This window comes from Lithobates pipiens, unplaced genomic scaffold (genome assembly GCF_037356315.1).
Source record: "Lithobates pipiens isolate NorthernLeopardFrog02 unplaced genomic scaffold, aLitPip1_a1.2 Scaffold_16, whole genome shotgun sequence".
NCBI classification, from domain to species: domain Eukaryota; kingdom Metazoa; phylum Chordata; class Amphibia; order Anura; family Ranidae; genus Lithobates; species Lithobates pipiens.
In genome coordinates, this window is record NW_027507748.1 from 441,772,236 (window position 1) to 442,230,378 (window position 458,143).

Below are 458,143 nucleotides of genomic sequence, written 5' to 3' on the forward strand. Positions count from 1 at the left end.
GGTACAGCATCCAGCCTGTGTATTTAAGCCTGTCATAGATTTTGACAGGCTGCTGACAGTGGGGATAAATACTGCACCTGTGCCTCCCAGGTACCTGGAAATACCTAGATTTGACATACATGTGTGCATGAGGCCGTACTCCCAATATCTCTACTGTGAAGAAATAGAAAATAATTGAAAATGTCATTGTGCTCAAAGACAAAATTGTGAGTGTCTTACAGGATAAACAGGCGCTATTTGATAAAGTTTGGAACCTCTGGCTTCTTCTTCTTCCTTCTTCTTCCTTTACCTCTTCTCTACTGTTTTCTACAATTTTCCATATTGCTATTTCCGTTATTGTTTTGTAGCTGGATGAAGGAGGTCACTTGGGACAGATCTGGGCAACAAAATCATAAGCTGGCCATCAGTTTAAACAGAAAGTCTTTTGTGAGCAATTCATTTAATATTTCGTTATTTCATTTATTTAAAGTAAACCTACCTCAAAAAACAATTTCCACTTCTTGGATCCCCAGTATTTAAAAAAAATGCCTTTTGATTTGTCAACTTTCATAAAAGCATACAGTTTTTATCTACTGTTTCCTAAAGACACTTTACCTATGGTACAATGAGTACTTATCATTTTCACTCTTTTCCACCAAATGTCTGCTGGCCTTTTGATATTACATTCAATAAATCTCTACATTGTTGTTTCTACAATTGGTTGTGTTTTGCCTCATGTCAAGTCCCATGGGAAAATGATTACATATTCGTATGTAATATAGGGATGGACTCGCCTCACCAGGTACATCCAGCCATATCTTGTTAAAGTGGGGTGCCCCTAAAAAAAAAAAAAAAAAAAATTTAAGTCAGCAGCTACAAATACTGCAGCTGCTGACTTTTAATAATCGGACACTTACCTGTCCCAGGGTCCAGTGATGCGGGGGAACGAAGCCCTACCCTCGTTCCCCGCTCCCCTCGCGGCGCCGTCAGTCATCTGGGACACGTGACAGGTCCCAGATGACTGTGCGGCGTGAGGGGAAGTGATGTCACCAGCCCAGGCAAGGAAGAAGGCAGACTACGAGGGACCCCCTAGCAACAGATATTTAGAGGTGAGTAAAAAAAAAATTTCCAATAATTTTTTTTTATTTATTTTTTTTAAGATTTTTAATCACTTTTTTTTTTTTGGTGGCAACACCACTTTAACTAGTCTTTTCCACTAAAGTTAAAATGCATTATATGTAAGCTCAGTCACTAATGTTATAGTTTCAAAAGTCAAGCTCCATAGTTTTATTTATTTTTTATATCAGAAAGGTTTTATTGAAGCAACAGAAACAATAATAGTCTGGTGCCAAAAAATAACGTATGTTAAAATTTTGATTAGAATGTTTCAGGGGCAAACATTTCCAGGGACACTAAAACCTGGGAATGTCCTTGGAAATCAAGATCAAGCGGCAACTATGATTATCTGCACATAACACATGCAAGAGTGCAAATGGTACACGACTTTCTTACTTAGATAGCAGGCGGCACTCTTAAGCTAATGCTATAAACCAGTGATGGTGAACCTTGGCACCCCAGATGTTTTGGAACTACATTTCCCATGATGCTCCACTACACTGCAGAGTGCATAAGCTTCATGGGAAATGTAGTTCCAAAACATCTGGGGTGCCAAGGTTCGCCATCACTGCTATAAACAGACATACAAATAGCCATTTCAACATCTAGAGGTCTTACGTTAGTATTAGTACATATATATATATATATATATATATATATATATATATATATATATATATATATATATATATATATATATATATATATATATATACTATATATATATATATATATATATACATATATATATATATATATATATATATATATATATATATATATATATATATATATAAATGGGAAGTCATTCATCTTAATATGTGATCTTACCACATTTCTGAAGGCCACTGACAGTACAAATTTCAATATTGACTGAAGTTAAAAAAATAATGCACAGTTTTTAAAAAAATGTTTTAATATTTATCCAAAATATAGAAAAAGAATAAGCTTCCACCAAATGGTTTTTGATAGTGATAAATTTGCAGAAAGGGCTTATACCTTCAATATACTGTATATAATATCAGAAATACATTCAAAAGGGCTTGTAGACCCTCCAATCCCACTTTCACAGAAAAACATTCAACTCAATTGGAAATATATAAGAGTCAAAAATCAGGTTCATGTTGAACATGAGACGGTTCTCTCCTCCGAAGAGGAATAATTATGCATGTTAAAGCGGAGGTCCACCCTATAGTGGACCTTCCGCTCATTGGAATCCTCCCCCCCTCCGGCGCCACAATTGGCACCTTTCAGGGGGGAGGGGGGTGCAGGTACCTGTACAGTACAGGTATCTGCACCCACTTCCGGCGTAGATTCTGCAGAAGGTACGCCGCTTTCCACAGAATCGACGCCCCTTTCCGAAAGTCCCCCGCTGCCTGCTGGGAAACACACGGATCCCAGAGACAGCGGGGACCATCCTTATTGTGCAGCGCGACTCGCGCATGCGCAGTAGGGAACTGGGAAATGAAGCCGAAAGGCTCCACTTCCTGATTCCCATACCCAAGATGGCGGCGGCAGCACCCGAGAGATGATCGAGAGATCAGCTTCGGGTGCCGACATCGCGGGCGCGCTGGGCGGGTAAGTGTCACTATTTTAAAAGTCAGCAGCTGCAGTATTTGTAGCTGCTGGCTTTTAAAAAAAATAAAACGGCGCAACTCCCGGCGGACTCCCGCTTTAAAGTTAGACTTGGCGGGCATTTCGAACAGCACGTAGATTATGGTGTGTCGTAAAGTTTCAAGGGGTGTGCCGAGTGGGCACGTGTCAGGGAAGGGGGGCGCGCATACGCCTCCTACTGACCCCCCCACACAACCCGTCCCGTACCCCCTAATTCAAGGCATCCGCACCACGATAGCACAATAATGTCACCTCCCGTTACAGGTCGGGGGGGTTTTATGGCAGCGGGATGCCTCAGTCTGTTGGGTTAGCTGGCCTGTTCACGTCTCACCTGTTACCTGGCGCTTCATAAATGTGTTGCCTGTAGGCAGGCGGCCATAACCAATTGAAACATTAATAAAGAGTGATGAAAGGAGAGAAAGAAAGAAAAAAGAGAAAAAGAGTAATGAACTAGATCATACCTGAAACCTCACGTCCAGCTCTGCCTCCGCTCCAAGCCCCGCCGATACCTCATCACATGCTGGATAGCTAGAAGGAGAAAGATCTCTTCCCAACTCCCTTTGTCAATTAGTCAACCTTGTGGTATATTAGTGCCTTTCAATCCTTGGTTCCCATTTGTGAGCCTGGGAGTCACCCCTTCAGGGGCAGCTCTGCCAGCTCCAACAGGACCACGTCCAAGCTGGAGGGCATATGACCCGGGTCCGAAACATATATGGTCCAGGGCTGCCAAGTTGCGGAAAAACAGTCTCGGGTGCCCCTGCTGGTGGCGATCCAGTCCTCTGCCTCTCTGATGTCACTCACCTTAGGACGCCATTCCTCTCTACTTGAAATTTGCGGGCGCTTCCAGTATATAGGACGTAACCGCTTCAGTAAGTGGGGCAGCACAGTTCTCCTGTACTGGCTCACTGGCATGGGAGGAATGTGTAGCAGGAAGTGGACCGGGCAGAGAGGAATGACTATGGCTGTAATTTCTTTGATTTGGGGCTTGATGTCCTCCCAGGTGGGTTTGATCATCGGGCAATCCCACCAAATGTGTAATAGAGTGCCCCTGAGACTGCAGCTCAGCCAACAGTGGTCTGACGTGGATGGGTAGATTTTTGCCAAGTCTGCCGGTACCCGGTACCAGCATAGTGGTATTTTGTAATTTTTTTTCTGCGTCTTGGAGTCGATTGAGCTGGATCGAGTAAGTTGGTAAGGGGAAAATAGTTGGGCGGGCATAAAGACTGTCTCTAAGTCCCTTTCCCAGGCCCTGATGTATGTGGGCTTCACTGTGGTAGCAGCAGAACTAAACAGGTGGTAGTGTTCAGAAATCATATGTGGGATCGGTTCCTCAGCTATGAAAACTTGCCATCTTTCACCCAGGGACCAAAAAAGGCTGCGTGTTCTCCCGGCGGGAACCATATATAGCCTCCCAGTGGGGCCAGTGGGGACACAGGGGGTGCCAATGTCAGGTTGGTGTTGAAGCGGTTCCAGGTCTTCAGTGCCTGGATCGTCAGTGGGGAAGTAGTATCAGATTGCCCCCTGTGTGCCCTTCCCATCCAAGTGAAAGCTGTCTTAGTCCACAGGGCCAGGTATTTTTTCAGGGTGTCAGTCCTGTCTGTTCGTCGTATGCCTAAGTATTTTAGGGATGATTTAGCCCAGGTAAATGAAAAGTTAGTTTGTAGCTTGTTGGCCAGAGAGGGTGGTAGTTAGATGGGCAATATCTCTGACTTTGCGTAGTTGATTTTGAAATTTGCGAGTGTCCCAAAGTGTTGTAGTTCTCGCATCAGATTAGGCAGGGAGATCAGAGGTTCCATTAGGTGAGAGAGCATGTCATCGGCATACGCCGAAAGCTTGTGCTCCGTGTTACCTACCGTCACTCCTTTGATGTCTGTCTTAGCCCGAACAGTTCGTAGGAATGGTTCCAACACCAGGGCAAACAAAATAGGCGAAAGAGGGCACGCCTGTCTCGTGCCATTTCTGATCGAGAATCTCAGGGAGAGGAAGCCATTGATATTGACCTGAGAGCCGAGTACAGGGCCATGATCCAAGTTAACATGTGTGCATGCAAACCCAGAGTCTCTAACACAGCACATAAGTATGTCCAGTCCGCCCGATCGAAGGCTTTCTCCTCATCGGTGGACAGGATCAAGTAGTGGGGGGGTCAGGAGAGCTATGTACCCAATGGACAAGGTGAATTGCCCTAATGGAGTTGTCTCTAGCCTCTCTGCCCGTGATGAACCCTGTCTGATCTGGGTGAACTATGAGTGGGATTAGATGTTTTAATCTGGTTGCAAGGATCTTAGCTAGAACTTTTATATCTGCATTAAGAAGGGATATGGGTCTGTAGATTTGGGGCATTGTGGGGTTCTTTCCTTCTTTGGGGATTACAGAAATATGGGCTAATAGTGCCTCACTAGGGATCATGTTACGTCTGTTATAGAATTGAAGTAACTACACATCGACTCAGATAACAGGAGTAGGAATAATTTGTAGTATGCCGTGGTGAACCCATTGGGGCCAGGGCTCTTCCCGTTAAGTAGGGATTTTTACCATGGATTCGATCTCGGTAGGGGTAATGGGTGCTTCCAAGATGGAACACTGTTCGTCTGTTAGCGAGGGAAGGTCGGACGCAGTCATGTAAGCTCGGATATCATGCAGTCTCGTATTCTGGGCCTCTGGGGTCTGCGTTGGGCACAGGTTATATAGGGTGGCATAGTAGTCCCGGAATCCAGAGGCTATTTGAGAGGATCTTACCGTGAGTTCACCAGAAGAGAGGCGTGGCTTATGTACGTACATGAGCGTGCGTTTCTTCCTGAGAGCTCTGGCCAACATTTGACCTAATTTATTGCCGTGCTCGTAATATTTATGCGACAGGTAGCGCAGTTGCTTATGTGCCTGTCGGTCAAGTAAGCGTAGGGATAATTTCCTCAATTCTATCAGTGTCTTCAAAGCCTCTGGGTTACCATCTTGCTTGTGCCTAAGTTCAGCTTGCTGAAGTGCCGGAGTACCTTATCAAAATCTGCTAGTTGGGCCTTCTTAAGCCTGGATCCCTGAGAGATCAGTTCGCTTCTCACCACTGCCTTATGACCCTCCCATATAGTCCCTTTGCTCATCCCTTCTGTGGTATTTTATTTGAAGTAATGGGACAGAACATTTGAGACCCTGGAAACCCATGCCACGTCGTCCAACAGAGATTTGTTTAGTCGCCATGACCAGGCCTTACGGTTGCCCTGTGGCAGGACTAGTGTAGCCTCCACTGAGGCATGGTCAGAGATGGTAATATTCCCGATGGACGAGGCTTGCAGCAGCTTCAGAGCCGAGTGGTTGTAAATCAGGTTTATATGAGTATAGACATCATGAACTTTTAAGTAATAACTATAATCTCTATCTGAGGAGTGGAGGACACAACAGTTATCTAGGAGGCGGTGGGCTTGTAGGGATCTGCAGAAATGTTTAAGGAAGGCATGGGAATGAGAGGGACGTCAGTGTCATGTGTAAAGCTGCGGATCTGGGCTTACATCAAAGTCGCCCCCTAGGACCAGGGGGCCTTCTCTAAATTCCATCAAGCTATCTAAGGTGCTATCTAGGAAGGTGAGTTGATTGGAGTTAGGGGTATAAATCGTAGCGACTGTAAGTGTCTCATCCACTATGGTTCCCTTTAGGAATACATACCGCCCCTAAGGGTCCGCTTTGCTCTCAGTGACCTGGAGGGGACACAATTTATGTATGGCGATAGCAGTATCTCTGGACTTTGCAACCGGCGAGTTGTTTAGGAACCCCTGATTATAAATGTGTGTGGGCAATTTGGGTAGTGACTGGGGGGTAAAGTGCGTCTCCTGCAAAAGGATTACGTGAGCTCCTGAACGCTTCAGTTCCCACCACAGTTTACTACGTTTACATGGGGAGCAGAGACCATGTACATTGGAAACCATGAAATTACCTTGAGTGACGCCATTGGGAGTCCGATGTGTGGATAAGTCTCATGGCATGACTGTAGGCATAAAGCGGGAGGCAGAGCCGAAGGCAGTTCCTGCAAAGAGGTATGAAAAAGATGGAAGGGAGAGAAGAAGAAACAGTGAGAGACAGCAAGACATACATATAACACAATGTGCATCCATGGTAATTTTACCACAACATAAAGTACCTGGGGGGCAGGAATCGGGTCCAACCCCAAAGGGGAGAAGCCCCTGAGTCCCATCTCCATTTCCAAAATAAGGAAATATACCTAAGAAGGTACGGACCTACGTGGGGATCGTGGACCAACATGAGAGGGAAGCGCGCGGGGGTCAGCTCCCGCCCACCACCGTCTCCTGATTAGTAGGCAATGTACAAGAGGGGAGAACTTTTGGTAAAAGAAAACTAAAGAACAGAGTTCAAACTTGAAAAATGAAAACTGAAAAAATAAAAAAACAGATCATCCTAACATAGGGCTTGAGTGTCTAGGACTGGAGCTATAGCCTCGGGTTGTCCCTCCAGGACAACAATAGGGAGCCATTATTAGTTATGACAATAAAGGCACTTGGGCCAATGAGGGAGTTTTTTGCGGCTATGTCCGTGCCCTAGCTCCAGGTAGTCTGTGGTCTCAGAGGGTCAGGGCCCCCTGCAAGCTGCGAGGAAGATACCTGGAACTTAAACTGAAGAAAAGTGTTCTTTGCATGAGGGCAGAGAACAGATCTGAAAAAGGGGTCTTTCCGTTAGTGTCATGGAGACACAGCGTCTGAGGGGGAGGCAGAAGTGTGGTGTCTATGGTCCGCTTGCAACTCCTGCGTTTAGCTGGCAGTCATGGTTGAGGAAGTTGCAGGTGAGGGTGGTCCTGCGAAACTCTCCAGTCTGAGAAGTCAACTGGTTCCAGCCCCAGGGTATCCAGGAAGTGCTGGAGGTCATCCTTAGTGCGTAGCGTAGCAGTTTTGCCATTCCTAGTCACCCATAAATAGAAGGGGAATCCCCAGCGATAAGACAGTCCTGCTTTTTGGACAGTTTCCAGCAGTGGTCTGAGGGCTTTGCACTGCATGAGGGTGCGCCTGGAGATGTCTTGTTAAAAGTAAAGATGGGCCCGTCAAAATCAAAGTATTGCTTCCCACGCATCTTTTACATGATCCGGTCTTTCAGTGTATATTTGTGGAGCTTACAGATGACGTCCACAGGGTTGTCCACATCTTGGGAGGGTGGTCTAAGGGCTCTGTGGTCAGGATCTATTTCGATGGTTGCTGTAGCTGGCAGACCTAAAATCTGTCTAAATACGTCCTCCAGGGTGGGGGCGATGTCTTTAGGAGCTGTAGCCTCTGGCAGGCCACATATGCGAATGTTTGCTTGCCTGCTGCGGTTTTTAAAGTTGTCTAACTGCCTCAGTAGTGACTATATTTTCTGGTTTTGGGAGCTGCCTCTATCCTGCAGCATGGTGATGGTAGGCAGGGCCTCATCCAGTCTCTGTTCCACAGCTTCCATTTTACCCCCCAAGTGATTTGTGTCGGCCTTAAGCTGGACTATGTCCTCCCTGAATGCCCTCTACACCCTGGCAGTAAACTTTTCAAGATCATCCCGGGTAGGATGTGGCGTTTTATATCCCCATCCCCTAGGAAGTCAGCTATGTCATGGTCCTGGTCATGGGAGGCACTGGATCTGGGGAGGGTGGATGGGCTGTATCACTCACCATCCACCCTGAGGGGATCTGGGAGTCCATTAGCTGTTGCTGCTGGGCCGCAGCTCTCTGTGCAGCTTTAGCTGCCTTAGCTGTTTTCGGCGCCTGGGCCATCTTTGAGGCCTCGTGTCCTGTTCCGTGGGTCCCGCTGAAAAAGACATTCAACTGCTCCTGGCGAGTCCTGTCTGCTCTCGATTGCTGGCAGAGCGCTTGTCTACCCTGAGACATGGTCGGTGTTGCTCTGGAGGCAATATCTCCCATCTGTTAGGCTGTATTAGTAGCAGTGGACAAGGAGCTGAGGAGACACACGTCTTCACTCCTCCGTAGCTAAGCCATGCCCCCTCCAATCCCACTTTTAATTGAAGAGTACAAAAGTATCACTCAAACTTTCCCCTTTCATACTGAAATGATATACTGTACAATATCATAAAACAATTGTTGGGAAATTTTGAGTGACACTTTTCTGCTAATTAAAAATATATATCTTTTAATTACAAGTGGGGATCTCTAGCAGCCTTTTTGAGTATATTTATGATATTATTTTAATGAAATCTTCATATTTCAACTGTTGAAGTAACATAGACATGTTAAAGCTTATATGGAATTTTATTGATTGGGTTTAGATGTACTTTATTAAACTAGCTATACATTTGACTTATTCCCAACTTTAAAACTCTGTAGGCCTGTAGGTGGGTGCAGCGCACTGTAACAATAACACACACAGTTGGGTTGCAAAGTAATGAACTTGTATTGAAGTACAGCAAGACAGTTCACAATAATCCGGTAAGACAACAGCCCAACCGGGTGCACTCACGAATTCCAGTAGCATGCAGAGATGCAGATTTCAACTGAACTGACAACTCCTGATAGGAAAGGTAGAATGCAGCCTAGCCGCTTCGTACCCAAGCAGGAAGTGGCCAAGATAAAACTCTTTTCCTTCCTCATCTGGAATCTTTCCCTATCACTAATACTGTCTCTGACAGAAGGGGTGCCTGTCCCTACACTTCCCACTGGCAAATGTGCACCAAAATCTGGGGATCAGGGACTTCAAAAGATTCTGTGACCCAAGATGGCCACCAAGGGTCACCTGGATGCAGTGTCTCTAGGAACCAGGAAACCATAGAGAGACCGATTTTCCCGTGACTTCTCTCTAGGCTGTGATGCCACTACCGGAGGAAGCAGGCTGTATCTGCCTACATTTGCGCCCTCTTGAACAGATGCTGTCCTCAGCATTGCAACATGAAAACAACAATAACAATAGTGATAAAAGCACAATTAGAGTATGGTTAAGGCAGAACAATAAACAAACAATCTCAAACAATATAGTCAGAATATCTTGCAGGGAGCTTCCCATGGTTAGACTGAAAAGGGAGCCAGCTCTCTTTATTCTCTGTAAAGCCATTTGGCAAGGGTTCATCTGCAGGTAGTAACTCGGGACCTCAGGTGGTAAAGGACTAGATGTATCTTCTGCTTTCTCCTCACTTGGACCTAGGGTCAAATCCTCTGGTTATCCTCAGGCTATTTGGGATTCCTCAAACCTTGGAAGTGGTAGGCATCCTGGTGGGTACATGCATTAAGTTTACAGAAGTCTACACAGAACCATAGGTTACCATCCTCCTTTTGCACTAAGATCGGCCCATAGACTGCAGCTTTCCCTGCTTTGCGGCTTTGTAGCATGTTGCAGAGTAACTACTTGACCTCTTGGCACAATGTTGGGGGAATGTGAAGGTACTGCAATCGGATGGGCGGTGTATCCCTGTGTTTATAGGGTGGTCAATGCCTTCAGTGAACCTGTAATCCTCTGAAATGGTGGCAAACACTAGAAGGTGTTTTACCAGCAGCTCATAAAGCAGTCTGTGTTGCGGTAATGAGAGGTCTTTGAAGGGGATGTCCAGTTGCTCCAGTAGTGGCCTGTATTGGGTCTCATCCCAGGATGCCAAAGCACTGCGTAGAGATCAGCCTAGGCGGCGTACCTAGGCAGCAAGATCGGTGTTGTTCCCAGGTTGACAAGTTGCACTAAGACCCTTCCCCGTTGTATTTTGAATAGGGTATGGCCCACCAGCCACTCCCCTGGTGTCAGGGGATCTTCTACCATAACAGTGACCCCAGCAGGGAGTGATCACCTTTTGTAGAGGTGCCAAGAGTAATTTTTGCTTGGAGGGTGTATAGACTACTTTAACTTCCTCTGATTGTTTCTTGGTTGTCCTGCGCTGGGCCTTGCAGGTCTGGAGCACTCTGAGCCACATCACCCGCAGGCTGCAGCCACGTGCCTGCTGCCCCGAATGTTCATATTTGGCCAAAAGATGGGGCAAGTCCAGGTCTTTCAAAACATCCATGCCCAGCACAACAAGCACTGCTAGGTTGACTGGGCCAACGGTCACCACCACCCCTACTTGCTCCACCCGCTGGTCTTCGATTTGGATCTTTACACAGGTGATGCTTTTGACCAGGATAGATAGATTATTGGCCGTTTTGAGGCATAGCCAGCAGAGATCAAGTTGTTCCTATGCTCCAAATCTGCACATAGAAGTCATACTCCATGACAGTGAACCAGTGTCAACCATGCATGGGACTTTTCCTGTTGACTAGGGCAGATACCACTGGGCTTGGTGCAATCACGTCCCCTGACTTGCTGCGACTTTGGATTGTCTGCCCTTGGGATTGTCCCTCTGCCCTGGGAGTCAGTAGTTTTACGATGGAGGGGTTTCTGAATCCAGACCACCCACAGCTCTTGCGTATGCGACCGTGATGGCCACACCGCCAGCATTTCTGGTCCTCTTCGGGGGCCCTGAGTAGTTGGTTCTCACCCCTATGGGGTTGGGGTGAGTCCTTTTTAGAGGAGGCTACTTCCTGTTTCAAGGCAGCCATATCCTGAGCTAGCTTTGTCAGCATGATTTGCATGGCTGACAGGGGTGAAGGTCCCAGGGCCTCCTCTTTGAGAAATGCAGGTTCAAAGTGATTGGTCACAGCCACCGTTTCATCTGATTCTTGTTCCTGCACAATTGTGTCCACCACAGCATTGTGGAAGGATGTGGCAGGTTGCGCTTTAACTTTCTCCTGCAGGGCTCTCTGTACTGGATAAGCCTTCATGCCAGCTATGAACGGATCCCTTAGTATATGGTCTGAATCAGTGATTCAAACACAGCTGCGCACATCTCACTTTTCCAGGCATCTGCAGAGGTTCTGCATGGCCACCGGATAATAGGTGAGGTTCTCCTCCTCCTGCTGTTTCCTTAGGATGAACCTTTTCCTAAGCTCTGGAAGCAGTATTTTCTCCCCAAACAGGCCCTTCAAGTGTGACATAATCTGTTCCAAAGTAGCTTGTTCCACTTCTGGCAGCACCATCACCATGTGGTGGGCGTCATCCTCTAAGGCATTAATAGCCAGCAATGCCACCAGCCAGGCTGGAACCTGATACAGGCACATGACACTCTCCTCCCACTCTGCCAAGGGAATGTTAGAGCCATTAAACGTTGGTATCAAGGCTACTGCTGATCCTAGCGGAACCATGCTTGGAGCCCAATCCTCTTTCCGCACCCACTCACTGCAATGAATTTATATCGAAGTACAGCAAGACAGTTCACAATAACACGGTGGGAAGAGAGCCCAGCTGGGAAAACCCATGAATTACAATAGCATGTAGAGATACAGGTTTCAATCGAACTGACAGTGCCTGTTAGGAGAGGCAGAATGCAGCCTGGCTGTCTTGTGCCCAAGTGGGAAGAAGTCCAGAGAAGTTGCGAACCCTGCACTTTACCTTCTCATCTAGAACCTTTAACTGTCGCTAATACTATCCCTGACAGACAGAGTACCCGTCCTTAATCTACCCACTCGCAAATACACGGCAAAACCTGGGGAGCAGGGACTTAAAAACACTTTGAGAAAGTACAGGCCAATTCTGCCTAAGTATGATGCAAAAGCTAAACATATTAGGTCAAAATCCAAAGGAATCTTGGCATTTATTGATTCATTTTACTGATGCTGTTCTATTTAATTTAACATGGATTATTAGGAGATTTTCTGAAAAAAAGGAAAATATGCAATTTGAAGTCACCTATAGTAATCAGTGGTTATCTCTCATTTGTTCATCTGCTGTAAACCGTCAAAGGCAAAATGATTGATTGCCATTGATTACCATGGTATCCATTACAGGACCTAAGGGTGGACAATGGTGTGTCAACTGTATAGCCCTGAATTAGGTAAATGCAACATGTAACTGATGTAGGAGAGGTTAATATATATATATATATATATATATATATATATATATATATATATATATATATATATATATATATATATATATATATATATATATATATATATATAAATGAATGAAATTTAAGAGCAACTTATTTTATTCAATTGTTTTTTTACAAGTAAACAAAATCAAGCATCAGTATATTCCCCAGATGTGGACATCCAGTTGTACATACTGAAGAACCAGCGTGTAGTATTTTATGAATGATTCCTAGGTATGTTTGAAGTTTACATGCTCATGACATTACGCTTGTACCACTCACTCAGTAAACCTCCTGGAGACATGCTAAACTGCTGATGCCTGAAAATCTGGACTTTTTGTACGTGTAAGCAATTGTATCAGTTTATCTTCATTTAAGAAGCACCACAGCATCTAACCAATTCAGCAAACGCTCATAGTCAAATTAGCAGTGTGAATCACCTGACTAGACACTGAAATGTGTAACACTGATCTTAGGGTGTTACATTTCATCTCAACCTTGATTAAATGCTACTCATGTTTATAAGATGTCAATTTCTTAGCACAAATAATTTATTTCAAGCACAAGTCTCAACCTAGAACCTGAGGTGTGATGAGAAATGACCCACTGCAAACAAGGGGGGGAGCGAGGTAAAATGACCCACCGTAAACAAGATATTGGACATAAACTGTAGTTAACCACTTGCTTACTGGGCACTTAAACACCCTTCCTGCCCAGACCAATTTTCAGCTTTCGGTGCTCTCACACTTTGAATGACAATTACTCAGTCATGCAACACTGTACCCAAATGAATTTTTTGTCCTTTTTTCCCACAAATAGAGCTTTCTTTTGGTGGTATTTGATCACCTCTGAGGTTTTTATTTTTTGCGCTATAAATGAAAAAAGACCGAAAATTTTGAAAAAAAAAACACATATTTCTTTGTTTCTGTGACAGAATTATGCAAATTATTATTTTTTCTTCATAAATTTTGGCCACAATTTATACTGCTACATATCTTTGGTAAAAATAACCCAAATTAGTGGATATTATTTGGTCTTTGTGAAAGTTAGGGAGTCAACAAGCTGTGGTGCGAATCGCACAAAATTGATCACATCTGATGTACTGGTGGCCTATCTCGCTTCTTGTGACCCGAACAAGTCAGGAAAGTACAAATACCCCCCAAATGACCCTTTTTGGAAAGTAGACATTCCAAGGTATTTAGTAAGAGGCATAGTGAGCTTTTTGATGTTGTCATTTTTTTCCCACAATTCTTTACAAAATTAAGATTTTTCATTTTTTTTTCCTCCACAAAATTGTCATTGTAATAGGTTATTTCTCTCACATGGCATGTGTATACCACAAATGACACCCCCCAAAAAATTCTGCTACTCCTCCTGAGTATTACAATACCACATGTGTGGGACTTTTTCACAGCCTGGCCACATAGAGAGGCCCAACATGCAGGGAGCGCCATCATGTGTTCTAGGAACATAAATTACACATCTAACTTGTTGACTATTTATTACACTTTTGAAGCACCAGGACAATGACACGTGACACTGATGACAGATGTCACTGATACGTGGCAATGATTACACTTATATGTGGCACTGATGACACGTGGCACTGATGACAGATGGCACTAATATGTGGCACTGATGACAGATGGCACTAATATGTGGCACTGATGACACGTGGCACTTATACGTGGCACTGATGACACGTGGCACTAATACGTGGCACTGAAGACACGTGGCACTAATACGTGGCACTGATGACAGATGGCACTAATACGTGGCACTAATACGTGCCACCGATGACAGATGGCACTAATACATGGCACCGATGACGCGGGACACTGATGACAGATGGCACTGATAAGTGGCATTGATGACACGTGACACTGACAACAGATGGCACGTGACACTGACAGGTGGCACTGATGACAGATGGCACTATGTGGCACTGATGACACGTGGCACTGATGACAGATGGCACTTATACGTGGCACTGATGACAGATGGCACTTATACGTGGCACTGATGACAGATGGCACTGGGGACAAATGGCACTGACAACAGGTGGCACTGGGGGCAGGTGGCACTGGGGGGCAGGTAGCACTGGGGGCAGGTAGCACTGGGGTGGATGGCACTGGGGTGGATGGCACTGGAGCGGATGGCACTGGGGCAGAATGGCACTGCTGGGGGAGGATGGATGGCACTGCTGGGGGAGGATGGATGGCACTGCTGGGGGAGGATGGATGGCACTGCTGGGGGAGGATGGCACTTTTTTTTTTTTTTATCAAAACAAAGCAGAACGGCTGCCGTTGCAGCCGTTCATCTCTCCCCTCTCACACTGTCTGTGTGAGGAGGGAGAGCGGCGCTGAGAGATGATCTCATATGTTTACATATGAGATCATCTCCCATTGGACACGCCGATCGCGCTGTAAACGGCCGCTGTGATTGGCCGTTTACAGCGATCTGTGTTTGCCTGTCCCCGGGGGACACGGCGAACACAGAACTTCCGCGATGCGCGCCCGCGGCGGCGCGCATTGCGGAAGTAAACATTAGGACGTCCAGGGACGGCCTCCCGGACGAACGCGCCTGCTCTACGGCCGTCATTCGGCTATAGGGCGGGCGCGAGGTGGTTAAATAAGAGAAGCATATCCTGCATAGGGGTGGGCTTTATGTTCGACTCGAACATGAGTTCGACTCGAACATTGGCTGTTCGCCAGTTTGTGGAACAGCGAACAATTTTGAGTGTTTGCTGCAAATTCGAAAGCCGCGGAACACCCTTTAAAAGTTTATGGGAGAAATCAAAAGTGCTCATTTTAAAGGCTTATATGCATGGCATTGTCATAAAAAGTGTTTGGGGACTTGGGTCCTGCCCCAGGGAAAAGTTTTAAAAACGGCAGTTTTTTTCAGGAGCAGTGATTTTAATAATGCTTAAAGTGAAACAATAAAAGTGTAATATTTCTTGAAATTTCGTACCTGGGCGGTGTCTATAGTATGCCTGTAAAGGGGCACATATTTCCCGTGCTTAGAACTGTCCCTGCACAAAGTATCATTTCTACAGGAAAAAAAGTCATTTAAAATCACTCGCGGCTATAATGAATTGTCTGCTCCCTGTTATACAGATAACAGTCATTGAAAGTCATTGATGAAAAAAAAAAAAAAAGTGTGAGGTTCCCCCAAATTCAATTACCAGGCCCTTCAGGTCTGGTATGGATATTAAGGGGAACCCCGTCTCAATTTTTTTTAAAAAAATGACGTGGTGTTCCCCCCAAATATCCATAACAGACCCTTCAGGTCTGGTATGGATTTTAAGGGGAACTCCCCGCCAAATAAAAAAAAAAATGGCGTGGAGTTCCCCCCAAAAATCCATACCAGACCCTTCAGGTATGCACTTTAGCACTTTTGTAGGGTTCTAAAGTTCACACAAATTTTAGGTCTGTTCGCAGGTTCTGGTGCAAACCGAACCGGGAGATGTTCGGCTCATCCTTAATTGCAATAAACGGGTTCATCTGCTAATATACTGGAAGGTCAGCATTACACACATACAGTAGCACACACATAGCTATCTGACACTTAACAATAGGACAGACATACTCTTTCAATCTCAAGGAACCAGATTCACACTCAAGAAGCTATGAGCAACTGCAGTTAAAGAGTAAAGAATGAATTTTACATAAATATTTGTATGATCATTTAAAACAGTGTTTCTATATTAATTATTTATTTTTATTCTGTATTCCGAAGACTTTTTTTTAACATGTGACCAGCAGCAGAAGACAATAAGCTTGTCCTGCCACTGTTTCCCTGCAGACAGGCTGGAAAAGAGCTGGGTCATGTGACAACTGAATATTGATTAGGAAAGATGGTACTTATTTTTTTATTATTAAAATAATTACAAGATCATCATCTACATACAGAAAGGGAAGGGATGCTGTAAATTAAACAGTGTGTGTTTAGTATCATTTTAAAGCAGAACTAAAGGTGGCCAAACATACAGTCCTTCATCTGTATCTTCTTCCATGTGCTGGTTTTCAGCCATCTTCATAGGCTGTCATCCAGACACACAGAGACTGGCCTGGAACTGTAGGTTGGTCTGCACGTGGACAGCTCAGTTAACTGCGCTGGAGAAGACATCTAGCAAGCAGGTCTCTTCTGCAACAAAAGCCTGCCTGCTTGCTGTCTGTTACAGCAGAACTCTAGTTCCGCCTAAAAGCCAGTTTTAAGTACGTTGACCACCACTGATCCACAGCATGAACCTTGATAATTACACCCCTCACAAACAGTCTATTTCAAAACAGCTATCTGTTGGATTAAACTGGCAATCATTCATCCGTCATCTCACCTTGCCAGGAAACCTGTTGGGAGAGAAATATGGAGGTTGCCCCTGCAAATATCTTCTTCTGAAAATACTAGTTGCCTGACTGTCATACTTGTGCAAAGGCTTTAATCATTTTGAAACACTGACCCAAATCAAGTATGCAAGTAATGAGTTTAGGCTTTACTCCGTCCATCTTCCTTAGCTGCATGAAGATGCCAGATCAGCGACTCAGAAATATTGAGTACTGCAAGACCATTCCTATTTCAGGAAGTCTGTGGATACTAGTGTCTTATGCCACGTACACACGAGCGGATTGTATGGCGTACTTAGTCCGTCATACAATCCGACGGACAGTCCGTCATACTTTCCACTGAACGGACTTGACCACACACGGATACCCAAACAGTCCGATGAAAGCTTGCGCGATGACGTGTACAGCACGTACGACGGGACTAGAAATAGGAAGTCCAATACACAGCAAAGCACCTTTCCGCCGTGTAAATCCTTTCTGAGCATGCGCCATTCTTAGTCCGTCGAACTAGCCTCCTGACGAGCGGATTGTCCGCTGAAACCAAAGTACGACGGACAGAATTTCCAAAAATCCGAAATACTTAGTACGCCAGACTGCACGCTGAAAAAGTCAGCTGAAGCCCACACACGAACGGACTGTCCGCTGAAATGTGTTTCGGCGGACTAAGTAGGCCATACAGTCCGCCCGTGTGTACGCGGCATTAGAGCTCAGGCTTCCTTTGAAGAACTGAGAAGGTTTCAGTACTAAAGAAGCACCCAACTTGCAAGAGGTCAACTAAAGAAGGTCTATGTCAGTACGAAGAATGTTTCTATATGGTAAAACTCACTAACTACAAGCGTATGTGTTGACTTACTAAGGGTCATGTCAAACCAGTAATCTTTTTACTGGCAACTGTCAACAGCTCACCGGTGACAGGATCACTTTGACACCATTAATCTTCTCCCTTGCTGGCCAGACCAGTAAGATTTTGTTCACTTGTGAGCCTGTTATGGCCTGTACACACGATCGGACATTCCGACAACAAAATCCATCGGATTTTTTCCGACGGATGTTGGCTCAAACTTGTCTTGCATACACACGGTCACACAAATTTATCGGAAATTCTGATTGTCAATAATGCAGTGACGTACAACACGTATGACGGGACTATAAAGAGGAAGTTCAATAGCCAGTAGCCAATAGCTTTTGTCTCATAATTTATTCTGAGCAAGCATGGCACTTTGTGCGTCGGAATTGTCTACACACGATCGGAATTGACGTGATTGTATTTTGTTGTCGGAAAATTTTATATCCAGATCTCAAACTTTGTGTGTCGGAAATTCCGATGGAAAAAAACACCCTCCGATTGCACATTTTCCATCGGAAAGTCCGAACGTGTGTACAGGGCATTGGGTAGTGTTTTAGGTTAATAAGGGAACAAGTGTATTGGGGTAAATGACTACCTTACCTTGGAGATTCTGTCTCTGGTGATGTGTTGCCAGTGGCAGAATTGCCCATCTGACATGGTCCTAAACCATAACCTGTGATCTGCTCACACATATACCTTTATTCCTCAGCAGTAACATTCTTCCCTTCTCATTTACCCTAAATACAGTAGTGCTGTGGGCCTTTGAATACAAGTAGGATCTTTTTAAGGTCTGGCTTCAGAGAAGTGATAAGATGGCCAACGATACTAAGCCTGTACAATCTCTTAAGATTTACCAACAGTGTAGTGTGAGGATGTACCTAAACAGTCGATTTACAATCATAGTATTACTGTATGTGTAGCACCACTTTTAGACAAGGATGAAACATAGAAAATGGAAGGGTATCATAAAAAATTGATTTTTATAAGGAGCTTTTACCCTACAGTATGTTCCTTCCTCAGCTACATCAGATGCTAGTCATTTATATACAGCAAGGGTCTTCAAACTATGACCCATGGGTTTTGCATGCAGCCCACTACAAGACTTTACCTGGCCTGCAGCTTATGTGCACAGTCCATGCTTCTCCCACACCCCGCAACAGTAACTCATGTAAGGTGGGAATCTGATGGGGACACTGATGTAAGGGTGGGCACTAATGTAAGGGGGGACTCTGATGGGGACCCTGATTTAGGGGAGATTCTGATGAGGACCATGATGTGGGGGGGGGGGGGGTTCTAATTAGACACAGTTGGTGGGGAAGGACTCTGATTGGGACACTGATGGAAGCCGGAATTCTGATGGGAACACTGATATAAAGGTGGGCTCTGATATAAGGGGGGACTCTGATGGAGACCCTGATGTAGGGCAGACTTTGCATTGGACCCTGATGTATGGGAGTCTCTGATTGGGACACTGTTGGTGGGGGGGACTCTGATTGGGACATGTAATCAGGGAAATACTGTAGCTGATGACTTTTAATGTGAGGACAATTTCAATCGACTATCAGGTGCTGCCACCACCATCTCCACTAAAGGAAACCTGTAGTGAAGCTGTGCTGATTCACAAGTGGATCCCCACTGTGCATGCGCGAATCGCCCTGTGCTCTCCGATTGGGCCAGCTGCGGGGGAAGTAACAGGGGGGCCGAACTCCTGGCTGAGTTCGCTGTGGCAAACTCAGATGGAAGTGGGAGCGAGTACCTGTTAAAACTAGGTACCTGCTTCCCTCAAAAGTGCCAAATATCGTGTGGGGGGGGGAGACAGATAAGCAGAGCTTCCCCTTTTGGGTGTTGCCCTACTTTAAGTTGTTTCTATTTTGTTCTGAATCATAATATGCTGCTTACAAAAGAGATCAAAGTAAAACCTTAATTCAATTCAATTGAATTTGCAATAGATTTTTTTCAGAACCTGCATATCCGTAAAATATATGATGTGGCCTTCTTACTGAAAGGTTTGGAAATCTCTGATATATACTATGAGCGACCAGCTGACCTAACCACATCTATCACATCTGTCTCTTATCTCATCTTAATATCTCATCTACTGTTTCGCAGGAATCATCTTTAACCACTAGGTGGTGATCACTTGCTGGAGCAAACCATACAGCTTGAGTTATGAGAAGAATCAAAAGTACCAATTCATTTTGGATAGAGTAGGGATGGAGGAAAATAATAGGAAACTCTTTATAAAAAAAAATAGCCGGTCCCCCTGCAGCCTAGTGCCATGATGTACCGCATCAATGTAGGTATGCATATACCCAGGGCTTTTTTTCTCAGAGAATAGGGGCAGGAACTCTTTCTAAGTCGGTTCAAATCCCAACAAAGACACTACCTGCCTGGAGTTTGCATGTTCTCCCTGTGCCTGTGTGGGTTTCCTCCAGGTGCTTCGGTTTCCTCCCACACTCCAAAGACATGCTGGTAGGTTAATTGGTTCCTGTCTAAACTGGTCCTAGTATGTGTATGTATGAATGTGAGTTAGGAACCTTAGGTTGTAAGCTCCTTGAGGGTAGGGACTGATGTGAATGTACAATGTATATGTAAAGCACTGTGTAAATTGATGGTGCTATACAAGTACCAAAAATAAAATAATAATAAGTCACTTAGTGTCAGCGCCCTTACCCACCTCCGAGCACTGACCCTTGGTTTCGCCCCTACCCACCTCCGAGCACTGACCCTTGGTTTCGCCCCTACCCACCTCCGAGCACTGACCCTTGGTTTCGCCCCTACCCACCTCCGAGCACTGACCCTTGGTTCCACCCCCTATTCCAGCTACAGCTCCCAGTACAGCCCCTTTTAGAGAGTATGGAGCCAAGTATCACTTTGTAGTGTTAAGTAATTTGTATGGAATTTGGTAATAACAAGAAAAGCAATAAAATATATCCCCCGCAGCCAGCAGCAATAGACCCACCAGCAACAATAGACCCCCTCCCCCCGACAACAGATCTCCTAGCAGCTAGCATCAATAGAATCTCCATCAGTCAGGAACTGTAGACCCCTCCCTAAACAACAGATCCCTTACAGCAACAATTGATCCCCATTTTTAAAAGATCCTCCACCAGTAACAATAAATTGCCACACAAAAATAGATTCCCTCCAGCAACAATAGATACCCCAGCAGCCAGTATCAGTAAACCCTCCATCACACTCCAGCACCCCATTGTCATTGCATACATTTAGTGCCTGAGGTGCCAGAACTGCGTTCCCCTGCATTCCTGCTGAAAAAAAGCCATGCAAATACCATCTCTGTAGGATCCCTGTGGAAGAAGAGAATCACTGTAGTTACCGATGCTACTACACTGGTCCTGTCTTCTGGATGCTGTGCCGAGTGGTTGCTCTACAGTACAGTAACCACAGGGGGATCGCCTGATTGGCAAGGGTGCCTTATATTCTTTTCAATTATTACAAGGTGTTCTCTGATTAGATGAGATAGAGATCAAGATGTCACTGCCCTGCCTGTCCACCGTGTCCATTCAGAGAAAGGCTTGTATTCATTGAGAAAAAGCAAACTTTTCTCTGAATGGCACCCATGCCAACAAGTGACCTCCTGTGATTACTATGTAGTGGGGGAGCCGCTCGGCACAGGGACCCAGAAGACAGCAAGGATCACTGTAGTAGCACTTGGGTTTGGGGAGGGGTAAAACCATGTGTTGAACTGGGGGGAACACATTGGGGGCATGGCTTTAGATGACAATGGCTGAAGCTGCTTTCATCTGTTTATCAATGGCTTTGTTAGGTGTGCGGTGTTTCAGACCTTTCTCTATGCACCTCCTTACCACCTGTCACACACCCTCTGAGGAGCAATTCGACACAGATCACACTTCAGAGTGCTAACACTATAAACTAGCCCTTACTTTGGTCTAAGGTGGACCAATGTAACTGCAAAAAATAAAAATAAAAAAATGGAATTCAGGTTTAAAGTAGATGAAAAGACAATATAATTACCCTCTGCTCTTATATTTTCTGCAGTTACTAAAAAGGCTCAATAAATGTAAATACCTTTTACAAGTGATTTCATGTGACTTCCGCAGTCATGTAACTGCCGCAATGCTCCAGTGAGTGTTTCTGTTTGGCAGATGTGAATTCTTTTAGGGCCAACAACACCTTATGCCACATACACAAAGTTGGACATTCTGACCACAAAATCCGTCAGATTTTTTTCCGACGGATTTTGGCAGAGACTTGTGTTGCATACACACGGTCGCACAAAGTTGTCGGAAAATGTGATCGTTCTGAACAAGGTGACGTGAAACACGTACGTCGGGACTATAAACGGGCCAGTAGCCAATAGGTTTCATCTCTTAGTTTCTGAGCATGCATGGCACTTTGTCCGTCGGAATTGTCTACACACGATCGGAATTTATGCGATCCGATTTTGTTGTTGGAAAATTTTAGATCCTGCTCTCAAACTTTGTGCATCGGAAAATCAGACGGAAAAAGTCAGATGGAGTCCATGATTTTCCGACAACATGATCCGATCGCAAATTTTCCGTTGGAAAATCCAACCGTGTGTATGGGACATTAGAGCTATGGATGCCAGTGAGATGACAACACTGCTCTAAGAAATCAGAGGCGTTGTCAGCCCTGCTGACATACTGGCTTTTTCAGTCACATGACCTCTCAAAAAATGTAAAGGCTAAGTTCACCTTTGTGACCGTGTTTCAAGTTTACGTGCGACTGTGCAGAGGGACGTTCCAGATTTCAGTGACATTTTAGTGACGTCACCGCACTAGTAGTCCATTGATTACTTCCTCTAGCTTTGTAACAATAGGTAGGTACAGACCTGTGGCGGGGGATAGTTTGCAGCAGCCTAAGCATTGCACTGGCAACCCATTGATCGCAGTTGCAGTGCTCTGCAGTATTGGATATAAAAAAATAATGCACATTTTTCTTTTATTAATGTGGGTGCATTTATTTATTTCCAAAAAGTGAGCCATGCCTTTAAAAATCTTTCAATTGAGAGAGTTTTATTATAAACCATATGCAGAAAATCTTGTATATATTACAATGTGCTCTCCTAGCAGACATGAAGAAGTCTAATAGGAGCCCAAGGAATTTCTACAGCTGACACCTTGTTGAGCATTATCACAGTGGAGGATCATCCTTGTGATTGTATTAATGATCAGGTATTGATAATATTGATCATCAGATCAGGTATTTATAATATTGATCATCAGATCAGGTATTTATAATATCGATCATCATCGATCTATGATCAGACTTCTGTATTGGGCTTCTACTCTTCAAAACAATCGCAATTGTCAGAACTTATACCACGCCTCTCACTGAATTCTGTCACCAATAAGAGCTGTGATCACACCAGCATGCTCCACCCCATGTCACCTACTGTGTCATAGTCGACCAATTAGCAGTCAGCTGGGCGTGTCCATCCACCTTCTGCAGGCTCGTTGTCTCCAGGTTGGTGGATGAGATCTCCTTCCCGCTCTGTGCTGAGTTCTATGGAAGATGGAAGAAGAAGGCATTCCGGCATCCCTTTAGATGTGAGGTCCTGTACAGCCGGCAGCCAGCATCACTTCTCACCTGATACAATGCTGCTACTGCCCGTTCAATGACTGCACACCTATGGCACTGCTAGTCACAATTTTACTATTATATGGAAGTCATTCTGCCACATACCGCCACACTTTCCCAAATAAAACCATCTTTAGCACAGTTGGAGCAGCTAAACTGAGTGCAATCTGATTATGCAATCTACTTTAGATCTACCAATATGTACATATATATATATATATATATATATATATATATATGCACAAGTCTAAAATCAGGCGCCCCCCATCTAGATTTGCCCCACCCCAGCCGTGGTGTATCATTCTTGTCTCAAGGTCTGATGAGGAAGCATGAGCCATTCACAGGGAAAAGCTGCGGCTTCCTCATGAGACCCTGATTTGTCCCATAAAGGGCCGGTGCTACCACTAGGCTAGTGATGGCGAACCTTGGCACTCCAGATGTTTTGGAACTACATTTCCCATGATGCTCCACTACAATGCAGAGTGGATGAGCATCATGGGAAATGTAGTTTAAAAACATCTGGGGTGCCAAGGTTCGCCATCACTGCACTAGGCAAACTAGGCAGCCGCCTAGGGCGCACTGCTGCCTAGGGTGCCCAGCCACTGGTGTTCCTACTCCTACTCTCTTCTCTCTGCAGCAAGCTAATAAGTCTCAGCATCAGCAGGCAGCCACTGCATTCGCACATAGTGTCAGAGGCGTAGAGCTGGGGGAGGACTGTGTCTGCTTCCTAACTCCTGAATGAATAGAAGCAAGCAAACATTCATTGATGGGCACTGGCAGGCTGCATTGATGGTTGCTGATGGGCTGCATTTGATGGGTGCTTCATTAAAAAGGTGGGGTATACGTGGGCAGGGCAAAGGGGGTGGGGTCAGGAGTGAAGCCAAGGGAGGGCGGCCAAATAATTTTTCGCCTAGGGTGTCAAAAATCCTTGCACCAGCCCTGGTCCCATGTGTGGGACGATCGCTGTTTGCGTGCCTGCAGGACCGACACATGCGTTCGCCTTTGCACACAGGCATGGGAGGACGGAAACACTTTACATTCTTTTTTATTTTTTTACTTATTATTTTTTTTCTTTTTTTTACACCGTTGCTTTATTTATATTTTTTCTAATCACTTTTATTGTCATCACAAGGAATGTGACAGGTACTCTTTATGGAAAGATATAGGGTCTTTAACGTAACGAAAAAAAAATGAATCAAAATTCCTAAAAAAAAAGAAAAGAAAAATATTTGGATTTTTTTTTTTAACTCACCTCTAAATGCCTGTTGCTAAGGGGTCCCTTGTAGTCTGCCTCTTTCAGTGCCTGTGCTGGTGACATCACTTCCCCTCGGTGCAGGAAGGGCTCAGCTCTGCCCCTTGCCTCCTGTCAGTCGTTTGGGACACGTGACAGGTCCCAGATGACTGGGTGGCCAATCACAGCATGCGGCGCCGCTCGCGCATGCGCAGTGGGTACCTGGCTGTGAAGCCACAGCCGGGTGCCCACAGTTAGAATGCTGGCACCGCCGAGCGGAGGGGGGAACGAGCAGGGCTTCATTCCCCCGCATCTCTGGACCCTGGGACAGGTAAGTGTCCAATTATTAAAAGTCAGCAGCTGCAGTATTTGTAGCTGCTCACTTTTAATTTTTTTTTTAAGGGGAACTCCTCTTTAAGACCCCAAATCCCTCCTCTGCATTTAAAAGCATTCAAATCAGCAAGATCAATGTTTTTGAATGCTTTAGACTTTTAAAAACTGGCGCCGATGGTTTCCGAGTAAAACGGAAGTGATGTCATTGCTTCTGGTTAGGGCTGGGTTCACACCTAATACCGATGCTGCTCCCAGCAGGGGTCTGGTACATCCTCTTTCACTGTTTCAGGTCCAATTTCAGCCTGAATTTTGGGCTGAATTTGTACCTGAAATGGACTCCCGTGCAAATTGGCACCGGAGCCGCAGTGGAGATATGGGAACCAGTTCCATAGAGAGCCGGTCACAATCTCCCGCTATTGCGAATTGGATGCAGGGATCCCAAACAGCTGATCCCAGCCTTGCTTGTCTGTCAGGCTGGTCGCTCGGGTCTCCCGGTGGGATGGGAGAGCCTGAGAGAGCTACATAATGTGCTGGGGGGGGGGGGGGGGGGGACATCCTCTCCTGTTGCTTGTAATAGCAATCGAGCAGCTATTATACAAAGATTGTGGGGTCAGATTATATCATGTATGGTGAGTCTAAAGCCCCATACACACTATCAGATTATCTGCTGAGTTTTTCCTTCAGATTTACCAAAACCATATAATATGAGGACAAACCTTAGGAGTTTCAATGTGTATGCAATCAGGCAGGCCCTTCTACTACATGGTTTTGGTAAATCTGAAGGAAAAACTCAGCAGATAATCTGATAGTGTGTATGGGGCTTAAAGCTGCATTTACATCTGCACACTGTCTCGGGAAGTGCAAAAAATGCATGACGCGCAATGGATTGTTAATGGTACCCCGAACGCAGCCAGCAAATACGCATTTTGACATGCTGCAAAACAGGCAACATGCGCTGGAGCTTCTCTGGCACGTTTGTTGTGCATAGGGCAGCCTATTCAAATGAATGGGCTTCCCTATGCTGTTACACCCACAAAAAAAAACTAATTAGAAAAAAAAATCTGGTTTGTGAAGTATGAATGAGGCCATAGAGATGATCAAGGGATGTTGAATGACAGGATCTCTACCGCCTATTCACAGAATGTGTTGCATTGTGGGAGGCAGTTGCCATTGGAGAGAGGTAAGTAAGCACCTAGGTGGAGGTTTGTAAACTAAAGTAGGTTAGGAAGATAGAGAGTGGAGCCTGAGGACTTTATATTTAAACCTGAACTTGTCCTCCATATTCACACTTAAAACAGCTTTTACAGGCGTTGAGCATTTTTTAGCCTGTTAAAGTACCTCTATGCAATCCTATATGTCCGTGTACCATAGGCTATTACAGTGGATTTGAAGTGGATGCGCAGTGATGCATTCCAACCCACATGGAAGAGAAATATATTTCCAATATATTTAGAAATATATATATATATGTGGCATTTATTTACAATGTATTCTAAATATATGTCACATATATAATTATTTTTTATAAATATATTGGAAATATATTACTCTTTCATGTGGAAATGGCCAAAATAAATGAATAATCTAGCCAGTAGAATGCATTTACTCTCTACCGCCAGACGCACATACATGTGTGTGCAATGTGTGACTTTTAGCATGTTTTTTCACCCACATTTTCCTGCAAGCAGTTCTGTCATTCAGAGGGGCTTTTTTTAGTCACCCTGTGTGCAGGAGGACTAAAGTGGACCTAAACTCTAATGTCGCGTCGACACGACCGGACTTTCCGGCAGAATAGGTCAGACGGAATCATTCCTTCGGATAGTGGGATCATGTTTGGGATAGTCTGATCGTTTTTCTTAAAAAAATTCAGACGGACCTAGAAATAGAACATTTTTCAAATCTGTCCGACGGATTCAATCCCTATCGGGAAAACCGTTCGTTTGTTGGTCCGCCGGACCAAATACGACGCAAGGGCAGCTATTGGGTACTGGCTATTGAACTTCCTTTTCTAGTCCCATCATACATCATCACGTTCAAAACAAACTCGTGTGTGGGCAAGTCCGTTCGTTCGGAAGTCCGTCGTAACTCTGTCGAAAGTCCGTCGGGAAGACTGTCGGACCTTTTCTGCCTGAAAGTCCGGTCGTGTGTATGCAGTGAAATAATGTATATTTGCTTTTATAGGTAATATCTAGAAAGGTTCATTTTCTAAACAGCACTTTTCTAAAATGTATATTTTTTCTTATACTCCTACTTTAAAAAATAGTGCATTTCTTGACATGCAACTGTGCCTAAGCACTCCTGATCTGCAGCCTAAATTTTTACATCTGCAGTGTGTGATCATCTAAGGCACTGTGCCTTGGACTGAGAGCAATTTCAAGTGAGATTTGGTGAGGTTACTATTGTTCTTGCTGCGCTGGAGAGGAAACTGTACCAGAGAACCTGTCAGTGCAAGGATCTCGTGTCTTCTGCTTCATTCATTCTGCTTCCTCCACCTCTCCTGCTGCTTCGTACCCCACCAGTCAATAGGGGGGGGGGGGCAGCTTTAACATGACAGGATGGTCACCTCAACAGAGATAATGCCAAGTTAGTAATTGGGTCTACAGGGAGCCTGCAGGCAATACTGTTGATATATCCATTGCTCTCTGTTTGGCTGTTTTTGGGCACAGCTTTACCCTTTTTTAAGTATCCACCCTCCTCTGCTCATGGCTTTTTCTTTCAGCTCAAGCCATTTGGTGTCCTATTGGTTGCTTATCAACTCCATCGAAAGAAAGCACAAGAAAGGTGAGCTTGTTCCATCTTCCCAATGAGTCCTGACCAGCTTCACCCCCCCCCCCCCCATGAGACCAGGCAGCCAATAAGCACCCCCTCCTGCTCCATCCCCCAGTCACCTGGTTGCCAATCTCTACAGGCCACAGCCTCTCCCTGCTAATCTTTATCTTGATAATGAAGCCACAGAGCTGAGCCTTTGGAGCTGTTTGAGAAATGGTCTGCTCCACCATGGACCAGAAGGTGAGGCCCTCCTGCTTTTACCTGGCATGCTATGCATTCAGCTGTCAACCATATATACAATTTCTGGTGCACCTTCCTGCCTGCAGACTTTGCTCAGTGGGCTATAGTCTGTACTGGGTAGGAATGTTTGGGAAGGGGGCTAAGTTTTGGTAGTACACTGGTCTATGTGCTACCTATTTCCTATCAAACTACAACACTACCTGCGCTTTATATGTGCTTGCATTTCTTTGGAGTTTTTTTTGGGTGACAGGGTGATGTCGGATACATACAGTAAATATAATGCAATATAGTTCCCTTTGAGATTAAGTATTTTGATTCTGATACAGAAACATAATACAAAATACCAATCATACCCTTATAATACAAAATATACTACCCTAATGCCGCGTACAAAAAGGTCAGATGGAATCTTTTCATTGTATATTCCGATCGTGTGTATGCCTCATCAGATTTTTTTTTTAACGAAAATTCTGACGGACCTAGAAATAGAACATTGTATATAAAAATATATATATAGAAAACTGTACTTATGGATCCACCCTCTATATCTTCTACCCCCACTGCACCCAGTGAAAATGAATAATACAAGTGAAGCTGCAACTTAAAATATAAATATGTGTAAACTGCAATTGAACCTATAGATTAAATATCAATAATTAAAACTAGTAGCGCTAGTGTAGTAAATTCCAAAAATAAATGTGATAAAAAGGCATAAACACCCAGTGATAAGTGACAAAATGCAAAAAAGAAATAGATATAAATAGAATAGAAATTTAGAAATAGAAATAGAAATTTAGAAATAGAACATGTTTTAAATATTTCCGACGGAACAAATTCCTATCGGGAAAACCGTTCGTCTGTATGCTGTTCCGACGGACCAAAAACTACGCATGCTCAGAAGCAAGTACAAGATGGAGGCTATTGGCTACTGGGTATTGAACTTCCTTTTCTAGTCCCGTCGTACATGCTGTACGTCACCGTGTTCTTGACGATTGGACTTTGGTGTGAACGTGTGTACACACAACAGTTTCAGCAGAACTCCGTCGGAAAAACCTTCAGAGTTTATTCTGACGGGAAAACCGGTCGTGTCTAGCTATTAACTGTGCTTCTATGGTGCCAATTATTATTTTACCTACTTTCAAAAAGTAAGGCAAAGGAATGCTATCCAGGGTGCTTGTGACCATAAAGTGCTGGGGATCCAATTTTGTATATATTTTGTATATTGTATATATATTCAGTTTAATATTTTTCAGCAGAATTTATTAAGCACTAATAAAGTTTTACTGATGGGTAATTAGGGAATACAATTCTGGCTTTATTTTTTTATGTACGCATAACTGTAATTATTGAATGACGGATACAATAATAGCTTCCATTCCTAAAAGAATACAGAAGAGGGCCCAATCTGTCAAACTTAAAGCTTAATATAGTGCTAGGCCGTCTGTGTTTTTACAAAAGATATACTTTATTTATTATGCATTATTATAGTTTTATACATTTATTTAATCAGCTGAATGTCAGATTAATTTCATTGACTTCAATTTTATTGACATGGATGTTTTAAGGATACTGTAATACTATATAGATTTTTTAATCTACTATACTGTTGACATGAGATAGCTACAGTATATTTTACTTTCTATGTTTTTTTTGTACATTAGCCCTGAAGAAGAGGGAGGCTCCCCCCGAAATGCATTGGTTCTGTGTTATGCCCATAACCAATAAATGTTCCAAAAAGACCTTCACGTGAGATTAACTTTTGTACCAGGTGCTCCTCAGTACACATCCAAAAACGTAAAGCTCGGTACTTCAGATTTAGAAAAGGAAAGATGGAGCAAAAATCGGAACAGGCACAGCATTAATGAATAAAAATAAAATGGATATAAAAAACAATGTAACAATCAATAGTAAATAAATGAATGTAAGAGGGTAATTAATGAGCAACAAGTCCCAAAAAAATTATGAGTGTGGATAAAAGGCACCAACGGCAGCTCCCTTGGGAGTTGAAGCAAACTCTGGAAGACAGGGTAAACAGGAAACAAGGTGCGCCAAACTAAGTGCAGTATATCAGGAACAAATTATTCAAAACAAAGCCAATTGGCTACTCATACAACATCGGTGAAATACGAGCATATGAGGTAAAGATATCTGTGGTCTCTATAGGGTCACTGTAAGGTCCAGAGCTGTATCCATAGGAGCGTCTCAGCAGACTGCAGTGGGTCAATTGGCAGGGCGATGGACAGGACCAGCCTGGTTCCTGCTTGTGAGCGTGCGCACCAGCGTGGAACACACTCGGAGGAGTCCGTGAAACGGAAGTGATGTATAGGTGTGTCAGATGACGCGTTTTTAAAGCTTCTGCTTTTTCATCAGATCTAATTGGTTGTTGGAGGTGTCGGTGTTTTATGGGCTCTTCCGGACTGAAGCCAACAGCACGTGACAGCGTCCGTGTTAGCAGTAGGAGTTAAGGGGCCAGAGATAAACACTATATCACAAGAAAACTACTATGACACACTAATTAAATAGATAAAAATAGAAAAAGTTGATAATATATACACAGAATATAAAGTTGACGCAAGGTATTTAAATTATTATGAATGAATATTGTCCACATATGTGTGTCATCAAGCATAATGTCCTAATGTAATCTAATGGTAAATTTTACAGAATAATAATAAGTAAGAAATTGTTAATAAAAATTATTTAATTAATAAAAAATAATGAATTAATAAAAAAATTGTACAAAATTGAGAGTTGATTAATATATATGGGGGATAATTAAATAAAATGAAATAATGGCTGGGTGGGAACCACCGTATGGACATGAGTACAAAATGAAATAAATATGGAAGATTGTGAAAACATAAATAAACAACAGGCTCATTCATAAATTATGATGAGCGATAGTGAAGTGGTGGGTTTGTCATGATCACATGCATGCACATAAAGACACGAAGACATGTACAATGCACGCACATGTCCATAACCCACACATGATGCAGGAAGCGGGGCTAATGGGCCAAAGGGTAACCATGCCCAAGAACCCATGTACCCGTGCTTGCACATATATGTGCACATAGGCACCCACACACATAGGCATATGTATAGGTGCGCATGCGCACACACGTGCCTATGCCAAAGAGATTGAGCTGTATATAGTAAGGATAGTTATCCACTTATCAACTATTTGGGGGCAGTGGGGGCTCAAGGGGCTACTACTTTTGGCCCCACAACAATAACATTTTCAACCCCAGGAAGTCAATACTGGGCCCTCACTAAAAAAAGAATGAAATGTAGAGAGCTGTTAGAAAATGTCACAAGGAAGCAGTTGACCTCAAACATTTCTAACACTTAAAGGTCTAAACTATATGGTCAGTTTTAAGAAGAAATTTCAAGCGTGAAAATCTTCCACAATTTGTTGCGGATTCCTGAGATTACCCACTTGAATTCTACTGCAATAATGAGCTTGTGTTACTGTAATGCTTAGCAACTTATATTCCAAAATGGTATATAAAAAAATATCCAACAATTCAAACAAGACCAATAAAGACTGACATTGAAGAAAAGACCGATGAACACAAACTGACACCGATGGACAGAGCGATAGACAGACATTGCAATAGACATACTTGGCACATTTACTACGTCTCATTTTTTCAAAAAGTGTGAGTTCAGAATAAGGAGATGAGGGGCTGCTTGTAAGCTAACTGAAAAAAACTATTTTACAGAAAGTTTCTTGCACACTCTCAGGAAAGGTTACATTATTGTTATATAAAGACATGAAGACCCAGTTATAAAGCAGCTTTATGCCCTAACTTCAGCCATAACACTGCTTTAAATGAAGCAACACACATATTTATTTACATCGTTACATAGCTAGTCAGGTTGAAAAAACACACAAGTCCATCTAGTTCAACTATAAAAAGAAATAGATAAATAAAAAATAATATCATACAATCCCATATACCCAATCCTATACCCACAGTTGATCTAGAGGAAGGTGAAAAACCCAGCAAAGCATGATACAATTTGCTACAAACGGCAATCGGATTTTCCCTGGATCAAGTTTACCTATAAATGTCAGTACCCAGTTATATTTAGGAAATAATCCAGGCCTTTCTTAAAGCAATCTACTGAGCTGGCCAGAACCACCTAAGCAGGGAGTCTATTCCACATTTTCACAGCTCTTACTGTGAAGAAACCTTTCCATATTTGGAGATGAAATCTCCTTTCCTCTAGATGTAAAGAGTGCCCCCTTGTCCTCTGTGTTGCCCGTAAAGTGAATAACGCAACACCAAGTTCACTATATGGACCCTTTATATATTTGTACATGTTGATCATATCCCCCCTTAATCTCCTCTTCTCAAGAGAGAATAGATTCAGTTCCTCTAATCTTTCCTCATAGCTGAGCTCCTCCATGCCTCTTATCAGTTTGGTTGCCCCTCTCTGCACTTTCTCCAGTTCCTCGATATCCTTTGTGTGAACTGGTGCCCAAAACTGAACTTCATATTCCAGATAAAATCCTACTAATGATTTGTACATGGGCAAAATTATCTCTCTCTCTCTCTCTGGAGTCCATACCTCTCTTGATACAAGAATGGACTTTTTTTCACTGTGGCCTAACATGTGCCTACATTGTTGCCAATAAAACTGCAAGTAAGCAGTCTTACATTTTCTACAATAATGTTGCCTGTGTATAAACCAGCATTCCTTCTGTCAGGAAGAGATCACTTTACCATGGGCCCATTGTAGGAGAAAAGCTTTAAAACCACCACACAAGAGACTGGGTTGTAGAATAACCCCCACCAGAAAATGTCTATTTTGTAGTCAAATCCCAATCTTACAGGTTGGGAAATGCTAGTAAACTGCACTTGCCAACTTGTACAGCTCTTCCACCATGACACAACAGAACTGTTTATTGAAAACAGCAACAGGAAAGTTCAGAAATTCAATAAGATCTACTCATGCTGAGTGGAAGTAACCACCCACAAATTCTAGTTCTGTACAACCAACATAGACAATATGCCATCTGTAGCACTTGACAGTTCACATCCATCCCTGAATTCTTTTCATTTCTTAAAGAGTCCCAGTCTTATCGAGCTTCCAAAGCTCAGATGAAGGGGAACTTTTGCCAACTCAAATGTTAGCAGTAACACCTTGCATGGTCTCAATTAAAAAAGGACAAAGTTCGATTTCTTGCCACCATGACAGGAGTGGTGCTCTCTTTGCATTTTCTGAACATTTGTTGCTCCCAGGAGGCTGATGTCACAAAGCTGGTCAAGGCTTAGGAAGATCACGACAATGAAGTCAGGATCTGCTCACATGCGTGGACCGGCAACCGGCTCAGCCTCTCAGCTGAGAGCCTAAACCTGCCACTTCCACCCCCTCCACAACCCAGCGATCCAGTGAGTGGGGGGGGGGGGGTTGGGCAGAGCAGAGAGCCAGTGACTGACAGCCAGCAGCTCTCTGCTCAGGGAGCCCCAAAAAAATGGACTGTTGCGCAAATCTTCAAAATGCAAAAAACACCAAAAATGCATAGGTGTGAATCCAGCCTTAGAGAACCTTAGTGAACAAACAGCATTGTGAAGGCCAAGGAACACACCAGACAGATCAAGAATAAAGTTGTAAAGAAGTTTAAAGCAGGGTTAGGTTATAAAAAAAATATCCCAAGCTTTGTACATCTCACTAAGCACTGTTCAATCCATCATCCGAAAATGGAAAGAGTATGGCACAACTGCAAACCTACCAAGACATGGCCGTCCACCTAAACTGACAGGCCGGGCAAGGAGATCATTAATCAGAGAAGCAGACCATGGTAACTCTGGAGGAGCTGCAGAGAGCCACAGCTCAGGTGGGAGAATCTGTCCACAGGACAACTATAAGTCATGCACTACGTGAAAAGTGGCAAGAAGACAACCAGAAAGCCATTGTTGAAAGAAAGCCATAAGAAGTCCTGTTTGGAGTTTGCAAAAAGCCACGTGGGGGATACAACAAACATGTGGAAAAGGTGCTCTGGTCAGATGTGTCAGGGCTGGGCTCAGCCCTTCCTTGCCTGAGCTCTCTGCTCAGCTGTCCGTTAATTGCCAGCACTTTTCATTCCACAGTGACTCATCTGGTCTTCATTTCCTGTTTGTCAGCTAGCTCTGCTAGCTATTTAAACTGCATGGATCAGATCTTCTGTGCCTTCGCCTTGGTCAACATATCCGGTCTCTCTTTGCTGTGTTTCCTGTGAAAGACTTTTGCTTGGCTGACCTCCCTTCTGGTTCCTGATCCTGTTTACCAGCACCTGACTTTGCTGATCTCTGGACTCCTTTTTCTCTGGCTTGTTCTGACTACCAGTCCTGGTTACTGAACTTTGGCTATGTTATGACTATGTTTGCTCAGTTTATACCATTTTTACCATTTTATTAAATAGTGTGATTTTTACTGCACTTCTGTCTCAGTCTGATTCATGGTTCCTGACAAGATGAAACCAAATTTGAACTTTTTGGCCTAAAAGCAAAATGCTATGTTTGGCGGGAAAACTAACACTGCACATAACCCTGAACACACCATTCCCACCGTGAAACATGGCGGGGGGCAGAATCATGTTGTGGAGATGCTTTTCTTCAGCGGGGACAGGGAAGCTGGTCAGAGTTGATGAGAAGATGAATGGAGCCAAATTCAGGGCAATCTTAGAAGAAATCCTGTTATGCCCTGTACACACGGTCGGACATTCCGATCAAAAAATCCATCTGATTTTTTTCCGACGGATTTTGTCCAAAACTTGTGTTGCATACAACGGTCGGACAAAGTTGTTGGAAAATCTGATTGTTCGGAACGTGATGACGTTCATTCGTTACAAAGGGACTGCATTGAGGCTAGTAGCCAATAGCTTTGGTCTTGTAATTTGATCTGAGCATGCGTGGCACTTTTTTTTTTCGGAATTCTCTACAAACGCTCGGAAAAAAGTCTGATCAGATTTTTTTGTCGGAAAATTTGAGATCCTGCTCTCAAATTTTTTCCGTCTTAATTTTCGACGGAAAAAAGTCCGATAGAGCCCATATATTGTCGGATTTTCCGACAATATAATCCGATCGGACCTGTTCCGTCAGAATTTCCGACCATGTGTACAAGGCATTAGAGTCTGCAAAAGACTTGAGACTGGGGTGGAGGTTCACCTTCCAGCATGACAATGACCCTAAGCATACCACCAGAGCTACAATGGAATGGTTTAGATCAAAGCATATTCATGTGTGAGCCCTTGTACACACGGTCGGAAATTCCGACGGAAAATGTCAGATCGGAACGTGTTGTCGGATAATCCGACCGTGTGTGGGCTTCATCTGACTTTTTTCAGTCGGATTGTCTGACCAACAAAGTTTGAGAGCTGGATATAAAATTTTCCGACAACATGACTTTGTCCGATCATTTGTAGAGAATTCCGATCGGACAAAGTGCTGTGCCTTCTCAGATCAAATTACAAGACCAAAGCTATTGGCTACTAGCCTGAACGTAGTCCCGTCATAATGAACGAGCGTCATCACGTTCCAAGCGATCGGATTTTCCAACAACTTTGTCCGACTGTGTGTATGCAACACCAGTTTCGGACAAAGTAAGTAGGAAAAAATCAGACGGATTTTGTGGTCGAATTTCCAACCGTGTGTACAGGGGCTGAGAATGGCCCAGTCAAAGTCCAGACCTAAATCCAATTGATAACCTGTGGCAAGAGTTGAAAAATGTGGTTCACAGATGCTCTCCATCCAATCTGACAGAGTTTGAGCAATTTCTCAAAGGAAAATGGGCAACAATTTCACTCTCTAGATGTGCAAAGCTTGTAGAGATATAGGTACAAACAAGGCCAAGGATAAATCCAAGGGAAAAAGCAAGCTTAACCTACCACCAGCCCACAGACAACCAGATAACTTGTCTAACAGTATGTGTTAAAAGCAGACACACATTTGCAAATGCATGAGTAAGCCACTGTTAGGTGTGACTACTGCAAGTCACCTATTCATCAAGTTATGTTACCGTTTCCCAATTGTTATTAGAGTTCTTATCTAAGCAAGGAGACACGGAAAGAAGTTCTCAGTATATCTGCTCAGAAGGTCGCACCCAACTCTGAGGTTCTTTATTAACACAGCTCTTTTATACACTCAAAAGACAGGCGTTAGAAATGTTGAAACAAAACAACAATTTCCATAAAAGGCAATTTCTAAGTGTCTTCTGCTTTTTGAGTTGATGTGGCAGATGACCCTTAAGACATGGTTTCCTCTTATGTGTATGTGACTGCACCCATCCGGGCTTAAGGATGATGTGTCTTTAAGATACTGAGAATAAAACAGACGAGATAAGCATTTAGTGAAACATACTGTCAACCATCTTGGTTTCTTATACCTTGATCCTCACAATTTCCCCCTTTGACATCACCCTTCCCTCTTACCCTGGGTCCACCTGAACAAGTTCTAGTCGGCCTATGTCCAAAGTACTCTCCCTGACCGCGAGTTGTCAGAGGGGTATACACCCATCCCCCTGGATAGTACCAACATCTAAAGTTCAGGAAGAGTGGCTTTTCTGAAAGATGGGTGATGTCAAGGAACCAAATCCACCTATCTTATCCAACTTACAAAAGTTCCATCTTTTCTACAGCATTTACCTTGGCTTTCTTGCAAAAGCACATGAGCAGTTTAAAGCACGCATAAAGAAGAAATACAAATAAAAGCACCACTATAATTGTCATCGCTGCCTTCTTAAGCCAAGAGAATAACCCTGAGAAGCTAAAAGTTCCACCAAACGGATCCCAGTCACGGCCAATATTACGGGCCTTCTCCTGTAGATCCTTTACTTCCGTGCGGTGTCGTGCAATGATGTCATAATAGTCGGGTATCTCGATGCTGGTGTTATGTATCCAAGTACAACATTCATAGTCTTCTGTAGCCTCACAGAGTCCTGTTAATGCTGCACTCATACTTTCAATCGCTAACTCATGTAATTCTATTTGTTTTGTGATGGCTCTGGTCTCTAGATTTAACTTAGTAATGTCATCAGAGTTTTTCTCCAAAATATCATTAATTATTCCAGTATAGTTATTTAGTCGCTTCATTAAGTCTATACCCCATCCTGTCCAGGACGGGAACCAAGCCCATGCCATGTCCTTCTCTAAGAATATTTCTCTCTTGCTACGATGTCTGAGGGGATATCTGGGGTGCATACTAGCTTCTAGTAGGTGATCACCTCGTTCATCACCCACTACTCCCATTACTGGTACCAAACTTGCGAGGTAGCACCATCCCTGAGCCCTTCTAGGTATCCAGGTATAACACTTATCCCCACAACAGATGTATATATTGTTTCCTAGAGCTACTGATCTTGAACTGATATTATTTCTATAACGAGAGGTGTATCCATAGAGGGATAAGTTGGATACTAACCACCTAACATTATTATCCACAATGTTAGTGAGGAAGTCAGATAATGTCTGGTGTGTGCTGGTATTACTGGGGTAGAAGCTTCCATTTAATACGACAATGGACAAATTAAACTTGCTGTCTTGGCATTCTCTATTTCCTCCCGTTGTGTTCCCTAAGTTGAAACACCAGGCAGGGGGAAAGGCGAGACCATTTGATTTAAACATTACTGTCTTGCTGGTATTTGTTCCAGTTATGTTAATGCTACTGTTAGCAAGGTCAGTATAATTTATAGGAACTGCCATCAGTGTTATTTTTGCTGTACTGGGGTGTAATTTACTGCAAATCCAACATTTCTCATATCCTGACTTCCGAGCATAAGCATATTTAAACTTCAGTAATAACATTTTTTTAGAAAATCCTTCGTCCTTGTGAATTTCATTCTGTGAGGTAACCAAACTATTGGTCAGGATTACTGAAACAAAAAGAATAAAAAGATACATGTTGTCATTTGCCAACTGGCTCCTTTTTACAGTGTGAAGCGTGGATCCAGGTAGATTTCCCTTCCAATTTCACTGAGGTTGCTGTAGTCAATAGCACCTGGAAAGGACCCTCGAACCTCGGTTCCAGTGTCTTCCTGGTATGTTTCTTTACATACACATAGTCTCCCGGTTGTAAGTCGTGTGTACCTGTGGCAGAATTAGGGTCTGGAAGAGAAGAATACACACTCTTGTGGATTTTAGTTAGACGCTGTTGCAATTGTATCACATATGTAGTTAAACTATCACATTGCAATTGCATACTTTGAGGAAAATATAAACCTAATCTGGGTACACTTCCAAAAAGTATTTCATATGGAGACAAGCCTATCTTCCCTGTTGGAGTGTACCTTATAGAGAACAAAGCTAAGGGTAGGCATTCAGGCCATGGTTTATTTAACTCCTGCATAGCTTTTTGTATTTTTAACTTTATTGTCCCATTTACTCTTTCTACTGATCCTGAACTCTGTGGGTGGTAAGGGGTGTGGAAACTTTGTTGAACCCCTAACATAGCCATTACATTCTGCATGATTTCTCCTGTAAAGTGTGTTCCCCTATCTGATTCTATGGTTTCAGGAAGACCAAACCTAGGTATTAACTCAGTGATCAGTTTCTTGGCTGTGGCTTTTGCTGTAGCTGATTTCACTGGATAACTTTCGGGCCAGCCTGAAAATAAGTCGATGCACACGAGACAAAATTCAAATGGGCCGCTCTTAGGCATTTGGATATAGTCAATTTGCAGTCTCTGAAAGGGATACTGGGCCCGGACCTGATGTTTACGTGGGGTTTTCACTCTCTGTCCTGGGTTATTTAACAGACAGATTTGGCATGCAGCACAGTAGTTCCTTGCAGTACTACTGAATCCAGGGGCTAGCCATCCTTGGCTTACAATCCTATACATAGAATTGGAGCTGACATGAGTGGGCAAGTGGACAGCCGCTGCCATTGCGGGGTATAGAGAGGCGGGTAGACATATTTTGTCTCCCTCTCTCCATACATTGTCAAGGCCTGGTGCAGCTCCCTCCTTAACCCAACGGTCCTTCTCAGTAGTCCCTGCTTGTTCCAGTAGTTCGATCAGCTGCTGCCATGTGGTTTCGGGCATACTCACCTGTACCGTGGCTAAGGTCTCAGGGCTTACTTCCCCTAGAGCTGCCTTCTTTGCAGCTAAATCTGCAAATGCGTTTCCTTTTGCCTCAGTTGTTTTTGCGCTCGTGTGTGCCGCTATCTTCATAATGGCTACTCTTCTAACTTTTTGAAGATTGTTCAGGACTCTTTTGATTCCTTCACCATGTTTAACAGGTGTGCCTGCTGCTGTAAGGTAACCTCTAGCTTTCCATATGTGGCCATAATCATGTGCCACACCGTAGGCGTATGCAGAATCAGTGTAAACGTTCCCTTCTTGTCCCTCTAAGTGTTCTAAGGCTTTTTCTAAAGCTGTTAGTTCCGCTTCTTGTGCAGACATGTGTGCTGGTAGTGACTTTGCCTCAATTACCTGTGTGTCCGTTACCACAGCATAACCTGTGTGATATTTACCTTTGTCATCGGCAAATCTACTACCATCTATGTACAGTGTGTGTTCTGCATTTGCAATGGGTGTGTCTGTGACATGTGGGAACCCCGTGGTCTCTTGTTCCATAAGTTGAAAACAATCGTGTTCATCAGATGTTATGTCATGAAATGAAAGTGTGTCAGAATCCTGAGTTTCTTGTGCTGTGCCTTCACCATTACTCCCCCCTGTCAAATCTGTCTGTAAGGGTAAAAGTTGTGCTAAGTTAAAGGAAGTGCATCGCTGGAAGGTAACATTGGGAGGTAGGAGCAAGGTGCATTGCAGACGCAGCTGCCTCGCCATTGATATGTGTTTTGGCTGAACTTGTGACAAGATGGCGTGTATGTCATGTGTGGTATGTACCACTACAGGATTGTCTAAGACAATTTCTGAGGATTTGTCAATGATAATTGACACTGCTGCGACTGCTCGTACACAGGACGGTGATCCTCTAGAGACAGGATCGAGAGCCGCTGAGAAGTATGCTACCGGCCTTTGTTTGATGTGTTGTTGTGTCAACACCCCTGTTGCGTGTCCCGTGATTTCAGCAATGTGCAAATGAAATGTTTTGGTATAGTCAGGGATCCCGATCGCAGGTGCCGAAATTAGTAACTTTCTTAAGGTGCTAAAAGACTTATGACCTGCTTCTGTGAGTACATAGGGTACTATTTTCAAGCAATCATATAATGGCTGCATCAGAGAACTGGCATGTGGTATCCATTGTCTACAATATGATACTATTCCCAGAAACATACGAAGTTGCTTAAAGTTGCGTGGGACATTCATTTGTCTTATGGCCTGGACTCGTTCTTCAGTGAGGTGTCGAGTACCCTGGGATATACAGTGGCCCAAAAAGACAACCTTTTTCTGGCATACCTGTAACTTAGTTCTATTCACTTTGCACCCTTTTTCAGCCAGGAATTGTAACAATGATAGAGTGGCTTTTAAACAAGTATCGTTATCCGGACAACATAACAATAGGTCATCTACATATTGCAACAATACACAAGTGTCAGGTGGTTGCCATTCCCCAACACTGTCTGTAGGGCTTGCGAGTATAGAGTCGGCGAATGCGCCATCCCTTGCGGTAGGCGTGTCCAGGTCAACTGGCGGTTTTTGAGACGGAACGCAAACCACGGTTGACATTCCTCCGCCAGGGGTACAGAAAAGAAAGCATTAGCCAAGTCTATAACAGTAAATGAGGAGCTATCTGATGGTACTTCTGAAAGTAAAGTATGCGGGTTTGGTACTAGTGGCGTTATTGGGGCCAATATTTTGTTTACCGCCCTTAGGTCTTGTACCATTCTATGCCTTACTGGGCCATCCCCCAATGTCTTTTTCTTGACTGGATACAATGGGGTATTGGCTGGTGACTGTATTTCTTTTAATGCTCCACTTTTGAGTAGAGCCTCCACTTGTAGTTCTATAGCTGCTTCCTGGGGTGTACTGAGTGGGTACTGTTTCTGCTGGGGGAGAACTGCTCCTGGAATCAGCTGTAGAGTAACCGGGGGTATGGGCAGAAGCCCAACGTCTGCTGGATGTGTTTCCCATAGCCCTTCCGGAAGGCTAGACAGAATTTGATCTATTTCCGGCGAGGGTGTATTGGACGGTTCTGGTTCTTCTTCCAAACATTGTATTTTATTACAGATTTCTATACCCTCTGGGTCATTTCCTATTGCTAGGGTGACCATACCATCTGGATGATAAGTAATGTTTGCTCCTATTTTCTGAAGAATATCTGCTCCTAATAAATTAGTAGGGGCTCCTCTGGAAATCAAAAAGCGTGACAAAAACATGTGATTCCCTATTTTTACTTTTAAAGGTTTAGTCAGTGGGGCATCGGACAAAAGACCGTCATAACCACTTATGGGTATGGTGTCACGGGATGTCATGTGTGGAGGGACTACTGAATCAGATAATAAGCTGCGTGATGCTCCCGTGTCAACTAAACAAGGAATATGTTTACCTTCCACCTTCATCAACATGTGGAGCATTTTATTCTTTGATTCAGCTAGGACTGGGGCAAGTCATGCGGTCGGATCGTCCCTATCGTTGGTACGCCTCTGTCTGTTGTCCCTCGTGTCTCTGTCCGTGTTTCCTTCCTGTTCGTCTTTTATTATTTTCCTACAGTTTCTTTTTATATGTCCCACCTTGTTGCAGTAATAACAGGTAAGAGGTTTACGGGAGGAATTCCCTCCTTCATTGACCCGGGCAACAGTGTTAACTCCCGGTGTCCTTCTGGGTTTAGTTTCTGCTAAATCAGCCTCTATGCCTTGTGCTTTCTGCAACAATGTTCCTCTGTCCCGTATGGCTCTCCATTCGGGAGTACATGCCTTCAGTTTGTCACCTATTTGGGGTACTAGTCCTTCCATAAACTGTCGATTGAAAGCCCTAATGGTGACGGGTAAGGCTAAATCTAGACCTTCGTCAGCCATCATGCTTTCCATGTTGAGGTAAAATTCTGTAACAGTCTGACCTGGGGCCTGTTTTATGGGCGCTGTCGAACCCCTTTCCTGCTGTTTCCCTTGGCAAAATTCTCGTAACTGATTAATAAACAGGGGTCTAGAGTCTATATGACGGGGGTGGATTCCTGGTGGATTTGCCGCTGGATCCCCTTGTGGTCTATGTGGAGCAATTTCATTCATAAATTGATTAAACATCGTCAGTGTCATTTTATGTCTACACAAATCTTCCCCATCTTGCCAAGCTGCTTCATGTGTGTCTAGTAATTGTGTCACGAATCTACAGAATGCAGCAGGTTTTGCTACGGGATCAGGAGCATTCTGTATTAATGCCATAAGAGTGTCAGCCGACCAAGGTGTCCATGTCCTCAGAACGACTTGTTGAGTCACTGTAGGTGGCTGTCCTGCTTGACCCGCATTTGGATTATTTACTTGTATTACCCTAGTCCGACTGTGGACTGGAGCTACGGACTCTGGTCTTTGAGCTCCGCAATGTACACATTCCTGTGCCCAGTCTGTATTCTGGGTACCGCATACTCGGCATACCCATCCTCTTCCTCTTAAGGAAGGATAAAGTTTTGGTCTTTCGTTACCCGGTGTGGTAGTGGTATAAGGAGGTGGAGTACCTTCCGTTTTTACTCCATCCTCGGGAGCAGAAGGGAGACTCTTGCGTCGGACCTTCATGTCCCATCCACCCTGTTCATGACAATACTTCCATCCCTCCTCTTTAGCCCTGTTGGAAACCTTAATTAAACATTGTATTTGTGATACCCATCTGTTCTGCAGGACCTCTCCCTGTCTGTCTCTCTTTATATTCTCCCAACCTTCTACACTTAGCCCATTTTCTCCATCCATTCCAAATTTCTTGAGAACCCTATTCGTGCCCTGTGCCTTGTCCTTCCCATACAACATTGTAATTATGTCTTTAACAGCATAACATTTCTGAGATTCCTCCTGGGGTTTACCATGTGTCTGGCCCATTTTGACAGTCCTGCCTAGGTGGCGTTTGGATCACTTACTAAGTGTCTCGTTGCCTTCTCCTCCTAGGGTGCCAAAATACTAAAACTTTGTCTGGGGTACTTATTCTGAAACCGAACTACTTTTACACCCCAACCAGATAATAAATGCGACTACTAATACAACAGAAACAATAATCACAATCATCACTTGTAGGTGGCCAAACACATATGACTAGATCTCCGGGACTTTGTGGAGACCTTATTCCCTTCCCTTTAACATGGAATTTCTCAGCAATCGTTTCTTATTCCTGCTTTATTGAGGCAGTCAGGACTTATACTTTCAACCCGTTTTTAGGCTCATGAATCAAAAAGCGTATATCAAACTTAAGTGTCGGACCCCCCAAGTACTCTTACGAGTTAAGGGCGTATTCCGTTACTCATTGGGATGATATATGTTTCAATTCACACCATACAAACAGGGCTTATCTCAGTCACAACAGACAGATGACAAGGAGACAGACAAGAAACAACGGTAACATAAGTCAAATATTAAATTCAAGACTCGCTTACTACAGAGGTTGGTATTACCTGAAGAACAATACAGACAGATCGGGTGGGCACAAATCTAAGAAGCACAGAGTTTGTAAGAAAATAAAGCTTTTCTTACCTGCGCAGGTTTTGTCTGTGGTTCCTGATGTGCCCGACCTCTTCGTTCCGTCCTTATGTTCGTTCGCCTCTTGTAGTTTCTTTAGCAAAGTCCCTGTTCGGGCGCCAAAATGTTAGGTGTGACTACTGCAAGTCACCTATTCATCAAGTTATGTTACCGTTTCCCAATTGTTATTAGAGTTCTTATCTAAGCAAGGAGACACGGAAAGAAGTTCTCAGTATATCTGCTCAGAAGGTCGCACCCAACTCTGAGGTTCTTTATTAACACAGCTCTTTTATACACTCAAAAGACAGGCGTTAGAAATGTTGAAACAAAACAACAATTTCCATAAAAGGCAATTTCTAAGTGTCTTCTGCTTTTTGAGTTGATGTGGCAGATGACCCTTAAGACATGGTTTCCTCTTATGTGTACGTGACTGCACCCATCCGGGCTTAAGGATGATGTGTCTTTAAGATACTGAGAATAAAACAGACGAGATAAGCATTTAGTGAAACATACTGTCAACCATCTTGGTTTCTTATACCTTGATCCTCACACCACAGAGCCTTGTCAAGGCACCCTGGTATCTGTGGTACCTAAAATAAACTTATAAGTGTCCCCACAGTGGAGGCACATGCATTCTGATGGATAGGTGGGAGCAGGTGGACTGAAGGGGAGCCACCCTTCTTTAAGGTACAGGAGCACACTGAACACCCAGCATAAAGCACAATGGCTGCAAAGGTGATACATTTTTTTGTATCACTTGTACAGTTATACCCAAAAAGACTTGCAGCTGTAATTGCAATGAAAGGTGATTCTACAAAGTATTGAGAGTATTTTCCTTGCACTTCACAATTATGTGCCACTTTGTGTTGGTCTATCACAGCCGTCACTAAATGGCGGCCCGCGGTCCGAGTCCGGACCGAGCGAGGTTTCCGCCCGGACCGCCATGCCGCCTGCGTAGTAAATGACAGCAATAACTGGTTTGCTGGGACCGCGGGTTTCCCTAGCAACCAGTGATGCTGTGCGCATGCGCCCGCCCCCTGCTCCTGGCCGCGTCTCGGAGCTGAAGACACTCACGCAGGCAGTAGGGGGTGTGACGTCACGTGCGCGCCCCGCCCCCCATGCTGCCCGCGGTTCCGAATTCCCGGGTCCTGGCTCTCCGACTCCTTGAGGCAGCTTCAGTTGTGCCCTTCCTCCTGTAGTTGAGGTATGTGGGCACATTAGTGATCATGCAGACTGTTAGGTATATTGTATTTGCACAATGCTGGGCTTTTTTGTAAGGTGCATGCTGATGGGTATATTTGTAATTTGCACAATGCTGGGCTTTTTTGTAAGGTGCATGCTGATGGGTATATTTGTAATTTGCACAATGCTGGGCTTTTTTTGTAAGGGGCATGCTGATGGGTATATTTGTAATTTGCACAATGCTGGGCTTTTTTTGTAAGGGGCATGCTGATGGGTATATTTTTATGTGCACACTGATTTGCATGTTTTGTTAAGGTGCGCCTTAACAAAATATGCCCATCAGTGTGCACTTAAAAATATACCCATCAGCATGCCCCTTACAAAAAAAGCCCAGCATTGTGCAAATTACAAATATACCCATCAGCATGCCCCTTACAAAAAAAGCCCAGCATTGTGCAAATTACAAATATACCCATCAGCATGCCCCTTACAAAAAAAAGCCCAGCATTGTGCAAATTACAAATATACCCATCAGCATGCCCCTTACAAAAAAAGCCCAGCATTGTGCAAATTACAAATATACCCATCAGCATGCCCCTTAAAATAAAATGTGTTCATCAGAGTGACCTTTAGCATAAAATAAGGGTCACGCTGATGGGCACCTTTTATGTTAAGGGGTACTCTGATGGACAAATTTAATTTTACGGGGCACACTGATGGGTATATTTTTAATGTGCACATCGATGGGCATATTTTGTTAAGGGGCACAACAAAATGTGCCCTACAAAATATGCCTATTGATGTGCACATTAAAAATATACCCACCAGCATGCCCCTTAAAATAAAATTTGTCCATCAGAGTGCCTCCTAACATAATAGGCGCCCATCAATGTGACCCTTATTTCATGTTAAGGGGCATGCTGATGGGCATATTTTATTTTAAGAGCAACACTGATGGGTACATTTTATATTAAAAGGGGCACTTTGGGCAAATTTTAAGTTAAGGGGCACATTTTGTTGTCCATCAGAGTGCCCCTTAATATAAAATGTGCCCATCAGCATGACCCTTATTTTATGTTAAGGGACACCCTGATGTGCACATTTTGTTAAGGGGCACTGTGATGGGGACACCCGATGATATAAAGGGGCACTGTGATGGGGATACCCGATGTAAAGGGGCACTGTGATGGGGACACCCAATGTAAAGGGGCACTGTGATGGGGACACCCAATGTAAAGGGGCACTGTGATGAGGACACCCGATGTAAAGGGGCACTGTGATGAGGACACCCGATGTAAAGGGGCACTGTGATTGGGACACCCGATGTAAAGGGGCACTGTGATGGGGACACCCGATGCAAAGGGGCACTGTGATGGGGACACCCGATGTAAAGGGGCACTGTGATGGGGACACCTGATTTAAAGAAGCACTGTGATGGGGACATCTGATGTAAAGGGGCACTATGATGGGGATGACTGATGTAAAGGGGCACTGTGATGGGGGCACCTGATGTAAAGGGGCACTGGGATGGGGACACCCGATGTAAAGGGGCACTGTGATGGGGACACCCGATGTAAAGGGGCACTGTGATGGGGACACCCGATGTAAAGGGGCACTGTGATGGAGACACCCGGTGTAAAGGGGCACTGTGATGGGGACACCCGGTGTAAAGAGCAAATGTAAAGCTATCCTAGTTCTAACTGTCCACATGTTTAATATTGTAACTGAAACTTGACAATAAATATTGTTGAAATGCTAAGGAAATTGTACATTTCTCATGTTTTTGATAGATATACAGTGACTACAATCTTTCTGAGTCATAGCACAGACTTGAGATTCGGACCTCGGCCCAAAGAAAATTTTGGCGACCGGACCTCCTTGAATTTTAATTCATTACCCCTGGTCTATCACATAAAATCTCAATAAAATACATTTACGTTTTTGGTTGTAAAATGACAAAATGTGGAAAATTTAAAGGGATATGAATACTTTTCAAGGCACTGTAAGTTCTGTCCCTTCTACAGATTTTTTTTTTTTCATTTAAACTTAGACATTAACCCTTTCACGCCCAACCCCAACATCCCCTTAATAGGGTCTGTGCACCTGGGAGGCAGGATGGATTGGCGATCATGTGGCCACTGTGATTGGCTGTCAAAGTGATCATATGACCGGGAGCCAGTCCCGCCGATTATAAATTGTTAGTGGGTACCGAGAGATGTCTTTGACAGCTCAGCCTCTGAGCTGGGAGTGCACAGCGTTCTCAGCACAGAAACATCAGCCACCCAGTAAGGCATATGTGTGGCGTGTAGACATGTGCAAAAGGAAAAAATTTGTTTAGTTCAGTTTCGTTTTAATTCGTTAATTCATTAATTTCGTTTAGTTATATTCGTTAACTTCCTTAAATTCATTTTCGGATTTCGTTTAGTTTTCTACCAAATTCGAAAAATCGGGTACATTCGAAAATATTTCAACCAAATTCGAAAATATTTCTACCGGATTTGAAATGATTTCAACATGATTCGACATTATTTCAACCACATTCGAAAATATTTTGTGACCCGACTTTAGGGCCATGTATCTCGGGGGCACTTGGTGCTAGACACTTCAAATTTGGATATGTTGTAGTGCTAGTATTATTGTGTTTGCATACCAAATTTGACCCCGAGATATGTGGCCTGAAAATCGGGTCGCAAAATGTTATTAGTTATTAGAGCAGAGAATGACATTTTGCGACCCGAATTTGGGGCAACATATCTCGGGGTCACTTATAGCTAGAAACCCCAAATTTGGTATGCAAACACAATAAATTTGAAGTGTCTAGCACCAAGTGACCCCGAGATACATGGCCCTAAAGTCGGGTCACAAAATATTTTCGAATGTAGTTGAAATAATGTCGAATCATGTTGAAATCATTTCGAATGCAGTTGAAATAATTTCGAATGCGGTTGAAATAATTTCAAATCATGTCGAATTCATTTGAATTCATTCGTTATATTTCTTTCGTATTCGTTGTAATTTGTTATTTTTTATTCGGACATTCGGATGCATCCGAATGTCCGAAAGATGCAAAATTCGGCCGAATTTCGATTCGTTACGAAACGAATTGCACAAGCCTAGTGGCGTGTGGGTGTTAAACATGTGTCATGATGGCAATACAGCAGCCATGCATGTACAGGTGATTGAAAAATTAAGGTCCAAAAAAGAGGGGGTGACTTTTTCCAATTGCTATGCCGGAGTGAAGTGTTCTGGATTTTTTACCCCCAGACTCGCATTCCCGCACAGGTTAAATTTCGAGTGGGATGTGAGTCATTTTTATGAATAATTGATATATAATAATTGAGATATACAGCTGCAACCGGTATTCTGTTATCCTTTCTATACGTACAAACGACATTTAATTATAGACTATATCCCTATATATATGTTTATTATCTGTATGTATATACATTCTCCTTCTATTTTGGTATGAGGATTGGGGCACCTTGGATAATTATACGTTATTACGTGCTGCAGGTGTATTAAATGTTGTGGTTGGGCGGTTGGGAATTTATTTTCTGTTATGTCTCTTGCTTAATATCAGAAGATATAGGACAATATACTTGTTTTGTCCTTTGTCATTTTCCACCACCCACCCACATTACTGCTTTTATCTTGTGGTAGTGCTTCTTGTTTTATAAGGAACACACTTATGTTTTATATTTTTTGCCTCTCATATTTCTTTTTCTTTCTCTTGCTTTTTTCCTTTTTCTCTGTCTCTTTTTGTGAAGCTTTCCAATCTTGGTTGGTTCCTTTTATTTACATTGATTATTGATCTTCATTTAGGAAAGGTACCGACTGCTCATATGCATTCAGTGTTGGAAGCAGGGAGGTGTAAGGATATTGTTTTTATGGTTTGTTTTATTATATGTGGTTTATATATGTGTATAATGTGGTTTCTCTACACGTAAGGTAACAGGGAGTCTGTGATTAGTGACCTGGGACACCCATAGAAGGTGAAGGTGGGGCTATATGAGGAGTGTCAGTGAGACATACCTATGTAATGATTAAGCATATCTGAACTGTGTGAAACGCGTCTACCAAGCAATCTGGTCCTGTGGCGTCTCTTGGGATGTCCAATAAAGGATCTTGGATCATTACTGTGGTATGTGGCCTTTTCTTTCATTTCTACTGTCTGCGGAGGCATGCCAGGGTGGGCACCCACCAGTTCCATTAGGCTTCTTCATCTCACCTGGAGCACCGAGTTTTTCTTGTGTGGGTGTTAAAGCCTAACTTTTTTCCACCATACATACACAGATTAGCCATAACATTGCCGTGTTATTAGTCATAACCACTGACAGGTAAAGTGAATAACATTGCTTATCATTTTACAATGGCACCTGAAAGTGAGTGGGATATATTGGGCAGCGAGTGAACATGTTGTCCCTGAATGTGTTCCCACATGTTTCACTCAAAGTCCCAAATTTTTCCTCTTCTATAAACCAAATTAGGGATGGAGGTGCTATCAGGTAGTCTGTGACCATGTACAATTGTATACTATATATACAGGGCAAGGCTTATTCTTAATGTAGGCTTCTTTGACCCGTTCTGTTCAAAGTCTATGCATGACAATCCCCGGTCAGAGTTTGAGCCTGTTCAGTCTGCTGTGATCCCGATCTGTGGCGCTATGTTTTGTTGTCATTTCCCAGGAATTGCGATGCCAGTGAGAGCGCCCCCCCCCCCCTTTTCCCCCTCATCAACATTTGCTGTTTCAGGGGACTGAGCGGGCTGGTCTCTCCTGGCATCTGTGCCACGCCTCCAAACCATGCGTATCATTTGGCGTCCTGGTACTGGTGTTTGTGTTTTTTCATCAGCGTCAACACGGATAGGAGTATTCCTAGCTGGATAGGCAGCGGTCACCCCTCTGGCAGGTAGGCTTCCTTTCCAAATTGTTGCACCTGTGTGATGCTGGGAGGAGCCCACTGATCACTCTGTGCACACATAGTGTTCCCATTCACTGTCAGCCTTTCCACCAGGCAGCATGTCCAGTCTCTCACTGCACTTCCATGGACTACATACAAAAATATTTTTTACCACTACATCAGGTAACCTTTTACAGTCGCTTTCGTTTTTAGTTGTCATTTTTCACACTGATCTGTATACCACAGTCAGTGATAGTTACATAGTTAGTCAGGTTGAAAAAAGACACAAGTCCATCCAGTTCAACCACAAAAAAAATTAAATAAATAAATAAAAATAAATAAATATATATATATATATATATATATATATATATATATATATATATATATATATAAAATAAATATCATACCAGCCCATATACCCAATTTTATACCCACAGTTGATCCAGAGGAAGGCAAAAAACCCCAGCAGAGCATGATCCAATTTACTAAAGCAGGGGAAAAAATTCCTTCTTGATCCCCCGAGAGGCAATCAGATTTTCCCCGGATCACTCTTTTCTTTTTTTTCCCCATTTCCTTTCATGGTGGTTTTTTAACCCACATCCTTACTGAGGCTATATTCCCTCTAGCTAATTCATTATATCACAGTCATATACTTTATTTGGATTGTGGTGTTGGGTTTCTGTTATATTACATTTCATTAGTGGTACACTATAACACGTATTTTCAATGCACCTATTGTAATTAATTAAGAAATTGAACCCATACCTACCACCATATGGGTATGTGTTTTTCATCTTTGTTGGGATCATGGTATGTGCTCAGTCTTTTCAATGCCAGGTTCTGACCTCAGCTCCCAGGAATGATACCTCTGGCAGCCCTCCCTGTCTGGATGCACAGACTCAGACTCTACAGGCTTGTAAGTATCCGTAGGGATGAGTTTACATTTCTCTCCCTATATGTATATACTTCTCCCACATATAGTTTCTACCATGGTACACATTTATTTATTCATGTTTTGTTGTAGACCCAAGTGCACCTGCCCCTGAAGAGTGTAATTTTATATACACGAAACGCGTCGGTACTAATGGATGCACCTATTCTGGAGATGATCTATTGATTTCAATATACTGTATGTACTAGATTGCTGTGATCTGATTTTATTTCCAAATGGAAGATCTTACTATTTACCATACTATGGGCCTGCAATGCTGTATTACTGTTTTCACCATACATGGTTTTTAACATATGATTGCATATTTACTCATTGCATTTATGTTATGCGGTGATGTTTTTTTACAATAAAGGTATCCTTTTCAAAACTTAGTTATCATTTAGCTACTCCCAACCTCCTCACTCAAAGTCCCTAAATCCCCACTCTGTGCAATGATATAGGGATGGAGACATGTGTTCCCGCATGTTTCGCTCGAAGTCCCAAATTTTTCCTCTTTTATAAATGTTATCCCTGAAGTTGATGTGTTAAAAGGAGAAAAAATGGACAAGGATAGTGATTTAAGCGACTTTGACAAGGGCCAAATTATAATGGCTAGACGACTGGGTCAGCACATCTTAAAAATTACAGCTCTTGTTGGATGTTCTTGGTCTTGCAGTGGTGAGGGCCGACCAAAAGTGGTCCACAGAAGAAGAATCACTGAACCCAAAATGGCGACAGGGTCTTGGGTGGCCAAGGCATATTGATGCAATTGGGAAGCGAAGGCTGGCCCGTGTAGGCCAAACTAATAGAAGAGCTACTGGAGCTCAGACTGAAATGCTGGTTCTGATAGAAAGATGTCCGAAAACACACAGTACATCAATTTGTTGTGTATGGGGCTGCGTAGCTGCAGACCGGTCAGGGTAGCCATGCTGAGCCGTGTCCATAGCCAAAAGTACTTAAAATGAGCACCTGAGTATTGGAACTGGACCACAGAGATATGGAAGGAGGTGGCTTGGTCTGAAGAATCACGTTTTCTTCAACATCATATGGATGGTCAGGTGCATGTACATTGCTTACCTGGGGAAGAGATGGCACCAGGATGCACTAAAGGAAGAAGATAAGCTAGTGGAGTCAGTGCGACACTTTGGGTAATGCTCTGCTGGAAATCCTTGGATCCTGCCATTCATGTGGATGCTACATTGGAATTCATGCCTCGACCCCTCCTCAGTATTAGGTGGGTGGTCATAATGTTATGGCTGATCGGTCCATGTGTTATGTGGACAGCAATAGGTTACATCCACAGTGCAGTATACTGAGAGCATGCCTGCTCGAGAATTCATGTACCATTCAGCTACAGCTAGTGGTTCTAACATTAAAGCATTTAAAGTGTTACTAAACCCAGGACCCTGTATTCACTATATCTGGTCTCCCACAGTACACAAAAGATGGAAATGCAATAGTTGTAGTAAATATAATACCTTTTCTCATCAGCAGTATATAGCAGTCTTGTGACTTCTATCAGTGTCTGGTGAAGCATTGGTTAAAGCTTGTAGGAGACGTTTTCATTCTCCTCTGACTGTCCTATGAGGCTGCATAACCCCTGACCCTCTGTCTGGACATTGCTGATTACATGCACCCTCCCAGGAAAAAAAAATACACACTAAACTGAGCATGTAGAGAGTGACTCTAAAGCTGGATACACACATACAATTCTCTTTAGATTTTTACTATTTATACACAGGGACGGACTGACCATTCGGGCACCCGGGCACTGCCCGAGGGCCCCATGCCACCAAGGGGCCCCATCAGGGTTGCCAGCCTCAATAAAACCAGGGACAGTATGTAAAAATCTGTGTTTTTTTTCAAAAAATCCCAAGATTATAGCTGCCCCACCTCTCCAGTACCTTTTCAGTGTGTGTATGTGTATTCTGTGTGTGTATACGGTGTGTGTATATTGTGTGTGTTTGTGTGTATACTGTGTGGCCATAATATATTGCCTGGGGGCCCCATAATCTCCTATTGCCCGGGAGCCCCATGAGTTGTCAGGCCGCGTACACACGGGCGGACTGTTCGCCCAACCTTGTCCGCTGAACAGTGTTTGGGCGGACAGTCCGCTCGTGTGTGGGCTTTCAGCGGACAGTTTCAGCGGACAGTTGGACGGACAAAGTCTTTCGGAAATTCCGAAAAACTGTCCGCTGAAACTGTGTTTGAGCGAACAGTCCGCCCGTGTGTGGGCTTGTCCGCTGTACTTTCGAAATGAGCGGACTGTTCCCGCTCGGAAAGTCCGCCCATTTCGAGCGCGTGTACAGGTAGGCGGGGCCCGCGAAGGAGACGTCGCGGGCTCCGCCGCATGGAATGGGCTTAAAGGGGAACCCCAACGCCGAAAAAAATCGGCGTGGGGGTTCCCCCCAAGTCCACACCAGACCCTTGTCCGAGCACGCTACCCGGCCGGCCAGGAAAGGGGGGCGAGCGAGCGCGCCCCCCCTCCTGAGCCGTACCAGGCCGCGTGCCCTCAACATGGGGGGTGCCTTGGGGAAGGGGGGGCCGCGCGGCCCCCCCACCCCAAAGCACCTTGTCCCCATGTTGATGAGGACAAGGGCCTCTTCCCGACAACCCTGGCCGTTGGTTGTCGGGGTCTGCGGGCGGGGGGCTTATCGGAATCCGGGAGCCCCCTTTAAGAAGGGGGCCCCCGGATACCGGCCCCCCACCCTATGTGAATGAGTATGGGGTACAATGTACCCCTACCCATTCACCTGTGAACTAAAGTACAATAAAAAACACAACACAGAGAAAAAGTATTTTATTGCACAGCTCCGGGGGTCTTCCGTCTTCGGGGGTCTTCTCGCCGGACTCCTCCGCTATGTGTGTGTAGCTCTTTTGCTAGCGGAGGAGTCCGGCTTTCTTCCTCCCCGCCGCCGGCCTCTTCTCCCGACTTCGGGGGTCTTGTCCCCCTCTTCGGTTCTTCTGCCGGGCCACCGCGCCTGGTCCGGTGGCCCGGTCTTCTGTCGCCGTCTTCCGTTCTTCTGTCGCCGCCTTCGGTTCTTCTGCCGGGCCACCGCGCCTTCTTGTAGCTCTTTTACAGGCGGTGGCCCGGTCTTCTGTCGCCGCTGTCGTCGCCGCCGCCGCCGCCTTCCGTTCTTGTTCTTCTTCTTGTTCTTCTTCTCCTGGAGATGTTGACTCGACGATCTCTCCGGCCGGAATGCCAGAGCCGCGCTGTGCGGTCACTTATATAGTGACAATGGGGCGGTGTCACATGGTATATGTCACATGGGTTGGTCACATGGGTTGATGTCACATGGGGACTATGACATCGTAAGGGGGCGGGGTCACCATGTGACCAACCCATGTGACATATACCATGTGACACCGCCCCATTGTCACTATATAAGTGACCGCACAGCGCGGCTCTGGCATTCCGGCCGGAGAGATCGTCGAGTCAACATCTCCAGGAGAAGAAGAACAAGAAGAAGAACAAGAACGGAAGGCGGCGGCGGCGGCGGCGGCGACAGAAGACCGGGCCACCGCCTGTAAAAGAGCTACAAGAAGGCGCGGTGGCCCGGCAGAAGAACCGAAGGCGGCGACAGAAGAACGGAAGACGGCGACAGAAGACCGGGCCACCGGACCAGGCGCGGTGGCCCGGCAGAAGAACCGAAGAGGGGGACAAGACCCCCGAAGTCGGGAGAAGAGGCCGGCGGCGGGGAGGAAGAAAGCCGGACTCCTCCGCTAGCAAAAGAGCTACACACACATAGCGGAGGAGTCCGGCGAGAAGACCCCCGGAGCTGTGCAATAAAATACTTTTTCTCTGTGTTGTGTTTTTTATTGTACTTTAGTTCACAGGTGAATGGGTAGGGGTACATTGTACCCCATACTCATTCACATAGGGTGGGGGGCCGGTATCCGGGGGCCCCCTTCTTAAAGGGGGCTCCCGGATTCCGATAAGCCCCCCGCCCGCAGACCCCGACAACCAACGGCCAGGGTTGTCGGGAAGAGGCCCTTGTCTTCATCAACATGGGGACAAGGTGCTTTGGGGTGGGGGGGCCGCGCGGCCCCCCCTTCCCCAAGGCACCCCCCATGTTGAGGGCACGCGGCCTGGTACGGCTCAGGAGGGGGGGCGCGCTCGCTCGCCCCCCTTTCCTGGCCGGCCGGGTAGCGTGCTCGGACAAGGGTCTGGTGTGGACTTGGGGGGGAACCCCCACGCCGATTTTTTTCGGCGTTGGGGTTCCCCTTTAAGCCCATTCCATGCGGCGGAGCCCGCGACGTCTCCTTCGCGGGCCCCGCCTACCTGTACACGCGCTCGAAATGGGCGGATTTGCCTCCGCCTTACGTGGGCGAGTCCGTTCATTTCAAAAGTTGAGCGAACTGTTTGCCCAACCTTGTTCGTCAAACAGTCCGCTCGTGTGTGGGCAAGTCCGTTCATGCAAATTTTGAGCGGACTGTTTGATGAAACTGTTTGCCGAACAAGGTTGGGCGAACAGTCCGCCCGTGTGTACGCGGCCTCAGTCCACCCCTGCCCATACATCAAACACAATAGAAAAAATACAGCGTTAAAGTGCATAAGCGAAAAAAAAAACAAGTAGCAGCAGCTGCCAAACTATCAAATACACATAGAACAATACAGTAAACAATAAATGGGCAGCGCTAAAAAATTTTTATAAAAATATAGAAATACAAAAAAAGTCCAAAGCAAGAAAAATTATTATAATGAAACATTGTTCAATAATCAATGATGAAATATACCTGTGACAGTTTGTGAAAAATATTTATTGAAGAGCTGATAAACCACCTTGGGGACAGTGGAAAAAGGGGAGGATCAGAGACGACAGGATCTAACCGCCTTTTTACACAATGCATAGGATTAACCCCTTAGGTTCCATGATGAGTATAACAAGCATGCTTTACTGCATATCAGTGGTGGCCTGTCAATTAAGGGTGTAGGGGTGCCACCCCCTTATGCATGCATCCGACCCCGTAATCTTCATTCGTGGGTGCCGGATGCATGGATTCCAATGGAGGGTTTGGAAGCACGTGATTAGAAACGGAGGCTCTAGTAGGCTTCAAAAAAGGGTGGTCTCGGGATCGCAGAGCACTGTGTTCTGAGCCCATCCAGTTGTGTGATAATAGCAAATGAATATTCGCTATTGTCACACTGAATCTCCTCCCCGCCCAGAGGGAAGTGCTGCCTGCGGTTAAGTGCGGGGCTCAATGACCGATTGGTGGTGGTGGTTGTGTGCGGACCTGACCAACCCACGGGGGTGGGTGTGGGTGCATTGTTTGCCGCCCCTCCCCCTCTAAATATACCACCTGCCGCAACTGCTGCATACACAGACTAGTTTTACTGATGTGGGTCCCTGCATTTGGGTAAAACATGTCCTACTTCCTGTTCTTCCCACCCACCTTCCCTAAACATTTACCTGACTCCTCTCACAGTCCGGTGCTGTCCCTGGCTGCAGCACTGCCATCGGTGGCGGTGCGTCCATAAAGGGTGCAGGAGCACCGCCCCCTCTCTCCTGTCACCTCTCTCTCACCATAGATAGATTCATGCATTGCATGGATCTATCTATGGTCGCCGCTGCTGCCCCCTATTCAGGTGTCTGGCCCTTTGTCAGGCGCTGGGCACCTGAATTACAGTGGCGGGTTTTTTGAAGCGCCTGATTAGAGCTGCGGGCTCTAATAGGCGTCCTGATTAGAGCCATAGGCTTTAATACGCTTCAAAAATGGTAAAAAGCAGGCGCATTGCTGTGCTTTCACTGTTTACTCAGTGTTGTGTAAGGAACACTGACCCGCCTCTCAGCCAATCAGGTGCTTGGGTCTGGTTACCTGTCACCTGATTGGCTGAAACAACAGGCGCTGTGATTTGATGCCTGATAGAGAGGACAGGAGACATCGAGGAGTGTGGACATGGAGGACGCCCCCGTGACCCGCTGCGAGACAGGTAAGTCCCGACTCCCGGGGCGATGCACACTGGCAGCAATTGATGGGGCACAGTAGTGGCAATTGATGGGGCACACTGGTAGAAATTGATGGGGCACACTGGCAGCAATTGATGAGCACACTGGCAGCAATTGATGGACACAGTGACAGCAATTGATGGGGCACAGTAGCGGCAATTGATGGGCACAGTGGCAGAAATTGATGGGTACAGTAGCTGCGTTTGATGGCATAGTGGCAGCAATTTATGGGTACAGTGTCTGCGTTTGATGGCACAGTGTCTGCGTTTGATGGCGCAGTGTCTGCGTTTGATGGCACAGTGTTTGCGTTTGATAGCACAGTGGCTGTGTTTGATGGGCACAGTGGCTGCGCTTAACGGGCACAGTGGCTGCGCTTGACGGGCACAGTGGCTGCGCTTGATGGCACAGTGGCTGAGTTTGATGCGCACAGTAGCTGCATTTGATGGCACAGTAGCTGCGTTTGATGGGCACAGTAGCTGCATTTGAACGCAAAGTGGTGCGTTTGATGGCACAGTGGCTGCGTTTGATGGCACAGTGGCTGTGTTTGATGGCACAGTGGCTGCGTTTGATGGCACAGTGGCTGCATTTGATGGGCACAGTAGCTGCATTTGATGGGCACAGTCACTGGAATTTATGTTTTTTTTTTCCAGTTTGTTTGCGCCCCCCCCCCCCCCCCCCCCAAAAATAAATAAATTTTGAGCACCAGCCTCCACTGACTGCCATAGGCTCCTTGGGAGGGGGGCATGGCTGTGTCATGCTGTGTGTGTCTATGGATGTACACAGCCCAGCTCGAAAATGAGCGGCCAGGGGTGCCCCCCTTAGTACACATCTTGTTTAGGGGGCACCGACTGAAAAAGAGAAGCAACATTGTTGCACAGAGTAGGTAAATATAAACCTCTTTTTCATTTGGTGGGGGGGGGGGGGTTATTATGACTTTAATGTAAGCAGCATCAGGGTGGTTCTAGCAATGAAAACTCTGAATTGAGATGTGATAGATGGGGCTGACAAAGGTTCCCATGGTTAGCTGTGGCAGAGTGTGATCACACCTCGGCTCTGCAGATCGTACAGCTGAAGTGTGCACCACCCAGCGGCCAGCAGGGAGGAGCATGCACATCTAAAGGGATGCCGGGGATGTGTCCTTCAATAGAACGCTCAGGCTCAGAGCTGCTGTGGCCGGAACAGCAGTACAGTGACTGGGGCAGACCCTTGCCGTGCAACAGCCATACCCTGTTACAGTAGCGCACACCATGGCGGTGGAGGAGGAGGGGATCCGGGTCTTCCAGAGCGTGAGGATCAAGATCGGTAAGTGAGTGCCCTGTCAGTGCCATTGTGCTGCCAGCCTCCGATGGCATGGAATGCCCGGAGCCTGCAACATCCTCAAAACTTTTCTCATGCCCCATTCTGAGTGATGTGTTGCTGGAGCTGTGAGCCACATGGAGCAGCAGATCAGGACTATGTCCTACAACCTCTGATTGTGTCTCCATGGTGGGCACAGGTGGTGATGCCAAGGGGTGCTGATGATCGCTTCTTCAAATACAATCTATCAACTTGCTAGTCTCTGCTGCTGGCTGTCGGTGATCAGTGGCAGAAGGAACAGGTAGCCAAGTGTACCCAGGACCTGGATGGCACTGAAGGCTCCTCTGACATCTGGAGGGCATCTATCAGGCTTCATCAGGAGTGAGAACATGCAGATAGCTCTTGTTATCAGGAGACTCTGTTGTCACAAGTTCACCCTTGTTAAAGATGTGTGTGTGTGTGTGTGTGTGTGTGTGTGGGGGGGGGGGGGGGGGGGTCTGTCTTTGCAGCTGCCCCTGTGTGAGAGCATCTGAATTTTTTTGCCCATGTCTATGTGATTTGCCTTCTGGCAAAACCTCTCCCTGGACAGCAAAGGCTTTTTTTTTTTTTTTTTTTTGTAGTGCAACAAAGCTTTCATTATTCTTTCCCAGTGGAAAATCTTTGTAAAGCAAGGCCCACAGTGACTTGAATACAAACGCAAGGCGGCTTGTTGCTTAGAGAAGAACTCAAGAGTTAAGCAGGCATTTCAACAAAAAAAAAAATGACACATTTCGGTTGCGTTTCAGTTTTTGGAACATAATTGTCATGTGGAAGCTGAGCCCTGTTACGCTTTTCTCAGAACATTGGAGAGTGATGTTAGATGTGGTAATCCATTTCTAAAAAACAAAAAAAAACAAAAAAAAACTGGACAGCTTTTGTATGTGGTGTATCTGTCATTCGTACATGAGCCCAAAGATGGTTCGATAAAAGTGGACTGATTCACCCAATTTGGCAACATGCATAGAAAAAGACAGAGTAAGTCCAATGAGTCTGCCCATTTTTTTTTGCTGTTTTGTTTTTATTAACTTTATTGTTTGAGTATAGATCTATGTTTGTCCCAAGTATGTTTGAAGCCATTTACTGTTGACTGTCTCACTACCTCTGCTGATAGTCACTACCTCTGCTGATAGTTACAATATTCTATTCCACTGGCACTTGTGAAGCAATATTCTAGCATCTATGCCATTCTTTCCCAACTTTTTAACATGGAAATTACTTTCCAACTTCAGGGCACCCTTGCTAAATACTTACTATACCTACTGCTCACGGTACATTAGTGTTATGGTCAACCGGGTACTCCCTACATTTGTTGTAATTGCTTAACCCCCCCCCCCCCCACTTGATAGCATGAAATCATTGTTTTCAGTAGGTATTTATCTGAGAGGAAGAAGGTACTCATTGCTCAAGGAACTCCTATCAACATCTGGAGGATACTTAGTTGAGAAAGGCTGATCTATGTAGTACAAGGGTCTCCGAACTTTCTAAACAAAGGGCCAGTTTATTGTGCTTAAGACTTTAGGGTGGCCAGACTGTGGTCAGCGAGAGTAGAGATTTTCCTGGCATCCGTGGGAGAGAACATCACCACTTTTGGTATAAGGTGAAAGAATAGTGCCCCATTGTTGGTATTATTGGTAGGAATAGTGCCTCATTGTTGGTGTCAGTTGGCAGAATAGTGCCCCAAGGGCCGGGTAAAGTTAAGCAAAGAGCCGCAGCTTGTAGACCACAGATGTAGTATATAAGAATCATGCTAACAACCTCTAGAGTAGCCAATCTCAACAAAGGTTCTACAGAACCCTAGGGTTTCTCAGGAGTTTGACAGTGTGTGGGTGATGTCATTCTCATTTGATGGTGCTGGCGTAGTTCTGGGGCCAATGCCACTTTGCATACGCAGCAGCATGATACCAATGATCTTTTTTTATCTATTTGTAAGAGTAGCATTCTGACCACTGCAGTAAGGGGGCCATTCTTCTCACCATTCCCACTGACCACCAATCAACTGGTTGTAGCACATCTTCCCTGAGATCTGTAAATTATTTTAAGGGTTCCCCAGGGGTAGAAATGTTGAGAAAGGCTGATCTAGGAGGGAGTGTGGCACACTCTAAAATTCGGATCAAGACTGCACTTTAATATTGGAGCACGTTATTCACTTTTTTTGGACTTTCACTAATTGTTCATGAATTGTTTTCATTTAATGTCTGCATTTTATTCACTTATTTGCAAGCACTGTAATTCTTTTTGGTTATCTAGAGAAAACCTAGGGTACCCTGGATTAGAAAGGCTGATCTATTTACGCATCACACTAGCAACCTCTAGAGCAGTGATGGCGAACCTTGGCACCCCAGATGTTTTGGAACTACATTTCCCATGATGCTCCACTACACTGCAGAGTGCATGAGCATCATGGGAAATGTAGTTCCAAAACATCTGGAGTGCCAAGGTTCGCCATCACTGCTCTAGAGGAACCCTATTTGAGAAAAGCTTATCAATCAATGTAATATTTAGCAAACTCTGGGGGAACTCTGGTTGTGAAAGGCTGATCAAAGGGGTATTTAGGAATCACACTAGCAACCTCTTAAGGAGCCCTAAGGTTCCACAGAACCCTGGATATAGAAAAACTGATCTCTATAGCAATTGAAGAATCATGCTAGCAACCTTTAGAGCAGGGTTTCTCAACTAGGGATCCTTCAGAGGTTGCTGGGGGTTGCCTCTCAGATAAATTCCCACCAACACCATTGATCTCTTTAGCGGTCTTCAAAGCGGAGTTCCGCCGAAAAAAAAAAAATTAAAAGTCAATAGCTACAAATACTGCAGCTGCTGACTTTTAAAATAAGGACACTTACTTGTCCAGGGAGCCTGTGATATCCTCACCCGAAGCCGACCCGTCTCTCGGCTCCGATGGAAGGCACCGGCATCTGTAGTAAGGGAATCACGAAGTGAAGCCTTGCTTTTGATGAAGGCCTAATGATGTTACTGCTGTAATGCTTGAATATTTTCTATGGAGAAGCGGTCGAGTTTCTGGCCTGTACTTTCTATGGTTCCCTACTGTGAATGCGCGAGTCACGCTGTGGGTTTTCACTGGTTCCTTCTGTCTTCTGGGGGGACCTGTGTGTCTCCCAGAAGACGGTGGGGGGGGGGGGGCGGAGGAGATGCCGGACATGGCGTAGATTCTGCAGCGATCTTTTGACGGAAGTGGGAGCAAATACCTGCATTAGACTGGTATCTGCTCCCTTCCTCTCCCCTGAAAGGTGCCAAATGTTACACCGGGGGGGGGGGGGGGGGGACTGGATAAGTCCCATTTTTGGGTGGAACTCCGCTTTAAGCGATTAATTCTTCCCAATTACCACAAATGTAAGGAGCATTCTTCACATTCATAATCACACTAATGTATCATGAGTTGTAGATTTAGCAATTTCTAGCAGGGGTTCGGTGGGACTTCCATGGGATATGCAATTAGCGCACCTCCAGCTGTTTTAAAACTACAAGTCCCATCATGCCTCTGCCTCTGGGCGTTATGCTTGTGGCTGTCAGAGTCTTGCAATGCCTCTTGGGACTTGTAGTTCTGCAACAGCTGGAGGTCCACTAATTGCATATCCCTGCAGGAACCCTATTTGAAAAACATTGTACTATGTAGTATTTAAGAATCATGCTAGCGACCTCTGTAGGGGAACCTTAGTTGAGAAAGACAGATCTATGTAGTATTTAAGAATCACGCTGTTTGTATGAGATAACACTTCTCTTATAATGTAAATGATCAACATTTTTTTTCTTTTTTTTTTTTTTTACGCTTCATTAAAAAAAAAACTGATAGCAAAAATAGAGAATTTGTAACAGTGACTTAGTAAAATGTGTTCTTCGTTTTACCTCTTAGCTGAGAGTCTTTCTCACAAGCAGGCAAGGAAACTAACAGTTTGGTTGTGGTTTTCTATCAAGTGTCAGATCAGATGAGAAATTATTTCACTTCTAGGTGGGGCCATACTTAGGTAAACCACAACATCCTGATTTCCTGATTTTATTATTTTTTTAAATACCTTTTAAAGTTGGGTTTTTAACCAGCATTATAGAAGGTATTTACTTATTGATGTAAACTAAGGTGACCATGCATCTCCTCCACACTACTTAGCCTGATATGATCTTGGACACAATTAGGCCAGTTTCACGTGGGCTTTAGCTCGTATAAGAGTAGAGTTTACAGCAAGCTTTGACAATGCATTTTCACAGCTTTTAGCAAGCTTTGTTGAAGTCTTTAGTCCCTGTTCACACTGCTATGACTTGTCATGTGTTTTGACAGGTCCATATCGCATGACAAGTCACATCCTATTGTTGGCAGTGGATCTGTGCCGACTTTGCAGTGCCGCACCGATTAGAAAAAAGGGTCCTGCACTATTTTTTGCAATTTCAGGTGCGACTTGCATAGACATCCGTGCATGAAGTTGCACAGATGTCGGCCAAGTTGCACCTAAAGTCACTCTGACCTGCGGCTTTGAAATCCTGTGATTTCAAGTGAAGTCGCACAATTTCAAAGTCATATTTAGTGCTTAAAATACCATTCAACTTCAGTTTGTAAATGTTGAACACAGATCTTAATGGGAGTGTTTGATTGCCGCTTTAAGCAAGTTGCTAGCAGGCTTCAGCACTTCTTGAAGCTTGTTGAAAGCTGAATGAAATGATTACAGGGGCATGATACAATCTCCATACAACTGCAGCTTGCATTATATCTCATTTGACTGATTTCCCTTTCAGATTGTTCAGAAAGAAATGTAGTGACTCCAATATCATTTGGTCATGAGTGCTGGGCCGGCCATACATGGAGCAAATTGCATTCCTGAAACCATGGGTTGCAGGGAAGAAATTCGCTCAATCCCCCTATCAACACAGATAGTGTTGATGCAGGATTCCCTCCTGCCAGGCCATTTTTTTTCTTCCGGTGGGGAAGCCGTCCCCGCTGGGAGAACACATGGAATATTGCTGGAAGGAACAGAGGAAAGATCCTTGGTGCTGCACATTATAGGGTCTTATAGTGGTATGAGAGAGACAACCATAGCCTGGGCTCCTGCCAGACCATGCCCCCAGCACATTTTACTCGCCCCCGGAGCTTAGTCATGGGGATGGGGAAGACTAAGCTCCAGGGGCGGAGTGAAACACGTTGGGGGCATGGCCTGGTGGGAATCCAGTCTTGGGTTGTCACTTTCATACCACCATTGGACTCTGTGATGTGCGGCACCAGGGCTCCTTCCTCTCTTCCTTCTAGTGACTACAGAAGCCAGGACAAGCTCCATCCCTTGCTGGCACTCCTGCAGTGGTTGCAGCATCGCCTGCACTACTCCCCATAGTGATTGAGCCTGAACGGCACACTAAACAAACTGCGGGTCAGAGTGATTATTGCTAGCGGCTATAGCCGTCGTTAGCGACAATCGCAAGAAGATCCGGCAGGCTGGTTATACTCAAGTTGATCAATCTTATTGGTTTGTGCTTTGAACCCTGTATGGCCGGCCTGAGATCCTGAACAAGGACTATATATTGGCACATCGGGTTTAAAGGGCTAAACTGTCATAAGAGAAATAGCCTGCTAATGCTGGTGTCTTTAAAATGTGAATGTGCCTTGCTCCAATGCTTGAATCACTGACCCAAAACAAACATGCCGCAAATAAAATCAGAAAAAAGCTGGAATTCCTTTTTGCGGCCAGTGAGTCATCCAGGCAATTGGTATTTTTAGTAGGAGGTCAGCCATGGCAGCCCACATTTTTCTATCTTGACAGGCTAAATTTAATCTCATGCTACTGGGTGACTCAAAGTAAACCTGTCACAATCAATAAAATCCTAGAAAATATAGACGTTATCTCCTGTAAAACAAACACATTTCAAAACAATTAGTAGATCTAGAAATATTAGGTGGTGGAAATTTTGTGGAGATCTCTACTTGTATGCCATGCTTGGCTTCAACACCTTCTAAGCATCTTTGATGGTCCTTCAAAGTGATGGGTGGCTTCATGGATCAATAGGAATGCTCTGTAGGTTGAGCGCAGGGTTGATCATGACTGAAGAGTACAGATTTGAATATAATTTCATCTGTCTATTTTTGGGACCATTTGGACACATGGCTTTCACTGACAGTAACTTCTCCTTATGCTTTTTTTTTGCACTGTACACTTTTTTTTGACAGGTTTGCATTAATCCCTTGTCAGTAATTAGCACATTTTCAGCTTGTCGAAAGAAATGTGGTGCAAATGAGGTCATTGTAAAGGAGTGCCTAATTGTTTATGAGATTAAAATCACCTCTGCATTTTAGCCCTAAATAGCCTAAGCTAACATGATCACCCTTTTAATGGATCCCTTTAAGCTGTTGAATCATGAAGGTTTTTTACAAGCTCATTAGGAAATAATCTGACATGTGAAAGAGCCTGTTTTCATCTGTCATGGACTGGTGGAAGAAAGGAAGAAGTTCAATGAAGGCTTTCCACTGGTCGCAGGACGGCATGCCCAACAGGCGATCATTTTTACTAGATTGCATCGATGCTTTTGTTCCTTCTTTTTGATGTTCATTTTCAAGGAGCATTCTTACTTACATTCTTACTATTCTTGTTTTATCAAAGTCCTCTGTATCAGACTATATATACTCTCCAGATATGGCAAACCTAACTGATTTTCCAAGTTGTGTATATTGTTGGTTGTTTTACAGTAGCCTTTTGAAGAAATGCTTCCTCCTTTACTACACAATGTGCTGGTTGTCTACATTATGAATGATGTCTTATGGTTGACTGACATGCAACAAATATACAATGTGTAGTAATTGTGAAAAAGGGGAAATCATTGTCAGTTTGGTTTATTTAGTCACACTTTCCATCAACCTGTGTTTACCGAGTTATTGATTTCATGTTTCTAAGGTTTCATGTACACTACAGCTTTTAAACTTGAGTTTAGGAGCTTTTTTTTTTTTTTTTTGCCAAAGCTCCTAAACTCAACTCCATAAAACCCTACATGTCCATGTACACATACGGTAGTTTTTTTTTTGGATCATTTAGGAACTCCTGCGATTAGGGGAGGTTCAACCTCCCTCAACCTTCCTCTCCTCAACGCGGAAGAATCGTGTTTAGAACAAGAACGTTTTGACCGCTGTCCAGTGTCCATAATAGTCTATGTGTACACGAAGCCTTAGAATTGGTTATGTCTGGATACATCTTATTCGAGAAGAAGAAGAATCATGTTTAGAACAAGAACGTTTTGACTTCTGGCCGGTGTCCATAATAGTCTATGTGTACACGAAGCCTTAGAATTGGTTATGTCTGGATACATCGTATTCAAGAAGAAGACGAATCGTGTTTAGAACAAGAGCGTTTTGACCGCTGGCCGGTGTCCATAATAGTCTATGTGTACACGAAGCCTTAGAATTGGTTATGTCTGGATACATCGTATTCGAGAAGAAGAAGAATTGTGTTTAGAACAAGAACGTTTTGACCGATGGCCGGTGTCCATAATAGTCTATGTGTACACGAAGCCTTAGAATTGGTTATGTCTGGATACATCTTATTCGAGAAGAAGAAGAATCATGTTTAGAACAAGAACGTTTTGACTTCTGGCCGGTGTCCATAATAGTCTATGTGTACACGAAGCCTTAGAATTGGTTATGTCTGGATACATCGTATTCAAGAAGAAGAAGAATCGTGTTTAGAACAAGAGCGTTTTGACTGCTGGCTGGTGTCCATAATAGTCTATGTGTACACGAAGCCTTAGAATTGGTTATGTCTGGATACATCGTATTCGAGAAGAAGAAGAATCGTGTTTAGAACAAGAAAGTTTTGACCACTGGCCGGTGTCCATAATAGTCTATGTGTACACAAAGCCTTAGAATTGGTTATGTCTGGATACATCGTAATGGAGAAGAAGAAGAATCGTGTTTAGAACAAGAACGTTTTGACCGCGGTCCGGTGTCCATAATAGTCTATGTGTACACAAAGCCTTAGAATTGGTTATGTCTGGATACATCTTATTCAAGAAGAAGAAGAATCGTGTTTAGAACAAGAAAGTTTTGACCGCTGGCCGGTGTCCATAATAGTCTATGTGTACTCGAAGCCTTAGAATTGGTTATGTCTGGATACATCTTATTCAAGAAGAAGAAGAATCGTGATTAGAACAAGAACGTTTTGACCGCTGGCCAGTGTCCATAATAGTCTATGTGTACATGAAGCCTAAGGCCGCGTACACACGGGCGGACTGTTCGCCCAACTTTGTCCGCTGAACAGTGTTTGGGCGGACAGTCCGCTCGTGTGTGGGCTTTCAGCGGACAGTTTCAGCGGACAGTTTGACGAACAAGGTTTTTCGGAATTTCCGAAAAACTGTCCGCTGAAACCTTGTTTCAGCGAACAGTCCGCTCGTGTGTAGGCTTGTTCGTCAAACTAAGTTCCGCGCATGCTCAGAAAGGATTTACACGCCGAAAGTTATAATGCAGTGTATAGGACGTCGTATTTTTCGTCCCGTCGTACGTGCCGTTCACGTCATCGCGCACGGTTTCAGCAAACTGTTCGTCCGTCGTGTGTGGCCATGTCCGTCCATGCTAATTTTGAGCGGACTGTTTGCCGAAACTGTTTGACGGACAAAGTTGGGCGAACAGTCCCCGCGTGTGTACGCAGCCTTAGAATTGGTTATGTCTGGATACATCGTATTCACTGCAGAGAACATGGCAGAACTGTGACCTGTTTTGGGATGAGAAAATCGAGTTGACTATACATGGGCTGATCCCCCTAGGGTAGTAGGTGCCTCCTGTTCTCATCAAGACATCCGCTCCTCTATGGCCAGCACTGTATTTGATACTAGTAAAAAAATATGAAACTGGGTAACAGGAAGCAAATAAAAAAGGTTATCCTTTGAAATACATTTTATTTATTTATTACAGGTACTTATATAGCACCATTAATTTACGCAGCACCTTACATATTTTCTTATACATTCATATCAGTCCCTGCCTTCGAAGAGCTTACAATCTAAGGTCCCTAACTAACATACATAGAAACACATACAGGAGACAACTAACCTACCAGCATGTCTTTTGGAGTGTGGGAGGATACCGCAATACCCAGAGGAAACCCATGTAGGCACTGGGAGAACATGCAAATTCCAGGCAGGTAGTGCCATAGTTGGTGTTCGAACCATGTCCCTAGTGCTGCTAGGCAGAAGTGCTAACCACTTTTAGCCACTGTGCTGCCCCAAATACATATTTGTTGTTGCATGTATTTGCATGCCGCTTTACCACAGACAAAATTTGTCTCCATCAGAACTTACAATATACCAAATAAATGTTACTACTTCAAGCTGGTCAACTCTTGACCGCAAAAGATTCCTTGGCTGCATATTTAACTAATCACTGAGACATATAGGCCAAACAAATGTCAGGTTGGTGTCCCTTAAGGTTCTTGATACAGATATCTTTATTCTATAAAAAAACAGGGTAAAACAAGCAGATGGAATCACTAACGCATTTCACACATACTAGCACTTAATCAGAGTAATATCCCTAGATGTCAGACTCAATTTTAACCAGCAATACTCTTCCTCACAGAGACTAAGCTCAGCTGTCATCAGTCAGGATATTATGATTCCATACTATTGTTACACTGTTACATTATTTTTTAAGTTGGTGTTTATATGTATCAATTGTACAAGCAGATCTGAGGACAAACAAAACCTACATAATTTAGCAGTCTGTTTTGAACATAAAGCAGCATGCAAAAACATTTACTCAGACAAAATCTTTCATCCTTGATGTATAAAACAATTTAAATGGCAAGACCATCCACTGTAAACTTATATTGGAGTAGTTTACTCTTAATGACAGCTGAGTTTTTGATTTGATGACCTTGATTGTTATGGAATAAAGATATCTGTATTGAGAGCTTGGAGTGCAGTCAGCCTGATATTTGTTTGGTCTATATCAAACACTCACAAGGAATCTCTTTTTATCTTGAACTCAATTCTTAGCCAAGGTTGCTGACACTGAGGTCTATTGATGGGCCTCAGTCTAAGATCATAATTGCTCACACAGATACTGCTGGCCAGTAACTATCTTCCCTGCACAGATTCACACAGGATAGCTCAATTTTTTTTTTAGTACAAATGAATAAATGAGTTTGGACTCTTTTATCCTTTGGTCTGGTGCCCCTTCCACTTGTGCATTTGCTGCCATACATGTCAGTATAGGCAAAATTGTGCAGTAGACACCATACGTTGCTCCATCTTACTTGCAGAATTAGTGTAATCCTCTTAAAGAGGAAGTAAACCCTGATGGGTTTACTTACTCTTTCATTACCTGCAAAGGCAAAGCATAATGGACTACTATGCATCGCATAGTAGCCCATTATGTGTCACTTACCTGACACAGGAGCCAGCGAAGTCGCCGCTGTCCCCTGTAGTCCGCCGCATCCATCTTGCTGGTGGCGTCTCGCAGCTCCGCCGCTGTCATTCGACGAAGCCGCGATGACGTCACTCCCGCGTATGCGCACAGGAGTAGACACGCGCGGCAGCTCCATTCTTGGAAATGCCGCGCTCAGTGCGCCTGCGCGCCGCTGTCTGCGGCGCATGCGCCGTAGACAGCGGTGCCCGTCTTCGGTCAAATATCTCCTAAACCATATAGGTTTAGGAGATATTGCTTGGACCTACAGGTAAGCCTTAATCTAGGCTTACCTGTAGGTCAAAGTGGTTTGTAAGGGTTTACAACCACTTTAAATGTGCCACTGGAGTCTCTAGTATTGACTTGGCAAAAGTCAGTATTTGCTTAGATGTGCTCCACAAATGACAGCTCTTATGCATGGAAAGTGGATCTTGTCAAACGGTAGGATAGGGGTATGAACACATATGAAAGGAGTGGGCATTTTGTAGATGGCTCTGGCAAAACTTTGAAGAAGATTATCCAGGTAACCTACCTTGTTGTGCCTACTGTGCAGCTTTGCCTTTATTTTACTGACACTGGTGGCAAAATATTCCCTTACAGCAAATGAGTGCTTTGTCGATGCATGGCAAAGCAACAGGTTCATCGACTTCCCCAGCAGCACATGCTCATCTTCTTTGTGCCATTGCCTTGTGTGTGCCTGCCAGGAGCACAAAAATACTTCTGAGTAGGGGGGCAATGACTCATATGTGATAGTGCTGGTGCTTGGTGGTTGGCCACTAAGACGTGCAGAAATGTCACATCATGGGGGGGGGGGGGGGGGGGGGATTCTGAACCTTTTGTAAGTTATAGCTTAGTGCATACACAGAGCTTTCTCTGTTTTACCCCAGCAGTTGAACAGAGCAGTAGGGAAGCAAAAGGAAGGGGACTATAAGCAACTGGTGGGGCTACCATTAAAGTAATGGTTGGCTGTATATTACATATCCTGCATGAAAACGGTTTCTTCCATGTGATCTATACACATAACCTTTACGGTTTGAGATGAGGAAGTGAGAAGTAGAAAGGAAATTGCTTCACCTAGCCATCTTAAATCTTATATAATGTAATATATTTTGGTCTCATCTGGGAATTTAAAGCAAAAATGTAGGGCATTGTGCATCAATTACCTTACTCCTCAAACTTGATTCCAAACTCTTCCTGCAGTGTAATGGATCAAAGTCAGTTTCCTCCATAAGCCAAGCTAATTTCCTGCTACAAGGACCAGGCATTTTTTTTTTGCTTATTATCTACTTGAGCACTGGCCCCCCTCACCACCCGTGAACGTCTCCTGCCTCCGGAGCCTATAAGAGAGTACCTGGCTGCTAGAAGTGTTGCCTCAGCCAATAGGAGGTGTCCACATCACACAGGCAGTGTGGTGATGTGAATTGCCCTGATTTGGGAAAAAAGCTTCTTTCCTTGTCTGTGCATTGAGACAGCTTTGGGCAAAGTTGCATAGTGTTGCCCAATCAGGGGTGGACTGGGTCAGGGAGCAGGGTGGAAATTGCCCCCTGGGCTGCTCTGATGCCGGGTAAAAAGGCTGGATTAATGGGCACTGATCAGGCTGTACTTATGGGCACTGATCAGGCTGTACTTATGGACACTAATCAGGCTGTACTTATGGGCACTGATCAGGCTGTACTGATGGACACTGATCAGGCTGTACTGATGGGCACTTATGCATTATTTTTGTTAAACCTCCTTTGTTGCTGTTAACATTAAATTATGTTACCACATTGCATCATATTTTTCTTGCTTAATAACATCAGTATCCCTTATAAAACCACGCGGGCATGTAGGGTGAGCTGATTCAGTGGTTCAATGGGCAACTTAACTGAACTTGCCCGCCAGGCTGCCAGCCCTCCCCTGTACCCAATACATCTGGTGTGAATGGACCTGGAGTAGGTGACATAGACAGTAAGGTCCATTCACATTATCACAAAGCAGGAACGAGTTTGACATGTGATTTTCACACAATTCTGCGTGTCACATAGGGCAGTCCATTCATGGACTGCCCTATGTGCATTTGTTGCCCGATGAGGAGCAGGACAAGCTTCCCTAAAGGCTCGGTTTGCTGCTATTGCAGTACGAACCTGTTGTGTGGCAATTGTAGCGGAATCCCGTTGTTTTTTGAGTGCCATTGAATGATAATAAGCATGTTGTGCTGCAATTTCAATGCGATTTGGGATCATGGGCAGAATTGCAGCAATTCTGTCCGTGATCCCAAATCACGAGAGATGTGAACAGGGTCTAATAAACCCCTGCTTCCTGGTGCCCCCTGTCTCTCCCTGCAGTGCTGCCAGCTTCCTTCATCTCGTCTCCCCCCGGCTGCTGCGGGGGTGTTTCAGGATGGAGAGCAGGGAACAGGCCAAAAAATATCTCATTTACCAGCTCTTTCCTTTTCTGAATGAAAACAAACATGAACACATCTTTGAATGAACACAAACAGTGAGTGATCAGTACTGATCGTACCGTTTGCTCCTGTGTGTTTACTATGCTTCAGTTTGTGAATGAACAGGAAATTGCTCAGCACAGAGCAACCCTATTAGTTCACTGTCCAGTGCAACCGAGGCTGCAAAGAAAGGGACTGGGAAGCTCTGTCCTCAATCCCTTTCCCTGTCTCAAAATTGAGACATCAGGGGTCTTGAGATTTTACCAAAGCCCCCCAACGGGACTCCTAAAAAAATAATAAAAAAAAGTAAAAAAGAATTAATAGTAGGAGTCCCGCTGGAGTCCCAAAGGGAATAGGAGTCCCGTTGGGGTCCCAACGGGACTTCTAAAAAAATAAATAAATAAAAGGTAAAAAAGAATTAATAAAAGAATATTGTAAAAAATAATTAAAATAAAAACTACCAATACCAATCTCACTCTGCTGACACTGTCCACTGCTCTGCATGCATGTGTGTTTGGGCTCTAGGGGGGGGGGGCGCACCCTAATGCAGTAGGTTGCGCACACCAATGACTGCAGCCGATTGGCTGCATGCACTGATCGAGGTCGAATTTTCCAACAAACCTGTACGTGAGAAGTCGAACGTTAGATTGGCTTCTCATGAACAAGATGGATGAAAATTTGTCCGGTCCCTGCTGAACCAATCAAATTTCGTTCCATCTATGGCCAGGTTTAGAAAAGATGTTCACTATTGTTTCTTTATCATTTGTTTTTTTCATGTTTTTGCTTTTTGTCATCCTCTTGTAATCCATTATCAAACATCAGATGAATGCTGTAGGCATTTGGTGAGTGGAAGAATTTGTTTCTCGTTAATTGTAACACTGAATATTGCTTCGATACTTTGATGAGGAAACCTTTTTTTCCCCCCCCATGTGTTCTTTTTTTTTTTCTTTCTTTTTATATCATTTTTGCATACCACATCACACATTTTTGTTTACTCTGTGGTAAGGTCCACCCATTTTTTCAGTGGTTTATTCTGTTATTTTTTCCCTTTGCACTGAAAAGGGTGGAGTGCTTGCAAGGAAGTGGTGGTGCTTCTGTTCTACAGAAACCCACTTGACGTTTGTCTGGTTTGATTACGTGCTATGAATTTTGGCATGACATTCAGTTTACAGTTAAACTTTAACACATTTATTGGCTGCCTGACTTTTGCAGGTATTCATTAAAACAAAAAAAAAAGCTACCTACACCCTCCTGTCATCCTTGGCTGCATTTTGCTGCACAGGAAACCAAAGTGGTAATGAGAATCCAATTGTGTGAACCGCTCTCTCTTCTAGTTAAAAAAAAAAAAAGAAGACTAAATGAACTACTCACCATAATTCATGAGAAACATTTGTTTTTTATTTATCAGAGTTTTTCAGCTTTAGCAAAACTTCCACTCCCACAAAAGCTTATGGCTCAAAAATAAACGTAGAATAGCAATAGTAAAGTAGGGCTGCAACTAACGATTATTTTCATAATCAATTAATCGGCCGATTATTTTTTCGATTAATCGGATAAAAAAACTGAAAAAGGGGAGAAATTATATATATATATATATATATATATATATATATATATATATATATATATATATATATATATATATATATACACACACACACACACACACGTGTCCCCCCAGTATAGATGACACATTCCTCCCCTCTCACATGGTGTCACTGCCCCACCTCCTCTCAGTGCTCCCCTCCCCCCCTCCGGTGTCTCGGGTTTTCTCACCCCTTCATAGTGACAGCAGCTCCTCCTCGGTGTGTCGGTGTGGTGTGGGGCGGAGTCTCAGTCCGGACCCGCCACACGTGACTCAGCCAACTCCTCCAAATGGAGCGAAGGGCGCCCCGAAGCCGGGGAGATGGATGCACGCATGTGCAGAGCACAACCTCCAAACACGGCAGGGCTGGAAAGCGGCCCGGTGAGGGCTTGCCGCTCCTGCGCTCTGCGGCGGGTCTATCGGAAGGCTGCTGGGTAGAGGGGGGAGGAGGAGCTGAAAGCAGCGCAAGCGCGTTGCTGGCGGGACGTCAGCTGGGTGGAGAATGCAAGCAGGCGTAGCTGCGTGGTCATGGACGTGGTGCATGCGTAGGACACGGGAGGATACACAGGATTCTAATGGACCAGCAGGGGGGAAGGTGCAGACTAGGGGTGCAACGGATCAAAAAACTCACAGATCGGATCGTTCCTCGGATCAGAGTCACGGATCGGATCAATTTTCGGATCAGCAAAAAAAAATAACACTATTCCTGCCCCCCACAGCCACATTGTTTATTTAAATAAAAGGTATAACACTATCTCCCCCCAATAAAATGCAGCTTATTACAAGCATAAAAACATAGCATATCACTGATGATTTGCGCCAAGCTCACCACCGATCAAAGTTCCTCCAAACAGACCGCCGTGATGAGTCCCGGGATGCCTATTGGCGCAAATCGTCAGTGATATGCTATGTTTTTATGCTTGTAATAAGCTGCATTTTATTGGGGGGGGGGGGAGAGATAGTGTTGTACCTTTTATTTAAATCAACAATGTGGCTGTGCCGAGCAAGTGGAAAGGCTTAGATAGGATTAGATAATAACTAACTACTAGCTCCGCGGTCGCATGGTGCGGACCAACTAATCGATAATGAAAATCGTTGACAACGATTTTCATTATCGATTATTATCGATAATATCGATTAATCGTTTCAGCCCTAGAGTAAAGCCTCGTACACACGATTAGATTTTCCGCAGACAAAACCTCTGACTTTTGTCCGAAGGGCATTGGCCCCAAACTTGTTTTGCATACAAACGGCACACAATTGTCGGCCAACAAACATGAACGTAGTGACATACTACGTGGTTTTTAAGCTCCTTAGCGCCAGCCTTTTGGCTCCATCTTCCAAATTTCGTGTTAGTAGAAGTCTGATGAGTGTTGATTTGCGCTTTTCATTTTGCGCTTTTTATTTCCTGCTTTTCAGTTCGAACTTTTCAGTTAGTTTCTGAACGGCCGTTCGTCAACCAGCCATGTGGCAGAATTGAAGAAGATAACGTGTTATTTATTATTGGCGTTGGAGTTATTGCTTTGCCCCAAGTCCAGTCTAGTTCAGGAACAGGAGGAGGAGGATTTCTTGGCCAAAAATTGGTTGCTTTATTAATCGTGACCAATTATGTCATATACCTTTGCTGCGGGAGCTCCAGGAGAACAATCCAGATGTTTTCCGGAATTATCTCCGGGTGACGGACCCCTGCTTTCACCAACTCTTGGCATTGTTGACCCCCTATATTAAGAGCATGCATGAGGCTTTTATTTTATTTTTGGGTTGAATAATGATTTGATATATTTTCTATATTTTTGGATGCATAGAATGCACTTTTTGGTTAAGTTCTATTAGCTGATAGCATGTCTAATTTTATTTGTTTTCTTTTTTTAATGCACAGTAAAAAAAAATTGTGTAGAATAGCGCCCGTTCAGGTCCGCCGTCAAAACTGACGGCCTAATACTTGGATGTGTTTTACTTCCAATGACAGTTTGGGAGAAGGTAGTTACATTTTAAAAAATACAATGTAAAATGGACAAGGGACACCAACATAGTTGTATCTTAAAAACTACGGGATAATGGTGTTGTGGTAACTTGCACCAAAAAATAAATAAATAACAAGCATAATAATATTTTTTTTGATATCACTAGAAAAAAAAAGCCTTTGAAAATTCATTTGCAATAACTCCATCAGTATCACCAGCAAAGCAGCTTCATTATTATCCCATTAAAGAAGAAGAGAATGTGCACTGCATTTGGAGATTTCATAATTTGCCACATCACAAATGTTACTTCTCCATTACGAACGCTAGTTTACAAGACCGACCGTTTCTGGCTCGTCCTTGCTTCCGAGCATGCGTGTTTGTACTTTGGACTTTTGACAGACTTGTGTGCACATGTTCGGAAAATCCGACAACAGACATTTGTCCGTGGAAAATTTTAAAGCCTGCCATCCAACATTTGTCTGCGGAAAATCTGACAACAATTGTCAGATGGAGCATACAAATGGTCGGATTTTCCACCAACAGCATGTCATCACACATTTCCCGAAAGAAACTCCAATCGTGTGTATGCGGCTTTAGAGCATTTTTACAGCTGAAATTTTCCTTTTAAAACCCACTAGTTCTGTGTTTTTTTTTTTTTTCTAGCCAGAAAACTCCCCTGTCAAAAAACGCTGATAACAGTATGCACATAGGATAACATGCTGGGGAGTTTACATTTAACATTTAAAGCCAAAAACAGCAGCTGTAAAAAGGTCCAGTGTGCATGAGGCTCTTTAGTATTTAAAGCAAACAACATTGTTGCGTTCTGCTTGTGATCTAAACCTGTAGATTATGATATTGAATGTTTGTATTGCATTTACAGCATTTTTTGAGCTACTAAGCTTTAATTCATCACTGCAAAACTGTTGTTCCAGGCAACACATATCCACTTGGATGTGCTTACAGCTGCTGAGTATTTCGGCCTACAATTGACATTGACAGGCTGTTGGCTGTGCCTGTCACACCTGGGTACAGAAATACAGCCCTTTCAGGTCATGTGCCTGAGCCCTATGGAGGATTACAAGAGGCTGAAACTAAAGTGGTTGTAAACCTCAGATATTAAATAGGAACAAAGCATATACCTCTATAGTGTGCACTTGTCTCAATTAAAAGCACTAAGGGGGTTATTTACTAAAGGCAAGTCCACTTTGCACTGAAAGTGCACTTGGAAGTAAAGTCGCTGTAGACCTGAGGGGGACGTGCAAGGGAAGTAAAAAACAGCATTTTAGCTTGCACATGATTGGATGATAAAATCAGCAGAGCTTCCCCTCATTTCAGATCTACCCCTTAGATTTAGAGCGACTTGTGGGATTTGCCTCTTGTAAATAACCCCCTAAGTGTCATTTCTGACTGCTGCCTCCTTCCGCTGCTATCAGAATGAATAGTTTTTGACAAGTTTTCTTGACACCAAGAGAAAAATGGTGACCGGGGGGGTTCAGTAGATTGACAGCCACAGCTCTGTTCCTGTGTGCTGTGTGGAGGGGAGGGGGGTGTCCCTTCCTTCCAATCAGCTATCAGAGCTCTCCTCACTGAGCTCTGCAGAGTAACTTCAGCTATCCACCCCATTTTCTTTTCTTTTAACTCTCAGAAAAGTTTTATAAATTCAGCACTTGGAACACATGTAGAGAAGAGAAGACTGCAGATAAACAGTTACAACTTGTGTATAAGGATTTGTTTCATCTCCATGTATCACCTGAAGCCAGTGACTTCACTGGGTATATGTAAAGGTTTACAACCACTTTTAGTCAATTTCAGGATCTTTAATTTGATGCTTTTAATGACTTTTAAATAATACATAACTGCATTTCTTGGTGTTATAGCTTAAGTGGTGGGAATCGTGTTGTGATCTCCATCCCTATTTCACAGTAAACCAGGTATTACAAAATGCATTTTTTACTACCAACCTCCCAGCTTCTGACCTACGGCCAGAAATGGGGAATTTCTCTACCGGAGAATATGGACTTTGTGTTGAATATATGCTAAATGATATGGTCCTCACCTTATCATATGGATTTTAGGATAGGGAAGAGGGAGATCAGTGAAGAGTTCTGTACACTGGTAACTTTGCTTGAAGTCCTCATTAACAGCAAGGTAGATTAGAAAACAGTGAGGGGTTATTTACGAAAGGCAAATCCACTTTGCACTACAAGTGCAGTCACTGCAAATCTGAGGTGTAGATCTGAAATTAGTGGAAGCTCTGCTGATTTTATTATCCAATCACGTGCAAGCTAAAATGCTGTTTTTTTATTTTCCTTGCATGTCCCCCTCGAATCTACAGCGACTATACTTCCAAGTGCAATTTTAAGTGCGCTTTACACTTGTAGTGCAAAGTGGATTTGCCTTTAGTAAATAAACCCAGTATCTTTCTTTGTGGAAGGTGCTAAGTTCAAAATTTACACCGAATTCCTTATAAAGTAAAGACAGTCTTGTGCATACTAATATTCTTTCCTGTATTTTTATTTGCTATGAAATCCATATACCACACAAGAAGCATGATAATGACGCACGCAAATTATTATGTTCACAGAAGTCAAGTGCATGCTATTAAATAATTGCATAGGGTTTCCAAGAATAGTGATGTTTGCTTGTCTGCGTAATATTAATATAGGTTAATATAGAAAGGGTGCCTGGAGCATTTACATTGAATCTGCAGCACACATTACTGTCTGTGGCTCTCCTAAGCAAGGCCTACTCTTTGAGGAAACAATGAAATATTCGTCCCAGCTGGAAATTTAAAACACAATCACTGGGGGCATTTTGCATCTAAAATTTGAACTTATGGAGAAAATAATATACTGTGTGAATTTATTCAACTGATACTTACCTTGTATTGCTGGCACCTCTGGGTCAAGGATCACCAACGTAGTGCTTCTCTCTGGAAATAGTGATGAGCTTCTTGGGTCACGGGATTCCCTCTTGAATATCATTGTTAACTTCAATAGGTAGCCTTACTAACCAGTAATAAGTAATAGGAGGGAATGGGCCAAAGCCAACAACCATACAAATTGATTGCCATTTTCAGAGAGAAACACCCTGCTATTTGGGGATCCCAATGTGCTCAAACCTGGCAATGCCCACAATACACGGTAAGTATCTCTTTATATCTATTTTTATAAGGAGACTAGTTGTGTATGCCACTTATTTTGTTCTTTTATGTTTTACTTTTTTTTCATCCAGTTTATGAAAGCATATTTTATGATTTGATTACCTTGGGAAAAGTTTAGTTCATCATGTGCTGTATTCCAACAGCATATAGCCATTTTGCCATGCTTTACTGAGTACTTGAGCTTTTAACTAATAATTACCTTTGCCTGTGCCTGGGTCACTGATCCTTTTGCCCCATACACACAATCAGACTTTTCAACAACAAAACCGTGGATTTTTGTTCAAAGGATGTTGGCTCAAACTTGTCTTGCATACACACAGTCACTTAAATATTGGCCAACAATTATGAATGTGGGAACGTGGTGACGTACAAGACATACAACGAGCTGAAAAAAAGGAAGTTCAATAGCCAGTGCGGCTCCTTCTGCTTGATTACGAGCATGCGTGAACTTTTTGTGCATCGGACTTGTGTATACACGATCGGAAATTCCAACAACAAAGTTTTGTTGGCGGAAAATTTGAGAACCTGCTACCAAACATTTGTTGGTGGAAAGTCCAACAGTAAATGTTCGATGGAGCATACACAGGGTCGGACATTCAGCCAACAAGCTCACATCCAACATTTGTTGTCTGAAAATCTGATCATGTGTATGGGGCATTACTCTCTGGAAGCCTAAACTTTCTAAAGAACCTTTAGTATTCTACACTTGTGTGTCAGTACCCTTCTGCAGTTATTTGTGCCACCACCTAAGCTACAAGAAGCGATAGTGACATATTGGCTGGTGAAAGAAACCATGGCATAGAAAGGGTGACCAGGCACAAGGCACATAGTATGAATCTGTAGTGAAATAACACACGCTTAACACACATGGCCCAATTTCATTTGTGACCCAATGCCTAGGCATTATCTGGAAACTTGCCTTGATAACTACGGAAACATGTTGAGCCCTATCTCAACAATGAGCTTTTTTTCGAGATGGTAAAGCCAAAAAGATTTCCCCTTGTGCGGTAAGCGGTGCTAGGAACATCTTTTTGGCTTTACCATCTCGGAAAAAAACTCATTGTTGAGATAGGGCTCAAAATGTTTCATAGTTTCATGTAAGGCTTGGTTTTGATCTAAGGACATCATGGGGTAATTTCTCTTTCTAGATGGCTGACTTAAAAGTTAGACATAAGCCATTTGAAACCATTAGCTAGCCTGACTGTTATGCTATTTTTTTTTTTGGTATATCCATTTTCCTCTTATTAAAACAGCCTAGCATAAAAAATCCTATCCTGTTAAAAAAAAAGATGCAGTTTCACTATGCTGAATATGTTTGCAAGTAGATGACACAGTGTACAGTATGTTGGAGATGCAGAGCACGGAATGATACTTACCTCCACACATGGTGGGACTGTTCTTGCAATCATCATTTTGGAATAAAATATTAAGGATCCATAACCAAATGTGCCTTGACCATATTATTCCCTCACCTGAAATGGCTTTGTTTTATATCTCCACGGTGTCTTTCTAGCTAGAAAAAAAACAAACAAACTGCTTTATCACTACTGCCTGACAACTTATCACTCTATTTTTGAAAACCTTTTTTTACCAATTATGGGTAGAGGAGTTGAATGACATCATGAAAATGGAGGAACTATTTGCAGATTATAATACCTAGAGACAATTTCTGGCTCAATGGTGAATTTGACTAGATATCCCAAAACCTTATACAATTTTGGCCTATTTATAACAGCACCTCTAAATACTGAGATAAATTAAAAAAAGATTGCAAAACCTTATCTTGGTGGGTCAAGAGAGCATCCTGGTTGAGTATTCCCTCCCCTCATTCTTGCTCTTACTTTCCTTTGTCTATTCCTTAACTATTATATCTTCCTGTGCCCCCTTACTTTTTTTATAACATACCCATGGGCGCACCCTGAGATTTTCTCCATGTGTCTCCAACCCAAGAACTTACTACCTTCAAAAATATTGTCTAGAACTGGACGTGAACATTCTTTGATGCCAACTCTCGTGGAACTTTATGAAGGATTGTTCTTTATTTCTGTTTTACTTCCACTTATTTACGCATGGGCTCTGTCTGTCATACTTCTATGTATATGATAAGCTGTGCTTTGGTCATGTGGTAAAACCCTTCTACTTCTAATAAAAACAGATTCAACCATAAAACAGCCTGTCAAAGACTGAACTGTGGATTGATAACTATAGTAATCTTGGCAGTTACTCAGTTTTGGCTCGTAATCTACCACTATTACTATCAAAATATTCTCAAAAAGATTGAATACATCAACAGACAACATACAGTTTACCACAGTTTGGGTACAACAAACACCAAACATCCTTTTCACATTTTCTTTTCAGGAAGCTTCCCTTCGTATCCTTCCTCAATCATTTTGTTGCTTTCTTTTTCTTGAAAGGACTGAAGGAAGAAAGAAAACAAAACTAAGTTTCTCTACTAAACTTCTCAAACTAGCAAGAAAGTAAATCAGTTTTTCCTCCAGGTCATCTGTAGTAGTTACCTGCAAACCTATACCCTCATTTGCATGACTATTTCATTATCCAGTTTATTTATGTAGCAGATTGGTCAGATCTGATCATGTTTATACCAATCGAAATTGAAATGCAACCCTTGAGATGCATACTTTGAGCACATGCTTCCTGCATTTTAGCCAGGCTTTGATGTTGTGCATAAGTCTACATGTGTAAACTGGTGACCTGAAAACCCCCACTTGTGATGTAACAGAAATATTCTCATGCATACCACCAGAAGGCTGCTTGCTCTCTCTCATATACAAAAAGTCTGAAGTAAAAGTATTTAGTTTCTCAGAACAACCACTTTGTAAGTTTGATGTGACTGGTGACATAAGAGACTCCGACATAGGCTTTAGGAAGTCCACCCCCAGTGACCATGTGTGGTGCTTACTAGATTACGGTTGCATTCGATTACATAGACTTTAGGAAGTCCACCCCCAGTGACCATGTGTGGTGCTTACAAGATTACGGTTGCAGTAGATTACTTGGAATACAGATAAGGGCAAAAAAAAGTGAATTTGCTGATTTTAGCACAGCTATCGTTAAGGTGCCAGTAGACCCAAGAGCAGTGATTCTCAATCAGGGTTCCGTGGAACACTAGGGTTCCTCCAGCAGTTGCTAGGGGTTCCTTCAACATTGGGCAATTTCTGTCTCTCGGATAAGTTCCCACTGACACCATTGATCTTTTTAGCTATCTGTAAGGAGGTAATTCTTCCCAATGACCACAAGTGTAAGGACCATTCTTCCCACTGACCATCACACTAATGTATCAGGAGTTGTAGATTTCTAATTTTTAGCAGGGGTTCCCTGAACCCGGAGAACTACTTCAAGGGTTCCTCTCTGTTGAAAAGGTTGAGAAAGGCTGTCAGAGTGTGCTCAACTCTGCAGGTACATACATTTGGCCACACATACTTTTGGCCTCTTGGCTCAATCCAGAATTTTTATTTATGTGAAAGGGAGGAAGTGGGGCAATCAAATGCAGTTGGTGAAATTTGAGGGACACAGTAATAATCAGAACAAGTTTTATAACTTGTCCAATCATTGCCAGCTTGGGGAGTTAGGTGATTGGATTGAACAACTCATCTCATGTCTATGAGCAGCTTTAAAGTGAATCCTGCTGCTTTAAAAAAATTAAAAGTGTCGATGGTGTATTATAAACCTGTTTTGCTCATTCAAATTGCTGCAGGTTATTTCCTCAAATAGCAGTGAAGTAGTTCTCTCTGCAGCACAGATACTTCTGCTCCCCCTCCCAGCAGGGACCTGGAAGCCTTCCAGACATCTAGTCACTAATGTAAACACAGAACCAGTGCTCTTGGGGGGAGGAGCAGAGTGAGCTGAGCTGCTGAGAGAATGCATTGAATGATTTCAGTGCCTCTACTGTAGCTTTGTAAACACCAATAAATACTAATAATTCTAGCATTTTCAAAGTGTACATTACATTAATCAAATTAAAAACTTTACACAAAGCTTTAACCCTTGAGATTTATCTAGCTAATTGCCTATAGTGGTTATTATCTTTTCTTTATTTTTTTTAAATAACCTTTATGTATCAGATGTTTCAACTTGAGGGCCCTGGGGCATTTCCTGGTTCAAATATACATTTGAAAACACTTAACATAGAGGATTAAAGAGGAAGTAAAGGCTATTTAAAAAAAAAAAATGCAACCTGCAAGGCAAAGGCATAATTAGCTAGTATGCATAGCATACTAGCTCATTATGAATAACTTACCTGAGAATGAAGCCCCCGAAGCGGTCCTCCGTCTTCATCTTCGCCGCTGCCATGTATCCCGGAGTGACTTCCGAGTCTCGCTGCTTCGGCGCTGTGATTCGCCAGAGCCGCGATGACGTCACTCCCGCGCATGCGCATGGAAGCCGACACAAGCACGATATCACAGTGATCTGCGGCCTGCTCAGTGCACTTGCGCACCGCTGTCTACGGCACATGCGCCGTAGACAGCGGTGCCTGTCTTTTTGTACATATCTCCTAAACCGTATAGGTTTAGGAGATATTTCTTGGACCTACAGGTAAGCCTTAATCTAGGCTTACCTGTAGGTCAAAGTGGTTTGTAAGGGTTTACAACCACTTTAATGCTCATATCCACTCAATAGACTGAAAAATGTTGTAGGACAATACAGCAGCAATCAACAATACCCCGCCATTGGCACTAAGAAGGACAAGAACATATTAATTACAGTAAAAGAGGTAGACTATCCCCCAAGGAGAGCAAAATGGATATAAAGCTCTAAAGACAGTACTACAGATACACTCCCAAAACCAAAACGACTCCATCAGGGAATAGAGTGAAGAGAACAGGATACCTTATCAATTTGTGACTCTGTACTAGAGGCAGAGTTGAGCCAATAGCCCATAGCTATTTGGCTCAACCACGGGAAAAGTAAGTGGCTTTATAATGAGGAATGGCTAATTTAACTATAGTTTTCCAATAATATATGGTAGAAGCCCAGTCAGATTTCCACTTGAGTGCAATGATCTTCTTGGCATACAATAATAGTAAACCCAAAAGGGTGCGTACCGCTCTAGCAAAAGCTAGGGAGTCAACCAATCCCGAGAAACACACACCAACCGTTGTTGGAATAGGGTAAGTAATGAGATTAAAAAATAAATTGTGGATAGACCCAAAACGTAGATAAAATATGCTGTGTCACTTGTGCACTTCCAGCATTGAGAAGAAGTGCGAGGATACATTTTATGTAATCTTTGTAGTATGAAATAAGCTCTATGGAGAATCTCGAATTGAATGAATCCATCTCTGGTTGCTACTTGAATTGAAGGCCATTATTTTTATCTTCTGTATGGGAGCTTGTACAGAAGTGTGTTCCATGATTCTGATGCTGCATTACCTCTCCAAACCTACTTCAGCTTCACACACAGTGTAGCTAAAAGGGTTTGCAGCAAAGAATCTAGTGACAAGGTCGTGTCACCATCAACAAAAAAGTACAGAGCTGTCAATTTCATATGGAAGAGGTGATAAAAGACTTGTAGATGGTTCCCTTCTTCCTTGGATAGCATGAATAGCGCCTTGATTGATTTTACTTGTTGCTTGGAGCTGGTCCTTATTTTTTCATTAGACTAAAGGAGTTATATGTTTATGACTATGTTAAAAATTTCCTACAATTTTAAAAGCTTTAGGTTATTGACCAAATGCTCCGAGATTTAATCTCAGTGTTTTTACAAGCTTGGTGCCATGGCTTCCCTTTGATGGTTTAGGAGCAGGCAGAGTACTTTGCTTGCACAAGGTGACCCGTCTGACTTTTTATAGTAAAGACATTTAATAGAAATAGTGCTGAGGGTGCAGTGTGATACACCATTTTAGAAATTGGAGGAAGTGCAACGCTGATGTAACTGTCTGGTAAGTTTGCCCATTCTAATTGATTCATTAGTTTTCCCCTGTTTAGCTCTTTGATGAATGCTTTTGCCAATTTAAGCTTGTAGAAATCAATATTCATTTCAAGTGGAGATAAGATTGTGTGCTTTATATAGTGCCGGAGGAGTGGTGGTGCTATTAGGCCAATTGCCTTTGGTTAAGAGCTCTGCTATCACTAAGTGACCTTCACCAAGGTGTTACGATTCGCCATGAGAATCGCGTGCGTGTGTTCACTTAAATCCTGCATTTAATGAAGAAAAACAAAATGTGTTTGAATTATTGGAATTAAAGATCTGATCTGTTTTGCATATGTAAGAAAATTGGTTTCAGGGAAATCAAGACCCCAATGTATCAGGGCACGTTGAAGCAATGTAGAACTCTTTTTTACTTATTTAAGTAAGTACGGTGGCAATTTTATGCATATATACTGCATTTATCATATTCATTTGCCCCATGTGCAGGAGCTCAGAGATGTTGTCTCCTGCATAGTTGTCAAGATGTAGGAAGGATACCTTGAAAGCGTTAAGAAGAAACATGCAGAGCCATGGCAAATAATGGTAGTCAGTGGCAGGTTGTAACAACTCCCCTGTTTTCCCCAGCATTTGTGGTGAGTGGCAGACTCTTTCTGGCAATAAGAACGCCACCTCAGCATTGGTGGTCAGTGGCAGGCTCAGGCTGTAATATCCCCCTCCCCTCTAGCAAGGGTGGTCTGTGCCAGAGGTAAACTATAATAAGGAACCCTTTCAGCATAGGTGGTCAGTGGCATACTCAGGCTGTACTAAGAAACCCTTTCCAGCATGGGTTGTTAGCAGTAGACACAATCTATGATAAGGAACCCCTCCAGCATAGGCAGTCAGTGGAGGCTCAAGCTGTACTAAGAAACTGCCCCAGCATTAGTGGTCAATGGCAGACTTAAAGCAGCGTTCCACCCAAAAGTGGAACTTCCCCTCATTTGTCTCCTCTCCCCCTCCAGTGCCACAGTTGGCACCTTTTGGGGGGGGGGAGGGGGGGACAGGATACCTGTCTTTGACAGGTATCCTTTTCCCACTTCTGGGAGTCCACGTCGCGGCCCATGATATCACTGGGGGGCTCCCTCCTCCTCCCCCTGTTGCCAGCTGTAAGGCTACACTGCCGGGTTCCCTTACCCACAATGGCGGTGGCAGCACCTGGCAGCTGATGGAAACATCAGCTGCAGTGCCGACATCGCTGGACTCCAGGACAGGTAAGTATCCTATTATTAAAAGCCAGCAGCTGCAGTATGTGTAGCTGCTGGCTTTTAATTAATTATTTTTTTGGGTGGACCCATGCTTTAAGCTTTAGTAAAATGCACCCGACCCCCGGCATTAGTGGTAAGTGGCTTAGGCTGTAATATGTAATAATAACCCCTCACCGTTGGTGTTTAATGGTTTATTTAAGAACACCCTCCCATGCAACTACTCCGACCCATTAGCTGGGACCATAATTCTACTGCTGAGTAGAAATCACTGTGCCTGATGGTTCCAGCTTCTTTTACACTTTTACATCTCACTACTAACAATAGAAAAGAAACATGACAGTGGTTCTAATGCTTCTTCCTGTGATTAAAAAAAGAAAGCATTGGCTAGACTTGACCTGCGCTTTTACCAACCCTCAAAACCACCTCCCCCTCCTGACCACCTACCTGCAAAACAACATGGTGCTCACCCAGGCCTTTACACATCAGGCGTTACACAATAATTTGATTCACAGTGTGGCAAATTTAACTCAAACTTTTAATTAATTCCAATTTAAAATTTTGATTTTGAAGGATGTTGGATGGGCAGGTGTCAACAGGGCCACTCACAAAACACATTTCAGCTAAGTCATCGGGAACTTGACACAATTCGATATGTGTATGGCCAGTTTAAGAACAGAATCTGTGTTTTTCCAGACTTACTAGAACATATTTAGGCTTTCCTAAGGCAGCTCATAGATGATGATTTTTTTTTTTGTGTTGTTCAATCAATGGGTTAACCTAAATAAATTGACCTGATTCCCCCATCCACCTCAAATGTGTGGATGGGGGAATCGGGTCATTTTATTTAGGTTAATCCTCCCCGTGAGCTATTGTTTTCTGACAGTGAGGAGACTTCCCCACCACCAGAAACCCCCTGATTAGCATTGCTGACTATGTTTGGTGGCACTGATCAAGAGGAAGTTTTACAACAGGGCAGCTGGAACAATAGTTCAACTTCTGTACAAGCACCCTGCCCATACATGGATCGAAACTCGGCCGGTTCATGCTGAACCAGCCAAATTTCGATCCATGTATATCTTTCTTTAAGCAGGAAAGGTATGTACATGTTCTGCAGCTGTATTGCTTTGCTCCATGGTCTGCCAAACATGACCCCCCCTGTCAATTCCTGCAGATAGTACCACCATCAAACATGACTGACTTCAAGTGAGTCAGGTTGTGCTCCAATCTCAATCCAAGCAAAAGGCTCACAGATGCAGCTCGTTATTCCCATTCAGAAACTCCATTAGACTGCTAAAGGAATTCAGGAAGCCACAGTATCGCCTCTTGAATGTCTGACAGCTGCTGTTGGCTGTTGGCCTAAAATCCGACTGCTAGTACGCTCCTTCAGACAATTGTTGTCCAACTTTCGGCCAACAAATGTTGGGTGGCAGGCTAGTAAATTTTCGACGGACAATGGTTTGTTGTCAGATTTTCGTATCATCTGTAGACAAGTCTGTCACAAAAGTCCAAAGTACAAACACACATGCTCAGAATCAATGCTCACCAAACATGACATTCCACGTAGTATGTCACTACGTTTGTGTTTGTTGGCCGTTAGTATGCAAGACAGGATCCAGGCACACGCCCTTTTGACAAAAGTCTGACTCTCTGTTGGCCAACAATCCGATCGTGGGTATGAGGCTTAATTGTTGATTTCTCCACTATATCTGCTGAGAGCTGGTCCTAAGCAACTTCTGCACTCTTCTATAACATTGAGAATGTAATACATTCCAATGTGTCCTATGATTTTTCCATCTGATAGTTTCAGACAATGCCTTTGCCCTAGAGCTCAACCTACTTTGGAAAGTATTTTCCTTTGGAACCGTTTAATTAAATCCTTTATATTGAATATGCAAAGGTTTCAGCAAAGTTGCTTTTCTTTCCTTTATTTTTCCTCCAGGCGGTACATTTCAAACTCCATGAACTTTTGTTAGTAAGTTTTGTAGTTAAGGCCTTGATTATTTACTGTGCCTAACCCTGGCCTGACCTGGGTTTGTGTTATTTTATAAATATATTTCTGTAGATGAGAGACTGAATCCTGTCGGCTGTACCAGCTGCTTGGCTGGTTACCCGAAATAAACTCTTGTTAAGGCCCCTTTCACACTACCACGACTTCAAAGTCACATGATTTTGCCGCGATTTTGGGGAATGCTTGTGTAACTCGCATCAAAGTCGGAACAAAGTAGTGCAGGGATTACTTTGAAGTCGGCAGGACTTGAAGTCGTACTAACATGAATGGTTGTCATTGGAAATCATGGGGAATGAATTGTCACGTGACTTTGCAGTTCCAAATCGTAAGACAAGTCGTACAAGTGTTGAAAGGGGCTTAAGGCAGATTTAGATGTTGAAGAGGCCATCTTAGCCCCACCGGCCTCAGGCTGCTCTCAGCATAGTGGTTGCAGTCACTGAGGCTCTCTGTTTATAAGACTCATCGAAACCTCCAAGCAGTCATTATACTGTGAGCATGTATACTTGGCTGTTTTGGATCTGATGGTTTACTTTATACCATGCTCATCAAAGCTGACAAGCTCAGACCTACAGAGAGACTCAGAAAGCCTCTGAAATGGCCATCCACACCAGCGTTTATTTTTGATGTCTGTAGCCCTAGCTTCTAGTACTTTACACAGAACATTCTTTCTTCTTACTTAAACCACTTGCCGGCTGCAGTTTGCAAGTGGTTTACCGGGATTATGGCTGAAGATGCCAGCCATAACCTCGCTATAGTTTTTTTCAAGCTGACTTTGCCTTGAAAGTGTTCCGAGTGGTTCATGAACCGCTGGAACGCAGTCACCGGTATCTCTCTGGCTTGCCATTTCCGCCGGCTCGCCCGTGCTGCTGGCTGGTCACAAAGGCTATCAAAGAGTGGATCGGCTTTGAATGCCTCTATTGCCATGATGTCACTTCTGGTCCATGGTGGAAGTAAACAATTTTTTTGTATCGATCCATAAACCACAGTACACAGCCCCAGAGTGATTATCCATCATAATACTTGCAAGTATTTATATGTGACATACAGAGGGATGAATATCTGATGGGCTGCTGGGAATGCTGTAAATCAATGTATTAGTCCATGCTAGAGTGATTGCTGCGGTCTTCCAGGTTTCATGCAAGGGCTTCCCTTCAAAGGGATACCTAGTTAACCCTGCCATTCATAGAATGACCTGTTCTTTTAGTTTTTTCAATGAATACAAGGCATTCTCTAATACGAGGTGAAGGCACGGATAATGTCCCTGTCTCTATCTCATCCAACCAGAGAACACCTTGTATTTGTTCATAAAAATACAAGGTATTCTGCAGTGATTTACTGCATCCCCAGCGGCCCTTCAATTATGCATAATTACACCCTAGTTGGCCTGTGTAAGTACACAAAAAATATCACTTCTGCAGGTCTGCTTTAACTGTTTGTACAGCTTAGTGAACAATTTCACCACCTTTGTGTGATCAGCTATAGCTATATACCTTATTTACTAAGCCTTTTGGAATATAATAATAAATGAAAGTGTTTGTGCAGCCACTTTTTTTTTTTGGTCAATGTAGGGTTGGAACCTATATCATGTTTTTTTGTTGGTGTCTCCTGCTGGAGAGATTTCCCATCACCTCCTGTCCTGAAGACACCACACAAAGAGAGGCCAAAACCCCTAAAGCCAGGGCTATTCCCAATTCAGACAGTTGTCACCAGAACATGATGCCCTGCAATACAAAAAAACTTGGCAGAGGGTCTAACCCTCCCCTTTTCTATAAAAAAAAAAAAAGTTAGCTTTTTCATACACTTTAAAGGAAGGGTCTCTGTGCTTCTTCTGAATGAGTTATGCTGTCAATCAGCACAAAGCAGCAGAAGAGGTGGCCTTAGGCACGCTGATCCATCGGCTTTATTTCTTTAAACAAAAAAGTGTAAAAATAACATTTTTCGCGTAGACCATCTGACATTTACTCTAGCTGTTTGGTTTGTGTAGCATTTCATTGACAAGGACATCTGCAGGGGCTGTCATAGAGATGAATGGCTGTTCTGGGGATACAAGAACTTGTTAGAGTGCTGTAACTTTAGAAAGTGATTGGAGGCTTTTGCAGGCCATGCTAGGCAAACCTCAGCTGCAGTCTAAGAAATCCAATCCAGCATACGAGTTGCTGCAGCTGATCCGAACATGTCCACTCACCTGTTCACCCTCCAGCCATAGAGCGTTCCCTTGATGTGTGCAAATAATATCTTCTGCTAAAACATCATGTAGGCTGATGAGATCTTTCATTCTGACACAGATGAAATCTTTCTATCTGGAATAGATATATCTTCTTTAACGATTGAAGGTTATGTGTTGCCTGCATGTATTAGATTCCTAAATGTTGTAGCTTCAGCCTATTCGTTCTAGTGTAATGCTGTGTAGTAGGCAGCATATTGTGCATTGGCATGTCTTCAGCAGTAGGCCCTATTCACACTTCGCGTAGCAGCAATTCGCAATCCCATGCATAATTTTGTGTTGACAATTGTCACAGGATTTTGCGCGTCACGCATATGGCTGTCCTATGTGTGTCCGTTGTGACAAAGAAGTTCAGGGACCAAATTTTACCTTAGAAAAATCACATCGCGTTTGGGGTGCTATTCAGGATGAATGGCAATCAAATATATATCACGTATGTTGCTGTGACGATTCTGCTCTTGATTTCTAATGCCCAAGTGTGAACAGAACTTTAGTGTAAACCTGAACAAAGAATTGTTTCAGAGGCCCCTTTTAATTGTATGTAAACCCAAAAAATATATAACTAAGAGCATTTTGTTATATCAGATCAGTAAATTCAAAACAGTATCTGTTGATCCTTCCAGAAATCTAGAGAAGTGCTGTGGTGAGCTGGCAATGCCTCTGCTGCTCTGAAAGCCCAAGGTTTTTACAAAACCCTGCCCAGGTTACCCCTATGTACAATAAACCCCCCCCCCCCATGGGAGGTGAGGAGACAATGAGGTGTTCTTTAGTCCAAATAAGGTGTGAACAGCCTATGGTGACAAGGCTGTTTCTGCAGTACAGTCACCATAGGGCAGGCAGTGATTTACTGATGTGATGGGTGGGGGTGGGGTGTTTGGCTACTCTCCCCGTGGCTTATAATAGCTGGTGAGTGGGTAGTGAGCCGCTCCGATTGCTTTTATAATAGAGCCGTCCGTTGGCTCTAAAAAACAATAGTGTTTAGCTGCAGGTGTTCCATCAGAATCGGCGACCTTTCAGATTAGGTAACTTCCGTTATGTGTTCCATCGCTACCAGGTTTGCTAATCTGACAGAACAGTCAGAACAAGGTGTCAGCGGACATCTTACTACACTAAGCTATGTCTTAAATTTCTGAGTAATTTTAGCAATGAAGTCAGCATATATAAATACATATACTTTGTTGAAATCTGTGATGCTGTTTGGATGTTACATTTTGAAAAAAGCTGGATGCCAGCAGTAGGAAGGTGGCAGAGGCCATGTTGGTAAACCCTGCACTGATCAGCGCTACAACTTCAGGCTTTCAAAATGAAACATCCAAACAGCATCAAAGATGTCACTACACTATATTTATTTACTGTATTTTTCGGACTATAAGGCGCACGTAAAAGCCTAAATTTTCTCCCAAAAACGACCGTGCGCCTTATAGTCCGGTGCGCCTTATATATGACCTGTTGACATCGCTGGAGTTCTTTGTTAACAGTATCTGTCATCTTGACGTAAACCTTCGGACTATAAGGCGCACGTAAAAGCCTAAATTTTCTCACAAAATCGACCGTGCGCCTTATAGTCCGATGCGCTTTATATATATGGAAATATCCATTTTATCAGCCGGTCGTTGCTAGTGCGCCTTATAATCCGGTGCGCCTTATAGTCCGATGCGCCTTATATATGGAAATATCCATTTTATCAGCCGGTCGTTGCTAGTGCGCCTTATAATCCGGTGCGCCTTAAAGTCCGAAAAATACGGTATATGTGCTCACTTTATTGTTAAACTAACTTAATTATATAAATTACTCTGAAATTCAAGACATAGCTGGTTGTAGTAAGATGTCCTCTGCCTTCTTCTGACTGCCGGTGTTCTGTCAGATTAGCAAACCTGGAAGCGGTGGAATGCATTTGCAGTTGGCAGAACGTCACTTCTGTTGCCTAATCTGACGGGTCTCCGATTCTGATGGAACACAGGCCTCATCCCGGTACAACCACCAAAAGTCCAGCGACAGACGGGTACGTCGCTGGAGAAGAAGCGGTTAATGAACAAAGCCTGAAAGAAAACATATGTAGCCACTACAACTAAAGATTGGTAAGCTTTAATATATTATATCTGTGTACTTACCTTTTTCAATCCAGTTTGGCCTCCACCTTGTAAGGTACCATTTGACAACAGGCTGTGAATGCCGGGAGCCCAGCGCTCCCTCCTCTCCCCTGCAGCAGTTGTCCACTGATACCCTTTTCTATATCTGGAATTTTAGCTAACCACTACCCTCGGCTACACCTTTCACCTGTCCTTTTGTTACATTCCTCTTTTCTTCAGTTACATGGAAAATTTTGGTTTTATGCGGTTGTCGGTCAGTTGGCTTCCTGCTTCCCCAGTGAAGGGGGGGGGGGGGGGGCAGGGCAATCATCCACATCCTCTATGGAAGGGGGTGAAGACACAGACTAATGCACAGTAATTCCACCACCTTGGATAAATACTAACAACTGGAAAGTAGTAATGCCCAATTCCATAAAAAATGTCAGTTTCCCTGTTTTATTCTCTTGACTAAAAATTTTTTCTATTGATCAAAGTCCCATCTTGTGATTTAAACGTTTTATTTCAATGTCCAAGGTTTTATTATATTATGTGAACAAAGCCTATTCCCAGAAACTGTATGTTTTGCAAATACTGTAAGCCAACATTTCGTCAGTTTACAGTAACATGTTTATTGCATCCTTGTTAAAGCAGGGCCAGCAAAGGTTTATTGTGAAGACATTGGGGGTTATTTACAAAAGGCAAATCCACATTGCACTGAAAGTGCACTTGGAAGTGAAGTCACTGTAGATCTGAGGTGTAGATCTGAAATGAGGGGAAGCTCTGCTGATTTTATCATCCAATCATGTGCAAGCTAAAATGCTGTTTTTTTATTTTCCTTGCATGTGCCCCTCAGATTTCCAACAACTGTGCCATCAAGTGCACTTGTAGCGCAAAGTGGATTTGCCTTTCATAAATAACCTCCATTGTGACCAGAGCTTTTATATATAAGCATTTTGTTGAGTAGGACTTATATCATTTCTTGTGATTCAACCACGCACAACAGAGGGTTTAACACCTTTGTCAGAGCAGATGCAGCATATAACACATGTGCTATTCTGGCTCTGTGTTTTCACTCAACACATCTTTTTTCTCTTTGCCAATTTATATGTCTGATTAAATTTACCTTAGTGTTAGTGAGGTAGATATACATTTTCATGAGTATTCTTGAGAAAATGTAGAACATTGTTAGTACAGAGTGCTCGCTCTTTGTATTTCTAAAGCCCCATACACAGATTTTCTGCTGATTGTTTCCTTCAGATTTACCAAAATCAGCAAATTTGATAGTGTGTATGGGGCTTCAGACCTTGCAGCAAACCGTATTTATTGGCCTGGGCCCTGACATGACCAAGATCCACAAGAATAGCTAAAGCTGGCCATGCATTGGGCACATTTCCATCAGTGGGTGGCCCTGTAGGCACCACCTCGTCCAGCATTCTTTGATTGAAGGAGCTGACTGGTAAATTGATGGCCCAACAGTGCTTGCATCCAATCAGATTCAGGCACTATTTTCACCAATAGTCGCCATGGGAGATTTACCCAATAGGTTAATAAAGTTACAAAGCGCAAATAGCATTCTCTAGAGCACTGTTTCAAGCCCTTAAACTCATCCTAATAGGTCGGAAATCGTTCTCCCTGCCCACAGTCACATCATGGATAGCTCATATAGGGAACACCTTGATCATGGAAAAATATATTTACCAACACAGGTGAAGCCCAGGTAGATTTGAAAGAATATGGGCGCCATGGCTAGACACCCTTGGACTAAGCCCTAGGGAACTAGTGATGTCTAGAATTTTACAAAGCCTTGTGAGGGGAGCCCAATAAGTCTGCAATGCTAGGCACCAGTTAAAATGTATGACCTATTGTATCTTAATATATAGTAATACTGAAGGTCGTGATGACAGGAGAAATGTAAAAGAGCGTTGAGATGACTAAGAAATTAAACTATAACTTTATGCTAATGCATTGTTTGTTTGTACATTGGAAATTGTATCTAATGCCCTGTACATGTGGTCGGAAATTCCGATGGAAAAGGTCTGATCGGATTATATTGTCGGAAAATCCGATCGTGTATGGGCTCTATCTGACTTTTTCCATCGGAAATTTGAGAGCAGGATGTAAAATTTTCTGACAAAAAAATCCAATCTGACTTTTTCAGATTGTTTGTAGAGAATTCCGATGGACAAAGTGCCACACATCCTCAGATTAAATTAGGAGACCAAAGCTATTGGCTACTATCCTCTACGTAGACCCGCCGTACGCAACGAACATCACCTCGTCCTGAACGATTGGATTTTCCGACAAATTTGTCCGACCGTGTGTATGCAACAACAGTTTCGAACAAAATCCGTTGGAAAAAATCAGACAGATTTTGTGGTCGGGATGTCCAACCATGTGTACAGGGCATTAAACTGTTCAATAAACACCTTTTTGATAAAAAAAAAAAAAAAAAGATTGTCGTATGACAGAATGCAACTTCGGAATTGATGTAATGTATTTGTTCATTTACAAGCATAGGTGGTCTTGGTCACATGTTTTTTCTCGTAGAAAACCATATTAATTGCACGAAAATTGCTCGTTCTGTTATCATACGAGAAAAAATGTCGTGCTCGCCCCTTTGGATATTTTCACATGAACTGTTGTGACGGGCTCTCGAAAGCTCCCAAAGCAGTATTTTTTCATCTGATTTTCTCATCGTGTGTACTAAGCATAACTGTGACCCGTATGAGCATGAGGCGTGGTGCTGAAAGACCATCTAGTGTGGGCAAGAAAACCGGGTACATGCCACATAGTAGCCCACATCTTCAATCTCTACCAATTGATACCCAAGGGATAGCCATAACCTATGAAAGCCAAGACAAGCTTAAAGTTATTGTAAACTATCACCTTGTAAAACAACCCATTCAGTTTAAAATAGAAATGGAAGTGAAAACATTTTTGTATAGATATAAAAAAAACATAAATACCCTTTTTGCCTTTTTATTATTATTTTTTTTAAGTGATCCCGTTCCCTCTGTTCTTAGCTGCAAAAGAGCTGGGGGAGTAGGATCAGCAGCACACAATGGCTGTGCAGGAGGAGCATGGCAGAAGATGTCTTATCATTGGAGGAGAGCAGGCTAAGTTCCCAGCATAGCTAGAGAACTGACCACAGTGTGTTCTCCTGCTTACTGTGGTCAGTTTTTAGTAGGCAAGCATTGGGACTGACAGGCACAACAGGGATTTCACACAAAGGTAGCAATACAAAGAGAACAGGAGACTTTCTTCGTACAAATACAGCAGTATAGCAGGCACATATCAGGAATATGAAGTGTTGGGGTAACAAACGCTTTAATATTGGCCTAAATAAGAGGAGATTATGTGCGATTACATGCACAGAGTTTCGAAGCCTCTGAGCCTGTCATTGATTTCTACAGGTTGTAGCTTGACGTAAACACTGTGTTGTACCCATCACAGAAATATGTTGATCTAAGTGGTGTATGGTCATTAACACCGTAAAAGAGCCTTAAAAGCTAAAGTAGAAAAATAGAATAAGACACCCATTACCTTTTAGGTGCTTCTTCGTGTTGAGAGAAAACCTACAAAAAAGGAACAAAATGCGCTGTGGTTCCACTATTTTGTAATAAAGAAAAGTTGAGGTTTCAGTAGATTTCTGGTCAGCTGGAGATCTCCCAGTGTTATAAACAAAGCATTACAGTGGGTTTGGCCTGCCCATGGTTAACTTTCATGTAGATTGACAGCGTCATGATAGCGATAGCTGGATGACGGTCCTTGCTTTTCATCATATGAGGAGAACATCGCTGCTTCCTTTACTTTTATGCGGTATTATATTTCCAGTGTCTCCCACTTAGTCATAAAATACATTGCTTGTGACCTCGCTGTTTCCTTTAATCTATCAGCCTATTGATAAGGGGAACAATGTCTGACACATAGACAATGGATAAATGTGACGAGACATTCTTGCGGCGTATATGAGAGAATGGCCTACAGAGAGGCTTCTAGGATGTGAATGTGTAACTTGAGGTTGTGAGGTCATTTATCGATGGTCTCTCAGCCGGAAGAATGTCCCCAGAATTATGACATCCTTGTTTTCTTTCTGATTAGCAGCAGCAGAATGCGAGTGAAAGATAAAACTGTGGCTTTCGATAATACTATGGCGTAGCCACAGGAATCTACAAATAAAACTGACATAGAACGGCTAGCAGACAAGCGCTTGAGCTCTGTGTAAACAAACCGCATCGGAACAAGTTCAAATGATAACGTTAGAATTCCAGTTCCTTGGTTATTTGTTGTGTTTTTATTCCTTTTACTATATTTGACTTCTGAAGATAACTTGTGACTCGGTGCACATTCTATCCAGAGCTCACAGGTAAAATTTTGTATTTCATTTTGAATAAAAAAATCAGAAGTAGATGTAGCCCATAGGGGCTCATCTGCAACGAAGAGTAGATATCCCAAACTCATTTGTAAAAATCAGGCCACAGTATGTAAGCAGCAAACCTCCATGGAGTTCTGCCTGCTTACAACCGTAGCAACTTGATAAAAAAGAATGTTCTATAACAAGGAACATACATTTCACATTAATAATTCTGCTACCAAAGTTAGTGTGTGGTGTAAATTGCCTCCAGCGTTGCTCTATTTTTTTTTCTGGTGGAGGCTGCCATTTTGCTGAAGCCCAGAGCCCCTGAATAGCAGTAGATCATAAAACAGAACTAAACCCATCAATTTAAAGCAGAACTTTACCCATACCAACTTGATAAAAAATAATGTTCTTTAGCAAGGAACATAAAGTACACATTAATAATTATGCTACCAAAATGAGTGTGTGCTGTAAATTGCCTCCAGCATTGCTCCTCTTTCTTCTTGCTGGAGGCTGCCATTTTGCTAAAGCCCAGAGCCCCTGTAGTAGATCATAAAGCGGAACTAAAACCATCAATCTAACAGTTAAAAAGAAAAGTTCCAATCCTATGTAGCACTAACCCCCGAAGGAGCTGCTGGTTATTTTTGAGCTTACCGTTACCTTTCGTTCTCCTTGTTTCACGTCTAAGGGATGTCCCGTGGTAGATGGCCCAGTAACTTGAGACTAACAATAGATCCACTTGAATGGATTCTATTTGCAAAAACTTGAACCATTGAACAGTCTTTCAACTTGGGATCAAAGGGTTGGAAAGGAAAGTTCAGGTACTCTCAATGTTAAAGTCCAAAAACGTTAAAGAACTTGCTTACTTTAACTGCATCCAGAGAATAGCCATTCGCAGCTGGATGAACACTCAGACTGGACAGTCCCTCTCCCACAAGGCCTAGCAGACAGCAAGGTGTTTACTCAGGAACAAAGTCTTTATCACCGACATTGTTGCAGAACACATAGGGAAACTAAGCTGTAGAACACATGTAGGATACCTGGAACTTTCAGCCTGCTTGGAGAGATCCACAAGACCGGATTCTCTCGGTTACTTCAGCCCTTCCAGGCTCTTGTTAAGAAAACCAACCCGTACGTGGTGTTCTTCTAAAGAGTCCTCCCCTGGAATGCTCGAGGTTCAATGGGTCTCTCCTGGACCAGAGACAGCAATCCTTCCTTAGTTCCCTTGCCTTGGGCTAGCCAGCCCAGAGGCATTAAAGTCGGGTAGATCCGCACCCCAGGCCATAGCCTTCCTGGGGGATGGTCAGGAGGACCAGTACCATATAATCAGCACAGCGTACTGGACCGGAACCCGGAACCACGTGACGTCCGCATCTTAAATACCCTATCCCAGAGGGCACAGCGAGAGGGCCACTCCCACTGACCTGACTCCAAGAGAGAGTAAATTAAACGCCTAACCAGACCATAGTTCCATGCCTGCCACCCGAGACAGCTCCCACCTGTGGCCAGGCTGAACATCTCACAGCCCAGTCAGACTGACACAGAAGTCAAATTTAGGCAAATAGACCCAAACCAAGCTGTAGTTTGGGTAAAGTTAAATTTTGAAAACACATGGCGTGTGCTCTTCAGGAGCCCGCCGCTACACCTAGAATGCCGGGATTGACAACTGTCACATTTGTTTGTGCCCTCAACCAAACTGTCAAACCATCAAATAGCCTGTGTTGTAAATGATCACATGTGCAGTACCATTGCAATTTTAGATCAAACAGAAGCATCTTACTTGGTTGTAAAGGATAGGAAGGTTTAATTCCGCTTTGAGGCTGTCAGCCGACCAAAAAATTTGACAGTGCCTACAAATAGAGAGCAACTGAACATGTGCAGAGCAGGGTGAGACAGCGTATTACTGGATTTTAAACAGTACAGTTTAATGTTTTATTATGCATATACATGCAAAAGGGACCAGTCCAAAGTGATCTAGCAGGATGCTAAAGTGGAATTAAATCCATCAATTTAACAGTTACCCAAAACAGTGACATTCAAGACATGCCATGAATGGTAACTGTCACATTGCTTTGAAGATGGCAAAAAGGAGTAGGTAATTGCCCACACAGCAGTCAATCATGCCAAAAACCCTAGTTTGTGTAAACAGTTATGGGCATGGGGTTCAGGGACAAAGTACATAAATTGGGTGAGAGGATAAGTAAAATCCAGCAGAAAGAACGGACAGTACACCTCTTAGGGCAGGCCTCTTGAGGGAAGCAGAAGCACACTTCAAAACATGTAAGAAAAAAAAAAAAGGGAAGAGGTGCCTTCTGATTGCAAACAGTGTAGACTTAATATATACAAGTAATAAAATGCTCACATTGAGGTAAAACCATGTCATCAGGGAGAGGGTAAGTCCAGCAGCGGTGTGTTCATGCACTCTGGTACTAGCAGCCCAAGCCACTCGTGGTCCCTGTAGGAGCCATCCACTGGCTCTGTGTGTGGAGATGGATCCAGGGGAGAGGGCTGGAACGCTTGTGGCCCACAGCGTTTGACGTCCCCCGGAGGTGTGGCAATGTTTGCGAGTATGCACACTGTCGGAAGGGACAGGCGCGCCCCTTTGCCAAGCTCTAAGATGGCAGCTTCCATGGCTGTAAGACCCCCTTCACACTGGCAGTAAAGTGCCGCTAGTTTTAGTGGTGCTTTACCATTGTTTTAGCTGTGATTTACCCTCGTTTTAGCTGCACTTTTTGGCCAACAATCAGGCTCAATTTTCCATCCACTGCCTTGTATCTCTGTGGAACATTTCTTGTTTTACATCCCATCCTGATGATACCGTCAATGCAAACCAATGATCAGAAGCAGTAGTGTGCTGGGATTGCTTACCAAGCTCCTATGAGGCCAGATGAACAGAATGTTCCTAGGCACTGTCACGTGTGTGGAAATGCTCTGCTGCTTCTAATTAGTTAGCCAGAGGTACATTTTTACCGATTTGTTTTGTCACATTAAACTGTGCTAATGTATCACTGCTAGACAAACTATGTATATATATTATGTTTTATATATTTTGTGTTGTGCTGTAGGTCCACTGGACTGCAGGAGGAGTATTCTAACTGCACTTAGGACCAGTTCCCACCAGATGCAGTTCCGGGCGCTTTTTTTCTGCACTTAAAATGCATGCACAGTGTTTTCCATGTATTCCAATGGTTTTAGTTCACACCATGCAGTCAGTGTTGGTGCAGAAACTGACCTGAAACTGACTGCATGGTGTGAACTAGAGCCATTGGAATACATGGAAAACACTGTGCATGCATTTTTGTGCAAGAAAAAAGCGCACAGAACTGCATCTGGTGTGAACTGGCCCAATGATGTTATCTGTGTACGATAAAGCCGTCTCGTACACTGGATCGCATCTCATATATATATTTTTTTTCACTAGACGAGCTGGATCAAAATTTTACAGTTTTGTTCTTGCAGGCCAGAGGCTGTGCACATATGATCATCGGCTGTACATCAGATTAATTGTGATTTTGTGAATTGTGAAATGGTTATTTCAAACAGAAGATTTATGAAACAGTGTAAAAAAAAAAAGAGTAAAAAAACCCCCCAAAAAACGCATACATAAGTCGCGCCCGCTTATGTAAATGATGTTCAAACCACAAATGTAATTGGTAATGTAATGGCGCGATCGTTAGAGCAAGAGCAATAATTCTAGCAAAATACCTCCTCTAACTCAAAACTGGTAACCTGTAGAAATTTTTAAACGCCGCCTATGGAGATTTGTAAGTGTCATTTTGTCGCCATTCCACGAGCGATCGCAATTTTGAAGCATAACATGTTGGGTATCAATTTACTCGGCGTAACATTATCTTTCACCATATTAAAAAATAATTGGGCTAACTTTACTTTTTCGTTCGTTTTCTTATTTTTTTATTTAAAAAAGTGTATTTTTTTCCCAAAATACCACTGCGCAAATACAGTGTGACATAAAGTATTACAACAACCGCCATTTTATTCTTTAGGGCCGGTTCACACAGCAGGCGAGGCGAAGTGACTCCGACTTGCCTCGCCGCGGCCTCAGCGGCGACTTGCAAATGACTTCTGTATAGAAGTCAATGCAAGTCACCCCGAGGTCGCCCAAAAGTAGTACAGGAACCTTTTTTCTGAGTCGGAGCGACTCGAGTCCCTCCTCTCAGAATGGTTCCATTGTACAGAACGGGGGCGACTTGCGAGAGCGAGGCGAGGCGAGTCGTGTCGCCTCGCATCGCCCGCTGTGTGAACCGGCTCTTAGGGTGTCTGAAAATAAATATATAATGTTTGGAGGTTCTAAGTAATTTTCCAGCAAAAAAAGAGATTTTACTTGTAAACACCAAGTGTAAAAAAACTGTTTTAGTCCTTAAGTGGTTAAAGCAGCCCTCTTTCACAAAAAAACAAACAAACATGATATCCTTTCCTGCTCTGTGCAATGGAATTGCAAGTGGCCTTGAACCTCCTCTTCTCATGTCCCCGCTTGCGTTTCTAGCGCCTTCTTTTCTGAGTTTGTGCCCATTGCAAGCTACCTGCTATGGGGGCACACCTGCGGGCTTGATCCCAAACTGCACTGCCTGCATCCATAGACATACACTGCATGGCTTGTCCCCAACCCGCTCCTTTGTCAGAGGATTTGGCTGACAGCAGCAGGAGCCAGTGGCTTCCACTGCCTCAGCAAAGCCTGTAATATAAAACCTGGAAGTAAAAGGAGAGAACTGCTACAGACAGGCACAGCACTGGAATGAGTGAGGACTCGGGTAAGTATAAGGAAGGGGGGGTGATACTTTTACAACATTAAGTTAAAAAAAAATTGTAGTTTTAGAACTACTTAAGCCCAGGTTCCTAGTGAGCTGCTGGAATGAAGCCGATTTCAAAAAGTCGTTACTACTTTTTTGCGACTTTGGGCTGCGATTTACATTGACATCTGTCAGAGATGTCTCTGAAATCTTGGCCGAAATCTGAACTCGCACGATTTCACTCCCCATGTCAGTCCCGATTTCGGCCGGGATTTCAGAAACATCTCTGACAGATGTCAATGTAAATCGCAGCCCGAAGTCGCAAAAAAGAAATACAGAAATTACTTTTTGAAATCGGTGTGGAGCAGCAAATGCAACGTCAGACTGATTAGGACAGTGCTATTGCCAGCAATTGCCGCCGATTTGACATGTCAAATCACATGTCAAATTGACCCAATGTTAACCAGGCCTTAAACAAACATTATTTACTTTTAATTTCAATGACTGTTTTTCAGTCCCTGGTTGAGTGAGGCACTAGTGATGTAACCCTGGCTTACAGCTGCATCCTGGGAAGGCTACATCACCAGCACCGTTCCCCTTAGATGACGTCCAATGTCACATTTTCCAGGAGGCAGACCCAGAGTTCTAGGCCGGAAATGGGCAGAAAAGGAGGATGGGAATAAAGGGAGATGGACTCATCTGCTTCTAGGGCCAGTTCACACCATGAATCGCACAGAAACGTGCTGTGCGTTCCTGTGCAATTCAGTTGCCATCCAATTTGATTGCAGCCTATTCATTTGAATGGGCTGAGATTGCGTCAGACCGCACCATATGTAGTGTATGAACTACTTTACAAAATGCACAGCAACCGAATTGCATGATGCTACTCTACCACGCGATCTGGTGCAGGCACTGTGTTTATATCCAGCGTCTGGAGTGTTGTTAAGTTAAAGCGGAAGTAAATTCAGCCCTCAGAATCCACATTCACGATTGCATCAATATTTTCAAACATCACAAAGCACACCACAATGTAAATTCTTCTATTCGTGTTTTTTATTTTTTTTGTGTACATTGTCCTTGCTTTTTATCTGTCCGTCAGTCTGCGCCATGTCAGCTCCTGGTATCGTGTTCCAGCGCTGAGTGTTTTTTTTACCCTTTCTGCAGTACTATGGCTGCAATCTCACGCATGCGCTGTACTTCTGACCTGGCCCAATATTTATACCGTCTGTCGGAGCTCTTGCGTTACTGGATCCAGAAGAGTGTCAATGACGTCAGCACGGCACCTTTGTGAAGGGTTTGATGGCACACTGGGCATACCATGTGAAAGGCACATGCACAAATGATGTCACTGCAAGGAACAGCGCTGTATTTCTCACAAACAACAACACTTTGGGAAATATAAAACAAAGCTATATGTCAGTTAAAAGAGAAAGTAAACCCTGATGGGTGAAGGAGCAAGTAGAAGTATATTATCAAAGTGATACTAAAGTCTTGTTTTTTGTCCTTTAAAAATAACAAACATGTTATACTTACCTGCTCAGTTGCAGTGGATATACACAGAGCAGCCTGGATCCCCCTCTTCTTGGGTCCCTCTTCTGTGCTCCTGGCCCCTCCCTCCTGCCGAGTGCCCCCACAGCAAGTAGTTTGCTATAGGGGCACACAAGCCGAGCCAAACTTTCCTGTGTCCATTCAGACATGGAGCCGTGGCCCACCCCCCTTTCCTTATTGGCTAACTGACTTTGATTTACAGCAGCGGGAGCCAGTGGCACCTCTGATGTGTCTCAGCCAATCAGGAGGGAGAGTCTCTGATGGGCAAGACACTTGTGGACATCGCTGGACAGAGAAGGGGCTCAGGTAAGTATTAGGGGGGCTGCTACACAGAAGGCTTTTTATCTTAATGCATAGAATGCATTAAGATAAAAAAGCTTCTGCCTTTACAACCACTTTAAGGTTTACATACATTTTAAAATGCACCTGTACCCAGAATATGGACATTAAGATATTTTTAAAGTGGTCCTTTCCCCTCAACACTAAAAATACACGGTACATGCACCTCTTGACGCTGCTTCCAAACGATTTTTCATTTATCTGTTTAGTCAAAGTTTAACCACTTGAGTCCCGGACCATTTTGCTGCCCAAAGACCAGAGCGTTTTTTGTGATTCAGCCATGCGTTGCTTTAACTGACAATTGCACGGGTGTACGACGTGGCTCCAAAACAAAATTGACATCCTTTTTTCCCCACAAATAGAGATTTCTTTTGGTGGTATTTGATCACCTCTGCGTTTTTTTTTTTTGCACTATAAACAAAAAAGAGTGACAATTTAGAAAAAAATTCTATATTTTTTACTTTTTGCTGTAATATCCCCCCCCCCCAAAAATATAAAAAAAACATTTTTTTCCTCAGTTTGGGCCGATATGTATTCTTCTACATATTTTTGGTAAAAAAATTGGAGTCTACAGGAAAGCAGAGCCAGAATGCAGGCATCTGGAGGGCACTAAGTATTTAGGGCAAGAAGGCCCCCAAAAGAGTGGTTCTCAACTCTTGTCGTCAGGGCCCACTAACAGGCCAGGTTTTATGTATTACCTTGGGGAGATGCAGACTAGAATACTGCAATCACTGAGCAGCAAATGATATCACCTGCGATGTATTTCAGTTATCTTCCAAACCTAGCCTGTAATGCCTTGTGCACACGATCAGATAATCGTACGACTTATTGTTCGCATTTTGTTGCATAATACTAATGTCGAATTCAACAGCGCTATGGAATGTACGATATTTTTTTTTCGTACAATTCTGGAAAACCTTCCTGTTTGCGTAGCTACGTATCGGAAATGATGCCAAATACATGTGACCCCTGTGTCTGCCATGCCTTTTGGCTATTTACGTTCGTATTGTTCTCCCATCTCTTTGTGGGTTATTTTCATGTTTCCGATCATGCGTGGTGTTTGTATATCTATTTTATGTAGACGTATACTGTACTGATTAAACGATTGTTATTCGCTGGGCTATCGTCCGAGCAAAGTTTCTGTGATTGTCCCTTCAGATTTTGTTGGACGGACTTGTGATCGGCTGTCGAAAGCAGTGTACTAACTATCAATCTGAAAAGCGATTTTTATCGTCCGATTATCTGATGGTGTGTACAAGGCATTAGTGGGTCCTGAGGGAAGGGTTGAGAAACACTGCTCTATAACTTTTTTTTTTACGTTTCATTGAGTAATATAATGCAGTATGGGTGCCATGGTGACCTATGGAGAGGTATCCAGTTTACATTGCCAGACAAAAATGATTATTATATGACAGATGTGGGTTCAGGGGCTCTCAGGTGTACAAGCAATATGTCTATAAAATTCAGTATGTGTAGTTCTAATGTCATATTACACTTATTAATGTGATATATAATGAAGATACAGTCACTTTAAATTCTCAGAAAAGTTTAATAAAAATGGACTGTTGCAGACTAATCTTTTCAGTTTCCTGGTATCTGCTAAATGCACTAAAGTTTGTATACAGTTAGACTGCTTTCACTCTGAGGTGCTTTACAGGTACTATAGCGCTAAAAATAACGCCGGCAATGCGTCTAAAGAGCCTCTCCTCTCACTCCAGTGTGAAAGTCCGAGTGCTTTCACACTGGAGCGGTGCGCTTGCAGGACGGTAAAAAAAGTCCTGCCAGCAGCATCTTTGCAGCGCTATAGTGCCCCTACTCATTAACATCGAGCAACGGCGCCAAACGGCCAGAAAAGCTCCGCTGCAGCAGTGCGTTGCATGCGGTTTTAACCCTTTCTTCGGCCGCTAAAGCAGTAAAGCACCGCTAAAAATAGCACCGCTTTACCGCCGACGCCCCCAATGCCCCAGTGTGAAAGCAGCCTTAGTTAGGACATCCAGTACCGATATACTGTAGGTGGGTGTTTTTACATTCATTTACCGTACATAAATGGATATTACTGGAAAGCTACAGAAGTTGTGGAAAACAGGGGCCTCACATTCACATTTTTGCTGGATGAATCGACCCTTAGTAATTGTTTACAACTGGAGATTTCAGCTCCTAACATTCCCTAAATGACAAGACTCGGAGTTTATGGATCTGGGAGCTTGTTTTGTACTTTTTGAGAGTAATCTAATACATATACTGAGTGCTTTCAGAGAAGACAGCATCTGCAACCAGCCTCATCATATTTCTAACTACAGAACAGGCTATATAGGATTTACAAGTGCTTGCTTCAGGGCTAGATCTTTATGTGAGGGCAATCTGTGTATGCTTGCAGTTACAGTTTACGATAAACGTGCATATTTTTCTTTCAGAATAAAATAGGACACAATTTACCAAGGAAAAAGCTATACATAGTAACTATTTGGATACAGTGTGGTCCATGTATCAGTTCTGTCACACGTGCGGACCGCATGTCTGTATTTCATCCATCCGTTTTCGGATTAAAAACGGACTTACATGCATCCCTATGGGATAGCTGGTGTCAGCGGATGAACATCCGTCTCCGCTATGGTCCGATTCTGCAGACGGAGGAAAATCCAATTTTTCTATCCATCTGCAGAGCGGATTGGATGAAAATGGACAGACGGTCCATGTTCATCCGATCCCCCATAGAGGAGAGCGGAGATATGATGGGGCGGTCCCTGTAGAGTGTGCAGGGTCCACCCTGTCATCCGCCGGCTCAGCGTGGATCAACAGAGTGATCTCCACTGAGCAAGCGGATGTTCGAGCAAGTTCTGAGCAAGAGGAATCCTCAGCTTCTGGCAATGTGATCACCCCAGAACATTGCCAGAAGCTGAGGATCCCTCTCCATACTGTGATATTGAGCGATCAGATCTCCAGAGGTGACACCTGCATGATCCAGCGTCGGCTGCTCACCACCATCTGCCGGATGACAGAAGAGGCGGGATGTGCTGCTGTGGACAATCACATTAAGATGTGACTATTACCATATACTACCTACTGTGAGTGTATTCCGCGGGCCTGCCAGCCGCTGTAATCTGAATAGGAGGAGGTTGGGCCATATGCTGTGAGGAGGAAATCGCTGATTGGAAAGCTGATAAGCAATTTTTTGGCGACAAAGCGTGTTTTACCCTTTATAACTCAAGGGTCCACGCTGTGAGGTGAGCAGCCATTCTTGCCATTGGTGGAGGTTCTATCCAGCACTAAGTCACTTTATGCATGGTCTTATTGTCCATCACTGAAGATGCTCACGCAGATCATTCTTCATATATGTTATTAGAACATTTATATTTGGTTTTCTTTCAAATTAGTTTAATAATATTTAGTTAATATTTATATATTGAGATTGAGATTGAGATATGCAAAAAATGCTGAAAAACGCAGATAAAGTCTCAAAAACGCGTCTCACCAGCGGTTTTTAAAATTTTTGGTAAAAATGAAAAAACGCGGAAAAACACTATTGTAAAATCGTTAAAGCGGAGGTCCACCCTAAAATGGACCTCCGCTCATCGGAATCCCCCCCCCCTCCGGCGCCACAATTGGCACCTTTCAGGGGGGAGGGGGGTGCAGTTACCTGGATAATCCAGGTAACTGCACCCACTTCCGGGATAGCTGTCTGCGGAAAGGGGCGTAGATTACGCCCCTTTCCGCAAGTGCCCGCCCCTTTGCGCAAGTGCCCCGCTGCCTGCTGGGAAACACACAGATCCCAGAGGCAGCGGGGACCGTCCTGATTGCGCCGCGCGCCTCGCGCATGCGCAGTAGGGAACCGGGAAATGAAGCCGAAAGGCTCCATTTCCTGATTCCCATACCCAAGATGGCGGCGGCAGCACCCGCGTGTCGATCTAGAGATCGGCTTCGGGTGCCGACATCGCGGGCGCGCTGGACAGGTAAGTGTCACTATTTTAAAAGTCAGCAGCTGCAGTATTTGTAGCTGCTGACTTTAAAAAAAAAAAAAAAACGCGGAGTCCCGGCGGACTCCCGCTTTAAGAAACAATGAAAAACTCACTGCAAAGCTACTGACATTTTTATAACATTATTTTGATGTTCAGTGTGCATAAGAAAAAATAACAAACATATCATACCTACCTGCTCTGTGCGATGGTTTTTACACAGAGGGGGTTATTTACGAAAGGCAAATCCACTTTGCACTACAAGTGCAAACTACAAGTGCAAAGTGCACTTGAAATTGAACTGAAAGTGCACTTGGAAGTGCAGTCGCTGTAAATCTGAGGGGTAGATCTGAAATGAGTGGAAGCTCTGCTGATTTTATCATCCAATTATGTGAAAGCTAAAATGCAGTTTTTTTATTTTCCATGCATGTCCGCTGGCTCTCCTGAGAAACAATCTGACGGTGCAGCCGGTGAGGCAATAAAAGACTAGATCGTCTTTGTTTGCCTCTATGGCCTTGGAGGGCCGGAGCAACATCTGTCACTTCTGGTCCAGGGTGGAAGTAAACCATTTTTTTTAAAGCAGAGTAAAAACGTCCAAAAAAAACTATTTTGATCGTTTTGCTTTTAAAGGTTTTTTTTTTTTTTTTACCCAGATCTCACCATAAAGAGGACTTGTCATCCTTATTTCTATTACAACAGATGTTTACATTCCTTGTAATAGGAATAAAAGTGATACAGTGACAGTGTAAAAATAAAATAAATAAAAAGAAAATAGGCATCTATTTACTCTGTGTAACATCATATTTCATAGTATAAAAAAAGAAAACGTGTGACAAAAGACTGCAATGACTACCATTTTATTCCCTAGGGTCTCTGCTAAATATATATATATATATATATATATATATATATATATATATATATATATATAACATTTTGGGGTTATAAGTAATTTTCAAGCAAAAATACTGATTTAATGTGTAAGCAAAAAGTGCTAGAAAAGGCTTGGGAGGGTTATTTACTAAAGGAAAATCCACTTTGCACTGCTAGTGCACCTGAAAGTGCACTGAAAGTAAAGTTGCTGTAGATCCGAGGGGGACATGCAAGGAAAATAAAAAAGAGCTTTTTAGCTTGCACATGATTGGATGATAAAATCAGCAGAGCTTCCACTCATTTCAGATCTACCCCTTAGATTTAGAGCGACTGCACTTCCAAGTGCACTTTCAGTACAGTTTCAAGTGCACTTGCAGTGCACAGTGGATTTGCCTTTCGTAAATAACCCCCTTGGTCTTACATTTACAGCCACTTTAAATCCCAAGTTTACTCAAGAAGTTTAAAATTAAATCGGCACAAGGGACGTTCTGTACAATCAAAGAGAAGTGTTCCTTGTGCTGCTGGCTATGGTTTTGGTTTAAATTTTCCATTCTCGTATCTAACCCCCTACCCCGCAGCCATAATCCTTTGTACCATGGGGGTTAACACGAGCCAAAAGGCCTGTCATGTGCACTCCTCAAGAGTACTGACTATGCTCACTCTTTCTACCCCCCCTTCCACACAATTCATAGAAGCTGTACTAGGGCTTGCTTGAATGAAATACAAACTATGAATGGAGGAGGTGAACCTTTCCTTCATGTGCCCATCTTTCATTCATAGAAAGCGTTTAATTCATGGAACCTCAGCCAGAAGCACAAGGGACATTTCTCTGTGACTGTGTGTAGTATCCCTTGTGTTTTTTTTTTTTTTTGGTCCAGCTTGGTTCTATCTAATCTTCCATATTTCACATCTGGAGGACAGCAGGACCTTTCACTGTAGACAGTAGCAGTCAGAACTGGTCTCTTCTTGGGCCTGCTCAAGCAACTTGTCAGCATATCAGTGAGTCCGTTTACTCCTGATGACCCATAGAGCAGGGCGAGCTCTGTCCATGTCTACTCTGTTGACGTAGATGTGTCATCAGCCCATTCTTCTACGACCAGAAGAGGATCTGTGAGCGGATCTGCTACTAATCAGAACCTAATCCCGCCTTTGTCAAAGGGGCCTTACTTTCTATCAGAATGTCTTTACCTGATGATGTTAGCTGAATTATTTGAAACCACTGATAATTCTTGTTTTTACTTACCGTATATACTCGAGTATAGGCCGACCCGAATATAAGCCGAGGCCCCCAATTTACCCCCAAAAAAACTGGCAAACTTATTGACTCGTGTATAAGCCGAGGGTGAGACATGCCTGTCCATCCCTGTGTGTGTGTCCGTCCATCCCTGTGTGTCCGTCCATCCCTGTGTGTCCGTCCATCCCTGTGTGTCCGTCCATCCATCCCTGTGTGTGTGTGTGTCCATCCATCCATCCATCCCTGTGTGTGTGTGTCTCCATCCATCCATCCATCCATCCCTGTGTGTGTGTGTCTCCATCCATCCATCCATCCATCCATCCCTGTGTGTGTGTGTCTCCATCCATCCATCCATCCATCCCTGTGTGTGTCTCCATCCGTGTGTGTGTGTGTGTGTGTGTGTGTGTGTGTGTGTGTGTGTGTGTGTCCAGCCTACCTTTGTCCCGAGCCTCCGTCCCGTGCCTTGCCTCCTTGCCTCCGTCCCGTGCCTTGCCTCCTTGCATCCGTCCCGTGTCGTGCCTTGCCTTGCCCCCGTCCCGTCCCGTCCCGTGCCGTGCCGTCCCGTGCCCTCTTCGTCGGCGGCCATTGTAAAGTTCAAAAGCTGCGCCGCCGCCTTCGCCTGTGATAGGCGGAACACTGAATTTCCCAGCAGCCTGTGTTCCGCCTATCACAGACGTCGTATCATCCTCGTCCGTAGTACGAGGATGATACGACGTCCGTGATAGGCGGAACACAGGCTGCTGGGAAATTCAGTGTTCCGCCTATCACAGGCGAAGGCGGAGCCGGAGGCGCGGCTTTTGAATAGAATGGCCGCTGTCTGTCTGCTCGACACGCTGATCGAGCGGGCAGACAGCGATGACTCGAGTATAAGCCGAGGGGGGCACTTTCAGCCTCAAAAAAGAGGCTGAAAATCTCGGCTTATACTCGAGTATATACGGTACTTCAATCCAAGTGGTGAACAGGAAATGTTTGTAATAAAAACTAATAAGAAATGTCCTGGGCTGAAGCCAATAAATGCCTAAGCTCTCTGGGTAAGAATAATAATTGAAGCATACTCCGTTCAACTTTCCCCAATATGCTGTAAATATAATCTTGAGTCATATCTTTACTAGAGCCAAAGCACTAGCCCAGTGCTGGGATAGGAATTTTATGGACAGTATAAAAGGTAAAATTGGATAGAAAGTGGAGCTAGATTAGATAAGGTCTTGGTATTTGAAAACTGATAGATGGTCAGGCATAACTACATAATCATATTATAGCTTATGCTAGGGTCACATATATCCACCAATTATTGCAGATCCTGGACCGAAAAGTGCGCAATGCAATAAATAAGGCTGGATTCCCACCTAGGCAGTTTTAGTGCTTTTTGTACTTTGCAGTTTTACACTACAGTCCATTTATCATGGTTTCCTATGGAACAACGTTCTGTAGTGCAATTCTGCACAATGTAAAAAGCACAAAAAATGCATAGGTGTGTATCGAGCCTAAGGCTGGATTCACACCTATGCAGTTTCAGTGCTTTTTGCATTTTGCAGATTTGCACTGCAGTCCATTTAACATGGTTTCCTATGGAACACGTTCTGTAGTGCAAATCTGCAAAATGCAAAAAGCTCAAAAAATGCGTACCGTAGGTGTGAATCCAGCCTAAGGGAGCACTAAAGAAATGCATCATTAGGATGATTCAGTGTGACAAAATTGTTATTATTTAATTGATAGCCAACATGTTTCGAGGTAAATACCCCTCTTTTCAGGGTTACATTTGTAAAGAATAAAACAAATTTATTATTTTTGTTATGTAAAGGAAAAAAAAATGTTTTATTTCTAAACCTGTTATCCCTGAAGGAGGGGCATTTATTTAATCTGTGAAATGTGTTGGCTCTCAATAAAAAAACGATTTCACTGTACCTTATCACGTTAATGATCTATTCTTGTGGTTCTCCCTTATTTGTCACACTTGAAATCTGTCTAAAAGGCCACTGAAGATGTCTGGTAGAGATAGAAGTGAAAGTTTTGTGTTCGTATTTTGCCTCAAAGCACTGACAACACTTTGTAAAACATTTTCACTGTGTGCAGTAATCCAAAAAGTACAGGCAGAAGTGAAAATGTACCCTGTCCCACAGGTGATTTTTAGTAATTTAGTATTAACCACAGATACAAGCAGCAAAACATAGTGATCCTAATGACTGCAAAGCATAAAAGACTCTAAGGCAGGGATGTGCAATTAGTGGACCTCCATCTGTTGCAGAACTACAAGTCCCATGAGGCATAGCAAGACTCTGACAGCCACAAGCATGACACCCAGAGGCAGAGGCATGATGGGACTTGCCTCTGGGTGTCATGCTTGTGGATGTCGGAGTCTTGCTATGCCTCATAGGAGTTGTAGTTCTGCAAAAGCTGGAGGTCTGCTAATTGCATATTACTGCTCTAGGGGCTCTTTCACTCAGGTTGAATGCATTATATTTAGGATCCATGAAGATCCTCTGCTGAATTGGAGCAGAACAGAGATGGCATTTTTTCCTCCAGTCTGCAAACTGGAGCTTACAGACCCATTAGGGAAGATGGATGGAAATGAAGGTTAAAAAGAAAAAGGATAAAAGAATGAAAATCTTTTCCTTTTTTTTTTTTGGAACCCAGATGGACTAGGGCAGGGATATGCAATTGGCGGACCTCCAGCTGTTGCAAAACTACAAGTCCCATCATGCCTCTGCCTCTGGGTGTCATACTTGTAGATGTCAGAGTTTTGCTATGCCTCATGGGAGTTGTAGTTCTGCAAGAGATGAAGGTCCGCTAAGGCTCGGTTCACACAGTAGGTGGCACGACTTGCAGCGCCGCGACCTGCCGCAACCTCAGCGGCGACTTGCAAAACGACTTCTGTATAGAAGTCAATGCAAGTCGCCCGAAGTCGCCGCAAAAGTAGTACAGGAACCTTTTTTCTAAGTCGGTGCGACTTGAGTCGCTCCTATTAGAACGGTTCCGTAGTACAGAACGGGGCGCAACTTGTCAGGCGGCGAAGTCGCCTAGACAAGTCGCCCCTGTGTGAACCGAGCCTCATTGCATATCCCTGGACTATGGGATAATTTAGATGTAAACGGACACATGTCGGTTTACATTCGCCTGCTCATAATTGAGCTTTCGTTCAGATCCTCCTGAAAAACTGACTGATCGGGCCACACTGGGGCACTTTGCAGGCGCTACAGCACTAAAAATAGCACCTGCAAAGTACCCTGAAAGAGCCATTCCTCACACTACAGTGTGAAAGGCCAGAGGTCTTTCATACTGGAGCAGTGCTCTGGCAGGACGGTGAAAAAAAGTCCTGCTAGCAGCATCTTTGGAGCGGTGTGTATACCGCTCCTGCCCATTGAAATGAATGGGGCAGCGCGGCTATACCGCTGACAAATCGCCACTGCAGCAGCACTTTGCGGTAGTTTTAACCCTTTCTCGGCCGCTAGCAGGGGGGTAAAACCGCCCCGCATTCGGCCAAATACCGCTGCTAAAATGACGGTAAAGCAGCGCTAAAAAAAGCGCAGTTTTACCGCCGGGGCCCGCTCTGTCCCAGTGTGAAAGGGGGCCTAAAGCTCACATGCGAGTTCATCACTGCAAAACCAATAGTACGGTCATTTTGGTGCATCGAGAGGCCTTTCTTCAGTGCATATGGAAGATCCAGAAGCAATGTCAAACTGCTTCTTATTGGAGATTTATTTTACTTTTTTTTTTTCACGACATATGCTGTGCGGCTCTCTGATGTTTTGCTGCCTTTGTCTATCGGATATTTTGTTACCGTGATCTGTACTCATTGAAATAAATGACTGAAGCTCAGGATTCACCGAGTGCTTTGATATTTATCTTCATTACACTTATTCTGTACTTGCCCTCTCACATTACTCACTGGGGCTCCTTTCTCTAACATGATGGCAATAACCTTTGACTACATGATGAGTAGGTTTCAACCCAAAGAGAATTCCAATAAAGTATTTAATAAATAGGGAAGTGCCACCTCCACAAAGATGACTTTTCAAGATGAGCTGAGAACTTGTTCATTTGACGATTCTTTCTGCCCACTGCCTTGTCTTCCTTATTTCCCTTGTGCTTCCTCTGTGTTGTGGTACATCTGGATTCTATGAAATTCCTTTCTACATTTATCATTTCCTGTACAATTCAGCTCTACAGCCCGTGGCCTTGAAAAAGTTTGCTTTTTTTTTTTTTTTTGTAAAACACCATTATTAATGCACACTGACCTCTTCCATGCTTAAGAAAGGCAGGCATTAGCTTCCAGTGCATTGGGGAGGCCAGGCTGTGGTGTGCCTTTGTTGTGCAGTTATAATCGGTCGTCTTGTTTTGCGCCGGAGTTAGGACACTGGCAGTTTGTCAGTCCTTTCTGAGTGTGCGTGGGAAAAAGGAAGTGTTTTCCAGAAGACCATAACTGTTCAGGGAGAAAACCAGGATATTCCAGTCAGTTTTATTTAAGTCGGCCACCCCATCTGTCATTACACAAAAGTAAACATACCAAAAAGTGCTGGCCCATTGTATCTTTGTCATTTCGCACTCTCTTTTGGTTCCTTCCGTTTTTAAGGCTAAATTTGCAAACCATGGCTACTGTTGTTGGTAGAACTTAAACGCTTGCCTGCTGGATATGGCAAAACTTATTACCAGGTTAGTAATAGTTTTAAAACAAATGTGTTCAAATTTCCCATTATCATTTTATTCACTTTAATCGTTATGCTTTAGTTGTAGTATATTCCTTTTTTTTTTTTTTTTTTTATGATTGACAATTATTAAAATTTTTCCTTTTACAAAATAAGGAGAGGAAAAAAAAGAAATTATAAACAAAGTAAATTGTATAAAGCCAACAATTGACCAGTATACAATAAAAACATTGGATAAAAGGGGCTCGTGGATTGAATCAGCAAGAGATCTGCAAGTGGCGATTATAATATTTTCCAAAAACGATATAATGAACATTTTAGCTCAGGGGACTCCAAACTTCTTAAACAAAGGGCCAGTTTAGTGCCCATCAGACTTTAGGAGGGCCAGACTGTGGCCAGTAGGAGTAGAAAATGCCCCAGCATCAATGGGAGTCCACAATGTCTAATGCCGCGTACACACGATCGAATTGTCCCGCGGACTAGGTCCGCCGGACATTTAGATCGTGTGTGTTTTCGTAAAATCTGGCGGACTTAGAAAGTAGTTTTGACTCAAAATTTGTCCGCCGGACTTGGCTTTCAGCGGACAACCTGTTAGTCAGTGTGCTAGTCCGGTGGACTAAGAATGACGCATTCTCTGAAGCAAGTACGAGAAGGAAGCTATTGGCTACTGGCTATTGAACTTCCTTTTTCTAGTCCCGTCGTACGTGCTGTACGTCATTGCGTTAGAAATCGCCGGACTTTCGGAGCGTCCGTGTGTGGCCAAGTCCGTTCATTATAAAGTCTGCCGGGTTGTTTGCTGGATTGTTTGCCGGACCAATTCCACCAGACAATTTGATCGTGTGTACACGGCATCAGGCTTGGTGGTCTGTGGGATTTTAAAAAATGTGGTCAGTAGGAGGAGAAATAGTGTCCCATCACTGGCACTAGTTGCAGGAACAGTGCACCATCGTTGAGGTCAGAGGGAGGAATAACACCCCACTGTTGGTGTCAGTGAAAGAAATGCTGCCTCAAAGGCCAGACAACGGCAAGCAGAGGGCCACATCTGGCCCCCTGGCCACAGTTTGTAGACCACTGGTCTAGCTTAATGAACATTATTACTTGAACCCATTCCCAATGGCATCGCTTGAAACAGTACAGGGCCCAGGAAGGAAGTCTGACAACCAGCTTGATGCCCTCGTAAATCAACCATGAAGCAACAGAAAGAGAAAGAAAATAACAGAAGAAAATAGGGTCCAGAGCTCATCACTCCTGGAGATGGAGAACACTGGTACAACAGTCAGCAAGAAATAGCAAAGCCTCATGGTGGATTCTCTTGCATGCCAGGGCTCTCCCATACTGCATTATGACGTTCCACTGTATGGGCAAGGCATGCTGAAGAGTTGTAGTATATTCTAAGGCTGTGACCCCATCTAAGCGACACCTAGTGGTAGGCAGCTGCCTACTACAAACTGCAAGCAAACATAGACGTGAAGCACCGCATTGTAGAATGTTAGAAAAAATGCATCCTTCAAGAATTTTACAGAATCGTTGAGGACCATAAAAATGGTAATGCGGTGATCCAACTGGCAGGGGAGAGGTGGTAAAAATAGGTGGTTGATCTATGTATTTACCCTCCCCTGAACGCTCACCTCAAAATTTTACATAGCGGCCAGAGAGAGATCACATGGCTCTGAGCCTTTGCGTTGCAGCCATATCAAGTTTGTTGGGCAGCACCACCTGCCAAGCTTTCTCATCAAAGCCAATAGAACTAGGTCAGAACCGCATCCCAAAAGTGGCTATGGTGGGATCAGAATGGTGCTTCAAGGAAAAAATCACCATTGGATAGACCAAATGCCCATGGGAACTGAAAGCAGGCATACTGGAGACAGTAGTATCATCTCCTGAATGGAAGACCGAGAAAGGGATCCAACAAGGATCACTTTTCAGGGCGTCAAAGTCTGTTTCCCCATATAAAAGAGGCTGAAAAATGCTGCATGATCAGCAGGCAAGAACATTAAAATTTCAAAAATGCCAAAATGCTCATAATTGTATACATTTCACAAAGCATAACATCAGTCCAATCTGATTTCTAAACATTCATGTACTCATAGACAGTTTTCAGAAATGTGCTTTAATAATTGTGGCTAATCTGACAGGCAACAGTGTGGAGACCTTCTTAATGCCTGTGTTGATGGCCTTTGGGCTTGCGTTGATGGCATCAGTTCGACATCAAATTGAGATGCTTTTGCGATCATTGAGATTTTATTGAATAGTGCATTTGACCTGCTGTTGCTGACCTTCTTCTGACCTGAATTTGACTTACTTCCAAGCATATTTGCATTCCTATTGATGTATGAAAATGTATTTCTTGTTTTCACGCAAACAAAAGCCATCAATAAAGGCCCTTGCTAGAATACCTTTAACCAGTTCCCACCCTGCCTGTAGTCAAATAACGGCCATTCAGGACCACTCTAGATCCAGGGGGACATGATATGACACCCTCGGCCTACTCTTTGGCACAATCTGCCTGGATGACAGATCAGTGTACTCTCCACTGCTAGTACCATGTGATCATTGTGACCAGTCACAGAAAATCACATGACAATTGTACACAATGGATGGCTTCCATTCATGCCATCCCTTGTGTACTATTGTGTTGATCTCTGTCATTGGTCATAATGATCACATGGTACAGACAGGACCAATCACAGCCCATGGGTACCATGTGATTAGCTGTGGCCAATCACAGCTAATCACAATAGTAAACATTGAATGAGTTGATTTCCTAAATAGTGATAACTGTTATAAGCAATCATAGTGTGCAAAAAAATAAAATAAAATCCTGATCACCTTCCCAGAGTAGTACATCGTTACTATGGTAATACTGTGTTGCTATGGTCACAGTATGAAAAAAAAATATTTAAAACAATAGAATTTTTTTTATTTTTTATTTTTTTACATATTGTCACCAGTCAGTGTCCCTGATCTTCACCACACCAGTTATATGATGATGATGCTATGCTGCACTGGTGACAGTATGTAATAGTATATATTGTGAAAAAAACTATTTTTTTAAAACTTCTTAATTTTCACAAAAATTGTGACAAAAAGTTACAACTTAAAAATCGCCATGCTTCTTACTAAATACCTGGGACTGTCTACGTTCCAAAAATTGGTCATTTGGGGGGATATATGTACTGTCCAGGCATTTTTGCGACATCAGGATTGATCAGTGTTTAGATATGTATGCCATCATTTGTAGACTCTAACTTTTCTACAGACTAAATAATAAACAACGTTGTGGGTTATTTTCACCAATGAAATGTAGCAGAATACATTTTGGCTTAAATTTTATGAAGAACGATTATTTATTTGAAAAATTTTATAACAGATACAAAGAAAATTGTTTATTTTTCGTTTATTTAGCAAAAAATAAAAAAATCCAGCAGTGATTAAATACCACCAAAAGAAAGCTCTATTTGTGTGAAAAACATGATTAAAATTTCATATGGTTACAGTGTTGATTGACCACGCAATTGTCATTCAAAGTGCAACAGTGCTAAAAGCTGAAAATTTGACTGGCCAGGAAGGGGATGAAAGTGCCCAGCATTTAAATTAATGAATGGCTGTAACCTCATCAATATTTTGTCGAATTACTCTTTTTGTATAGCTGACCATACAGAAATATATGAAGTAAATGTTAGTCATTACCACATGTAGCCATTGGTACTTTGGAGTATACATGCATACATGTCTTTACAAATATAAGCCTTGCAGCTAGTTCTTAAAATCATATCGCCAAAATATAATCATCTGGTGCCCAAAAAAGAGAGTTACATAGTTACATAGTTAGTCAGGTTGAAAAAAGACACAAGTCCATCCAGTTCAACCTTAAATAGCTGTGTTATGGGCGAGAAGAATTTTTGTGCCTGAAATAGAAGCTGCTTCTCCAGGACTGGAGAAATTTGGAAGGAAAGCCATGGGAAAGAGCATAAAGAATACCATCACTCCATAGATTTTTGTCTTTCCAAGAAGCTGAGATAGTGTATTCTGAAACAGCAGTTTCCTGTTTTTAAACTTAACCTGACTTATGATGAGCCGCAAGTGATGGAACCAGTTTGGCCAGCCCTGTTATTGTTAGGTGAATGGAATTTTACTCCCCTTCATGCCCTGGTGTGTACAGCTAAACAGCAAAAGCTGGCTTATGATCTTATTTTCATTTGTCAAGGACACGTGTCGATGTAGCCATGTCAAGGACACAACCTGTATCGTTTGGATTTTTATGACCTGTTCACTTATAGTCTGTAAATTACTTTGCCTGAAAAGCTCACAATCTAGAGACTTGTGTTAGGAACTCGGGCAGAAAGAAGAATGCAAACAATGTAACGCCTAAAATAAACATGTCCTTTTCAAATACAAACACAAATTGAAAATCACACATTTGCATCTTTTTCACACATTTGTTCATGTGTCAAAGAAAGAAAGAAAAAATTAAATTAAAAAAATTGCTATTGTGTAAGCATTAAATCAAACCAACATACAGTGGTCTTAAAACCTCAGTTTACAATCGTATAAGGTCTAAAGCATTACAAAAATAAAGCGAAGATTCCAAAAGGGGTGCACCCAGCCATATATTGCAATGGGATTGCATCAGGATTACAAAAGGCCCAACTGCTCCAAAGTACAATAGAATAGTAGACCAGTGTTATGGCTTTACCTTTTTTTCTTTTATTTAACTGTAACGTATTGGGGGGGTCTACAAGATAAGCGGACCTTGCATCTTGATTAATAGTTGACCCCTATTTTTCTGTGCTAGCAAATGCACTTAACGTACTTTAATAATATTAAAAGCACAGAGAAATGTAAAAATATGAATTTAGGTGATTTGCTTTCACCACATCCTAAATATATATTTTTAACTATGTTTTGTAGTTAATTTTCATATTGTATTCCTACAACACCCCAAAGACCAGAAGAACAAGGATGAATGACACAACATCATATTACGGTCTCTTACGGGCAGACGTTAAGACAGTACAAAAAGGTCAAGCAGGGTTCAGGCATATTCTGAAAGGTTCAAATTGAATCCAATAGGGCAATAATTTAATAATCAGAAAACAGAAGTCTCTGCTGTAAAGATAAAGCCGCTATATAGCATCAGCTACCCTGATAGAAACAAGGACTAGTTAGTTACACAAAAAAATGAATGATTTTACAAGTAGACATTGGATGGGTCACCTTGTTTTTTTGGGGGTTTTTTTTTATGGAGAAAGGCATTCGGGACTACAGGATTTTAGAATGGTGAAACTGCTTTTTTTTTTGCTGTTTTTTATCAGTGACTTGCAGCATGCTGTATCTGGCTGTGTATATGTTTCCCATAGGCCATCATGGAGCAGGAAATTTCATGGCAGCTTCCTGTGTGAGACAGCTGTGGTCTACATCCCACTTACAGGAAGGTGGCGAATTGATAGGCCGCATGCATTTAGCAACATTCCATGTATATCATGAATTTTTTTATTCAGTTTAAGTCATGCCATATTTATGGTTACACCAATTTTGGACTGTTGTGTCTGTGTGTAATAAATAATGCACCAGGTTATAAGCTAATTACCATTTCTTGGTGCCCTCATACATAATAATGGAGAAGAGATGTGATTTATGCTCTTCATGAATAACCATGTGTACCTCATTTTCTTTCGTCTTGCTGATTACATTGTTGAATATATTCATGCATGTTCTGCCAGCAGCTGAGTGATTTTGATAGGAACATGTCATGTACAACTAGATCAGACGTAACCCCTGCAGAGCACTCATAGCACAGAAATACATTTGGGTGGGGGGGTAGAAGAAACCTTCTGGCATTATTGAATGTAAATGTTTTCAAACTAACATGTTGCACAAGTAGATGAACTCATATGCATGTTAAAACTATGATATTTAAATGATGATGAAATATATATACGAAAAATCTAAAATCTTGCTCTGTCAATGAGTCACCGGATCCGCAACACTGTTCCATGATCAGTACCAGCCTACACACATCATGGGCTGATATGCTTATTACAAGAGGTTTGAAAGCTTGGGAGGCCAACCATGTTAATACCAGTCTGTATGCTATTCAGCATTGATGAGTTACACCTCAGTGATCTTTTTCACAGTCTTCAGTTAGCTGAATTCTTCAGGAAAACTCTATGCTTTGTAGTGAATTGATGGAAATAAACCCTAAAATGTAAGATATTCCAAACATGTGTCTTGCCATTTGTATTATACTGATATCTCTATTGATGCAGTATGGTATGAGTGCAAGCTTAAAGTGGTTGTAAAGGCACAAGGTTTTTTACAGTCATGCATTCCATGCATGAAGGTAAAAAACCTTCTACTTACCTGAGCCCCCTCTCGATACAGCAATTTCCATGGGAGCCTCACCTCCCTGAGGACTCACCCTCCTGATTGGCTTTTGGCAGCAGTGGGAGCCACTGGATTGGAATCTATTGCTGTGAAGCTACATCATGTGTTCAAAGGAGCTGTCCATGCAAGTAAAACAGGCCATTGTAAGGCTTCAAAAACTAAACAAATCCATCAGAGAGATAGCAGCAACATTAGGAGTGGCCAAATCAACAGTTTGGCACATTCTGAGGAAAGAAAATTGCACTGGTGAGCTCAGCAACATAAAAAAGCCTGGATGTCCATGGAAGACAAGAGTGGTGGATGATTGCAGGATCCTCTCTATGGTAAAGAAAAACCCATTCATAACATCCAGACAAGTGAAGAACACTCTCCAGGAAGTGGGTATCATTGTTAAAGTCTACAATTTTAATTTAATTTATTATTTTTATTATAATTTATAAATTAAATTTTATTCTGGTGGCATACAGAGCCAGTAGAATGAAAATTGTGCCTGTGAACCTAACTGTTTGTGTGTGTATATATATATATATATATATATATATATATATATATATATATATAACTTATTTCTGTGTATAGTTTAAAGTCTATAAATAAGTACAGTGAAGCACAAACCCAAGGACAATATTTTGTCATTGCAGACTGCTTCCTGCTGATCCCCGCACTGATAAGGTTTGTCTGGTTGTAAAAACAACACGATTGCTTCAGCATGTCAAATGTGTGGATGGTAAAACAAGAGGAAGTGGCAAAAATTCTTTCCACAGTGAGGAAAAATCCCCTCTTAGGCCTGGTTCACACTTATGCATTTTTTACTGTGTTTTCACTTTTTCAGAAACACACTACAGTCCATGTAATATGGTTTCCTATGGATGTAGTTCACACCTGTGCATTTTATGGAACCGGCCAAATGCTTCGTACACACGATCGGACGATCCGTCAACAAAACCGTGGAATTTTGTTGGAAGGATGTTGGCTCCAACTTGTCTTGCATACACACAGTTACACAAATGTTGGCCAACAATTACGAACATGGCAACGTGGTGATGTACAAGACGTACGAAGAGCAAAGAAAAAGGAAGTTTAATAGCCAGTGCGGCTCCTTCTGCTTGATTCCGAGCATGCGTGACGTTTTGTGCGTCGGACTTGTGTACACACGATCGGAAATTCCTACAACAAAGTTTTGTTGGTGGAAAATTTGAGAACCTGCTAGCCAACATTTGTTGGCGGAAAGTCCGACAACAAATGTTCGATGGAGCATCACAAGGTCGGACTTTCAGCCAACAAGCTCATATCCAACATTTGTTGTAAAAAAAATCCGATCGTGTGTACGGGGCATAACTGAGGATTGCCCCTGATTGGTCTGTACACGTGACAGCTTCCTGTTGGGCATGCACATGTGGGTTCAGATTCCAGTCCCAACACATTCAAGCTCATCAATAAGACAAAAAGAGGGTGAACTACCCCTTCGGAAACAGACAACTACAATAAAAACCCACCCTTCTTATTTTCAAAGGGCGCTTTTACACTGATGCGGTGAGGTTTTTCCCGCAGTGTGGGTGCAGCGAAGTGTACTCACGAATTTCGTGTGGGTTACCTTCGCTTTGCCATAAACTTCCAAAAGTCCCACCCTTTCAGAAACGCACAAAAATCGTCCATGAGGAAGTGCAGGTAACCTTTTACAAAAACCACGGCGTTGTGACCGCACTGTGGGAAAACTGCTTCGCATCAGTATAAGAGTGCCCAAATCTATCAAAATAACATTTGGGTAGAAATACACTATGACGACGTTGAACATGATGGAGGTTAGAGTGGCCTTTTTTAGCCACTTGCCCTTGGGAAGGTTTTATCCCCTTCATGGCAAGACCCTTTTTGGCTATTCGGCACTGCGCTATTTTAACTGGCAATTGCGCGGTCATGCAACACTACCCAAATTAAATTTATATAATTTTCCCACACAAATAGAGAGCTTTCTTTTGATGGTTTTCACCACAGTTTTTTTTTTTTTTTATTATAACATAAACGAAAAAAGACAGAAAACTTTGAAAAAAAAAACCTCCAATATTTTCTACTTTATAAACCCTTGTAAAGTTTCCGACATAAGCATTGTTGATGTATTTGGCATTGGCTGGGGAGATCAGGAGTTTCCCTTTCTGGCAGGCACAGCAGTAGACTATGTGCAGCGTCAATGCTGGGCTTCCTTGCTGTGCGATGCATGGATATTTCAGTATGACACACACACACACACACTGCTGTCTCCCAGAAATAATGACCACATTTCCACCCTGTGATTTCCATCTCTAAGCCCATTAGTATAGGCAGAGCTTTCCAAAGCAGACAAATTAAAAGATTGAAGCCGACAATGATGATTTGTAAACTACCCTTCTCTCCTTTGATTGAGCTGATTTCCCCCCCCAGATGTATTTGCCTGCAAGTTGACATGCAGTTCTTCCCATATTTTTCTTCAACCTCTTGAATAATAATCTTTGGTGAGTCACAGCTAGCGGGAGCGTCTGCTTCCTCTAATTCTCTTCGCATCTTGAATTTAATTGTCAAATGTAAAAAACTGCTCAGCGTAGCCACTGCTTTGTCATTTACTAAACCTTACTCTTACCGCAGTTTTCCTATGTGATCTGGGTGGACCTTCAAGTAACATCGGCATTACTATATCACAGTAAAGTGATATTAAACCCAAAAGCAAACATTTATTATATTTCAGCTTACCAATTCTTAGCTATGATGGCTGCATTCATTTTCTTTTTTAGGCTTTCTTTCACTATTTCATTGGAGATCATGCCAGTAAGTTTTTCAACAGAAAAGCTCTCTTGCAGTTACATGAATGAGACAAACCATTTACCGCTGACAGTGGTGCTTAACTGCTTGTGGACCGCCTACCACGGATCTACTGAGCTGGATCATGTAAGTACATGTAAGTGATCCAGCACTTCTGGGTGGAGGGCGTCCGCCGGCCTGGCTGTTTTGCCAATCGCTACTGCACAAGCCAATAAGAGGATCCCACCAATTATTTATGGACGAAACCCGCCGATCGGCTGAGCAAATGACTGAAGAGAGCCAGGTGTAGGTAAAAACCACAGGGCTCTCTATTGTCAGCAGTGATGTGCTGTTTTTTTTCTCCATGCAAAGCAGAATTGCGACCAAATGCGGGATGCGTTTGCGATGCCATTACTTTAACGCTGTCACCCCAAAAGAAGCTTCTGCTCTTTTTTGAACTAACAAGTTCTGCCCGTTACGATTCTACCTGATTTTTCCACGATTTATCGTACGGCAAAATCACACCACAATTGGGGTGCCATTAACAAGTAATGGCATCGCCAACGCATCCTGCGCTTTCGCTGCGGTTCTGGAATCATAGACAGAATCGCATCAATTCCATCTGCGACTCAAATTGCCTAAGTGTGAATGGAGCCTAATTAAGACCCCTTTCACACTGGGACAGTTTTCAGGCTCTTTAGGCTGGATTCACATCTATGCATTTTTTGTGCTTTTTGCATTTTTCTGATTTGCACTACAGAACGTGTTCCATAGGAAACAATGTTAAATGGACTGTAGTGCAAATATGAAAAATGCAAAAAGCACTAAAAATGCATAGGTGTGAATCAAGCCTAAGCGCTAGAAATAGCCTCTGCTAAGTGGCTAAAAACCTCCTCCCATTCATTGTAGTGTGACTTTTCACACTTGGGCAGTGCGATTGCAGGACGTTACCAAAAGTCCTGCAAGCAGCATTTTTGGGGCGGATTGGGAGCGCTCTATTTAGCGCTCCAAAAACGCCCTGCCAATTGCAATGAAAGGGCAGCGCTCACACTGTGCCTTAAGTGCTAGTTCACACCAGACGCAGTTCCGTTCAGTTCTGTGCGCTTTTTTTCTGCACAAAATGCATGCAGCGTGTTTTTACTTTGCATGCATTGCGCAAGCTCAGATCACATTATTACAGCAGACAAGAAAGGGGGAGATTTATGACAGAAGAGACCTCCAGGGGCTCTAGGGTCTTCTGTTATGTAAACCCTGCCTGTCAGCGGATTTTAACATTATGACTTTGCTTCCACTTTAAGCTTCTTCGATGATTCACAATCAGCACTTGCTTTGTGCAGGTGTATCCTCAAGTGTTCTTCATGTTGGCAAAACTGCAGTACATTATTTGACCAAAATATTGGCCGCGGTCCCACATGGTCTTGCACAAATCAGCGTGTGAACTGAAGTGACACTAATGAATGTAGGAGCGGTGTCCTGATCCTGAGATATTGTTTCAGCAAAGCTCTGCTTTCTCCTTTCATGTTTGTTGATGGATAAGAAGTATTGCGCAGATTTCAAAGTGTTTGGACAGTGCAGTCCGTTCTATGTTTTCACTTTCATGGTGAACCTGTGGCCAGGCTATGGACATTTACATGATCTTAAAGCGATTGTAAAGGTTTTATTTTTGTTAAAATAACAAACATGTTATACAGTACTTGTCTGTCCTACGCAGAGCGGCCCTGAACCTCCTCTTCTGTGGTCCCCTGCTGGCGATCCGGGCGCCTCCTTTTCTTAATGTGCCCCCATAGCAAACCTTTTGCTATGGGGGCACACCTGCCGGGACGCTCCCAAACTGAGCTGTGTGCATCTATTGACACGCATGATGTGCTGTCTGCTCATAGGTTTGATTGACAGCTGCAGCAGCCAATGGCTCTTGCTGCTGACAAGCCTCCTGTGAGAGAGGTGAGAGAAGAGTCGGGCTGCTGCAGACAGGCACAGCGCTGGAATTTAGGTCAGTTTATCTGCTTGCCGACCAGCCACCGTCATTATATTGCAGCCGGTTGGCTCCATTCTGTAAATTGCATTAGGTGTACGTGGGTTCCTTTAACTGCTTGCTGACCAGTGGACGCTGATGTAACGTCGGCAGAATGGCGCTGGTAGGCAAAAGGGCATACAGGTAGGTTCCCTTTAAGAAGCGGTGTCGCGGGCGCGCGCCCACGGCAGTCTTCGTAACCATGACTGTGGGTCCCGTGGACTCGATGTCTGCCGGGTACCCGCTGGATTTGGCAAAACTTGCCAAAAATGCCATAAACAGACACCAATCAATTGCGATTTTTTTTTTTTTTTATACCAAAAATATGTAGAAGAATACATATTGGCCTAAACTATTGAAGATTTTTTATTATTATTGATTTTTTGGATATTTATCATAGCAAAAAGTTAAAAATATATATATATTTTTCAAAACTTTTGTTTATAGTGCAAAAAATAAAAACCGCAGAGGTGAATAAATACCACCAACAGTAAAATCATGGTAAAATCACGGTAAAATCTCTGCAAAATCACGTGCGTTTTTTTTATCAGCACCTTTTTTCTCTATCGGCAAAGTGGCGAAAAACACTATTTTTGCCCGATATGTTTCAGCCCAGGAAATTTGGGCGCATCTCTAATTTCAGTCCTTTCAATCATGAAGGCTCAGCATCACAAGTGAGTGTTACCTGCTGCAGTTTGCATACAAAAACAGTGATCTTAGGAATGCCCACTCATCCAGTCCATCATGACACTGTGATATCCGCATAACTCCTCCCAAGAGCCAGCCTCTTACTTTCATTAGGTCTGAGCCCTTCTACGAAGGGTACTATGTTATTTCCAGGAAGTTATGTACAGTATCCCGTTGGCCCCTCCCACCAGCCGTGATCTGCTTGCATTGCATAGTGAAGCACAGAGATCGAGGAATGATACTGATGAGTCTACAATAAAGTATGCAATGAAAATGGGAACTTCTTATTTGAAGAGTAACTCCACTTTTGTTGAGAAAAAAAATATTCCACTCTGGATAATCTATGTACATTGCAAGGATTTTAACAAACTTTGTTGCATAGACCTACCTTTTTATTCTGAAGAAATAGTTGTTTGTTTCTCTGTGTCCATGTGCAGATTGAACCTGTATGGGAGTGGTTTTATAATTATAAATTAGCTGCTGCACCTGCAGGTTTCTAATGAAAAAAGTTGCAGAGTTTGCATCCCTTTAGATGTGACATTTTTGTTGCAGGAGATGCTCACAATTTCATTTGTATCTTAGTGCGGACTCCTGAGAAAATCAGTGCGCCAATCACACAAGCAGGAAATGAAATTTCTGGGGGGCATTCTGTATACCATCTGTGTACAGAACACCTTCAGGTAGCCTGCATTGCATTGCAATGTATAGAGGATTAAAGAGCTGCAGTCAGATTGAAAAGGAAACGTACTTTTCAATAACATTCAGTTACAATATGATGTGTGTCGCAATTGTATATGCTATATATGTTTTTTTTCCTCTCCTAATTTTTTTTCCTCATAAAAGTGGAGCTACCCTTTAACCAATTGCTTACCCGGGAACTTTGAATGACAATTGCGTGGTCATGCTACACTGTACCCAAATGAAATTTTTTATAATTTTTTAAAATTTTTCCCACAAATAGAGCTTTATTTTGGTGGTGTTTGATCACCTCTGCAGTTTTTATTTTTTGTACAAAAAAAATGTAAAAAGACCAAATTGAAAAAAAAAAAAACAGGTCATTTTTGTCCGTCATTGATGTACGCTGATGAGGCGGCACTGATGAGTGCCAGTGATGGGCACTGATGGGTGGCAGTGATGGGCACTGACCGGTTACACTGATAGGCAGCACTTCTAGGTGGCACTGATTGGCACCACTGGTGGGCATTAAAAGGTGGCACTTGTGGGCATTGATAGGTGGCACTTCTGGGCACTGTCAGGTGGCATAGATGAGGCATAATGGCCTCTTCCTCTTCGGGACCAATGTCCCTTTCAGATGAGCCAGCGATCTGCTTTTTTTTTCTCCTCTGCTGTCAGCGTGAGGAGAAAAAAAAACAATCACCGATCATTTGTTTTGATCATGTGATCATTGGCTGACAGCTGATCACATGGTAAGGGGCATATGATGGCCTCCCAGAAATTCAGGTCCGCGCCGTGGCCTTCATTCGGCTATAGCACGGATGTCAATAAGTTAAAGAGGAACTGCAGTCTGCTCACATAATTTGTAATAAAAACATCTTTACCATTCTGAAGCTTCCCTCCAACCACTTTGCATATTATTTTCTATATACTGTGATTCTGTACTTGCAAAATATGCTTCAGAAATCTCCCTCCACTGAGTCTGGCTGCAGCCATTTCAACTGTGGGCAGCTGAAACTGCTGCCTGTTCACTTTCTGGATTTACACAGAGGCACACCTCCAGCTCTGCAGCCCGGCAGCTCTCATTGGCCCTCTTGTGAAACATCCCCCCTCCCTTCCTGGCAAACTCTTAGAGTGAGCGAGAGCTGTACATGATGTCATTAGCCTAGGCTTTTTTACAGACAAGAAACAGGAAATGGGCTGTATAAGGTATTTACTGACAGAATAAAAATGTTTTACTATCCAAAGACAAACAACAAGGGCAGAAGATTTAATAGATGGAAAGTTGAAAAACTGACTGAGTCTGGGTTCGCACTGATGCAAATTTACAGCAGGTTTGATGCATTTAGGAACACACAGATTCGCAGGTCATGTAAAAAGCATAGTATTCCATGACTTGGTTCACATATATGCGTTGCGAATTTGGTACAAGGAAAAAAAGAGTCCTGTGCACGTTGAAGGCGAAAGCAATGCAAATTCCTATAGTGCAGTGTGAATTTTATCTTCATAGGCTTCAGTTGAACTTGCAGTAAACTCGCAGCACACAGTTCATATCTCTGCGAATTGTTCACTGTCTGCCTCCTGAAATTCATGGTAAAATCACGGTAAATTTATGGTAAATTTGCACCTGTCCGCCTCAAAATCGAATTTGCAGTACATCGCATCGCAGTAGAGTGAATGTAGGCTGCAGGTCCGCTTTTTAAAATGTAGTTAGCATATTGATGAGGGGAGAATTGTGGGAACCCAAGAATGCAAAATTGCATGATTTGTCATGCAATTTGACAGTTCCAAATCGCATGACAAGTCGACTCCCATTGCCGGCAGTGGAATCATTCAAATTGCTGCGACTCATGTCGCAAGCACTTTGAAATTGCTTAGTGCACATTGTGTTCGATTTTGTGTGTGACTTGGAATCATGCAGAAGTAGTGCGATTTCAATGCCACACTGGTATGAAGCAGGGTTTAGGCAGAAGTCAGCTTTCCACTACAGAATATACAATATTCTACATATAATAACATTTGGATCCTGCTTGGTATTAGCTATACTTTGTGGCATGTTAATTAAAATGCGTGTTTTTTTCCCCATATATCCCCTACTTTTATATAACAAAAACCTGTATAAATATGTGTATATAGTAGTGTCCATGTAGAGAAATGTACATTCCTATAGACACAGAGACAATGGCTGACATACACATCTTTTGTATTGCAGTCATCAGGGGTTGAATGTAACCAGCTCAGACCATGGGAAGCTCCAGCTTACACTTCCCCTTTATGCTGCTTGTGTGAAAGGAAGAAACTCTTTCCTGCTCTACCCCTAGTCATTTCCTCCACCACACTGAAAAACAGGTGTTAATAGGACATCGATTTATATGCAGACAGTATTTTCCTGTGAAATCTGTGAAAACACTATGTTTTGGGAGCTGCGCTCTTGTTATTCAATGCTAAACAGTGTGTAAAACTCTCCATATTAGTGCATGTGTTGTGGTACTCATTGCTCATCACATCTTGCAACTGAATCCAGAAAAATGTGCACATAGACGACAGTCACATGAACCGGCTGTTTGGGGCCAGATTGGGCAACAATCATGTATCTATGATGGAAAACAGATATTGAATTTTGGAGTCAACAACAATGTGTCAAGCAGTGTTAATTGTTTTTGACTAAAATGCAATTTTAGGTTTAGTCGTATTTTAGTAATCTGAATTGTTTTAGTTTTAGTCGTATTTAGTGGATAAAACCTGCAGTACATTTCAGTTGACTAAAATATCCTAACTAAAATCTTCAGTACATCAGGGTTGTAATGCACACAGTGCTCTGGACAGTTGGGAGGCCTGTAAATGCTGCACAGTGCTCTGGACAGTTGGGAGGCCTGTAAATGCTGCACAGTGCTCTGGACGGTGATCTGAGGAGGCTTAAAATGCACAAAGTGCTCTGAGCAGTGGACTGAAGAGGCTAATGCATACAGTGCTCGGGTCGGTGGTCTGAGGAGGCTTGTAATGCACACAGTGCTCTGGACATTGGACTGAGGAGGCTAATGCAAACAGTGATCTGGACGGTCCTTTGAGGAGGCCTGTAATGCTGCACAGTGCTATTGATGGTGGCCTGAGCAAACCTGTAATGCACACAGTGCTCTGGACAGTGGGCTGAGGAGGCTAATGCACACAGTGCTTTTGACGGTGGTCTTAGGAGGCCTGTAATGCACACGGTGCTCAGGACAGTGGACTGAGGAGGCTAATGCACACAGTGCTCCGGACAGTGAACTGAGGAGGCTAATGTAGACAGTGCTCTGGATGGTCGTCTGAGGAGGCCTTTAATGCTGCACAGTGCTTTTGACGGTGGTCTTAGGAGGCCTGTAATGCACACGGTGCTCAGGACAGTGGACTGAGGAGGCTAATGCACACAGTGCTCCGGACAGTGAACTGAGGAGGCTAATGTAGACAGTGCTCTGGATGGTCCTCTGTGGATGCCTGTAATGCTGCACAGTGCTTTTGACGGTGGTCTTAGGAGGCCTGTAATGCACACGGTGCTCAGGACAGTGGACTGAGGAGGCTAATGCACACAGTGCTCCGGACAGTGAACTGAGGAAGCTAATGCACACAGTGCTCAGGACAGTGAACTGAGGAGGCTAATGCACACAGTGCTCTGGACAATGAACTGAGGAGGCTAATGCACACAGTGCTCTGGACAGTGAACTGAGGAGGCTAATGCACACAGTGCTCTGAACAGTGAACTGAGGAGGCTAATGCACACAGTGCTCAGGACAGTGAACTGAGGAAGCTAATGCACACAGTGCTCTGAACAGTGAACTGAGGAAGCTAATGCACACAGTGCTCTGAACAGTGAACTGAGGAAGCTAATGCACACAGTGCTCTGAACAGTGAACTGAGGAAGCTAATGCACACAGTGCTTTGGACAGTGGACTGAGGAGGCTAATGCACACAGTGCTCAGGAGAGTGAACTGAGGAGGCTAATGCACACAATGCTCCGGACAGTGAACTGAGGAGGCTAATGTAGACAGTGCTCTGGATGGTCGTCTGAGGAGGCCTTTAATGCTGCACAGTGCTTTTGACGGTGGTCTTAGGAGGCCTGTAATGCACACGGTGCTCAGGACAGTGGACTGAGGAGGCTAATGCACACAGTGCTCCGGACAGTGAACTGAGGAAGCTAATGCACACAGTGCTCAGGACAGTGAACTGAGGAGGCTAATGCACACAGTGCTCTGGACAGTGAACTGAGGAGGCTAATGCACACAGTGCTCTGGACAGTGAACTGAGGAGGCTAATGCACACAGTGCTCTGAACAGTGAACTGAGGAGGCTAATGCACACAGTGCTCAGGACAGTGAACTGAGGAAGCTAATGCACACAGTGCTCTGAACAGTGAACTGAGGAAGCTAATGCACACAGTGCTCTGAACAGTGAACTGAGGAAGCTAATGCACATGGTGCTTTGGACAGTGGACTGAGGAGGCTAATGCACACAGTGCTCAGGAGAGTGAACTGAGGAGGCTAATGCACACAGTGCTCCGGACAGTGAACTGAGGAGGCTAATGTAGACAGTGCTCTGGATGGTCGTCTGAGGAGGCCTTTAATGCTGCACAGTGCTTTTGACGGTGGTCTTAGGAGGCCTGTAATGCACACGGTGCTCAGGACAGTGGACTGAGGAGGCTAATGCACACAGTGCTCAGGACAGTGAACTGAGGAGGCTAATGCACACAGTGCTCTGGATGGTTGTCTGAGGAGACCTGTAATTTGCACAGTGCTAAGCATTCTGCACCTCTAAGCACACTATGGTCGCTTCCATGCTTGGAGGGGAAATACTCAGACTTTACAGGCAGAGCTCCAAGGAAACAAGGAGTTCAAGTGGGTAAACGTCCCTCCCTTCACAAAAATGGGAGTTGATTTTCATCATAGTTTTCATCAATTGATGAAAATGTGGTGTCATTTTTGTTTAGTTTTTGCCCCTGATGAGAATTATGATGACAATGCTTTTATCAACGAAATTAAATTAACATTGGTGTCAGGTGGGAGATAGGTCTATCTCACCGGTCAAGAGCCAGTTTTAGATCTGGACATATGCTCCTGGAGTCACTTTGAAAAGTTAGGACCCCCTTGCTAAACTTCAGGTGACCATCAACCTTCACAGAACCAATAGTCACTGTTCAAGTGTATACATGTAAACATATTCACAAGTTTTGTGTGGAGTGGGGGAAGAGTTAAGGTGGCTCGATGGCAAGGTTCAGCAGGGCCACAATTCGCTGCCAATGGCTATAGCTGCTCGCAATGATCATTATGTTCTGGCGGGAAAGTGCTGTGGTAGAGATTCCTCCATCAAAGCTGACTGTTTTGATGAGGTAATCAAGCAATTTTCTTTCTTTGCTGCTATGGATTGACACTTTGCATAGCATTATGTTTTCTTGAGCTGGCCTTTGGTTTTCTGTGTTTCATTGCTTGTGATCTTGTGATTTCAGCTTGTGCAAGTTGCAGTAAATGCTATATTGAGCGAGGCAGACATGTAGCAGGAACTCAGCGTGAGACACTATTTTAGCTATCCAGATTTCCAGACAGCCTCCTGCACAGATCTGCTCCACTGCAGGCAGTACATTCTAAAGCCGGTCATACACATTTCTGGCTGAACGAAAAAAAAAAATCAAAAGATTCCCACATCTGCTCTAACAGCATGGATGGAGGGCTCCCCACTGCTGGACACAGCTGACTCCTACAGCTACTTGAATACCCGAACAGTCTGTTTGGCCGATAATTTTCCACCTGGCTTAGTCGATTTTTAAATTGACCTTTGTCAATCTGGGTGATGCCAACTAAATCCTCCAACTGCACAAATGCACTAGGCTGATTTTGCAGAAATTGCATGAAATTCAAGCCGTGTGATATACCGAGAATTTTTTTCTACAGTAATGCCGCGTACACACAATCAGAATTTTGGTCGGAAAAAGCTCTGATGGTTTTTCCGACGGGATTCCGCTCAAGCTGTCTTGCATACACACGGTGACACAAAAGTTCTCTGAACTTTCGCCCGTTTAGAACGCGGTAATGTACAACACTACGACGAGCCAAGAAAATGAAGTTTAGTGCTTCCGAGCATGCGTCGAATTGTTTCCGAGCATGCGTAGGAAAGATGCTCGTCGAAATTTGTACAGACGATCGGAATTTCCGATCTGAACTTTTTCCGAACAAAAAATTGAGAACCTGCTCTCAATCTTTTGCTGGCCGAAATTCCGCCAGCAAAACTCTGAAGGTAGCATACACACGATCACATTTTCGGACCAAAAGCTCTCATTAGACTTTTGCTGGTGGAATTTCAGATCGTGTGTATGGGGCATAAGAGAAATCTTTCTTAGTGGTGTGTGTACAATGACATACAATCTGTCCAATTCACAAAGCTTTAATATGAGTCTCTGTTCACACTAGTGCAACATGTCGCATAAGTCACATGACAAGTTGCAGCCCATTGATTTCAATGGCACCCGTTCCAATCTACGCAACTTAAAGTAGAACAGGCAAAACGTTTTATTTTTTTTTCATTTTGGATAGAGTAAGGGAGGGCTATATCCCCTGTCAGATTTTTTTTTTTACGCCATCTGTGTACCGCTGCAGAGATTTACCTTTACTTCCTGTCCCATATCCAAACAGGAAGTGAGAAGAAATCCCTGCAAATTAGGGAATTCCCTGGGGACCCCCCAGTCACCAGAACTAGTGGAAGATGTCTCCTCTATGACCTTTCGGGGGACAACCCAAAATTTAGGATTTTCTTATACTTTCACTGAGAGGGTGAATCTCCTTAACAGGGGGACAGACAGTAATAAAAAATTACAAGCATTCTAATCCCTCTGCACTCCAAAAGCTGAAAAAATAAAGTTTTGTCTTTAGTTATACTTTAAGATTGTAGCGACTTAAAAAAGATTCCTGCACTACTTTGATGGGACTTGAGTGCCAGAGAGTGTAAAGTTGCATGAATGTTGCAACAAAGTCACACTCAAACTGGCACGACTTTGGAGTCGCACTAGTGTGAACTGAGTCTGAAGGTATTTTCTGCATCGCCAGTTCATGTTTTTGAGCACCATATACAACAGGGGTTTTTCGGACCTCCTGGAAGCATGGGGGGAAATCAACACAGATTTAAACTTGACGGTTATTGAGGAAGTGATGTGAAACATAGAAAATAACCAATCTCCAAAAAAAAACAGAACTGAAACATTGTTTTCTTTCAATTAGTCTGCCACTTTGAAATAACTACCCTGCCATTATAAGATCATTTAGATCTGTTATGATGTGTAAGAATAATGCTGGTGACAGTCTTCCTTAGACAAACATAATAAATGTTTGAATATATATAATGCAGATAGAAAGGGTGCAGGAGAAAGAGAGATATAACATGCTTGCAAGGAGCCAATTGAGCTTTTCTTTAAAGATGAACTCCAGCAGGAAACGTGAAAAATTCTCTCTTGCAGTGGGGCTGGCACCAGCGTTGCAAGGGTTAACTAATTGTTTAGGTCTATATTTGCTAACATGGTCCTCTGCTCCTGCGTACTACTAGACTGGTCCCTTCAGCGTCTTTTCCCCCATGCTCTAGCGGCCCAAGGTCCTGACACTATCAAGACTGATGAAGGGTCCATAGCTCTGCATTGGCCGTGATGACGCTGAGGGACAGTCCACCACCAGAACATGGGGGAGCGCCATCTGCTGGGGGAGTAGACAACCAGGTAAGTAAAAATGCTTTTCCTTTCCCCTAGAGTGAGTCTGGATTCACACTATTGCCTATTGGATGCTATACCACTTTTGAGTTACAACCACCCCCCTGTCATATGTCCCAGATTCACCTGTCCTTCTTGGGTGCCTGGGACCTCAAAGGCAAACAGCCGGATGTAGAGTAATGGGAGATCAGTGAATGGATTTACCCTGTGAAGTATGGTCAGCGATGTATTCTTTTAATGAATACAAAGCCTGCTCGGATTGGCAGAGGCTGTAACTCCAATCAGTTCTTGCCCCCCCCTCTCTCTCTCAAAGACAATATAAGCAGGCTACTGTATGTAGCCTGCTCGGATTGACAGAGGTTGTTACTCTATACCGAGTAGGCTCTGTATTCATTAATAGATCACATCTCTTGCGGGGATTGGCTCAACATTGTATGCTGTATGTAGCTGAAGCTACATACAGTATTACCGCACATCCGGTGGGCTGACATCCAGCAGGTGGCATTTTATACCCAGGCTATAAGATGACCCCAGACCTTTGGCCATTTTTTAAAGTGTAAAAGGTCGTCTTTTACGCTGGAACATACGGTACTTTCTGAGGAACCTAAGGGGTTAATCCTCTGGCATTGTGTAAAAAGGCTGTTTGATCCTGTCTTCTCGATACTACCCTTCTTCCACTGGGGGCACGCTGCACACACTCAGTTTGGTGTGTATTACTAGAGAGAGGCACAGGTCCATTCATCACTGTCCAGAAAGAGGGTCAGGGGTCCTCCAGCCTCAGAGGACAATCACAGTAGAATGGAAACTCCTCCTACAAGCTTTAACCAGACACTGATAGAAGTCACAAGGCTGCTATATAGTGCTGATGAGAAAAGGTATTTAGCAGTTTATAATTACTAAAACTATTACATTTTCATGTTCTGTGTACTGTGGGAGACCAGATATAGTGAATGAAGGGTCCTAGGTTTAGTAACGCTTTAAGCCCCCGTTCAAACTGGTGCAACTTGTCATGAGATTTGACAGGTCAATTTGCATGACAAGTCGCACCCTATTGTAGGCAGTGGAACTGTTCAAATCTGTGCGACGCAGACTTTGTGGTGCCACACCAATTTGATGATGCAATCAGAGCACGCTGTTGGAAACTCCGACCATGTGTAGGCTCCTTCAAACTTTTTCCATCGGAATTTCCGACACACAAAATTTGAGATCTGGATCTAAAATTTTCAGACAACAAAATCCGATTGCGTAAATTGCGATCGTGTGTAGACAGTTCCGAAGCACAAAGTGCCATGCATGCTCATAATAAATTACGAGACGGAAGCTATTGGCTACTGGCTATTGAACTTCCTTTTTATAGTCCCGTCATACGTGTTGTACGTCACCGCGTTCTTGACGATCGGAATTTCCGACAACTTTGTGTGTGTATGCAAGACAAGTTTGAGCCAACATCCGTTGGAAAAAATCTGATGGATTTTGTTGTTGGAATGTCCGATAGTGTGTACAGGGCATAAGTTGTGCACTCCACAAATCTGGCAATTATGGAAGAGTGACAAGAAGAAAGCCATTGTTGAAAGAAAGCTATAAGAAGTCCCGTTTGCAGTTTGCAAGAAGCCATGTAGAGGACACAGCAAACATGTGGAAGAAGGTTCTCTCATCAGATGAGACCAAAATTTTACTTTTTTTCCTAAAAGCAAAACGATATGTGTGGCGGAAAACTAACACTGCACATCACCCTGAACACACCATCCCCACTGTGAAACATGGTGGTGGCAGCATGTTGTTTTTTTTTCAGCTGGTCTGAGTTGATGGGAAGATGGATGGAGCTAAATACAGGGAAATCTTAGAAGAAAACCTCTTATGCCGCGTACACACGACTGGACTTTCTGGCAGACTAGGTCCGACGGGATCAGTCTGTTGGACAATCCAATCGTGTGTGGGCTAGTCTGACTGCTTTTTATATAAAAAAAAAAAGACAGACCTAGATATAGAACATGTTTCAAATCTATCCGATGGACTCAAGTCTGACGGACTAAAAATCGGGAAAGCCGTTTGTCTGTGTGCTAGTCCGACGGACCAAATACGACACAATGGCAGCTATTGGATACTGGCTATTGAACATCCTTGTTTAGTCCCGATTACGTCATCGTGTTTAAAACTCATGGACTTTCGAAGGACTTAGTCTGGTCGTATGTGGCCAAGTCGGCTCGTTCAGAAAGTCCGCCGGACGTTGGCCGAAAGTCAGTCGGGAAGACCGTCGGACCTAGTCCGTCGAAAAGTCTGGTCGTGTGTACACAGCATTAGAGTCTACAAAAGACTTCAGACTGTTGCAGAGGTTCACCTTCCAGCAGAACAATGACCCTAAACCTACAGCCAGAGCTACAATGGAATGGTTTAGATCAAACCATATTCATGTGTTAGAATGGCCCAGTCAAAGTCCAGACCTAAATCCAATTGAGAATCTATGGCAAGACTTGAAAATTGCTGTTCCCAGATGCTCTCCATCCAATTTGACAGAGCTTGAGCTATTTCGCAAAGAAGAATGGGAAAAATGTCACTGTCTAGATGTGCAAAGCTGGTAGAGACATCCCCAAAAAGGCTTGCAGCTGTAATTGAATGAAAGGTGGTTCTTCAAAGTATTGACTCGGAGGGGCTGAATACAAATGCACACCACACTTTTCACATATTTATTTGTAAAAAATGTATAAAACCATTTATCATTTTTCTTCCACTTCACAATTACAGTATGTTCCACTTTGTGTTGGTCTTTCACAAAAAATCAGAATAAAATACATTAAGGCTGCTTTCACACCGAGGCGCTTTACAGGCGATAGAGCGCTAAAAATAGCGCCTGTAAAGAGCCTCTCTTCTCCCGAGGGCTTTCAAACTGGAGCGGTGCGCTTGCAGAACGATAAAACAAGTCCTGCAAACAGTATCTTCGCAGCACTCTAGGAGCGGTGTATACACTGCTCCTAAAGCGCCCCTGCCCATTGAAATCAATGAGCAGTGCCGCCGTACCTCCGGCAAAGCGGCACTTTGCGGGTGTTTTTAAACCTTTTTTGGCCGCTAGCCTCAACCACCCCCGCTCTCAGGTCTCATTAATACAACGGCTAATTATTCTGTAGTCCAAAATAAGAACTAGGATGGCTCTTTGAGATAACACAGGAAAGGACACAGGACAGCTCTGGATTTCTATTGAGATCAACTTGTTGGTTTTTTGTTGCACTTATCGAACAGATATAATAAAATGATTCCAGAAGTATATTAAAGAGAGCAAAGGAATCACATACGAGAAGTTCTTTGTTAAGGTTTCCATGCACGTTAATGGGTATCATTTTTTTTTTCAGGAACTCTACATATTATGCAAACTCAGAGGGGTGAAAAATTGATTTGCAGTCACGAGATGAAATGTCTTGAGATTATTCACTTAGGAACAAACAGTGCAGTCAGATACAAGGTTATGCCATAAATCGCTCACAAAGGAAACCCTCGTCATTTTTTTTTCTTTTTCCTAATGAATATTTTCTTTTCATACAATCTTCCCTGGAGAGTTCTCTAACTATATTCTTTTTACAGGGGTAATTTTCATACAAATAATCTCACCAATGTGCGTAGTTGTTTTAAAAACTTCATTTTTATGTAGATTTTCTACGTTAAGTATGGCCATACACTGTATCTTGTTGTCTCCTTTAAAGTTACCAAAACAGCACAGTAATACAAGGACAAACCTAAATGACTGATAATATTTGTATCAAATCAGGCAGGCCCTTGTAGTACATAGTTTGATGGAATTGTACAATCAGCTTTAGAAAGCCGCAAGTTTAAATGTATTTCTCCTCTAAGCTTCCAGCTTTCTTGTAGAAGTGGTTTGGATGGCTGTAAAGATGTTGTGTAGATGTCTACATCTACACCCCCCTGAGCCCCTTCACCATGTGAAGTTTTTACATCCATATGCTGATCTCCCCAGTGAAGTATGAACCAGCAAGTGCTCAGCTCCCCAGTGAAGTATGAACCAGCAAGTGCTCAGCTCCCCAGTGAAGTATGAACCAGCAAGTGCTCAGCTCCCCAGTGAAGTATGAACCAGCAAGTGCTCAGCTCCCCAGTGAAGTATGAACCAGCAAGTGCTCAGCTCCCCAGTGAAGTATGAACCAGCAAGTGCTCAGCACCCCAGTGAAGTATGAACCAGCAAGTGCTCAGCTCCCCAGTGAAGTATGAACCAGCAATTGCTCAGCTCCCCAGTGAAGTATGAACCAGCAAGTGCTCAGCTCCCCAGTGAAGTATGAACCAGCAAGTGCTCAGCACCCCAGTGAAGTATGAACCAGCAAGTGCTCAGCTCCCCAGTGAAGTATGAACCAGCAAGTGCTCAGCTCCCCAGTGAAGTATGAACCAGCAAGTGCTCAGCTCCCCAGTGAAGTATGAACCAGCAAGTGCTCAGCTCCCCAGTGAAGTATGAACAGCAAGTGCTCAGCTCCCCAGTGAAGTAAGAACCAGCAAATGCTCAGCTCCCCTGTGAAGTATAAACCAGCAAGTGCTCAGCTCCCCAGTGAAGTATGAACCAGCAAGTGCTCAGCTCCAAAGTGAAGTATGAACCAGCAAGTGCTCAGCTCCCCTGTGAAGTATGAACCAGAAAGTGCTCAGCTCCCCTGTGAAGTATAAACCAGAAAGTGCTCAGCTCCCCTGTAAAGTATGGACCAGCAAGTGTTCAGCTCCCCTGTGAAGTATGAACCAGCAAGTGCTCAGCTCCAAAGTGAAGTATGAACCAGCAAGTGCTCAGCTCCCCTGTGAAGTATGAACCAGAAAGTGCTCAGCTCCCCTGTGAAGTATGAACCAGCAAGTGCTCAGCTCCAAAGTGAAGTATGAACCAGCAAGTGCTCAGCTCCCCTGTGAAGTATGAACCAGAAAGTGCTCAGCTCCCCTGTGAAGTATAAACCAGCAAGTGCTCAGCTCCCCTGTAAAGTATGAACCAGCAAGTGCTCAGCTCCCCAATGAAGTATGAACCAGCAAGTGCTCAGCTCCCCAGTGAAGTATGAACCAGCAAGTGCTCAGCTCCTCGGTGGCTTTTGACAGGAAAGCAGCCACTTAAACAAAGTCTGTGCTCCATCATCGGAGTACATAAGTTACCTGATATCTCCCTAAAGTCGGCCATAGATGCTTCGAATCTAGGCCGGTTTAACAGGGACCAGCTGAGATTCGAACCATGTGTGGGCAGGCTGATTGTAATCGAGTTAATCGACCAATACAACCAGCCTGTCGGATTTGACAAATGTGATTTTTGCTAGCAGCTGTTATAGCCACTAGCAATAAACACTAGGGGAGATTTACTAAAGTTGGAGCACCCAGAATCTGGTGCAGCTGTGTATGGTAGCCAATCAGCTTCTAACTTCAGCTTGTTAAATTAAGCGTTGACAATAAAACCTGTACATTGGTTTCTATGTAGGGTTGCACCAGGTTGTGCACTCTCCAGCTTTAGTAAATAACCCCCACTGTGTTCTCCCGGCGGGGGCGGATTCCCCCTGCCCCCTCCCCCTCCACCTGGGTGAACACAAAGGCTCTGCGGGAGAGATTCCCCCATCAACAGTAACTGTGGTTGCAGTAAAAGCAATGACTCCATCTATGGCTGGCTTAAAGAGGACCTGTTTCCTGCACTTTGCTACCACTAAGGAGATTGTTAGCTCCCCATTGTGATAGCAATGAAGTTAAAGTAGAACTATAAGCAAAACATGTTTTTTTTTCCATTTCAGAGCAAGATAGAGCAAGGGAGGGTTATAACCCCTGTCAGATTTTTTTCACAATCTCTGTCTCATTGCGGAGATTTCTTTTCACTTCCTGTCCCATAGCCAAACAGAAACTGAGAAGAAATCCCTGCAAATTAAGGGAATTTCTTGGGGACCACGAGGTCCCCAGAACTGGTGCCCCCATTGGAAGATTTCCCCTATATTACTTTTCTGGGGAAAACCCAAAATTTAGGATTTTCTTCTACTTTCACTTTCAATGATAATGGTCAACAGGACAAATAGAGAGGGAGAATCTCCTAAACGGGGGCAAAGACAGAAATAAAAACTGACTAAGGCCGCGTACACACGGGAGGACTGTTCGCCCAACTTAGTTTGTCAAACAATCCGACAAACAGTCCGCTCAAAATTTGCATGAACGGACTTGACCACACACGATGAACGAACAGTCCGCTGAAAGCGTGCGCGATGACGTGAACGGCACGTACGACGGGACTAGAAAAACGACGTCCTATACACTGCAATGCAACCTTCGCCGTGTAAATCCTTTCTGAGCATGCGCGAAACTTAGTCTGTCGAACGAGCCTACACACGAGCGGACTGTCCGCTGAAACCAAGTTTGGGCGGACAGTCTTACGGAAATTCCGAAAAACTTTGTTCGTCAGACTGTCCGCTGAAACAGTCCGCTGAAGCCCACACACGAGCGGACTGTCCGCTGAAACACTGTTCAGCGGACAAAGTTGGGCGAACAGTCCGCCCGTGTGTACGCGGCCTAACAGTCTAAACCCACTCCACTCTATCCAAAACAAAAAAAAAAAGTTTTGTTTACACTTTAAGTAACAAAAAAAACCAAAAAAAGTAAAAAAAAAAGTTTCGATAAAAAATGTCTAAAATGAAATAATTGAAACAACACCCATTTTTTTTAAAAGCCCCTCACCCCCACGTATAAGCACATACAAATGCAAAAGCTTGCATCAGGTGGGCATGCATACAAAATTGCACACACCAAAGTGAGAGTACTAATGTAGGGCCACTATTCATGGTTAATTCTAAATTGGTAACCTGTTTTAAAAACCATGGGTGCACACAATTTTAGGCTTGACATATTCGGCATGTGTTTACCCAACATAACCTAATTTTTTATATATATATTTATTTTTTAACAAGAAATCAACTTTTATATTTTACCAAAAAACGGGATTACATTGTGTTTGTGTGCACTAAAATATTTTTCTTACATTTTTTATTTAGTTGTTGAGATGCACAGATACATACCAATCTCCAAAGGCACCATGTCAGATAAAAATCTCATTTGTACATTCACTAAAATTACGTTGAGTGCGTTTTTTTACTAATAATGGAGATTTGGTAAACAGTCATTTACATGTGGCATAACAAAAATTGCCACTTCTGACATTTTATTTGACAGGGTCTCTGCTTTCAGAAAATATATAACGTTTGGGGGTTTTAAAGTGGTTGTAAACCCTTACATATACACACATAGTGAGGTGATTAGCCTCAGGTCATACACAGAGATGAAACAAAGCCTCCTACATACGCTGTACCTGTTTATCTGCAGCCATCGTTTCTCTACATCTGTTTAAAGTGCAGATTTTACACAACTTTTCTGAGCTTTCAGAGGCAAGGGGGCAGAGATCTGATGTTGCACACTGCACAGCTCAGAGAGGAGAGCTGAGTGTAATCTGAGACCTGAGTGGAAGAAAGTGACATACCCCCTCTACATAATACTCATAAAATGTACCTTTCAGGTAAATGTAAAATATTAACTGAAAAGGTATACCTACTGAAAACCACTGCAGCTAGTTTCCAAACTGTTGCTTGAGTTCATTGTAGTCTTGTAGAAGCCCAAAAACCTTGCAAATAATGATAGAGATGCTGACCATCATATTTAGAAACGCATTGTTAAAGGCAGATTCTCACCTCAAACGGATATTTTATTTTTGGTTGTTTCCAGGCCATTTGAATAACATGCTTTTATACTTCTCTGTGACTCCAGTAGTACAAGCAGTGAGATTTCCCCACCAGCCTACTCAGTATTGTCCAAGTACCATGGCTGTTACAAGTCTATATGCTTAAAGTGGAGGTCCACCCACCACTGCAAAAATTAAAAGCCAACAGCTGCACATACTACAGCTGCTGACTTTTAATAATTGGACACTTACCTGTCCTGGAGTCCAGCGATGTTGGCACCGCAGCTGATATTTCCATCAGCTGTGGGGTGCATGTTTCCTCCATTGCGAGTAAGGGAACCTGACAGTGTAGCCTCATGGCTTCACGCCGGGAACCCTGCTGCGCATTCGTGAGGCTCCACTCCTCTCTCCTACTGGCCCGGCAGCCGGAGAAGGAGGGAGCCCCAGCGATGACGCAAATGCCTGCGGCTGAGGCTCCCAGAAGTGGGCACAGGATACTTGTGAAAGACAGGTATCCTGTCCCCCCTCCCCCTGAAAGGAGACAAATGTGGCAACGGAGGGGGGAAGGAGTACAAAGAGTGGAAGTTCCACTTTTGGGTGGTACTCCGCTTTAAAGATATGTCTCTATAAAATAGCTAATGAAAGTTCAGAACTGTATAAATGCCCGTGAATGGATTAAGTGTCTGCCAGGATAAGGCATTCTAAAATCAATAGTACATCATATAAATTGTATGTGCACCTAGCTTAAAAAAAGCCAGTGTTCTTGGCAGAATAAGGCTCCATTCACACCTGTAGGACTCCAAAGTGGCGCCCACTTTGGAGTGCAACTTTGACGCAACTTTGGATTGATGCACACAAGTTGCATTATATAACATCCAGGTATGACTTTTATGCAACTTCTGAGGGGTTGACATTGAAGTCTATGGCCTTCAAGTTGCATGAAAGTCAAACCAAAGTAGTGCATGAACTATTTTGAAGTTGCTGCAACTTTAAGTCACGCGTATATGAATGGGTATCATTGGAAAACATGGGAAACGGCTTGTCATGCAAATTTGATATCCAAAGTTGCATGACAAGTCGCACAATTGTCAATGGAGCAAAATTTTTTAATTTTGATCATTTTTTTGTACTAGCGTTTAGGAGCATTTAGGAGTGTTTAGCATTTTTTTTTTTTCCCAGAAAACCACTCTAAAAGAAAACGCAAAATAGAAGGGTTTTTTCTAAACGCTGAGCTTAAAAATGGCCTAATGTGCATGGACACATGAAATAACATTAGTTGCTTCTATAGGCACAACGTTAAACTCCATCTAGGAGCAGCGTTTTTTTTTTAAGCCTAGTGTGCATGGAGCTTTAAAAAAATAAAATGGAACAGAGACGTACCATGGCAGTAGAGCATAGCCTTCATCTCATATATAAAACCTGTTTACAAGTTTCTATTAATGTTCTGATAATTCATCCAGAGTCTGGAGAAAGACAGCAAAGAGGCAGACCAGTGGTGTATGCCCTGTCAACAACATTATGGACATACACACTCATCTGATACATAACCCATTCGGTGATTAGAAATCCGTCTGTTCGACAGTGGGGCAGAACAAGTCTGCTTTCTCAGAGCAGCTCTACATCTCCCGGGACATATTAGATGGCCTTTAATGTTACTCTAGAGGATGCTTAAGGCTTGTAGGAAACCATTAAGACCAAGAATGTAAACATGTTCAGTTCTGCTTTATATATTATACACTTTCATGTCAAGTTGGTTATCCCTTTAATTAAAAGGTCTGGCCAGCCAAAACTGATATTTCAGTTTTTGATGGATGCTGGAGCGTTTACCCACTTGATGTTGACTTGAGGATTCTTTTTGTGAGATATTTGTGCTTGACTTCTTGGGACCTGCTACAGCCAGTAATTCAATTTCAATATATGATTATGAATTTCATTAATTTCAAAATATGAATAATGCAACAAGAGCACAAAGTTGTAGGCAGGAAACTTCACTGGTGGACAAGAATAGAGTTGGGATTTACCCTATTGGAGTATCGAAGACTACAAGAAGTAATCGGAGGCTGATCAGTTAATCGGGCTTTAAATAGGCAATCCACCCATTTTGTAGAAGTCCAATCATTGTCATGCCCATTTGAATGTTTTTTGAAAGGCAATACTTTTTTTGCCCACATCTTCTACAGAACTTCTGTCTGCAGCCACCTGGGCGATTCCATCACTAGGCAATTCACATGGACTCCTGGGATATCGGCATCATCTGTCTCAGGAGTCCATGCGAATCGTCTAGTGACGAAATCTTGCGTTATTTCCAGGCTGGAAATGACAAGAACGCCAACCTATCATGAGAATAGAGCGCCGCACCATGGCATTACTGCACAGGCATGTGATTGGAAGGTGTATGCTGGGTAGCCAGCTGCACCGAATCCTGGAAATAAAGAGAAGAGGGCTTCAGATGCCCATAGCAGAGATGAAACCTGCCTGCTTCCGAGATCTGGTTAGTTTTCCATGATTTAAACATAAACTAAAAGGACAACATATATGACTTTATCTAAATGTTGCAGGTTAAGTGTACACAATTATTGCGGAGTGTTAAAAAAATGATTTGGAGGACTGCAACTCCAGTTTAATTGTAACTAAAATATCACTTTTGGGTGAACTTTTGCAAACTCATTGTAACATGTTTGATTTCTGATTTTCAATCCCATGTAATCCAAAGAGACTTGCTTCTTAAAGCGGGGTTCCACCCTAAAGTGGAACTTCCACTCACCTGAACCCTCCCCCCCTCCGGTGTCACATTTGGCACCTTTCAGGGGGGTGCAGATACCTGTCTAAGACAGGTATTTGCACCGACTTCCGGGCATAGACTCCCACGGTAGTCTATGCCGTTTCCTGTCCTGCCGCGCTGTCTGCTGGGACACACATGGGTCCCAGAGACAGCGCGGACCATTCCTAGTGCGCTGTGCGACTCGCGCATGTGCAGTAAGGAACAGGGAAGTGAAACCGCAGCGCTTCACTTCCTGATTTCCTCACCTAGAATGGCGGCAGCAGCAGCCGAGACCCGAGCGATCGATCAGTCTCGGCTGCTGACATCGCTGGACCCCGGGACAGGTGAGTGTCCATTTATTAAAAGTCAGCAGCTGTAGTATTTATAGCTGCTGGCTTTTAATATTTTTTTTGTAGGTGGAATTCCTCTTTAACCAATAGCTTCAAATACGTTCACATCCGACCTTGCACAGACTTTTTATGTTGCCTTCTAACATGGTTGCTTGTTTCCACTGCTTAACCACTTCAGCCCCAGAAGTATTTGCCCCCTGAACGACCAGGCCATTTTTTTTTACGATATAGCACTACGTCATTTTAACTGACAATTGCACAGTCGTGCGACGTTGTACCCAAACAAAATCGACGTCATTTTTTCCCCACAAATAGAGCTTTCTTTTGGGGGTATTTGCTCATCTCTGCAGTTTTTATTTTTTTTGCTATAAACAAAAAAAGAACGACAATTTATGTATATATTTTCTACTTTTTGCTATAATAAATATCCCCAAATAAAATATAAAAAACGAATTTCTTCATCAGTTTAGGCCAATATGTATTCTTCTACATATTTTTGGTAAAATAAAATCACAATAAGCGTATATTGATTGGTTTGTGCAAAAGTTATAGCGTCTAGAAAATAGGGAATAGATTTATGACATTTTTATTATTTTTTTTTAGTTTACTAGTGCGGCAATCTACGACACTTTTGAATTTTTTTTGGGACCACTGACAGTTATACAACGGTCAGTGCTATAAAAATCCACTGATTACTGTATAAATGTCACCGGCAGGGAAGGGGTTAACACTAGGGGCGATTAAGAAGTTAAGTGTGTTCCCTAGGTGTGGTTCTAACTGTGAGGGGATGCGACTGACTAGAGGAGGAGCCAGATCGCTGTTCCTACTTAGTAGGAACACACGATCTGTTTATCCTCCCCTGTCAGAACAGGGATTTGTGTGTTTACACGCACAAATTCCCGCTCTAGCTCTGGTGCCCACGATCGCGTGCAGAGGGCGCGCGTGCGCCTGCTATGGCTCTTAAAGGAGCCGCTGTACACATACAGCGATTTGCGCAGGAGAGCCAACCTGCCACCATATATGTATGGGAGCCGGCCGGGAAGTGGTTAAAGTTGATCTTCACTGCATCTGAGCATCACAAGCCAAAAACACTATTTTATTCATTTTTAATATTCAAAGCAAACTCCCCCATCCATCCATGTCTCCATGCTTTATTTTGCTGAGAAATCACTTTGAAATAACCCCCTAGCATTTCTGGCTGTGGCCATCTTGAGTAAGGAATTCATGAAGCATTTACTACCTGAAATCCATCTGCCTATAGCTCAGGCATGCAAGCAGGAGAGTGTGCTTAGCTGAGAACACCCCTCCTCCTCTCCTCCTGTCCTAAAGACTCCTGGGATGTATGACATAATTTGCCTAGGCAAGAAGCTAGGAAGTAACTGAAGAAATGTAAAAAAAAAAGTCTAAAAAAGTAAATATGATATACTTTCCTATCTATTTACTAATGATAGCAGAATGAGAATCAAAAATAATTAATGTTGATTGGGAGAGTGCGATTTATTTGTGTTGTATTACCTTTAAGAAATGAATCACCTTATTCACTTGAATGGGAGAGATGAGTAATCATTAGTTCATGAGATTCCTCAAATGAGCAATGCTGTTTGTGGCTTTTTTTTTGTTTCCTTTATTGTTTGCGTCTAAATGGACCAGATAACATTGCTTCAATGTCATTTTAGAAAACTGTGGATTTATTAGGTTCTCATAACTCTTAAGCTAGCCATAGATGGATCAAAATTCGGCTGGTTCAGCAAGGATCAGGTTTGATATACCAGATTGATATACTAGATGATGTAATGCTTCTTTTATGAGGTAATATCTGTATTTACAAAGGCATTGGATGCACGAAAAATGGATTTATTTCCTCGGCGACTATTAACCACTTTAGCTCAGGAAAGATTTACCCCCTTCCTGACCAGGGCATTTTTTGTGATACTTCACTACGTCGCTTTAACTGACAATTGCACGGTCGTTCGACGTTGCACCCAAACAAAATTTATGTCCCTTTTTTCCAACAAATAGAGCTTTCTTTTGGTGGTATTTGATCACCTCTGCGGTTTTTATTTTTTGCATTATAAACAAAAAAAAGAGCGAAAATTTTGAAAAAAAAGCAACATTTTTTATTATTTGCTAGAATAAATATCCCCAAAACATATATAAAAAAACAAATTTCTTCCTCAGTTTAGGCCAATATGTATTCTTCTACATATTTTTGGTAAAATAAATCGCAATAAGCGTATATTGATTAGTTTGTGCAAAAGTTATAGCATCTACAAAATAGGGGATAGATTTATGGCATTTTTACTATTAATTTTTTTTTTTTATTAGTAATGGCGATTTGCAATTTTTTTTTGTGAGGAGGAGGAGGCGAGGCTTTGTTACAATGGACGGCTGACGAACAGACTGCATGACACAGCGGGAGACACGTGCACTTTTAGTTATCAGACGCACAGCTGCAGATGGGACAGTGAGGCAGAAGATGGGCACAGTGAGGCAGCAGATGGGCACAGTGAGGCTGCACCCTCACTCGAGACCCTCACTCGAGTATAAGCCGAGGGGGGGGGGGGGGGGTTTCAGCCTAAAAAATGTGCTGAAAAACTTGGTTTATACTTGAGTATATACAGTACTATGTTGTTACTCATGAGGTGTTACGTTATAAATAAAAGCAAAGTGTTGTCAGGATCACAAAGGAAATAGAGCCCACCCAGTGAACCACATGTTCTACTCCATTTATAGCTTGACATATAAACAGCGTTTATCATTTTTTCAATGGCTGGCCATTCATTTTTTTAGATGATAAAACCGTAGATAATACTGCCAGTGTTTAATGTGGTAAGATTAAACCTAAAACCTCTGCTCTTTTGGGGTAAGTGTGGTCCTCTTCCACATGTTACTACTAAGCACAGCTGTGCTCCTTGTGCTTCTAGTGGTCCCCGAGGTCCAGGCTGGAGGGAAACTTATTCTGAGAGAAATGTGGGGGCTGCCATTGCTGATTTCTCCTTGTGAAAATTGCTTAGCTGTCAAGCTGTTTTGCTTGAATAGTTTTGAGTCACTGACCCAGAGAAGTATGCAGATAAGGACTGAGTCATAGAAAAGGTACAGCCATTTCCTCATGCATATACCAAAAGATTCAGGGAAAGTTATGGAGGATTTTGTTTTTGTGTGTGTGGTTATTGATCAGTGAAGGCACTCCCACTTTGTGTTTTATCTGAAATTTCAGCTGGTGTGAAGAAAATCCTCTAAGAAATGTTATAGTTTAAGGTCCCCTTTCACACGATCATGTCAGTTTTTCAGGTGGACCTTGTCGAGTGGTCTATTCACCCCTATGGACCGGACTTTTGTCCATTTACACCCGCCTACCTTTGATCTGATCCAGTCTGCAAAAGACAAAACGGAAGGGGGGTTTCATCTCCGTATACATCTTTGAACTTTGGACATCAAAGTTGCATGGCAAGTCATTCCCCATGTTTTCCAATGATACCCGTTCATATATACGTGACTTAACGTTGTAGCAACTTCAATGTAGTTCATGCACTACTTTGCATCTTGAGGGCCACAGACTTCAATGTTAACCCTCAGAAGTTGTATGAAAGTTGTACCTGAATGCTATACAATGCAACTTGTGTTCAACAGTTGCTCGTTATCATGGGACAAAGTAAAAGTCGTATCCAAGCTGCACCCATTCAAAGTTGCATCAAAGTTGTACTCCGAAGTCGAGTCCTACAAGTGTGGAGCCTTAACTGAGTGGACACGGACCTGCCATCTCTGGGTCAGTTAAAGTAGAAGTTTAGGTATTAACACCTACCTTTTAAAGCAGTTCTGCACTGCATCTGAGCACCACAAACCAAAGACACTATTTTTTACATTTTTGTTATTCAAAGCAAACACACCCATCCCCCCCATGTCCCCATGCTTTATTTTGCTAATAAATCACTTTGAAAAACATGACCTAGCATCGGAGGCGGCTTTAGGCTTCGTGAGGCCTTAGGTAAACCTTAGACATGAGGCCCCACTAACGCCCATAATGGTAAAAATAATTCAAGTCATAAAAATGAACTGTGTAACTTTTACTTACCCTCTGTCTGTCCATCTGTCAGCTACGCAGCAGGCGCAGGCCTTCCCAGCTTGAGATTATAGTGCGGTGGATGGGAGGGGTGGCGTGGGCGGATGCAATATCACCCCTCATTGGCTGTAGGGCGGAGTGCCAGAAGTCTTAGGTAATGCAAGAAATGAGTGTGACAGGGTTCTTAACACTGCCTGTGCACAGCAGTGTTAGGGTGTCTTTTCACATCTAAAATAAAGTCACCCTGCAAATCAGTTGTTTGGCCACCACAAGGCCCACCAGGGTGAGACAGGGCTCTTAATGCTGCCTGAGCACAGCAGTGTTAAGGTCCCCTGTCCCTCAAAACTGGGGTAATGTGTTAGACAAATTAGGTGGCCGCGAGGCCCCTGTGAGTGCAAGGCCTTAGGCAACCGCCTAGTTAGAGAACTTCCTGGAATCCATCTGCCCTTAGCTCAGGCATGCAAGCAGAAGGACGTGCTTATCTCTAGCAAACCCCTCCTTCCCTTCAGGAGTGCGCAGGGCACGCGCTCTTGGCACAGCTGTATTCAAACCAATTCATGCAAATATGCGCTGCCATGGCCCACCCACCAAGAGGCCGCATATGTGCATGTGGCCAGTGCCAATGAGTTAATAGAACTAAATCGAAATTAAGCTGGCCATACATTATATAGTTTTCTTATTCAGTTTTACCAGATTTACCTTCAACTATGTAGTAAAAGGGCCTGCCTGATTGCATACAAATTAAAAGTGTTTAGTTATAACCACATATTATATGGTTTTGGTAAATCTAAAGGAAAATTGTATAATGTATGGCGGAGAAAATCTCTTAATATGCAGACATCTGTAGTTCATGAAAGTTGCCTGACGCAGATGGAATCCTAAAAGACCACAGCCTAACATCCAGAGGCACCGTAAAAGCACTACCCTTTCTGAGTGCAAGTGTCATTGGTAAAGTATGTCCAATGAACAATCGACTTTCTGGATGAGTTATGTTGTCGTTGTTTCTTAGATAGCATTATCAATGAATGACTGGAGATCTTCAGGAACACTGCTTGATAATGTCTGCAACATTTCCTGTTCAGTAAACCAGATGATTTAGCTGTCTCATTGCACTGATACTCATTTTATTGGTCTGACTGGTGTGCTGGAACCGTCAAGAAAGTGTTTTTACAAGCATTTAATTGCAAAGTAATAGAAACCCTTTGATACTAATCCCCTTTATCCCTTTTTGACTTTTGTGCACCAACCTGCAACAGTGCGGTACGGCCTGAAAACTCATTACGGGTTTTAGGTTTTATCAGACCATAGTTCTCGGTTGCGCTGTACATCATGCATTCCCTTCATTTCTGTTTATTGTATAGTGGTGTGGCTGATTTCAGTTTCACTAGTGGTCCTGTCTAGGGATGAATTTGGGTTCATTCCAAACGTTGTCAGTGCCGCGCCAATAAATTGTGGGCTGCCCTGTAGCTTCATATACACAAAGGGGCAGTATTGCTCCTGACATCATTGGCCTAATATGACCAAAGGCCAGCCATAGGTTGCAGGAAAGAAAATTGCTCAATTCTCCCCTAACACGGTCAGTGTTGATGGGGGAATCCCTCCCACAGAGCCATTGTGTTCTCCAGGCAGGGTTGGCCATCCCCACCTGGAGAACACAGTGATCATTACTAGCGGCTATAACAGCCCATAGCAATAATTGCATGTAAAATCTGACAGGCTGGTTGTACCCAAGTTGATGGATCGATCAACTTGGGTACATTTGGCCCACATGGTTTTGATCCGTCTATGGCCAGCTTTATATATACCACCATTTGTAATAATGGGTTGCATTTATATAGAGTGTCAAGAACAGAAGAAGTGCAGTTGCGCACAGCAATTATTTATCTTCTGGAATTAATTGTTGTTTTTTATTTATTTTTTTATTTTTTTTATTTATTTATGGTTTTCAATACAATGCAGCCAAAAAGCAGAAGTAAAGAATAGTAAAACAAAAACACAAGGTTTACCGATACACCAGTATGATATTCATTGCTGCGCCAGTGAGGTCTGATCACATACATAAAACTAAAGTAATATTATTTGGAGCATATTATGACACAGGATACACAGATGACCCCTTCAGGCGATAAAACGGGGAGGGGGGGGGGGGGGGGGGCTGGTCGTGGCTCAAGTTAAGATTTGTGCAATACAGAGTGCGATGAACATAGGCACTCAAGAACTAAAAACGTATCATGCTACGGGGCAACGGTAAGCAGTCACGACACAGTAGAATGCCTAAGAAGACCCCACATAGCCTAAGCAATGGGTAGATCCACCCAAAATGAGGGTGAAACAGGATAGTAAAAGTGGGGAAGGAAAAAAAAGGAGGGGGAGGAGGGAATAAGGGGGTAAAGAAAGGGGGTGGGAGTGGATATCACCCGCCAGAGTACACACAAGTGAAGTTGGGGTCTACCCCCCTTTAGTCTCAGCTTGTTCCAGAAAGCAACTCAATTACTCAGCCAGTAGTCATTTAAAGTCATCTATGCATGTAAACTCAATCCAATAAAACCAGGTATTTCTAAATTTGGTGTGCATGTTCTTAATGGAGCTTGTGAGACTTTCCATCTCCCTGATATCCTCAGCTCTTCTGATGCATTATCATACTGTCAGAGGTTGGGCTGACTTCCACAGTGCCGGTATGCAAGACTATGCTGCATTGAAAAGGTGACGCAACAATGATTTTTTATAAGCTAAAATTGAAATTGAGTTGTGATGGAGGAAAAATGTATTGTTATATTGGTAAATGAAAGACAGAAGCGAAACGGCTTGTGGAACAGCTGAGAGAAAGGCATCTATCTTAAACCATTTTGAATTTCACCGTAAAGAGGATCTTCAGTCTCTAAATAAAAATGTAAAAGTCAGCAGCTACAAATACTGTAGCTACTGACTTTAAAAACCACACTCTTAGCTGACCCAAGATCCAGCGATGTCCTCACCCGACCCAACTCTTTGCCAGCCTCTAGGTGCAGATGCCGGCATCTTAACTGTGGGCAGCCGGCTGTGACTCCTTGTGGCTTTACAGCCAGCTGCCCACTGCGCATGTGCGAGCCAAGCTGCACCCAGTGAATGGTCCTGCATTCTCCTTGGACCTGTGATGTATCCCAAGAGGCTGTGGGGGAAGAAGGGGAAGGATGAACTTCCACTTAGAACGCTGCAGCGTTGGAGCTGGTGTGTACCAGTCAAAATCAGGTACTTGCCCCCCCCCCCCAAAAAAAAACATTCCAAATGTGGTTGGGGGGCTGAGGAGGAAAAGCAGAACTTCACCTTTTGGGTGAAGTTCTGCTTTAAGTTTTTTTTTTATTTCAAATTGACCTTGACTTGAGTTTTTAAGCCCGTGCTTGTGGTGGTATACTATGGGTATTACTGTTTTCTCTCACCCTTCTACCCTGAGAATTACAAAGTGCAAAAACTTCTAACCACATTACAAAAAAAATGGGAAGTGAGCTAAAAGGTCAACAAGAAGGTCATCCATTCTGGATTCTACATTGTATTTTGGGATGTGTGGGCTACTCAGGTCTTTCTAAATGAATCTAAACATTAACATATGTAAATGGATATCGGTTTTACTCATTTGAACTGACCGTCTTCTGGGGAAGGACACTACCAGAACTCATTCATCCAAATACAAACAAACTTCACACCAGTGTGAATAAAGACTTAAATGATTGTTCATTTTACTGTAGTAGCCTGATTGATTGCATAGTAATTTGTGGTTTGGAGGAATACAGATTATATACTGTAAGGACAAGTCAAACTATAATCTTATGGATTCTACCTACGTTTTACTTACCAGAGGGAAAAAAATTATTTGTTTGGGTAAATTTGTAAACTGTGTTGATCTTTATGGTTTTGCTACTTTAGAAGTTAAAACGTTTACAATATTCACAAACCCATAATCAGATTGATTTACTAAAACCGGAGAGTGCAAAATCTGAAGCAGCTGTGCATGGTAGCCAATCAGCTTCCAGTTTTTTTTTTTTTTGCCAAAGCCAAGTTAAACACTCATTGGTTACCATGCAGAGCTGCACTAGATTTTGCATTCTCCAGTTTTAGTAAATCAACCCCAATGCATTGCTGGAATCAATGGTAACATCACTTCAAAACGATCACCTTTCTCCCATCCACAGGTATATTGAGTGTCTCCGCTCAGTGTACCACATGTCCAAAAGCAATAGGATTACACAATGATGATGTCACTGTGCTAAAAGCTGTTTTACTCAAGTCACACAATCCATTTTGTCCAATAACACATGTGATACTCCCCAGGGCTAACACTTTTAGCCCTCATGGCTTTAGTCAAAGAATCTGAAATGCAGTGTGATTTGACAACAAGTGTGATCATCGATGTGTGGCCCTTTTGCTTTTGAACACATAATGATTTGTCATTTTCCAGAGTAGCCAATACCAGCTTTCAGCCTCGTGGCACAGTCATGCCAATTAACTATTTCTGATTGCCTTCTATGGTTATCTTGTTGGTCATTTAAAAATGGTACAAAATAAAATTTTTAATAAAAAGAATTTTATAAAAAAAAATAAAAAAATGACACAAAGTGATGTCATGATTACAAAAAGAAAATTATACCCTGCTTATTGTTCAGTAAATAAGCTTTCAATGAAGTTCATTAGATTACAAAAGCATGGATAATAAGACCAACTTATAATATTTTATTGAGCCCACAGCTACAATATGCAGTCAGACAGTGATGATTCCAGTGCAGCATTATTACCTTTATGTTATATGCGTGTTCAGAAGTGCCTCCACAAGAAGCTTTATAAGAGGGCAGTGCCTATAGAGTGTTTAGGAATATTTACGTCTTTCATCAGTCTAATCCCTGCTGGCAATGAGTAGAGTGCTGTGTTCAGGTGGCACAGCTGACTAGAGCTGCTGTCTCGGAACTGACAGCAGGTCCACATCGTGGCCACCCAGCTGGGATTAATGTGTAATTGCTTAGTGATATGAGGATTTGTAGCTTGAGCTGTCTAGATCTTTTCCAAGAATATATGCTGGCATGCACTATGCTTTGCACAGAGGGAACTGAATGGATATTTTCTCATAGACTATGTCTATGATAGACATCTGGGTTCAAGTTACAAATCTGTCTATTTTTATTTCTGCGTGTGTACTGTACTTTCCTTTTCTTGTGATGGAAAATGTAGAAGAAATGTGAACTAGCCTCTCCTGTTGAGGCTTGAAGATGCCTACAGAGGAGTATACTAGGAATCTGGGATCACCTATAATTCCATAAGCTGAATGCAAGAACAGTGATGACTTTCTTTCTAAGAAATATTGTTTTATAGGGGCATCTTAATCATAATGTGTTTTGTACATTGGCCTTGACTTGGTGGTGTCTTGTGTCCAAATCTCTATAAAGCTTAAATATTCACCTGTGTGAATTTTTTTCTCCAGGTTACTTCTTTCTTTTCTCACTCTAAAAGTATACTGGTTTGACTTCTCTCTCAGTACGTATACTACAATATATATATATATATAGTACTTAGAATGTAGAGTACATTGGCGTGTGCTTTGTCTCTTTGTCTTTTGTGATTACTGGCAGAATAGAGCCACATAATTAGGCTGGTTGAAAAAAGACACAAATCCAGCCAACAAAAGGTGAAAAAATGATATAGTCCCATATATACACTATTCCATACCCATAGTTGATCCATATGTGTATATATACAGTTAAGTCCATATATATTTGGACACAGGTACAATTTTAGAGTTTTCAGGTATTTACCAAAACATAGTGAACGCATAGTTAAATAATGGACATGGGCTGAAAGTGCAAACTCTCAGGATTACTTTAAGGGTATGTACATCTATTTGAGGGTATGTACATCTACATCAGTAAAAGGCTTTAGGAATTACAGCTCTTAAGACTAGCCACCCCCCCCCCCCCCCTTTTTCAAGTAATTGGACAATTAAATCAAAAGCTGTTTCATGGCCAGGTGTGGGCTACTCCTTTGTTATTTCTTCATCAATTAATCAAGTAAAAGGTCTGGAGTTGATTCTAAGTGTGGTATTTGCATTTGGATCTATTGCTGTGAACCTACAGCATGTGTTCAAAGTAGCTGTCCATGCAAGTGAAACAGGCCATTGTAAGGCTTCAAAAATAAAACAAACCCATCAGAGAGATAGCAGCAACATTAGGAGTGGCCAACAGTTTGGTAAATTCTGAGGAAAAAAGAATGCACTGGTGAGCTCAGCAACATAAAAAGGCCATCCACGGGATACAACAGCGGTGGATGATCTCTATGCTAAAAAAAAAAGCAATTCACAACATCCAGACAAGTGAAGGACACTCGCCAGGATGTGGACGTATCATTGTCAAAGTCTACAATCAAAAGAAGACTTCACGAGAGCAAATACAGAGGGTTCACCACAAGGTGCAAACCACTCATAAGCCTTAAGAATAGAAAAGCCAGATTAGACTTTGCCACAAAACATCTAAAAAAGCCAGATCAGTTCTGGAAAAGCATTCTTTGGATGGATAAAACTAAGATTAATCTCTACCAGAATGATGGGAAGAAAAAAGTGTGGAAAAGACTTGGAACAGCTCATGATCCAAAGCACACATCATCTGTAAAACATGATGGAGGCAGTATGATGGCATGGGCATGCATGGCTTCCGGTGGCACTGGGTCATTGGTGTTTATTGATGATGTGACAGAGGCAGCTGGATGAGTTCTGCAGTGTTTAGAGATATACTGTCAGCGCCCAGATTCAGTCAAATGCAGCAAAGTTGATTGGACGGCGATTCACAGTACAGATATACAATGATCCAAAACACACTGCAAAAGCAACCTAGGAGCATTTGAAGGAAAAGAAGTGGACTATTCTGCAATGGCAGAGTCAATCACCTGATCTTAACCCAATTGAGCATGCAATTTACTTGCTGAAGGCAAAACTAAAGGCAGAAAGAGCCACAAACAAGAAACAACTGAAGACAGCTGCAGTTAGAGCCTGGCAAAGTATCAGAAAGAAGTAAACCCAGTCTTTGATAATGTCCATAGGTTCCAGACTTCAGGCAGTTGTGGCCAGTAAAGGATTCTCAATAAAATATAAAAAATTAACATTTGATTTATGTTCATTTGTCCAATTACATTTGAGCCCCTACATTTGGATTGTTTTGTTTTAATTTTATTCTGGTGGCATAAAGAGCAAACAAATAATCAAGTCTTTCTTTTATATAATACTGTGAGATGGAACACTTGTTTCTCACTGCGTTGCCTTCAGATTATCTCTACCTGAGCATTCAATTCTGTGGTGTTTCTGAAGTGATGGATAACTGCTTTCTATTTTGTTCAGTATACATGCTCTCTTTTTTTGAACTTATAATAAAATCAGATTAAACATATGGGGCAGCACAGTGGCTAAGTGGGTAGCACTTCCACCTGTAATAATCTCTAAAAGTATACTATGCTTTTAACCAACTGAGCAACTGCAAGCACCACAACTCGAAATATCATTGTGCAATAGCAAAAAGAGATTAACAAGTGCTGCGCTATGTATAAACAGTTGAAACAAAGTAACATTGTATCAGAAATGCAAAATCGAAAATATGTATCAATGTTAACAAATGTATAACAAATGTTATATCATGTCAAACAAATCAAAATAAACACAATAAGGTATCACCGCCTATACAGCGTATATCAGTTGACAAAGTGAAAAAAGTCCATATGTGAGATCAAATAAAGAAAATATTTAAAGTGGATTAAACTTCAATATTGATAGAAGAAAAAACGTTGTTTATTCAATCAAGAAGACGCCCAGGTGTGTAGCCACCACTGATATAGAGGTTTAAATGCACTTACCAGACTGTGTGGACTCAAATGTTCTTAACAGTCAGATAGGACTCAGGAGAATAAGCTCTCCCACACTAAATGCTGTATGGTAGACCCAACATCCAATTCCACATCAATCATGGTGAAACTTCTTCTTATGTAGTATGTCAGTCATCATAAAAGTAAAAAGATTCTCTGCATAGTGTAAATCCATTCACATAGTATTTATTTGAAAGAATATTGCACTTACATCAAGCAGGAATTAAACAACATTTCATCATAAAAATCCAGCAGAACTTGGTAGTGGAAAGCAGTAGTTAGATAAGCACTTCCACCTGGCAGCACTAGGGTCGTACGTTCAAATCCCAACCACAGGACTACCTATACAGTTTACATATTCTCCCTGTGCCTGCGTGGATTTCCTCCCACACGCCAAAGACATGCTGGTAGGTTAATTGGCTCCTGTCTAAATTGTCCCTATCATATGTATGAATGTGAGTTAGAGACCTTAGATTACAAGCTCATTGGGGGCAAGGACTGATGTGAATGTGTAAAGCGCTGCCTAAATTGACGGCGATATAAAAATTACCTGTAATAAATAAAAGAGAAGAATGGTTATTTTCTACCCCAATTAGCCATAAGTTGTGTTAAAAATGGGCATGCTACTGCAGTAGGGAGAGGTCAGAATGCATCACCGGACAAGAAAGTTATGTAAAGTGTGAAAGTTTATGCTGTATATATATATATTTACTAAAGGCGAATCCATTCTGCACTAGAAGTGCACTTAGAAGGGCAGTTGCTGTAGATCTGAGGGGCACATGCAAGAGAAATAAAAAAGAGAACTTTAGCTTGCATATGATTGGATGATAAATTCAGCAGAGCTTCCCCTAATTTCAGATCTTCCCCTCAGATCTACAGCGACTGCACTTCCAAGTGCACTTCTAGTGCAGAGTGGATTTGCCTTTAGTAAATCAACCCCAATGTCTGTACTATGTAAGTATGTTAGAAAAGACACTGCTCACCAGCCAACAGCCACAGTTACGAAAAATGTTGACATGGATTATATGGTTGTGCACCATGATTACAAGATTTTTTATCAAGCAGCGCTGCTTTATTGGGAAACATTATTTGAATACTGATACTGTTGTTTTTGTTATCAGCCCGTAATAAAACTGGCTTTGTTCTTTCCACTGTAGGTGAAGCAAAAAATCTCCCTTCGTATCCAGGACCAAACAAAATGCGAGATTGTTATTGTACTGTGAACCTAGACCAAGAGGAAGTGTTCAGGACCAAGATAGTAGAGAAGTCACTCTGGTAAGGTTAAAAAAGTTTTTAGAACTAATGTGTAGAAGATTTATTTAAAAAGTAAAAATAAAAATGTACAAAACAATGCAATAAATCACAACTGCAATTAAAAAAGAATAACTTTTGTTTTATTTGGGTGGCATAGATACGGTTTGGAACCACTATCATGTTATTGGAAACATAGAAGAATGAAATCCAAGTGGTCTATCAAGTATCTATGAATGTGAGTTAGGGACCTTAGATTACAAGCTCATGGGGGAAAGGACTGATGTGAATGTGTAAAGCGCTGCGTAAATTGATGACACCGTCAATTTACGGAACGCTTTACACATTCACATCAGTCCTTGCCCCAATGAGCTTGTAATCTAAGGTCTCTAACTCACATTCATACATACTTGATAGACCACATGGATTTCATTCTTCTATGTTTCTTCTGTTTCCATTTTTTTTAAAATAAATAAATATATATACAGAGTATATATATATATATATATATATATATATATATATATATATATATATATATATATATATATATGTATATACACACTGAGCAAAATTATAAACGCAACACTTTTGTGCTTATTTATTTATGTTTATTATGAGCTGAACTTAAAGATCTATGACTTTTTCTATGTACACAAAAGGCCTATTTCTTTCAAATATTGTTCACCAATCTGTCTAAATTTATGTTAGTGAGCACTTCTCCTTTGCCGAGATAATCCATCCACCTCACAGGTGTGTCATATCAAGATGCTGATAATGCCGCGTACACACGATCAAACAAGCGGGTGGAAAAGTCCGGCAAACTCAAGTCCGCTGGACAATCCCCCCTGTGAGGCTCCGGCATACTTTTTTGACCCGAAAGTACAGTGGACTTAGAAAGTAGTTTTGCACTCCAATCTTCCCGCCGGACTCGCATTTCGGCGGACAATCTGGCAGTGTGTGTGCCAGTCCGCCGTACTTTTGAAATGAGCGGACTTTTCCTGCCCGGAGAAAAGTCCGCTCATTTTGAGCGGGTCTCCAGGTAGGCGAGGCCCGCGAAGGAGACGTCGCTGGCCCCGCCACCTGGTATGGACTTAAAGAGGAACCCCAACGCCGAAAAAATCGGCGTGGGGGTCCCCCCAAGTCCACATCAGACCCTTGTCCGAGCACGCTACCTGGCCGGCCAGGAAAGGGGGATGAGCGAGCGCCCCCCCCCTCCTGAGCCGTACCAGGCCGTGTGCCCTCAACATGGGGGGTGCCTTGGGGAAGGGGGGGCGCGCGGCCCCCCCACCCCAAAGCACCTTGTCCCCATGTTGATGAGGACAAGGGCCTCTTCCCGACAACCCTGGCCGTTGGTTGTCGGGGTCTGCGGGCGAGGGGCTTATCGGAATCCGGGAGCCCCCTTTAATAAGGGGGCCCCCGGATACCGGTCCCCCACCCTATGTGAATACCCATTCACCTGTAAAATAAAGTACAAAAAAAACACAAGATAAAATAGTTTATTGCACAGCTCCGGGGGTGTTCCGTCTTCGGGGGTCTTCTCGCCGGACTCCTCCGCTATCTTCTTGTAGCTCTTTTACTAGCGGAGGAGTCCAGCTTTCTTCCTCGCCGCCGCCCTCTTCTTCCGACTTCGGGGGTCTTGTCCCCCTTCTTCGTTTCTTTGTGCGCGGTGACTTATATAGGTATGGGGTGTGGTCACCGGATGATGTCACACGATGACCCCGCCCCTTTATGACATCACAGTCCCGGGGCATGCTGGGGGGGATGTGCTCATAAGTTTACATTTATGATTTCTTGGCCATTTTTCAGAGAAAATGAATGATAACACAAAAAATTTTCTTTTACTCATGGTTAGTGTTTGGCTGAAGCCATTTATTATCAATCAACTTGTTTACTCTTTTTAAATCATAATGACAGCAGAAAATACCCAAATGACCCTGATCAAAAGTTTACATACCCCAGTTCTTAATATCATGTTTTTCCCCCTTTAACATCAAGGACAGCTTTAAGTTTTTTGTGGTATTTTTGGATGAGGCTCTTTATTTTCTCAGATGGTAAACTTGGCAAAAAGCCTCCAGTTCCTGTAAATTCTTGGGCTGTCTTGCATGAACTGCATGTTTTGAGATCTCCCCAGATTGGCTCAATGATATTGAGGTCAGGAGGCTGAGATGGTCACTCCAGAACCTTCATTTTATTCTGCTGTAGCCAATGACAGGTCGACTTGGCCTTGTGTTTTGGATCATTGTCATTATGGAATGTCTAAATACCTCCCATGTGCAGCTTCCTGGCTGATGAATGCAAATGTTCCTCCAGTATTTTTTGATAACATACTGCATTCATCTTCTCATCAATTTTAAACAAATTTCCTGTGCCTTTGTAGCTCACACATCCCCAAAACATCAGCGATCCACCCAGGTGAAGGCTGGCAGCCTTAGGCCTGGAGGACAAGTCCAGTCAAGTGGCCCATTAACACCATGCTCACCAGCCGTCGTCATTATATGGTCACAGGTTGGCTCCCCTGCGCCCGCGGCGTGATGCTGGAGCTGATGCACATGGCTGGCGGCTGAGATATCCACCGGCAACCTGCGATATCCTCCGGCAACCCCTGATTGCTCCTGAGAGAGACAGAACGGGGATCTGTCAGTATAAATAGACAGATCCTTGTTCTGACAAGGGGCTTAGAGAAAGATCTGCTGTTCCTAGTGATCAAGACAGGACAGGACAGGATCTCTCTCTACTCCCAGTCACTCCCCTCCCCCCACACAGATAGAAACACCTCCCTAGGTAACACTTAAACCCTTGATTGCCCCCTAGTGTTAACTCCTTCCTTACCAGTGACATTTAAACAGTAATCGCTGTATAAATGTCAATGGTCCCAAAAAAGTGTCAAAAGTGTCCGATCTGTCCACTGCAGCCCCGCTAAATATTGCTGATCACGCCATTACTAGAAAAAAAATAATAATAAAAATGCGATCAACACATCCCCTATTTTATAGATGCTATAACTTTTGAGCAAAGCAATCAATATTTGCTTATTGCTAATTTTTTGAGTCTCTCTGCCCCCCCCCCCCCCCCCCCACCTCTGGCCACATGCATGCAATAAAAGTCAATGTGGAACAAATTATCTTTGTTAACTTCTATGGGGAAACTTTGATATGCAAGTGCTTTGGATAACAAGCATTCTCCTGGAACGGATTATGCTTGTAATTTAATGTTCCACTATATATCTATATATCTATATCTATATCTATATCTATCTATATCTATATCTATATCTCTCTCTCTCTCTCTCTCTCTATATATATATATATATATATATATAGTATCTCACAAATGTGAGTACACCCCTCACATTTTTCGCACCTCCACCTTCCGTTTTGAGTATGCCCCACAGATGCTCAATAGGGTTTAGTTTGGGAGACATGCTTGGCCAGTCCATCACCTCTACCCTCAGCTTCTTTAGCAAGGCAGTGGTCATCTTGGAGGTGTGTTTGAGGTCGTTATCATGTTGGAATACTGCTCTGCGGCCCAGTGTCCAAAGGGAGGGGATCATGCTCTGCTTCAGTATGTCACAGTACGTTTGCATCATGGTTCCCTCAATGAACTGTAGCTCCCCGGTGCTGGCAACACTCATGTAGCCCCAGTCCATGACACTCGCACCACCATACTTGACTGTATGCAAGGCACCCTTGTCTTTGTACTCCTCACCTGTTTGCCACCACACGCTTCACACCATCTGAATCAAATAAGTTTATCTTGGTCTCATCAGACCACAGGAAATGGTTTCAGTAATGCATGACCTTAGTCTGCTTGTCTTCAGCAAACTGTTTGCAGGCTTTCTTGTACTTCATTTTTAGAAGAGGCTTCCTTCTGGGATGACAGCCATGCAGACCAATTTGATGCAGCATGCGATGTGGCCCCACCCCTTCAACCTCTGCAGCAATGCTGGCAGCACTCATGCATCTATTTCCCAAAGATAACCTCTGCATATGACAATGAACACGTGCAGTCAACTTCTTTGGTCGACCATGGTGAGGCCTGTTCTGGGTGGAACCTGTCCTGTTAAACCGCTCTATGGTCTTGGCCACCATGCTGCAGCTCAGTTTCAGGGTCTTGGCAATCTTCTTATAGCCTAGGCCATCTTTATGTAGAGCAACAATTATTTTCTTTTTTTCAGATCCTCAGAGAGTTCTTTACCATGAGGGGTGTACTAATTTTTGTGAGATGCTGCATATATTATATATTATATAATATTTCATATAATATTGTAATATCAATATCAAGAGATTATTTTCCCCTAGGTGCATTATTTTACAAAGAAATATTGAACTATGGTTTGCATTGCTTTGAATTTTACGGTAATGCTAAATGATGTTCCATGTTACAGATACCTCCAGGGATATCAACCCTATTATACACATTTGTGTTGTCAGCAAAAATACATACCTTGCCCAACAACCCTTTATGCACACCATACATGGGTCAAATTCCAAACAAATTTTCTTTCAAAAATCAGAAATTTTGTGCGTTTTGTGATCCGATGGTGCCACCATTGAGTTCGAAATTCAACCAACCAACCCTTGAATTTCACCTCATGTTGCTTCAAAAAAGAATCTTCTTTTTTTGTACTCATGCGCATTTCTTTTTTGATTATATTTCTCACACAATTCTCCTATCATCGATTAGAAAATCATTTGTTTTTCCAAAAAATTCCAACATGCCCGATTATTTAAATTCGTGGCTGCACAAAAATCAGCTGTTGCTGTGGCCCAGTAATGGTGCAAAAGTCAAATGAAAATTCTTATTTAAGATTTTCAAAAGAAAATTCTTTCCAAATCCAACCCATATATGGCTGGCCTTAGTTATATTACTTACACAGAGATTAAATAGAACATGACCAAGTATAGAGCCTTATGGTACACCACTAGTGACTGGTCTCTGTTCCGGATACTTACTTTGTAACTATGAAAAAATATCCCTACATGAGATTCAACTTTAAACACTTGAAGACTAGGCCTTTTTCTGACATTTGTTGCTTACAAGTTAATATCAGTATTTTTTGGCAGTCGTTGCAGCATTTTATGTCACACTGTATTTGTGGTCTTTCATACGCAATTTTTCTTGGATAAAATACACTTCAATAAATAAAAAGAAATTAAAAAAAAAACAGTAAAGTTAGCCCAATTTTTCTGTATATTCTAAAAGATGACGATATGCCAAGTAAATAGATACCTAACATGTCATGCTTTAAAATTGCACACACTTTTTAAATGGCGACAAACTAGGGTACTTAAAAATCTACATAGGCGATGGTTTAAAAAATGTTAACGGTTACCTGTTTAGAGTTACAGAGGAGGTCTAGAATTATTGCTCTCGCTCTAAGGATCATAGGAATGATTTGCATATGCATTCACTTTTGCACATGAGCACAGAGGGATGGGGCACTTTAAAAAAAAATTTTTCACTGTCTCTTTAACAAAAAATTCTGATCACTTTTATTGCTGTCACAAGAAATGTAAACATCCCTTGTGACAGTAATAGGCAGCGACAGGTACTCTTTCTATAAGAACCCAAACCCCTCCTCTGCACTTGAAAGTATTCAAAACGCCAAGATTGGCATCTTTGAATACTTTAGATTTTTTAAAACGGGTGCTGTTAGTTCCTGAGTAAACCAGAAATTATGCCATGATGTCGCTTCCGGGTTACCATAGCCGAGACCCGATCAAAGCTGATTCCGGCTTTGTTTGAGTCTCCGGTCAGTCGGTGGACGTGCCGAATTGTTGCTCATGTCTTCCAGTGGGACGGGAGAACCCGGGCGAGTGGTGGAAGGCGGCAGGGGACAGACAGACTTCCCCTCGGGCTGCTTGTAATAACAATCAAGTGGCTGCTTAGCTGCATCGGTTGTTATTACCAGAGAGCGGACCATCGGCTCTAAAAAATGGTACGGGGCAGGCATCACACCGGTACAACCACTTGAAGCGAAATGACTTGCAGGTACGTGATTTGGCGGTGTCACGTACCTAATTTGTGAGCCTGACGTGTAGAGGAGTGCTTCTAATACCACACCGGCTTGTGGGTCGCTGGAGGTGAGACAGCAACCACAGAAGCACAGTAACGTAGGAGTGCCTGTGATCAGTCCAGTAGGTAGTATAACTGGCTGTCCATGGCTGGATGTGCAGCAGGCTGGCTGGTGATGGTTAGGCAAACCAGAGTCGTGGCAGGCTGGAATCGGAGCAGGAACCGTATGCGATTGGCAGAGCTGAGCCGTAGCAGGTTGGATGAGCAGGTGCAGGGTCAGGCAGGCCAATTCGGTAACATTCAGGCAGATAAGCAGAGCAGCAGGCAGGAGAGAAGTCCAAAACAAGCCTGGGTCAGGGTATCATGCAGACAGCGTTAGCGGGAACAAGCCAGATCAAGATCAGAGGTCAGCACAGGTCAGAACACACAGAAGCTGCAGACCAAACAGCAAAGAGTCCTTGGTGTGCTCGGCTTAAATAGCCCCTTTGGCGCCAGCGTCAGGTGCCTGTGTGCATGCGCGTCGGTGCACTGTGAGCGTGCGTGTCTGTCATGCAATTTCTGCTGCACGGACATGCTTTTCCTGACAGGCGGCAAGTGGTTGATATGAAAACGAAGCATTATTGACCTATAAAATGTCCATATAGCACTACTCATTTTAAAGAAATACAACTCTTCCAGTGGGGAAGAATTTCTCTGGCGTAAGTTTGATTTCACTTACCAGGTTTTTGCCACTAGTGCTCTTATATTGTTGATGTATGCTGTTACATTCAATACTTTGAACCTTTTTGCATTGTATTTGTCCCAGGGGGTCAGTGCTGACACTTTGAGCCCATTCATATACATGCACAGAGCAGTGCAAGCTATAAAGTGTTACTTCTGTAAAATGTCACAACTCATATTGTTTAGAAATAGCAGTTATGTCCCAGTCTGGACCACCTTCCTGTTTTTTTGATGCAGATACACACTGTGCATAGGCCAAATTTAAGTCGTTCATTGGAATAAAGTGCACATCGTGCATGAAACCATGACATGATAATGACTTTTATTAGGTGATGTGTGCCTGTGTCAGTGCCTATCTTCCATATGTGGAACTTTTCTGTGGATGTAACTGGATTTAAGCTTGGCTTTATCACTATGGGTGAACTCAATGTGTTAACACAGTAAATGGATGTGTAATAGCTCTGGCATATTAATAGCCCTCTCTGCACAGCAGTAGCTTAAAATAAAGACTATTAACAAAGAGGTTTTTTTTTTTTTTTTTAATGGGGTACCTCATTATTATTCTTCATGCGAGTCCCTCTGCAGACAAAGCTCAGTGGTGTCTCCTAAGGAGAATCCTGAATGCTCAGCAGGGTTTCATGTGTTCAGAAAGGTACGGCAGGTTACAGGGTGTACTCACTGAATATACAAACAGGGCGAATGCATGCACTCTTCATGGGTTACACCACATGAACCCATGAATTTGCTGACTTGGCTTTTGCTCTATTTGTAAAAGCATGTTACTTAGTGTTGACAGGTTATTTTAATTATGATTGTTTTGAATATCTATCTGTTGAAAGCACACATTTACAATCATACTATCCCTCTATTGATAAAAAAAAAAAACAATGACCTCCATGTCTTTTAGGTACATTGAAGGGATTGTAGTAAATGTAACTGTCGATTGCTCCATGCTTCTGTTCTGTAGATGCTGAGAAAAACAGTACACTTCACTGCTAAGTGTGAGGATTTGTTCTCTTTTATCTCTGTACTTGTTTTTGTAATAAAAAAAGCATGGGGGGGGGGATTTACTAAATCCCCCCCAATTTACCTTTGCAAGTTCAGTTGCCCTCTGCAAGTACAGTTGCTCCAGATCTTAGTAAATTGAGGTGAGCTGCACAATTCTGGCAAAAACTTTTTGCTTAGAATAAAAAAGACCACAATTCTCGCGGTGTAAAATCTTTCACATTATACAAAAAAAAATCATAAAAAATATCTCCTAATACTGTTTTTCGCTGTTCTATAAAAAGAGGACTTTTACTATTCATGTCACTTTTTCTGTGATTTATTTCTGGTCATTTCCGGGTCCTGGTCGCTGCGGATATGGGCAGTGTGGCTGCGGATATGGGCGGGGTTGCAGCGGCCAGGTCCACACTTCCTTTGTGCCGCACTGTCTCCTGGGATCCTTTTTTCTTGTTCCCAGGAGTCAGTGCGGCGGCCAGATGTGAGTTATCGCGGGATTACAAAACCATTTTTATCTCAGTTGCCATCACAACGGGGTGGGACTTCCTACGACGCCGCCCATTGTGATGGCAACCTGAGGTGTTGACGGCGCTCCAATTTGCAGTTACCGCGCATGCGCGAGAACAGCGCGAGAACGGGCGGTGCATGCTGGTCCACAGCAGCTCAGTGTCCCGGAAGATGATGCCTGTGGGCTTCACAAGCCCACAGGCAAAATGACAACCGGCAGCAACAAAATGTATACATTTTTTTATGCGGTGAAAACTGAAAACCAAAGTCTTTTAAAATGGAACAAGTGAGTGATATATCTAATAATCTTAATCAGTGTCATTTTGCCCAAAAAAAACTTTAAATTCATAAAAAAAAATAAAAAAATTTAAAATTGAATTTGAGTGACCGCTGCGCAAATACAGTATGACATAAAATATTGCAACAACCACCATTTTATTCTCTAGGGTGTCTAATAAATAAATATATATAATGTTTGGGGGTTCCAAGAAATTTTCTAGCAAAAAAAAAAAAATGATTTTAACTTAAAACCAACAAATGTCAGAAAAGGGTTTAGTGTTTAAAGCGGAGTTCCAGGCTTTTAATGTTGATTAAATGTCAGCAGCTACAAAAAATGTAGCTGCTGACTTTCAGTAAACAGACGCTTACCTGTTTCATGGTCCATCGATGTGGCCAAACGGAGCATCGCTCCTCTCCGCCGGTGCCTCCATTGCCACTCTGGGCACCCAGGCCTGACAGCTTTTGGCTCCACGGCCGGCCGGGGACACGCGGCGCATGCGATCTCCTGGGAAAAGAGGCGATCTCCTGGGACTTGTCACGTGTCCCAGGAGATCGGCTAGAGGGTGGGGCCGCCTAAGGTAAAAGGAGGAGTCGCCTTGGTGGTCCCTGGGCAGAAGGAGGAAGTGGGACAGGAAGTCCCACTCCTAATGATGCCCCCTCTCCCCCCTTCAAAAAAAAAAATGACGTGCCAAATGTGGCATATAAGGGGCGAGGAGTGCTTAAAGCGGAAGTTCCACTTTTGGGTGGAACTCCGCTTTAAGTTGTTCAACTTTTTTCACTTACACACAAAGTCTACTCCATTGACAAATTGTTACAATGTTTATACTTAAGTTCAACTGATAAAGAATGTTTTGATTCTTGGCAGACTGCCCAGTTTTTCTCCCTTTCTTTTGAAGGTTGTGGCTTCAGAAGAGCAGAGAGAATTCTTTGCATAGAAAGAATTGTGAAACACTTTAGTCAAGATCGCGATAACGATTCTTGACGATTAATTGTGCAGCTCTACTTTGCAAAGAATACCCAATCGCATACAAGGGAAATAAAATAATAAAAAAAAAGAAAAACACAACATTTTGCTTGCACATTCTAGGATGATGGAAGCTAGCAGAGCTTCCCCTCATTACTCTCTAAAGAGCAGAGTCCTCTGATTCCTGCTGTGTATTGTATTTGTACTGTCTACCCTCAAGTTTTAAAGTGCTACGTAAACTGTTGGCGCTATATAAATCTTGTATAATAATAATAATAATTACTAAGCTCTGGAGTGACTGCACTTGCAGGGTACAACTGCACTTCCAAAGTGTACAGCCTATTTGCCTTTAGGGGTGGTTGACACCTGAATCACACGGGAACGCGGTCCGCATTCCTGTGCAATTCAGTGCGGCACTGGATCATACCAAATGTAGTGCAGGCACGACTTTTTAAAACTGCACCAGATCGCAGGGTACTACGCTGTGTTTGAGATCTGCATTTGGGATGTCATTAGGAATATATTTACATCTGTAGCAGATCGCCCACCCAGTGCACTTTGAACATGGTGCGGGAAACACGCACGGAAAATGGGTTTCCCACACCACATTTTGGTGTGAAGTTCTTAATAAATCCACCTCATTGAAACCTCAGTGTCCTGTAGATTTCTTTCTAGTATACCACTAAAGATGAAAGGCTTGATGCAGTAAAATTAATCAGGGTGCTGCGGTTGCTTGAATTTGCATCCAGTTCTGTGGGAAACGCAGTGAGTGGATCACTGGGGTGTTCTATAAATAGATAGGACACATATAATCGCATATAAGGATTTTGTAGCTATTACATTATAATTGTTATATTTTTTTTAAAACAAAAGTAGACTGTATGTTGATTATGTGCTATTTTGTGAGTTGCATATAGCCCGCCTATTAGGCTGGATTCACATCTATGCATTTTTAGTGATTTTTGCATTTTGCAGATTTGCACTACAGAACGTGTTCCATAAGAAACCATGATAAATGGACTGCAGTGCAAATCTGCAAAATGCAAAAAGCACTAAAACTGCATAGGTGTGTATCCAGCCTTAAAAAAGAAATTTGTCATTACAGAAGCCTGAGAAGCAAGGTGCATTTGATGGCTGTTTATCAGTTCACATTTGATGAAAAGCAGAATACTGTATACATTTTATGATTAGCTTATGAAGATAGTCAGTTAGGCTGGATTCACACCTATGCATTTTTTGTGCTTTTTGCATTGTGCAGATTTGCACTACAGAACGTGTTCCATGGGAAACCATGTTAAATGGACTGCAGTGCAAATCTGCAAAATGCAAAAAGCACTAAAACTGCATAGGTGTGAATCCAGCCTTAGGCTTGATTCACATCTATGCATGTTGCTTTTGAGGGTTTCTGCAGTTTTTTTTGTAGTGCTTGCTGCGTTTTTGGACACGCATTTCTACATCGCTTTTACCGTGATTTTGCAGTGATTTGCGGACACTGTATATAGCTGGTTGCTAAGGAGGGATCTGGGAAGCCGGCCGCTGTGTCCTTAACATGCTGACAGCTGAATGTAAAAAAAAAAAGAATTGCCAGCTAAAAAAAAAAAGTGTGAAAAAAACAGCATGGGGTCCCTGATTTTTCTTTTTTTTTTTTCTTTACATTTAGCTATCAGCGGGGAAGCCCACTGACAGCTTATGGCTCTGCGGTTGTTAAGGACGTGGCGGCCAGCTTCACGGCTCATTTCTTAGCAACCAGATAAAAATAGTGTAAAAAAAAAAGAACGCAAATTGTGCCAAAATTGCAGTAAAAACACAGGACTTGCATTTTGAATGGGGGTCCATTGAAGTCTATTACATGTAAAACACTGTATTTTGCAGGAAAAAAAAGTCCCCTACCCTTTCCAAAAACGCAGAGGCACAAAAAAATGCATTGATGTGAACATGTTCCATGGGAACCCAGGTTAAAAAATGTCCCTGCATTTCTGCAAAATGCATCAAAAAACGCATTGGTTTGAGTAGAGCCTTAGGCTGGATTCACATCTATGCATATTTAGTGCTTCTTGCATTTTGCAGATTTTCACTACAGAACGTGTTCCATAGGAAACCATGATAAATGGCCTGTAGTGCAAATCTGCAAAATGCAAAAAGCACTAAAAATGCATAGGTGTGAATTCAGTCTTAGGTTAACTTTTATACCTGTTTCATTGCACATAATTAAAATCTGCCCAAGGTTTTAAATATGCAAATTAGCTTTACTGGCAAACTTCATAATCGGAAGGATCGCTCACCAAATTGCATCTATGTGAATGACATCCCAGGTGGACGTCTCTAGTTTATGCTGAAGATCATACATTTGCTATATGTGCAAGACCATCTATAAAATATCGGTTAGATGTTATGTCTCAAAGTGTCTGGGCCTCTCTTTCACCCATGATCACGTATTATATGTGTGAGTGGAGAGCGGAGGGCTGAGCAGAGCACCAATTTATATGCAATTGTATTGCCATTAATTATGTCATTCTGGCCTCAGCTCCACACTGGCTTTTACTGGTAGGGTTGGTAAAATAGATGCTGGGTGGCAGTTCAAGGTTAGCTGCTTAAACATAAAAACCAGGAGATTTTCTAACTCCCTCATATTGGTTCAACAAAATGTGCCTGAGTTAGCAAAATACAGCTAGTATGGCCCCAGATTGGATCCTTTCGAATATTTCCCTCTTGGTACACCCGCTTCATGATTTTTCAATGAATTGCTAAAGTGAAGAAATGTTCAATTACTGAGCTGTAATTGAAACGGCAAACTTCTCCTGTGTGGTGTAATTGAGAACTATAACGAGGAGTCATATGCCTCATCAGTACAGCACAGATTACATCTACATCTCATTTCCTCTACTGAACAGTCATTTTCCCGAGGATCCACTCAGAATGGCCAGTTTTAAGATTGTTTTTATGGCTATTCTCCTGTGTTTTGCTGATGTGTCTCTTCTGATTTCCCAGCATATCCAATAAACCAAATTACGATATCAATCCCAACTGGGAGCAGCCATTGGGCCTGAAATATATACTTATACCAGGAGCAGGCTAAACGACTCGAAAGCTAAACTAAGATTTCACGCAGTGTTAGCCAAGGCCTGTGTGAAGAAGATTGAAAATGAAATGTTAAGAAAATATATGTAAATAATTTGCAGTATTACCAAATTGGGTATTTGCTTTTTTTGTAATTCTTTAATTATACATTTGAGTTTACAGAGGATATGGGATGGTAGGCCACACCCACCCCCAACTATTCCCCAGATACAACCACACCAATCAAACACCAAAACCAGTTTATTTGGCAGAAATGGCCACGTCACTTTATTAGTTTAACAACATATTTACATAACCATATATAACTGAAACACTTTAATACTAATACCATAAATCACATAATCTCTGCCCAGTTTTTGGAACTCGGGCAGCTTCACTGTATCAACACCGAATACGTCCCCCACAGATTCCGGGGTGACCCTACCACATAAGATGCCGCAACAGGAATGGAGGGAGGGAGCTCTTCTTCCTTCTTCCTGGACTGCTGCAGAGGACACCCTAGACCCTCTGCAGCCCTTAAAGAGGAAATAAACCCTGATGAGTTTACTTCCTCTTTCATTCCCTGTAAAGGTAAAGCATAATGGACTACTATGCATCGCATAGTAGTCCATTATGTGTCACTTACCTGACACAGGAGCCAGCGAAGTCACCGCTGTCCCCTGTAGTTCAGAGCGTCCATCTTCTTAGTGGGTCTCCGTGGGTCTCGCTGCTCCGGCGCTGTGATTCGCCGGAGCAGTGATGACGTCACTCCCGCGCATGCGCACGGGAGCCGAGACTCGCGGCATTGCCTTTATCGACGATGCCCCGCTCAGTGCGCCTGCGAGCCGCTGTCTACGGCGCATGCGCTGTAGATAGCAGTGCCCGTCTTCGGGCAAATATCTCCTAAACCGTATAGGTTTGGGAGATATTTCTTGGACCTACAGGTAAGCCTTAATCTAGGCTTACCTGTAGGTCAAAATGGTTTGTAAGGGTTTACAACCACTTTAAATAGCCTTTCCTGGGGAACCAGCGCCTTCCCTGGATACCCATTTGATATCCCTCACCTGTACCTGAGCTAATTAGATGGACAGAACTGCCTACCCCTACCCAAAACTCCTTAACCCCTTACTACCTAAAAGAGGGGCCAGGTGAACCCAGTCCCAAGAAAGCAGGCCCCAGTACTTTTGCCCGCTTTTAACATTCCAAGTCAGAAGTACAGATTACAAGATAGCATCTCGAGTTCACAGTACTGTCTCAAAACATATAGGTTTATATGCAAGCAGTGCTCTCTTAAAAAAAGTATGTTTGGCATTTACTTTTTTTAGACAATCCGGCTATCAGTATCGTACTCTATAAACAGCGTACATATACGTTTGGTCCATTGGGCAAGGTGTGGTCTCAGTCAGCAGAGTCAAAAAAGTTATAAATTGATTTGCATTTTAGTAAGTGAAATAAGTATTTGACCCCTTCGCAAAACATGACTTAGTACTTGGTGGCAAAACCTTTGTTGACAATCACAGAGGTCAGACGTTTCTTGTAGTTGGTCACCAGGTTTGCACTCATCTCAGGAGGGATTTTGGCTCACTCCTCTTTGCAGATCCTCTCCAAGTCATTAGGGTTTCGAGGCTGACGTTTGGTAACTCAGACCTTCAGCTCCCTCCACATATTTTCTATGGGATTAAGGTCTGGAGACTGGCTAGGCCACCCCAGGACCTTAAGGTGCTTCTTCTTGAGCCGCTGCTTTGTTTCCTTGGCTGTTGTCATGCTGGAATACCCATCCACGACCCATTTTCAGTGCCCTGGTTATTTACCTGTAAAAATAACAAGTTGAAAGCCCTGTGGCAGTTAAAAGTGGTAACCTGATGGATTTTATAAAACTTTTCTTAATTGTTTTTAAATTACGTTTTTGGCACTTCTATTTTACAGGGATAAGTAGCCATACCTGAATTGGTAATAGCTAGAGATATGACTGAATTTGACCATTACTTATGATTTGTGTAATTGTTCCTTGGAGGCTATTGTGGCAGTGGGACCCTGTGCTACCTGGAAGACTGCTGGTTTATGTCAGATTTGGGAGAGACAGGCACCCTTATTGCACAGCTGTATGCTGGGCTATTTAGTTGGGAACTGACTATGGCTCAGGGCCCGACCCAACTGACAGGAAGTCTGTGCATGGGAGTCAAGTGGACTCCCATTCCTCCGAGAGGAGTCGGAGGCTACATGGAGCAGCCAGAGCATGCATGTCTATAGGAGGCAGATGTTTGTGACAGAGCAGGAAGGAGTTGATTGGTAGTAAGCTAGGAGAGAGCTTTACTCTAAGAAACTCTTTTGGTCTGAGAAGCTGACCTAAGACCTAGACTGGAGGCCTTAAGCAGCCGTGTGGCAAAAGAGAAAGCCAGGAGGCTGAAGTATTTTGATTGTACAAGATACAGTAATAGTGGAAAAAACAAAAAGATATCCCCTGGGTGGGGTTTTTAACAGCATATATTACCTGTGAGGGCTGATATATATACACAGTAGGAATAACTACTGAGATGACGCGGAAAGTTTGTAATACAATTATTTATTGATAAAAGAATTAAATGGGTGACACGGTGGTCAGGAAATTGAACTCCACTTGGTGAATAATGGTACATGTATAGACAGGGAAATTACATCATATGAACCCTATTACATCTGTATACACAGTAAAACATAGATAAAAGTAATCCAGTAATAGTGGAATCCTCTGCATGGGCTACTGATGTCTTTCCGATCTTTTAAATAAACGTGGGGGGGGCCAAGCGCTTAAAAATACAGTTTTGGACGGTTGTACTCATTGAAAATGCACCTACCGCTTGAGTCCGATCACCCCAATCTTACAATATAAATACAATATATTCCTATACACACACAAATATGTGCGTGTGTGTGTGTGTGTGTGTGTGTGTATATATATATATATATATATATATATATATATATATATATATATATATACACACACACTCATTAAACATATTAAAAGTGTTTCTTAATGCAACTAAATTAAATGGAAATTTTAATGTTGAATATCTGCCTGATATAATTCCCTGTGCAGTAGAACTCTGGGAGAGGGAGGCTCGGCGCATGATGTGCCTTGTATACATTTGTTGGCACCTAGCATGCTTATAGGAGAAGAGATATCAGCTCATAAGGCCTAGAGCACTGTGCAGGAGTATACTCTCATAAGATCTGGAATCTGCATCATTCCCAGAAACAGACTGGAAGGACTCTGATGTCATCCTTCTCAAGGAACCGCAAGATGGAAGCTCAGGGTAAGGTAAGTAAATTAACTTTTTTACACTGGCAATTGGTTGGTAGCACATCTTAGTAAATCTGCTTTGCTTTCCTTGATATCCATGTATGGGAATTTGAATTGGTGTTGTATTACCCTGGATGTTGCTGATCAAAAGAAGCAGTACCACAATTAAATATTGAAATCCATTGTCTTTAAAATTTTTCAAGTACTGGAACATAAAATATACTCTGATTCTTTGAAGTACTTATAAATTAAGATAATTTGTTCTGGGCCTAGATTGTCCATCGCTCAGGCTTAAAGAGGAAGTAAACCCTAATGGGGTTTACTTCCTCTTTGTTTCCCTGCAAAGGTAAAGCATAATGGGCTACTATGCATCGCATAGTAGCCCATTATGTGTCACTTACCTGACACAGGAGTCGGCAATGTCACCGATGTCCCCTCTTCCACGAAGCGTCCATCTTCCTTCTAGGTATTGTGGCTCCGGCACTGTGATTGGCCGGAGCCACAATAACGTCACTCCCGCGCATGTGCACGGGAGCCGCCACTAATGGCATGATAATGCCGTTAGTGGCAGCTCATGCGTGGGAGTGACGTTATCGCGGCTCTGGCCAATGACAGTGCCAGATCATGCGCCGTAGACAGCGGTGCCTGTCTTTTGCAAATATCTCCTAAACTGTGTAGGTTTAGGAGACATTTCTTGCACCTACAGGTAAGCCTTAATCTAGGCTTACCTGTAGGTAAAAGTGGTCTGCAAGGGTTTACAACCATTTTAAGTAGGCTAAAAACCTTTTTCTAACAGTCTCCAACCTGTTCAATGAGAACTGTCGAACCGCCAAGAGAATAGTATCTGTGAACTGTAATAAAATGTTTACTATATGTATTACTCATTTAAAACCCTGTTACTTAGTCTTCTGTGAAATGCAGAAAAACCTAAGATGGCTTCTAAAAGCCTAAGTGAAGAAATCTTTGTCAGCATTCTTAGTTAAAAAGCCAAAGTTGAACAGGCCATGCTTTACATGCCAGCTTTTTATGTTTCTAACAAATAAAAGTTGCTGGCAATTGGCACTGGAGTTTAGTGAACACCATGACGTTTCTTTCAATGATCCCTTATTTTAAGCATGTAAATGTTGCTGCCAACTGCTGTATTTAAAAGCTGTGTCATACATAAGTCAAAAGCACTTAAAATATAGATATCAATTTTAAACTGGTCAATAAATAGCAAGTCTTTTTTAGCTTGGTGCCTAGGCAAGTTATAGCAAGGACAAGCTTTGTGTGAATTCTGGCATCTTGGAAAGACAATTATTCAGCATTTTGGTGCCTGCTTCGCTAAATGGCTAAATCCAATAATATTCTGGTGGTAGTAGCAGACCTTTTGGTGCCTATAGCCCCCGGTCTGCTTTGTATATAGCAATAGGCAGCCTTGGCGAGATGGAGATCTAGCTGAACAATATGGAAGAGATCAAAGATCACCAGGGGGTACCTCATTTACTTTAACCACTTCAATACCGGGCACTTTACCCCCCTTCTTGCCCCGGCCAGTTTTCAGATTTCAGTACTGTAAAAATTTGAATGACAATTGTGCGGCCATTAGGGCTGTTACTGATTAAAATTTTTGTGTTCGATTAATCGATTTTTTTTAATCGATTAATCGACTAATTTTGACTAATTATAACACACATACAGATCCAACTACTAGCTGATCTCCTTGCATTGCAACTCTGCATTAGTCAGTGGTAAATGTGGTACAATCACCCAACACTAGTTAGTTTCCACAATCCATGACTTAACTTCACAGTTCACACAAATACATTTTAAATTATTACTGTAGCACTGATGTAAGTAATTTATTTTTACACAGTAACGTGACAATCCCTCCACCTCCGGTCTAACTAATCCCTCTCACCTTATGGCATGGACCCCTGTGCAAACAAGTGGCCATTCAAGCGGCTATCAAGAGGGTTAACACGGACCATAAACTTCTCTCACGTCTCCTTAGATCTCAGCAAGGACGCCAGGTCATGTGTAGAAAGAAAAGATCTAAGTGCTCACCACTTAAGTATAAGATTTCATTTTTGTGTTCAAACACAAACTACTCACATAAAGATGATAAAAACACAGCATGTAAAGCCAACAATCATGTTAATTCCATAGGGCTGCAGTGGGTGACGTCATGCGTAGCTCCTCCCTCGTACGCGTTACATTCAATCAGGACTTCAACATCACCGGACTCCTCCCCCCTTCCCTTCGTTAGCAGACGGAGGCACTTGGAGAAGGGGGGAGGAGTCCAGTGATGTCGATGTCCGTGACATCACAGGATGTCCGATGGAACTCCCTGAAGACCCAGAAGCCGGTGGGGAGGTGAGTATTTTGATCGATCAAAAAAATTAACGATTTTTTTGAGAAATTAATCTTTAATTTACACAGCCCTAGCGGCCATGCAACGTTGTATCTAAATTAAGTTTTTATTTTTTTGATACAGCTAGAGCTTTCTTTTGGTGGTATTTAATTAATGCTGATTTCTTTATTTTTCCTAAAAAAATTACAAAAAGCCTGAAAATTTTTGGGGAAAAAAAAGTTTTTCTTAGATTCTGTTTTGCAAATAAGTACTTTTTCTTCTTTACTGATGTGCCCTGATGGCACTGATGAGGAGGCACTGATGGGCTCTGATAAGCTTCACTGATGGGCACTGAAAAGGCTGCACTGATAATCAGGGTACTGATTATCAGTGTAGACAATGTTCTCAGTGTGCCCTGTCAGCCTTGCTGGGGAGACAGAGACAGCATGTGAGAAAATGCTAATAACCGACAAGTCTATTTACATGTGACTAGCTGTGATTGGACACAGCTGATCACATGGTAAAGGGTTGCTGTGATTGGGCCTTTACTGTGGCCTGTGTCCAAAGGACACAGCAGTCACAGAGCGCACCCCAGGGGACATGTAGGAGGCGCAGTTCTGGGAGGATATCCATGGCCCCCTCCCAGAACTGGAGAGTGGAAAGACGGGTAGAGCGTGGGCAGGAAGCAGTTAAGGAGATAACTTATCTTCAGGTTCACATTTTTTCACGTGTGGAGAGGAATTTGCTACTACAAATCTGAGGCAGGGATCAAGAGTGTGTTATGTACAGAGTGCAGGGGTCAGGAGTGTTTTATGTACAGAACTGACAAGTACTGACTTCCTTATACTCACCTTACATGCGCACTGTTTTCACTGAACTAGTTCTTTCTCTTTAAACACAGTTACAATACTTCCTAGATAGCATTATCAGTTTTTTCAAGTCTCAAACAAGCTGATCTAAACATGCTTGCCATAAATCAGGCTCACAAGCAGGATCTGCCATGACAAGTAGTGTGAAAATATGGGCAGTTCTGTATCCATTATACAGTAGTGTCATATAGTGAGAGCTAATTTTTCTCTGTTACCATGAAGTGAATGATTCCTCTCGTCCCAGGATTTAAAAAAAAAAATGCAATACAAGAGTTCCATTTACAGTATCTGCTTTGTCACTCAGTGTCCTGCGGCGTTAAAACTGATGATAGCCAGTTTACACAGACATTCCACTTCACGGTTGGGAGGTGAATTATGCAACTACTTCCTGAATACTTCAATTTATATACTGTAACATATCTAGGAATCCCATGATTCCTTTATTTTTAGAATGGATTGCTCTCTTCTGTGCTTTTCTTTTAGACCCCAATGTGTGTATTAATTCTCTTCACTTGATTTGCTTTACACCAGGGGTCTCCATACTTTCTAAATAAAGGGCCAGTTTACTGTCCTTCAGACTTTCATGGGGGCTTGAACTTTGGCCATTAGGATTAAAAAGGTCCCAATGTCAGTGGGAACAAACAATGCCCCATCTTTGATTTCAGTGCAAGGAATTGTGCCCAATTGTTGTTGTCATTGGGAGACATTTTGCATTATGCTTGGCATCATTGGGATAAATTGTGCCACTTCATTGGTGTCACTGGGGGGGGGGGGGGGAGTTATGGCCAATTTTTATTATCAGTGGATAAAATAGTGCCCCAAGGGCTGGATAAATGCAAGCAAAGGGCTGCATATGGCCTCAGGGAGACCACTGCATTACACATTTGTTGTGAAGCAACAGGTTTTCTTCAATCCACCATTTACCTTCAACATATGCTTACTTTTCTTTCACTCCCCTGTTACCTCATTCAGTGCTGGGAACTGATATAAATACTAATTGTACTAATATACTATATATACACTAAATATACTAAATATTAAGAAAAATGTAGTAGTCGTTTTTCCACATTAAATATGCCTGAGTTGACTATTGCACTAGGGTATTTACATAAAAGGCTGGAAGATAATTGGACAAACCTTTGTGAGATTCCATATACCGTATATACTCGAGTATAAGCCGAGATTTTCAGACCTTTTTTTTAGGCTGAAAGTGCCCCCCTCGGCTTATGCTCGAGTCAACACCGTCTGCCTACCTGATCAGGCATGTCATGTAGACAGACGGTGGCCAGCGTGTCATAAAAACATACAGCGGCCATTCCAGTATTTAAAAGCTACGCCTCCTCTTCGTCTGTGATAGGCAGAACACTCAATTTCCCAGCAGTCAGTTTTCAGCCTATCACGGACATACCCTCATCCTCGTCTGAGGTATGAGGATGAGGGGATGTCCGTGATAGACTGAACACTGACTGCTGGGAAATTGAGTGTTCTGCCTATCAGGCGAGGAGGAGGCGCGGCTTTTGAATACTGGAATGGCCGCCGTATGTTTTTATGACATGCTGATCGGTGGCTGCAGATGGGCACACGGAGGCATGCACAGGACACAAAGGATGAAGATTAGCACAGGTAGGCTGCAATGGACACAGGGAGGCATGCACAGGACACAAAGGATGAAGATTAGCACAGGTAGGCTGCAATGAACACAGGGAGGTATACACAGGACACAGTGAGGTAGGCAGATCTGCACAGGACACAGGGAGGCATGCAATAGACACAGTGAGACATGCAGCTGCAGATGGGCATTGTTGACCCTCTTTGCCACTTACAGTAGCTGCTGCATTTCCCACCCCCGGCTTATACTCAAGTCAATACGTTTTCCCAGTTTTTTGTGGTAAATTAGGGGCCTCAGCTTATATTCGGATCGACCTATACTCGTGTATATACGGTAATTCAGATTGGGAACATAACTTCATCAATATATTACGTATTCTCTTCATATTACTTACAATGCTGTTGGTGCAAAAAGTATGATTCTTATCTAGTGTAGGATCTGTAGCTACTGCCCCTTTGTCATCTACTGTTTGTTTTCACTGTTTATAGCCTTGGTGAAAAATCAACAGATCCATGGACACATAGTTTTAGTTTTGCCTTTATTTATTTGTAGCTTCAGCAGTGGTTTGTGAAGTTGGATAGGTATTAAAGAGGTAGTAAACTGCAGTTGAAGAAAGAAAAAATTCCGCCTACAAGGCAATGTCACAATGTGATAGTATACATCAGTGCTTCATTCTGCCCCTTGGGGCTCTATTCCCCCGACTGTCAGCAACTAGTCCTCTCCCTGGCACCAACAATGAGGCACTATTCTTCTCACTGACCCAATTATGGGGCATTGTTTACTCCCACTGACGCCAGGACACTTTCTTCTCCCATTGGCCACAGTCCGTCCCCCCTAAATTTGGGAGGATAGTAAAGTGGCCCTTTGTTTAGAAAGTTTGGAGATCCCCATTCAGAACCATTTAGGATAAAATATTTTTATCTAACACATTGGTGCATTGGAGGTGTATTTGGATTTGCTTCTGCTCTTGGCAGTTCTAGTATACAATGCTAGCCAACAGTAGAAGCTTTTATTTGTTCAGTAAATAATAGACGGAAGGCCTTAAGTGGTGGAGAACTCACCTTTTGATCTGTACAGTATGTACATGACATGATATGTTTTGGCACCTATTTATTGAAGTGTTTCAGCAAACATTGCTAGACAAGCTAATATACTGTATGTTTGGTCTATATTCATCTACAAGTCTCAATATAATCAGTTTTGCATGATGTAAGCGTGCTTAACTTGGAGATTCCGTGGATGATGGAAAGGAAACATCAGAATGCAACAATGGTATTATTGTGGAAGTATACAATAACATTTCTTGCAAAGTAAGTTTAATATGTGCCTTGGAATTTTGTTGAATGAGGTCTTATATATTTTATATAATATTTGGTTGCTACGAATTTGCGTATAAAAACAACAGTCTTGATTTCTTTGGATGATAGTAACAGTTGTAGTTGACTGTACAAATAAACTTTCTGATGTACATTTCATGTATTTGATATCCATGCGGGCCACCTATGGGCCTCTTCACACCTTTGCTTACATCTTGCAATGTGTTTGGTTACACGTAGATGTGAACAGGTGTTTAGAGTTACCTTCAAAAGAACACGGAACAGCAAATTGATAGGTAAAACTAAAATGACTATCATTTAATATGATTGGAGATGTGTTTCATCTGAGATGGGTCAGTATCAGGAATTGTACCTCACATGTATCCAGCCCTTCTATCTTCTGTTAGGTGTGAATATGGAAATGCCGCTTGTGTGTTTTAAACCAGAAGGTTAAAACGAAATGAGCAGATTATTTTACATAATAAGGTTGTCCACAAGAGTCCTAATGTTCAGAAGACACTGGTCATCCTGAGAGGAGGGAGTCATTAGCTGGGTTCGGTTTTTTGAATAAACACTCTTCCAAGATCTGGTTGGCACCTGCGTGCATAGACTTGCACATTTATAGGATACCAGCAAGCATGTATTTTAATATAACCTTTTTAGTTTTAATCTAAAAGGGAAATGGTTGGATCTTTTTCCAATATGCTTTTAAAGAATACGGTTTATGGTCACTTTGTGGGTTAGAGCAAATAAGGAAGAAAGCACAACTTTATACAATAGCTTACTCCTTCAAAAACATTGATTTGTATTTTTGCAGAATGCAGATGTTTTCATAGGATCAATGTGCTTTTCTGATTTCATTAGATATCATTATTCGTTTGATGGTGAGTGAATACACTTTGCTGGCTTTTCCAACAGGGACTCCATTCAATATAAAAAAGGAAAGTTAATCTGTTGGTCATAACATCAATCACCATCTGTCCCCAAATAACTTTCCTTTGTGAGATAAAACAGTTCAACTGTGTATGGAGTTGTTTTCTTGTAGTTCTCCTTTAAAGCCGCTGAACCCCCTCGTCCCACCCATTGTCATTTTTACTTTCTTAAGTCCAGACTCACGGGACCCTGAACCATGCCTCCTCCTGTAGTAGATACTGGTGATCTGCCAATAAATTCAGGTCAACTGACCAATCTTGGTGCAATCCCTTGCGTCTAGATGTCGTGACAAAGCTACAAGTCTTCATGACTCTTTGGGGACCCTTAGGATTTTGTGAGGACCCAGCCAATGGCAAAAGTCAGTAACAATGGATTATGCATCAGTACCTGAAGAAGGACCCTCACTTACTGAAGGCCAAAAAAGTAGACTCCAGACCTAGCCTGTTATGTGACCATTAACTTATGCCCCTTTCAGATGGAGCAAAGTCCATTCCGATCAGCAGGGAAACAGCTCACAGATTCCCTGCTAATCAGGCAGATGTAAACAGATTCCTTTGTGCATTTACACTCGACACTGTGTGTTTACAATCAGCTCCGACTAAACAGAAGAGGACAAATTCCATTCAGTTTTTTTTTTTGGCAGACTGGATTGGACCGGAGGTAGGCGGGTGTAAACCGACACAAGTTCGTATACTCCCACCTGTCCAAAGGGGTGGATAGACTGTTTGATCAGGTCCGCCTGATTGGACCTGCCATGTGAAAGGGGCCTTAGGTAGGAATTCAGGGCTTTTTGATAAATTGTGTGCCAGAAGTATTCAATACGTATTCTAAAGCCCCGTACACACGAGAGAACTTATGTCCGACAGACTTCCGAAGGAGTTCTGCCGGAGTTCCGACAGAGTTCTGACGGACTTTTCGACTGAACGGACTTGGCCACACACAATCACACTAAACTCCGACGGATTCGAACGTGATGACGTACGACTGGACTCGAATAAGGAAGTTCATAGCCAGTAGCCAATAGCTGCCCTAGCGTCGGTTTTAGTCCGTCGGAATAGCATACACACGAGCGAATTTTTCGGAGGGACCGGGTCCGGCGGAGTTCCGTCGGAAAAATTTGAAGCATGTTCCATATTCTAAAGTCCGTCAGACTTTGGCGAATCAAAAGTCCGTTGCAGCCCACACACGATCGAATAGTCTGACGGAATCAGTCCGTCGGACTTTGGATGTTGAAAAGTCCGCTCGTGTGTACGCGGCATAAGTGTATTCAACCTACAAAAGTTATTTTCCTACATGTTACATTAGTGCCTATTCACATTGTTCATCTTTACTGTAGAAAAACACATGAAGATGTTGAAGTCTTGCTGTTCAGTGTTCTTTTGAAGGCAACTATAAACACATCTACAAATATGCGTAACCATCCACATTGGAACATGTAAGCAAAGGTGTAAAGAGGCCCTTAGGTGGCCCACATGAATATCAAATATTTGAAGTAAAACAACTAAACATATTTAAAAGCGGTTTTAAAGGTTTCATTTATTTTTTCCTAAAATAATACATCTGGCATACTTACATGCTCTGTGCAATGGTTTTGCACAAAGCGGCCCTAATCCTCCCTGGAGTCCCCCACAGCCACTCTTGGCTGCCTTCTTTTCTGCGTGTGTCACCATAGCAAGCAGCTTGATTTTGAGGCACATGTGCAGGCATGCTCCCAAGCCCTGCTGTGTGCATCCATAGATAGACACAGCGTGGCCTGGCCCTGCCCCCCACCCCCTCCTCACAGGTTTTGATAGACAGCAGCAGGAGCCAAAGGTTTCCGCTGCTGCTTCTGTGTCCTGTGAGAAGGGTGCAGCTGCAGACAAGCACAATGCTGGATCAAGATATGACTGAGGTAAGTTATATAAGGATGTGTAGGAGCGATACAACTACTATGACATTTTTTACCTTACTGTAGGAAATGCATTCAGATAAAAAAAATGTCTTGCCTTTAGAACCAGATTAAGTAAAACGTGTGAATTTAACTGCATAAAATGCATTTCACATAGAAATCCTAATCTTTTCATAACATTGCTCCATAATTATGCACTGCAGTTAACATAAAGCCAAGACTTTTGGTTTTATTTTTGATTGAGTAGGGGAGGGATAAAACTGCTGTCAGGTTTTTTTCACTATCTGTGTCTTATTAGGGAGATTTCTCTTCACTTAGTGCCCTGTAGACTCAACAGGAAGTGAGAGGATATCTTTCAAGGTTTAGGAAATTCCCTCTTATGCCGCGTACACACGATCGGAATTCCAGCCAGAAAAATACAGATGAGAGCTTTTCATCGGAAAATGCGACCGTGTGTATGCTCCATCGGAATTTAGCTGTCCGAAATTTCCGCCAGCCAAAAATTGATAACATGTTCTCAATTTTTCAGACGGAAAAACTTTCTATCGGTAATTCCGATCGTGTGTATGCAATTCCAACACGCGAAAAATCATGCATGCTCAGATTCAACTACGAGACAGAAGCTATTGGCTACTGGCTATTGAACTTCCTTTTTCTAGTCCCGTCATACGTGTTGTACGTCACTGCGTTATAAACGGAATTTGATGTGACCGTGTGTAGTCAAGACAGCTTGAGCTGAATTCCGTCAGAATTCCGTCGGGAAAACCATCAGAGCCTTTACCGTCAAGAATTCCGATCGTGTGTACGCGCCTTTAGACATTTGTCACAGAAACAAGAATCTCCATTAGAAGGAGTCCCCACTATTCATGTTCTGGTGGCAACTCAAAAACAGACAGACAAAAAAAAGTAAAATTAAAAACAGACAGACAAAAAAAAAGTAAAATTAACCACTTGCTCCCAGTTGACTCCAGTTATGCACCCAGGTCAATTCTGCCACTTCCTTCCTACATGTAAAAATCATAATTTGTTTGCTAGAAAATTACTTAGAACCCCCAAACATTATATATGTGTTTTTAGATTAAAAAAAAGGTTCCTGCAAAAACAAAACAAAAAAAAACAGAACCTAGTAAAGTTAGCCCAATTTGTTTGCATAATGTGAAAGATGATGTTACGCCAAGTAAATATATACCTAACATATCACGCTTTGTAATTGCGCACGCTCGTAGAATGTCGCCAAACTTCGGTACTTAAAAATCCCCATAGGCGACGCTGTAAACATTTTTACAGGTTACCTGTTTAGAGTTATAGAGGAGCTCCAGCGCTAGTAGAATTTCTAGGAATAGTGCATGACAGGTCCTCTTTATGGTGAGATCTGGGGTTAAGTCTTAACATCTCACCTCTAGGCTGGGAAGTGCCGACCTTATCTATGCCCATCAGTGCATCCTCCTCAGCACACATCAGTGAAGGAGAAAAATTACCTGTTTGCAAAATGTTATAACCAAAACTAAGAAAAAGGCTAATTTGTTGTCAAAATGTTTGGTCTTTTTTCATTTGTTTAGCAAAAAAAAAAAATGAGGAGTGAACAGAGGGCGGGTGTGAGCAGTGCTCTGTGTGTCTTATGAAACCAGCTCGAGAGTGAGTACGCATGAGTGCCCTCATAGCAAGCAGCTTGCTATGGAGGCACTCACGGGGGAGTAGGTGGGTGGGTGAAGAGCCAGGGAACCGAGAAGAAGAGGATCAGGGCTATTCTGTGCAAAAATATTGCACATAGCAGGTAAAAATGACATGTTCTTATTTAAGAAAAAAAAGAAAAGGTTTGTCTTTACAATCAGTCTAAAGTAAAAACCTTCAATCTTTCTTACCACTTTAATTATTTAATGTATGTATTATTCAGCATGTTTAACAATAAAAAAAATACAGCTTTTGCTACAATACTCACCTCTTCTCCAGCACTGTTCCCCGCAGACTCTCCATTACTGCTCTTGAAGGCCACTTCTCATCTGAGTTGAATGATGACCATTGCCATCACAAGTTCTTCCAGGTCTCCCCACCCATGTTCTGATACAAGTAATCAGGCAATGGCTGATTCACAGGAAAGGATATACATACAGTGCCTCTTTTACAGCCATGTTTGCTCCATGCACTCACTACGCTATGATGGGTTCACGGAAACATACACAAAACAGATCAGAGATAAGGAACAGCCACTGGTGGGGACAAAGGCCAGAAAGGACTGTCTCAAGCAATCATGCCACATTGAAATTGCAATGATGTGGTGTTATGGAGTCGCTTTAGATGTAAAATAGAGTTCTTTCAGTAATGTTTCTATGACTGACGCACTGGATCACAAGTTATAGTCAGAAGTTTCCAATATATCCGTTTGTGTGCTAAGAACACTATAGCTACAAAATACACTTTTATGGCATGGATTTTCTGCCTTGTGTATCCATGCATGCAGTGGGATCAGCGAGTGATATTAAGGACAGACTAAACCTGTCTGTTTGGAAAATATGACACAGGGCTTTTCTCTTTTGTGCTTAATGCAGTATCAAACCCAAATATAAAAATGTAAAATAGTGCAGTTTACCAATCCTTCTATGTGATGGCTGCATTCGTTTTCCTTTATCTTTACCTAGTGATCCTGCCAGTAAGTCCATTCGTTTTCAACTTTCTATAACAGACTAACCTGTCCAGCAAAAGTGGAGACAAACCATTTAACATCGACAGGGTGCTTACAATGATCAACTTTTATTTATTTATGTAAAACCTATATCCAAAGGAAAAACAGTGCTGCTTAAAAAGTGTTAGTAAAGTCCATCCAAATCTGTTAGGCCTCATTCCCACGAGGCGGATCCACTCAGCAGAGTCTGCCAGCTCAGCAGGAGATCTCTCCGTTGATCTCCGCTGAGCCGGCGGATGACAGGTCTGTCTCTGCTCACTGAGCGGGGAGGGGCCTATCAGAGCGCCACCGATTCCTATGGAGGGATTGGACGAAAACGGACAGCATATCCGTTTTCATCAGATCTTATCTGATCCGATACACCAGGAGGGATGCAAACGCATTGCCATATGTCTGATTTTAGCGGATCGGATGTCAGCGGACATGGTAACCGCTGACATCTGTTGCTCCATATACTTACCTACCTACTATCCTCCCAGCACAAGACCAGTAACTTCAGCTTAACCCCCAGCGTCTTGTGCGGTGGACTGTTCTTGATGTCATCACACCCATAGACCGTCTCTGGAGGTGAAGATGTCAGGGACAGTCCACCGTTGGACGCAGGGGAGTGCTGTTTTTCGAAGGATCTGGTGAGTATAGGCGCGTGTTCACCCCTACACAAAACAAGCAGTTAAAGTGGTTGTAAACCCACAATAAAAAAACAAATACAAAAAAAGAAAACCTACAAGACAAAGGCAAAAATGAGCTAATATGCATATGTTTAGGAGATATTCAGGATAGCTACAGGTAAGCCTTATTATAGGCTTATGCCGCATACATACGTCCAGAACTTTCAAACAAACGGACTTGGCCACACACGATCACTCCAAAAGTCAGACGGATTCGAACGTGATGACGTAGAATAAGGAAGTTCATAGCCAGTAGCCAATAGCTGCCCTAGCGTCGGTTTTAGTCCGTCGGACTAGCACACAGACGAACGGATTGTCAGTTAAAAGCTGAGTCTGGTGGACAAATTTGAAGCCAGTCTCATTTCTAGGTCTGCTGGACTTTTGGGAAGAAAAAGTCCGCTGGAGCCCACACATGATCAAATTGTCCGACGGACTCTGGTCCGCCGGAAAGTCCGATCATGTGTACATGGCATTACCTGTAGTAAAAAGTGTTCTGTAAAGCCCCATACACACTATCAGATTTTCTGCTGAATTTTTCCTTCAGATTTACCAAAACCATATAATATGAGGTCAATCCTTAGGAGTTTCAATTTGTATGCAATCGGGCAGGCCCTTGCACTACATGGTTTTGGTAAATCTGAATACAAAAGTCAGCAGAAAATCTGATATTGTGTATGGGGCTTAAGGGTTTACAACCACTTTAACCAAAGCAGTGCGGGCACAGCCCCACTGCATGGGATAAAAAAAAAAAGACTGATGTCTGGGCTTTAAGGATTAGTAAATTGCAATCTAAAACTGTTTTTGTTTTTTGGGTTTAATAACAATTTAATCTTCTAAATTAGACTAGTCTGATTGCACAGGATAGCTCACAAATCAATCTTATCTGACTATGTGTAATAGAATAAGTAACGTTATGCTAAAAATATATTGTTTTCCTCTTTAGTGTCTCTTGCATTAGGCTTCTCCCTATCTGCTAATGTATCTGAGTTTTGCTTTTTGGAGATATACATTTAAAAGATGCCTTATCATTATTGTACAATATAAATTTGCAGCTGCTTATGTTACATCTCACGTATTGACATTTGTGACTTTAATTCATTTGCTTTTCTTATATATTCATATTTAATCCTACAAAGACAAATGGAAAAAATAGAAATGTTTGTCTTTTGATTACCCTGTAAGGGACATGCTGTATATCAGGGATATGCAATTAGTGGACCTCCAACTGTTGCAGAACTACAAGTCCCATGAGGCATAGCAAGACTCTGACAGCCACAAGCATGACACCCAGAGGCAGAGGCATGATGGGACTTGTAGTTTTGCAACAGCTGGAGGTCCGCTAATTGCATATCCCTGCTGTATATAAACAAACACGAATATTAATTTTGCTAATCTGCCTTTTTTTCCCTCCTTACAGCCCTTTCTATGGAGAAGACTTCTATTGTGAAATTCCACGAAACTTCAGACACCTATCCTTCTATATCTTTGACAGAGATGTTTTCCGCAGGGACTCCATCATGGGTATGAGTCATAAGAAATTGTTTTGGATCACAGATCTGTGCTATGTTTAGGAAATAATGAATGATCAGATTGTTTTTTTAAAGATTAAGTGCATTTTCAGAAGGGCATTTTTTTTTTATCATTCGTTTTTGCATTAGCATTTACCTTAAAGTATAACGAAAGACAACATTTTTTTTTTTCATTTTGGATAGCGTTGGATTAGAAGTCAGTTTATTGCTGTTTTTGCCTTCATTAGGGAGCGTTATCCTTTCTATTTGCCTGTTTAACATTATCACCAAATTTAAAAGAAAATTAGAAGTAGTAGCAGAAGAAAATTCCAAATTTTGGGTTTTCTGCAGAACAGAAATCTTCCAAAGGAGACACTAGTTTTGGTGACCCTGGTGACAATCACCTTCTTTTCACTTCCTGTATTGGCTATGGGACAGAAAGTGTGGGGAAATCTCACCAATGGGATACAGATTGAGAAATAATTGACAGGGGTTGTAACCCTCCCTTATCCAAAATGTAAAAAAATTAATAAAATATGTGCCATTAGTTCTACTTCACTGTTTCGTTGTGCATTACCACATGCCAATAATGTGGCATTTTGTGTGTTGTGTCAGGGCAGCCCACTAGTTTGAAATGGGTTGCCAACAAATAGCAATGAGACAAAATCCAGACCTACACCTTTTTTTGTTATGTGTGTAGTGGTGTGCTGCAATGTCGGACTGTCAGCACCTGCTATACTATAGGTTGGGGTGCCATTCTAAATGGATGGCACAGCTACACATTGCACAGAGTGCCTTGTGTTACTGTGTGTTACAATGGTAAAGGGGGGCGTCAATATAGTGATCTGTAGATTAACCACTAGAGACTCAGTAGATAAATGACTACAATGACTTTTGACAAATTTTGATACATTTTGGTTGATGTACTAAAGGCAAATAGGTCAATCACTTTGCAAGAGAATTTTCTTTTAGCTTAGCAAACAAGTCAAAGCTCTGCTGACTTGCGCAATCCAACCATGTGCAAACAAAAGTACTGGTTTATATTTATTTTTATTTTCCTTTCACTTGATTGGGTATTGCCGTATTTGCAAAGTGCATTTCCACCATGTTCACTAACCTAAGGAAAAGAGCTTGTTTGCCTTTACTAAATCAACACCATTAAATCTGCTCCACAGAAAATGCATTATTCTGAATTAGCCAGATGTAGTAAATACACTTCTTTCAAGCACAGCCTGATGGTAGGAATTGATTTTAGTGATTTTAGTGCGTTTTTGCCCACAGAGCATTAACAAGAGCTCAAGCAATTCTCTGAGCCACTTTAGGAAATCACAGAATACCGCTATTTAGCTTCAGCACATGTGGTGGAGTGATTTGACCAGTTCCCGAAAGACGGCTACAGCATCGGCTTACTTTGCCAGGAGGGCGTCCTTGGACATCCTTCCGTGATCGTGCTACCCAGGTGCCCCCTGTGGCATGCAGGCAGCTTGCTTTAGGATTGATTTATCTTTAGGACACAGCTCGGGGGGGGGGGGGGGGGTCAATCACAGTGGTCCTTTACCATGTGATCAGCTTTGTCCAATGACAGCTGATCACAATGGAATCTCAAGACGATTATCGGCATTCCTTTCCTCATGCTGACAGCTAACCGGCTTGTGTTACAGGTAAATCTACACTGATAATCAGGGCACTGATTATCAGTTCAGTCCCAACAGTGCCCACCAGTACTGCCAATCAGTGCCCACCAATGCCTCCTCATCAGTGTCACCTATCAGTGCCGCCTATCAGTGCCAATCAGTGCAGCCTCATCAGTGCCACCTATCAGTGCCCATCAGTGCAGCCTATCAGTGTCTATCAGTACTGCCACATCAGTGCACCCTATCAGTGTCTATCATTGCAGTCTCATCAGCCGCACATCAGTGAAGGAGAAAAATTACCTGTTTGCAAAATTTTATAACAAACTATGATTTTTTTTTCTCAATTTTATCAGACTTTTTTCATTTGTTTAGCAAAAAATAAAAAGCCCAGAGGTGATTAAATATCATAAAAAGAAAGCTCTATTTGTGGGAAAAAATGGTAACAATTTCATACAGTGTAGCATGACCGCGCAATTGTCAAATTGTGACAGCGCTGAAACCTGAAAATAGGCATGGGCAGGAAAGGGTTAAAAATGTCCAGTAGGCAACTGGTTAATATATAAATGTTTATTGTATAAATCTGGTTGGAGCAAAATAATCCACCAGTAGCTATTAAATATAAATGGGCAGCTTCAGCTGAAGCACTCACCTGCACCAATACAGCACCCATCCTCTTTTCAGTTTAAATGGCGCCCGGCATCAGTCAACCCTTTTCTGTGAGGCTAGACATCAAACCCCTGCCCTGGGCTCATGGGGTACTGCAGAGAGCTGTGCCATCATGTGGTGTCTGCTCTCTGCAGCATTTAGAATGAGCCCACCAATAGAGGAAGGGCTGAAAATGTCACCATACCAAAGAAACCTGGAAAAATATATTTATTTCCCCTTTTTTTAAGTGCTGGGTGCTCCACCGGCCGGTGGGTGATGAGGAATCCCAAAGAGTTGGGCTTTATATTGACCAGTAGAGTTACATATTTTATTATATACTTTATTGTTACATCAGACTCAGAAAGTACTAAAGCTACAGACAGCCAGACAACTTCATAACAAGAGGTTGTCATCTGCAACCCATGTATTTCTTTTGTGTAATTTTTCTTTAAGGTTTTACATTATTTTGGCTCTGAGCTGCTTTAATTTTGAGTTGAAATGAACATGTACGGAAAGTACCAAGTGCTTTATTGTGCTCTTCTCCCACAATTTCCTATTTTACTTCTGTGTTTTGTGGATTATGGGTATTTACAGCCTTCAAAATCTCAGAGAGAAAGCTTTGCTCTGTATAATGGCATTTACATAGGAAATGCAATCTGCTTTAATCCTGGTTTATCTGCTCTTTAAAGAGCTTTTGGATAAAAGTAATTTACGGAACAGCACATCCGTTTTTGATGTCATTTTGCACTGCTAGACCATTTCAGAAACATAAATAAAAGAGTAATGAAAATTGCTTTTAATTTTGTTGGTTTCATCTAGGAATGCAGCGAATGTCTATGTAAAGAAACACACATTTTAGTTAATGAATTCTCATTCCTTTTATATAAGCCTTTGTACAATATGGCAAGTTCCATGGGCAGTAAGTCATTGCAACCACATCAATACTCAAGTCTGTTTTGGTTGTCGTGTATATCTGTACCATTGTTCCTTGTACTCTGCTGCTAAAAAAAAAAGAAGATAAATAACTAAAAACTTGCGCTTGCAAAACCTGAACACAGAACATTCTTATCCGCTGTCAGCAGCAAACTTGTTTTTTTTTTTACCTAGTGGTCAGTTGGTAGGACCATACTTGGTGAGCCAATAGCCAACAAACTCAAAATGGAAGTTAAAAACTATTTTAGGACAACAATGAATTAAGTTTGATTTTTTAATGTATCAACGATAGACAATGAATTGCGTTGTTTCCATTTTAAAGGGTATTTCTAAGGTAATCTAAAGCCCCATACACACTATCAGATTTTCTGCTGACTTTTTCCTTCAGATTTACCAAAACCATATAATATGAGGTCAAACCTTAGGAGTTTCAATGTGTGTGCAATCAGGCAGGCCCTTCTACTACATGGTTTTGGTAAATCTGAAGGCAAAAATCTGCAGAAAATCTGATCATGTGTATGGGGCTTAAGGTAAGCTGCTTTATCAGACCTTATTCAGTATGTCTTTTTTTTTTGTTACAGGAGTTACTGCTCCTGTGTGTTCTTGTGACTTGTAGAATAATTTTAGAACCAGTCATGTAATATCCCAAATTTCGGTGAATTGAATTATCAACTGGCATCATATCTTTAATAGTCCTACCCCAAAATTGAAATGAAGTTCCAAGCTTCACCTATTTGCACTATCCACCTCTTAATGAATATTTACATTTTTATTACATGAACAAATTTATGGGCATTGGATACTAGTGTAAGTGAGTGTTTAATATTTTATTTTATAATTGCCAAATTCAGCACTTTGCTTAGAGACAAGAAGGGTGGAAAGAAAGTGACCAGAACTCTGGAGAACTGCTGCAGTTCTTACTGTGTACAAAAGTGCAGACTGATACACATAGGCAGTACGTTACTTTAATGCCGCGTACACACGATCGAATTGTCCGGCGTACTTAGTCCGGCAAACAATCTGGTGGATAGGCCGGCGGACTTTCTACCGAACGGACTTGGCCACACACGGACACACAGAAAGTCCGGCGTTTGCTAGCGTGATTACGTACAGCACGTACGACGGGACTAGAAAAAGGAAGTTCAATAGCCAGTAGCCAATAGCTTCCTTCTCGTACTTGCTTCTAAGCATGCGTCATTCTTAGTCCGCCAGACTAGCATACTCACGAACGTATTGTCTGCTGAAAACCCAAGTCCAGCGGAAAGATTGGACTGCAAAACTACTTTCTAAAGCCCCATACACACTATCAGTTTTTCTGCTGAGTTTTTCCTTCAGGTTTACCAAAACCATGTAGTAGAAGGGCCTGCCTGATTGCATACACATTGAAACTCCTAAGGTTTGTCCTCATATTATATGGTTTTGGTAAATCTGAAGGAAAAACTCAGCAGAAAAACTGATAGTGTGTATGGGGCTTTAGTCCGCCGGACTTTAAAGAAGAATGGGCAAAAATTTCACTCTCTATATGTGCAAAGCTGGTAGACACATCCCCAAAGACTTGCAGCTGTAATTGCAGCGAATGGTGGTTCTACAAAGTATTGACTCAAGGAACTCCAGGGGGCTGAATACAAATGAACGCCACACTTTTCACATATTTATTTGTAAAAAACTTTAAACCATTTATCATTTTCCTTCCACTTCAAAATTATGTGCCACTTTTTGTTGGTCTATTACATAAAAATCCCAATAAAAGACATTTACGTTTTTGATTGAAACATGACAAAATGTGGACAATTTCAAGGCTTTTTCAATACTTTTCAATATTTTTCATGGCAATGTATTTATTACCATTGTATGATATAGAAAACAATATATCAAGTTCAATTCTGTATTAGCTTTGCATTTACCGACCAAGTCCAATGCTATATTAATTGACAACCAAAATAAATAAGTGTAATTTTAATTTAGGACACAGCTTTTTTTAGTTTAGCCTGCTGCATTTTGAGAGACGGAAGTAAAGCGAGCCGAGGCTGCACAGAGGAATGTACAAGTTAGTTCAGGTTTCTCTATGTAATCCTTCCATTCCAACACATACCATGAAGGCAGACAGGTCAGTTATTTATTACCAGTGCCCGTGTTTCTCTGACACATTACGATATCAGCAAAGCAGAATAAAAATAAAAACACCCTAAAATATTTTCTCTTTATTACATCTAGGAGGTTAGTAGTGGTCAGCTCATTTATTGGCTTTGGCCAAATTGCTTCAATGTCACACATTTAAATGCAATGCCCAATGGCCCAAATCTTTTATTTGGATATGTTTTACAGTATTTACTGGTAAATAGGCAAATGCTGTCATTTCCCCAAATAACTTTAATGCATGACCCTAGTTTAAATCTAACCAGAGACCCACATAAACGCTATACGCACATTTTTCCTCCAGCTAAATGGCTTGTTGCCAGCAGTTGGCTCTTTCCATCATATTTCAGGAAAAAGTAAAACGAGAACAAATTTGGATTAATCAAAAGCGAACTTCCGTTTTATAAATATAAGCAATGTTTTTGTTTTATAAAATTTGGCAGTTATAAATAATGCTACAAAAACATTGTTTCGCCGTCCTTCCCTTTCTTTGTTATCATTAATACAATTTGTTGTAGATGTAAGCTGATCATTACCTTGTTTTTTTTTCCACAAAATTATTATTATTATTATTATTATTATTATTATACAGGACTTATATAGTACCAACAGTTTGCGCAACACTTTACAACGTGAGGGCAGACAGTACAGTTACCATACAATTTATTATAAATCCTGTATAAGAAGGAATCGGAGGGCCCTGCTCACATATATTATTTAAAGTGGCTCTAAAGCTAAAAAGTTTTTTTACCTTAATACTTGACCTCTGGAAGACTTACACCCCTTCATGACCAGGCCGTTTCTTTGTGATATGGAACTGCGTTACTTTGACTAACAATTGTGCAGTCGCGTGACACTGTACCCAAATCAAATATAAGTCCTTTTTTTTCCACAAATTGAGCTTTCTTTTGGTGGTATTTGCTTACCTCTACCATTTTTATTTTTTGCGCTACAAGAGATTGACAATTTTGAAAAAAATAAAATAAAAATTATTTTCTGCTATAAAGCACATCCAATTAAAAAAATGAAAACAAATCAAATTTTCAAATTTCTTCCTCAATTTAGGCCAAGATATATTCTGTAGTGCAGAATGCCTGCAGGCCCCCCAAATCAGAAGTGCTGGATCACATGCTAGTTTGAGCTGCCATATATCTAAGTGATAAGATCAGCAAGCGGTTAATGTATCCCCTGCATTAAAGTGGTTGTATACCTCAGTCATGAAATCTTAGAAAATCACATATATCTGTAGTGTTTACTTATCTTCTTTCCTTTGTTATCAGCATGAGTCACTACTGAGAAGTTTTCTCGACACATCAAATTTGTGTTGGGGAGAGAGCGCAGCACAGAACTTATGTATTCACAACACAGTTCTTCTGCTGTGTGGAGGGGGGTGTGTGCTTTTCCTCCAATCAGCTCTGACACACTGTAACTGCAGCCCCCCTACCCCCTCCTTTCTGCTCTTGACAGATTGAGAAATATTTTACCACTTTTCTGCCCATCCAGCCTTGCATCCAGCAGCGTTTAAGAGTCCATAAGAGGCTGAAAAATGCCATGTTAAAAGTGTGCCCAAGTGTGCATGAGGCCTAAAGTATTTTTTCAATGTTTCAGCATCACAACCTTTCTATAAGCTCCTGCTGTTTAAGTATTTTATTCATAGTTTGCGCCGGATTGTACATATTTCTCAAGGTACAGTAACAGGAACAGTAACTGGGCTCCTTTCTTATTAGGTAGGCTATGGGTTAAAATCAGTGTTGCTGAAAATGTCTGTGCCTTGGTAAATAGCATTTTTGAAATGAGTGAGCCAGGGTGTTGGTCAGATATCTGCTGGCACAACCTATTTAGTACTTGTTATTTTACGTGACACCCTATTCTTTTTCACTCTCCGTCTCACAGTTCAGGTCTCCTGGTGGCGGCTCTACTGAATGTTCTCCCTCTCCCTGCACATGTATATTGTGCCCCAGCTTGTTATCATTGCTGTGTGCAGTTTCATTATTTTCAGACAAATGTGTTCCACAATTTAGTTTGCCCAGTGAAGCACAAAATGAATGATTTGGATCTTGTATTAGAACCCAATTGCTTGGTTGCTTTTCAAATTAGGTCCTCGCAATTTCCTAATACCATGAAGACAACTCCAGTTGTTCAGAAATAGTTTAAACAATGCTTGTTATTTCAAAATGTTTCCTTGTTTCCATTTTTTTTGCCTGACTCATGATAGGATATGGAAGTACCATATTCATTTTCAAATGGATTTATTGTTACTAATGTTTGCATGTGCTATATCTATTTTGATCCTCTGTAGTTGTCAGTTATATATACACTGGGGGTTATTTACGAAAGGCAAATCCACTTTGCACTGCAAGTGCACTTGAAATTACAGTCGCTCTAAATCTGAGGGGTAGATCTGAAATGAGGGGAAGCTCTGCTGATTTTATCATCCAATCATGTGCAAGCTAAAATGTTGTTTTTTATTTTCCTTGCATGTCCCCCTCAGATCTACAGCGACTGCACTTCCAAGTGCACTTGCAGTGCAAAGTGAATTTTCCTTTAGTAGATAACCTCCAGTATCTCATAAAAGTGAGTACACCCCCTCACATTTTTGTAAATATTTGACTATATCTTTTCATGTGACAACACTGAAGAAATGACACTTTGCTACAATGTAAAGTAGTGAGTGTACAGCTTGTATAACTGTGTGTATAAGTGTAAATTTGTTGTCCCCTCAAAATAACTCAGCACACAGCCATTAATGTCTAAACCGCTGTCAACAAAAGTGAGTACACCCCTAAGTGAAAATGTTCAAACTGGGCCCAAAGTGTCAATATTTTGTGTGGCTACCATTATTTTCCAGCACTGCCTTAATCCTCTTGGGCATGGAGTTTACTAGAGCGTCACAGGTTGCCTCTGGAGTACTCTTCCACTCCTCCATGACAACATCACAGAGCTGGTGGAAGTTAGAGACCTTGTACTCCTCCACCTTCCGTTTGAGAATGCCCCACAGATGCTCAATAGGGTTTAAGTCTGGAGACATGCTTGACCAGTCCATTACTTTACCCTCAACTTCTTTAGCAAGGCAGTGATTGTCTTGGAGTTACATGTGGTCCACCCATAACATCAGAGTATCCACTTTGCAGAGTTCCTCCATCACAGAGTCCTCTCATCACATCAGATTCCCCCTACTGCATAATCCTCACACTACAGTGTCCACCCATCACATCAAACTACCCCCTTTGCTCCAATCACAAAGTCCCCCATCACATAACTCCCCTTGTCACATCAGTATTCCCTTATTACAGAGACCACTGGTCACATCAGAGTCCACCCATCTCAGAGTCCACTCATCACATTGGAGTTCCCCTATAGCAGAATCCTCTCGTCACATTAGACTCTACCTACCTCAGAGTGCTCTCATCACATCAGAGTCCCCCAATGCACTCCTCATCACATCAGAACCCCCCCATCACAGAGGCTTCTCATCACATCAGATTCTCCTCATTACATCTAAGCTCTCTATCACACAGTCCCCTCTTCCCATTGGAGCCCTACCTCACAGCTCCAGCAATATAACAGAGGACAGGAGGTGAAGCAGGTCTGGATGGAGATGTACTTCTGTCCACTCTTAAAAGCTAGGGGTGGCTCTGCATGCTGCCTGCCCTATATCAGCATCGTGCATTGCCATGGTGCAGGCTGGCCCAGCCCTGGGCTGTCAATGGTTATTATGGAGCTTGTGGCCATCCTGCTCACACCATGCTAAGACATCATGCTGATCAAGGGGCAAACTATGTCCCAAGTTCATGGCACTCCTAGCAACCCTAGCATAGACATTGTCATTGCTTAATCTCCTTAATTTCTCAAATGTTTTCTGCAAAAATAAGCTTTCTCTAAGGCCCCATTCACACATCACGTAGCAGGAATGGTGGGCTACAGCTAAAATCTCCTGCTATATTGTAGCCTATAAAGGTTTATAAAAGCTGTTAGTTTATCCCCAACCAAAATCAGTAAGAATGTGCCCAACTGCCTGCCTAAAGCTGGCCAAAGAGGATTTGTTTTGTTTTTTTGACCAGCCAGTAGGCTGAACTTAAAAAAAAAAACAACGGATTCCTTCATCCATACAAACAAGGTGGAGAGGGGAATCCCTCCCCGTGCCATTATATTCTACAGCGAGACTCTCTGCTGTCGGAGTACAAGGATCACTGGCTGCAGCCAGCTGTTTCAGAACAATTTTCCAACAAGCCTATTTGGCTGAAGTTGATCCAATGATCGACTTCTGCTGAACAGGAATGGCCACACACAGAACGAAATTCAGGCAGTCCCTGCTAAACCCATTGAATTTCGACCATCAATGGCCAGACTAATTGTTTTGTGGTAAAAAAATATAGACATTGCATTGTTTTTGTGTTTACTTGTGTGAGCGTTGTCTGTTAAATCAGGCTTTTATACATGTATGGAAGTCATATAGGTGTAAACAGGTACGATCTTCCATGTGTCATTGACTACATACTATACAGCAATGTTCCCTTGGTTGTCTTCTAAAGATTTACAAATTCCCTCCCTCGTTTTAGATGTTTTAACTGCTATTTTTAACTGAAAAATAATAAAAAGCAGTATGAATTGAAGTTGACACTTTCGTTTTTGACTTATTGCTTTAAAAGAACAAAAAATAACTATTGTAATCAATCTAATTAGGAGTCGTGTAATATATTTAATAAGATAACGCTGGGTGATAATACAGTAAGCTGAATAGAGATTCTCAATATGGCAAGCCATAATAAAAGAGAAAACAAGTGTTTAATACCATAATTGTCTGGGCTAAAAATAATTCCCTGGCATTATGTGAAGACAAATATAGCGCTGTCAGATTGTAGCATTTAGTGAAAGGTAATGTTCACAGTAGGAGCGACTCAAGCAGGCAAACAACAAGTAGGTCTCCCATCATCTTTTTCATGATACATGACTACTACAGAATAAGATCGAAGAATGATCTTATTACATACTCTGACCTACTTATTTATTTTCTTATTTTTAACTTTTATTTCTACCATGGTAACGGTGTTTTTTATTTATTTATTACCGGTATTTTTATAGCGATATCAATTTACGCAGCGCTTTTTATTTTTCATATCAGTCCCTGCCCTCAAGGAGTTTATGACCCTCTCTATTCATGTTTTCCTACTCCTATGGTACCGGGCTCCCCAGACCAATGGTCTGTACACGCGATCCAAAAATTGTACGAAAATACAGCTTTTGACGTAATCGTATGATAATCGGATCGTCATTACAGAGCTTTCGAGAGCCGATCACGACAGTTCATCTGATATTATTTTATCAGACATGCACGAAAAATTTTCCCGTATGATACCAGATCGTACGATTTTCCTTAAACCAGTACAGTTGTCGTCTGAAAATACAATACAAATACACTACAACACTTGACATCACTTACGATTTTTTTATTCTGTCGTACGAGAATTTTCGTAACTTTAGTGAACTCTTCAGGTTCACTATACGACTAACATGCAAAAAAAAAAGCACGGACGATCTGTGGTCCGATTTTTGGATTATGGGTGTACGGGGCATTAGTTCTTTGTTTTCATTCTTCTTTTAAAAATGACGTATGTATGACTGTTTTTTTCCTAACATGCGTTTTACATGTGGCCGATTACCTTGTTACCTCAAGGTTCACCAAACCAAGTAAAAAAGTGTTAATCCCTTTGGGACAGACCAACCACTTTGAACTTCCCTGGTTTAAAGGTATCATATGGATACCAAATTAAGGAACGCTGGCACTCTCAGTGAAGGAATTGTTCAGATAGCACAGTTTCTTTGAAGTTTGCTGTTAGTATATGAAGTTTGCATCTTGGGGAGAATATTTGTATCAGTCCGTAAACTTGTTAAACTTCGTATTATAACAGGGTGTAACTAGAGGGTTATTTTTGGTACACAGACACATTGGAGCTCTTGACGCCCTCTGAGGATTCCTTGGAAGCGTGATCTTTTAAAGGGTGGTAATGTATTAAGGTCCTACAAAAGCTCCAGAAGAAGCCACAGTTGTGGTGAAACATGTAGAGGCAACCATTCTTTTGTATAGTGACCACTGAACTTTATTGTGCTTTTTTTTTTTAGATGAAATTGTTTTCTCCTTTTTAAATTATATTTGTTTAATAAAAATGATGTAATATCAATTTTCATTGATTATTTGCACCTCCAATTCTGTCCTTGGTAATATTTTGAACTAATTTAAAGGAGGTGGTGTATATGGTGAAATCTCCAACCTCAAATACCAAATTTATTACATGAAAGCAACTCTGATTGGATGTTATAAATGGGGACATTTAACATAGCTGGCTAACTGTAATCTGAAATATTGGTATTCCTTGACATAGGCTTGTGGTCACTGATGTAATGGGGATACTCTGCAGTTTGTTTGAGTTAAACATTAAAAAAGAGGCAGTGCCAGTGAAGTAGTGCAGCTGATCCGCTATGGGTTATTGCACTTTGCATATAGTGATTGTCCTCAACTATATTTATTGCTTTTTTACATAATGGATACATTAAAGTAGAACTAAAGGCAATGCTTTTTAAAAAAAAATTTGGATAGAATATGGATACAGATAGAAAACCCCCTATTTTTTGGGGAGATTTCCCTTTATTTCCTGTGCATTAGCCAAAACAGGGAATGGAGATTCCCCCAAAATTAGGAAATCCTGGGGGGCACCAGAACTAGTGTCCTCATTAGAAGATTTCTCCTCCATTAGGCTTCATGTACACCCTGCCTACATTTACCACGGGCATTGCGATTTTGCCACATTTTGCGTCTTTGCGTCAGAAAATACCTATCCTGAACACGTTTCTTCCACGTTCAGGAGAGGGAGGTTGGAACTCACCTAAATGCCACACCTTCTAAACTCTGGTAAAAGCCTATGTGTACATTGACACAAAGGCTTTTATGGAGTTGAGTTTAGGGCCTTTGGCAAAAAAAACTCCAAAAGCTCCTAAACTCAACTACATTATTGTTCTGGTGACAGCCCAAAATTTGTCATTTTCTTTCACTTTCATTCACAGTGATAATGGTAAACAGGACAAATAGAGAGGGTGACCCACCCTAACAGGGACACACACAGCAATAAAAACCGGACAGGTGTTCTAAACCCCCTCCACTGTACTTAAAAAAAAAAAAAAAAAAGTTTTTGGCTTTAGTTATACTTTTAAATATACTGGGATATTTCTAAAAGGGGATTCTAGGTTTTGTAATAAAAATTTTAAAAAACATAAATCTGGGTTGAGAGGGCCCGATGATGAATGATTGATGAATGCGCAGTGCATGGGGTGTGTGAGTGCGGGCAAGCAGAAGTGGCTACTGCATGTCCTCCATACGAATCCTTTGTGATCTCCTTATTAATTTGATTTGTTTCTGGTCTTTTTATTTTATCATCAGATAGACCTTTAAATACCAATTTCCACACATCCAGGCTTACCCAAGATAGGGAAGTATGTTACACACAGTATGTGCAGTAACCCAGAGCAACCTAAAAGAATCGTTCTTGTCCTACTCTGATTAAACCAAGGTGGCTGATATAGGTTAGTGCACTTTGTTCCTTGCACTTGCACTTTTCGAAAAGTCCTATATTGTACTATATGGGTTAAGTAAGAAAGTCCACTTTTTGTATTTTTTGACACTCCGCATCTCTTCCCCCCTCCCAAAAACAAAAAATTGAAAAAAATAATGCTTGTGTTTTCTCTGTCTCTGTTCTAGGCAAAGTTGCGATACTGAAAGAAGATCTTCAGAAGTACAACAACAGGGAAACATGGTTCCAAGTTCAACACGTGGATGCTGATTCAGAAGTACAGGTCAGCTTACAGCCATAACCCAATAAATATAAAGTATTTCCCATGACACACATAGGTTACTACAATGGCTCCTTAGGTTCTAGTGAGCACCCAGAGCTGATGAAGAGGATCTGTCTCTGGTGCTTGAGTGCTGGTGTTGCTGTATGTCATGGTTCTCCTCAGAAACCAATCACAACCTTACATTTAAAGAATAACTCCAATTTTGTTGAGAAAAAAACATTTCCCTCTGGGTGATGTATGTACATTGCAATGAATTCAACAAACTTTTTTGCAGAGTCCTACCTTTTACTATTCTAAAGAAATAGCCATTTGTTTGTGTCCATGTACATGTGCAAAGCGTATGTGAATGGGAGTGACTTTATAATCAATCAGCTGCTGCACTTGCAGGGTTCTAATAAGGAAATGGACAAGGTGTGAATCCCTTTAAACGAGATTTCGCTTTCAGAGCATCTTTCCAAAAATGACATTTTTGTTGCAGGGGATGTCTAAAATCTGACTTGTATCTTAGTGCAGACTACTGGTAAAATCAGTAAGCCAATCACACAAGCAGGAAATTAAATTTCTGGGGGGCGCTCTGTACAATATCTGTGTACAGAACGCTTCCAGGTTGCCATATTGCATTTTACAGAAAATTACAGCTCTGGATATTGAAAAGGAAAGGTAATTTTTAATAACGTTCAATTACGACTTGTGTAGCAATTGTATATGATATATATATTTTTTTTTATTTTATTTTTCTATGAAAGTGGAGCTTACCCTTTAAAGTGTTTCTAAATCCAAGATCAAAAATGAAAATTTTATATTGCAGCTTACTAGTCTTACTAGATATGATGGCTGCATTTTCTTTTTTCATTTTTTTTCCTTTAATCTCATCTGGTGAGCCTGCCAGTAACACATATCCTGTCATAGGCAAGTTTTTTTTACACTGTACTGTGCTAAATCTATGGAAAAACCTTATTGTTACCCTAGCACAAGAAGAGTACTAGAGGCTGGATTGATGTGACCTGAGTGTGTTTCTAAGATACTTATCAAGAGCGCTCTCTTTGGAATATATGTGCCTTGACTAATTTGACTACTATACTGTCTTTATGGTGATTTGCTCACATTGGGTCTGGATAGCTCCCCATTGGGAAGTCAGTCTTTCTATTTTAAGATTATATGTACAAAGCTATTGGCTGTTTGATTGTACCTGAATTTCCCACCCGAGAAGCACTGACTTCACCTTGGTTTACTCATTTGCACCTCTATAGGCAACATTCTATGAATTCCAGTCTACCCTACTGGCTGATATTACTCTATTAGACCCTTTCACACTGCCAATGTTTTTCAGGTGCTACATCGCTAAAATAGAGCCTGCATAGCGCCTGAAAAAAGCGGCTTCATTCACTCCAGTGTGAAAGCCCGAGGGCTTTCACACTGGAGTAGTGTGCTGGCTGGGCATCAGAAAAAGTCCTGCCAGCAGCTTCTTTGGAGCGGTGAAGGAGCGGTGAACTCACCGCTCCTCCACCGCTGCTCCCCATGGAAATCAATGGAGCAGTGCTGCTATACCGCTGGCAAAACGCCGATCCGGGGGTGGTTTTCGGGCGGATTTAACCCATTTTTTGTCCGCTAGTGGGGGGGGGGTTAAAACTGCCCCTCTAGCGGCCGAATAGTGGCGATTTACCGCTGATGCCCTAGGTGGCGCAGTGTAAAGGGGTCTTAAAGATTAGGAGTGGGTTCCAGTGTACTCATTGTGTCACATGTGCTCCTGAAGAAGGATTCCAGAAATGAGTCCACATGTAAACTGTAATTGGAATATTTGCATGTTGTGAATCCCTATGGGCAGAGTAATTTTTAATGTTGTGTAATTAAAATTTTTAATAGTACATAATAACGTTGTTTTTATGATACTCAGTTTCTCTTCTAAATGTCCACACAAAGTCCATGACTACATATTTTGTTCATAGTTGTACATGATTTGCTGGGATGTGGGCATATAGCACACACAGTCTGGGTTTTCCTCTCGCAATAAGACACTCATAAGACTATTTCCAGAGACATGGGCCTCCATCAGTTTTTAAGTTGTAAGTCTGTAAGTTTTTTCCAGTATTTGCTCTTTGCTCCAGTCTTTTACTATAACTTAAATCATTAAGTGAATACATTTAAAGAAACGTACTTTAGCCTTTATGTTGTCAATATTTATATAAGCTGATTCATAATACATATAAACCACCAGTCTGTCCCATTTGCAACTGCCATCTTGCCTTTTGCACAGCACAGAGATGGCGACGCAAAGCTGTCACTTACAGGAAAGTGTCCCTTCCCTCTATAAGGCAGTAGGCTATTGAGAATAGTTAAAGAAGAGCATGATTGTTAAAGTGGTTGTAAAGTCAGAAGCTTTTTTAACTTAATGCTTTCTATGCATTAAAATAAAAAGCCTTCTGTGTGCAGCAGTCCCCCTCTGCCCCCCTAATACTTACCTGATCCCCATCTCTGTTCAGCGATGTCCACGAGTGTCTTGGCCGTCTCAGAACTCTTTCTCCTGATTGGCTGAGACACAGCAGGGGTGCCATTGGCTCTCGCTGCTGTCAATCAAAGTCAGTCAGCCAATCAGGAGAGAAAGGGGGCCGTGCTGAACCAGTCTAATAGGACACAGCTCAACTTGGGTGCCCCCATAGCAAGCTGCTTGCTGTTGGGGCACTCAACAGGAGGAAGGGGCCAGGAGCACCAAAGAGACACCCGAGAAGAGAGGATCCGGGCTGCTCTGTACCAATCCACTGCAACAGAGCAGGTAAGCATGACATGTTTTTTTATTTTTATAGAAAAAAATAGAGACTTTACAATTACTTTAACATTTGGCAACAAAAAAAAAAATCTAATTTGCCCATCAGTAACAGTACTGTTTAGTCTGCATAGAATGCACATTTTGGGGAAAAAAGAAGCACATTTAAAACAGCAAATTATAAATATTTTCTAAACTCACCTTAAGTTTAACTTACCTTATCCCTTGCTTTGGATTGTGGGCTAGCCCTCTGCATCCTGACTTATAGTAAAGGACTACTGGTGTCTCAGTCAGGAGTCAGTCTCACAGATTCCCATTGACCATTTGGATAAGTACACAACTAGGTTACCGAGGAACAGGGTCTAAGCATTAACCGGTATTCCCTAGAGCTCCTGATGGTGGAGATAGGTTTTACTGTGGGTTAGTACCAGGTCATGGTCCTCAGGGTCATCTTACCAGGAAGTGAGCAAAGCAGGGTCAAGTAGCAGATATAGCAGGTAGGGATCAAGCAGAAGTGTAGTCAGTAAACAAGCCAAAGGTTGGTAATATAAGGCATCACTGCAAGCTTTACCAGTGTTTATGAGTCTATCTCTGATTGAGGGATACTGAATTCATAAACTCTTTTCCCTTAGGCACCTGTAATGTGGAAATACTGAAGAACATTAAATGTTCTCCCTGGTTGTCTGAAATTACAAGAACACAAATTGGGTTATTGCAAAATGTAATTTTAGACTAGGTCAATGTGACCAGACTTAAAAGATTAAGCTGCAGTTGCCCTTATTTGCACAAATTACTTTAAACAGCGTATAAGCGTATATGCATTGTGTAAGAAATGTTTGATTTCTCTGGATGTCATGCTCAGCTATAGCGGTGAAAAGGTGGTTTAGATAAACAGTGCTTGGTTTTAATTTCTGTTTCACTTGCTCAATGTCTAAGCCCTTGTACACACGGTCAGAGATTCCGACAACCAAATCCGTCGGATTTTGTCCAACGGATTTTGTCCGAAACTGTTGCATACACACGGTCGGACAAAGGTGTTGGAAAATCCGACGTGATTGCGTTATTTCGTTACGACGGGACCATGTTCACGCTAGTAGCCAATAGTTTTGGTGTAGGAATTTGATCTGAGCATAGGTGGCACTTTGTCCGATCGGAATTCTCTACACATGATCGGAGTATGTCCGATCGGAGCATTTTGTCGGAAAATTTTACCAACAAGTTGGAAAACTTGGTCCGTCGGATACTCCCACGGAAACAGTCCGATGTAGACCACACACAGTCGGAATATCCGACAAAATGGTCCGATCGGACACATTCCGTCGGAAGCTCCGACCGTGTGTACAAGGGCTAACACTTATCCACCGAAAGCCAGGAAAACAACCAAATATACATCTGAAATACATATACTGTATGTTATACCATATGTTCTATCTGACAAAAATGTGCAATTCTGTTTAATTAGTGTTGTGATCCAAACACTTCTGCCATTAAGCATAGCATGGTCAATGACCTTTTTTACTCTACTGCAGTTAAGCAGAACAGCTTGGTCACTGACCCACCCTTAGCCTGCTGACAACAAATACATATCATCACTCTGTTTACTTGGCTCTCTACTTCTGTCAGCATGCTGCCAGTGTTAGATTGACAGCACTGAACCTGAAGAGGATTACAAGAACCTAATATAGATTCATGTATTTTACTAGATCAATTTAAAAATATTTATTTTTGAGTTATGTGAGCACTGCTTCGCATTAGTTGACCAAAGCTCAGTTCACACAGGTGGTAAAAGGGTGGTAAAAATAGGTGTTTTTTTACTGTCCCCCTAACTGCTTACACATAAACATGATGGCCACTCAAGTGACCAAATTTAACCTGATATGTTGCATTTGGCAGGTGGTGCCACTTATTGAAGTCATTGGTACTACCCCAAATTGCATGCCAAGCAACATGGTATTTTAATGGAAATTGTCTGTTGGTCTTTAAAAAAAAAAAGGGTCATTCAGGAGGCGGCACTTGAACACCTGCAAATCACTGCCCAAATGTCTCTAAAAAGTGATCCATTGCAGATCGTTTTTCAGAGGGCCTTTAAAGTCCACCACCTGTGTGAAAGGCGCCTCACTGTTACTCACTGGAAGGGTCTGTCTTTATTATAATTGCCCTGTCACTCTTAATGTGATAAAAATAGCATACCTTTACACAAGACGGATAAAGGCATCTCATCAAACAGAAACAGAAAATGTAGTTTGCAGGTAATGATTTTAAAGTGGTTTCAAGCTTTGTGAAAAAATTAATTGAAGCAGTGAGCCAATCTCACGAGCAGGAACATTGATTTTTTGGGAATATGTTTGCATGAATAGGGTAGTGTTGCCAAGATTCCAAGAAAGAGAATTTTTATTTTTTCTCTTGTAGGATGGGAAAGTCATAACTTGTTTTGGCGTAAAATACAAAGGTAACTAGCAATGTTAATTTACAAATGTAGCAGAATCAGCACTTAACCACCACTACTGCCAGCTCCAATGCTCTCCTCCTCTCAATCTGGTGCTCCGGAGCTGTGGTGGTGGTGGTGGTGGTGGGGGTCCCTCCATGTAATCACATACAATGCAGGGCAATCAACCAGATATTGTAAGTGGTGGGGATGTGCAAGAAACTGTGGTCAGGAGCATCTTAGCCCTTGTACACACGGTCGGACATTCCGACAACAAAATCCGTCGGATTTTGTCTGACGGATTTTGTTCGAAACTTGTGTTGCATACACACGGTCGGACAAAGTTGTCGGAAAATCCGATCGTACGTAACGTGATGACGTTATTTCGTTAGGACGGGACTACGTTCAGGCTAGTAGCCAATAGCTTTAGTCTAGGAATTTGATCTGAGCATGCATGGCACTTTGTCCGATCTGAATTCTCTACACACAATCGGACAAAGTCCGATCGGATCATGTTGTCGGAAAGATTTATAGCCCAGCTCTAAAACAGTCCGATGGAGCCCACACACAGTCGGATTATCCGACAGCACGGTCCGATCGGTCATTTTCCATCGGAATGTCCGACCATGTGTACAAGGACTTAGGTAGGAGGATGTAGGGGACCAGCTGCTGGAGAGCAGAACAAGGTGTTTCTACTTCTTCCAGCACTGCTGCATTTAATCCTTGCAGGTCTAGGGGTGTCCACTGCAAGTATTGGGCTTTAATGTGTAAGGTGTATCTAAATCCAAAGACAAAAATGTAAGATACATTGCAGTCTACCAGTCCTTAGATTAGGTTTCATTTTCTTTTTCTTTTTGGACTTTTTTCCTTTATTTTCACCTTGAAATCCTGGGAATAACACACTTCCTGCCCCTTTATACCCACACTATTTTCTTCACTATTTTCTTCACTATTTTCTTCACTATATCTATGGATGCAGCCATGGTTGTCACACAGGCTGGACTTCAAACATGTTTGCATAGCCCCTAACTGTCCCTAATTTCGAGGGACTGTCCCTTATTTGGAACAATACATGACTCTAGTTCAGTCTCACCTGGAGTATGCTGTCCATCTCTGGGCACCAGTCCTCAGGAGGGATGTACTGGAAATGGAGTGAGTGCAAAGGGCAACAAAGCTAATAAAGGGTCTGGAGCAGTGATTCTCAACCAGGGTTCCATGGAACCCTAGGGTTCCTTCAAAGGTTGCTAGGGGTCCTTCAAGCATTGGGCAATTTCTGCCTCTCAGATAAGTTTCCACCGACACCATTGATCTTTTTAGCTATCTGTAAGGAGGAAATTCTTCCCAATGACCACAAATGTAATGACTATTCTTCCAACTGATCATCACACTAATGTATCATGAGTTGTAGATTTCTAATTTTTATCAGGGGTTCCCCGAGACCAGAGAACTATTTCAAGGGTTCCGTTGTGTTGAAAAGGTTGAGAAAGGCTGGTCTGGAGGATATTAGTTATGAAGAAAGGTTGTGAACACTGAACTTATTCTTTCTGCAGAAGAGGTGCTTGGGAGGGGATATGATTTCAATTTACATATACCATACTGGTGACCCCACAATAGGGATAAAACTTTTTTGTGGAAGGGAGTTTAATAAGACACGTGGCCACTCACTAAATTAGAAGAAAATAGGTTTAACCTTAAACTGTGTAGAGGGTTCTTTACTGTAAGAGCGGCAAGGATGTGGAATTCAGAGGGGAGCATAAATAGTTAAAAAAAACTATTATATAAGCATCTGAACGACTGCAACATACAGGGATATACAATGTAATACTGACATATAATCGCACACATAGATTGGACTTGATGGACTTGTGTCTTTTTTCAACCTTACCTGCTATGTAACTATGTAACAGTCCCCCTGTCCCTCTTTCCTCCTCATCTGTCCTTCATTTTAGTCTGCTCTATATAATTGTATATAAATTGCACTATTTATCTTTCAAAAAGTGTTTTCCAGTGCTAAACCTTTCATCCCATTTACAAATTGCTGCAATTATACATTTCAAAAGCCAATATAAAAGAATACCTGGTGATACTATAAGGATATTGATCCGGGTTGTGTCCTCCAACTGAGTTTCCAGGCTCCTCCAGAGACACCAGCCTTGCGCTTGGTCCTCCACCTGAGAAGTCCTCCCCTGGATCCTCCAGTCTTCTTGGCTTCTCCCCGCAGGCGAGACAGCACAGGACCACCCCTGGATCAGCAGGCCCCAAGACATTGCTGGGCCTACACTCTCAGTTGAAAAACCTCAGGCCATCTGGCCCCAAGGCACAGAACCATGCTACATAGGCCCCAGGCCAGGAGGGCCATGAGGTCAGGATAGCAGACCCCAAGACAGGGAATCAGGAACAGACCTAAAAATTGGCGTCAGTACCTTAAATACCCTCTCCCAGAATGCATAGCAGGGAAACCACACCCACTGAGCTATTTCCAAGCAAGAGCTTTCAATGCATCCAGCCTGCTGCTGTTCCACACCCACCGACGGTGACAATGACACCTACAGTCAAGTGGGAACCAGTGCAACCCAGCTGGACTAGTACAGAAAATAGAACTTTTAGAGAGTATTAATCTGAGCCAAATACAGCTTCAGACAATTAAATTTGAAAAAAAAAAAAAAACCAATAGCGTAGGCCCATTAGGAGCAGGGCGCTACAAACGAATCATTTTTTCTGTATAATTCTCCTTTAAGGGGGCACGACAGAGGGTGTGTCCTATGCCAACATACTTTTGTTAATAGATGTCCCTCGTTCCCATCTCGTAATGTTGGGAGGTAAGATGCCCACAGAAAGTGACCACTACACTGCATTTCTGGCAAGATCAACAGTTATTTCTGTTCTTGCTAAAAATGTTCTTGGCCTTAGAAAAGGGAAAAACAATGCAGACACCACATCTAAGGACTGGTACACTACAATATATTACATATATGTTTTTGGATTTAAATACACTTTTAACTATAGTGTTGTGATGTGGCGAGCAGCCTTTTTAGCCATCTGTTGCTTGCTAAGCATACTGGGTAATGCAGAAGAGCGACAGCTGTGTTGAAAATGAGTCGGCTACAGAAAACTCCATAAGCATGCACTGAAATTGCAGGATGGCAAGAAACTGGAGTACTGGAAAAGGTTGATGTATATGTCACAGACAGGTAAAATGTCAATCCTGCTGTTATATATGCACCAGGAGATTGATTACTATTGCAGGCTGCTGAAAGACGGTATCCTACAGTAAATAGCATTATAAGCTGCTATTTAGAATTTTTAAGAAAAACGATTTCAAGTCTGATCAGTGCTCCATCCTAGATGTTGAATTCCTCTCCTTTATTGAAGAGACACTAAATATACATCCATTGATATAGCTCTGATAGGCCAAAAGGAACTACGTTTTTAAAAGTGAAAATGTTTTTGAATCTGACCTGTTCACATATGTGGCCTGACCGCTCCATGATACTTGTGATTATGCAGTTATGAGTTAAAGAATAGTGAGCTTTTGTTTTGTTTTGCTTGTGGGAACGCAGTTCCTTCCTGTGTTCACTTCTCTTTAATGTTGCAGCCAATATTGATAAGAGCTGAGTAATGAAGTACCGCGTGGTGTCTGATTTTTTATATCAGACTTTCAGTTATGGCTGTTGATGCCTGGAAGTTTGCCGGTTTTACTTCACACTCCCCTCTTGTAAGTTTGGATGCTTAAATGATTATGAAAAAAAAAAAAAAAAAAAAGATCATTCATGTAAACATAAAGAAATACACGCCATAGGCTTACTTCCATTATATTCTAGAAATATTTAGTAAATCCATTGAGCAGTTCCTGTGAAAGGCAGAAAAAAAAATCCCTTATTGGTTAGACCCCCGGTGCCCAACTTGCAAGCCTTTAACACTTATTCTGTGGCATTCAGTAGTCTGTGTTTTGATGCTTAAAGTAATATTTAAAGCGATTGTATCCTCTGCTTGGTGATTTTTAACTACAGGTAAGCCTAAAGGCTTACCTGTAGGTAAAAGGAATATCTCCTAAACCCGCACAGTTTAGGATATATTCACCCTGCATGCGGCCGCTGACAGCGGCGCATGCACTCTGAATGTCCAACGGGTCGTGACGGAAATTCAGAGCTCCTTACTGGAACGGAGTGACGTAATCGCGGCTCTGGCCACTCACAGCGCAGAGGGAATATGTCAGCTCCCTCAGCAGTGACCAGGAGTCAGAGTGGACGCTTCATTCTAATGTAAGTACTTCATAATGAGCTAGTATGCGGTGCATGCTAGCTCATTATGCCTTTGCCTTACAGTTTTTTTTGTTTTTTTCTCAAGGCATATAATTGCTTTAAGCGATTTCAGCAGCTGATTTAATCACTTACCGTGTATACACTTTCTTCATCTTTTAATCCTTACCTATGTTCCAGTTGAAGTTGGTACCATGACTACTGCCCCAGGTTTCAGGGTGGCTCCTTTCACTTGCAGAATCATCAGGAGACACCCTTGCATGCAGGGACTGGAGTTGTGTCTCATTAAATGCATCAATATAAATCAACAACAGAAATCATCAACAAATTTGTCAAAAAAAAAAAGTCGTCAAAAATGGGCAGCTGAAATCTTTTGATGAACTGAAATCTCTACATCCGTTACCAATTACACAATTTTTGTTGGTATATACAACTAAGACACCCTTACCAAACACAGTTTAAACATGTAAAGGCTTCATTCTCAGTGTCTGCTCTTGAATCCTTACTAAAGGAGGATGATCTTCAAGAGCCCCATCTACTATTTATAAGTTCCTTTTCCCTGAGACTGTTCGGCTTATCAGTGTGTGTGTAGAACCAAGTGGGTGTTGGTGGTCCATGATTTCGACCAGGAAGATTGGAAGGGTATCTGGGATGCACCCTTTACCAAACTAATCTTGGCCCGTGACCAACTGATCCACTACAGATTTTTACATCGTATATACATGACCCTGGTGAAGATAGCTAGAATTTTTGGTTCAGTCACCTCTTCTTACTGGCGTTGTTCTGCAAGGGGGGCTGACTGTATGCATATCGTCTGGGATTGTTCTGTTATACAGAAATACTGGAAGAATGTATGGTGACAACTATCTCTCTAAGTCCTTCTATAAGGCATTGTCTGCTCGGACTAATGGATGATCTGGCCCCCACTACAGCAATATGGACCTTACTTATGTAATTATTTTTTCATGCTACGAAACGCATGGTTCTGTCTTGAAAGAGATCTATTCCTCCATCAGTAGAGTCCTGGAAGGCTTCAGTGAATAGGGCTTTACCCTTCTATAAAGCCACATATTTGAACAGGGGGACGCTTCTCAAATTTGATAAGTTCTGGGACGGTTGGATGGCCTCACCTCTCACTGTAACAGACTAGTTTTAACCTTTTATTAATGTTTTCCTTTCTATTCCATGTCATCTTCTGATATGCACCTCATCACCTCTGACAAGGTGGGTTGGTGGTCGATCTACAATATTGAATGGTGGGACACACAAATTGTATTTTCTGGAGAGTGTGGTTAGTTTTTTACATGGATACGTGTGCTCTTGGTTGCTTATGGGGGGTTTTGTGTCTATTCTGAGAAGGCGGTGTGGGTCAGGTTGGCAAGCATCACAGGCAATGGTTATGCACTTCCTTTTTGTATACTACTTGTTTTATTACGTTTTTTGGGATGGCTCGTCGTACTGCGATGGGCCAGCCTTGAATGTTTTATTGAAAACAATAAAAATAATTTTCCAAAAAAAGAAATACAAAATCCTGTAGCTTAGGATGGCAAGACACTACCCGGCTCCTTCCACCTCTCTCCTCCAAGCTAACAGACTGGCTGGAGACTGCCCTGTTCGCTTTTAACTTTTTCTTTGAAGACCGGAAGTTTTGGGAAACAGCGTTGAGAAAGCAGGAGCTAACCATATTGAAATTTCAAAGGCGTTTTAGGCTGGCTTATATATATATATATATATATATATATCACACTACCTTATCTTATCTTATCTTTTCTCTTACTTACTAGCTTACTTTTTTTCTGTGCTGTCCATTCCTTTTCTTTATTGAAGTTTTTTTCTGAAATAAAAATAGACCACGCTGATGCAAATTGTGGCACATGTGGGTGTAAAGCACCGTACACACAATCGGACATTCCGACAGGAAATGTTGGATGTCAGGCTGTTTCCAAAAACCCAACCATGTGTATGCTCCATCAGACAATTGTTGTCGGACTTTCCGCCAACAAATGTTGGCTAGCATGTTTTCAAATTTTCTGCCAACAAATGTGTTTTGTCGGATTTTCCGATTGTGCGTACACAAGTCCCTCGGACGAAAGTCTAAAGTACAAACACGCATGCTCGGAAGCAGAAATGGTCAGCCTTGTAAACTAGCGTTTGTAATGGAGAATTAATATTCGTGATGTGGCAAATTATGAAATCTCGAAATGCAGCGCACAATTCTCGTCTTCTTTAATGGGATAATAATGAAGCTGCTTTGATGGTGATACTGATGGAGTTATTGCAAACAAATTTTCAAAAGACTTTTTTTTTTTTCTAATGATATCAAGAATAATATTATTATGTTTTTGTTTTTTTATTTGGTCAAGTTACCATAACACCATTATCCCCTAGTTTATAAGATCAAAGATACAACTATGTTGGTGTCCCTTGTGAATTTTACATTGTATTTTTTAAAATGTAACTGCCTTCTCCCAAACTGTCATTTGAAGTAAAACACATAGCCAAGTATTATTCTCCACAATTTTTTTATTGTGCATTAAAAAAAAAAAAATGGCAAAACCTGACACTGGGAATAACATTGTTTTCTTTGGAATTGAATTCAACTTCCGACACATTACCTTCAGGGTTCACTCAGTATATAAGTTACTATAATCAGGCGCTGGGCTGCCCTAACTAGATTGTCTCTCTGACTGACTGTTGTAAACATGTACTTGGCATCGCTGCTAAAAAGTTAGTCGGGTAGAAAAAAAGACAGAAGCCCTTTGAGTTCAATAATACAAAAGAAGAAGAAATGAATAAATAGAAAACTTCCATATATTGAACCCTATGCCCACAGTTAATCAACAGGAATGCAAATGTATTTCTTTTTGCTCCAGCCGGGAAAAAAAATCCCTCCTGATCCCCTAAGGACCATTGATCTCTGTTGTTATTACCTATAAATGTTAACCTCCCTGGCGGTACGATTATTTCGGATTTTAGGTGCTAAAAGCGGTACCATTATTTTGCATGAAAATTTGGCGTTTTATATTGTAGTCCTGTAATTCTTAGGAATAACTCTCTTAAATCTGTCCAAACCAGAGTCTAGCAGACATCCCGGGTATGATAAAGTTTGAAAAATTAAATCATAAATTATAATATAATAAATAATTATAAATAATTGTACCAAATAATAATATAACAATAATAAAAATTATTCAATAATGTAATCAAATCAAAAACACTGAAATTTGCTCAGTTGCAGAATTGTCACTGTCATTACTTTTCAGTATTTGATGACGGATCTCCCCACAAATCGCTATCGCTCAATTCTGCGAGTGATTCTAATTTATTATCGCTGTTTTCTAGCTGGTCTAAAATCATTTTTGATGTACAGTGACAGTTTTGGTTGCTATGGGCAATCTCCAGTTTCCAGGCATAAAGAACAGTTTTTATTATATAAAACTGCATGCAGGACACTGGGCAGACCACTAGGGACAACGGGGATGTGAAATATTTACATACAGCAATGTAATCTATAAGATTACATTATACTGTATGTTTACTGTTTGTTTCACTTTTTGGATTTGGCGCCGATCTCCGTGCCCGTGCGTCGCAACGCTCGCAGGGCACGGAGATCGGCGATGTAATGCATCGAGCGAGACACGGCTCGCTCGTACAGCCGGGAGACAACGCTGGATCCGAGGGAGAAGGTGAGTAAACGTTCTCCTGGATCCAGCGATGCAGTCCCGAGTCTGACTCGGGGATACCGCTCTTGGTATAAAAAATCCACCCCGAGTCAGACTCGGGAATACCGTCAGGGGGGTTAATATCCAGTTATATGAATGCATGCAGCTTTTTTAAACACTCTACTGATCTTTCTAGAACTAGTTGGTGAGCGACTTTGTTCCACATTTTCCCAGCTCTTACTATGAAGAAGCCTTTATGTATGCAGAGGTTAAACCTTTTTTCCTCTAGACGTAAAAGAGTGCTTTCCTATCCTCTGTTATTACCTTTTAGTAATTTTACAGTCTTCTTCTTTTCCTATAAAAATAGCCAACATGTTATACTTACCTGCTCTGTTGCAGTGAATTTGCACAGGACAGGCTGGATCCTCCTCTTCTTGGGTCCCTCTTCTGTGCTCCTTGCCCCCCCTCCTGTTCTGTGCCCCCACAGAAAGCAGCTAGCTATGGGGGCACCCGTGCCGAGTCACAGCTCCCTGTGTCCATTCAGACATGGAGCCCCGACCTGTACCTGCCCCCTCTCTCCCCTGATTGGCTAGCTGACTTTGATTGACAGCAGTGGCAGCCAAAGGCACCGCTGTTGGGTCTCAGACAATCAGGGGGGAGAATCTCGTACAGCTGACACACTTGTGGACATCGCTGTACAGAGAGGGACCTCAGGTAAGTGTTACAGGGGCTGGGGGGGGGGGGGGTGCTGCTGCACATAGAAGACTTTTTATCTTCATACATAGAATGCATTAATAGAAAAAAAACTTGCTGCCGCTACAACCACTTTAAAGTTAATAACTCCATACCTAAAGTAAATAACTCCATTATTTATACATAATCATAATCACTATATAGACCACCTGTGTATTTATACATAGTCACGAGAGAATAAATTAATTTCAGCTAATCTTTCCTTATAGCTGAGCTCCTCCATGCCACTTATCAGTTGGTTGCCTTTCTCTGCACTCTCTCTAGTTCTCCAACAACCTTTTTATGAAACTTGTGCCCAAAACTAAACTATATATTCCCATTGAAGGCTTATCAATGATGTAGGGGCCAAATTATGTCTCTCTCTTGAGTCTATTGGATTGATTTACTAATAGCAAATAGGCTTCTCACTTTCCGTGGGAATTTTTTCTTAGCTTAGTGTATGTGGTCAAAATTCACTTTGAAAAGAATACCCAATCGTGCACAACTAAAAGAATAAACTTATGCTTGCACATGATTGGATGATGGAAGCTCATTCCATTAGCTAGGAGAAAATCCCCTTGTAAAGCGAATAGCATACTTGCCTTTAGTAAATAGTACCTTATACTGCTTTAAATATTTAATTCAATAAATAAAGTATTTAGATTTCTTTAGAAACTACAGCTTGACATTGCATGATTTTATTAAAGCTAAACTCCAGAAATTCAGCTACTTTGTAAAATGTGATGAATTTGTAGGGTTTCAGTCCAATAAGGTGCATGTCACCTCGTGGACTTAGCTTTTTAATTCACAGTTTTGATTTTTTGGGAGTGCCGGGGTCATAACTATACTTCCAGCGCTTCAACACTAGAACCTCTGGTCTGGTCTGGTCCTGAAGCTGCAGTTACATGCAGCTGCTGTGCCCACCCCCAAATCGGAACTAAAATTTCACCCGAAGAATGATCTGCCAATTTTCAGATCTTTAGTACGGTGCTTTCGACAGCCGATTCCAGTTTTTCGATAGACAAAAGCTGGATGTGCAGACTAGGTTTAATATTCAAGGCTTAACTGAACACCTGAGTCTAGAAGCTGATTGGTTACTATGCTCAGCTGCTTAATAGTCCGTCTGCTATAGTTTTAGTTCATTCCCTCCTTTTTGTTTTGAATTGATGCACCTGGAAAGAAATTTAGCTGATTTTAATCTGAACCTTGTTGGGCTGTACATTGGGGTCAAAACATAGGTGGTGGTTCCATGGTTTTACAAGCCACCAATCAGAGCTTTAACATCACAGCCTGACAGGATTGCTTCGTGTCTATGGCAATTTTAACTTGCACTACAGAGTTTAACAGGTAACACCACCTTTCAAACTCGCCCATTGAGATCAATCAGACTAAATGCTTGGCTCACAGTTGCGGTGTTATCCCACAATTTAAAACTGCCATTCAGCAATGTAAAAAAAATAGAACAAAGAAAACCAAGGAAATTGGTAGTTTACAGAAGTTATCTGTAAGGATTACCATCTTCCTGGAGGAGCCCTATCTGTTCATCTCCATTACATTGGGGAGGGGCAAGGAAATTGGTAGTTTACAGAAGTTATCTGTAAGGATTACCATCTACCTGAAGGAGCCCTATCTGTTCAAATCCACTACAGGGGGGGCAAGGAAGTTGTCAGTTTACAGAAGTTATCTGTAAGGATTACTGTCTTTCTGAAATAGCCCTATCTGTTCATCTCCATTACATGGGGGGGGCAAGGAAATTGGCAGTTTACAGAAGTTATCTGTAAACTTTGGTGCAGCTCACAGGAAGTCGCAAGGCGATCAGAAGATATTTTCTGTACTTGCTGAAAGTGTTTTTATCTTGAAAAAAGAAAACTAATTCCACCAAGACATCCAAGGAATGTAATCTGCAAAATATTACATTTTTTCATGTGTTTGAATATTATTTGGGCTTGGTTCACACTGCTGCGATGGCAAAGCCGTACGACTTTGCCCTACGACTTGCTCCCGACATGATCTGACTTGGATGCTATTTAGGAGCCTGTACAAGGGCTGAAATCGCAATCAAGTTAGACCAAAGTGGTGCAGGAACCTTTTTTAAATTCGGAGCTTCTTGTGTAGCATCAATTAAGATGGCTCTCACAGGGAAACATTCAGTTTGACATGTCATGCAACTTGGTGGTCTCCCATGTCGCAGCAGTGTAAACCGTGCCTTAAACCCTGTAATTGTGTACTTTTGTTGTTGCTACTTTCATTTTTTCATTTAACTCCTTCCTGCCCAGCCCCGTTGTCCTTTTAACAGGAGGGACTGAGTGATTATATGACCACTGCGGTTGGCTGTCACAGTAGTCACATGGTCCGGAGCCAGTCCTAGGTGTCTTTATCAGCTTGGTCACAGATACCTTGGCTGCCCATGGGTGCATATATATGCCAAATGGCTGTTAAAGCCCACCCTGTTTGCCACTACAAATATGTGTTACGTGGGTGGCAAGAGGTTTACACTTATTCGTTCCAGTTTTTTTCTGTTTTTAGTTACAGATTGTGTATAGGAATTAGTCTGTGTTCCTGTATCACCAAATTAGTTATTTTTGTTATTAACAACCAATCAGCTGTTATCTTTGAGCTTATTTCCATCCCTGGAAAGAGAAATGAGCATGCAATGATTGTTAGCATTTCTCCTTGTCAAATGTCGGGTGCAGTGGTCATTATCTGTAACTAATTATACATCTGTTTGTATGTAAGTTAAATAATCTATAACAACCGTGTGAAAATACCATCAAGGTTAACAGCTGTGCCATTGCTTAAAATAAACATGTGCCTTAATCTGCTATATAAATGTAAAAAGAGAAAAAAATTACAGTTCATCAAGAGTTATGATGTAATCAGCTGCAACTGTGCTAAATATTGCCAGCCATGGAAAGTCCGTTACACTCTGTCTCCAATGTATGATTCCATCTAGTTACACCCTTCATTTTTAAAATCACATCAACATTACGCTCTACTTTTACAAACCATATATTGTCTTGGCTGACTAACTAGCTAAAATTAGGCAATTTTAGAACTTTGTTTATAGAACCTCAGTTCCTTGGCTGATGCATGATCAGGATCTATAAATTTTATTACATTTTAGTTGATATATTGCAAAACTTGTTTTATTTTCATATTACACAGTACTTTGTTGTTAATAAAAGTTATGGTCGGTGAAAATTTTGGATCGAGTGGTGCATATGGTAAATACGCTTGTTCTACAGGTTAAAGTACACTTTATGGCTATAGCATGTCAGTGTATACTGCTCTTTTTACCAAAAAACTGGAACCAGATTGAATGTGGTAACTCTAGCAGTCAATAATGTAATCACATTCATTTTCTACCCTGTAATGAATTAATAAGGAAGCGATTATGTAATTTTTGTATCCAGAATTGAGCTAAGGAACACCCCTACACATAACATAAAATATCAAGTAGGCCTGTTTAAAAAAAAAAAAAAAAAGATGAGATGCCCCAGGTATACATCTGTAAATAGTGTGTAGAAATAGCATGGAGGCACCATGGATTACTGCTGTCCAGTTCCATTAACCAGTGTCAGCACTGTGGTCCATGAAAGACTGCCCTGTTTCCCTCAGGCCTTATGGATCTGACCCAGTTTATAGGGTGGAGCTACCATGACTTTAAATCAACTTTTTACTGACCCGCAAGCATTAAAATCTTTTAAAAATTACAAGGATTCCATGATATCTCTTTGAGAGAACACTTTTATTGCCTGAAAATAAATCCCAGCCTTTGAACACTGAACCACACTCCTCAGGCCCTATTTCTTTCATTTACACATCCATTAGGACTTCTACAGAATATAGCCCAGCAACTTACCAAACAAAATTGGGTAAGAAGCTGTGAAATATGCCATTATGAAGACTGGCAGGATATTTGGGCTGCAACTGCCAAAAGTTCTAAGAATGTCCTAGCACTAGAGAAATCCTACATGGTCCTCTATAGATGGTATCACTCAAAATATTTTCCCACTTACATGGCACACATCTGGTGGACCTTCTGTTGTGGTAATAGATTATGAATAAAGGTATATAATCTCAGCTAACCAACACATGAACCTGGAAGACCCCCTCATTGACAAGTCAAAAACTAAATAAATGGCATGATGATCACAGGAAAACGAATGGCAATTCTGGCTGATACACACAAGACATTCCTAAAAGTATGGCAGCCTTGGATATCATACACAGGATTGACTACCCTCACTAACTTTTTGTTTAGTAGATGACCTCTAGACTCTCATATCCCTTCTTCCCCCAGTCCTTTTTGCGCTCCTTCTTCCTTTCCTACGTCTCCTTTATCCCTCTTTCCAGCCCTTCACTTTTTATCAACCGTTTTCTTAAAACCTTTCCTACCTCTACCCATTCTCCTGATTATTTTCCCTACCTAAACCCCTATTTACCTGCTTTCTCCATTTCTTCCCACCCTCCTGACCCAAGTAATAATTCGGCCACAGCTTTCCACCTCCTCACTTTCCTAGACAACCCTGCGGCATCTCAAATGTTGGCCTCCTATACAGCACTATAATCAATGAAATGCATAGGTCTGTTTGGTGTTATTATTACCCCCATGAAATCATTCTCTACAGCTTTTACCTTTTGTACCACCACCTCCTCCCTTTAGAATGTAAGCTCTACGAGCAGAGCCCTCCTGTACCTTTTGTATTGAACTGCACTGTAATTGTGTTGTCCTCCCCCCTATACATTGTAAAGTGCTGCATAAACTGTTGACGCTATATAAATCGTGTATAATAATAATAATTATTATTATTATACCATTGCTTTGGAATTGTCTCTTTTATGGCTGCCAGTGTATACTTTGTAAACATCTAAAACTGAATACCATTTTTGTGCTGACCTTCTCTTGTCATGCTGATTCTCTTCGGTACTTTTGGCGTCACTAATCTGGAGCAAGCATTCTGATCATAGTCTAACTTCACTGGATGCATACACGTTTCATGTGATTTGGAAACTTTTGAAGTCTTTGAATCAGCACGGCAGCCAGGTGAATAGAATTTTCAGATGGAAATCAACAATAATTGGTGGGAAGACTGTGTCTAGAAGAGTTGTTGTGCTCGGAATTGCAATTTTATTTTTGCTACCTGTTGATATTATGGAGCTCCTCTTCTTCTTTTATACCAATTCAATGCATATCGTTTTTTGAAGGATTTGGAACGGAGAGAGGAAATGCACACTTACCTTTAAGGGTTATAAGATGTGTGAGGTAAAAGGAAATGAAAATGTAATCTTTAATGGTTCTTTAGTAAAGACACACATTTATTGTTAGCTTTTGTAGTAGCTTTCAGTGTGTCTATTGTTAGGCCCATCTGTGTTTGAAACATCATCTCAGTACCAACAATGCTGCTATCAGATGCTGCTTTAATATTGCTGGGTGTATTGCTGTGCCACTTAATTCAACATTTTCAAACAATTTCAAACAATTTCCACAAAATACTTTATTGCTAAGCCTGTGTGTTGGACAATATAATGCACAGTACTAGTCTTAGCAGACTTTGGTATACTGGAGTCTTTATCATCGTAGGTTAATTAAAAATACAGTTTATACACATTGTTACAGCATTTTACAACTAAATGTAATAATTATAAGGTCTTTTCTGCACAGTAAATAAGAATAGATGGACAAAAACAAATTCAAATGACTAAGTCTGGTTTTAGGGTTTCAAAGTACTAGAGGCAAATTTATGAATCTCATGACTGTCCCAGGAAAGTAGGGATATTAGGAAGATCTGATTTACTACATATATGTGGTTAGTTAGCCCATTTTTGCACAAGGCATGTCATGTGAAAATGCATAAGATTGCTGTATTAGCTCTTCATACAACAGGGCAATAACTCATTCAGTGTATTCTAAAGTGTACTGTAATTTAAGAGCACCAGTAACTGTGTATAAAATAAATTACGTGTATGTTTGATAAATAAGAGGCACACAAAAGGAACACATGAAGAAAAGTATACATTTTCATCAATGGTGGACTATATGCAGGTATTTTTATTGGTATTTTTCTTAACACACAAATAAAGAGAAGGATAATGTAGTGGACTTCAGGTCCAAATGCAAACAACGGCTCCACAGAAAATTTTTGTTGGCAAAGACACACAAATGCCAAACTCATATGATAAAAGACATTTTGGCTAATAAACATATAATAATGCTTATTTTTTATGACGTGGGGGGGGGGGGGGGGGGAGGGGCATTCCTTTGTAAGGGTAAGAACTAGGTTCACAAGTTCATTAGCCTGGAACTAGTGTCTACCTCTGTGTTTAGTGTTCATAGAATGCCATACATGCAGACCATGTGGCAACAGGTTCAATAGGCCTCTAGAGACATAGCAGCAGCCTAAGGATACTAACAAGTTATCTGCTTTCAGTTGTTTCATTTCTTGGAAAGCACATGATTATCAGGGAATTAGCAGACCAGACTGTATGGACTACACAGAGGAAACCCAAAGCGCATGTAGATGATATATCCATTGGAGCTCCAAAGATTGGGATTTGGCCATTCATCTACATTGGGGGTTATCTGGATGCAGGAGCCTTGATTGAAGCTCTAATTTCTCTGCTTCGAATTAAATACCATTAAGGCTGTAATTGTTCATTCATCTGGTAAGCGCATCACTTATCTGGTGACGGGCACAGAATTTCGGAGTGTGTGTGTGATCACGGTGGTGATATGCTGATCGCTTGGAATATTGGAACATCTTAATGGACTTTAATTTATAACAATTTTTATGTTTATTTTAATTTTATGATGCATATATCTTTCTGTGAACACTATACGCATGTTTAGTGACCACTTTTGGCAATAGACACCTATGCCATACGTTCTGTGCATAGTTATATGTATATAGTTATTTTTTATTTAGTGCTTTTGGCGCAGTTCTTTTTATTTTTCTTTGCATTTGTGTGTTTGTATCCCACTTCGAGCTGCTGCCTATTATTTATGTTTAGTATAATTTTCAATTTATAGTTTTTTTGTTTATTTACATCCAAGCGCAGTTTACACATTTTTTTTATACATGCAGACTAGTTGGTATTGGCAAAATAAACCCAAAATGAATACCGAACTTAAAGTGGTTCTAAAGACAGAAGTTTTTTTATCTTAATGCATTCTATACATAAGATAAAAAAACCTTCCGTGAGCAGCAGCCCCCCTAATACTTACCTGGGCCCCATCTCGATAAGGAATGTTGCACGAAATGTTGTCTCAGCCAATCACGACTCTCCCTCCTGATTGTCTGAGACACACAGCAGGTGCCATTGGCTTCCACTGCTGTCAATCCAAGTCAGTGAGCCAACGAGGAGAGAGTGGGGGCACTCAGCAGGAGGGAGGGGCCAGGAGTACTGGCGAGGGACCAGAGATGAGGAGAAGAGGAGCTGCTCTGTGCAAAACCACTACACAGAGCAGGTAAGTATAACATGTTTGGTATTTAAAAAAAAAAAAAAAAAAAACAAGGCTTTAGTATCACTTTAACCACTTGCTGACCAGCGCATGGCAATGTACATTGGCACAATGGCACGACTGCGCAAATGGGCGTACCTGTACGTCTCTTTTAAGATGCAGCATTGTGGGCGCACGCATACCCCATAAGCGCGCCCGCAGACTCGATGTCCGCCGGGGGCCCGCGATCGTGTCACAAAATGGCACAACGGGGAGATGCCTATGTAAACAAGGCATTTCCCTGTTCTGTCTAGCAACCTGAAAGGGATCTACTGCTCCCTGTCATCAGGAACAGTGATTTCTGTCATGTTGTAGTGAGCCCATCCCCCCTACAGTTAGAATCACTCCCTAGGACACATTTAACCCCTTGATCGCCCCTTAGAGTTTAACCCGTTCCCTGCCAGTGTAATTTACACAGTAATCAGTGCATTTTTATAGCACTGATCACTGTATAAATGACAATGGTCCCAAAATAGTGTCAAAAGTGTGTCCACCACAATGTCGAAGCCACGATAAAATTTGCAAATCGCCGCCATTACTAATAAAAATGCCATAAATATATCCCCTATTTTGTAGACAATATAACTTTTGCGCAAACCAATCAATATACGCAATATTGAGTTGGCAAACCCTTTGCAGCTATAATAGCTTCAACTCTTCTGGGAAGGCTGTACACAAGGTTTAGGAGTACGTCTTTGGGAATGTTTGACCATTCTTCCAGAAGTGCATATGTGAGGTCAGTCACTGATGTGGATGAGAAGGCCTGGCTTGCAGTCTTCGCTCTAATTCATCCCAAAGGTCTTCTATACGGTTGAGGTCAGGACTCTGTTCAAGCCAGTCAAGTTCCTCCAGCCCAAACTCGCTTATCCATATCTTTATGGACCTTGCTTTGTGCACTGGTGCTCAGTCATGAACAGGAAGGGGCCATTCCCAAACTGTTCCCACAAAGTTGGGAGCATGAAATTGTCCTAAATGTCTTGGTATGCTGACACCTTCACTGGAACTAAGGGGCCAAGCACAACCCCTGAAAAACAACCCCACACCATAATTCCCCCTCCACCAAATGATTTGGAGCAGTGCACAAAGCAAGGTCCATAAAGACATGGATGAGCATGTTTGGGGAGGAGGAACTTGACTGTCCTGACCTCAACCCAATAGAACACCTTTGGAATGAATTAGAGCAGAGTCTGTGAGCCAGGCCTTCTCATCTACATCAGTGCCTGACCTCACAAATGCGCTTCTGGAAGCATGGTCAAATATTTCCATAGACATGCCCCTAAATCTTGTCAACAGCCTACCCAGAATAGTTGAAGCTGTTATAGCTGCAAAGGTGGGCCAATTTAAATTTTGAACCCCCACGGACTAAGGCAGGGATGCCATTAAAGTTCATGTGCGTGTAAAGGCAGGCGTCCCAATACTTTTGGTAATATAGTGTATTTATGTATGTATTGTGTGTGTGTGTGTGTGTCTGTGTGTGTGTATATAAGTGTTATCTAAAAACAATATTATCAGCCCTGCCCAGCTCATGACTTTGAATTACGGAATACCCTACTTACCCCAATCTTAACCAGTTGAGATCCGCGCTATAGCCAAATGACGGCTACAGCGCGGACCTCCTTTGCCGGGACTACGTCTATTAGCGTCGTCCCGTGCACGAGCGGCCTGCGCACCCCCTGAGGGGCGCACGCGGCGCGCTCTGTAATCGGCGAGTCTATGAGACTCGTCTGATCACCGATCCGAGCAAGGGGTCGATCCCGACCCCTTACCACGTGATCAGCTGTCAGCCAATGACAGCTGATCATGTGATACAACGGAGCCGGTAATCGGCTATTATTCCTCCTTGCGCTGACAGCGCGAGGAGAAAAAAAAGGAGCCGATCACCAGCAGCCGTGATCGGGACATCAGTCCCGATCACGGCCAGCCCTGCCAGTGCCCACCTGCCCCCTGCCAGTGCCACCCATCAATAAATAAGTGCCACCTGTCAGTGCCACCCAGCAGTGCCCATAATGCCACCCAGCAGTGCCCACAGTGCCACCCAGCAGTGCCCACAGTGCCACCCATCAGTGCCCACAATCTGCCTCCCATCAGTGCCCGCAATCTGCCTCAACAACGGTGCTGCACCCCAGTGCCACATATCCGTGCCCATCAGTGTCATCTACCAGTGCCCATCAGTGCCGCCCATCAGTGCCCAGCAGTGCCACCTATCAGAGCCACCTATCAGTGCCCATCAGTCCCATCTATCAGTGGTACCTATCAGTGCCACCCATCTGTGCCACCCATTCGTGCTACCCATCCGTGCCATCTTATCTGTGCCCATCAGTGCCGCCTTATCTGTGCCCATCAGTACTACCTTATCTGTGCCTATCGGTGCCACCTTAACTATGCCTATTGGTGCCACCTTAACTATGCCTATCAGTGCCCACCAGTGCAGCCTATCAGTGCCCACCAGTGCAGCCTATCAGTGCCGCCTCATCAGCGCACTTCAATGAAGGAGAAAAATTACCTGTTTGCTAAATTTTATAACAAACTATTAAACATGATTTTTTTATTTTTTTTATTTTGCATCTTTTTTTGTTTGTTTCGCAAAAAATAAAACTCTCAGCTGTAATTAAATACCACCAAAAGAAAGCTCTATTTATGGGGAAAAAATGATAAAAATTTCATTTGGGTACAGTGTTGTATGCCCGCGCAAATGTCATTCAAAGTGAAAGCTGAAAATTGCTCTGGGCAGGAGGGGGGTTTAAGTGCCCAGTAAGCAAGTGGTAAAAGAGATGATGTGTATGTCACAGTCATCACATCTAAAAACTTGTAAGCTTCAATATATTCTTCTAGATTGTAAGCTCTAACGAGCAGGGTCCTCTGATTCCTCCTGTATTGATTTGTATTGTAAGTGTACTGTCTTCCCTCATTTTGTAAAGCACTGCACAAACTGTTGGCGCTATATAAATCCTGTATAGTAATAATAATAATAATAATTACATTGGGGGTAATCTGAGAAGTTCACAACCTGACATTGAAGGAATGACCACACACACATGAAACGTTATACCCTAATCCACACTCTTCCAGATGTTCAGTGGTAAAAATGGCACATGCGCACTATACAATTTTCATGTGATCTTTGCAAACAGTTGGCACCCCACCTGTGGGGGTGCCAAAGTGGAAGAAGGTGGCTTATAGTGCACTGTCAGCTTCAAGGCCACACTTCAAGCCTTCTTCTTCTACTTCCACAAAGTCTGTGTGGTCACTTCTTCCATGTCAGGCTGTGAACTTTTAAGACTACTCTTGTACTTAAAGCGGAGGTCCACCCTAAAGTGGACCTTCCGCTCATTGGAACCCTCCCCCCCTCCGGCGCCACAATTGGCACCTTTCAGGGGGGAGAGGGGTGCAGGTACCTGTACAGTACAGGTATCTGCACCCACTTCCGGCATAGATTCTGCAGAAGGTACGCCCCTTTCCGCAGAATCTACGCCCCTTTCCGAAGGTCCCCCGCTGCCTGCTGGGAAACACACCGATCCCAGAGACAGCGGGGACCATCCTTATTGCACAGCACGACTCGCGCATGCGCAGTAGGGAACCGGGAAATGAAGCCGAAAGGCTCCACTTCCTGATTCCCATACCCAAGATGGCGGCGGCAGCACCCGAGAGACGATCGAGAGATCGGCTTCGGGTGCCGACATCGCGGGCGCGCTGGGCGGGTACGTGTCATTATTTTAAAAGTCAGCAGCTGCAGTATTTAAAAAAAAAAACGGCGGACTCCCGCTTTAAGGTAATTTTTTTTTCAATTTTGGATTTGTATGCAATGGGAAAATACTGAAATTCCTGTCAGATATTAACTGCTGTCTGCATCACTGCTAGGGAGATTTTCCCATTCTCCATATGCATTGATGACCATTGTCCTGGTGCTGAAAGTGAAGGAAAATCTAAAAATTTTAATTTGTGACTAGAATAACAATAAAGAGGAAATCTTTTAATGGGGACACCTGTTCCTTTGTCAATGTCTAAAACGGCCACTCTCAACCAGGGTTCCGTGGAACCCTGGGGTTCCTCCAGAGTTTGCTAGGGGTTCCTGGAGCTGTGGCTGATGAACCACCCATTTGATGATGTCTACAGCGTTCAAGGTTCAGCACCACTTAGCAAAGCTAGCAGCATGACGTCAAATATAATTTTAGCTGTCTTTAAAGTGGTTCTGCACCTAAAAAAAAAATATTAAAAGCCAGCAACTACTAATATTGCAGCTGCTGACTTTTAATAAAATCACACTTACCTGTCCCAGGGTCCAGCGATGTCAGCGGCCAATCGCTCGTCTCGCTGCTGCCCCCGCCGCCATCCTCTGTCAGGGAATCGGGAAGTGAAGCATCGCGGCTTCATTGCCAGGTTCCCTACTGCGCGTGCGCGAGTCGCGCTGCGCGTCTCTTCTGGTCCCCCGCTGTGTCCTGGGAACTGTGTGTTTCCCAGAACACAACAGGGGGGGGGGGGGGCGTTGAGTCTGCGGGGGTCTGCGGCGGTCTGCCCGGAAGTGGGTGCAGATACCTGGATTATCCAGGTAACTGCACCCCCCTCCCCCCTGAAAGGTGCCGATTGTGGCACCGGAGGGGGGGAGGGATCAGATTAGCGGAACTTCCCCTTTAGGGGGAAGAACCGCTTTAAGGGTGGCATTCTGAAAACCACTTTAAGGGGGACATTCTTCCTATTGACCACCAGTATGAGGAGCATTCCTATTGAGCCCTAATGATTTGAGTTTAGGAAAGGTTCCTCGAGACATGAAAATTATTTAATCTCTAGGATTAAAAGGTTGAGAACGCCTGGTCTAAAAGACATTCCTTTTCACTTCCTGTTCAGTCTTGAGACAAGAAGGGGAGAAAAATGTTCTCACTGGGATAAAGCAAAAACTATTAAAAAAATATTGACAGGGTTGATCATTCCATACTCTATTTAACCACTTAACAACCGGCCCATAGCCGAATGACGGCTACAGGGCGGTTGCTTAACTCTGGGAGGCCATCATATGACGTCCTCCCAGTATTCCGCTCTCGCGCGCCCCCTGGGGTGCGCACTCGAGAGCATCCGTGTGGGCCCGGCGCATCAAATGACGGAGTGATCACTTGTAAACAAACCGCGTAATGTTATGACGCCGGTTCCTCCCTCCCCCTCTCTGTACTGATCGGTACAGCGGAGGGGGAAGAGATCGGTGTCAGCAGCACTGTGGGCTGCATAAGCACAAAACTGTTTTTTTTCCAAAAAAAAGCATTTGAAAAATTGCTGCGCAAATACCGTGTGAGATACAAAGTTGCAATGACCACCATTGTATTCTCCAGGGTGTTTGCTAAAAAAACATATATAATGTTTTGGGATTCTATGTAATTTTCTAGCAAATAAATGATGATTTTTACATGTAGGAGAGAAATGTGGCGCTCCCTGCATGTTGGGCCTCTGTATGTGGCCACACTGTGTAAAAGTCTCACACATGTGGTATCGCCGTACTCGGGAGTAATAGCAGAATGTGTTTTGGGGTGTAATTTGTGGTATGCATATGCTGTGTGTGAGAAATAAACTGATAATATGCCAATTTTGTGAAAAAAAGTAAAAAAAATCTTGATTTTGCAAAGAATTGTGGGAAAAAATTACAACTTCAAAAAACTCATCATGCCTCTTACTAAATACCTTGGAATGTCTTCTTTCCAAAAAGGGGTCATTTGGGGGGTATTTGTACTTTTCTGGCACATTAGGGTCTCAAGAATTGAAATAGGCTGTCAGTACTTCGGGTGTGATCAATTTTCAGATATTGGCACCATAGCTTGTGGACTCTATAACTTTGACAAAGACCAAATAATATCCACCAATTTGTACTTATTTTTACCAAAGATATGTAGTAGTATAAATGTTGGCCAAAATTTATGAAGAAAAAATTACTAATCTGTTAATTTTATAACAGAAACAAAGAAAAATTTATTTTTTTACAGAATTTTCTGTATTTTTTCTTTTATAGCACAAAAAATAAAAAACCGAGCGGTGATTAAATACCACCAAAAGAAAGCTCCATTTGTGTGAAAAAAAGGACAAAAATTTCATATAGGTCCAGTGTTGCATGACTGAGTAATTGTCATTCAAAATGTGAGAGCACCGAAAGCTGAAAATTGGTCTGGTTATTAAGGGTGTTTAAGTGCCCAGTGGTCAAGTGGTTAAAATTAAAAAAAAATTTGACTTTAGATATTCTTTAACTCATAATGGAGAAATAAGGTTTAGTAAACAATAATTTGGCATCATTTTTTTTCTCAAAAAAAATGTGTCTTCTGGTGACACAAGAAAGAGTATCCCAACTGTGCTGTTTGAAGGTGTGAAGAATTAATTAAAAGTGATAATAATAGAGGAGTCAATTATACCTATAGAAATAATTATTTTCCTGTTTGCATTCTTTCCCGTGTACATTAATTTTAGCGCACAATTCTCTGTTTTTTAGGGGAAAGTTCACCTGGAGCTGAGATTGAGTGAAGTCATTACTGACACTGGTGTCATCTGTCATAAGCTTGCAGCACGGTAAGAAAGACCACACTGTTATCTTTAAATAATTATCAATGTTTAATGGATATATTTTTTCTTAATGTTGTAAAAAAAAAAAAAATGCAAAAAGTATTAAAAAATGTTGTAAATAAAAATGTTCACATTGCAAAACCTTAAAAGCCATTACCATTCTCCATGCTTTTTTTTTTTTTTTTTTTTTGCGACAATAGAAAAATGTAAAAAATACGTTTCTTTGCTTATCATTAACCACTTGAGGACCGCCGTATTGCCATTGTACGTCAGCACAATGGCACAGGCAGGCATAATCACGTACATCTACGTGATTGCCTTCCAGCGGGTGGGGGGTCCGATCGGACCCCCTCCCGCTGGTTACGGCGGTCCGATTCGGTCCAGGAGCGCTCCGTGATGAGGGGATGGCCGTTGGTTTTCGGCCACCCCCTCTGGATCGCTCCTGGCCAATGAGAAGCTTCCTCCCCTGTGTATTGTTTACACAGGAAGGAGGAAGTGATGTCATTCTCCTCGGGGCGGTCTTTTTGACCGGACTACGAGGAGAACAGTAAAAGTAAGTGTGCACCAACACTACACTGACATGTAGGTACACACAGGCACACAAACCCCCCCCGATCCCCCCCCCCCCGATCGCCCCCCGATCCCCCCCCGCCCCCCCTCCCCCCCCAGTCACAGTGTCACTGATTGCATTGATCATTTCTTTACTGATCAATGCATTCAGTGTCAGTTGTGACAGTAAAAACTGTCAGGACAGTTAGTGTTAGGTCCAGGGTAGCCCCCTATCACCCCCCAATAAAGATTTAACCCCCTGATTGCCCCTAGAGTTAACCCTTTCACCCCCTTTTGCCAGTGTCACTAAGCGATCATTTTTCTGATCGCTGCATGTGTCGCTAGTGTCGCTAGGTAGCTAGTTATTTTTTTAGGTTCACCGCCAGGTTTTTATAGCGCTAGGTACCCCGATATACTACCCAATAATGTTTTTAACCCCCTGATTGCCGCTAGTTAACCCTTTCACCCCCTTTTGCCAGTGTCACTAAGCGATCGTTTTTCTGATCGCTGCATTAGTGTCGCTACAGTCGCTAGGTAGCTAGTTATTTTTTTAGGTTCACCGCCAGGTTTTTATAGCGCTAGGTACCCCGATATACTACCCAATAATGTTTTTAACCCCCTGATTGCCGCTAGTTAACCCTTTCACCCCCTTTTGCCAGTGTCACTAAGCAATCATTTTTCTGATCGCTGCATGTGTCGCTAGGTAGCTAGTTATTTTTTTAGGTTCACCGCCAGGTTTTTATATCGCTAGGTACCCCGATATACTACCCAATAATGGTTTTAACCCCCTGATTGCCGCTAGTTAACCCTTTCACCCCCTTTTGCCAGTGTCACTAAGCGATCGTTTTTCTGATCGCTGCATTAGTGTCGCTACAGTCGCTAGGTAGCTAGTTATTTTTTTAGGTTCACCGCCAGGTTTTTATAGCGCTAGGTACCCCGATATACTACCCAATAATGGTTTTAACCCCCTGATTTCCGCTAGTTAACCCTTTCACCCCCTTTTGCCATTGTCACTAAGCGATAATTTTTCTGAACGCTGCATCAGTGTCGCTAGTGTCGCTAGGTAGCTAGTTATTTTTTTAGGTTCACCGCCAGGTTTTTATAGCGCTAGGTACCCCGATATACTACCCAATAATGGCTTTAACCCCCTGATTGCTGCTAGTTAACCCTTTCACCCCCTTTCACCAGCGATCACAGTATAAGTGTCACTGGTGACGCTGGTTAGCCAGTTAGTTATTTAGGTTCCCCGTCAGGTTTTTATATAGCGCCAGGGACCCCCATATACTACCTAATAAAAATTTGAACCCCCTGATTGCCCCTAGTTAACCCTTTCACCACTGATCACCGTATAAGTGTTACGGGTGACTCTGGTTAGTTTGTTTTTTATAGCATTTTATATTCAAATCCGGAAGGCAGTGCTTGGTTTTCGGGGTCCCGTACGTGGCTAGGCTCCCAAAAAGTCCCCCACATGTGGTATCCCCGTACTCGGGAGAAGCAGCAGAATTTATTTTGGGGTGTAATTTGACTTCTGCACATAGCATGTGTGAGCAATATATCATTTAGTGACAACTTTGTGCAAAAAAAAAAAAAGTTTGTAATATTCCCGCAACTTTTGGCAAAATATAAAATATTCCATGGACTCAACATGCCTCTCAGTAAATAGCTTGGGGTGTCTACTTTCCAAAATGGGGTCATTTGGGGGGGTTTTGTGCTATTTTGGCATTTTATGGCCTTCGAAACTGTGATAGGTAGTGAGGAGTTAAATCAAAAATTTGCACCCTTAGAAATCCTGAAGGTGGTGATTGGTTTTCGGGGTGCCGTGCGCGACTAGACTCCCAAAAAGTCCCACACATGTGGTATCCCCGTACTCGGGAGAAGCAGCAGAATGTATTTTGGGGTGTCATTTCACATATGCCCATAGCATGTGTGAGCAATATATCATTTAGTGACAACTTGGTGCAAAAAAAAAAAAGTTTGTAATATTCCCGCAACTTGTGGCAAAATATAAAATATTCCATGGACTCAACATGCCTCTCAGTAAATAGCTTGGGGTGTCTACTTTCCAAAATGGGGTCATTTTGGGGGGTTTTGTGCTATTTTGGCATTTTATGGCCTTCGAAACTGTGATAGGTAGTGAGGAGTTAAATCAAAAATTTGCACCCTTAGAAATCCTGAAGGTGGTGATTGGTTTTCGGGGTGCCCTGCGCGACTAGACTCCCAAAAAGTCCCACACACGTGGTATCGCCATACTCGGGAGAAGTAGCGGAATATATTTTGGGGTGCAATTCCACATATAACCATGGCATGTGTGAGCAATATATCATTTAGTGACAACTTTTTGTAAAAAAAATTTTTTTTTTTTTTTTTTGTCATTATTCAATCCCTTAGGACAAAAAAAATAAATATTCAATGGGCTCAACATACCCATCAGCAATTTCCTTGGGGTGTCTACTTTCCAAAATGGGGTCATTTGGGGGGGATTTGTACTGCCCTGCCATTTTAGCACCTCAAGAAATGAGATCGGCAGTCATAAATTAAAAGCTGTGTAAATTCCAGAAAATGTACTCTAGTTTGTAGACGCTATAACTTTTGCGCAAACCAAAAAATATACGCTTATTGACATTTTTTTTACTAAAGACATGTGGCTAAATAAATTTTGCCCTCAATGTATGACTAAAATTTAGTTTATTCGATTTTTCTTATAACAAAAAGAAGAAAATATCTTTTTTTTTCAAAATTTTCGCTCTTTTTCCATTTATATCGCAAAAAAAAAAAATCGCAGAGGCAATCAAATACCATCAAAAGAAAGCTCTATTTGTGGGAAGAAAAGGACGCAAATTTCGTTTGGGTGCAATATTGCATGACCGCGCAATTACCAGTTAAAGCAGCGCAGTGCGAAATTGCAAAAAGACCTCTGGTCCTTAAGGTGTTTATTGGTCCGGAGCTGAAGTGGTTAAAGGATAATCTTATTTTCAAAGTGTTACGAAGCCCAGGACCAGGCTTTCACTATATGGTCTCCTACATTACACAAAACCTGGAAATGCAATTATTTTAGTACAGTAAACCTTGGCTTGAGAGTAACTTGGTTTAAAAGTGTTTTGCAAGAAAAGCAAAATGTTTTAATACATTTTTCCTTGATAAACAAGCCTTGTTATACAAGTAGCGTCATGTCACAACTGAGTATAAAAGAGAAGAGAGGTGCCTGTAATGCCAGGTACACACGAGCGGACTTTCCGGCAGACTAGGTCCAACGGAATCAGTCTGTCGGACAATCTGATTGTGTGTGCACTAATCTGATTGTTTTTTATCTAAAAAATCTGACGGACCTAGAAATAGAACATGTTTGAAATCTGTCTCAATTCCTATCGGGAAAACCGTTCATCTGTATTCTGGTCCGATGGACCAAATACAACGCAAGGTAAGCAATTGGCTACTGGCTATTGAACTTTCTTTTTTATTCCCGTCTTACGTCATCACGTTCAAAATGAACAGATTTTTGAACGGACTCAGTCCATTCATGTGTGGCCAAGTCTGTTCCTTCATAAAGTCCATCTCCGTCGAAAGTCCGTCGGGAAGACCGTCTGACCTAGTCTGCCGGAAAATCCAATCGTGTGTACGCGGCAAAAGTGTAGCAATATGGTTACATTTAATGAAAGTACAACATTTAGCAACTTACATGGTTGATGATTAAAAACTGCCACATCTAAGTACACAGGAATCTGGGGCAAAGCTGTCCACATAGACCGTTCTCACCACCATCAAAGTCATCCCTTCCACTCGCCTCAAGCCTCGCTTTCACATCACTCTACTATAGGGTAATTTTCTCAGTCACGATTGCAGACTGACAGCACTGAAAGTCGGCGGTGCAGAGAATGGTCTATGTTGACAGCTTTACCCGGATGCCTGCATACTTAAGCCCCATACACACTATCAGAATTTCTGCTGATTTTTGTCTTCAGATTTACCAAAACCATATAATATGAGGTCAAACCTTAGGAGTTTCAATCTGTATGCAATCGGGCAGGCCATTGCACTACATGGTTTTGGTAAATCTGAAGACAAAAATCTGATAGTGTGTATGGGGCTTTACATGTACCTCTTTTTAATCATCAACCATGTGTCAGGCTAGGTGCAGATAACAAGTAACAGTTCAGGTGTGCTGATTATACAAAGAGTTCAAAGCACATACCATGAGCAGGTCTAAGCAGAGCAGGTCGGCTGGGACTTGTAGTACACCGCTGCAGACGAAGGTAGATGATTGCTGGACCTTGTAGTTCACTGCTGTAGATGAGGATAGATGATTGCTGGACCTTGTGGTTCACTGCTGCAGATGAGGGTCCTAGTAGAATCAGGCAAAGCGTAGTCTAGGCAAGCTGGGTCATACACAGGTAGATCAGAATCCAAACGGTACCGAATCAGAAGCAAGTAAGGAGGGTCAAAACAAGCTGGGTCAAACACGAAAGTCACAGAGCAAATATCAGCTGGATCAAACACGAGTGAACTCTAACACGAGCACTGACTGAATGCTGATACAGGTGATTTAAACGTGAGCTGGCCAATCACTGTTGTTTCCCAGACACAGGCTGTGTCAGGTGAGTTGTGCTGGGTCCTAAAGGGATTCTAGTACTGACAGTACCCCCCCTTTCTCGAGGGGTTGCTCCTGCACCCCCAGGCTTACTTGGATAACGGAGATGGAACTTCTTGTTAAGTCGATCAGCATGAAGATCACGAGCTGGTATCCAAGATCGATCCTCTGGGCCGAACCCTTTCCAATGAACAAGATATTGTAAGGAATTGTGCACTCGTCTGGAATCAAGAATAAATGGCACTTCATATTCTTGACTGTCCAACACATCCACAGGTTCTGGTTCATTTACTAGGAGGCTGGAATGAACAGGTTTCAACAATGAAACATGAAAGACATTTGGAATGCGCATGGATGGGGGAAGTTTTAATCTGTAGGGCACAGGATTAACAATCTCCGAGATTTCATAAGGCCCGATGAATTTTGGGCCAAACTTTTTAGATGGAACATGCAGGGACAGATTCCGAGATGATAACCACACTTTGTCACCAACTTTATATTCTGGTGCCTTTGAGCGCTTCTTGTCAGCAGTTTTCTTAAAAGCCTGCACAGAGCGGGAAATAGCATGATTTACATCGGACCAGATTTTGGAGAAATGTCCAATCGTGGTGTTGGCATCTGGAACATCAGAGGGCGGAAGATCAAAGGAGCACACACGAGGATGCAACCCGTAAACACAAAAGAAAGGAGAGGTCCCTGTAGATGTGCTGGCACAATTATTAAAGGCAAACTCTGCCCATGGAAGGATGTTGACCCACTCCACCTCATCTTTGGCCATCAGACAACGTACCATCTTCTCTAGAGTCTGATTAGTCCTTTCTGTTTGGCCATTAGTCTCAGGATGATATGCTGAAGAATATGATAATTTAATCCCCAGCTGAGAGCAAAGGGCCTTCCAAAACTGGGCTATAAACTGAGAGCCACGGTCAGAGACAATGTTAACTGGTGCCCCATGGAGCCTGAAAATGTGCTTAATGAATAAAGATACCAGTTCTTTAGCAGATGGAAGCTTCGGAAGCGGAACAAAGTGGGCCATCTTACTGAACCTGTCTACCACCACCCAGATCGTGGAACATCCCTGGGACAGAGGCAAGTCTGTGATAAAGTCCATAGATAAATGGGTCCAGGGACAGGTAGGTATTGGTAGAGGACGAAGGAGACCGGGGGGCTTAGAGGTACTGCTCTTGCTTCTGGCGCAAACTTCACAGGCCTGGACGAAGGCTAACACATCCTGCCTAAGCGATGGCCACCAGAGGTTGCGAAAGACAATCTCAAAAGTTTGTCTAAACCCTGGATGTGCTGCAGGTTTTGATGCATGTACTTGTTGCAATACCTGCAAACGAAGAGCCAGGGGCACAAAGAGCATACCAGAGGGAGTGGAGGGAGGAGCTTCAGCCTGTGCTGGTAACAAGGCCTCAGAGATGTCAGTCTGGGTAAAAGCCAAAATCCTATCCTCAGAGATAATGGGTTGAGGAGGAAGCGGAGGAGGAGACTCTGATAAAAAGCTGCGAGACAAGGCATCGGCCTTAATGTTTTTTGGACCTAGTAAATAAGAAATTGTAAAGTCAAATCTGGAGAAGAACAATGACCACCTGGCTTGACGCGAGTTCAGTCTTTTAGCAGAACGGATATATTCAAGGTTTTTGTGGTCAGTCAGAACTATGAATGGATAGCGAGCTCCCTCCAGCCAATGTCTCCACTCCTCTAAAGCTAGCTTTATGGCTAAAAGTTCTCTGTTGCCTATATCGTAATTGCGCTCTGCTGGGGAATATTTACGGGACAAGAAGGCACAAGGGTGGATGGCAGCGCTTACAGGATCTTTTTGTGACAAAAGCGCCCCCACTCCTACTTCAGATGCATCTACCTCTACAATAAAAGGTAGCTCAGGAACAGGATGGCGTAGAATTGGTGCAGAGGTAAAGGCTTTCTTTAACTGAGTGAAGGCTGCCTGGGCTTCAGTAGTCCATTTAAATGTACTAGGAGTCTTCCTGGTGAGAGAGGTGATGGGATGTGCAATGGTGGCAAAGTTCTTAATGAATTTTCGATAGAAATTTGCAAAGCCCAGGAAGCGTTGAACTGCCTTCAGGTCTGAAGGTGGTACCCAGTCTAAAATGGCTTGAACCTTGGCTGGGTCCATGGTGAGGCCTGTGTCAGAAATTAGGCAACCCAGGAAAGGTACTTGTTTAACATGGAAAATACATTTTTCAGGCTTTACAAAAAGGGAGTGAGTCTTTAGTCGGGCTAATACCGAGCAGACATGCTTCTGATGTGTTTCAAGATTGGGAGAGTAAATCAAAATATCGTTTAAATAAACAAGCATGAAGCGACCCATCATGTCACGGAAAATGTCATTCATGAAGTTCTGAAAGACGGCTGGTGCATTCCTGAGGCCGAAAGGCATGACAAGACATTCGTAATGACCATGCTTGGTGTTAAAGGCCGTCTTCCATTCATCGCCTGCACGGATTCGCACCAGATTATAGGCTCCCCTTAAATCCAGTTTGGAGAAGATTTTGGCCCCCTGGATTTGAGAGAACAACTCTGTGATGAGAGGGAGAGGATACCGATTGGGAACGGTTATTTTATTTAGACCTCTGTAATCAACACAAAGTCACAGTCCTCCATCCTTCTTCGGGACAAAGAAGCATCCTGCTCCTGCGGGAGAAGTGGAGGAACGGATGAAACCCTTAGCTAGGTTTTCCTGGATGTATTCTTGCAAAGCAAGATTCTCTGGTTCAGACAGTGGAAAGACTCTCCCTCGAGGAGGTGTAGTGTCAGGCAAGAGGTCAATGGGACAATCATAACTGCGATGAGGAGGTAAAGTGTCAGCAATTCCTTTAGAAAACACATCCCGAAAGTCCTTATAACAAAGTGGAATCTGTTCTATTCCCACTTGACAGGTATCAAGTCGAACAAGATTTATCAATAAAATTCTCAGCTGCTCCAGAATCCACCAAGGCCAGCAGTTCATGAGCCCCTGTCCCAAAGTGAATGACAGCGGGTAAAAGTATACGATTGTCCCCCTGGGGAGATGAGAGTAGACCTAAGGTGACCTCCCAGCAATCACCTAGGTCCTGGCATTTCCCGGACGTGTAGGGCACGAACGGAGCATATGACCCTTGAGGCCACAGTATAAGCAGAGTCCCATATTACGCCTGCGTTTGTGTTCCTGGGCAGATAACCGGGTGGAGCCTAACTGCATAGGTTCTTCCTCAGATTTGGCACTGGAGATGGAATAATCAGGTGGCAAGGAAGGTATATAGTTTGCCACAGCCATTGTTTGTTCTCGCCTTCTCTCTCGCTGGCGACGGTCAATTCTAATAGCTAGACACATAGCCTCCTCCAGTGAGGCTGGGTAGGAGAAGTTGACCAGAGCGTCTTTAATAGCATCTGAAAGGCCAATTCTAAACTGGCTGCGGAGAGCTGCATCATTCCAGCCAGATTCCCAGGGCCCACCTGCGAAACTCTGAGCAATACATTTCAGCTGTGGTAGTTCCTTGTTTTAAGTTACGTAGGGTCGATTCTGCAGTAGCAGCACGATCTGGATCATCATATAGCAACCCAAGGGCTTCAAAGAAGGCATCTACTGTTAGTAAGGCTGGATGGTTAGGTTCCAGGTTAAAGGCCCAAGCCTGGGGGTCACCCTGTAGTAGAGAGATAATGATTTGAACCCTCTGAGTTTCAGGGCCAGACGAGGATGGCCTCAACTTGAAATATAATTTGCAGCTGTTTTTAAAGTTGCAAAACGCTTTACGGTCACCAGAAAACCGGTCGGGCAAAGGAATTTTTGGTTCAGATGGAGTTTTTGTAATGGTGGTAGTAGAAGGAGATTGCACCTTGGTGAGCTCTGTGGCCATTTCCTGAACTTGATGTGATAAACGGCAAAGTTCTTGTGTAAACAACTGAGCCTGTTCAGGATTCATGATAGGTTTCCCTTTATGTATTGGGCTCGTGTTAATGTCAGGCTAGGTGCAGATAACAAGTAACAGTTCAGGTGTGCTGATTATACAAAGAGTTCAAAGCACATACCATGAGCAGGTCTAAGCAGAGCAGGTCGGCTGGGACTTGTAGTACACCGCTGCAGACGAAGGTAGATGATTGCTGGACCTTGTAGTTCACTGCTGTAGATGAGGATAGATGATTGCTGGACCTTGTGGTTCACTGCTGCAGATGAGGGTCCTAGTAGAATCAGGCAAAGCGTAGTCTAGGCAAGCTGGGTCATACACAGGTAGATCAGAATCCAAACGGTACTGAATCAGAAGCAAGTAAGGAGGGTCAAAACAAGCCGGGTCAAACACGAAAGTCACAGAGCAAATATCAGCTGGATCAAACACGAGTGAACTCTAACACGAGCACTGACTGAATGCTGATACAGGTGATTTAAACGTGAGCTGGCCAATCACTGTTGTTTCCCAGACACAGGCTGTGTCAGGTGAGTTGTGCTGGGTCCTAAAGGGATTCTAGTACTGACACCATGCGAGTTGCTAAATGTTGTACCTTCATTAAATGTAACCATATTGCTACACTTAGAGGCGCTTCTATTTTTTTTTATACTCTGTAGCTCCTGCTGGATTTTGCTTCTAATCCCCTTGTGGAGGCTGCCATTTGTGGATGGACATTTTATGGTTACACAACCTGGTCACATTGCTATACTCTTTTTATGTGGGCAATAAACTGAAGGACATCTGAATAAATGGTTGTGGAACGAATCATTTGAGTTTTCATTATTTCTTATGAGGAAATTTTGCTTTGATATACAAGTACTTTGGATTACAAAACACTGTGCTAAGTGTTAAGGTAACAAATTATAGATAACTAAATGAATAAACAAATTTCATGATATCATGTAATATTGCTGCGGCCCCATTTATAACAGTCCCAATTTTGGTGTGTGGGTAGACCCCTGGAGATAGCCTTGTACTAGCATTATCTCCAGGGGTCTCCCCACATGGCCGTTTGACCATACTAGAGATAGTTGGTCCATACGGAGGGGTGAGTTTACATCCATGTGGGAATCCAATCGGCATGGAATTGTTATTTCTGAGCACGAGCACTGTTCATCACACAACTGGGACTGTTATAAATGCGGTTACAGAAATACCGTATATACTCGAGTATAGGCCGACCCGAATATAAGCCTAGGCCCCCAATTTACCCCCAAAAAACTGGGAAACTTATTGACTCGTGTATAAGCCGAGGGTGAGACATGCCTGTCCATCCCTGTGTGTCTGTCCATCCCTGTGTGTCCGTCCATCCCTGTGTGTGTGTCCGTCCATCCCTGTGTGTGTGTCCGTCCATCCCTGTGTGTGTGTCCATCCATGCCTGTGTGTGTGTCCATCCATGCCTGTGTGTGTGTCCATCAATGCCTGTGTGTGTGTCCATCCATGCCTGTGTGTGTGTCCATCCATGCCTGTGTGTGTGTCCATCCATGCCTGTGTGTGTGTCCGTGCAGCCGTGTGTGTCCGTGCAGCCTTGTGTGTCCAGCCTACCTGTGTCCCGAGCCTCCGTCCCGTCCCGAGCCTCCGTCCCGTCCCGTCCCGTCCCGAGCCGAGCCTCCGTTCCGTCCCGTCCCGAGCCTCCGTCCTTCTGCCATGCCAGGATCGCCGCTCTTCGTCGGCGCCTCGGCGGCCATTCCACTGTTTAAAAAGCCGCGCCTCCGTCTGTGATAGGCGGAACACTCAATTTCCCAGCAGTCTGTGTTCCGCCTATCACGGACATCCTCTCATCCTCGTCCGTAGTATGAGGATGAGCGGATGTCCGTGATAGGCGGACCACTGACTGCTGGGAAATTGAGTGTTCCGCCTATCACAGACGGAGGCGCGGCTTTTTTATAGTAGAATGGCCGCCGTCTGTCTGCTCGACACGCTGATCGAGCAGGCAGATGGCGATGACTCGAGTATAAGCCGAGGGGGGCACTTTCAGCCTCAAAAAAGAGGCTGAAAATCTCGGCTTATACTCGAGTATATACGGTATTACACAATATCATGAAATTTGTTTATTAATTTATTGACATGCGTATTAATTTTCACTAGTATATTTGCACAGCAAGTTTTCACTGCAGCGGGTAACTGGATTATTGTTGTTATTATTTATCTTTGGCGCTTTGGTTTTTTCTTTTTTCTTTGGATTACTAGCATGTTTCTGGAACGAATTATGCTCGCAATACAAGATTTTACTGTAAATATAAATTGCTAAATACCTTTTCTCATCTGCAGTATATAGCAGTCTTGTGATTTCTGTCAGTTCCTGGTCCAGCTTGTATGAGGAATTTTCATATTGCACTGAGCTGATCTATGACCCCTGACCCTCTGTCTGGACATGTCTTGACAGTGCTGATTGGCCCTGTGGTGATTACATGCACTCTTCCAATAAAAAAAGAAACCTCTCTAGCAATATGCACAAAACTGAGCATGTGCAGCCTGACTCTGTCTTATCCAGACTTGTCCAGGGGGACAGTGCAGGGAGGGGAGGATATGTTCATACAAGATCAAGCAGCCTTTTTACACAGTGCGGAGGATTAACCCCTTAAGTTCCAAAGTGAATATAATAAGCATGCTTTATTGCCTATACAGACTGATTTTACTGTTGTGGGTTTAATAACACTTTAAAGTAAAAAATAATAAATGCACATTTTTTTTGCTCTTAGGAGCCTGGAAAGCATTGCATCATCGATCAGAAGATCACTGATGCCATGCAGGTCTCCTGCAGACTGTCCGTGTGAGCTGTCTGCCCCATACATCATATGGCCAGGCAGTTTCACACTGACAGGAAGACTTAATGAATTACCACAGCAGTTAACAGCACCATGGTAGTTCACCGAAAACTATAAACCAACAGGATGTCGGGACTTGTAGTTCAATCACACACAGAGCTCTGTAAATGAATGACGTGGCCATGTGGGCAGAGACCCGCATGGCCGCACTGTTTTTAAAAAGTGACAGCAGGTACAGGGAACTTCTCTTCACACTGCTGTCACAGGGAGAGAAGGCAACGGGGAGCAGCTGCAGCATTGGGAACATGTTGCATGTTCCACCCTAAAATGGGTGAAACATGTAACATGTTCCTAAAAGTGAACTTATCCTTTAAAACATCTCAACTTATGAAACTAGAACAGGGCTTGCTACACATTTTTTTGGGGTGTGTACAGCACACCGAATGTGCACCTATATTATTATTTTTATTATTGCTGGTAAGCCTCATACACTAACAGGCAGCAACTCTTTCTTTGGCAAAGTATTCCTGTGATTACTAGTATACCGATATGTGTGGTTAGGATTCGGCTGTTCTGACAGTTCCTATTCCCTACTTGGATTCAAACTGTTGACATATTTTGCCTTTTACTTACTAGACCAGGCATGTCCAAAGTCCAGCCCGAGGGTCCATTGTGGGCCGCGTTACAGTTTAATGTGGCCTTCCCTGGTGATTTGGATATATATACCTTTTGTGGCCCCCAAGCCCACAAAAGATATATACTGTATTTATCGGCGTTGCCTTGGAGGGGACAGGGAGGAGGTATGACAAGCGCCATCAGATTACATACATGAGAAATCTCATGTTTACTCAGCAGCATCTGTAATAGGAAATCCTGTCTCCTGGGCTGCCATTGGATGACTGTTCTGTCTTTCATAGGAGGTGGGACTTTGATTTTAAGAGGCTGCCAAGTAAACAGGAGATTCTTCTGTATGTAATCTGTTCACGCTCGTCCCACCCCCCTCCCTGCCCCCTCCGAGGCTGCAGATGGCATCAATCAGGCTGCACTAATGGCAATGGTAAGGCTGCATTGATGGGAATGGTAAGGCTGCATTCATGGCAATGGTAAGGCTGCATTCATGGCAATGGTAAGGCTGCATTCATGGCAATGGTAAGGCTGCATTCATGGCAATGTAAGGCTGCATTCATGGCAATGGTAAGGCTGCATTGATTACAATGTTAAGGCTGCATTCATGGCAATGGTGAGGCTGCATTCATGGCAATGGTGAGGCTGCATTCATGGCAATGGTGAGGCTGCATTCATGGCAATGGTGAGGCTGCATTCATGGCAATGGTGAGGTTGCATTCATGGCAATGGTGAGGTTGCATTCATGGAGATGGAGAGGCTGCATTCATGGCAATGGTGGGGCTGCATTCATGACAATGATGAGGCTGCGTTCATGGCAATGGGGAGGCTTCATTCATGACAATGGTGAGGCTGCATTCCTGGCAATGGTGAGGCTGCAGATGGGCACTGATTAGGCTGCATTGATGGACACTGACCCTTATTTGCTTCACAGTTCTTTATTTAAAAAGGAAGTTTTTTTCCTGAAACGTCCCTTTTAAAGTGAATGTGCGTGTTATATGCCTGTGCGTGTTATATGCTGATAAATACAGTATATCCAAATAACACGCCCAAGCTCATCCTTAGTCCTAAACGGCACTCTGGGATTTGTTGGGGCCACACAAATAACATGCCCAAGCTCATCTCTTCTGCACACAGAGCCACAAAGGCAAGAGGTTTCTTGTTGGGCAGTGTATTAGTGCTCAGATGAACACACTAAGACCGAATTTTAATGGTTCAAAGAATTCAGGCAAAATGGTCGGCCCTCACACATGTTCAGTTCATCAAATCTGGCCCTCTTTGAAAAAAGTTTGGATACCCCTGCACTAGACAAATGTATGCTGTTGTCGAAAGGCCCATTTACAACAGAATGCATGTAGCAATGTGTTTCTAAATTTTACCACCATGCTTCCTTTCTTTTTCCAAGTAAAGCTAGACAAAATTTGTGCCACATATCACATGCCATTTCCTAATAATTCAGCCAGACTACTAGATTGAAATGTTTAAAGAACTGGTTGAAAATTGTCAGCTGCACAGTGACGGCATCTATTTAGATTTAGGCACTGTTTGGGTAGTTAGGTAGCCACAAGTGCTGCAGCTGCTTGAATACAATAGCTAGCAGTGTAGACTTCTTCATCCACTGTTTAGCATGGATGGAGGAATCTTATTGACTTTCTGTTTTCAGCCCATATATGGCTAGCATTACTCCTGGCTACAGTTTAATCTAAGGCGGCCATAGACAGGGCGATTTTCTTTTCTGCAACCACAGTCAGTATTTATTAGGGAAACCCTTGTGTGGGGCCATTGTGTTCTCTCAGCTGGGGGGTTAGGGGTAGCCGTCCCTGCCAGGAGAACACAGTGATTATTGCTAGTGGCTATGACAGCCTCTAACAATAATTGCATTTCAAATCTGGCAGGCTGGTTGTACCAAAGTCGATTGATCAATCAACTTGGGTACATTCAGCCTGCCCATACATGGTTCCAGCAGAGATTCTGACTGTCTATGGCCAGCTTTACAAACAATATCCTCAACATATTTCTTATCGTACAAGTATTACTTTTATTAATACTTCACCAAGCTTGGTAATATTGTCAGCTTGCTTATTATAAGTGCATTTTAGCCCCAGCTTATTAATATTGAATTACTCTATGACTTCCTACATTTCCCTTTCTTTATCGTCTTTATTTATAGTGAAAAGTCATCTATATCATCTATATATTGGGTCCAAAGTGCTAGTGCTCTGCTTGTTTTTAATAATACATTCTTCTCCCATATTAACATAAGTCAACTGGCCCTATTAAACACAGAGCACTGCTTGAAGTTCCACCATTCAAACCCTACTAGGTACCAGTTTCCCAAGGGCCCATTTCACCTGATCATTGGCTGTGAAGAACAAAAAATGGACACACACATCCGGAAGCCACTCAGGTCCAAGTGTATCAGAAAGGCTTAAGCTTTGCCTCCTCCCAAGCCACACCTCTCTAATGAATTTTACCCCCTCATGGGCCTAGTTATAGAGGAGTGGGTATCTCCTTTACCACTAGCCCCATGAGTAAGTGGATTTAAGCATGTTGGGACAAACATAGATCTATACTCAGACAAAAAAGGTATAATTCCCTGGTTCTTTAAAAAACACATAACACCACTTATGCATTAGCATCCTCTTATTGGGGTGAGACTTCATGCTTTTGACAGGGCCTGTAAATACACGTGCTATCAGACAAAGACTGCGTGATCACTCCTGTTACGGGTAACCAAGACTTTCCTCCAGGTATGGTCAATGCTTACTTATCGGCGCACTTTTATTCTAGGGGTAGTGTCAGGGAAATAGCCGCAATCTCACGAGGTACGTTCGTGTTAACGCGCGTCGGCGCCTACGTAAGCGCAAAGTAGTTTCCAGACGAACGACCGACGCGACGTCTAACCGGGCGGGCATACGCGGTGATGCCACGAATACACAACGTACTCGACGTAGACGTACGATCGCTCCGACGCGCTCACGACGTGACCCGGTCATCTCGCCCATTTAAACGATCGCCTGACACTCCCGCATTGCTGGATTATCGTCAGCTCTCCTGTGAACCTGTACCCGTGCTTCCTGTTATCTGACCTCCAGTGTACCGACCCGGCTTGCTTGACCTGCTCCTGTTGTTCTCCTGGCTCTGACTCCTGGCTTGTACCCGACGTTCCTGATCTGCTTCCTGCACCTGATCCCGGCCTGTTTGACCATTCTCTGGACTTCCGCTGCATACCCTCGGACTTCCTAGCACAGTTGCCCATCTAGGCTTGCTTACCCGGTACTTGGCCTCTGCTGCTGCTACCTGGCAACCTGTGCTACTGTGGGCACTGCATCCCTGTGTCAACTTCAGGGTTGTGCTGCGCTCGGCCGCAAGGGGAGCCCTCTCAGCATTTCGGCCTCACTCCCGACCGTGACAGGTAGGTTCCTTCGGCGGGGGGAGTTTGCTGCAACGTCCAACATTAAGCCTTTCCCTTTTTTGGCATATATGTAACTTGAGCACTATTTGAACAGCGCAGCGAGCAGAGGAAGCTTCACGAAGACTCCTACTGTTTTTGAATCGCTTTGTTCTAGCTCGTCTCCCCAGGGTCATGTGATCTCAGTGCTCTATGCTTCAATGTTCAGGGAACCATATGCTTTTTTGAGCTCAGAGCATACGTTCTGGGAGACTGAGCTGAACACGGCGATCGAGGAAACCAGTTGGCACCATGTTCACCTATATATCCATAAAGGCTCTATGAATGTACACACTCAGGAAAACGGGTATACAATCAAAACAAAATGGTATAAGACACTGGAATTACTCCACATATTTATCCTGACAGTCTCAGACCGGTGATGGAGATGGGCACTTTTCTCCATATATGGAGAAAGTGCCCACTGATCCAGCCTTACTGGCAAAAGGTGCACGCAAAGGTGCACGCCACAAGACTGTAATTTCTTCTCTCCCATTGGAGTTTTCACCAGCACAGTTCATTCTTCATCTCACCAAAATATCCTCAAAAAGATACTATAAGCTGTTCGCCTTGAACATGATCAATGCAGCCGGGCTTTGCTTGCTGGTTCATTGGAGGTCTAAATAACCCCCTTTCTATATAAGAATGGACAACACAAATTAAAGACTTTACATGGCAGGCACATAGTATGCAATTAATGCAGGAAAAGAGCTTGTGGGTTCTGTTATGTGTATGTAATTGTGTATCGTATTGTGAATGGAACCATGTTCTGCTTTGTTGATACCTTTTCATAGATACTTTCTGTATTGTCTATTAAAAATTATATAAATAAAATCGTTATGGAACAAAGAATGAAAATACACCACACATATACCAAGTTATCATGCACTTCGGTGAACCATATTAAAATACAGGGTTTAACAAATATTATTATAATTTAAGGTACTTATATAGCGCTGTCAATTTACACAGTGCATTACATATACATTGGACAGTCACATCAGTCCCTACACTCAAGGAGCTTACAATCTAAGGTCCCTAACTCACATTTATATGCTAGGGCCAATTTAGACAGAAGTCAATTAACCTACCAGCATAGCTTTGGAGTGTGGGGGGAAACCAGAGTACCTGGAGGAAACCCACACAGGCACAGGAACATGCAAACTCCAGGCAGGTAGTGTCATGGTTGGGATTTGAACCGGTGACCCTTTTTACTGCTACGTGGGAGTGCTACCCACTACACCACCGTGCCACCCACATAACTGCAAGCACATGTGAGCAAGATTTTTTGAAGTATTTATGACTAAATACTTTTGCTAATAGGTGTTCCTCGTTACCATCTCAAAAAGTTGGGAGGTTTAGGGAGTGTCTTATTACTCTCTGTGCGGGCCCAGCTCCTCTGCTTCTCATCACCCTACATAACCTTTTATGTAGCTGCAGGTAGAAGAGTGAAAGTGAATACTTAGATTGTCACTTGATCCTGCTGTGGCTGCTGACATCACATCCAAGATGGTGGCACCCAGCAGGAGTAACAGACCCTTTGGTTGTCTACACAAGGGAGACGTTTATAGCTAAATAGCATGCATAAATTGTTAAATGCACAAAGGTATAGGGAGATTGTTGATGAAATTAAAGATCTGACTACAGGGTCTCTTAAATATATCATATATATTTGATTCCAAAAAATTGTGTTTTTCTGGAATGGTGGTTGAGTTGTCAGTACAGTTAAATATGCTTTTTGTTTTTTTATTTGACATTGTACTAAAGGTCTGTCAGTTTACAGTGTTTGCTTTTTATATGTGTGTAAGGTGCCACCACCCTCAGGAAAGACAAAGCTCTTAAGATCCAACACAAATACTTGTTTTATGAATGTGAAACATAATAAAATGAGTTATGGTAAAAGCAGTTGTTAATCATATTATTATCAGTTGTAAAAGTTGTATTTCATGTTGCAGGGACCATTGTCAGAGTGTTTCTATCACGTATCTGCAGCAGTCTACAGTGGCTGTTAAGGACAAAGCGTGTCCTTGCCAGAAGAGTGTGAACAGGCTGCTTTCTGCCTGAATGATAGAAGGCCATTGTTGGACACTTGTTACAATATATTTCTTACAAATGAGTGCATAAAAACGGAGCCAACAGACAAGTGGAATATATTACATTTCTCCTCCCATCTGCAGCTGCTTACAGAAAGGACTTGTGCTAATTACACCATGAAATCGGTGGTCTAGGGAACCTAGCGCCTGTTTTAATGGATGTGTGTGCTATTTCTGGAGAGACCGGACCATGTCCTACACCCTCTATGTGGCTGCAGAAGCATATTTTTCTCTTCTGGAACTAATAATTGATAAACCTTGAATCTAATGTTCAGACAGTAATATGACTGAAACCTTTAAAATATATATATTTTTTTGTTTGTCTTTTATTCAGGGTTACAAGTAGTATTGAAATACTCCAGACCTGCTTAAACATGGCCCCTGTTTAGATTCTTCTTCTTTTGAAGGCACAGAGGACTATAAATAACGTATGCTTATTCCAACGTGTCGGGACCTTACGGTGTAAAGGACCGTGCAAAAGCCGCAGATGGACTCTGGTGGCAAGAAAGCGCCCTGAGGCGATTCAGTTTGCATAGTTAGCGCTATACAAGTCACTCACTCACTCAACTAAAAGAGTTGTTATATTTTCAAAACTGCAATAAAATTAATCATAACAAATTTTGTAGGCCAGTCTTTATTAAACCCCTTGTGCCACCTGTTCCTTGACCATCTCCTCATCCTTTGTAGCTTGTAAAACACAACTGCACACTAGAAGCTTGTTAAACCTTCTCCCCTCCTGCAGGTTAAGCAGAAGCAGCTGGTAGTGACAGGTCAGTTGCCAGAAGCATGCAGGACACATCATGGTTGTATATACTGAAGAAGGTGATAAGGCATGGTTGATACTACAGCTGTACTACTTAACAAGCTTCCAGAATGTTGTATTTTCAATATGTGTCCCTTGGACACTGGACCTTTAAATATTTTCCTCTTGATCATGCCACCATACAGAGGCAGGGGTTTATAGACATTAGTACCTTGGCATTTCCATAGCAATTTGGTATGCTGGCTATGGTGTCAAAAGTCTAAATACATAATAGGGATGTGGAAGGATTAGGGAGAAATGCAGGATTACTTCTTTTTATGTCAGTTTAGTGGCTATGGTTATTAGTATATGTACAGTATGAATGTGAGTTAGGGACCTTAGATTGTAAGCTCCGTGAGTGAGGAGCTGATATGAATGTGCGATATATGTAAAGGGCTGCATAAATCGACGACACTATATAAGTACCTGTAATAAATAATAAATTAAAAAAATATAAATGAGAAGAGGGAGCAAGACCGATTTCAGGCAGCATACTAAGATTCTACACAGGTTACCTGTTAACATAAGGCAGGACCCCATTGGTTTAGATACAAGTAAAGCAAAGTTGTGCTTTATAGATTACTTTTCTCATAATTATTATTATTATTATACAGGTTTTATATAGCGCCGACAGTTTACGCAGCGCTTTACAACATTATTACATTGTTAGGTTAAAAAAGACAATTCAAAATTGAATTCTCAAAACCCCTAGATAATCCATAGAAAGGCAAAAAAACTCTTCTAAAACATGGTCCTGCTTGCTGTAGGCCTCCTACATATAGTCGCCTGAGCCCTTGCAATGTAAACTCTTGTGTATCTCCCCCACATAGAAAGCCTAGGAGTTGTTTACAGCTACCCGTAGACATGATTAGCTGTCCATGGCTGTACTTAGATTTAAGCCGATGCTCATGTAAATGTTCACATAGCATAGGGACGTAAGCAAAAGTTAGAAATTTTCATTTTTTTGCAAATGTCTGTATGCTATGCGAGTGTTCATGCTCACGCCATCGTATACCCAAGTATAGATGTGCAGAACTGGTGCTTTCCATGGGCAAATACATCAGAATTTAAGTTGCATGGGCTCAGACGTCCATTTGCAAGAGGCCTTGACAGGAGTGTTTTGTTTCTAGATGTCTTTCTATAATATAAGATTTCATGCAAAAACCTCTACTACGTATCTTTGTGAGTGAAAGTAATCACTTATACATTGTTCTTTTAGAAAGGCAACAAGCCCCTGAAACCAGCTACTGTACCTACAAGAGCCAGTCATGTGGAAGAGTATTCCACATTGGCACAGCTCCTACAGTAAAGATGTTTTTTCCTCCTGCCACAAGGGATGGTCTCGTATCTTTTGTGGTGGCCTGAATAAGCAGATTTACTAGTTATTGTTGTATTAATACTAGAAGTACAGTTTGGCATCTCTAGAATTTTACATCCTAGTATAAGAACAGAAACACAAGCTCAAGAAATTACTTTAAACTATATTTTGTCATTAAAAGGTAATAGGTTGTGTTTTCCCTATATTAAATAATAAAAACCAAATGGCCAAATTAGCATTCTTATGATGCAAAGGAATACGGCAGCAATTAATGTAAGATAGTACAGAATAGATTGCGTTTTTTGTGCTCACTTCCATTGAATTGCTTTGTATAAAGCAGAGTCTACGTAGACTGGTGAGTCATCCACATATTGCCCTGCTGATGCAAGGTGCCTGCTGCTTCCTGTACTGTGGATTTACAATCATTTAATCTTTCAGTGCAAATCCTACACATCCCCTGATTTCTCCTGAGGGGCTTAATGACAGCCCCAGCTTCACTTTTATTTGGTTGAGTTTGCTGAATGAGAGGTGACGTGGAATGAGCAGGCATGAGTCACTGGTCATTGACTATTTGTTACCATAAACAGCACCATGTATGAGTGTTCAGGCAGTGTGCTCATTCACAGTTTATATTTTATGATTATCTTTAATTCTGTATATATGTTGCAAATTTGGTTGCCTGATTATTACTTACTTTTCAGCGCTAATGTGCTTCTTATACATATTCATCCATTATTTTTAATTACAGAAAACTTGTATTGAGGAAATGTGGGGTTGCTATTGCTGACCTCCCTCAGAAACTGTTAGATGCACGGATTTAGTACTTTCTGAGTCACTGAACCAAAACAAGCACACTGCCAGAAGAATCAGAGGGACGTTTAAACATTTGATCTGCGTACTTGTTCCCCGTCAATGCCTTATAACATACAGCAGTCAATAAAGCATGACCCACACAGTTACAATATTCAGATGAGCTTGTAGACTCTTATGCTTCTTCCCTATAGGTGTCCCTTAATTCAGCATTTATTGCATCTGTCTATTTTGTCTATACAATTTCCTTATCTGTAGTGGACATAAGCTAGAACAAATAAGCTAGAACAAAGGTATTGCAGCATCATCGGAAACATCTAACAATAGTTGCCACCAAAAACAATAATGGCATCAGCTATTCCTGACCATGAATCCTTATTAATGGATAGGTTCTAAAATTCCAAGCAGTGTTGCGATCCCTGCACGTGTTCTCGCCTGCAGGAATACAAAACACCTCCCTAGAAAAATAGAAGGTGTTATGCAATCCAGCAGGGAAGAACTCAGGCAGGACTGACTTCAGATTTTAGTACCGCAGATGCAGTGTTGTCAGCTCAGGCAGAAGTTAGGAGCTCACTGGATTTCTGGCAGGATATGCAGGCATTTTTCTGTACTTGCATTGTTTTTGAGGAGACATAACATGGGCCAATATGAATTTATTGCAGAGATGGACAACACTACTTTCTTATATAAAAGCATATAAAGGTTCTCCAGACTAATTTTACAACTTTCTTCTTCAATAAAATAATGTTTATCTTCTTTAGTACTTCAATACTGGCCATTTTCACCCCCTTCCTGCCGAGACTAATTTTCAGCTTTCAGCACTGTCACAATTTGAATGACAATTGCACGGTCATGCAACGCTGTACCCAAATTAAATTTTTATCATATTTTTTTCATACAAATAGCACTTTCTTTTTTATTTTTTGCTAAAACGAAAAAAACAAAGAATTACCGCTCTAAGGTAATGACTTCTCCCAAAACAGCTGTCTCCACTATCAGTCAGCTATGACTAAGCACCGTGTTCGGTGTGAAACATGTCAGCGGCTGTGCAGTTAGTCTGTTTGCCAGCCTAGATGCTATGATTTTAATTACATTTTTGAAATAAAGTTGAATAATTTGGAGTGCGGCTATCCAGCTACATCTTTAAAACTAAAAAAAGACTGAGAATTTTGAAAAATAAAAAATGTTTTCTTAGTTTATGTCAGAAAATTTTGTAAATAAGTAATTTTTCTCTTTTACTGGGCACTGATGAGGCAGCACTTATAGACACTGATGAGGTGACACTGATGAGGAGGCACTAATATGCCTTACTGAGGGGCACTGGTAGGTGGCACTGAAATGCGGCACTGATGGGCACTGATAGGCGGCACTTATGGGCAATGATAGATGGAACGGATAGGTGGCACTGATGGGTATTGATGGGTGGCACTGATGTCTGCACTGATGAGCAGGCACTGATGGGCATAAGTTTGCACCACTGATGGGCACAGATTGGTGTCACTGATGGCCACAGATTGGCATCCCAAATGGTCACTGACTAGCATCAATGCTGGGCACTGCTGGGGATACACTTATAAATGCCAGTTTAGGGAGTTTACCAGTGAGGCTCCATTGCTCGTGAACGGTGTCCCAGAATTCTAATAATGCGGGACAAAAGTCTGATTGATTTTTCAATTTTTTTCCCATTCCTTTTAAAAATAAACGTATAAATCTTTTTACTTGACTGTGCATGGTCAGCAGAGTGGTGCAAAGTTCACAGATCTGGATAAAAGAAAAATCAATTTTTTTGTTTTACTTCAAAGAAACTTCTTTGGGTAAGAAAAGTACTTTGTGTGGTCACAAAATGGCATCTTTATTTTTCCTCCAGTCACAGGTCAGTCAAGTCAGTCTTCTGAAGCATGACGGGAAATTTTCTCAGGCGCTTTTCCCACTGTTAATAGCCAAAACAAATCTTCCATGTGATCACCATATGTCTTGAATGATCTCCATTTAGGACTTGTTTGTATTTTTTACATGGATATGTATTATCCTAAAGTGAGTAATATGTTACTTTAAAATATTTTTGTTCAGGGATTTCATATTTTAATATTGCCACAATTTTGAAGCCTTGGGATACCAAAATTTAAGTGGTTGAGCATGATTCTTTTCAGGATTTATTTTGGGGACCATATTATACTCAACCTGTTTTTAAGAAATGTGGCAAGTTTGTAATCCTCAGGCACTATTAATTAATGCAAAAGGCTACCAAAAAGGTGCTGTTTTGAAATGTATGATTTGTTATGTCTTGGTGGGGTGTTGTGAACTTTGACGTTCTCGTCAATGTGACAACCGTATTCTACTTTTGAAATAAAAGTCTTGTCTAATAGATGACAACACCTTGTTAGCCGAAACCCCCCACCTTGGTGATACTAAAGCTGGCCATAAACTGGCGGCAGTTTGGATGGTTACTGATGAAAGGGCTGAAACTCACTAAGTTGACCCCACTCTGTTCAACAAAAGTTGATTGTTCGATCTAATTTTTTCAAAGGAACTTGTTGAACAAAGTTCATCTGAACAGTGCCTGCATCCAATCAAATGAGTATTTTGAAAGCTAACACTGCTACAATAGCCCAGTATGGGAATTCATCCATCCATACTGCTTAGTGTGGATGGAAGACTCTGTACTATTTCTTTTGGTAAGCCTTCAACAAACAAGCTTGCTGAATATAAGAAATCTAACAGTACATGGCCAACTTAGGGGCTTGATTTCCATGTACTCTCTGCCCAGTGAGATTGCTTCTGTGCTAAGTTGAAGTTTTGTCATTAGTAAGAGAGGAAGGGACGGCCCAGAAATCATGCCATGCTCTCAACAAAGATAAACCCACAGAAGGTGGTTTTCTAAATAATAAATAATGTGGCATTTGTTTTTAGGCAAAACACTAATTTTAATTTTAAAGATTTAAAAAGGCTCAGAAGTTCGTGCTAAAGGCAAAGCAACAGAGGCAGTTAAAAAAAAGTTTTGAGATTAAAAGGTACCCTATATTTTGCCCAGTTCTAACCACACTGATTGTATTTTGCTTTGTCTTTCATGATATTATTTATTTGACCGTGTGTGTGTGTTGTGGCAGGATAGCTGTCACCATAGTTTCCTCTGTGTTGCATGATAAAAAGAGATAGGACCTTGTGGGAAGGTCATATGGTGTCATGGTACATTGAGTTTGGAATGTTTGCAATGTCAGATGTGCTGAGGTGTGTATCTGCCCTCCAGTAAAGGAGCTGTGCAAATCTAGATATGAACGTTTTTTTGCGATACTTTACTTATATTTGTGCGTCAGCAAAATCCCTTTGTGGTTTGCTTATCTAATTTCCCCAATACTGGTCTCAAAACTTTCTACTCAATTCACTAATGTAGCATATTCTCTGATAATATCATTTGCAAGCGTATTTATCTGTGTCCAGGCAGACGAGTTTAGTGTTTTGGTAGCGCCTAACTTACAGTACAGTGGACATCCTCCGGTTCATATTAAATATAGAGCAGCCACTTGAAGATACAAATTTGGCCATCATTGTTCTGAAAAGAAGAGAAAAATGTTTTCAAGTCAGTACTTACTACCTCGTAGATGCTGACATTTTAACAGGGAAAGTATTTTTCCAAATATGTGAAGCTGGAATAATAAACTGACATGAAGTACCTGCAGTTCCATTTTACCTTAACTATTTTGCTCTAAAGCTAAGGATAAAAATTCTATTTAAGTCATCTAATAATAAGGTAAACCCCAACACAGTAAAGAGTAAATGGCCCCTGTGTATAATAATTTGATCATAGTAGTGTACATTTGCAAACCTATGTGGAAGTGACATGCAACATTCAACATGCCTACAGTGCAGATTTTCTCAGCTCCAGTCTAACAGCATCCCTGTAAATTATGATTTCCAGAGTTTCTTTATTTTGCCCAAGTGATTTTATTAGGGGCAATGGTTTAGCTGCTTCCATAGAGGATAATGCTCAGAGTATGGCCTGTTAGGTGAACTGGAGTTAAAAATACACTTGCATAGTGCTATTAATACTTTATGTCTATATAATGAGTCATTGTGCAGTAATAGTATTCGATAAACAATTATGCATGTAATGAATGTTTAATGTATATGGAACAGTTTTTATTTATTGTATATGAATTAAGCAAGACTTAGTAGTGGGAATGCCAACATCTACCTAAAGTATTTATTATGATTACTGGTATAGCGATACTAGTATGTTAAAAGTATGTATGTAGTAGTACTATTCAGATTTTTTGAACTGTCTGTATTTGATATGATACATGTTTACACACTTTTATGCTTATTCTACAGAGTATTAGAGTGCCGTGGCCTCCCCATTGTCAATGGACAATGTGATCCTTATGCTACTGTAACTTTACTGGGTCCAACAAGGTAAGTGTGCAACACAATACTGCACATTCTGACAGGGTGTTTTAACAGCTATCTGTGTCAAGCATATCAAACTGATTGGTTTCACATTTATAATACTATTCCAGGCTTATAAATGGCCTTTACAATTGCATTTTTATTTCCATCTATTTGGGTTTCCTGATTTTTATTAGTCTCTTTTGTCTGGATTCTTTTATACATAAACTTTTAGAACGCTGGCACACATTTGCACTGGTATTTCTACCTTTTGTTGGTGGGAATGGCAGTTTATTCACTTACCATATATTGCACAGTGGCATGGACGTCTGCTGTTGTGATATACAAGGGGAAAATCAGTTCTTGAATTAGGCATTTATGACTAATTCAAGAACTGTCACCTACTTCGGTCAATATGTATTGTAACATCGTCTACTGCTGTTGTCCTCTCTAGATCCAGGACCCAGTGCTGTTTTCATATGACTTGCCTGATGAACCAAAGTGGCATATACACATTTAACACTTTCTCACTTGCATAAAGCTAGGAAAATCTCAATATGTCATAAAAAGTATTGAGTTTGGAATTGGATACTTCTATATGGACCACCCCTCACTAGGGGTGCGCATCTTCACTGGTCTCATGATTCGATTTGATTATCTGGTCAACTATTCGATTCCGCGATGCATCACGATTACTGGCGATGGTTTCTATAAAAAAACTAAGGCATTTAGAAGAACTCAATTTTTTTTTGTATCTGCTTAAAAAAATAAAAATAAAAATAAAATGACACTCCCTGCATATAGCAGAACAAGGACATGGAAAAATCCAGAATATGAGGGAGGGGTAGGAACTGAAGGGTGGAAGAGTCTGAGGATGGAGGAATCCATGGATAGAGAATGGAAGGCCCAGAGGAGTCTGGAGATAGGAACTTAAGGATGGAAGAGTCTGGGGATGGAGATGGAGGAATCCATGGATAGGAACAGAAGGATGGAAGAGTCTGGGGAAGGAGATGGAGGAATCCATGGATAGGAACAGCTGGATGATAAAAATTGTGGTGGTGGGGGGACTGAAGAATGGAAGGATCAAAGGGAGAATGTTAAGATGGTCATCATGGAGTCCTGCAGGTGAGAAATATCAGAGGTAGAGGGTTCCCTGTACTGTGTACATGGCAGGGTTGGGGGTGTGATGGTCTCCTCCTGGAGTCCATGGTTGGGGATGTCATAATGCTTTCTGTATGACCCCCTTGCATGCCACAACTGGCATGTCATTTTTTTTTTGGGGGGGGGGGAATGGGTACCCAGTTTTGACGGGTACCCATCTCCCACTTCCACTCGGGCCGCCTAGGTGGCCCCTCCCTGCAATCTTCTGGGACACATCACAGGTCCCAGAAGATTGCCTGGCTATTTGGGACAGCACAGTGAGACATGCGCACCTGGCTGTGGAGCTGCAAGCTGTCACAGCTGGGTGCCAACAGTAGTATTGCAGATGCCGTGGACAGGCAGGGGAGAGAAAAGAGGGTTTGGGTGGCCACATCGCTGGACCGTGGGACGGGTGAGTGTCTTTGTAGCTGCTGACTTTTAATAAAGAAAAAAACGAGTGGAACACTGTTTAAATTAAAAATAATCTCGCTCACTTAAAAAGTGCACTCATCCTGTGCACTATAGGGTACAGGCTTAACATAGGAGGAAAACACTGCTGCTTGAAGGTCAGATGGGATTAGAATCCACAGCTGACAAACAGCCCTGTGAGGTTCACTGTACTGGCTCTGTTCTGGCAGTTCCCCTGGACTTCCCTATTTTCACATTACAGCAGACTAGGAGTTAACACAGTGGAATGTGCAAGCGGGGAAGCCGACGAAACTGTCAGCAGGGAGTCAGTACCAAATGTAAGTAGAGTACAAACTCATATGTACTCTACTTACTGCTGTTAAAATAACTGTCTTAATAAATCCTGTTTTACAATCTAAGTGCCCCACTGTATGTTCTTTTTAAAAAATGTGTGTACACGCAGCTCATGTGACTGCCCAGCCCGCCCCACCCCGCCTCTCTCCACTCACGTCTCTCCTCTCTCCACTCACGTCTCTCCTCTCTCCACTCACGTCTCTCCTGACGTCAGTGGGGAATTTTCAGCCCTGCCCACTGCAGCTATCAGATCAGAAGAGATGCGGGCCAGGCAGTCACATGAGCGGCGTGGACGCTCTGAGAAATGCAGTATGAAGATACATATTTTTTTGAGAATGACACAAATATAAATTTTTACAAAGTCTGCTGCTTCTGTGTTTTTAGATCTTTGTGTCCAATGTTACTATGGTATACTAAAGTATAATTACAAGCATTTCATAAGTGTCAAAGGCTTTTATTGACAATTATATTAAGTTTATGCAAAGAGTCCATATTTGCAGTGTTGACCCTTCTTTTTCAAGGCCTTTGCAATTCTTCCTTTCATGCTGTCAATCAACTTCTGGGCCACACCCTGACTGATGGCAGCCCATTCTTGCATAATCATTATCAATAAGGTTGTCAGAATTTGTGTTTTTTTTGTTCACCCGCCTCTTGAGGATTGACCAAGTTCTCTGTGGGATTAAGGTCTGGGGAATTTCCTGGCCATGTACCCAAAATGTTGATGTTCTATTCCCCAAGCCACTCAACAAACTGTTGTTGGATGGTTGGGAGAAGTTGCTCTTGGGGGATGTTTTTGTACAGTTTATTTATGGCTGTGTTCTTAGACAAACTTGTGAGTGAGCCCACTCCCTGGCTGAGAAGCAACCCCATACATGAATGGTCTCAGGATGCTTTACTGTCACAGGACTAATGGTAGCGCTCTTCAGACACAAGTTTTTTTTTTGCATGCCCCAAACAATCATCAGAGAAAATTACTTTAACCCGGTCCTCAGAAGTCTAATCCCTGTACCTTTTGCAGAATATCAGTCTGTCCCTGATATTTTTCCTGGAAAGTAGTGGCTTCTTTGCTGCCCTTCTTGACACCAGGCCATCCTCCAAAAGTCTTCGCCTCACTGTGCATGCAGATGCACTCACACCTGCCTGCTGCTATTCCCAAACAACCTTTGCACTGGTGGTGCCCTGATCCGGCAGCTAAATCAATTGCAGGAGACGGTCCTGGCACTTACTGGAGTTTCTTGGGTGCCCTGAAGCCTTCTTCACAAATGCAATGGAAATGTTCTTCATGGGATTAAGTTCATTTTCATGGCAAAGAGGGACTTTGCAATTAATGCAATTCCTCTGATCACTCTTCATAACTTTCTGGAGTATTTGTAAATTGCCATCATAAAAACTGAGGCAGCAGAATTTGTGAAAATTAATATTTGCGTCATTCTCAAAACTTTTGGCCACGGCTGTAAGCATTTAAGTATTAAGTATAACGTAGGAAACAACAATCCATACTTACTAAAATGTCACAACAACATTTTATTGCTTATATAACTCCAAACTTCTGCATTGCTTAGCTTTCAGAATAATACATTTGTTTTGTTGAAATGCAGATGACTTCTACAGCTATTCTCCTTTCTCCTGAATTTAAACTTTTCCAAATTTATAACTATTTTTATGGTCCCCTGAAAAATATAAACATTGGCATATAGAGTATCCTGAAATTTAGATATGTGAAACCACTGCACAGCTCTTTATATTTGAATATAGTTATATCAATTGTTTAGAATATTGTTTTTACCTTTGTGTTTACTCTGTTAAAAATGGGAGTTCCATTACTTTTGTTAACAAATGCCATAAATAGAGATGCTTAAATGTATGAAGCTTATTACTAAGTGTATGGCAAAAAAAAACCGGAATGGTTTAGAGGGTTATGGTTAATTATTATTTGGTTATTGACATGCATGGCACACCACTTGAGGTTGCCAAATTTGATCATTCCGCTTTAAGCTTTAGTTTTGTCTTTTTATGGTAAAGGACTTCACTGTAAACCATTAACAAAATACATCTCCATGGATTTAAGACATGTTCAGATGTCTGGAGGCCAGAAAAATCATGCTGCTAAATACATAATTGAATATTAGATATGTTTAGGTCATTGATGTCTGTAGCCTTTCTTTATTAATGGGATCTATTATGATATATACTTAGATAACTCAACCGGTGTTTGCTGTGCACCTATCGCATGATTGTTTGAATAATAATGCAGTAACACAATTTTTATGCAGTATGTTGGTAGCAACCCCTTGCATGTTTACAGCTACAAAAAACCTGTCCAGATATAAAACTGAGAGGTTCCATTGCTAACCTGTTTTTAAAAGGTGCAATTTCTCGTCATCTGCATTCTCCCTTCACTACTCATGAGTCCAAAATGTGTGTTTTGGAGCAAGTATGCTGCCATTGAAGTGGAAACTTCCTATCTGCTGGCCAGCGAAATGCTCTCTTAAATGAGAAAACGAAAAAAAATAAAAATAAACTTGTGGCAGGGCTCCCCCTGCATGTTTTTGCCTAGGGTACCGGTATAGGGCACATTTACTTACCCTATCCCTCACTCCTGCAGACTCCTCCTTCCATGTTACCTATCCTACTCAGCCTCTTCTCTTCAGAACTCCAGCAGGTGGTCACAGCTGTGATGTCATCACGTATGATGTAGGCCTTCACTCCTGCATTGTTAGTGAGGATGCCCAGGGTCTGTCCACAAGCTGGAGTGAAGGAGAGATGTGTACACTGGCTGCCAGTGTAGCAAAGGATAGGGTAGGTTAATGTGCTTTTTTACTGATACCCTAGGCAAAAACAAGTATGTAACCCTTGCAGTGCAGGTTGAGCCTCACTTTAAAGGTAGTTCACGTTTAAACATGCATATAAAATATGAACAGAGTAGAAGGGCAGATGTTTTCTGATTTACTTAATCTCCCTGTTCATACTAGATTTGTTCCCTCCATGATACTTACAGGGTACTGCATGTGTACAAATTAAAGTTGAGCTTGGCAGCACTGTCCAATTCCTTGTTTTATTCTCTGCTGATTGTAAGAATCTTCCTTTTGACTAGAATTAAGCCAAAAGAAACCTTTTCGTAGCAGACCTACATAGGGGTAAGCTCCAATGGCAATGTTAGGATTGCTTCCATTTCAAGAGTATCTTCCAGGTAAGCCTACAGAGCACCCCCATGCCATGATAGTTTGTTCTATACCTAACAGCCTTTTTCTTTACTTTCCAAGGGCTGCTATAGGTTCATTTTGGTTCACATGTTAAACAAAGCTTAGGAAAATAGAAGAGTTTTGTAAACCATTCCAATATGTTGTGTTTATCTGTATCTGGATTGTTATGTCTTTTTATACATTGCTTTGTACTTAGTGTTATATAGATGTTACTGCTGCTCAAGCTTTAACAATGTGTTGGCATAATATGTCTGCGGTCTCTTTTCCCTGATGTTTTTCTTGTCATTTTAGGACTGAGTCAAAGAAAACTAAAGTCAAGAAGAAGACTAACAACCCACAGTTTGATGAAGTGTTTTATTTTGAGGTTGGTATATATGTGGGTGGGGTGATGAAATGAAATCTCAAAACCTCAAATGTTTGGAAGCTTACACATGTGAATTGCCAACTGTCTTACTATGAAATTCTAAATGGCTAAACAGCCATAAGCAGCTAATCTTTTTTCTTTCACCTGCAACATACAATCCTACATTGAGCTGGACCTTTTTATTTTCTACTAACATACTCCTTCCACAGTGCCTATCATTCGTAGGCCTCATGCACATGGAGCTGAAAAAATGGCACTTATACAGATGTTGAAATTTTTTTTTTAGCCTGTAAAATAAGCCTGTGTTCAGCTGAGGAGCTGAAGAGCAGAAAAAAATGCAGAATGCGCCTAAAGAGTTTGTGACCCCATCATTTCATATTCCTGATATGTGCCTGCTGTACTACTGCATGTACTTGTAGGGGAAAGTATCCTGATCAGGGGCAGACTGACAACGTATGGGGCTCCCGGGCAATAGAAGATCATGGGGCCCCTGTGTCTCTGTCCACACTCAAGCCACACCTGCACAAAGCCCCACCTACATATTACACTGTCCACATTACATGCATTTGTTACAAAATGTATCTACACTATTTTTAAGATAAATGTTTAATAAGCTAAGAAAATAAAGAAAAATAAACTCACATTAAAGTGCAACTATGGTACATTTTCAAAATGTACCAAGAAAATATCCACAGTACACACGGGGGGGCAAGCGTGGAAAAGTATACGAGTAAGCAGGTCAGAGCACAGGGGGTCAGGAGGGCACACTACATGGGAAGCAGTAGGACACATTATGGGGCACATCAGTGCACATTACAGGGGGACATCAAAGCAGGCCACATTATGGGGAACACCAGGGCACATTATATTGGGGGGGCAGCAGGGCACTTTATGGGGCACAGTAGGACAAATCACATGAGTGGGCAGCCAGGCACAGCAGGGCACCATACGGGGGGGGAGGGTAGTAGGGCACATTATGGGGCACAGCAGGGAACATTACATGGGGCAGGAGGGCACATTATGAGGCACAGCAAGGCATATTACAAAGGACATGAGGGCAGATTATGAGGCACAGCAGAACACATTACAAGGGAGGGGGAACAGGGAAAATTATGGGGCACAGCAGGGCACATTATGGGGAAAAGCAGGGCAGGTTATGGGGAACACTAGGGCACATTATATGGGGGGGCAGCAGGGCACTTTATGGGGCACAGTAGGACACATTACATGAGGGGGCAGCAGGGCACATTACATGGGACAGGAAGGCACATTATAGGGAGCAGTAAGGCATATTACAAGGGGGCATGAGGGCACATTATGGGGTACAGCAGAACACATTACAGGTAAGGGGGGAACTGGGCAAATTATGGAGCACAGCAGGACAGAACATGGGGCACGGAGTAGGACACATTAAGGGGCACACAGGAGGGCACATTGAAGGTAACAGCAGGGCATATGGGGGGGTAGGAGTGCACATTATGGGGCACATCAGAGCATATTACAGAGGGGGGGGGGGGTAGAGTGGTGCTTGGAGAGAGACAGATGGGTGGGAAACAAAACTATAGGTGAAGGTAGATATGATAATGGAATCCAGTAGTTCACAGTGGATTGGACTCTGGAAAAGTTCAGTTCAGGCTTGAATGGGTTAAGAACAAGTTTGATGGGTTAAAAGTGTATATAGCGCTCTAGAGGTGCAGCCAGCTGTAGAAGAGGAAGCAGCTCTGTAGATACATAATGTGGAGAACAGTGGCGCTCATATGAGTGCAGTTTCTTAAAACGATTAATGTTAAATGTATTAAGATAAAAATGTTAAATACGAATTAACTCACAGGATAAGGGTTAAAAAGGCTAGTCACCGGGATGGGGGGGGGGGGGGGTCTGCGGGGGCTGTGTAGTCCTAATACAGATAGCTGATGGTGTGGGGTGCTGCAGCTGTCTCGCTAGCTGCAGGGGTTTCCAAGGCTCCAAGTCAAGCCGGCAGTCGTCTCCCCAACGACTGTGACATCACTGGACGTGGGACACAGGGCCATCAGGCACGTGTTCAGAGCATACATGCTCCTTCTTCAAGGCTGTGATAGCTTCATTTTAGTTTTATTATCACTTTACTTGTCATAGTTTAACATATTTTCCAAAGTAGCTTAACATTTATTTATACAGATCCTTTTAGCCACATCACTAATAATTAACACTAGGCCACTGTCAGGGCTAAATTTCTACTGTCAGAGCTGGGCTCAGCCCTCCCTTCTCAGTGCCCAGCTGTCGGTTAATTGTCAGCACTCATTGTTCCACAGTGCCTCACCTGCTGATAGTTTCCTGCTCTTCAGCCAGCACCTTCTGGCTACTTAAACTGCTTGGTTCAATTCTCCCATGCCTTCGCCTTGGTCAACATATCTCAAAATTCTCTGCTGTGTTCCTGTTAAAGACTTGTTTGGCTGACATCCCTTCTGGTTCCTGATACAGTTTGCTGTCTCCGACTATGCTTATCTCTGGCTTCCTGATTTACTGGCTTGCACTGACTACTCACTTTGAACCCTGGCTATGTTTTTACTACGTTTACTATTTGTACCATTTTTACCACTAAAATAAAAGGTATGATTTTTATTACATTTTCTGTCTCCATCTGATTGATGGTTGCTGACAGCTGGGTATATTAGATGTATTGCAGTATTGTGATGTGTTAGTTGAAGTTTTTTTATTATCAATCGATAAAATATTCAGAATGCACCTGCTCTTGCACTTCAACATCTTCTTCTCCTCCTAATTTGTGTTTGCTTTTCTGACTCATTGTTTTATGTGTTTGAGCAGGAGGTGGAGCATGGGACAAAAATATCTGATCGGTTGTATTACCAAAACTTTGGGTGTGGACCTTCCTGGTTAGAGTGAATGAATGCTTTGGGTTATAACACTTCAGTGACAATTAAGTTAATACAAAGAATAATGTTGGTGTATTGTACAGTAGATGTTTCTTTTGCTTCCACTTTTTTTCGTTGAGATTTCAATGACCAAAATTATTGAATACTTGTAAATGTACTGTTATTAGATAATTTTATATTTATTTATTTTGTTCTTCTTTAACAGGTGACCAAGCCAAGTAGTTACAATAAGAAGTCTCATTTTGAAATAGAAGAAGATGATGTAGACAAAATGGAGGTTAGGTATGTAACAAACATACCTTAAATCGTTTTCCAGCTTGTAGGGACGGATTTGGAGATCTAAAATTTCATTCCATTTCATGATTTTTTTTGTTATTGCATATACTCTATATTAGCGTGTGATGGGACTGCTTTAAATCTTTATTATTTTATGCTGTAGGGCTGAGCCCAGACACTCAAAATCTAGACTAAGCTGCCACTGATGCCATGCTGTCACCAGTGTCATTCTTGGTCATGTGATCAGCTTGATAGCTACTCATGGTGACCACATGAGGTCTGTTTACAAGCATACCTGATGGTTCTGCTGTCACTGTGTGTTAAAAAATAAAAAATAAATAAAAAATCTGCATTTAACTGGCTGAGAATGTAAAGGTATAAAGTACCTCCATTACTACCACTTGATCACTCTCAGTATTATGTAAGGAAAACAAAGTTGGTATTATTTTAGCAGTGAAACATTCTTAGAAAGTCATGAGAAAACGTTTTTATTTTATCCACAAATATGGTGGATTATGCCTAAATAATGTCATTCAGTTTGGTGGCTCAGTGTTTTAAATGAACGTGGGTAGGTTAAAAGTTCTCTATATTGCATTATCACCAAGTTATATCTATTAGTGCAGTAGCATTACTTTATATACTTACTATGTCAGAAACATCACTGACATTTTAGTACTACTTGGATGCACCTTATGTGGTTCAAGGTACATTTTGGGGTCAATTATTTATTGGCAAAATAGACCGATACACTCAAAGCAATATAATTAGATACTTTAAAACCACATACAAACTATTATTAGATCTGCAGATTTTTGTCTTCAGATTTGCCAAAACCATGTAGTGCAAGGGCCTGCCTGATTGCATACATATTGAAACTCTTAAGGTTTGACCTCATATTATATGGTTTTTAGTAAATCTGAATACAAAAATCTGCAGAAAATCTAATAGTGTGTATGGGGTCTAACTCTGAAATACAGTCCATTAGTTAAATTGTAAGTCCAGTGGGGAAAATCATTATTTGATACCCTGCATATTTTGTAAGTTTGCCCACTTGCAAAGAAATTAAAGGTCTATCATTTTTATAATAGGTGTATTTTAAATGAAAAAATCCAGAAAAAAACACATGATAGAAATGTTATAAATTGAGTTGCAGTTCAGTGAATTAAATAAGTATTTGATCCCCAAGCAAAACATGACTTTGCACTTGGTGGAGAAACCCTTGTTGGCAAGCACAGATGTAATACGTTTATTTTATATATTTAGGAGATTTGCACACATTTCAGGAGGGATTTTGATCCTCTCTGCTTTACAGATCTCTAAATCCTTAACGTTTCTTGGCTGTCGCTTGGCAACTTGAAGTTTCAGCTCCCTGCATAAATTTTCTATATTATTAAGGTCTGGAGACTGGCTAGGCCACTTAATGACCTTTATGTGCTTCTTCTTGGCCAACTCCTTTGTTGTCTAGGCGGTATGTTTTGGGTCATTGTCATGCTGGAAGACCCATCCATGACCCATCTTCAGGGTTCTGGCTGAGGGAAGAAGGTTCTCATGCAAGATTTTACAATATATGGCCCCACCCATTGTCCCCTCAATGTGGCAAAGCCTGCCTGTACCTTTAGCAGAGAAACAGCCCCAAAGCATATTGTTTCCACCTCCGTGCCTGACTGTAGGGATGGTGTTCTGTCAGGGATGGGCTCAGCCCTTCCTTTTATGAGCTGGCCGCTCAGCTGTCGGTTAATTGCCAACTCCCATATCTCTCCACAGTTACCCAGCTGTTGTTGATCCTGCCTGTCAGTCCAGCCTACTTAAGCCATCCAGTCCAGAGGAGCTATGCCTTTGCCTTTGTCACATCACAAGAAACTATCTCCTGCGTTCCTGTTTAAAGACTGGCTTTGCTGACATTCCTTCAGGCTACAGATCCTGCTGGCTGTTCCACTACTTTGATCCCTGACCCCTGGCTTTGCTGGCGATCCGTTCTGTTTTGACTATGTTTGTTCTTTTTACTTTTATTATTAAACGAGTGTGATTTAACTGTACTTCTATCTTGGTCTGATTTCATGGTTTCTGACAGTAGGTGAAGGCCATGAATTCAGAAGATACAGTCAATCCACTTGTTAGTAATATTTTTTCCAGATTGGATGATCAAGATCACCACATGGATCAGTTTGCCATAGTGTTACAAATGCTCCTGAGTCACATGGCTCACCTGGAATCTCCCACTGTGGCTGCTTCGGTACAACCTGAGTTGCAGGCTGTCCCGGCTGCTGGCCAGTCTCTGTGCAGGCACCCGCCTCAAGTATTACTTGTATAAGAGGTATGTCTGGTTCCGCTTCACTTCCCCAGCGATTGGGGGTGATCCAGTTCAATGCAGAGGGTTTCTCAACCAGGTTGAGATATACTTTGAGATGCTGCCCCAGTCACATCACAAGAAACTATCTCCTGCATTCCTGTTTAATGACTGGCTTTGCTGACATCCCTTCAGGCTACAGATCCTGCTTGCTGTTCCACTACTTTAATCCCTGACTCCTGGCATGGCTGAAAAATCCGTTCCGGTTACTGAACGTTTTTTTTTTTTTACTTTTATTATTAAACAAGTGTGATTTAACTTTACTTCTGTCTCGGTCTGATTTCATGGTTTCTGACATGTTCTTAGGGTCATAGCATTTTTCTTCCTCTAAACGGCAAGTCAAGTTAATGCCAAAGAGCTCAATTTTGGCCTCATCTAAACACGGCACTTTCACTCAATCCTCTGAATCATTTAGATGTTCATTACCAAACTTCAGGCGGGCCTGTACATGTTCCTCCTTGAGGAGGGGGACCTTACTGGTGCTGCAGGATTTCAATGCATGGCGGCGTATTGTGCTACCAATGGTTTGTTTGATGACTGTAGTCCCAACTGCCTTGTGATCATTCACAAGCTCCTCCCATGTAGTTCTGGGCTGATTTCTCACTTTTTTCATGATCATCCTTATCCCATAATAAGAAATCTTGCATGGTTATTTTGAATTTCTTACATTTGCAAATAATCGCTCCAACAGTTGTCTTCTTCTGACCAAGTTTCTTGCTGATGGCCTTGTAGCCAAATCCAGCCTTGTGCAGGTCCATCTTGTCCCTGACGTCCTTTGACGGCTCTTTGGTTTTGCCCATGATGGTGGGTTTGAATGGAAGAAAGAGATAAAATACTTATTTTACTCACTGAACTGCAACTCAATTTAGAACATTTGTATCATGTGTTTTTTTTCTGGATTTTTGGTTGATATTCTGTCTCTATCATTTAAGATACACATATGATAAAAACAATTATAGACCCTTCATTTCTTTGTAAGTGGGCAAACTTAGAAAACCTGCAGGGGATCAAATAATTATTTTTCTCAATGTATGTGTCACTGGACTGTGGCTTTCCTTCCTTTGCCAGACATGCATGTTAATTACATGTAAAGGCCAAAAATACAATCCTACCCTTAATATAAGTGCATACACAGTTGTTTTTTAGGAATCACAAAAAATAAAAAGATACTAGAACATTTTTAGGTGGGAGGTAGTTTTGTTACATTTCATGAAATAGTTGAAAATACGCCCTAAAGAAACATTCTGTACCGTACAATATATACCATCTATGTTGTAACTTTTATTTTTAGTCATAATAACTGTCTGTCTGGTATCAACAATCTATGCAACATATGGCTTGATTTTTCACAAATGTGCATATTGTCATAAAGAAACGAAAGTTTTAGTCAAACACCCTGGAACAGTATTACCTTCTGACTGACTATACACAGCTGACATAATCTATAAGAAGTGATGTCAAAGTTTGGAAATTTGCCAGCCATCTGTGCTTTCAAGTTTGTGCTTGAAGTATTTTATATGTCATGGTATAAGCTCTGATTTCCCTATTATCAACAACTGTTCATATACTGTATGTGTGCCCTTTATTAGAGTTGTTTTTTTTTGTTTTACAGTTCTGAAAGCTGGTATGTAGTTTGTCTTCTTTCTCTAACGCTTAACATAGAGGGTTATATCTCTGGGGAACTGAAATCTTTACCTCTTCGCTGACTTTTGCAGTGCTCAGGTCTCTACTACTCAACTTTAAAATAAACCTTTGCCCAGATCAAGCATACTAAAATATTTCACAAATTCCAAACGCTTTAAAACATTTACTTATGTTGCTACAAGCATTTAGGAGACATTCATCATTAAAAATTCACAACAAATGACACTAAATTCATACCTTTTTTCCTTGTATTTTTTATGGCAGCAGCTTGCCTGCCTTCTTACGTAAAACACAGCTGGTGCTCACCTGTAATAAACCTGCTTTAGAGTCTTTGCTATGAAGATCTTTGAGATGTGATTATTTCACAGTACATGCATTTAGGTCTGGTATTAAAAGCATTGCAAACTGATGTCAAAAGTGAGCTCATCGACACAGCCCAAAGGCCATCCACATAGGCTCTTATTCTAGACAGGGACAATATGATTGGTTAACGTGGGTTGCTACAATTTATATATGTATATTTCCCCTGTCTGAAAATATAATTTGGCAATATCAGATATTAAGTTTTCGTAATTTATCATTTGCAGAGTTGACCTGTGGAATGCAAGTAACTTAAAGTTTGGAGATGAATTTCTTGGAGAACTTAAAATTCCATTAAAGGTCCTACGACAGTCCAGCTGCTATGATGCATGGTATATAATTATATTTATGATGTAATGCTTGTATCTCAGAATTGCTTTTTGTTTTGTATTTTCTATACGTTTAAAGCTCAACTCTAGGCAACAAAAAAATGTATCTCTTACAGTGGAACTGTGCCTGCACTGCAAGAGTTCAATGTTCGTTTTGTTCTAAGTGAACAGAAAATAAAATGTACTTACCTCCTCCTCTGCTCCTTCCCACAGCTAGACCAGTCACCGCAGCTTCTTTTCCCCCATGCTCTATCAGTCTAGGGTGCTGACGTCATCAAGACCAAAGCATGGCCCATAGACCCTTGTCCCAATCAGCTACTTGTCCCAATCTAACAGCAACTCACCCGTACCTGCATGGCTGTCAGATTTGGTCAAGCATCTGTGCCCCTGCAGTCACTGCATCTCAGTAGATATGAATGGGCTGCCCTGCTGGCTGATGCCACATAAACAAGGCATTCATACATGACTATGAGTGTCATGGCCTGCCTGGGTGAGCAGTGGCATAACTAGAACCTTCAGGGCCCCGATGCAAGAAAACATGAAGGGCCCCCCTGACCCCTGAACAGGGCCCTTTCCTGAATTCAGTGGCTGCAGGAGGAAAATGGAGAGATCGGTTCCTCTATGCCAGTGTTTCTCAATCTTTTTCCAGTCAGGGCACCCTTGAAGTATACCCCTAGGTGAATAGGACTGCACTGCAACCACTCCGCAACTTTGTGCATTGCACGCAGTTGAGGCATAGCGATGATGCATTTAAGGGGTTAAAACAGGCGTTCAGGAACCAACATATTGCCACTTTACCGGCTGTCAAATGCCTCTGAAAAGAAATCTGAGCATGAATTGCATTTCAGAGGAACAGCATTTTTTTGCTGGTACTACGAACAAGCAAGAAAAAAAAATCAGTTTTGATTGTACACACATAGGGGGCCAGGATTAAAAGCACATACATAAAATGTGCATACATAGATGTAAACACATATGTACGCACACAACCACACACATAATACACACACATATACTGTATATATATACACATACACACATATATAAACACACACATATATAAATGCACATATGCACACACATATAAACACATGCACACACATACATACACACACATACACGCATGTACACACACACACATACATACATGCGCGCAAACACACACGCACACACACACAAACACACACATATAAACACACATACATACATACATACAGATTCCCTTTTAAAAACCGGCAGTGCATTACCTTAGCTCTTGCTGCCGGGTACTGCACTGTAGGAGGAGACAAAGAGCACAGCACCCTGTGCTTTCATTTTAGGTATACTACCCACAGTGCATATTTACAGTTCGGCTAAGGATCAGGGAGCTTGGTCTCAGCCGCCCTTGCCACTCCTCCTATCGAAAGATACAGGGGGCCCTCAAGGACTTCCTGTAGCATGGGACCCGGTCGCCATGGCGACTTCTGTGACCCCTATACACCCGCCACCATGAGTGAGCCCTTGGGATGTATTTACATATATGTATTTTACTGCATGAAGACATGGTTCTTCCTTCATTTTTTATAATGTGTGTTGAACAAAATGTGAAAGAAGGCTGTAATTGCTGACTTCTTTCTGGAAATGCTAGGTGCCCCCTGCCTCCTTGTACTTCATAACCCTCTCTTCTTATGGAAGATTCTAAATACTCTCTGTAGTGACCCATCACTTTCACCTCTCCCCTCACCTGAAAACCGTCACACAGGAGAAGATGTGGGATGAACAGGAGGGACTGTTGGAGAGGTGAGTATCTCTTACTTTAGTTCCACTTTAAGTAACAGCTCTGAGTCTGCAGAAATCGCATCCAAGATGGTGGCACTCAACAGCAGTCTCAGGGCTTTTGGATTTGTATACAAGGGAGACTTTTACAGCTATATTAGATCAATAAAATACATTAGATGCACATATAATCATGTAGGAAGATTGTGGTTGAAATTCAGTTGTCTGGCATAAGGGTCTCTTTAGTGCATGAGCAAAGGGTTCGAAACCGATTTCCATGGCGCCAGCAGCAACTGCTAGGGTTTTCATGCAGGGCCGCAATAGATCAGTTATCTGCGAATAGGGAGCTCACACCACATACAAGGAGTCAGTGACGTCGCTATGGGGTGGCTTTTGGGGCTATTGCCCTGAATCTGGGGCCCATAGCCCAGAGTAGCTGCATGCGTCCCCAACCACAGGGCCGCGGCACACTACCGGGCTGTGGCCTCTCTGCAGCCAGGCCGCAAGTGTGGCGGGAAGCATGGGAGAGCGGGCAGGCAGCATGGAAGAGCCAGGCGGGCGAGAGAGTAGATAAATTACATCATCTCTCACCACTCGTCCAGCATCACCTCTGTTCCACCCTCACTGTGCAGCCATGGGCAACAGAGAGATTACATCATCTCTCACTGTCCGGCCACTCTCTGGGGACCTTGCTGCAAGGGGAAGGCTCTCTGAGTACCCTGATGGAAGGGGGGCTCTCTGGGGATCATGATGTAAGGGGAGGCTCTCGGGACCCAGATGTAAGGGGGGGCTCTCTGGGGACCCTGATGTAAGTGGGGGGCTCTCTGGAGACCCTGATGCAAGGGAGATGCTCTCTGGAGACTATGATGTAAGGAGGGGCTCTCTAGGGACCCCTAAGTAAGTTGGGGCTCTCTGGGGACCCTGATGATCGGGGGGCTCTCTGGGGACCCTGATGCAAGGGGAATGCTCTGGGGATTCTGGTGTAAGGGGGGCTCTCTGAGGACCCTGATGTAAGGAAGGGCTCTCTGGGGATCCTGATGCAAGTGGGAGGCTCTCTCGGGACCCTGATGTAAGTGGGGGCTCTCTGAGGGCCCTGATGTAAGGCTGAGGATCTCTGGGGACCCTGATGTAAGGGGGCTCTCTGGGGACCTGGATTGTAAGGGGGAGGCTCTCTGGGGCCCTGATGTAAGGGGGCTCTCTGGGGACTCTGATGCAAGGGGGGCTCTCTGGGGACCCAGATGTAAATGGGGACTCTCTGGGGACCCTCATATAAGGGGGGGCTCTCTGGGGATCTTGATGTAAGGGGGCTCTTTGGGAACCTTGATGTAAGGGGGAGGCTCTCTGGGGGCCCTGATGTAAGGGGGCTCTTTGGGAACCCTGATGCAAGGGGAAGGCTCTCTGGGGACCCTGATATGACTACCTTGTCCAATTCCTTTGTTTAATGAAAATACTTATGAAAAGGTCCAAGAATAAAATAATAAATCACATATGGAATGGCCAGATTCATAAATCCTTTACACATATCTTCACAATACTATACAATATTGACTGCAGACAGTGTTTGGAGCTACGTGCAAAGAATTTATGAATCCGCCCTGATCGTGCCTGTTTTGACCTGATTATGACTTTGATAAACTATTTTTTTGTTTATTTATTCTGCTGAGTACAATTTAATAAGTATTTTCAGTAAGAATAAAAAAAAAACAACATGGCACTTTGTCCATTTGTTTGTTTTTTTGAATGTGCACGGGTGTGAAAGGACTCCTAATGACATAGGAAGTAAGCATTGATTTTTCTGTGTATGTGCAATCTTATTTTTGCACTAGCTGTATCTCTACTATTTTCCATTAGGCAGCTCTTTCATTGAATGCAGAAGCTGTTTTGGACTTATTATGAGCGTCCCATTATCTTTTGCTTATTATTTTATACAATTTGGAATATTTTGAAGCAGCTTTAATAGTAATAAATGATACAATAGCTGCTCTTTACCTTACTTTATTTTTGGCATGCCGTTAAAGGACAATAGGAAATTCGGTTGAGTGTTCGTTTAGCAGCGTGTAGACATGTCAGGAGCTGTTGGAGTGGAAACAGTACACAGTACACCCAGGTGACGATTCGTTCTATCATTTTTAATAAAACCTTCCACTAGTTATGTGCCTTAGCTCCTGGGCATGCTTAGTATCTCTAATAACTTGATATTTTTCATTGATTCAAATGTCTTGCACATGTTACTGCTTGTACTCACACTATATACCATTTGTAAAGGACACCTCAATGTGAGACGCCAACATTCCAGTTTTCTTAGAACAGGGCACCATGTAATTCTCTAATTAAACGTACTACAGTAGAGCAAGCTGATCCCTAAATATAGATCAGGCAGTGACGGAGATTTGTACTGGTTTCCTATTTACAGATTATGTAATTCTTTGTCGTCAGAAATTGTTATTGGGTGTAGCCAGTATGCGTCACTCAGTACAGATGCTGAAGATAAATTACGGACAGACATATATCAAACTCCATTGAAATGTGTCATATTTAACTCTGTCTATGATTCTATCCATGGATGTTATTTCAGGAATCAGAACCTTATTTTGGGATGTAGTCTTGCTGTATAATTAGCATTTATTAATGCTGTATGGTGTTTGTTGGAATAAACTGATTGTCCTATAAATATTATCTTATTACAGAAGTAACTTCATTATTCATCACTTGCAGATTAAAAAAAAACATTCCCTTTTTATTTTATATAAACCAGGTACCTGCTTCAACCAAGAGACAATGGCAAATCAGGAAAACCAGAGGAACTGGGGTCGTTAAGGTTAAATGTGGTTTACACAGAAGATCATGTGTTTGCTAGCGAATACTACAACCCCCTCCGAGACCTTTTGTTAAAATCTGGAGATGTTGAGGTAAGACAGATTAGAAGTAAAAACAAACAATATGGCATGCATAAATGATAAAACAAACATACCAGGAATGTTTACAATTAATCCTGCAATATAGATTAGAATTAGGGATTGTAGTAGAGGTAGAGTTGGGTTGTAACTTGCTGGTTTACATGGGAAGGTCTCAATTTATAGTATTTTATGAATAGAGGGAACTGCGAGGAGCCTATATTAATAACTTTTTTTTATTTTTATATATATATATATATATATATATATATTTTTTTTTTTTTTCCTAATGTCTCTACTTTTTGCCTAATGAGCTCCCCATCTTTCTCTGGTAGTGCGCTGCCACGTGGATTTGCCTTTACATTCTTCACAGAAATGAAAAACATTCTAGCATACCTTGTTTTTTTGTTGCTTTTTTTCCCTACCAGTGGTGCTCCAAATTTATGTGTCGCTGCCACTCAAGCCAAAAATTCCAAAGTTACAAAAAAACTGAGTTGATGAATATAGTAAAGGTTAAGGAAAGTTTACTCAAATAAGCACAGACAACAGTGAACACACGTTGGCGCAGTTAGTTCTACACTAACTCAAAAGACTAAGTGTTTTCACTGCTGTATGTGCTTCATTGAGTAGAATTCCTGTTTCCTCTACTACACATGTGGACTCCTTTTTCTTGTATGGTTCGTTACTTCAAACCAATATAGTTGTGGAATTATACCTGGTTTCCCGGAAGGGGTGTATAAATGTCGTTTTCCCAAGCAGCAGCAGCAGTCTTCTTTGTCTGCTATCTATTAGCCCATTGGAAATATTTCACCTCCTATTCTGTCCTTGTGACATCAGTATATGAAATAAGGCAGTGGTTGTCATCAAGATATAACAAGAAGTTCTAAGTTGTTTTTAGCGTGCCACCAGACTAATAAATAAGTTACGTTCACTAGTATGGCGATACATTCACATCCATCTTGGTGGATCATTTTGGATGAGATATGATGAAAACGGATATGCTGTCCGTTTTTGTCCGATCCCTCCATAGGAATCAGCGGCTCTCTGACAGGCCTCTCCCTGTTCAGTGAGCAGAGACGGACCTGTCATCAGTGGAGATCAACAGAGAGATCTCCTGCTGAGCTGGCAGAGTCAGTTGAGCAGATCCACCTTGTGTGAATGAGGCCTAAACAACTTGAAAATCTTAATTTTAAAACACTCTTCTATATTATTAAAACTTGAGAAGTTCAAATAGATTTTTTTACACTCATTTTCTACACTAGAGCACCCCTAATGTCCGCTGGTCTTGGGTATAAAGCAATAGGTTTTGGCTATTAAAATCCTAACTTAGAAATTGATTGTCTTTAATGAGCCACAGATTGTCGTGAGTTAGGACATACCTGCAGACACATGATCATTTCCCAGTTAAACTCTTAAGGCCAGAAAGCTGAATGGGCACAGCTGCTCCCCTGGCCTTGAGAGTACTGCTTTATTGCAAGATCATGGTGACTGTGTACTATTGGGATTGCTGGGTCTCATAGTTCCTCTCCTGAGAGGTACATAACGACCAGTCCCCTCTAGTTTGTGGAAAGATGCTGAGCTAAGTAGTTCCTCATACATAAATTTGTCTTTAAATGTTTTCTGAATGAGGTAGCTCTCAGGTTCTAAGACCTTTCTCTACACCACATCCCTTAAGGTATATTATTTCATTCCAGTCATAGTATATTGGAGTTTTTATGGTGCCAAAACACAATCTTTTAAAAAAGAAAAAAGAATTTGGCAATACTCCTCCAGAAGAAGCCATTGTTGGTGAAACATGTAGTGGAAATAACAGTGTAGCCTATGCAGAAGAAACAACCAATCGTAATGTTTTGCTGCATATATATATATATATATATATATATATTTTTAAACTGTATGAAATAAAATTATACTTTTTTTTTTTAAAAAGATTGTGTTTTGACACCATAAAATCCTCATACATAAGTCTACTCTATTTTCTCATGAGAGGACTGTCCATGAAAGCAGGTCAAGTAATTTCACTCTTGAGAAGTAAATACCTCTGGCCTCTATTAGTCTCCCACAAGAAGAGCTGTCCCTAAAGTATGCAACATAGAGAAAAGTGTCCTCTTGTGTCTGTCAGTGGTTCTGGAGTATCCCATACTACCCTTCACCCCCATTCAGGTTATTCCACAATAAAATCACAAAAAAGACATCCCCTAGACTGTGCTTTGTGTCAGCTTGCCTGGACTGTGCTCTGTGTCTGCTGGCAGCCTCTGCATTAGTGAGGGAGAACCATAGTCATCATCATCTGTGCTGGAAGTGTGCAGTGACTGTGCCTTTGACCATCATCAGCCAGTGGCCATTATGGAGGTAGCACTAAGCACAGACCAATTTTTCCTCTTCCTACAGTTGTTTCCATGTATACAGTAAAGACTGTACATACTACATTTCTCAATTGAGTAAATGGACTTTTTACATTTACAGTATATGTATAAATAAAATATGTTCTGAAATATTTGTCTAAACATTTTTCTCAGAACAGCTGAACAATGGTTTACCTTGGTGTACTCTTTCAGTTTTACTGCTTAAATCCCTGTGTTGCACAAATATGTGCAAGAAATAGGGTGTTGGTTGTCTTGTTCTGACCGTACATCCGTTGAAAGGTGACTCTTGTGGTTTGTAAACTGATTGAATTTTGTGATGAGCAGAAAAACACACAGTTATGTGTTCATGTGTTGAAAACACACCAGCCTTCCTATTAAAAGTAAAAAAGAGGAAGCCCCCTGTTTTTATCCAGTGTTACATAGTTACATAGTAGGTGAGGTTAAAAAAAGACACAAGCCCATCAAGTCCAACCCATGTGTGTGATTATATGTTAGTATTACATTGTATATATGTTGTGGTTGTTCAGGTGCCTGTCTAGCAGTTTTTTTCAATTATCAATCCTCCCCGCTGAAACCACTGCCTGTGGAAGAGAATTCCACATCCTTACCACTATTACAGTAAATAACCCTCTATGCAGTTTAAGGTTAAACAGCTTCTCTTCTAATTTTAGCCGCATGTCTTTTTAAATTCCCTTTTGCGGAAAAGTTGTATCCATATTGTGGGGTCGCCAGTATGGTATTTGCACATTGAAATCATATCCCCTCTCAAGTGTCTCTTCTCCAGAGAGAATAAGTTCAGTGCTCATAACTTTTCCTCAAAACTAAGGTCCTGCAGCCCCTTTATTAGCTTTGTTTCCCTTCTCTGGACTCTCTCCAGTTCCAGCACATCCCTCCTGAGGACTGGTGCCCAGAACTGGATGGCATACTCCAGGTGTAGCCAGACCAGACTTGTTGAGTGGGAGAATTATCGTTTTATCTCTGGAGTTAATTTCCTTTTCTTGATCATACATCACGGGACACAGGAGCTTCATTACATAGTGGGTTATATAGGCACCTCTGGTGATTGGACACTGGTTAACCTCCAATTAAGGAGAATTCCTCCCCTATATAACCCCTCCCATATGGGAGGCACCTCCGTTTTTTCGCCAGTGTCTATGGTGGTTGGTCACGTAAAACATGTGCTCTGAAGAAAGCTCTGTGCAGGTCCCTGTGGGGACCTAAGGGCTACAACAAACCGGATCCATATCTCGGGCCGATATTTTGACTCCCAAGATGGTATGGTACCCGGGCCTCGTCATCCGAAGAAACAAGGTTTTGTCTGTAAGTCCTCTCCTATTGGAAGACTGGGCTCTGGGAAAACCAGACTTGGTGTACTATTTACATAGTGGCATGAAAGTTTCTGGCAGAGTCTTTTACAAGGTCCAGGTAGGAGGTTCTTCTGCGAAGGAACCCCAAAAAAACCTGAAGGTTGGCACAACTCTACCCGCCATGATGGGTGAAGGCTGGAATCTGTCTGTTTTCAGCAATTCCTGCGGCGAGGACAGGTAAGGGAAGTTAATCCTATATAAATGTATATTATGGATTTCTTCATTGAGTAGTTGTATGTCTTACCTGGTTTCTACCACTAGAGGGAGTAAGAGCAGCCTGATGCATACTTACATGCCTTTCAGATACACACGCTCAGTGAAGCCTGGTTCTCCCAGATGACTCACATCTCCACTGCAATCCCTGCCACAATAAAGGTAATACAGGGGTCCCACATAGTCTGGGGGTCCCGCGCAGCTCCGATGGAGGTCCCCTTACCCCCTGGACATCCGGTGGTCCTCGTGCACACGCGCTAAGCGCGCTCCCGTGCTAATGGAGGGGGGAGTGTGGTTGCGAGCCGTGCACGTTGGTGTGCACGGCGCTGTACTGCGCAGGCGCCAGGCGGCAATTTTAAAAACAGCCCAGAGCGCCAGGGGGCTGTAAGTGGAGACACAGGAGCTGTGGGCAGTAAGCATCCCAAGGGATTGGATCCAGGCAAACCTAAGACACCTACTTAGCATCAGGTTGTGCAGTTTAAGCATATATATTTATTGTGAGACTTTGAGCACAACAGTGATTGCACTTTGTACTAGTATCTCTGCTTTGTAGCTTAGGACTATGTCTCCTCGTAAGAGGGTCTCAGGGGAGGTAACAAAGGCACTGGTAAATCACCGCCTAGGTCTAGGGGTTTTAAAAATGCCTGTAGGTTACCATCCCCCCCTGCAAGACTGGAGCCAGCCTCACAAGATGAGTCAGTGCCCCTGTCAGGTTTTGCAGCCTCTCCTAATGTCTCAGCCCCGGTATATGTCACTGAGGACTCCCTTAGGGCTACATTGGAGGGTTTTGAAGGGAGAATCATAAATTTTATTTCAGCTTCCCTGAAAGATAGCAGGAAAAGGGGTAGATCCCCTCCCTCTGCTGAGATTCCTCTTTCAGATGACACTTCTGACAATGAGGAGAGATCCCTATCTTGGGACAGGGATCATGAGCAGTCGGATGAATCAGAGGAAGAGGAGAGAGTCCCCTCCTCCCAGGCGCTCAGAAAACAGGTGCAATATTATACTGAATTGGTGCATACCACATTCAGAATGCCTGCTGCTGAGGTCGCTACGTCCTCTGTTTCTTCCCTGGGAATCAGGAAAATCCCACAGACTGCCTTTTCCTTTCCGATTCATCCCTTAATGGGGGGCCCATCTGTCGATGCGGCTGTTTCTTGCGTGAATAGAAACCTGACCTGTCCTTTGGATAATGCTCAGGTATTTAAAGATCCAACTGATAATAAGCTGGAAACCTTATTGAAAGCCTCCTTTTCCATGACTGGCGCAGTAGTGCAACCTACAGTCGCAGCCGTGGGGTTGTGTCAGTTCCTCAAGGAACAAGTTAAGCAGATGCTTGGCCTCCTTCCCAGTGAGGAAGTGGAGAACTATGCAGAAATACCTCAAATTCTGCGTTTTATGATTGATGCGATATTGGATTCTGTCCAACAAGCATCTCGTTTGTCTCTCCTTTTGGTACACATGCGAAGGGCCCTATGGCTAAAAAATTGGGCAGCTGAGCTATCATGCAAGAAGCATTTGATTGGGTTCCCGTTTAACCACTTTCAGACCGGACCATTTTGCTGGTAAATGACCAGAGGTCTTTTTACAATTTGGCACTGCGCTGCTTTAACTGGTAATTGCGCGGTCATGCAATGTTGTACCCAAACAAAATTTGCGTCCTTTTCTTCCCACAAGTAGAGCTTTCTTTTGATGGTATTTGATTGCCTCTGCGATTTTTATTTTTTGCGATATAAACGTAAAAAGACCGCAAATTTTGAAAAAAAATTATATTTTCTACTTTTTGTTATTAGAAAAATCCAATAAACTCAATTTTAGTCATACATTTAGGCCAAAATGTATTCAGCCACATGTCTTTGGTAAAAAAAAAAAGTCAATAATTGTATATTTATTGGTTTGCGCAAAAGTTGTCACATCTACAAACTAAGGTACGTTTTCTGGAATTTACGCAGCTTTTAGTTTACGACTGCCTATCTCATTTCTTGAGGTGCTAAAATGGCAGGGCAGTACAAAACCCCCCCAAATGACCCCAATTTGGAAAGTAGACCCCCTAAGGAAATTGATAAGTGGCATGTTGAGCCCATTGAATATTTTATTTTTTTCCCTCAAGCGATTGAATAATGACAAAAAAAAATTTTTTTTTTTTTTACACAAAGTTGTCACTAAATGATATATTGCTCACGCATGCCATGGGCATATGTGAAATGACACCCCAAAATAAATTCTGCTGCTTCTCCTGAGTACGGGGATACCACATATGTGGGACTTTTTGGGAGCCTAGCCGCGTACGGGGCCCCGAAAACCAAGCACCGCCTTCAGGCTTTCTAAGGGCGTAAATTTTTGATTTCACTTCTCACTACCTTTTACAGTTTTTAAGGCCATAAAATGCCAAGATGGCACAAAACCCCCACAAATGACCCCATTTTAGAAAGTAGACACCCCAAGCTATTTGCTGAGAGGCATGTTGAGTCCATGGAATATTTTATATTTTGCCACAAGTTGCGGAAAAATTACAAACTTTAATTTTTTTTTATTTTTTTTTTCACAAAGTTGTCACTAAATGATATATTGCTCACACATGCTATGGGCATATGTGAAATGACACCCCAAAATAAATTCTGCTGCTTCTCCTGAGTACGGGGATACCACATGTGTGGGATTTTTTGGGAGCCTAGCCGCGTACGGGGCCCCGAAAACCAAGAACCGCCTTCAGGTTTTCTAAGGGCGTAAATATTTGACTTCACTCCTCACTACCTATTACAGTTTTTAAGGCCATAAAATGCCAAGATGGCACAAAACCCCCACAAATGACCCCATTTTAGAAAGTAGACACCCCAAGCTATTTGCTGAGAGGCATGTTGAGTCCATGGAATATTTTATATTTTGCCACAAGTTGCGGAAAAATTACAAACTTTAATTTTTTTTTTTTTTTTTTTTCCACAAAGTTGTCACTAAATGATATATTGCTCACGCATGCCATGGGCATATGTGAAATGACACCCCAAAATAAATTCTGCTGCTTCTCCTGAGTACGGGGATACCACATATGTGGGACTTTTTGGGAGCCTAGCCGCGTACGGGGCCCCGAAAACCAAGCACCGCCTTCAGGCTTTCTAAGGGCGTTACAGTTTTGAAGGCCATAAAATGCCAAGATGGCACAAACCCCCCCAAATGACCCCATTTTGGAAAGTAGACACCCCTAAATTTAGGGGTACACTAGTGAGACTAGGTAATAAATGGCGGGTACCCTGAAACTATAAAAAAATAACTAACCAACCAGCGTCACCTGTAACAGTTATATGGTGATCACTGGTGAAAGGGTTAACTAGGGGGCAATCAGGGGGCTTTATGCGGTAGTATATGGGGGTCCCTGGCGCTATAAAAAGCTGCGGCGAACCTAAATACCTACCTGCCTAACTAGCGTCACCTGTGACACTAATACAGCGATCAGAAAAATGATCGCTTATTAGGCTGGGTTCACACTGGAGCGATGTGGGAACGCCACGAATGCGCAGCGGGTTCCCGCATCACATGCCTCCCGGCGGCAGTTCACACTGCCCTATGCGAACTGCTGGGAGGGTCAGTGAAATGTTAATGACACCCCCAGATCAGTTCGCATATCGCAGTGCGATCTGCAAACTCGGATCGCATGGTGTGAACACCCATGCGATCAGATTCTGCTGCGGACCAAAAAAAGGGTCCCGTGCGAGTTTGCGGCGGGTGCGACACGAATTCAGCCATACTATCTGTATGGCTGAACTCGAATCGCACAGAGATCGGATGTGATTTGCACTGCAGTACGGTGCGAATCACATCCGTTCTCATAAACCGCTGCAATGTGAACCCAGCCTTAGTGACACTGGCGACGGGGGGGTGATCACGGGGTTAAACCTTTATTGGGGGGGTTAGGGGGGTACCTTAGAACTAAAGGGGGCTAACCCTAACTGCCCTAACAGTTATTACAGTCACAAATGACACCCGCTGGGTGATCAGGGGGTTAAACCTTTATTAGGTAATAAATGGCGGGTGCCCTGAAACTATAAAAAAATAACTAACCAACCAGCGTCACCTGTAACAGTTATATGGTGATCACTGGTGAAAGGGTTAACTAGGGGGCAATCAGGGGGCTTTATGCGGTAGTATATGGGGGTCCCTGGCGCTATAAAAAGCTGCGGCGAACCTAAATACCTACCTGCCTAACTAGCGTCACCTGTGACACTAATACAGCGATCAGAAAAACGATCGCTTATTAGGCTGGGTTCACACTGGAGTGATGCGGGAACGCCACGAATCCGCGGCGGGTTCCCGCATCGCATGCCTCCCGGCGGCAGTTCACACTGCCCTATGCGAACTGCTGGGAGTGTCAGTGAAATGTTAATGACACCCCCAGATCAGTTCGCATATCGCAGTGCGATCTGCAAACTCGGATCGCATGGTGTGAACACCCATGCGATCCGATTCTGCTGCGGACCAAAAAAAGGGTCCGTGCGAATTTGCGGCGGGTGCGGCGAATGGCTGAACTCGAACCGCACAGAGATCGGATGTGATTTGCACTGCAGTGCGGTGCGAATCACATTCGTTCTCATAAACCGCTGCAATGTGAACCCAGCCTTAGTGACACTGGCGACGGGGGGTGATCACGGGGTTAAACCTTTATTGGGGGGGTTAGGGGGGTACATTAGAACTAAAGGGGGCTAACCCTAACTGCCCTAACAGTTATTACAGTCACAAATGACACCAATGCAAAAAAAAAAAAAAATGACATTGGTGTCACTGTGACTGGGGGGCAGGGGTAATTGGGGGGGTGATCGGGGGGGTGTGAGTGTGCCTGGCATGTTCTACTGTGTAGTGTCGTGTTGGTGCAACTCACCGATCCTCTCTCCTCGGTGTCGGAACGAAAAATACCGACACGGAGGAGAGATTACATCACTTCCTCTCCTGTGTTTACATTACAGGAGAGGAAGTGATGTCACGAAGACTTTCTATTCGTCGGGAGCGATCGCGAGGGGGTGGCCATGAATGAATGGCCGTCCCCTCGTCCGGGATCGCTCCCGAACGAATACCGACCGCCGCGGGCACCGGGCGGGGGGCCCGATCGGGCCCCCGACCCGCGGGAAGGCAGGGACGTACATGTACGCCCATATGCCTGCCCGTGCCATTCTGTCGACGTACATCGTCGTGCGGCGGTCGGGAAGTGGTTAAGGGGGAACGTTTATTTGGAGAAGAATTAGACAAGTTCGCCCAAAGAATTTCAGGGGGTAAATCTACTCTCCTTCCAATCAAAAGGAGCAAACGTGCATCGTTTAGGCGTTCTCTCTCTCCCAGAGCATCAAGCTCTAAGCAGTGGCGACGGCCTTCCCAACCTCCCCCTACAGGAAAGGCTCAAGGCCGGGCCCAGGGGCAGGAAAAGACTTGGGGGCGAAAGCCTGCCAAGCAGAGCCCCAAAGCTTCCTTGTGAAGGGGCGCCCCCGCTCAGCCGAGTGGGGGGAAGGCTCCTGCAGTTTGCAGAAGCCTGGCGGGAAGAGATCCGGGACAAGTGGGTAGTCTCCTCGGTATCTCTGGGCTACAAGCTAGAGTTTCAGGAGATTCCACCTTCTCGCTTTCTAAGGTCAAGGGTCCCCAGGGATCCAGTAAAGCAAAGGCCGCTATTCCTGGCCTTAGATCACTTACTATCCCAGGGGTTGATAGTGGAAGTGGACCCAAAAGAACAGGGTTCAGGCTTTTACTCGAATCTCTTCACCGTTCCAAAGCCAAATGGAGGTGTCAGACCTATCATGGATCTGAAGGATCTGAACCGGTTTTTACACATCTGGTCCTTCCGAATGCAGTCAATATGCGCTGTGGTCTCCTCCCTGCAAGGGGGAGAGTTTATGGCATCAATAGATATCAAGGATGCATATCTTCATGTGCCAATATTTTTCGCACACCAAAAGTATCTAAGGTTCGTGGTAGAGCGGCGCCATTTTCAATTTGTGGCTTTGCCGTTCGGGCTCCTCGAGTCTTCACAAAGATTCTAGACCCTCTCTTGGCAAACCTAAGAGCTCAGGGTATAGCCGTCATGGCGTATCTAGACGATTTGCTTCTCATAGAGAAAACAGTTGCGCTCCTGAACCACAGTGTTACCAGAACACTAGACCTCCTGGAATGCCTAGATTGGATTATAAACCTAGAAAAATCGTCCCTACAGCCTGCTATTAGGTTGGAGTACCTGGGTATGGTCATCGACACCGCTCAAGGCGGGGTGTTTCTACCAAGCCAAAGGCCTTGGCCATTGGGGGTCTGGTGCGCCTAATTCTGGGTAGAAGATCTTCCCCATTCGGTTGTGCATGAGACTGTTAGGGAAAATGGTCGTCTCCTTCGAGGCCGTTCCATTCGCCCAGTTCCACTCAAGGCCTCTGCAAAGATGCATCCTTGCGGCGTGGAACAGGAAGCCCCAGGCCTTGGATCTTCCTATGTGTCTGTCCCCAGGGACACGCAAGAGTCTCGTTTGGTTACAAACCGAGAATTTGCTGAAAGGCAAAACTTTTCTTCCTCTTCCATGGAAGATTATTACGACAGATGCCAGCCTGACGGCTGGGGAGCATTGTTGGAGGAGACGTGCTCGCAGGGGAAATGGTCTGCGATCGAGAAGCTATTGCCCATAAAGGTCTTGGAGATCCGGGCAGTTTATATGGCTCTCATAAAGTGGTCTTACAGACTACAGGGTCTCCCTGTTCGGGTTCAGTCCGACAATGCCACAGCAGTGGCCTATATCAATCACCAGGGTGGTACCAGGAGGCTGGTTGCACAAAAAGAGGTGAATCGCATACTTGCCTGGGCAGAAAGGCATGTTCCATCCCTTTCTGCAGTCCTCATTCCAGGAGTGGAAAATTGCCAGGCGGATTTTCTGAGCCGCCAGCAGTTGTGCCCAGGAGAATGGGCTCTGCACCCCGACGTGTTTCAGAACATTTGTCGCAGGTGGGGTACTCCGGACGTAGATCTGTTTGCGTCCAGATTCAACAGAAAGCTGGACAAATTTGTGTCAAGGACAAGAGATGTTCTTGCTCAGGGGTCAGATGCTCTGACAGTTCCCTGGGATCAGTACAATCTAATTTATGCCTTCCCCCCGTGCCCGCTTCTGTCACGGTTCCTGGGAAGAATCAAGAGGGAAACAAAGTCGGTGCTTTTGGTAGCCCCGGCTTGGCCCAGGCGACCTTGGCACGCAGAGATCATGAAGTTGGCAGTAGGCAGGCCATGGATCCTTCCTCTCCGGCCAGATCTGCTCTCACAGGGTCCAATTTACCATCCTGCATTATGCAGTCTGAATTTGACGGTTTGGCTGCTGAGACCCACATTCTGAGGGATCGTGGGCTTTCGGGGGCCAGCCCTTTCTACTCTGGTCAATGCCAGAAAGCCGGCCTCCAGGCTTATTTACTACAAGATCTGGAAGGCATATGTTTCCTGGTGTGAACTCAGGGAATGGCATCCTAGAAAGTATGTCATTAGCAGGATCTTGGCCTTTCTCCAGTCAGGCCTAGAAATGAATTTGGCCGTAAGCACTATCAAGGTGCAGATTTCGGCCTTGTCAGTGTTTTTTTCAGAAGCCACTTGCATCACATTCCCTGGTGCGGGCTTTCATCCAGGGGGCCATGCCGATAAGACCGCCAGTCAAACCACCGGTATGCCCATGGGATCTGAATTTGGTTCTCTCAGCTTTGCAGGGGCAACCATTTGAACCTTTGCATCTGGCTTCATTCGTTCTTTTTGACTAAAAAATTGGTTTTCTTGGTAGCCATTTCCTTGGCTAGGAGAGTGTCAGAGCTAGCAGCTCTCTCCAGCAAGAAACCGTATCTAACTATTCATAAGGACCGGGTGGTAATGCGTCCCAACAGGTCCTTTCTGCCTAAGGTGGTTTCGGCATTCCATTTGAATTAAGATGTAATCCTACCATCCTTTTTTTCAGACCCACAGTCCGCAGAAGAGTCTTTGCACACTTTGGATGTGGTAAGGGCAATCAGTATCTATCTGCAGGCAACTGCTCAGATAAGGAAAACTGATTGCTTATTTATTTTGCCGGAAGGCCCTAGGAAGGGCCAGGCGGCATCAAAATCCACTCTCTCAAGGTGGGTAGACAGATTATTTCTCAGGTCTATAGTGTTAAAGGGAAAATCCCTCCTTTTCAAGTGAAAGCACACTCAACTAGGGCTGTAAGTGCTTCTTGGGCAGTGCATCACCAGGCCTCCCTGGCTCAGATCTGTAAGGCTGAAACTTGGTCATCAGTCCACACATTCACCAGATTCTATCAGGTGAATGTCAGAGGGCAAGAGGATATCGCCTTTGGGCGCAGTGTACTGCAGGCTGCAGTTTAGGTCCTCCGGTCCATGGCGGTCTATTATTATGATCTGTGTCTCCCTCCCCTCAATCTGAGCATTGCTATGGGACATCCCACTATGTAATGAAGCTCCTGTGTCCCATGATGTATGATCTAGAAAATAGGATTTTTATATACAGCTTACCTGTAAAATCCTTTTCATGAGAGTACATCACGGGACACAGTGCACCCGCCCCTCTTGGGTTTTACGTGGTTTCCTATTGCTTGCTACAAAACTGAGGTGCCTCCCATATGGGAGGGGTTATATAGGGGAGGAATTCTCCTTAATTGGGGGTTAACCAGTGTCCAATCACCAGAGGTGCCTATATAACCCACTATGTAATGAGGCTTCTGTGTCCCGTGATGTACTCTCAAGAAAAGGATTTTACAGGTAAGCTGTATATATCAAAATCCTATTTTTAATGCATGCCAATATTGTTTGCCTTGCTTACAGCAGCTTGGCATTGCATGCCACTGCTGAGCCTATCATCCACTAGGACCCCCAGGTCCTTTTGCATCCTAGATTCCTCCAGAGGGTCTCCCCCCAGTGAGTAGATTGCATTCATATTTTTGCAACTAAAATGCATTATTTTACATTAAAACTCATTTGCCATGTAATTGCCCACCCCATACATTTTTTCAAATCTTCTTGCAAGGTTTCCACATCCTTCGGAGAAATTATTGCCCTCCCCAAATACTGAGATTGAGCTGTTTATCCCATCCTCCAGGTCTTTTATGAATGATTTAAATAGGATTGGCCCCTGGACAGAACCCCGGGGGACCCCACTTTCCACACTGGCCCAATCTGAGTACTCCCTGTTTATCACTACCCTCTGAACTCGCCCCTCTAGACAGTTTTCAATCCATGTACTCACCCTATGGTCCATGCCGACAGACCTTAGTTTGTACAGTAAACGTTTATGGGGAACTGTTTTACATGCCTTTGTGTTTTTTATATTTTCTTTGTATAGAAAATGAATTATCTAATATTTAATGTCAGTCGTAGTATTAATTTACTATAAACATTCCACTTTATTGGAGAAATGATAAGTGGAAATCATAACAAAAATGGCTCTTGTAGATTCAGCCATTGCATTGCAATGCAGTATATTGCTTTGTTTGGTTTATTTTTTTTATTTTTTGTTCTTATTTTTTGTTTTTGTTATTGTTTTTCTCACTGGATGATTATTGACTCTGTTTATTTTCTTTCTCGATAATAATCGCACTGATACAATAACTGTGATATGTATCGGAACAGTTTGTATGTTACACCTTACTATGTAATCTGTATATCCTGAAATTCAATAAAAATTATTTAAACGAAAAAAAAAATAAAAAAAAATGGCTCTTGTACAGACCTATACTTTATGATATTGTATATTTATGTACTGTAGTCAATTTCTATTGCAGCCCTTAAATTTTCCACTGACCTACTCGCAAGTGGAAAATGATTGCTGGTGAGTGTAGGGCTGCCGGGGCGGAGCACCACTGGTAGACGGGGTTGAATGGGAGCCGTTCTGGGGTAAGAGAGAGGAGAGATGAGCCGGCCAGATCATCAGAGAGCGGAGATTGTCTGTTTTAATAGCTTTCATTTCTTTCATTTGAATTGCCTGGTGTTCCTGGAGCTCACTGTCACATAGTGCCGCCTCCTGGCCCGACACCTTTGATAGGCAGAACCCCGGCCCAATGCCAGGGCATGTGATGTCATCAAAGGTGCCGATTGAACAGATTGGCCGGCACGCCTCTTTTCTTTCTCTGCACAGGGGAGGCTGAATTGATGGGCACAGGTTATGCTGCATTGATGGGCACTGGTTACGCTGCATTGATGGGCACAGGTCACACTGCGTTAATAGGCACTGGTTATGCTGCATTGATAGGCACTGGTTACGCTGCACTGATGGGCACAGGTCAGGCTGCATTGATGGGCACTGGTTAGGCTGCATTAATGGGAACTGGTCACACTGCATTGATTGCCACAGGTCAGGCTGCATTGATGGGCACCGGTGAGCCTCTGCTGATGTGCACTGGTGAGCCTCCGCTGATGGGCACTAGTGAGGCTACGCTGATAGGCACTGGTGAGGCTGCACTGATGGGCACTGGTGAGGCTGCACTGATGGGCATTGGTGAGGCTGCACTGATGATCACCGATAGGCTACACTGAGGGACCCCAGAAGACGAGGTTCGGGGCCACTCTGTGCAAAACGAGCTGCACAGCGGAGGTAAGTATGATATGTTTGTTATTTTTTAAAAAAGCAAAAAAATAAACAAACCCTTACAATCACTTTAATGCTGGACGTGGAAAAAAAAAAAAAAAACATTTATTATACTGCAGCTTAACATTTCCTACATGTGATAGCTGCATTTGTTTTCTTTTTTTAGGCCATTTACCAATAGCAGGGGCGCTTACAGTGATCAGGTTTTATTTATTTAAAACCTTTATCTTAAAAGTAAAAACCGCTGTAACTGTTATACAGTTTTTTCTGGAATTTGGTTAGTGTTAAGTCTGCTACTTCCCTCCCCCAGACTGACAAGCCTGCTGTCCTAAGGTGCCCCTGTGCTCCTTCATTCAGAGTGGGGGTGCTCTAATACAGGAAGTGTGTTACTGGCCTAAGAAAAGAGAATTGATGCAGCCACCTCAGCTAATGTTTGATAAGCTGCTTGTGGGTGGGTGCAGCGTGGTGCGGCTGAAGTAACTTACACACAGTACAGATGCAATAAAAAGAATTTATGTTGTAGTCAAAGTATAACAATTCACAACAAGCCCAGCGGGAAGGCAGCCTGACCAGAAACACTCACATTTGAACAGCAGATTGTAGCAGAGCAGATCTCAGCCAAACTGTCAGCGTCGGTCTTGAGGGGTGGAGTGCAGCCTGGCGAGCCAGTGACCAAGAGGGGTGGCTTTCTGGAAGAGTGGTGGATCCGTAGGCTTTCCCTAGTCATCTGAAACCTCTCCCTGCTACTATTACTGTCCCGGACAGATGGGTGACCTATCTTTACTCTACCCACACTCTAAATATTTGGCAAACTCAGGAGCCAGGGTCTTAAATAGACTTTGCCTGACTCAAAATGGGCATCAGAGTCACACGAGCTGTCAGCATCCAACCAGATCGCTGCCCCAGTGACCCAGGAAACCATAGAGGAACCATGTTCCTCTTGATTTCCTTTCCCTTTGCACTGCCGCTGCTGTTGCGCCCCACCTGCAGTGGTAAAAATAGACTGCACCTGCCTACATGCTATATATTAGATTTTTGGTTTTGGGTTTAATACCACTTCATCTATTTTAAACTTTTGTAATCTATTTAATTTTTTTTTTTTACATCCTATAATCCCTTGCAGAGCATGCAAAAGGTACCATGCAATACAAGGCATGCATTAACAAGAATTACTGCAACATGTTTACTGTTCCCAGAAAAGTGTAATGTGCATTTTTGTGGTCTGTGATCATAACGAATAAGCTGCCCTAATGCAATTATACACCGCAATGGACCGCGTTATTGTGATGGAGATCTTAGAATGTTAGAGCTCTGATTCTTAGACCCATAGAGCTCCAGTATTTTGTGCAGTGTTTGTTGGTATTTACCAGAGGGGAGTATACAGGAAGGGTGATGTGCTGCTTCTTTATTATATAGTCACAGACCGGGAGAGTATATATTAATAGGCACAGAAACTGTAGATATTTTTTCTATAGTGACCCATAAGAGGAGTGAGATCCCACAATCTCCAGTAAATACCTGCTGTGGTCAAGTGGTTGACATCTGGCCCAGGGCTTGACTGATATGAACTATATCCGACAACTCGAGCTTGTTAGCCTAATGGCCCGTACACACTATCCGAAAGTCGGAGGAAAAATAGCACTTTCTACGCAATCATAAGATAATCGGATCGTTAGGACAGAACTTTCAAGAGCCAATCATGACAATTCATCCGATATTATTCGACCAGACAAGCACAAAAATATTCCTCCCATGATACCAGATCGTACGATTTTCGTTTAGTAAGTACAGTTGTTGTCGGAAAATACAATACAGATACATTACAACACATGACATCACTTCCAATTATTTTTTTCTGTTGTACGAGAATTTTCGGGACTTTAGTAACCTATTAAATTTCTACTTGCGACTATTAAACGAAAAAAGTCGTACGATCTGTTGTACAATATTCGGATCGTAGATACGGAACATAAGACTCCATGCACACGGAGCTTAAAACATCTATCCTCTTGAGGAGTAAAAAATGCGCATATAGAGCTTTTTTTTGTACAACATCTAGATGAGTTTAGAAGAGTTTTACGTTTTTTTCTGCCAGTAAGCTCCAATCAGAAATGCCAACCAGAAGGTTTTTTTTCTGCCTCTAAACGTTGAGCTCAAAATATGCCTGTAATTGTCCTAATGTGCATGGATGTAGAGGAGAACATTGAGTTGCTCCTACAGGCAGAACACAAAACTCCTGTAGAAGTAATGTTTTTTACGCCTAAATATTCTAGACCTAAAATAAGGTGACACAGAAAAAGTGTACATGTGACCCTAACTTAATAAGTGTTGGAATTCTCACAGACAGTGTGTTGCTTTGTTCATACTTTGATGCTTAGTTATCATAATTGAATAGACATTTCTTGCTTACGTCATGTGTGTCGTCTTTTGTTTTGTTTGATCTCCTTAGTTTGGCAGCAGTAGAAAGCAAAATGACATACTTGGGGTCTAGATGTAAGGCTTCCTGTTCCTGGTATAATCATTTGACTTTGTCATGATTGAAAAATGTTACTTTTAGAAACTACCTAAAGTTCTCATTAATCCCAGAAGAGTAAAACAATTCCCATTGCATTGGCTGCTACTTGGTGAGGTTCTTCTTATAATTTGTTGGTCTTTGTGCTATGCTGTGGCCTTCTGCCTTGACACCCACACTTTCATGTTTTGCCGGTTTCTACAAATATATCTCATTATTTCAGACAAGCTGGAAAAAGTGTGGTGAAGAGAGCAATATTTTTATAGTATCATTTACTAAATTGTTAGTATTGTGCTTCAGTCAATCATGCAATCCTAACTGTTCCGTATAACATTTCCAATCATTGCACATAATTTTCTATAATAATGAACCCATGCACCTAGGTGATATTTCTGTACCTTGTATTGTTTGGTATATCAGGGAAAATGGTAATATGGATAAACAAAGTATAACTAATGGAAATTTTATTTTTTAGCTTTGGACAGAGTGGAGAGGGATTAGAACGGTGGTCCTCAACCCTGTCCTCAAGTACCCCCAACAGGCCATGTTTGCAGGTTTTCCTTTATCTTGCATGGGTGCTTTAAATCAGAGGAAATGGCTTTGGTATTGGACAGCTATTTTATCTAAGAGAAATTCCCAAAACATGGCCTGTTGGAGATACTTGGGCACAGGGTTGAGAACCACTGGATTAGAACACCTGCCAGTTGTTGCTGTCCGTGTGCCCATTAGGGAGATTTATCCTCTATTAGTCCTGTTTACCATTAGCATTGAAAGTGAAAGTAAAAGAAAATCCAAAAATTTGGGCTGTCCCCAGAAAAGTAATAGATCATTAATAGAAATGTAAAAGCTTTGACTGCCAGTTAAATTTCTCTCATTGTTAAACCTACTTACCATAAAGGGCAAAGAACATATAATGCTGATCAATCACCAGGCCCAGTCGCCGTCATGTGAATATCACCACACACCTTTAAGCTAGTCAAAAAATAAATAAATATTGAGGACATTTATAGCAATGCACAAACTTAGGAGCAGGCTTACCTGGAGGCAGAACCCTCCCAAAAAGAACATCAATACACACCAATCACTGTCATGTCAGGGTGAGGAGAGAATCACTAACTCTATGGTAGCTGTGACCAGAATGATTCAGAGCTCACAGAGGAGTTTTTTTTCTCCTTTATCAACAGTTGAATGGAGAATTTTTTTTTGGGGGGGGTAAATAAGTACAATATAAGCAGTGGAAGGGCATTCAATAAATCATTTTTTTGAATCCCGTCCCCCCCCCCTCGGCTCTAAGACTGAAAACTGAGCAATCAAACACCACTGGCCGCTCAGTTCTCAGAGCTCTTTGAGCAGAGATCTAGTGACTGTCATTCACAGCTGTCTCTGCTCTGTACCAGCCCCACCTCCACACACACACTGGGGCACTGGGCTCTGAAGGGGATGGGAATGGCTGGCTCAGGCTCGCAGGGGCTCATTGAGAGGCTGAGCCAGGTGCCGGTCCAGGCTCCTGGGTGGATCCCGACCATATTGTCGCGATCTTTCCCCAGCCTGGACCAGTTCTGTGTTATTAGCCATAAGTGGGCTTCAGTCCAATGTCAGCTGGAAACGGGTCACAAGAGTGCAGAACAAACTGCACTCCTGTGATCCACAGGTGAAGTACACCCAAAAGTGTTTTGACTGTACTTCAAAAAATAAACCAATTTTCTAGGTAATTATACATAGATTTTTTTCACTATTGAGTGTTCAACATAATACCTATGTGCTTCTTCAGACCTCAGTTTAAGCAAAAACAGTAGTGATCTTTGGGGGAAAGAAATTCCAAAAGATAATTTCCTTTGCAGTTGGTCGACAGAGGGGGTACCTAGAGTAGTCACAAAGGTTAAATAAACATTTCACCATATTCTGATACAATTATTATCAGCTGGACTGTAACACAATATTTATTTAGGCCTCATTCACAATTGCATATGGAACCAACTATGATTTCCAATTGGAGGCTCAGCAATGTTACCTGGGAACAGTTGGGGATGGGAAGCCACATGCAAAGTGATAGGAGGCTTTACAGCACAGCCATTTGTTGCCATTTGCTTGTAATCGAACATGCAGAGATTACCTGTGGATTATCAGCACTGGACGCAACAACCCATTGCTTTGAATGGGACTTCCCGCCATGTGTTTACTTTGATGAAACCTGCCATATTGAGAGCAGATTTATAACTTGACAACTGCAGCAAAACAAGGATAGATTCTGAGCATATGGACTTTAGAAATGTCAGGTTAGAATCTACCACATGTGCTTACTTGTGCGGTTATGCAAATCTAACAGCTTTGTATATGTGTTGTGTTTTAAATAGGTGCAATAACAATTTAAACAGGAATGAATGCTTGACTGTGCTATGTTACATCAACTGTCTAAAATGGTGACATAATGGTCACAAACTGTGAAACTTCTAATCTCTGATATCTTCTCTCTCCAGCCTGTTTCAGCATCTGCTGCACATGTGTTGGGTGAAGTGTGCAGAGAAAAACAGGAAGCGGCGATACCTCTTGTGCGACTCTTTTTACATTATGGGAAGATTGTGCCATTCATCAGTGCAATAGCAAATGCTGAAGTCAACAGAACACAGTGAGTGTTCGTTTTCTGTAGAATTAACTTGGGATGTCAACATTTGACTAAATATATGACACTGCTGATATATCTTTAAAGTGCATTTGTCACTTTGTAGCAGAACATATGCTAAGAAGTGATTTTTTTTTTACATTTTTAAAAAGGTTTTAGTGCATCTTATTACTGTTAAGTTATCAAAAATGTAAACAAATGGTGCATCACTTTTCTATCTTCTTTTATATTAGAAACTATTGGCATAAAAAGTAACATTTTAACCCTCCACAGATCTCTAAGAGGCTAGATTATTATGTGTTCTAAGTCTAAAGAGCGGGCATAGTTTGGTGCACTACTCCATCAATCTGTGCTTTGCTATTTCAGGTTGTATTTTGAACTATGTATGGTTACTCATGTTATAGTACCATTGCCTAACATGCTGGAGAGCTAGGTGGTAGTTGCATTGATGTACTTAAAGTAAGCCTGTCACAAACTTGGCCACTTCAATTCTGGAGGAAAACTAAATGGCAATAACATTTCTTTATCCAAATTTCTTTCTGTAGCTTTTTCCATGATATCAGCTTTGCCTCTCAAATTACATAACATAACTTAGTATGATTGCATGCAAGAAGGATGGAAGTGAAATGTAGGGGCTCCTGTCTATGGCTATCAAGTGATCTTTACAGATACAGATTGGTACTAATAATTCTCCACACTACTGAAAAGCATTAGTGTGCTTTATTATTAGTTACCCCTGTGGTGAATGTACACTGCAAGCCCTCATTCACAGTGAATGCAGCTTTGAAATCGTATGATATGACATTTCAAAGCCACAGGTCAGTGTGACTTTAGCGTGACTTGGCTTTTTCTGCAAGTCTGCAAGTCGTACATGAAAATGGAAAAAAATTGTGCAAAAACTTTTTCTCAAATCAGTGTGGCACTGCAAAGTTGACATTGCACCGATTTGAAAAGTTCCATTACCGACCATTGGATGTGAGTTGCCATGTGATTTGGACCTGTCAAATCGCATGATAAGTAACACCGGTGTGAACAGGGGGCTCAAGCACATACGTCTTGGGTCACTTTTAAAGAAACATATCCTTTCTGAAGGAAATAGGATAAAAAGAGATGTGCTACTTTTAAAACCTTTAATAAAATAAATTTAAGCAGTCTTTTCCAGAGGAGGACAGAACAATATCTCCTAGGCACCCTTGTCTGGTTTGCATCCAGTGGATAAAACAATTCCCACAAATGGTACAAATTTCCAGTTCTCTGGATCAAAACATTCACATATCACCATTTAGTCATTTAACTTTGTATATCAATGTAAATTTTCCATTTACTATCTCGCACTGAAGGGTATTCCACTTGCATCTTCTAAAAACGGATGGTAAAAATCAAAATTTAATAATATGCTACTGATAACAGTAATAAAAAAATAAAAAAAAATCCTAAACAAATGTTTACACAGTACTCCCCAGCTCAAACAACACACAATAAAATTGGTCAAATAAAGCAAGTTAAGCAAGAAAATATAACAAAACTTTGAACTGTATGCTTCTTTAAGGTTACTCCAAAAAATACATCATATTTTTTACATTATGAGAACTCTAAATAATATATTGTCCTTTTGCACTTTCTTTTACAAAAGGTTTTATTAATATTCATTCCAACATAACAGCGCATCACATCTCAAATAACATACAATGGTACACTGCGAGAAATCTGAATAAAGCAAGTAGATATATTCAAGTCCTGGAGGTTCCAAGAAGGGCATACTTCATATTTGGGAAAATTGGTAACACCACCTGGAATCTCAGTGATCTGGAACCCGCTGTATCTAATGTATTTATAAACGACTTCACCGAGTTATGAATGCAGCTTGCTATCAATCCAATTTGCTAATATGTAATTTATCAAAAATGAACCATAGAACAATGTTAGAAATATAACATGTAACCATTGCTTCCAGGCCTAGACCTGGGGGCTTAATGGACTGATAGGAAGATAAATTTAAAAAAAGAAAGTGAAGAAAGGAGTAGTACAGTAGGAATATGAGAAGGAAGAACAGTAAGTGTAGACTCTGACCCATAATCTGCATACCTTCGGACATGATCACCAAATGTGCGCCACAGTACCTTCTTGAGAACTTCCACAGAAACAAAGAGGAGAATAGGTTGGGACAAAACGTGCCAGCCGGGCTGAGGTGTAATACCACCTATCTCTTTAAAAGACAACAGAGAGTCATTCATCACCCAGGGCGAATGCTGAGGTTTGCAAACCACCAAAATAGGTTCATGATCCAACCATGTAGCTGCTAGAATAGATATGGACACTATTAATGGGAGATGTTTCTGCAATACAAACATGTGATTAATCCTGGAGTGAGAATGGTGAGCATAAGAGTAATAAGTATAGTCCCTACCCAGGGGGTGAAACTCTCGCTAGACATCTACCAAGTCATGACTTTGCAAAGAATTTAAAAACTTTTTAGCATCAGAAAGGCCTTTGTATTCTGGAGGATATTTATCAAGAGTAGGATTCAACGTCACAGCCCCTTCCAGGAGAAGTGTACCCTTCTGGTGGGATTTCAACAAGGAGCAGATATGAGACAGAAAAGGCTTGGGGCTTACGCTTGGAGCATAGTAAATCAGGATATATCCTCCCTGTAACAGGAGGTACATTTGGGTCTGCTATCTGTTTACTAAAATGGAAGGGAACTGTTTTGCGGAGCGCTATAAGTACTCCTCTTCGTTTAGTAGGGCCATTAGCCAAAAAAACTTGAGGGTACAGGGCATCAAAATATTTAGGATAAGAGGAGGATGAAAAGTGGGTTACCTGCAGACACGCTATACTTTTTGTTTTATGAGGTATTTAAAAACCAAACCTTCACCCTTTTCTGGGGGAAATTCCTACCCTGCCCTGAACATTCAGGGACAACTAGTTCAGTGTCATGGTATCAGAGGGGCATACCATATCGCTACGCTGCCTGGACATTCCGTGGAAAAAGGAGGAGAGGAAGGTAAGGAAGAGAAGAAGCAGATAAAGAAGAAAAGAGAAGAGGCAAATCATAGATCACGAAAAGGCAGTGGAATCCTCAGATTACAATGAGCAAATAAAGCTGAAATGCATCATTCTGTGGGACAAAAGGTCCACATGGAGGTCAGAAGTTGGCCAAGACTTGGCCAAGTGCCAGCACATAGGGGGAGCATCGGTCCGTCGGAACAACTCAACATCTTAAAACATAGAAAACAACGAAATTATATATATATATATATATATATATGAATGAATTACAGACAATGAACTAAAGAATTATCTATGCATTGCACAACTCCCAAATATTACAAATATTAAACATGGTCTCTTGCGCTGCTTTTTAGCTGCAGCACACATGATCATCTCTATACACAACGGGCATTACCACAACCTCCCATTGAAGCATAATTGATTTTGGAAGTTAACTCAAAGGTTTTAAAGCAGCTGGAGTGGATGGTCTCTTGGAAGGAGGACACATATGAAACAAAAAACATGTCCCAATGGGACCACGTTAAGTTCTTTGCAAATTTTATATTCTACTGGTAGACCACCAATCCCCCACAAGTTCCCCTTCCCCTCCCCAACTCTCTCCCTTAAAATGCATATCGTAATAAGAAAATAGTGCAGTTGTTAGATAGAGGCAGGATATGCTTCTCTGAAGAGGAAAGTTTTCAGGGATCGCCTAAAATTGGATACATTTGGAGTGAGCATTCCAGAGGGCACAGGAGAGGGGAGGCTGGCGTTGGGAAGAAGAGGAACGGAGACTAAATTGCGTAGATTGCGATTACTGCCAGAGGGTGTAGGGTGATGGTGATAGGTGTGTTGGGTACAGTTAAATAAGGGAGACCCAGGGTTTGGGGAAATATCTCCAGCGGTTAGTAGAAGCAGAAAAGTAAGGGAGGTAATATGAGAATACGATTTGTATGAGGGGACATGCTTCAGTATCCTGGGGGTGTTTGTTCGCAAGCTAGTTAGCTTTTTTTGTTTCCCTCTAGAATGAAATGGAAATAAATTACGCATAAATCTAAAAACCCAAAATATAAAATAATATAAAATTACAGTCCTGATTAGTGTTCCAGTTTAAATAACTCAGTGCCTAAAAGGGACCCCATACAAAACAAAATGCTTAGAGGTAGTGGTTGACATCACTCAGGGATGACTGATGTACCCCTTTAGGATGAAGATTAAATGTACGCAAGCTATAGATGTTGAATTTTTATTGATGCTCAGTTTTTCTGTAAATTGTGCATCTGAATGTTTATAAGGTATTGGCAAGTACAGTCGATTTGTTCGGTATTTACATACTTTGCATATAACTATAATACAGCTGTATGCAGCAGTGCCAGGTACTGTTTATAGTGCAGCCACTGGCATGGCCCCAGCTCTTCTGCACTCCAGATTGGTGACCTCTGCAAGTATGGTTGGCGTTGCAAAGCAGGCCCTGCAGTGCCCATTCTTTGAGTTGCAATGTGCAGAGTTGCTGGCAATGATTACAGTCACCCTCGTTGTTCATAAAGCAGTCAAGAATTGTACTATATTGATATGCAAAGTATATGAATGAGGAATAAGACCTGCTAATAGTCACTAACTCCTTGCAGATTAAAAAAAAAATCTAAAAATAAACTACATTTGTAGCTTGGGTAAAGTTCAACTTTACATGTACTAAATAAGTCACATCTAAAAACGTATTTTTTCCCCAAACGAAAAAAGCCAGTGTTCTCACCTTTCGTTATAAGTGAGATCCCCCATTACTTTTATTAATCTGGCTGGCCACCTCTAAACCCCCTCCTCTCCAGATTAAACTCTTCTACTTCCGTATAACATAATATTAAATATGTTACCTTACATTTGATTTATGCCAGGACTGTGTGCTGCCATGTGAAAATTATTTGGCCACATGGGACAGTATCCTGTTGTGGAAACCCACTGTTGAATTTAAACATCTTTATGCTTCATTGCCATAGAAATTTGTGATGACAAACCATAAAGCAACTGAATGCAGTCACATCACATTTTGCAAGTACTGCTACACGCTGCAGGCGGGAGGAGATTTGACAGGCTGTCATGCATCCTCTCATTTCCTTACTAACTACCAAGGTGGCCAGTGACTTTTAGAAAGCAGTGGCACTACAGCTGTTATTTTCTTAATCATGGCATAATTCTGTAATTATGATTAACTGACTTGAGTAGCATTAAATGAATAATTAATCATCACTGTAATAACCAGTGTGAAAATGTAATGTAGTTATATGAGGTCAAGAAAGGTTTCACGGAAAAAAGCTGTTTCTCTTGCTCTGGTTTTCAGTGGCAGTGATTATATATGTATGTGGAGTGAGTAAATTTGGTTTACATAGTGGGTGCACCAAGCTAAATCAGGATTAACTATATATATATATACCCGCATCATACTTTTTACTTTTTATCTCCTTGTCTATATATCCCAAGATTGTATATGCTTTTGCAGCTCCAGCCATATGTTGAGTGCTACTGTTTAGTTTAGGTAGGTCTAAACTCTAACTGGACATATATCAATTTTCATATCCTTCCTGTGGATTTTAGATCCTTTTCTTGGATATCAGCGTTGCTTCAGGGTGGGGAGCAGTATGTACACCTTGTCCAATGTGTGCGAAAAGTTAGAAAACAAACGATCCAGCGGCAAAAGTATTACATTTATAGCCCTACAGTTGTTTAAATCAATCACAGGACAGTACATTGTTTTTCATTAGTCAGTTGACTTGTCCACCAAATTTTGAGAATAAACAGTGAAGTACAAGCACTTTTTGGAGCCAGAAATAAGGATGTCCCTATGTATACATATAATGCAAAATTATACATGTAATCAAAGATTAGTTACATCGAGCTAATGCCTCTTGCATGTATATTATAAACAAATAAGAAGAAAATACTATACATTACCCTTTTTAAAGCAAATTTGTCAGACATTTTACATTTTAAAAGTAAAAGTGCTGCCTAAAGGTCGGTACACACTATAAGGAAATCATCTGGTTTTCCTCGATGTTTCACAAGTCAAGGATGCAAATAATGTACGAAAATTCTCATATGACACAGGTTTGTCTCATACGAAAACAGTACATATTAAATGAAAATCGTTAGTTCTGTTCACGTACAAATTATTTTTTTTAGAGTTTGTCACTTTGTAAATTTTTATTTGGAATGTCTGAATTGGATGTCAAAAGTTGTGTACACACGATCCGAAAATCGTGCCTCCTATGGAATTTTTCTTCCAATTTTCTTAGTGTGTACCCTATTTAAAGCGGAGTTCCACCCAAAAGTGGAACTTCCACTCATTTGTCTCCCCCCCCCCTCCAGTGCCACATTTGGCACCTTTCGGAGGGGGGCGCACCCTGTCCGGGTCCGGTCCGCTGCGCATTAAGTCAACAGCTCGGCTCCCTCTTCCTTCCCCCACCGACGGGCCAGTAGGAGAGTGCAGCGATGCCTCGTGCATGCACAGTTGGGTTCTAGCGTGTAGCCGTAATGCTACACTGCCAGGGTCACATATCTGCAATGACGGTGGCAGAACCCTACAGCTGATGGAAACATCAGCTACAGTGCCGGCATTGCTGGACTCCAGGACAGGTAAGTGTGTCCTATTATTAAAAGTCTGCAGTATGTGTAGCTGCTGGCTTTTACTTTTTACAGGGGTGGGCAGACCTCCTCTTTAAGATTAAACACCACAAAGATTCCTTGTATTACTTTTTTAACTTCTGCATGATGTTTTGATTATCTATTAAATGCTGGACTTTCAAAATTTTGGGTTAAGCCTGAGCCGCAGTTGCTAGTAAGGGCACTGTTACTGGACAAGATAATGATGCTTAGAACTGAGAGGAAAGGGCCTTTCTCTGATTTAGAGCTTTTCTCTTGTACTAGACTAAATAATATTGAATAGTGATCTTTGCTGCATCACGTTATTAGTACAGATGGCACTCAAAACCATTAAAGTTCCAATTCAAATACGCCCTAACAACTGCTTGAACTGATACACATTAGCAGTGTACCTACATTCATGACTCTCCTTCATTACAGTATTATGATTACATCTAAGTGGGGTTGAACATAAAGTCTTCATTACATACAATGCAATTGCACAACCAACAAAAGATATATTTGATTAGCAGTTTGTAAGCTTGCATAGAGCAACTCCTTCTTACGTAATAGAAGCATGATATTAAATCCGTTAGTATGTTTTCAAAAGTCATCTGTTAATTTATTTACACTATAATTCTTGCTTCTGTAGAAAAAGTGCATTCGTTGTGGATTTTTTATGGAATGTTATACAATCATCTATAGCATCTGACTTCTTTCATTTAAACTGTCCCCATCTGTTTTTTAGCATGAAATGTATATAGTATGCATGCATGTATCAGCATGAATACAGCTCTTGATGCATCCATTGTATGAGGATTAACTGAAAGGTATCTTGGAGGTCAGAAGGCTCATCATATCACTCAGGGTTCCATAACCTGCATTCTGTTGGTGCTGGTCACCCAATTGCAGTTTTCCCCAGTTTCAGGTTGTAAAGAATATAATTAATGAGAGAATATTAAAAGGTCTGATATTCAGACATAATTAATAAAGCATTGAACTGAACAGCATTGTGATTTACCCAGGAAAAAACTATGAATTAGTTCTTTGAGATTTTTGGAGCAACCTAACTGCCGAGTTCCTTCAAAAACTGTGTGCAATGGTACCTAGAAGAATTGAAAAATGTATACTGTTTTGGAGGCAAACGGTGGTCACACCAAATTTTTATTAGAATTTTCCTTCTGCTCATTTACTTTGTTTTATTAATTGAAAAAAAATGAACTATTAAAACTTCTATTTCTAAAAGCATTCCATTCTAAGTGAGAGAATTTTTTCATACTTGCCTAAATGTGTGTGTATATATATATATATATATATATATATATATATATATATATATATATATATATATATATATATATACACATACATACACACACAGTATCTCACATTGATGAACTACTACATTGACGTGCACAAAACCTACTTATTCCTGACAGCAGAGAGCTCAAATTGAGTTTTTAGGGATCCCCTGTACTGTATTTCAAAGGCCATATATTTAAGTCTCTGAGCCCAATTAGTGGGACAATTTATGTATATTGAATTGTGCTGATAATAATTTTCCAACTCTGACCTGCAATATATTTGAAATATTTTTTTTTTCTTTTCTAGGGATCCAAACACAATTTTTAGAGGCAACTCGCTAACATCAAAATGTATAGATGAAACAATGAAACTGGCTGGGATGCATTATCTGCAAGTTACATTAAAGCCAATTATAGATGAGGTAAATAAAGTCTCTGTCCATACACATGTAAAGTTTGGTTGTTTCCCAAGATTAACTGTATTCTGTTAAATAAAATGCAAGTTGTCCAAAAATAATTCCACATCCTTACCGCTCTTACAGTAAACCGCTTCTCTTCTAATTTTAGTGAATGGCCGTGTCTTTTTAAATTCCCTTGCGTGAAAAAGCTTTATGCATATTGTGGGGTCACCAGTATGGTATTTGTACGTTAAAATCATATCCCCTCACAAGCGTTAAGTTCAGTGCTTGCAGTCTTTCCTCATAGCTGAGATCCTCCAGTCCCTTTATTAGCTTTGTTGCCCCTCTCTGGACTCTCTCCAATTCCAGCACATCCCTCCTGAGGACAGGTGCCCAGAACTTTAGGGCATACTCCAGGTGGGGCCAGACCAGAGTCTTATAGAGTGGGAGAATTATCGTTTTATCTCTGAAGTGAATCCCCTTTTTAATTCATGACAATATTCTAGAGCTGCGCGATTTATCTCTAAGAATCGAAATCGTGATTCTTTTCCCTTCCCGATCTTCAAAACAGCATTTCAAGATTCTTTCTAGCAAGTGCAGAGAGTTCTCACAGCTGAAAAACAAAATCCAGGCAGACTGCCAAGTTTTATCACAACATCAGTGGATAAGGTTAAACAAAGTATTACAAACAAACAAAGTAAACAAACAAAAATGTTGATCAAAGGAATGAACTTCTGCATGTTGATGAGGGAAGTTTAACCACTTAAAGACTAAATGTTTTTCTGGCACTTGCTGCTTACAAGTTAAAAGAGTTTTTTTTTTTATTAAAGAGTTTTCACAGATGCCTGAGAGGAGAGTTGCTGTCAGTGAGCGTCTCTACTCTCTGCTTCTCCACGCTCATTGGAGCATTGAGATGTGGAGGGGCAGGGAGCGGCCATCTCAGGGACTCGCTGAGACTGCCATCAGATAAGGCAGCTGGCGGATCCAGACTTGGAAGTCGGGATGACACGCTACCTCAACTGATGGCAGTGACGTCAGCGTAGAGCAGACTTCAGACCTGAAAACGGATCACAGGAGTGCAAAATTAATTGCACTCCTGTGACCCAGAGGAGAAGCCCAGCCTAAAAAGCTCAAGCTGGACTTCTTTAATACCCTTTCATGCCTAAGCCTATTTCTGACAAGTTAAAATCCATATTTTTTTGCTAGAAAGTTACTTAGAACCCCCAAACATTATTATTTATATTTTTAGCAGAGAATCTAGATAGAGAATAAAATGGCAATCGTAGTAATATTTTATGTCGCACTGTATTTTAGCAGCAGTCTTTTAAACGCAATTGTTTAGGAAAAATACACTTTCATGAATTAAAAATATACTAAACAGTAAAATCAGCCCAATTTTTTTGTATAATGTGAAGTATGATGTTACCCATAGTAAATAGATACCTAACATGTCATGCTTTGAAATTGCGCACACTCGTGGAATGGCGACAAACTATGGTACCTAAAAATCTCCATAGGCAGCTGCTAGAATTATTGCTCTCACTCTGACGATTGCGGCGATGTGTGATTTTAACACGTATACATATGCAGATGTGACTTACGTGTGTGATGTATTTGCTGTGCGAGCTCGCAGGGACAGGGGCGCATTAAAAAAATAATTTTGTTATTTATTTCAATTTTTTTACATTGTCACCTTAAAAAAAATTTGATCACTTTTATTGCTGTCACAAGGTACTCTTTATGGAGGGATCGGGGATCGAAAAGACTCCAAATCCCTTCTTTGCACTTCAAAGTATTCAGATCGCCAAAAATAGCGATTCTGAATACTGTATTTTTTTTAAACAGTGGCGCCATTGGCAGCCGAGTAAACTGGAAGTGACGTTGTGACGTCGCTTCCGTGTTTACACAAAGGAGACTGGAAGGAACCCATTTCCGGCTTCCTTCCAGTCTCACTCTAGCCAGCGGGAAGTACCGGATCGTGGATCAGGTCTCCCGATGGGACAGGAGGCCTAGGAAGAGCAGCAGAAGGTGGCAGGAGGGGGGGACATCTCTTCCTTCTCCTCCCTGATAACAGCCGAGTGGCTTTTAGCCACATTGGTTGTTATCCCTGAAGAGCCCACCGCCCGCTCTAAAAAATGATACCAGGATGATGCATGCAGCTGCCACATCTCTTCATTGAGCCTGTACCTCTTTATATGACAATGGGAAATACTGTAAGGAGCTGATGACACCATTCATTTCCTATGCAAGCCCCCAATAGTTTCACCATGTGAAAAGTGCCTTCCAGAGAGTGAAAGGTCACAAAGGCTGGGGTCTCCTGGATAATGGACACAGATTAGACCCAGCAGAGAGGTGAACTCCTTGTTTGGCCTACAATAAAAAAACGGTTAAGCTCCTGTTTAAAGTTATCATTTATGTGGTTATAATAAAAAGCTTGCCATAAGCCCAGTGGCCTGCATATAATGGGCTCGCCTGTGCTTGCTGGCTTTGATTATTTCCCATCATGCAATATGTGTGTCCCGTGAGTTAATGCTCAATGACAAATTCCAGCATATATTATTAAAAAGACTCCTTCCATTGCAGACTAGAGAGAGCCACAATGTGCTGCCTTATATCTTACACACTGAATGAAACTGAAGAATTCTCTCTCCTTGACACTGACAATGATTTTCTTTTTCCTCTTTACATGAAAGCTGTTTCAGCACAGAAACGTGCTCACTACAGAAATCTTGACAAGAGCAAGCGGCCTCTAAAAATACATGGGGAATACATTTAAGTATTGCAAGGTTTCTTGCCAAAACCATTAAATCTGGGTTCCATGGAAAACAAGGAATTCCATGTGAGCTTTCATTATTTATTATGAAGCTCCAGGCAGTTGTTTAAGCGTTTGTAATCTGAACTGACCAACTGTGCATGTAACTAATTATAGCTGTTTATCAGAATGCAGCGTGGCATACAGCGTTAACACATTCAAGGCTGTATGTGCATATTTCTGCCCCTTAGCTTGGGTTCACCGTAATCAAGACCTAGCATACTAAACTCTCACACTTGGCACTGTCATAACTGTAAAATCAAATACTGCTGTACACTTCACACTACAATGTGACACAAACATAATGCATTTTTTTCTCTGTTTTCATTTCCTTCTGGTGCCCCATAACTTTGTTAAATACCAATCAACTTGAATTTGTGCTAACTTAATTTATTGTGATGATAAGATGATTTGCTGTGTGGACATTTTTTCATCAAGGAAAAATGGTTAGATTTCTATCATCTGCTTTCCTAGAGATTTATCTACTAGAGATGGGAGAACTGATCCTCTTAATTTAAAATAAAAAAAAGCTCCTTATTGATTCAGGCTAGACTCACCAGACACACAGGCTGCTGCGAGCCAGTTATACTATGCAGCATTGGGCAAGTGCTTCAAGAGGAGCCCCTTTTTTTAAATGCCAAACCAGTGCTGATGGGCATGAGCCACTTCTGCAACACCAGTGCCCATGTACAGTGAATTCACACATGCTGAAAAGTATCCAGCACTTTTGTTAATGGATCAGCAGTCTATTTGAGTTCCAACTGATCGCCATTCACACTATCAGATTTTCTGCTGATTTTTGTCTTCAGATTTACCAAAACCATGTAGTGCAAGGGTCTGCCTGATTGCATACAAATTGAAACTCCTAAGGTTTGACCTCATATTATATGTTTTTTGTAAATCTAAAGGAAAAAATCAGCAGAAAATCTGATAGTGTGTATGGGGCTTTAGAGTATTGAGGCATTGAGCTGGTGTATGTCCAGACCCATTGACTGGTTGCATGTATATTGAAGTATTCAGCTAATTATTCTGAATTGGTTCTGACATTCAGAAACAAAATGACAGAGAAATCCAGAGCAAACAGGTCATATTGCAGTAAGTAAATTTAACTGTTTATTTATTAAATGTTTTTATAAATCTACCCAAAAAAACAAGGTGAAGGAGAGAACATGTAGTGTGCTAACCTGGCAACTAATATGACCACAGGACCTCCCCCTTAGCTCAGGAGTGTTGGGGAAGCCTGGCCAGGTTGGGTGGGATGCACCCTGCAGCAGCTCTGGAATAATTCCACTGACTCTCCTGGAGCCTGATGAAAGGGGAATTCATGCGTCTCTCCGTACCGATATCTCAGCACGCCCAGCATGTGACATCATCCATGAGGTGTGTAGGCACTGACAGCGGCAGCCTTTCGTCCTTGGAAGCGGAGTCAGCTGAGCTGTCCCAGAGCTGCAGTATGCTTTTCCCAACCAGCCTGGCCAGGCTTCCCTAGCACTCTTGAGCCTCGGCGCTGTGGTCACATCAGCTGCCGATATACCACACTACATGCTCTCTCCTTCATCATGTTTGTGAGTGCATTTATATATTTTTCAATTAATAAATAGTTACATTTACTTGCTGCACTAGGATCTCTTTTCTGTGGATTTCTCTTGTTTACATAATCCTAGAGCTTCTTTCTCTGGTCATCTGGCAGCATTGGATCTTTGTACCTTACAAGAGATGTCGGTTTCATAGGATTATGCATGACCAATTCGCTAATTAGCAGTTTATTTCATGTGAATTAGGAAGCACTACTCTGCCTTATTGGCTAAACTGTATGAATAGTGGTATTTAATTGGAACAAAACGAGGGACTGCTTTCATCTTTTTCTGTCATCAAAAATGCCTACCAAGCATCCTTTTTTGAGTCCTAAAGCAGAAAAAATTGAAACTAAAACGTTGTATATGTTAATGATGAGGCAATAACTTAGATGTGTATATTGTTATGAAATCCATAAATTACTACAATGAGAGATTGCTACATACATAACTGTCTCCTGTTCCATAATCCTATATTGAGAACAGTGCGTGCTTTGATGAGCCTCTAAAGTTCCCATAAGAATTCTTCATTGTGCCAGGACTTACAGCATTAAGCAGGAAGCCATAGTCTACCCGGGCTGCAAGGCATCTCTTTACACAAATAACCATCACTGCTGTCAGTCATACACATGGAGATTAGGTCTACAATGCCCTTATTGGCCACAATATTCAGTTGCATAAACTTCTTGAAGCTGATCATTGAGAAGAGGGGCCCTCACACACTCCATAGACATTGTATTGTTCCTGATTACAGCGGCAATAGGCCTAAAATATCCAACACAACCTATTCCTGTGAGGACAAACAGGCTCTAGGTGGCTGGATAAAATTATTCAAGCACAGAAATATTGTATACATATGTTCATGTGCACTGTGTAAGCTCAAATAGAGAGAAATGGGCAATCAATCTACTCTATATAGTGGGGAGTCCATGCATGAGAGTTCAAAGGCAGCAAGAGGTGTGTAGATGGTTGCAGATGGGCTGACTCTGGATGGTTGCCGGCTCATAATAAGCTAGAGGGGGCTCTCTAGGCAGTAAAAAACAAAGAGAGCAGCGCCATCTAAGTGCAGCTTGATAAAAAACATTTTAATATAGGACAGACGATTTTAAACTCACAAGATTGTAAAGATTACAGCGCATTACAGTGAATGTGAAATTCGACTCAGGGGCGGCTGGACACGCCACTTCCGGATGGTGAGAGAGTGGGGAGGAGCGCTCGTTTGGAGCATGTGTGCTCCTTCATCAGGCATTCTTATCTACATATGGTCATATGAAGTCCATATGCAATTAGGGAAAATATAAAAGTTACTGTTGCCAACTTTGGAAAATAGTACTCCCCAGGCTGTAATGCTGATCTTATGGGTTTGAGGCCCTCAATGTTTTCATGTATAATGGAGAGCTGCTGGCCCTGCATTGTGCAGGATGAAATCAGAGAGCTGCAACTGGTCAGGCAGCAGAGCCTTCAGGGACCCATTGCATGAAGAGGAAGAATCATGTGGGAGCGAGGAATAAGGCATTTTATTTTTATCATCACTGAAAGAACAGCACTTAATAGCAATGTCAAATTAATGCCAAAAATATAGATTCTATATATTGTATGTGTATTTGTATGTTTCCCTTAACTAACAGCATCCGATATATATATATTTTTTACAATCTTTTTATTTAACTCTCCGTACACAACACATCTGCTTATGTGAGACTACAGTGTCTCTAGCAGTCATTCAGCCAGTGGTTACACCCTGTTTATATCTCCTTTCAGAGAAATACTGGTCAACCTGAGACTATAATCTCATGAGACTCTGACTTATCAAGAAGTAACCACACATTTCCTCTCCCAGTGACTCAGCCCCTGCAATCTGTGAGGCCCATCGATCTTTAGGGAGTTCAGCCTTATCACACAGGAACAGTAATGCAGTGTGCCCTCTGTTGGGCAAAGCATGTCATGTTCTGATATTGTACTATGAATGTCTTTTTTTAATTTAAATGGGCAAAGGCACATTGTTAATCGAAATCAGTAAATTGGCATATAGATAGCTGTTATCATATACAGTTCATAATGTAGATATATTAAATATCCACCTTAAAGTATATGTAAATTCTATTTTTGTACTGCAGCTCAAGTATCAGAATGAGTACAATTGAAAAAAAAATTTTGTCCTACAGTGCTTTTATGTACAATACGCCGCACACATTATATTGCATATGTAACTACAGGGCTTTAAAAGAGATTGCATTCTTTGTTAACATCAGGAGTCAACCTGATTTTACATTTCAGTTGCTGTGCAAACAATGATGAACACTGTGGCTCTACAAAGCAGATTTGCGAGGCTCCTACAATAAAGGGATGATTTTACAAGGCTATTTGATCATCATTACTAAAATTAGATTTTTTATCAGTATATTTGTTTCCCTTAGATTTGTGAGTTGCATAAACCCTGTGAAATTGATCCAGTAAAGCTGAAGGATGGGGAAAATTTAGAAACAAACAAGGTAAGCAAACTACTACTATATTCATATATTTTAACATTTATTTTTGTACAAGTAGTCCCAGAATTGTTAGACCTGGTCTCCTAGTCATCTCTGAAAAAAGTGGTGTGAGTAGGTCTCTGTATATGGCAACAGTGGACCTCCACCACATTTAGCCTACTTAAACTGAGTCAGTGTGAAAAATCTCACTTTCATAGACTTTTGGTAATGTTTATTATAAATAAGAATTTTAAGTCCCAGAGCCTTTTCTCCCATGGCCTAGAATTATTTTCGCATTTCAGAAATGCACCAGCTTCTCACCATACAACTTTTTATGATTTAGAGCTGGAATTTAATCTTTAATTTCCCATTTTCAATTTGCCAATTCAATAAAAAAATATATATATTTTTTTTCATACTTGACTTTAGACCCAGGGATATCATCCTTGGGTCTCTGTTCTTTTGTAAGCAATGCAAGCAGACCATGGCTGGTGGGAGGGGCCAGCAGGATGCTGCACATACAGCAGATAACTTCCCTTAAAACCTCACAGCATCCAGTCTCAGTACTCCTCTTAAAAAACCCTCAGCTCTGATGCAAACAGTGGGTTGGCTCTTGGAAGCAGTTATGTAACCCCCTTCCCACCACCGCCTCCTGGCCCTTTAAGAGTCTGAATCTGGAGCTTTCCGGTACCCGCTGATTACTGTGCTGGGTGGGGACAGGGAGTGCTTACACAGCACAGTAATATGTTTAAATAAAGTCACATATATGGGGCCTCTTGGCATTTAAGCCCAGCCACTGAGAGGTTGCATATATGCGTAAGGCCGACAGGAACTGGTTAATCAAAATGCCTTGATTGGTAGAGGTCAGTGGGGAGAAGTGGGCAGTCCTAGGCAGGAAGCTTTTGTATATAGGCTGACCTAGGTAACACTCATATATAAAGCTGAGCCCCTGTGATTGAAGAAACTGAAATCCAATGAATGAAAGGGGTGGGCCAGGGACAGTAAGGTGGAAATGGCTAGATCATGCTGGACACACTCCAGCCAAGGAATTAACCACTTTAAGAGACCCTTTAATCTACATTTACGTTATGGGCTGAAGTGGTTTTCCAGGGCTGCAGCTGTCAGCCATAACCCCCGGTATTCAAATTTTTTTTTAAATTTTTTATTTAAGACAGAAAGACCAGTCCACAAGGACCTCATTAACAGAAATAATGCTTAAACAATGTTACATTCAAAGATACTTCTATACAGGTGAGATTCCCGTCCATTCTAAATGTTAAAAAGGTTTCGGTGTGTGGGATACTATGCGGGTGTATATTCTATTTGGAACCTTAGTGGGTCCGTCCGGTAGACGTGATTTGATGTGTCCGGGAAATGGAAGTGTTGAGTTTCACTAGTCCAGTGGACTCAGTCTCCCTTCTAGAATATCTCAATTTTTTTTATGTATAGTAAGAAAACAGAGAGAGGAAAGGCCCCGTAGGGGTTGAAAAGACAGGGCAAAGCCCCTAAGAGCAGAAAGATAAGAGAAGAGTGTGGGGTGGGGATGTAGGAGGTAATGGGGGGGGGGGGGGTGGGATTGGTAGGTGATGTGTATTCGAGCGTATAATCGTGTGTTTATCCCCTCTGGGCAGTGTCGCCCCTCGGTATTCAAATTTTTACCCAGGGATTCTCCTTTCACTAAAAGTGATCCAAGCTGCTGATTAGCCGCTGGATAACATTTAGAAGCATTGGGAGGGGTTGTTCAGCTGTATGATCTCATGATTTTGAAGGTCCCATTTGTGTGTGTGACATTTTTGAATAGGTTGATCTGGTTGCACAGTTTGCAGTGTTTTTTTTATTGCAGGATTTGCTTCCATTATTTGTGACTTCATAATCAGAGGGAAATTTCCTGCTAGTTTATGCCTGATGTTGGGTGGTTGTCTGAAAGCCAATATTGGGGCTTGTTGGAATACTTCTTTCAGAGTTTCAAGCTCTGTTATAATAGGTTTTAAATCTTTGATTATCTTTTTGATCAATTCTAGTGCTGGGTTGTATGTGGTGACTAGAGGTACTCGGATTATTTGTTTTTTCTCTGTGTTTTGGACGAGATTTTCTCTTCGGGTTTTTAAGGCTGTGTTTATGCTGTTGATGGTTTTGTCAACAAAGACAAAACCATCAATAACAGCATTAATACAGCCTTTAAAACCTGAAGAGAAAAATTGCTGCTAGTTTTATTACCATTACCATATACATTGATTTGTATGTGTTTGTTTTTCTTTTTTTCCTTTCCCTCAGTACCGGTTCACACAGGGGCGACTTGTCAGACGACTTAGCCACTGGACAAGTCGCGCTCTGTTCTGTACCATGGAACCGTTCTAATAGGAGCTACTCAAGTCGCTTTGACTTAGAAAAACGTTCCTGTACTACTTTGGGACGACTTCAGGGGCGACTTGCATTGACCTCTAAACAGAAGTCATTTTGCAAGCCGCTGCTGAAGTCGTGTGCAGATCGCCTTGTAAAGTCACACTGCAAGTCGGGCTGCCCCTGTGTGAACCGGCACTTAGAGATAGTGTTTTTGTTTTAACATTTTAATATTTTGCTAAAACGTTTGTGAATCAGTACTGCTTGGACCTTGAAGAAGGGGGCATACCCTGAAAGCTTGTCCTGAAAAATTTTATGTTAGTGCAAATAAAAAAAGTATCACGGACAGTACTAAATTTTCTCTGGTGTAATTGCACTAATATGGCTAAAATCGCCTGGTCTTAAAATGGTTAAGCGGGTTCTTTCCAATTTGCTGCAATTTCTAATGTACACTATTAGAAGCCCATAGTATGCAGTGCAATCAGAGTGAGCTATTTCAGCTATACACCAGTGCAAGACTGAAGAAAATGCTTTACATATATTTGAATATCTTATAATGCTTTAATTTGGTAGCAAATTTGGATTTATATATTTTTTATTTATTTTAACTACAAATATAATTTTTTTTGCATTTTTCCCAGAGTGACTTAGCTAGTGCAGCCCCAAGGAAGTCAAAGTTGGTCTTTCAGTTTGGGAGTTTTTTTTTTCCATTCAGACATTGCATTGTGATACACACATTAAAAATCATGTTGTCATTAATAGACTACCATTAAAATAAGTTCCATTTGTATAGTCAGGAATTATAATGAAGGCACCATTTTCACTGGCTGCATTCCACTGTGCCTACTGCCTAATACAAATCAAAAATTCCAGCAAAGAGATGTGCCTTGTCTTCTTAAAGCATTTGGTAACCCAACCCCCCCCCCCCCCAATACTTTTCCTTTAAAGCATGTTATACAGCACAGTATTTGTGCTTTGTCATTTGGCCCCCTGTATACCCTAAAAAATCTGACTGATCCTGCCTGGCTATACCCTCCCCTCTGCAAACAGACCACGATAATCATGGCTGCTGAGCCCTGACATTGTGGTCTGTTTTCACAATTCTGTCACCTGCAGCCCAGCTCTCTGCAGCTTTCCTGTGTCTCCTCTGTCCTCCTCCCCCTCCCCTCCCTGCTTGTACCAGCGAATGCCAAACTCTGCTTCTCTCGTTTTTGCTATGAAATTGTCTTATCTCCTCTGTACCTTAACATGTGTCCCTGTACCTTTTTAATGTAAAAAATCCACCGATCTGTACCTTGTATGACCGTGGCTCCAGGTGCTCAGCTGATTGTCGACTCTCTCTCTCATCTCTCCCCTCCTCCCCGACTGATGTAATCGGGACGGCTCGGTGCCCCGCACACTGCAGCTGTGAGCCAGAGAGAGAAGAGAGGAAAAGAATGAGCTGTGCGCCAGGAGCGCAGCTTATATCGGTACAGATCAGCTGATTTATTTACAGAACACAGGGACACATGTTATTAAGGTACAGAGGGGATAAGACGATTTGATACAAGTGGGTTAACAACCACTTTAAGGTCAGACAGGTAAAAGTTAGTCTTGGAGGTCGCACCATTGGAGTACATGGGAAATGTTAGAAACCACCAGTAATGTAACATTGCAGCATCTACCAAAACCTGAAATATCCGTTTTAAGTGGAATGAACCTTTAACTACTTTAGCAGTTTGGCTTGTCCTTGGCACTTTCAGAGTTGTATTGGGTGACACCATACCTGTAGAACAAGTTGTCTTCCATAAACAAGCTATTAATAACATTTATAAATATGTATGTTGAAGTACCATTTAGGATAACTAACATTTCATTAATATTTGTTGCATGCCTAAGTGTAACCTGTTATCACAATCTATTTCAGTCTAAAGAGAGGCTGACTGCATTCCTTTCTCTTGTTTACGTTATTACAGATATATCTTGCATACATTTTGTTGCTAGATTAGACAATTACTACTACTATTCTTAAAGTTTATTCACACCTCTACAGCAGGAACATGCACCTTATCTCAGCACATGAATGCACTTTACTTGCGTTAGTAACCCAACACACCTTCAAAGCAAATGTGTTGCAGCACCCAGTAACACACTATTGTGCACTCTTATGCGCCGTGTTGGAAACAATGGTGCATGTGCAATTTTTATTATTTTTTAGAGCATTTTTCCTGCATTGTAAAAGGTAATTCTTGTGCTACCATGAACATAGTTTGAGGCACCCTGTTGCACTCTTTTAGGTTTTGATGCTTTCACAAGTGTCTCATTGATTTTTCTGACTCAATGTTTAAGTTCTCAATCACATGGGCACATAGATCCATACACTCATGCAGAGGGCCATGTTTATCCACCCTGGAGGTACAGGTTGTCCAGGCACTTGGGCTGTTAAAATCAATGACAGGCTAATGATTGCACAGATCATTGCGTTTACAGCTCTGACCAAAAGTTTTGGGAATGACACAAATATTAATTTTCACTAAGTCTGCTGCTTCTGTGTTTTTAGATCTTTTTGTCAGATGTTACTATGGTATACTGAAGTATAAATACAAGCATTTCATAAGTGTCAACGGCTTTTATTGACAATTACATTAAGATCATGCAACGAGTCAATATTTGCAGCGTTGACCCTTCTTTTTCAAGACCTCTGTAATGCCCTGGCATGCTGTCAATCAACTTCTGGGCCACATCCTGACTGATGGCAGCCCATTCTTGCATAACCAATGCTTGGGGTTTGTCAGAATTCTGTTTTTTTTTTTTTTTGTTCACCCACCTCTTGTGGATTGACTACAAGTTCTCCATGGGATTAAGGTCTCTGGAGTTTCCTGGCCATTTATGTAAAATTTAAATGTTTTGTGCCCCAAGCCACTTAATTATCACTTTTGGGCCATCCGTCATGCTAAAAAGGCATTGTTCATCTCCAAACTGTTCTTGGGTGGTTAGGAGAAGTTGCTCTCGAAAGATGTTTTTGTACCATTCTTTATTCTTGGCTGTGTTCTGTGCAAAATTGTAAGTGAGCCCAGTCCCTTGGCTGAGAAGCAACCCCTCACATGAATGATCTCAGGATGCTTTACTGTTGGTATGACACAGGACTGATGGTAGCTCTCACCAAGCGCCAACAGAGGAAGAACAATGATTGATTTCAAGCACCACCCTCCTTTTTTAAAGCTTAGAGTCTGTTATTCTAACTCAATCAGCAATACAGAGTGATTTCCAACCTTATCCTCATCAACACTGACATCTGTGTTAATGAGAGAATCACTGACATGATGTTAGCTGGTCCTTTTTTGGCAGAGGAAAATTTTTTAGGGGTTAAGTTAATTTTCTTGGCAAAGAGGGAGTTTGCAATTAATTGCAATTTATCTGATCACTCTTCATAACATTCTGGAGTATATGCAAATTGCCATCATAAAAACTGAGGCAGCAGACTTTGTGAAAATTAATATTTGTGCCATTCTCAAAACTTTTGGCCATGGCTGTACACACCATGCAGGACTAATGCAAATCTCTGAATGCAGTCTGTGTTCATGCATCAGTCCTATGCATATGTACACACAAGGATGTGTAAGGAAATTCCTGTAGCTGCCAGCCTGACATTGATTTTAAGTGTGGCCTTCTGCAGGGGCATACGGGTATGTGACTCCATGCATAAGAGCCCTACAAAAGCTGAATTTAGAAGCTGATTTGCTACCATGCACAGCTGCACCAGATTTTGCACTGTCCAATTTTAGTAAATCAACCTCAGTGTCAGTGTTATATTGCTACGGCACTCCTAAGGCTTTACAAATTGTTTCTTGGTTAGTTTCAAAGCTTGTGACTATTATATAAACATACCTTCCCTAGTTTTAGTTAGTTCAACTGGACTTGTTTAGTAATGTTGAGTCGGCATCTGTGGTTAAAGCGTAGGTGGTTCCTGTAATCCACAAGTTTTCTTGTTGTTTTCTTATATCCACTGCCAGTTTTAGTGTGTACTTCCCGGAATGACTGGCAATATATATGTGAAGGTTTTTTTATACTCCTCATGGTATAGCTAGAAATAACTGAACCTTACTAGACCAGTTAAATGTGACCAGTTCAATCCCGGCCAGGACACTATCTGTATGAATTTTGCATGTTCTTCCTGTGTTTCCGTGGGGTTCCTTCACGCTCTACAAACATGTCTAAAGATTAGGTGGCACTTGTATAAATTAGCCCTACTATGTGGATATGCAGGACCGATAAAGACCTTGGATTGTAAACTCCAAGAGGGCAGAAACTGATGTGAATGTACTGTATGTAAAACACAACATAGATTGTTGATGCTATAAGTGATACTAAACACACACTGTTAAATTTACATTGTCCCTTCTATTTCTGCATGTGGATACTGGCACTGCAATTATTTTAATAAAAATATTGATATTGATATGAATATTGATATTGATATTAAGCTGTCACATGACCCAGATCTTTCCCAGACTGTCTGTAGGGAAACCTAAGCAGGTGGAGCTTCTAGTCCTGCTGGTCATATGTTCAAAAAAAAAACAGCCTTTGAAATAGGGAGTAAAACAAATAAATTTATATAAATAAATTGTTTTAACTTGTCATACGAATATATATATATATATATATATATATATATATATATATATATATATATATATATATATATATATATATATATATATATATTCAAATATTTATTATTTTTTGGCAATAACATGATGTTGGTGTATTTCTGCCAATTACAGGCTGTGTCACGCTCCTCCAGCCTTTGTCTTAGAATAAGAGGGAGGTGACTCCACCATTAACCTATATGTAATATCCCACCCCCATAGTGTTTAGCTGGTTAGTGGGCATGGGGGAGGAGGGAGGGAGTGGACTGTCATTTACCACTGTGTCTACGCCCACATGTGTGACTCTATAGTCACATGGGTTGCTCAGATGTGATAGGGAGGAAATGCTCAGCATAGCAACTCTCTGAAAACTTAGCATGTGCAGAGCTGCCAACGTTGCTCTGCAAACTCCCTAGCTGAATTGGGGACATGAACAGAAGGGGGAGATGCAGAATACAGAAAACAAATCTCATAGTGACTAAGTGAGTATGAACACCATGTAATATAGCATTTACTGATAGTTTTTTATGATGTCGGCTTAGTGACACATTAATGCCTGCAATAATAATATTATCTTTCCCTAGTACTAAAAGAGATTATGCAAATAGTTACTTGCATTTTACTTTAACAATGTGTTCATATTTATTTTGATATCAATCTCAGTAAGTTTTCATCATGCAATTAATACCAAGAGTGTGTGCAGTACATATACACCTATGTCTGCATGTTAGGTCACTTGAAGTGGAACTTCACCCTAAAGGAGAAGTTTCACTTCATGTCCTGCACCCGCAACACATTTGGACAATTTTGGGGGGATAGCTGGTGCCTAGTTTTAGTTATTGTCACTTAGGTAATTGCAACAGAAATCCCCCCCCCCCCCCACCACCTCTTGGGACAGGTCACAGGTCCCATGAGGCTACGGGACCATTTGCACAGCCGCAAGGAATCACAGCTGACTTCCCACACTAAACATGCAGGTGCCAGGGACCCAAAGGCCAGAGAAAAACTGGCTTGGCTGAACACAGCGCTGGATCCTTGGACATGTCCTTTTATTAAAAATTAGCCAGTACAGCATCTGTAGTTGCTGACTTTTTTTTTTTTTTTTGTGCAAACAGTCTGAAGATCCTCTTTAATAAGATGGAAACAGAAAAAAGTGCACTTGTGCCTTCTTCCCTGCATACTCAGGAGATGTTTGATAAGTCATTATCCCCCAATTTGCCAGGCAAGAGTAAAATCCCATCGTAACATATGTAAATGAGGTCATCCTCTTGAGAGTAGGCTTCATTCTGTTTGCATTGTTTATTAACGTCATCTTCCTGGGAGCAGCATAAGGCATTTTCGATTTTGTTCATTTCAGTTATATAAGTGCAAATTGGTGTGGCTTTTCTGCTTCCCAAGAATGTACCTTGAGCAATATCTCAAGTCGTTTTTGTTTGTTGTACCCGTCCATTGATATTTAGGGACCATGGAGAGGGTGTGGTAGGGCAAGGCTTTGTTAAAATCATTATTTCCTGCCCACTAATTAGGCAGCATCATCTCTAAGGTTAAGGGTGTCATTACCAGTACTAGATGAACTAGTCATTCTTCTTCCAGGAATCATTGAATATTTAAAGCGGAACTGTACCCATAACAGTTTGATAACAATTAATGTTCTTTAGCAAGGAACATACATTCCACATTAATAATTATGCTACCAAAATTATCGTGTGCTGTAAATTGCCTCCAGCATTGCACCAGTTTCTTCTTGCTGGAGGCTGCTTTATGTTGAAGCAGTCACTTCCTTACTGGAAACTCCTTGGTCTCAAAAACTATATGTCACTTTCTGTAATTAACCCCTTGACCTTTTTGGTAGGTTTAACCCCCCCCCCCCCTCCATTTTTTTTTTTGCGATACGACACTGCGTTACTTTAACTGAGAATTACACGGTCATTCAACAATGTACCCAAACAAAATTTATGTCCTTTTTCTCCCACAAATAGAGCTTTCTTTTGGTGGTATTTGATCACCTCTGGGTCATTTTTGCACTACAAACAAAGAACGACTGACAATTAAAATAACAAAGAAAAACAATAATTTTTGTTTTCTGCTCTTAAACACATCCAATAAAAAAAACAAAAAGCAAAAAAAACAAATTTCTTTATCAATTTAGGCCAATATGTATTCTGCTACATATTTTTGGAAAAAAATCCCAATAAGCTTATATTGATTTGGTTGCACAAAAGTTATACCATCTACAAACTATGACATTTTTTGTTTTACTAGTTTTTAATGGCAGCGATCATTGACTTATAGCAGGACATCAATATTGCGACAAACAAATCAGACACCTAACTGACACTTTTTTGGGGACCAGTGACATTATTACAGTGATCAGTGCTAAAAATACGCTATTGCTGTGTTAACCACTTGCTGTCCGCCGTATAGCAAAATGATGGCGGGAAAGTGGTTTTAATATCCTGACTGGACGTCATATGATGTCCAGCAGGATAACAGCCGCTGCGCACACCCGTGGGGGGCGCGCATCGCGGCGATCAGTGGTGCGGCGTGTCAGTCTGACACACCGCTACACCAATCTCAGTAAAGAGTCTCTGACGCAGACTCTTTACCACGTGTTCAGCTGTGTCCAATCACGGCTGATCACAGTGTAAACAGGAAGAGCTGGTGATCGGCTTTTCCTCACTCGCGTCTGTCAGATGCGAGTAGAGTAGAGCCGATCAGCTGCTCCTCTCACAGGGGGGTCTGTGCTCATTGATTATCAGCGCAGCCCCCCGAGGATGCCCACACTGGACCACCAGGGATGCCACTAGGACCACCAGGGATGTCACCACCAGGTATGCCACCCTAGATCACCAGGGATGCAATCAGTGCCCACAATGGATGCCAATCAGTGCCCACAATGGATGCCAATCGGTTCCCACAATGGGCATCACTGATTGATAGGCATTATTGTTTGGCTCTGATTGGCATCCACTGGTACCATCAATTACTGTACATCAGTGCCACCTATCAATGCCCATCTGTGCCGCCTATCAGTGCCCATCTGTGCCGCCTATCAGTGCCCATCTGTGCCACCCATCCATACCGCCTTTCAGTGCCCACCCGTGCCACCTATGTGTACCCATCAGTGCTGCATATTAGTGCCACCTATCAGTGCCGCATATTAGTGCCCATCATCAGTGCCACCTCAACAGTGCCATCTCATTGGTGCCCAGCAGTGCTGCCTTATCAGTGCCTGTCAGTGCAGCCCCATCAGTGCCTATCAGTGAAGGAGAAAACTAATAAATAAATCCTGTATAATAATAATAATATATAGATCTTTTTTTTTCATAGCAGAGACCCTAGAGAATAAAAAGGTGGTTGTTGCAATATTTTATGTCACATTGTATTTGCACAGTGGTTTTTCAAACCCAATTTTTGGAGAAAAAATAAAATTTTGTGAATTAAAAAAAAAAACTAAACAGGATTGGTTTTACAATTGGTCTGCCATTTCTAAATGTTTACTGAATACCACATCACAGCAAGTAGTATAAAAGATATTCACAAGATGGTGCCTGGTTCCTTCCATGATAAGCCATTTTATTCCACATATACAAACTCCAGGGGTTGTAGGATGGAGGATGCCATGTATACAGTATATGATGTTCCTGTAGCATTGCAGTTAGATTTTGGACAGAAAATGTATAGATTATTCTTCACATTACTTCATACTAAAGCCCGGGGGTACCCTTGTCATGCATTGCTGAATGTAAATCGCAACAAACTAGTATGATTTCAATGGAAACTGGCAACAGTTACACAAACCATTTCATTCATGGAAGAAATGGATCGTTTATTATGAAGAATTTAAGCAAAAAATGATCAGGTTTCTGGTGAGCAATTCTCTAGCATTCTTACAGATGCTTATGATAAAAATCTGGACACCTTAGCTTTCCACTAAGATTCCCACCTTAGATCACACAATAATACCTTAAATGTAAACTGCCAGGTGCCTCACAGTCTCCCCAGGGGCTGTATGCCCCCTTCATCGTTCCCTTTCCCCCTCATCCCCTTTCTAATCTCTCTCATCTTTTCTTCACCTCTCCGTATCAGCATCCATCCTCACCTCTTCATGGTTTTGTCCTCACTCTCCTTCTCTTTTTAGTTAGGACTTCTAGGACGACATACAGTCACCTCTAAACATTCCACAACCACACAACTCTCACGCAGGAGCCAAAATGGTCCATATAATTTTACGCCAATATACCATGTGCTGTAAGCTGTAAATCATTGTGGTCATGTTCCTGTCCTATTTTTCTAATGCTGTAAACCTTTACATGGATTCCATTCTCCTTTTGTATCGTAAAAACCCATAAAAATAAAGAAGAATATATTGAAATGTAAAAGTTCAAATTACAAGGTCCTTGTTAGTTTAAAAAACTAAAACTTACTGATTACCAAATATACCTCAATGAAAGCAACACGTTAAACAATTTGAGCCTTACATAGGGTAGACTGAATCACCATTGATTGTTCCAGTGGATAAGGGCCAACAATCTTCCAAATCATGTGTGTCAATTTGGTTTGACAGTTAAATCTGGAAGGAGGTGGCAATTGTTGAGAGAAAAGAGACTTGTTACCTTTTATGTGCCCATGTATGACCAACCATAGTTTTGCAAGAGTAAGCTGGCCTAAAGGAAGCTTTTACTAAGAAAGTTTGGAAGCCCCATGCTGAATTCCTCATCTAAAAACACTAGCTCCCTGCTGTTATGGACTTTAGTACTTTTTGAATCACTGGACCAGAGCAAGTATGTGGATTAGGAACTTTTCCTGATCTGTATAGTGGATTTGGATTTGTGTCTCAAAAAGTATGAAATCCAGACTTTCATAGGAGTGGGTCAGCTATATAAGCCTACATATTCCTCCCAGTGTGTTTTCTTTTTGTAATTGTTCATTATACACCAGCATAATTCTTTTCCTTTGGGTTTATATAGGAAAACTTGAAGAATTATGTTGACCAGATCTTTAACGTCATTACGAAATCAGGAGTCAGCTGCCCTACTGTCATGTGTGACATTTTCTTCTCTTTGAGAGAATCTGCAGCAAAACGCTTTCAAGGTAAGCAGACATCAAAGATCTTGTTCATTGCTGTATCTTGAAAAAATGTAAATAAGGCAGAATACCTAGGAAGCTCGGCTTGCATGTCTACCTTCCTGCAAGCTTTGTGTGAGACCAAGAATTTGCTGTGATTAGTGCATTTCATAAATACAGCGAAGCATGAGAAGTTCTCATACTACGATAGAATTCACGCACTGCTGGGCTTCTGGCCCGCTTTGAGTTCATTTCACCATGTTTCCTAAGTCCTTTGTATCAGAGCGCCAATAAACTCACTGGAGTGCTTCATACAACAAGATTAAAACCCTTCTCACATCTTCTCAGTAGTGACAAGCCTAAGCCAAGTCTGCCTCTGTTTCTACCTTACCAGGCAAATTCTTTGTGGTGAAATTAAGGAAAAGGCACAGAAACAGCCTAGTGTGTATAGTCTTGAGAATCTCCTTGGAGTCATGGAAAATAAAAACTCCTTTGTAAATCTTCAGCATCTTCCAGCTGTTTAAAAGTGCAGACTCACCGGGAAATGGTTGTTGTCTTTGTAATAGAACCAAGGAACTCAGATTGGTCACATGCTGAGAGATGTTTAAGAAATTCAATGTTAACTGTACATATGCCGGCTTTTGTACATTTCATAGACATACACTACAAGTACCTAAAGTTTCTTGTATTTTTATTTTTTTTAAAACATTTTTTGTGGTTAGATATTTGATTTAAATGAAAGCTGTATTCTAGGCAGGATATTTTCAAGATTGCCAAATAATTGTGTTGCTTTACTAAAGGCAAATAAGCTGTGCACTTTGCAAGTGCGGTTCCGCTCATTTTCCCCAGAGTGTAGTAAATGTAATGAGCTCTGCTGATTTTCATCATCCAGTCATGTGCAAGCATAGATGCTGTTTTTTTTACTTTCAATGCATCTTTCTTTACAAAGTGAAGCTTCACCACATTTACTAAGTTTGGCTATAGTCTTAATAAGCACAGGGTTTTTATTAAATAGATTTTCTGTACATAGAGTTGTACTGTAAAACCTTGGATTGAGAGTAACTTGGTCTGAGAGTTTCTTTTTTATTTTATAACTTTGACTTGATAAACGAGTGATGTCTTGATATACAAGTAACGTCATGTCACAACTGAGTATAAAAGAAAAGAGAGGTGCCTGTAAGTGTAGCAATATGGTTGCAATTAATGACGGTACAACATTTAACAAGTCACATGGTTGATGATTAAAACGGGCACATCTAAGTATGCAGGCATCCGGGGGGGGAAAGCTGTCCGCATAGACCATCCTCCTCACCGCCATCAATGTCATCCCTTCCAAGCTGCGCTTCAAGCCACGGTTTCAGATCGCTTTATTGCAGAGCAATCTTCCCAGTCACCATTGCAGACTGACAGTGGTGAGAGCCGGTGGTGCGGTGGATGCTCTATGTGGACAGCTTTACCCCGGATGCCTGCATACTTAGATGTGCCTCTTTTAATCATCAACCATGTGAGTTGCTAAATGTTGTACCTTCATTAAATGTAACCATATTGCTACACTCTTCTCTTTTATACTCTGTAGCTCCTGCTGGATTTTGCTTCTAATCCCCTTGTGGTGGCTTCCATTTTATGGTTACACAACCTATCACATTGCTATGATCTTTTTATATAGACTATAAACTGAAGGACCTATGAATAAATGGTTGTGGAACGAATCATCTGAGTTTCCATTATTTCGTATGGGTAAATTCATGTTGATATACGAGTGCTTTGGATTACAAGCATGTTTCCGGAAAAAATTATGCTCGCAATCCATACATTTACTGTATACTTATCAGGTGCTTATATATTTTTTCCATACCTTTAAAGTATACTTATCTGGTGCTTATATATTTTTTCTATAGATTTAATGTATACTCATCTGGTGCTTATCTATTTTTTACATACATTCACTGTATACTTATCTGGTGCTTATATATTTTTTCCATACATTTACTGTATACTTATCAGGTGCTTATATATTTTTTCCATACATTTACTGTATACTTATCAGGTGCTTATATATTTTTTCCATACATTTACTGTATACTTATTAGGTGCTTATATTTTTTTTTCCCATTGACGGTAATAGCGAGGTCACCTGACATGCACAGAATTGTATTACATGTCAAGTGAAAGGAGGATTATTCTGGAATCCTATCATTTATTTCTAAATAAGTAGATTTCCCTCTTTGGACATCATTGGATGTCATTACACCATCAAAACACTGACCATATGAATTGCAACATTTCAATAAAACATTTACATTTTGGCCTATATAATCATTAAATCTTGCCTTTATTCAACACATTCTTATAAAGGCTATACTATTATAAAGAAAATGTTATTAAATATCCCTTTAGTTAAGTCTGTATTACAGATGTGATTCAACAGTAGGAGCAACAGCTAATGCGCATGCTATTGTATGGTATGGCGGCAATGGCTTTGTTAATCTCACATTTGATTAATGATCTCTCACTTGATATTTGTGTATTGTGTCTGTCTCAGGTGACCCTGATGTAAGATACACCGCTGTGAGCAGCTTCATTTTCCTGCGTTTTTTTGCACCTGCCATTCTGTCTCCCAACCTGTTCCAGCTCAGCCCTCATCACCCAGTAAGTGATCATTGTTTAGTTTCAGAAAAGTGTCAGAGAGCTGATTGAATGAGCCTCCTGTGGAGGAGAGAGCGCAGACCTTGCCAGATACACTGTGTAAATGGGGGTTGCATTACAAGTTACAGACATCACTTTTCCTCATCAGATTGAAACATTTAGCACAGATATAAGAAATGCTATTAAATATATAGATTATATTTATTTTATTAGACATATTCAATTTTTTTGTATTGTTTAAAGGGATCCTACCACCAGCTTAAAAAAATGCAGGTAAAAACACAGAAAAATCAATTCTTTTAAATGCTTACTTGCCATGTTTTTATATTTTCATGATTTATTTTTCTTTACTTGTAGTATGGCTTTAGCCTTGGTAAAATTTTAACTAGCCAGTTCCTTAGTTCAGCCCCCTTCCTCTTGGCATGTCATAGCCTTCTCCTCTTCTGGGGGGTGTCTTAATTACTCTCTGTGCTGCCCCATCTCTTCCACCTTCCCCTCTTCACCTCCCTACATAATTTTTTATGGGGAGTGAAGGGCAAGTCTGCTGGAACTGCTAACATCACATCCAAGATGGTGGTGCCCAGCAACGGTCTCAGGGCACTTGGATGTCTACACAAAGGAGGTTTTACTGGTAAATAACATGCCTGAAATATGTTAAATGCAATGTTAATCTTAGAGGAAGAATTTTACAGAAATGGGTTTTAAGTGTCCCTTTAAATTAGTGGTTGTCAGCTGTGAGCTAAAGGGGGGCTCAAATTCAGCCCCTAATATAATCTAAAAGGCCAAACATAATATTCAATAAACAGTATCTCACAAAAGCGCACTTACAGTATCTCACAAAAGTAAGTACATCCCACATTTTTGTAAATATTTTATTATATCTTTTCATGCAACACTCAAGAAAGGACACTGTGCTTCAATGTAAAGTATTAAGTATGCAGCTTGTATAACAGTGTCAATTTGCTGTCCCCTCAAAATAACTCAACACACAGCTATTAATGTCTAAACTGCTGGCAACAAAAGTGAGTTCACCTCTAAGAGAAAATGTCCAAATTGGGCCCAATTAGCCATTTTCCCTCCCTGGTGTCATGTGATTTGTTTGTTTTACAAGGTCCCAGGTGTGAATGGGGAGCAGGTGTGTTAAATTTGGTGTTCTCATTCTCTCATACTGGTCACTGGGCGTTCAACATGGCACCTCATGGCAAAGAACTCTCTGAGGATCTGAAAAAAAGATTTTTTGCTCTACATAAAGATGGCCTAGGCTATAAGAAGATTGTCAAGACCCTGAAACTTAGCTGCAGCAAGGTGACCAAGACCATACATTGGTTTAACAGGACAGATTCCACTCAGAAGAGGCCTCACCATGGTCGACCAAAGAAGTTAAGTGCACGTGCTCAGCATCATGTCCAGAGTTTGTCTTTGAAAAATAGACATATGAGTGCTGTCAGCATTGCTGCAGAGGTTGAAGGGGTGGGGTGTCAGCCTGTCAGTGCTCAGACCATACACCGCACACTGCATCAAATTGGTCTGCATGGCTGTCGTTCCAGAAGGAAGCCTCTTCTAAAGATGATGCAGAAAGCTTGCAAACAGTTTGCTGAAGACAAACCGTGTCCTGTAGTCTGATGAGACCAAGATAAACTTATTTGGTTCAGATGGTGTCAAGCATGTGTGGCAGCAACCAGGTGAGGAGTACAAAGACAAGTGTGCCAGCATGGTGGTGGTGGTGGGAGTGTCATGGTCTGGGGCTGCATGAGTGCTGCTGGCACTGGGGAGATACAGTTCATTGAGCGAACCACGAATGCGAACATGTACTGTGACATACAGAGCAGGGCATGATCCCCTCCCTTCGGAGACTGGGCCGCAGGGCAGTATTCCAACATGATAACAACCCCAAACACACCTCCAAGATGACCACTGCCTTGCTAAAGAAGCTGAGGGTAAAGGTGATGGACTGGCCAAGCATGTCTGCAGACCTAAACCCTATTGAGCATCTGTGGGGTATCCTCAACCGGAAGGTGGAGGAGTGCAAGGTCTCTAACATCCACCAGCTCTATGATGTCTTCATGGAGGAGTAGAAGAGGACTCCAGTGGCAACTTGTGAAGCTCTGGTGAACTCCATGACCAAGAGGGTTAAGGCAGTGCTGGAAAATAATGGTAGCTACACAAAGTATTGACACTTTGGGCCCGATTTGGACATTTTCTCTTAGAGGTGTACCCACTTTTGTTGCCAGCAGTTTAGACATTGATGGCTGTGTGTTGAGTTATTTTGAGGGAACAGCAAGTTTACATAGTTATATAAGCTGTATACTCACTACTTTACATTGTAGCAAAGTTTCATTTCTTCAGCATTGCCACATGAAAAGATCTAATAAAATATTTACAAAAATGTAATGTACTTGCTTTTGTGAGATACTGTATGTAATGCTTGAAAGGACTTCAGAAACTGTGAACATGTTACGTGGGGCTAGTAGAGATCAATGCTATTACCATAATCAGTGTTCTCACTACAGACTACTCAGGTCCGAGGGCTGCACATCACACACCAGAGGGCCACATGCAGCCCTTCGGCTGCAGGTTGGGCACCAGGGCTTTAAGCTGTTATTTTTTAAATTTCATATCTATTCCCAATCTGTGTTCTTTACCTGGTATATTTATATTTCATTTAAAATAAAAATATGTTGAATTTATAAGTAAAATGTGTACAGAAGTAATAATGTAATGTCTGTCATGTTGATTTTACACCTTTGTAATCCAGGATTACAGTAATTCATTAATTTTAGTGCTGCAAATTGTTTTAAAATATAAATTTGGAATGGCTAAAAATGTAATAGATGTATTATATTTTATGTATTAGGTGAAAAAATAAGTACTAATACAGTAAAGTAGGTATATAAAGAAACAATGCGTTAATAATAATTTATTTTTGTATTTTGAAATATACTGTAGAAATCAGCGATTTCTTTGTTACATTGTGTAATAACTTCAATAGGCCCAAGCCATTGCAAACTGATATTTCAGGTTTTGGTTAATGCTGGAGGTAAATCACTCTGTTGGTGAGATCTTGAGGCCCATTTGCTATTGTGTTTTGGTAACGCAGAAGTTAGTGCAATGCACATTACCTGCTTAAGGTCCTATTCATTCTCAATGACACCCTGTCAAACTTTGCCGACAGATGAGCATTGCAGCATAATGCGTGGATGGGCAGGGCAGTAACATGCATTGTGATGCCAGGAATGGTATTTTCATCATTTTCCGATTATTGGGCACCCTATTTAAATAAATCACTGCAGTGATCGTCTTTAGGAAGTGCTGGGACACCTGCTGGATATCATATTTACTTTATGCTATAGAAAATGTAATAGAAGGAGCTGCACTAACAAAGGTGATAAAAATAATTGGCAGGGTGATCTCATTACTGGAGTAGTAATATAAAAATTCAATGGCTAATTTTTTTTGTAGTTGTGAAAATTTCTAGCTGTTGTAATTGACTGTGTGTCCAATATCTGTTACAGGATCCACAGACATCCAGAACCTTAACACTTGTCTCCAAGACCATACAAACACTGGGTAGCTTATCCAAGTCCAAATCTGTAAGTGCTGTTATACTGTTGGTTGCATGTTTTATAGCTAAAACTGGAAGGTTGGCAGCAGAGAGCCTTTCACTAGGTGAAACCCTTGATTGGTTGAGTAGAGTAAATTTGCAGCCCTTGGGGACAGTTCAGGTCAACTTTTCAGGCCACTTCAATCCAAAACTGCCTTAAAGTCTTTCAGTTTTGATCTGTATGGCCAGTAAAGAGTGTTTTCTAACTGGTAGTGTTTCTACTTCTACCCATGGCTAACACAATAAAGGCACAGTACATTTTCTCTGCAATACATTATTTATGAACTCCTGCAGGAGCTATGGGTTTCAGGCATGCATAAAATGAACGTATGACATATTCCTCTCTCAAGCATTTTACTTGTCGTGTGTGTGTGTGTGTGTATATATATATATATACTGTATATCATTTTTGTTCACAAGATGCCAGTTTTAACAACTGAATGAATAGGTTGTATTATTCATTACTGTGTTCTGTTGAGGGATTTTTTCCTATTAAAATGGAAGCATATCCCAAAGGATTGACCATACAAGATACAACTTTATATACTGTATCTTGCTGCCTATTTTGTTCACAGATGAAAGGGAGGATTCGTTTTGTTGCCATAGTTCAGCACAGAAAGTTTGTAATAGAGAGATTTTTAACCACTTTAGGTTCGCCCTACAGTTTTACTGCTACAGGGCGGCACCTCTGAACTGGATTGTGTATTTATTAATATATATATATATATATATATATATGTGTGTGTGTGTGTGTGTGTGATCTGGCTCCTCCGGGTAGCGGGCGCGAGAGCCAATTAGCGGATACTGCAGACTCGATGACCGCTGGCAGCCGATCATTCGGTAATTGACAAGGATCCATGTCTTCCCCTAGTAAAAGCACCTCCCACATTGTGCAAAAACACAGGCTAGGCACACAGTTAACCTTTTGATTGCCCCTGATGTTAACCCCTTCCCAGCCAGTGTCATTAGTACAGTGACTGTGCACATTTTTCCCCAAAAAGTGTCAGTTAGTGTCCAATTTGACCTCCCCAATATAGTCGATCACCACCATTACTGATAAAAAATAAATAAAAATTACATAAATAAATCCCATAGTTTGTATACACTAACTTTTACGCAAACCAGTCAATATACGCTTATTGGGATTTTTACCAAAAATATGTAGCAGTAGCAGCATATATTAGCCTAAATTGATGAAGAAATTTGAGTTTTTACATTTTTGATTGGATATGCTTCACAGCAGAAAGTTAAAAATGTTGTTTCTTTCAAAATTGTCGGTCTTTTTTTTGTTTATAGCGCAAAAAAGAAAATGCAGAGGTGATCAAATACCACCAAAACAAAGCTCTATTTGTGGTAACAAGGACATAAATTGTATTTGTGTACAGTGTCGAACAACCACACAATTGTCAGTTAAAGTAATGCAGTGCCGTATTGCAAACAATGGCCTGGTCAGGAAAGGGGGGCATCTTCTGGAGAGGTCAAGTGGTTAATGAATGAATGAAGTTCAACATTCTTAGACATTATTACATAGAGTATAGCATTAGCACCCATATACTGTACATCGAACCTACAAAGGTAGATTTATTTGGTGAAAATAAGACAACACGATTTGTGTAGGATCCACAATTTAACTGCCAATGCTTGGCCTCCAAACTTTAAAAATAAAGATATCTATGAATGAATAAGAATTGTAAAATTGCTGCCAGTTTGATTAAAGCTGGTTACTAGTGTGAGATTTACTACTAGTACTACCGTATTTCCATAGATTAAGATTATAATGAAAGTGGATGCACATAGGCAACCAGGTTATTTACAGTCTGACTTGTAGTTGAGGTGTGCAGTTTCATTTCTGACATTTCTCATACAAGTATCTGCATTCAATACTTTTTCTCGTCATTTTTTTTTCATACTTTTAATAATTATTTGTAAAATACATTTAAAAATAAAACATTAGAAATGTAATTAGGTTAAAAAAAGACACATGTTCATAGGAGACCAAAAAAAAAATCCCACCTTGCATCCTTAGAACCCCAAACCTGCCGCTGATCCAGAGAAAGGAAAATATCTTATAAAGTATGATCAGACTTGTTACGAGAGGAAAGGAGTTCAGGACTTTAAATGAAATTATGGCCTGGTAAGACCGTAAATTTCCATCCCTGTCAATGTAAAAAAGATGGGAACAAGGGGGTGGGACTTTATATGAAGCACATATTTGCAACACGATGAATTGGTGGACATATAAAAGATTTATTGAATTCATATACATATACATACAAAGATGTAAGTTTGGAAACAATTAGACATGACAAAAACATTAGTATAACATGATGTTGCATACTGAAAATCCACAGTCCACCAAGTTGATATAGATAAATATATATATTGCAGGGTAATATGCGTGATCTATGGCCTCACTAGTCCTATCATGGTAAAATTAAGATAAATAAACCTTACAGCATAAAATTGTAATACAAAAATGAAACACGGCATCTGGTAGCTCTACGCGTTTTGTGACTTAATGCCACTCGTCAGGAGCAAGCACATGATGTATCTGTAATTACAAAAACGTATGTAAACAATCTAAATGGTCCAACATGTATCAACATGAACATGATCGGTCTTGTGTCAGTTCTTCCAAATATCAGTATTTATATATTGTACACTTACAAACACATCCATATCTATTTTGAAACAATCTGTTGAGTCATCTAAAACCAGTTCCCAAGGAAGATAGTTGCACATATTTCAACAGCTCTTAGGCCGCGTACACACGGGCGGACTGTTCACCCAACCTTGTCCGCTGAACAGTGTTTGGGCGGACAGTCCGCTCGTGTGTGGGCTTTCAGCGGACAGTTTCAGCGGACAGTTGGACGGACAAAGTCTTTCGGAAATTCCGAAAAACTGTCCGCTGAAACTGTGTTTGAGCGAACAGTCCGCCCGTGTGTGGGCTTGTCCGCTGTACTTTCGAAATGAGCGGACTGTTCCCGCTCGGAAAGTCCGCCCATTTCGAGCGCGTGTACAGGTAGGCGGGGCCCGCGAAGGAGACGTCGCGGGCTCCGCCGCCTGGAATGGGCTTAAAGGGGAACCCCAACGCCGAAAAAAATCGGCGTGGGGGTTCCCCCAAAGTCCACACCAGACCCTTGTCCGAGCACGCTACCCGGCCGGCCAGGAAAGGGGGGCGAGCGAGCGCGCCCCCCCTCCTGAGCCGTACCAGGCCGCGTGCCCTCAACATGGGGGGGTGCCTTGGGGAAGGGGGGGGGCCGCGCGGCCCCCCCACCCCAAAGCACCTTGTCCCCATGTTGATGAGGACAAGGGCCTCTTCCCGACAACCCTGGCCGTTGGTTGTCGGGGTCTGCGGGCGGGGGGCTTATCGGAATCCGGGAGCCCCCTTTAAGAAGGGGGCCCCCGGATACCGGCCCCCCACCCTATGTGAATGAGTATGGGGTACAATGTACCCCTACCCATTCACCTGTGAAATAAAGTACAAAAAAAAACACAACACAGGGAAAAAATATTTTATTGCACAGCTCCGGGGGTCTTCCGTCTTCGGGGGTCTTCTCGCCGGACTCCTCCGCTATCTGTGTGTAGCTCTTTTACTAGCGGAGGAGTCCGGCTTTCTTCCTCCCCGCCGCCGGCCTCTTCTCCCGACTTCGGGGGTCTTGTCCCCCTCTTCGGTTCTTCTCCCGGGCCACCGCGCCTTCTTGTAGCTCTTTTACAGGCGGTGGCCCGGTCTTCTGTCGCCGCTGTCGTCGTCGTCGCCGCCGCCGCCCGTTCTTGTTCTTCTTCTTGTTCTTCTTCTTCTTCTCCTGGAGATGTTGACTCGACGATCTCTCCGGCCAGAATGCCAGAGCCGCGCTGTGCGGTCACTTATATAGTGACAATGGGGCGGTGTCACATGGTATATGTCACATGGGTTGGTCACATGGGTTGATGTCACATGGGGACTATGACATCGTAAGGGGGCGGGGTCACCATGTGACCAACCCATGTGACATATACCATGTGACACCGCCCCATTGTCACTATATAAGTGACCGCACAGCGCGGCTCTGGCATTCCGGCCGGAGAGATCGTCGAGTCAACATCTCCAGGAGAAGAAGAAGAAGAACAAGAAGAAGAACAAGAACGGAAGGCGGCGGCGGCGGCGACGACGACGACAGCGGCGACAGAAGACCGGGCCACCGCCTGTAAAAGAGCTACAAGAAGGCGCGGTGGCCCGGCAGAAGAACCGAAGAGGGGGACAAGGCCCCCAAAGTCAGGAGAAGAGGCCGGCGGCGGGGAGGAAGAAAGCCGGACTCCTCCGCTAGTAAAAGAGCTACACACAGATAGCGGAGGAGTCCGGCGAGAAGACCCCCGAAGACGGAAGACCCCCGGAGCTGTGCAATAAAATATTTTTTCCCTGTGTTGTGTTTTTTTTTGTACTTTATTTCACAGGTGAATGGGTAGGGGTACATTGTACCCCATACTCATTCACATAGGGTGGGGGGCCGGTATCCGGGGGCCCCCTTCTTAAAGGGGGCTCCCGGATTCCGATAAGCCCCCCGCCCGCAGACCCCGACAACCAACGGCCAGGGTTGTCGGGAAGAGGCCCTTGTCCTCATCAACATGGGGACAAGGTGCTTTGGGGTGGGGGGGCCGCGCGGCCCCCCCTTCCCCAAGGCACCCCCCCATGTTGAGGGCACGCGGCCTGGTACGGCTCAGGAGGGGGGGCGTGCTCGCTCGCCCCCCTTTCCTGGCCGGCCGGGTAGCGTGCTCGGACAAGGGTCTGGTGTGGACTTTGGGGGAACCCCCACGCCGATTTTTTTCGGCGTTGGGGTTCCCCTTTAAGCCCATTCCAGGCGGCGGAGCCCGCGACGTCTCCTTCGCGGGCCCCGCCTACCTGTACACGCGCTCGAAATGGGCGGATTTGCCTCCTCCTTACGTGGGCGAGTCCGTTCATTTCAAAAGTTGAGCGAACTGTTTGCCCAACCTTGTTCGTCAAACAGTCCGCTCGTGTGTGGGCAAGTCCGCTCATGCAAATTTTGAGCGGACTGTTTGCCGAAACTGTTTGACGAACAAGGTTGGGCAAACAGTCCGCGCGTGTGTACGCGGCCTTACTGTAAAAAAAAAAACTCCATATGGTGGGGAATGTTGGGGGGATTACAACCGCTTCCTTTTTTTTTTTTCCTCCAACCATAAAGGGTTACCTTGTGTCTTTTGCAATGACCCTAAAGTCAGCTTTCCACTGAATGCACTGAATCTCACATTCCCTTTTACTAACGTCTTCTCAAGGATGGATACAGTCAGTTCAGATAATCTTAATCTTCTTTTATAGCCAATATCCTACATGTCCCCTGTTAGTACAGTTTTTTTTCTTCTGCTTATGTTCCACAACATGTTTTTTGGACCGGGCACAGAAAAAAAAGTAAATTTAAAAGGATGTTTTGTGTAGGGGGCGATGGAGAGGAGCAAGCTTGTTTTAAAAAGTGAATATCCACTTTAATCTTAAACCACTACACTTTATTGAGAGCACATTTCTGCCGTATGTTTATTTTAGCATTTCTCTACCCACAGATCCATTATTTATGACGCTTTTACCAAGGAGTGAACATCTGTTTGCACTCATAAGAGAACATAGGTTATCCCAGGGCAAGGTGCTGGGTCTTGTGTAATAGAAGCGGGTCCTAGTATTTGTTGCTTGTTTATGTCTAGGCACTAGGATGAATCACAGGAAAGATACATATTTTATGTCTACTGATGTCCTCTAGATTAGTGGATAATTAGTATTAGTTGAAACTGAGCAAAATGCCTGTCCCAGGATGGCATGCTAATCTGCTTTGATTTCTAAACTTACTGTCCAGTATGAAGTCAGTTGGTCATAATTTATATTTCTACAGTCATAGCCAGTACTTGTGTTATGAATCATGTTCTTACTAAAAAGGAATACTAAACTTGTACATGCACACATCTAATTGTTTAAATATTTATGTAGTATTTCTAGGCAGCCCTTTGTTCTACATTAAGTGCCATTCTAGGCTAAAGGAGGCTAAAATTTAATAGTTGACAGTGGTCCTCTAAAATCTGGAAAGGAAAATAAGTTCTGTTTTTGAGATGTCATACTTTATTGCAACATTTTTATTTTACAAATGTATTAAAAATAAACGTATGGTAAGCTATAGAAACATGCATTACCATCTTCACCTGTACGTGATTTTGTGCACATGGTTTAGGGGGCGTGCCGCTCCCACTGTGATTGGACACAGTGGGAGCCAATCAGCAGGTCCAGCAGCTGCTGTGACCCACCGATCATTCTTAAGAGACACAGAGCAGCGGTGTGCCGATCTAAACAAAGCACACTGCTAATCTATCATAGGAAAAGTGAGAGATTGTGTTTCAGCTAAGCTAAATCATGATCTCTCTCTTCCTCCAGTAAATCCACTTACTCCACCGTTAGAAACACCTCCCAGGGAACACATTTAACCCCTTGATCGCCCCATAGTGTTAGCTTCTTCCCTGCCAGTGACATTTATACAGGGATTTGTGCATTTGTATAGCTCTGATCACTGTAATAATGTCACTGGTCCCCTAAAAGTCACTTAGATCACCGGCATTACCAGTAAATAAAAAAGTCCCTAAATCTATCCCATAGTTTGTAGACGCTATAACTTTTGCGCAAACCAATCAATATACGCTTATTGGGATTTTTTTTACCAAAAATATGTAGCAGAATACACATTGGCCTAAAACGATGAAGAAATTCGTTTTTTTTTTTACATTTTTCTTTTGTTTGGATACGTATTATAGAAGAAAGTAGAAAATATAGTTTTTTCTTCTAAATTGTTGGTCTTTTTTTGTTTATAGCGCAAAAGCGCAAAAAATAAAAACCACAAAGGTGATCAAATACCACCAAAAGAAAGCTCTATTTGTGGGAAAAAAAGGACATCAATTTTATTTGTGTACAGCGTCGCATGACTGCGTAATTATCAGATAAAGCGATGCAGTGCAGTAACGCAAAAAATGGCCTGGAGCTAAAGGGGTTAAGGTGTTTGCGTCACTTGATTGGATTATTACATATTTAAAGGGGTAGTGCAGCATTTTGCTTTGAAGTATTGTGGATATCTTCTATTTTGGGGATATGCAATTAGCGCACCTCCAGCTGTTGCAAAACTACAAGTCCCATCATGCCTCTGCCTCTGGGTGTCATGCTTGTGGCTGTCAGAGTCTTGCTATGCCTCATGGAACTTGTAGTTCTGCAACAGCTGGAGGTCCGCTAATTGCATATCCCTGTGCTATTTGGATAGGGGCAGCTCCCTTTTGTAAGATTTAGGATTTTATGTTTGGTTAAAAAATAAAACACTGAGCGCAGAATGAATACACTGTATACATATATATTTATTTATATACTAACCAGCATAAATGCAATCACACACTCAATGAACATCTTGAAGTATAACTGCTATTGCTTATGGTCCTAAAAAATGTGTTTGCACATTCCTTGTTCTTCATTCAGGTAGCCCTGGAACCCAGGCAGAGGGTATACAAATATTAGTTGTAAACCTACCCAATATATTTATTTAGTAATATGAGAGCTCCTGTTTTTTTCTTCTGTGGTTTTTATTGAAAGTTTTCAAGACATTTTCAAAGTTTCAACTGAGTTCTATATCTCAGTATGACTATACAGTGAGCATTTCTAGAAAAGTAAATTATCATCTTCTGGCCTGCACAACTGTTACAGCTTATTGCTCCAATTCAGAAAAGGATAAAAAAAAAACACAACCAAATAACATTTCCGTATTCTGGAAAATAACTAAAGATGTCCCCTGGTTTCCCCATCCCTCCACTACTCTCCGTATGGGTGGGGGAGGAAGAGGGAAGACCAAGACCACAGGCAATTCCAAGAAAAGGAGAAGAATGAAAGTGATCTGAGATCACTGAGATCTCACAAAGGGTCAGACAATTATTTGATCCAGGGTTCCCAGTTCTTATCAAATAGGGCTCATTTGTCCTGTAGGCTCACCGAAAGGCCTTCATTTACCATGATCTATGTAAACATGTTTTTTACCAAGTCGAAAGGGAATGTTACATTGTGAGTTTCGTTTTTCTTTATATTTCTGCTCACAAATATCCTCACTCTAGTTTCACCTACCATTGTATTCATGCAAATTAATTTAACAACTTGCTTTAGAATATAACAGCTATATCCCCACTTTTAAATATGTAAAATCTCCCAATAAAAATAGATAGCAATACTATGCAGCATATGTACTGCCAATCTGGACTGTTGCGCACATGTATAGTCTTCTCTGTTAAACTTTTCTCAGAGGAACAGCTTTGATTTCAAATTAATGACTAATCTTTTTGATCAGCATATGTTGCGGTGGTTTACAAATTACATGTGTGTCAAGTGTATTCTGAAGCCAAAAGTTTTTTTTTTTAGGTTTTGGATAGACTTACAACGGGTTATTGACTTGTATGTGTTGCCACTGGGGAGATTTGCCTTCTCTGTTTGTCCTAGTGGCTACTGTATATGGGACTGCAAATGAGGAACTATCCAAAATTCTGAGCGATCACAGTAACAAGAATTTAGCAGAAGTTTTTCAATGGGAACACGTGTGCTGACAACTGTCCCTTTGGAGAGGTTTTCCATCACTTCCTGGAAGTAAAGGGAAATCACACTAATCTGACAGATATGGCAAAAATAACTTGACTGGGATAATCTATCTAAAACTAAAAAATAAGCTTGGCTATAGAAATACACTATATTGTCAAAAGTATTAGGACACCTGCCTTTAGACACACATGAAGTTTAATGGCATCCCGGTCTTAGTCCGTAGGGTTCAATATGGAGTTGGCCCACCCTTTGCAGCTATAACAGCTTCAACTCTTCTGGGAAGGCTGTCCACAAGGTTTAGGAGTGTTTCTATGGGAATGTTTGACCATTCTTCCAGAAGCACATTTGTGAGGTTAGACACTGATGTTGGATAAGAAGGCCTGGCTCACAGTCCCCACTCTAACTCATCCCAACGGTGTTCTATCGGATTGAGGTCAGGACTGTGCAGACCAGTCAAGTTCCTCCACCCCAAACTTGCTCACCCATGTCTTTAAGGACCTTGGTTTATTCATTGGTCCAAATCATTTGCTGGAGGGGGGATTATGGTGTGGGGTTATTTTTCAGGGGTTGGGCTTGGCCCCTTAGTTTCAGTGAAGCGATACAGTATACAAACACAAAAGGACAAATTGTTGGAAGTTTAAATTAAGGAGATCCATGCAGTCATCAGTCGAGCACAAAAAATAAATAAACAAATATATAATTCATTGATACATGATATCCATGGTGGGAAATGAGCCAAGGACTGTAGTACTACATGGCTAGAGTACCAATCTCTGAGCCTCAATGACGCTCCTGCATTTCCCCTGTTCAATCAGAATCTCTTGCCTGTAAAAGAAGATGAGTAACTACCAATAGTATAAACTGTTTAAGTAATGTAATATTTGTTACTACTGCCATACTGACATATTTGACTTCTTCTTGCAGGCCAGCTTCAAAGAAACCTATATGGCTGCGTTTTATGACTACTTTAATGAGCAGAAGTATGCTGACGCTGTTAAAAATGTAAGACTGGAAAACTAAGTACCTTTTTATAAGGAAATTCTGTGCAGAAAAATGTTATGTTGCCATATAAAAAATAATGGAAAGCATCCTCCATATGTTTCACAAATACATACTAAAATACATCTTATTATATTTAATAGCCTTTAGCCTTGATTTACAATTTCAGTGTAGTCTTGTATTGCTTGTTAATCTGATGTTATAGATGATGGTGTTGCTATTGGTGTCTTCATGGTTTCCAGGTTGGATTAATTTGTAGTAAATGCTCTGCTTCCATCAGAGTAATTTGATGTGATCAGGGTCATGTAACTTAATTGTTGGATAAAATGAACATCGCGGCTGCACATGCTCAGAATATATTCATGGAGGGGGAAGTGTTTCAAAACCACAGATGTTAACACTGCGTTACTTAAAGCTTATTGGGTACTGTTCATTCACATCACACTGCAATTTCTCATTATCATTAATACATAACTCTTTATTGTTCAGTTCCTAGACCTAATTTCTTCTTCTGGAAGAAGAGATCACAAAAGTATAGAGCAGCCAATTATGCTCAAAGAAGGGTGAGTATAGTTTTATGTTGTTTGTGCCAACACTAGTTATTTAAAAGGAATCTATAAATGTTTTGAGTCAATTGCATTTTAGTTGGTTTTAGGACCCCTTCACACACTGTGTTGTGTTATTGCACGTTAACACAATGTAATTGCATGCTAAGGTATTAAGGCAGTCCAATAATTTTGAATGGGCTAGGGCTAGGACATATAAAAACATACCTGTATCTTTTTTCCATGCACCTCAGTGCTCAGTATGTGTGCATTGCAGGGGCGTGCGGTGAGGTCAGTGGCTGGTGAGGCACTGGTTAGTATCAGAGCCAGAGACACACAGGTTACATACGCCACGATCTTTAGAGCGAGAGCAGTTATTCTAGCACTAGACCTCCGTTGTAACTCTAAACATGTAAATATGTAACCTGTAAAAATGTTTAAAATGTTGCCTATGGAGATTTTTCAGTACTGAAGTTTGGCGTCATTCCACAAGTGTGCGCAATTTTAAAGTGTGACATGTTAGGTATCTATTTACTTGGCCTAACATCAGCTTTCACTTTATACAAAAAAAAATGGGTTATCTTTAATGTTTTTTTTTTTTAATTCATGAAAAATTGCTGGGCAAATGCCGTGTAACATGAAAAGTTGCAGCGACCACCATTTTATACCCTAGGGCAGTGATGGCGAACCTTGGCACCCCAGATGTTTTGGAACTACATTTCCCATGATGCTCAACTACACTGCATAGTGCATGGGCATCATGGGAAATGTAGTTCCAAAACATCTGGGGTGCCAAGGTTCGCCATCACTGCCCTAGGGTGTCTGCTAAAACAAATTATATAATGTTTGGGGGTTCTGAGTAAAAAACATATAGTTAAAATATATGGTTTATCTTGGTGATAACAGTACCTTTTCAACCGCAGCAGATTCTCATTCTCCAACTTAACTGGGTGAGAAAAACATGGGATTATGGGTAAATCTTAAACGCATAAACACATGTTATTTCCTTCTAGTTAAGAGGGCTGGGCTGGAAAGGAGCATTTGTCTTTTAGACACATGCCTCTTCTATGACATTGCAGTGAGAGGTGTGTCTCCACTGCAGCATTTTTATTGGACAGCTGGGGCTAATGGTACTTTACCATTGGCCCAAGACTCCAAGCTTTTCATTGAGCTCAGTGCCTCTGACAAGAAGTAGGCACCGTGAGCTCAACCTCTCAGTCTGCTGCAAACAGTTTGCCAGCTTCTATTTAAACTGGTCGCTCTGTATGCTTCTGACCGGCTGCGCAAGGAGCCCCGTATCTCCGGGTCTCTGTGACTTTAGGTCGCCGAGCTACAACTCTCCATTTTTTTTTCTTTTAATGTTCATGCCATGTGAGGCTCTCCCTCACTTGCCTCCCCTGATTGCATGTCCCTGGTGCGTTGGGATGCCCTTCAAAATGACTGACATTGCATTGCAATTCGTGCACTCTTGTAACGAGCGTTACCACATTACAAAGATGTGAATAAATCATTAAAGTTTATATGTTTTTAAACTGTTTAACTTCTGTTTTTTAATATATGTATACAATATTTGTTTTACAAATACACATTACTTCATATCCAAGGACTTCCAGAATACTATGGTTTATCTACCGATAAATTTAAATTTGAGCGACTGGACTCCGTAAAGAAAATATACCATGTTTTGCATTAAAGCCTAAGTTTAATCAGAAATAATAAAAAAAATCAGCACAAACTATGCCCAACTATGCCCACCCTCTCGGGCTCTCTTGTTGAATACCTGTCACAGCTCCCTCGGCTATATTAACCACTTGCCGACCGCCGCACGCCGATGTACGTCGGCAGAATGGCACGGGCAGGCATAAGCACGTACATGTACGTGATTTGCCTCCCGCGGGTCGGGGGCCCGATCGGGCCCCCGCCCGGTGCCTGCGGCGGTCGGTTTTCGTTCGGGAGCGATCCCGGACGAGGGGACGGCCATTCATTCATGGCCACCCCCTCGCGATCGCTCCCGACGAATGGAAATCCCCGGTGACATCACTTCCTCTCCTGTAATGTAAACACAGGAGAGGAAGTGATGTATTCTCTCCTCCGTGTCGGTATTTTTCGTTCCGACACGGAGGAGAGCGGATCAGTGAGTTGCACCAACACATCCCACACACAGTAGAACATGCCAGGCACACTCACACCCCCCCTTTACCCCCCGATCACCCCCCCAATTACCCCTGCCCCCCCAGTCACAGTGACACCAATGTCATTTTTTTTTTTTTTTTTTTTTTTTTTTGCATTGGTGTCATTTGTGACTGTAATAACTGTTAGGGCAGTTAGGGTTAGCCCCCTTTAGTTCTAATGTACCCCCCTAACCCCCCCAATAAAGGTTTAACCCCGTGATCACCCCCCGTCGCCAGTGTCACTAAGGCTGGGTTCACATTGCAGCGGTTTATGAGAACGAATGTGATTCGCACCGCACTGCAGTGCAAATCACATCCGATCTCTGTGCGATTCGAGTTCAGCCATTCGCCGCACCCGCCGCACCCGCCACACCCGCCGCACCCGCCGCAAATTCGCACGGGACCCTTTTTTTGGCCCGCAGCAGAATCGGATCGCATGGGTGTTCACACCATGCGATCCGAGTTTGCAGATCGCACTGCGATATGCGAACTGATCTGGGGGTGTCAGTAACATTTCACTGACACTCCCAGCAGTTCGCATAGGGCAGTGTGAACTGCCGCCGGGAGGCATGCGATGCGGGAACCCGCCGCGGATTCGCGGCGTTTCCGCATCGCTCCAGTGTGAACCCAGCCTAATAAGCGATCATTTTTCTGATCGCCGTATTAGTGTCACAGGTGACGCTAGTTAGGCAGGTAGGTATTTAGGTTCGCCGCAGCTTTTTATAGCGCTAGGGACCCCCATATACTACCGCATAAAGCCCCCTGATTGCCCCCTAGTTAACCCTTTCACCAGTGATCACCATATAACTGTTACAGGTGACGCTGGTTGGTTAGTTATTTTTTTATAGTTTCAGGGCACCCGCCATTTATTACCTAATAAAGGTTTAACCCCCTGATCACCCGGCAGGTGTCATTTGTGACTAATAACTGTTAGGGCAGTTAGGGTTAGCCCCCTTTAGTTCTAAGGTACCCCCCTAACCCCCCCAATAAAGGTTTAACCCCGTGATCACCCCCCGTCGCCAGTGTCACTAAGGCTGGGTTCACATTGCAGCGGTTTATGAGAACGGATGTGATTCGCACCGCACTGCAGTGCAAATCACATCCGATCTCTGTGCGATTCGAGTTCAGCTATACAGATAGTATGGCTGAATTCGTGTCGCACCCGCCGCACCCGCCGCAAACTCGCACGGGACCCTTTTTTTGGTCCGCAGCAGAATCGGATCGCATGGGTGTTCACACCATGCGATCCAAGTTTGCAGATCGCACTGCGATATGCGAACTGATCTGGGGGTGTCATTAACATTTCACTGACACTCCCAGCAGTTCGCATAGGGCAGTGTGAACTGCCGCCGGGAGGCATGCGATGCGGGAACCCGCCGCGCATTCGTGGCGTTCCCGCATCGCTCCAGTGTGAACCCAGCCTAATAAGCGATCGTTTTTCTGATCGCTGTATTAGTGTCACAGGTGACGCTAGTTAGGCAGGTAGGTATTTAGGTTCGCCGCAGCTTTTTATAGCGCCAGGGACCCCCATATACTACCGCATAAAGCCCCCTGATTGCCCCCTAGTTAACCCTTTCACCAGTGATCACCATATAACTGTTACAGGTGACGCTGGTTGGTTAGTTATTTTTTTATAGTTTCAGGGCACCCGCCATTTATTACCTAGTCTCACTAGTGTACCCCTAAATTTAGGGGTGTCTACTTTCTAAAATGGGGTCATTTGGGGGGGGGGGGTTTGTGCCATCTTGGCATTTTATGGCCTTCAAAACTGTAACGCCCTTAGAAAGCCTGAAGGCGGTGCTTGGTTTTTGGGGCCCCGTACGCGGCTAGGCTCCCAAAAAGTCCCACATATGTGGTATCCCCGTACTCAGGAGAAGCAGCAGAATTTATTTTGGGGTGTCATTTCACATATGCCCATGGCATGCGTGAGCAATATATCATTTAGTGACAACTTTGTGAAAAAAAAAAAAAGTTTGTAATTTTCCCGCAACTTGTGGCAAAATATAAAATATTCCATGGACTCAACATGCCTCTCAGCAAATAGCTTGGGGTGTCTACTTTCTAAAATGGGGTCATTTGTGGGGGTTTTGTGCCATCTTGGCATTTTATGGCCTTCAAAACTGTAATAGGTAGTGAGAAGTGAACTCAAAAAATTACGCCCTTAGAAAGCCTGAAGGCGGTGCTTGGTTTTCGGGGCCCCGTACGCGGCTAGGCTCCCAAAAAGTCCCACATATGTGGTATCCCCGTACTCAGGAGAAGCAGCAGAATTTATTTTGGGGTGTCATTTCACATATGCCCATGGCATGCATGAGCAATATATCATTTAGTGACAACTTTGTGAAAAAAAAAAAAAAAAAAAAAAAGTTTGTAATTTTCCCGCAACTTGTGGCAAAATATAAAATATTCCATGGACTCAACATGCCTCTCAGCAAATAGCTTGGGGTGTCTACTTTCTAAAATGGGGTCATTTGTGGGGGTTTTGTGCCATCTTGGCATTTTATGGCCTTCAAAACTGTAATAGGTAGTGAGGCGTGAAATCAAAAATTTACGCCCTTAGAAAGCCTGAAGGCGGTGCTTGGTTTTCGGGGCCCTGTACGCGGCTAGGCTCCCAAAAAGTCCCACATATGTGGTATCCCCGTACTCAGGAGAAGCAGCAGAATTTATTTTGGGGTGTCATTTCACATACGCCCATAGCATGTGTGAGCAATATATCATTTAGTGACAACTTTGTGTAAAAAAAAAAAAAAAATTTTTTTTTTGTCATTATTCAATCGCTTGAGGCAAAAAAATAAAATATTCAATGGGCTCAACATGCCTCTTATCAATTTCCTTAGGGGGTCTACTTTCCAAAATGGGGTCATTTGGGGGGGTTTTGTACTGCCCTGTCATTTTAGCACCTCAAGAAATGAGATAGGCAGTCGTAAACTAAAAGCTGCGTAAATTCCAGAAAACGTACCTTAGTTTGTAGATGTGACAACTTTTGCGCAAACCAATAAATATACAATTATTGACTTTTTTTTTACCAAAGACATGTGGCTGAATACATTTTGGCCTAAATGTATGACTAAAATTGAGTTTATTGGATTTTTCTAATAACAAAAAGTAGAAAATATCATTTTTTTTCAAAATTTGCGGTCTTTTTACGTTTATATCGCAAAAAATAAAAATCGCAGAGGCAATCAAATACCATCAAAAGAAAGCTCTATTTGTGGGAAGAAAAGGACGCAAATTTTGTTTGGGTACAACATTGCATGACCGCGCAATTACCAGTTAAAGCAGCGCAGTGCCAAAGTGTAAAAAGACCTCTGGTCATTTACCAGCAAAATGGTCCGGTCTGAAAGTGGTTAATAGTGTTTCTGTCATCTTCCAGGGTTGGAAGAGAGGTTCTGGGCTGTGTTTTAATGTCACAGTGATACACAGATGTTGTGTACATACTGATGACGTCCCATTGATGTCTATTGGAACACAGTGGCTGCACAGACGCAGCTATTTTGTCCCTGTATGACATCCATGCAGGAGCATGTCACCAAACTCACCCTGGGAGTGTTCGGGCCATGCACCAACACAAATGTCAAATTGGGACACATCTGCTGTGCCCATGCAGCCACTGTGTTTCAATAGACATGAAAGGGACTGCTCGCACCTGGAAGCAGGCAACAACTGTGTGCCGTGCAGGGGGGCACGGATGTAATTAAATGCCTGATAGTGTGAAAGCAGATTTTTGCATATGAAAAGAAAGTTTAGTAGGTTTTTTGCGTCAAAACATTGATGTTTTTGGTGTTCGTAAGGCCTGTTTGCAGATATAAGTGTTGTACCTTGTGCCTCCTTATCCAGATTTATGATCAAAAGAGCTCAGGGAAGGAAACGCTTTGGTATGAAGAATTTCAAGAAGCGATGGTTTCGCCTTACCAACCATGAGTGTACATACCATAAAAGTAAAGGTAACTCATGCATACATTTCTTTGTAGGCTTTCAGTGAAGAAAACTGAAGTGGTACTACATCTGTAGCACTCCCACCTATTCAGTTTATCATTAATATTTTGATGTTTCCTGATATCATGCACAATTTGTAGTGTTTGTACAAGCTTACTTAATCCGCTGTTTAGTATGTTTAATTTATGCCTGATTACCCAGCATCAAGGAACTGGTCATGAATCAGAAATGCCCATTTGGAAGCTCAATGGCTACATATGGCCCTCCTGATCTGATCCATGATCCCCAAATTAACATGTATTTAAAAAAAAAATGGTTTTACTATACTTTTCAGTTCTGTGGTAGTGAAGAGAACAGCTGTATAAGGGCCTACAAGTGTAAGCTGCATTTTTCACAGGCTTTACTAGTAATCATAGCTTATAGTGAGGCATTAAAACTACTGACAACACATTACTGTGGTTGTTGTACAATGAACAGAGCATCACAGGCAATTTGCATCCTTAAGCCGCGTACACACAATTGGATTTTCTAACAGGAATTGTGTGATGACAGGCTGTTGTTGGAAAATCCAACCGTTTGTACGCTCCATAGGACAATTGTTGTCGGATTTTCCGCAGACAAATTTTGGAAGGCAGGCTTTAAAATTTTCCACAGACAAATGTCTGTTGTCCGGATTTTTTGGGCGTGTGTATACAAGTCCGTCGGACAAAAGTCCAAAGTACAAACACGCATGCTCGGAAAGCAAGGACGAGCCAGAAATGGTCGGTCTTGTAAACTAGCATTCGTAATGGAGAATTAACATTCGTGATGTGGCAAATTATGAAATCTCAAAATGCAGCACACATTCTCTTCTTTAATTGGATGATAATGAAGCTGCTTTTCTGGTGATACTGATGGAGTTATTGCAAACAAATTTTCAAAGGCTTTTTTTTCTAGCGATATCAAGAATAATATTATTATGTTTTTTATTTTTTTTATTTTTTTTGGTGCAAGTTACCACAACACCATTAACCCGTAGCCTCATGCATATGTCCTGATTCCAAATATAGGGGGTCAACAATGCCAAGAATTGGTAAAAGCAGGGGTCCGTCATCCGGAGATAATTCCGAAAAACATCTGGATTATTCTTCTGGAGCTCCCGCAGCAAAGGCATATGAAATAATTGGTCATGATTAATAAACCAATTTTTGGTCCAAGAAATCCTCCTTCTCCTGTTCCTGGACTGGACTTGAGTCAAAGCAATAACACCAAGGCCAATAATAAATAACACGTTCTCCTCCAATTCCGCAACATGGCTGATTGACGAATGGTCATTCAGAAACTAACTGGAAAGTGCGAAATGAAAAGCGCAAATCAACACTCAAACTTCTACTAACATGAAATTAGCAGAAGGAGAGCAAAGGGTGGCGTCTGACAATTGAACTTCCTCTTTTTCGGCCCGTAGTGTGTCTAGTATGTGACTACATTCGTGTTTGTTGGCCGACAGGTGTGTACCGCTTGTGTGCAAGACAAAATCCAGGCACACTCCTTTGGACAAAAGTCTGAGGTTTTGTCTGCATAAAATCTGATCGTGTGTACGAGGCTTAAGTTTCAGATTTTGTCCCTAGGTAACAATAATATTGTTTACAAGGAATTTGCAGTGGTTTTGTACATGTTTCTTTACTTAACATGTTTTCTTTTCCTTCCTTACTTAGTCCAGTAACAGTGAAACAATGCACATTAAAAGAGAAGTATGGGAAGAGCTCTGAGCAAAGAGTGGTGACTGTGCATCACCAACTCTCTGTTCTGCCCCTCCAGTGCTCACCAGAGCGCTGGGCTATGGAGAGGGTGAAAGGGGCTGGCGAAACCTCTCAGCATCATGCTGAGCGGCTCTGGCACCTGCCATTTTAGGCATCTGGGTGGATCCGGAGTGTAAAGTTGGGATTTTTCCCAGGCCTGGACCAGCTTTGTGACATCAGCCACCAGCAGGCTTTAGTCTGCTGTCAGCTGAAAACAGGTCACGGGAGTGCAGAACGGACTGCACTCTTGTTATCCATAGGAGAAGTATAGCCAAAGTAGCTTTGACCATACTTCTCCTTCAAGAATTTGTTTTATTTATATCAAGCCTGCACTCTAAGCTCCTTTTCACAGGCTTCTTTACTTATTTATTTTTTTCCCCGTGTTCCATACAGCTCCATCTGAAGGAGAGTAGACTACCTAAATAACTAAATGAATTACCTACAGTCCTCTGAGAAACCTTTCTCTCTCTCTTTATATCTATCTACTGTATCTCTCTCTCTCTCTCTCTCTCTCTCTCTCTCTCTCTCTCTCTCTCTCTCTCTCTCTCTCTCTCTCTCTCTCTATATATATATATATATATATATATATATATATATATATATATATATATATATATAATGTGAAAAAAACTAATGATCTAAAACAACAAGCTAATATCCACGCTATCCAATGGTATTCTAAGCAGCATAATTTGTTTGATCAGCAAAAATAAAACATATAAAAGTCCACATGCAGCACAAAAATTTATAATCCAAGGGGGAAGAGTAGATAAACCCCTCACCAGCTTCAGTAGGTGTAGCAAGGCACACCTCACCAACGTGGGAGTTCAATTTGCTTACCAGATAGCTAAAACAAGCAGGCATGTAGTGGATGAACCACAATAACAGCTCCGTTCCTCAGCTTTAGATCGAGTTTCAAACCAGGGTTGCAGTTAATCATCAGACCTTTTCATACTGTCACAACTTTTTAGGACTCTCACATAGGATGTATGTCAATCACCAAAAACGGTCGGCAGTGCCCAGTGAAGAAAAAATGCAGCCAATAGTGAAGCCCGTAAAATTGTATATAAAAATTTAATGTAGTAACTTACATTTCAGTACAGGAACAAATGCATCATAAAATTGAGCGGCCGCGGCTCTTAGCGTGCTAGTGTCAGCCTGCCTGCAGCTCCACCTGAAGGAGAGCAGACTGTCTAAATAACTAAATTAATTACCTACAGTGCTCTGAGAATCATTCCTCTCTGTCTCTCTTTCTCTCTCTATATCTATCTACTGTATCTCTCTCTCTATTTATATATATATATATATATATATATATATATATATATATATATTTCTATATAATCAATTTAAAACTCATTAATTAAAAAAATGTTGGTGCAATGCAGATGCCCCCCCCCCCCCCCCCCCCAACAATGCACCTTGCCAACAGGTTTGCATTGCAGTGTGCTGTGCTTGAAAAAAAATGCTATTTTTTGTGCTTTAGGTAGCCCATTCAAATGAATGAACTCCCTTAACTCAGTGCATATTAACGCACAATACAACAACACAACACACATGTGCTATGCAGTACAAAAGTGTGAATCAAGCTGCAAAGTTTTCCTTTAAAGTGCAAGTCCTGACAATGCTATTGTTTTTTATTTTGGATAGTGTGTTGAAGGAATACAGTCCCTGTCTGCCTGTGTTTTTCTACTATCTGGGGCTCTGTTAGGGAGGTTTCCCCTCAACTGTTTAACCAGACATGGAATGAGGGGAAATCTGCAATAGGGGCACAGTCAGGAATAACAGGCTGACTGAGGCTCTAACCTTCCCCTGCTCTTCTTTTATATATATATATATATACACACACACACACACACACACACACATATATATATATACAGGCATACCCCACTTTTAAGTACACAGTGGGATTTATTTACTAAAGCTGGAAAGGGCAAAATCAGTCTCACTGCTGCATAGAAACCAATGAGCTTCTAACCCCAGCTTGTTCAATTGAGCTTTGGTAATAAAACCTGGAAGCTTGTGGGTTTCTATGCGGAAGTGAGCCAGATTTTGCACTTTCCAGCTTTAGTAAATAAACCCCAATGTGTACTTAAAAGTGGGGTATGCCAGTATATATATATATATATATATATATATATATATATATATATATATATATATATTCAAAAAGTGAAACTCATATATTTTATATACATTCATTACACACAGAGTGATATATTTCAAGCATTTCTTTTTTTAAATTTTGGTGATTATGGCTTACAGCTAGTAAAAACCCAAAATTAGGTATCTCAGAAAATCAGAATATTACAAGTCCAATAAAAAAATTAATTTTTAATACATAAATGTTGTAATAGTGAAAGTATGTCCATGTACAGTATAGTATGCACACAGTACTTGGTCAGGGCTCCTTTTCCATTAATTGCTGCATCAATGTAGCGTGGCATGGAGCTGATCAGCCTGTGGCACTGCTGAGGTGTTATGGAAGCCCAGGTTGCTTGGATAGGGGCCTTCATCTCATCTGAATTGTTGGGTCTTGTGTCTCATCTTCCTCTTGACAATACCCCACAGTCTTTATGGGGTTTAGGTCAGGTGAGTTTGCTGGCCAATCAATAACTGACTGTGGAAAATTCACACTGGACCTCATGCAACTTGGATTATGTGCCTCTCATCTCTTCCTCCAGACTCTTGGACTTTGATTTCCAAATGAAATGCAACACTTTCCACAACCAGTGATGATTTGGGGAACCAAATCATCACTAGTGCACTTCATGCTTCCCTCTTTCCAGCAGGACCTGCCCACACTGCCAAATGTACCAATACCTGGTCACATGATCATGGTATCACTGTGCTTGATTGGTCAGTAAACTCTACTCACCTAAACCCCATAGAGAATCTGTGGGTTATTGTTAAGAGGAAGATGAGAGGCACCAGATCCAACAATGCTGAAGGCCCTATCATAGCAACCTGGGCTTCCATAACACCTCAGCAGTGCCACAGGCTGATCGCATCTATGCCATGCCGCATTTATGCAGTAATTCATGCAAAAGGAGTCCCGTCCAAGTATTGAGTGCATACTATACTGTACATGGACATACTTCTCAGTAAGCCAACATTTCTTTATTTAAAAATCCTTTTTTTTTTTATTAGTTCTATGTAATATTCTAATTTTCTGAGATACTGAGTTTAGAGTATTCTCTAGCTGTAAGCAATAATCATCAAAATTAAAAGAAAGAAATGCTTGAAATATATCACTCTGTGTGTAACGCATCTGTATAAAATATACACGTTTCACTTTTTGAATTGAATTACTGAAATAAGTGAACTTTTAGATGATATTCTAATTTTAGATGCATCTGTGTGTGTATATACAGTTTAGTTATTTTAGACAGCCTAAACGTTTCTCTGTGACTCCATCTCCTGGATTGTGCTTTAATAACAATTTTTTTGTCTCCCAGCAGGTGATCATCCACTTTGCAGTATTCCAATTGAAAACATTCTGGCAGTAGAGAAAGTGGAGGAGGAGTCCTTTAAAATGAAGAATGTAAGAAGACAGATTGCAACTTATTGTATTGTATGACCCCTGTGTGTGTGTTTTTAGTCTTGTTAAAATTGTATAAAAACATATATAGAGTCATCATTATCATTGTCTCTTGAAATATTAAAATAAAAATGGACTTCCGTCCTGATATGTATGCCAGAGTGCATTGTAGATGATTTGTAATTAGCTCTGACTTTAGTTTTGTGTCTTTTAAGATGTTTCAAGTCATCCAACCAGTTCGTACTTTGTATATTCAAGCAAATAACTGTGTGGAGGCAAAGGAATGGATAGACATTCTCACCAAAGTCAGCCAGTGTAACAAGAAGCGCCTCACTGTTTTCCATCCCTCAGCCTATCTAAATGGACATTGGTTGTGTTGTAAAGCTACTTCAGAGACTGCTATTGGCTGTAGTCCCTGTACCGGGTAAGACTTCCCGTATTATGTGGCTGTATTGTCTTTCCATTATATTTTACAAGCTATAGTAAACATAGTAACATTTTCATCTCTAGACTGAGCATTGAAATGTTAAAATTCATTGCACGCGCATCTTTATAACTCATAACGTATAACTGGGTTTATTCATTTATTACAGGGGTCTACCAGCAAACATACAAATTGTCATTGATGGTGATAGAGAAACTGAGCGCATTTATTCCCTCTTTAACACCTACATGTCCAAGCTAGAAAAAATGCAAGGTGAGTTAGAAACATGCAATATATACCCTTCCTGTAGTTTTAATACAGTGTAATGCTGGATACACATGCATCACATTCATTGTTTTGATAATTTAATCAATTTGATGTTAAAGAATTGTTCAGTTAAAGTGTCACTAAACCCTGCCAAGGCGGGGTGATTTTCTTTCCTGCAACTACAGGTCGCAGGAAAGAAAATCACTCAATTCCCCCATCAACAATCAGTGTTGATGGGGAAATCCCTCCTGTGAAGCTATTATGTTTCCTGGCAGGGGGGCAGGACCAGGGAAAGCCACCCCTGCCAGGAGAACACAGTGATTACTGCTATAATAGCAACTAGCATTGATCTCATGTAAAATCTGACAGGCTGGTTGTACCCAAGTTGACCGATCGATCTTGGGTACATTCAGCCTGCCCATGCATGGTTTGAATCTCGGCCGGTCCCTGGTGAACCGGCAGAGATTAGAACCATCTTTTGCGGCTTAAACACATTTTTTTTTTAGTAGTGAGGGATTAGAATTCTTGTCAGTTTTTATTGCTGTCTGTGTCCCTGTTAGGGAGATTCACCCTCTCTATTTGTCCTGTTTACTGTTATAATCAAAGTGAAAGTAAAAGAAAATCCCAAATGTAGGGTTGACATCAGAAAAGGAAAAGAGGAGAAATCTTTAAATGGGGGCACTAATTCTGGTGACACCCTGGGATTCCCTCTCATTTGTTTGGCTACAGTAAAGGAAGTGAAAGAGAAGATCGGCAGTGAGACACAGATGGCAAAAAAATCCGACAGGGGTTATACCCCTCCCTTACTCTATCCAAAAAAAGAAAAAAACATTTTGCCTTTAATGACATTAAAGTGGATATTTGACCACCGAATTATAATTTTTTTTCAACAGGCATCCCATCATAATGCATTAATAACAAAAATACAATATGTATATGTTTGCTAGTGGCTAAGACTTCTATCCTTTTTTTCTACTTACGAATTATAAAATCCTCTTCTGGCCGTTGCCATGATGATTGTGGGCATCTGAAGCCCAATCGCATCTTCTTCCTGGATTAGCGATGGAGAGGTGCATGCTGGGTACCCAGCATGCACCTTTCAAACGTGCACGATGCGCCGACGGCCGTATCGCCAATTGTTTACCAAGTTGCCATAACAACGGGTGGCGATGGAGGAAGATAGATCCGCCTTAAATCATTTCCTGTCGAGAAAAAACACAATTTTTTTTTTACACACACCTGCCCACTCACATGCGGAGCTCTGCAGACTAGGAAGTGGCAGATTAGGAGCCACCACATAACAACAGGGCATTTCTGGTGGCTAAAATTTTTTTTTTCAATCCAAATGTTTTTTATCACTAGTAAAGGACTATCAAAATGTAAAAATATTTTTTAGGGTGGAACGCAGCTTTAAGGAAATGATTGATTACACTGATCTGTTAATATTAAAAGTTAACCAAAAGTTGTTGACTGTTAATAAAAGTTTTTTTGTGCTTTTATTGATTGGTTTAATAATTGAAAAATGACCCAAACTCTTCTCTATAAACAAACTCATGGAAATCACGCCAAACATCTTCTTGAATGAGCATTCATCAATGATTTTAGAATGTTCTAACCTGTCTTATCATTGTTCTTCAATTTAATGACATGAAATTGGTTGTAAGAGATCAAAGTACCGGTAAAAGTTGATTTTTACCAGTTTCAGTTGAAATGTTCAGTTCATTAAACAGTTGAATTTCTACATGTTAGGCTAGAAGAACCTCTTTTACATAGACAGACAGACACACAAATGTAAAAGATTGTCCCAGCATCATTTTGCCCAATTTCAGCTGAGAGGAAGTTATTTGTGTATTTTTTTAGTTAAACAAGCCAATATAATAAAGAAAAAAATTAAAGAACAAAATGATCATTTTCACAGACAAAGACTTCTGATCATGTTTTGTCATTAAAACTATTGGATCAATATAGCGTAGTAACGTTAAACCTAATGATTGTTTTTGACCAATCAGTTGATCAAATCAAAAGGTCAGCTGATTATGTGTATGGCCAACATTTTGTTCAGTCCTGTCATTTAAAGTAGATGCAAACCCCAATTAATTGGTATGTGATCCTAATCTGCTACAGCATTTTTGCAGCCACTTCCTGGCTACATGTATATGCTCTAGTAGTGATGGTGGAATGGTATTTATTAGGATGGGTTTCCTGTTGGAGACAACAGTGGATCATGGCTGCACAATATGTTGAAACAGCCAGTTGTCTCCACGAGAAGTCCATCAGACTGGAGGACAATGCAAAAGCACAATTAGGAAGCAGGGACCCACTATAATAGGAAGTGCCTGAACAAAAACTTGCATGGCAGGATCACCTGGTATAATTTTAACAGTGCAATGTCACATCAGTCATGATAAGCCAATGTTTCAGGGCTGCGTATGGTCCCTCTCTCAAAGCAACATAATGACCCACTGGGGTTGATTTACTAAAACTGGGGAGTTCAGAAACAGGTGAAGCTCTGCATTGAAACTGTTCAGCTTCTAACTTCAGCTTGTTCAGTTAAGCTTTGAAAAAAAAATACCTGGAAGCTGACTGGTTTCTATGCAGAGCCTCACCAGATTTTGCACTCTTTAGCTTTAGTAAATCGGTTCCACTATGTCGCCTTGAGGAAAGGGCCCTGCACAGTCCTGAAACATTGGCTTATAACTACTGATGTGACACTAATAATATGTTTCTAATGGAGTGTGGGTGATGTGTTGGTGATGTTTAATTGTTTACTGTAACACATCTAATTTTATTGTATTTTACACTTGTAAGTACTTCAGCAAGGGTTAAAATGCCTTAATATTCAGACTACGGCGGGTCTTTAACACAAAGTAGTGGGCCTAGCTTTCCTGCGGATAGACACCCCCTCCCCACAGCTTTGTTTTAGGCTGGGTTCACACTAGAGATCGCAGCAGATCACAGCAGAAGTCCGGTGCATCTCCATTCACCGTTTGAGGTCCAATTTCAGCCTGAATTTTGGGCTGAATTCGGACTTGAAATGGACCAGAAGACGCGCAGGGCTCCTGTGCACTTCGCACTGGACCCGCGGCGGAGAGTGAGCGGTAGATATGATGGCTTTTCCAACGGGATTCCGCTCAAGTTTGCCTTGCATACACACGGTCATACAAAAGTTCGCTGAAATTATGACCATCAGGAACACGGTGAGGTACAACACTACGACGAGCAGAGAAAATTAAGTTCAATGCTTCTGAGCATGCATCAAATTGTTTCCAAGCATTCGTAGGAATTTTGCATGTCGGAATTGCCACAGACAATCGCATTTTCGGATAGGAACTTTTCCCGACCGAAAAATTTAGAGCATGCTCTCAATCTTTTGCTGGCTGGAATACAGCCAGCAAAAGAACAATGGAGCATACACACAGTCACATTTTCCGGCGAAAAACTCTCATCTGTCTTTTGCGGGCCGAAATTCCGATCGTGTGTACGCGGCATGAGAGATCAGAGGTCCAACTCTCCAGATTGTTGCAACACAGGGTATTTTAACCCCCATCAGGTACTTAATAAAAAAGTTAAATAAAATGGTAGTAATTACTATATGTGTAAATAAATAGAAATAAATCTTGAGAGTTTAATTGGATAATAAAGCTTACAGTATATGAGATTTTAATGATTAGCTTTATATATACTTTAAAGCTTACTATTAAAAATCACTGCATTGTACAGCAAATAGATTTGAAAATAAATAAATATTAATGTAATGCCTTTGATTGAGTTTTCTTTGTGAATGCATCTGGTCAAAAAATGTTAACCAGGTCAATACGTGTGGTTAATGTGTATTGTAGTCCTTTTGTCCTTTGTATCTCCATATCTTTTGCCTGTTTCCTTGTACTGTATCAGATTAGGTTGCAGGGAAACCTGTGCTGAAATATCCTTGGAGGTTGCTATTTCTGTCTTCTCCTTTGAAAAATTCTAGTTGCCTGGCTGTTTTGTTGAACTAATGTTTGAGGTGTTTCGGAGTTACTGACCTAGAACGAGCTTGCATGTCAACTGTTCAGACTTTAGAGTGACTTTATTTGCTTCATGCAGGTCTGTGGCTTAGAATGTGTTTAAGTCAGAGAATCAGCATAAGGTCAGCAACGGCTGCCTCCAAGTTTCACTCAGCCTGTTTTCACTTGAAAATTAAAATTAGTTAGGAGTGGTGGCATGTTAGAACTCACATTCAGGCACTGTATGCAACATAGCTGGGGCTTACCTTCAGTTGTATGGAGGCAGCAACTTTTACAAATGCACTAAAACTTTCATAACTGAAAACGGAATAGTCAGCTTCCCCTATTGCTTGATTCAACATTTCAGGTTCATGAGTTTTTGTTGTTAGATATATAGAAATGGCCTTTCATTTACAGGCATACCCCGCTTTTAAGTACACAATGTGGTTTATTTACTAAAGCTGGAAAGTGCAAAATCAGGTTCGCTTCTGCATAGAAACCAATGAGCTTCCAGGTTTTATTACCAACGCTTAATTGAACAAGCTGGGGTTAGAAGCTCATTGGTTTCTATGCAGAAGTGAGCCTGATTTTTCACTTTCTGACTTTAGTAAATAAACCCCATTGTGTACTTAAAAGTGGGGTATGCCTGTATTCATCTGACTCTGCTAAGTGCTTTAAGTTGGGTCAGTTTTGAATGTAGCATTTTAAGAGGTATTGCCTGAATAATATATATGCTTTGGTTAGCATAACAGCGTATCTTGTTAAAATAAGTGAAAGGTATGTTGTATCACCACTGACTCTTTCTGCTATCCTGTAGAGGCTTGTGGTAGCCGGTCAGTATATGATGGCCCAGAACAAGAGGAGTACAGCAGCTTCGTTATTGATGACCCTCGTGAAACCTACAAAACACTATGTAGCATTATAGAAGGTGTTAAGACATTAGAAGAGGAGCATGCTCAGTACAGGCGGGATAAATTCAAGAAGACTAAATATGGAAGTCAGTAAGTACAGCATATCTCATCTTCTATTCATCGCAGGGTGAAGTAAAGTTGGCCACTTATAGCCTCAAATGTATATTCCCAAAACATTGCTTGCCTTGAATGTGGGATGATGGACACATGATGGAATTCTCTAAGGCTGGCCATAGACGGTTAGAATCTCAGCTGATTCAGCATGAACCGGCTGAGATTCGAACCATGTGTGGGCAGGCTGAATTACCAGGTTAATCAATAGATCAACTTGTGTACATCCACCCTGCCGGATTCATTTGTGATTATTTCTAGCGCCTGCTATAGCCGCTAGCTATAATCACTGTCTTCTCCCAGCGAGGATGGCTTCCCCTGCTTGTAGCAGACAATTGCTCAGCAGGAGGGGTTCACCTGTCAGTGCTGATTGTGATAGTGTATATGGGGGAATCATGCAAATGTCTTTCCTGCAACCTGTGGTTGCAGGAAAGAAATTCACACTGTCTATGGCCGGCCTAAGTAGGGATATCAAGCACTTGTCTCCAACACGCACTAGGCTTGATTTACTAAAACTGGAGAGGGCAAAATCTGGTGCAAGTGTGCATGGTAGCCAATCAGCTTCCAACTTCAGCTTGTTCAATAAAGCTTTAGAACATGGAAGCTGATTGGTTTCTTTGCAGAGCTGCACCAGATTTTGCACTCTCCAGTTTTAGTAAATGAACCCCACTGATTGTGTAGCTTGTTGGAAGTATTTAAGTGGTTGGTGGTGTCGTGAAGAGAACAACTTCTGTTCATCATCTGCTAAGTTGTAAACCACATTACAAAAGATAACAGAAGGTTCTAAAATTGTCAGTTATATCTGGTCATTGTGCTTGGGGAGATAATTGACCAGGAAGATTTTAGATTTTTGAAGAACTGTGCATGTGGACTTAGTGGTCCACCATGTTCAAGATGTTATTAGATAACTGCTTATATTATTTCATGAGGGTCCAACTCTCTACTGCAAAAGGGATGTGTATTCCTCATGGACAAATTGGTCTTGTTTATGAGCAGGCACTTGCTTGTGAAACTGAATGACTAACAAAGTAGATTCACTTAAACATTTGTTTGTCAACTGACTCCATCAAAAAAGCAACTTCATTTATATTATCTGTATTGCAACAGTAGATAATCTCTTGCAGCTACATGCCAAGAAGATCTCCCATGTACTTCTGGGTGGCCCTACTACCTTGTTAATAATTTTGAGTTTGGCTATTTTGGCATAAACATGTAGAAAGTGTGATTTAGAATACCTAGCCAGCATATTCACTTTTCTCAATGGTATGTGTTTCACTGTCAGAATAAATTCAGCAAGCCTTTGCAAAAAAAAAGATTGTTTTGGAGTATATGTAGCTATGGCTGGATTACAAAGTAAACCAATATACTTTCTTTCCTTCATCTCAGTGCATGCTTTCAAATTTGTCTGAAGGATACATCTAAGATATGGTTTATTCTCACAATCAAAGTGATGTTAAGATAATATGCTTTATATAAAAGATACCTGCTACTTTATGTATGGTGGCACCTTCGCACACCATTACATTTGTTTATTCTAAGTGTGTCCTGAAATAAAAGAGATGTGTCTTATTACTACCGTTTCTTCTTTCAGAGAGCATCCAATAGGAGACAAGAGTTTCCAGACCTACATCAGGCAGCAGTCTGAGGTGTCAACACATTCCATTTGACTTGCCATAGGATGCACTTCAAGGATTACAAAAGGAAATGTCTCTTCCTACCCATAATAATAGAAGAGTGAAGTCTTCATGAGATTCAGTGTTTCTAACACTGTGTAGAACTCAGAGCAAGATATGCTGAGTTTTTGTGGGTGTTTTCAGGACTGTTACAGAGTTGTAATGCACTTTAATCATCTGAAACAGATGACCACTTTCCCTTTTTATATAGCTTATCCTGATGACCATACCCCTCTGATCAGTTCAATGAACTGGTCCACTAATGTGTCCCTTGCTTCCCTTTGTGATATAAAATACGCATTCCTGGAACTGTACAGTCAACCTTGCAGCGTGTTTTACACTTTTCTGCCACAAGGGGGTGCTGAAATACAGTTTTTTCTTCTGCCTGATTCTGACTCAGGACTGCACTGTAAATACTGGATGCATATGAAAATTGGAATCACAGTAGGATTCAAGGCCTATAAATCCAAGAAGATTTGTTCAGGGCAATGATATATTAAAGAAATATTTCATTTTGATAGAATATTCTATTAAATCCAACATGATAAAAATGTTCAAACAAAACATGTTTCGGTAGCAATCACACCATAGGATGGTGTATTTATTTTCTAATTAATTTACTTCTAATACATTGCTCTCCACCTAGTTGGGTCATATAACACAGGTATCTTGTAAGCACTGGATCTCAAGAGTTTGCACATTGCTGCTTGTATAGGGTTCCATATTTAAAAGTAAAATATGCAGTCAGATGTCAGCTATTCATCTTAGAACTAGCTGTACAGGGCGGACTGCTTAGGCCATATCTTTGCCAAGAAAGACATTTGCACCACTAAATTATGTAAAATGTAACGGATTTGTATGATTGTGTCATCCTTTGTGCCAAAGGGCTTATATTATGCTCCTGTTGCTTTATTTAAGAAGGGCCATTTCGGCAGGAAAAGCATGATTGCTGCTCCCTACCCAGATGACTGCAATATCGGCACTGCTACAACCACCTGAATCCTGTGTATGATGAGATGTCATGATACCCCATACTTTTGTGGATTCCCATTTTTGTGAAAGGAACATGTACAGTAATTAGTAGAAATCGTATTTTGCCTTTGATTTTCTTTTTTGTACAATGATTATATATATATATATATATATATATATATATATATATATATCTCTTAGTCCCTACAATATAGCATAGGCAGAAATTGGGTGTATATACATATATTTATACATTTGTACACACACTTGCCAAATACAGTTCTTGGTTGGTCTTTAGCAGATGCAATGGTTAGTTTGCTTGCAGTAAGCAGTTCATATTAGGACTTTCCAGGACAGCCAGCTGATGTCACCTACCTTACCACTGGCCAGTCTGCAAACTAGACAGGATGAAGTTACAACATCAGTTTTCCTTTTTTTTTTTTATTTAAATTGTAGTACAGTTTTGGTACTTTTAGTTAGACTTTAGCTATAACTTGTTCTTCAATTTGATTATACTTGTTCAGGTTTTTTAGATATCATATCATCAGTTTGTGCTGTTCAGTCTAGTATAACTAAAAGCTTGAATGGATGTACATACTTGAAAACAATTTCGTATACTGAGTGCCAACCGTCCCCAATGAAATATACCAGCACCTTCCTTCCTGACTCCGAGCTATTTATTAATGAAATATGGTTTTCACCGTGATGAACGATACAGCGTATCAAGAAGAAAAATGCCTTAGTTGGATCACAGCTTGGCATGCGAATGTGAGTCTCAGCAAAATGTGCTGCCTTGTGTGCAATTTTAGTTACCTTTTATAGAACAGAAGTCATCAACATATGCCTATTCATCTCTATTTGTGCACTTTCTACCTGAAGCAATGATCATTTTGAGAATATGGTTATAGAACAGTTATATTTCCATTTGTTCAACTTAACAGCCTTAGAACCTTTAAAATACCTTCTCCCAAAGCTATTAAAGTTGAATTCCAGGCAGCTCTATAAAACACAATTACATCCAGCAATGCATTTAATATAATCATCAAATGTATTTTTCCTTAGAATTAGCCAAAAGGATAACTATACTATAAACTCTTCTAATCCAGCCCCCCTAAACTAACCTGTATTAACACCTTCCACACACACACACCATAAAATGCCATGCTATACCTTCAGTAACACTGACCATTAATGAGCAACAAATGACTGGTTTAATCCATTTTTTTATCACTACTTTTCCTTTATTTTGGCTTTTCAAAATAACAAATAGAATAATTTGAAAGCTAGGTAAAAGTTTTAGTGCAGTAAAACATTTAAAACTTAAAACACAGTTAAATAATAATTTTTTTATAGTGTATCAGGCCAAAAAGAGGGACAGAAGCATTTGGTGGAGGTATACACACACACCCCATCCTAGCTTACATTATGTACCTTTTCCCTGGCTAAAAATGCACCAGCTGTGTACTGAGCCTTCGTAGACTTGTATGGGGCCATCCTGGATGCTGGTGCCAGTTTCTGGGATAGCCACATACAAGTCTATGAGGGTTTAGCGCAGAGGAGAACTAAACCTTGCAAGGAAGCAGAGCTGGTACAACATTATAATAGATAAAAAAAAAACAGATCACACGGGGGATAGTGCAGGTCAGTTCAGGAGGGGTGGAGATTAGTATTAAAGTACAATTGCCATTTAAGTACCTAAATATGACTAAATATAGGCCTCTCGTATGTTTTTGAATAGCAGCATTGAGAATGTGGGGTAGGGGTCAGCACTGTTGGCCAAACAGGGGGAATGCTTCCAGTATAAAAGTGCACAGGGGTCACTGAATCCTCGTGCTGCTACTCCATCAGGCTGGGATGGCTCCTGGTTTGGCAGGAATGCATAAAGTACAAGATTAGCTGAACAGAGTTAAAAGTTATTTTGACAGGTGTAACTATTTGCATTTTTTGATTTTAACTGTATTTTATCTGTCCTGTCTGGAGTTCAGTCGTAAAGTGGTTGTAAACCCTTATATATACCCAGTGAAGTGACTGGCCTGCCTCAGGTGATACACAGAGATAAAACAAATCCTCTTTTAACCCGTCTATCTGCAGTTTTCTCTTCACTACATCTGTACAGATGTTATAAAGCTCGTCTTAGCTTCAAGAAAACGGGGTAGAGAGCTGAAGTTACGCTCTACAGAGCTCAGGGAGGAGAGTTCTGAGAGCTTATTGGAAGGAAGAGACATGCGCCCCCCCCCCCCCCTTCACACAGCACGCAGGAACAGAGCTGCGGCTGTCAATCATCTGGAGGTCCCTCCAGTCACCATTTTTCTTTTGGTGTCAGGAAAACATGTCAGAAGTGATTTATGCTGATAGCAGAGGAACGAAGCAGCAAACAGAGATGATACTTAGTACTGGTAATAGAGACAAGTACACAACATAGAAAGATGTGGCTTGTTTCATGCATATTTCATGTCTGAGGTTTACAACCACTTTAAGTTTGATTTAACTGAAGGTTAATAGGAGCATGATGTGGTTAATTTAGCCCATCTTAGCAACCTTAATGCTTAGATAACCTAGGAGTCCCTTGTTGCTGCTGCTAGGGTTCTCAGAATTTTGAGTCAAACCTATCTGCTTTCAGTTAGGTGTATATGATGCAGAGATATAAAATGGACACAGCATGGGAAGAGATCACCTTTATGCTGCATACACACGATCGGAATTCTCGTCGGAAAAAGCTCTGATGGTTTTCCCGACAGCATTCCGACAGAATTCCTGCTCAAGCTGTCTTGCCTACACATGGTCACACCAAATTCCGATCGTTTAGAACGTGGTGACGTACAACAACTACGACGGGACTAGAAAAAGGAAGTTCAATAGCCAGTAGCCAATAGCTTCTATCTCGTAGTTGAATCGTGTCAGAATTGCATACACACGATCGGAATTTCCGATAGAAAGTTTTTCCGTTAGAAAAATTGAGAACATGCTATCAATTTTTGGCTGGTGGAAATTTGGACAGCTAAATTACGATGGAGCATACACACAGAATTCCAATTGTGTTAGCGGCATTAGACACTATTAAAGGTATATCTACAAAGAGAGGTAAATATTATTTTACATGCAGACTTGTCTCACTGTTCCTGTCATAAAAAACAGTTTTGGGTGAATGCCTTACTTTAGGCCTGATTTTCACTATTTTGTTATGGCAACTCATGTAACATACAGTATGTGGCAGTGCACATACATTATGTGGTAGTGTTTTAATACCACCCAAATGCACCTGCATTTCAGCACACCACATCACTCAGTAGAGTGTTACAGTGCATCCCACAACTACAAATAGATCATGTCTGATTTTACGGACGTTGGGGTGCATTGGCAGCCCATTCATTTCAATCAACTGTCTTAAAGCTACATGTGACATAACTCATTTTAAAGAAACACGTCACCCTATTTATCCTAAATAAAATGTTAAATCCCTAACAGTTGTCCCACATATATCAAATTAAAAGCAAAACATATTTACCAGTCCATTGAATCCAACCTTGTCTTCTTAAAGGCAAAGCCCCTATTTGTTCCCCTCTGCTCCAGCACTGCCATCTTGAACCAAAATCCTGCGCATGGGCAGACATGTGGCGGGTCTGTGCCAGGTCCCCTAGATGTTTTCTTCCCAAATGTAAATAAATCTATAATCTAATCTGTCAAATTGAAAGTAAAATGGCAATGCTACAGATAAGATAGAAGGACTGTAGAAGTCAGGGTAATCCACTCAGTATTTGTTTCAGGTTTCAAGTCTTTAGCAAAACCTTACGTAAATGTTTGGGCGTTTTTATGCCTGAACAACCAGTCACTTAAAAGTAGTTTTACTTTCTGTTCCTAGCGATGGTTTCGAATTAGAATGTCTCAGTGGATGTAATCAATAGAATATAAAGTGTATTTTCTGTGTCTAACTAGAAGAGTACATCAGAAAACAGTATAGCGAATAGAATACATGTAGTCTATGCTATGTTTAAGTACGGAGCTTTGCTGAGATGATGCAGTATTTAGTAATGTAAGTAAAGCAGTCAATATAAATAGAGGAATCAGTTCCCTGTGCTACTGTTTAACCAGCTATTCAGATTCCATGTTTTACATTATCAGTATTATGGGGATGGTTAGAAATCCATCCCATGTAGTCCTAGAAAGAGTTCTGTACATCATATTGAAATGGTGTTTGTTTTAATGGTGTGTCCTTCATGTACCGAGAGACAGCAAAAAGTATTTAAGGCTACTCATACAATACCAAAATCACTCTAGATGTGTCTTTTTATGGGTTAATTCTCATCATATTACTTATATCTTATCATCTGAATATTGATACATACTACATCACACCTGTAAACTGCTCTATGTCCTGTATTGCTGTAGATTGATTCCCTTTATATATCGTAATAGGGTACAACATCGAAATTGTATTGTATTTAAGATGCCCACGTGCCATTGGAATCAACACTATTGCGCTCTACATCCCCCCCCTCCCTTTTTTTTAATCACTCACAGCTTTCAGATTCTGCAGTTTACACTTTAACTATACCTAGGTATACATTTTCTTAAACATTATTTCTATGTAATCTCTTCCAAGTTTTTATAAAAGATGTTATCTTTTCTTATTATTTGGCATAGAGTTTTTTATGAAGCGTCCTCCAGCTTCGAAATGTTATTTCTTTTATGGAAGGATCTTGAATTATAACTTTTCAATATAGAGGTCTGTTTATAAAAAAAAAAAAAATTGCATCCAGTGAATCTGCACATACAAGGGTTCTGTGTAAATTGGGCAAATTCAAATGTTCCTTAGGTTATTTTCTGAACAAATGTTTTTCTCCTATGCAGTAGAACTAAAAATACCTCATTATAGTCACTAGATCAGGGGTAGGCAACCTTACAGAGGAAGAGATCTACCTGAACAATATGGGAGAAATCAAAGATCCCCAGGGTAAGGGGTTGATTTACTGGAGAGAGCAAACTCTGATGCAGCTGTGCATGCTAGCCAATCGGCTTCCATTTTTTTTTTGTCAAAGCTTAATTGAGCAAGCTGAAGTTAGATGCTGATTGGCTACCGTGCACTGCTGCACCAGATTTTGAACTTTCCAGTTTTAGTAAATCAACCCCACGGTGTCCTGTTAGGGACATAACCTAGAAAGGCCATTAAAAAGTAGGGCAGTTTTTTTTTTAATTCTTTAAGATTTTGTAGTCATACACAGTTTCTGACAACATAAAAGTGAGAGTGAATGAGCCCTTAGCTGCATTGAGCGGTGGTACTCTTTGGCTTAATACACATGATGAGGAAATCAGGACAATCTGATCATTAGTACGCAGCTTTCGAGGGCCGATCACGACAGTTCATAAATAATTATCCAAAGGGACAAATGCAAAAAGTTTGAGAAAGAACAAACAATTTACATTTAATCAGTATACTATTCATCTGAAAAAAAAATCAGAAGACCAAGACCACACATGCTTGTAAACGAATGAATACATTACAATACAATACAACACATTACGTCACTTCCAAAGTTGTATTTTCGTAAAAAAACAGAAGATCATCCGTCCGATATTCTCATTGGGGGTTGTTTACTAAAGGCAAATCCACTTTGCACTGCAAGTGCACCTGGAAGTAAAGTCGCTGTAGATCCGAGGGGGACAAGCAAAGAAAATAAAAAACAGCATGTTAGCTTGCACATGATTGGATGATAAAATCAGCAGAGCTTTCACTCATTTCAGATCTAGCTCTTAGATTTAGAGCGACTGCACTTCCAAGGGCACTTGCAGTGCAAAGTGGATTTGCCTTTCGTAAATAACCCCCGTTGTGTGTACGAGGCTTTAAGGCTCATTCACATGTGAGGTTGGGGGGTTGGTAAAACCCTGCCCCCCATCCCAATCCTAGCTTAGCTACAGGAGCATCTTATGTTAAACCTGATGATTTTCCTGACTTCTACAACATCAAATACTGTAAAATTTTAATACTTATGTCACCCATCATTATATTTTACTCCTAAAGTCTCTACTAAACTATTCCTTTTTCTATTCTGTGATCTGCTCCCTTTTGGATGATTAAATATGTGAAAATGTCCTGTTTATTTTGTTAGAGTGCTTTAAAATCCCCATCAGCTGAATAACTGAATCTCCCTACTAGATTGGGGTTGAGAACAGATGAGCACATCTGTTGAAGGCTTCATTCAGATGGGCTTTGGCACCCGTTCTGTGAGAAGGCCACATTTGTTATTACACCCACATCCACCCCGAGCTGCATGCAGGCAGCCTATAGAGCTGGGTGCTGGTGTAGCTGCTGCACAGATTCAAAAGCACATAGCCTGTGTCCAAAAGTTGTGCACCCGCTCCAGCAGACAAGACAAATTTTCACATGCAGCTGTGTCTGGCTGTGTTTGTGCAGCCGCTGTCTCTGCATCAACCTCTATAGCAGGGGTCTCAAACTTGTGGACCTCCAGCTGTTGCTAAACTATGATTCCCATGAGGCATTGCAAGGCTGACAGTTGCAAGCATGACTCCCACATGCAGAGGCATGATGGGACTTGTAGTTTTGAAACAGCTGGAGGGCCACCAGTTTGAGATCCCTACGCTATAGGCTGCATACGTGCAGCCCAGGGTGGGGTTCAGGCACAGTAATAAACACAGCCTGCATGTAGAGCGGGTGTCAACGCCCTTCTGAATGGTGTCTAATGCAGGTATTTATTGGCAGATGTCAGTCCCTTCTGTAGCTTGGGCTAGAAATAGTATATAGTTTAGTATTTTGCTATTACACATTATTTGGTACTACAAGCATTGTTGCTGTGGAGAAGCAAGATAAATATGTAACACATTGTGAAAAATAGCTACGAGCTGTCACTTGCTAAGTCTAATTTAGGTTTATTCATGCAAATTTATCAATAAATCGCCTGTTGTTAAAACTGGAAGGTAAGGGCTCATACACAGTATGGACTGCTTTTTTAAATATTTTTTTCAATAAACTTTATTAAGTATTGATACAAACCTTTTTAATGCAGCCTGTATTTTTTATAGATGCTCCAGTATGGTTTGTATACTTCCTTTTTACAATGAACATAAACAAGCATTTTTTTTTTTTTCAAACAGTGTTAATATTGTAAGCTAGAGTAACATGAAAATCACAAAGCACTTCGGATTCCTGCTAATGTGTACAAAAAGTGCTTTTACAGAGTACCGTAGTGTGAATGAGCCCTGAGCTGGAAGGTATTTTACAATATGATAGGGAATACAGCGAGTGCAATGTGTCTGTATTGGATTCTGGCACATATGGCTGGGGGGATGCGTAGAAATCTGGTTGAGAATGTCTTTACTGCCTTGAAAAAATAAACCTAAAATATGTATATGTAATATATATCACATTTGATGTAGATACTGCATTGTGTTTTTACTTGTTTATTAAAACAAATGTTTTATTAAATCTGAACAACAAATCGATGTATGGTCTTTGTTCTTTTTTTCTTATATTGATAACACTACAGTAACTTGAAAGTGTAGAGATCAGTTAGTCTTTGTTTTTCAGTATATCGTGCCAGAGTTCCTCTTATATTCATTTGCAGCACATTGACTAAAGGTAGTCCTCTAGTTTAACCACTTGGCCTCCAGAAGGTGTTACCCCCTTCATGAGCAGAGCATTTTTTTGCTATTCAGCACTGTGCTACTTTACCTGGCTGTTGTGCGGTCATACAATTACATTTTTAGAATTTTTTTCACATAAATAAATCTTTCTTTTGGTGGTATTTGATCACTACTGGTTTTTTTTTGTGTGATATTAACAAAAAATGACTGAATATTTTTTAAAAAAAACAATATTTTCTATTTTCCGTTATAAAACATTTCCAATTAAAAAAAAAAAAAAATTCTTCATAGATTTAGGCCAAAATTTATTCTGCTACATTTCTTTGGTAAAAAAAAATAAATCCTGGCAAGTGCATAGTAATTGGTAGTAATTGGTTTGTGTGAAAGTTATAGCATTTACAAACTATAGTATATATACTGGAATTTATGCAGCAATAGACACTATACTGTAATGGCGATGATTAGTGACTCTGCCACCCTAGCACAGTGGGACTGTGATAGGGTGGCAGACAATCTGGCACTAACAGACACTATCTGGAAGGGTCATAACTGGCACTGACATCACTAGTGACACTAATAAAGTGATCAGTGATAATGCTGTACACTGACACCATACTAATGACGCTAGCTGGGAAGGGGTTTACATCTAGGGACAATCAAGTGTTAAATGAGTGCCTAATAATGTATATTATGTGCTTCTTTTACTTTTCCATCTGGCTGTTTTTTCTCCCTGTTTTGCATTCTGGGGAATAGCCACCCCTACATCTTCCTGTGATCAAGATGACCGGTAATCTCATCGCCCCCACTGCTTAGAGCTAGGAGAAGAGACACATTCTCAAAAGCCACCTCAGCTCTTGCGATGTACCCATACGTCGCTGGGCTTTGAGTTGTTATACAGGGATGATAAAAATGAAATATTGTGTCTAAAAAAAAAAACCTGACGTAAATACTGTGTGACTTACAAAATTGCAAACCCACCAGTTTCAGTGCCTCTGCTTTAAAAAAATATATAATGTTTGGGGTTCTAGGTAATTATCTAGCAAAAAATATTTATTGTAAACAAAAAGTGCCAGAAAAGTGGATAGTGTCTCCTGACCTACCTAGCTTCACCCCCTTAAAGCTTATTGTGGTTAAAAGTAAAAAATGCTAAAGTTTATATACAGGTATAGTTATATAGACTCTTGGATGCTTTAAAATACTAAGCCAGCTCTCAACAACCACTTATGAAAACAGTGAGACAGAACACCAAAACCACTATCATACATATAATTATACATATAATTATATATCCATATATATATATATATATATATATATATATATATATATTAAAATATAATTGTATAATTATACATACAACTATCATACATATAATATATTCATATAATATTCATATAATGGCTATAAAGATATAACGTGAAAAAATCACAAATCTATATTTTATGTGTAATAATGCTATTATTGGTATAAATATTCTGCAAATGAAATCTCCTGGTGTATATTATATTGGCAGAATACAGTGCATCTGGAAAGTATTCACAGCTCTTCATTTTTTCCACATTTTGTTATGTTACAGCCTTATTCCAAAATTGATTAAATTCATTATGTTCCTCACAATTCTAGGTTTGTTTGAAATATTTGTAAATTTATTAAAAATAAAGTATTTACAGCCTTTGCTCAATACTTTGTTGAAGTACATTTAACAATAATTACAGCCTCAATTCTTTTTGAGTATGATGCTACAAGCATTGCACACCTATTATTGGGAAGTTTCTTCCACTCTTCTTTGCAGGACCTCTCAAGCTCCATCAAGTTGGACGGAGAGTGTCAGTGCACAGACATTTACAGATCTCTCCAGAGATGTTCAATCAGGTTCAAGTCTGGGGTCTGGCTGGGCTACTCAAGGACATTCACAGAGTGGTCCCGTAGCCACTCCTTTGTTATCTTCGCTGTGTGCTTAGGGTCGTTGTCTTGTTGGAAGATGAACCTTCACCCCAGTCTGTGGTCCTAAGTGCTCTGGAGGAGTTTTTCATCACACATTGCTGTACAATTGCTGCATTCATCTTTCCCTCAATCCTGACTAGTCTCCTGTTCCTGCCACTGAAAACCATCTCCACAGCATGATGCTGCCACTATGATGATGGTATGAGTGACAATGGGGATGAGCGGTGTTCAATCTTTGTTTCATCAGACCAGAGAATTTTGTTTCTCATGGCCTGAAATTCCTTCAGGTGCCTTTTGGCAAACTCCAGACGGGCTGTCATGTGCCTTTTTACTGAGGAGTGGCTTCCATCTGGCCACTCTACCATACAGGCCTTCTTGGTGGAGTGCTGCAGAGATGGTTGTTCTTCTGGAAGGGTCTCCTCTCTCTACAGGGAAACGCTGGAGCTCTGTCCATTGGATTCTTGGTCACCTCCCTAAGGCCCTCCTTCTCCCCCGATCGCTCAGTTTGGCCGGTCCACTCTAGGAAGAGTCCTGGTGGTTCCAAACTTCTTCCATTTACAGGTGATGGAGGCCACTGTGCTCATTTTGTCCTTCAATGCTGCAGAAATTATATTGTACCCTTCCCCAGATCTGTGCCTCAATGCAATCCTGTCTTGGAGATCTACAGACAATTCCTTGGACTTCATGGCTTGGTTTGTGCGCTGACATGCACTGTTAACTGTGGGACCTTGTATAGACAGGTGTGTGCCTTTCCAAATCATGTCCAATCAACTGACGTTACCACAGGTGGACTCCAATCAAGTTGTAGAAACATCTCAAGGATGATCAGTGGAAACAGGATTCACCTGAGCTCAATTTTGAGAGTCATAGCAAAGTTTGTGAATACTTATACACATGGGATTTTTTAAATTTTGAAGAAATTTTCAAAGATTTCAAACTAATTTCTTTCATGTTGTCAATATGGGGTATTGTTTGTAGAATTTTGAGACAAATAATGAATTCAATTCATTTTGGAATAAGGCTGTAACATAAAAATGTTGAAAAATTGAAGCACTGTAAATACATTCCTGATGCACTGTGTATGGCAGAACTAGGAATATATACACAATGAACATGTGTATATAGGAGCATAATGTACTGCTAATGTTATTATAGCTATATATAATATTTTCTGTCTATATTTGAACATATGGTACAGATTCACTTTTTACATGCTGGGATATTAACTTAGGCAATCTGTATCATACAAAAAAAAAAAAAGGATACCTCGCACCAAAATAAAAATAATGAAAAATGTAAAAGGCGGCTCGCCTTGCTAATGTAGAAGAACTACCTTAGGTAAAATAATAACTTGTTAACTATTGGTAATATATGATGTACTTGTGATAAAGTGACTATTGAGTGGGACCACTAGAGGCCCAGCCTTTAACACCATAAAAAGTACAAAGTGCTATAGAGAAATAATCACATAATAATAGGATCACATAATAAATGTCCTTTAGACCGATTGAAAGCATACCAAGGTGCTAGAATAATATGCTCAAAGTGTCATTGAAAACAGTTCATAAATTCATTCAAAATGTCTTCAAAAAAACGATTTCAATGGAAAAATATATGTAAAAATCTTCAGTGCTGTGTCTTCAATGTGACATCCTGTGTATAAACCATCGATTTGTATATATCCAAACACCCGATGAGCTCAATAAGTAAGTCCTACTCACCAGACAACCATGACTTCTTTAGTTAAAAGGAAGGCCGAACGGTCAGGTTATTGCATCATGTGTCCAGGTTTCCAACTGCCAGACACCCGGACACATTATTCTGACAGCATACTTGCCAGTGAGATGTCCCCAGTGCCTGCCACCAATGTGTCTTCCCCTCATCTCTGTCCCCAGTCCAATGACAGCATGCATTTCTCTGTTTACTACTGCTGACTTATATGTCCTCCCTCATTGACATTCGGAGTTTACACATCAAGGCTTTAAGTGGCAGACACCTCTGAAGACCCCTCTTTTCCCTGTCTGTTTGTCTCATGTGCTGACAGGATCGCTCCGGCTTCACAGGAGCCCAGCAGCAGGATCAGCAAGTGCAGCCAATCACTCACTACTTGGAATGGCAGCTCCTCACAGCCTATAGAACGAGACAGCAGAAGACAGGTATACAGTCCACCACTGTCTCCTCACTGTGCATCCCTCTGTCCACCTGACTACTGCACCTCTGCTGCCCCCTGTCCACTCCACTGCCCCCTGTCCATCCCACTAACCCCCAGTCTATTCCACTGCCCCGTCCATCCTGCTACCCCCCCAGTCCACACTGCTGCCCCCCTGTCCACTCTGCTGCCAACCTGTCCATCCCACTGCCCCCTGTCCATCCTTCTGCCCCCCCCAGTCTACTCTGCTGCCCCCCAGTCTACTCCGCTGTCCCCCCAGTCCACCCCGCTGTCCTCGTCCACTCTGGTGCCCCTCAGTCCACCTCTCTGCCCCCAGAGCACTCCTCTGCCCCCTAGTCCTCTCTGCTGCCTTCCAGTCCACTCTGCTGCCCCCCAGTCCACTCCTCTGCCCACCATACCACTGCCCTGTCCCACAGTCCATTAGTCTGCCCCTAGTCCACTCCACTGCCCCCCAGTAACACCCCTCTGCCCCCAATCCACCCCTCTGCCCCCAATCCACCCCGCTGCCCTCCGTTCACTGCCGCTGCCCCTCGTCCTCCCTGCTGCCACTTTAATTTTGCCTTTGGCATTTATTCTGGACAGTCGGAGTGTTGGTAGAGCGCAGAACCCAAAACAGGAAGGATCTGACTTTAGATATCAATTTTCAAGCAGCTCTCTATCAGCTGGGGGTATCCTTGGGGTACCACAGGGTAGTCTGAGGCCCCATGCACATTGGGCATTTAGTTGTGGATAGAGAGCACAGGTGTGCCAACCAACCCCACTGCAGACTGTCTATCAAACGCTATGAGAGGTTGAGAACTTCTGGGGATGGGTGGAGCATTGTGCAGTTTTTATATGTGCCCAGGGAGGAACTCAGACTTCCTGTATATGTACATGTACTGTATGTGTGCCTGACTCCTGGCAAAGTGGACATTAAAGAGCCAAAGAATTTCTAGCTCTGTGATAGTTTATATCTTTGGGCCCAAGGTCATTGATCCACAGGTAATCGCTGCATAAATAATGACATGCAAACAGCCGCAAATAACTGCAGGAGCTGGAGGGCTCCCAAGGCTTCAAATGCCTGCACTTATTTCCATGGCTCTCCACTGAGTCTCCCATGGGTAATCATCACAAACAGTCCCATTCACAAATGTGAGTGGGGCCTAAACATTAAGCATTGTGTACTGTATTACTTTGCTGCACCATCTCAACACTTGGCTGACTGGGATTGACCTAATCTTTGTTCTGCTTCACATAGAATACTTGGTCATCTCCTTAAGGGAACAAACCCTCAACTAGCTTACACAAAAAAAACTTTTTTGAAAACCCATTTGTACTTACTAATCATGCCTTTGGTGGTCTGCTGTAGGATTCTGATTGGTTGCAAAGAACTTGACAGGGGTCTCTGGATACACTCGATTGAACCCCGTCTGGTCTAACAACCTGCTACTGGAGATGACAAAAAGGTACCGGGCTAATGGAGAATAGCTTAGATGACTAGTAGAACACTTTATCACAGTCTTCATTTTAGATACTTAAAAATTAGACTACAAATGAGTCTTATGGGGACAAACAAGAATCATAAACAGCTGTTTACAATGACTACTGGATGGTTATGTTCAGATTCACATTTTTTTTCTAATGATCAGCAGGTTACTAGAGACATCTTGTGGTCAAAAAATATATTACTGTAGTAGAATGTGCAGGATCTCACAAAAAGTGAGTACACCCCTCACATTTTTGTAAATGTTTTATTATATCTATGTGACAACACTGAAGAAATGACACTTTGCTACAAAGTAAAGTGGTGAGTGTACAGCTTGTATAACAGTGTAAATTTGCTGTCCCCTCAAAATAACTCAACACACAGCCATTCATTTGTAAACTGCTGGCAATAAAAGTGAGTACACCCCTAAGTGAAAATGTCCAAATTGGGCCCAAAGTGTCAATATTTTGTGTGACCACCATTATTTTCCAGCACTGCCTTAACCCTCTTGGGCATGGAGTTCACCAGAGCTTCACAGGTTGCCACTGGAGTCCTCTTCCACTCCTCCTTGAAGACATCACAGAGCTGGTGGATGTTAGAGACCTTGCACACCTCCACCTTCCGTTTGAGGATGCCCCACAGATGCTCAATAGGGTTTAGGTTTGAATACATGCTTGGCCAGTCCATCACCTTTACCCTCAGGTTCTTTAGCAAGGCAGTGGTCATCTAGGAGGTGTGTTTGGGCTCTGCCCAGCAGACCCAGTGGTCATCTTGGAGGTGTGTTTGGGGTCGTTATCAAGTTGGAATACTGGCCTGCGGCCCAGTCTCCGAAGGGAGGGGCTCATGCTCTGCTTCAGTATGTCACAGTATATGTTGGCATTCATGGTTCCCTCAGTGAACTGTAGGTCCCCTTTGTCGGCAGCACTCATGCAGCCCCAGGCCATGACACTCCCATCACCATGCTTGACTGTAGGCAAGACGCACTTGTCTTTGTACTGCTCACCTGGTTGCCGCCACAAACGCTTGACAACAACTGAACCAAATAAGTTTATCTTGGTCTCATCAGACCACAGGACATGGTTCCAGTAATCCATGTCCTTAGTCTGCTTGTCTATAGCAAACGGTTTGCAGGCCTTATTGTGCATCATATTTAGAAGAGGCTTCATTCTGAGACAACAGGCTTGCAGACCAATTTGATGCAGTGAATGGCGTATGGTCTGAGCACTGACAGGCTGACCCCCCACCCCTTCAACCTCTGCAGCAATGCTGGCAGCACTCATAAGTCTATTTCCCAAAGACAACCTCTGGGTATGACGCTGAGCACGTGCACTCTACCTCTTTGGTTGACCATGGCGAGGCCTGTTCTGAGTGGAACATGTCCTGTTAAGCCGCTGTATGGTCTTGGTCACTGTGCTCAGTTTCAGGGTCTTGGCAATCTTCTTATAGCCTTGGCCATCTTTATGTAGAGCAACAATTCTTTTTTCAATTCTTTGCCATGACATGCCATGTTGAACTTCCAGTGACTAGTATGAGAGAGTGAGAGCGATAACACCAAATTTAACACACCTGCTCCCAATTGAGACCTTGTAACATTAACAAGTCACATGACACAGGGGAGGGAAAATTGCTAATCGGGCCCAATTTGGACATTTTCACTTAGGGGTGTACTCACTTTTGTTGCCAGTGGTTTAGACATTAATGGCTGTGTGTTGAGTTATTTTGAGGGAACAGCAAATTTACACTGTTATACAAGCTGTACTTTACATTGTAGCAAAGTATCATTTCTTCTTGTTGTCACATGAAAAGATATAATAAAATATTTACAAAAATGTGAGGGGTGTACTCATTTTTTGTGAGATACTGTATATGCCTAAAATGTAGTTCCACTTTTGAAGTCAAACTTGAGAAATATATGATTGTTATGTATTCCCATTCACACAGCATGCCTTTAATAATACGTAAACAGCAATTTTTTTATATTTTTTTAAGCAGTATTTAACTGAAACCAAAAAATGTATTAAATTGTCATTGTTTTGGGGGGGTGTATTAGTAGGTTTAAATACATTACAGAAATTGAAGCCAAACTCTAGCTCACACTTTACAGCAGTTTTTTTTTCTTTTGGGATAAAGATTCGGCATGAAAAAGAGAAAGCTGATCATTTTAATCACCTTTGTCAGTGTTAAGTGGTTTGTCTCATCCATGTAAAATGATACATTCTGCTGGAGACCCTTGTGCTTTTGAAAAACATCAGACTTACTCACTAGATAAAAATAGAAGTGAGAAAGCCTAAAAAAGGATCAGATCTAAGAATTGGTAAGCTGCAATATAATAAATGAAATAAATGAACAATTAGACAACTTCATTAGGAATAGAGCAGCAACAGTTTAAATACTGGGATCCCTGGATAGGTTATGTTAATGCATGCCAGCCTCCTTGAACAAGTTTTGCCTTACAAACTTAGATATAATCTTTTAACCTGCTATATGTGGAATATTCTCTCTCTCTCCTCTCTCTCTTTCTCCTCTCTCTCTTTTTCTCTCTCTTTCTCCCTCTCTTTCTCTATTTGTTCTTTAGCGTTACTACAGTTATTATACAGAATGCCATATGCTGCTCTACTTCTTTATTATTTCCTCTCTCTCCTCCCATTTACTGTTGTAGGATACTCTATTTTTTTTATTGTTTTTAGGTCGGTCCATGAGGGCAGGGCCTATTTCTTTGTTGGGGAGTGGATATAGCACCCTTCTAGACAGGCTGCTACATTTAAATGTAATTTAAGTCAAATGTAGTGTGCGATTTCTTTGGAATGCTCTGGGCTCGGCAGGCTGTAGGCTTGACTGCTTCCCTCTGTCTTCTTGAGATTTCTAGAACATAGTGGGCGGGAGATTTCTAGAACGTAGTGGGTGGGAGAGTCAAATGAGCAGCCTGATTTTTATGCTGCTCTAGCCAATCCCTGGGAGGTGTGCCCAGTTGGCGGTTGTGGAGTCCATTAATAGTTTTGAGCCACACAGCAGAGTTCTTTTCCCTGAAAAAGAGGGCTGTCTGCCTTTCCTGGCTATCCTGAGGAGGGCCCAGCTTTGCTAAGGTGGGGGCTGTCCAGCTACAAGCTATGGGGAGCCAAAAGGGGGGGGGGGGGGTGGGGCACTGAGGATCCCAGCTAGGAACTCTACAGAGGAGTCTATCTGCTGGTGTCTGAAGAAGACATCCAAGTTCTGAGGAGACTGTGATCACAGACCAGAGAGAGGGGAATCATTGTTACTGTTACTGCTGCTAACCCCTGCCACACTCAGTTAAGGCTTGCTGGGGCCTAGGACATTGCTAATGATGTACCAGTGCTACCCACTTAATATCCTGACACTTGGAGGACTGTGTTAAGAAGCTACTGTTAAGGGGATAGTGTCCTCCCGCTTTTGTTTAGCATTCTGGAGTATCCCACAGCTCCCTAATCCCCATCTAAGTTGGTCTGAGTTAAACTTTTACAAAGGCAACCCCTAGACTGTTTCTTCAGTCAGAAGAGTGAAAGCTGCTGTTTTCCTGGCTGTAACTGGGTAAGGGTGGCTAAATAAAAACAGCTGTGATGTAAGTCTCACAAATAAGAAAGACAGTCTGAGGAGTATCTGAAATGATTCCAGACAGTCCATGTGAGTTTAAAGATCTTTGGTTTGCCATTTTCCCAGAAGAGTAAACACCCCATCTCGCATATGCCACCAGTTCATAATGGGAGGAGTATGTGGTTCACCCCAATGTCTAGCAATAATGGTTTGAGCGGAAGTCAAGAAATGTTGGATAAGTCTTTTTTCATTTGTTTGAAAGGCCCTGGTATCATGGATAAGATAGTGAGTCGATGAGTGTTTTGGATCCGATCACCTAAAATTTTATGTTATAGTCCCACAATTCCCATAGAATGCATGAAGGTAAAGAACCTTGAGCTTTTAGAACCATGTTAAGGGTATTATCCATAGTCTCCCTTCCCAGAGTAAATACTACCTGATCCATAGTTACATAGTCTGTTTGAAAAAAGATCATCTAGTTCAACCAATAAAAGGGGGAAAAAATTATATAATCCTATATACACAATCCTATACCCACAGGTGATCCAGAGGATGGCAAAAAAACCTACAAAACATGATCTATTTTGCTCCAGCAGTGGAAAAAATTCCTTCCTGATCCCCAGAAAGGCAATTGGCTATTTCCTGTATCAACTTTACCTATGAATGTTAGCATCAAGTTATATTATGTATATTTAGGAAAGAATCAAGGCCTTTTTTAAAGAAATCTACTAAGCTGGACAGAACCAGCTCTTGAGGGAGTCTATTCCACATGTATACACGGTCGGACATTCGGCCACAAAATCCGTCTGATTTTTTCAGACGGATTTTGGCCAAAACTTGTGCTGCATACACACGGTCAGACAAAGTTGTCGGAAAATCCGATCATTTGGAAAGAGGTGCCGTTCGTTGCGTACGACGGGACTACGTAGAGGTGGAGTCAGAAAATTTTAGATCCAGCTCTCAAACTTTTTCCGTCTGATAGAGCCCACACACGATCGGATTTTCCGACAACATAATCCGATCGGACCTTATTCGCCTGAATTTCCGACCGTGTGTACAGGGCATTACTGTGAAGAAACCTTTTCTTATTTGGAAATCAGATCTGTTCTTTCAGTCATGAAGAGAGCCCCCTTGCCCTCTATGATTAACTTAAAGCGGAGTTAGGCTTGAAGTGAAACTTCCACTTGTTGTACTCCTCTCCCCTTCGGTGCCACATTTGGCACCTTTCGGTGGGGAGGGGGGACAGGATACCTGGGAGCCTCAGCCGCGGGTATTGATGTCACCTCCCAGGCTCCCTCCTCCTTACCTGGCCGGGCCAGTAGGAGAGAGGATCAGAGACTCGCGCATGTGCAGTAGGGTTCCCAGAGTGAAGCTTCACTGACGGGCTCCCTTACTCGCAATGGAGGTGGCATGCACTCGACAGCTGCGGTGCTGACACCCCTGGACTCCAGGACAGCTAAGTGTCCGATTATTAAGCAGTACGTGCACCTGCTGGCTTTTAATTTTTGTGAATAAGTGAATAACTCAACACCAAGTTCACTATTGACCATCTATTTATTTATACATGTTGATCATATCCTCCCCTAATCTCATCTTCTCAAGAGAGAATTCATTCAATTTGTGTAATCTTTACTCATAGCTGAGCTCCTCCATGCCATTTATGAGTTTGGTTGCCCTTCTCTCTCTTTTTTGTGAACTGGTACCCAAAACTAAACTGCGTATTCCAGGTGAGGTCTTACTAATGATTTGTACAGGAGTAACCCTCATCTGGGACCCATCTTACACTGGTGGCCAGTCGAAAAAAGGCCCCATTAATCTGAAGGTCAATGGAAAAATAGTCCTGCCCATTGGTGTCCAGTAGACATGCTCCCATAGCTTGGTGGTCAGTGGAAGAAGGGTCCTTTTATATTTGTGGTCAGTGAGAGAATGCCCTCCTAAAACTGGTGATCAGTTGATGTGGAAATTTAATATGGGCTGTCCAGTGGTTGGGTCCTCACAGGATCCAAAAGAGGTGTCTCCAGTGGTGACATTAGGGCTAGAGGACTGTTAGGTACTGGCCTCTGTGGGCACATATGCAGTGCTGGATTAGCAGTCCCTCACACTGGTGCTGGCAAAAGACACAGATGGTGGAGTTAGGTGAGTATATCTTTCTTTACAAGGTATGAAATAATTAAAAAAATGTGCAGGATGGGTTGGAATTGAGGGGGGTCAGGGTTCATTTTTGCCTGGAGATGGGCTTTAACTATTTCAATTCAAATGTAATTCGTTTTGTTTTGTAGTAATATTTTCAAAACAGGAAAGTTCATTTTATTGTGATGACTGCTGAAAGTTCTGGCTAAGAGGTTATCAGAGTTTATTTCCGCTGGCCTTGGATTAATCCCTTAAAACAAGATAAAACAAGAAGTTGTAGCCTTTACAATAGAAAATCCTCCAAACAAGTTTCAGATGTTTTTCTCCTTTTTCGGGCATTGAGTAATATTATGAAATAATTGTTCCAAGAAGTGTTTTATTCTCAATTTTTAAGAGGTTACTGTGGAACACACATTAAATATTTAAGCTAAATAATTCAAATGAGAATGTATAGAACTGTTTTTAAAAAATGATCATTTAACAACAAGGCTGGCACAATAAAGTACACCTGTGGCATCTGTAAATAAGTGAAAGGAAGATGTTGGTGTGCTACAATTAAAATAAAGACCCTGTTCAAACAAACATTCTATTTGCCCATTATTTTTACACAGATCTTGATGGAAGGCAATGTATGTCTTTGAGCGGGTGGATGTAAAAGGATTAGCGGACAGGTAAGTGTCCTAATGTTAAAAGTCAGCAGCTACAATATTTGTATACATTTTTCTGAAGGAGCCTGGAGCTCCTCTTTAAGATCATTCAACCAGAACAGCTAAAGCACAATCAAACAAAAGAGAAAATAGCCTAACACTATAGGATAAAAAACAATTGACCAGAGAAGGAAATAATATGAAGACACATTTGTACTGCAAACTAAGGGGTGTATTTGTAAAGAAAAAAATGGCAGAGCTATTCGTTCTATGAAACTGAATTTACATTCGTTTTTTGTAAATGGGGCAAAAAGAAAAGTTGTTATTATTATTATTATTTTATCTCCAGTTCAATGTTTTTATTTTTAACAATAGAATGAATCAGGAAAATACTACATGGCCACTAGATGGAGCACATGCTCATAATAAAGGTATATTTATAATGAACCAGTTATTTCAAAGCTTGAACTGCTCTACAGAACTGAATCAATTTTGCAGAGATGAAACTGTTGTTTTTTCAAGTTTACTAGATTGTAGGGATGAGCCGAAACACCCCCGGTTCGGTTCCCACCACAACCTGCGAACGGACCGAAAATTCATACGAACTTTAGAACCCCATTAAAGTCTATGGGACTCGAACGTTCGGAATCAAAAGTGCTCATTTTAAAGGCTAATATGCAAGTTATTGTCCTAAAAAGGGTTTGGGGACCCGGCTCCTGCCCCAGGGGACATGTATCAATGCAAAAAAAGTTTTAAAAACTACCGTTTTTTTTTCTGGAGCACTGATTTTAATCATGCTTAAAGTGAAAAAAAAAGTGAAATATTCCTTTAAATATCATGCCTGGGGGGTGTCTATAGTATGCCTGTGAAGTGGCACGTGTTTCCCGTGTTTAGAACAGTCCCTGCACAAAATTACATTTCTAATGGAAAAAAAGTCATTCAAAACTACTTGTGGTTTTAATGTAATGTCTGGTTCCAGGCAATATGGATGAAAATCATTGAGAAAATGGCATTGGGAGGCCCCCTGGTCATTACCAGCTCCTTTGGGTCTTGTACGTATATTAAGGGGAACCCCGTACCCAAATAAAAAAAAGCAAGGTCCTATATACTCACATATACAGCAGTATACAGGCAGTGCAAACAAGACAGGGACTGTGTAGGTTTGTTGTGTTAAGTAGAATCTGTTTGTAATTTTGAACTGGGACATTTTTAAAGTTTAGCTCCAGTCAAAACAATTTTATGCTTTTTGTAAAACATAGGGAAGGGTTATCACCCTTGTATATATTTTTTTTTTCGTCCGTCTTTTTTCATCTCACTTCCTGTTGTCTCTTTCCGTTTGCAAGTAGGAGACGTTTGTAAGTTGGATGTTTGAATGTAGGGGCCTTCCCTATATGCTCTGCAGAAATTTGGGCATAAGGTGTTGGTGTTGCCACAACACTGTAAGCCCTCAAAGTGACTCTTGGTGGGCTGCTGTGAACTATTATATCAAGAATTGTAATTACATGCCATTGATGAACAGTGGTAGAAAATTGGGCCTTTGGTGGTTTTGGTGGTGGTAGTGCCACAACACTGTAAGTCCCCACAGTTACTCTCAGTGGGCGCTGAAATGGGCTCTGCTGTGAAATATTGTATCAAGAATTGTAATTACATGCACCTGTTAAACAGGGCCTTAGGCACTGGTGCCACAACACTGCAACGCCTCACAGAAACTCTAGTTGGAGAGCAGAAATGAGCCCTGCTACAAAGTATTGCATCAAAAATTGCTGCCTGTGGTATAGGACTAGAACAACACCAGCAATTGGGGTAGCTTCAGGTGTACACTGTGCAGGTGGCACAATAAACCGAGTGTAACCGCTGCAGCTGCCTGTGGTATAGGACTAGAACAACACAAGCAATTGGGGTAGCTTCAGGTGTACACTGTGCAGGTGGCACAATACACAAACTGTAACTGCTGCAGATGCCTGTGGTATAGGACTAGAACAACACAAACAATTGGGGTAGCTTCAGGTGTACACTGTGCAGGTGGCACAATACACTGACTGTAACTGCTGCAGCTGCCTGTGGTATAGGAATAGACAAACACCAGCAATTGGGTTAGCTTCAGGTGTACACTGTGCGGTGGACAATACACTGACTGTAACTGCTACAGCTGCCTGTGGTATAGGACTAGAACAACACGAGCAATTGGGGTAGCTTCAGGTGTACACTGTGCAGGTGGCACAATACACCGACTGTAACTGCTGCAGCTGCCTGTGGTATAGGACCAGAACAACACGAGCAATTGGGGTAGCTTCAGGGGTACACTGTGCAGGGCGCACAATACACCGATTGTAATTGCACTAGGTTAAAAAGAAATTTAGACATTTGTTTCTGCCTATGTGTCTCTGACATTTTGTGGCCAGTTATGGCTCTCCTCGCTGCCGCCGCTGTTCTGGCCCGTGCATGCTTGGCCAATCATCAGCCAGCAATGCACTGTGATCCCGCAGTGCATTATGGGCCGTGAGCGCCACTCGAATATGGTGCGAACGGCCCATAATGTTTGGAATTTGCTGAACGGGCGAACAGCCGGTGTTCGAGTCGAACATGCATTAGACTTGAACACCCAGCTCATCCCTACTAGACTGACATCCTTTACAGGTAATGTATGGTATACATCAGAGTTCTGTCTCTGCAGCGTTATATCAATTCTATGCCAGGCAGCACTAGAATCGTCAGTTTGAATCCCAACCACACCACTACCTGCCTGGAATTTGCATGTTCTCCCTGTGCCTGCATGGGTTTCCTCCGGGTACTCTGGTTTCCTTCCACACTCTAAAGACATACTGGTAGGTTAACTTCCCTGGCAGTATGATTATTTCAGATTTTTGGTGCTGAAAGCGGTACAATTATTTTGCATGGAAATTTGGCGTTTTATGTTGTAGGTCTGTAATTCTTGCCCTTGTACACACGGTCGGAAAATCTGATGGAAAATGTCCAATCGGACCGTGTTGTCGGATAATCCAACAGTGTGTGGGCTCCATTGGACAAAGTTGGAGAGCTTGGCTATAAAATTTTCCGACAACATGATCCGATTGGACCTTGTCCGATCATTTGTAGAGAATTCCGATTGGACAAAGTGCCACGCATGCTCAGATCAAATTACTAGACCAAAGCTATTGGCTACTAGCCTGAACGTAGTCCTGTCATAACGAATGAATGTCATCACGTTCTGAACGATCAGATTTTCCAACAACTTTGTCCTACCGTGTATATGCAACACCAGTTTTGGACAAAATCCGTCTGAAAAAATCCGACGGATTTTGTTGTCAGAATGTCCGACCGTGTGTACAAGGGCTTAGGAATAACTCACTTAAATCTGTCCAAACCAGAGTCTAGTAGACATCCCCGGTATGATAAAATTTGAAAAACAAAATCATAAATAAAATATAATAAATAACTATAAAGAATTATACCAAATAATAATATAATAATAATAATAATAGCAATTATTCAATAATGTAATCAAATCTAAAACACTGAAATTTGCTCAGTTTCAGAATTGTCACTGTCATTACTTTTCAGTATTTAATGACGAATTTCCCCACAAATCACTATCACTCAATTCTGCGAGTGATTTTAATTTATTATCGTTGTTTTCTAGCTGGTCTAAAACCACTTTTGATGTAAAGGGACAGTTTTGGTTGCTGAATTAATGAAATGAATGAAATACTTGTATAGCGCACAATGCAAACTGAATCGCCTCTAGACATGCTATGGACAATCTCCAGTTTCCAGGCAGAAAGAACAGTTTTTATAAAATAAAACTACATGCAGGACACTGGATAGACCACTAGGGACAACATGGATGTGAAATAATTACATACAGCAATGTAATCTGTAAGATTACATTATACTGTATGTAATGTATGTGTGTGTGTTTCACTTTTTGAATTTGGCGCTGTTCTTCGTCCCCGTGCGTCGCAACGCTCGCAGGGAATAGATCGAGCGGAGGACGAGCCGCTCGCACAGCAGGGGGACATCACTGAATCCAGGGGTTAAGGTAAGAATACTCATCCTGGATTCAGCGATGCGAGTCTGGCTCGGGGTTACCGCTAATGGTACTGAATTTTCACCCCGAGCCAGACTCGGGAATACCGCCAGGGGGTTAATTGGCTCCTGTCTAAAGTGGCCCTAGTATATGTATGTATGAATGTGAGTTAGGGACCTTAGACGGTAAGCGCATGGAGGGCAGGGACTAATGTGAATGTACAATATACTATATGTGAAGTGCTGCATAAACTGTCGGCGCTATATAAATATTATATATATATTATAATTCTGCAGTAGCTAATTCATTACAATGTCAGTGGTGAGTACAGGAATATGCAGCAACTATGTACACAGTACAGAGGTCCCCTTTGGGGGGGGTTCACTGAAGGCAAAAAGACTGTGCACTTTGCAGGGGCAGTTGCATTCTCATTTCTTAGTAAATGCCGATGTGGTAAAGCTTCACTTTGTAAAGAATACCTTATCAGTTGCAAGGTAAATTAAAAACAAACAAAAAAAAAGCAGTTTGCTTGTACATGATTGGAAATCAGCGGAGTTTTACCACATTTATTAAGCTGTGGGGAAAATGAGTGTAACTGCACTTGCAAACTGCATAGTCTATTTGCCTTTAGTAAATCAACCCCATTGAATTATTTCCTCTTCTGGTCAAATGTTCTGAGCCTGTGATGTTAAGATGTGCTAACATTGTTGAATGCTCTTTACCTCTTCTGTTTAAATGTTCTTAAGACTTTTTATCTTATAAATAAATGTTAAGAAATGTTAACAAATAGAAACTGACATTTCAAACATATTACAAACATTATGGGTATAATGCAAGATTTTTGTGTGGATGCTAAAACTTTTACACAATATTTCTTTGGAAATAGAAATAGACGCCTATGTCTCATGACCTCCTTTTTTCTTTTTTTTTCTTTTTTTTTGCAAATATAAGCAAATGACACATAAGTATTTTAATAGGTGTATTAATGCCGGGCTCCTGCACCTGAAAATAAAAGATCTGCCCTGGAACCAGATCTCTGTGTACAGCAGACTGGGGAGCAGCAATACTGCTGAGTGGCTCCTGCAGATTCTCTTTTATTTCTGACTTATCTCTAACCCGCCAATCACTAGTGCGTGTGCTGACAGAACCGGGAGGTGGAGCTCACTGCAGTTAATGTCAGGATGGCTGCTGCTCACTACATGCAGGGAGGAGTTCCATCTTGTGGAGTGGAATTGTGCTGTCAGTGGAACCAATTTAGTATTCCAAAAGCGTTTTTTGACCATCCTGTAAAAAGAGGTCAAACATCCCTGGTGAGTGGCCATCTTCCTATTAAGCGCACATGGTGGAGTACTTCATTCTGGTGTTGGGATTAATCATATATGGACTTTTAGCTTGCTACCCATGCAATTTATTTAATCTGTGTCACATTTATTTGTTGGATGTTATTATTGTATATATTTTTTCCCCAGCCATTCGTGGTTTCCACTGAACATTTATAGTGCCTTGTCCTTTAATTTTTATTGAAAATAAAAGATGTTAAAGGACAAAGTCTTGATATCTTGCAGGTGTCCTGATACCTGAGAATGCTCATTTGAATGCAGCATGATGTAGCACCATCTTTCATAGTCATTTCCAGCTATCATTCATTCAGTAATGTGTTGTCTGGTATGTTCACAGCTGGACAGGAAGTTGGTGATTTCTCAGTGGTGTTTGTACCACTTCTTTCCTGTGTTGTTTTAAGAAATTTCCTGTTTTTTCTATACAGATGTCTGCTTCCACTTTGTAGGAGTATGAAGCAACCTTCTCTAGGGGCAACCATCTCACATGTATCATTTCCAACCAGTCTATCTATTGTTGAAGGCAAGTGTGGTGTGCTGCTCTACTACCACTTCAATCACTTTTGGATACAGAGGTTTTGAGCTGTAAAATGAGGGTTCATGTTCTTCTTGACAAAGATGTCCGTCTTGTAGTAGACTCCTTTTAATACCTTCTGTAGGTATTTCTACAAACCAGTATGGCTTTCCGGAGATCTCCCTTGGCTTTCTTTTTAGGTGTCATTAATGTTTTACAGGGGTTTTAGCCTTGCCATTGGACTGACTGTGATTTGGAGATGATGTAAGGTATTCAAATTCCCACTGCAGAAAACTGGAGCTTTGCCCATAAGGATTCCACCTCCTCCCTAGCTCCCTTAGTGATGTAATCTCTCACACTCACTTGTACATCATTCTTGAGATATAAACATACCCCTCCCCTTTTTTTATCCTCTCTATCCCTGCGATAAAGGGAATACCCTTGAATGGTTGCCAGCCAATAATGAGAGTTGTTGAACCAGGTCTCTGAAATTCCCACAAAATCCAAATCCTCCTCGTACAACAATATCCCTGGGATTTTGTCCTGTGCAGCCAGCAACAACAGACCCCTCAGCAACAATAGATCACCCCAGCAACAATAGACCCCGCAACAAAATACCCCCCAAGAACAATAGATACATGCAGCAACAATAGACCACTGATATAAAAATGCAGTAGTCAGCATCAACAAACCCTCCAGCAGCCAGCATCAACAGACCCTTCCCTTAACATTAAATAGCTCCCAGAAACAATTGACCCCCTAGCAACAAAAGATCCCCCAGCAACAATAGTTCTCCCGAACAACAATAAATCCATATCTAACAATCTAAAAACCCATGGTTCAGACGTGGGAACAATCATGGTGGAAGTGGCTGGTGTAAGTGCTAAAGGGGCAACTGTTGCAGTGTCAGTAGGTTCTAGTTCTAGTTGTGGTTGTCATCACACATTGGAGCTCTCACTGGAGCTGATAGTAGCCCTCCTGAAAAGCCCTAATCATCATCAAAGCGGAGGCTTGTTGAGTGGAGAGACCCCTCCACCCTGACTCCATTCCTGTCTGTCAGGGTCGTTACCTGGATGGTCGCGGTGCTGCCCGTGTTGGTGTGTGCCGATGTCCTGCGGTGCGTGCTGGGGTGCGCGTTCCTGTGGCCGCTGGTGCGCGTCAGTGTGGGCCCTTGCGTGACCCTGCCGGCGCCGGTGGCGTCGGTGCGCGCGGGTGCGCGCCGGTGCGCGCGGGTGCACGCCGGTGCGCGCTGTTGTGGGCACTTCGGGTGGTGCTGGTGTGTCTGCTGGCGCCCTGGTGCGCGTGCGCCTATGCGCGCGTCAGCGCACGCACGTGCGCGGCGCTTGGCGCCAATCGGCCTATTTAGGCCTGCTGCTTAGACCATTCAGGTGCTGCCTGATCAACAGCTCCTCGGTTCCTGTTCCGTTGTCTGTATTCTGCGTTCCTGTTTCCAGATCGCCTGACCACCCGGCTCTCCTTGGACACCTCTGACCTCTGCCTGCACCTGACCTCGGCCTGTTTGACCTCTCTCTTGCCTGCTCCTTCTGTACCTCTGCTGCCCGCCTGTTGCCAAACCCTGCCTGAACCCGGACCTGCCTGCTCTGCTCCTGCTCCGTACCCAGTTTGCCTGTGTCCTACCTACGCACCTGCTGCTGGAAGTTTCCTGCAAGTTCCTGCTCCTGGAGCCATACCACAGGCTCTCTTACCACTCCGCACTCTCAGCCACCTGTCTGCTCTATCAGGGGTTGTAAGTCGGACACGTACGGGAGACCACCGTCTGCCCAAGCGGACTCACCAGTTCGGTAAGTGCCAGTCTGACAGTATCAGGCAGCCATGACTGAGTCCGGGCAGGGGGCCTCCCCCATGGATGAATTATGCAGACATTTGGCCGGTCTGACCCAAGCCGTGAAGAATCTCCAGGAAGGCTACTCAAGGTTGGAGGAGCAAGTTCAAGCCTTGTCCTCCTCATCTAACCCTCAAGGAACCTCTCCCACCGGTCTTTCATCCGCACCCTCCGTAGTGATGCCTCCTCCAGAGCCAAGGGTACCTACGCCCGAGAGGTTTTCTGGCGATCGCACCAAGTATCGTGCGTTTCGCAACTCTTGCGAACAGTACTTCGCACTGCAGCCCCGGACATTCTCTCTAGAGGCAACCAAGGTGGGCTTTGTAATATCCCTGTTGTCCGGCGAGCCTCAGACCTGGGCCCACCGTCTGCTGGAGCAGAAATCTGGAACCCTGGATAGCCTTGATAATTTCTTCTTGGCCATGTCTCAACTATATGAGGACCCCCAATTGACTGCGACTGCAGAAGCCGCACTGCACTCTCTTCAACAAGGTCGCAGAGCGGCCGAGGACTATGCGGTGGAATTCCGCCGTTGGAGCTCGGATTGGAATGACGCCGCCTTGCGCCACCAATTCCGGATGGGACTTTCTGACCCCCTTAAGGATGAGTTGGCACGGGTAGGAATACCACAAACCCTGGATGAGTTAGTCAACCTCTCCATTCAGATTGATCGTCGCTTAAGGGAGCGCCGGTCGGAGAGGTCCTCCAGCCACTTCCGTCCCACCTGGGTGCTCCCCAAGGTTCCCAGTTCGGCTGGTCAGTTCTCTTCTACCTCTTCTGCTCCCACTCTGGAAGCTCCTGAACCGATGCAGCTCGGGTTACTTCGGCCCTCGTTGACCCCTAAAGAAAAGCAGCGCAGACATGCCCACAACCTATGTCTCTACTGTGGGGAACCTGGGCACTATGCCAGGGCCTGCCCCAACAAGACACGTAAGTGTGTTTCCTCTTCCTTCATGTGTGCCTCTGTTCTACGAAAACCCAGTTCTCACCTTGCCCTTCTCCTCACTTTGCAGCTTCCAGGAGGGAGTTTCCCAGTGTCAGCCATCATTGATTCCGGAGCATGCAGCTGCTTCATCGATCTGACTTTCGCTGCCAACCATCACATCTCGCTTCTACCTAAGGCTCAGGGGCTTGCTGTACATCTAGCTGATGGCTACGCTCTTAGTTCCGGTCCTGTCACGCAAGAGACTGTCCCTTTGCTGGCTACTATAGGCACCTGTCACCAGGAGCACCTACGTCTGGATGCCATCTCCTCCCTTGTTTCCCATTATCCTGGGGATACCCTGGTTGCAGGCCCACAATCCAAGCATAAACTGGGCCACAGGAGAAGTCAAGTTTCTTTCTGAGTACTGTCAACAACACTGCTTGGGCCAACCAACCAATAATTCCTCTCAACTTCTTTGTTTGGATGTCGATCCGGAATTGCATCAGTCCATTCCTGAACCCTATAAGGACTTTCTGGATGTATTCAGCAAGAAAGGGGCAGAGACTCTTGCCCCCCACAGGCCTTATGACTGCCCTATAGAACTGTTACCAGGTACTGAAGTTCCTTTTGGGAGAATTTTTCCATTAACGGAGCAGGAGTTAGGCACGCTGAAAGATTATATTGATGAAAACCTGAAAAAGGGGTTTATCCGTCCTTCTACTTCCCCTGCCGGTGCTGGCATTTTTTTTGGCGAAAAGAAGGACCATTCCCTACGCCCCTGCATTGACTATCGGGAATTGAACAAAATAACTGTTAAAAACCGTTATCCTTTACCCCTAGTACCCGAGTTATTCCAAAGGCTGGGGTCTGCAGTCATCTTTTCGAAATTAGATCTTCGCGGAGCTTACAATTTAATCCGTATCCGAGAAGGAGACGAATGGAAGACAGCGTTCCGTACTCGTTTTGGGCACTTCGAGTACCTTGTCATGCCCTTCGGGTTGTGTAATGCACCCGCGACCTTTCAACATTTTGTCAACGACATTTTTCGTGACTACCTGGATCTATATGTAATTGCATACCTGGACGATATCTTGATCTTTTCCTCATCATTGGAAGACCATCGTAGACATGTCCGTAGCGTTTTAGCTCGACTCAGGGTACACGGGCTCTACATAAAACTCGAAAAGTGTGAGTTTGAACGCCAGTCCATCCAATTCCTGGGCCTGGTTATATCAGTGGAGGGCATCAAGATGGATCCCCAAAAGGTGTCTTCCATCCTGGACTGGCCCGCGCCTGTGGACAAGAAGGGTGTACAGCGCTTCATCGGCTTTTCAAACTTCTACCGGAAATTTATCAGGGGTTTCTCTGCAATTATTGCTCTCATCACCGAACTGACCAGGCAGGGTACCTGATTCTCTTGGACCCCTGAGGCTCAGCTGGCCTTTGAAAGACTCAAGATGCTATTTACTTCTGCCAAGGCCCTTCTTTTTCCAGTGGCGTTCTTTTCTCGCAAACTGTCGTCATCCGAAAGGAACTATGATGTTGGGGACCGAGAACTTCTGGCCATTAAGGCGGCTCTGGAGGAATGGCGTTATCTATTGGAGGGTGCTGCACATCCTATCCTGGTCTACACTGACCATAAAAACCTGGAATATTTGAGAACGGCCAAAAGACTTAGACCACGGCAAGCCAGATGGGCTCTTTTTTTTCCCGGTTTCATTTCCACATCACCAATAGACCTGGTTCTAAGAACGTCAAGCCGGATGCCCTGTCACATATGTTTTCTAACCCTGAAAAGACTCGGCCTCCTGATACAATTCTCCCTTCTGGGAACTTCCTGCTCCTCCAAGGGGACCTTATCTCCCGGATCAGACAGGCTTCTGTGGGAATGCCCCCGAGCCCTGAACTCAGCTGTAGTGAGGGGTTGTTCTGGCACAAAGGCAAAATTGTGGTTCCTGAAGCCTTGAAGGTGAACGTGTTGGAACTCTGCCACGACCATAAGATGGCCGGACACTTTGGTACCTTGAAGACTGCCGAACTGGTTCAGCGCACCTTCTGGTGGCCTCAACTTCTCAAGGATTGCAAGGACTATGTGGACTCTTGTAGCACTTGTGCCCGAAGTAAAAACTGAAACCTTTGCCTGTCCCTGAGAGACCGTGGAAAATGATTTTGATGGACTTTATCGTGGAACTTCCCCTATCCGAGGGTTTCTCTACTATCTTTGTTGTTGTAGATAGACTGTCCAAAATGGCCCACTTCCTCTCGATGAAGGGCACCCCCTCGGCAATGGAGACGGCCAAGATCTTTATCAAAGAAATTGTAAGGCTGCATGGGGTCCCGGCAAGTATTGTTTCCGATCGAGGTGTCCAATTCACTTCAAGGTTTTGGAAAGCGCTCTGCGGGTCTCTTGAAATTGAATTGGCCTTTTCTTCCGCTTATCACCCCCAGACAAATGGACAAACGGAAAGAACCAATCAGTCCCTGGAGCAGTACATCCGCTGTTTTTCTTCTTTCTCGCAAGATGACTGGGTCTCGCTACTACCTATGGCGGAGTTCGCATATAACAACTCCTTGCATTCCGCCATCAACCAAACACCGTTCTTTGCCAATTACGGCTTCCACCCAGCTTTTTTACCCAGCTCAGTCCCAGAATGCTCTGTTCCGGCAGTTTCCGAGACATTGGACTTCTTCTCTAATAACAACAAACTCCTAAAGGAGACTATGGCCCGGTCCCAGGAATGCTATAAATGGGCGTTTGACAAGAAGAGACATGGAGAACTTGTTCTGGCGCCCGGCAACCAAGTATGGTTATCCACAGCTAACCTAAAGATGGCCTGTCCCTCCAGGAAGTTAGGCCCTAAATTCATGTGACGTGTCCCAGGAGATTGCAGGGAGGGAGGGGGGAGAGGTGAACTTCTTTCTGGAGCCCCAGGAGAAAGTGGGTGCTGAATGCCTCTAAAAGAGGGTATCTGCTCCCCCCAAAAAAAATTACATGTCAAATGTGGCATGTCAGGGGGTCACCATCACTTAAAGCTGCAGTTCCATTTTTGGGTGGAAATCCACCTTAAGGAACAAATCCAGCACCAAAGCAAGCACACCAGTAGACAGACAGCAGTGCTCCAAACAGAAGACAGCAGCTGGTTGAAAAACAGGCCAAAATCAGTAACAGGTAGTTCTGCATAGTGGACAGAATCAGGGTCAGGAGCAAAGCTGAGGTCAGGAATTAGGTGAACAGAAGTACAGAGACAGATCAGAAGCAATTCCGTGTTGGTAATGATAAACAAATGCAATGCACAGGTTGGGTGCAAGGGAACTTTCTGAAGACCAGTCAGCACTTACTCTGAGTTAAACTGTGCTTTATATAGGCAGCCCAGCGCCAACACTAATAGCAAGTGTGTCAACATGAATACTCACGCACTGTGGGGCATGTGCATCCATTCCTGCGCACACCAAAACTCTCCATGCACAACCACATGTCAGAACATGTGTGTGTGTGATCAAAAGTATGAGACAGCTAGCCAATATATATATATTTTTTTTAGAAATGTCAGTTGCTGAGATTTGCTGAACTGATTCATTATTATTCATTTATTATTATTATTCATTAAGTTGTGTATTGGCATATGACCCAGAGCTTACACAGGAAGCTATTGCTCAATAACTTTCTGTGTAAGTCCCTGTGTATGCTAAAACATAAATTAGTTTCACCCCCCCCCCCCCCCCCCCATGATTAGCACATAATCTAAGTATCAGGGTAAAGTCTTCAAACTGATTGAAGTAGGCATGAAAAATGATTAGTGTTAAAGAATCTGAAGGTGAATAACACAATCAAAAGTATAAGAAATTTTAAAGTGCAAAGTTGTGGTGTCATTTGTTAACTGAGTGACTATATTATGCTATTTTATGCATATTAATCATGTCAGTATCAACATTGCTTTTCCAATAAAAGCACATCCCTAGTCTACAGTAGTAATAAAACTTATCGAGAATGTAGAATCTAAATCAGTCTCTAAGCCCTCAGTGGTATCATCTAGTTCCATAACTGTGTAAAGAAAATTCACCATAGCAGAATGGATCTTAAATGTACAAATGGGGATGATTGTTACATATAACAGTATATACAGTGCCTTGCAAAAGTATTCACCCCCTTGGCATTTTTTGTGTTTTGTTGCTTAACAACCTGAAATTAACATGGATTGTTTAAGGATTTGCATCATTTAATTTACAAAACATGCCCACCACTTTGAAGATTTTTTTTATTATTGGGAAGCAAACAACAAATAGGACAAAATAACAGAAAAAGTCAATGTGCATAACTATTCACCCCCCTAAAGTCAATATTTTGTAGAGCCACATTTTGCGGCTATCACAGTTCTAAGTCGCTTTGGATAAGTCTCTTATGAGCTTGCCACATCTTACCACTGGGATTTTTTCCCATTCCTCTTTGCAAACTGTGTCAGCTCCTTCAAGTTGGATGGTTTGTGCTTGTGAACAGCAATATTTAAGTCTGACCACAGATTTTCTATTGGACAGAGGTCTGGGCTTTGACTAGGCCATTCCAACACTTTTACATGTTTGCCCTTAAACCACTCAAGTGTTGCTTTAGTGGTGTGTTTGGGGTCATTGTCCTGCTGGAAGGTGAACCTCCATCCTAGCCTCAAATCACACACAGAGTAGTACAGGTTTTACTCAATAATATCCCTGTATTTAGCACCATCCATCTTTCCCTCAACTATGACCAGTTTCCCAGTTCCGATTGCTGGAAAAACATTCCCACAGCATGATGCTGCCACCACCATGTCTGGGCTTTGACTAGGCCATTCCAACACTTTTACATTTTTGCCCTTAAACCACTCAAGTTTTGCTTTAGAAGTGTGTTTGGTGTCATTATCCTGCTGGAAGGTGAACCTCCGTCCTAGCTTCAACTCACACACAGAGTGGTAAAGGTTTTACTCAAGAATATCCCTGTATTTAGCACCATCCATCTTTCCCTCAACTATGACCAGTTTCCCAGTCCTGATTGCGTAAAAACATTCCCACAGTATGATGCTGACACCACCATGTTTCACTGTGGAGATGGTGTTCTTTGGGTGATGTGATGTGTTGGGTTTGCGCCAGACATAGCATTTTCTTTGATGGCCAAAAGGTTCAATTTTAGTCTCATCAGACGAGAGCTCCTTTCTCCATACATTTTGTGCCATTTTGTTTTTTGCTGAAAGTAAGGGCTTTCTTCTGGCCACTCTGCCATAAAGCCCAACTCTATGGAGCGTACTGCTTATTGTCATCCTATGTACGGATACTCCAGTCTCTGCTGTGGAGCTCTGCAGCTCCTCCAGGGTTACCTTAAGTCTCTGTGCTGCATCTCTGATTAATGCCCTCCGTGCCCAGTCCGTGAGTTTTGGTGTATGGCCGTCTCTTGGCAGGTTTGCTGTTGTGCCATGTTCTTTCAATTTGGTTATGATAGATTTGATGGTGCTCCTAGGGATCATCAAAGATTTGGATCTTTTTTTATAACCTAACCCCGATTGTACTTCTCAACAACATTGTCCCTTACTTGTTTGGGCAGTTCCTTGGTCTTCATGGCAGTGTTTGGTTAGTGGTGCCTCTTGCTTAGGTGTTGCAGCCTCTAGATGCTGTATCCCATTCCTGGTAAGTGGATCTGTCACAACACACGGCTGGCACTAGAATTTCACTATTTACCTGAGGATCTCATCAAATATATAGAATATATTTATTCCCTGATGAAGTCACATGATAGGTGACGATACGCGTAGCAATATGAGGAGAATAGGCACCCGGAAGTGACGTCCGCAGTACGAGCGCTGTGCTCGTTTGTACTATGCATGTTTTCCATTGATGTTTGTGAGTACCTTTTGCTATTTTTAACTTAAAATAAATGTGTTATGTACTTCACCATTGGAGCGCCTTCCTTTTTCTATACATTTGATGAGATCATCACGTAAATAGTTAAATATTAGCGCCAGCCGTGTGGGGGGACAGATCCACTTACCAGGAATGGGATACAGCATCTGGATCTCTGTAATTTTGCTGTTTACCTTACAGCAGTAAGGTAAGGGGCCATTTCACCTGGTGTGCTGTGAACATTGGAGAGGCACAAGATTAATAAGTCACTGAATGTCACTCAACTCCATCTTGTTTATGGACTGTATTTATTTGCTTGTTTGCACTGTGTGATTCATGGATTTTATTTATTGAATCTGTTGTTTTATCCCACTTGTTTTAATGCACTTGATTTGATTTTTCTGCTACTGTTTGCACTTTAATGTTGCATGTTTGGAGGCTGCTATTTCTAATATTTGATCATATTAGTGATATGGATTTTTAACACGCAAGTTTTTGATAGTTTCTTTGGTTCAACACATTGTGTGTGTTTTACTGTATATTTATTCACTAGGCACTTTGAATATATTTGCAAAATTATTTATGTAGGGATTGTTACATTAATTATAAATTCCATTTGGGTGGGGTTTACACCTCTGTCATCAGTTTTCTATATAGTGTATGTGGTTCACTCTATATTTATGCACTAGGCACTTTAGTGGTAATTAATATTTATGTTTGGTAGAGCAACACCAATTATTGATTTTTTACATTCATCTATTTTAGTGGGGTTTTCACCTCTGTCGGTGGTTTGCTGCAACCGGTTTACTTATTAGCCTTGTTTGTGGTAGCGCAGGGATACCTTACCCTTTTTTTTTATGGGCTTCATAACAAAAGGGTTGAATACATACGCACATGCCAATTATCAGTTTTTTATTTCTGAAAAATTGTTTTATGTATATATTTTTCTAATTCTACTTCGCCAACTTAGACTATTGTGTTCTGATCCATCACATATAGTTCAGATTAAAAAAAACATTGAACTAAAGGCTGTAATGTAACAGAATAGGTAAAAAGCCAAGGGGGGTGAATACTTTTGTATTAAAATATTTCATATTAGTATACTGCAAAAAAATACTACATTTTCATAAAAATAAAAATACAAAGATATAAAAATATTATATAAACAAACTAGTGTAAAGCTGTTCCTCAAAGATCCTTATTTCCACACACTTTTTCAGCTTTGGAAAGCATATGCCCACTGTTAAGGGGGGGGGTCATGATTTAATTGAACTTGTCTTTGGTTCACATTTTAACATTGTAAAACATATATTACGCATAGTTATTCCGCATTTGGATATTGCTGTCTTGCCTCTCTCACACCGTAGAAAAGGAGAAGCCAGAGTTGTTCAATCTGCTTGTTAGCATGGGGAAACTGTATGCTGATAGTATTGTACTGGTATTTATTTGGGTTCAGTGCACCCTCATGGCCGGAAACAAAAACCACTTCACTGGGCCCCCACATTCAAAAGGATAACATCCTTTACACCTGCCAGTGACACCTGTCCAGGCACTGACTACAGAGACATTTTGAGAGATAGAGCATTGAGCACTGATCCCCTAAGAGGGTTTTACAGTGGACCCTGAGATAGGGACCCAGAAGCTTGGTAGGGTGTGCCACGTGCCAAGCCATCCCAGCTATGGAAACTTCATCACAGGCTACCACCATTCCCTCTCCAGAGCTGGCTGTTCTACCTTCTTATTACTCCTGACTTCACAACCCAAAAGGAAAGACAGGAAATGACACATGCAAGGGAAGGCACACGACAGCACATATTAGCCACTGAGAAACATTAATCCTTTGTAGTACAAAGCAGAATTAACATGCACCTGCCTACATGCATATTTTTTGTTTTTTTTAAAGAGTGTACCAGAAACAGAGGATGGAATGGACGTAGACGGTATCGCAATGTTTACATGCTTGTGAAATGGAATGGTTCACTGTAAAAGGTATGGTTGCCTAAGCCTGTATGGTTGTCTAAGCCTATAAGGTAAAAAAATAAATAAAAATAGAGGATTTTGATATGTAATATGCAATCTTCTTTATAGTAACTGCATGTTGGTATGCTGAACCAACCAAAATTGTGGATAGACCTCGAAACCCACACCTCTAAGGGATGAATTGCAAAAAACTATCAAATAGTTCTGGAGCCTAGAGCCGAAAAGCACTACTGAAAAACAATCTTAAAAAAAATCAACTTTTTTTTCAATACTTTATTTTTAAAGATTGCATACAGAGAATACAGAAACAGCATAACACATATTTCCAGCAAAATAATGTGATCATACATAACATGACAATTAGCAGAACAAAACTGGACTGGAGTCAAAAAGACAGGCAATGTCAGGTCCCTGAACCCTCTTTGGCATTTTGCACAGTAAGGCTGGATTCACATCTATGCATTTTTTGTGCTTTTTGCATTTTTCTGATTTGCTCTACAGAACGTGTTCCATAGGAAACCATGTTAAATGGACTGTAGTGCAAATCTGCAAAATGCAAAAAGCACTAAAAATGCATAGGTGTGGATCCAGCCTAAGTACCATAAATATAAAAGCACAGTTAAGGTATTAGCCAGAAAGAAGCAAGTATGAGCTAGAAAGGGGAGGGGAAAGAGGGAGAATAAAAAAGAAAAAAAAGGGAGGGGGAGGGTGGGAACTAGGTAAGGGGGGTGGGAAAGGAAGGAAGGGGGACCAATCAATCTGATATCTCACATAGCCCAAAGAAAAGAGTTGAATAATTTAGGTCAGTAAGGCCCTGTGCTCCTCAGAACAAATTAGTGCGAGTATAACCACTTTTTGAGGAATTTATCATGGACACAAAAGATATCTACTAAAGGGTTTCCACAGGGATTTACAGTGCCTTGCGAAAGTATTCGGCCCCCTTGAACTTTTCAACCTTTTGCCACATTTCAGGCTTCAAACATAAAGATATAACATTTAAATTTTTTGTGAAGAATCACCAACAAGTGGGACACAATTGGGAAGTAGAACGAAATCTATTGGATTTTTGAAACTTTTTTAACTAATAAAAAAATGAAAAGTGGTGCGTGCAAAATTATTCGGCCCCTTTACTTTCAGTGCAGCAAACTCACTCCAGAAGTTCAGCGAGGATCTGTGAATGATCCAATGTTGTTCTAAATGACTGATGGTGATAAATAGAATCCACCTGTGTGTAATCAAGTCTCTGTATAAATGCACCTGCTCTGTGATAGTCTCAGGGTTCTGTTGAAAGCGCAGAGAGCATCATGAAGACCAAGGAACACACCAGGCAGGTCCGTAATACTGTTGTGGAGAAGTTTAAAGCCGAATTTGGATACAAAAAGATTTCCCAAGCTTTAAGCATCCCAAGGAGCACTGTGCAAGCGATCATTTTGAAATGGAAGGAGTATCAGACCACTGCAAATCTACCAAGACCTGGCCGTCCCTCTAAACTTTCAGCTCAGTAGCTGATAGCACTACGGCGACTGATGCAGTAACTAACCCTTAGACCAACCTTAAGGTCCTGATATGGTAATAGACTGACCCAGGTATTACTTGTACTTCTATGCTTTGACATCGTGTACTTTTGCTTTTGAGCACGGATTCTCCTGCTGTTAACCCTCCCCCCATGGGGGCTTAGATACGTTTAGTTTTGTTTTTATCGGTCTGCCTGGTTGAGGCCTGTTGTTGTCTCAGAGGCAGACCGATCATGTTGTTGTGTTACCTGATATGCCCTGCTGCGGTTGTAGCCGCAGCGGAGAGTTTGCCCCTGCGTGGGTACTGTTGGCCCAGGTGTGGGCAATTTTCTATGCTATTGAAAAACTCAATAAAAAAGATAAAAAAAAAAAAAAAAAAAACTTTCAGCTCAGACAAGGAGAAGACTGATCAGAGATGCAGCCAAGAGGCCCATGATCACTCTGGATGAACTGCAGAGAACTACAGCTGAGCTGAGGTGGGAGAGTCTGTCCATAGGACAACAATCAGTCGTACACTGCACAAATCTGGCCTTTATGGAAGAGTGGCAAGAAGAAAGCCATTTCTCAAAGATATCCATAAAAAGTCTTGTCTAAAGTTTGCCACAAGCCACCTGGGAGACACACCAAACATGTGGAAGAAGGTGCTCTGATCAGATGAAACCAAAATCGAACTTTTTGCCCACAATGCAAAACGATATGTTTGGCGTAAAAGCAACACAGCTCATCACCCTCAACACACCATACCCACTGTCAAACATGGTGGTGGCAGCATCATGGTTTGGGCCTGCTTTTCTTCAGCAGGGACAGGGAAGATGGTTAAAATTGAGGGGAAGATGGATGCAGCCAAATACAGGACCATTCTGGATGAAAACCTGTTGGAGTCTGCAAAAGACCTGAAACTGGGACGGAGATTTATCTTCCAACAAGACAATGATCCCTAACATACAGCAAAATCTACAAAGGAATGGTTCACAAATAAACGTATCCAGGTGTTAGAATGGCCAAGTCAAAGTCCAGACCTGAATCCAATCGAGAATCTGTGGAAAGAGCTGAAAACTGCTGTTTACAAACGCTCTCCATCCAACCTCACTGAGCTCGAGCTGTTTTGCAAGGAAGAATGGGCAAGAATTTCAGTCTCTCGATGTGCAAAACTGATAGAGACATACCCCAAGTGACTTGCAGCTGTAATCGCAGAAAAAGGTGGCTCTACAAAGTATTAACGCAAGGGGGCCGAATAATTTTGCACGCCCCACTTTTCATTTTTTTATTAGTTAAAAAAGTTTCAAAAATCCAATAGATTTCGTTCCACTTCACAATTGTGTCCCACTTGTTGGTGATTCTTCACAAAAAATACAATTTTTATATCTTTATGTTTGAAGCCTGAAATGTGGCAAAAAGTTGAAAAGTTCAAGGGGGGCGAATTCTTTCGCAAGGCACTGTAAATATATAAAAAATAAAAGAAAATATATAACTTCCATGCAACCAACTTCTTAAATAGATTTTATTACAAAATGATAAAGACAAAAAAGTTAAAAATAAGGTATGCCTATTAAAAACACAAATATTACCCAAGATGGTCCTTTTTGGTAAAAAAGTATGTAATGATCACATAGGAATAGTGTTGGTACACTTTCACAATAACAAAAGTCCCTTAAATGCTTATATAAGTAGAATGATAGATCCTTGAGTGAATAAAACAGCAGTAAGTGTAGAATGATTAATCCGAAGTATACTAGGTCATCTACTTCATCAATAGCGATATTGTGATTACAGATCCTCCAGATCATATTAACAGAGCACAAGAGTAAACATGTAGAATCGCAGAGAGGGCTCTTAAACGGCAGAATCTTTCAAGCATAATAAATGCATCCATGAACTGAAGTCAACACATTGGGGGGGACATAGAAAATTTGTAAACACTTTATATAAGTTATCCAAGGAACTTGAGCATTCCAAATATGAAGAGAGAAGCCAGTGTCCACACATAACACAGAGACAGAATATAAATGATAAAGAGTATCCTTAGGTCTTCAGGTGGATTTAGCCTGTAACAGATAGTACAGGAATAACCATACACAGATTTCTACAGACACCACAGAGAGCATATATATGGTTCACGAGGGTCTGCAGGGTCTGCAGGGGAATTTAGCCTGTAATAGATGGTACAAGAGTGTTCACACACAGATTTCTACAAAGACCACCAAGACCAAATATGCATGACTGGGATGTTTACAGGGACCACTGAGGCCATATATGCATAGCTTGGATGTCACCCATATTGCTAGGAGCCCATTAGACAGATGACCATAGAAAGAAAAAACATATAAACATCCACTTACTTTAGTAAAGCTTAAAGTTGTAAAGGCTTTACTCCAGATGTAGAAGCCAAACTGATGTCTGACCGGTTTTGTTGAAATCCCAGCTTCCTCAGAGAGAGGCATGTCAGGACTGGGATCTGAACATATGGCCTCTGCTGTGCCTGGAAGTAGATCTTCTTGATGAGCCACCTGCAAGGGTGGACAGCTCTGTGCATGAATCTTTGGATAAACATACTTTCTATCTTGTTTTGGGTAAATCTTGAACTCCATGAACTTCCTACTTAAGCCATGCCTTTGCGCTTACTGTTTTCCAGATTATTATGCTCTTCTACAGCCAATATCTTGCTCCTTTCGCCCCTGCTGCCGTCCATATCTTTATACCACTTGTTACTGACCTTGGCTTGTTCCTCGACTATGCTTGGTTTAGCCCCCTTTCCCTGATAAACGGGGTATTCCACCATTTCACCCAGTCCCTCCCACCAGTAGAAGTCTGCCAAAGGCACGTCAGCAACGTAATGTCATCACATCTATGCGTCAAAAGCGGCACAACGCAAGAGAAGTCACAGCGCATAAAAATGTCATGACACACAAGCGCGCATGACACCATGACAGGCAAACACAGCAGTGCCCTACATGCTCCCCCAAGTGACTAAAAGGGTGCATTACCAGTCCAAATGTCAGGCTAAACCGGGGGGGGGGGGGGGGGCTCCAGAAAGGAAAAACAAAGTGGTATATGGGAACCCACAAGAATCTAACACTGGGATTCAAGGAGTATACCTTAGTTTAAATATCAACAGACCCTAAAACCAAACTTTTTTTACTTATATATACTGTATATATCTCAATAGAATTAAGGAAAACATATGGTCCATTAATCTACATTAATTATAAAAGCTTCATCACAATGAAAAAAAAATACATGCACAGAGAAATGATAAAATTGGACTAAAACGAAGGCTTTCATTTAAATCTGGAGGGTGTGTTGCACATAGGTCTCAAATTGACTTGGATTTTCTTTGTAAGATTTCCTCAATGTGATTACTCTTGCGCATCAGGGACCCTCTCCACCACCCACATTTTCAGTCCATCAATTTTGCCATCATGTTTCAAAACAAAATGTCTGACCACTGGAGACATCAAAGTTTCAATCCTGTAGAAAGAGTCAGAACACTGTCCTCAATAAAAAATGGGCAGTAATCACTGTTTCCACACTTGGATACACCAAAATGTGACTTATCCTACTTTTCTCCCATGCACATCAAACTATGCACAAGTACTTTAGAAATCATACCCTGTGGTAAGTAACTGGAGTTTCTGAGACAAGATCTTTCAGTCGTTCATCATCTGTCAACAAATGCCAATACTTTCTGTAAATGTTGAGAATATTCTAGGAAAAAATAATATGCTGCATGCAAAGAAATTACTGATTGTCCTGAATCTGTTGCCTGCCATAGAGAAAATCCTCCCTGTTGCTAGCCTTGGCTCTTTTGTAAACTTTCATTTGTACCCCATGCTCAAAAACATCTCCTTGAATGTAGAAGCCTCCTTTTCAAAGTCATCGGGTAAAGTAAAATTTCTTTTAGCTCCTAAATACTGGCCCACTGGAATCCCTTTAACCCATTCGTTTCCAAAGCTGTTTTTGCATACATGCTTAAAAAAACAGACGATTACATAAAACCTCCAAAACAAAATGTTTTCTGAAAGCAGACACCCTAGACTCTAGGGCTAACTAACTAACTAGGGCCTAGTTAAAAAAATAGTGGTAGTTCTAATTGTATATGTCACGTAATATTACCGCAAAGGTACTTTTTTTGTAAAATACAAAAGGTTGCACCAAAAAAATAGATACCCTTGGGTATCTTGGGTTGGGCTTGGGTGTAACTTTAATACTTTACAATTTAAAAACTTTATTTTTACTTAACTTTTTTTTCATCACATAGGGACAATGATTTTTTGGTCACAGGTTCTCTTTAATAAGACATCCAGAGTGTGAAAGACTACGAATGTCTCCCCTGGGCTCCATTTATTTAATGCAATGCAGATCCCAGTGCAATACATTCTTTCCCAACCATGCTAGCCGGGGACACTGACCTGGAAGTGGCCCACAGATGGGTAAGCGGAGCCCAGGATACATGGCAGGGGCACGCTGGAGGCACCATTCTCAGGAGTGTGTGGAAGCAATCGGGCAGCAGCAGAGCAACCTGAATGCTTCCATTTGACAGGCAGGAGTATGCTTGTCAGATTTACACGCAATTTTTTTAAACCCCCCGCTGTCAGGTCAATACAACGTATGGACCTGGCAGTGAAAGGGTTAATCAGAAGAGTAGGATGAAAGCTATTGGTCCTCAGGAGGTTTGAGAATGTGTGTTTCTCAAAAGTTCCATAGAAAGAGAACCATTTCCATGTTTTGAATCACAAGGTCCAAGAATGCAACAGTCCTAGCATCACAAGTTTATGTAAATTTCAAATTGAACTTATTTTATCCCAGTAGATCTACAAACATCCATACATTCTGTGTTTCACTATGACAGAGGATGAGGACATCATCAATGTACCTGAACCAACTGATTGTTGGTTATGTCCCCGGACAAGGCCTCATTCCCAAACACAGAGTCCTCCACTGTCTAAAATAAAAGTTACCATAGATCGGTACACTTTTTTTGCCAATTGCAGTTTTTGTATTTCCTTGTGCTTGCTATTATTGTCAATAATAAATGTATTATTTTCCAAAATAAACTTAAGTAAACTGATAACAATATGATAACAATGTGCATATAAAGTTATAGGCCTAGAGTTGGGTTTTTTCCAAAACCTCTAAACTCTTCTTGTGGGAGATGGAGGAATAAAGTTCCAGCACATCCACGGTAACCAAAATGACAACTTCTGGTATCAACAGATCATTTAAGATTTTGAAGAGGTGCAGAGTGTCTATTACGTAAGAGGGCAAAGCTACCACAAAAGGTTGTGGTATCAATATATATTCTATCAATATATTCACTAACTTTCTCATTTAAAGACCCCCTTTTCAGGATATTAGATCTTCCATGGGGAGGGGGGGGGGGGTCAACCACCAATTCATGAACTTTTAGAAGCATATAAAAGACTGGTATTCATGGATTTAAGACCTTCAAAAAGTAATGATCTTTTTATCAATAATGCCCTTCTCGAAAGCATCACCAATCATATCAAATAATGTCTTCCATTCCTTATATTTTAATATTGTTTGATTTATCAAGACATGTTTGTGTCTATCCATAATTAACAACGTTTCCTCCTTGTTGGCAGGTTTAATCATGGTCATAGCAATTTAGTTGTTCCAAAGCAACACATTCTTTACCTGTCAGATTGTCATGTGCCATCTTTCCAAAGTTTACTGTTCTCAGTTTCTTAGCAACTGCAGCCACGTAACATTGTACTCCAGCTACTACCAACAGGGGGTGGGGGGGGGCTGGAGGCGGATGTAACATGTAATTCAACATCATAGAGTTTGTACATTGCAATATACTCCTATCCATTCTCACACTTCAATATCCACTACATGTCCTTTCTCCCATCCTCCCATAAAAAAAACAAATCTCTCAAAGCTCTATATTCCTTTCTCAAGATCTGGGATCAGTCCTTAATCAGTCCATTGAAAAAATCATCCTGTCTATTGTTTTTAGAATATAATGATTTCAAAATGAATTTGCAGAAAAATAAATATAAATCTTTAACTGCTTCAAAACATGAGCCCTTCATAGCCAGGCTCGTTAGCATGCTTAATTCAACACTTTATTCCACAGGGAAATATATTTTACTCACAGCAGTACAGTACTGTTAACACCTGAAATTCTTATTCTCAATGATAGAAGAAATATAAGAAACACATTAGACTTTATGGCAGGGACAGAGAGGGTAAAAAGGGGGGAGGGGTATGCCTGTATCTCAAGAATAATGTACAAGTGAATGTGAGATATGACGTCACTAAGGGAGCTAGGGAGGAGGTGGAATCCTTATGGGTAGAGTTCCAAAGGGATGAAACTAAGGGGAAAGTAATACTGGGAGAATAATATAGGCCCCCAACCTGATGGAGGAGGGGGAGACGGACCTCCTATCACAATTTGGATTATCGGCAAGGTCATCATAATGGGGGATTTTAATTATATATACATAGACTGGGCGGAAGGAACCACACATTCGTCTATTGCGCGGTTCGTCAATTTGTTAATTTCATGGGTCAGATGGTAGACGCCCCAACTAGAAACAAAGGTTACTAGACCTACTGATTACCAACAATTCAGACCTGATCACGGATGTGGAAATATGGGGCAATTTAGGAAAGAGCAATCACAGGTCAATTATCTTCAGTATAAATCACACAAATAGGAAATATAAGGGAAATACAAAGACAGAATTTCAAAAGAGCCAACTTCTCTAAACTATGAACCTTGCTAGAAGATATTAATTGGGATAAAATCTTAGGAAAAAAGAACACGGAGGAGAGATGGGTTTGCTTTAAGAGCATAGTAAATAAGGGCATTAGCCAGTGCATCCCACTAGGAAATACATTTAAAAGAGTGAACAAAATTCCTGGGTGGCTTAACTCCAATGTAAAAATGCATATAAAAGCAAAGGAGAAAGCCTTCAAAAAATACAAGGCTGAGGGATCATCATCAGCATTCAAACTCTACAAAGAATACAACAACAAATGTAAGGGTGCAATTAGGGTGGCTAAGATAGAACAAGAAAGACAGATAGTGGAGGAGAGCAAAAAAATAAATACCAAGAAATTCTTTAAGTATATAAACAGTAAAAGAGGGAGGATGGACCATATTGGCCCGAAAGAATGAGGAAGGGAATCTGCTTACAAAGGATAGTGAGATGGCGAAGGTATTGAATTTCTTCTTCTTCTCAGTCTTCGCAAGGGAATCAGGGGGCTTTAGTTACCAAAACTGTAGTGTTTTTCCTCATGACACAACACAGGAAGCACCCTCATAGCTAACAGAGGAGAGAATTAGGAATAGACTTGAAAAACTTAACATTAATAAGGGACTTAGGGAACTCAGTCAACTAATTGCCAGACCATTGTTCCTAATTTTTACTGACAGTCTACTGACTGGAATGGTACAAGCTGATTGGAGAAAGACCAATGTAGCACCAATATTTAAAAAAGGGCCAAAATACATCCCTAGGAATTACCAGTTAGCCTAACATCAATAGTATACAAGCTCTTGGAGGGAATGATAAGGGACTATATACAAGATTTTAGTAATGGAAACGGTATCATTACCAGTAATCAGCATGGATTCATGAAGAATCGTTCTTGCCAAACCCATCTATTAACCTTAAAAGAACAGGTGAGCTGCCATCTTGATAAAGGAAGGCCCATAGACGTGGTGTATCTAGATTTTGCAAAAGCATTTGGCACAGTTCCCCATAAACTTTTACTGTACAAAGTAAGGTCCGTTGGCATGGATCGTAGGGTGAGTACATGGATTGAAAACTGACTACAAGGGCGAGTTCAGAGGGTAGTGATAAATTGCAAGTACTCGGAATGGTCAGGGGTGGAAAGGGAGGTACCCCAGGGTTCTGTCCTGGGACCAATCCTATTTAATTTGTTCATAAATGACCTGGAGGATGGGGTAAACAGTTTAATCTCTGTATTTGCGGACGATACTAAACTAAGCAGGGCAATTAGCTTCTCCGTAGGATGTGGAAACCTTGAAAGAAGATCTAAACAAATTAATGGGGTGTGCAACTACATGGCAAATGAGGTTTAATGTGGAAAAATGTAAAATAATGCATTTAGGTGGCAAAAATATGAATGCAATCTACTCACTGGGGGGAGAATTTCTGGGGGAATCAAGGATGGAAAAGCAACTGGGGGTCCTAGTAGATGATAGGCTCATCGATGGCATGCAATGCCAAGCTGCTGCTAACAAAGCAAACAGAATATTGGCATGCATTAAAAAGGGGATTAACTCAAGAGATAAAGCGATAATTTTCCCACTCTACAAGACTCTGGTCCGGCCTCACCTGGAGTATGCTGTCCAGTTTAGGGCACTAGTCCTCAGGAAGGATGTGCTGGAAATGGAGCGAGTAGAGAGAAGGGCAACAAAACTGATAAAGGGACTGGAGGACATTAGTTATGAGGAAAGGTTGCATACACTGAACTTATTCTCTCTGGAGAAGAGATGCTTGAGAGGGGATATGAGTTTAATTTACAAATACCATACTGGTGACCCCACAATAGGGATACAACTTTTCAGGGCAAGGGAGTTTAATAAGACATGTGGCCACTCATTATAATGAAAAGAAAAGAGGTTTACCCTTAAACTGCGTAGAGGGTTCTTTACTGTAAGCCCTTGTACACACGGTCGAAAATTCCGACGGAAAATGTCCGCTCGGACCGTGTTGTCGAATAATCCGACCGTGTGTGGGCTCTATCGGACATTTTCCATCGGAATGTCCAACCAACAAAGTTTGAGAGCTGGATATAAAATTTTCCGACAACATGATCCGATCAGACTTTTTCCGATCATTTGTAGAGAATTCCGATCGGACAAAGTGCCACACATGCTCAGATCAAATTACAAGACCAAAGCTATTGGCTACTAGCCTGAACATAGTCCCATCGTAACGAATGAACGTCATCACGTTCCGAACGATCAGATTTTCCAACAACTTTGTCTGACCGTGTGTATGCAACACCAGTTTTGGACAAAATCCGTCAGAAAAAATCACACGGATTTTGTTGTCGGAATGTCTGACCGTGTGCACAAGGGCTAAGAGCGGCAAGAATGAGGAATTCCCTTCCACAGGCGGTGGTTTCAGCGGCAAGCATCGATAGTTTCAAAAAACTATTAGATAAGCACCTGTATGACCACAAAATACAGGGATATACAATGTAATACTGACACATACATAGGTTGGACTTGATGAACTTGTGTCTTTTTTCAACCTCATCTACTATGTAACTATGTAACTATTACTCAATTCACAAAGATTTACACCAAGATAAGGATCTTTATTTTAGCCATTTGACATATTTTTCAAATCCCATTGGATTCAGCTGATAACTTTTACTTGTTTAAAATAAGTGTCCTTATTCTGATGTGTTAGCTTTGTGAATTAACCCTATTGTATTTTACCTGAATTTGTTTTTTCATGATTTATATATTATACCATTGCAATTTTACATATTTGCATTTTCTCCAAAAGAGTGTGTTGCGTGCTGACCATTCTGTTTAAAATATGTAGAGAATTGTGATGTCGGAAATGTCTTGTTGATGTCTTAAGAGTTTAAGAATTTACTTTGGAGCCTTTGAGTGGTAGAGCTGAATGGCAGGAAAATATGCACAATGCACTGTTAATGTTTGCTTCCTGTATTAGCACATCAAGTTCCTAAATACCACTTCATATGAATTCCTAAATCTATCCAATGCATGTGTTCTGATAAGCGTCTGGGTCTCAACTACTAAAAAACTCCAGGAATGGGGACACAAGTCATAACACTTCACCCACTACAGGAAAGTTGTTCATTTGTTTCAGTATCTGATTCCTCAGAAGCAACACTCACTACATAATATTTATTAAAACAGTACAATCTGACGGGAACGTTTTATTGCTATACCAGTAGTATTATTACTACACCATTTCTAAGAATTATGAATTATGCAGGTGGTCAATGCTATCAGCATTGTGATTAGCTACTTTAAATAGTAAGCATATCAGGATTTGCCAATGGCTGAAAGTCCCACAGTTGGCCCTCCTTTTTTTTTCCAAATGACTTAAGTTTTGTAATTTAAAAAAAAGAAAAAATATAACAAACATCCAAAACAGAGTGCAATATACTTTGATAGTCATACATGTCTCTAGTAATAGTACATATACATGTCTCTAATAATAGTGCATATGCTTGTTAGGACTATGCAAATACTATACGTAGGCTGAATATGGGCCCTCCTTTAGTGTCGTTTTAACAGAAAGGAAAGGCAGAGAGCAGAAGAGGCTGGCGCTAAAAATGTCTAACATACTCCTACTAAAGTTCACAGATAAAATGACTAGGGCCATGATAAACATAATTTATCCATATTTCAGGTGAGGTATAAACTTTATAGGAAAAAACTATAGGTCTTCTTTTTAGGCTAAAGTAGCTGTACAACATTTGTACTTTCCTAAATTATAATTGCCAAGACAGAATATTAACTGTGTCTATGTAACCAAAAAGGGACAATTAAAATACATGGACTATGCAATTTTTTTTATAAGGATACAATAAATTATTAACTGTCTAGGAACTTACTTTTGATCTATTGTAGTGCAGTGTCATTACAGTTTTAGCCAGACACATAAACATATCTTTCCAAATTTTTTTTTTTTAAATATCTTATTTTATTAATTACGATATCAAGTGTACAAGCATACAACATAACCAAACAAAAGCAAAAGGTCACAATAAAAGACATAGTCACCTACACAGGGGTTGTGATAACCAGTAGCAACCTCTAGGATTCTGGTGACCATGTTGGATTTTTACATGGCTCTGATCCTAATGATAGAACTTCTCGCAATACCAGAAGTGGAAAAAAAAGGAGAGAGTCCCCGATATCAACTCGTAACTCTATTATATACCTCACAAATATAAGATGTCAAAGATACTATGAGTTATCAAGCATAGTGGCTGTGGCACAGTCAGCCAACCATTCAGACCAAACGTTATCATACTTTTTGGGGCAACCCCGATTAACATAAGTATCTTTATATAAAGGCAAATTGACATTAACCAAGTGTTTCCAAAAAGGAAGAGAAGGAGGGGCAGACTTTTTCCATGACATTGCGCTGGCCTTGTGGGTATAGTAAAGCAGTAAGCTAAGCATGGTCCTCCCTGCCACCTTGGGAACCAATTCTTCCACCAACCCCAGCATATACAGACTAACAGAAGGGGTCAGAGAGACCTGAGCAATGAAGTTAATAGTATAAATCACCTCATCCCAGTATTTGACAATAGCCGGGCAACTTCAAAAAACATTTGAAAAGTCAGCAGGAGAGTGGTTACACTGCCAACTTTCCTGGGAGGCTGTTGGATTCATTATGTGTAGTCTGTGTGGAGTAAAATATGCCCTATGCACAATTTTAAATTGGACAAGCCTGTCTCTTTGGGAGAACATATGGCGAAAAGGAAGATCCCAAACATCTTCCCAATCCTCATTGTCAAGCTCGGGTGCAGTTTGCAGAGGTTGGGGAGGGAGGTCGGAAGAAGATAATTGTATAGTACCGATGTAGGTTTTTCAGAGCACTCTGTCCAAATTACATGTTCCAATTGGGATTGTTCCAAGGAAATGGTAGAAAATTGACTGCTAAAAGCATGGGACAACTGGAGATACCTGAATAGGTGGAAGCCAGGGACATTATAGTTGGCAGTGAGGCATGCAAAAGACCACAAAGAGCCATTAGTAATAGGGGTGTACTGAATGGAAATTTTGGTGCCGAAACCAAAACTGAAAATGAAGGATGCACTAGGCCGAAAACCAAAACCGAAAATGACAGTTTTTAAAAAATATTAGTATTTTTATATATAATTGTATTCTATTTAACTTTTTAATTAATATCATCAATTTAAATTAATATGAATTTATTGTTGGCCATTATTGGCAGCTTTAGTGCAAGAAAGGTCAAGAAAAATGCAGACTGCAGACATAGTACAGGGGATGGTCAGAGACTGCAAACATGATACAAGAGATCAATGCAGCCTCACCAGTGTCCGTCAGATGCAGCCTGCCAGTACCCATCAGATGCAGCCTGCCAGTTCCCATCAGATGCAGCCTGCCTTTCCCCAGCAGATTGCAACCTGCCAGTGCCAGCCATGCAGCCTGCCTGTGCCCATCAGATTGCTTTAGCTTTGTTGCCCTTCTTTGTACTTGCTTCATTTCCAGTACATCTTTCCTGAGGACTGGTGCCCAGAACTGGACAGCATACTCCAGGTGCAGCCGGACCAGAGTTTTGTAGAGTGGGAGATTTATCCCTTTTTTAATGCATACCATTATTCTGTTTGCTTTGTTAGCAGCAGCTTGGTATTCCATGCTATTGCTGAGCCTATTATCCACTAGGACCCCCAGATCCTTTTTCCATCCTATATTCCCCCAGAGGTTCTGCCCCTAGTGTGTATATTGCATTCATATTTTTGCCACCCAAATGCATTATTTTAAATTTTTCTACATTAAACCTAATTTGCCATGTAGTTGCCCACCTCATTAATTTGTTCAGATCTTCTTGCAAGGTTTCCACATCTTGTGGAGAAGTTATTGCCCTGATTAGCTTAGTATCGTCCGCAAATACAGAGATTGAACTGTTTACCCCATCCTCCAGGTTGTTTATGAACAAATTAAATATTGGTCCCAGCACAGAACCATGCAGCCTTGCCAGTGCCCAGATCAGACAGAGCGGCAATCTCCTTGTGTCATGGAGCTGGATTTGAATTGCCCAGGCTGCAGTAACAATGTCCTGCCTCCTGTGATCACGTCACACTGATTCAATGTCCCACCATTGGATCAGTGTGCCCTCTATCACAGGAGGTGGGCATTGTTACTGCGGCCCGGGCAATTCAGCTCCAGCTCCGTGACACATGGAGATCACCTCTCTGTGAGAGGGTGGAGGAAGGAGAGAAGTACTGGGATGTGACAGGGTGACACCCCCTCAATAGGAGGCATCCAGGGTGGACCCTGGGGCAGAACCCACCCCCTTTCTGGCCTCCTTTCTGGCCTCCATTATAAGCACTTTTTTATTTCAGCAAACGTGGAAAACACGGTTTTCGGCCAAAAAGTTTTTGGAAGCTGAAATTTGGTGAATCCTAAATTAGTAACAATATGAGAGATAAGTATGATGGTAAATTTGGTGCATGCCTGTGGGTCTATAATACAGTGCATTGAAGTTGTTAAAGGGAACCCTATGACTGAATTAAGAAAAAAAGGGTGTGGGTTCCACCCCAAAATCCATACCAAGCCTTTTGGGTCTAGTATAGATTTTAAAGGGAACTCCATGACAAAAATTTTTAAAAACATAGCGTGGGGTCCCACCCAAAATCAATACTAGGCCCTTATCCGAGAATGCAGCCTGGCAGGCCAGGAAAGGGATGAGACGAGCAAGCACCCCCCCCACAAACCACACCAGGCCGCTTGCTCTCAACATGCAGAGGGCGCTGATGGGGACAAGGGCCTCTTTTTCCCAACAACCCTGGCCAGTGGTTGTCAGGGTCTGCGGCCGGAGGGCTTATCAGAATCTGGGAGCCCCCAGATCCCATGTAAATGGGCATAGGGTACACCATTCACCAAATAAAGCGTCAAAAAGTAAAAACCACAAGAGACAGTTTTTGACAATTCCTTTATTAAAAAAGAAAAAAAATGACCCGCGATGTACACCCATCTTCAATCACGCTGCCTGACGGACCTGAAAAATAGAAAACATTTAAAAAGCTCCACCTCCATCGGAGGCCTCTCGGCGATTCCTGTCTCTTTGACAGTTGTTATATAGGCAAGGGTGGGGCCAACCAGTGATGTAACTGAGTGACCGCGCCCCTTCCAACATCATGTGACATCAGAGGGGGCGGGGTCATCTGGTTACTTCAGCGGGTGGCCCCGCCCTTGCCTATATAAGAGCTGTCAAAGCGAAAGACAGCAGTCGCCGGGAGGCCTCCCATGGAGGTGGAGCTTTTTTAAGTTTTTCTATTTTTTTTGGGTCCATTGGGCAGCGTGATTGAAGATGGATGTACATCGTGGGACACTTTTTTTCTTTTTTAATAAAGACATTGTCAAAAACTATCTCTTTTGGTTTTTGCTTTTTGACACTTTTTTGGTGAATGGTAGGGGTACAATGTTTGCAACCATCATATAAAAATAAGGGGAAATACCATTCTCCTTAACACTTCCCACCAATAAGGCCACTCAACAGTATCAACAGCCTTCTCTATATCTAGTGAGGAAACTACTCTGGAGCCTGTATTGGTGTGAAGGGTGTGTATATTTGTAAATAATCTCCGCAAATTACCATACATGGCCCTATTAGCCATGAACTTAGTCCATCTATAACTGAATGTAGGAGAGTGTTTAGTCTGCAGGTAAGAAGTTTGGTAAGTATTTTGAGATGGCAGTTTAATAAAGCAATTGGTCTGTAGGAGGCGCAGGCTGTTGGATCTTTAGGAGATTTGTAAATGAGAATTACATGGGCCTCACTCATGGACAGTGGAAGTCTATCCTCCGCCAACACATTTTGTAAGGGGGGAGGGAGGCTAGGAGAGGTGCTAGAAGGTCTACATGGGCTTTGTAAAATTCTATTGGCAGACTATCAGGGCCAGGTGCATTGCCATTGGAAAAGGATTTTGGGTACATAGCCTGTCGGCCAGATATACCACGCTTTTTATGAATTACTCTGCCCATGCATAATTTAATCTGATGGCTTGTACCTTCATCAATTATGTTTTTTTATATACTTTTAAATAAAAAAAATTTGTACTGGAGTGACAGAATTAAGAAAAAAAGGGTGTGGGTTCCACCCCCAAATCCATACCAGGCCTTTCGGGTCTGGTATGGTTTTTAAAGGGAACTCCATGCCAAAATTTAAAAAAAAAATAGCGTTTCACTCTATTTGTCCAAGTGGGAAACCCAATGAGCTCCCAAGCGCCCCGAGGACCCATTAAGATGGGGTCTAGTGTAAAGGATTAGTTCCAGGGGACAGTGGTCTGAAAGCCTGCTGAGTAGGTACTTAGTGTCCAAAACATTTTCTAAAAGGGACGCATTGGCAAAAGCCAGGTCAATGCGGGAAGATGTTTTATTTGAGGACAAAACATGAGTATGTTTTTACTGTGGGATATTTCCATCTCTACATATCTATTAAACCAGCTGCCGATGCCCACTCAGATAACTCCCAGGAAAATTGTTTGGCTGGGGTGGGTCTATCTAACATGCAGGACATAGTAGAATTAAAATCACCCACAAGCAACAATTTGGCCAGACAATAGGGGGTAATCCTCTCCAGGATGGAAAATAAGACAGCAGAAGCAGAAGGTGGAGGAACATATACAGCATTTATTACATATTTTTGTTGCCATAGTGTCATCACAACAATCACATACTTCCCATGAGGATCTGTATGCATATGGTCAATGACACAGGACATTTTTTTGCTGATGAGCACTGAGACTCCTCTGACATAGTTTGAGAAAGTGGCGTGACAGGCCTTTTGAATCCAGGGCTTCTTCAATGACATAATCTTGCTGGCTGTAAAATGCATCTCCTGAAGCAAGATAATGTGTGGGGCCTGAAGATTAACATATTAAAACAGCAGTTCCCTATCTTTCCACATTTTTACTAAGAGTCCATTCAAACAGGGGCAACACGACTTCCAGCGAGACTTTGGGAGGCAACTTGGACATGACTTGAGTATGACTCACAGCACGACTGGAGGCAACTTACAGGGCAACTTGAAGTTGCCTCCAGGACAGGGGACTTTGCCAGTGGCCAATCACATAATAATCAGCTCTGTGGGAGGGAGGGCTTTGCCTAGAAAACTATTTTTACTTCCTGGAAAGTTGCTTCAATTAAGACAGGGGATCTTGGAGGCAACTTCCATTGAAATCAATGGGTACAAGTCTCCTAGAAGTCGGATTGAAGAACCTTTTCTGAAGTCGGAGTGACTTCAGTAGCGTACATTAAGATGGCTCTCATTCACTTACATTGATTTTATCATGTTGCGTGACTTGAGGCAACTTGGGACGACTTCAAGTCGGATCCAAAGTTACCCCTATGTGAATGGACTCTCACAGCCAAGATAAAACAAAAAAAAAAAAAAAATCCTTGGTTAAATATATTTTGAAAAATAGCACGACTTGTTGGTACTAAGAACATTTAATATGCTTACAGCATAGTATGCCTTTCCCAATTCCACCATCCTCTTAATCATTCAACATTCTAATGACATTTTTAAATAAAATATTTCAGTTTTCATTATTTATTTTAATCCCAGTGACATCTTTGTGTTTCTCTATGCAATGTAGGCAAATGATGGCTTGTGGGAAGGCTGTCAGAATGCTGTAAACATCACAACACCTGCACAAAATATCACAGAGCATTTGCATGCAAGTTCCAAGAGAAGCAATAACCCCCACCGAGTATCAGGACAAGCAATAACCCTCAGAACAACAATATCCAACAGCACAATAACAATCCTGAAGACAATATTACAATTCAGCACAATAATAGACCACAAAAACAATGCAGAAAAATAGCACTGCATCAGTGTGAATGTGCCCTTACAATCATTCTGCTATGGCAATGCAAGTAGAAGTGGTGGTTGGAGAATTAGCCAGGGGTGTGCCCCCTGAATTGTTGCTACCTGTTATGCCAAGGTGTACCAGTATGCCACACTGATCTTTTTGTTTTATGTCTCTGGCTAGGTTAATTTAGAAAACTGTGGACATGTCTATTCCTGTCTCCTTTTAACTGTTATTTCTGGATTATGGGTCAAGGACTCATCAGGCAAAAGTGAGATACTCGTATGTTACAAGAAAACATCAAAAATTACTGATAAATATGGATGCATCAGATATTCAATATTTTTTCAAGACATAATGAATAGAATAAGAAAAATCTGTGCAGAAACATAACATATGATTGTATATTTATTGCAATGTTATCTTGAACACAATTACTGTGCAATGTGATTTCAACTTACACTGTTTACTGAAAAGTCCCAGATGTTTCAGATTCTGTTGGCAACTAAATAAGGTTTTATGATGTGTGTTAACAATGGATTAAATTCAGAGTTCCAGAAGAAAATTATATCAGACGTTTTATCCTGTCTTGTCATTCAAATGTATGGACCATTCCCTAATGTGAACTTCACTGGGCATAATACTTATTGTCATGGATCCGCAGTAATGTTTGTCTGTCAGTTTACCTCTCTTTGTGTTCAGCTTAGGAGACCAGCCGCCCTTCACCTGGCTGCCGTGTGCTCCTTGCTGTGTGTTCTACGTCTGATTCTAGTTACCGATCCTGGCTAGTTCTTGACTGTCCTTGTCTGCTGCTTCATATCCTGACCTTAGTGTGTTCCTTGACTATCCTTACCTGCTTGTTGCCCAGACCTTTGACTGTCTCCTGACTATCTTTTGGTGTTGCAGTCTGCTGCTTCCACTCTACCTTCCTGTAGTCTACCGTGAGCGTGAGCTGGGAGGCCCTGGGGGCCGTGACCTGGAACCAGACTGCAGCTAAATCCATCCCCACCACTAGGGGCCTCAGGTGAACACCTGCTGGCTCCTAGATTCCATACCCTGGGAAATCTCATGCTCCAGCTCCCAGTGTGATCCTTGTTGGTGCTCCAAAATACCTGCTCTCCTAAATCACCCAGAACTCCATCTGCAGCAGTCAGCCGTAGGAGCTACTACCTTGCGCTCCTGACCCTGTATCTGTCACCTGGACTCAGGTGACCTGACACTTATGTTGAGGGAGACCTGGATATAGCAAACTATTTAAACAATTACTTCCATTCAGCCTTCTCAGAAATAAATAAGATAAATCAATCTATCCAATGAGGACCCGAGACAGCAGCTGGAGCTGCTGGGCTCATCCCCTTCACTGGAACAATCAGGCTCAGGTAAGAAAAAAGGGGGGGGGGCTCTGGGGGGAGCTGCAGCACAGAAGGTTTTTCACCTTAATGCATAGAATGCATTAAGGTGAAAAAACTTGAGGGTTTACAACTCCTTTAATATGTACAGTCTGGAGGAAAGAAAGGAAAGAGGAGACATGATTAAAACTTTTAAATACATCAAGGGGGGAATTAGGTTCAGGAGGACAGTTTTTTCAATATGAAGCCAAAATCAAGAACACAGGTGTCCGGTCACCTTGAGGCGAGGTGACAGGTGCACACCGTAGGGATCCGGAGTGCACCACAAGGTTGTGGACCCTACGGCTGACTGCTGCAGACGGGGGACAGATCCCACTGGGGATAGAGCGTGAGATTCCCTGGGGCGCGGAGTCTAAGAGCCAGCAGGTGTTCACCAGAGCCTCCAGTGGTGAGGATGGACTTGGCTGCAACTGGCTCCAGGTCGCGACCCCCAGGGTCCCCCAGCTCACACCCACAGTAGGCAACAGGAGGATAGGGATGGTGAGGGACAAAGCCAAGGTCAGGGCCACAAGCAGACAAGGATAGTCAGGTACACGCCAATAGGTCAGGGTCACAGGCAAGCAGGGATAGTCAAGACACGCCAGAGTCGGTAACGGAAACCAGTAGCAGAGCACACGGCAGGAAACAGGAAGCTAATACACAATGGTTGATCAGCACTGAGGCCTGCAGTGCACAGGTTAATATAGGGCTCCCTGATAGGGCCTGGGGTGGAGCCATGCTTAGAGGAGAGGTTATAAAAAAAACCAGGTGGGAGTGGCTGACTTCTTAGTCTGAAGACATGGGGGAAGGTAAGCAAACACAGGAAGATCACTGCATAACCATGACAGTACCCTCCCTCTTACGAGGCCTCCCCCTCCCCCGCCTGGGTCCAGGCTTAAAGGGAAACTCTAGATGGAACCTCCTAAACAGACAGGGAGCAAAGACCTCAGATGCAGTGATCCAAGACCTCTCCTCAGGACCCAACCCTTTCCAAAGTACGAGGTATTGAAGAATGCCTTTACGGAGCCGGGAATCCAAAACTTGACTAACCTCGTATTTTAGATTATCCTCAGAAACCAAAGCAGAGGTAGGGAGAGGACGAGAGGACTTGAGGACTAAAGGCTTTTTAGGAATGGGTAAGGGCATGAGAAGATCAGGAGTCTGAGCAGGGACCCCCACACCCTTAAAGTTGAGTTGGGCATCCATAACAGGACCACCAGACTGGGCAGAGGTCAGTGGATCCCTGAGGTCAGGTTGGTTAGAGGGTGACATGTCGCAAGAGTCAAGCTGGATAGCTGAAACACAAACAGAACCCTGAGAAAAAGATCGAAAACCCCTCCTGGCCGAATGAGGTATTCTATCCAAAGGATGGATTGAGCCTCTTAAATGGGTTTGAACGGACATAGTAGTAGGGTGAGGCTGGGTCACAGAAGGTCCTGAACAAGAAGCAGGAAGCTCATTGGGCATGGGCTGGACTGGCATAAGTGGTGTGGAGGCCGACTGAATAGTATTGTCAGATGTAGCGACCATCTCAATCGCATCACAAGGCATAGCAACTCTGGAACTTGCAGACAAGTTAGCCTGGCTGTGCGTCCAAGGGAGATTAGGGACAGGCAGAGGTAAATGGTTATGCGAACTGGAGCGAATGATCGACTCAGGTTCATAGGTGGGCTCCTCATCCAGAGTACCACATGACCCAGAGAGTGCACCAGTCCGACTATTACAGTACGCGTCCCAGAGATCGCCATATACAGCAGGAAAAGCAGAAGATACTGGGATGGTGGTAATGGGAAGTCTCTCCTTTGGGGTACTCTTGAGTAGGCAGGAAGAGGAACAGGAGGAACCCCAAGCCAGGATCTGTCCAGCAGACCAGTCAACGTGTGGAGAATGGAGCCGAAACCAAGGAAGACCTAATATGATAGGAGATGAAGCCTTAGGTAAGACAAGGAAGGATATCCACTCCTGGTGGAGTGTCCCTACTGACATCTTAACAGGAATAGTCTGGAAGCGGATAGGACCCCCTGGGAGAACCGTGCCATCAATCGCCAAGACCACCAATGGTGTTGTAAGGGGCAAAAGGGTAAGTCTCATGGAGGATGCAGTTTCCCAATCCATGAAATTGGCAGCGGCTCCGGAATCCAGATGTGCTGAGACCGAACGAGAGGAAGCACCGACATGAAGCAACACAGTAAGGAGAAGACGAGAAGGTGAAGGTGATATTTCAGGGTCTAATACTCCACCTTCCAGATGTATTAGCCCAGAGCGTTTTTCCGGACGAAGAGAACAAGTCTCACGGAAATGACCTTTGGCCCCACAATAGAAGCATAGGCCCAGAGTTCTGCGCCTAGCGCGTTCTTCGGGAGATAACTCAGTCCAGCCCAACTGCATAGGTTCCTCGGTAGGCAGGGAGTGCTCCTCGGATCGAGGAGAAGGGACTGGGGACTCAGGCTGCCTAAAGAACGGGGAGTGCTGGCGTCTTTTTTCCAGGGCCCTCTCCTGAAAGCGAATATCGATCTGGTTACACAAGGTGATGACACTGTCCAGATCAGCAGGAAGGGATCTTGCTGCCAATTCATCCTTCACTCTATCAGAGAGGCCATGTAAAAATGTTGCAACTAGGGCCTCATTATTCCAGCTCAATTCAGCTGAGAGGATACGGAACTGAAGAACATACTGTCCCACAGAAGCGGACTCTTGATGGAGACGTAAAAAGAGCGCTAGCCGCTGAGGAGACACGACCCGGTTCCTCGAAGATATTCCGAAAAAGTTTCAAGAAATCAGACAGGCTAGAAACCACTGGATCATTCAGTTCCCACAGAGGGGCGGCCCAAGCTAACGCCTCGCCGGACAGGAGGGATATGATATATGTGACTTTTGCCCGATCGGACAGGAAGTTTTGGGGCTGAAGTTCAAAATGAATTGTGCACTGGCTAAGGAACCCCCTGCAAGCCTTGGAGTCCCCAGAGAAACGGACCGGAGCTGGTAGTTGTAATGAATGTGTGGCTGCGACTGATGCGATAGGTGCAGCAGCAGATATCGGTTGCGGTTGTTGAACTGGGGGTCCTAATGAGGCCCGAACCTGTTCAAAACGAGATGCCAAATCCTGAAGGAATTGCATCACCTGGGTCTGATGCGATTCTTGGGTCTCAAGTCGCCGAACTAAGCTCTGCAATGGATCATCTGCAGGAAGCGGCACGTCAGCCGGGTCCATGGCTGATCAAACTGTCAGGTCACCTTGAGGCGAGGTGACAGGTGCACACCGTAGGGATCCGGAGTGCACCACAAGGTTGTGGACCCTACGGCTGACTGCTGCAGACGGGGGACAGATCCCACTGGGGATAGAGCGTGAGATTCCCTGGGGCGCGGAGTCTAAGAGCCAGCAGGTGTTCACCAGAGCCTCCAGTGGTGAGGATGGACTTGGCTGCAACTGGCTCCAGGTCGCGACCCCCAGGGTCCCCCAGCTCACACCCACAGTAGGCAACAGGAGGATAGGGATGGTGAGGGACAAAGCCAAGGTCAGGGCCACAAGCAGACAAGGATAGTCAGGTACACGCCAAAAGGTCAGGGTCACAGGCAAGCAGGGATAGTCAAGACACGCCAAAGTCGGTAACGGAAACCAGTAGCAGAGCACACGGCAGGAAACAGGAAGCTAATACACAATGGTTGATCAGCACTGAGGCCTGCAGTGCACAGGTTTATATAGGGCTCCCTGATAGGGCCTGGGGTGGAGCCATGCGTAGAGGAGAGGTTATAAAAAACCCCAGGTGGGAGTGGCTGGCTTCTTAGTCTGAAGACATGGGGGAAGGTAAGCAAACACAGGAAGATCACTGCATAACCATGACAACAGGGACATGACCTCAAACTAACTGGAAGAAAGTTCAAAACTAATTCTAGAAAGTATTATTTTACTGAAAGGGTAGTTGATGTTTAGAATAAAGTTCCAGCAAGGTAATGAGACAGTCAACAGTAATAGGCTTCAAACATGCTTGGAACAAACATAGAACTATAGACAAAAAAGTTAAAAAAAAGAAAAGCAAAAGAAAACAAAAAACAAATAATCAAAAAATAAAAAATGGTCAGACTCGATGGGCTAATCAGTCTTTTTTATGCCATAACTTTTCTATGTTTCTATTAGTAAATATATAGGAAAGTATATCATATTTACTTGTTTTAAACTTTTTTTTTACATTTCTTCAGGTACTTCCTGTTTTTTTGCCTAGGCAAATTATGTCATCCATCCCAGGAGTCTTCAGGAGGAGGGGAGGAAGGGTTTTCTCAGCTGATCACACTGTCCTGCATACATTCTTGAACTAAGGGCAGATGGATTCCAAGAATACTACATGAATCATTTGCCCTTACTCAAGATGGCCACAGCTAGAAATGCTAAGGGATTGTTTTTCAAAGTGGTTTCTCAATAAAATAAAGCAGGAGACATGGATAGATGAGGAGTTTGCTTTGAATATTAAAATGAACTAAATAGTGTTTTCGATTTGTGTTACTCAGATGTAGTCATAATCCGCTTTTAGCTGGAGTGTCCCTAGTTTGGAATTACTGTTTACAGCTAGGCTGTAGCCAACCTGAGCTTCCTTTATGTGATTTGGGTTTGTAAGGTTTCCCCTAAGCCCAAGCACATTTTTTGCTTCTACTTGCTTGAGTGTTCACCATTGGAGTGAGAAGTTACAATATATTGAGTTATGAACATTTATTCTGCCCAGGCCAATCAATGAGGGATTTATACTCAGTGATCTCCCAGAGCCAAAAATGTTTATTTAATAGTTGCCTGTCTGGCCCTGGAGTTTCCTAAACCACCTGTCTTGACAGTTTAGCCTGTGGTAGAGACCTAAAGCTTTCTAGAGCTAGCAGAGAGGTATAAAGCTAGTTGAAGATAGTAGCCTGTCATGGCCTAAAGTGTTCACTGAGAATTCTGCTGATCAGAGGGATTTTTTGCTGCGGTTCTTGGGTATGCTGTACACCTAGTTGCCACCCCTCAAGAAAACTGAGCTAATGAAGTGCAAGAAAAGAATTGAGGGTACTGAAGTCTGTCTGTTTCTGTCAGTGACTTGTTTGGCTGCAGCTACAGGGCAGGTCTCCATTATGAAGTCCCACTTTAGATATATCAAGGATTTTAAGGATGTTGCCAACCATACTGTAGATGTATTGTGAGTACTTTCTTATGGGGACTTTAGCTCACATATGGGACTGTGGCAGGCCCTCCAGTGTGCACACCTCTATGTATGCATTGCGGGTTGCACAGACATCTGGTGGGACAAACTTAATATATATACAGAAAATAGTGTAGTGCTTTTCATATATTTTCTAAACTGAAATGTTTCAAAAAGACTGAAAAACCCCCTAAATGGCTCCCACGATGTGCAATATTTTAAAATTAAATGTAAAAACGAAATTACACAAATTTCATCAAGTTCATAAGTGCTAAAGTGTTACATATAAAAAACAAAGGTCAAATTTACAAAATTTGTATCACCAAGTGTAAAAACTCAAAACATGCTTTCTGTATATAAAAATACAATCATATAACTGTGCAAAATATGATAAAGTTCTGTGTACTAAGACAATTTTCCAAAGTCCAATACTATGTGATATAAATCTTCACAGCAATTCAAAGCTATCCAATTACAGTGAGTCCCAAGTGTTCACTCCACCACTACAAAGAGTATTTGCATGTGCCCTCACCTTTACAGGTGGATCTATAGGTAAGTGTTAGGTCAACAACGGTTTAGGATTAATACACACCCCAGGCTAAGCTCCTCTGCTCCTTTAAGCAGCAACCCCCCTGGTTTCTTCTACTCCTCCAAGAGTTAATACACTATATGCAAGAAAAAAAGGTACTCATTGTGTACTAAATGCCACTTTATTATATAAACCAAAAGTATCCACATAATAATAATATGTATCATTCAGCTCTGAAAGATATGGAAGAGCCCTGGGGCCATCAAAAAAAAAAAGAATTATGTTTTTGAAAAAAAAAAAGAGTTTGAAAGTCAGAATTCTGAGATTAAGTCAGAATTCTGAGATTCAAAGTCAGAATAAAATTTTTTTTTTTTTACAGAATTCTGAGTTTCAACGTCAGAATTCTGAGTTTCAAAGTGAGAATTCTGAGATTAAAACTCAGAATTCTGAGATTAAAACTCAGAATTCTGATTTTTTTTTTCAAAAACATAATTCTGTTTTTTGTTTTTTTTTTGATGACCCCAGGGCTCTTCCATAGAAAGAGCATACCTACAGTATGTGTTAATAGACAGAGCACAGGCTGCAAAAGCTGATAATACAGAATTAGGATTTTTATCTCTGGTCATTGTGATCAATATATCAGATACATTGTTCTCTAAAATACCATTGCTATGGTTCCTGACACACTGTTATTTAGCAAGCTGAATGTCAGTTAACATCTACATCTACAAATGGCTTTGCCTAGCAATTATGCTACATTTAAATGTTCAAATATCCATTATCTCTAATAAGAACATTTAATGTGCATTATCATCTGCACAAATGGAATATTATTATGTGATGTCTGCTGTATTCTGAGATTTTTTGTCCCAGCTGCTATACTTAATGTTAGCTTAAATAAAAGTGTCAAAATAAGAGGAGAAATAACAGCTACCTACTATTTGTCACAGATGTTAAGCAAGGCAAGTGCTGGTAGAACTTTATTTCCAACTTCCTTTTCTTCAAAGAGAAAAAAATAATTATAAGCTTTCATTATGGTTACATTTGATAAAGATTTTTATTATTGCCATGGTAATACTTCTAGTTCTAAACGGTAAAGATATTGCTTAATTTTACCTCCTCTAGCACCCAATTTAGTGGCACTCATTGCATCCACACAGCATTTTATCAGAGTTGTAGAAATTCCCTTACAAGATTCTTTCAAACACATTTTATATTATGTTTTGTAAAATACTATAAAAAAATACACACTTCAGTTATTGTAACTTAATAATATTGTAAAGCTATAACTAATAATTTTATTGCATATTTTTGCTCCATTTGTATTTAGTAAAATAAACATTATCCATTTTTACATCAAAAAATTAGATGAGTATAGACGGCATAAGATCTCACTTTAACTTTTTGGAATGTTTCTTACGGTATATAACTGACATATGTATGACATTTTGTAGTCTTGTTTGGCTGGCATATTATTGCATTTTGTTATATATGAAACTCCAGGATGAATGTGCTTCCTGCTTGATATGTATGCTAAAATCTTTAACCACTTGCCGACCGCCGCACGACGATGTACGTCGACAGAATGGCACGGGCAGGCATAAGGGCTTACATGTACGTCCTTGCCTGCCCGCGGGTCGGGGGCCCGATCGGGCCCCCGCCCGGTGCCTGCGGCGGTCGGTATTCGTTCGGGAGCGATCCCGGACGAGGGGACGGCCATTCATTCATGGCCACCCCCTCGCGATCGCTCCCGACGAATGAAAATGTCCGGTGACATCACTTCCTCTCCTGTAATGTAAACACAGGAGAGGAAGTGATGTATTCTCTCCTCCGTGTCGGTATTTTTTGTTCCGGCACCGAGGAGAGAGCATCGGTGAGTTGCACAAGCACTACACTACACAGTAGAACATGCCAGGCACACTCACACCCCCCCTTTACCCCCCGATCACCCCCCAATTACCCCTGCCCCCCCAGTCACAGTGACACCAATTGCTTTTTTTTTTTTTGCATTGGTGTCATTTGTGACTGTAATAACTGTTAGGGCAGTTAGGGTTAGCCCCCTTTAGTTCTAATGTGCCCCCCTAACCCCCCCAATAAAGGTTTAACCCCTTTAATCACCCCCCGTCGCCAGTGTCACTAAGGCTGGGTTCACATTGCAGCGGTTTATGAGAACGAATGTGATTCGCACCGCACTGCAGTGCAAATCACATCCGATCTCTGTGCGATTCGAGTTCAGCCATACAGATAGTATGGCTGAATTCGTGTCGCACCCGCCGCACTCGCCGCAAATTCGCACGGGACCCTTTTTTTGGCCCGCAGCAGAATCGGATCGCATGGGTGTTCACACCATGTTTTACCAGGAGTCCGGCGAGAAGACCCCCGAAGACGGAAGACCCCCGGAGCTGTGCAATAAAATATTTTTTCCCCTGTGTTGTGTTTTTTTTTGTACTTTATTTCACAGGTGAAAGGGGGCTCCCGGATTCCGATAAGCCCCCCGCCCGCAGACCCCGACAACCAACGGCCAGGGTTGTCGGGAAGAGGCCCTTGTCCTCATCGACATGGGGACAAGGTGCTTTGGGGTGGGGGGGCCACGCGGCCCCCCCTTCCCCAAGGCACCCCCCATGTTGAGGGCACGCGGCCTGGTACGGCTCAGGAGGGGGGGCGCGCTCGCTCGCCCCCCTTTCCTGGCCGGCCGGGTAGCGTGCTCGGACAAGGGTCTGGTGTGGACTTTGGGGGAACCCCCACGCCGATTTTTTCGGCGTTGGGGTTCCCCTTTAAGCCCATTCCAGGCGGCGGAGCCCGCGACGTCTCCTTCGCGGGCCCCGCCTACCTGTACACGCGCTCGAAATGGGCGGATTTGCCTCCGCCTTACGTGGGCGAGTCCGTTCATTTCAAAAGTTGAGCGGACTGTTTGGCAAACAGTTCGTTGAAACAGTCTGCTCGTGTGTGGGCAAGTCCGCTCATGCAAATTTTGAGCGGACTGTTTGCCGAAACTGTTTGACGAACAAGGTTGGGCAAACAGTCCGCGCGTGTGTACGCGGCCTCAAAATCTTGATGCTCCTAAACACCAATTTGCTAAACACAACTTTAAGCTAATTTTTTTAAAACTGCCAGGAGAAAAGTTCAGAAGAGCGTGACGCCTAGGATTTTGTCTTCAACTTTGATTGCAGTGTACCTTTAAATAGTTTAACCACTTAGCGACCATCCCTTGTACATTTACTGCTGTAGGGTGGACGCGGCGTGCTGGATCACATATCTGATACGAGATCAGCACGACCAGGTGAGGGACGTGCACACCCGCCGCCTTGGCCGTGCTGTGATTTGTTGCAGCAAAAGCTGGTCAGCCAATAATTGATTGATGGAACCCGCTAATCGCCTCTATCATTCACGGAACAGAGCTTTGTGTTGTAAACCAGTGGTCATCAACCCTGTCCTCAGGGCCCACTTACAGGCCAGGTTTTATGTATTATCTTGGGGAGATGCAGACTAGAATGCTGCAATCACTGAGCAGCAAATGATATCACCTGTGATGAATTTCTGTTATTTTGCAAACCTGGACAGGGTTGATGATCACTGTTCTAAACAACGTAAAACTCTGTGCACTAACAGGCAATCTTGTTGTTCTTTTATTGCCTGCAAAGAAGGGAAAAAAACATCAAGATCACTTAGTAAAAGCAGCACTGTTCTAGGGGTGATCAAGGGGTTAACATTGTTAGGAACAAAGTTAACCCCTTGATCACCCCTAGATGTTAACCCCTTCTAAGCCAGTGTCATTAGTACAGTGACGGTGTATATTTTTAACAATGATCACTGTATTATTGTCACTATTGATGTCAGTGTCCATTAATCAGTCAGTGTATCCCCCAGCCCTGCAACACTATCACAGTCCCACTATAAGTCGCTGATCACCGCCATTACTAGTTCAAACAATAAATAAATAAAAATTCAGGTACAATATATATACCAGTTTGCATAACTTTCACACAAACCAAATAATATACACTTACTAAAGATTTTGTTTTTACCAAAGACATGTAGCAGAATACATTTTGGCCTAAATTCACAAAGAAATTACATTTTTTACATTTATATTACATATTTTTTATTGCAGAAATGTACAATTGTTTTTGTTTTTTTGTTTATGTATAATAAAAAAAAAACAGTGGTGATCAAATACCACCAAAAGAAAACTCAATTTGTCTGAATAAAATTATATAAATTTAATTTGCATACAGAGTTGCACGATCGTGCAATTGTCAGTTAAAGTATCACAACGGGACAAATTGCAAAAAATGGCCTGGTCATGAAGGGTTGGTAAAACCTTCCAGAGGGCAAGTGGTTAAAGTGTATTTAGTCTTTATTTATTTTTTGTTTTGTTTTTTAATTTGCAGTAAATTATTATCAGAAAGAAGATACTTGTAATTATAAATATATAACTTATGTAGACAAAATAGATAAATCCTAAATATGTTATTCTGACCCTCTATCATCAAATGTAAAATGTATATGCAAATAACATAATTTTCAACAGAGTTAACATGTTGTAAGCGGTAAGCTATGCAAGAAAAACAATTCTCTGGAACTGATAGGAAGGAAAAATTGTTTCACTAGAAAATGTTATCTGGTTGATGTCAGTATGGGAAAACTTATAGCACAGGCATGCAGAGTCACAAATAATTACTGCTGACCCTTAACATTTTAGACAATGTTTAAGCTATTGAAGTGTGTCACATGTCTCCTCATAATATCACTAACCAATATCCAGCATTCTCATTATCCCAGACTTAAAGTGAACCTGTTAAACTTTGTAAACTGAATATCCCGCCTGAAAGCAAGCACCAAAATATGCTTGCTGTTACCTTTGCTAATTGTCTTCTGTGGGTAACTCTGACATCCAACAATTGGATCAACAACAAGGACCCAAAATGCCCATTATTCCCTCCTTCTACCTGTCTAATAAAAGTACCCTTACCACTGAGGCATTTGTACTTTAACCAGGGAATGTGGCTTGTTCCCATTTGAGGACGAAGAAGTCTAATTTCTAACTCTGAAACCACAAACTGAACCACATGCAATACTGTGCGTGAATTAATTAAAGTGGTTATAAAGGCAGAATTTTTTTTTTTACCTTGATGTATGCTCTGCATTAAGGTAAAAAATGTCCCGCTATCTGCCCCCCCCAATACTTACCTGAGCCCTACTCGATCTAGCACTGTGCCAGTCTGCAGCAGCACTGCTTGCTTTCCCTGGTCTCACGGGATAATTTGAGAGCAGCAGGAGCTGTTAGGTAGCCGCACCTGTACCCCCATAGCAAACACCTTCCTATAAGGGCAGGATCAGGAGCGGAGTGCCTGCCAGGGACCCCCGAAAAGGAGATAAAGGGGCACTCAGCAGGTAAGTATAACATTTTTATTTAATTCTAGGGATAAACATCTTTACAACTGCTTTACATTTAAAAACTAAGATCCAAATGATAGAACTGTGGATTCATGATCTATTCTATTAAAATCTTCAACTCTCCAACAGCAAAATACCCATCACTTTTGATGAGTGAAGCAATATACAATGATTATGTCAGATGTTGCTTAATTTAATTTAAAGCACTCTGGCAATCATTTATTGCTTTATTTATAGTTTAATTATGTTATTCACTCCTTTTGATAGAATAAAACAACAATACTACTGTCTATGCAACACAACAACCTACTAACACTGGTCAAGGAAAATTGGCATCTGGCTGAGTGATGATTTGTGACTCATCATTAAGGAACACAAGCTACTCTTTGTCATACCCACTTACTGTAAATTCTTGCAACCTCTGGGGGTGCAGGCACCCCAGGCTGGGCACCCCTGCTTTGGGAGGAAGCAATTAGCCCCAAAAGTCAGGAGAGTGAAGGTCCAAGTATGAAAGTTGGGTGTTTATTGTCCAGTGCCCTGTTGCTCAACATTTGGCTCTTTAGAAGCTGCTTTGAGGCCCTCAAGGCCATTGCAGACAGTAGCCCGTGTTTTCCTTATTAAGGTGCTTACTCAGGCCAGTGGTAGATATTTAAATATTTTTTAGACTGACTAATGGCTTGATTATTTATTTTACGCTATCTTCATTTTTCTTTGCTGTCCATCCCTTTCCTTCAAATGTTTCTTTCCTCTGATGTTTTTCTATAATCTAGCTTCAATTGAGGCACAATTAATTTTAAGTGGACAGTTGAGAGCACAAATTTGGGAGAATTTATTTGTAAAGGAGTCCACCCACATCTCCCACAAAATGCCCCCAGTTTTAAACACTTCCTTTATTATGTTCACCGTCTCATCAATCATCCCCTATACTATAGCATGTCAGCAGTCTCTGATGATCTCTTGTAGCATGCCTGCACCCTTTGACCATACACTGTTGCTGAAAGCTGTCAGATACAGTTGTCTGCAGTCTGTGACAGCTTTCTGCAGCATTGCATTCACTGAATATTATTGCCCTTTGGTGATGTCAGGGGCAAATAGAGGTCAATTGTATCAAGAAAGTTAATCACCACAAGTCTAAGTAGTATCCAGTGGACATCTGGCTACCTTTTTTTCTTGTACCAGGGTACATAATGTCATCATTAGGAGAGGGATACAACATGTAAATGCAACGGTAATATATTAAAACACTGCACAAACGGCTGGCACTTTAGTAATATATATATATATATATATATATATATATATATATATATATATATATATATATATATATATATATATATATATATATATATATATATATCATTGGTTGTTCAGAGGAATGTTATCACTATGACAGTGACATATATGTAAGTGTATCTGTCTTTTGGGGGAGTTATGACAAATGACCCCACCCCAAACAGGATCTTTCACTAAACCTGCAAGTAAATAACAAGTGGAAACGTTTATTTGATAAAAAAAAAGTTGGCACTGCCTCCACCCAGGACATGATCTCTGTCAATAGAGAATTAACCAATTATTTAATTAAAGCAATTGGGAGCAGAGGAACTATTGCAACCAGCATATAAAATTAACCATAAGTATATACCGTAGATGCACATTAGTATGGAAATAATACAAGCTTTTTAGAAGAAAAGATAAATAATAGTATATACTGTAATCCAATGCACAAAGAGGTATTATTAGCAAAGGGCATGTGGAGAAGGGCAGAGTGGTGCCACGGCTGTAAAAACTCAGAGTCCAGTTGCAGAGAACAGAACTTGTATTAATGTAAAAGTTCAGCAATTCACGACAAGCCTGGCAGGAAGGCGTTCAACCAGGAAAACTCATAGAATACAACAGCGATGTATAGCAGAGCAGGGTTTGGGTGTGCCGACAGCAACTTTCTTGAAGGGCAGAATGCTGCCTGGCCAGTCCATACCCAAATGGGAAGGTGTCCAGGAAGGATGTCGGGACCCTATCCTTTCCCTAGGCATCTGAAACCTCACCCTGCCGCTAATCACTGTCCCTGTCAGATGGGTGACCTATCCCTACACTACCCACATGCGAATAGCCTGGGTGCCAGGGAAAACTCATAGAATACAACAGCGATGTATAGCAGAGCAGGGTTTGGGTGTGCCGACAGCAACTTTCTTGAAGGGCAGAATGCTGCCTGGCCAGTCCATACCCAAATGGGAAGGTGTCCAGGAAGGATGTCGGGACCCTATCCTTTCCCTAGTCATCTGAAACCTCACCCTGCCGCTAATCACTGTCCCTGTCAGATGGGTGACCTATCCCTACACTACCCACATGCGAATAGCCTGGGTGCCAGGGCTTTAAACAGGCTCTATCTAACCCAAGATGGCTGTCGTGGGCTTCATGTGCATGAGCCTGCTTGTCCCGCTTCTCCCTCTGTCAGGAGCTGTGGACCGGAGTGACAGGGAATGAAAGAGAGGCGCTCCATATTCCTCCCACCCCCCCGACAGACCTGTGTAGCAGGGGCGTACCTAGAGCATTTGGCACCCGGGGCGGATCCTATATCTGGCACCCCCCCACCATAAAATGTAAAAACACCCACTGTGTCCCGAGCATTTGGCACCCGGGGCGGATCCTATATCTGGCACCCCCCCACCATAAAATGTAAAAACACCCACTGTGTCCCCTGCATACCTCTGCATCCTTCAATATCTTTTTGTAACTACTGTGTACCCCCCTCTCCACAACTGCACCTCTGGACCCCTTTAAATTACACGGCACCCTGCACCTAAGGACCTCTTTACATTACACAGTACTCTGCACCTCTGGACCCCTTTACATTACACAGCTCCCTGCACCTCTGGACCCCTTTACATTACACAGGACCTTGTGCCTAAGGACCTCTTTACATTACACAGCAGCCTGCACCTCTGGACCCCTTTACATTACACAGGACCTTGCACCTAAGGACCTCTTTACATTACACAGCAGCCTGCACCTCTGGACCCCTTTACATTACACAGCTGCCTGCACCTCTGGACCCCTTTACATTACACAGCTCTTGTACCTCTGGACCTCTTTACATAACACAGCACCCTGAACCTCCTGACCCCTTTACATTACACAGCCATTGTACCTCTGGACCCCTTTACATTACACAGCACCCTGAACCTCTGGACCCCTTTACATTACACAGTCCTTGTACCTCTGGACCCCTTTACATTACACAGCACCCTGCACCTCTGCACCCCTTTACATTACACAGCCCCTCACAGCTCTGGACCTCCTGCATGTTACACAGACCCCCCTACAGTGCAGACCCCCCTCCCTACCATACAGACCCCCATCTACAGTGTAGACTCCCCTACAGTACAGAATCCTCCCCTACAGTGCAGACCCTCCTACAGTACAGGCCCCTCCACCCTCCACCCTACAGCGCAGACCCCCCTACAGTACAGACTCCCCTACAGTGCAGAATCCTCACCTACAGTACAGACCCCCCTACAGTGCCGAATCTTCCTCTACAGTACAGACCCCTCCCCCTACAGTGCAGATCCCCTACAGTGCAGGACCCCTTCTACAGTGCAAGACCCCCCTACAGTGCAGGACAGCCCTACAGTGCATGACCCCTTCTACAGTGCAGGACCCCCCCTACAGTGCAGACCCCCTTACAGTGCAGGACCCCCCACAGTGCAGACCCCCCCCCCCCCCACAGTGCACAGACCCCCCACAGTAAAGAACCCCCCTACAGTGCACTCCCCTAAGGACCCATAATGTACCTCGATCCCAAGGCAGCAGCATTGCAGGGGAGAGGTGCGAGCAGCACCCGAGTGGAGTGACATCTGTCAGCTCAGTGATCCGGGACCCGGCACAATAATCCCCTTGTCTCTGTGGTCGCGTGACTCATGTCGCGCCGTTCTGATTAGTCTCGGCAGCGGCTGTTACTCACAGCCGAGCAGAGTGATGCCGCCTCCCCCTCCTCCTTTATGTCTACACAGTGCTGTGCATGCAGGAGGGGAAGGCGGCTTCACTCTGCTCGGCTGTGAGTGACAGCCGCTGCCGAGACTGATCAGAACGGTGCGACGTGAGTCACGCGACCACAGAGACAAGGGGATTATTGCGCCGGGTCCTGGATCACTGAGCCGACAGATGTCACTCCACTCGGGTGCTGCTCGCACCTCCCCCCTGCAATGCCGCCCACTGCCAGTGCCTCGGGCTCTCTCTGTGTGGGCTGCAAACCCGAGGCACGCGCTGTCTCCTCTTCAGTTGCGGAGGGGGGCGCTGGCCTGACACCCCCCCCCAGTGTGTGGCACCCGGGGCGGCACGCCCCCCCGCCCCCCCCCCCCACTTAGTACGCCACTACTGTGTAGCACACAGCTGAGTGAGGAGTTCTGGCTGTGTGCCACGCTTCTGATAGGCAGAGAATGTGTTGGACTGCCATGTCATCAGGTGAGAAATATCACCATGGAGAGAAGGGGAAGGGGATTCACATGTGCAGAGAATTGGGGTTACAGAGGTGTGTTGGAGGAGGGGGGAACAGAGGTGAACGTGGATGGGGGTACAGAGGTGGACAGAAGGATACAGAGGTGGATGTGGATGGGGGGTACAGAGGTGGAGAGGTTACAGAAGTGAACGTAGATGGGGGATACAGAGGTGGACATGTGGAGGTACAAAGTTGATCATGGGGTTACAGAGGTGGATGGAAGTATACAGAGGTGAACTTGGATGGGGGTACAAAGGTGGACGGAAGGATACAGAGGTGAACATGGATGGGAGGGGGGTACAGAGGTGGACAGAGATAGAGGTTAACATGGATTGGGGGGATACAGAGGTGGATGAGGGGTACAGAGGTGGATGGAAGTATACAGAGGTGAATGTGGCAGGGGCTACAGAGGTGGAAAGGGGGAGTACAGAAGTGGACAAGGGATACAGAGGTGAACGTGGATGGGGGGTACAGATTTTGACGGATGTACAGAGGTGGACGGAAGGATACAGAGGTGAACGTGGATGGAAGGTACAGAGGTGGACGGGGAATAGAGAAATGAGCTGTGGATAGAGAAGTACAGAGGTGAGCTGTGAATGGGGGGATACAGAGGTGGACAGGGGGGTACAGAGATGGACAGGAGATACAGAGGTGAATGTGGATGGGGGTACAGATGTGGACGGGGGATAGAGAAGTGAGCTGTAGATGGGGGAGACAGAGGTGAACATGGACGGGAGAAACAGAGGTGAACTGTGGATGGGGGGGGGGGTGGTACAGAGGTATACAGGGGATACAGAAGTGAGCTGTGAATGGAGGGGTACAGAGGTGAGCTGTGGATGGAGGGGGGTACATAGGTAACCTGTGCATGGAGGGGGGTACAGAGGTGAGCTGTGGATGGAGGGAGGTACAGAGGTGAGCTGTGGATGGAGTGCGGTACAGAGGTGAACTGTGGATGGAGTGTGGTACAGAGGTGAGCTGTGGATGGAGTGCGGTACAGAGGTGAACTGTGGATGGAGTGTGGTACAGAGGTGAGCTGTGGATGGGGGGTGGTACAGAGGTGAGCTGTCGATGGAGGGGGGTACAGAGGTAAGCTGTGGATGGAGTGCAGTACAGAGTTGAGCTGTAGATGGAGGGGGGTACAGAGGTGAGCTGTGGATGGAGTGTGGTACAGAGGTGAGCTAGGGATGGAGGGGGGTAAAGAGGTGAACTGTGGATGAAGGGGGATACAGAGGGGAGCTGTGGATGGAGGGGGGTACAGAGGTGAACTGTTAATGGAGGTGGACTTCGGACTTTGGTGTGATTGTGTGTGGCCAAGTCTGTTCATTCGGAAAGTTCATCATAACTCCGCCGAAAGTCCGTCGGAAAGACCGTCAAACCTAGTCCGTCGAAAAGTCTGCTCGTGTGTACGCGGCATAACACCCATTTCATGTATCATAACAGGTCACACTGCCAGAATTTTCAAAAGAGGTCAATGTTGGAAGCCTATACTTTCATGACAAGTGTACTTTAAAGCCAATATCCACCTTTCTAAGTTTGCATAACCCTGGTATTAACCTTTTAGACATTGAATCACTTAATTTTTCTTTTAAAATATACCACTGCTGATTGTTTGTTCTGGTTGTATAATTACAATATATAAAGTGCAGCGCTAAATGATACTGTGTAAATCTGTAAATCTAAATCTATGTGACAAAACCAAAAGAGGAGGGAAAAAATATATATGTTCCCCCCTACAACATTATATGCAACCGAACAGGTGCACACAATTTACATGATGCATAACAAAGTCAATAAATTCAGTGAAAATCAATGTAAAGAGAAGACTCCACTACTGCTCATTTTTTATTGATAAGTGCTTGAATGACTACTTAAATGTGAGTTCATTACTTTATTTTAAATACATTTTATTTTAAACGGTATTATGCTATTTTGGCCATATCCTTCTATTTCATGTTGATTTTGATTGCTGTCGGAGATTTCTTTTCAATGATCATGACCATATGTGTCCAAGAATTGAAGAAAGGTTATCCTCAAGGTGTGACTCATTGATCAGCGATTTGAAAGTTAGTGCCCCAAATTGGAGCAATAAGCACTTGTGACCCCTTGAATATACGTTCAATTGGGTCATATTTATCTGGTAAGCCTACATCTTTTAAGGTGGTGGTATCAGCACTTGGGTGAAGCCTCTGGAAGAAGCACTTTTGGATGGTTCTTTAGATTTTTTTTACTTCATATTTGGGACTTCACTTTATACACAATGGACTCTTTACATTGATTTTCACTGAATTTATTGACTTTCTTATGCATCATGTAAATTGTGTGCACCTGTTCGGTTGCATATAATGTTGTAGGGGGGAACATATATATTTTTTTCCCTCCTCTTTTGGTTTTGTCACGTAGATTTGGATTTACAGATTTACACAGTATCATTTAGCGCTGCACTTTATATATTGTATTTAGCATATTTATGCTAAAAATATCCATGTTTTAGCGTGTTAGCTGCTGATTTGGGACAGTGCAGTGTCACATTTGCTTTATAGGTTTTTCTGGTTGTACAATTAAACTACAACATTTCACTAACCAGAATAGTGCTTGAACATATACAAAGCAAAGGCAATTGGAGATCCCTACAATGCATAACTCTCAACCTCGTATTAGCATAACTGTTTTCTGCAGATGAAGCTTTATGTAGTTGAGATGTCCAAACATTGCCTTATATTTTTATAAGTCTAACATACCAGGATCAGGTAAGGTAAAATTAAAGCTGAATTCGGAAAAAATATTTTTGAACATTTGAAAAGTGAGAATAAATGACCACTAATTATGTGTCCCCCATGTGTGGCTGCTGCTGTGTTTGCTAAAACTCTTATGCCGCGAACACTCGACTGGACTTTCCGGCAGAAAAGGTCTGCCGGTCTTCCCAACGGACTATGGACGGAGTTACTTCTGAATGAACGGACTTGCCCACACATGAATGGACTAAAGTCCTTTCTAAAGTTTGTTTGTTTTGAACGTGATGACGTAAGACGGGACTAGAAAAGGAAGTTCAATAGCCAATAGCTGTCCTTGTGTCGTATTTGGTCCATCGGACCAGCATACAGACGAACGGTTTTCCCGATAGGAATTGAGTTCATCGGACAGATTTGAAATATGTTCTATTTCTAGGCCGGATTATCCCACACACGATCAGAATATCCGACACAATGATTCCACCGGACCTATTCTGCTGGAAAGTCCAGTCTTGTGTACGTGGCATGAGTTTCCTAATTCCCATACACTAGCTGAACATCCGGCACTAAAACCTACAGTTGCAGCTGGACTACAGTTCTTATAGCAGGTCCCTCACTGATTGTAAGAAGGGCAGATGAACATCACAATGTCCCCTTGTCCAATCATAGAACAGCTTGTAATTAGTAAAACTAATACAATACATTTTATGAATGGAGATGATGAAAAGCACCCCAATAATAAGAACAGAACTCATGCCAGAACTGTATGTTTTAGCACCAGATATTTGTCACTTGCTATAATGTTCCATAGTAAAACTAATGCCGCGTACACACAATCGGATTTTCCGCCAACAAAACCGTGAATTTTTGTTTGAAGGTTGTTGGCTCAAACTTGTCTTACATAGACATGCTCACACAAATGTTGGCCAACAATTACGAATGTGGGAACATGGTGACGTACAAGACGTACAATGAGCCGAGAAAAAGGAAGTGCAATAGCCAGTGTGGCTCCCTCTGCTTGATTCAAAGCAAGTGTGAACTTTTGTGTGACGGACTTGTGTACACACATTCGGAAAATTTGAGAACCTGCTACCAAACATTTGTTGGTTGAAAGTCTGATAGCAAATGCTCGATGGAGCATATACACGCTCTGACTTTCCGACAACATGCTCACATCCAACATTTCCCGTTGGAAAATTTGACCGTGTGTACGCGCCATTACAGTTTTAGCAAACATAGATCCAGCCACACATGGGCAAAAAAAAATCTTTCATTGCAAATGTCCAAAAATAGTCTTTTTACAGGAATTCAGCTTTAATTATCAAAAGAATAGAGCTATAAACCTTCTTTTTGAACATTTACAGTAGTTTCTACAGCTCATGTATAGATATTTTCTAGAAACTACTTTAAAGAATTTCAAAGTGTTTAGCAGTGCAATTGTAGCTGGATGAAAAGAATAGTGAGTCATTAATGGAAAATATGTCCAAGAAGTTATAAATAGTCTTAACAATCCAAGTAGAACAGGAATTAGTGCTGAAATAAGGAGGCCAAAGATTTAGTGCTGATTCCAATATAATTCCCTAAAACAGGCGATCCTTAGGAGTCAGAGCCAACATAATGGGTGGCAAATGACATTTGGCTCCTCATCATTACACATCTAAATCTGCATTGAATCTTTTAATATTTCCTAGTTATCTGCCTATATTATTTATTATACTGTTTCCTAAGGCAGTAGTCAAGGGGCCTGAATAAAGACATGGGGGGAGATTTTCTAAAACTGGCACACACAGAATCTGGTGCAGCTGTACATAGTAACAAATCAGCTTTGAGGTTTAAGCCCACATTCGCATTGGGCCAATATGGCATGCGATTTGACATGTCAAATCGCATGCCAAATTGGCGGCTGTTGTTGGCAATGGTACCGCCCAAATCGATGAGACGCTGACTTTGCGGCACCGCACCGATTCCCAAAAGTAGTTCCTCTAGTACTTTTGGCGACTTCAGAGGTGATTTAAATAGACATCTGTGCATGAACCCACACAGATGTCTGTCAAATCACCCCCTGAAGTCAAACTGCATTGCTGGTTTGAAAGCGTACCAGTTAAGCTGAATTCACACGATTTCAAACTTGACCCGCATCAATGTGAACTTATGCTAATTGTCAAAGCTTAATTGAACAAGCTGAAATTAGAAGCTGATTGGCTACCATGCACAACTGCACCATTTCTGTGTGCTCCAGTTTTAGTAAATCTCCCCCATAGTTCAACAGAGGAAAACTCTGGTATATGCAGTTCTATAAGGGCAGGTGAAAAGACACAGATGTTACAAGAGATTTCCATCTCCAGTGCATACTTGGAGCTGTAGTGGCACCAGAAATGTCAGAATTCCTGCCATATTACTGATGTGTCACCACTATATTCTGCAGCAGCTATTACCCAGATCAGCATGGAAATTTAAAGCCTAAATCCGAAATAAAAGGTTGTGTCTGCAGTTAACTATTAAGTCTACATTCACCAAGATTGAATATATATTTTTTAAATTCACTCTGTATTTTATTGTATGATAATTTTATCCTAAAAGTCTTCACAAAAATTCACAAACAGACAATAAATTCACTTTGGTTGCAATGGGCATTTAAATGTTGAAAGCTGATTATCTAATAAATTGCTATTTTGTTTTCCAGTCTTATTTTATCATCACCTAAAGTGAAGTCTTTTCTGCTAACCGCAATAAATACCTATTAATACGGATGAATAAATCATGGGTTTGATTTGCAGTGGCTTTTGTGGAAGGGCCTCAAAAACTTGCAAAATCTGAACATTCCCAATTAAAAGGGGGGGGGGGGGGGGATCTTGGTATCAATTACTGTAGTTCCTTTTGTAGGGCTGCCTTGGGGAACATGTTAAATAATGTACAACAGGGAGAGGGCCTTTTCATGTGGTTTAGATGGAATGCAAGATGAAAAATGTGTAGCGCTGATTTGTTAAAACAATTATTTGCAATGCTATCATGGTACGAGGGGTCTTCAAAATGTTTCCGCACTTTTAGAGATATAATACAGTTTTAAAAAGTGTGGAAACGTTTTGAAGATATTATTTTATTTAGGTGGGTCTGTATCATTTTTCATTTTTACAGAGCAGCAGTCATTTTGTACAGTACATCTTTTCACCATTAGCACCTTTTTAGCAATTATATTGTATGTGAAAACTGAATCCATACAAATCGATCGGCAAACCAGAGAGCTGCAGTAAAATGTTCCTTTTATTAATCCATCCTCAGTGAAAAAAGCTCACAGAAAATTAGTTTTTCTGCCCAAAAAGGGACTTAGGCATTACAAACACTGAAAGTAAAACAGCACATTATATGGGTAATGCCTGATGAGAAAAGGGGGAAGAGCAGAAAGTGCAGAAAGTTAACTCCTTGCAGCTTTATAGCATTACAGGATGCTCACTCCACCTTTCTCAGGCACTCCATAGATACAAATGGAAAAATAAAATTTTTACAAAAAGTTACAAAGTATTAGAAAAGTATTACAAAAGTGTTACAAAGATACTATTATAAGGAATAAAAAATGAGAAAAACACTGCACTCAAGAAAAGTGTTAAAAGAAGCTGCCAGCACTAAGGCCTCATGCACGCGGGACGTTATAAAGAAACCAGTAGCGTTAGCTGTATGTAGAAAGCTGCAGCTGTAGAAAGTTGTAGCTGTAGAATGAGTTTTTCAGTGTTTTTGCAGTAGCATTTTTTTAGCTGTTGCTTTTTTTTAGCTTTTTGTTAGCAAAATTATGCTCCCACATAAAGGTATGGCTCAAAAATGCTGATAAAGGAATAGCCATAGTTTTCAGAGTTTTATTGGAATTTTTTAACTTTTATCAGAGTTAGAGCATTTTTACAGCTGAAAAACTCCTATTAAAACCCAATAGTTCTGGTTTCTTTTGTCCAACCAGAAAACGCTCCTGCCAAAAAACGCTGATAACAGCCTATGTGTGCATGGACACATAGGATAACATGCTGGGGAGTTTACCGACTGCAGAAAAAAATGCCTCAAGCCAAAAATAGCAGCTGCAAAAACGTCCCGTGTGCATGAGGTCTTAAAGTCCGGATACAGAAAAATACTATAAATATAGTGCAGCACTAAAATCAGTGAACAAATAACAAGAAGTATTAACATAAGGAGAGGAAATTAAGTTCCTCAATGAAACCATAAACAGTTAAACCAGGTGATAAAGTATACAATGTGCTAATAAGTCCACCAAAATAATCCAACAGGTGTCAATAAATTGTTGTCCTCAATGACCCGTGATAAAGGCATACAGGTGCAGGAACTGTGATACTGGACCAAAATACCAGCAGTGGAGGTGCCATGCTCCCCAAACCAAAGAGTGTATTAAAACTGCTTATCAGACAGGGCTAACCACTAGGTTATATGTGGCCAGAGCACACATGGGAAACTAAGGTCTCCCTCCGACCATACTGGGTCCATGCATTGTTTGCCGCCTCACCCCCCCACCCCAAAAAAATATATATACCACCAGCCACCACTGGTATATAGTTTACAAATTGGATATTAACTTTAACATTAAAATTCATTTGTTACATATACAGTAAAATCATAGATTATACACCGAAAAATTACAGTATATACTGTCCAACCAACACATATCTTGAGGTCTCTGATGAAAACATCTGTCTCTGAGTGCCAAGAAATGCCTGTAAGAGGGGGTGAGGGTTATTTTTTAGGAGATTTGACCCAACTTCCACATCTGTATTGTAAGAGATGCTCTGTTCATTGCTTAGTTGAATGTTTTTCCTAATCAGAAGAAACAGGTCTGTTGCTGAGGTGTGAAGGTAAACAAAAACCTTTCAAAGAGATTATTATAGAAAAAGAGATTGGTAAATGGAGAAGAAAGTACTAGCCAATGCTGAGTAACTTTTATGCCTTTGAAGTGAGAACCTGATCTCCAAATTAAGGTGATGTTATATTTTGCAAATGAAAAGCCATCAGTATTTATTTATTTTTTTGAAGCGTGCTAGCAAAGAATCTGTGGAGTGGGAATGGAGGTGAGGTTCATTGCATGCTATATTTGGAGAATGATTCTTAAAGCAGGCCAATAGAATAATGTGCGATTCTGGCATGAGGGACATGTTGAATAATATATATCACCGCACTCTCTGGACCAAACAACCAGGATAGGTGCACAAATATTACTGCATCTTGAACTACCTCATTAACTATGGCTATGTAGAGAGACATTTTGTTCTTCTGTAGTTACTGTATGGTTTCTGCACAGTGAACACAACTAAGGCAATACTATGGGGTATACTAGATTTACAAAGAAATGAATATAACCTTTCCCATACATTCACTGCAGGTGAATCTAACTGGTCCATGTGTGTTCAATTTCAGTGATTGATTGACTTAAAGCGAACATATTGTGTATGTTCTGCCTTCTTTCATTACTTCCTACTTCCTGGGTGGGAGGGTTTTTCTGTTATGGCCACATGATCAGTCACAAGTTTGTAGTAAATCTGCTGGGAAACTAATTTCTCAAACATGAAATGGCCTTTCTGTAAACAAACAATATACAGTATGCCTCATTGTTGCCATGGTTACAATAGAAAGCTTTATTTTATTTTTTGAGTTTTAAAAATCTGTAGATTAAAAAATAATATTACGTTTATAAGTTTACACACATTTCATTATATATATATATATATATGTATATATATATATATATATATATATATATATAAAGTAGATATTATTATCATCGTAACAATTTGCATATGGGCATTCTAATAATGATGATAATGATTTGACTGCATGTACTGAACATCAAATAATACAATAGACCTCTTTCAAACACATCAACAGTGTTTTCAATTAGCATCCCATAGTAATGTTTGGCACCAGAAAGTGCAGGTCAGCCAAAATATTTCACTTTTTCCATTTGACCTCAATTCCCACTAGATTTAAGCCCGTAATTTTATTTCTCAGAATCACAGAAAAAAAACAGATTTCCTCTAAAAACTGTTAAACAATTTTTTTGTCTTTTCTATAAAAACAAATGCATTCCTGTAACTGCCAATTGTGTTTTTCATGATTCCCCGTTCCAGCTTAGACTATGGAATTCAGCATTATGAACTCCAGCTACATGACAATCATTAATATTTTTACAAGAAATGGTCCCAATTAACATGACCTAGTCAACATTCCAATTAGTTCATTAATGTGAATGTCTTGGAAAATCAATAAAGTCACTTATTCTTTAAAATACTTCTTATAGTCAAAGTGTTCTTACTAGAGAATATTGTTGCATAGACACACTCCACCATAATCTATATTCCTTATTATCTAGCTCAGTATTTCTCAACCTAGGTGCCAAAGCACCTTGGGGTGCTGTCTGGATCAGCATCATGATATGCCATGATACGGACAGGCAGGCTGCCATCACCATAACAAGGGATGATGCTCTAGGTCCAGGGCACACATTGTCATTCATTGCTATGGTGGTCACCCACGCCATGGCAATGCAGGACTCTGATCCAAGACAGGCACCATTCAGGCAAGCCCCCAGCACTCAGTAGAAGATGGAAGTTCATCTCCTTCACCTCACGCCCTCTGCTACGCTGCTGGACCCCAAAGGTGGGCTCTGATGTGAAGAGGAAACTGTGTGATTGGGCTGTGTGTTTGAAGGGAATCTGATTTGATGAGGGGACTCTGATGTGATGAGGAGGTGCTGATATGATGGGAGCTCTAATGCCTCTGATGTGGAGGGAGGGCCTCTGATATGATTGGCGGACCTCTGATGTGATGGGACATCTGTTTTAAATTGTTTTTATTAAATTTTCCACATTTTTTTTTTTAAAATACATACTTTGCAAAACAATTTGCAAATCATTCACAATAATACACAACATTTTCAAGGTACACATAAATACATAAAACAAAATACATTAGGTACTTGAATGGATCGATCCTTTAACATACGTTTAGATACAAAAATAGATCTACACCATGGCATATCCTCTTAATTCTCCTGGGCCATCTGAGTTACTAACAATCAAAAAAGGAGGAAAGGGAAAAATAAAAGAGAGGAGTGATGGGGCATCTGATGTGAAGAGTGGACTTCCCATGTGATGGTTGGACCTCTCATGTAAAGGTGGCTTCTAATTTAAAGTTCATTTCATCAAGGCGGTTGTGTGAATTGTGCCAGACTCAGGTTTTCCATTGAAAAACAACATATACCATATACATTTTTACATTTTAGACTGGGGTGTCAGATAATTTTGCATACTTTTAAAAGGTGCAACGACTGAAAAAAGGTTGAGAAATGCTGATCTAGCTACATATTGAACATGTCATGTGAAAGGGTCTTTCCCATTCTATAAAGCCAAGAGAACAATTGGTAAAGGACAAAGATTTTACAGTATGTTAAAAAAAAGCTCTTTTTGCAGTAAAAAGTATTTTTGACTCTCAGTGAGTCCATGACCCAAAAACTGCAATTATCATTTCAGTTATAATATTTACATACAGTATATCAGGCAATGTATAGTCAGCCTTTATAGCTTAGCAGATTTTAAAAACACCATGTTATACACCTACAAATGTGACAAAAATATATTTTTTACATACAATTGAAGTATTTGAATTTGTCTTGGTGTCAGTTTTCTGTGTTCGTTTGCACAGAAGCACTTGTACTAGCAAAAGACAGGTAGCATTAGGATCTAACCATGCTCACAAGAAAAGAAAACAGGGTGAGCAGAGCTACTGACTTATCATTGTGTTCCTTTATTGTCCAATTAACAGACTGAGAGAAAGAAGACAACATCAGAGTGTTCCTTAACTCTAATGCCCCATACAGATGGTCGTAAATTCCGAAGGAAAAAGTCTGATCGGATTATATTGTCGGAAAATTCGATCGTGTGTGGGCTCTATTGGACTTTTTCTGTCGGAATTTCCAGCGGAAAAAGTTTGAGAGCTGGATCTAAAATTTTCCGACAACAAAATCCGATCTGACTTTTTCCGATTGTGTGTAGAGAATTCCGATGCTCAGAAAAAATTTGGAGACGAAAGCTATTAGCCTCTACGTAGTCCCGTCATACGTGTATAACGTCACCTCTTTCCGAACGATTAGATTTTCCGACAACTTTGTGCGACTGTGTGTATGTAAGACAAGTTTCGGTCAAATTCCACCGGAAAAAATCCGACGGATTTGTGGTCGGAATGTCCGACCGTGTGTATGGGGCATGAAGCCGGGTACACGCTGGATTGCACAAAAAAAATAGTGTCAGCTCCGGTTGGAGCCGTTGTACCATCCATGCAAGGTTAGTTCAGCGATCTCCCCCACTGAGCTGTTGTGCTCTGACGGCCCCCTGCCAGAACACTCCGAAGTGCGTTCTCTGCCATTGGCTGAGAGTGCTGATCTGGAGTCGGATGCTGGTTTTCTAGCATGCACGTCTGACAGAAGCTGGCCAAGCGGCTGGCTTCTGTTGGACAGACCGACATGTACACAGGCAGAATGTCAGACATTTGTTTTTTGAACCAGCAAATGTCTCTCAACATTCTGCCCGTGTGCGGGGGCTTAAGGCCCCTTTCACACAGACACCCTCCATTTCGTCTAGGATCCCCTGCTGAGTCGGGTCAAAAAAGAAAAAAGTTTCACACATGTGATGTCCATGTGTAGGTAAGTGCCTACTAGTGAAATGTGAGACTAAGCTGCCCAGGCTAGGGAAGGGTTAAGCTTTGGGTCTGCTGGTTTCTCAGGCTTTTTAGGTTCTGCTCTCCACCCTGGTATATAAATAAATAGGAGGAAGGCCGGGCTCGGGGAGCGAGTGGAATGCATGGGATGTGAAAATGTTTTAATCACAGGGAAAGATGTAGCCCAAGCCACATCTGTCTTCCACCCTAAGAGGATTCTCCAACAATGGGCAGTCATGGACTTGCACTTGTACAGGTTTGCCTGGGCAGCCATAGCTTAGTTATTGAGGAGAAGTGAGTCTGCATTATGACCTGTAATGTTTCAGAAGAGTACAGTAAAGTTTCCTTGAAATGTTTGTAGCACCATCTAGTGTGTGCTAATAGTATAAGAGTAGGAAAAAGCATATTTTGGCCAGGAATAACCTGAATCATTAAATTGGGTCAGGGTTACTAGAGGTCAGGGCTGGATGACTCACGCTGGCAGCAAACTGGTGCCTCCTACTGGTGTCTGGAAGGCTGGAGAACCTTCTAGAATTAGAAGGTGGGGGTTAGGAGGAGCTGCCATTAATATTTATTTGGCCTCAGCCAATCCCCAGATGTGGGCTGTCAGGGGGCTGAGACATTGGGTGCCCTCCTCTGCACTTTCACCAGTTCCCTGATATCCTTTATGAGAACTGGTGCCCAAAACTGAACAGCATGTTGCAGATGAGGTCTTACTAATGATTTGTACAGGGGCAAAATTATATCTCTCTCTCTCTGGAGTCCATACCTCTGTTAAGGATTTTGCTTGCCTTGGAAACCTCTGCTTGGCATTGCATGCTATTAAGCTTATGATCTACCAAAACCCCAGATCCTTCTCCAGTATGGATTCCCCCAATTGTACCCCCCTAGTATGTATGATGCATGCATATTCTTAGCCCCCAAGTGCATAACTTTACATTTATCTACATTAAACCTCATTTGCCACAAAGTCGCCCAATTAAACAGTGCATTGAGGTTGGCATGTAAGTTGGATACAGCCTATAAGGATTTTATTCCACTGCATAGCTTAGTGTCATCTGCAAACACTGAACTGGTACTTTTAATCCCAGACCCTTTATCATTTATAAAGCTATTAAAAAATAAGGGACCCAACACTGAACCTTGGGGTACACCACTAATAACCTTAGACCAGTCATAGTATGTATCATTAACCACTACTTTCTGAATTTGGTATTTTAGCCAGTTTTCTATCCATTTACAAACTGATCTTTCCAAACATGTAGACTTTACCTTACACATTAGCCGTGTGCGAAACTGTGTCAAATGTTTTCCAAAATCCAAGTATACCACGTCCACAGCCACCCCTCTGTCCAAGGTTTTATTTACCGCCTCATAAAAATAAATCAGATTTGTCTGACAACTTCTGTCTTTCATTAATCCATGCTGTCTGTTGTGTAAAGGACTAGCGTCAAATGTAGAGCTTTAAAGGCACCACCACTCACTGGTTCTTATTTTTAAGGGCTTTGTTTGCCCATTTTTATTAAAAGCAAGTTCAGCAAATAAACATAGGTTTCCCTCACAGGGTTTTTCAGCATTCCCTTTTCCATCAACAAAATGACATTCAGCCTAGTTGGCTCTCACCTGCAGCACTGCCGCTCTGGCCCTACACTCCAGGCCCTTGTTTGTCTCCTACAGACTTTTTCACCAACCACCTTGGTGAATATAGCTAGCAGCTTCTTGCTGCACTGGCTCCATTGTGGAGCCCTCCTGACTCCTGGTACTCAGACTTCCTATCTGCCGGGGTGGAGCCCAGAACCATGGCCAGGTCACTACTAAAAGCTCAGCACACACCTGAACAATCAGTATGCTGGCTGTTCTCAAAATCAGGACCCAGGACTAAGGATTTCATCCCACCCGAATCTTCCAGAAATCCCAGAGCTCCAGGTCCCAAATTAGACCTTGAAAAACACTGAGGAAACTAAAAGTCCAGTTTCCTCTCCCTGGAGCCCCTCAACTCATTTGGAGAATTCTGGGTCACAACCTTCTTCTAGACCCTGGCAGGGCAACACTGGCAGGGCAACAAAGTTGCTTAAAATATTTTTTTCCAGCAAGAACTAGTCTATGTGGTCTTTTATTAAACTCTCCAGTATCTTCCCGACTATAGATGTTAAACTAACAGGTCTATAGTTACTTGGTAAAGATTTTGTTCCCTTTTTAAATATAGGCACCACATTGGCCCTACGCCAATCCAGTGATAATATTCTAGTCATTAACGAGTCCCTAAAAATGGCTTTGAAATGACAGAGCTCAATTATTTTAGGATACGTGGGTGGATGCCATCTGGTCCAGGTGCTTTATTCTGTTTAAATATTTCTGGACCATTTCACTTTTGAGCCATTGTGGTTCATTTAAGGCTGGTTCACTACCGTGCAAATTATGGACATGTGTTCCCCCATGCTCCTTACACAGAGCTGAAGAAATTATTTAATAAATTTGTCTTCTCTTTGTCCCCAGTCACCCACTCTAGATTATTTTGTAAAGGGCCTAAATGCTGAGACCTAACCTTTTTACCGTTAATATATTTAAATAATTTTTTGGGGTTTGTCCTATTATCTTTTGCAATCTGTTGTTCGTTTTGTATTTTTGCGTCCTTGATTTCCTTTTTACATATTCTGTTTTTTGTAACATTTAAAAGATGATAGTGTTCCTTCATTTTTATATTTTTTAAAGGCTCTTTTCTTATCATTTATAACTTTTTTTTAACTTTGGCCGTGAGCCTTTTAAACTTAATGCCTATGGGAATATACTTTGCAGTGAGTTTGCATACAGTCTTTTTGAAAAATTCCCATTTCTGTTCTGTGTCATTTGATACTAATATTCCCTCCCAAGTCCTGGAGAGCAGCCCTCATCCTTGAAAATTTGCTCTCTTAAAGTTAACACAGACCTTCACAAATTTTTTAAACTTTTCCTCTATTAAATGCTGGAGGCGTGTCCGTTTGTCTGTGTAAATCCAGGAAGTGAACAGGCAGCAGCTTCAGCTGCCCACAGTTAAAATGCAGCCAGACTTAGTGGAGGGAGATTTCTGCAGCATATTTGGCAAGTACGAAATCACAGTAAGAGATTTAAAAACTTTAGGCTACCTAGGCACTTTTATTAACTCTTCTGTGCACCTTAACGTTTCAGGCAATACAGAGGGGGACAGTTGATGTGGGCACAGGCAGTAGAGATGAGGCACAGTGGGGGCAGTTGAAGGTGAGGACAGGCAGTACGGGGGGGGGGCAGCTGATGGTGAGGACAGGCAGTACAGAGGGGAAACAATTGGCGGGGTATGTATTGCAGAGTATTGGCAGGGTATGTATTACAGAGTATTGGCAGGGTAAGTATTGCAGAGTATTGGCAGGGTATTGGTATATACCTCTGCATCCTTCAATATCTTTTTGTCACTACTGTGTACCCCCCTCTCCACAACTGCACCTCTGGACCCCTTTAAATTACACAGCATCCTGCCCCTCTGGACCCCTTTACATTACACAGCACCCTGCACCTCTGGACCCCTTTACATTACACAGCGCCCTGCACCTCTGGACCCCTTTACATTACACAGGACCTTGCGCCTAAGGACCTCTTTACATTACACAGCACCCTGCACCTCTGGACCCCTTTACATTACACAGGACCTTGCGCCTAAGGACCTCTTTACATTACACAGCACCCTGCACCTCTGGACCCCTTTACATTACACAGGACCTTGCGCCTAAGGACCTCTTTACATTACACAGCATCCTGCACTTCTGGACCCCTTTACATTACACAGGACCTTGCGCCTAAGGACCTCTTTACATTACACAGCAGCCTGCACCTCTGGACCCCTTTACATTACACAGCAGCCTGCACCTCTGGACCCCTTTACATTACACAGCTCTTGTACCTCTGGACCCCTTTACATAACACAGCACCCTGAACCTCCTGACCCCTTTACATTACACAGCCCTTGTACCTCTGGACCCCTTTACATTACACAGCACCCTGAACCTCTGGACCCCTTTATATTACACAGCCCTTGTACCTCTGGACCCCTTTACATTACACAGCACCCTGCACCTCTGCACCCCTTTAACTTACACAGCCCCTCACAGCTCTGGACCTCCTGCATGTTACACAGACCCCCCTACAGTGCAGACCCCCCTCCCTACCATACAGACCCCATCTACACTGTAGACCCCCCTACAGTACAGAATCCTCCCCTACAGTGCAGACCCTCCTACAGTACAGGCCCCTCCACCCTACAGCGCAGACCCCCCTACAGTACAGACTCCCCTACAGTACAGACTCCCCTACAGTGCAGAATCCTCACCTACAGTACAGACCCCTCCACCCTACAGCGCAGACCCCCCTACAGTGCCGAATCTTCCCCTACAGTACAGACCCCTCCCCCTACAGTGCAGATCCCTCTACAGTGCATGACCCCTTCTACAGTGCAAGACCCCCCTACAGTGCAGGACCCCCCTACAGTGCAGGACACCCCACAGTGCAGACCCCCCCACAGTGCACAGACCCCCCACAGTAAAGAACCCCCCTACAGTGCACAGACTCCCCTAAGGACCCATAATGTACCTCGATCCCAAGGCAGCGGCATTGCAAGGGGGAGGTGCGACCAGCACCCGAGTGGAGTGACACCTTCCGGCTCAGTGATCCGGGACCCAGCGCAATAATCCCCTTCTCCCTGTGGTCACGTGACTCACGTCGCGCCGTTCTGATCAGTCTCGGGCAACGGCTGTCACTCACAGTCGAGCAGAGTGAAGCCGCCTCCCCTTTATGTCTACACAGTGCTGTGCATGGAGGAGGGGGAGGCGGCTTCACACTGTGAGTGACAGCCGCTGCCCGAGACTGATCAGAACGGCCGCGCGACACGACCACAGAGAGGAGGGGATTATTACGCCGGGTCCCGGATCACTGAGCTGGCAGATGTCACTCCACTCGGGTGCTGCTCGCACCTTCCCCCTGCAATGCCGCCCACTGCCAGTGCCTCGGGCTCTCTCTGTGTGGGCTGCGAATCCGAGGCATGGCACTGTCTCCTCTTCAGTTGCGGAGGGGGGCGCTGGGGGGGAGGTTGTAGGGCACTGATCGGTGGAGGAGGAACTGCAGTTCAGGTTGCCCGGGCCCCCCTGCTGGTCAGGCCCGGTACAGCAGGGCCAGTTGTACTGGCCTATCAGCGGCCCTGGATGTGGGTGCTGCTCAAAGTATATCAGAGGAGTGATTCCTGAATCACAAATTGCCTTTTACATACACTTTGATATGCAATATATTGATGGAAAATGGTCTTCTTTCTGGGTCTTGACTTTGGCTGCTTTTATTGGCTGGGTAAAGATGACTTCACTACCGTGCATGCATGGGAGTTTATTCATTCTGGTTAATGGTGCAGTTGTAAACTGTACAATGCAGATGGGCAAGTAAGACAATTTTTTTTGTAATAAAGTTCCACTTTAATAAACACAGATTTGTCTAAGCACTGTTTTGACCTACTAGCAATACACTCTCTTAAACTTTAGGCACATACTTGCCTTCTCTGAAAGACTGCCAGTACTTTCCCAGCTACATTTGGAAAAAACAAACCAACACCAGATCAGATGTTGCCAGAGCCTAGCTTATTTGGCTGACTTACGTGTATGTTTAAATGAAAATAAAAATAGGAGAAACACGTTTACGAAAAAAGTAAAAAAAAAAAAAAAAAAAGTAATGAAGCCATATGTCACAAACACACAAAGATGTAGAATGTAGTATGCCTGTATTTAAAGCTATATTCTATTCTATATATTAAAGCTGAACTCGAAAATAAAAAGGAGGGAGGCTGGACCCCAGAAAGGCCTGTAAACATCCTCAGGGAAGGCAGCAAAAAACATTAACCCTTCCTCTGACCTGGGCTTCCTAATCAGTTTCACTTGTTGCATGGAATTGTTCTTTAACCACTTAAGCCCTGAACCAATTTGCAGCCAAAGGACTAAGCTCCTTTTTGCGATTCGGCACTGCGTCGATTTAACTGACAAATTGCGCAGTCGTGGGACTTGGCTCCCAAACAAAAGTGGCGTCCTTTTCTTCCCATTAACAGAGCTTTATTTTGGTGGTATTTTATCACCTCTGCGGGTTTTATTTTTTGCGCTATAAACAAAAATAGAGCGACAATTTTGAAAAATATTCAATATTTTTTACCTTTTACTATAATAAATATCCCCAAAAAATATATAAAAAAACGTTTTTTTTCCTCAGTTTAGGCCGATACGTATTCTTCTACATATTTTTGGTAAAAAAAATTGCAACTAGCTATTATTGATTGTTTTGCGCAAAAGTTATAGTGTTTACAAAATAGGAGATAGTTTTATAGCCTTTTTATACATTTTTTTTTTACTAGTAATGGCGGCAATCAGCGGTTTTTATTTCGACTGCGACATTATGGCAGACACATCGGACATTTTTGACACATTTTTGGAACCATTGTCATTTATACAGAAATCAGTGCTATTTAAATGCACTGATTCCTGTGTAAATGACACTGGCATTGAAGGAGTTAACCACTAGGGGGCGAGGAGGGGTTATGTGTGACGTTATGTGTTTTTTTTATTGTAGGGGGCGTGGCCTGGCATGTGACATCACTGATCGTCTTTCCCTATAACAGGGAACAGATGATCGGTGACAGCCACAGGAGGAAGCACGGGGAGAGGTTTGTTTACACATACCTCTCCTCGTTCTTCAGCTCTGTGACCCGATCACCGCTGGTGTCCCGCGGCCACGGTCACGGAGCTCAGGACCGGGTGGGGAGCGTGCCACTGGTGGCGCACTCCTGACCTACAGCTGGGCACTTAAAGAGCCACGTACATGTACGTGATTGTGCCCAGCTGTGCCATTCTGCTGACGTATATGTGCAGGAGGCGGTCCTTAAGCAGTTAATTGCCAGTTATCAGCCTTTCATGACTCTGTGTAAATACATACTTGCAAACGTGAGTTTGCTTTTATTGTTCTTGTAATACATGTTTATACATAAACCAAAATGTAATTAAAGGGTTTGTTAACCCATCCATATAAACTATGCCAGCCCTTCTATTTGAGGTTGGCATAGCACATTGTGTCTGTAGTTTAAATAAATGAGCACTGTAATTATCTAATTTCAGCTGTCTTAAGGCCGGTCACATCATTCGCGGCCGCTTTACAGCTCTGATCTATTGCTTCCGAGGGAGGGGCTGTGATCTCTCTCTGACATCAGCCGGGGAGATCACGCGACTGCTCGTCTCCTCAGCAGAAATCATGTCTCATAGCTGTAAAGCGGCCGCGAGTCACGTGACCAGCCTGAAGACAGCTGAAATTAGATATTGAATTAGGTACTGTTTTGAAACTACAGACATAGTGTGCTATGCCAGCCTCTAATAGAGAGATAGACACAGCTGGGGATGACAGGCAGGAAGGAGGAGGGAGAGAGGAGAGCAGAGAGGATAGCGTCTGACGGAGGGATGCAATTTGACCATGGTGATCAGAGCTACCCTGGTTATCGTGGTCTATTTATAGAGGCCATACAGGAAGTGCCAAGTTCAAGGTTTTTTTTTGTTTTTTTTGTTTTTTTTTTACAGTTTACAAGCGCTGTGCTGTGTAATCCACTTTAAGGGACCAGAATTTAAATTTTTTTTTTGGGTTAGCAAACACTTGAGGCTCAGTTCACACTTGAACCAGCTGCGGATCGCACAGGAACACTGTGCGTCCCTGTTCCCTTGTTTCAGAGACGAATCAGGGCCAATCAGGGCCGAATCTATGCCTGAATTCGGCCCTGAAACAGAGCCAAAGACGCACACTCCACAGCCACAATAGAAAGTCCCACTGTATGTAGGAAGTAAGCAACCTCTCTTGCTAATTTTTGAGATAGACTATGGGATTTGTAATGTACATAGTTGCAGTGCACATGACTGCAACTAACATGCACTGCAGTGCTCATTGCACGCAAAAAGAAGCCAGGGTGCCTCTAACTAACTAGGTATCTACATTGATACCACTTTCAGTGTACGGGGGAAGAGGAGAAGCAATGGAGGAGGAAGAACAGAGGGCGAGGAGAAGAAAAGGAGGTATAATACCAAATACTTTTACCCCCTTCCTGCCCAGGCAAATTTTCAGCGATAAGGAAGTGGTTAAAAAGAATAACAATAGGAGCACCAGATTCCCCCACGCAGGGGGCTTGAATTGACAGTATAGGTAAATACAAAGTCTTATATGGTGCCAAAGAAAAAAGAAACAACAATGACTAAACATAGTAGGTGTGAACCCATTAATAGAGAGGTCCAGGTAGGATCCACATATATAACAAATAGGTAGTGGCTTAGCACTAGGTTATATAATTAGCAAAATCTATCAAATAAGTCCATAGCTCTGTGTATAATTGTAGCAAGGTCTCAGGCCTCCTCCAGTCTAGTGAGAACCTCCAGAGCCAAAAGCTGCTGATATCCTTCCATATAAAGTGGGTTGTAAGGCATAGTGGGTGCAGTGCAAAGTATAATCATAGACACTTCTTGAATGATTCTTGAAAAGAGATTTTATTTCTCTTGAACAGAACTTTGGGAGAGACGGTTAGGGCCAGGACACCCTGATTCTTGAAAAGAGATTTTATTTCTCTTGAACAGAACTTTGGGAGAGACGGTTAGGGCCAGGACACCCTTACAAACACAAAGTGTAACAGTTCCTTCACTTCCACTACAATCACTTCAACCCACTGAGCTCCCAGTTTCTCTCACATGACTAGTTGATTCACTGCCACTGAATCCCTTGAGCTCTTCCAATCTTCACAGTAACATCTTCCTCAAGCATCACCCCGCTTCTCTGCTGGGTCCCTAGCTTGGCACTCCAGATACTAATCAAGCTTCACCCCACTGGCTTGCTTGGTGCCTGGCTTGACACACAAGGCAGCTCTGCAAGCTTCACCTCTGCGGGCTGGGTCCCTGACTTGATACCCGTTTCCAGATTCTTCATCGTCCCTGGTTGGTACTTGCATCAGCAACTCACTGTGGTCCCTGGTAATAAGGTAGTTGGTCCCTTAGTGGCAAAAGCTTCCCCTCTACCTCCGACCAAGACAGGTTCTCCGGCCAGCAGAACCATCTACTCTGGTTGGACTGCAAGCCGCAATCCCAACCCTGTGCTGCTCTCTTGCTTCTGGATAGGCCCTCAGTCAGCCTAGCAGCCAGATGTGCCCAGGGTAGGCCCAAACTCTGGCCTAGAAGCCCAGGAAGTACAACACACGTCCACCCAGACAGCCGTCCAGGTGGCACAGAACACTGATCACCTGACTCCACCCAAGGGATTCAAGAAAACCCCTGCCCATTGGCTGAGACACCCCATATACTCCTAATATGTCCTTGCTTTGGCCTGGTCTTATCTAATGCCACCAAGTACCCAGCCACCTAGCAGCAGAAAAGAGAAGTGTAGAAATTCTAGACTTAGGGTGAAATCAATTGATCCCTAACAATGAACCAAAGTAACTACACCTTGCATGTTAGGCAGGTCAAGTTAGGAGCAACCCTGTCTAAACACCAGGGTGCTACATCCTCCCCCTGCCTACAAAACTACATTGCGGATATTGCAGAAAAAAATATTTACGCTCTTAAGCCTGAGACCGAGTGTCTTGGCAAAAACTGGGATGGGTGGGGAAACAGGGAAAGAATAACAATAACAATAGTATATGTGGCGTAGCACATGAAATAAACATAAGTATCAGACACATGAAATAGTAGATCATATATTACAAAGAAATATCAAAATTTTTATGTACAGTTTTAAAGGTAATGGACTACCCAAATATTTAAAGGTAGATATAAGCAATGAACTTACTTCCTAACTATCTATCTAATATATACACTGATAAGAAGATATAAAAAGGGTTAGCGTTGTCGTCAAGTTAGATCCCTGTCTCTCCTTGCCCAAAGAAGATACACCAAAGCACCAACACCTAAAAGAGAAATAAACAGCAATGCAAATGCATCCTATCCTATAATAACATGGTACAATATGTACATGCGTGATTAAATGTTTTTTAATTGTCCTCAGCCGAAGACAGCATGGCAGTGTAAATTAACCCTATAATATCTACATTATTAAGGATGACCCGAACACCCCCCTGTTCGGTTCGCACCAGAACCTGCGAACAGACCTAAACTTTGTGTGAACTTTAGAACCCTATTAAAGTCTATGGGACTCGAACGTTCAAAATCTAAAGTGCTAATTTTAAAGGCTAATATGCAAGTTACTGTCCTAAAAAGTGTTTGGGGACCTGGGTCCTGCCCCAGGGGACATGGATCAATGCAAAAAAAAGTTTTAAAAACAGACGTTTTTTCAGGAGCAGTGATTTTAATAATGATTAAAGTGAAACAATAAATGTGTAATATTCCTTTAAATTTCATACATGGGGACTTCCGGCCGGATGTGATCAGGGCAGCAGCTCGCGCCCACAGCTCCGCTACTCCGGGTCAAATCCGTACCTGTTGGAACATTTTACCCAGTCGGGAACCACACCACTGCACGGGGGAAGGTGAGCTGAAGCCGGTGATGCCATCATCGGCTGTAAAGAAGGCTGCTAAGGCGAGAACGGAACAACGGCAAAGCCGCGCGGCCCGGGACGCGGCGCCTGACCCCGCCCACGCCATCTTGGTTTCTCCTCCGCCGCTGTCTCAGCACGGCGTGCAGGCAACACATCCCAAGATGGCACAGGCTAAAGCGCTGGGGGAGGAAGGTGGGGCTCCCGGGCTGCCACCCGCTGTAGACACGGATGCCATCACAAGACTGATCCTGGAGGCCATTAGCGCCAGCAAAGCGGAGCTCATGGGGCGGATAGATCACCTTTCATCAGAATGTAATCTGACCCGGCATTATTTGGACAAGATCCGAGGCCGCCTGACCACAGTGGAATCACGGTTGTCGAGTGTGGAGGACACATCTCATGACCACGCTGCACAGCTTGCAGAGCTCAGGGACCAGGTGAGGACCCTGCAACACAGAGCCATTGATGCTGAGGACAGGCAGGGGCAAAACAATATTAGGGTGGTAGGGCTCCCTGAGGGGGCCGAAGGTGATAAGCCCGCTCAGTTTGCTGAAAGCTTCTTTAAGCAATTGCTGTCGATGCCGGATATGCCCCCCACCTACGTAGTTGAACGGGCACACAGGGTCCCCGCTGGTCGCAGGCCCCCGGGAGCCTTCCCTCGTTCCTTTCTAGTGCGCTTCCTGAACTTTCGGGACAGGGACATGATCCTGGCCCAAACCCGGAAACTGCAAGAGCTCCGCCATGATAACGCGAAAATTATGTTGTTTCCGGACTTTTCCGTGGCTACACAGCAGAAAAGGAGATCTTTTACTGAGGTCAGGCGCCGCCTGAGAGACAAAGAAGTAAAGTATAGCATGCTGTACCCGAGCAAATTGAGAGTTCAATACAAGGGAGCTGTGAAATTTTTTGAGCATCCAGAGGAGGCCAGCGAATGGATGGATAGAGAATTCTGAAGTCCCTCGAGGTGGCAGTTACTGCAGAGGCTGAGCTGGTATGTTGACTCCTGTGCTATGTCCTGATCTGGAGAACCCTGTTCCAGTGTCCTCCCCCTCGGGTGGAGGTCTTGGCCCTCCAGAAGCTCCTGTTTGAGGGTTTCTTCTTTTTCGTCCCCTAAAAACTGCCTGTCTGAGGTTTGCCCTCGGTATCTCCTGTTAGTAGGGGTTTTTTTTTTTTTTTGTTTGCCCCCTTGACATTTTACTGCTTTGAACCTTCAGATGCCGGGGGGGGGGAGGGTACCCACAAGTCCCTGTCAAGGAACCGTGATTACACCCAGGAGGCGGTAATATGGAGTTCCAGTCCCTCTGTGTTTACATTTTTTATATTTTTATTTTTTATCTTTTATTCTTTTGATTTATTTTTCCCATTTCTTTTCCGCTAGCCACTTTTTGTAGGCCACTGATGTGAGCTCACTTCCTGCATGGATGTGTATACTGTTATCTGGACTACTCGCGCCTTGGCTATTGTACACTCTTGACCCCTGCAGTTCAGTTTTATGTTTCCTACTTTTTTTTGGGAGCGTGTGGAGATGCTGAAGAAAAGACCAAGGAACTGCCGGACTTTAGATCACTGCGGCAAGAACTCGCCGTGAATGTTTTTATGTTTTTCAGTTTAGGGAAAAAGCCATATACCGGTTTTGTTGGGGTAAATAGTGGTATAGAGGCAAGGGGGGGTTTGGTTAGAGTCACATCTCGACATGGGGATACATGTATAACTTATTTTTTCCTGGCGCTTGAGATCTATGCCCGCTCTTTGGATGAGCTATTTTGTCAATGGTGTCCTGGATTACACCTGATCCTGACCAAGGTTTTATTGATTGATATGGGAAATATGCCTTGGAGGAGTGGAGTCCCTAGTGGGAGGATGCGGGGGGCGCCATTCTTCCAAGGTTGTACAAGGTATGATTATGTCCACAATGATGGCGGATGATGTGAGGATTGTATCTTGGAATGTCAGAGGCCTAAATCACAAACTTAAAAGGGCCTCTGTTTTTCAATATCTTAAACAAACCCGACCACATATCATTTTCCTACAGGAGACTCACCTGGATGGCAGCAGGGTTCTAGCGATACGTAAACCATGGATCCAAAAAGCTTTCCATTCCACCTACTCCACTTTTGCCAGAGGAGTCTCTATTTTGATTAGTAGATCCATACCTTGCTCAGTCCACCAGGTGATCTCCGATCCCGGAGGTAGATATGTGGCGGTTGTTGTGGATATATGCTACAAATGTATAGTAATGGTAAATGACTATGTGCCCCCCCCATTTCAGGCCAAGATGTTGTTTGACCTGCTGGTTAGGCTTGCACCATATGCCCATTTACCGCTGGTTCAATTGGGGGATTTCAGCGCTGTCTTAGATGCGGCCTTGGACACCTCCAACCCAACTAGGGGAGAGTCCACGGAACTAAATGGTTGGGGATCGGTGGCGGGTCTCACGGAACTCTGGAGGTGGAAACACCCAGTAGATAGGGGTTACTCCCATGTCTCGATGGTGCACAAGTCCTCAGCTAGAATTGATTTGGCGTTTGGGAATAATGCCTTACTACCTTATGTGGGAGACGTCTCATACCTAGTGGGGGGCTTGACTGATCATAACCCTCTTGCAGTCACCCTGTCATTTACAATGGGAACGGGAGGGAGGGGGTGGCGGCTCCAACCAGGCTGGATACAAAATGAGCATGTCTCGGCCCGACTGACGGAGGCCATGAAGTCATACTGGACCATTAACGACAACACAGCTGACCGTCACACAGTATGGGATGCCTTTAAGGCACTGACCCGTGGGGAATATATCTCGGCCATTAAGTCAGTTAAGAAGCAGGACAAAGAGGAATCCGAGCTATTGCAACTGAAGGAACGGGAGAGTGCAAGGGCGCATGCTGATTCCCCTACAGGGGCCTCGTATGCGACATTACTGGAGGCGAGACGCATGTTGTCCATCCACATTACGGGTAAGGCCCGTGCGGAAATGGTTAGGAAGGCACAGACCAACTTTGCTGAAGGAGACAAGAATGGCAAGCTTTTGGCCATGTTAGTGGCAGACTACCATCCACTGACATGCATCCCAGTTATTAAGGACACGGGAGGGAACTTAGTTGATGAACCAGGACGTATTATGCACACTTTCGTCCAATACTATTCCACTCTATACTCTCCCATACCCCCCTATGACCTATCGGCTCTAGAATCTCTTCTAAATGATTTACCTATGCCCAAACTCTCTGAAGCTGACATGCAATTGCTAGATGCCAAACTCACTAAAAAAGAAATTGAGCAGGCAATTTTTACTTTTCTCCCGAATAAAGCTCCGGGGCCGGACGGCCTCCCTGCTGACTTCTACAAAGCAAATGTGGAAATAGTGTCACCTAGATTAAATTTGCTCCTGGAGTACTGTCATGAACAGAACACTTTGCCTCGACTCTATGTTGGAAGCTTACATGGTTTTGCTCTTGAAACCTGGAAAGGACCTGAAGGATTGTGCTTCCTACCGGCCTATAGCCCTACTTAATATGGACCTGAAAATTCTAACCAAAATTTTGGCCACTAGACTCGCGAATGTTCTACCTACTCTTATCAACATAGACCAGACAGGCTTCATGCCAGGGAAGTCGACCGACACAAATTTACGGAGACTTTTTACGCACTTACAAATTTGACCGAAACCTGACAGTACTAGAATTGTAGTCTCTATAGACTTTGAAAAGGCCTTTGACTCTGTAGATTGGCAGTATATGTTTAAGGTCTTGGAGATCATGGGGTTTGGACCACAGTACAGGAAATGGGTAGCCCTACTTTACAGGCGACCGAGAGCAGTGGTCCGGCTGGGGACCTCCACCTCTGAGTTTTTTGAGGTGGGTAGAGGAACTCGGCAGGGTTGCCCGTTATCTCCCTTTTTGTTTTCTCTTGCTGTGGAGCCCCTAGCGGTGGCACTTAGGTCCGCTAAAGACCTGAGTTGTTCCTGGATGACCCCGGGGAGTCCCTGAAAAAAGCCTTGGAGATCATTGATCACTTTGCCACCTTCTGGGGTCTGAAGGTGAATTGGGGCAAATCCTCCATTCTGCCAATAGACCCCGAAGCTCGAGCAAAGGCTGATCCTGCCTTACCTCTCCAGTGGGTCTCATCTTTAAAGTATCTTGGGGTCCAGGTAACAGCGAGCATTCAAGATTACATCTCTCTCAATATACTTCCCCTAATCACACTCCTGAAGTGAAAAGTGCTGACTTGGTCCAAGCTGCCATGGTCTCTCATAGGAAGGATTAGCCTATTGAAAAGAAGTTTCTCCCTGTGGTCCTGTACTTTTTGCTACATGCACCGGTCTGGATCCCGAAATCGATTTTTCGGATGTTTGACAGTGTTGTCTCAACATTTTTATGGATCCCCAAACCCCCAGGATTGGACTCAAGGTGCTGCAGGAACCTGGGGATCAGGGAGGCCTAGCGTTGCCAGACTGGCAAAAATACTATCTTGCTGGGCAAATGGTTTTCGCCCACAGGTGGCTAATGGCGAACGACGGGGATGTGGCCACGGTTTTGGAAGCGGCTCACCTGGGGTCCTATGATAGTCTACGTTTTGCTCTGTTTAGGGGCCTTAAATCTGAGCTCCCACTAACGCTGACTATGAAAGCTAGCATCAAGGCTTGGGAGATGGTGGTTCGAACTCGAAGCTCATCCCTATACATTATATACATAAGCCGAGAATGCCACCCCCTTTTCTAAACAAATATAAACTTTGTTAGGATTTCATCAAGTAAACAGTCCTGATGCATGGATGACTCCATTCAAAGAACGGTAAGAATTTGCTCCTTTGCCACAGCCTATTCTACCTAACTTACTACACTACACTATGTTGTGTTACAGTTCAACAATTTCACTTGGGGTGGACACCATTTCCCAGTAGTTCTCTTCTTCTTTAGGGACAACTCCAGGGACAAGAGGAACAGCTACATTGAGACAACAAGCATCCAGGCCATGGTGCAAGGGACCGCACTTTGGGACATAGGTCCCCTTGCAAGGATGTCATCATTCTGTCCATATGACAGCTGAGGACTAAGAAGGTTTTCTTCATCATCTGAGGAACAACAACCTGCAGAAGATCACAGGTTACTTTTCAGGGTGAAATGCCCCAACTTCCATCACTAGCCAACGTGGCTCAGGGGGGCACTCCCTGTATCTGCCGGCAGCATTCAGTCCAGCACAATCCTGGCAGTACAGCCCTCTGGAATGTTCTCTACTAGCAACAACTTATATGTGAGTGTGAAGTGGCTCTCAGCATAGTGTCCTTGACATCACACAACACACATTTGTAATCCACAAAGTAAAGGATATAAATTCACCAATGGTACCTGGGATATGGCAGTACCAGTATTCCTCTTCCATTTTCTTTATTATGATCCGCTGTACCTTGGACAGCCGAGGCAGGATCTTAGGGTCTCTGTACCTGGGTAGGACCCGAGCATCTGGTGCATGCTGAACCGAGCACCCAGCAACCACACCCGGCTTATGATCAGGCTTGGTTACAGGCATTGACGTAGTAGGGCGAACTTTGGGGACCCATTGAGCCCAACGATCCTTCTCAAAAGATCTAGTTTATACTTATCAGCGGAGCTGCATTGGCAGACAGCCTAATTTTCACACTGGCAGCAGCAACAGAGGGAGCTTCACCTTCCTGCACATCACTCATTTGCTCCTCATCAATGTCCCTCCACTTCCCGGTGCACAACAAAGTATCTGAAAATAGTTCAGATAGACCATCAGATGCAATGTCTGAATTTGTAATGATGGAACACTCTTTGACCGGGATATAGTTGCATTGTCTCCCCCAACGGCCACAGGCATCACTTCCCCTACAGGCGCACTGCTTTAACTCCTTGCTGGCTTACCCTGTTCCGGGACCCGTTTCCCCAGTGGCTCAGACATTAAGGCAAGCAGTTGGGCCCGACCTTGGCCTTGAGGAGCGACAGATGTGCTGGGTCCTGAAGTAGTCATTGAGGCAGGGGTAGCAGCTTCCTGCATGACTCAGGTGATGGCAGGTGGGCTCTTGATATCACTCCCAGCTGGGATATTGACATTCTTGTCCCAATTCAAGGATTCAAGAAAACCTGGCCATTGGTTGAGACACTCAATATACTCCTAATCTGTCCATGCTTTGCCCTTGTCTTATCTAATGCCACCAAGTACCCGACCACCTAGCGACAGAAGAGAGAAGTGCAGTAATTCTAGACTTAGGGTCAATTGATCCCTAACAATGAGACAAGGTAACTACACCTGGCAGGTAAATTTAGGAGCAACCCTGCCTAAACACCAGGGTGCTACATAATGAACACAAATCACTGTATCAGGGCAAGCCTTGTAAGGGAAGTGAAGCGATCTCCAAACATGCAAAACATTCTCTCATTTATTGTGTATAACAAGCCATTAAAAATTAACATTGAGGTTAGAGTAGATAGGCACATCTAAACCAGTGGATATCGCTGCATAGGGTAATACAAACAAGCGCTGGGTTGCTGAGCCTCCCATGTGGGCTGTCCCATCCCACAGGAAGCTGCTTCAGTGAGATGTAATGAGACAGAGGGTAGCAGCGCAGCTGTGGCCGAAAATGAGGACTGGAACACAGCCTGAGCTAGATGGTAAGGTGCTGGACACTGGAATGCTCGCGACGCGTTTCAGAGCATGTGCACTACACAGATGTACACCATGCGTGCTCCTTTGTCAAGCTAATGAGACTAGGGCCAGGCAAAGTCTTATATGTGCCTGAGTATACTGCCATCTAGTGTTAAAATTTCAACATAACACTCTGAATATAGATAAAAGTCTTATCAACAAAAACATTAAAAATATCATTGAGACTTTGTTGAAAACAGTCCTTTACATGCTTTCTGCTTGCAGGTAGGATCTACATTGGGGGCAGCTTCAAACCTGGATGAGGAAACTTCCTAACGATAGTGCAGTAAGGCTATGGGAAAGGGGGGGCAGGAACCCCACAGAAAAAAGGAGAGCAAGACGAAGAAGAAATTAAGAAGACAGGAAGGAAGATAACAAGAAAGAACAAATAGAGAGGATGAGGGGGCAAGGGGCATATGGACTCTGGATGGTCAGGGGTGTCAGTCGTCACTGATCTTCATGCACATCACTGTGTATACATTTGTGCCGAGACCGAGGCACGACTCTCAATGTAGACAGACTGCGTCCCAACTTGCGCCTCAATTTCACTCTGATGTACACACAGGGATCCAACTGTGCTTCCTAGGTGGAAAAAACACAACCCAGGTGTTTCCTTGTGTGAATGAGCCCTAATAATGTCACAGGGCATGCTCTATGTTTGCATACCTCCCAACATTTTGAGATGGGAATAAGGGATACGTACTATTAAATGTATGTAGGCATCGGACACACCCCCTGCCATACCCCCTTAAAGGAGAATTAACCCAAATAAAGGTTAATTAAATCCACAAGGGCTTTTTTTTACCACTACTATTCCTTCCTATTGGTTTTAAAAATGTACAAATGCAACAATTTAGAAATCAGATGAAAGGTTTAGTACTGGGAAACACTTTTTGAAAAATAAGAAGTGCATTTTATATACAACTATATAGATCAGAGCAAAATAAGGGACACCTGAGGGGGAAAGAGGGACAGAGGAACATTGCTCCAAATCAGGGACAGTCCTTCCAAATCAGGGACAGTCCCTCCAAATCAGGGACAATTGGGAGCTATGTGTTTGTTTATTTTATATTTAATTTGGCGCATGGACATCACAATCCTGACATAATTCTTTTTTGTAATTCTCCCCTAGATGACAAAATGGAAGAACCATAATTCTTCTAAGACATGGATTAAGGGCATTGAACACAACTATCTTCTATCTGGGTAAAATGATATTGATTCACTGTATATGAGTCAACAGATTGGAAAGCCTCTTTCCTTGTTAATAAGAAGGGTTTCAAAGAAACCTGCTGTTTATTCCTAGTGACCACATGTCTAAAATCAATAGTTTAGAAGCAATTTTCCTGAGGCATGTGACAACAGCCTGTGCTTTGTAGCTGCTCGCACAGCTGTCAGTGTGAGTGATGGGAAATCAGGTCAGTGTTGGATGCAGCCTGTCAGCAGGTGGTGCCAGATTATAGCGTGTTCTTCGCCTCCCTGTAAATAGGAGACGAGTGCATGCCGCTGAAGCCTCTATTATTTGTCCCCACTACTCCATGAGGTCACCAAGAGTCAGACACAGCTAAACGACGGAATAACAACTCTATAAAGTCACATTAGAGTACACCAATGCACGCAGGGCTGACCCTAGTTCATATTTCATTTATAGAAGGAAGGGTTTAGTAGTTTTGTTTTTTTATAATCAGATATTTTAAAAGATTTTCTGTCCCAAGATGAACTGACACAAAGAGAACATGTGGAGCAGCTGTGCATAGTAACCAATCAGCTTCTAGCTTCTGTCTATTCAGTTGGGGCTCATTTACACAAACACAGAGCTCCCTGCGTGGAATTTACTAAGATTGGAGCAGTTCTGCATGGCAACCTATCTGCTCCTAGCTTTTTTTTGCAAAGATTAAGGGCTCATTTACATTGGCCCAGGGCCCTGTACAGCCGTTTGTTTGTTTGTGTGTAGCTGCATGCAGGCAGCCTATAGAAGGGTCTGTTTACACTTACAGTTGGGGGGTGGCAAAAACACATGGTTATGCTGCGTTTTGACATCACACACTTCTTGCCTCTGGACTCTAGTGAATGCATCAAAATGGCTGTGTGAAATAGACCCTAACCACTTGCCTACTGGGCACTTTTACCCCCTTCCTGCCCAGGCCAATTTTCAGCTTTCAGCCTTGATGCATTTTAAATGACAATTGTGTGGTCATACAATACTGTACCTAAACAAAATTTTTATCATTTTTTTTTCCACACATATAGATCTTTCATTTGGTGGTATTTAGGCTGGGTTCACACCAAGGCAAATTTTTTCCCCGCATCCAATTCGCAATAGCAGGAGATTTTGACCGGCTCTCTATGGAGCCGGTTCGCATATCTCCACAGCAGGTCTGGGGTGCTTTGCACTGTGCGTCTTTTGGTCTGTTTCAGGTCCGAATTCAGCCCAAAATTCAGGCTGAAATCGGACCTGAAGTGATGAACCAGGACGCACCGGACCCCTGCTGTAAGCCGTATGCGGCGATGGTATGAACCCAGCCTGAGTCACCACTCGTTTTTGCAAAATAAACGAATATAAAATGAAAATTTTGAAAAACAAACTTTAATTATTTGTTATAAAATTATGCAAACAGGTAATTTTTCTCCTTTACTGATGTGCACTGATGAGGCACTGAGGAGAAGGCACTGATAAGGCGGCACTGATAGGCTGTACTGATGGGCACTGATGAGGCGGCACTGGTGGGTACCGATGAGAAGGCACTGATGAGGAAGCACTGATAGGTGACACTAATAAGGAGGCACTGATGGGCACTGATTGGCAGCACTGTTGGGTGCTGATTGGCAGCACTGGTGGCCACTGTTGGGACTGCACTGATAATCAGTGTACATGCCTATTTTACAGAAGCCGGTTATTAACTCTCTTCTCCCTTCCTCAAAGGAATGCTGATAACAGGCTCCTCTTTACATCTGTGATCACCTTTGATTGGACACAGCTAATCACATGGTAAAGAGCCGTTGATTGGCTCTTTACCTCCATCATATGACGGTCTCCCAAAACTAGCCAGTGTTTAAAGTGGTTGTAAACCTCAGACATAAAACATGAACAAAACATGTCCCTGTATAGTGTGTATATGTATCAATTAAGAGCACTAAGGAGGTTATTTACTAAAGGAAACTCCACTTTGCACTGCAAGTGCACCTGAGGTGCAGTCACTGTAGATCCGAGGGGGACTAGCAAGGAAAATAAAAAACAGCATTTTAGCTTGCACATGATTGGATCAAAAAAACAGCAGAGCTTCCACTCATTTCAAATCTACCCCTTAGATTTAGAGTGGCTGCACTTCCAAGTGCACTTGCAGTGCAAAGTGGAGTTGCCTTTTGTAAATAACCCCCTAAGTGTCATTTATGTCTGCTTCTTTCTTCTTCTGCTATCAGCATGAGTCACTTCTGACAAGTTTTCCTGACACCATAAAAAAAGGTGACAGGTGAGGGATCTCCAGCATATTGACAGTCTCAGCTCTGTTTCTGTGAGCTGTGTGAAAGGTGTCTCTTTCCTCCAATCAGCTCTCAAAGCTCTCCTCATTGAGCTCTGCAGAGTGTAAGTTTAGGTTACTGCCCCCTGTTTTCTGGCAGCTTAGACAAGCAATATAAATTCTGCACTTTGAATGGATGTAGAGAACAGGAGACTGAAGATAAGCAGTCTAGGTATTTGTAAAGGTTTACAACTACTTTAAAGTATAACTTAACCTTCCAATTTAAGCCCTGGTTCACATCATGAATCACAGCAGAACATGTTGTGTGTTCCTGTGCAATTCACATTGGAATTAGGTGCAGTGCGATTTCATCCTATTCATTTGAAAGGGCTAAAATCATGCTGGACCTTACAAAATGAAGTGCATACAATACTTTATAAAACACACAGCAAATGGATCACATGGTACTACTGTGCCCTGCGATCTGATGCAAATGCACTGTGTTTGTGACCTGCGCATGGGATGCAATTCAGCTAACATTGACACCCGCTGCAGATGGCAAGTACAGTACGCTTTGAATACGGTGCAGAACGCGCACAGTACAGGGCTTTCCGACACCAAATTCTGGTGTGAATTGGACCTAAAACAGATACTTTCAAAGCAGTGGCATGTCATGATTGTTTACCATGGCTCCATTCACACTAGCCTGCATGGTAAAATGTAGTGTTTTAGGGTCCATGCACACTGGCTTAAAAATCGCTGCATCTACAGAAGTTTTATGTTTTGCCTGTAGAAGCAGCTCAATGTTATCCTATGTATCCTTGCATATTAGAGGCATATTTTAACCATTTGACCTCTGGGAAGATTTACCCCCTTCATGACCAGGCCATTTTTTGCGATACGACACTGCGTTACTTTAACTGACAATTTCACGGTCATGCGACACTGTACCCAAATATAATTGTCCTTTTTTTCACACAAATAGAGTTTTCTTTTGGTGGTATTTGATCACCACTGTATTTTTTATTTTTTGCACTATAAACAAAAAAGACAGACAATTTTGAAAAAATATATATATATATTTTTTTTTTCATTTTTGCTATAAAATACATCCAATAAAAAAAAAAATGATAAATCTAATTTCTTCATAAATGTATGCCAATATGTATTCTGCTACATAAGTTTGGTAAAAAAAAAAAAAAAATACCAATATGTGTATATTGATTAGTTTGTTCAAAAGTTGTCATGTCTACAAACTATGGGATATATACTGGAATTTTTAAAAAGATTTTTACAAGTAATGGCGGCGATCAGTGACTTAAAGGGACTGTGATATTTCAGCGCACATTCTGCCACTTGCCACTTTATTGGAACCAATGACACTAATACAGTGATCAGTGCTAAAAATATACTATAAAAATATACTGGCACTGTACTAATGACACTGGGAAGGGGT

The 458,143-nt window shown here is 42.3% G+C and overlaps 1 protein-coding gene across 2 annotated transcripts; it reads left to right on the plus strand.

The window, feature by feature from the left end:
- The first annotated feature begins 57,556 nt into the window (after positions 1 to 57,556).
- RASA3 (RAS p21 protein activator 3) lies at positions 57,557 to 361,019 on the plus strand. 2 transcript variants are annotated; one of them, XM_077482700.1, is made up of 24 exons: positions 57,557 to 57,721; positions 156,496 to 156,613; positions 186,132 to 186,235; positions 199,321 to 199,415; positions 227,216 to 227,292; positions 252,560 to 252,640; positions 258,010 to 258,082; positions 261,161 to 261,237; positions 265,810 to 265,914; positions 270,422 to 270,575; positions 290,059 to 290,207; positions 298,437 to 298,551; positions 305,331 to 305,405; positions 317,320 to 317,443; positions 319,959 to 320,065; positions 323,575 to 323,652; positions 333,178 to 333,255; positions 333,742 to 333,815; positions 339,803 to 339,909; positions 345,141 to 345,226; positions 345,439 to 345,647; positions 345,817 to 345,920; positions 350,715 to 350,898; positions 352,511 to 361,019. In XM_077482700.1, the coding sequence occupies exons 1-24, from the start codon at positions 57,667 to 57,669 to the stop codon at positions 352,584 to 352,586; spliced, it is 2,505 nt and encodes an 834-aa protein (XP_077338826.1). In that variant the 5' UTR covers positions 57,557 to 57,666; the 3' UTR covers positions 352,587 to 361,019. The 2 variants fall into 2 exon arrangements, with proteins under 2 accessions (XP_077338826.1, XP_077338827.1); XM_077482701.1 differs by having other exon boundaries at positions 345,144 to 345,226.
- Positions 361,020 to 458,143: the final 97,124 nt, after the last annotated feature.

Excerpts from the sequence above, each read along its gene's own strand:
- RASA3 (XM_077482700.1), top strand. The coding sequence starts at position 57,667 with ATGGCGGTGGAGGAGGAGGGGATCCGGGTCTTCCAGAGCGTGAGGATC. Across the intron at positions 270,576-290,058 it reads TAAAATCTGGAGATGTTGAG|CCTGTTTCAGCATCTGCTGC; the intron begins GTAAGACAGATT and ends TTCTCTCTCCAG. Across the intron at positions 320,066-323,574 it reads AGCTCAGCCCTCATCACCCA|GATCCACAGACATCCAGAAC; the intron begins GTAAGTGATCAT and ends TATCTGTTACAG.